Source organism: Dasypus novemcinctus, chromosome 13 (genome assembly GCF_030445035.2).
Source record: "Dasypus novemcinctus isolate mDasNov1 chromosome 13, mDasNov1.1.hap2, whole genome shotgun sequence".
NCBI classification, from domain to species: domain Eukaryota; kingdom Metazoa; phylum Chordata; class Mammalia; order Cingulata; family Dasypodidae; genus Dasypus; species Dasypus novemcinctus.
Genome location: NC_080685.1, coordinates 57,562,355 through 58,010,021, shown reverse-complemented (window position 1 = coordinate 58,010,021; position 447,667 = coordinate 57,562,355). Strand labels below are relative to the sequence as shown.

Below are 447,667 nucleotides of genomic sequence, written 5' to 3'. Positions count from 1 at the left end.
ATTTTCTACCTGAGTGTGCCCTATGCCTCAGTTTCCCCATGTAAGTGGATAATAAAATAGCCACCGCATAGGAATGCTATGAAGATTAAATGGGCCACTCCAGTGATGCACAGTAAACACTTAATACATCTTAACCATTAATATTGTATGCCCAGCCCTGGAGGAGGTTCTGGATGGCATAATCAATTTTGGATGGCTTTATTTATACTTTATAGGTGAATTTATGGTTATAAAATTGCTGGTATTGACAACTAGTTCCTTAAAACAATCCACATTTTGAGACTTTGTGGCAGGAATTCTTTTTCTACTTATAATTCTTATTTAGGACTAACTGCTAATTTCTGGGACATTTTGATTTAAATTTAGCACTTCATGGTACAGTAGGTAAAAGCCAAGTTCTTTACGTAATTGTAACTTGATTTCGAGAAATTTTTTTCCTGTAGAGGTAAACATTTACTTCTCTAAAGAGGATGGCCTACTTCAGTGGATCCAAACACCAGTTTCTGAACAAAGCGTCTTAAGTGTTTTAATGAATTGCTGAAGTTTCATTCTCAGGGCTTAGAGGCTGCAGATTGTGAAACTCCAGGAGCAAGCGATCACAGCCATCTAGAGGCCGTTGTGGAAATTACAAGCAGCAAGGATTCCTGAGCAAGCAAATCCCATTGTGCTAGTGAAGTGTAGTCCAAGGACCAGCAGCCCTGGCACCACTGAGGAACTTGGTAGAAAGCCCTACTGAATCAAAATCTGCATTTTCACAAGGCCTTTCTAAGTGAAAATGGTCTCACACCTTTATTAGGCCTGAATGGGACCCGCCTTTATAAGAGACATGGCCACCCTACTGACGGCGAACCATCTGCCTTGAAAACAATCTCTGGGTAAAAATCAAGTCTATTCCCAAGTTTGTAAAAAACAAATTCTGGTGATATTTCAGAACATAAAATGAATGCTTCGCAGAACATCTATATGCCAGTGACTCCTTTGTTTAACATCCATGCCACAGGACACTTGAGGCATCACATGAACTAAAATTGTCCTCTCAAGAAGCAAGGACCCACCAATATTTCCAGGTGAAAATCATAGGGAACCCCTGAGGGAATATTACCAGTGACAGAGGTACTGAAAACAGAGCAAAGGCCCATCTCCTGAACTTCCAGCTCTGCTCTTCTGGTCAGGAATTCTACTCACAAGTCAAGTCTGGAAAAATGTTCCCTTCTTTAGCAAAGGTCCTGCTACTCCTCACCCTTCTGACCCTCCAGATTCTTTCCTATTCCTTACTTCTGTTGTAATTAATGTGTACCACCCCTGAGGCATTTAGTGCCTCACAAGCAGTTTTCCACTAGGTGGGTCTTCAGGCTCCTTCAGAGAAGGGTTAGTCATTATCTTGGTGGCACCCACAACTGCCTGCACAACACCCAAATGCCTTCTGCAGACAGACCAAGAACTTCACACATTGCTATTTAATACTATCCTTCCCTGGTATGTATACAGCAGTCCACCTTACAACACCCCCCCACGCTAAACCAATGATTATGACCATTCTGGTCTGTTTTACAAAATGAACACTGCTAAAAATCAGTTTTATGGGCGAGCACACTAAGATTTGCTAGTAACAGAAGTCAGCCCTCCCCACTCCCAGATACCCTTTTCAAGCCCTAATACCAGTCTTCCTGATAAGCAAACGAAGCATGTGTATGTGATGAGTCAGTGAGGAACACATACCAGCCCTTATTCTCTCACACATATCCAAGCACAAATGACAGACACTGGCACCAACAAGTGTGCTGCAAATCAGGGGGAAAATATCAAGTATTCTGCTCAGTTATGTGGCTGAGGACGAGAATGCTGGATTTCCATTTTGAACGGTAAAAATCTGGGTGTGCTAAGAATGATAATCAGGTCAACTGGCTCTCTCTTCCATGCCTCTATGGTACTATGTTGGCAATAAGTTCTCTTTAGGATTCATGATTATTTACCACTAAGGAAGCTGCAAGAATGAAGTCAACTAGTAAATATACAAAACGTACCTAACCATGAACCTATGGAATTCTTGGTACAGTCACAAATTGGTGTGGGCCCTTTGAAGACTGGCAAGGAAATTTCGAGTTCTTACCCATCAAGACACTGTGAAGCAATTGCTGTGGACATTTTAAGTGGGTGCAAAAGATGTAATCATCCCTATCCCCTGACAAAACTGATAGGAGACTGAAATAGGAAATAGACTGAAAGGAAAAAAAAGGTTAAGAAAAAAAGATGATACATCAGTATTTATTAAAATCTTTATTCATTTGTTTTGTTTTCTCCAGAATTAAAACCCATGGAACATACTGGAAATTTAGGTTTGCATCTGTCAATATTATTTGGTGTCTTACCAAGTACAACCTCTATTTGTGCAACAGCTCTGAAAAGAAATCCTTGGCAGAACAAAACAGAGAGAAGTGGTTCCTCCACTTCCCTTATAAGCAAATAAATTAGCTTCCCAGTTAAGTTATTCCCAGTTCTCCCCACACTTTGTATTTGGTTCCTGAAAAACCTAGGGTAGTATAGTACCCAGCCCCTACCTTTTCACCACCCAGACTTGAGGAATCAAAGGGAGAAAAACAGGCCTTCCTCTGTACAGTATGTTTCATGAAGTCAGGTCTGTCCGGCTCACTAGTGTGCCCAGCCAGAGCTGGCACCCCAGAATTGCTCAATTGGTGTTGCTAAATGAATGGTCTTTATGTCACCCAGTACTCAGGTTCGGAGACTGAGAAGACAGCCTTTTTCTAGCTTCAAGTCCTTCAGCAACATAAGTCAATGTTTCCCTGTGTCAAAATAAATATGTTTTCTTGCTAGAATAACATATATGACTACATATATATACATATACCTTTACTAATGTTTCCTGAAGCTCAAGATCACAGGATGTCTGTCTCATGTGAGATAGCTCCCTGACAGCTTTTTACTATTATTCAGGTGTGATCATTTACAGATCAAACAAGATAGAGGAGTGACACTGAAGGAGTATGATGGATGAGAAAGGGAGGCCAAAAGACCTTTTTTTCCCCCTTTTTTGAAGAAAAGAAAGATGGATTTCATGGGAAGGACATGTTGCCTTCAGGTGACACTGAAAAAATTTCCATCTATAGGAGTCATCTTTCCCAAAATAATATGCAGTAGATGTACCTGAATTCTTCTATTTCAATCTTAAATTCTATGTGATATTAACCCTGAGTAAAAACAGGGTTAATTAATGAGGAGAAATGCCTCATCAACACTATTACTGAACAATACTCTGAGCAAGCAGATTCTATTAATTTGTTTTTCCCGGAAAGTTATTTATGGCCCTCTCCAAACCCACAAGCTAGTCTCATATTAAGGAAGAGTTTTAGAATGAAACCTCTATACCCACTCAAACTTTTGAATAAAGTGGAGAGAGAGCAGAAAATGGCCATCAGTTCTGATTTTTCTTGTTTTATAATATTAAAATGTATCCACATCCACCTTTAGATATTAGCTAAGTACAATAAACAGGGTTGATCACACACCAAAAACCCCTCTGATGATTTGTTTTGATTGTGATAACGCTAGATTCTAATAAATAAACCATGAAGAGGACAGTGTCATAAAACTTTATAAAGATATATACCTCTATTTTCTAACAGAAGTAGTGTTTGTGAATTTTAGGGCTGCAAACTTATGGTTGGTTTTCTCCAAGACTGCTTCAACAAACTCTTTCAGCTTAATCCAATCCTGACTCAACATAAACGTATATTCTCAGTGTAATGTCATACCACTCTATTAGCATAATTCTAGCTGTAGCTATTATGGATCTGAATAGTAAGATCATGAGTATGAAATCAGTAGGGAGAAAATTAAATGATACATTTTCGGCAATATTTTGTAGAAAGATGAGATGTTTTTCAAAGCAGCTTTCCCTCCTGCTTTTTGCCCTAGCAGGATCTTCTACCATCAGTGTTATAAATGGAGTTCCCAGTTTGGGAACAGTTTTTACTTATTCCAGTGTGGCATACTGTATGGCATCATATGATTGAAAGGACACTAATTCATAATTTAGATCAACTAACATTTATCAAGGAGAACAGCCTTCCTACTGTCTCCCTCCAGCTATCTCCCAGAAGCTTTAGGGTAAGCACTATCCAAGATATTCTCAATCTGAATGATGAATTTTCCTGGATGCACACAAAATAGAAAATGGCCTGAAAATGGAAATCAATGCCACCTTTTGTTAACACTTTCAGTTTTGTGCTAATATTTGCCTTCTTAAATTTAATACCCTCTTTATAACTCAGCCCATGCCCAGTTAAAACATATATAAAAAGTACAGAAGTTCCCTAATTCCATGTGATTTGAACACGGTTACAAGTTACTCATTTATTTTTCAATAAGAGAAAATTGGGGCGTAAATCCTAAAGGTGTATTTTTAAAAGTGTGGTTGCCTACAACTGGTCTCCAAGGGCTAACATGAAATTTGTTCAGCAACATTCTAAATAAATATTAGTCTCTGCTTAACAGAAGTACAAAACTGGAACAGCACCCAGACAAGATGCAGGAGAGAAACACACAGCTCTGAGCACAGGTGATGGGCACAGCAGGCATGTCATCTTCTGGCCCTCTATTTTACTACAACTGCTTACATATCAAACCTCTTTGCCAGAACACAAAAATGAGCCTGTGGCTTAGCAACCCAAAATGTGTGCATGCTCAGAGATGGGCGGATTGTACTACATCATGGGTTCAGAACACCACTAGAGACTAAACAATGAAATTACGGTTTGATATAAATCAAAATCTTAAGGCTGCTCATGGTAACTTCCTTAATTTCAAGGATCAGAAGGCTTAAAATCTTGCCTTCCAGGCTTTTTCATGACCCAGATCATAAGTCCAGCCATCAGCAGGAGTGCACTATCATCTGTAGGAGTGAGCTGGCTTTTCTCACAAGAAAGGCACAGAGAGGGTTGCCAATCTCTTGGGAGCAGCAGCTTCAATGTCCAAACGCCTTAAAGGCAGAGGAGGAAATTCAGTTCCGAGGAGAAATGAAGATAGCAGAGAACACAGGCAAACTGAATCTTATTCAAAGTATTATTTCCGCTTGCTGTGTTAATTAAGAGAGGATTTGCCTGCTTTGGGAAAAAGGGGGAAAAAGTCTTCATAAGAGAATCATGCTTGGGATGTACAATATTTTCTTTAGAAACAATTATTTGGTTAATTTTGACACAACTATGAGAATGCAGGTTTTACTTAGGAACAAAGTGATCTTTGCTTTTTACACACCTGAAGAACCTAAATACAGGGGGATCTGTTTTCACTAACGATCTCAGTATACAATTCAATCATCTTCCCAATTCTGGGTTTACCATGTGATCTCTTTCTCTTCCTTCTTCCCTAAGAATCATCAAAAGTACCACTACCCAACAGCTTGTAGCCCAAACTCCTTTTCTGCTTTTGCCTTTCTCTCCAATGTTATCTTAAAAACATATCCCCTCCAACAGAGAGTGCTATTTTGAATCAAGAGAATGCAAGGTTTTATTTCCCGCCACTCCTTAGGAGGCAGTAAGCTTCCCAATTTGACTAGTCCTGATGAAAAGGACGCAAGAGATTGTAAAGAGTTTTTCAGAAAATCCACACTGGTGGAGAAAGGACTGTAAAGTTAAACTCAAAACACACACTCCAGAACCAATGCCAGCATTAGCCTAGCCCATGTCACTTCTCTGTCCTTTGGCAGAAATTAAGACTATGGTGCCCATTTCTAGAATGGGTATACGATGCCAAGGAAGTCAGAGGTGATTCAGCAGGAACAGCTGTGTGGTCGGAAACTTGTAGTCTTTGCTTTACCTTCTGCTACAGAAAACACCAAAGACATCCAAGGCCACCCTGTTCCCTGTCACCAGAACTTGATGCTGGCCATTTCCAATGCATCTGATAACATTTAGAATTGATTGTGCTGTTTTTCTATCTTTGTAAAAAGAAGTTTCACATATTCTGTGTTGAGAATTACAAGTGGGAGAGAGGCATCCTGTCTTCCACCAGCACAGAGTCTGCCCCAAACTGGTCAGTGCACTGCTTCACAGTGGCCAGGACACTCAGCAGCCGCGGGTCCACGGCGTCCAGGTGAAGCCCGGAGAGCACTGGGGCGATGGGGTCATGGGCCATGGCAGACTTTAAGGCAGACTTCAGCACACCGTTCTTTAAGTAGTTTAATCTGTTCCAGGTGGAAACCCGAATGCTGGAGAAAAAAGTGTTAGGAGAAGTTACATACAAATGGAATTTAAAGCCTGTCTGGCAGACGAAAGTAAATAAAATAACAATGTAAAATATACCTCAACTGAAAAAAAATTCATTTCTATTTTACTACATTGTAAGTCACATTGTCCTATTTTGATTTTTTTTTTTGGGTAATTAATCAGAGTTACAAACAAAGATTTGTACATGTTTATGTTCGCTACAGTGCTATTTTTTTTTTTTAAAGATTTATTTTATTTAATTTCCCCTCCTCCCCCGGTTGTCTGTTCTCTGTGTCTATTTGCTGCGTCTTGTTTCTTTGTCTGCTTCTGTTGTCATCAGCAGCACGGGAAGTGTGGGCGGCACCATTCCTGGGCAGGCTGTACTTTCTTTCGCGCTGGGCGGCTCTCCTTATGGGGCGCACTCCTTGAGCGTGGGGCTCCCCTACGCGGGGGACACCCCTGCGTGGCAGGGCACTCCTTGCGCACATCAGCACTGCGCATGGGCCAGCTCCACAGGGGTCAAGGAGGCCCGGGATTTGAACCGCGGACCTCCCATGTGGTAGACAGACCCCCTAACCACTAGGCCAAGTCCGTTTCCCCTGCAGTGCTATTTATAACAGGAAAAATGGGAAACAATCTGAATGCCCAACCACTGGGAAATAAACAGATTATGGCTCATCCACTCAAGAGAATACCATGCATGGTGGCCTGGGAAAAAGTACAACAATGTACTATTTGGTTGGAAAAAAAATGGGGAGAAAATCTGTTTCATTCTACATCTGTCAGGAAGGAAAATGTGTGTATATATGTTTACATGTATACACACGATTAGAATAAAGTACACTGCAATGTTTACAGGACATACCTGTTGATGTTAATGAGTACTTTTCATTTTCTTATTTATGTTTCTGAACTTTTTAAAAAATTTACTATTAATATTATAATTAGGAAAATTTATTTTGGGGATTTATTTATTTTGCCTGTTTCCCTTATTTATGTTATCAATTAAAGAGGACCTTCCATTTATTGTAGCAAAAGTCTTTTTAAGATAAATTTACCTCTTATGAACAAAGTGGGAATTACTAGATGTGCAGAAAAGTCTGATACTGAAAGATGTGGCCCCTTTGGCAATTATTTAAAATAAAGAAGATGAATCTTTGCATGGAAACATGGAAGGGACAGACAAGCAGATGCAGTAGTTTTGCTATTCTGAAATATACTACACATGCCCATGGCATCAGAGCTTCCCCTCTAGGACTAAGTTATCAATTTATTGCTTCTTAGCCCCCAATTCCCCCTTCAATATATGCTCTGCTCTAACAGACAGAATTCCTTTAAGCATTGCTCTATTAAGTGTTTTCAATTGAGGGCGCTGGAGACACTGCAAAAGGAAGAGCTCTCCTGCTGTTTCTAGCTGCTGCCGGGTGGGTCAGTGGTGTGGGCTTGAGGACCTCTGCCCAGCTACATGCCAGAAGGCCAGAAGGTGTGCAGAACCTCAGTGACCTTGCTGTGTAGGCCAGGCATGGTGATAATCTTCCTGAGGCCCTGTCGACATGGAAACCAGCACCCCAAAGGCTGCTGCCCACATTTGTACCCCTTTTCCCTGCGGAGGTCCACAAGCCTGGATCGCCTGCAGCCCAGAGGGTTCCTACAGTCCGTCCCTCTCTCTGTACCCCAGTTGCTGGCTCCTTGTACACTGCCTGTACTCCAGAGGGTTGCTTCCTGTTTGTCTGGTGCGTGCAGACCAGCTCTGGCCTAGGCAAAGCAGTGAATTCTGCTATCCAGTGGACTGAACCACACTTTCTCCAATGTGTTCCAAATTCCAGTGTTGGGGAAGGGGTTCCCCTTCCAAGTTTGTGCTTCCTTGGGCATTCTCTTTTCTTTTATCAGAGTTTAATAATTATTAAAGAATAATATTAGTTAAGTCTTTACATTACACTTCCCTTGTTTTACCCACTGTGTCTTTTCTGTCTGACAGGACCAGACTGCTACACTATTACTACAAAAACATCTTCCTTCAAAGCCAACCACAATTTTTGGATTGAATGTATCACTGCTTCCCAGTATTAATGAAGACAATTAAGAGTTGCCTGGGTAAACTGTGACTTTCTGCAAATTTCTGTTGTTGTTTTTTTTTTAAAGAAGAAACAAAAAGGAAAAAAAACATTAGACAAAAACAGACCAGCTACTAGGAGGGACAGTCTTATGTGGTATGAGGGTCTCTGAGCATTAACCAGGATTTAGTGGTACCCCTGTACTTGCTTCTCTTTTTAGCTAAGCATGGTGGATCCCAGCAGATTCTTGTTGCTTTAAAATTATATGACTTATATGAAATACTTAGAAATGCAAATTCAGAGACAAAAAGTAGAGTGCAGGTTACCAAGGGTGGGAGTGGGGTAGGGATGGGGTGTCAAAGCATCAAGGGCACAGGATTTCTGATGGAGATGACAGAAAAGTTTTGGTAATGGAGGGTAGAGACGGTAGCACAACATTGTAAAAATGGTTTATAACAATGAATTGTATGCTTGGGAGTTGTGGGGCTAGGAAATTTTTGGTTGTATATATGGTACCACAATTTTTAAAAAATGAAAGAGACTAAAGAGACAATGACAATTAAAAACAATACATGATCCTGGACTGGATCTAATAACAGAGAAGAAAATGCCTAAAAGTACATTATTTGGAAAACTGAAAACAGTGAAATATAGGCATTGAATACTTTAATGTTTAAATTTCTTGAACTTGATAAATGTACATAATGTGATTATATAAGTGAATTTCCTTGTTTTTAGGAAACGTACATGGAAGTATTAAGCGTTAAAGAAGCATAATGTATGTAAATCTATGTTTAGAAAATATATAGGTAAATAGATTGATGGAAGAAAGAACTAGCAAATGTGGTAGAATGTTAAAAGTTGGTAAATCTGGATGGAGGATATAACAGAGTTCTCTGTATTGTTTTTGTACTATGTTTACAACTTTACTGTAAATTTGTAATTATTTCAAAATAAAAAGTAAAAAAAAAGTCAGCAATGATGATCTGATAATAAATGCTTTAAGAACTCAACCTTTGTTTTGTTTTTTTAATTTATTTTTTTATTTTTTTTAACACAGATTTTAAAATATTAAATACCTATGGAAAAAGTTACTTTTGGTTTAGACAATTTCAACCTGAGATCTGCATACCCCAGGTGGTATATGGTCAGTTGAGAAAGAACTTGAAGCCACATTGTAAGCATGGTACCTCTGAGACCCAGATTTTACTAGAAGATATTCTTTTGTGGGGGTGGGGAAGATGACAGTATATTTTGACATTAAACCAAATATGGTCTGATAGACTGAAAACTTCTATTTATATAAACCCAAATGAATCCTGAGGTTTGGGTACCTGCTCACCACCTTTCCCTGAGCCCCCATTCTAGGCTCTCCAAGGGTTCTAGACTGGAAAATAGGAAAAGTACAGCAAGTTTTAAGGCTAAGAAAATTGATGTGCTGTTATCAGAGCCTAAAGAGGATGTCAATGCAGGCACATGTATTTGATGCCTGTAACTCACATGCAACACTGATAGAGAGGGGCGAGAATGCTTCTCTCATCCAGGGAGGGGTTCCCAAAGCTGAAAATTAAATGAAAATTTAGTGAATTAGCTGGAAGCACTTTTTAGCATAAAGCAAAAACAAATTCTATAAGAAACCCAAATGTGATCCTTGATAATTGCAGGTTCCAATGGCTCAAATCACTTAAAAAGAGAGGAAGCAGCAGTGTTTGTTGGCCCCTCACTTTCTGGAGCTATAATCATCTTTCATGGAGCATGTGGTATTCTCTAGACGCTAGTGGTATCATTAGCAAATGCTGCCAAAGATTCTTTGCTGAGGACCCAAGTCTCCGCTTATTCTCAACCAACTGATATTAACAGCAGTGACCTAATGCCTGGGCAATTCCGGGCTCCAGAGAAGTATTTTATTTAGCAAACACTTATAGAGTATATCTGAGAGCGTGGCACTAAAATGGGTACGAGGTAAAACAAATAGTACAAACTGAAAATACGCTGTGGTCTTCAAATAGCTCAGGTCTAAAAAAAAAAGGATATTCATTTATTCAAAATAAATTTATCTTATTCAAGATAGATAACCAAACAGTTGCTCTTTTTCCCATGAAAGCAATAAGTCAGGGCCTAGACTACCATAAAAGCAGCAAAATAGCCTATCAAATGGTTTTTTAAAATTACTGTGTCAACCTTTGGATAGAATAAATTTAATTATAAGATTGTTTCATGTTCTACTAAATTTGTATTTCTCAAGATTGTCAACTCATAGATAGCCAAGACAAGGAGTGATTACATTAAAGACCTTGGTTTCCAGCTGTCTATCAGGAGTCTTTGACTCTTTGGAAAGAACCACCTTTGTGGAGGGAGGGCAAACCCAGATGGGAGGCTGGGGGCCAGTGGTGAAGATCTCAAGCAGAAAAGGGAAGTGTGCCTTCTGTCAACTGTGTTTAGGACACTCTGGAAAATCTCTTTCTTGGATACACAAAAACCCTGCCAGTCCTACCTTTTGGCATTATCAAGAAGGATGAGCATACTAGCGCCTTCATCATCTTGAAAGCTCTCGTAGTGATGGCGGTCAGCATTGCCAATCAGGTAATCAAAGACAGCTGTGTCAATGATGTCCAGGAGGCGTGGGCCAGAGTCATAAGGGGACGTTTTCTTCACAGCATCGCAGTAGCTCTCATCATACTCCCACCTGGAGGCAAGCAACATCACCAGGGTCAGTTACTGAGTCAACATTGTACCTAGCACTGTTTAAAACAAAGAGAAGGCAGAGTTCTTGCCTGGCAGGTTCACCCTTGACCCTACAGTCCTTTGGGCCTTGGGCAGAACCTCTGGCTCCCATGCAGGTCTGCATCTGGCCAGGCACAGTGGAGAATCAAAGAGTGGCTGACAGGAGCATTTACCTGGCCAATTTGCCCTCTCGGTAAGTCCTGCCCCATGGGTGTCGGTGTTTCTGCAGAGGCCACACATCTGGGAGCCAGAGTGTAACAGATCCCTCCATTGTGTCTCCATCGGCACAAGCTGGCTCTGTTTCTCGGCAGTAATAACACTTCCCGTAGAAGCAAGTATTGTTTCCTAAAGGAGAAAAAGGAGCCAAATATACTTAAAGGAAAAAGATGACTCCAAATTCTCCCCAAACAATGCAGAAGCAGCAGCTGAGTAAACAGGGTTTGTGAATGTTAAGATCCTGAACTTATTACAGTTAAAACATTTATTTATTTTCTGAGTAGGCAATAAGAGCACACAGTGTAGACAATTCAAAAGGTACAAAAGGATGTAGATTAAAAAGTAAGTCTCCCTCCCCCTCTGAGTTCCTGCTACCCAGCTTCTCTCTCAGAAGTCAACTAATGTCATCAGTATCTTTCTAAAATCAAAGGAAAGGCAAGTAATGCCCTCTTCCTGTTCACCAAGGCTGACATTTTGGCAAGAGCGCCTAGGGGAGAGAGAGGGCATGTCTGGGACCAAGCTGTGGCCAGGAGGTTTGGTTATATATGGGAGGGTTTGGCAAATAAGGAAATGGACTGAGGATAATGGGAGCCTGGCTCCTCACAGATGGAGGAGGGAGGTAACCATATTGAAAGAGGGAAGGCTAGAACAAGTCTTGAGTATTGGGTTAGAATTACAGATACTGGTGTACATTGATGGTTTTAACACATATATACACACATATACATATATGTGTATGTATATACATACATAAACATTTCCTACCTCTATCAAGAGAACCTAGAGACAATGACACTCTGGTAGAAATTAGCACACCTACCATCCATATATTAATTCCTTAATACCATTTTAATACCATATTAAAAGGATTCAGGGCTCCTTGGAGAAACAGCTGGCTGCAGGGCTGTGGCAGGGAAAGTACAAGATGAGCTTGCTATGTCAGTTAGTAAGGACGTTCTCAGAAAACGATGGGTGCATTCTAAAATGGCACAGGAGCTAGTTTATACAGGTTCCCATGGGCCAAATCAGGACAGTCTGAGCATCAAAACAAATAATGATAGTGACAAACTATAACCAAGCAAATTAATAGTCTGTGGGTTCACAGTAATATAAACAGATTGGGGAGGAGCTCTATCCCTCAAGAGAACGGCAACTAATAAATCTAGAAGGAATGATGGAATAAGAAAATCAGCATTTGGCAACTACCATAGGATACGTGGTTCAGACAACAATGACAATAGCTAGTATGGGTGAAAGTTTTATAAGAAATAGAACATTTATATAGCTCTATAGTATCTCCCTACAAGGTACTTAGTAATTGCTTATTAAAAGAACAACATACTTGTTAGCTATTAAGTTTATATTGGAGAAACTCTGCAGATACCATGCTAATCAAGTTGATAAAAGAGTTAACATCACCAGTAACAGGACATAGCAACACATTAACATCGTGTGCCTCCTGATATGATATACTGAGAAGAGTACAATATTACTTCTCAGGTATTTCCTGAAAAAATTTTTAAATCATTAGGAAACATCAGACAAACCCAAACTGAGAGACATTCTACAAAGCAACTGACCTATACTTTTTGAAAGTGTTGAGGTCATGAAAGCAAGGAAAGACTGAGGATGTCTTAATGGAGGTTAAAAAAACACAGTTGAATAGTGGATTTATTCAGAGCATTACAGAAACAAGTGGAAAATCTGCCTAGGTTCTATGGATTAGATGGTGATACTGAATCAAAGTTTATGTCTTAATTTTGATGGATGAATGTGATTACGTATGAGAGTGTCCTGGTAGTTGGGAAACATTCACTGAAATTTTAAGGAGTCATGAGGCATTCACATCTGCAACCTATTCTCAAATAGTTCGGAAGTGTTACAACAGTTGAGGAAATCTGGGAGGCGGGTATGTGAAAGCTCCATGGAGCTGTAATTTTTAATGTCAATTTAAATTTATTTCAAAATGAACTTTAAAAAAATTTTTTTAAATTTTAAAGGTAAGTTATGGGAAGCTGATTTGGCCCAATGGATAGGGCATCCGCCTACCACATGGGAGGTCCAAGGTTCAAACCCAGGGCCTCCTGACTCGTGTGGTCAGCTGGCCCACGCACAGTGCTGATGTGCACAAGGAGTGCCATGCCACATAGGGGTGTCCCCCATGTAGGAGAGCCCTACACACAAGGAGTGCACCCCATAAGAAAAGCTGCCCCACGTGAAAAAAGTGCAGGCTGCCCAGGAGTGATGCTGCATACACCGAGAGCTGACGCAGCAAGATGACTCAACAAAAAGAGAAACAGACTCCCAGTGCCACTGACAAGAATATAAGTGGACACAGAAGAATACACAGCAAATGGACAGACAGTAGACAACTGGGGGGGGGGGGGGTGAGGAGGCAGGGAAGGGAAGAGAAATAAATAAAAAATAAATCTTTGGGGAAAAAAATAGGTAAGTTATGTTTCCTCTGCCCATCCCCCTCCATGAAACTTAGCCATGAACAGGCAAAATTCCTTACACCTAAAAAGCCTCATATAGGCCTTAAATGACTGTTTATGTATAGTATCCATGGGGAGTGAGTGTTCAAACTTTTCAGTATTTCCAATTTCTGGCAAAATATACCCTAAATAAAAACTAATCACCTAAACATATACCCACACTGCTGATTAGATCACTCTCTTTTATCTTATAAACTTTTCTAGGTAAAGAAGACTTGAATTAATTGAAAAATAAACATTTACAATGTTTATAATTATAAAAATATAAACCTCTAACTTTAACTTGATCCAATTAGAAATACCAGTAGATTTTTTAGAGGATAACTAGATATAATGATTTTTACAGATCATTAAAAAAAAACAAGAATTGCTAGGAAACTCTTGAAAACAGAGCAGAGGGAAACTAGCCCTACAAAATATCAAAACACTAAGTCTCAGTTACTAAAACACTAAAGACAAGCTCATGAACAGTCATAATGTCCAAAGAAGAGAATAAAAGTCCAGATACCCAAGGATACAAATGAAAATTTACTACAATGCAGAAAAGATGGATTCTTCCATAAATGATATTAGGTCAACTGGAAGCCATCTGGAAAAAAAGCTATACCTCATTCCACACAATAGGATAAACTCCAACTATATAAAAAACTTAAACGTACAAAATAAAACTGCAAAAGTGCTAAAAGAAAGTAAGACAGAATTCTTCCAAAACCTTGGCATGAGCAAAGCTAGGACCTAAAACCAGAAAATCTATCAGAAAAGACTGATCCATTACATATTAAAATATACAAACAGGGAACATGGCAATGGATTGGGCATAAAAGGCTCAGCTCTCACACACACAAAGGAAACAGAGAAATAGCCAAAGGCTGCCTGAGGGACCTGCTTTGGGGGCCAGTAGACCAGGACACTGCTTCACAACTCCCAGGAGGGTGAGGGACAGAGAGATGAAGAAGCCAAAATAAAAAACTGAGTTACTAAACCTCCCCACTGCTGGGAAGGGCTCCCCTATCCAACTCCAGAGATATTCAGTGGGGGTAAAAACCCCTGCTCATTTCAGCTGATGGAAAGGGGAGCAGGGTCTTCCTGCCTACCAGCTGTTACAAGGGAAAAAGGGAGGGAGAATCAGGGGCTTTTCTTCAGTGAATTTAGCCAGCGGAGCCCACTCTGAATCTCAGCTCTGGCCAGAGGAAAACAGGAAAACTGAGAGATACACCTCCTTGGAAAGGTGTGTTGGCTACTGCCATCTGCTGGCAGGTCTGGAAATTACAGGGCCATAAACTGCTTTTAGAGCTCTCTTTATCCCATCCCTGGGAGAAAGTCTGAACCCATTAGTGAGTCCCTGGCACAAATTTGGTAACTTAAGCTGAGCAATTTAAAAACTTAGTATAAGCTAAACCAAATATCAAAGAGTTGTGAAAAAATAATAATAGGCAAGAGACAGAAATTGGCTATCAGAGTAAATTCACCAATATATTAGATACTTAGACATCAGCAAAAATTTACAAGCCACACTAGGATACAGGAAGAGAAGCCCAGCCAAAGGTACAAACCAAATGCCCTGAACAGATTCAGGATTTGAGAAAATTAATCAATGTTAATCATACAACTCTCCTAAATCATTTTAAAGAATTGAAAGAAAATATGACTTAAGAGATAAAGAATATTAAGAAGACATTGGGACAGCATAAAGAACAATTTGAAAGTCTGCAAAGAAAAGAAACTGACCTTATGGAAATGAAAGACATGACGGATGAGATTAAAAATACATTAGGGAAGCGGATTTGGTCCAACGGATAGGGCGTCTGCCTACCACATGGGAGGTCCAAGGTTCAAACCCAGGGCCTCCTGACCCATGTGATGAGCTGGCCCACATGCAGTGCTGATGCACGCAAGGAGTGCCGTGCCATGCAGGGGTGTCCCCCGCGTACGGGAGCCCCATGCACAAGGAGTGCACGCCGTAAGGAGAGCCACCTAGCGTGAAAAAAGTGCAGCCTACCCAGGAATGGCACCAGACATATGGAGAGCTGACACAGCAAAATGATGCAACAAAATGAGGCACAGATTCCAGGTGCTGCTGACAAGAATACAAGTGGACACAGAAGAACATACAGCAATTGGACACTGAGCGCAAACAACTGGGGGGGGGGAAGGGCGGGGAAGCAGAGAGAAATAAATAAAAAATAAATCTTAAAAAAAATATATTAGAGGCATGTAAGAGCAGATTTGAAATTCTAGAAGACAAAATTAGTGATTTTGAAGACAGAACATCTCAACTGGAAAAGACAGGAGAACAGAAAGAAAAGAGAATGGAAAAAATGGAACAGGGTCTCAGGGAATTGAATAACAACACGAAACACAAAAACGTATGCATTAGTGGCATCCCAGAAGGAGAAAAGAATGGAAAAGGGGCAGAAAGAATATATGAGGAAATAATGATTGACAACTTTCCTACCATTATGAAAGACATAAATATCAATATCCAAGAAGGACAATGCAACCCAAACAGAGTAAACATGAAAAGACCTAACCCAAGACATTTACTATTCAGCAAACTAATCCCAAACCAAGCTGAAGGAAATAAGATTTGAGCAGATATAAATGAAATTGAGAAGAAAAAAAAAATAGAATCAACAAAACCAAAAGTTGGTTCTTTGAGAAGATCGACAAAATTGATAAACGCTTAGCTAGACTGTAAAGAACAAAAGAGAGAAGACACAAAATAAAAAATGAGGGTGGGGACATTACCACTGACCCACAGAAATAAGAGAGATCATAAGAGGATACTTTGGACAACTGTATGCCAAAAAACTAGAAAATGTAGATGAGATGGACAAATTCCTAGAAACACATGAACCACCTACACTGACTTAGAAGAAAGAGAAGACCTCAACAAACGAATCACAAGTGAAGAGATTGAAACAGTCATCAAAAACCTTCCGAAGATGAAAAGCCTGGGACCAGAGGGCTTCATAGGTGAATTCTACCAGTCATTTGAAGATAAAGTAATAATGATCTTGCTCAAGTTCTTCCGAAGATTGAACAGGAAAGAATGCTACCAAACTCATTCTATAAAGCCAACATAACTCTAATACCAAAACCAGATAAAGATACTATGAAAAAAGAAAATTACAGACCAATATCTCTAATGAATATAGATGTAAAAATCCTCAACAAAATACTTGCAAACTGAATTCAAGAGCACATTAAATGAATTACAGGAAGTGGATGTGGCTCAAGCAATAGGGCCTCTGCCTACCATATGGGAGGACCTGGGTTCAATCTCTGGGACCTCCTGGTGAAAAAGAAGAGAAAGCGTGCCTGCACGGCAGGCCAGTGTCTGTGGGGTGAGCCAAGCACCCATGAGAGTGCCCATGTGGTGAGCTGAATGTCCATGTGAGTGCCTACATGGTGAGCCCAGTGCCTATGCAGTAAGGTGAGTACCCGCATGGTAAGTCAGTGCCTGCACAAGTGAATCAGGCAGCAAGATGATGCAACGAAAGAGAAATAAAGAGGAGAGTCAAGGTGAAGCACAGCAGAAACCAGGAACTGAGGTGGTGTGGCTGACAGGGAACCTCTCTCCACATCAGAGGTCCCCAGGATTGAATCCCGGTGAATCCTAGAGGAGAAAAAATGAGAAGACAAAAAAAAAAGAGAGAGAGAGAGAGAGAGAAATAGATACAGAAGATTATACAGTGAATGGACAAACAAAAACAGCAGGGTGGGGGAGGGGAGGAAATAAATAAATCTTGAAAAAAAAAATTACACACCATGATCAAGTGGGTTTTATCCCAGGTATAAAAGAGTGGTTCAACACAAAAAAACCAATTCATGTAATAAATTACACTGATAAACTGAAGAAGGAAAAATCACATGATCCTCTCAATTGATGCACAAAAGACATTTGATAAGATATAGCACTGTTTCTTGATAAAAAACACTCCAAAAGGTAGGAACAGAAGGAAACTTTCTCAATATGGTCAAGTGCACATATGAAAAACCTACAGCTAGCATTGTGCTCCATGGTGAAAGACTGAAAGCTTTCCCACTGAGATCAGGAAAAAAGACAACGATGCCCTCTGTTACCATTATTGTTCAATATTGTGCTAGAAGTTCTAGCTAGAGCAATTAGGCTAGAAAAAGAAATAAAAGGAACCTAAATAGGAAAGGAAGAAGTAAAACTTTCACTATTCACTGATGACATGGATCCTATAGCTAGAATTGCCTGAAAATTCCACAAGAAAGCTACAAGAATTAATAGATGAGTTCAGCAAAGTTGCAGGATATAAGGTTCTATGCACAAATAATAGCATTTCTATACAATACTGATGTGCAATCTGAGGAGGAAATCAGAAAAAAAATTCCATTTATAATAGTGACTAAAACAATCAAATATTTAGGAGCTAACTTAGCCAAGAACATAAAAGACCTGTATTCAGTAAACTACAAAACATTGCTAAAAGAAACTGAAGAAGACTTAAATAAATGGAAGGACATTCCATGTTCATGGATTGGAAAACTAAGATGTCAATTCTACCCAAACTGATTCACAGATTCAATGCAATACCAATAAAAATCCCAACAGCCTTTTTTGCAGAAATCAAAAAGCCTATTATCATATTTATTTGGAGGGATAAGGGGCCCCAAGCAGCAAAAAATGTCTTAAAAAAGAGTAAGTTAGAGGACTTTCACTTCCTGACTTTAAAACATATTACTTAGTTACAGTGATAAAAACAGCATGGTACTGGCATAAGGACAGACAGATTGATCAATGGAACTAAATAAAAAACTCAGAAATTGACCCTCACATCTACAATTAAGCAATTTTGACAAGGCTCTTAAGCCCACCAGTTGGGCCAGAATAGTCTATTCAACAAGTGCTGGGAGAACTGGATATCCATATACAAAAGAAAGAAAGAAGACCCCTATCTCACACCTTATACAAATAACTCAAAATGGATCAAGGACTTAAATATAAAAACAACAACCATAAAACTCCTAGAAGAAAATATAGCAAAACATCTTCAAGATCTTGTGGTAGGTGGTAGTTCTTAAACGTTATACCCAAAAGCACAAGCAACAAAACAAAAAATAGATAAATGGGGCCTCCACAAACTTCAACACTTTGCACCTCAAAGGACTCTGTCAAAAGGGTGAAAAGGCAGCTAACTCAATGGAAGAATATTTGGCAATCACATATCTGATAAAGGTTTAATATCCGTGATATATAAGATCATACAACTCAACAATAAAGAAAAAATATCTGATTAAAAATTGGGCAAAAGACTTGAAAAGACAACTGTCTATAAAGAAGAAATACAAATGGCAAAGAAACATGAAGAAAATGTTCAACATCACTAGAGATTAGGGAAATGCATATCAAAACTATAATGAGATACCATATCACACTATTAGACTGGTTGCTATTAAAAAGTCAGAAAACTATAAATGTTGGAGAGGATGTGGAGAGACAGGAATGCTTATTCACTGTTGGTGGGAATGTAGAATGGTATAGCTACTGTGAGACTGTTTGGCAGTTCCTAAGGAAGTTGAATATAGACTTGCCATGGGACCCAGCAATACTTCATTGCTAGATATAATATATACCCAGAAGTACTGAGAGCAGTGACACAAATAGACATTTGCACACCAATGTTCACAACAGCATTACTCATGATTGCCAAGAGTTGGAAATAACCCAGGTGTCCATCAACTAATGAATGGATAAACAAATTGTGGAATATACATATGATGGAATATTATGCAGTGGTAAGGAGAAATGAAGTCGTGAAACATATGACAACATGTATGAACCTGGAGGACATTATATTGAGTGAAGCAGACACAAAAGGACAAATACTGTATGCCTGCCCTATTATGAACTAAATATATTATGTGAAATATGAATATGGGTAGAATTGCATATATAAGACAGTTTTCCTTTGAAGCTGAACAAATTAAGTTAATAGCACAAAATGTTAATATCAGACAAAAAGCATTATACTAAGTGAAGGAAACTAGGCACAAAGTACTATAATACTATAGTATACAATAGTACACAATGTATTATTCCATTTATATAAAATGTAAATATAAATCAACTTATAGGGAAGCAGATTTGGCTCAACTGATAGAGCGTCTACCTACCACCACATGGGAGGCCCAGGGTTCAAACCCAGGGCCTCCTGACCTGTGTGGAGCTGGCCCATGCACAGTGCTGATGCGCACAAGGAGTGCCATGCCACGCAGGGGTGTCCCCCACGTAGGAGAGCCCCACACACAAGGAGTGCACCCCATAAAGAGAGCCACCCCGCACAAAAAAAGGGCAGCCTGCCCAGGAGTGGCGTCGAACATGCGGAGAGGTGACACAGCAAGATGATGCAACAAAAAAGAGACACAGATTCCCAGTGCCGCTGACAAGAATATAAGTGGACACAGAACACACAGCAAATGGATAGAGAGCAGACAACTTGGGGGGGGGGGGGGCAGGGAAGGGGAGAGAAATAAATTAAAAATATATCTTTAAAATAAATAAATAAATTTATAAAGATGAAAGTAGATCAGTGGTTACGTAGGTGTGTGGAAGGAAAGCTAAGGGGTGTGGAGTCTTTCTTTTTGGAATAATGAAATTGTTCTAAAATTTTTTAGATGATGAATGTACAATGTTGTGATTATATTAAAAGCCACTGATTATACACTTTGGATAGAATAGCCAGAAACAGCAGCTATTTATAGTGGGGGAAGCATACAGAGATTGAGAGGTATGGAATTTTCTTGTTTGTTTGTCTGATTTTGTTATTATTATTACTGAAATAATGAAAATGCTCTAATAATGATTGAAGTGATGAATGTACAACTCTGTGATTGTAGCAAATACCACTGATTGTATACTTTGGATGAATTGTATGTTTATTAATATTATCAATAAAATTGATTTGTTAAAAAAATACTTCTACAAGGAAAAAACAAAAAAAAATAAGCCAAGTTAAAAAAAAACAAAACTGGAAAAAATATTTGCAACTCACATTACAAAGGGCTAGCTAGCCTCCCTATGTATGAGTTCCTTTAAGATAAACGGCATGCCAGAAGATGACCCAGAAAATACAAATGGCTCTTTGTAAACAAATAAAAAGCTGCTATGTATCAAATAGGTAAAAATCAAAAGTTTAATGCTGTTGGCGAAGCTTGGGGAAATATTACAGTAACTGGGAATGTAAATTGGTTAAACATCTATGTAAGGCAAACTGGCAAAACCTATTGCTAAAAATGCATGTGCCATGAAGAGCTGTGGCTCAATCAGCTGGGCTCCTGTCTACCATATGGGAGGCCCTGGGTTCATGTCCCAGGGCCTCCTCTAGACGGGAAAGCTGGCCCATGCACCACAGAGAGCTGACGGCTTGTGTGCCATGGAGAGCTGATGGCCCGTGCACCGTGGAGCTGGCACAACAAGATGACCTGACAAAAGGGAGACAAGGAAATACAGAAAAAAAGCGTAGCAAATGGACACAGAGAAAAGACAGCAAAAGAAAAGGAACAAACCACAAGAGGGGGATAAATAAATTAATAAATTAATTTTTAAAAATGCATGTGCCCTTTGACGCAATTCTCCTTCTGAATATAGTCTTTTCATGTGTGAAATAATGTACTTATAAGGTAATTCTCAGCAACACTATGCATAAAAACAAAATATTGGAACACCCAAAAATCCAATAAGAGGCGGGTTAAATCAATTATGGTACACCCATATGGAAACAATTTGCAGCTAGTAAAACAACAAAAGAATAAATAAGCTCTCTAAGTTTGATATAGAAAGACTTTCAAGTTATTAAGTAAAAAGAATAAGATGCAGAAGTATGTTCAATGTGTCCTATTTTGTATAAAATGGTGGAGTTTAATAAGAATATATATTGTTAGTTCATAAGAAAAACACCAAGAAATTAATAATAGAGGTAACTTTTGGGGAAAGGGAGAAGATAGTGGAGAGATGAGAGGAAAACTTTTAATTGTAGCCATTTTTATGTATTTTCAACATTTTTGAATTGTGTGGCCATACTACTGATTCAAAAAATTAACAGCAAGCAAGCAAGCAAACAAACAAAAACACTGCCTGGTGTAGAAGACTTTTTGCCTTCAGGCTAAAATCTAATCTCCAGAGTTTAAATAAAACCTCTCAAACTAGATGGGATTATGGCATATTGGCTAAGAGGTTGGTATCTGGATCTTGTTGTAAATTTGGGATTTCTGGGGTTAAAATGTAGACTTTAGTCTTAAGATTATATGACTAGGGGCATTTCTTTCACCTTTCTAAGTAAAACGGAGATAGTAAGCAAGTGCTCCTGCACTGGGCTGTGAAGAATAAAGGAGACCATCCTGAGGAATGCTCAGGGGTGCCTGGAACAATGCCAGCATCAATAGACTGGCTTCAATCTACCTTTCCAGATATCAAGACCCCCACTTGACTGCCATGAACCCAAGCCTCTGAACTTTTACTGTTCCCTGGACATGACAGACTTTTAAAGCTGGTTTTCTGATTCCCAGTCTCTACTCTCCTTAGGTGAACTACCAACTGCAATAATCAAATCTATACCTCCAGCCCAGGTTTCTCTCTGAAGCTGTGGACTTTAGCTCCTGAATGACTAGACAACATTTACTCCTAGATACTTCCACCAAGGAACCAAAATGTCCAAAATTAAATTCATTATCATCCTCTGCTCCATCTCCCTCAGTTTGCTCTTTTCCAAACATTCTCAAGATCGGTGACAGCTTCATCATCCACTTAGTTATCTCCAATCCAGAGACTTGCAAGTCATTCTTAATTTTCTGCTCTTTCTCAATCCCCTTCCAGAAGCTCCAATGTTCACCAAATTCCTTCCATTCTAATTCCTAAATATCTCTTAAATCTTTCTATTTCCTGTTCCTGCCTAAGTTCTGACACTTATTGCATATGCATTTACCATAACAGCCTCCAAGTGCTCCCCTTTATCTCCTGACTTTCTTCTTCCCAATTCATCCTCCACATTGCCACCGCAATTATTTTTTTAAAATATAAATCTGAGTTTTCCAAATTTTAACTCCTTTAATGGCCTCCAGAGCCTAAGGAGAAAGTCTCGACACCTAATCATGGTGGACGAAGTCCGAGTACAATAGCATCATCCTGACCATGTGTCTTCCTCACTCAGGGACCCACACACTCTTTACCGCAGTTGAACTACATGGTCTCCTGAGCTTGCTATTTCTTCTCTCACTTCTTGTAACCCTTGTCCATGCTCTGTCCTCCAATGGGAGGAACAGGGTTTATAATTCAGGAGGCCTGTGGACAAGATAGGAACAAAATTACCTCTTTGTTTTTCCTAACCTCTTTTTGAAATTTAGCATCCCTTCAATTATGAACGTAGAAAGCAAGCTATAGTAGTATTAATTAGCATAACGTGAGTTGTCACCAAAAGAAATCACAGATTTTTTTATATCACATTAGCATTGTTGCAGATATCTCAAAAATCATTTATATTCATCACTAATTTGAAGTTATGATAATCATTAAATCATCACTAGATTCTGTTATATAATATGGAAAAGAAGTACAAGTTATTATATCATCAATTTGCTTTTTGAACTTTTTGCTAAAACTGTACTTCAGGGGAAGCAGCTGTTGCTCAAGCGGTTAAGCTCCTGCCTCCCACATGGGAGGTCCCCGGCTTGGTTCCTGGTGCCTCCTAAAAAAACAAACAAACAACAAATAAAACAAATAGAAAAACCAACTCCAGGAAGCTGATATGGCTAGTGTTGTGCACTGGCTTCCCACATATGAGGTCCCTGGTTTAATTCCCAGCTCCTAGGACCTCAAACACACACACACACACACAAATACTATACTTCACTATTATTGGTTTTCTTCATAAGTCTATGCATCTTATGTATTTAAAAACATTATTCTGAGAAGGGATTCATAAGCGTTTCCACACTACCAAAAGGATGCATGGCCCAGAAAAGCTTGAGTCTGAACCTAGAATGTTCTTTCCCACTTTATCTACCTGGGGAACTGCTATTCTCCCTTTAAGATGTGGTTAAAATATTCATCAGTCCACTATCACCCAGGTCCTAACTTCCATCCCCCCCACATTTCCTTAGGCACTTTGTACATTTCTGGCTCCCCCATTTCACAAAGTTCCTTGAAGGCAGGATATTATCATTTGTTTTTATATACTTAGTACCTAATTAAGAATCTGTCACACAAAAGTGAAATAAAATGTTGCTGAATAAATGAATGACTTTAAAAGAATATAAGCAAACGAAAGATTTCAGAGTCTTAAAGTCTGGGTTTGAATCCTGGCTAACAATTAATATCTCTGTGACTCTGGGAAAATTAATATCTCTAAGCCCACATATGAAATGGAGGCATTATCTCCTTTATTTACTGCACACTTTTGGCAAAAGAATCAAATAAGGTAAGTGAATGAAAGTGCTTTGTTAAGTTATAAAGGCTACACAGAATTTAATCATACCAAATTATCTACTAATATTTTAAAAACAATTGTGCTAACATCAGCACATTATTAAAAAGCACACCTCCAGCCAAATTCTTCCACCTGAGCTATGCTGTAAGATACCCTGCGGTCGGTACGTCCTGTCCGGTGGATGACGGGGCAGGAGAGGCCTAGGCTCCTGCGGGGGCTCGCAGGCGTGGAGGGCGCGCGGCGGAGAAACCACCACGGAGACGAGGTGAGCACGCAGGTCTAATTTATTAAGGGAAGTACATGTGTTTATATAGGGTTATGGGGGAGTGAGCAGGGGACTGATTGGCTGTGGCCAAAGGGGGATTGGATTGGCGGTGGCGAGCAGTTGGTGGGGAGAAGAGGCAGATTCTAGGTTGGTGAAGGGGCGGCACCGGCGGGAAAGGGGAACGGGGCTGGGAGTGATTGGTAGGGACTGGTTCCTTGCCTTTTATGGTGCGGCTTGTGCTGCGGCTTGACAGTGCGGGAGGGGGGATGTGAGCGTAGGCAGCTCCTGCTGGCGAGGGCAGTTCACCCGTTCCAGCCGCCCTACACCCCAGTGGTGGGCTGCGCATATCCCCCACTGGGCGCGGCTATGCTTGCCAGCCAGACTTCAGCCTGCCTCACCTCAATACCCAGAAGCTCATTGTTCTCCAAATGTACCAGCCTTGGGTACTTTGATGTCTCTATGCCCTTGTTCCCATTATTACTTCCAGTTATTCTACCTAATGCCTTTCCCTCTTTGCCTACCTAGATAAATCCTACAAATTCTTGAATACTCAGCCCAATTGTTAATAACCTCTATGAAGCCTTTCTCTGGCCTCTCCTTTCTCCATACTTTTAAAACGTATAAGAGTTCATTTTCTATGAGTATCTGGACTTGTTCTTCTTGACCTCCTCTTGTTCTTCTTGACCTACTCTCATTATCCCAGCACCCAAAAGGAATTCAAGTCATGTTTCCTGAGCATGAAACTGAACCAAAGGCAATTAGAAAATACATGAAACAAATCAGTGACACTGTATGCTTCTGCTACAGTGTCGGCTGTGTAAGTATTTAAATTCTGAACAACGAATCTGTCATGAGTCATTTAAATATTCAGTTTCACCTCACTTTAAACGTAAATATATTCATGCTAGCAAGGTAAGGTGAAGTTCATCCTGCCATATCTGTTCCAGCCATAACACAGAGCACTGCATCATTGAAAATGTGTCACCAAGCAGAAGCTGAAGCAAGAGACCATGGCATCTCTTAATCCTTCCCATTCTCGTTATGTCCACAAGAAGAACGAGAATGAGAATTTTATCTCCGATCCCTTACTCAGAATGAGAGAACAGAGACCCTAGCTAATTCCACATACTAGGCTAACTAACCCCTGCAGAGTATCAGGAGGCAGTGCTGATCTTCCAAGTCCAAGTGCAACACTACAAGGGAATTTCTGGCCCTCTTACAGAGTTCACCTAACGTTTCCTCACTTCTAAGAAGACAGGAGACAGTTCCCAAGAAAGTAAATGTATATGGGGAAAAAGAACAAAATCAAAATCAAACCAGGAAGCGGACTTGGTTAGGGCGTCCGTCTACCACATGGGAGGTCCACGGTTCAAACCCCAGGCCTCCTTGACCCGTGTGGAGCTGGCCCATGCACAGTGCCCATGTGCGCAAGGAGTGCCTGCCACGCAGGGGTGTCCCCCGCGTAGGGGAGCCCCACGCGCAAGGAGCGCGCCCCGAAAGGAGAGCCGCCCAGCGCGAAGGAAAGTGCAGCCGGCCTGAGAATGGCACTGCCCACATGGAGAGCTGACACAAGATGATGCAACAAAAAGAAACATAGATTACCGTGCCACTGACAACAACAGAAGCAGAAAAAGAAGACACAGCAAACAGACACAGAGAACAGACAACCGGGGTGGAGGGGGAGGGGAGAGAAATAAATAAATAATCTTTTTTAAAAATAACAAAAAAACCAAAATAAACCAATGGTATATAAACAATAAGAGAGTCAAGTCAAAATCATTTTGAGGTTTAATTGTAGAACAGGCAGGAAAAAATTAAGTTATTACACTTGCTTTCACCATTAGCAAATGATTTCCCTCCCTACTTCAGACAAAACAGAGGACACTGAGGGAAACCTTCAGTTTCCTGCCCGTCAGGTCCATTTTCCACAGTAACCTAAGAACAAATTGTCTGATGTGCTTTTGTATTTCCCTGAGCTCTTCAATTCCTAAAAGTCATAACCAGCTTGCTCAATGATGTCCCATTTAACTTAGTAACTATTCTCCTATTCTAATGTCCTCTATAATTTTCTTACCTACAGTTAGGAAGGTGCTCAACAGCTGCTCCGTGGCAACAGGCTTGATCTCTGTCCGCAGGTTAACAAATCTGCCAACCACCAAGGGGGCACGGCGGAAACCCAAAATCCTGGTTTGGAAGGTTGAGGAAGAGAAAAGAAAAATCTTTGGGAATGTACTTTAAATATCAGTCTTAGAACATGACAATCATGGTAAGTGTGTAAAAACGTATTTTGAGTAGGTAGAGCAAGCTCCTTAATTTTTGGAGGTACATATATTTAGGAGTTGGATGTTAAGATGTATACAATTTATTTTAATATACTTCAAAAAGGATAAAGCAAATCGGCAAAATATGAACGATTGTTAAATCTATAGTATATGGGTTCCTTATACTAGCCTCTTAATTTATTTTTTAGAAGATTTTCATAATAAAAACTAAAAATAAATTTTAACAAAGCATTAGAAAACTGAGCCTAAACGCATACACAGGTTCAAAGCTTTGGATGAAATAGGACACCGAAAAAAAAACCTATGCAGACTGATCTGAAATGACAGACCCTTAGGACAACTTAGACATAGACACATTTGAAGACAAAGTTCTCTAATGGCCTAAAAGTATTACCTATAGTTGAATTCAAATCATTTTTTAAAAAATGAATATACACTTACTGAATAAAAGTTGGAGGGGCAGAATTTAGAACAGAGAAAAATAAGAAAATAAAAATCATCCACAATTCTACAATTCTACATACATCATTATAACATGAGCCTTTTCCAATGTCATTAGAAATTCTTTAAAAATGACCATGTAATAAATAATCCATGTTCAGGGTTGTGGACTCTACACTAAATCCAATCTTGGAAAAGCCACAGAATCAGGGAACTCAACAAACTTGTCAAAATAACATAAAAATCAAGAGAACCCCAAGGCAACAGAAGGTAATTTAATCCTAATGTAATGAAGAAACAGTAACCCAGGGTAGAACAGTGTCAGGATGGGAAAGAAGGTTTGACAGGCCAAATAGCAGTCAGCTTAGCACAGAGGGGCAATATTAGAGTGGAGAGTGAGCCTGGCTGGGGTAGACATTAACAGGGGTAAGGGGACGGCCCAGAGAAAATCTTTCAGACTTTGAGATGGGGAAGGGCTTTTAAAAATAAGACCCTGAGTATGACAGTGGTTGAAAGGGAAAGTCTAAGGACAAGTATATTACTACAAGGAAAGCTGAAAAAATGAAACATGGGTCTGTATAACATAGTGAAACTTCATGTAAAATATGAATGTGATATTGCATATATTTTGTTTTACAAAATATAAACAAACTAGAGATGGAAACAAAATAATAGCTATGTGTGGCAGGGGAAGAAGTACAGAGAGAATGAGGTGATGAGGTTTTTTTGGTTTGTCTGTTTTTTGTTTTTTTATTATTATTACTGGAATAATGAAAATGCTCTAATAATGACTTAAGTGATGAATGTACAACTATGTGATTATACCAAATACCAATGATTGTACACTTTGGATGGATTTATGCTTTATTAATATGTATCAATAGGGAAGTGGCTGTGGGTCAACTGATAAGAGTGTCCACCCACCACATGGGAGGTCCAGGGTTCAAACCCAGGGCCTCCTTGACCCGTGTGGAGCTGGCCCATATGCAGAGCTGATGCACGCAAGGAGTGCCATTCCATGCAGAGGTGTCCCCCGCATAGGGGAGCCCCGTGCACAAGGAGTGCACCCCGTAAGGAGAGCAACCCCATGTGAAAAAAATGCAGCCTGACCAAGAGTGGTGCCACACACACGGAGAGCTGACGCAGCAAGATGACACAACAAAAAGAGACACAGATTCCTGGTGCTGCTGACAAGAATGCAAACAGACACAGAAGAATACACAGTGAATGGGCAGAGAGAGCAGACAACAGGGCAGGGAGGGGCAAAGGGGAGAGAAATAAATAAAAATTAAATCTTAAAAAAAAATGTATCAATAAAACTGATTTGTTAAAAAAAAAAACACCAGAAAAAAAAAAGACCCTGAAAACACAAGTCATGAAGTGAAACATTACTATATCTAATTAACATCCAAAATAATAATTTTTATCCAAAGAATACCTTACTCTAAGTTAACAAATAGGCACTATGTGAAAAGATTAGGAGATACTAATTAGGGAAATACAAAATAAAATAATGAAATACTACTTTACATATGCCAAATCAATAAGAATTAGTATGTTGAAAAATATGAAGTATTGGTATGGACATGGGGAAACAAGAATCTTCCTACACTGCTGGTGTTCAGCAGGGGAAAAGGAAAGGGATTAGGGATGAAGAAAAAAAATGAAACAAACAAGATCCTGAAAAGACTGATTTAAGGTGCTATTGAGTGAGAAACAGGATTGACCCATCTCTCTGTCTCTATGTCTTAGAAGGGGTGGCAAAGAATTCCTGACACTATAAACAAACATTTAATCTTTTTTATATCATTAAATGTTTAGGCTGCCACCAGTTTTTTACTATGAAAATCCTATAGCTAAGATCCTTTCGTATAAATCTTTAAATTTCTGACTATTTTGCTATGGTACTCTCGAGAACTATCTTGGAATTTTCCTAGGTATTTGCATAGAAAGGTAGTGACCAAGAAGATTTGAACATTAAGGTTTTTGATACGTAAAGCCAGTTCTTAAAAGACTGAACCAATTAGCAATGCCACAAGAAGCATATATATATTCCTGCCAATGTTGTTTCAATGTATCCTCAATGCACTCCTGCCAAAATGTTTTATCGGGATTTATTTTTGTTTTTGCAGAAATGAGTATTTTATTTTAGAACAAGCACAGGTAGAGTTATTTGTTGAATCTTGGCAGAGAAAGATAATGTCCTTTTGAGATATATTTTTCCCAACTGCAGAAGTTGTTTGTTCAGAGATATGCAGCATATCTCACATGATTGATATCTCTGTCCAATGTCTATAAATTGAAAATGCCCGTTAGCTATTTGATAGCAAAGTAACATTTTTCTAAATCAATTCTCCTAAACTGAAATATGAATGGAAACACCAATTTTATGGGAAAGATTTTTTTTTCTTTAATCTGTGAGTGATTTGATATTAAGGCTTAAAGTTACTTTTAGGTCCTTACTTTTTGTAAATTCTGATTTTCTTAGCAATGTCACTTCATCAATATCCTATAAGGTAGCCATAATATAATATTGACCAGTGGTCCCCAAGATTATTAAAACAAAAAGAAATAAACTATGCTAAAGAAAAACTAATGAATATTCATGCAAATTATTTTGCCTCATCTTCAAAATAATTTTGTGAGAAAATCACGGAGTTTCCACAATTCATCAATAGGGATACTGATATTCTGGGTTTGACAGCTAAAAGTGTAAATTTTCTGATGCCAAATACTTAGCCTGTGGTTCTGAATATTATGAATGAAGACTATTAATATCAGAGATACTAACTATATTTAGTATCTCTATTCTCTGATTTTTGTCATAGGTTTCCTGGAAATCTGTAGTTGCTACAATTTTTAAGTGCTGTTTATGGGTATAGGAGTAATATTCAGGTTTTATACCTTCTTACAAGCAGGTAATATCTGAAGGATAAATATAACAAATATTTTTTGTAAGATCACAGCAAATTTAGAAAACGAAGTAAAAGTTGTACAGTAATTGTATTTTAGAAATGTATTTCATATGTAGTCTATTATATTTCCTAAAATGTAAATCTAAACACTAAACCAGGGAAACGGACTTGGCCCAGTGGTTAGGGCGTCCGTCTACCACATGGGAGGTCCGCAGTTCAAACCCCGGGCCTCCTTGACCCCTGTGGAGCTGGCCCATGCACAGTGCTGATGTGCGCAAGGAGTGCCCTGCCACGCAGGGGTGTCCCCCGCGTAGGGGAGCCCCATGCGCAAGGAGTGCACCCGTAAGGAGAGTCGCCCAGCACGAAAGAAAGTGCAGCCTGCCCAGGAATGGTGCCGCCCACACTTCCCGTGCCGCTGACGACAGCAGAAGTGGGCAAAGAAACAAGATGCAGCAAATAGACACAGAGAACAGACAACTGGGGGGAGGGGCGGAGGGGGAAATTAAAGAAATAAATAAATCTTAAAAAAAAACAAACACTAAACCACATTGCTTTCTAATGACAGTTAACACATTCCCTTTGAAATGTCTTGACATATTTACTAATGCCTTCAAGTCTTATACATAGATAAAAACTATGAAAGATTTACTATGGCCTGAGTTCTGTTGCTTCTCTTTTACAGATATAACGTAAAATATGAATATAAAATATAATCAATATAAAAATCTCCTTGATAAGGATAAAAATATGCATATTAACTAAATTACATAAGTCTCACTTAAAGAAGTACTTATATTATTGTCATGACAAATTTTTGTATTATTTCACAAGCTGGTAGATATGTTACAAAAATCAAATCAATGACAATTTTTACCTTTCTTCAAAATTCTCGTTGATCTTAGAAAAGTTGTCATTGTCAAAGAACTGATGCATCTCTCTGCTGAAAATTAACTGGTAGATCAAAAGCAGGGGAGGTCTCTGTAACATCTGCTATCCCTTAACTAGAATATTTGACTTGGGGGTCGACAGGGTAAAGAAAGATTTACCTTTTGTGTGTGTGTATTAGTCAGCCAAACCGATGCAAAATAGCAGAAATTGGTTGGTTTTTATAAAGGGTATTTATTTAGGGTACGAGCTCACAGATACCAGGCCATAAAGCTTAAGGTACTTCCCTCACCAAAGTCTACATCCACATGTTGGAGCAAGATGGCTGCCGACAGCCTCCAGGGTTCAGGCTTCCTGGGCTCCTCTCTTGCCAGGTCTTGCTTCTCTCCAAGTTCAGGGTTCCTCTCTTCCCAGGACTTGCTACTTTCTGGGCTCAGGGTTCCTCTCTTCCCGGGGCTTGCGTCTCTTTCCTCTGTGTGCTTACTTCCCGGGGCTGCAGCTTAAGACTTCAGCATTAAACTCCAACATCAAAACTCCAACATTAAAAACCCTCAACTCTATCTTTTGCCATGTCTTTTATCTGTGAGTCCCCACCCACCAAGGGGCAGGGACTCAATGCCCTACAGGCACAAGAGGTTTACTTGATGAAGTAATCTTGATTAAGTTTACTTCATCAAGTAAACTTCTGAATCCAATATAATTAATATGGCCAGAGGAGAAGACCAGTTTACAAAATAATCCAATATTTCTTTTTGGAATTCATCAATAACATCAAACTGCTACAGTGTGTGTGGGGTACATGCGTTGCACTTGATGAATACATTTTGGAGCACTGCTACAAAGCATGGATTATAGTTTACATTGCAGTTTACATTTTCTCCCAGTCCATTCAGTGGGTTATAGCAGGATATATAACGTCCTGCATCTGTCCCTGCAATATCATTCAGGACAACTCCAAGTCCCAAAAATGCCCCCATAATACACTTCCTTTTCCCTCTCCCTGCCTTCAGCAACACCCATGGCCACTGTCTCCACATCAATGATATAATTTCTTTCATTGCTAGAGTCACAAAAATTCTATAGTAGAGTATCAGTAAGTCCACTTTATTTTTATTTTTTTAATTCATTTTTTAAATATTACATTAAAAAAATATGAAGTCCCCATATAGCCCCCACCTCCCTCACCCCACTACTCCCCCCACAGCAACATTCTCCTCCATCATCATGACACATTCATTGTATTTGGTGAATACATCTCTGAGTATTGCTGCACCTCATGGTCAATGGTCAACATCATAGACCACACCCTCCCCCGTTCCATCCAGTGGGCCATGGGAGGACCTACAATGTCCAGTAATTGTCCCTGCAGCACCATCCAGGACAACTCCAAGTCCCAAAAATGCCTCCACATCTCATCTCTTCCTCCCATTCCCCATATCCAGCAGCCATCATGGCCACTTTCTCCACACCAATGCCACATTTTCTTTAATTACTAATCACAATAGTTCATGAATAGAATATCAGTAAGTCCACTCTAATCCACATTCTATTCCTCCATCCTGTGGACCTTGGATTGGTTGTGTCCATTCCACATCTATGTCAAGAGGGGGCTTAGATTCCACATGGATGCTGGATGCAATCCTCCTGCTTTCAGTTGTAGGCACTCTTGGCTCCATGGTATGGTGACTGACATTCTTCAACTCCATGTTAACTGAGTGGGGTAAATCCAAAACCAGAGTGTAGGAGCTGAAGTCTGTTGAGGCTCAGGGTCTGGCTATCATATGGTCAGTCCAGAGATTCAGATCCCCCAGGAATATCTTAAACCCCAGCACCAACTATAATTCTGGTAAAGTAACAGGAAAGGCTTGTGAAAAGAGATCACATCTGAGTCCAGCTCCATCACACAGAAACACCAACTCCAAAGAAGGGCCAACTGACATGGCAGTGAACTCCATCTGCCATGACCATAAAACCGGTGGGTCTCTGTAGCCCTCAGAAGAACCAATACCTGGGGTTGTATCTACTTTATCTGTCTCTGGGACTCTGCTCAGGTGTGCATAAGGGCAACCCCTCTGATAAAATCCCAGCTCTTTTTAGAGGCTCACAGCCATATAAACTCATTTGTCTTTTCCATTTCCCCCTTGATTTAGGTCAAAAAGCATTTTTAACTCCTGTTATTATATGTAGGCAGAGATATTCTCCTGGTCAGAGTTGAACCTTTTATTCAAGGTCATTTTCTAGTTATGTCATCAGCTGGTACTTGGCATTGATCCCTTGGCACCAGGGAGGCTCATCCCCAGGAGTCATGTCCCACGCTGAGGGGAATGCAACGAATTTACATGCTGAGTTTGGCTTCGAAACTGGCCACATTTGAGCAACACAGAGGCTCTCAGGAGGTAACTCTTAGGCACACTGCTGCTCTAGGCCTTGTTCTTATTTCAGATGCACAGGCTCACAAGCATAGCCATTAGTATCAGGGGCTCATTGTTGGACTTTCATTCTTTTTTGGTCTTTGCCATTGCACTTGGGGGATTGTGTTGCTGTTCCTTTAGCGACTGTGATAGAGCTCCCCTGGCTAGAATCTCAGCACTCCCTCAGTTTTTGTTTTAATTGTTTCCACTATGAAAATATCCAAACATTTTTATGTACCCTGGAAATATGCTGTGTAGAACTCCCTGCCAACCATGTGTCCTCTGTCAATAACATCCCACACTAGTATTCCTTTGCTGTCCTTGTTAAACCTCTCTGTGATCCAAAACTTCCTGAAAAGTGAAGCCCAATATATTGCCAGGTTCCCTTAATAGTAAAAGGGAATATAGCGATGAGCTTACAAGTTAGATATAGAATACATAATAATTTGGAAAAATTCTACATCCTATCTTTTTCTTTCCTTTTTTCTAATTATTAAGCTTATCTTCACAAGAGTCTTAGATCACAGTAATTCATATATACAATATACAGTACTCCCTCATATCCAACATAAAACCTTTTCCCTTCCACAGCAATCTTTTAACATATTCATACCATATTTACTGAAACTGATGTACAGATATTGAGACAATAGCTTTCAAACAAGGTAACATTTGTGTTTACATTGTGGTTTATATTTTAGACTATACAATTTTCTAAATTTTTAATTATCTTATGTTTTACATTATGATTTACATTTTAGCCTATCAGGCCCTATATATTTTGTAAGTCCACTTTAATCCATATTTTATCCTCCACTCAGAGAAACCTGGGATGGCGACGCCCACTCTACTTCTCAACTGAGATGGGGCTTTGATCCCACATGGCTGCTGGATGGGACTCTTGTGCCCACAACTGTAGACTCACTCAGTTCTGTGGTATGGTGGCTGTCCATACTCAACTTCTCCAGGTCAGCTGACTTGGGTAAGTCCAACAAACTGGAGAGTAGGTGCTGCAACACCGCTGAGGCTCAGAGCCCAGCTGTCACATGGACAACCAGAGACTCAAGTTTCCTGGGCATACACCAACCCAGGGCTAACCAGAGGTTCAATAAAAGGGACAGAGAAGGCACGCATAGGGAAGTCCCATCTGAGTCCAACTCCATCACACTCAGGAGCACAAATTCTAAAGTAGGGCCCACTGGCAAGGCACCAAACTCCAGAGCCATCTGCCATGATCTTAGGACCTGGGTGTCTCCATAATCCTAAGGAACACCACTACCTGGGGATGTATCTACTTTGGCTTCTATGAGATCCTGCTGAGACGTGAGTAAGTGTGACTCTTCTGATGACCTCCTGGCTAATTTTGAAGTCTCTTAGCCACATAAACTCATTTTTCTTTATCATTTCCCCCTTTTATTCAAGGTCTTTTTCCAGTTGCATCACCAGCTGGTGCTTGGTAGTAATCCCTCAGCACCAGGGAAACTCATCCCTGGGAGTCATGTCCCACCCTGAGTGGACGGTAATACATTTATATGCTGAGTTTGGCTTAGAGAGTGACCACATTTGAGCAACACAGAGGCTCTCAAGAGGTAACTCTTAGGCACCCTGCAACACTAGGACAAGTTGAAATTTCAAGCACAACAGGTTCATAAACATAGTCATCAGTACCAAGGGCCCATCATTGGGCCATCCATCTTCATTGGTCATTGCCCTTGCACGTGGGGGACTGTTGCTGTTCCACTGGGGAATGTGGCGGAGCTCCCCACAATGGGAACCCAGCACAACCTCAATCGTCATGTGAAACTCCACCCACTGTGTCAATATCCAACAACCATCTGAATATATCTATATACCCTATATGCATGCCCAGGCAGACTCCCTCCCATGCGGAGTCATTGAGACACCCCACACCAATGCTCCTCCCCTGCCACAGCTGAACCCCTCTGTGATCCAAAACTTCTTCAGAAATGAAGCCTAATATATTACCAAATTCAATTAATAGGAAAATGAAATAGCAATGATAGGTTTAAACATTAGACATAAAATACATAATAATTTAGAAAAAGTAAAATAAAGTAAAAAAAATCGGGGTATAAAAAAATGAATAATATTATACAAAAAATTTTTTTTGACAATTTGCCCTTGAGCATTGTAGTAGGTGTTGTCTTGTATGGAGAGTGGCAAGTCAATCTCTTCCATTTCTTCCTCAGTGTCTTATCTCGTTTTTTTTTTTTAATCACTGCCTTTTTCGAGAGGTGAAAACAGTATCTCATTGCTTCCACTGGATATTTTTTACATACTTCTCAATTTTTATTTATTTTAAAGATATTTAAGTTACTTAAATGTTACATAAAAAATATAGGAGGTCCCATATGCCCCGCTCCCTAGACTTCCCACATTTTCCCACACTAACAACATCCTTCATTAGTATGGTACATTTTTTACAACTGATAAACCCATTTTGGAGCATTGTCACTAAGCATGGATAATACATTTTTTTCTTCCCCTCCTCCTTCTGTTCCCCTGCCCTGTTGTTTTTGCTGTCTGTGTCCATTCACTGTGTGATCTTCTATATCTATTTCTGTTTTTTTCTTCTCTTGTCTTTCTCCTCTAGGATTCACCAGGATTCAATCCTGGTGACCTCTGATGTGGAGAGAGGTTCCCTGTCAATTGCGCCACCTCAGTTCCTGGTCTCTGCTGCACTACACATTGACTCTCCCCTTCATCTCTCTTTTTGTTGCATCATCATCTTGCTGCGTGACTCACTTGCACAGGCACTGGGTCGCTGCACGGGCACTTGACTCACCACATAGGCACTTGCTCACTGCACGGGCATTGGCTCACCAGGCAGGCACTCATGTGGGCACTTGGCTCACAGCATGGGCACTGGCTCACCATGTGGGCAATGGCTCACCACGTGGGCACTCGCGTGGGCACTCGGCTCACTGCACAGGCACTGGCTCACCATGTATGCACTGGCTCACCATGTGGGCACTCATGTGGGCACTCGGCTCACCATGAGGGCACCCACATGGGCACTTGGCTCGCCACATGCACTCGGCTCACCGTGTGGGCACTCAGCTCACCATGTGGGCACTGGCTCACCACCCAGGCATGCTTTCTCTTCTTCTTTTACACCAGGAGGTTGCAGGGATGGAACCCAGGTCCTCAAATATGGCAGGCAGATGTCTTATCACTTGAGCCACATTCACTTCCCTGGATTATAATTTACATTGTAGTCTACACTCCTGCACATTTTTGTAAGTTATTATAAGATATATATGGACTATATCTGTCATTGCAATGTCATTCAGGACAATTCCCAAGTCCCAAAAATGCCCCCAAATTACACCTATTTTTCCTTCTCCCTCTCCTGAGAACCTCCAGTGACCACTGCCTCCACATCAATGATAAAAGTCCTCCCATTGCTAGAATCACAATAAGTCTATAGTAGAATAACAGTAAGTCTACTCTAGTCCATTGTTCATTCCCCAATCCTGAGGATTCTAGGGGGTGATGCCCACTCCACCTCCAATTGATAGGGGACTTAGATCCTGTGAGGCAGGCAGATGGGACTATCTTGCTTGCAGTTGCAGACTCTCTCTGTTCCTTGAGATGGTTTTTGTCCATCATCCTCTCCTTGTTAGTTTTCCTGGGTGAGTCCAATGAACTGGAGAGTAGCTGTTCGTAATCTGTTTAGGTTCAGGACCCAACTGGTACATGGACAGCCCAAAGATTTAAGTCTCCTGGATGTATAGAACGGGCAGAAGAGTCATTTGTAGGGAAACCACAACTGAGTCCAACTCTGTGACAGTAAGGAGCATAAATTCCAGAGTAGGGCCCACTGGCAGGGCACCAAACTCCTGAGCAGTCTGCCCTGTCTGTAGTGTCTGGATGTCTCCAGAGTCCTCAGGAGCCCCACTATTTGAGGCAATATTTACTTTGGCAGTCAATGAGATCCTGCTGAGTCATGCATAAGCGTAATCTCTGGAATGACCCCCCAACTCATGTTGAAGTCTCTTAGCCATATAAACTCATCTGTCTTTACCCTTTCCCCCTTTTGGTCAATGTCATTTACCAGTTGCACTACTAGTTGGTGCTTGGTAATAATCCCTTGGTGCCAGGGAGGCTCATCCCCAAGTGTCATGTCCCATGCTGGGGGAAGGTAATACATTTATATGCTGGGTTTGGTTTAGAGAGAGGCCACATTTGGGCAACAAGGAGGTTCTCAGAAGGTAACTCTTAGACACCCTATAATACTAGGATAAGTTTCAAAATCAAAAGTGAAAGTTCGTAAGTACAGTCATCAATATCAGGGGCCCGACAATGGTTCATTCTCCTTCAGTAGTCATTGCCCTTATACTCAGGGAATTCTTGCTGTCCCATTAGAGAATGTGACAGAGCTCCCCAAGAGGGGAATTCGATATTCTTAGGGTTACTGTGTGAATCTCCATCCACCGTGACAATGCCCTTGTATTAGTCAGGCTTCTCTATGGAAACAGAATCAAAGAGATATCTGTCGATGATAAGAGATTTTATCAGAGTCTCTCAGGCAACCACGGGGATGCACAAGTCCAAGTTCTACAGGCAGGCTGCAATCGGGGACTCCAAAGAAAGTCCAATGGGGAAGCGGGTTTGGCTCAACTGATAGGGCATCCGCCTACCACGTGGGAGGTTCAGGGCTCAAACCCAAGGCCTCCTGGCCCGTGTGGTGAGCTGGGCCACGCGCAGTACTGATGCGCATAGAGTGTTGTGCCACTCAGGGGTGTCCCCCATGTAGGGAAGCCCCACACACAAGGAATGCACCCTGCAAGGAAAGCCACCCTGCATGAAAAAAGCACAGACTGCCCAGGAGTGATGTCATATACACGGAGAGATGACACAGCAAGATGACACAACAAAAAGAGACACAAATTCCTGGTGCCGCTGACAAGAATACAAGCAGACACAAGAGAACACACAGTGAATGGTCACAGAGAGCAGAAAACGGGGGGACGGGGGGGAGAGGAGAGAAATAAAAAATAAATCTTTAAAAACAAAAGAAAGTCCAATGAAGGTCCTTGATGAGTTCTGGGAGAAGTTGACTGTCCAAAGACGAGCTGGGAAAACTCTCACTCAATGCTGGAATCGCTGCCCCTTTGAAGGCATTCAACTGATTGGATAAAGTGTCACCCATTGCTGATGGCACTCTCCCTGACTGATGTAATTGTAATCAGCTATCTATGATTTACCACTGCAGTAATGTCAATGGTGACTAAAGTCCATAAATGCCCTTGTATTACAATTACCAGGCCGAGACGACGCATTAACCTAACCATCACGGTCTACCCCTTGTCAACTCGGCAACCATACACATTACCATAAACCGTATTTACTCTGTAAATAAAAACAATAACAGATATGCATATATATATATATTTGTGCCTAACAATGTTCAACTCTCCTGGGTACAACCAGAAACGCATTGATTCCCTACAGAATAGGGTACAAGTTCTTGGGTAATATTCACTCTTAAACTTGCCATTCTCAAATATTATGACATGAAACTGATACAACTTGTTATGATAAGGGAAAAGGTTGGGGAAGAAGACAAAGAAATTTGTTTTGTATACATATACAATCACAATCATAATGAAACAAGGCAGAAAGAATGAAACAAGGCAGAAAGAGTCTTGACCACTCCAGTCCTTGTTTCTGTAACTGGTCACATGGTCAAAGCTCATATTTATCACTACCTTCTTCCATTACCCATTTCACATTTCTATTACCCTCAGCAAGCACTTCAGCTGGCCATGGTTCTTTGCCTGGTAGGGTGACCCAAACTTTCATTCCTGAAGATTCTGGGCCATTGTTAGACCTGCTTGGATTAGGTTGCTGCAATTTTCCATTGACTTTAATCAGAAGGCATGACAATACTAGGAGATGGCCTAGAGGATCACCTGTATTCCAGGCAAACTCTTCTTTACCCCCATTATGTAGATGCAGTCCTATTTCCCCTTGATAGTCAGGATTAATCACCCTAGCCAATACAGTAATTCTCTTCTTTGCCTTTGGATTCAGAGTTAAGAAGGGCCCAAAGTGGCCAGGAGGTAGTCTTAACTTCCAGTTCAATGGAATCATTGTTGTGTTTCCTTGAGCAGCACTTCTCCTTTTGGGACTAACACCTGTAGACCAGCAGAGTTTGAGGTTTCAGGGACAGGAAGCAAAAATTTTCCTAGTTGGTCACTAGGGATAACAGTGAGTGGTGCCACTCCCATTTCCACCCCCTGATTCCTGGACTCATGGATCCTGCTTATGGGAGAAACAGCACCATAGAGTGGATGCTGATTTAGAGCATACCCAGTCTCCTGGAAAACACTGCCCCACCCTGCGAGGTATTGCTACCTAGCTGATACCGTAACTGAGTCTTCAAAAGGCCATTCCACCATTCTATCAATCCAGCTGCTTTGGGGAGATGGGGAACATGGTAAGACCAGTGAATTCCACAGGCATGTGCCCATTCTCGCACATCACTTGCTGTGAAATGGGTTTCTTGATCGGAAGCAATGCTGTGTGGAATGCCACGGTGATAAATAAGACATTCAGTAAGTCCACGGATGATAGTTTTGGAAACATTGCATGCAGGAAATGTAAACCCATATCCAGAGTATGTGTCTATTCCAGTTAAAACAAACTGCTGCCCCTTCCATGGTGGAAGTGGTCCAATGTAGTCAACCTGCCACCAGGCAACAGGCTGGTCACCTCAAGGAATGGTGCCATATTGGGTGCTGAGTGTGGGTCTCTGCTGCTGGCAGATTGGGCACTCAGCAGGGGTGGCTGTAGCCAAGTCAGCCTTGGTGAGGGAAAGTCCATGTTGCTGAGTCCATGCTTAAAATCCATCCCTACCTCCATGGCCACTTTGCTCATGAGTACAATGGGCAATGACAGGAGTGGCTGAGGAAAGAGGCTGAGCATTAGCCAAAGAGGAGGTTATCTTATCCACTTTATTAAAATTTTCCTCTGCTGAAATAACCCTCTGATGAGGAGTCACGTGGAACACAAATATTTTCATGTTTTTTGCCTACTCAAAAAGGTCTATCCAGATTCCTCTTTCCCAGACCTCTTTGTCACCAATTTTCCAATCATGTTTCTTCCAATTCCCTGACCATGCAGCTAAATCACTGGCAACAACCCATGAATCATTGTACAAACACACCTCTGGCCATTTCTTCTTCCAAGCAAAATGAACAGCTAGGTGCACTGCTCAAAGTTCAGACCACTGGGAGGATTTGCTCTCACCACTATCCTTCAGGGATGTCCCAGAAAGGGGCTGCAGTACTACAGCTGCCCACTTTCAGGTGGTAACAGCATATCATGCAGAACCATCTGTAAACCAGGCCTTAGTTTTCTAATCCTCATTCAACTGATTGTAAGGGACTCCCCAAGAGGCGAAAGCTGTGGGCTGGAAAAGAGAAGGTTAACATGGCAGGGCTGGGGACCTGGGCATTTGGGCTATTTCCTCATGTAACTTACTTATGCCTTAAGGACCTGTTTGAGCCCTATCTCGTATATACCACTTCCACTTTATTATGGAGTGCTGCTGTGCACACCCAACTTTATGGTTTGGTGGGTCAGACAATACCCAGCTCCTGATAGGCAACTCGGGTCAAAGTAACTTGATGGCCCATGGTTAAGAGTTAAGTCTCTACTAAGGCCCAGGAGCAGGACAAAAGCTGTTCTTTAGAAGGAGAGAAGTTATCTGCAGAGGATGGCAGGGCTTTGCTCCAAAATCCTAAGGGTCTGCATTGTGATTCTCCTACAGGGGCCTCCCAAAGGCTCCAGACAGCATCTCTATTTGCCACTAAAACTTTCAGGACCATTGGATCTGCTACATCATACGGCCCAAGAGGTAGTGCAGCTTACACAGCAGCCTGGACTTGTTTCAGAGCCTCCTCTTATTCCGGTCCCCAATCAAAACTAGCAGCTTTTCTGGTCACCCAGTAAATGAACTGGAGTAGCATACCCAAATGAGGAATGTGTTGTCTCCAAAATCCAAAGAGACCAACTAAGCACTGTGCCTCTTTTTCAGTCATGGGAGGGGCCAGATGCAACAGTTTATCCTTTACTTTAGAAGGGATATCTCGATATGCTCCACACCACTGGACACCTAGAAATTTCACTGAGATAGAAGGACCCTGTACTTTGGTTGGATTTATCTCCCATCCTCTTTCATGCAAATGCCTTACTAATAAGTCTAGAATCTTTGCTACTTCTTGTTCACTAGGTCCAATAAGAATGATATAATCAATATAATGTACCAGTGTGATAGCTTGTGGGAGGGAGAGATGATCAAGATCCCTGCAGAAATGCCTTCCCCCCAGCGTGGGACATGACACCCGGGGATGAGCCTCCCTGGCACCGAGGGACCACTATCAACTACCAACTGATGATGCAACTGGAAAATGACCTTATACGGAAGGTTCAATGTGGATCAGCAGAATATCCCTGTCTACATAAAATAACATGACTTTAAAATGCTGTTTGACCTAAAGTAAGGGGGAAATGGAAAAGAGAAATGAGTTTATATGGCTACGAGTTTCTAAAAAAGAGTCTGGAGGCTGGCAGAAGGATTGCCCTCATGCACAACTGAGCAGAGTCAGAGAGACAGATAAAGCAGATACAACCCCCAGATATCGGTTCCTTCGAGGGCTAAAGAGACCCATGGGAGTTATGGTCATGGCCGATGGGGTTAAATACCAGGTCAGATGGCCCCTTTTTGGAACTGGTGTTTATGTGTGATGAATCTGGACTCAGATGGAATCTTCCTTCATAAGACTTTCATGCTAAGGTGATGGAGGTGCAGTTAATGTTGGGGTTTAAGATATATTTAGCAGATTTGAATCTCTGGACTGACAATGTGATAGCCAGGTCCTGAGCCTCAACAGACTCCAGCACCTACAATATGATTTATTGGACTTATCACACTCAGCTAAGATGGAGTTGAAGAAGGACAACCACCACACCATGGAGCCTAGAGTGATTACAACTGGAAGTGGGAGGATTGCATCCAACATCCATGTGGAATCTGAGCCTCCTCTTGACATAGAGGTGCAATGGACACAACCAATCCAATGTCCACATAGAAGAGGTGGCATTGGATTGGGAAAAGTGGACATGGTGGCTGATGGGTATGGGGAAAGGCAGGAAGAGATGAGAGGTGGAGGCGTCTTTGGGACATGGAGCTGCCCTGGATGGTGCTTCAGAGGCAATCACCGGACATTGTAAATCCTCACAGGGCCCACTGGATGGAATGGAGGAGAGTATGGGCCATGATGTGGACCATTGACTATGAGGTGCAGAGGTGACCAAAGATGTACTTACCAAATCCAATGGATGTGTCATGATGATGGGAACGAGTGTTGCTGGGGGGGGGGAGAGGTGGGGTGGGGGGGGTGGGGTTGAATGGGACCTCACATATATATTTTTAATGTAATATTATTACAAAATCAATAAAAAAAAATGTAAAAAAAAAAAAAAAAAAAAAGATCCCTGCAGACAATATTATGACGTAGGGCTGGAGGGGTGATATACCCGAGACAGGACAGTGAAGGTATACTGCTGGCTTTGCTAGCTGAAAGCAAACTGTTTATGGTGGTCCTTACTAACAGCAATTGAGAAAAAAGCATTTGCCAAATCAACAGCTACATACCAGGTACCAGGAGATGTACTGATTTGCTCAAGCAATGATATCACATCTGGGACAGCAACTGCAATTGGACTCACTACCTGGTTAAGTTTAGGAGAATCTACTGTCATCCTCCAAGATCCACCTGTTTTGTGTACAGTCCAAATAGGAGGGTTGAATGGGGATATGGTGAGAATCACCACCCCTGCATCCTTCAAATCCTTGACAGTGGCACTAATTTCTGCAATCCCTCCAGGAATCTGATATCACTTTTGGTTTACTATTTTGCTAGGTAGGGGCAGTTCTAGGGGCTTCAATTTGGCCTTTCCAACCATAATAGCCCTCATTCTACAAGTCAGAGATCCAGTGTGGGGATTCTGCCAGTTACTGAGTATGTCTCTTCCAATTATGCATTCTGTAACTCAGAGAATAACTTCAGAATGCGTGTGGGGATCCACTGGACCAACTGTGAGATGGACCTGAGCTAAAACTCCATTAATCACCTTACCTCCATAAGCTCTGACTTTGCCTGGTGGACCACAGTGATGTTTTGGGTCTTCTGGAATTAATGTCACTTCTGAGCCAGTGTCTAATATTCCCCAAAATGTCTGATCATTTCCTTCTCCCCAGGGCACAGTTATTATGGAAAAAGGCCATCAGGTCTCCTTGGGGAAGGGTAAGAGGAAGATTAAGAGCATAAACTTTTGGCAGTTTCACAGGATCTTTCCCTAAGGGACCTGGCCTTCTCCTCATTCAAGGGGCTTGGGGTCTGTAAACTGTCTCGAGTCTGGGAATTGATTAAGGAGCTGTGATTCTCTGTGTCTATAATTTGAGTTAGGATTTTGTTCACTCAACCTAGAACTCTTCTGTTTATATAGATCCAGAAGAAATTTAGTAGACTGTCCATCTATTTCACTTCCGGTACTCCATGATGTATTAGCCAACGCCATAACGCTATGCGTAGACTATTTTGAGTGCTTTTATGAATTTGCCTTTCATTGCAGTAGCCACGTCCACCTTGTCTTTGGTGATTAACTGCCAATATTTGACTTCTACTGGACTGACATCTGATCATCCCCATAATGGATAAGGATTCTAATTCCTTTACAGCCCTGCCTACAGTAATGTCTGCACTACAGAGAAGAGCAACCACAGAGCTCTTCAAGAAAGATGGAGTTAGTCTTACAAATTTATTCCTCACAGTCCTGGTTAAAGGTGTGTCCCCTGGACATTCCTGGGGTAGATGGGCAGGTCTCAAACAGTAAATCCATTCTAGCATTCCAATCTCTCTAAGCCTTTGAATTCCCTCTTTTACTGTATACCAGGGCAAATTGGGCATCTCAACCTCAGACATGGTAGGCCATCTTTTGGTCCATGTTTCTTTCAGCTTCTCGAACAGACTGTTAGAGCCCTTTCTAACCCCTCGAGCTACAGCACTGAATCCAGAATTTCTGCTTAGTGGGCCCATATCAATAAATTCAGCCTGAATCTAACTTTATATTCCTTCCATCATTATCCCATACCCTTAGTATCCATTCCCACACAGACTCCCCTGATTTCTGTCTATATAAGTTGGAAAACTCATGCAGTTCTTTCAGAGTATACCTTACTTCCTCATGGGTCACACTTTGCATTTTACCTTTGGGGGCTTGTTGTGATTTTAGTCTAGTAATAGGTCTCGAAGACAGGAGAGGTGGTAGGGGTGGGTAAGGAGGATTAGAAATACTTTGCAAGCTACTGACGTTGGGGCATTTCTTTGCATTTTCTTCTGATGAGAAAGGATTAATCACTTCAGGCAGGGGTTGGAAGGCAGTTTTCACAGGTCAGGCTGACAGCTGGGCAATGCAAGCTGGAGTTTGACTGGTACCTGCCTCAGAGCTGGAAGGAGGTCCAGGCTCCCTGGGGCAGGCCAGAGGCTGGATGATACAAGGTTGGCAAGGTGTGGTGTCCACAGGGCAGGTCATGGCAGGCTTATCTGGTAAAGTCTCAGCAGAATTCAGGGTTCCAATGTCCCCACCAATATTATCATCACCCCATATGACTCCACCCCAATTCTCTGAGTTCCACTTTTTTCTAATCAATGCCTTTGCTTTAACTGGAGAAATCCTGCAGGGTTGAGATTTTAGTTTCCTTTGTAACTCTGCTACTTGTACAAATGGAGTCTGAGTTTGGTTCTCAGATATTTCAAGCTGTGACTATAGAAGACAAGATTTTCTTTCAGAGGACACATAGAAACTTTCACATCATTCATGTGGTATTTGTGTTTCAAATTTGAAGCTTTTAACTCATCTCTTTTTTTTTTAAGATTTATTTATTTATTTCTCTCCCCCTCCCCCCCCAACCCCGGTTGTCTGTTCTCTGTGTATATTTGCTGCGTCTTCTTTGTCCGCTTCTGTTGTCATCAGCGGCACAGGAATCTGTGTTTCTTTTCCTTGCATCATCTTGTTCTGTCAGCTCTCCGTGTGTGCAGTGCCATTCCTGGGCAGGCTGCACTTTCTTTCACGCTGGGTGGCTCTCCTTATGGGGCACACTCCTTGCGCGTGGGGCTCCCCTACACGTGGCAGGGCACTCCTTGCGCGCATCAGCACTGCACATGGGCCAGCGGCACACGGGTCAAGGAGGCCCGGGGTTTGAACTGCGGACCTCCCATGTGGTAGATGGACGCCCTGACCACTGGGCCAAGTCCGCCGCCTCATCTCTTTCTTTTGTAACAGTATCTAGAGTATCTAGGAGGAGCCAGTCAACATCACAGTAACTTTTGACTCCACAAAACTCTGTTAAGATGTTGAAAACACTCTCACTCCGATCCTTGCTTCTTATAAGCGTGGAAGGAGGGGAATCTGGTGAAGATATTTTGCCCATCTTGACTGCCACCTCAAGCAATGGACTGTTAGCAGCCTCTTCATTATTGGAAAAGAGTCATTAGTACCCTTGACTCCAATTACAGTAGAAAGCCAATTGCAAAACTCCCAGAACCACCTCAGGCATCCCATTTTAAGACTCTGTTTCTCAAGAAACACTCTCGGTACCAAGCTACATTAGTCAGGGTTCTCTATGGAAACAGAATCAACAAGAGATACCTGTCAATAGTAAGAAATTTTATCAGAGTCTCTCAGGTGACCATGGGGATGCACAAATCCAGGTTCCGCAGGCAGGCTGCAACCAGGGGCTCTGATGAAAGTCCAGTGAAAGTTATTGACGAGTTCTGGGAGACACTGGCTGTCCGAAGACAAGCTAGGAAATTCTCACTCAATGCTGGAATCACTTCCCCTTTTAAGGTATTCAACTTATTGGATAAAGCGTCACTCATTGCTTATGGCAATCTCCCTGACTGATGTAACTGTAATCAGCTATCTATGATTTATCACTGCAATAAAGTCAATGGTGACTAAATCCATAAATGCCCTTGTATTACAATTAGCCCAGTGCTTCCTTGAGAAAACAACTGGGCACAATTACCTGGCTGAGTCAACACATTAGCCTAACCATCACAGCCCTCCACTGGATTTTTTATTACTGGGAAGCATGAACTTTCTCCCCATATTTATTAGCAAATGAGTTTCCTATTCAGAGAAATACTTGTGTCATTTGCCCATTTTTCTACTAGAGTTTTGAGATTTGTATAGATTTGTATAAGCATTTATATAAGACTAGTAATACCTAGATTACATTAGATGCAAATATTTTCTCCTAGTTTATTGTGTGCTTTGAAATTTTTGTTTGATCTTTGTGAAATACAAGTTAATTTTTTTAATTATCAAGACTACTGAACTTTCCTTGGAGATTTTTTATTATAGCTTTTATGCTTAGAAAATTCTTCCTAATCCAGAGAAAAGACAAAAATTTACCTTTATTTTATTCTGGTTTCTTTATAAGGTCATTTTTTAAAAAATATTTTTAAAAATTTTCCTTCCCCTCCCCCTCCCTGCCCTGCTGTTTTTGCTCTCTGTGTCCATTAGCTTGTGATCTTCTGTATCTATTTCTCTTTTTGTCTTCTTCTCTTGTCCTTCTCTAGGATTCACCAGGATTCGATCCTGGGGCCTCTGATATGGAGAGAAGTTCCCTGTTGATTGCATCACCTCATTTCCTGGTCTCTGCTGCACTTTACCTTGACTCTCTCCTTCATCTCTCTTTTGTTGCATCATCATCTTGCTGCGTGACTCACTTGCGTGGGCACTGGCTCACCATGCAGGCACTCAGCTTGCCATGCAGGCATTCAGCTTGCCATGTGGGCACTGGTGCACTGTGTGGGTACTGGCTCACCACGCGGGCACTGGCTTACCACACAGGCACTGGCTCACCATGTGGGCACTCGTGTGGACACTAGACTCACCACACAAGCACTCACGTAGGCACTCGGCTCACCGCACGGGCACGCAGCTTGCCACACAGGCATGCTTTCTCTTCTTCTTTTTCACCAGGAGTCCCCAGGGATCGAACCAGGTCCTCCCATATGGTAGGCGGAGGCCTTATCACTTGTGCCACATCCACTTCCCGTGAATTTCTTTTAAAGTCTGACAATATGTCCTGATGACAGAGCTGGTTAGAAGAGTAAACAGGATACCAGATGGATGAGCTACAAAATTCCTGATTAGAAACTTGCTGGAAAAAAAAATTATTTTCCTAATAAACTAATTAACTTAGAATTCATATCTATTTTCCTTTTGGAATTATTCTGGTTTTTGAAGCTGTGCATATTTTATGAGAAGGACAATAAAATTCATTATATATATCATCTGTATATATTTCTAGAATATGGGGAGAAGTCAGTATTACATAAATTAAATTAAGGGATTTGTTCTCAAACTCTGGTTTGCATCCTGCCATATTATTTACCGGGAATGTCTTCACTTATGATAACTGACAGAGGGTATGCCAGGAATTAAATGACTTGGAAAAACCTGGAGTTAAAGTTATTTTGATATTCCTGGTGCCACCCTAATTATAATGAGCTCATAAAAATTTAACAGAACAAGTCAATCAGTTATTAAAAGAGGCAGTAAGTCAGAGTTACTAGCATTGCACCCTTCAGAAGTCCACAAGGCCTTTCCAAGAGAGATTGTTTTTAAATGAAACAAAGCAAATAAAACCCACTGTGATTGCACATACCTGTCCAAATGAAAGGCTGCTACCTCTGCGTTGTGTCGATCATAACCAGCATATGGTTCCCCTTCTACCACGTAATCTCGGCTATACCTGCAGAGTGAATGTGAAGCACAGCTGTAGTCATGAATTACATCAGTACCAGAGGTGACAGCACAAGAGGAAGAATATAAACTTTAGTAAGCCTGAGATTCTGCTCAAGACACATTCTCTGTCAATCTTGAGAACAATTCCTGTATTAGCACAAACCACTGAGGTGAAGAAGAGGTAGAGAAGAAAACTAGAATTCGCGATCTACCTCAACAATCATCCTATGAATAAATAATGGAAGATGTTATTTTTACCCCTCTAATGGGGTTTCAGTGTTGCTGACACTGGTTTAATTAGAACCACAGATTATTTTCTGGAAGGCAAGGACCATCATTGTACCCCCAGCACAATGTTGAGCCTTTAGCAGATGCTTAATAAATGTATACTGAAATGTTCATTACACTGAACTGAAGAAATGAAGGAAAACATGTAATGAAAATTTTAGCTTACCAGAATGGCTTATAAGAAAAGTTTGAATCTCTTGGGAAAAGTGGTCCTGAGAGTCCTCATTTTTGTTAATGAGTAGGAAAGAGTATTTTTCTAAAAAGCTGTTTGAAAGCTATTCTTTTTCTCTCTTTTTAAGTTTATGATGATATAGTGGAAGGAATACTGATTGTTAGTGACAGCTGGGCATAGCTTTGTCATACCTGACTATGTAATCTTCTCTTCTCTGGATCTCAGATTCCTTATTACATCATGAGGGACTGGGCTAGGAAGTTATCTCTAGTCACAAAAAAAGATTATTTTAAATCTGTTAATTGGGAAGGTAAAAAGTTAATTCACCTATGACCTGTACTGCTCACCAGACTTACAATTCCTGAATTAAAAGGAGGCCTATTAGGGTTTACCAGGGAACAGTGGACTGAAGTGTAAAAGAGCAGCTCCACTAAAAACACCCAGATTTCCACTGCTGAAGCAGCTATGAGGCAGTGGAAAGCAGTACTATAAGAGGCAGTGACCTTCAACTCAAATGCCCTGAGAATATAAAATGAAACACTGTTATGTCTAAAGAACATCTTCAGGGCCAAATGATGAAATATTTATGTTAGAAGACAGCCTCACATCATCATCAGAAATTGGTTGGACACCAATTTCTTCTCAAATGTATTTTTGTTTGTTTGTTTCTAGTGTCAAAGGACTATATAGGCTCCCTCCAAACTGAAAGTCTCAATTTTTAAATATGACTGCAGCAAAAGCTGACACTATTCAAGGACAACTCTCTCTACTACAGTTATGGGCCATATGTAAAGCTAGGGGACAGTCCTTGAATACTTTAGTAGGATTCCTGCAGAGCCACAGGAAGATGTGTGTTGACTAGCAGTGCTTTCCTTTCAGTGTTAACATCAGAGAGCTTTCAAAGCCATCTAAAGACTGCTTGGAGTGAAATGTAAAATACTGGAGGAATTCAGGAACTTTGGGGGTTGGGGTTAGAGTGAAGAGGAATGGAGAGAAAGAAAAGGAAAAAGCCTAAGAATCAAAAACAAGGTGAAGATGGCTAACCACCACACCAGGGAACCAAGAGTGCCTACAACTAAAGCAGGAGAATTCCATCCATCAGCCATGTGGGATCTAAGCCCCCTCTCGATTTAGAGATGGAATGGATCTCACCATCCCATGGTCCACAGGATGGAGTAATAAAATATGGATTAGAGTGGACTTACTGGCATTCTACTATAGAACTATTGTGACTCTAGCAATGGAAGAAACTGTATCACTGATGTGGAGATAGTGGCCACAGTAGTTGCTGAGGGCAGGGAAAAGGAGGAAGAGATGTGATGTGTGGGCATTTTCGGGACTTGGAGTTATCTTAAATGATATTTTAGGGTCAGATGCTGGACATTATATACCCTGCCATAATCCACTGAATGGTCTGGGGGAGAGTGTAAACTAGAATGTAAACTATAATCCATGTGGTCCAGCAGTGCTCCAAAATGTATTCACTAAATGCAATGAATGTGCCACAGTGATGAAAGAGGTTGTTGATGTGGGAGGAATGGGGGTGTGGGGTCTGGGGTATATGGGAACCTCTTTTATATATATATATATATATATTTTTTTTTTTAAAGATTTATTTTTATTTATTTAAGTCCCCTCCCCTCCCCCGGTTGTCTCTTCTCTGTCTATTTGCTGTGTCTTGTTTCTTTGTCCGCTTCTGTTGTCGTCAGCGGCACAGGAAGTGTGGGCGGCGCCATTCCTCCGCAGGCTGCTCCCTCCTTCGCGCTGGGCGGCTCTCCTTACGGGTGCACTCCTTGCGCGTGGGGCTCCCCTACGCGGGGGACACCCCTGTGTGGCACGGCACTCCTTGCGCGCATCAGCACTGTGCGTGGGCCAGCTCCACACGGGTCAAGGAGGCCCGGGGTTTGAACCGTGGACCTCCCATGTGGTAGACGGATGCCCTAACCACTGGGCCAAAGTCCGTTTCCCTCTTTTATATTTTAATGTAACATTTTTTTGTGATCTATGTATCTTAAAAAAAAAAACAGACAAAATGAAGAACTCAGTGAAAATTTAATAAAAAAAAAAAAGAAAGAACTGCACCAGAGTCAGAAAGCCTGGATCTTTAGCTCATGTTTTGACTGTGTGAGAAATGGAAAGTCAGATAACTCTCTGGGTCCCCTATTCCTCATCTGTAAAACCAATAGTGGCCTAGCTGATCTCCAAGGTCCCTTTCAGTGCTTCTTAAACTCATGCATTCACTCCTACCCACTTATAGGTCCCTGCCATCTTGTTCCTTTTCTGCCATAACTGCAGTTTTTGCCTGTGACTATCCATTTACTTCCACAATGGACACAGCAACGCTGACCAAAAAAATCACTTTTATAATGTAAGGTAAAATGTGCAAATAAGTGTGTTACTGTACTCCTGTACATGTCACCTACCTCCACATATCTTCTATCTCTGAGGGGAGGGCATGGACAGCCAGGCACCAGAAATGCTAAGACTACAGAGGCTATTAAAGAAAGGTGCATGTCTTGACTTCGTGGCCAGGACTTAGATCCTCCTCTCAGCAGAGAGTGATCCATCTTAAGTCACTGACAGAGCAGGAAAATTCATACAGTAACTGCCAATAAATCACTCCCATCCTTCTGGTGAAGGACATCAAAGTCTGATCAAGGACATTAATTTGCACTTAGACTAGGACTAAATAGCCTCTGAGGCCTTGGGGGTCAGAATGACAATTTGCTGGGTGTTTAAGGACTGGAGTCAATTTCTACAAGCACTTAAATCGACCCTCACCTTCCCCAGCCTGCAATGGTTCCTGGTGTAAAGCAGTACAGGTCACCCATGGCAGGGGCCCACACATCTTGTTGGGTGAGGGAGGCAAGTGCCCCAAAGCTGGAAAAAACATAGCTGTTCAGGAGATGTGGGGGTGGCCAGATGAGGGACAAGATGAGGGGGAGGGAAAGGCTGGGTCTACAGAGAAGGACCAGCTAGTGAGGAGCCTGACCATCAGGCAATGGAGGCTGGGTTTTTGTCTGGTGGACAGTGGGAAGTCCGTGGATGTTTTGAAATTGTACAGCCAGTGATAATATGGGCATTTTGGGGGGAAAATGGAAGTGATTTTCAGGATGATCTAGAAGAAGAAAGTAAAGGGAAGCTTGGAGTGGTAATTAATAAGAGATATAAGATGAAGCAAGTAGTGACTAAGGTTGTGCATTTATTGGCTGCCACTACCACCTCCCCACTCCCTCCATTCACCAGTCTGACCTCTCCTCTGGGCTTAGACCTCATCTGAGTACTCAAAACCTATATGCAGGGCACCTAGGCTGATACCACACACTGTAAGGAATTTGTTTTCTAACATACTCAGTTCTCCAGTGAGGAAGCAGTAGGTGTTGAAGGGATCACCTCTTATTCAAACACAAAATGCCCACAACTCTTCTTTCTATACAACTTTAATTTGCATTTTTAATTTGCTTTCTTTCCATTACTCTGCATATGCTGCTGATCTCTCAGGCTAGGAACCTAGAGGTCAGGAATCATACTTTAAAACTAAACTGGTGATATCTTTTTTTTTAAAGATTTATGTTATTTCTCCCCCGCCACCCCCCAAATCTCCCCATTGTATCTGCTATCTGTCCATTCACTATGTGTTCTTCTGTGTCTGCTTGTATTCTCATTAGGCGGCTCCGGGTACTGATCTGGGATCTTTCGGAGTGGGACAGAGGCAATTACTCTCTTGCACCACCTCAGCTCCCTGTTCTGCTATGTCTTCTTATTTTCTCTCCCTGTGTCTCTTGTTGCGTCCTCTTGCTGCGCCAGCTCTCCACTAGGGCCGGCACTTCTGCGCGGGGCAGGTTTCCCATGTGGGGAGGCATTCCCACACGGCCGCATTCCCACCTGGGCCAGCACTCTGCATGGGCCAGTTTGCTGTGTGGGCCAGCATGCCCTCACCAGGAGGCCCTGGGCAGTGAACCCTGGACCTCCTATATGGTAGACGGAGCCCAGATGGCTGAGCCATATTCGTTTCCCTAAACTGGTGATTTCTGATGATGGGTACTCCATATCATCACACGATAGGACGGCAAACACACTAATTCGGATAATACAGGTGAGTGGTAGAATACAAACTGCTCAAAACTCTGACAAATCTGGGTTCAAACCACAGCTCCACCTGTACTGCTGGGGACTCAGTCAAGTTAGTCACTCCCTCTAAGCGTCAGTTTCATATTCTAGCAATAACAACTATAAACACCTACCATTGTGATGAGGTCGTTAAAAGTATTAACAAACACAGAAATATTTAGGGTAATGCCTGGCACATGGTGTGCATTCAAAGGAAATGAGATCTCAAAGGCGACTTAACCATACTTGTAAAACACTATGTAGGTGGCGGACTTGGCCCAGTGGTTAGGGCGTCCATCTACCACATGGGAGGTCCGTGGTTCAAACCGCGGGCCTCTTTGACCCGTGTGCAGCTGGCCCATGCGCAGTGCTGATGCACGCAAGGAGCCCTGCCACGCAGGGGTGTCCCCCACGTAGGGGAGCCCCATGCGCAAGGAGTGTGCCCCGTAAGAGAGCCGCCCAGCACAAAAGAAAGTGCAGCCTGCCGAGGAATGGTGCCGCACACACAGAAAGCTGACACAACAAGATGACGCAACAAAAAGAAACACAGATTCCCGTGCCACTGACAACAACTGAAGCGGACAAAGAAGATGCAGCAAACAGACACAGAGAACAGACAACTGGAGTGGGAGGAGAAGGGGAGAGAAATAAATAAATAAATCTTAAAAAAAAAACAAAACACTATGTAAACATTATCTGCCAAACATCCATCTTTTCTATTCTCCAAAAGTATACTGCATTTTTTAACTTTCCTAATTTCTGCAACTTCAATACATACTTCCCAATTCCAGGCAAACACAGAAGCCATTTCCTTTCTGGGACCCCAATACAGTTATTCTCTAGCTGCCTTTGATCTAATTATAGCTGGTAATAAAGGGAGCTGGGCCAACTACTTCTGGGCACAGTTGAATTGTGTATATCTTTCCCCTATATCTCTTCTTCCAATACAGCAGAAAACCAAAGTTACATATTATAATTTTCTTGAAAGCTCCACTGAGGAATGAAAAAAATGTCTAGTCCACAATGAATTTTAGCTATTATAAACTCTGAGAATATTCAGATAACTAATATTTGACAAAAGAATGTATATTACATATAATATTAAAATATTACTATAAATTATATCACATACTATATTATTATGTAATATATATCAGCATGCTAACTTACTTAAAATTCATATACCCACAGAAAACTATTTTTGTTATTAACCTTACTACAGAATTGCCACACAAATTATCTCTGAAGATCTCTATAAAAGTCCAAAGGGATCACTGTATAACAACACACAATTCAACCCACTTCTCTAGTTTGGATTCTGGCCTGAGGTAGTAAATCAGGTAACTAAAATGGCCCAGTTATTTGCTTAAAACACATGAAAGAATCATAGTGTCAGTGCTGAAAGAGACGTTAGTCACCCATCCAAATTCTACTCCAACCCTGGGTAACTCCACTTCTACAGCATTCCTGTCATGTGGTCATCCTGTCCTTAACTGCACACTTTTGGTGACAAGTTTCTTATTTATTTCCTAACAAATTCTAACACCGGGCACACTGTAGATGTTTGATAAATCAAAAACTGAGGGTGGCTCAATTTGCAAAAAAAAAAAAAAAAAGTCAGTCTTACATGGAACCAAAACCCGTTCCTATAAGTTTCCCTTACTCCAAGAACCAAAGAACATTAAGAATTGAAAATATTTCAAAGACCGTTTAGTCTATTCCTCTCATTTCCTGAAGAGAATACCAAGATAAGGAGATACGCACCCTTACATAACACTCAAGTTGAATGAACTACCAAGATGAAGACTTACCGCTTAGGTTTGAAGACTACTTTCTGACCTCCTTCAAGTATCAGTAAGGCTTTCAGTTGTGTTCCTTTATAACCCACATCAGCTTTAATGATTTTCTTGGTGGCCATGGCATGCATGATTGCCCCCAACTCTGGTGTCTCTTCAGGGTACACTTCCCGGGGAACCACCCACTGGGCTGCAATCTCCCAGGGGGACTGCAAGGTGTGGTCCAGCTTGGGCTTCAGCTCCACCTGCAAGCTGGCCATCATTCGGTGAAAAGCCCTCTGGTCCTCCCGGTTGGCAGCTGATGTATCTAAATTATCAATCAGGAAAACTTTGGTGAAGATAAAGATGACAAGGAGAATTGCTAATAGCACGACTCGCTGCTTTAGCTTCATGTTGACCTCTTTTCCTTCTCTCCTGAGCCAATCTCTCGCTTAACAAGGAGAGCAGATGGTGATGGTTAGCAAGGAGATTCCATGATTATATACTGGTCCATGTCTTCTCTGTAGCACCTTCTGTAATTCCTGCAAGCCCAAGTATAAAGTAAAATTCAATCAGAAATTCTATCTTTTCACCCCTGAATTTTTCACAAGCTTCTAATACCTTACCCTTTTAGCCTTGTTAATCTTAAACTTGAGAAGACCCAATACTTTTAAATTAACTAATCCAGGGAAGGTCCTAGTAGTTAAGATTCAGGTACACTGAGAATTTGAAAGTAAATATTCCTGTTTTAATAGGGAGACAGAGCCATCTAGGAAGACTCATGCAGGAAACATACAATTCAACATTAATTACATACTCCCAGAAGTGGCAAATGGCCTACTACAAATGCCTAATAACCAAACAATGAGGGGAAAAAAATAAAATAAAACAAAACATTAAGATATGTTTTGTTCCTTAACTTTCATTGATACTTTCAAAATCCATAAAGGACTTCTAAATACCTGAAACCACCTCTAACTGGTAACTCTAAAGTTCTTATTTTCTCCAAATATAAGTTTTATGGCCCATTGTAAGAACTCCCAAAAATGCTAAAGAGGATACAGAGTAGAGTGATAACTTCTTCAAATCCAAATATCTAGCAATTCTGGACATGTCATCTGCTCCTCACATAATTAAATACAACACCCAGGCACGTTATCTCTACTTAATCAGCCTCCACTAATTATTTTTCAAAATTAAAATCCTTGTAAAATATGGATAATCAAATCTGGATAAATTAAGTATAGGAAAAATATATCCCTACACCATCTGCCTATTAGAAGAACATGACCAAAAAAGTAATGAAACCAAGTCCTCTAGCAACACTACTAAATTTGGACTGGTCAGGCAAATAGCAGGGGTACTAATGCCTCAGACATAAAGAAGTGCTACTTCCAGTGTGGGGCTGACCACACTCTGGACGATTCTCAAGCTAACAGATTTCAAATACAAGAGTTTTGCAAGGGTGTCAACAACATGCAATTCAGTTTCATTTTCACGCTGATGGGTTGCTTTCTATTCCACACAGCCATTTAAAAACATGCTCAAGCTTGCTCTGCTATATGCTTATGACAGCACAATACTGGGGTTAGACAAAGATGACAAGAAGATAACAGGGTGTTACTTCACTCTCCAATTCATTTAACAACTCAAACCATTAATCGAAGAAAGAAAACCAGTAAAAAAGAGAAGGCAAACAATTTAGGCTGAGCACTCCCACCCAAACTTTTGAGACTGCTTTCCTATATTCAAAACAGCCTGCTAGAACAAGTGTGTTCTAAGGGCAATACTCTGCAATGAGCCAGCTGATGTTGCAGTTTACTCCCATGATTAATCACTCTTCCTGTTCATTTTCATGAAGGAAACTGAAAGTGAAAGTTAAATGCTAATTCTAATTATCCCCAGCCACCTGTTTTGTTTCATCATCATCTCCCAGGGAATATATAACACTGAGCTGAAACAAAGGCAGTTCAAAAGCATCTAAAATGTAATTGTCACGGTATCAAGTTGGTGTGATTCAGTAAAACAGGTCCCTGAGATAACCCGTTAACAGCAGTGCTTGCAGAGCAGGTTCTTTAGAGTTTTGCTAGTTCCAACATGACCTAACCACACAACATCTTCAATTATTTGTTCAACAGTACACATCCCAGGTTACAGTGATAAAAGGCAAAATGGGAATCTAGCTGCGTCAGCAACTGCTTCCTCGGCACCTCCAGATGCACCAACTACAAATGCAGTAGGATTCCGGCACAAGGGGTCAGCCCAACAGACTTTCACTTTCTACACAATATCCTTCAGGGCCAAAGTCTGGCTGACCCATAAACTTCTATTGGGATTGAAAATCAGCCCTCATATCACATCTCAGCAACTAACACGAAGGTTAGGACTACTGGGTTTTTCTATCACCAATGCAATAGGAAGTTCTAAGCATCTCCAAAATTCAGGTAAAACAAACTGTCCAACTCAGCAATCTGAATTTATATGTTTTTAAGTTTTGAAATCTCATTACTTTTTTTTTTTTCAGGTACCGGGGCTGAGGATTGAACCCTGGACCTTGAATGCAGGAAGCCAGTGTTCAACCACTGAGCTACATCGGCTCCCCTGACTTGGTTTTTTTGTTTGTTTGCTTGTTGTTGGGTTTTTCTGTTTGTTTTTAGGAGGCACAGGGGAACCAACTGGGTACCTCCCATGTGGGAAGTAGGCACTCCACAGCCTGAGCCACATCTGCTCCCCTCATTACCTTTTGAAAAGGCCTCAGAAGAACATATTCATCAATTCAAGGCTGCAAACAATTTACCCACTTATCCAGGATAAAAATTTATATTTAGCAAATTGAAGAGTTCAATTGTTATAGTATTTCACTATTTATCTCTACAGTTTAGTAGTAAGGGCAGGATTTTTTAAAAAATGAGGCTGAACAAGTTTTCATGTTTGTGATTAGTGACCACATCCTGTGGAAGGAGGAAGGTTATGATTTGGAAATATTCTCCATAAGTGCCCAACATTCCCAAAGCTACCAACGTAATCCAATACTCATCCCAATACTCATCACCTCCTTTTGGTCCACCGAAAGAAGTAATTTCTGGGCCACCAGACTCTTCAGTCTAGATAATACAATTAAAATAATTTTTCTAATAAAAAATATTTTGTATAATATTTTCTATAAATTCCTGGGTAGTGTATTCAAGCCCTACCCTAAATGGCTTCAATCTACTTTGCTGTCCATTATGCTTACTGTTCCTCTTCTCAGCTCCAACTAAAAGGGACCAACTGAATATGCTCTGGTCCTACCTCCTCCTTTCCCTGTGTACAGCTACCCTCTTCCCTTGCCATTCCTCATATCTGGGTCTCCTTTCATATCTTTCTCTCAGCCTTTCTTCCCATTGTCTCCTGTTTATAGCATAAAGGCCCATCACCAAGGCCATTTCTGGTCCCTCTCTCTGCAGTAACTTCTACCTCCTTTAGACCAGAATTCTGCTTTGATAAGAACTTGTATGTAGTTCTTAATTTCTCTATCAAAATCATGGCTCCTTAGTGATTTTAACCATCTTTGAATTCTCTGTAATACCTAGTACATTCAGTAAGGAAAGATGCCTTCTTAACCTAATCTGAACAAGCTACTAGAAATGAGGCTTTGCAAGTATTTTAGGACTCTGATGTTAATCTCCTTTGGTATTAAGCATTAAATAAGTACATATCAACTGGCACCTTAATGCTGACAGAGGATGTCAGCTCTCCTTTTATTGGTAAGCTACTTCTCTGCCAACACACTCATGACTCAGTTTGGTGGGTGGTTTCAGAGTATAGTGTCTCTTTTTCTGAAGAAATATTGATGGTTCAGAAAGAGGCTTTCTTTTAGCTGGAAAGCTACTACTCCCTCAGCCCAGAGGGCAAGCTCAAAGCTATTTGAAAGAATTTACAATGTAGTCACCTTAGTGGAATTTCTACAAAAGTCTATGAGCTTACAGAACTCCTGTTGTGGAAAAATGTTTGAGATGCAAGATAACAAATAATTCCATCCTCTAATGACAGTATATTACTTAACTCTTTAGAATCATCCCTTTCACCTCTCTTACTTGAGAGAAGGGAGAATACCCAAGACAGGGTTTCCATGTTATATTACCTTCCTTTCTTTTTGGAGACAAACAGCATACAGTATACATTCTGCAAACTGGGTTTCCAAGAGGATCCTCCATTTCCAATACTAAGTTAAAGAAAGATCACTCGATACATTCTAAACTATTTATGACACCTCTAACAGCATTCCCAGAGGAGTCTGCCTGCTCTACTCTATGCCCTTCCTTCTCCTATAAAAGCCTCAGTGTAAGGCTGTCCAGCTATATTATGGTAATTTATTTTAATATTTGAGTCAAAGAACAAATAGACTCTAGTAATAACATAAATTAATAAATGCTAAACATAAAAAAGGCAATGCAAATGGTACATTTATAAATAGTTTTCACACTAAAAGCCGGCATGTACTCCCAGACTGGAACTCTGGAATACAGACCTGTATAAGGAATTTCCCTACTAAATCCTGGTCTCACACTCAGTCCCAAGAGCTAAATGGGGCTTGCCTTGAAGGCTCAATTTCTTTCCTTCTTCACACACACACACACACACACACACACACACACACACCCTGTATGTCTGATAAATACTTTATAAGGACAAAATTAAAACTACAAAATTGTTTTGAGAGAAGAAATATGGGTACCAGAGAAAAAAGTTAGGACTTAGTAAATCCTCTGTTTAAGAGTCTAGATGATGTTTGGAGGAACAAAGGAAGAAAAACAAGCCAGTGTGAGGCCTGTTAAGACATTGTGTGATAAGACTCAGTGTACGTGGCTGTTGCAGAACACGGAAACACCTGGCCTCCTACCAGTCACTAGTGTGTTTCAAGAGCCAGTAACAGCAGTGTCCCCTTGAATCTTCCTCTGATTGAATGACGACCTCACACTACTATTTTTAAGGTCAAAGAGAAAAAAGCCCAACATTGCTCACAGTAACTAAAAGCTAAAGTTTCAGTGAGGTCTCTTTTCCACATTTCCAATTCAGGGGTCAAATCAGGTTCTTAACCAGATAAATGGAAATGCAAATACCAGCTGAGGTGCCAGACAGGAAGTGAAGCCGTGGAGGGCATTTCAGCACCAATTGGGGTAGCAACTGAATACAGCCACATGTTTAAGTCCAGTTTATACCTTTGCAATATAAACTACTCAGTTGGGCCCACGTGACTTATATAATTATGAGAAATAAATCATTGTCATGAGCTGCTAAATTTTGGGGCAGTTTATAAAACAGCAATAGACAACTGTTACAAAACCTTATTCACTATTTCTCCTTATCAAAATTTCTCACCTTTTACTATCATGCAAAGTGGCAGCTGGGAAAAAAAAAAAAAACATGCCTATATATATTCAGTCCCTATCAACTATTTTGGGGACATTAAAAATATCCAAGGAGAGGACATAGAGAAATAAATTATGTGACTAAAAATAATTATCTCAGGAAGGGGGGAAACACAAAATTAGCCATTAAATGTACATAAAGATTGGACTGCTAAATTATTAGGTCATATTTATAAATGATTATTAATGCCTTCTATGAGGGCAATAAACACATTATGAAAGTTATATGCCATTTCTATTTATTTTTTGCCTTCATTGTTTAAAAAGATAAATAATTAAGAAGGTCTCTTAAGGTAATAGAAGAAGAATTAGATTATCAACTGGATCATTTACTAAAATCCATTTACATACTTTACAGCCCTACTCAGACCTATATAAAGCAAATGAGGCTATCCTCAAACATGCAGTTTATAAAGCCTAATCTTTATACCTCAGCCAAAGCACAAATAATAACAAAATCACAACACTTTAGTACAAAGTAAAATAAACACATTTTTCCACCCTGTGCTAAGTTTGATATACTGCTATTTTGTTTTTTAACTGGCAGTGACAGTAGAGTATTGTTAGCTGTTACGAGTTTATATCCCTGCCCCCTAGAAACAAATGCAGTATTTCTTGATGGTTAGTGGCAGTGATCATAACTAAAATCAAGAACATTCAGAAATCTTTGTACTTAGCATTGTGTACTTCCATACAGAAAGTCAAAACCTTCAATACCAAAAGACATCAAGTGTCATCAAGTGTTTATGACCTGAATAAATCCTGAGTACACACAAAAAACCAGACCACTCTTGCACTGCCACCTATTTCTGCCACAACAGAACATCATTCTCCCTTTTCATCTTTAAGTGGGAGACTGCTACTAAAAATAAAATAATATACTTTAGTTAAGATCTAGGTATATTTTTCCTTTCCCTGCTAATTCTCTACTAAAGAAATAGCTTCTTAATTCACCTTCTTATTGTAAATATAAGTTCTTCTATAGAGTTAAGTGTGTGTGCTCTAGATTCAGAGCATCTGTGACTGCATCTTTACTTTACCACCTACTATGGGGTATGGGAAGCGATTTAACCTCACTGGGCCTCAGTTTCTTCATGTGAAAAATGGAAACGAGTACACTATTACCTAACTTACAGAGCAGAGTTGTTAAGAATGAATGACATTACTACATGTACTGTGTTTAGTACCTGAATGACCTATGGTAATTGCTCAATTAAAGTTTTATTACTACCATATTAAACCCCAAAGATAATCTCCTGAAGGGAGAAAAAATGACAAAGAAAATAACCTTGTTGGAGGCAACACCCTCTTTTTTTTTCTCAACATACTTAGGACACAATACTAAGCTGAGTTGAGTAGTAATTAGTAGTCTTGTATTCCTGAACTCTATCCTTTCCTAAATTTGAGAAGCAGGTAAGACTGTAAACAAATAGACATTTTCAAAATGGGTATACCATGTCAAGCAGAAGACTGGGAGGCTGTGTCACTAATCTGACCAGCCTGTCTCTTTCCTCTACAAAGTTCAATTATGCCACATTCAACAGAAACAAGAGATGGAAAATATGAATTTATTACACATCAGGGAAAAGGCTGAAATAGAATGCCCTTCACAATATACTTCTATTTGGAAAAGTAGGTCTGTATTTTAAATATAACCACTTTGCATGTCTTAAAATACAAAGCTCTTAAGAAAAACCTTAACAGTAACTTAAAGCTACTGGTATAGAAAATAAAACTCCCATACAGTCCAAACTGCTCCCAGTGTGATTTTCCCTCACTGTTTCCACTTCCACTTAAATATTCATATCTGTAAATACAGAATTCCTTATGTGAAATCCTCTAATACTGCCCTGTGAGGGACGCCAAGCAAAATGATTAGTAGGCATTAAAGAAGCATTAAGATAGCCTCCCTTTTGGGTGTGAGAGTAAAAATGACAGAGGCAATAAAGGGTGTTTAATTTTTGAAAACAATTTAATTCTTGCACCCCATCCTGTTTAAACCTTGATTTAGGGCAATTCTCTAACTCTTCTCCTTAAGAGATGGAAGGGAAAAAATTTTTAACTCATACTGCTAGCAAGATTTGTTCTAAAAAGCCAACACCAGCAGTGTTCACTGATCTAGAAACTCTGTGGAAATACCTAAGAATTTGCATTCTGATTTAAATGGGCCAGCTATAATGAAGCTCCCTAAATTCTAGGCATTTCACTGTTCAATTGTCAGTATATAACCACTACTTAAGGCTATATTATAGAATGTCATTCCAGTACAATGTGGAAAAAATGGAATTTTATATAATATAACATTGTCCTTCAAATTTTCATATCCTTTCCACCTTTACTATTCAATTCACTACAGCTTTTGGAAAGGTATATAAGTTTTATGCAATGATAACACCTTACATATGTAGCCTTGAGTTCTAGGGTGTATGAAGCTACACAAAGTCACAGGAGGTCCTGTTTTAAACAGGAGAACCCCAAGCAGGTCTGTGCTGAAATTAAGCTCCAGACATGATCCCCTTGTTGTAACATGAATATGTAAGTATATGTGTGTGTGTGTATGCGTATATATATGCATATATATATATATATACGCATACACACACACACATATATGGCATGCTTGTCTTCTGTACTATACTGTGAGCTCCTTGAGGACAGGGGATGTTTCACTCTCTGTATTTCTAAGTAACCTAGCACAGTGCAGAACATGAGAGGTACTCAATAAATGCTTGTTGAATAAAAGGAGTAAAGAGTAAGGGAGGGCATTGGGGGTATATGGGGACCTCATTTTTTTAAATATAACATTAAAAAAATAAAGAGGAGGGGCGGCGGACTTGGCCCAGTGGTTAGTGCGCCCGTTTACCACATGGGAGGTCCAAGGTTCAAACCCCGGGACTCCTTGACCCGTGTGGAGGTGGCCCATGCGCAGCGCTCATGCGTGCAAGGAGTGCCCTGCCACGCAGGGGTGTCCCCCGCGTAGGGGAGCCCCACACGCAAGGAGTGCGCCCTGTAAGGAGAGCCCAGCACGAAAGAAAGTGCAGCCTGCCCAGGAATGGTGCCACACACGCGGAGAACTGACACAACAAGATGACGCAACAAAAAGAAACACAGATTCCCGTGCCACTGACAACAAAAGAAGTGGACGAAGAAGATGCAGCAAACAGACACAGAGAACAGACAACTGGGGTATGGGGGGAAAGGGGAGAGAAATAAATAAATAAAATTTTTAAAAAAAGACAAAAAAAACCACCACATTCATTTCTTAAAAAAAAAAAAAAAAAGAGTAAGGGAGAGAGACCTTTACAGTTATAAGAATTTCTTCTGACCTGTCAACTCTTTAGTTTAAAGAGGGCTTCTGCTACTGACATGGAAAACTAAGCCCTGTAACTAATTTGGATATACAGTACCAAAAAAATGCAGAAAGATCTAATATACATTACAGCTTTATACATTCAATTTAAAATTGCTGCTTTCTGTATACTCTGCTTCCATCTTTCAAGGCCAGTGCTATTGCCAACTTGGTTCCTGGAGTTGGATGGGACTAGGAAAAGAGAAGAATCTGGTAAAGCTAAGAGGAAGAATGGAAATGGTCCAAAACACTGCCCAAGCATGATATAAGACAGGGCTGGAACCAGATCGTCAAGTATTATTTGCAGTGCTTTCTGAAATGAGAACCAACACTGCACTTTCATATTATTTTATTTTTTCTGCAATAGGAACTATAGGAGCATAAATGCACCCAAATGGAGTACAAATTCACTATGTAAACCAAGAAGGACAAACAAATGAACAATAAAGGTCTTTAGGCAGCCAATATAGTTGGTTATAAAGTTCATATACTGATATTTAGAGAAAAGCTAGGAGACCCTCACTAAGTCTACTTAGCTGTTTTACATTCAATTTCAGGAAGTTGAGTTGGGTCCCTACTCCATAGAAGATTAGAAGCTGCAGTTTTAAAAGAGGGAAGAAGGACACTGACCACAAAAAAGTACAGATTTCCCACCATTGGTAAAAGAGATAGACTGATTATAAAAAGCAGATGCAAGAATTCCAAAGAGCAGAAGCGACAAACACCATACATACTTCAATCACTTCAAAGTATGCTCAATTACTGTCAGTAACTAATGCTAGTAATCCTGAGTCAAAAGGGAAGGATAAACATTAGTTTTTTAGAAAACAAAGTAATATACTAAAAGTTTTTCTGCAAAAGTGTAGCTAAAATAAGAATTTTAGCACATATCTTATTTCCTAACAATATTAGATGAGACATTGCTAAAAGCGTAAATTAGAAAGTTAATGTTTGAAAGCACAGAATGATAGACTTCCCTGCTTCACCCTGTACTTTGCTCTGTCCTCTTTACATATTCATAATGTCATATTCCTTGACCTCCTTTTATAATACACTCAAATTAATACACTTTCCCCTAGGGCTGTTACCTTGCTGGAAAGCAAAGACCCTACACACACACCAAAGCTCAATGCCTCTTTTCTACATCAGCCTCCATATCTCATAGCATACAAGGATGACAAACGTACCCCAAGATTCTCCAGGTCCAAGGAAAGGTACTTCTTCTTTTGTTTTCAATAAGAAAGACAAAACCAGAAGTGAAATCTTTATATTACACTCTTCTAGGCAGTTCTAGTGGTCATGATGACATTGTAAGTTGGTCAGAAGCTGGTTTCAATTGCTAAGTAAGGCCTTCTTTGCTGCATCCTAGGTCCATGCTAATGAATTCATGTAGTGTCCTTGGGGGTCACAGAGGGAGCTCAAGGAAGGGAAAAAGGAAGATATACAGAAGTGTGGAAGGAGAAGTTGCTGAAAAGCACCTCAAGGAAAGATAACTCACTCCCCTCTCCCACCCACAATACGAAGGAAAAGAAAATGGGCTGTCAGGGTCAACTCTACTGGTTTTGCCATTACCGAGAGATCTAGATAATAATGCAAAAATATTGACTGCTCAGCCTAGCAAGAGTGGGCTGCAGGAGCAAATCTGTGACATTGCATCTTACCTGAGCACCACAGGCTGCTCCCAGACCTGCATGTGGCTAGAATACTTGACAATCATGATCCAGCAAGTACCAGCCTTTTCAGATACCCATCTTAACAGAACATTTTCAACAGAAATACAAAATACATTTTCTTGGCTTTGCCTTGACAAAAGCAGAACTAAACAATTTAGTATATACACTAGAATATTTCTCCTTCACTCATACTGTTTTTCATTCATTCATTCCATCAACAATTGTTTCCTGCACACCTACTACACACTAGGCACTGTTAAGTACAGAAAGAAAGATTACAACAAACTCAAGTCCCTAACTGTGCTCAATCCACAAAATCAACTGACACTTCAGCCCACAGAGTAACCTGACATCTAGCTTCAGAACATGGGTTTCTTTTTATTGCTTGTAATTGCCACCACAGAATACAAAGAGCAGTCAGTCTCCTGTTTCTCTTATGAGACTACAGGAATCACCATGAGACAATCAGTTGTTAGCTATTTTAAAGTTATCAATTCAAGAGCTGAAGTATATGGCTTCAGGGTTTACACCATTGAAATGATAGTGATACAAAGTGTAGGAAGCTGAAGTTTGTGCTGAAAATAAAGGTAACAGAATTTCACTAAAGAATTCAAAACTCGGAAAAGCTAAAATAAAGAAGTTTCAACACTGTGTGAAAGCATTGGGAATCTACAAATGGAAATCAAGAGATTGGACTAAAAATCAAGGAATAAAATAACTGTAGGTTATGAAGGATTTTTTTAAAAATTATAAAGAGAGAAACAGTGTTTTTTTAATTTGTTCTCTAATCCAAAGTACTCAAAAGGAAAAGCAGGGCATGTGTTTTTATTCTTTAACCAAAACATACCTATTTTCCTTAGTTCAAGAGAAGCTAATAAAACAAATCAATGGCACATTTTCACCAGTCATGGAGAAAGAAAGCTGTGAACTCCAGGATTTCCTGATTACCTTTACCTCCATCTATTTGTATCACTGCATTTTTTTTAGTAGTGAGACTGTCTGAATTACTTGCTTGTGCCTTTTTATTTTTCTTTGATGAGCACTTTCAAATACAGAAGGGCTTCCTGTTGACTCCTTTGGATGTTTTCAGGGGCCAAAGTTCAACATCTTCACAAATCTCAGAAAAGTTATTACTGGAAAACATGAATTTAATTTTACATCTACCTAAGAATGACTGAGTCTAGGCAAATACTTTAGTTCATTTAACACTTATACCTCAGTTTCTCAAAGACATGTTCTGATGATAGATAATATATGTGGAAGTGTTCTAAGTCCCTTAGCTCAAAGGCCATGCATAAACTCAAGGAATGTTTGTTAATACACAGTACATTGAGGACTCTAACCCAGTTGAAAAAAAAAACAACCCCAATGAAATTTATGCAAGAATCAAGGAGGACAGGCATGGCTAATAAAAGATAATCTTAACTTTAACAATTAGAGATATGTAAAGTCCTATATTTAAAAGCTAAAAGACCCCACAGTCCAATCCCATCTTTTCAAGGTGAGAAATAAAAACTTGAAGGGAAATAGGCTGGGTGAGGATGATACTTATACCTGGCCCTACCTAGATGTCAAGTCGCAGTATTAAGCATCTCTCATTTTCCCAAATTATAAACTCCTCATCCATCCAAACAGTGAAGTGTCCTTTTCAAAAACAAATGAATAATTCCATAACGACCAATCATTCCTTGTCCACTCCACTCTCCCTCCAACATCCTTCTAGTCCTTCCCTCCCTACTCGGAGACTTGGAGGTAACAGAAGCCTAACTAGAATGAAGCTCTTCTCCGACCCCATAAGCGAGGACACAGCTTGACAACTGCTCACATCCGTCATTAATGGTAACGCTTTGGTTCGTTCTTAATCGCAGAGCCATCGCACCCGGAAATGAAATAGCAAGCGCAACCCACTTTGGACTACCCTATCATTTCCTTAAGTTGTGCCCGATGTGGGGGGTGGGGCGCACCACCCGGTGGAGACCGCGGGCCCCTGGGCACGGCTGCCCCGCCTCGGGCCTGCAGGTCACTCGCGCTTCTCGGCCACGAGGCGGCCCCGGCAGGGACCCAGCGGGCGGAAGCTCCTCCCCGAGGCGCCGCACCTGGAGCTCGGCGGGACACGAGGGCGGCACCCGGGCCAGGCGCCTCCGGGGACCGCGCCCGGGGGCGAGGGCTGGTCACTAGATGGACCCGGTGTCCCCAAGTGAGACCGCTTCCCCAGCAGCCCGGGCCGGGAAGGCGGCGGCCGAGGCCGCGCGTCCCTTCAGCCGCGACCCAGGACCGCCGGCAGGAGCCCGCCCCAAGGCCGATGGGGCAGGGCGTGCGGCCCCCGGTCGCTCTCTGAGGCAGCGACCGGCCCCGTCCCCGGACCTGCTCGCGGGCGCCGGGGGACCGCTTGGGGCACGAGTGCTCCGCCCCCAAGAGGCCCCGCCCGGCGCGCGCCCCGCACCGCGCCCCACCCGCGGCCCGCCCGCACTTTCCCGCGCGGCGGGCTCGGGCAGGGGTCGCGTGTCAGCCCGCGTTCCCACGCCGCTCACCTGCCGGGGTCTAGGTTCGCTCCATGGCCGCCCGCGCCGTGCGGTGCGGCGCGGCCTCGGCCGCCCCCGCCGCCTCCGCCGGGGAGGGGCAGCCGCACGCCGCGTTCACTGCCCCCAGCCGCAGCCACTGCGGCTCCCGCCCACCCCTGGCCGGGCCATTCCTTGGCCACCTTTCCTAGCGCAGAGCCAACCGTCCCACGCCCACCCCTCTCCTTCGCAGTCTCTGACTGTTGGTACGGTCCTAGCGTAAAGCCTTCCCAGTGACCAATCCCAGGACTCAGTCGGCTCAGCCCCGCCCCCTCCCCGCCTTATGGGCGGGGACTGTCGATTCCGTTCCATGCGCCCCGCCCCATTAACTCTTTCCATGTCGTCTTGGTCCCATTTAACTCTCTCAGCGCCGGCTCCCTTACCTAGTCCTCCTATCGGCCCCGCCCCGCTTACATAAACTGGTCTCTCACCTCATTCTTGCCTTTGCTTTTTTCCTTCCTGATTTTCTTACTCAGGTAGGTAGCCAGGCAGCGGGACTGGAGAGTTTGGGTCCCCCAGGCCAAGTATTACATAAAAATCTGTTTCTCTCCTTTTGCCCCTTACATTTGCTCCGATTTCTGGCTGTAGGTTCTGCCTATACAAATGTATCTCTCTTGCCTGAAAGAGCTCACTTTCAGCCACTGTGTACAAATTTCTTTTCCCTCAGACCAGACCAGAGCTCCCTACTACATGCTTTCAATAGCACTTAACAAAACTGTGATTATTATTAGTTTTCAACCTCTGTCTCTTGTATTAGACTATAAACCCATGAGAGTAGGGCAGTCATGTCTGGGTCTCCAATGCTCAGCACCCAGTAGGATCGTGAGAAATAGTTTGAATGAAAGATTTTCCTTCCCCTTAAGTTTTTTTTTTTCCCTTTCCACTGACTCCATATAGTACATCCACTATAGAAAGCATTCATTCATTCATTCACCATCTACTAAACTTGTTGATGTGCCTGACCAAAAATATTACTGTTCTATGGGATAAGATGAGTGACTGGGGAAGAAAAAAGACCAAGCTTCCATTTTTCAGACTGCATTGTTACTTTAAGCATCAGAGCAGAGTCGAAAGAACTCTTCCTTACTGGCTGTATGATACTGGATGTGCCATTTATCCTTTCTGAGTTTTGTTTTCCTTATCTGGAAAATGGGAGTTAATCGTAGTACCTACACTTCACTTGGTTTTTTGAGTGTAAAATTGGGACATATGCAGGGAAAGTACTTTGCAAATTATTGTGTAATGTTAGTTATTACTCACATATGTATTTATATAAGTTCTTACTCTCAGGAGAAGCTAAAGCAGGGGTTCTTAACCTTTCTTGTCCCACAGACCTCTTTGCCAGCCAGTTGAAAACCATGGACCCCTTACTAAGTTCACACTATACTGTGTAATATTTAATAAATATATCACACCCACCCATTATTCCACACGAAAAAGTTTTGTTTTTTTGAGTTTCAATTCAAGTACACAGACCCCTTGTTAAGAACCCCTGGTCTAGAGAAATAATGGGTTTGACACCTGCCCCAGCCAATCAAATTATGAAGGCAGCTCCTCTACAGGAAGCATTAATCACTCCTAGGAGTGGGCTTCGCAGCATTCTTCTACTGAATGTAACTGAGGGTCATTTTCTGACCATAGTCTATGCAGTCCTTGGTATTAAACTGTATGGTAAAAAGAGTCTACCTTCTTTATCCACACTTGAACATTGATCTATCTGCAGTCAGTGAATCTTCCTGAGCCTTGCTTCCTGAGTTGGAAGATCGTAAAACAAAAGGGCAAGTCAACAGTTCCTCTAAGGCACTCTTCTCAAAGGGACTTTACTTTCTTGCCTGGAACGCTGATAAGGACTGCAAGGGTAGACTTTCCAACTGTCACTGCTCTGGAGACTTTCCCCCGGCTTCAGCTTCCTGGACAGACGGTTTCTTCCATCTTTAAGGGTTTTCAGAGAGGATAGTTCACGGGCTTTCTAGACAACACAGTTCAACACTTAATTTGTCATCCATCAAATCCTTCCATCCATCCCACACGCTGCAGAACAGACACCCTTCCTCCTTGTCTGTCCTCAGAGGTAGAGCCATGGGTTTGAGACCTCTATGTCAGAGTCTTTCAGGCAGCACTATTGTTCTGTCCCCTAGTTTGCCCTTTATTGGCTCTCTGTGAATGCAATTACTGCACCAGTAAAGTGTCCGATGCTCCATGGCCTTTGTTTCTCCTCCCTCTTCCTGTAAGGAGTCATAGTTCCCAACCTATCAACAGTCAGTATATTCTAGGTATGGTGAAGAATGCAATCATTGAAGAAGGGGACTTTACCTTCAAAGAGTTTGCATGACTAATACACAGGTTAACAGCTGCAAGGAACGTGGTACGCTTAAATTCTGCAGCACAGACTCTGTGATGTCTGAAAGAATCAGAGTCCAGGAAAATGCTATGAGCAGGTGTTGTCAGTGAGAGAGGCTTGAGGTGAAAAAATACAGGTGGGAGAAGAAAGGAATATAAACCAAAGTTAGGCAGTACTATGTGAACTCAGACAGACACACAGCAGATGATGCATGATAGGAGAATTGCTCGTCCCTCCCTCCCTGCCTTCCTTCAGTGAATGTCCACCAAGTGCCAGGCACTGAGCTAGACTCAGGCCGTGCAAAGATGAAGAAGGCTTTGTCTCCAGTCTTAGGAGGCTTGCAGTCTAGTATTGAGAGGGGACGGGAGGTCAGGCAGAGCCCATGAGAACAGTCAGAGCACTTTGCCAGGACTCCCGTGGCACTTGCTCACTCCGTGATGTGCTGTGCTTCCCTTTGCCCCACTCTCTCCAGTTCCCAAACTGCGAAACTTTGAAGGGTACAGACTGTGACTTTAATTTCGTCTTTATTTTTCATGTGTGGAATGCCTCCTGCAGAGTACCTTCTCCATACCGATGTGTTGAAGTTCACTGAGTTGAAACCAGGACGGTATTTTGGCTGGTAGCCCTCCGGCAGAGAACAGTGTAGGTCCTGGGCAGAGCACTCTTGGTTATTACTCCCTGTGCCAAACCCTCCAGGGCCTGTGGAATTGCATAGAAACTCCTCTGCTTGCCATTTCCCATCCTAATCCACCTTTCCAGTTGCTGTTTGCATACATCCCTTTCCCCTCCCTGATCTGAATTCTGGATTCACACCTCACCCCCTTCCCAACCTTCACCTGAAAAATGTTTCCTATCTCTCAAATGCCAATTGCTTAGGAGGCTTTCCTGACCTTTCCAACTGTGCATTCTTCCCTCCACTTCTGGGACCCAGCACTCTATTTGCAACTATCCTGGTGTCGTTTATATTGAAGCCCTTGGGGGAAATGTCTGACTCCTCTTCCACTGCATTGTAAGCCCCTGAGGCCAAGGGCCATGTTTTATTCACATACATATCTTCTGCAGAGCTACCTCTGTAGTTGGCACATGGTAGACACGACACTGGAAAGACAGGCCTTAGGAGAACAGGTCCAGCTGACGTGGGAAATTAGGAGCACTGGAGGTTTCTTTTTCAGCCCCTTAGTCCTTGTAGGCATTTTCCTTAAACTGTTTCTGAATTTCCAAGTTTCTGCCAACTTTTCCAGCCTCTGGACTCAAATAACAGTCTGGCAATGCCGAGGTATAAGGGGAATATTGTCTCGTGGTGCCTGCACGCAGACATAAACACACGTACGATTTCTTTTAACCCAATACACCTATAGTGGTGGATCTCTCTGAAACTAATTAAGTTAATTCTACATCAGGAAAGCTGAGCAGATCTAGAGGGAAGCTTAGGCTGTTCCAAGGTGCTAGGAACCCAGGGAGAGGGCGACGCAGCTAGTTAGTGAGAGAAGGAGCACGGGTGTCCCTTCGTTTCCAGGAGCGAGTGCTCTGCCGCGGCTGTGTCAACGCCTCCCTCTCGCCCCAACCTGGGCAGATACATGCTCTGTATCTGGCTCCATGGACAGCTGCTTCTGTAATTTTTTCCTAATTGGGCAAACTCCTTTCTCTGGTTTTGCGACATGCCCTGCAGAGCTGCTCCCAGCCCACCTTTGCTTACCCTAATGGGAAGCCCACTTAACCCTTCACCTGACTCTTCTGCCAATACTGACTGAGCGAACCTTTCTAGTCCCGCGGACAGCATAATAAACTACACATATATGCACAGACACAGCACCAGCTTCTCTACCAAGAAACTCAGGATGTATGTTCTGAACGTGGCAGAATTCTTTCACTTGTTTTCTTCTCACAGTACAGAGGAGGGAGAGAGAGAGGAATAAGGCAAGAGAGCAGCTTTATTGGGATGTTACAAATCATAAAACTCACTTCTTTAAAGTGTACAATTTTAGTATATTTACAAAGTTGAACAATCATCACCGTTGTCTAATTTTAGAACATTTTCATTACCTCAAAAAGTAATATGGGGGAAGCGGACTTGGCCCAGTGGTTAGGGCATCTGCCTACCACATGGGAGGTCTGCGGTTCAAACCCCGGGCCTCCTTGACCCGTGTGGAGCTGGCCCATGCACAGTGCTGATGTGCACAAGCAGTGCCGTGCCACACAGGGGTGTCCCCTGCGTAGGGGAGCCCCACGCGCAAGGAGTGTGCCCAAAAGGAGAGCCACCCAGCGCAAAAGAAAGTGCAGCCTGCCCAGGAATGGCACCACACACAGAGCTGACACAACAAGATGACACACCAGAAAGAAACACAGATTCCTGGTGCCGCCGATAAGGATAGAAGCGGTCACAGAAGAATACACAGCACATGGACACAGAGAGCAGACAACTGGGGGGGGGGGGGGCGGGCGGAGAGGAGAGAAATAAAGTAAATCTTTAAAAAAAAAAAAAGAATGCAAAGGAGCTGTGGTTCCCATAGCCATGTCTATTAACTGTCATGTGTGACTGCAGTAATTTAATTGCCCACTCGAAAATGTATATTTTGTTGTGGTATGTACTCTTGAATGAATGTCCACATCCACGTCTGTGAACATTTTCCAGTTTGTTGTGCTTTTCTCTGTTTACTGCAGCCTCTTCAGTGGGTTCAGCAAAGACAATATTGCAAAATCCAGGTTACTATTTCCCACAAGGCTGTAATTTTGCAATATACCTAGGATGGTACCATGAGCACGTGAGAAATTAATACAAAATTTTGGGGGTGTTACAAACTTTCATTTGTATTAACTTGATTTAATCCATGAAGTAATTGGAATTCCCAGGTCAGCACTGGCAGCCACATAGAAATTCTGGGTTTCTCAAACCTCTCATAAGTTGAGACCTTCCTTAGAAAGCCACGGAGCCTCTGTCGTCCAGAGTTGATGTGGCAAAGAGTGAAGAGAAGGCGCGCTGCGTCTCTTTCACAGCTGATTCAGGGATGTGCTAAAGCTGCAGTCTCAATCTGGCTGCAAAGGAGCTTTTTAAACAGCCCTATGTCCATCCCAACATCAGCCCCCACCCTCAAATATTCTAATTTAATTGTCTTGGGATGGGGTCCTGACAAGGGTATTTTTTAAAAGCTCCCCAGTTATTCAAATTTGCAGCCTAGGTTGCAAACCCTTGCTCCACAAAAGACTGGGCCACATTAATTGCTTGAACTATGTGAAATTGCCATTTTTATAGGCCAAAAGCAGGTGAATACTGACAATTTTTTATGGTTCAATTTAATATATAGGCAACCGTTTTCATTTTTGGGAGGAAGTAGACTGGTCTTTTGAAACGCTTTCTACCAGGAAACCAGTCATTTCTTTTCAAACTACCATCCCTTCATTGAGCAAGGATAAGAAGGATGTGGCAGGGAAGTCAACGATCTGGCAGCCAAGATGCTGCCCTTGGTGGACCAGACTCTCTACATCTTTCCTTCAGTGAGTCTTAAACATTCAGAAGCCTATGGCTGCCAGGCCCCAAGGGAAATGCTCAAAGCAGGCCAAGGCCGAGACACCCCGGAGCACTGAGGACACATCACGAATCAGAGACAACCTGGCCCCACCTTCAAACTGAGGTATTTACATTTAAGAATGTATGTTTAGGGAAGCGGAAGTGGCTCAACTGATAGAGTGTCCGTCTACCCTATGGAGGGTCGAGGGTTCAAACCCAGGGCACCCTGATCCATGTGGAGCTGGCCCATGCGCAGTGCTGATGAGCGCAAGAGGTGCTGTGCCACTCAGGGGCGCCCTGGCGAAGGGGAGCCCCACGTACAAGGAGTACACTCCACAAGGAGAAGGAGCTTTGAGTGAAAAAAGCGCAGCCTGCCCAGCAGTGGCGCCGCACACATGGAGAGCTGACGCAGCAAGATGATGCAACAAAAAAAGAGACGCAGTTTCCCAGTGCCGCCTCAAAACACAAGCAGATGCAGAAGAACACACAGCGAATGGACACAGACAGCAGACAACAGGGGGAGGGGGAGAGAAATAAATAAAATAAATCTTAAAAAAAAGAATATATGTTTAAAATACAGGGTGGGCCAAATTAAATGCTCCTCTAGGTTGAGATTTGGCTCTCAAGCCTTCAGTGTGTGACCCTGTCCTAGAAGGTGGAGGGAACATGGAGATGTCAGAGCAGGGGAGGGCAAGGTGCTCTGCACAGCTTGAGCCCATGGAGACAGGAGCCAACTCCTCACTGCCATGCCTGGACTGCCCCTCAGAGACCCTGGGGGAGAAATGGGAAGGCATGACACGGGGCAGGGAGATTCCCAGGGCAGGGAGGGCAGGTGACCCTGAAGGGAGGACGCAGGGGCTTTCAGAGAGGTCAGCAGAGCCCTGGTATCAATGGCAGTCACCGAAGGACCTAAGGAAAGGGTCTGAGATGCTGAGGCATCTTGACAGTGCAAGGTGACTTTCTCTCTCTTTTTCTTTTCTTTTCTTTTCTTTTCTTCTCCTTCCTTCCTTCCTTCCTTCCTTCCTTCCTTCCTTCCTTCCTTCCTTCCTTCCTTCCTTCCTTCCTTCCTTCCTTCCTTCCTTCCTTTTCTTTTCTTTTCTTTTCCTTCCTTCCTTCCCCTCCCTCCCTCCTTCCCTTCCTTCCCTCCTTCCTTCCTTCCTTGTTGTAGGTTTATAGAAATATGCAGAAAACAAGAGTTCTTGCATACCTGCCCCCATTTTTAACATTTTGCATTTGTATGGTGCCTTTGTAACAATTGATGAGAGAAATTATAATTATACTATTAACTATAGTCCAAAATTTATATTAGAATTCACTGTTTGTGGTGTACAGGTCTATGTTTTTAAATTTTTTGTTCTGGTAACATATATAGCACCTAAAATTCCCCCTTTTATCCACATTTACATATATAATTCAGTGGTATTAATTACATTCACAATGTTGTGCTACCATCACCATCATCCATTACCAAAATTTTTCCAAAACTCCAAACAGAAACTCCTCACCAATTAGGCATGAACTCCCCATTCCCTGTCCTATAGTTTACCCCTGGTAAATTATAGTTTCTGACTCTGCAAACTTGCTTATTCTAATTATTTCTTATCAGTGAGATCATACAATATTTGTCCTTTTGTGTCTGGCTTATTTCACTCAATGTAATGCTTTCAAGTTCATCCTGTTGTCACATGTAGCAGAACTTTCTTCCTTTTCACAGCTGAATAATATTCCTTTGTGTGTATATACTACATTTGCTTATCCATTCATCTGTTGATGAGTACTTGGGTTGCTTCTCCTTTTTGACTATTTTAATAATGCCACTACGAACATTGGTGTACAAATATCTCTTCAATACCCTGTTTTCCTTTATTTTGGATACCCCTGTGTTATTTTAAGCTGACTCTAGGAGCCTGAGAATGCCTCTCCAGATCTGCCTAGTGACTACCTCTTTCAGCAGTATGTCTGAACGATGGCTCTTATGAATGGGGCAGAAACTATTGGTTATCCTCCTTATAGCCATTCCCCAACCATCTCCCTCTTTTCAGCTTCTGGTAGAGGTTGGAATAACAGACATTTGTTTTTCCAGCCTCCTATGTTGTTAGAACATGAGCAAGTGGCCGATTCTGACCAATGTGACCTGCCTGCCTCTGACTGGTATAAGATAACAAACGTCCTTAAGTGTTTAAGTAATGGCTCATCAGAGTCTCTGTTAACGCAGCCCAAAGTTCCTAAATAAGACATTCTGCAAGGGTAGATCAGGATATTTTCCTTCAAAGTCCAGCTGCTGGGAAGTGGATGTAGCTTAAGTGGTTGAGCGCCTGCTTTCCATGTACGAGGTCCTGGGTTCAATCCCCCATACCTCCTAAAGAAAAAAAAAGTCCAGCTGCTTCTGGTCTGGTGGGTCAGCCACCACCAGGGCTGAGGCCAGTGGGCGCAAGACCTTCCTGTCTCCTTAGGGAGTGACACATCTGCCCCCTCCTTTTCATCACCTCTGTCACCACTCATCGTTTCTTTCCTTCATTGTTTCTTTCCTGAACTGTTGTATTAGTCTGCTAATGGATTTTCTCACCTGAGTCTCCCCATTCATGTGGATCTCTCAAACCAACCCACAGTTGTAACTGTTCTATATACCCCACAGCTAAACACCTGAGCACTTCGGGAGACTCCAAAAGCAACTGAAATTGTTTTCCCTGATAACATTTAGCTGTTTGTGGACAGAATACATTGACAGGCTTCTTGTCTGCCAGCTAATCAACATTATAGCAACTACCATTAATTGTTTGCCAAACCCTGTTCTAAGGACATCACATATTGTGGTGATTAGGCTAATATGTCAACTCGACCAGGTAATGGTGTCCAGTTGTATGGTCTAGCAAGCACTGGTCTAGTTGTAATTCTAGAGCATTTCACAGACTTTAATCAGGGAATTGATTGCATAGATGACTGGTTCCATCAGCAATCAGTCAAAGGCCTTAAAAGGGGAAGTGATTTCAGCATTCAGAGAGAGAATTCCTATCTCTACTTCAGACAGCCAGTTTGTCCTGAAAACTCAAGAACCTTCATCAAAGCCCCTGGTTCGCAGCCTGCCCTACAGAATTGGGCCTTGTGCATCCCCACAGTCATGAGACAATTTATAAAATCTCATAATATTATATTTACAGATACCTCCTGTCGGTTCTGTTTCCCTAGAGAACCCTGACACATGTATTACCTCCTTTTATTCTCACAATAACCCCAAGAAGATCATTGTGCCAATTATCAGTTTATTGTCTCTTGGTTTCAAATCCATCCTTCACTGTTCTGTGAAATAGACACTGAACCGATGAAGTATTTTTCCTTTGCTCGCTGGCACCACATTAAGCTTTGTCAAAAGAGGGCGCTAGAGAGCATTGCATTTGGAAGGGCTTTTCCTCCAGCCTCCTCTGTGCTCTTCTGCTTCCCCCAGAACGCGACTTCACACCTCTGGTGAGACACCTCTCTATAAATGGCTCTCCTGGACACTCCACGTGTTAGATTTCTGGCAAGTTCCCCTGGGCAGAGCTCCAGTCATTCCCCCTGGGCAGCACCCCTGCAGCCTTCCTGCCACTTAGTGAGGCACACTGGGTCCCCTCCAACAGGGTCTGGGCCTCAGCCCTGGAAGGCGAGGGTCTTCACGGAGGGCCCTCTGACAGTTTTAGCGGAAAGTGGCTGCTCCTTTGATCTGCTTTTGCTGTATTTTTTGGAGTCCTCTTTCCTTCTTACTAGCCAATTCCTCCTATTCCAAGCAATGTTATAGTTAATGATTCTTTTTTTTTTTTTTTTGAGGCACTGAGGGTTGGGGGTTGAACCCAGGACCTCGTATGTGGGAAGCCGGAGCTCAACCACTGAGCCACATTGGCTTCCCGATTTGGGTTTTCTGTTTGTTTTGCTTGTTATTCGTTTTGTTTGTTTGTTTTTTTTAAGAGGCACCAGAAACTGAACCCAGGACCTCCTGTGTGGGAGGCAGGAACTCAACTGCTTCAGCCACATACACTCCCAATAATTCTTTTTTTAAAAAAGATTTATTATTTATTTGTTTATTTATTTATTTCTCTCCCCTTCCCCCCCACCTCAGTTGTCTGTTTTCTGTGTCTATTTGCTGCGTCTTCTTTGTCCGCTTCTGTTGTTGTCAGTGGCCCGGGAATCTGCATTTCATTTTTTGTTGTGTCATTTTGTTGTGTTAGCTCTCCGTGTGTGCGGCTCCATTCCTGGGCAGGCTGCACTTTCTTTCGCGCTAGGTGGCTCTCCTTACGGGGCACACTCTTTGCGTGTGGGGCTCCCTTATGTGGGGACACCCCTGCGTGGCATGGCACTCCTTGCGCGCATCAGCACTGCGCATGGGCAGCTCCACACGGGTCAGGGAGGCCCGGGGTTTGAACCGCAGACCTCTCATGTGGTAGACAGACGCCCTAACCACTGGGCCAATAATTCTTTGTATTTTACTGTCCTCATTCAAATTGCTATGTGGTTTTTCTTTCCTGATTGGACTCTGACTAATATAGTCCTTTTATGAAGTCCTTTTTAAAAATGTTAATAATTTTCATTTTTTTAGTTTTCCCTTTTACCACTATTTCAATCCCAAATCTCTGCCATTTGACTATATCTCCTCTCCATAAATTCAAGCATATTATTCTAAAATTTACCCTTCCTTTGGAAATCCCTCCGTAGAACCTTCTACTTCCTCCAGCAAAGACTGCTTACTTGCTCTTTATGCCTGTGTGCACCCTCATCCTGGGATCTGCTGCCAGCATCGTCTTGGGAATTGCCTTGGGCTCGCTCCTGCATGGACCACTCATCCATATGCTTCCAAATTTTATTGCTTTGGTCTCCTTTTCCATCCTCTCTATCTTTGCAGGTTTATGCCCTTGAAAATATCCTTTTGAAAACAGAAAACAATAAATGCTGGAGAGGACATGGAGAAATAGGAACACTCTTTCACTGTTGGTGGGACTGTGAAATGGTTCAGCCTCTGTGGAAGACAGTTTAGTGGTTCCTCAGAAAGCTAAATATAGAACTGCCAGCCAGCAAGTCCTCTACTAGGAATATATCCAGAAGAACTGAAAATTGTGACACAGACATTTGCACACCAATGTTCATAGCGGTGTTAGTCACAATTGCCAAAAGATGGAAAAAACCCGTGTCCATCAACCAACGAATGGATAAACAAAAATGTGACTTATACATACAGTGGAATACTATGCTGCTGTAAGAATAAATGAAATTGGGACAATATGATAACAAGGATGAACCTTGAAGACATTATGTTCAGTGGAATAAGCCAGACACAAATGGACAAATATCGCATGGTCTCACTAATATGAGCTAAATATTAAGAATAAATGCATGGAGTTAAAACTTAGGTTATTAGAAGATAAGAGGAGGACTGATAAGGGGTACTGATGCTTAAAGTATGTGGAAGTTTTAATTAACCTGACTGTAAAAGTGTGAGAATGGATAAAGTTGATGGTAACATTATAGTAAGAAGAACTAATGCAGCTGGTCTATAAATGGGATTGTGGCTGAAAAGAGTAGGGAACAATCTGGGACTGAATAGCATAGTGAGCCCAGAGGTGGATGAGACTTGTGGTTAATAGTGCAAGTACAGGAATATTCTTCTTTGAAGTAGAACAAATGTACATCACTATTGCAAGGTGGTAAAAATGTAAAGAAGTATGGGAAAAATACAATTAATGTAACCTGTGGATTATCATTAACAGCAAAATTATAATATTCTTGCATCAATGCCAAAATGAACTGAGTTAATAATATGGGGATATGGAAAAAATATGCCCAATGTACACTATAGACCATAGTTAGTGGTAGTAGTCTGATGATATTATTTCATAATCTGTAACAAACGTTCCACAACAATATAGTGTGTTGGGGGAGGGGTGTTGTATGGGAATTCCATGCATGTTCATAATTGTTTTCTAAATTCACAACCTCTACAATAAAAATACATTTTAAAAAAATGTATCCTTTCAAGGCCCCAGGTATAGGCCCAGGTGTCTGTTTATTTAGTCTTGATTTAAAGCAGGTTTTCGTTTACTTATTTTTTTTTTTAAGATTTATTTATTTATTTCTCTCCCCTTCCCCCCTCCCCACCCCAGTTGTCTGTTCTCTGTGTCTATTTGCTGCGTCTTCTTTGTCCACTTCTGTTGTTGTCAGAGGCACAGGAATCTGTGTTTCTTTTTGTTGCATCATCTTGCTGTGTCAGCTCTCCGTGCGTGCGGCATCATTCCTGGGCAGGCTGCACTTTTTTTCGCACTGGGCAGCTTTCCTTATGGGGCGCACTCCTTGCATGTGGGGCTCCCCTATGTGGGGGACACCCCTGCATGGTGCAGCACTCCTTGCGTGCATCAGCACTGCACATGAGCCAGCTCCACACGGGTCAAGGAGGCCCGGGGTTTGAACCGCGGACCTCCCATGTGGTAGATGGTCGCCCCAACCAATGAGCCAAGTCCGTCGCCCCTTCATTTACTTTTTATCTCTTGTTGAGAACCTATGTGTATCAATATCATTTTTAAGGTTCTAATAAAGTGCTTAATTTATTTAGGAAAAAAATAACCTTTTACTGTTGTTTCAGTGGCATTTCAGGAGGAACCAAAGTATATGCATGTGTTTATTCTTCCATCTTTACCAGAATTCCCTAAAGATAGTCTTTTGAAGTCTACTTAAAAAAAAACACACACAGTTTAGCAGATTATCACAAGAGAAGTGGATGTGGCTCAAGTGATTGAACTCCCACTTACCACATGGGAGGTCCCTGGTTCTGTTCCTGGTGCCTCCTAAAGAAGACAGCAAGCTGGAGCAACTGGCAGGTGAGGCAAGCTAACAGAACAAGAGACACAAGAAGAAAAACCTAATGAGAGACACAACAAAAGCAGGGAGTGAAAGCTCCTAGTGCCTCCTAAAGAAGATGAGCAAGACAGCTAGCTGATGCAACAGGTAGGTGCAAGCTGATGCAACAAGATGATGCAACAAGAGACACAAGGAGAAAAACATAATGAGAGATACAACAAAGCAGGGAACAGAGGTGGCTCAAGTGATCAGGCACCTCCCTCCCATATCGAAGTTCCTGGGTTCGGTTCATGGTGCCTCCTAAAGAAACAAGGAAGGATGAACAGACACAGCAAGTGCAAACAACAAGGGAGTAGGGAATAAATAAAATAAATCTTTAAAAAACAAAGAGATTATCACAAACAACTTCCCACATCATTACTCATACTTTTACCTCAACATTTTAGAACACTGGTATTCTTGCTGAGGATGTACCATAATTTCTTTACCTGGCCTACTTTTGTTGGATATTTAGGTTGTTAGCATTTGTTTGCTATTGAGAAATTCTAAATGAAGTGGTGCAGAGCTGCAAAAATGAGATGGATGTGTTCCCCCAGAACACTGGCAGACATACTCAGCACAGTTACACACCCAGGGTCTTCTGGAGAATCCACAAACGCCTAGAATTACCTTCTCCGATGACCATCCAGCTGCCTAGAGCAGAACACCCTGACTGGCCTCTTAGCCAGATGCCAGCTAATCAGCCGCTTACCCAAGAAAAAGCAGAGTTCACTATTATCTGCTTGTCTGCAGTTTTCCCTTCTCCTTATTCTCCTCTTGTTTGTATTTTACTCCTAATTTTGCTTTAGACAAATGCAATAAATCAGTTATTGATCTCATTTGTATATGAGTAAATAGTGTGCTGATAATTAATTTTATGTCTTTGAGTTATTTGGCACTATCACAATGTTTTACCACTCACTCTCCCTAGGTAAATTTCTGTTCACACAGGGTCATTTTCCACGTATAAATTAGGTCCTGTCTACTTTCTGGTGGATGTTGTACAGCTGTCTTGGCCCATCTAGCTTCAGCACATAATGTGGGAGAGGGCCAGCTTTCAGATCTCCAATTATAAAAATGCGCCAGTTAATAGCAATTACATAGAAATATAGAATATTCAATGAAAAGTTAAAGTGCTGAAGAAACTTAGACATAAAGTGAAAAGAATTTCGACCCTTCAAGTCTTTTCCCTCCTCCCTACACAAATACAGACAGGCAATTCACAAGGAAATGCAAGGTTTTCAACATCCAACAGTTTGGAGCAATGAAAAAAAAAGACTGAAAACACTTCATACAGTGCCTTGCCTTGTCCTTCCTAAAAGTCAAAAGCAGTTCAAGCAATAACATTCTCCTTCGGAGTTGAGACTAACAGGGTGCAGCCTGCCCTGGGACAGTGCTCCTTTTATAAGCTGAATGTGAAGACTGGGTTTATTCACAAGACGTGCTGGGTAATTTAGACACACCCTTTCTGCTGCAGCGACTTGTGAATCCCTGGCCCCGCCTGGGCCTTGATGGCACCCTGGCCGCCAGAGGGCAATGTGGAGTCGGTGTTCTACCGGCTTTCCTTTGCGGGTAGCACAATGAGATGGAAGCTTTACTGCGAAGTTAAAGTCAGGCCGTCAACCCACATTTCTTGAGCAGCTGCCACGTGCCAGGCCTGGGGATGACAGGGCCCCATGCCGGCTTGCGGAGGCTGCTCAGTCCAGTGGGCGAATAGAGACGTTCATCCAGAATTGCGACAGGCTCTTTCAGGTTCCAGCCACTCATGTAAAGAACACCCATGTGACAGCGATCTGTACCAGCTACACAATTTCAGTGGAGCAGGGGCTTAGGGGTGCCCGTCTGATTGGCAGGGGGATGCCAATCAGACTGAAACTCTTTTTTTCTTGGCTTGTACACTGTAGACTAATAAAAATCACAAAGCTTTCCAAATGTGCTTTTATTCACTTACATAGTGAATACCTGTATAAGTGACATGCCACCTGAAATGCATGTGTACACCTAGATGAGCTTTTATGTGTGTGTTCATTGTATGACCATCCTCCAAGTTAAGATATAGAACATTTTAGCACCTCCTCCTAATAATATTCCCCAATCCTTCAAATGAATGCTCCCTGACTTCTATCACTAGCTGAGTTTGGCCTGTTCTAGAACTTCATATAAATAGAATCATACAGTATGTATGTACTCTTTATTTTTTTAAAGATTTATTCTATGGAAAATGGATGTGGCTCAACCAATCGGGCTCCCGTCTATCATACAGGAGGTCCAGGGTTTGATGCCCAGGGCCTCCTGGTGAGGGTAAGCTGGCCCACACGGAGTGCTGGCTCACATGGGAATGTCACCCTGCACAGGAGTGCCACCCTGTGTGGGAATGCCGCCCTGAGCAGGAGTGCCGGCCAACGTGGAGAGCTGGCACAGCAAGATGACACAACAAGAGACACAGAGGAGAAAAAATAAGGAGACATAGCAGAATAGGGAATTGAGGCGGCTCAAGAGAGTCATTGCCTCTCTCCCACTCCAGAAGATCCCAGGGTTGGTTCCAAGAGCCACCTAATGAGAATACAAGCAGACACAGAAGAACGCACAACGAATGGACAACGGGGGAACTGAGGGAGGGGTGGAGAATAAATAAAATAAATCTTTAAAAACAAAAAGATTTATTCCCCTCCCCACTTACCACTTGCACTCACTGTCTGCTGTGTCCATTTGCTGCTCATTCCTCTGTGTCTGCTTGTCTTCTCTTCTCGTCTTCTCTTTAGGAGGCACCAGGAACTGATTATGGGACCTTCTGACATGGGAGGGGGACAATCTCTGCACCACCTCAGCTCCCTGGTTTATTGTGTCTCTCAATGTTTTTCTGCTGTGTCTCTTTTCTGTTGTGTCATCTTGTTGAGTCAGCTCTCTGTGCAGGCAAGCTCACCACATGAGCCAACTCTCCACATGGGCCAGATTGCCTTCACCAGGAGGCCCCAGCAATCAAACCCAGGACCTTTCATATGGTAGATAGGAGCCCAATCACTTTAACCACATCCACTTCCCTGTATGTCTCTTGGGTCTGACTTATTTTTGCTTGACCTTATGTGAAATTCATCCATGCTGATGTCTGTTGTAGTAACTTTTTTTTTTTTTCAGTAGGTACCAGAGATTGAACCCAGGACCTTATACATGGGAAGCAGGTACTCAACCACTGAGAGTTGGTTTTTTCATTTGTTTGTTTTCAGCAGGTACTAGGGATCAAACCCAGGACATCATACTACTTGAGTTATATCTGCTCCTCCTCATTCTTCTTAGTATTGTTGAGTAGCATTGCATTGTATAAATATGCCTCAATTTGTCCATTCTTCTGTGATGGGCATTTGGGCTGAATACAGATTTTTTTTTCTATTATGGATAAAGCTGCTATGAATATTCTTGTCTATGTGTTTTTGGTGGACACAAGAACTCATTTCTGTTGTGTATATACCCAGGAGGAGAGTTGCTGGGTGATAGGGTATGTTTAGCATTAGTAGATATTGCCAAACAGTTTTCTAAAGTGCTTTTACCATTTCACAGTCCCAGCAACAATGTATAAGAGGTACAGTTGCTCCGTATCCCAACACTTGGTGTTGTCATTTGAGCTCTTCTGGGTATGTGTATTTCATTGTGGGTTTTTTTCCCCCATACAATACATTTTATTTTTAAAGAAGTTTTAGATTATGGAAAAGTTACATCAAAAGCATAAGGGATTCCCATATACCCCACCTCCCCCTCCCACATTTCCCCTATTAATAACATCTTACATTAGTATGGTACATTTATTACAATTGATGAACAAATATTGAAGCATTGCTGCTAACCAAGGTTATGTAAATCATAGTTTACATTATGGTCTACTCTTTGCACTGCATAGCTTCACAGGTTTTGACAAAATGTGTAATGGCCTGTATCCATTATTGCGATACCATGCAGAACAATTCCAATGCCCTGAAAATGCCCTATGTTCCATCTATTCTTCCCTTCTCTTCTCCTTGGAACCTTATGGTAACCACTATCTTTATGTCAGTGTTTCACATTCCTCCATTACTACAATAATAATGTCTGCTTTGGTCCATAGTTGCATTCCCCCTTAATGTTTGCTCATTACTCAATCTTGAGAATTTGGGGATGGTGGTGCCTGCTCTGCTTCAGATTGAGAGGGGAGTTTGACCTTATGGTGCAGATGGAAGGAACTGTTTTGCTTGCAGTTACAGATACTCTTTGTTTTGGAGGGATGAGGATTTTCCAGTATCATCTTTTTGTTAGTTGTCCTGGGAAAGTCCCATGAACTGGAAAGTAGATATTGGCTGTAACTATGCTGAGAGTCAGGGCTCAAACTGGCATATGAACAGACCAAAAATTTAAGTCTCTGGGACATGTATTTAATGGGCATAGTTCAATAAAAGGGGTAGACAAATCATGTGTAGGGAAATGATAATTGAGTCTAAATCTATTATATTGGGGAAATAGGTTATCATATATTCCAATTTAAGACCCACCAACAGGGTGCCAAAATTCCTGGGGTTGTCTGCTCTGCCTATAGTGTCTAGATGTCTCTAGAGCCCTCAGGACAACCCCCCCTCAATTTGAGGCACTGTGTACTGTGGCAGTTAGTGAGATCCACCTGAGATGTGCATAAGCAGAACCTCTGGAATGTCCTTCTGACTCACTTTGAAATCTCTCAACCATAGAAACTCTTCTGTGTTTAATGTTTCCCTCTTTTGGTCAAGGTCTTTTTCCAAATGCATAGTTGGTTGGCACTTGGTATTAAGCTCTTGGTGCCATGGAGGTTCATCCATAGGAGTCATGTCCCAAGCCAGGGGGGAAGGTAGTGAGTTTATTTGCTGAGTTTGGCTTAGAGAGAGTTCACATTTGAGCAACAAGGAGATTTTCAGGAGAATAACTGTTAGGCAGTAGTTAATGTTAGTCTGTTTCAATTTTTCAAGAATAAGGTTTATAAGTACATGCATTAATATTGAGGGCTTGGCATATTGGTCTGTTTTCTTTTTAAAAAAAATTTATTGAAATATATCACTCATAAACATACATAAACAATAAGTGTATAATAGTTGTGAACTTACAAAACAAACATGCAACATCAAACGAACATATATAACATCTCACCCTACCACCAAACTTATATTGTTTTTAAACCTTTTAAACTAATGCTTAAAGAGCATTGTCAAAATATTACTACTAAACAAAGTATTTTCCCCTAACCAATCTGATTATTATTATCTTTATATCATTTATATATGAACATACATAAACAATTACGTATATAGCAAAAGTTGTGAACTTACAAAGCAAACATGCATAACATCATACAGGGGTCTCATACATCAACCCTCCACCAACACCTTGCATTGTCATGAGACGTTTGTTACAAACTATGAAAGAACACTGTCAAAATCTTACTACTAATCATAGTTCTTATCTTACATTTGGTGTGTTTTTCCCCAAACCCACCCTATTATTATTTTTAAAATATATTTTTTATGACAGAAGTTGTAAAGTTATAAAACAATCATGCACCTGTGCAGAATTCCCAAACAACACCCCTCTGCTAACACACCACAATGTGGTGTGTCATTTGCTATAGATAAAATAATGTCATCTGATTATTACCATGTCCATAGTGTACATTTGGCTCACATTTTCCATACTGGCTCAGTATCAACATAGTACATCTTTTGCATAGATGCAAGAATATTATATTATTACTACTAACCACAGTCCATAGGTCACTCCAGCTGTACTTTTCCCATGCTTTTTCATATTCCTAACACCCTGCAGTAGTGATATACATTTGTTCAAGCTAACAAAGGACACTTTTGCATCTGTACCATCAACCACAATTCTCACCCACCTCTTAATTTACTAGCTATTACTCACTGTGTGTTACCATCCACTCCATACATTTCCACAATTTTACAGTAAAGCTAATTAAAACTTGTACATACATTAAACATCAGTAGTCCACTCAGTCCTCCTCTTATCTCCTTTAAGAATCCACCACCTACCAACAGGTCTTGAAGATATTTTCTAATAATTTCTTCCAGACATTTTATGGTTCTTGCTTTTATTTTTAGTTTTTTGATCCATTTGAGTTAATTTTTGGATAAGAAGTGAGGTAGGGGTCCTCTTTCCTTCTTTCAGCTATGGATGTCCAATTCTTTCAGCACAATTTGTTAATGGATTGTTCTGCCCAAGCTGTGCAAGTTTGATAGGCTAGTCAAAACTCACTTGACCATACCTGTGGGGGTCTGTTTCTGAACCATAAATTTGGTTCCATTGGTCTACTGTGTCTGTCTTTAGGCTAGTACCATGCTGTTTTTACCACTATAGGTAGGTATTATGATGTAAAGTCTGGAGATGAGGGTTCACTTTTCCTTTTTATGATGTTTCTGGGTATTCAGGACTCCTTACCCTTCCAAATAAACTTAATGATCATGTTTTCAATTTTTTCTTTAATGCTGGTGGAATTTTTATCAGGATTGCATTAAATCTGTATATCAATTTCAGTAGAATTGACATCCTAATGTTATTTAGTCTTCCAATCCATGAGCATGGAATGTTCTTCCAGTTATTTAGGGCTTTTTTGATTTGTTTTAACACTGAGTTGCAGTTTTCTGAATACAAGTGCATTTTATCATTGGTTAAGTTTATTCCTGACTATTTGAGTTTTATCTGTCATATTTTATTTTCACTACTCTTTTGACACTTTTAGTTACTTTCATTGATATAATCTTCATTTCTAGAATCTCTTCCAGGCCCTTCTCTTCTGTCTTTTCTTCTCAGGCTCTAGCATACCCTTTAGTATTTCCTGAAAGTCTGGACTTTTGCTTAGAAATTCTCTCACTTTCTGTTTATCTGTGAATATTCTAATTTCACCCTCATTTTTCAAAGACAGTCTTGCTGGATATAAGATTCTTGGCTGGAAGTTTTTCTCTTATAGTATCTTAAATATATCAGACCACTGTCTTCTTGCCTCCATGGTTTCTGGTTAGAAATCAGCACTTAATCTTATTGCATTCCCTTATATGTTATGCACTGCTTTTCTCTTGCTGATCTCAGAATTCTCTTTGTCTTTGGTCTTTGATATTCTGATGAGTATGTGTCCTGGAGTTGGTCTATTTGGGTTTTTTCAGATGGGAGTACATTGTGCTTCTTGGACATGGATATCTATGTCCTTCAATAAGGTTGGGAAATTTTCTACCATTATTTGTTTAAATATTCCTTCTGCCCCTTTTCCTTTCTCTTTTTCTTCTGGGACACCCATGACACATATGTTTGCACACCTTTTGATGTCATTTAGTTCCCTGAGGCCTTGTTCAACTTTTTCCATTCTTTTCTTCATCTGTTTTTTGTATGTTCACTTTCAGAGGCCATTTCTTCAAGTTCACCAATCCTTTCTTCTGCCTCCTCAAATCTGCTTTTATGTGATTCCAATGTTTTTAAAATTTCATTTATTGCACCTTTCATTCCCATAAGATTTCTGTGTATACTTTCAAATTCTTTTTGTGCTTATCCAATATCTTCTTAATATCCTTAATCTCTTTAGCCATCTCATTGGATTTATTAAGGAGATTTGTTTGAACATCTATAATTAGTTGTCTCAACTCCTTTATGTCATCTGGAGGCAGATTATCCTGTTCCTTTAACTGGGCCATTGCTTCCCATTTCTTGGTGTGGATTGTAATAATTCATTGGTGTCTTAGCATCTGGCTTACTAGAGTATTTTTTCTGGGTACAATTTATTCCTTTACTTTAGGGCTTCCTTTCATTTCTCCCTTGCTGGTTATGCAGTAAGAACCAAGCATGTAGTTGGTGCTGTAAGCTGTGGAGGCTCAAGCTGCCCTCATTGCACCAGGAACCCATGAAGCTTCTTCCAACTTTCTCCTTTGCCAGTGGTAGGGACAGAGTCACAGCTACGTGAAATAATCCATGTGCAGGCCTAGACTGTAGTTGCCTAGAGAGACTGATGCAGCTTCACACTCTTCTTTCCCCTGCCTGGGGCAGGGATGGAGCTGCAGGGGTGGGCAGCAATCTATGCAGTGCGGGTCCAAGATGACCACAGTCACCCTGCAGACTTCTGATTTTCAGTCTACGCCAGTCAAAGTTACCTGCAGTTACCTATATAGGCTGGTACAGGGCACCTCAGCCTCCCCTCGAGATGTGGGGCTGAAGCCTAGGCAGGCTGCAGGCTGATCTGTGTGAAAGAAACTGATTCCTGCTGACACTGAGAGTTTCAGTCAGCCAGGCTTCCCCTCAGGCTGGGGGTGGAGTTAGAATGGCGGCTCCTGGCCTCTTTCTGACTTGGGCTGGTTCTCACCCCAGCTTTTCCCAGGGTTATCTCTTAGCCAGCCAAGTCTCCCACTCAGTAGCCGAAATCAGCAGCCAACCGTCTCCTCCTCCCCTGTTTCTGGGAAATGGAGCTTCCAACTCCCATCACAGAACAGTTCCTGGGGCAGCTCGTGCTGCCAGAGTAGGATGATCACTGCCTCCAGCACTTAGCTGGTAGTTTCCTGGAGAGGCTGGTGCAGGTCCCTGCAGCTTCCTCCCTGCTGGAGGTGGCACTGGGGCCTAGGCTAGACCTGCAATATGATCTGGATGGGAAGAACCAACACTGGGATTCTCAGTCCTCCCCGTTACCCCTCATGCCAGGTGCGGAGTTAAGATGGCAGCTCCTGGACTCTTTCTGACCTGGACATGCTCAAACTTTAGCTGTTCTCAGGATTATACTGTAGCCTACTGAATCTCCTCATCATAGCTGAAATTGGTGCCCATCTGTCTTCCTCCCCCGTTTTGGGGAAGTGGAGCTTTTAATTCCAGCCGCGAAACAGCTCCTGAGGCAGCTTGTGCTTCCGGTGGAGGATGGGCACTGGCCTCCATGGCATGGAGCACTCTACGTACGAGTCTTCTCTGCAGATGGGCATCTCCTCCTTCCACTCATTCAAGGATGTTGGAGGATGCTCCTCTGGTCTCCTGGAGCCCCCAAACAGGTACTTAAGCTAGTTCCAGAGAACTCTGGGTGTTTGCTAACTTTCTTATAGCAGGAGTTGACTCTAGGAGCTCCTTACTCCGCTGCCACTTACTGGTTCTCCTCTGTTTTCTTTTATTAGACACTGCCTATTTATTGTAGAGATTCTTTCCTCTCTATTTGAGAACATAGTGGGACGCTCTAGGATGGGAGTTTAATATTTTGTTGGTTACCCTGTGGGTCTCCACCCACTGAGATAATACCATATGACCACATGAACACATTCATATTCCATAGAGGCATGCCTCAGGGGTACCCTTCCCCACACATCCCCCCATCACCAACATCCTGCACCAGTGACTCTCCCCTGCCATAGATACCAAAAGAATACTCCTACAATTGTATTTTCTTTTTTTTTTTTAAAGATTTTTTTTTTATTTATTTACTTAATCCCTCCCCCTCCTCCCCCCCCGCCCCTGGTTGTCTGTTCTCTGTGTCTATTTGCTGCGTCTTGTTTCTTTGTCTGCTTCTGTTGTCGTCAGCGGCACGGGAAGTGTGGGTGGCGCCATTCCTCAGCAGGCTGCTCCCTCCTTCGCGCTGGGTGGCTCTCCTTACAGGTGCACTCTTTGCGCGTGGGGCTCCCGTACGCGGGGGACACCCCTGCGTGGGGTGGCACTCCTTACGCGCGTGAGCACTGCACATGGGCCAGCTCCGCACGGGTCAAGGAGGCCCGGGGTTTGAACCACGGACCTCCCATGTCGTAGACGGACGCCCTAACCACTGGGCCAAGTCCGTTTCCCTACAATTGTAGTCTCATCCACAGTTCTCAACTTCCCCAGATTTCACCTACAGCCCTCCCCCCAGCTCCATGGATAGCCCAACCCACCCCCCAACCCTGCTTATAGTCACACCCCAGCACTGTCTACCCCCCTCAAATCAATGCATCACCCATCCACTGCCAAACCTCTCCCATCCACTTTATCACAGACTCTGCCCAGATTGAGTATCAGCTCACCACGCACTATTCCCTTTCTATCTCCTGGTAACTTTTCTTCCAGACTCCTACCTCCAGGAGTCTGCTAAATATCTTTTTTTCATATCTTCAGTATTGGTCCTTTAGTTACTGGCTTACTTCACTCAGCAACTTGTGGTTTTAATTTTCATTTTCCTTCTGACAAATGATGTTGAGCATCTTTTTATGTGCTTATTGGTTATTTGGATATCCACTTGTGCGGGGTACCTGTTTAAGTCTTTTGTCCATTTTTTTATTGGATTGTCTGTGTTGACCTTTCTTTGCTGGAGGATGGAGACCACATGAAGTACCTACACTTAGCCAATGATCACCTCAGAGAAAAAGTTGACAAGAGTTCAGGGGCAAAAGTTGCTATTTGGGTTGTGAGTGAAGTCAGGGGGTAGGGGAGCTGTCTTCTCTGAAACGTTGCTTTTAGAGGCCCAGAGTCCTGAGCTGTGGCCTGGGCAGTTCTGTACAGTTGGCTTACCCACCTCGAAGGTTCCGAAAGCCCCTTTCCCACCCCCAGCCTTTCTCACAAGTCCCCTTGGTAAATGTTGGGAGGCTTGGGCATTGGGGACCAGCCTTTCCTCCTGGGTCACAGTGCTGCTCTTCACCACCAGCCAGTGCCCTTTATTTAGCGAGACCCTGTCTGGTGGGCCGAGGGAGACTGGCCACCAGCTAGGCCTGCCGAAGGGGGACACAGGAAAGACGGGAAGAGGACAGGCTCCCAGTCCTCAGCTCCTGCTGCCTGGAAACTCTGCCAGGACGCCAACATCCCTACTGAGAGAAGGAAGCGTGTAGATCAGGGGTTCTTAACGAGGGTCCACTGGCCCCTTGGGGTCCACCGTGTGGAAGGGGTAGGAGACCACACCAGCCACGGCCGTCATGGTCTGGTGATCGTCCAACTCCCCAAGATGTGAGAAACACACTCTCAGGGTCGGGGAACATACCTTTGTTGATATCATACCTACCAAAACAAGCTGCCCTGTGGATGATGATGCCTTCCACGGAGACGTTGGGTCCCTGGTACAGGCGTGGATGCCGTCAGATTTGGTGATCTCCACCTGAAGGTCTCCCAGACCTTTGAATTCTCTTTGTGAGCCAGATTTCCCAACATCAGCTGCCAAGCGGGTTCTGGTGAAATTGAGTGGGTTGAGAAGCAGAGAGAAGTGGCTCCAGCTGCCCCATCGGTGGCCAGGTTGCCAGCAAAATACCTCCAGGACTGCGCGTGCTTATCTGCACCGCCCAGAAACACCTGCTTAAACTTATCCTTAAGTTGAGGGCTCGTGTGGGGAAGTATCCCTGCTCCTTGAGAATGCAGGCATTCAGTCCGCAGTACCTTTTTTACTGTTGGTTGGTGGTGATCCGTTTCCTGGCGGGTTGTACCTACTGCAGCAGCTTGACCTGCTTGACGGGGGCTATGGCTGTCTTGGAGATGGCAGCGATGCTGCCTGCCAGGAAGTCCTTGGCCAGGGGGATGGCCTGTTCGGTGGTGGCAGCAGAGAGGTGGCGGAGTAGGCACGGGAGCGGTGAAAGCTCCCAGGGCGGGAGGGTCTACCCCAGTGCTTTTATCCACCCTTCTGTCGACGGACATTTGGTGTTTCCAGTGTTGGTTATTACGAAAAGTGCTTCTCTGAGCATTCGTACATGTCTTTTGATGCACAAACACGCACACTTCACTGAGATATATACCTAGGGTGGCCTTGCTGGCTCCTAAGGCATCCTTAGTAGACCCTGCCAAAGAGCTTGGGCAGCAGTGGGTGGGAGTTCCTGTTGCTCCTGGTATCGTCACTTTTCAAACTTTAGCTCTTCTGGTATGGGAATCATTGTTTTCAAACATTTGAGTTGTGAAGCTAGTGAGTGCAGAGGCCAGAACTGCATCCTAGATCCCTGGGCATTCTGCCTCCTGAAGGAAGTGCAGGGGCTCAGAAGAAGGTAGCTGGAGCTGTGCCAGGTGCTCTCCTCCCCCTGTGGTGCTCACCGCCTCTTCTTCCTGCCTTCTGAAAGTTGGGGAAATGTTCAGCCTCACTTAGGTTAAATGCCATCCAGTAATTCCACCTACCAGAGAGCAGTGACCTTGAAATTGCAGCTTAATTTATAAATTAAGCACAAGTAATATAGCTGCGTAGGTTGGATTCAGGACTTGGCAGTTTCTCTTAAACCTTTTAAAGTGAGCTGATGCTTTCTCAAAGATAATACATAATTCTTATTTAAGTGGGCCCAGCACAGCGACTGGAACTCAGCAGCTGCTGAGTATTAATCTCCGTTCTTAAAAATAGCAGCTGAGATTATCCCAGAAGGGATGCCACAGTTGCTTGAAGTAAGTAAGACACTGGCTTTACAAATGTCACTAAGCAGAGCTGTCCCGTGTATACGCCTATCAGTCACCCAAGTACCTCCCTGCCTGGCTCCATCCCAGCGTCAGAAGCAAGGATCCACAAAGGCTGCGGAGGAGATGGTGCTGGCCGTGGGTTCTGGGCGCAAAGCTCAGGGAGCATGTGTGTATTCCTGCGTGGGCACCTGGGTTTCTGTGCACCAATGGTTCCAGTGGTTTAGGGTAGAGGGGAGTCAGGCCATCTCTGCCCCTCATCTCCAAAAAAAAAGCCTCTCCCGCCTCATTCCAGCACTTCAAATTTGCTTTTTTTGTTTGTTTGTTTAAAGGTTTTACTTATTTATTTCTCCCCACCCCTCATTGTTTTTGCATTTGCTGTGTCTGTTCATTGTGTGCTCATCTTTCTTTTTTAGGAGGCACCATGAACCAAACCCTGGGCCTTCCATGTGGGAGGGAGGCACCTAATCACTTGAGCCACCTCTGCTCTCTGCTTGGTTGTGTCTCTCATTATGTTTCCCTCCTTTGTATCTCTTGTTGCGTTATCTTGTTGTGTCACCTTGCTGTGCCATCCCATCATGTCAGCTCGCTGTCTTGTTTGTCTTCTTTAGGAGGCACCAGGAACCAAACCCGGGACCTCCCATGTGGTAGGTGGGAGCTCAATCATTTGAGACGCATCTGCTTCCCTCAAATTGGCTCTTGATTTTCTATCATGGGAAGTGTAGCTGAAAGGTGAGTGCTGCCTCCTAGACTGCCTGGGTTCAAATCCCAGTTCTGCTGAATCACAGCTTCATGAACTTGGCCAGGTTATTAAATCCCACTTAGGCTCTGTTTCCTCGTCTATAAACTGTTTAATACCAGTGAGTTCCACAGGGTTGCCGTGAGGACTGACGGTGAGAAGGCCTGTGGGGAACCGAGCAGCAGGGCTCGATGTGTAGAAGGCCTGTCCTTGGCATCAGCCATCGTGGTGGAGGTCGTGGCTGCCGTCGTTCACACAGGTCAGACCTTGCTTATTTAAAGTTGTTGGGGGAAGAGGACTTGGCCCAGTGGATAAGGCGTCTGTCTACCACATGGGAGATCTGTGGTTCAAACCCCGGGCCTCCTTGACCCGTGTACAGCTGGCCCATGCGCAGTGCTGATGTGCGCAAGGAGTGCATTCCACGCAGGGGTGTCCCCCGTGTATGGGGAGCCCCGCACGCAACGAGTGTGCCTGTAAGGAGAGCCACCCAGAGGGAAAGAAAGTGCAGCCTGCCCAGGAATCCCAGGAATGGTGCCGCACACACGGAGAGCTGACACAGCGAGATGACGCAGCAAAAAGAAACACAGATTCCCAGTGCCGCTGACAACAACAGAAGTGGACAAGAAAGAACACACAGCAAATGGACACAGAGAACAGACAACTGGGGCGGGGGGGTTGGGGGGAGGGCGGGAAGGGGAGAGAAATAAATAAAAAATAAATCTTTTTAAAAATAAATTAATAAAGTTGTTGGACAGTTGAAGGGCTGCCGGGGCAAGCAGTCCTCTCTGGAGGATGACTCTCGTTTTGCATACTGTTTCAGAAAGTTCTGGGCATGTTCATTTGTTTAGCAACAAAATAGCATCCCTCTCCATTGGGAAGTAAGGTGTAGATGAGGTTAGGCATTTTGTCTATCTTGTTTACTGCTGGATTCCCAGTGCCTAGAAGAGCACCTCATACAAGTGTGAGCTCAATGGCTGGTTATTGAATGGATGAACATTGTTTAAAAGGTACCAGTCTGTCACGGCTTATAAATTTGAAGTCAATGTGTCTGGCTGTGGAGTGGAAGGAACATGGCTGGGAGCTAGATGAGCAAACAGCGGGGATGTCCAGAGAAGAAAGGGAACAAAGGACAGAGACCTCTGAAGAGAGCAGGAAAAGAGGACGGAGTAACTGGCGAGGGAGGCCTCGTGCCCATATCTTGAAAGCTACCAGACGGGTGAGGTCTCCACGGTGGAGTCTCCACTAGTGCCAGGGAGAAGCCTGCCCTACCTTCCCGCCCAAGTACTCCCCTCACTGCCAAAACAGGCCAGTGCAAACCACAGGAGCCCTTCTTTGCTCTGTTTATTTTGCTAAAGTCTGCTTTACCCACCAAAAATCAGGTCCCAACCAGCCAGAGTCCAGATGTGACTAAAAGTCCTCTTAAGCGAAAGACAGGGAGAGTCTGTTTCTCTAAGGCCTGGATCTACTGGGCAGGAGGGAAAACACAAAATGCTACTAGCCCTGAGGACCTCACAGGGGCTAGATGTGAGCTGAGGTTGACGCCCACAGAAAACAATCAAGTGAAAATTTCCCTCCTCACTGAAGTTTCACGTTCTTTGAGGTTTGGGAGAACAAGAGAGTTGTGAAATGCTATATAAACACAATAACCAAGATAATAATAATAAAATGAATATGACTGAGCTCAATTATTCATTCTAGCTTGGCTGAAGAGCAAAAATTAACATCATCATTCCAAATGCATTCAATTCATTCACTGATTTTTCAAACTGACTCAGCACCGGCTTTGAGTTAGATTACTATGCTAGGGGCATGTAGTAGACGGACGCCCTATCCACTGGGCCAAGTCCGCTTCTCTCTCTTGATCCTTAACTCACCCGACTCTTGGGAATCTGTCTCCTTGTTGGGTGAACCAGGTGAAACTCTCAGTTTACCAGAGAGTGTCTCTCACCCACATCAAAGGGGCACCTTTGGTGAACAGTTTTCTCGTGTGAACTCATCATCTTCTCCTTCAGACTTGCTCCTCCCGCTGTATTTCTCAAGCCTTTGAATGGCACCACCAGTTACCCCACTCTTTAACCTAAAAAACCAGGGTCATGTTCTTTTCCCCTGCTGTCAAAAGTCACCATGAGGGAAGTGGACTTGGCTCAATGGATAGGATGCCCGCCTACCACATGGGAGGTCCGTGGTTCAAACCCTGGGCCTCCTTGACCTGTGTGGAGCTGGCCCACACACAGTGCTGATGTGCGCAAGGAGTGCCGTGCCACGCAGGGGTGTCCCCCGCACAGGGGAGCCCCACGCGCAAGAAGTGCGCCCCGTAAAGAGAGCCGCCCAGCGCGAAAAATAGTTTAGCCTGCCCAGGAATGGCGCTGCACACACGGAGAGCTGACACAACGAGATGATGCAACAAAAAGAAACACAGATTCCCAGTGCTGCTGATAAGGATGGAAGCGGTCACAGAAGAACACACAATGAATGGACACAGAGAGCAGACAACTGGAGAGGGGGGAAGGAGAGAGAAATAAATAAAAAATAAATCTTTGAGAGAAAAAAAAGCCACCATGAGACCTTGGAGTGTTAATGTAGCATTGTGTCTGAGTGATGGAGTGGAGAATGGTCCACCCTCCAGTTCTGGTTCTTGTGATCACTTGATCAGCTGTGCTGCTGAGAGTCCCACAAAGCTTTTTAGCCTCTGGCCCTAATTTACTCCTTTAGTCCAAATGAGATGGCACCAAGATACCTCACCATCCCATCATGCCCCAATCTCTCCACTCTCTTTTTAGTTGCTCCTTCACAAAACCAAACCAAACAACATCCCCTCCTATTCCAAACTAACAACAAAGAACACCTGCCCCTTCAATTTGGTCAACAAAGCTCTCATTCCTATAAGCTAATTCTAGCAGATACTTTAGAGAAGTGTTGTCTCCAACATGGCAAACAAATCTGAAGTTTAGACACTCAACAAATGTTGGTGATTGAATGAATGAACCTGTACTTTTAGTTTTAGCCCTTTGAATCACGTACCCATTCACCCTTGTCCCTTACACACTGAAGAGTTTCAGGGACTTAATTTATTTTCTTCTTCCTTAGCCATTTAAATTGATTCTCTTAAGTGCCACTAAACCTCTTTCAGGACACAATGACCTTCATAGAGGATTCTAGGAGCAGACGCAACACAGCTCTATATAAGGCAGAACAATCCATTGTTTAGTTTTAACATATATTTTCAATGATTTGTTTCTTTTCTGCCAATTAACATAGGCTGGCAAGATTTTTATTCAATCCTTCAAGAAAGATATGTTGAGGATTTACTCTCTTCTAAGCATAGTGCCTGAGACCTGTGTACAAAAGTGAGTAAAATAAAGCACAGTCTCTGCCCTTAAAAAATCATACAGCCTGGTGGGTAAGGCAGACAAGTTAATAGACACAATACAATGGGAGGAGCCTCAGAGACATGGGAGAGAGGCACTTAAGCCAGTTTTTCACTTTTTATTTTTGAAATCTCAAAACATATACAAATGTAGAGAGAATAATACAAAGAACTCATGGACCCATCACCCACCTTCAACAATTATTAATCCCCTGCCATTCTTCTTTCATTTATCTCTTGCTCTCACTTTTTTTTCCTTAAGTATTTTAAAACAAACCCCAGATATCACACCACTTCACCCATTTCAGTTTGCATCTCTAGAAGATGAGGCACGTCCTAACCAGTCACAAGGTGGTCAGGAGGGCTTCCCAGAGGGAGTGGCATTTAGAAGGAGGCCTGGAGGAGGAGGATTAGCTGGTAAGAGGGCCTGGGGGAGTGAGTGATGAGGAAGAGTGTGTAGAGGCCATGGGAGAGGGGGACAAGGTGCCTTTATTCACAGTACAGTCCTGAAAAACAGAATCAGTGTCACCTGCGTGCTTGTTAGAATGTCAGAACCAAGAGGATTGTGGGAAGAGGGAGAAGTAGGAAGCTCCAGGAATCAGTCCCTCCATCAAAATAACAATCCAGGAACTGTCTGAATCAACTATCTTGAAACTTCAGAGTCTAGAGGAAACATTGTGCAGCATCCAGGGACGGGAAGAGACTGGTAAACTGTGATAAATACTGGTGGGTTTCACCCTCCCTGCAACAGCAACCATCCCCCTTCTCCCAGGCTCATGACAGACAGCAGAGGCCACTGGAGCTCTGGCTCCTGGTACAGCTTTCTGGTGCCAGGCTGGGACATAAAGACCTAAAGACCTAGTTCTCCAAACTCTGGGTGTGCGTGATCTGATGGATGATCATTACTTTTGATCAGCTACTTCAGATCTATGGGGGCCAGCTCAGAGGGTAGCCATTGTTCCAACCCCCCTGGACAAAGGTAGCAGAGGAATCTTAAAGACAGTTAACCAGTTAAAGAGCTGAGATAGTGCTGAACTAAAATACAGCTTCAAATGCCATAGAAGCAGCTCCTGCTGGCCTTCCACAATGAAGAGTGGACCCAGCTTGAGGTCCCATTGTGAGTTTCTGGTTCTGTTCCAGAAGGAATAAATTGGCCCCTAAGCACATACTAGGGTGCACGTAAGTCAGGGTCAATCTATCAGGAGGAAACCTGAAAGACTGAGCTGTGGAATTTGCCTCAGGCTCATCCTCCTAAAGTTAGTCTTGAGGGCAGAGAAGTGACTTGGAGACAGCTGGGACAATGTGAGAAATAATTAAGCTGAAGCAGCCTGGAGCAAAGGACTATCTGTATTAAGTTACTCAAGGGAGCACCTGAGAGGGTATAAAGTCAATTTCAAAGGGAGTAGAGGGGGCATTCACTTGAACTCCTGTAAACTGTAAATGGGGGAAATTCCTAAGGCCTCTAGCAAGCACAAGACCAGGGAAGCAGCAGCACTGAGCAGGCTCAGGTAAGAAAGAGAGGACCCTGCACTTTGTATTTGCCTTTGGCTGATCTTCTTTTTTAAACAGTTTCATTGAGATATATTCACATACCACACAATGCACCCAAAGTGTACAATCAATGGCTTTTAGTATAATCACAGTACTATGCATTCATCCCCACAGAAAATTTTAGAATAATTTCATTACTACAAAAAAGAAAAACTCCATACCCCTTAGCAGTCATTTCTCAATCCCTCTATCCCACTGAAGCTGTCTAGTAAGATAGGGAATCAATAGCTGGATCTGGAACCTGGCAAAGGGTCCACGTGGACATCAGTAACCCCAAGATGGCTGCTGGAAGACCCCCTGACACAAGATTTTGCCATTCAGAACAAGATTTCCTCTGGAAGCCAGAACCTCTGGATTTTCCCCAGGGACTTTATAACTGGGCCCTCCTGGGGGATTGATGGGTGGGGTATTCAATCAGAACAGCAAGCAGCTGGAACTCCTCCCCTGCCATTAGCAAAGGGGTGGAATAATTAATAGTTTAAAAAACAAGCATGAAGACTTCTTGTTCTTTTACTCTCTTGCCTTCGCCCTCTTGCCGTGCCAGTCCCAGTGCAGGCCCTACCCTGTTTCTGCCTTCTGTGCTCTCACCATGTCCCGCCACATGGATCGACACCAAGTAAAACCTGGGCATTTATGATCTATAATGGGAAATCATAAGTCTGTAAATCAACCCCTTTATCACTTTTAAGCCACTTCATCTCTACCTGGAACCAACGATCTGTTATTTTCTCCCATTTCTCTTCCCTCCCTACCTTAATAAATTACTGGCCTAACTCACCCGATGTGCTCTTGAAATTTATTTCTGCAGCACAGTCAAGAACCTAGACAAAATCTGGTTACACTACCACAGCCCTAAGTAACCAGTAACCTAATTCCATCTTTATAAATTGATTTATATTTATATTTTATACAAATGGGTGATCTTCTTGATAAAAGGGCTAAGCTCTGAAGATCATCAGCCAAAGCAGAGTCAATTTTCAAAGACAGTGAAAGGTGATTTTTGCTTTGGTCTGTCTGTGTTGGTAAGCTCCTGGCATTTAAGAAAAGCTCTATAATATCACTAGCTGAATACAAACATAAGAAACAGATGGCTCTGGAACTAAATCCCAGAGTTCACACTTTAAAATATTAAAATGTACATTGTGTAACAAAAGAATTAAAGAAAAATAAACAAAAACTGATGATCCATCCAAAGGAACAAGAGAAAAATCCTGAAAACATCAACAAAAGGACTAGACTTTGTTCTTAGCAAACAGACACTTTAAAAAAATGATTCTCAGTATACTCAAGGAAATAAAGGAAAACCTGGAGAAAGAACTAAAGGGTATGAGGAAAATACTGAATGAACAATATGGGAATCTCTTTGAGATTCTCAGTAGGAACCAAACAGAAACACTGGAGTTGAAGACCACAATAACTGAAGTGAACAATTCCCTAGAGGGTTTCAATAGTAGATTAGAGCTGGCAGAAGAAAGAATCAGTGATCTGAAAGACAAGGCAAAGGAAATGATAAAAATCTAAGGAACAAATAGAAAAAAGAGTAAGAAAGAATGAACAGAGCTTAAGAGATCTGTGGGACACCATCAAGCACACCAATATATGCATTATGGGGGTCCCAGAAAGAGAACAAAGAAAGGGGAAGAAGGAACATTCAAAGAAACAATGACAGAAAAATTTCCCAAATTTAATGAAAGACATGGATATGCACATTCAAAAAGTATTTAAAAAACCCCAAACAAGATAAACTCAAATAGAACCATGCACAGACATATGGTACTAAATTGTCCAATGTCAAGGATAAGAAAAGAGTTCTCAAGCTGCAAGAGAAAAGCAATAAGTTATGTACAAGGGAATCTGATAAGATTAAGTGCTAATTTCTACTCAGAGATAAGACGGCAGAGGTACAAAAAATTTAAAGTGCTGAAAGAAAACACTGACCAACCAAGAGTTCTATATCCAGCAAGTGTTTCTTTCAAAAATGAGGGAGAGGGAAGGAGACTTGGCCCAATGGATAGGGCATCTACCTACCATATGGGAGGTCCACGGTTCAAACCGCAGGCCTCCTTGACCCGTGTAGAGCTGGCCCATGCACAGTGCTGATGCACGCAAGGAGTGCCCTGCCACACAGGGGTATCCCCCATGTAGGGGAGCACCACACACAAGGAGTAAACCCCGTAAGGAGAACCACCCAGTATGAAAGAAAGTGCAGCCTGCCCAAGAATGGCATTGCACACATGGAGAGCTGACACAACAAGATGATGCAACAAAAAGAAACACAGATTCCCGGTGCTACTGATAAGGATAGAAGCAGTCACAGAAGAACACACAGCAAATGGACACAGAGAAGAGACAACTGGAGGGGCAGGGGGCGAAGGAGAGAGAAAAAAAAATGAGGGAGAGATTAAGACATTCTCAGAAAACAAAAGTTGAGGGAGTTCATAACTACTAGGCCTGCCTTAGTGATGTTAAAGAGAATTCTTCAGATTGAAAGTAAAGGACACTAGAAAGTGGGTCAAAGAGGCATAAAGAAATAAAGACCTCTGGTAAAGTTAATCATATGGTAATTATGAATACCACTACTATTGTATTGCATTTTTTATATGTAACTACACTTCTTACATCTTACAGTTCCTAAAATGCAAATACATAAAAAGTAATGATAAATCTACAATTTTGGACATAGAAAGTACAAATACATCATTTGTAACAAGTACAGAAATAAAGGTGGAAGGACAGAGGGGTATTGTATTCTCTTAAAGATAAGTTGGTATCAAATCATGTATGATTGTTACAGATGAGGATGTTAAATTTAAACCCTATCATAACCAAAAAAAAAAAAAAAAAAAGAAAAATGAAAAAATATACTCAGAAATAAATGAGAAGGGATTAAAAATGGTATAATATAAAAAAAAAATCCAATAAATATCTGAGTAGGCATTAATGAAAGAATTGAGGGCCAAAAAAGGTATGAGGCTTATAAAGATCATGTAGTGAAATGGCAGGAAAAAGTTCTGCATTATCAGTAGTTATTTTAAATGTACATGGATTAAACTTTCCAGTCAAAAGGCAGAGATTGGCAGAATGGAAAAAGCACATGACCCAACAATGTGCTGTTTATAAGAGACTCACCTTAAATTCAAAGACAAAAGTGGTTGAAAGTGAAAGAATGGAAAAAATATATCAGGAAATAGAAACCAAGAGAGAGCTGGGGTAGCTATACTTATATTAGATAAAATAGACTGTAAGAAAAAAACTGTTATGAGGGATAAAGCAGGTCAGTATATACTGATAAAGAGGTCAATCCAACAAGATGAGATAATAATTATAAATATATATGCACCTAATGGCAAAGCCCTAAAATATATGAAGCAAATTTTGACAGATTTGAAGGGAGAAACTGATGGTTTTACATTAATAGTAGATTTCAATACACCACTTTCAATAAGGGATAGAATATCTGGACAGAAGATCAAAAAGGAATAGAAGAGTTGAACAATACTCTAAACCAGCTAGACCTAACAGACATATAGAACACTTCACCCAACAGGAGAAGAATGCACATTCTTCTCTAGCGCACATGAATCATTCTCCAGGATAGACCATGTGTAAGGTCACAAAGTGAGTCTTTTTTTTTTTAATTTCTCTTCCCTTCCCACCCCGCCCCCCATTGTCTGCTTTCTGTGTCCATTCACTGTGTGAAAATGAGCCTTAATAAATTAAAAAATATTGAAATCATACAATGCATTTTCTCCAACCACAATGGAATGAAGCTCAAAATCAATAAAAGAAGGAGAATGGAAATTTTTTTTTTAAATTCAAGGAAATTAAATTGCATTCTTAAACAACCAAAGGGTCAAAGAATAATCACAAGGCAACTTAGGAAATATCTTGAAGTGAATAAAAATGAAAACATAACATACCAAAATTTATGAGATGCAGCAAAGGCAGTACTAAGCATGAATTTATATCTCTAAATATTTACATTTAAAAAGAAGAAAGGTCCCAAATCATAGACCTAACCTCAAAACTGGAGGATCTAGAAAAAGAAGAGCAAACTAAACCCAAAGCAATCATAAGTAAGGAAATAATAAAGAGTAGAGCAGACACATATGAAATAGAGAATAAAAAAAAAAAATAGGAAGAATCAACAAAATCAAAAGTTGATTCTTTGAAAATATCATTAAAAACAATAAAACTTTAACTTGATTGACAAAGGGAAAAAGAGGATTTTGCATCTATATTCATAAGGGATATTGATCTATAATTTTCTTTTCTTTTATCTTTATTTGGCTTTGGTATGAGGGTGATGTAACAACTAAATTCAGAAATAAAAAGGGGGACATTACTACTGACCCCACAGAAATAAAAAGGACTACATGAGGATACTATGGACAGCTGTATGCCAACATTTGAAAACCTAGGTGAAAGGGACAGATTCATAGAAACACAGAAACTACCTACACTGACTCAAGAAGAAATAGAAGATCTCAATAGACAAATAACAAGGAATAAGACTGAATCAGTAATCAAAAACTTCCTGGGAAGCAGATGTGGCTCAAGTGATTGGGGTTCTACCTACCATATAGAAGGACCCAGGTCCAAACCCTGGGACCTCCTGGTAAATTAATAAAAAAAAAAAGCATGCCCACGCAGCAAGCCAGTGCCCACATGGCAAGCCAAGTGCCCACACGAGTGCCTGTGCAGCAAAACGAGTGCCTGCACAGTGAGCCAGTTCCCATGCAGCAAGATGATGATGCAACAAAAAGAGAGATGAAGGGGAGAGGCAAGGTGAAGTGCAGCAGAAACCAGAAACTGAGGTGGTACAGCTGACAGGGAACCTCTCTCCACATCAGCAGTACCCAAGATTGAATCCAGTGAATCCTAGAGGAGAAAAGATGAGAAGACGAAAAAGAGAAATAGACACAGAAGATCACACAGTGAATAGACACAGACAGCAAAAACAGCAGGGTGGGGGGAGGAGGAAATAAATAAATAAATCTTAAAAAAAAAAAGATCAGTAGTGTTTCTATACACTAGTAACGAAAAAACTGCAGGGGAAATCAAATTAAAAATTCCATTTACAATAGCAACCAATAGAATTAAATATCTAAGAATAAACCTAATTAGGGATGTAAAGGCGTTGAACAAAGAAAACTAAAAAACATTACTAAAAGAAATCAAAGAAGACCTAAATAAATGGAAAGACGTTCTGTGTTCATGTACTGAGAGACTAAATATTGTTAAGATGTCCTTTCTACCCAAACGATTTACAGATTCAATGCACTCCCAATAAAAATTCCAATGACTCTTTTGAAGAAGTAAAAAAGTCAATCAAGTTTATTGGAAGGATAAGGGGCCTAAAATAGCTGAAACCATCTTGAAAGAGAAAAACATAGGTGGAAGACTCACACTTCTAGATCCTAAAACTTACCATAAAGCCACAGCAATCAAAAGAGCATGGAACTGGCACAAACTTTTGGCTTTGACGGTGGGAACTTATTTAGTGGGAAATTTATACAGTAGGAAAGCTTACAGTTCCAAGGCTACATCAAGGCATCGGCAGAGATGCTTTCTTGGCTACTGTCGATGCACATGGTGAAGCAAGATGGCTGCTGATCTCTGCAAGGCTTCAGCTCCCCCCTGGGGGCTTCCTCTCTCAGGGTCAGCAGCTCTGCTTTCTTTTCAATTTCAGCTGCAAGTTGGCATGGGGCTTTTCTCTTAGGGTTTCCTCTCTCTCCTGGCACAGGGCTTATTTCTTTCTGGGCCTTCTACATCAGTCTTGGCCGGTCTGCTCTTTTTCTGATATCAGCTATAAGCTATCAGGCAAAATGGCTCATTTCTCCCTGGGGCCTCAGCTGCTTGAGCCTTATCCTTTCTGTCACATGGCAGGATAAAAAATGACAAGGGAGTGGATATAACTTAAGTGGTTGAGTGTCTGCTTCCCATGTATGAGGTTCCAAGTTCAATCCCAAGTACCTCCTAAAAACAAAAATAAAAAAACCAACTCTCATTGGGGAGTGGCTATAGCTCAGTGGTTAAGCACCTGTTTCCCATGTACAAGGCCCTGGGTTGAATCCCCGGTACCTCCTAAAAAAATGACAGAGCTTTTTCTTCCTGTGGGTCTTTGTGAGTGTCCGTTTATATTAGACCCAGCAAGGAGACTCAACCTAAGTCATGCCTTACTGACATAGTCAATTCAAAAAGCCCTAAGGAGCAGGTGTAGCTCAGTGGTTGAGTGCCTGCTTTGCATGTACAAGGTCCTGGATTTGATCCCTGGCACCTCCTAAAAGAAAAAAAAAGCCTTAAAATCAATCTTAACAGAAATCTAATAAAAGTCCCCTCAGTTAAATTTAATACGTTTCAAGGCGTATCACACACAGAGGAATAGGTTAGTTTAGAAACGTAATCTTTCTCTTTTTGGGATTCATAAAATAATGTCAAACTGCCACACTCTTACTTCACACACATACAAAAGTCAATTCAAAATGGATCAACAACCTAAATATAAGAACCAGAACTATGATACTCCTAAAGGTAAACACAGGGAAGCATATTCAGGACTTTGTATTAGGCAATGATTTCCTACACTTTGCACCTACAGCATAAGCAACGAAAGAAAAAAATAGATAAATGTGGCCTCATCAAAATTAAAAACTTTTGTACATGAACTTTATTGTGACTTTTGGGCAGATGGTGGATTAGAAAGACAGAACTCTCTCTTCTCACAGAAAAATTAACAGGAGGGCAGACAGAAAAGACATGGAAAAAAAAAAGTTCTAGGGTGTAAGACACCAGGGGAAGGCCGAACTCTACCCAGAAGAGACAGGGGCACAGGGAAGGAGCCTTGACATTAAGACCATGAGTAGAAGGCAGCTGGAGAAAGAGGAGAAAGCATTGACTTTTCTGGCCTCAGGTCTGCAGCTGCAGACAAAGGGGACAGCAGGGATCTACCTCTTTAGGAAATGGGAGAGAGAGGGATACAGCCTAAGGCTGATTCAGCTTTTGACCCACAAGCCCTTTCAGGCAGGATGGGGCTGTACCATTGTTTGCCTCAAGAGCTGGCATGAGAGGAAAGAAATCTGAAACGCCCTCCCTACTGACCAGGACTGGTTGTTGAGGACACAGAGGGCAGTGGAATTATTTCCTACCTGGGAAAAGAGAGGGGGCTGCCAGCAAGAATTGGAGAACTGTCTCTGAGCAAGTCTTGCTTTGCCAGGCTAGTAGTTTCCAAGCAGGGACCTCTGTCACATTCATCCAGTCCATTTTGCAGCAAACACACTTGGACTAGGCTTTGAACTGAGACACCTGCAGAAGTGCCCCATCTGCTGGCAAATGAAGGAAGTGCATGTGAGATAATTAAAAGTAAATAAGACCTAGAGAGATTGAGAGGTGAAAAATTTTGTTTTTTGTTTATGTTTATTATTATTATTGAAATAATGAAAATGCTCTAATAATGATTGAAGTGATGATGAACAACTATGTGATTATACCAAATACCATTAATTATACATTTGGATGAATTATATGCTTTATTAATATCCATCAATAAAATTGATTTGTTAAAAAAAAGTAAATAAGTAAGAGAGGCCTTTTCTGGCCTTTACAGCCTCCATCCCCAAGGCCCTTGGAAGTGGGTCTGCAACCCATTACTGGGCCCAGGGCCTACATATGAGCAACTAACAGGGACAATCCTAAAGACCTAGAATAGATTGAACCAAGAATCCTAGAACAGCACTAATAAAGTCTCCCATCACTAAATCCCTACAAAACAGAAGAGAAATTGCACAACAGAGTAAACCCACCATTATAATCAGATGCCTAGACATCAACAAAAAAATTACATGCCATACTAAGAAAAGGGAAGAAAAGACACAACCAAAGGAATATATCAAAGACCCAGATGAGACACAGGATTTGAAACAACTAATCAAAAAGATTCATACAAATTTCCAAAATCAAATTAATGAGATGAAAGACAATATGGCTAAATGATAAAGGACATCAAGAAGATACTGAGTGGGGAGTGAATGTAGCTCAAGTGGTTGAGCACCTGCTTCCCATGTACGAGGTTCCAGGTTCAATCCCTGGTATTTCCTAAAAAAATCTAATTAAAAAAAAAAGAAGATACTGAGTGAGCACAAGGAAGAAATTGACAACCTGTATAGAAAAGTAATTGAGCTCATGGGAATGAAAGACACTACAGATGAAACCAAAAAACACATTAGAGGCATATGTATTAGTAAACCAAAGGGGTGCTGATGCAAAGTACCAGAACTCTGTTGATTTTTATGAAGGGTATTTATTTGGGGGTAGAAGCTTATAGTCACAAGACTCTAAAGAGTTCAACTCAAGGTACCATAAGAGGTACTTTCTCAGTGTCTGCATGGTGAGCGAAGTGCCCATGTAGCGAGCCAAGTGCCTGTGTGGGGTGCCAGCATGGCTAGTCGAGTGCCCATGTAGTGAGCTGAGTGCCTGTGTGGTGAGCTGAGTGCACCTGCAGTAAGCTGAGTGCCTGCGCAGTGAGCCAGTGCCTGCACAAGTGAGTCACACAGCAAGATGATGATGCAACAAAAGAGAGTTAAAGGGGAGTCAAGGTGAAGCATAGCTAAGACCAGAAAGTGAGGTGGTGCAATTGTCAGGGAACCTCTCTCCACACCAGATTGAACCCGCATGCCCTAGGATTGAATCCCCATGAATCCTAGAGAAGAAAGACTAGAAGAGAAGACAAAAAGAGAAATAGATACAGAAGATCAAACAATGAATGGACATAGCAAAAAACAAAACAAAAACAAACCATAGCAGGTGGGGGGGAAGGGAAGGAAAAAACAAACAAATAAATATCTTTTAAAAAAGAAAGAGGTATTTTCTCACCCAAAGTTATTGGCCACATGTTGAATCAAGATGACAGGTGATGTCTGAGAGGGTTCAACCTTCCTCTTTCCTCTTAAGGTTCCATGGTCTCAGCTTCTTCTGATCTCAGCTGTAGCCTGGCATAAGGCTCATCTCTCTTCCTGGGGCTCATTTCTTTCTGGGCTCAGCTGCTATGTTCTCTTCACAAGGTCAGCTGTAGATATCAGGTTCATCTCTCTTCCCGGGGCCTCTTCCATGTCTAATGAGCTGTCTTTCTTCCTCTGCCATGCCTTTTTCTATGTGAGTATCTGCCCAACCAGGGGGCAGAGACTCAATGCTCTACCAACATGGCCAAATCAAATCCCCAATCTTAATTTAATAAAGTAAAATGAAACCTCTGAATTTAATATATTCAAAGGCCAGAGGAACAAACATGTTTACAAACATAATCAATATCATATGGAATTCATAAATAATATCAAACTGCCACAGCACACAACTGCAGACCTGAAATGACAGAAGAAAGAATAAGTGATACAGAAGATGGAACAGCTGAAATTCAAGAGAGGAAAGAATGGGAAAAAATTGAGCAGTACTCAGAGAGTTGAATGATAACATGAAACACAACAATGTATGTGTAATGGGACATCCAGAGAGAGAAGAGAAGGCAAAAGGGGCAGAAAGAGTATTTGAGGAAATAATTGATGAAAATTCCCCAATACCCATGGAAGAAATGAACTTACCTGTCCAAGAAGCACAGCATATCCCAATCAGAATAAATCTGAAGGGACCACTTCCAAGACACATACTATTCAAAATGTCAAACATCAAAGATAAAGAGAGGGAAGAGGACTTGGCTCAGTGGATAGGGTGTCCGTCTACCACATGGGAGGTCCACAGTTCAAACCCTGGGCCTCCTTGACCCATGTAGAGCTGGCCCATGCACAGTGCTGATGCGCACAAGGAGTGCCCTGTCACACAGGGGTGTCCCCTGCATAGGGGAGCCCCACACGCAAGGAGTGTGCCCCATAAGGAGAGCTGCCCAGCATGAAAGAAAGTGCAGCCTGCCCAGGAATGATGCCGCACACACAGAGAGTTGATGCAGCAAATTGATACAACAAAAAGAAACACAGATTCCCGGTGCCGCTGACAACAACAGAAGCAGACAAAAACAAGAACACGCAGCAAATGGACACAGAGAACAGGCAACTGGGGTTGGGGGGTGGGGGAAGAGAAATAAATAAAATAAATCTTTAAAAAAAAAGATAAAGAGAAAATTCTGAGAGCAGCAAGGGAGAAGCAGGCCATCATATACAAGGGACACCTGATAAGCCTTAGTATGAATTTCCTATCAGAAACCATGGAGGCAAGACGACAGTCGTATTGTACAACTAAGATACTAAAAGAGAAAAATTGCCAGCTGAGAATTCTTTATCCAGAAAAATTGTCCTTCAAATATGAAAGTGAGCTTAAAATATTCACAAACAGAAACTAGGAGAATTCTTAAAAAGAATCCACCTTTGCAGGAAATATTAAAGGGAGTATGATGTTCAGCCAGGTAATTGTGCCCAGTTGTTTAGTCAAGCAAGCACTGGGATAATTGTAATACAAGGACATTTATGGACTTTAGTCACCAGTGACTTTACTGCATAGATAGCTGATTACATTTACATTAATCAGGGAGATTGCCATCAGCAATGAGTGACTATCTAATCAGTCGAATGCCTTAAAAGGGGCAGTGATTCTAGCATTGAGTGAGAATTTCCCAGCTCATCTTTGGACAGTAGTGTCTCCTGGAAACTCATCAAGGGCCGTCATTGGACTTTCCGGAGCCCCTGGTTTGCAGACTGCCTGCAGAACCTGGATTTGTGCATCCCCATGGTCACATGAGAAAGTCTTACAAAATCTCTTACTATTGATAGATATCTCCTGTTGATTCTGTTTCCCTAGAGAACACTGATTAACATAGGGAGACTTACACCTGAAAGAAAAAGACAGGAGGGAGAGGCTTGGAGGAGAGTGCAGAAGGCAAGAAGAGCAGAAAGGATAACCAAAAGAATAAAAATTAAAATTAAAAAACAGGCAAAAATAAGATATGACATATGAAAACCAAAGAACATAATGGTAGAAGTAAATAATGCATTTACAGTAATAATATTGAATATGAATGGATTAAACTTCCCAACAAAAGAGAGAGACTGACAGAATGGATAAAAAAAAAACATGAGCCATTCCTATTCTGCCTACAATAGACTCTCACCTTAGACCCAGGGATGCAAACTGGCTGAAAGTGAAAGATTGGGAAAAAATAATCCATGAATACAGTAACCAAAAAAGAGCAGGAGTAGCTATACTAATATTGGACAAAACAGGCTTTAAATGCAAAAAAAAAGTTATAAGAGATACAGAAGGCCATTATATATTAATTAAAGGGACAATTCACCAGGAAGAAATAACAGTCATAAATGTCTATGTACCTAACCAGGTTGCCTCAAATTACATGAGGCAAATTCTGGCAAAACTAAAGGAAAAGCAGACATCTCTACAATAATCATTGGAGACTTCAACACACCACTCACATCATTAGATAGAACAACTAGACAGAAGATCACAAGGAAATGGAGAACTTGAACTGTATGATAAACAAGCTGGATCTAACAGACATATGCAGAATGTTTCATTCTAAATCAGAGGATTACACATTCTTCTCAAGTGCTTGTGGATCTTTCCTAAGGATAGAGCACATGTTAGATCACAAGGCAGGTCACAGTAAATATAAAAAGATTGAAATTATACAAAGTACCTTCTCAGATCATAAATGGAATAAAACTGGAAATCAATAATAGACAGAAAAGGGGAAAATTAAAAAAACATGTGGAGGCTTAACAACACACTCCTTTACAATCAGGGAGTCAAAGAAATTTTAAGTCAAATTAGTAAATCTATTGAGATGAATGAAAACGAGAACACAACTAAATGAAACTTGTGGGAAAAAGCAAAGGCAGTGCTGAGAGAGAAATTTATAGCCCTAAACATCTATATTAAAAAAGAAGAGGGAAGTGGATTTGGCTCAACTGATAGAGCCTACCACATAGGAGGTCCAGGGTTCAAACCCAGGGCCTCCTGACCCGTGTGGAGCTGGCCCACGTGCAGTGTTGATGCGCACAAGGAGTGCTGTCCCAAGCAGGGGTGTCCCCCACATAGGGGAGCCCCATGTGCAAGGAACACACCCAAGGAGAGCTGCCCTGCACAAAAAAAGCACAGCCTGCCCAGGAGTGGCACTGCACACACGGAGAGCTGATGCAGCAGGATGACGCAACAAAAAAGAGACACAGATTCCTGATGCTACTGAGAAGAATACAAGCGGACAAAGAAGAACACACAGTGAATGGATACAGAGAGCAGATGGGGGGGGGGAAGGAGAGAGAAATAAATAAAAATTAAAAATTAAAAAATCTGAAAAGAAAAAAAGAGCTAAAATCAAAGATTTAACTGAATAACCAGAGAAACTAGAAAAAGATCATCAAACCATTCCCAAAGCAAGCAGAATGAAAGAAATAATAAAGATTAGAGCAGAAATAAATGAAATTGAAAACAAAAAAAGCAATAGAAAAAATCAACAAAACCAAAAGCTGGGTCTTTGAGATGTTCAATGAAATTGACAACCCCCTACCTAGACTAACAAAGAAAAAAGAGAGAGGGTGCAAATAAATACAATCAGAAATGAAAGGGGGAAAGTTACAACCAATTCCACAGAAATAAAAAGGGTAAGAGGATATTATGAGAAACTGTATGCCAACAAACTAGACAACCTAGAGAAGTGAACAAATTCCTAGAAATGCACAAACAGCCTACACTGATGCTACAAGAAATACAAGAACTTAACAAACAAATCACATTTAAAAACACTGAATCCATCAACAAAAATCTCCCAACAAAGAAAAGCCCAAGACCAGATGACTTCACAGGTGAATTCTACAAAGCATTTGAAAAGAATTAATACCAATCCTGTTTAAACTCTTCCAAAAAATTGGAGAGGAGGGAAAATTGCCCAACACATTTTATGAAGCCAACGTCACCAATACCAAAGCCAGATAAAGACACTGCAAGAAAAGAAAATTACAGACCAACTTCTTTAGTGAACATAGGTGCAAAAATTCTCAACAATATACTTGCAAATCAAATCTAAAATACTTATACATCATGACCACGTGATGCAAGTGTTGTTCAACATAAGAAAATCAATCAATGTAATACACTTCATTAACAAATTGAAGGGGAAAACCACATGATCATCTCGATGGATGCAGAAAAGGCATTTGACAAAACCTAGCATCCTTTCTTGAGAAAAACACTTCAACAGATAGAAATAGAAGGAAAATCCCTTAATATGATAAAGATCATATATGAAAAACCCACAGCCAACATCATACTCAATGGGGAAAGGTTGAACTCTTTCCCTCTAAGATCAGGAAGAAGTCAAGGATGTTCACTGTCTCCACTGTTATTCAACATTGTGCTAGAAGTTCAAACTAGAACAATTAGACAAGAAATCAAAATGCATCCAAATAGGAAAAGAGGATGTAAAACTCTCACTATTTGCAGATGACTTGATCTTATATTTAGAAAATTATGCAATGTCTACCACAAAACTATTTGAACTAATAAATTAATCAAAATGGCAGGATACAAAACCAACATATACTAATTAATAATGTTTCTGTACACTTGTATTGAACAATTTGAGGAGGAGATTTGGGAGAGGGGAGAATTACATTTACAATAGCAACAAAAGACTCAAATACCTAGGAATCCATTTAACCATAACAACAATCTCCTCTATCATCATGAGACATTCATTGCATTTGGTGAATACATCTCTGAGCACCGCTGCACCTCATGGTCAATGGTCCACATCATAGCCCACACTCTCCCACATTCCACCCAGTGGGCCATGGGAGGGCATACAATGTCTGGTAACTGGCCCTGCAGCACCACCCAGGACAACTCCAAGTCCCGAAAATGCCCCCACATCTCATCTCTTCCTCCCATTCCCTACTCCCAGCAGCCACCATGGCCACTTTCTCCACACCAATGCCACATTTTCTTCGATTACTAATCACAATAGTTCATGAATAGAATATCAGTAAGTCACTCTAATCCATACTCTATTCCTCCATCCTGTGGAACTTGGAATGGTTGTGTCCATTCCACATCTATTTCAAGAGGGGGCTTAGATTCCACATGGATGCTGGATGCAATTGTCCTGCTTTCAGTTGTAGGCACTCTTGGCTCCCTGGTGTGGTGGTTGACTTTCTTCAACTCCATGTTAGCTGAGTGGGGTAAGTCCAATAAACCAGAGCGTAGGAGCTGAAGTCTGTTGAGGCTCAGGGCCTGGCTATCACATGGTCAGTCCAGAGATTCAGGTCCCCTGGGTATATATTAAACCCCAGCACCAACTACAGTTCTGGTAAAAGTAACAGGGGAGGCTTGTGAACAAAGATCCATCATATAGAAACACAAACTTCAAAGTAGGGCTAACTGATATGGCACTGAACTCCATCTGCCATGACCATAGAACCTATGGGTTTCCGTAGCCCTCAGAAGAACCAATACCTGGGGTTGTACCTACTTTATCTGTCTCTGGGACTCTGCTGAGGTGAGCATAAGGGCAACCCCTCTGATAACCTCCCAGCCCTTTTTGGAGACTCATACCCATATAAACTCATTTGTCCTTTCCATTTCCCCCTTTGATTCAGGTCAAAAAGCATTTTTAACTCCTGGTATTATATGTAGATTGAGATATTCTGCTGGTCCGAGTTGACCCTTTTATTCAAGGTCATTTTCTAGTTTCATCATCAGCTGGTACTTGGCAGTAATCCCTCGGCGCCAGGGAGGCTCATCCCTGGGAGTCATGTCCCATGCTAGGGGGAAGGCAATGCATTTACATGCTGAGTTTGGCTTTGAGACTGGCTACATTTGAGCAACACAGAGGCTCTCAGGAGGTAACTCTTAGGTACCCTGCAGCTCTAGGCCTTGTTCTTATTTCAGGTGCACAGGCTCACAAGCATAGTCGTTAGTATCAAGGGCTCATTGGTGGACCTTCATTCTTTTTTGGTCTTTGCCATTGCACTTGGGGGATTGTTGCTGTTCCTTTAGGAACTGTGATAGAGCTCCCCTGGCTAGGAACTCAGCACTCCCTCAGTTGTTTTTTTTAATTGTATCCACTATGAAAATATCCAAACATTTTTATGTACCCTGGATATATGCCCTGTATAACTCCCTGCCAACCATGCGTCCCCTGTCAATGACATCCCACACCAATATTTCTCCCCTGCCATTGTTGAACCTCTCTGTGATCCAAAACTTCCTGAAAATTGAAGCCCAATGTATTGCCAGGTTCCATTAATAGTAAAATGGAATATAGTGATGAGTTTTAAAGGTTAAATATAGAATACATATTAATTTAGAAAAACTAAGGTAAAAATAAATTGGGGTATCAAAAAATTTAAAAATGCAAAAGCTGTGTTTTTGATGTTTTGCCTTCCATCACTGCAGTAAGTATTGCCCTGTATGCAAATTGGCAAGGCAACTACTTCTGTCTTTGATAGGTTAGAAATTCAAATGAAATCAGAAATGCTACAATTGCCTGATTCTACAGAACACAGATCCCTTTCCTGCCAGTCTGCCACGTGGTCAGGGAAAGAACAAAATATTGGGGCTGGGGACTCAGATCTAAAGAAGTCAAGTCAATGGCCCAGCTAATGTGGAAGCTTCCTGGAAGGCAGTGCCTCCATGCAGCTCATTTCCTGCCTGCCCGCCTCTGCTTAGGCCTTTTACCCTCACCTGGAATGCAGGTGTGCCTGTGCTTATTTATTCCTCATATTAACTATGTCTGGGGCATTGTACTCAGTGCTTTGGGAACTTGAAGATGAAGGAGAAACATCCTCTCCCCCTCTGCCTGTCCAAGTCAAATCCTTCCTGTTCTTTATGCTCCTCTCATGCCCACCCCTCTGGCACCTCTCCCGCCCACCTCACTGCGCTGAGCTCAGGTGTCCCAGGGGAAGCCACTGCCCAGTAATACCACGGAGCTTAGAGGGCCTGATGGGGGCCGTTGTCAGAGGAGAACGAGTCAGCGGACCCTGGTGGGGCCAGGTCCCTTCCCAGGGCTCTGTGCTGTGAGTTGGGACAGAGCTGGGCCGGCTGGGGCGGGCGGAGGGGTCGTCGGCCGCGGGCCCAGCCCCTCCTTCCCTCTCTCCCGGTGCGCCTCCGCATCTGGCCACACGGGGTCAGTGTCCCTTCAGCTTGGGTTGGTGGAGCGGGACCTGGACAGCCCCAGACGCCACTGCTCTGTGCAGGTTCTTTCTCCTGCTAGGGCTAATTGTGGAAAACAAACGAAAAGCCTCCCTGAGGCGGGGAACAGGAGGCCCATTAGGCCCCCGGGGACCAAATGGTGAGGGTGAGGATGGGGGCAGCACGTCATGTCCGTCTTTACCCTGTTTCTCGAAAAGCAGCCACCGGGTCCCGCACACGCAGTGCCCCGCAGCCCAGGCCGCGTGGCCGGCCGGCGCTTTCTGACAAATTAAAAAGCAGTAGGTGAGAAGGTCTGTCAAAGGGAAGAAGTCTGAATTTTCCAAATTTAGAAAGGTGGACTGTCATGCACCTCTGAAACATCTGGGGTTCCATGAGGCTCTACCAATCCTGTTGGTTTGTGGTTTTTTTGGGGGTGTGGTTTTTAAAAACTATTTTATTAGAGAAGGTGTAGGTTTATAGAAAAATCCTGCAGAAAATACAGCTCCCATATACCCCTCCCACACACAATTTTCACTATTAACATTTTGCATTAGTGTGGTATCTATTACAACTGATGAAACAATATTCTTGTTGTACTATTAACTATAGTCCACAGTTTATATCAGGGTTCACTGTGTTTAAACAATTTTTAAAATTTTTATTTTACAATTTTTTATTCTAGTATTTTAAAATTTTTATTCTAGTATCATACACAACCTAAAATTTCCAATTTAAACCACATTCAAATATACAATTCAGTGGTGATCATTACATTTGCAATGTTGTTCTGTCATTACCACCATCCATTACAACGCTTTTCCATGACCTCAAACAGAAACTGTACCAATGAAGCATTAAGTAAACCCCACCCCAGACCCTGGTAACCTGTTTTCTAGTTTCTATGACTTTGCTTATTCTAATTACTTCATGTGGATGACCTCATGTCGCATCTGCGGGTATGTTTTGAAGGAGGAGCGAGAGTCAGCCTCCTGGCCTCAGCCAGGCCAAGAGCTCTGCCAGGGGAAGCGCCCCCAGGGCTCTAACACAGCCAACACAGGTCTCACTTGCTCACCCGGCTCCCTCTCTGAAGGAGGACAAGAGTTTTCTCAGCCTCAAGTTGGCTCCTAGGGTCTGAGAGGAGGGAGGGGATGGGAACTCTGAGGAAACAGTGGGCTCCAGGGAGCAGAGGGCCAGAACCCACTACTAGGGCAGAGGTGGGTTTTACGGGGCCTGACGCTTACACAATTTGTGGATCTCTTTAGGAAAAACAGCATAAAATTACAAATAAAAAGGACATAAAAGTGATTCTTTATTTTGAGTGAGAAAATAAATCACATCAAATAACAAATGTTTAAATGCTGACACATACCACAAACATCACAAAATCCAAAGAAGTGTTTTGATTCATTTCCTGACACATCTCTCTACAAGATTTCCCCTGTGGTTTTTTTTTGCCAGCATACTTTCTGAAGACCAATTAATATGCTAATTATTTTATAGTATCATTTCTATAGAGAAAATAGGAAGATGATTCAGTCTTTCCTCTAGAATGGTTGATCAATTGCTACAGGTTATGCTTACAAACTCAGAAAGTTTGCTACCTTCTAGTTTAGAAATTCCCCCAAAAGAGAGAGAGAAAAAAGAATGGTGTGCTTATAATTATATATGCTGAATTATTCATTATATTCTTTTATTAGCAATTTTATTGAGAGACATTAATATACCATGCAATCCATTCAAAGTGCATATTCAGTGGGTTTTGGTATAATCACAGAGTTGTGCATTCTATTTAGTATATTCTTGACAGGAGAGAACATCCTGGCAGAAGAGAACTTTGGGCATAAATAAGAACAAAATCTTCCATTTACAATTTTACTTTATGATGCCCAGAAGAATTTCCACAGACTAGCTTCTGACTCCATACATTGCCAACCATGTTTCTCTTACATTCCCACCTACGGCTGGTACAAAGTGTTGCAATACGACCTTTGGTTATGAGTCAGTACAGTGGGTAGTAGGAATACTCCTGGAAGCCATTTCTACACAAGGGGGCTAGGAATCACTTAGCCACACGAGGAAGTGACTGCAAACCACAGATATAAATATACCCTCAACTCAATTTCCCCTTAGTCAGATACAAAAATGCCCACAGCCACTCCAGACACCACTAAACTTGAAAAGAAGTATGACAGAGGCATGTAGATTGGGAAAAGACCATAGACCTATTGACTGTGATTAATGTTTCAACTTTTTCAAATTTTACAAAACATAAACCCATTGCTAGGACCCCTCCCAGGAACTTTGCTGGGGTCCTTGCAAGTGAGGAGTCCTGAAGCTTAGGTTTCATCAGATTTGTGCCTGGAACCTACCACTCCCTTCTTCCCTTTCTCCCTCCTCCAAGGACTGCCCTCCTCATGCTGCTTCTGGTGGAGGAATTTCTTCCCCTTCCAGATGGAAGGCGGCGTGGGAGCCCGTCCCAGCCTCTCGGAGCCTGCCCCTCTTCTCAGTAGACATACAGCCCTTCCTAGACCTTCCAGATCTGATAGTGAGAAGCAACAGAGATAGGGAATAAAACAGATTTTTCTAACATGATTTTACCTTCTTCTCTCCACTTGTGTGCCATAGAGAGACAAAGTTACAGCCAGTGTTGCTCATGTGCTTTCAGCTGTGATCAAAGGGCTGAAGAAGTCCTCACAGCTCAGAGAAAAACAGATTTGGGACGTCCTGGGCCTCTCATCTCTGGAGTTGGGATGGAAGCTGATGGCTGAGGCTGTTTCCTGCCACCTCTCCCCTTTGGCCCACCCTGGGTTAAAACTTGCATGAGACAAGGTCTCCTGAAGGCAGAGACTGGCTTATTTGTCCACACCTCCCCCACACACCTAGCATAGGTCTTGGTACATAGTGCTCAGTGAGAGGGCGGCTGGGTGGATCAAGGGCTGAGCTGTATCTGGTGGCTGTGGGAGTGTGAGGGCCAGAGGACAACCAGGCAACCAGGTCTGAACCCTCTGCCTCCCTCCCTCCCTGCCTGTTCTTATTTACCATACCGTTTGTTTAACAAGATCCTTCCATTAGCAGTCAGGCAAAGGTCAATCCAGCCTAGTGTTTCCATGCAATAATTTGTTTGGGGCATCGCTTGGTAAATTGATGTTTTTAAAATTCTGAACCATCAGAAAAAAAATCAATCAGGAAAATAGGAAGAGTATTATAATTCTCCTGTGAGAATTAAAGCTTAACAATCAACAGAGATGTTACCAGTTTTAAGAAATCCACTGATGTAAGGTCAAGTGAAAATCACGATGGAGAAATGCTGACAATTCCAAGATGAAGGTTAAGGTGGATGTTTTGGGGAACAGGGACAGGAGCTCATAGGAAAGATGTGGTCATCATCTAATCTGTCTTGCTATGACTTGTGAAGTTTGTGGCCCTATCTGATGTTAACTGTGACTTATTGTTGCAAATAAAATGCTAATGTGTTTCTATGTTTAATATTCTTTTTAGAAATGTTATGGATGGTGGTCCCAAGAAATAAATTTTGAAGGCAATAATAAGTCCTTGCTGGGGATTCAGTCATGTCCTCCACAAAAGGCATGCTCAGGTCCCAATCCCTGGTCCTGTGGGTGTGAACTCATTTATAAACAGGACCTTTGAAGATATTATTTAAGGTGTGCCCAAACTGAATGAGGGTGGGCCTTAATCCAGTGTGGCAGAAGTTCTTATAAGCAAAGGAAATTGGACTTGGAAAGAGAAGCCAGCCAGAGGCTGGAAGTCAACAGAACAGAATCCAGAAGAGAAAGGAGAAGACACTGCCATGTGCATTTGCCGTATGATGGAAAAGCCAAGGAACCCCAAAGATTGCCAGCCAGTCAGAAGATAACAATGCCGGGAGGAAGCATGCCTTCTAGCATCTGAAAACCATGAGGTAATAAATTCCTGTTATTAAGCCAACCCATTGTCTGGTACTTGTTTTAGAAGCCAGGAAACTAAAACAGTCCCTAAATTGGCAAATTCAGCAAGTGATTCTTCATAGTGTGGTTACCCAAGCTAAGAGATCTGATTGTTATGTTATTCAAAAGCTACCCTATAATATTCATTATAGGCAAAGTTTTTTTGTTTGTTTGGTAAAAACCACTAAACAATAACTTCTTATATGGTAAGCAATTTTTGGAAGATATTCATAATAATGACTAGAGAGGATGAAGAATGTTGGAAGTATTTTAAGAATAGTTTATGATTTGGAGAATTCCCAAGAGTTCCCAGGAATTCTGATTTCTTGTTCTTGAACTTCAAAGATAAATATCTGTCAGAAATTTGGAAACACTACTCCAGCCTCGATTAGGATCCCATTCTGAATTAGAGGACCGATTAGGGACCAATTTGGAGTTAGGTCACGATGGGGAACTGTCAAGTTCACATTAACATCTGGTAGATCTTGTGCCAAGTAGAAACCTCAGCACTGGGCTCATATTTACATTTGGGTCAGTGCGTTAAAAATCCCTAATTAAGGAACTGAGACTCAGAAGGTCTGATGACCTTGCGGATGGCCACCCGGGCACTGTTTCTTTACCCCTGACCCCCAGGTTTCCCACTGCCTCATTCCTGAGGAGGGGAGAGCTCACCTCCTCCCAGAGCAATCACGGTCTTTGGCCCTATTGGCTGTGCCCAAAGGGCTTCAGAAGGTTACAAGGGATTCATGACCTTGGCTTCCCCTGTGGAAAGAGCTCTGGGTCTGAGCTAAAAACCCAGATTTGATTCCTGGATTTGCTGACCAGAAGCCTTAGCTCCCTGGATCTAAGTGGTCTGTTAACATGAGTAAACAGGCTCTGAGGCCAGGGGCAGTGTTTTATTTTGAAGCCCAAGAACTCCACCAAAAGTCTGGCAAATAGGAGCCCTAAAACAAACAAAACAAAACCAAAAACTGGTTGAGTAAATAAATACGTAAGTGAATAAATATGTAGTTGGTAAAGCTCTTGAGAAGGAGGTGGAGACTGAGATAGGTCTCAAGTCTTCACAAAAGAAAAATGAAAACATATGTACATCTCTACTTCCTCCCCAAACTCCACTTAAGGAGTTTTATTAAGAAATTTAAAAGGTGTAAACTCAGAAGGATAAATGATGTCAACAACTAATTAGAAGATGGAGCAGAATAAGTAGAAACCAACTTGTCAGAGTCAAGGAGGTTGAAAGCTAAGCAGAGCCCTGGAAGCACTGGTGTCCTCAAAGGAAGGAAAAGATGGGACCAGAAAAGGGAGGAACAGTTGGAAGTCTAGATAAAGAGCAGTGGCTGCCCACATCTCTTCCCCTTACCTCTTTTTTTTTCAATTTATTTTATTTATTTCTCTCTCCTTCCCACCCTGTTATCTGCTCTCTGTGTCCATTTGCTATGTGTTCTTCTGCATCCACTTGCATTATCTGGCGGCACTGGGAAACTGCGTCTTTTTTTGTTGCATCATCTTGCTGTGTCAGCTCTCCCTGTGTGTGGTGTCACTCCTGGGCAGGCTGCACTTTTTTCACGCGGGGTGCACTCCTTGTGCATGGGGCTCCCCTACATGGGGGTGCCCCTGCATGTCACAGCACTCCTTGCACACGGCAGCACTGAGCATGGGCCAGCTCACCACACGGGTCAGTAGGCCCTAGGGATCGAACCCCGGACCCTCCAAATGGTAGGTGGAAGCTCTATCAATTGAGCCACATCCGCTTCCCATCCCTTTATCTCTTCTAGTTCATTCGCTGGAGAAACAGACCAGATAGACCCAGAGGTGAGGTCACCAGGCAAGGTAGAGGGCAGAGAAAGACAAAAGGCAATTGAGTGCAAGTCAGAAGCCATGTCCTGAGATGCCAGGGCTCCTCCTCCCCTGGGCTCTGGCTGATACCTTCCAGGTGGGAGATTGGTAGATTCTTCCTTAGAAAAGCTGACGAGCCTAAGAGAAACGACTTTGAACTACTACTATGGATTATCCCAACAAAAGAACCAGGTCCCTGGCTCATCACTCTGCAGAGAAGCCCTGCAGCCCTCACATCCTGCTCCCATGCTCAGAGGGTCCAGGTAGCTTCTTAGTCCCTAGTTGCCAACCACACACAGTCCAGTATCACCAGCATGGGAGAAAAACATCAGCAAACAAACAACAGCTCTGACTTGTATTCAAGTTTTAGGAATGATGCTTAGATATCACTTCAAATCAACAACCACTGGGCTGCAGCAGTAAGAGAACAAGTAGAATTATTCTTAGCCTTAGGAGTTTACACTGAGTTTTGAAAACCATCCATTTTATTAAAACAAAACAAAACCAAAAAACCTTACATCAATTTTGGATCATTAATATTTTCACATAGCCACAAATTTGTGGTGAATGTAATTATCTAAAAAATGTCTCACAAATCCGGAAACTAGCCCAAGGATAGGGGTATTTACCTTTTTTGTGTGTGTGGTACTGGGGGCTAGGAATTAAACTCAGGACCCTGTTTGTGGGAGGCTGGTGCTCAACCACTGAGCCACATTGGCTCCCCTGAGTTAGTTTTCTTGTTTTGCTTGTTGTTTGTTTTTTCAGGAGGCACTGGGAACCGAACCCGGGACCTCCCATGGAGAGGTGGGAGCTCAACTGCTTGGGCCACATCTGCTTCCCTATTTTTTAAACATTAAAAAATATAGAACACTTCATGAATTTGCATGTCATCCTGTGCAGGAGCCATGCTAATCTTCTCTGTATCATTCCAATTTTAGTATATGTGCTGCCAAAGCGAGCATCCCATATAATTTTATATTAAAGAAATTTTAATGTAAATGAAATGTCTTACTTTTTATTCCATAGGTAGAAGGATTTTTTGAGAGCAGAAAATAATATGATCTCCTGCCCACCACTTGGGAGGCCCTGGGTTCAGTTCCTGGTGCCTCCTGGAGAAGATGAGCAAGAGAGTGGGCTGGTACAACAGGCGTGTGCAACAAGCAAGACAATGAGCTGGTGTAACAGGCTGGTATGGTGTGCTGATGCAACAAGATGACACAACAAGACACAAAGAGGATAAACAATGAAAGACACAACAAAGCAGGGAGTGGAGGTGGCTCAAGTGGTTGAGCACCTCTCTTCCACATGGGAGGTCCCAGGTTTGGTTCCCAGTGCCTCCTGAAGAGAAGATGAGCAGATATAGAGAGCAGATAGTGAATGAACACAGAGATCAGACAGTGAGCGCAAACAATGAGCACGGGTCAGGGGGAATAAATATAATAAAATATTTGAAAAAAAGTACAGCAGTAAGCAATCTGATTTGAGATTTCTAATTTTACACTAATGAATTTACCTAGCAAAATGTTTTGCTGGCAGGGTGGTGGGGGGAACCCTGATTTTTTTTTTTTTCCTTAAAGAAGGCGCTCATTTTTTAAAAAGTATATTGTGAAGGTCGTCCCGGCCCGTGGGACACTAACGGGGGCTCGAGTACCGGTCAGGGAGGAATGTTATGGGACAAGAGACACGAAGGATGACAGCCAGACAGAGTTCAGATCAAGCTGCAAGCTGCTGCTGCCGCAAAATTTTATTGAAGGGGCTGAGCATATATACTCTAGGGAGGAGGGGGGGTGGTGGGTAAGGGCAGGTGGCGGTCTGGGATTGGCAGCTGCTGTTGCTGGGGGAAGTGGCAGAGGTAAGGTGATTGGTTCTGGCTGCTGCTGAGGGAAATGGCAGAAGTAAGGTTAGGAGGCAATTACTGATTGGTGGTCGCACTGACTGCCTGAGGCGTTGACTGGGCAGTAACTGAGAGAAAGGGCGAGAACCTTCTTCCCTGAAGAAGGCTGAGTTTACTGTAGACCTTACTGTATCAGCTCTGGCAGCCATTATGTGCTCTCTGATATTGCTGAAGGCAAGTGCTGTCTTAAGCGTCCCCAACAGTATATATTATTTCTAAAGAGAGGTTTATGTATGCTTTCCCCCCCTATGTATTTTTTTAATCCATACCAGACATTTGAGGGCAAACACCCCACACTGAAGACTGAAACTAAAACAAAGAAAAATAAACAAAAAAGGAATTCAGGAAACAGAGATAATGCAAAGTGCAGAAGTAAACTTAAAAGTATTATGACTATCTTCAGAAATATCAAGATCCATAAAAAAGAAGATGTTATTTTTAAAAAAGCAATCCCTAGAGAACAAGAAATAGCTGTTGGAAAATAAAAATATGATTGAAATAATTCAGGAAGAGGATAGGAACATAAACGCATGGAAATCTCTTAAGAAGTTTAGCAAAAAGAGAGATAGAAAATAAGAAGTTTAAGTGGGAGAGTTCAGAAAAAATTGAGGAGAGGAAGTTATCAACAAAATAACACAAGAAAAATTTTGGTCACTGAGGTCAAAAATTACCAGATTGAAAGGACCCAGAGTCCCCAGCAAGAAGAATGGGGAAAAAACCCACACCAAGGCAATTCGCCTTAAATTGTCCGAACATCAAGAAGAAAAAGCCGATCCTAATAACTTGCTGAGTAGGGGGAAGAAGTCATATACCAAGACCAGTGATGAGAATGGGACGAGCTTTCTCATCAGCCGCATGGAGAACTAAAAACAACAATACCACCCCTTCAAAATCATGGGGGAAATGTTCCCCAATCTTGAATTCTATCCCCAGCTAGACTTTTTTTTAAAGACTTTATTTCAACTTCAAAATATAAAATAACAGACAAAAGGTAGCATAACAAATTATGGAAGCATTACTTTAAAAAATCCTGCCAGGTGCATTTATCTTATTTAATCCTAGAAACAAACTCCATTGTTTCTCCAGTGTTCAGAATGAGGCCTAAAGAGCACAGATTGGTTAAATGGTATGACCAGCTGGACTCTTAATCTTGTGAGGACAGGCTACTGACATTTTCTGACTTGTAAGACTTTAAGACCAGTTATCGCCCACACATACTTTTTGCAGGAAGCTCCTGGAACAGGAACTCCACAAAATGGAGTGAGCCAAGAAAGAGGAAGGTGAGGGTCTCAGGAAGGAGAGGAGACGCGGGGCAGAGGTGACAGGAATCTTCAGGATGAGGTCAGGCGGGGTCAGCGTGACAGCCCTGAGCTCCAGGCCCAGGTAAGAGCAGGGGCTTGGGGGCTCCTGGAGGGAAAACAAAACCGCGCCTTTACCTGGGCGTTGGATCGTATTGAGAGATGAGGGGTTTTGCAGTTGTGCTAGAATTGCAGAAAAATTAATGACAGGTACATAGACAATCACACCAACCAAGAAAGGCGCTTCTGGGGGTGGGGAGGAGGTAAGGAAATGAAATCTGGCATCACAAGACTCAGCTGTGAACAATATTTACCTGGTAATAAGAAGATAAATACTCAATACTGATTTTTGTTTTAAGAAGGTACTGGAGATTGAACCTGGGACCTGGTACATGGGAAGCAGGTGCTCAACCACTTGAGCTACATCCACTCCCCCAGTATTGATTTTTAAATATGATACAACTTATTGGGAGGTGGGGGAGAGTGGGAGCGTCTGCGCACATGCGCATGTGAAGGGGATGTATAAGAGAGTTAAATCTTTTTATGGTAAAAGTCAATAGAAAATGTCTAAAATGAAAAAGTAAATCAAGAAGCAGCATTTTAAATATGGAGGTAAATTTAAACAAAATAGTTAAAGGAAATAATAGTGGTCACCCCTGAGGTTGGGTCTCAGGAGTGGATGGGTGTGGCAACAGACCGTTGTTTTGGTTATACCCCTTGAAATACCACCAAATTTGGAAACTATGTATCCTGTATTACCATGCTACAATAAAAATTAAAAAATTAATGGCAACTCCCCCAAACTCTGCCCCCTCTCAATTTTATACCGTACCCCATCCAGGCCCTCTGCACTCAGAAACCACTTCATCAGGCAGCTAAGGACAGGCCTCAGTATCTCCAGAGTTAGCCAAAGCAGAAGCACACCCTGGACTTTCTTGTAAGAGAGACCCAGCTAATAGCTCACCAGCGGGTAAAGTCCTGCTCCTCCCACCCCCCCCCCCCGCCCTCCCCCCGTACATACCTTCTAAGACGCTGGGCTCCTGCCAGACTTGGTTCTTTATTAAATCAAAGCAGAAACCCCAAATCCCTGCTTCCAACCCCAACCCAGATCCAGCCAGACTGACTTTGCAGGAGGATTCATTAAAATGGGAGGAAACTACAAAGGGAGGAACGCACACAAACCCCTCAAACCACAAGGCATCTTCAGTCTGCCTTTGTTTTCTGGAGAAAGCAGAATGGATGGACTGCCTTGGGAGACCAGGCATATGGGAAACTCATTACAGATGTGAGCTTCGGAGTAAGAGGCATACTTGGAGACCTGTAAATTTCAGGAGTTTAGGGGTATTCACATGTTGCCTGGAAACCAGAGACCAAATATGAAACAGGAAGCCCCAGGAGAAAGAGGTTTAAATATTTCAGCATCATTTCCAGAGTTGAAGGCTGCTCGCCAAAGCCTGGGGGCGACTTTGGTTCTTAGTTTTCTTCAACCTCAAGTTATCAGAAAGCCTTCCCCCTTTCCACTCCACTTTCTATCTCTTAGAGGTAGGGATAAGCATCTGAAAAGTGTTGGAGTCCACCCTGCACCGCCCCCCACCCCCAGCTGCAAAACCAATTTCTGGCACTGAATTCTGATGAAATGACAGTTTAGCAGAAATGCCGTCTCACACCTCTGGGTTTCCTGCAGCTGCAGTGGCTGCTTGCGCAGGACACTGACTTACCTCTTCCATTTGTGTGACCATGGGTGAGGCTGGGTCTGAGTCCAATCCAGAACCCACCACTGGAGCTGAGTGTAGCCAAGCTCGGAGAGTTCCCTAGGTCCCTAGGCACAAGAGAGCCCACAGCATGAAACTTGGGTGGCTTCCACTCTTGGGCCCTGGCTAAGCATGCTGACTTGTCTCTCCCTGCTGCAGACACAGCAGGGAGACCAAATGGGTCTCCTTGCACGTACCTTGCTCAGCCCCTGCCCTTTACACTGTCTCCTCCCTGAAATCCATGTGGAACCCCCTCCCTTGCTTCCCGTTTGAAGACCTCTTTGGGGTGCCAGCTTCTGTACCCACCTCTCCTCCACATCCTGTGGCACTTTATCTGTAATTCTCATCTGGTACTAACAATCTGCAGACTTGACAGTTTGGGACGTGTATGTGGTATGAATTTTAGGGTCAGGCAGACCTTGCTTTCTGCCACTGATTATATTTAGGGCAACCTCTCCTAGCCCCAGTTTCTTCATCTATAAAAAGAATGTGAATAATCCTTTTTCCTCAGTAGTGCCCTGAAGATTAGTGGATATGAAATATCTGGATTCTCAACTGCAGGTTCATGTTTGATAGTAGATGGAGATCTTAATGGCACTGGTTCTCAAACTTGGCTGCACAAAGGAGTCACCAGACATACTGAGTTTGGGACCCACACCCAGAGATTCTGATTCAATTGGTAGAAATGGTCTGGACTTGGGACTTGTGAAAGCTTCCTAAGTGATTCTAGTGTGCAGCAAAGTTTGAAATCATTGCCTAGATTACTGCTACCATGAAGACGTAAGAGGAACAATGGAAAGAGAACGTAGCTTCTCTTGGTCTTGTAGGAATATGGCACTAGCACTTGTACACTTGGATGTTTGGGGCGTGTGGTATGAAGTTCAGGGTCTACCTTGCAGGCCAGCCCCTCTTGGTATCGATAGGTATGGTTGGAAAGATACTTTAACATTCCTTTCATAATAGTCTTTGAGGACTGTGTGAAGATGGAGGAATAGGAAGTTCTAGGAATCGTTCTCTCTACCAAAACAACTACTGAGCTGAAAGGAACTGTCTGAATCAACTATTCTGAAACTCAGGAGTCTAATGGAACCATGTGCAGCATCCAAGGGAAGTTGGAGGAAGACTGTTAAATTTCAGTAAATACCAGTGAATTTCACCCTCCCTACAGCGGCTACCATCCCCCATTTCCCAGCCTTGTGGCAGGCAGCAGTGGGGTTGCACCTCCAGCCCCTGGCTCAGTATGCTGGTGCTAGCGTGGGATATAAAGACCTACTCCTCCAAAATCTGGTGTGTGTGGTCCAATCACTGCTGCTTTTTAAAAATTAATTAATTAATTAATTTCCTCCCACCCCCTTGTTGTTTTTCACTTGCTTTGCCTGTTCATCTTCCTTATTTCTTTAGGAGGCACGAGACACCAAACCCAGGACTTCTGATGCGGGAGGGAGGTGCCAAAGAGCTTGAGCCATCTCTGTTCCCTGTTTTGTTGTGCCTCTCATTCTGTTTTTCCTCCCCATATCTCTTGTTACATCATCTTGTTGCAGCAGCTCACTGTCTTCTTTAGGAGGCACCAGGAACCTTTGCTTCCTGCTTTGTTTTATCTCTCATGTTTTTTTCTTCTTGTGTCTCTTATTCTGTCAGCTTGCCATGCCTGCCCATCACACCAGATCACTGTCTTCTTTAGGAGGCACTGGGATCCCACCAGCAACCTCCCATGTGGTAGGTGGGAGCCCAGTCACCTGAGCCACATCTGCTTCCCTGATCGTTGCTTGTGATCAGCTACTTCAGATCACTGGGGGCCTGCTCTGAGGGTGGCCATTGTTCCAACCTCCCTCAGGCAAAAGCAGCAGAGGAGTCTTAAAGATGGTATCCTTCTTCAAAACTATGGAAAACAGTTAAAGGGCTGCAGTAGCCAGGAAAGTGCTGAACCAAGAAGACACAGCTGCAAAAGCTGTAGGAGAGGCTTTTGGCTTCTCCCCACTCTACCCAGCACAGTGTGGGGCCTGTGTCCCCATTGTGGGTCCTGCCAGGGGGAGCAGGGTAACCCCCTATGGGCACACTGGGGTGCCCATATCTAGGTGTCAAACGATCTGGAGGAAACCTGAAAGCTTGACCTAGGAAACTCTCTGTCCCTCCCAAAACTTGACGTGTTGGCAGAAGCAGCTTGGGGACAGCTAAAGGAGTTTAAGAAAGAACTAAAGCAAAGCAGCCTAGGGAGGCTTACCTGCTTTAAATCATACAATAGAGAGCTCAGAAGAGAGGAAGAAAATCAATTTCATAGGGGGGAGAAGAATTAGTCAAAGAAATAATAGCAGAAAACGTCCCAAATTTAACAAAAAACAAATATGCACAGTCAAGAAGATCAATGAATCTGAACTAGGATAAAATTGAAGAGAAACATACCCAAACACTTAATAGTCAAACTGTTGAATGCAAAGCACAAGGAGAGGGTTCTGAAAGCTGCAAGAGAAAAGCAACATGTTATGTACAAAGGGGTCCAATAAAGTTAAGTGCTGATTTCTCATCAGACCATGGAAACAAGAAGGAAGTGTGATGAGACATTTAAAGTGCATAAAGGAAACAATTACCAACCAAGAATGTTATATCTGGCAAGACTTTCTTTCAAAAATGAGGGAGAGATTAAGACATTCCCAGATAAACAAAAGCTGAGGGAGTTAATCACCATTAGACCTGCCTTATAGTCAGTGCTAAAGGGAGTTCTTCATACCATAAGGGAAGAACACTAGACAGTGGACAGAAGTGACAAAAGGAAACAAAGACCTCCAACAAAGGTAACCATATGATAACATAAACACCAATACTATTATATTTTTGGGGAATGAAACGCACTTTTCACTTCTTACAGTTTCTAAAATGCAAATGCATAAAAAGTAATGATAAATCTATGGTTTTGGACATACAATGTATAAAGATAAAATCTGTAACAAGGACAACAAAAATGTAGGGAGACAGAAGGGTATAGGAACAGTATATGCATATGTTACTGAAGTTAAGTTGGTATCAAATCAACCATGGTTGTTATGGATTTAGGATGTTAAATGTTAGCCCCATGATATACTCGAAGAATATATATGAAAAATATATACAGAAAGAAATGAGAAGCAACTCAATATGGCACAATACAATAAAATCAAATAAATATGAAAGTAGACATTCATGCGAGAATTGAAGGACAAAAAAGGTATAAGATTTACAAAGACCAAGTAGCAAACTGGCAGAAAAAGTTTAAAAATGTAAATAGATTAAACTTTCCAGCCAGAAGGCAGAGTTTGGCAAATGAATAAAAAAGCATGACCCAGCTATATGCTGCCTGCAAGAGACTCACATTAAATTCAAAGACATAAGTAGGCTGAAAATGAAAGGATGGGAAAATATATATACCATGAAAATAATAAATAAAAGAGAGCTGAGGTGGCTATGCTAACATCATATAAAATAAATTTTAAGTAAAAAACTTTTACAAGGGACAAAGTCCTATATACTTATAAAGGGGTCAATTCAACAAGAAAACATAATAAATACATAAGTACCAAATGGCAGAGCCACAAATTATATGAAACAAATATGGACAGATTTGAAGGGAGAAACAGATGGTTTTACAATAATAGTAGGAAACTTCAATATGCCTTTTTCAATAATGGATAGAACATCTATCAGAAGATCAATAAGGAGATAGAAGACGGGAAGGATACTATAATTCAAATAGTCCTAACAGACATATATAGCATACTTTACCCAATGGCAGCATAAATAACATTCTTCTTAAGAGCGCATGGATCATTCTTCAGGATAGACCATAAGTTAGGTCACAAAACAAGTCTCAATAAATTAAAAGAATATTGAAATCATATATCTTCTCTGACTAAAATGGAATTAAGCTAGAAATCAGTAACAGAGGGAGAGGTGGAAAATTAAAAAATATGTGGAAACTAAAGAGCACACTCTTAAACAACCAATGGTCAAAGGAGAAATCACAAGGGAAATCAGAAAATATCTTTAGGCCAATGAAAATGAAAACTCAACATATCAGAATTTATGGGATGCAGCAAAGGTGGTGCTGAGAGGGAAATTTATAGCTCTGAATGCTTACATTGAAAAAGAAGATCTCAAATCAGAGACCCAACTTCACAGGTGAAAGTTCCAGAAATCAGTCCCTCCACCAAAACAATTATTGAACTGGCAGAACTGTCTGAATCAATTACTTTGAAATTCTGGAAGCTTAGTGGAACACTGCAGCATCCAGGGAGGAGCGGAGGAGGAGCCTGGTAAAGTGTGGTAAATTCCACTGTGTCTCACTTTCCCTGCAGCAGCTACCACCCCTTTCCCCAGCCTCAGGTGGGCAGCAGTGGGGACTGGCGCAGCTTTCTGGTGCCAGGGTGGGTCTGAAAGACCTTGTCCTCCAAACTCCAGGGTTGGACTGAGGGCAAAGATTTGGTAATGGAATGGTGGTCATGGTAACGCAACATTATAAATGTCATTAACATCACTGAATTACATATCTGAATGTGGTTAAAAGGGGAACTTTTAGGTCATATATATGGTACTGGAATAAAAATAAAAAAACAAGTCTGTACACACAGTAAACAATGGACTATAGTTAATAGCACAATTAGAGAAATGTTCTTTCATGAATTGTAACAAATGTGTTACACTAATACAAGGTGTTAATAATAGGGAGGTATATGGGAATTCTGTGTTTTATGCATGATTTTTCAGTAAGCCTACAATTTCTCTAATTTAAAAAAGGGGTAAAAAGGGAAATTTTAGGTTGTATATATATAGTACCACACACACACATAAGCCCATAAAATTTTACAACACATAGTATAAACAGTGGACTGAACTTAATAGTTAATTAGAACAATTTTGTTTCATCAATTGTAATAGAAGTGCCACACTAATACAAAATATTAATGGGGGAAGCGGATGTGGCTCAACTGATAGAGTGTCTGCCTACCATATGGAGGGTCCAAGGTTCAATACCCAGGGCCTCCTGACCCGTGTGGAGCTGGCCCATGTGCAGTGCTGATGCGCGCAAGGAGTGCCGTGCCATATAGGGCCTCCCCTGCATAGGGGAGCCCCCATGCACAAGGAGTGCGCCCTACAAGGAAAGCCGCCTCACATGAAAAAAGCACAGCCTGCCCAGGAGTGGCGCCACACACATGGAGAGCTGACGCAGCAAGATGATGCAACGAAAAAGAGACGCAGTTTCCCAGTGCCGCCTGACAATGCAAGTGGATACAGAGCACACAGCGAATGGACACAGAGAGCAGACAATGGGGATAAGGGGAGAGAAATAAAAATAAATCTTTAAAAAAAAAAAGAAAAATTGCTCGTGATTTAAAATATATATATATATATTTTAATAGGGAAAACTGTGTGAGAGCAGGGCATATGGAAATTCTACTTTGTGCATGGTTTTTCTGTCAACTTACAGATGCTCAAATGTATGCAATAATAAATCTATGGTTTTGACTTATAACATATAAAGAAATAATTAGTAATAAGTACAAAAAAAGTGGGGGATGGATATGTATAGGAAAACTGCATGTGTAGGCTAAATTGGTATCAAGTCAATGTGTTTGTGATACATTTAGGATATTAAATTTAAGCTCTGTGGTTAACACAAAGAAAATATCTCAAAACCATGAACAGAACAAAAAGAGAATTTTTCTTTCTGAGTGACGTCGCATTCAATCATTTGAAGGCCTTAAGGGGAGAATTCATGACTTCAGTCTTTCAAAAGGGCTTTCAACTAGCGATCCCCGCCCCCCATCCCTGGCCTACCCAGCGCAGGCGAGACCCTGACCCCAGCCGGAGCTCACTGGCCCGAGGCTACGAGGGCCTGGGCTGGGGAGCCCAGCAGGGCCACTTCAGGGAGTACCAGAGACCTGCCCCGGAAACAGTGGGCCGTGCGTGTTCTTGAAGAGGGCAGCTGAGCTGTCACAGTGCCTGTTGGGTCTCCCTGTTTTCCTGTGGTCCCTTCTCCATACGGCAGACAGTGTAGGTCTTTCATATCATGAGTCAGAACTCCCCTGTGGTTCCCACTCGGGGTGGAAGCCAAAGTCCTCCCCCCTGAACCCTCCCCCGGGCCTGGCTCCTCACTCCTTGGGACCTCAGCACCTATTGCTCACCCCTCGCTCACGCCACCCCAGCCGCCTGGCCTCCTTTCTCACTCTGAAACATGCCCGCAAGCTCCGGCCTTAGCACTTGGACTGGCTTTCCCACGGTCGGGAACACTCTTCTTCCAGATTCTTGTAGGGCTCCCTCCCTCACCTCCTTCAAATCTGCTCACGCTGCCCACTCTCAAGGCCTAGCCAGGCCTGCCTATTGAGAACTGCAGCCCCCGATTTATGATGCTGTCACTCTCCCTTCCCCTGAAAATAAGCTCAGCGAGGGTGGGGATCTTTGTCTGTCTTGTTCACTGATTTATACAAGCACCTAAAAGAGTTGCTGGCCCATAGCATTCCACAGGTTTCTCTGCTCTTCCTTCCACTTCTCCTTCCGGGTGTATGAGAGACCTACACGGCCTCTGACCCCTGTGATGGCCACATGATCTGTCTTGGTCCCTGAACTGTGAACAGAAGTGATGTGTGACTGCGAGGAGGAATGTTTATGAGCCAGTGTGTGTGACCTGCCACAACTCCCCCTTCGTCCTACCATTGTGACCGGCCGTACCCATAGGGGGAGGTTTTGTAGCCCTTGTCCGTGGGAACAGAGCCTGTCCCGGACTTGTGACAGTGGCAAGAAATCAACGCTTGATGTTTAAGCTGCAGAGATACTGGGAATGTTTGTTATTGCAGAATAACCTGGCCAATCCTGACTGATAACAGTGGACCTGCAATAAATTATTTTTAAAAGATTTATTTATTTATTTCTCTCCCATAACACCCCCCCACCCCAGTTGTCTGTTCTCTGTGTCTATTTCCTGCGTCTTCTTTGTCTGCTTCTGTTGTCACTGGCACGGGAATCTGTTTCTTTTTGCTGCATCATCTTGTTGTGTCAGCTCTCTGTGTGTGTGCAGTGCCACTCCTAGGCAGGCTGCACTTTCTTTCACGCTGGTCGGCTCTCCTTACAGGGTGCACTCCTTGCGCGGGGGACACCCCTGCGTGGCATGGCACTCCTTGCGCGCATCAGCACTGCGCGTGGGCCAGCTCCACACGGGTCAAGGAGGCCCCGGGTTTGAATAAATCAGAGAATGACTTGTTAGTGAAACCTTTCATTGTCTTCAAAAAGCCCGAGTTGAACCCTACTCTAGGCATTGTATGGGCTTGGATTTGTGTGTGTGATAATTATGGTTGGTTTTTGAGTATCAGGCTCTCAAAAGTACACAAGGCACACATCGAAGCATTTTACAGGTACTTACGCACTTAATTCCCTCGACAACCCCAGGAGATAAGTATTAATATTCCCATTTTATAGATGAGGAAACTGTGACACAGAGATGTTAAGTAACGGGAGACCCATGGGACTCGACTTGACTTGAAAAGTCGCGTTCTGGGCTCACATCCTCACAGGCGACAGTCGGGGTGTGCTACCTGGCACACAGGAATACCCGCAACCTTGTTTCCGCAGGCACGTGAGATGCAGTCTCTGGGTGTCAAGCAAGGCAGGAATGTGTGTTCAGAGGGAAGGAGGGGACAGACAACTTGCCGACCCTGCCGAGCTGCGTGGCGGGGCACCTGCATCACCCTGCATCTGGTTAACATCTCAGGATGTTTTAGATGGTTTGGCTGCCAGTAAAATTCCCCAAAATGTACTTTGCAGGGAAAACACCCAATCATTATGTATCTCTATATATATCCATCCGCAGCCCTTGTCCTTTAATTTTTAAATCCTTGTATATTCTTGAGAAAATTCAATCCATATGTTTCTCAGTCTTTTTATACATTGAAATGTTTCCTAGGGAGTATCTGACTTCCAAAATCCTTGGAACCTCCCTCCACTTTCCTTTCCCCATCTTTAGCATTTCTCCCTCTTTCCCAACACTTCAGAAACAGAATTTACATTCTGGCAAAAGCAAGCCTTGGGGAAAACACTAAGGCTACGTACTTGGAGCCACTGAAATGCCCAAAATGACAGCCCCAGCGCCTGTCACCACCAAGCCTCACATAGGGTCAGACAGGCCGGAAGCCCGTATCCGTTCCTTGTTGTGTCGCATTCCCTGAGCCTTGCAGTTAGCAAGTACCTCCTTGTCTCTTTACATACTTGGAATCAGGACAGGCGGCAGTGCAAAGACTAATGGGAAATGAGGCAGGGATTCACATTTTGTTGAGAACCTGGGCCCTGGTCCACGAGCATGCCTGCGATAGGTCTACCCACACCCAGGGGCCCTGGTCCACGAGCATGCCTGCGATAGGTCTACCCACGCCCAGTGAGACCCTTCGTGAAGGGCCAGTGACAGACAGGCTGGCTGGGAAGCCAGTGGGTGTGCAGCAGGTTGTAGCTGTTGGTGCTGGGTTGGAAGCTGGCTCACCAGCAGGAACTCATACATTTTAGCCAAGCAGATCAGTAAAGGCCAACAGGGTAAGCCCAAGCTGAAGCTTAAAGGCTGTGGACTACGTGGACTGTGTCCAAGTCATCTTTTTACCTGGGAGAACGCCTGATAAATGTTGGGGGAAAACACTCATAATGAATGAATTAGGAGGGAGCAGATGTGGTTCAAGCAGTTGAGCGCCCAGCTTCTACATGGGAGGTCCCAGGTTCTGTTCCCAGTGCCTCCTAAAGAAAAAAACAAACAAGCAGACAACAAGCAAAAAACAAAAACAAAAACAAAACCCAAGCAGACAACGGGCAAAAACAAATAAGCAAAAGAACTTACGGGAGTTGATTTAAAAAAAAAAAATGAATTAGGGGAGTGGGTGTAGATCAGTGGTTGAGCACTTGTTTTCCATATTTGAGGTTCTGGGTTCAACCCCCAGCACTTCCTTAAAAAAGAAAAAAGAATAAGCTGAGAGGGCGAGGGACTTGCCCAGGGTCAGCCAGTACTTAAACCAAGACCACAACCCAAGTTTCCGCGGAACGTTTCGGTGCTCCTGCCCTTTACCTGCTCCTGGGTTCCTGGGGTTGCTGCTGGAGGGATGGTGGACCCAGAGCTGTGTCCCCAGGAAGTCGTTTCCAGCTGGCAACTCCCCTTACCTGAGGCGAGCAGAGTAGAAGGCGCCCGATGTGCCCTCGGCAGCCCGGGCTGAAGCCTGCGGAAGCGGCCCTCAGCCCCACGGCCTCACCTGCTTTGATTCCTCCAGGCTCTCCAGGCTCCTCTTTCCAGCCAGGAATGAAGGCCCGACAAAATCGAGAACCGTTAAGCAGCCAGGGCAATGCAAACCTCCTGGGTGATGCCTCCAGGTGGATGCTCTTTGCTCACCTGGGGAGCTTTGAAAACTACCAAAGCTCAGGCTTCACCCCATATGAATTATAGCAGATGCTCAGGGGGTAGGACCAGGGCATCACTAATCTTTAAAACTCTCTAGGTGACTACCACGTGCAGTCAGGTCTGAAAACTGGTGATCAGGGAACTTAAAATAAATAATAATAATAATAATAATAATAATAATAATAATAATAATAGCAGCCAAGGCCTAGCCTTGCTCCAGGCCAATTAAATTTGAATCTCTCTGGGTGCCTGGGTTTGTGCTTTTTGTGTTTTGTGTTTTTCTGATAGCTCTCAAAGTGATTCTAAAGTGTGTCTGGGGTTGACAACTGCTGCTTAAACTTATTGCCCTCGTTTTGCTGACGAGGAATCTGTGGCCCAGAGAGGCCAAGGCCCTTGCCTGAGGACATGTAATACAGTAGTGCTAAGTGGAACCAGGACATGAATCCGCTGCCTGCAGCCCAGGCCACTGCTCTTCCTGTTACGCAAGACGATGAGACACGTGGAGACTCCCTCTAGCAAAATCGCCCTTCACTTAAAAAAAAATCCTGTGGTAATATATATATATGTAACATACATATAACATAAAGTTTGTCCTTTTCACCATTTTTAGGTGTACAGTTCAGTGGTCTTAATTACATTTACAATGTTTTGCTACCATCACCACAGTCCACTTCGTCACCCCAATCAGAAAGCTCACACCCTTTAAGCACTAGCTCCCCATCCCCCCGATCCGATCCCGGGCCCTCGTAATCTCTAGTCTACTTTCTGTTTCTATGAATTTGTTTATTCATATAACTGGAATCATACAATATTTGTCCTTTTGTGTCTGGCTCATTGCACTCAGCCTCAGGTTTTCGACGTTCATATGTTGTAGCATGTATCAGAACTACATTCCTTTTTTATTACAGAAATTGTAGGTTTACAGAAAAATCATGAAATACAGAGTTCCCATATACCACCCTATTATTAACACCTTGCATTAGTGTTACAACTGATGAAAAAAAAATTTTTCATTGTACTGTTTACTATTGTTTACAATAGGGTTCACTCTTTGTGTTGTACAGGCCTATGGTTTTTTTTTTTATTTTAAAAATTTTTTATTCCCCCCCTCCCTTGTGGCTTGCTTGCTGTCTGCTCTCTGTATCCATTTGCTGTGCATTCTTCTGTATGTCTGTATTTTATTTTTATTTATGCCCCCCCCCCCCACACACACAGCTTGCTTGTTGTCTGCTCTCTGTGTCCATTTACTGCATGCTCTTCTGTGTTCTTACTTGTCTCCCTTTTTATTGCGTCACTTTGCTGAGTCGGCTCTCCACAGTGCCTGGTGTCTGGCGGCGGCTCTCTGCGGTGTGAGGGCGAGCCTGCCTTCACAAGGAGGCCCCAGGACGTGAAACCAGGGCCTTCCATTTGGTAGACAGGAGCCACAGCCACTTCCCAGGCCTATGGTTTTTTAAAATTTTTATTCTAGGAACATATACAACCTAAAATTTCTCCTTTTAATCACATTCACAAATATAATTCAGTGCTGTTAATTATATTCACAATGTTGTGCTCCCATCACCACCATAATTTACCAAAATTTTATGCTGTACAATTTAAGCATAAAATTAACTCCTAATTCCCTGCCCCTACCCTGTCCCCTGGTTACCTATATTCCATATTCTGACTCTATGAGTTTACTTATTCTAATTATTTCTTATCAGTGAGGTCAAACAGTGAGTGTCTTACTTCACTCAATATGATGTCTTCAAGGTTCATCCATTTTATTGTACGCATCAGAACTTCATTCCTTTTTACAGTTGATAATATTCCATTGTATCTATAGACCATATTTTGTTTAGCTGTTCTTCTGTTGATGGACACTTGGGTTGCTTCCATCTTTTGACTATTATGGATAATGCTGCTATGAACATTGGTGTACAAGTATCTTTTTTAATCCCTGATTTCAATTCTTTTGGATAGTACTATCTAGTAGTAGAATTGTGAGGTCATATGGTAATTGTATGTTTAACTTTCTGAGCAACTGTTTTCCACAGTGGTTGCACCATTTTACATTCTTACCAGCAAAGCATGAGAGTTCTTATTTCTCCACATCCTTGTCAATACTTGCTATTTTCTGTTTTTGTGTGCATGTGTGTGGTTTCTTTGCTTTGTTTTGTTTTTATAATAACCATATTAGTGGGTATGAACTGATATCTCATTGTGTTTTTGCATTTTCCTAATGGCTAATGATGTTGAGTATCTTTTCATGTCACCCTTGACTTGTGATCAGAGAGTTGCATCAGGTTAACCACTCTTCTTCCTTGACCTTCGTCAAACCCAAAGGGCAAAGTCTTTGGAGAAACATCATCCACCTCTTCAGGAGAAGATTCAGAGCTTCTGTGATCCTGATACTGATACAGATGGTGATAATAAAACACCAAGCAACTTGTACTTGGTAAAAATATGGAAGAAAGAAACATGCCCAGAGGGATTTGCTGGACAGCACATACCCTGCACTCATCCCAAAAGCGTCCTGGCTTCTATCCCTCCAGCCCTGGTTCAGGGAGCTCTTTCTTTCCCTCCCATCATCTGGGTCAGAGGGAGCATCATGGACTCAGAGCAGAGACAAGCCATCATGAGATCCCCTCCAGCTCCACCAACACTGAGTGATGGAAACCAACATTTATTGATCACCTGCCATATGTAAACACTGTGCCTTCATATCCATGGCCATTTTTAATACTCAGATAGGGAATCATTTCACAGATGAGAAAACTTAAGCTTGGGGGAGGTTAATAGCTTGCTCCAGGCCACTTGATAAAGCCGAGATCTAAATTCAGCCTGCAGGGTTCATGCTTTTCTCCTCCTAGAGCACCCTGCCTGCCAGTGTGGGCCTAACCCAAGTCACTTTAGGCAGCTCTGAAACCTCTTCACCTGTCAAAAATCCTACTCATCTTCTGAGACCTCAGAGACTCACTCCTGCCCTTGTAACCCACACCACAGCCTGGATTGAGCCTGGTCTCCATGAGAGGGGCCTCAAGGACTTGGGTACCACCTTTCATTCACCTCTCCATCCCTGGGTCCCCGACCCATGGAAGCAGCCAAGAATTGTGATGGTTTCCAAGGCCACCACCAGGACCCCTAGAACCTAAATCCTCCAGCCCTATGAGGAGACAGACTGGGTGCTGGTGCCCCAGAGACCTTGCTCCAGTCTTCCTGCCCAAGAGCTCACCTCTTACACTCCCTTCTAAAGGTTTTCCCAGAAGGCTTCCTTCAGATCCAAACATGTAACCAGGGGAAGGGAACTACAAGCCATGGCCATCTTGACATGCTCTTGCTTGGAATGGGTCAGCAGACCAGCACTTTTAATTTTATATGCATTTTTATTATTAATATAACTTTACAATAATTTTAAGGAAATTTAAAGAGAAAGCATTCCAACACATAATCCTACCTACTCCTCTTACACCATTGTTTTCATTTATCTGTACCTCTTTCCAATTTTTAGCCAGAGAGATACACAGCTTTTTACTTCGTTCTGATCACAGTGTTTATAAACACTTTTGTGTCCTGTTTATTTTATTTGGAACTAGCTTGTAGACATGTTTCCATACTCTTGTCTTCCTGTTGATCCACTGTAACATCCGTGTGGTCCTCTACCACCTTTCTGTGCCATAGTTAAATTGTTCCCCAATAGTTTGTAAGATTAAGGTTCATTTTAGAAATAATTGTGTGATGAACATCTTTGTACATGCTTTCTTCTTTTCCTCTGAACTATTCCTCCAGATGTGCTTTGGAGGGGTAGAGAGGTCAGGGATGGTGAGGACCAGTGGATCTAGAAGGGGTGAGCAGGGGGTGGGAGGTAGGGAAAAGGAGGGAGAACAATTTTTGCCCCCCAGAATTGTTTGGACGAGTTCCTCACAAACTAGGACCCTAACTACCGTGCCATAGCCAGGTGAGTCACAGGCATTGCTAGCAATTCCTGCTCTGAAAACTCTGGCTCTCTCTACCACCTAAATTTGTAGAACTTTGACTATGAAGAAAAGACCTCACTTTAGAACACTATTTATTTAGAACTATTAGGATGCAGAGTGGTACATGTGTACATGTGTGCTTCAAGAAGGGGGGGGGATACTAAACTCCTTTAATTTTTCTTTGAGGGGTAGGGTGGGGATGGAATGTAATAAATAATGTACCATGTGCCAGACACTAAATGGCTAGTGTAAGCAGTCTTATTGCATTCTCACACACAATGAGGTAGGCATTTTACAGATGAGGGACCAAGGCGCAAGGAGGACACACACCTTCTGTAGGTGGAAGTAGATGGTGACCACAAGGTTCTAATCCATGTAGGTTAGAATCACATCACTTCCAAACCTTTGTGTAAGGAAGAGTTAATATGGCAAAAGCTGGTATTTCCCCCAAACTCTGGAAGCAGCCGGAATGCTGGGTTCACATCTAGACGATTCTTCAATCCAGGCAGGCAGAGGGGCTGGGGTTCCTGGGTCATGGTGAAGCAACAAGGAAGTGACAGGCAGTAGCTCCTGGGAGAACTGAGGAAGGAAAAGGGCTATAAGCCTATTCAGGGTTTTCCTCCAGACACCCCAGAGCAAGAAACTGTTGGAGGGCAGGGCTCTGGCTCCCACCCCACTTTGATTTTGAGAGGTGATGAGGGCCTCACTAGTGCAGGCTGGAATGGTAGGGAAACCCTGCTAGAAGCAATGGATGCCAAGCTCAGCTTCCAAGGATGGGTGAGGTCCAAGTTGGTAGAAAGAAATGGGAAGGTAATCCAGGCAGGAAAGACAGTATACATGAAGGCTGGGGGGTGAGTATGGAAGGTGTGGGTGGGTGGGGGCCAGGGCGGAGACAGACCCCACTTGGTTGGGCTTGTGTCGGGGAAAGGTGAGAAATAAGGTAGAAAGCACAACACTTTGCAGACAGGGTCCCTGGACTAGCATTTAGCCTGGGGAGTGACCCTTTTCTAGGTCTGACTTTCTCTGGCTCAGAGAGGAGACTAATGATGAGAAGGGGAAAACTGATTACATTTGGCCCTTTCTTGCAATCAGGAAAGAGGGGAAAAAAAATAACCCGACACTAGATTAGGTAAACATCTGAGATCCAAGTCACCACATCCAAACCCTGAGTGAAAACAGGCTTGCCTAGTGCCTGTTGCAATTCAAACAACACTCCCAGATGAGCACACTCCTGCTGACGGTCCATGAGCAAGAAGCAGCAGTGTCTCCTCTGAGGGTGGGGCCCAGCCACTGCCTTGGCTGAGTAGGGGATTCCCAGGCCAGACTGGCCCCCAAAGCACTGCAAGGGTGGCTGCCTGGGAGGCAGGAGAGGGTCCTTTCTCTGTAAGCGCCCCTTTATTCCTCGTCTCTTCTGTGCCTCCAGAGGCTGCAGAACTACCAGGGGGATCTGGACAGGCAGGGATAGATAGTCTTCAGGAATGGCCACGGCTTGCTCCAAAAGCCTCTGTGATCTTGCTTTTGGGTCTCTACTGCACTTACCTTGTCCTCGAGGGTTGGCAAAGGGGAGACATGGTCAACTTCTTCTCTGGGTCTCAGCCTCTTGGGCTGTTAGCTAATTTTGGTTGGACTCTGGTGCTAAGTGAAAACATCAGGGATTCCTGGCAAGGACTAAGACAAAATGAGAATTAGAAAAACAGAGGAGTCTCCAAGATTTCCCAAGCAGTGTAAGCAAACAGTCCAGGCTGTTTGAGGCCCCTGGAGAACACCCCTTGGCAAAAGACAGCCCAAACCACCTGCCTTTAGCCTGGGAGGCTTTCCCTGCCTGCAGCTCATGCTAGAAACTCTGACCCATCCATCCAGCTGGCTGTTGGACGTTTCCACCTGAATGTCCCAAGGATTCCTCAAGCTCAACAGGTCAAAGCCAAATTCAGTCAGCCCCTTCACAGATCTGTATTTCTGCTTTGTTCTCGCCCTCAGTGGGCTGGTACCCTCATTCATCTGGAGACAGCAACAGTCCTGTGGGAGGGACCCATGTCTCCTCTATCCAGACATGAAATAATCTCCAACTCTATGTCCTCCTCTCCATTTCCACTGCTCTACTTTGGCTCAAGGCTTCCATTCTGGGCCTCTGCAGCTGACTCTTCAATGATCTTCCTACCTTTATCCTGCCTGTTCTGAAAGGTATCCTTGACCCAGCTACCAGGGGAATTCATCCAAAACACAAAGCTGATTATGTGCCCACCCCTTCACCATTCCTTTAGAATGCACGATGGAGAAAACAATTGAAAACCAAATCTCTGTAGGTTAGCTTCCCTGTATGGGCAAAGTGGTGGCACAATTTCTACTCATGGGGAAATAAAATCTCTGTCCACCTCCCTTCCTCTTGCTAGGGATGAGGAGACTAGGTGAGAGTTGAATTTATAGCTTATTGTTTAGGGGAATGTCTTAGTAATTAGGGACGGATTAGACTGTGAGAAAAGTAGGTGGGAGCTACAAGATGTGCTGTGTTAAGTAGTAGTATGAATGACTTAGTAAGAAATATTTTTCTGTCTGTTACCACCAAGAGTAGCCCAAAGCAGCACTCTTCTCCCCAGCCACCACTTCCCCACTATGTACCCTGAGTACCCAGAGTAATGTCCCTTGTATTACTCTCCATTAAAAGGAATGAGAATTCCTTGGAGGACAGCTGATTCTGTGTCCTGAGGCAGGAAAAAAAAGGAAAAAATTCAGGATGGGTCTGGAACATCGTGTTTGTTGCCAAAAAGCAAGAATGTCAGGAGCAGCACTGCAAGGACAAAGGAACCAAGCCTAGGGGACTCCTGGGCCAAGCCCTGAACATTTGGGCATTAACTGGGACAGGTTGAGCCAGAGAAAGACAGCAAGTTCGTTATGATACATAAAAAATTTAAAATGTATAGAGAAGTGGTTGGAGTTGAAAAGGAGAGTTAATATAGTAGGATATGTTCATTTGTTTTGACTTTAAGTCAAAACATTTACCATAAACAGGTCTTTTATTTCTTCTATTAGTTATGTCTGTTTATGAAATATAAATATGTGCTTACTCTATCTGTGTAAGTAGGAAAGAATAAATGCAGGGAACTTGGAATAAACCAATTGGTTTAGGAAAAAGCCTGGGTAAGATAATGGAAGAAAGGAGGCTCCCCATGTGTCCCCAACAGTCCTAGAGAGTAGTATTAAGTAGGCAGACTCAGCGCCTCCTCCCACAGGGATGAAACTTCACGAGGCCCCGGTAAGTTCTAATACAACACCAAAAGGGTTACAAACGTTTTAAACGTTTTTAATAATGCTAACAGGCCAGGTCCATACATCATGACGACAGGACAATGGGATATACAATACCGGCCAAGTGAGATGTGAGGAGTGATTCATTTCAGGGGGAAAACTCAATGTTGCAAATAATGAAAACCTTCATAAAAGGTGGGACCTAAAAGGTCGTGGTGCAGTAACAAATAAAGTTTAATTATAAAAAGAAAACTCACCCTATTTAAATCTCTCCAGACTTGGCAGCCCAGTCTTACATCCTGACCCAGAACCAACCAGACTTTGCACCCTCAGCAGTTTGAGATGGTTCTTCTTCCTTTCTCAATCTGGTAAGATTGTTAAACACCTAGGAAGGCAAAAACAGTGTTTGGTAAAATCACTGAAGTCCTAGGAAGGTGTAATAATTGGCACCTTTTAGGAAAACAAATGAAGTGAAATCCAGAGTATTAGCATTTTATAACAGGTTTTAGTGTAAGAGTATTAAACAGCTTTGGAATTGAGAAATTTTGTAAGTTTTGCATATTTAATATGTTTACAGTTTTTAAGATGATCTGCTATATTAAACTTGTGAATTTAATTAAATGTTTGGAGGTATTTGATTAAGTTTGTAATCAATGTTAAATGTTTAGAAAAATACAAATTGCTAAATTCATGAATATTTGATTTATTAGCTATGTATGTAGTGTGTGAATATTTAGAGGAATGTTGATAGTTTAAGGAATGACAATTGTTATGAATTCATAAGATTATTAAATGGGCAATAAGCCAGGTATAAACAGTAGTTAGAATTCCTTTCCATTCCCAGAGGTCCTTCAGACTTGCAATAACCATAGTGGCCTTGAATGTGCACCAGGCAATGCAGGACTGGGTGTGTGTGTGGGGTGTGACTAGAGAGATCCAAATTACTCTCTATGACAGGATAGAGTTTTTTTGGGGGGGTGTGAGATGTCAAGGGGAGGGTAGGTCAGTAAAGATTGGGGAAAGCGGAGGCCAAAGCAGAATGGCAGGACACTAGAACCCAGGGAGGCAGAGATGGCTAAGGAAGAAAATGTGTTTAATATTTCATTGGATGTAATTAGCATTGCTGTGATGTGAAGCCCCTCCATTCCCACAAGTTGGCCACACTGTATGTGCCTCACGTGACTGATTTCTGTGGAACTCCAGGAAAAGTGACTAAGCTCCGTCCGTAGGTCCATGAGGAATAGAGAGAAGGGAGAGCCGTGGACAGGAAGAGGTAAGTAAGACCGAAGAACCTGTAGAGGCAGCCCAAGTCACTTCATTAATGTGGCTCCCAGGGACTGTGTAGGAATCCTGGGGGATTTGGGTAGGGCTCTATGTGGTATATGACAAAGTAGTGTGTTGGAGCTGGTAAGCCTATTGCTAATACTTCAGAAATTTTTGTGAACCAGTTATTAGGTCACTGGTAGACTGAAGTCCATCATGGTGGGAAGTATTTACACCACAGAAATTGGCACAAACGCTACAAAACAAACCCAACCCCCACCTTACCCGTGGCTGGCTGTTAAACACTTACCAGGATGCCACCAGGAGACCTTCACTGATCTGGTTGCTGTCCTCATTCTGCTTTCCACATGCCAGGAATGTCAAAAGAGTCACAATTTCTTGAACACAACTTCTCTGATTCTGGGTTTCTGTAAATGCTGCCCCCCTTTCCCTGACTCCTTTCCCTTCAACTCAAAGGCCACCTCCCGAGGAAAGACTCCACTCCAGTGCTGCTGCCAGCGTGCACCGCGCTCTGGACACACTAGGGAAAGGCGTCTTTGACCTGTGGGTCCTCCCTTGGTCGCTCCCTTTCCATCCTCTCCCCTACAGCCCCGGGCCCTTGGGATGGGCCCATGCACTTGCTCAATGCTGAAGCGCCTGGCATGGAGCCTGGTCCTCTCCGCTTCTGCAGCACTGATATCTCAGGGCGGGATTCGTGCTTCAAGGACAGTCAAGGTGAGAGCTGGTGGTGGTGGGCCTCCTTGGAAATTAGAGGGAAAACTCTGCTAAGCCTTTCTGAAAGAGGTGAGGTGAAGGACAGCAAGAGCTGACACAGGGGATGAAAAACAAGCAGCCCTTCTGGGGTTTGTGCTCCCTGGCCACCCCTCTGCCTGCGTCCAGCTGGCCAGGGAAGGAGGAAACAACCCCTCAGCGTGAGCCGGTCCCAGGCCTCTGGGGTGGCTCCCAGCTGTCAGTGCGCCAGGCCCAGGCCTCGGCTGCCTGCTGTCTTTGCCACTGCTCCCGGCCAGAGCTGCTTCCTGACCATGCAGAATTGTCAGAAGGAAATGGTGACTCGAATGAAAAATTTAAACTGCAAGGAAAAGTTTCAGGGTTGTAGAGAGAAGAACTGCTCTGAGGGCTTTTACAAGGTTTTCTCTTCTCCAAAGATGAGACTGACTTGGCATATGTAAAACGGGCTGCTGCCCTCGGTTCCATGAATTCTTGTTGGGAGTGGGGGTGGTAGAGAGGAACAGAAAAACAGGGGAAAATGCCAGCCGACCAGGCCTCAAGAGTCTGCATGAAAACAGGTGGCTGCTGCATGCCTCTGCTCCCTGCTTCGGGGAGACCCCCGTGACCTGGGCTAGCAGCCAAAGATGGGAATGGCAGCCGGGCAGGGCCCGCGGGGTGGCAGAGAATGTTCCCTGACATGCTGTTTCTTACTCCCTCCAAGCAGCACCCCCATCACCAGTCCTCTTTGCTGTAGAATTCTATGTCCCTTAAAAGTTCTTACTGACAATGATTTTAAATTTGATTGTTGACATGGAGATAATATAAATTTTGCGATTTTAATCATCTTTAAGTATACAGTTCCGTGGCGTTAATTACATTCACAACACTGTATGGCCATCACCAGCATCCGTTTCTAAAACTTCTTTGTGACAATTCTTTCTTAAATACCCAGGTCAGGCTTTCTGATTGTGATAGTATATTGCCTGCCTGCCCCACTGTCGGCAGGACAATTTTGGAAAGAGGTGGAAGGATGGGGACCAAGACAGCCAAGCCACTCCACTCCCTGGGCATCCCGAGGGTGACTCAAGAAGTTCCTGCCAGCTGTCTGCCCCAACCCTTGGCCTTCTGAGTGGGATGTGCACTTCAGCTGCCTCACCTCTCTCACTTTAGATTTTCCTCCAAGTGGCCAAGATTTCTTTTCCTGGAAAGCTGAACTCCTGCTTTTCCTTAATCTTCGATGCCCAAACAAGCCTGCCATCACAGATATCACCACAGCTTTCCTGGGAACCACTCCAGGGTGCAGGGTGGTTGACTTGGTAGCTCCCCAACACCGCTCCTGAGCCAGGTGGACCTGCCAAGGGAGACCTAAAACGTGAAATTCCTTTACAGGTTTCCTCTGAGGCTTGAGAACTAGGAAATGGTTTTACAGGATCATGTGCTTTTCGCTATTTTCTTGTCAGTCTGGCCTGAGAAACTCAAGCATCACAGATTTTCTTGTATCTCCTTTCCCTCCACTATTTATGACTAAACTAAGTGCTAAAATAGGCTGTGATTCTGCCACTTCATCTAAAGAAGCTGTGATTAGAAGTAATAAAAAAAAATTCGCCTCATGACTGTGGACATGGTGTCATTTCTGGGAGGTGATTGTGCTTCAAGATCTGCAAGAGCTCCTGTGGACCAAATATTGTGCTAAGCCCTGTGTATTAGGCAGCCTAGGGGTGCTGATGCAAAACACCGGAGGCCTGTTGGCTTTTATAAAGGGTATTTATTTGGGGTAGGAACTTACAGTTACCAGCCATGAAGCCTAAGTTACCTCCCTCACCGAAGTCTACTTTCATGTGTTGGAGCAAGATCGCTGCCGATGTCTGTGAGGGTTCAGGCTTCCTGGGTTCTTCTGGCCTCAGTTTCTCTCTTTTCTCCACAAGGTCAGCTGTAGATTATGAGGCTCTCTAGGCTTTGCCTCCCTCCACATGGTCAGCTGTAGACTATTAGTGAATAGCTCCGTCTTTCTCCCTGGGATTTCTGCCATGTCTAAGGAACTGTCTCTATTCCTCTGTGTTTTTCTCCTGGTTCAGGTCCTCTCTTCCTGGGGTTTGCTTCTCTTTCCTCTGTGAGCTTACTTCCTGGGACTCCAGCTTTAGACTTCAGCATCAAACTCCAACATCAGAAACCCTCAACTCTGTCCTTTGTCATGTCTTTTACCTGTAAGACCCCACCCACCAAGGGGTGGGGACTCAATGCCCTAATAGCATGGCCCAATCAAAGCCCTTATCATAACTTAATCACACCCAGGTACAGATCAGTTTACAAACATAATCCAATATCTATTTTTGGAATTCATAACTATGTCAAGTTGCTACACCTTGTACTAACATCATTCCATTTAAATGTCTTATCAATTCCTGTGAGGACGAGAAGAAATGTTATTATCATCATTTGACAGGTAAGGAAATGGAGGCTCAGAAGATTCCTAGCTGATGGCACATCTCACAAGTGGTGGAGCTAGTATTTGTACTCAAATCTTTCAAACTTGGGGGTGCAATATTGCCTTTGTGTGACTTGTAAATTCAGTCGAAGTTAAAGTCTAACTTGGAATATTCTTTGGATAATTTGGATATCAGAGAAACCTTACAATATCATTCACCTTTTGAGAAAGTAGGGAATTGCCATTCCTGAAAAAGTTTCTATCAACACATTTTTGAAAGGTTAAATTTAGAATAAGGCTTACCAGTTACTGACAGACAGTGAACTTCTTTTGCCTTTATTCTCTCTGTAAGACCTGTATTTTCCTACCTCCACATGATACCCACTAAGTACCATGCTGAACCCTCTGGTATCAATGCTGTTGTAGGTCAAAACCAGGAAAACACCAGCAATTTCATGTGATTCAGCTGAATAACAGACATTGCAACCTGAAAAACCTTCACTATCTTTGCTACTCCATCACCCACCCACCACAAACAATCCTTTTGTCCAAATTTGACCTTTACTTCAAGGATCAGCTTAAATAATGCCAACTCTTCCAAAAAGCCTCTCCTGAATCCCCATCTGGGAATATTCTTTCCTAAACTCCCATAGCACTGTATTTGCACCTCTGTCACCATCTTCCTGGCATCATGGCTCTTTTTGGCGTATATGTGCATGTTATAGTTATAACTTTTTCACCTGATGAAGGAGCCATGTCTAATTTATCCCTATCTGACTAGCTCTTTGCATAATTTCTGGCATATGGTAGGGGCCTGTTAAGGGTTTATTGTGCTTACCTGTTCTTTGTAGCTTCAGAGTCTATTCCAGGGCTTCATGCTACAGTTTCAGGAGAATCTGAGCAGGTGGTGGGGAGGCAATGGCTGGTCCACGAGGAAGCCCCCATCCCTCCTGGAGGGTGGTGGTGAGGGTGCACCACTTACCCCACCCAAGTGCAGCGGGGCCCAGGAGCTCTCTGCTGCATCAGTCTGAAAGCAAGGGTCAGGCAAGGATGTCTCCAGGTGTCCAGAGACAGGGCCTTCTTAAAGCCGTTTTACGGCCCTGAAACAACTCCTCTTTGGGCTTGACTGGCAGAGCCCTGAGCCCGATTGCCATCACTGCCTGTGCACAGTCTTAGGCAAGGGTCTTCTGGCAACCAGCCCAGAAGGCAGGTGGCTTTGCACTTTTCTCCCATAGATTACATTCTGGAAGGAGTCCCTGGAAATGCTTACCTCCCCGGCCTGATTAACGTGGAAGTAGGATTAGTGAGTTTGTGTTTTCTCCAGAGGTGAAATTCACACCTACCAGAGATGCTTTCTCTCTAAAGGAGCAGACTAAAGAAGACTCCTTGGCCTTGGACCAAAGAGCTGTGGTTCCCACATTGCATCTCCTGCTTGGTTTCTCCCCTCTTTTGAGAGTATGACTGGAAAATGGGGGAAAGCAGGTTTTTCAATGGCTGACAGTCTGTTTCCTTGCAGGCAACTGCCCAGTGCAGACTCGGAACCCTTCGCGGTGGAGTGAGCACACTGAAGAAAGGAGGGCCGGAGGAGAGCAGACAGAACCTGGGCTCCGGGGACTTCCACGGGCCAGGGGTGTGACCCTGGGCAGCCGGCCCAGCCTGCTCTTGCCACCTCACTTTCACCACCTGCCAAGGAGGGGTACACACTGCGCTCCCCCACCCCCCACCCCCACAACCTTGTCCTGAGGCTAAAGTGAGAATGCAGTTGGTGCCTGCCATTCTTTTGAAGACACTTTTTTTTTTAATCACCAAACACATATAGAAGTACTTTGAAAAACCATAAAGAGCTGTATAGATGTAAGGGCTCGATCCCTTCACTCCTGAACTCATTTTTTACTGAAGTTAACTCGTAGGCTGTATGAGTCGTGCTGGGGCATAAAGTTCAAGTTCCTAATCCTCAAGGAAATCAAACTGTAGTGGGGAAGACAGACCGAGAGTTACGCCACAGGAGAACAAATGCAGACGGAGACCAGGGCCCGCGGGAACACGAAAGGGGCTGGGTATTGAGGGGACCCTGCTTGGAGACCTCTCGGAGGAGGAGGCACCAACTGGATGGGGAGGGAGGGGCAGCGAGAGCTGAGAGCAGACGGCACGTGTGCGGACCTCCACGTGTCCAAACAGGCGCAGCGCGAGCGGTGGAGAGAACAGAGACTCGACAGGTGAGCGGATGGACCCAGGAGGATCCAGGAGCCCTCGCGAGGAGCCTGGAGCATGGCCCGGAAGTAGCAGGAGGCCACTGACGGTGGTTTCTCAGCTCGCGGGGGGCGGGAGCCGGCCGGAGGCTTGGGAGGGTGCTGCGGCTGCAGTGGGTGCCCCGAGCGGCCTGTCGGCGCTGCAGCCTCCAGGGCGGAGCCGGGCAGGAGCAGCTCCCTGGAGACCGCAAGATAATGGAGCCCCGAATTAAGGCAGCAGTGGGGCAGGGGGTGCTGCTGCGTGCACAGACATTTTAGCGGTGTGAAGGAAGCTGAGTGTGGAGACTTAGTAAATAATTGGATGTTCCCAGCGAAGGAAGGTAGGAGGCAGGGTTGACCTTGGCAGGGCGTGTGCACAGCTGGTGAGGAGCCAGCGCTGTTTTCAGAACAGGGGATGCAGGAGGTTAGGGAAGAAGACGAGTTCTGCCTGGGTATCCCAAATTTCTTTCCTTTTAAGTGGAAAATAGCTTTCTCCCTCTTATACCAATAATGTGTTTCACTGTAATTTGCTTCGTTGCAAAAAAAAAAAAAAAAATCAGGACACACAGAAGAATATATACATGAATAACAATTCCTCTTCTTTCTGTTACTTAGAGATAATCAATTATGATATTGGTGATTTAAAAAAAAGATATTGGTGAGTATTCTTCCAAATCTTTTCTCTATGCATATATAATTTTGGGAAGCACAATTAGGAACAGAGTATGATACTGTTTTTAAAACTTTTGGTGCCTCGGCCACAGCATTGCGGGGGGTGGGGGACCAGGCAGCAATGCCTTCAAAGCTGCCCGGACAGTTCTAATGTGCAGCCAGGGTTGAGAAGCAAGGCCCTAGAGACAGATGGTAGGAGAAAGAAGAGCGCCGACGACCTCCTCATTGGTTCCAGACTGTTCTCGAAGGCTCCAGAAGGAATCCAAAATCTATGACCATAAAGCATTTTAAGACTCCTACCCCATGGAATCAGCCCAAATCATGACTCAAGGAACCGCAAAAAAGACACGATTTTTAAATATTCTGTTCCAAGCCCAGAAACACTTTGCACCGGGTGAGGAAGGGTACGGAACAGCGTGGGGATTGAATCAATCCACCCAAACCTCAGGGCATAGGCTTTCTAGCTGGCCACGGTGCTGAGGATGCTGCTAGGCCCTTAGCAAGGTCACTTTCGCGGACAGCAGAGAAAAGCAATTATAAGGGCTCAGAATCAGCACGCATCTTCTCAGGGAAAGAAAAGAAGGTGAAGAGGGAAGTTAGTGCCTCGCACTCCCCTTAGACCTCCGAGGCCAAGAACGGTAAACATGTATAGGCTGCCAGCTCTCACTCTAAATATATTCCAATGATCTCATGTTTTCATATGCAGTGCAGTAAAAGAGGCATTTTTATTCATCTTGGATGACAGCATCTTGCCACTTTTATGGGAGTGCTGTAGGAGCTTTGATTTAACCCAAAGCTGCAGTCAGTATTTCATCCATTTTAAGTCACCACAACAGGCACATTAAACACCCTGAATGACAATTATCTATCTTTTTGCAAGTTGAACTCTCAAATGTATTCCTTGAGTATCAGCAGCAAACCCTCTCCTCCCACCCCCACCCTGCAGGAAAACAATCTCCAATCAAAAATCCTCTGAGCAGAGCCAAGAGAGGCTCTGGAGGGAGCGGCAAATATTTCGAGGTGATTAACATTTCGGTTTTGGCCTCCTCATCCGCATGGGCTTCATCTGTTACTCGTTTTCTCTTTGGCCAAAGAGACCACATTCAATGTCCGGAAGGAGAAGGCTGGAAAGTTTTCCAGGAGCCCTCTTAGGCAAAGTCCAGTGAGAGGGCAAACGAAGCTTCACTCCTTTTATGGCCACATCTGAGAGAGAGACAGAGAGAGAGAGAGGGAGAGAGAAGAGTTTGGGGGAGAGGGACCTTGGCTCTTGTTTCCCTGATGTCTGTGAAGCCTGCAGTTTCCTCAAGTCAAAGTGTCCGTCCTAAACCAGGGCCCTCTCGCTGACCTCGGCCAGCACTTTGGCCCCTCTTCCTGCCCCTGGAGCTTGCTTTCACTTCCCTCTGGAGCCTATGCCCCAGCCTTGCCTGTGCATAAATCAAGCAGCAGGGTAGCTCGGAAATATGACGAATACCTTGGCTGGCTCCTGCTTGAAAAGACAAGGAGGAGAGGGATTCTAAAGTAACCAGCCTTGGCTGGAAACGCAGCCAGAATTTAGTGTTCCTGGAGCTGGCCCCAGCAGCTTAGACAGGAGCTGCCAGGGGAGTCTTCCCTGGGGGCAGCCCCAGCTCTCCTGCTCTGGAGGAGGAGAAAGCTTTGGTATCTGTCAAGAACATTATTCAAAAATTCTTGGACACTTCTCAGCCCTCACTGTGAGCCTGGAGATGGGGTTTGGGGGAAGCTGCCTCTGCTGGGATGGCCCTTGGTAAAAGCCCTACGTTTGAACCTGCTGTTTTCACAGGGAATGCTCTCAGGCGGTACATGGATGCTCATGACTGCGTGCGCGTGCGTGTGTGCAGTGTGGGAGAGTTTCAGGTAGCACTTCAGCCGTCAGGTTTGGGGGCTGCACAGTGCTGGCGTTGTGTCACCCTTTCTCTTTCCTAGTTCAACCAGCTCCCCATGTCTCTGGTATCCTTGGTTCATTCTTTTCGGTGGGTTGAACTGGACCCTGCTGGAACAATGCTAGGCGGGCCTGCGCTGCCCTCCCCTCCCAGGGAGGGCCCAGGACGTAAGGCTGGGGGCCCTGGGACTCGTCCCCCTGTCCGCCTGCCCCAACGCCTGCCACAGGGCCTTGTGCAGGTGGTTCCTGAGCATCCAGCTCCTTCCATCCGGGGCCTCAGTCATAAAAGCACAGCAGATACAATTCAGGCTTCAATCGAGAGACTCTTTGTTTTGTTTTGTTGTTGAGAGCCATGAAGAGATTATTCCAATTGCCACAGATGAGGGATTCTAAGAGGCACTTGCATACAGCGGAGTCCAGCCAGAGCTTTCTTTTGGGAAGAGTTACGGTAGGGTTTGGGCTTCAGATGTGACAGACACGTTGTAACAAAGGCCCAGAAGGGCTGCCTCCCTAAAAAAGTTAATCACCTTGAAATATTCGCTCTTTTCTCCAAAACCTCTTCAAAATTTAAGAGCATTATTGGATTTTTTTTTTTTTAAGGGAAGAAGCACCGTGGGGGCCATCACTGCAAGTAGACAGATAATTTTGACCCCACTCCTCTCTCTTCCCCCAAGGCCCTCCCGACTGCAGTGCCAGGCCTCCAAGTGGCTGGGAGAACAATCAGATCATCAAGTCAGGCCCTGCCCAGGGGTTTCCTGTCACCAAAGCCACACTCATGCAAATCCATTTTTCATTAAGAGAAAATAAAATGCACAAGTGACATCAACTGAAAAATGTTCTTTGAGAGCAAGTTATTTCCATTTAAAGCTAAGCACATGACAGCTGGTGACTTTTAATGGAAAGTAAGATTTGCTGAACTGAATTACTATCAAACCACTTGAGAATTTGTGTTTTTAATTTTCGTTTTTGGAGAAAGGCAGTGCTTCGGAGTCCAGCAGAACACATGAAGAATGGAAAGGTCTGCTCTTGTCTCTAATTGTGGCCTTAAAAGACCCTGGACAGTCTTCAGCAAAATCATGTCTTAATATCTAGGTACATTAATTTCCTTTAACCTTCACTTTCAGCTCATTTAACAAGTTGGTTAGAAAACAAAGCACTCTGTTCTATGGTTCATTTGGGCTCCAAATGTACACAGTTATATTTGTACTGAAAATTCTCCATCTTTTCCCCACTTAATGGCAAATATCTGATTCCAAAGAGCCCAGTGGGCATTCAAGTAGGATAGAAGATGCTCTCTCACCATGAACTCTAGGGGATGAACTATCCACATACTTGAGCTGCATCTGACAGTGAGACCAACCTCCCTGTGCAGTCTGATTCAGGCCAATATGAATTTAGTTCTCTCACTTCCAGAATCTTATAGCACTTCAGAATCTATCACACATTTGTTTTCTGTCTGGGCTTTAGGAAGTACCTCCAGAATTTGAGGACAAGGTCAAAAGTTGCAAGACTTTGAAGGGAAAAGCCAATAGAATCTTCACAATATAACTGAAATTGACCATCTGCAGATATAACCTATGCTAAGGGAGATTTTGCAAATGCATTCCAGAGGATTTCATAGTTTGCTTCATCAATATTAGACTAACATTTATAGAAAGACTAAACAACATAAAGTAATTACATAAAGCAAGTTGTAATAAGCCATGTTATTTGAAGAGAATTAAAGTGGTAGGCGTGAAAGATCCTGCAGAGAGGCTAGAAAAAGAGAGTTGGAGAGAAAGAACTTTGAGTTAATCCAGTGTTGAGGTTGCAGCAGAGAAGGCATTCTAGACTCTACCACCATCTAAGCCACTCTACCCCTCAATACCTTTTCTCTGATTTCTGCTTACTAACAATTTTCTAAATGCTCATTCAATTTGTCTGGTAGGCAGTAGAAAGGGTGCCCCAGGATAGTAACTGGAAAGGTATGTTTCTCATTGTAAGTTAGGTCACCTGGCATTCTTGTTTTTCACATCAGTCTACTGTGAGTTTGGTTGGCAGGAGGCCATCCCTTGGGACCCAGTCAACCTTGTATAGGTTGATTGCATGGAGTTTCTGAAACTTTAAAGTTAAGGGCCAGATCCTTGATCCATGATTGTACCAAGCACAAATGCCCTTTGAAGTTCAGCTTGATCAGGCAGCCAGTCATCCCTGGAACATCAGGACCAGACAACTCCATACCCAGAGCTGTCCTGGTTCCCACCTGCTGATAAGTTACTTTGGATGCATTTTTTCTTTCCTATACAACTCCTTCCTTTACACCTCTCCCCCCTTCATATTATAAGATTTTCTGCATCAGGGACATTGTCCCACCCCTTCATTTGTTAAATGTATAGTATCTTAACTACAGGGGCATTCAATTGATTGGCTTTGTAAGTAAAGATATATGAAAAGCTAGCAGAGAAGTGCAAATATAATAATTAAAAAGTAGATATCATGTAACATAATTTTATATTCACATATAATTCATAGTATATTAATATAAATAATATATTAATTTATCTAAATATATTTATCCTCTTTGCAATCCAACTGTAAAGAGCATAATTAAAGGAGAAGCTAAAATGTTCTGCTGTTTCATCAGCTTCTGGCTGAATTGTCTCCCATCCTTTCTTTAGTGACAAGTAAGAAATTCCATTTACCATGCCTTTCCATTCTCTGTCCTATGTCTTTTGTTTTCATTTAAATTGTCTTCTACTTGGTCATTAAATAAGACATTTTTGGGGGCTGATTAGAGCTTGTTGTGTTTAATTATTCCCCAATTATATAGTTAAAGGTAATGATTATAGCTAATCATCATTTATGGAACTACAAACCTTTTAAGGATCCTGTAACAACAAAAAAATTCCTCAACTGGAAGTCACAACAGCAGTACGTGTTTTAGTTTTGCTAAAGGCTGCCAAGCAATATAGCAGAAATGGATTAGCTTTTACAAAAGAGATTTATCAATTTAAAAGCAAAGAGTTTCAAGGCCAAGAAAAATGCCCCAATCAAGGCGTTGTCGTGAGATGCCTTCTCCCTCAGCTGCAGTTGTGGGCAGTTAGGCACAAGGCAGCAAACTCTTCTTCCCTTCTTACCTAGGCCTCGTTGCTTTCAACTTCTGGCTCAGGGGCTTCCTCTCAGCTTCTGTGTTCCATTGGTTTCAGCATCCAGCTCTTTGGGCCTTCTCTCTCAGCTTCTGGGTTTCTCTCTGTCCCTGCAGCTCTTTTCTGTATCTGCAGTTTTTATGCCTCCATTTATAAAGAACTCCAGTAAGAGGATTAAGACCTACCCTCAGCCATGCAATCTAATCAGAGGCCCTTGACTGAAGTGATTTAACCAAAAGGCCCCACCTACAATAGGTTCACATGCGCAGGAATGGATTAACCCTGACATGATTTTCTGCTGTCCACAGACGCTTCAGACTTCCACAACCAGGTTCATGGTGAGGCCTGGCACACCAGCTGGGGAGAAGGAGTGTTCAGGAAAGAAGAGGGGGTGTCGGCAAGATGCACAAGGGGCAGAATTTTGGTTGCAATATTGGTTAAACGTGTGAGTTTAGGTAAGTCCCTTCGACCAATACTCTAGTTTCTCATTTACAACAATGTGGATAACAATTCCTACCTCATGGGATCGGTGTAAAGATGTAATAATCTAATATATATCAAATGTACAGTGCAGTCGCAGACACACATGGGGATGGAGACACGTTAGTTTCTCTTCTCCTTCTATGCCCAGGGAAGAAGAGGAGGCAATGAGTAACTCTTGTATAAAAGGCCCATCCTATATTTCCGGGACTTGCTCTCCTTGGATGGGATCCGAAAGCCTTCTGAATTCCCTTCCAGAGGCTGTTATATATATAGCTTGACTACAGGACATTATAGAATAATCACAGAGGGGAAGAAAAGTCCGTATTTACAGCACTGTTATAAAATAAAGAACTATGAAATCATGCTTCACTGTCAGATTTTCTGACTTTTTTATTGGAAAGTTGTCTATGTCCAACTTATCTTACAGGGAGCCCGAGAGAGGGATCGCACTTTAAACTCGCTTGATTTCACCTTCAGCTCTGTTTGCCAGTGTCTGAAGTTTCTCAGAGAAAGAGCAGAACCGCCCCGTTAAATAGCTGACAAGTCCCTGTAAAGAATGCACAAGGCTGGGTAGGATTAGTTCCAGCTGACCAAGTAAGCAGAATATTGATACTAGCAGCTCCCATTTGCAGGGTGTTTACTGGCGCCAGGTGCTGGGCTTTGCATTTTCCATGTATTATCTCATTCAGCCTCAGAACAACCTTAGGAAGTAGGAGTTGCTTTATGCTGATTTTACAGAAGAGGAGCCGGCTTGGGAGACTAAGTACATTTGACAGGAGGAGGTGAGTGAAATGGGAGGTTGGACATGGAGGGGGCTTGAAGAGCCCCTACAAGAAGGGGTGGCGGAAGCGGGTGAACACTCTTTCTCTAGGAAGGCCAGCGTGTCCTCAGCAAAGGCCAACGTCTCCTGCCGAAGGATGAGCTCATCACCAGCCGTATGGCCCAGCAGAGCTCAGTGTTCCAGGCCTGCGCGGAGAGGGGCTTCTTCCCTTAAAATGTCTCCTGCTGTCTTTTCTTCCAGTGCTCCCATTTGGGACAGGCCCTCATGGTCTCTCCCTCGGAGCATAACTGCTTGGGCCTGCCTGGGTTCCCAGCTTCCACCCTCAAATCTCTTCATCCTGGCAGTTGAAGTCCGAAGCAACTTGGCTCCAACCGACGCTTCCAAATTTATGTCCTGCCCCTTCTCACTGTGAACTCTACCCAGCCTCAACGCTGTACTTCCAGTTTTTGCTTCGGATGTTTCTCCTCGGGCCCTAAATTCCAGGTACCCGCAGGCTCACCTCTCTAGGCTACAGTGCTTCTGCGTCTGGATCTGCAGCACTTTCCTGGTCTAGCACGGCCGCATGGCATTTATGCAATTCAGGATTGTTTCTGCTGACAGCTCTGTGTTTCGTGTTCTAGTGAGGTCCTAAAGTGGCAGAGACCAGACCCAGCACACTGCACCAGCTTACGGAGGCCCTGCCCCTCGTGCTGCCGCTGAAAAAAACCAGAGTGCATTTCCATGTGGACAGCATATGGAGTTCTTCAGCTTGAAGCTGTCACTGCGAGAATAATTAAAACTGGAAGCTACTGAGTTGTCCTTTCTTTGAGTCACATAATCACAGTTATTTGCAGAGCTGTTGTGTTGCTAGGTAGGAGCCGCAAAATTGCAAGGCACAGCTCTGAAAGCCAAGTGTCCACGGGGTGGGGGGAAGAGAGGGCCCGAGAACCCGCCCCGTCAGAGTTTGAATCCCGGCTTCACCTTTGCTGGGTAACGGTAGGCAAATGCCTTAACCTCCTGAAGTTTCCTGTTGTAATTTGGGAAGAATCCTTCCAGTTGTATAAGGAATAAATGAGGTGCCGGGAATAAAATGAGGAAGATTATAACTGAGCCATCAGTGACTACAGGATGGATCAAACTGGCTTAGGACTCACGAAATTCGTTGGGAACTTGGATTGGTGCCTGCAGGGACACGGCGGGAAGGTACAAGGCAGGACTAGAGGTGGGCTGGGGCAAGAGATCAGCCTGGGGCAGGAGATCAGCCTCGGGCAGGCTTGGGCTCCAGTGAGGAGACCAGGTGGTGGCAAGGGAGCTGTCACCAGGCAGGGCAGCAGTCCTTCCCGGGGTTCATCTCAGCTGCCCGACCCCCACCTCTGGTCCTGTCTTGTGCCTTCCTACTAGTTATTTGTTGCTGTTACAGGGGACAAAAAGTAATCGTGGATGTTATGTAATATCCCTTGGTGAGTAATTACATTGAAACATTATCTTTCCTATTTTTCAGAAAACAGCATAGAGGGTCAGCAAGGTTTTCAGTGATCTGCCCAAGATCAAACGGGGTAAAGGCTTTCTCCATCCCAGCCTCTCTCTGCTGCGCCACTGTTGCTGGGGAAACTTGCTGCTGCCCCTCTATGAGCTCCATTTTCTCAGCAAGAGCACACATTTCTTAAGAGTTGGGGCGATGCCCCAATCTGACTGTGTTATCTCTGGAGCAGGGACTGCTTTTCATATCCCAGGATCTGGTATGCAGCAGTATTCCAACCAGTCCTGTTTTTCACTGGGCATTCCCAAGTACATACTTTCCAAGGATAAAAGAAGCCGGACTTCTTTCTAGGCTGCCTTTCTAATCAAACAAATGGATAATTAAGATGTTGCAAGGAAGTCACTGGCAAAGGTTCAAGGAGTTGCTTGTCTTAAACGTCTATGAGGTGAGGTGAGTTACATTTTGATAGCAACTACATAGCCCAGGGTAGATGGAGGAACAACAAGTACAAAAGAGAACTTAATTTGAGCAAGACTCTTGGTTTTGTTTGACAATTGTTTACTGGATACCATAGTAGCACGCCTTGCCCTAGCATGGGGTGCAAGAGAGAGCCCTGGCTAGCCAGCAGCGGAGAAGGAAAATATTTGAAAGTAAAGGCCTAATTATTTTAAGACACATCAAAACAAAAGCAAAGAGAGAAACAATCTGGCTTTAACAGTTTATGGGACTATGCAGCATCTTTGAAGAAGTGGGTGCTGTTAAGAAACAGAAAATGTCCCCAAGTCAGCAGAGGGTGGGCCTCCCTGTTGATGCGAAAACAAACAGGGCCCTGTGGCTGGATGACCAAAGTCAAGGAACAAAATGTTCCTTTTTGAGCAGAACTGCTGCTGATGGTGGCTCTGGGGCTCTGGAAGGGAGGGCGGCTCCAGGCCCCCCTGTGATGGGCAGGGACACAGCAGAGCCAGGCCTCCATGGCTTTCCTGATTTGGGAGATTTAATTTTTATGGTCAGTGAAGATCCCATTTCCTCTCCTCTTTAATTAAAAAAAAAAACAAAAAACCTACAAAAACACAAGGAGGAGATGTTTCTCTCCCTTATTTTGAGATTGTTAAACAATACCAACTAGTTACATTTTTAAAAAATTAATAAATCAGGGCACAAATGGAAATCTTGCAAGAGATCACTTCATTAAAGTTATTTTGTGCAGCTACATCATTCCTTCCCAGCATGCAAAAAAATCTTAATGGTGATTTTCCCCCTTTTTCTTTTTCTTTTGTCTTCTCTTTCTCTCTCCTTTTACTTTTTCCTTTCCCTTCTTCTCCTTTCATCTGTCTCTTTCCTTCTCCCCTTTTTCTCTTTCATCCCCTCATTTTTCTCTTTTTATTTTTTTATTTTTCTTCAAATTCTACTCAATTTATTCATTTTTAAAAAAATATTACATTAAAAAAAATGAGGTCCCCATTCACCCCCACCGCCCCCACCCCACCACTCCCCCGACAGTAACACTCTCCCCCATCATCATGACACATCCATTGCATCTGGTGAGTACATCTCTGGGCATTGCTGCACCCCATGGCCTGTGGTCCACACCATAGCCCACACTCTCCCACGTTCCATCCAGTGGGCCATGGGAGGACATACAATGTCTGACAATTGTCCCTGGAGTACCACCCAGGACAACTCCAAGTCCCGAAAATGCCTCCACATCTCATCTCTTCCTCCCATTCCCCACACCCAGCAGCCACCATGGCCACTTTTTCCACATCAATGCCACATTTTCTCGATTATTAACCACAATAGTTCATGAATAGGATATCAAGTCCACTCTAATCCTTACTGTATTCCTCCTTCCTGTGGACCTTGGATTGGTTGGGTCCATTCCACATCTATGTCAAGAGGGGGCTTAGATTCCACATGGATGCTGGATGCAATCCTCCTGCTTTCAGTTGTAGGCACTCTAGGCTCCATGGTGTGGTGGTTGACATTCTTCAACTCCATGTTAGATTCCCACCAAATCGATGTCCAGACACCTCCTGCCCTGCAAAATCCCTAAACAGCCTGGTCCCGAAGAATTTCCAATGCTGCCCAGCCGCTTCTTTGCAGGAGAGAATATCAGGTGTGCTCACTCAGCCACCATCTTGTCCCGCCCCTCTCTCTTTTTAAAGACTATCATTATACTATCATTATACATGGGAAGTATAGAGAGGAGGCTCTTCTAGAATTGGGTTAACTTAGCAGCACAAGGAAATCATTAAAGACCCAAGCTCTTTTAATCTTTCCATTCTGCTTTCCTCAAGGACCAGTTTTGCTCTCAGGCCAGCTTCCCTGTGGGGTCATAAAGGGGGCCTCAGTTCTAGGCATCACCTTACAACACGTAGGCTGGTAAAGAAAACAGGTAAGGAAGCATCAGTCAAAAGACTGTAGGGAGTGGTGAGGACTGTGGTCAATTGGCCTTTGTCTAAAGGCATTCACATACGAAACAATTTTTTTCCCTGTTGCTTCAAAACACTTTGTTTTTAGAGGGGGGAAAAGGTAATAGTGGATGTTGTGAAAGAATTCCTTTCTGAGTAAAAACATTGTGCAAGCAGTTGAAACATTATCGTTCCTATTTTTTGGAAGACAGCATTGAGGTTCAGTGAGGTTAGGTGATCTGCCCACAATCAAATGGGGTAAAGGCTTTCTCAGTCCCAGCCTTTCTCTGGTGCTCCATAGCTGCTGGGGAAATGCACCCCTCTGCAAGCTCTGCTTCCTCAGCAAGAAACCATGTTTCCTAAGAGTTGGGGGGGTGGTGAGGTGGACTTGGCCCAATGGATAGGGCGTCTGCCTACCACATGGGAGGTCTGCGGTTCAAACCCCAGGCCTCCTTGACCCGTGTGGAGCTGGCCCATGCGCAGTGCTGATGCGCGCAAGGAGTGCCCTGCCACGTGTAGGGGACCCCACACGCAAGGAGTGCGCCCCATAAGGAGAGCCGCCCAGCACGAAAGAAAGTGTAGCCTGCCCAGGAATGGTGCCGCCCACATGGAAAGCTGACACAAGATGATGCAACAAAAAGAGACACAGATTCCTGGTGCCGCTGATAAGTATAGAAGCCGTCACAGAAGAATACACAGTGAATGGACACAGAGAGCAGACAACTGGGGGAGGGGGGAAAGGGAGAGAAATAAAAAATAAATCTTTAGGGAAAAAAAAGAGTTGGGGGGATGTCTTCTCCTCATGTGCCTTCCCATCACCCAGCAGACATGATCATGTCTCCAGTGGGGCTCACATTCATAGGGAATGGAACTGCGCCTGGCTAAGATGATGGCTCATCTGTCACTCACCTTTCTAACTTAACTTCTAACTTCCAGTAGTTTTCAGGTGTGGGCCTGGATCAGTATGTCATTATCACGGGGACCTTGCTAGAAATGCATATTCTCAGGATCTACCCCAGATCTACTGAATCAGAAATTCTGGGAATAGGGCCTAGCAATTTGTGTGTGTGTGTGTGTGTTTCCTTATAGCACGGAGTCTTTTAATAGTGCCTATTTCCCCCAATCAAAAAATAAAAAAAAAGAAAAATCAGAAAAGGATAAATTGCCTGATTATTTTTCTTTTATACTAATTAATTCTTAAAAGTTAAAGTGAGAAAATAAGCATTTAAATGGAAAGTATATCAATTTCACTTTATTAGTCTATTTTAGGAATGGGAGAAAATTGGATTGAGGTTAGGTGCGAAGGAAGAAGGTTAAAACTTTTGATGGTAAAGATTCCTTCAAAACTCTGGTGCAGTCCTCAATCACTGCAATCTAATTTTTGATCAATAGAGTTGAAATTCAAAATACTGAAAGCAAACTCATACTTTCCACTTCTGCATCCAGTGACTCTTCAGTTACAGTGTGATGAGGTCCAGTTACAGTGTGATGAGGTTACCTCTAGGAGGGGTCATGCTGTCAGGAAAGAAATGTACTAAGGTGTCAAAGAGCTGAGTACTTTGCGCATAGGTGTGATCCACACCCAAAAGCCTCGAGCTATATAATCTGACCTGAATTGAACAGAGCTGAAGTAGTTGCTGAAACACCTTCTCTTCTGGGTCCGAATGACCCACTGTTAAATAAAGATCATTTTGTAAATATTTCAGAGCACTAAGGGGATCCATTTAGGCCTTTTCTTCATATCTGTGTTTTCTTATGAGGTACTGACAATGCTCCACTAAGTAATCTTTTAAAGGCCTTCACAACTTCAGTGCCAGAAGTCACCTAATCTCATTTTTGAAGAGCAGGATTTTCCTGAAATTCCACCAAATAAATGATGTGTAATGCATCATAAATAAACTGATGGGCAAATCTGGGACATGATTCGTCTTCTTGGAGACTTATACTTGGATTAACCTTTGCAAGTTGATCATTCTTACTGACATAAAACCAACTGTTCCTCACAAGGTCATAAGGTCAGAATGAATTTCTGACATTTTCTCTCCTTTTTTGTCTTTGCTAGTCCAGATATCACAAGTATTTCATTCAGTTCTGGATCAATGGTTGCTCTCTGTATTAATCCAGTCATTGGAACCATCCCAGTCTTGCTTGGTGCCATGTGATGTCTACATGAGCAAAGTCCATATCAAAACTGAAGAAATCATTCAAATAGGTCTTTAATCGTTGGCCACAAATACATATAAACAATGAATGGAAGAGCATGTAGTCTATCCAAGACTTGATATCCTCAGGCCCAGCATTACAGGAGCCTTCTTGAAGAAGTTTCCAGGTTTGACATTGACAGTTGGAAGCAAACAACCCACTGAATTGTGGTTCACTTGCTCTGCTGTCATCTATGCTGCCAGTACATGATTACATGTCAAAACTCTACCACCAAATGTGCAGACCATGTGTTTTTCTAAGTCCGTGCACATCTGATGATCAAAAACCAATTTCGGTCCTCCATCAGCAGCAGTATTCTCAGTCAGTAACATCCACGTGTTTGTATCAATGGTATAATGATAAAAGTCACTTGTCAGAGATTTGCTGTTCCTCATAGAGGAATCCAACTAATGCCCCAAAGTATAGATCTGCCTTCACTGAGTGTCAATGCACATTTATGACATGATCTGGCAGGAGGACCGTTCTCTCTCTGTGTCTCTAGGGATACACACCCATTGGTTTTCCTTCACACTATATGCCCAGAAGTCAGCAAGATCTTGTGTTTCATCCCAGCCACCAAACAATAGATGGTCTCTGTATGAACATCAATAACCACCTGATGGCCCCCTCTCATTCCTGGCCAGTTATCTTCTCCATCACCTTTGGTGCTTTGGGGAATGATTTGATTCCACTGTGGCTTATATTCCTGTTGACTGATGTATGATTGAGAAAGCCAACATTTACAGCTTTTTCAATCAATTCTTCACAAGCATCAAAATCACCCTTCAACACCAGTTTGTCATGAATATCTGTTAACATGGAATGTTCCAGGATGGTCTTGGTTTTTCTTTTGCAGTGATTCAAAGGTTTCTATATAATTATATTGTGAGAAGTGTTTTAGGCACTCAATCACTGAGCTACATCTGCTCTCCAACTCTTTTTCCTTTGTTCGCTTTTAGGAGGTACCAGGGATGGAACTTGGGACCTTGTACCTGGGAAGCAGGCACTCAAACACTTGAGCTATATCTGCCTACCCAGCAATCTGTATTTTAATAAGCCCTTGAGGTAATTATGGTGCCCTCTAAAGATTGTGACCCACAGTCCTAAACTAAGATCTCTGCAAGGCTGAGAGATCAAAATCTAAATCACTGGTTCTGAACCTTGGCTACATATTCAAATTACCTGGTGAGCTTGGAAAATACCTGGATCCTAGCCCCCCAAATTCCAGTATAATTGGTCTGGTGTGCAGCCTGGGCAGTGGGTTTAATATTTTTTTAAAAGATGCCTTTTTTTTTTTAAAGGAGGTACAAGAGATTGAACCCAGGACTTTGTACATGAGAAGCAGGTGCTCAGCCACTGAGCTACATCCACTCCCTGCATTTAGAATCACATGGGGATTTTTAAAAACTCCCCAGGTGATTCTAAATTATTCCCACAGTTGAGAACTATACTGAAGGGAGACTGTGTATGAAGGGTTAAATAAAATCCTAAAGTGAGACATACACTAACAAAAAATGGAATAAGGCTAATAAGAGATTAAACTCTAAACACAAAAATTAACTTTAAGGGAAACGAGATTATTTGGGCTAGACACTATGAGAGATAACCCACTCCCATAATTTAAATGAGGCTGGAGGATAATTACCTCCTTTAGGAACAGGTATGTACAGATGATTTCTAAAGTGTTGTGGGTTAATGTTAATTGATAGATTTTCTTTAGTGCTTCAAAACGCACACCTAATTATGTTATGAAACACTTTCATCATTTGATACGTTTCCTGAATTGTCCCTTTCCTTTTTCTGTGAGTTCAGATAGAGGGAGTAGGTAAAACAGCAGAGAGCCTTAAGTCACCAGTCAGACAGGAGTATGATATGCCCCTATGAAAGTCCCTTACATGCAGAAGACCCTCCTGCCACCTGTCATTTCAAAGGAACAAAGGGCACCCGTGGACTACTTTAGCCAATGTGAAAACCAAACGTCTCTCCTTAAGTAAAAATATTAAACCAGAAATGAGTTTTTCATTAAGAGGAGAATCAGTCTTAAGTCAGGAGTCATATAGAATTTGTTTATGTAAATGCAGTAAATCATCTTGACTTGGAATATGAGACATAGCACTTCATTAGCTATAGCCTAGCAAGTTAGGCTAGGATCAAACGTTTCAATTCAAATTGTCCCAGGTCATTCTCTGGACTTTTTCTTAGGGTCTGTCTATCCCAAAGACCAGGGGGATAATATTACACTCAAAAGTGTACTCATTTATCTTTTTTCAAAACGGAAATGCTACCTCCATGTTTGTGTGGTTCTTAAGGTTTATTAAAATATGATTCCAATTGCATGAAGTCATAAAACCTGGCTACAGAGGACTCAATGGCTAGTAGAGGTTCATTAGTTGCACCTATTGTGAAATGTGTAAAATGTAAGCAGCTCACCGTGAATCCATAGGTTTTCCTACCACACCTAAAGGAAAGGATCCTATTTTCACATCAGAACCTCACAATGTCTGGCAATAAAACCAGAAGTTTCCTTGTTTATCTTCTTCTGCAATAGCTTCACAGTTTCTGAAGCTAAACTAGATGAAAGCTTGGCTTTGACAATTAGACAACTGACAAAGCAAATTAAGGAACTGTTACTTGTAGTTGAGCTTGGCCTGTGGGCAGATAAGCCACATTCAAATTTAATGTGCACTAGGCACCATCCTCAGATTCTGATTCATTGGATCTAGGATGGTGTTCAGAAGTCTGAGTTTTAAACGCCCTGGGTAATTCTAACCCAGGTAGATGCAATACTGGTCTTGAAAATGATAAATGGGGATTTTTCACAGGTGCCTATTCTTCATGTTTTTTTCTACTTGCCAGTTTGTCTATTATGAATACATATGGCATATTTATTTGCTTAGAGATACAGATACTCCTCAGTTCACTATGACTATTATCATAGGTAATTGCAAAGATTCCTGTCTTGCTTAAAAAATTAAAAAAAAAAAGTATTGAAGTATATCACTCATGCACAAACATAAATAACAGTAAGTATCCAGTAATACTTGTGAACTTACAAAACAAACATATATAACATCATACAGGGCTCTCAGACCTCACCCTACCACCAATACCTTGCACTGTTGTGAAACATTTTTAACTAATGATTAAAGAGCATTCTCAAAATATTACCATGAACCAAAGTTGCTTACATTTGGTGTATTTTTCCCCCAACCCAGCCTATTATTATTTTTAAAATATATTTTTATGACAGAAGTTGTAAACTTACAAAACAATCATGCACATGCGAAGAATTCCCAAACAACACCCCTCTATCAATACACCACACTGTGGTAGAATATTTGTTAGAGATTATGAGATAATATCAGACTCTTACCAGGTACATCTTGTACATTTGGCACACTATTTCCATATGCCCCCATTATCAACATAATACATCTTTGGCATAGATGCATGACTATTACATTATCACTGTTAACCACAGTCCATAGGTCACTCCAGCTGTATTTTTCCCATGCTTCTCCACATTCACACCACCCTGCAATAGTGATGTACATCTGCTCTAGCTCACAAAGGACACTCTTGTATTTGTGTCATCAACCACAATTCTCATCCACCCTTGGGTTTACTGTGTTTGTCGGTCCCTAGATTATTCTCTAGTGTTCTTTCAGTTGGCATTTACATTCCTCGACTATACTTTTCGGGTTATATTTCCATTTATAAACCAGCTGTTACTCATTATAATGTGTTACTATCAACTCAATACATTTCCACACTTTACAGGAAAGTTAATTAAAACTTCTGCATACTTTAAACATCAATAGTCCATCTCAGTCCTCCTCTTATCTCCTTTAAGAATCCATCACCTACCAGGTCTTGAAGATATTTTCCTACATTTTCTTCTAGATTTATGGTTCTTGCTTTTATATTTGTTTTTGTTCCCTTTTGAATTTATTTTTGATTAAGGTATGAGATAGGAGGAGTCCTTTTTCCTTCTTTTGCCTATGGATATCCAGTTCTCTCAACACTATTTGTTGAATGGACTGTTCTGCCTCAGCTGGGTGAACTTGACAGGCTTGTCAAAAATCACTGGACCATACGTGTGTCTGTTTCTGAACCATCAATTTGGTTCCATTGGTCTCTGTGTCTGTCTTTATGCCAGTACCATGCTGTTTTTAACCACTATAGCTAGGTAATATGATTTAAAGGCCAGAAGTGAGAGTCCTCCAAATTTGCTTCTCCTTTTTAAGATGATTCTGGCTATTCAGGGCCCCTCTTACTCTTCCAAATAAATTTGATAATCATGTTTTCCATTCATTTGAAAAATGCTGGTGGAATTTTTTATCGGGATTGCATTGAACCTGTACATCAACTTGAGTAAAACTGATCCTAATGATATTTAGTCTTCCAATCCGTGAACATGGAATGTTCTTCCAATTATTTAGAGTTTATAATTTCTCTTAACAATGAGTTGTAGTTTTCTAAATACAAGTGCTTTACATCATTGGTTAAGTTTATTCCTGGATATTTGGGTTTTATCTGTCATATTTTATTTTCACCACTCTTCTGACACTTTGAGTTACTTTTACTGATATAATCTTCATTTCTGGACTCTCTTCCAAGCCTCTCTTGTCTTTTCAAACTGTAGCACATCCTTTAGTATTTCCTGCAAAGCTGATCTCTTGGTTACAAACTCTCTCTGTTTCTATTTATCTGTGAATATTCTAAACTTGGCCTCAGTTTTGAAAGACAATCTTGCCAGATTCTCAGCTGGAAGTTTTCCTCTTGAAGCATCTTAAATATGTCATACTACTGTCTTCTTGCCTCTATGGCTTTAGATGAGAAATCAGCACAATCTATTGGGTATCCCTTGTATGTTATGCATTGCTTTTCTCTTGCTGCTCTCAGAATCCTCTCTTTGTCTTTGGCATTTGAGATTCTGATTAGTATGTGTCTCGAAGTTGGCCTATTCGGATTTATTTGGATGGGAGTATGCTGTGCTTTTTGGATATGGATACCTACATCCTTCAGTAGGGCTGGGAAATTTTCTACCATTATTTCTTCAAATACTCCTTCTGCTCCCTTTCCTTCTTTTCTCTTTCTGGGATACCCATGACACATATGTTTGTATGTCTCTTGCTGTCGTTTAGTTTCCTGAGAACTTGTTCAATTTTTTCCATTCTTTTCTTCATCTGTTTTTTGTATGTTCACTTTCAGAGGCCATTTCTTCAAGCTCACAAATCCCTTCTTCTGCCTACTCAAATCTACTATTATGATTCCAGTGTATATTTATCTCCCCCTCACCCCCCCACCCCCTGCTGCTTGTGCTGTCTGCTCTTTGTGTCTATCCACTGCATATTTTTTTGTGTATGCTTATCTCCTTGTGCTGTGTCATCTTGCTGCGTCAGCTCTCCGCGGGTGTGGGCTGTCAGCTTTCTGCAAACGCAGGCCAGCTTGCCTTCACCAGGAGGCCCCAGGAATTGAAACCATATGGTAGAAGGGAGCCCAATCACTTGAGCCACATCCACTTCCTGATTCCAGTGTACTTTTAATTTCATTTATTTTGCTTTTCATTCTCATAAGATCTATTTTTCTATGTATGCTTTCAAATTCTTCTTTGTACTCATCCAATGTCCTCTTAATATTCTTAATCTCTTTAGCCATCTCATTTAATTTTTTAAGGAGATTTGTTTGAACACTTAAAATTATTTGTCTCAACTCCTTTATGTCATCTGGAGGCTTATCTTGTTCCTTTAACTGTGCCATAGCTTCCTTTTTCTTGGTGTGGATTGTAATTTTTTGTTGGTGTCTTGGCATAGGGTTTACTAGATGTATTTATTCTGGGTGCAGTGTCTCTCTTTAATTTAGGGCTTTCTTACCCTTTCTCCCTTGCTGGTGTGTTGTAGGGGCCAAGGATGTAGTTGGTGCTGCAAGCTGTGGAGGCTCAAGGTACCCTCATTGCCACAGGGACTGATGAATCTTCTCCTAACTTTCTCCTTTGCCAGGGTTAGGGACAGAGCCACAGCCATGTGTAATAATCCAAGTAGTGCAGGCAGGCCTAGATTGTAGTTTCCCAGAGAGACTGATGAAGCTTCATGCCCCTTTCTCCCCTACCTGGGGAAGGGATGGAGCTGCATGTGTGGACAGCAATATATGCCTTGGGGGTCCAAAATGACCACAATTGCCCCAACAGACTTCTGACAAGTCAGTCTGTCAGCCAAATGGACCTGCAGTTACCCAGAGAGGCTGGTGCAGGGCTCACTAGCTTCCTCCCTGCTAGAGATGGGGCTGGAGTCTAGGCTAGGGCTGCAGGCAGATCTGCAGATTTATCCCCCCCCCCCCCCCCATTGCTTTGTGCTGTTTTTCATCTTTTTTTTTTTTTTAGGAGGCACTGGGAATGGAACCTGGGACCTCCCATGTGGGAGGGAGGCACCCAATCACTTGAGCCACCTCCACTCCCTGCTTGTTATCTCTCATTTTGTTTCCTTGGTGTGTCTCTTCATTGCATCAGCTTGCTGCACCAGCCCGTCAGGTCAGCTATCTTGTTCATCTTCTTTAGGAGGCACCGGGAACTGAACCTGGGACCTCCCATGTGGGAGGTGGGTGCCCACCCAGCTGCTTGATCCACATCCACTTCCTGCCTCTTGCTTTTTATTTTTTTTAAGATTTATTTAATTCCCCCCCCTCCCCCGGTTGTGTTCTCTGTGTCCATTTGCTGCGTCTTGTTTCTTTGCCCGCTTCTGTTGTCGTCAGCAGCACGGGAAGTGTGGGCGGCGCCATTCCTGGGCAGGCTGCTCTTTCTTTTCACGCTGGGCGGCTTTCTTCACGGGCGCACTCCTTGCGCGTGGGGCTGCCCCACGCGGGGGACACCCTTGCGTGGCAGGGCACTCCTTGCGTGCATCAGCACTGCGCATGGGCCAGCTCCACATGGGTCAAGGAGGCCCGGGGTTTGAACCCCGGACCTCCCATATGGTAGATGGGCGCCCTAACCACTGGGCCAAAGTCCGTTTCCCGCCTCTTGCTTTTTAAAAAAAGTTTCCCTTCATCCCTGATCCCACTCCCATTACCTGACTCCACAAGCAGAGTTTATAGGCCATTGGTAGGTATACTCCAAGACACTAACTCTTGCTAACGACGGATAGTGTGCTTACTATGTGCTAGCCTTGCTCTAGGGGCTGTAGATGTATGAGTTATAGCCTCACAACAACTCCATGAGGTGGGTTCTGTCACTGTGCATATTTTACAGATTAGGAAACTGAGAAAGCAAGTTAAGTCATCTGCTCAAGGTCATGGTGCTAATGAGTGACAGAGCCAGGAAATGAACCCAGGTAGTTTGGCTCCAGCTTTGAAATTCCTAACCCCTAAGCTCTATTCACATATGTGATTTCTCCAAGACTGCTCAGATGCCCAGTAGTGTGACTTCACCAGTTTATCCCCACCAGCATGCATGAGATTCATTTTCCAGCAGCCTCAGACGCTGATATTTTCTAGCACTCTAACTGGAACGAGTGATAGATGTGACAGCTCTGTTAATTTAGTTTGCATTTCTGTACTAGGGAAGTTAACCATCTTCCTTTGATAAATTCTCTATTCATGTCCTTCAGCCCATTTTTCTATTGAATGTATTTGTAGAAACTCCTAGATTTTTAAATTTTTAAAAAAGATTTATTTATACCCTCTCCCCCCACTACTTGCACTGTCTGTCTGCTGTGTTCACTCACTGTGCATTCTTCTGTGTCTGCTTGTCTTCTCTTTAGGAGGCACCAGGAACTGATCCTCTGACGTGGGAGAGGGGCACTCAATTGTTTGAACCACCTCAACTTCCTGGTTTGCTGTGTCTGTCTCTCCTCCGTGTCTTTTTTTTAATTGCGTCATCTTGTTGCGACAGCTCTCCACACCGTGCAGGCCAGCTTGTTTTCACCAGGAGGCCCAGGTATGCCTCTACTAGATTCAGATTCTGGCAGGACAATATCTGTCATGCATGTTTCTATATCCGTGAGATGTAACATATAACCAACACTTGAAATACATTTGTTGAATGAATGACCCTGCTAATTGTTAATACTTGGCTTTCTATCCATGTGGTTGGTTTAATTTTGGTATTACGTTTTAACTCAGGGAGACACATGGGAGGTAAAGCTGCAGAAGGAGTACACAGATATATGGTTTGTGTGAGGTAAAGAGAGGTTGACCCCATCAGAGAACTATTACTCCTGTTTGGTTCTGGTACAGGGACAGTGAGAATTTTCAAAGGCCTCCTAAGAGTAGAGAAAATTGTTGTAAACTGAGTAATGGTTGGCCAAAACACTGAGGGTGATGGGTTTCCCAAGCCTCTTTAAGAGGTCAAGCTCATCTGAAATTCTTAGACAAAGAATGACCAATAACCTAGCCAATGACTTATGGGAGACTCAATACTTAGGCTGAAAGTATACCCTTGCCACCTATTCCCCAAGACTCCCCTATTCCCAAGTTAGAGAATATTCTTGTTCTGTACTAGGAAGAGCAACTGGATTTACTCAGACAGACGCATTCTCTGTGCCAACAATAACCTTGTTGATTATTTTAGAAAGTAAAAATCTGATTTAGTGAGTTTATTTGCACTTTATGGTAACAAAATATCCCCACACAATCACAATCTATATTTTTAAGTAATTTATTTCAATAGAAATATTTCAGAAATTTGTACTTAAATTCATTATAAGTTAGCATATGCAAACACACTGAAGATCACACACTCACATTTTCATATTAAAAAGAAACAAAAAGTGAGAGAGGAACCAAGCTGCACATCACTCAAGGAGATCATAGTGCAATTGAATGCTTCATCATTAGAGTACCTCAGGTTAACTGGGATGAAAAGGAATAAAAATGGCTTGTGTTTTCCTATATTTTAGCATCACTGGGCGTTTATCCCCACAGATACTTGATCTGTTAGATTACGTTGTGAACCTGTTCCTCCCCCGTTCCCCTACATGTTCACTTCTTAAGTTGTAAAACAATGAATTTATCAATAACAAAGGTTGAGTGTGGTGACTTATTATCAGTTATTTTGTCATACCTAATAAGCCAATAATTATTGGGTTATGTCTGTGAATACTTCTAGTAAGTGATATCCTTCACAGGGAACTTAATGTTACCTGGTAGCTAAAGCACAGCTAACATCCATGAAGTTTTTTGCTTGTCTATTTTAAGTAAAGTTTAATCCCAAAGCAGCCCAATCATGTATTCCTATAATTCTACCACCACTTTGCTAGTATCAAAATTTAAATTCTGCTAATATATCTCTAGGACTACTTAACCCTTCATCTGGTTTTGAAGACTATGTCTACTTGCCTATTCAGCTGAACAGCAGCAGCTTCAGATCTTAAAATAAATCAGAGAAACAAAATATTTTCAAGCCTTGCTTTCACTAAGAAAGCTAATTTAGACTCTTAACGTCCCTTTAATTTATATACTGGAGTTATTTTCATTTCCCTGCCATGGTATTTTCAAGTAAACAATAACTGGTAGGTTAAGTGACTGTTCTGAGTTTCATCTAAAAAATAAAACTCATCTCTGGCTAGAGACTCTCATTGCAAGATTTCAATAGCTTTACTAAAACTCAAAGAAATCTTTCTGGTTTTATTTATCCTTTTAAGGATTTTCTGAAAGGCCTTATGATTTCATTTATGTTCAAACAACAACAACATAAAAATAACTCAGCTGGAAGCTCTTCAAAATTGTTTTTAAGAGTGCTTATCTAAAGGTTAATTTGGATGGGTTAATTCTGAACCTCCTACCCTGGATGGAGAGGACCAGGGAGTAAGCTAGTTAAAAGACTCAAAACCAAGGAGGACTGCAACAACTACCTACACATACAGGCTTTCATAGACTTGCTGTGAGAAAGATGAAGCTGGTAGAGAGAGGGATAGCACACACTCCTGAAATAAGAGGAGCAAAACGGCAAAGAATTATTGTCATACTCGATGCCCTAGAATTGGTCTTCAAATTGTTAAGGCACTGACCAAATTTCCCCACCATTACAACTTGAGATACCGGTGTAATGATATAGCTTTCAATAAGATCAGAGTTTGTATGCACAGGTTTCTTTCATTAGAACCTCCTAAATATAAGGGGGAAAAAAAGTCACTTTAGACCCACACCATTTTTAGAAGAACAAAACCAAAAAATACTTAAATCATTTTGAAAAGGCTGACTTCACAGGGAAAACAATTCATCATCAATGTGATTTATTAACAATTTTTGTATCTCAAAGCTTAGAAAAAACAGAATACTACTCTGGCTGTAAAATCATAAATTTGCAATGTTTGAAAAGTACAAAAGAAGAGGAAGAGAAAATAAAAGAAACCCTAAAATGTTACTAAAGAAGTCAGACAAACCTCAGCAACTGCTCTATATCATCTACACAGCATTACTAGTATGACTATACCACCAGGACACAGCTGAATTCATCTTCATTTTCAATAGGGGACCCAATTATTTCAAATGACTTGATCAGAGGCTCTCTTTTATTAAAGAATATCTTCTGTTAAGCAACATTGGAACCCTTTTTTTGCATGAGAAGATAATATGGTGGTTTAAAAATTGGTAGGAATGAAATGTGCCTCAAAAAATAGGAAGAAATTGAATAATGGATATATTCTTTTAAAAAGCCAACAAAGTAAATCTAGTACTATCGATTTCCAATTAATTATGATGCCCTATAATTTTGTTTTCAGTAGCAAAGGTATATAAGTTGCAGATCTAGCTTTAAAAAAAAGGTACTTTTGGGCAAGTCATTTGGCCAGTTAAATTCTAGTAATCCCTAGAGACAACAGGCTGCTCTTAGACAGTCTCAGGTTCAATTAATATACAGCATGTATATGCTAGAAATTTTTACATATTTTTTTTCCGTTATTCTTCTTCTGTAACAATAGTTGTTATAAATCTTGAAAAAGGGAAATAAACATGTATAAAAATTTTGCAGCTATAAACACCCTGACAAAGACCCAAAACCAACAGAGTTCCCCCAGAAGATACTGTCTAAGAGTCACACTGCTTTTTCCACAAAGGGGTAAAAAATGTCACTGAAGCATATGCTTAGGGAGGAATAAAATACTTGAACTCAAATTGGTTGTGTCAATTGTTTTGTAATATCTGCACAACAATTACATATTGTAGAAAACAATAGGAAAGGTGTGTTTGATCTGTTCTCTTTCAGTTCTTATAGCATGGAGGTTACAGTAAAAACAATATTCTGAAAAGTATAGGCTATATAGCCTAAACACAGAGGGGGGCATGAAACCAAAAAAAAACAGTGCTCAATAAGGTCATAAGCAATTGTTTTTATAGCTTTTGTTTTTTTTTATAGCTGATGTTACTTCCATAAGAAAAATAAGCCTGTGTTTAAATAAACTGTTAAATGAGCTCATATTATATCTACTATGCCAGGCCTTATGATATGCCAGTCATTAGCCATATCATAAACCAGCTTAAATTTAAATTCTAATGAGTTCCTTTTGGTCAAGAGAGAAACAACTGAGTTTAATATTGAAAGAACTTTTGAGCTTCTTGGTCACCAGTTTACGAGTGAGGGCAAGCTTAATAAGAGCAAAAAAAAAAATGTTTCCACTAATAAACTACCTAAATGTTTAATAATGTATTTTGCAGACATATTTTATTTGAATTATCAATAGATATTATTTGTGAATTATGGATAAAAAATTTACCTACACTGTTTTAGTTCACATCTCACTCTGGTTTCAATTTGTTTTAAATGCTAAAATAATCTTAATACATTGGCTAATCTTTTGGATGGGCAAATTTGTAAATAGAAAAATGACGACTCCTCCTGCACCATCATCCTAAGAGCCCTCAGTCAGAGGGCGTAATTCTAGCAACAAAGGACTATTAACTAAACTGTAATGCGATTCTACTTTATACAACCATCCATTAACAGTTAATGAGCAGAAAGTATCAAACACATCTTCCAGCTTAGATCTCTCTCTCTTTGGCAAAACTGTGTGATCTCAGGCTCTGACTTACAGTTGCCTATCTCCACAGATGTGGTTAACCTAGAACAAATCTATTTTAGCTTATTTATGACAAACAAAATAATAAAAAATAATCCACAGGGTCCTCATCCACAATATTTTTAAAAAAACATATACATTTAAAAAACACTTATTTCTGAAGAGAAATAAACAAATTAAGAAATTTGAAAAATGCAAAACAAAAGAAAGATGTGCAAGGTCTACAGAGTAATACTGCTAGCCACACAGGTGGTGTCTGTCTGTGTACCCAACTTGGGTTAAGCTTGGGAGTTCATTAATGAAAAACCATTCAGCACAGGCAACGTTTGCCTTCTCTCAGTCCACTGATACATTCCAGAAACCAGAAACAATGGTAATTTTAACTGTGTTAAAAGTTTCAGGGACTTAAGGTTGAAATACTTATGATAAAAGGTAAAATTCTCTAAGAATACAAAGGTGAGAAATTCTTTTTATGTGAGACCTAAATAGAGATCTATTAGAGGACATCAGTCAAAAAATATCACCTCTTATTCTAGCCACTAATAAAATTTATGATGTTTTTTAGCATTCAGCACACAAAGCCTTTGCTCAAGTGCCATTTTTTGTTAGAATTCTTAGGCATCTCACCTTCATACTTTTATTTGTAATTCAACATTTGTTCTGACAATTAAATGAACAATTGCATAGAAGAGTTCTCATAAAACTGCTTGGTCAACTACTGACAAAATGTGATTTCATGACAGGGACTTGTAGTTAAGTATTCAGAAAAAGGTTTTGTTAGAAAGGGTAAGTTGTTTAAGAAGGAAAGCTTTGATATTTAAAATTCCCAGAATTTCAAGCTTTCAACTTTTTCCCTTTAAAAATTACTGTGCATGTCTTATAATAATAAAATACATACACATGCACAGAATCATTTCTAAACAGATGTGTTCCTGAATCTCACACTGAACAAAAACAATGAGAACAAATAATAAGAAAATAACTCTGGCATTGTGCACATTAAACACTGTAAAAGACAATATTCTAATGGAACAATATATCACACTTTGGTGAAAAAAATCACCTGTGACTAGGAAGAGTAATCGAACTAACCTGAAAAATCTAATTATTGTAAAATCGTCTCAGAAAAGTTTAGGTTGAATTACAGTCCCCCACTAGGCAGATCTGTGGTCCAACAGTGAATTCATATAGAAGGCTAAACTTTAAACCCAGCTAGAAATGACCATGTTTTCTGGAGTCTACTTCTAGGAAGTGTCTGGATTATGAACCCTCAGTCTTTGTACCTCCTGCAGGAAACAATGTTCCCCATACAGTACTATATTTCAGAAGTTTAGTGTTTAAAAAAGTCTCCCTTTGCCCCAAACAAATAATAATAAAAAAAACAAACAAAAAACCCATACCCTAAACAAACCCCAACAACTCACATTATTAACATTTCTAATTCATACACTCCTACTGTGAGAAAATGAGTGAGGCTACAAACGAATGGAGGCTAAACAAACCTTTCAGGTGGATTGCTGGTATAATCCTTACAAAGTTAAAGTATCTTTACATCTCAGTTCAAAACCAGCTCCTGAAGTAACCCATAAGAAGTATGTTTTTCCTTTTTAAAGTGTATCTAGAAAAAGACGATTCCCCCTCAAAATTAGTACAAAGTTAAAAGAAATCCAAACTAGCTACAATCTATTCCACAAGCACAGCACCGCCAGAAGATTCACACACACTATTTGGTGTTTCATGTTGGTTTTCCTTTCATTCTTTTAAGGCAGTGGTTTCCACAGGTCAGTTCAGAGATAAGAAGAAGCATGGTCCATGGCAGTTCGTTTTACAACTCCAATTTGTTCTCTGGGAATATCTCACTTCATTCCCTGAAATTAGTGCTTTTTTTGGTTCAGAACTCCAAAGGCTGAAGCGGAACCTCTGGGCTCATTCCTGGCACAAGATTAGTTTATAGCTGGGGGCTCTTTCATCAGGTCCTTGCTCGTGGGAGCAGTAGTTTATGGTTCTTCTATCTTAGGCTTTTACTCAAAAGTCATCAAGTTTGTAGGAACCTAAAAAATATAAGCATTACAAACTGAGAGTGTTTTTGTTCTTTAAAGTAGTATTACTTATCTTTCCTTGTTATTTAGGCAAGCCCAAATGTTAGGCTCTTTCTGACCTAAAGAGTTTTTTAAAAGGCATTTGACAGAAGGCACTGCAATAATTTATGAACAATGAATATAATATGCTAGGGCATTTTAGAGAAAAAAATCATTGAAATGGGTTAATACTCTAGTAAACAGACACCTGGAAAAGTGACAGGGTAGAGACAACTTTTTTTTGCCTAACAGCAGGGCTCTCAAGATGTTTACTGAATGACTAAATGAATGAGAACAAAATAAGTATGTCTCTAATAGGGTAAAATTCCAGAGAAATATGCTTATTTATTTTTCTCATTATATGTATTATAATTCATTCCTACATGCAAATTGTTTAAATAGTTCTAAAATTTCCTTCGGTAATTTTATAACAAATATTACCAATTTCTTTGTGAAGTCATCATGAATATAAGTACAAAAGAATTAAACTCATTATTAAATTCAGACTTGATACTTTGTGATTCTGAAAATCAAAGAGTTATAAAATAGTTTACTGTTTATAGACTGGTGTTAATTTAATTTGATTTTTTACAAGCCTGAAGATCAATAATGATCACCTGAAATATGAATGTCTTTTTTTTAGTAAGTAGTTTTATTGAGATACATTCCCATGCTAAACAATCTACCCAAAGGACACAATTAATGGTTCTCCATATCAAAACAGAATTATGCATTCATCACCACAATCGATTTTAGAATGTTTTCATTACTTAAAAGAAAAACCTCATATCTCTTATATCATACTATTGTTGACACTTAGCATTGGTGTGGTACCTTTGTATAATTATTTTAATGTGCTATTGGATTCGATTTGTAAGCATTTTGTTGAGGATTTTAAAATCTGTATTCTTTAGAGAAATTGGTCTGTAATTTTCTTTTCTTGTAGTATCTTATCTGGCTTGGTATGAGGGTGATGTTGGCCTCATAGAATAAGAGGTAGTAGTGCCCCTCCTCTTCAATTTTTTGGAGGAGTCTGAGCAGGACTGGTATTAATTTTCCTTGGAATGACTGGTAATTCACCTGTGAAGTCAAATGGTCCTGAGTTTTTTTTCTTGGGAGGTTTTTGATGACTGAATCAATCTCTTTATTTGTAACTGGTCTGCTGAGACCTATTTCTTTGAGAGTCAGTGTAGGTTGTTCGTGGGTTTCTAAAAATTTGTCCTTTTCATCTAAGTTGTCTAATTTGTTGGCATACAGTTGTTCATAGAATCCTCTTATGATCCTTTTTATTTCTGTGGGGTCTGTTTATTCAGTAGTAATGTCTACTTTTCTTCTCATTTCTGGTTTATTTGCATCTTCTCTACATTTTTTGTCAGCCTAGCTAAGGGTTTATCAATTTTATTGATCTTCTAAACCGCATCTTCTCTACATTTTTTGTCAGCCTAGCTAAGAGTTTATCAATTTATTGATCTTCTAAACCGACTTCTGGTTTTGTTAATGCTATTGTTTTAATTTTAATTTTATTTTTAAAAAAAATTCTATTGTTTTTAAATTCTCAATTGCATTTATTTCTGCCCTAATCTTTGTTACTTCTTTCCCTCTGTTTGCTTTGGGATTAGTCTGCTATTCTTTTTCTAGTTCTTCAGGTTTGCAGCTGGGTCTTTATTTTAGCAATTTAAAAAAAAATTAATTTTAATATTTGATTTAATCTACTATATTAAAGATACTATGATTTCATCAACATAGAATCATTAAGTTTATATTCTTTTTTCATACATCTTCAAAATCTGTTGTGTATTTTACATTACGAGCACATCTCAGTTTAAACTAGCCATATTCCAAGGGCTCAAAGCCACATGAATCTAAACCATCTAGAAAGACACTAGCCTACACCTTTCCACTGTCTGATACATCTACTTGAAGACAGCATGTGATTGTCTGCCACTCTCCAAACTCTATGTCCTGTCATTATAGATTTAGATCTAGATATACAAGTAGCAGAGTTTATTATATAAAGCCATATAAGGCCAGCACTATGTCTAGTACCAGATAAATGGCAACAAACATGGCTGACAATGGGAGTTAATTCAACCATTCATCTATCTGCAGATAACACAAATAACTGAATGCACAATCTTTTTTTTTTTTTAAAGGAGGTACTTGGGAGATTTGGGGAATGAACCTGGGACCTCACACATGGGAAGCATGTACTTAATCACTAAGCTATACCTGCTTCCTCAATCTTTTTCAACATAATTTCTAACTATCACCTATATTTTCTTTTTAAATCTACACTGTGTATATGCATCTCTTTCTCCTATGGCACTCCATGAGGGAAGGAACTGTATCTATCTTGTTTCTCATTGTATGCAGAGTAAATGACAATATTTGTTAAATGAATGACTCTTGCTATGCAACGATTATTAGCCTGAACTAGCTTGTCATTTCATAATCAGTATTTTCCAACTAGCCAAGATGCAGTACACATTTTCTCTATGAAAACTGAACTGTTTTCTTCTCAAAACAATTTCTAATAGCCTAGCCCAAACATCAAAAAGTAATCTTGAAATTTCCCATCAGTATGAATCACTTTATTTTGTCTTAATCAGACTGTCTTCCTCCAAAACACAACAAAAGTAGACTGACTGAGGTACGACTGAACAAGTACAAGTGAAGAGCCTTCTCCATCAACCTCTCAGACTTAAAGAAAACACCACCCACACACCTGGAAGGAAAGAATAGTCATTGCTTCCCACCATACTGTCAGTAATGGCATAGTTCTTAAAAGCTCTGATACTTCAGAGGCTTCTTTGGCAGACCATGCTAAGTTGTACAACAAAAATATAATACTTCTGTAGCCATGATAAAGAAAAACCTAGAACTGGTAAATGTCCTGTTCTAAAAAGTGAACTAAAAGGGCATGCAATATCATGACTCAAGTGAAACTTATTACTCCAACAAAGAAAAAACTCCAAACCCTTTCTTTAATGATAGGAATAATACTGTGTTATAATGTCATTTTTCTAATCTTGAGATAATAGAAATAATTTCATTTAGTATAGGACCTGGAAGAATTCAGGAGTCAAGAGCAAGAGCAGCTCTTTTTATTCTTTTACAACAGAAGGGCACTGTAATAAAATTGGTATTACATAAGTAATTTGTACTCAGTTTTGTAATTTTGGCACACAAAAACTCCTAATTAAGTGAATCTTGTTTTATAAACTACTGGAATGCACATACATTTCATATCATTTAAAACATTTATATATCTATTGTGTACAAATCACTTTCAAAAATTGAATCATGTTAAAAATGTACTAAAAAAAATTACTTGTCTCTTCTCTCTTTTGGTAAGTGTTCTAAAATTGGGGTAACTTCAGCATCCTCAATGTGTTTTGTTTTTATGGTAACTTTGGTAACCACTGGAGTCATTGCCTTGGAAAGCAGGGTCTTGGTCTTGATCGTCCTGGTGCTTTTTCTTCTTTGTCTCTTCTTCCCAGAGGCCATGTGCATTATAACACTGGTCTGTAGGTCTGTCTCCACCTTTGTGGTGACATCTGCAAAATCTTCTAGCTCTGCGGTACCATCTTCCACTTCCTAAGTCTCTGGGTCTGTCATCTTTATCTTCTCTGGAGGTTTTTCAACACCTTCACAGTGCTGGTTTCTGTTATTTCTTCAGAAACTTCAGAGCACTTGGATTATAAACTAAGGATATTTAATTCTCCCTGAATACAGAATACTCCAGCAGCATGAGTCTAAACGAAATACTTCAAATTCCAGTTATCATGCATGTTTATCTCTAGAGTCTGCCACTTCTCAACCAGCATCTGCTCAGGTTTAAGGATGGATGCATTGAAACACGCACTAAACAGCCAGAGTGGCTGGAGGACAGTTTATTAACTGTACCATAAGTCTCTGCCCTGATTCAGGGCAGAAAATAACAATCTGCTTCAATGTTAAGATCAATGAGTCCCTGATCATCATAAATATCTCCCAGTTCACCCACTACACTGATGTCCCATGCAATGGGGACACCTAAAAGGCTCCTAGAATAGTACAGAAGTTCTGTACTGAGCTGTGCTCAGATGCCTGTGCACTTTCTGTTGAGGTAGAGCAGTAATAATGAAATGTGCCTCCGGTGAGCCTGGCCAGCAAGCAGGAGCAGTAGCTACTCACTAGCGTGCAAGCAGCACTGTAGATCGGCAACTCTAAGCAAGGCAGGACACTGGCTGCCCCACCTGAGGCCTCTCAGAGGCCACCTTTGGCTGTGACGCCTCTGAGCAAACCACAGCCAAGCTGCTAGCCAGGTTTCCCTTGATGCCTCTTTCTTCTTTTTTAATGTAAGCATTGATGGCTATAGATTATCCTCTCAGCACTGCATCTCATAAGTTTTGATATGTTGTGTCCTTGTTTTCATTCATCTTGAGATATTTACTAATTTCTCTTGCAGTTTTTTCTTTGACACACTGACAAAGAGTGTGTTGCTCAGTCACCATACATTTGAATTTTCTAGTTCTCTATTATTGATTTTCAGCTTCATTCCATTACAGTCATAGAAAGTTTTCTGTATTATTATAATCTTTCTAAATTTATTGAGACCTACTTTGTGACCTAACATGTGGTCTATCTTGAAGAATGATCCATGAGCACTTGAGAAAAATGCATATCCTGCTGTTTCAGGGTGCAAAGTTCTGTATATGACTGTTAGGTCTAGTTCATTTATTGTATTATTCAAGTTCTCTGTTTCCTTACTGATCTAAATGTTCTACCTATTGATGAGAGAGGTGTACTGAAGTTTCCAACCATTATTGCAGAGATGAGTATTTTGCCATTTGGTTTTACAAGTGTCTGCCTCATATATTCTGGGGTACCCTGGTTAGGTGCATAAATATTTATGATTGTTATTTCTTCCTGGGTGAGTGCCCCTTTTAGTAATAAACAGTGTCCTTTTTTTTTTAAAAAAAGATTTATTTATTTATTTAATTCCTCCCCTCCCCCGGTTGTCTGTTCTCTGTGTCTATTTGCTGCATCTTGTTTCTTTGTCCGCTTCTGTTGTCGTCAGCGGCACGGGAAGTGTGGGCGGTGCCATTCCTGGGCAGGCTGCACTCTCTTTCGCACTGGGCGGCTCTCCTTATGGGGCACACTCTTTGCGCGTGGGGCTCCCCTACATGGGGACACCCCTGCGTGGCACGGCACTCCCTGCGCGCATGAGCACTGCGCACGGGCCAGCTCCACACGGGTCAAGGAGGCCCGGGGTTTGAACGGTGGACCTCCCATGTGGTAGACGGACGCCCTAACCACTGGGCCAAGTCCGTTTCCCAACAGTGTCCTTTATCTCATAAAGTTTTACATGTAAAATCCATTTTGTCCAGTATTAGTATAGGTATCCCAGATCTTTTTTGGTTTCTGTTTGCATGGAAAATCTTTTCCCAACCTTTCACTTTCAACCGATTTGCATCCTTGGTCTAAGGTGAGTCTCTTCTAGATAGCATATAGATGGACCACATTTTTTTTTTTTAACATCAGTTCTGCCAATGTATATCCTTTGATTGGTAAGTTTAATTCATTAACATTTAAAGTCATTACTGAGATGATAGTACTTACTTCTACTATTTTATCCTTTAGTTTTTATATATCATATCTTGTTTTTGTCTCTCTTTTTACCCTTTTAGTTACCCTTATTGACAATCTTCATTTCTATATTCTCCTCCAAACTTCTGTCTCCTGTCTTTTCCCTTTAGCATTTTTATTTTTTCATTGTAGGGCAGGTTTCCTGTTAATGAACTCTGTTTCTGTTTATCTGTGAATATTTTAAACTCTCCATCGTTTCTGAAGGACAGTTTTGTCAGATAAAGAATTCTTAGCTGGCAGTTCTTCTCTTTCAGTGCCTTAAATATATCATACCATTGTCTTTTCACCTCCATGGTTTCTGATGAGAAACTGGCACGTAATCTTATTGCTGTTCCCTTGTATACGGCAAACGGCTTTTTCTCTTGCTACTCTCAGGATTCTAACTTTATCACCGCCACCTGACATTCTGATTAGTACGTGTCTCAGAGGAGGTCATCAGAATTTATTCTGTTTGGAGCACACTGCACTTTCTGGACATGTATATTTATGTCTTTCATAAGAGTTGGGAAATTTTTGGACATATTTCCTCAAATATTCTTTCTGCCCTTCTTCTCTTCTCTTCTCCTTCTGGGGCTCCTATGATGATGTATTTATGCATTTTGTGCTTTCACTCTATTCCAAGACCCTGCTCAATTTTTTCCCATTCTTTTCTCTATGTTTTCCCATCTATGTGATTTCAAATGTCCTATCTTCCGGCTGATTCTTCTGCCTGTTCTAATCTCCTGTTGCATGCCTCTTAAAAGTATGATTAATCTTCTATTGTCTCTTTTCCCATAAATTCTGTTACACTTTGCATACTTTCGAATTCTTCTTTATGCTCACCCAGTGTCATCTTAATATCCTTTATGTCTTTAGCCATCTTTTCCTTTATCTCCTTGAGAACTGATTTAGGAGATTTGTTTGAATATCTTTGATGATTTTTTGTAAAATTTAAAAAATCTCTTCTGACTTTTTACTTTGGGCCATATCACCATGCTTCTTAGTATGGCTTATAATTTTTTGCTCATGTCTACACATCTGATTATCTTGATGAGTTTATTCTAAAGGTCTAGGGGGAAGCGGATTTGGCCCAATGGATAGGGAGTCCTACCACATGGGAGGTCTGTGGTTCAAACCCCAGGCCTCCTTGACCCGTGTGGAGCTGGCCCACATGCAATGCTGATGTGCGCAAGGAGTCCCGTGCCGTGCAGGGATGGCCCCTGCGTAGGGGAGCCCCACACACAGGGAGTGCACCCCATAAAGAGAGCTGCCCAGCGTGAAAAAAGTGCAGCCCGCCCAGGAGTGGTGCCACACACACAGAGAGCTTACGCAGCAAGCTGATGCAACAAAGAGTCATGGATTCCGGGTGCCGCTGATAAGAATACAGGCGGATACAGAAGAACACACAGCGAATGGACACAGAGAGCAGACAACTGGGGGGAGGGGGGGAAAGAGAAAAAAAATCTTTAAAGGTCTAGGGATTTATTGTTGTCTTTAAAAAAAATTTTTAAACATTTTTTTTAAAGCTTTATTTATTTCTCTTCCCCTTCTCACCCTCCCTCATTGTCTGCTCTCTTGTGTCCATTCGCTGTGTGTTCTTCTGTGTCCATTCTCGGTGGCACCGGGAATCTGTGTCTCTTTGTTGTGTCATCTTGCTGCATCAGCTCTCCATGTGTGTGGCGCAACTCCTGGGCAGTCTGCACTTCTTCCGCACAGGGTGGCTCTCCTTGTGGGGCGCCCTTCTTGCATGTGGGGCTCCCCCACGCGGGGACACCCCTGGGTGGCACGGCACTCCTGGGGCACATCAGCACTGCGTATGGGCCAGCTCATCACACGGGTCAGGAGGCCTTGGGTTTGAACCGTGGACCTCCTATATAGTAGGTGGACACTCTATCAGTTGAGCCACATCCACTTCCCTGTTAATTTCTTTGACATTTGCTTTGCCAGTTATTTCCCAGCCAAAACAGGGCCAGGGAACCTAACCATTATAAGGGGCCTGGGAAGAGGGTCAGGAAAGACACCAAAAAGACTTTTTTGTTGATAATCCTAGTCTGGCTGGCAGATGGTGCTCTTCAGCAAACTGCTCCCATACCCTTAGGAAGGCAGTGTGATTTTAAACCTCCACTGGCTCCTCCTGTCAGAGGCAGGATCACAATAATGGTATGGAGACCCTTGCTAGAGTGGGCTAAAACAGTGGGACCCAGTGACCTAAATTCACCCACCTAAAGCTGGATCAGTTCTTGACCATGCCCCACCCTATTCTCAGGAAGGAGGGCTTCCATGTACTTCCCAGTCCACGTCAACCCACTAAGGGTCAGCCTGAGGATGCTTGCCTTGAGAGTGGGGGGTGGGTGCCAGCAGCTGTGTTGGAGCAGGTCACTCACAGCTTTTCACCAGTTTCTCCGGCTATTTGACTTGCTCTTCCCCGAATGCTGCACAGTGCTCCCCTGGCCTCCAGCACCCCAGAACAGCTGTTTCCGACAGCCTCTGCCTGTCCATCAGCTGTACTGGAGAAGGCACGATCCCAGCAGGTCTCTACTTAGCCATCTTCCCTGGAAGTCTCTGTGAATATGTCTTTTGTTTCTAAAATTAGCTTAAGTCTTCTAGTCAAAGGACTAAAGAGGATTTCACTATGTTAAAAGAAAACACTCTTAATCTTTAAACCTTAATACTCATTTTCCAAAGTCGTGCTGTAGAGATATGTGAGTGGTCTTTTTCTTGTTAAGACAGACTACCTCTCAGACTTTAGCAATCTTTCTCTGAAACCACAATACTCGGAAAAATCAATCTCTTATATTTGTCAGCTTCTGAATGAAAAATTCTGTTTGACAATATAGGTCATAACTGAGTTATAAATACAATTCAGTACAAAGTTCAAGTGCTTTAAAGTACAAATTCTTGGGTCTGGTGGTAAGAAACCCATTCTTAAATAAAGTAAAAATTTCAGTTTTCTCTCCATTGTGTGAACGTGGTTTAGGGTGCTGCATTTGAGTCAATGAGAGTATTCTAATATTTTTCAAGTTTCACTGGTTCTATTTATAAATCTGCCACTATGCTGATTCACAATTTCTTTTTGGTTAATTTTTAACATTTTCAGAGATTTGGCTTACCTGTTCAGCAGGAAGGTACACTAATAGAGTAAAAGAAAATGAATCTCTATATATCAGTGTGTTTACACTGTCTGGATTAATCTTAAAGTCTGAGATTTTAAAAAAATGAGACAATATTTTAAGCTACATTTAAAGAAAATGTATAGCATGGAGGTGAATCCTGAAATTTAGTCCAGACAAAAGGTCTGCTTCTTTTATTCTGCCCCAGACACTACCTTGACAAGGACAAGAAAATAATTGATATGACTTTCAATTACTTTATGGAAATTGCTAAAAATGATATCAAAGATTGCTTTTGGTCTTTCATACGTATTTGAAATAAAAATTATGACACAACAAAGCTCATGCTAACAATATTTAGAAAGAATGGATTTAAAAGTTGAAGATATCAGAGTTTGTGTGTCAGGTCCACCATTTTTCACTTGTCTGGGCAAGATGCTTAGCTTCTCTGAGCCTTAGTTTCTTCACCTATAGGAAAACTTAGATTCAATTATATCACAGGGTATAAAATACTTTTATGATCTTTAAAGACTTATACAGTATGTATTAGTCAATATTATTTATAACACCTAACATTTACATACTTTTATATTATCAATACTCAATGATTTTCATATATATTCAACTAAAAATTGGTTCTTCAAAAGGCCTATATAAATTTCCATAACTGCAGTTAGCTTATTTTATGCCAGCTCTACCAATTCATAATTCAACTGTAACTCTCAAGCTGGGTTTGAGGAAAACAACACTAAGGATTTTTTCTCCTTTGAGGCTGAACATTTCTGCTTCAGTAAAATGAAAAAAACAACAAAATTCAAAGTTATTAGTTTCAACCATGGGAACCAACATGAAATTGTCAATAGACAAGTAAAGTAGATTTTATGAATTTAAGTAGCTGTCAAAATTCTTACCCCTCTGGTATCCTTGTTTTGAACACCTTAAACTGGGTCGAGCTTCAGGCTCTTTGTATTGTCTGTTCCTTCTAACCACATCTTTCTTCTCCCTATGCTTCACTTTGCTGGCTCTTCCTTGTCATTCATGTCAGTGTCATCTCCTCAGAGAGAACTTTGTTGCTCACTTTTATTTATCTGAAGTTGTCTCTACTTCTATCACTCTTTTATCACATTCTTCTATTTTATTTATATAAGTTTTTACTATTTGAGATTGTTATCTGTTTACTTGTTTACTCCCACTCCTTTCTGAAATATAGACTTCATTTCTTATCGAATGTTCTCGACAAGAAAGAGAATGAAAACAACATGCTTTTCCCAGTTGGTTCAGAAAAGTAGTCCACTTATTTTTCTTTGGAATCCTTCTAAATATACTCCCAAGTTTTTGACTCTTGGGATTAAGAGAGATGCTCACCTGTTGTTTGTTACTTTGGCAGGCTGCACTCAAATGCTTAAACCACAGCATTGCATTCATCCTATTGCCAGCTTGAAATTTGTATGAATTTCCTAAAATTATCAAAAACAAGGGGAAAAATGATAAAGGACTATGACATGATACTCCTGCCAAATATCAAAGAGCAAAATAAGACATGACCAGAGTTCTCAGGCTTATCTACAGTTAAGTTGGCCATAGCTCCCATTTGTCCACTCTCCCTCCATTTTCCATCGAAAGACCATTAATATAGTTTTCATAAAAACCTTGGCTTTTCTGAAATAGTTCTATTAAACATGCTTAGGAAACTTGAAGGAAAACAAAGAATTTATTAACTAAACCTAATGGAAATGATCTCATTATCCAATGTAATTTTCTGAAAAATGTCTTTGGGATTTTGGGGGGCTGGGGCTTTGAACTCAGAATATAAAACAAGGAGTCCTTACTTTATAAATCAATCTAATCTCAAAACAAGACCATTTTGGTACTTTTTTTCCTCTCTATGTTGAACATATTTGCTTACTGAAGTTTTTACTTAAAACACTGTATTGTCCTAAAGGTAGAATAGCTGTTGATACAAAATAACATTTGAATAAACAGAGGTCAAAAAGTAGTTGTAAAGTCAATAAAAGGTAGTATAATTCCATTTCAGTTGCGAGTTGCTGGATAGAGTGGAAGATTCTGTGCAGATATGAAAGAATTTCCTTTCTGGTTTCCTTTCTGGTGTTTGTCCAGGGCTGGCAGTTGTTAGGAAGGGAGAGCAGCAATCGAGTAAAGATCTTTTCTGATGGACCACCTCCACTACCGGCACAGGTAGGAGGTATGATTTGATTATACAAAGCCCACCCTCCAACCTCTCTCATCTATTTCACAAACACCTATGGTCACGAGCCAATAATTTTATGCATAAGCTGCTATGTATTTTGCATGTAAAGTTTTATAATTATTTGGAAAGTAATTTGAGAGTCAAGTAACCAATTAAGTTAATTAAAAGTAACTGAAGAAAAACCGTTTCAGTGAAAACTGCTATACTGAGAACGCTAGTTGTTCTACAGCTCACCTCTCTCGGAGTCAGTCAGCAAGAAGAGGTCTGGATGTTCTGGGTCGTCAGCCATCATCACCATCCATCCTACCACAGATACATTCTTATTTGATGTGGATTTAAACTAAGAGATAAAAAAAGACAGTTAGTGGAAATATAAAATTTGTGGCTCATCCTAAGCAAAAATTAATTATTAAGTAGTTTCTTTTCAGTTTTACCAAATAAGAGATGGAATTTGTGACCTTGTGCTGATCCAGGTCTGCTCAGGCCCTTTTACTACTAAATGTCTCCTAAGCATGCCCTCTTTAGGTAGCTGCCTATTTTCCAGACCTTTCCCCAGCTTCAAATCTTCAGCAAAACCTCCCTGTTCTATTCACCATTCACAAAGAGCATAATCTATTAGTAAATCCAATCAATTCATCTATGTTTTATGTGGTTGCTGTGTTATCCCTCACAGGAAACACTTTTTTTTTAGAAGGTACTAGGGATTGAACATGGGACCTTGTACATGGGAAGCAGGCACTGAAACCACTGAGCTACACCCACTCCCCACCCTTGCATTTTAATAATCATCACGCTTGAAGATTTAATAAATCAGCAATACTATCAGATATTTCTTAATATTATATTCTTATTTGTATTTCTCAAAAAATGAGTATTCTAAGCATGTATTATTTTTCTAGTTAATTATTCTTTTATTCTTTTTATTGTTTAGTCATGCTTCTTTTTTGAGTCAAGAAAGATGTAATAAAAAAATAACAGAAAATTAGGTCAATCTCCTTTATGAACATACACTTAAAAATAAAATATTGGCAAACCAAATCTTGTAGTTTATTTAGATTTATCAAAGGAATGTGAGGTTGCTTAACATTAGAAAATCCATTAGTGCAACTAATTTGGGATTATTTAAAAAAGAAAAAGGTTAATTCAATTTAGGAAAAACTATTAAAATCATATGATCAACTCAATAGCTCATAGCACTTATTAAAATTTAATGCACATTTGTGGTGTGATAAAAACTTAGCCAACCAGGAACAGAAGGTGTGGCAGATTGAATTATATACTACAATTTAGACATGCTCTTAATCTGCATTCTTGTGGGTGTCAACCCACAGTAAACAGGACTTTGTGAAGATAGCTGAGGCTCAACTTGACTGAGGCGGGCCTTAATTTGGATTACTGGAGGCCTTGTAAAGAGGAAGTCACAGGGAGGGAAGAGCTAGAGCAGGAAGTTAGCAGGGCCTGGAAGAGAAAGGAGAGGACCGCCATGTGACATGAAAACAAAGGATTGCCTGTAGCCACTACCAGAATGTGCTACAGTCTTTGGAGAGAAAGCAAAGTCTTGCCTTGCCTTACCTAGATTTTGGACTTTTCTCAGCAAACTGAAATCATGAGTCAATAAACTTCTGTTGCTTAAGCCAACCCACTGTGTGTTATTTGTGATAGAGGCTCAGGCACATTGGGACAGAAGGGAAATTTCTTAATTCAATAAAGAGGATCTTACAAAACAAAACAAATCCACACAAAAAGCAAAACAAAACAGAGTAGGGGGACAAAACCTCCCAGAAAACACACTCAAGGGTAAAATGCCAAATATATTTCAAAATCAACATCAAGATAAGGATGCCCACCATTGCTCTTTCCACTTAACACTAAATTGGAAAACCAAGTCAGATCAATAAGACAACCAAAAAAATGAAAGGTATGAGGATGAGGAAGAAATAAAACCGCTGTTACACACAAATGGTATTATCTGCACAGAAAATCCACCAAAATCTACCAAATACATTAGAAAGATTAGCAAGGTTGCTGGGAAAAGGTCAATATAAAAGTCAAATTAATTCTATACACTAGAAATATAAAAGTCAATTACAAAAAAAGGTATCTTGGAATACAATAAAAGACATAGAAAAGTGTAACAGCTAGACATTAAAGATGATGCTGTAATGATGTCCATGAAAAGGAGAAAATGGCTCAATGTTGTAAAGATCTCACTTCTCCCTAAATTTATAGATTCAGTGTCATTTCAATGAAAAATCTGAGTAAGGTTTTATGTGGAACTGATTCTAAAATTTATATAGAAGAGCAAAGGACCAATAATAACCAAGACACTCCTGAAGAATTATGCAGAACTTGCCCTGCTACACATCTCTATGACGTAGGAAGCTTTAGGAACTAAGAATTACTCTTGGGACAGGAACAGACCCGTAGAGCAAAGAACCCGTGCATAAAAATGCAAACTGATTAGTGGACTATGCAGATCAGTGAAGGAAGGATAACTTCACTAAATGTTACAACACTACCCCCTCCCCCACCGATTCCAGATGAATCAATGACTTTAAAGTAAAATGCAAAACCTTAAAACTCTTAATACAGTTTAGCATCTTAATTAATATAGTAGGTAATATGAGAATATTTTAGTGATCTCAGGTTAGAGAAGGATTTTATAATATGACCCAGAAAGTTAATACCATAAAGGAAAAGAAAGATAAATTTTATTACTTTAAAATATAGAACTCTTCATTAAAATACACCAAAAAGAAAGTGAAAAGACAAGCCAAGAAGATACTGACAACAAATTGGTAATAGATTAATCTCCAGAATACATAGTAAGAAAAGCAGAGATCCCAAAAGAATAGGCGAACATTTATACAGGCATTTCAAAGAAGAATCTCAAATGACCAATAAACGTGAAAAAAAAATTTAACTGGTTAAATAAAAACCATGAAATACCATTTCACACTTAACATTAGCCAATATTAAAAAGCTGGCAGGGAAGCGGATCTGGTTCAACAGATAAGAGTGTCCACCTACCACATGGGAGGTCTAGGGTTCAAACCCAGGGTCTCCTGACCCGGTTGTGAGCTGGCCCATGCACAGTGCTGATGCACGCAAAGAGTACCATGCCACACAGGGGTGTCCCCCGCATAGGGAAGTCCCATGTGCAAGGAGTATGCCCCGTAAGGCGAGCAGCCCCATGTGAAAAAAGTACAGCCTACTCAGTAATGGTGCCACACACACAGACAGCTGATGCAGCAATATGATGCAACAAAAACGAGACACAGATTCCTGGTGCTGCTGACAAGAATACAAGTAGACACAGAAGAGCATGGAAGCATGGACAAAGAGAGCAGACAACGGGGGCGGGGCGGGGGCGGGGGGAGAGAAATAAATAATCTTAAAAAAAAAAAAAAGCCTAACAATAAAAAAATATGGTAAGGATGCAGAAAAATTCTCTGATGATTCTGATAAAATGTTCTATTTCTCCACCCTGGATAGAAAGTATATAGGTGTTAATTATTTTTTAAAATACATGAATATTACTTATCTTCTTTCTAGGTATGATGTTTACCAATTAAAAGAAAAAAGGAAAAAGAATGAACATTAAGGGTACAGCATAAGTACTGCAAAAATGAAAGCTAAAGGAACTGGGAAGTTTTAATACTATAAAAATAAAATTGGTAGTATCATGAACTGCTGATTTGATGGCTCTAATTTAAAGTAGACAGAAAATTTCTAATATTCTAATATTCTCACCAACTTAAAAAAACCTCTGCTTCTTAACTGCTTCCTTTTTAAATAATAAAAAAAGTAACCCAAGCACCAGAAGCCATTTCATATATGGAATTAATCATCATTTGGGATATAACCCTTCAGAAATTTTTCTATGATCTGTATTAGAGGCTTTTTGTTGTTGTTGTTAGTTTTTATGTAGAAATGGCAGCATATTTATTCTTTGGTTTTCACCAGTCAGTAACTATTTCCTTATTGATAAGTACTTTGGTTTTATCCAGGCTTTTGCTATTAAAACATTACAGGAATAAATAATCTACAGGTATCTTTGTGCACTAGTTCAAGGATTTCTGTAGAACAGATACGCAGTTGAGGGCTCGCTGGGTATTATTAAATTAAATATTGGCTAGAACTGCCTACCTCAGAAACAACACCAATTTAAGTTTCTGATAACTATGTAGTTTATGTTTACTCATAATGCAGCCAATGCTATATTATCAATCCTTTAAAGTTTTCCCTAATGGCAAAACAAATCTGTTATTTTCTTTAATCTGCATTTTTTTGAGTGAGGTTCAGCACACCTTTTCATGTTTATCAGCCATTTGAATTTTGTCTTCTACTTATCACGCTTTTCTGATTTTCTATTTTTGTTCTGTTCTGAGTTGTGGGAAGATCTTTATACATATCATAGATTAGTTTTTCAGGTGCAGGCTTGGTTTTGAAATTGTAATGAATCAAAATTTATTCAAATACCTACTAAGCATGCAGAACCATATAGTCACAGGTTCAAATATACCTGTAAAAATTTTATAGTGAATATACTTCCAGTAAAGTTATTTTTATGTTTTTGTTTTAAAATATTAAAAAATAAAGACATAAAATAATATCTCCCCTTCTATCTCCAAGCCACTCTGCTCTTCATACATAGAAAAAAAAGATTTTACTCTAGAGAATGATAAAATACAGGTGTGTAAGCTTTCAGACCCCCCCTACATATATGTATATATATATTTGCACAAATATATTTTCATTAGTGATTTCCCTCCTACCTTTTTAATTTTGAAAAATTAAAACTACTGAGAATTTGAAAGAGTACTTCAATGATTACCTAAATTCTCATCTACATTTTCCTTCATTTGCTCGATCTGTCTGAACATGTAAGTGTAAGATGCAGATATCATGTCACTGAAATGCTAAATACTTCAGTACATATCTCCTAGGAACAAGAACATATTCCCACATAACCACAATATAATTATTGTACCCAAGAAACTTAAGATACTGTTATAAAAAATCGATATTAAAATTTTCAACTGTCCCAATAATGACCTTGTTTTTTGTTTTTTTTTAACCTTAACTCCAGGATTTAATCAAGGTATATACATTGCATTTAGTTATCAAAACTCTTTGGTCTTTTAATCTATAGCAGTCCTCTTGTACCCCCTACCCCCACCTCCACCTCCACCCTCTACTTCTGGTCATTTTTAAAAAATCCAGGGCAGTTTTCCCGTAGGATGCCCTACAATCTAAAGATGCCTTATTTCCTATGATTAGATTTAGGTTAAATAGTTTGGGAAGAATACAACATAGGTAGTACTGTATTTATACAATAGATTTTATAATACTTGAGTGGTTGCTTATGTACGGCAAATATTTTCCCCCAATTTGTCTGCATTTTAACTTTGGTTGAAAATTAAAAAATTTTTCCCTTCACTGCTTTTAGTTCTGTGTCATCTCTTCTATCCCAAGACTGATACTAAGTATAAACAAGGACTTGTCTCTATACTTTTTATCCTATTCCCATAATTCTTTCTCTAATTGTAACCAAAAGATTTAACTAAAAAATGAAGAATATAGTTCATTTCCTTCTCACTCAATTTGATGTACTCACAACCCACTATACTCTAACTTCTGAATATTCCATAACATTATTTATCAGAAACTTTATATAATTAAAAACCCAAACTATCATAATATATTGTAATTCTACAATTATAAACAGCAATTCTAAGCACAAAAAGATATTTAAAACATAAGCATCATCTGACAAATACAATTATCTTATAACTTCTCCAATTTAGCTCTTTCTAATTAAAGTTAGGAAAAATACACTATTTTGAATCACTTTTTATAATAGTTGATGTAAGTGAAATTTAGCTAGCAATTATCTCAAAGTGATTATGTGAAAAATTATTTGTTCCGTATCTAAAGACAAAGGATTTAATTTAACCTGTTATCAATCCTTTTTTTTTTTTTCCCCCTTTGAGTAAAACAGTAATAAACAGAGGCAATTACTCTGCAAAATATTCTAGTGGAACTAATCTGTATAATTTTGTCAGGAATGTCAGCATTATAGTCAATTTGGCCAGAATACTAAATAAATAAATCCATGGAATGGTCATAATCACTCAGTCCTTTATCTCAAAGCAACAGTTATAACAACATAGTAGTAAGCAAAAGAGCCAGTGCTTAAGAACAGGTATGAATCATTTAAGAACAGTTCAAAACCAAAATAATGCATTATATGAGGAAACATATTTGGTAAAACTGAAGAAAAGCAAGGCAATGATTAACACAAAGTTCAGGACAGGGACAAGTTGTGGGTGATAAGGAAGGAAGGAGAGACTATCTTGGAAGACTTTGATGGTTCAGGCACTGTTCAATTTCTTTATTACACCAGGGGCTACCTATGTACTTTTGGTTTAACTGAAGAAATAAAACTGAGGATAAAGAAAACCATCTCTGAATTATGCAGTGCCATATAAATAGAAAAAGGACTTATTTTTCACTTTTTCAATTCCCCCTCCCCGACCCAATACAAAATTTAGAAAGAAAATTCCTCCCAAAGGGATTTTATTAATGTAACATGTAAACAAATTATTCCTCCTTTCAAAGACTTCCATTCACTGGCACATAAAACAGCACACAAGAGATTTATGGGAAGAGTTTAAATTTGGAGAAAAGAGCACTGTAAGGCTTCTTTTAGGTAAGATGAAACACAAGAAAGCTGACTAGAGTAACTATTGTGATTGCTCTTTCTTCTTTATTCTTGGGGGAGAAAAATCACTCAATCAGATAAACTTCAGATATTGGCCCCCAGTTCTCACAAGTGACAGATTAGGAACAGAGGTTCCTAGGCAATAGTTTAAAAATGGATATTTAAACGGGAAACAGTGTTTCCACCAGCAAAAAAATCTGTTGAGTTCATTAAAATGTGAATCTGTTTTGATGACAAATTTGTGAATGTAATAATAATTTAGTACTAATCGACATCAAATTGCATTACCATAGTCAATAAGGTAATTTTGAGGTGATCTGTAGAAGTTATTTCAATGACTAAGATAAATACTGGAATAGGACAATTACTGAGAAATTGAAAGGTCTTTGTTTGGAAATGCTTTCAAATTGGAAAGATTGATAGCCTCTGTCTACCAAAGAGCCCGGGGAACTGACTAGATGCTATTAGAATGTCCTTATTAGGTCTTCTAATTTATACAAAAAACAAGGCACTAGAGGTTTATACCATATTCTGAACCAGAAAGAAGCTCAAGGAAGACTTTGATGCCAACACAGATATTTGGAATGCGCAGCTTTGCCATTTGCAATGGAAAAATAGCATTCAAACACGAAATACCAAAATATGGAAAAACTGGATTTCTTTTGTTGGAATGGCCTTACTGAATAAAAATAATTTCATTACACTATTTATACCAACAGGTGTGTAAAAGCTTGTAGATTAGAAATGAAGCAAACAAAACACTCCAAATCCCATTAGGACTACTGTCTCTACAACCTTCCAGAAGAGGAATACTTACATGTTTTCTTTCTGTAGCCTTTAAAGATTTGGCAGCATAGTAGAAAAGCTGTGTTCCACACAAAGCTGCCCAATATTTTGTCCAAGATGCTACCTGGAGAGGACAAATATAGACATGAATATTGATAAAATGCTAGTTGCACCTCAATGTCTTTACATTCCTAGTGAAGTGATCTTTAGATCCATTCTACTTTAAGTCATTCAAACAGTCAAACCTAAGACTTCATGTCCCCCTCTATCCCCTTTCTTTGATGATACCCATTCCCTTTCAAATACCATAATCCCCTTGTCCTTTTCTCCTAAAAAACCCTCTCTAGTTAAATCTAACCATCTAATTACTTGTTTCACATTATAGCAGCTGAATAATGTTGGAGAAATCACACAATTCTGTTAACTGATAAAATTATGGTTAACAATATCAAATGGAAGTTGACAATACTTTCATCCAATGAAGTCATTAAACTTTGTCTCTCAGAAGACCATTATTTCATACTTTTCCTCTCTCCAAAATTCGAATACCCGTACCTCCCACAATGATCTCATGGTATACTTCTGAGAAAATGAGATGCAAATGTGATGAGAACTACCAAATTTTCACAGCACCAATTCCATCTAACTACCTATTCGTTGACTCATATACTTGGCCCTCCTTCCCGGGACAATAGTTAACCCTTCTCCTAAGGACCGACTCCAACTCATCTTTTATGCCCTAGATTTCAAATCTCATTTTCTCAAGGAATGTGCTTTTACCGCTAACCTTTCTCTCTAATGCTTCTCAATTCCCCCCAAAATATTATTATACAGATGAGCCATAAAAGTACTCCTATCTTAAAAATCCCTCCCTTGACCTATTCCCTTCACCTCCCAGACAACATCCAATTTCTCTACTTCTTTTTATAGCACAATGTTTTACAAGGTTGTCATATTCCTAATTCTACTTTTTTTTTTTTTTAAGATTTTTTATTTCTTTCTTTCCCTCCCCACCCCGCCCCCCAGCTGTCTGCTCTGTGTCCATTCACTGTGTGTTCTTTTGTGACCGCTTCTATCCTTATCAGCAGCGCCAGGAATCTGTGTTTCTTTCTCTTGTGTCATCTTGTTGTGTCAGCCCTCTGTGTGTGCGGCGCCACTCCTGGGCAGGCTGAACTTTCTTTCACGCTGGGTGGCTCTCCTTATGGGGCGCACTCCTTGAGCATGGGGCTCCCCTACGCAGGGGACACCCCTGCATGGCAGGGCACTCCTTGTGTGCATCAGCACTGCACATGGACCAGCTCCACAAAGGTCAAGGAGGCCCGGGGTCTGAACCACAGACCTCCCATGTGGTAGGCAGACACCCTATCCATTGGGCCAAGTCCGCTTCCCTCTACTTTTATTTTGACCATTTTCTCCTCAACTTACTTCAATCAAGCTTTCAGGCTCATGCCATCAAGGTCACCAAAAATTGGCATTGTACCAAAGTAGTCCTGTTTTCTCACAGGCAACCTCTAGAAGATTCTGACACAGGTGACCACTCTCTTTCCTTTCTGATATACTCTTAATTGCTACGCTTCTTTGATAACTTGTAAACTTTTCTTGTTACAGACCTTTAAATGCTACAATGTCCTATCCTCAGCCCTCTTTCCTTCTCCAGCTACACTTTCTTCACTTTCTAGTCCCACACTTTATACTATTTGTATATTAGTGAATCTCAAACCTTTATCTCTGGCCACCATTCTCTCCTGATTTTTTCAAGAGCTAAACTCACATCTAATAAACACAAAACAGTGAACTAGGCCAAGACTTACCAGCCCACCTCCCTCGTCCACAAATTTTTTCCCCCTTATTTCAATAAATGTCTACATCTACTCAGCTCAGTTCTAAACCCAGAAGTTATCTTCATTTCTACCCTTTCCTTTAGATGTCATTACACATTATTCAAACAAGCCTAGCTCTTCTCTCTGACTTCATCTCCTCCACACACCCCACTTTAAATGTTTCAGCTACGCAGGCCTTAAGAACAGGACCACCTCCAGGCCTATGCACTTGCTGCTTCTCGTGCCTGGACGCTCTTCTCTGAGATCTTTGTGTGGCTAACTCAATCTCTTTTCAGATCTCAGCAGAAACTGTCTCACTGTGGTGATACCCTTCTTCACCCCATCATTTTCTATCCATTACCTACTACTAGGGCTTATTCTGTATTTTTTTACTCATTGGAATGTAATCTCTATGAGGTGGGCATGTTGTCTCATCTTCTTCATTGCTCTTCTTAAAGCGTCTGGCAGACAATGGGTGTGGTGATACTGCAACGGACATCTCATCCTTAGTTTACTAGCTGGCCTAGGGTAGTCTCTTGATTAATGTCCCCTGCCTGTGGTTTACTGTAATGTAAACAGGAAAATTCAGACTACTTAGCTGTAAACCATTTTTATATTTTAGAAAACTCTCATTCTTCAAAAGCTTTAAGTGTGGGTATAAGTTAAATATTTACTATTCCAAATTAGATAAAACTATAATCCTACCTGGAGAAAGGAAAACTATCCTCTCCTTTCTTTAGTAGACAAGTTACTGTACTGGTGGTGTTGGGGGAAGAGCAAACTTTTGTGTTACATATCAAAGCTTGTTTCATTAAACTTTATTTTTTCTGAATACAGTTACAGTTTGGAAGATACACAATATCTGGGACTATTTTATATAGAAAAGCAACACTTCATTAGAGAGATTTAAAAAAAAACAATTTAGGACTGACAAAAATTGGCCGAATTCCATTTTTTTTAGGATACTCTTCATTCTCTTCACTAAAATACTTTTATTTATTTATTTATTTTTTAAAAGATTTATTTATTTATTTAATTCCCCCCCCCCTCCCCTGGTTGTCTGTTCTTGTCTATTTGCTGCGTCTTGTTTCTTTGTCCGCTTCTGTTGTCGACAGCGGCATGGGAAGTGTGGGCGGCGCCATTCCTGGGCAGGCTGCACTTTCTTTTCACGCTGGGCAGCTCTCCTCACGTAAGAGAGCCGCCCAGCACAAAAGAAAGTGCAGCCTTCGCACTGGGCGGCTCCTCCTTATGGGTGCACTCCTTGCGCGTGGGGCTCCCCCACGCGGGGGACACCCTTGCGTGGCACGGCACTCCTTGCGCGCATCAGCACTGCGCATGGCCAGCTCCACACGGGTCAAGGAGGCCCGGGGTTTGAACCGCGGACCTCCCATGTGGTAGACGGACGCCCTAACTACTGGGCCAAAGTCCGTTTCCCATTAAAATACTTTTAAACAATATATAATTTTAGGTTCTCAGAGCAGTTTTATTGAAGGACTATATTAGGGAGCAAAGTTTTATTTAAGGACTATATTAGGGAGCAAGGTATAGGAGTACCTTGATATAACTCCTTACTATATGATTTAAATGAAATGTTTATGGCAGGTTTAATACCATTTTAATAAAACATAATGAAATCTTACTGTAGGCTTTTTGCCTTCTTTTAACAAAGTTTTTCTCCTGAGAACACCTTGAATAGTAACGGCTCCTGGATATAAATGTACAGCCAAATCTTCTGATTCTGCAGAACTATAATAATGAAATGAAGAAAAGAACATGAGGTTTTGTCTATAGTAGTCACCAATAAGTACTTAAATAAAATGTAATTATCTTTCATTTAAAAATGTAATTACTTTATTCTAGACTGAGAAGACACTGACAATTAGAAAGGTTTAATGATCTAAAATTTATAAAGCTGTCACAAAAGTTAATTACAAAGTTATTAAAGTCAGCGGTTAGTTAAAAAATATATACTTTATTACGTAGTTGAACAAGCAAAATTAAAATATAGTAATTCACTTTTGTAAATATTAAGGATTTAAGATTTTGTTTTTCTTCTTAACATGCCAGACTGTATCATTGCTGTAATTTTTTTTTGCCATTAGAAACTTTCATCCCTGGTAAGAAAGGTCAGGATTCTATTTGTTAAAAGTATTTAAGTACATAAAACTGAAAATAGAAATAGCAGAAGCTCAAAAAAGGGAAAAGAAAAAAAAACTACACTTAATTCTAAAATAGGTGAAAGAATAAAAGCAGTAACAACAGATTAAAAAACTGGTTTCCTGCAAAAAATTTTCATGACATTTAAATGTTATCAATGCATAAGTGCTTAATTATAGCCAACAGCTAAGAAAAGAATAACTCCCAAACTCAAGATTTCCTTTTCTTAAGAAAATATTACAAAATAACCAAACATTTTAATATTTTCCCCCAACTGAGTTATGGTCCTATATTTAAACCAAGAGCAATTTCTACATGAGCCAATTAAAACATTTACACTGTTAAAAAGCTACCATTCTCTGATGATGCAACATGAGCTGCAGAATTCCTGTAATGATGAAGAAAATGGAAGTTGCCAGTTTATCCTTTTATGATTATTTAGGTGTCTTCAAAGTGACTTAAAAAATTAGAAATCATTAGAAATTTAATGCTAGAGCTATTTATATACAGTGAGATATTAGACACCATCAAACTGACATAAAACTCACTTCAGAAGTTTGCAATTTTGTTGAATTATGAATTAGTTGATTACCCATTGCCACTACCCTCCACACCACACTCCAAATCAGTTTATCATTCTTATTTTCTCCAACAGGTAATAAAGTCCAGAAAGAGAAATGGTTCAATTAAACTGAATGAACAACTGAATGAACATGAGTTTAAATATACATATATTACTTAATGAAATAGACTTGTCAAAATCGTGTTTATCTGAAAAATTCTTAAAAAAAAAAAAAGACAAAATGTAGACTTATCAGCAAAGAAATACTTTGATTAAAGGCTTATAAATAACAAGTAGATTTTTATACTGATCATCTAGTAACTAGCACAATTGGAAAGACCTGTGCAACTAAAAGGCTACCAACTTGGAAGCATTCAAAAATCTGACACAAAGATGTAAATTTTAGCAATTCATTAGCTTTGTGGATCAGAAAGAATAGTTCCAATTTATCTTTATGTTAGATCTTGGAAAGAAAGTTTTCCTGAACATTTGTTTAGTTTTTAAATCATTAAGTTGGGAAAGAACAGAAATTATTTGTCAGACCACACCCATATAATCTAATCACCAACACCAGACGGGAGATCTGTTTCCCCTGAAAGCAGGGGAATTGTACCTGCTGGCCTTCATGTGGCTTCGATAGCCATTTCGTGCCACTCTTGTCACCGGGCCGAGAGAATGGTATAATCTGTTCCTGTTGGATTCCATTATAAATTGTATACATTACATATACTGTTATTCACACAATCATTATCAGTACCTAGAACAGTATAATAATTTCTTCGAGTAATATAGGTTTCTAAATCTTACAAAAGGATAGTATGTGATTGTTTCTTTTTAAGGCATGCAGCACATATCTGAAAAATTTTTTATTGACTCTAGAAATACTTTTTAAAAATTACATAATATATATTTATATATAGATTCACTTTCATAAATCTGCTAAAAGAATCAAAGGGTAATTTATAACCACATAATACCAAAACCTGAGAAATTCTTCAAAAATTCTTTTGTTTTGCTTTAATATTGATTGGAGCAATGAATGCACAATTCTGTGATTATATCAAATACTAGTGATTGTACACTTTGGATGGATTGTACGCTTTATTAATATGGATCAATAAAACGATTTAAAAAAAAATTCTTTGGTTTCATTCCACTTCCGGGATTCCAGTTTAAATATGATGCCTAGATTTATATAAATAACTCACTTTTATTACATGTCTCTATGAAGACACCTAAAATGCAATCTGGCCTGTAAATTTAAAACTAATGTGACCCAAGCACTTTATTTTCCTTCCCATTCTTTATATTAAATCTAAGAAAACTAATAAAAGAGATGAGTGGAATAATAAATAAAGGCACTATTTTATTTCTACATGAAATGACAAAGCCAGTAAGTGATAAAAATGGTTTGAATATTTATCCAAAATGACATGTAATCTTAAAGGAAATAAACACAGAAACACAGAAATACTTTGCCTGGGAAAAGCCAAGAGTAGCACTGTTGAAAAACGGTATTTAAAACAAAAAACACTGTTTTAGCAAGCAAGATATATGATGCCTCTACTTCACAAGAATATAAGAACAGAAAATGGCACAGTAAACAATTGAAGTACTATTTTCAAGTTTGCTATCTATTCACAAGTAGTATTTTTTTATCCTAATTCTTTCTTTACTTTTTATTATTTCATGCTTGAATCTTGCTGGGCAGCATTAATTTAATTGTTCCAAAAAGTTTTCCAAGTCACTGATTTAAAATTGGCACAAGTACAGTAGATTTTTAGCTGCAAATGTCAGCAAAGCAAAACACTTGTCATGAAAGAAAAATATTATTTTGAGATGTGAAGTTAACACCATTAAATACCATCTTCTGAAGTAACCTGCTAGGATGAGAACAACTTATTTAACACAAAACCATTCCTGTTACTCACTTTTAATTCAAGCAATCTGATAAACAAATTTTAAAAATCAAGTATCTTTTATCTAAGGATTATAATATACTCTTACAATCAACATCCATCAGCCTTATGATCTTTCTAGAGGAAAACAGCTAAGACAATTTGTACAAATTCAGACAGCACACCAGAGGTAACTTGTGTTTTTCCCCTTTCAGGCAAACCCAAGCGAAAAGACTGAAAATAAAAGTTTGGAAGAGAAAAAATATGTAAAAACTAATTGTTAAAAAACCCAAGACACAAACAGAACAAAACTCGGGAACACTGATAATTAGAGTAGAAAGGATTAAAAATACTTTGCAATACAAGGCTTATAAGTAAAACCTTAATCACACATAACTGAGAAATTGTTATGAAATTTAATAAAGAACTAGTGTCTAATTTTACAATTATCAATTTCCAATAGCTATTTCACACAAATATCAATTTCTGACACTAGCAGGAAGCTTAAATAGTCCTTTAGGGATATGTAATAAATATTTTCTCTTAAAATCACATCAGCATATACTTTAATATAGACAAAAGATGCTCAAAGATGTTCAAATGAGCAATTTCTCTTACCTTTCAAAAGCAGGCCATGAAGTCTCTTCGCTTAGTTCAGAACCATCACTGCTGCCTAAAATGAAATGTTATTCAAATTTTTAAATATACTTTTCCAGTTTGGATCTTATATTTTAAAAAAGAAATTCTCTGATTGTGCTAAAAAATGGCAATCACACTTTTGTGAACTTCCAGATATTAATTCTTCATTCTAGTGTTACTGCAGTTAGATTTATTTTGCAATACAGTGGAATACAGTTGACAAGAATAGCTAAAATAACAAACTAACAAAGAATTTTGCATGTCTACTTATAGCACAAAATTTTTCCTTATTAGGTCTATCATAATTTAAGACCACTATAATTATGAAATCCTTATAGGTTCAGGGCATACCTTTTCCCCTTTGTATTCCTTTTAAAACCCATTTCTACCCTAATGATAGAAAGCTTTATGAAAGAATGAAATTCAATTCTCTGCCTTTAGAGACAAGGTAGAAGAGGATGGAATCCCTAAATTGGAAAAAAAAAATCAGCACTAAAACAATATAATAAAAATTTTCTCTTTGGCCAAAGTATCAGCTAAAATAGCCTCCAAATATTTTTAAATTAGCTGGAGAAAAAATTGAGGGGAATGAATTTGGAGAGTCCAAAACAGTTTAGATTTATTTAAAACTTATTTTAAAGGTAATTCTGGCTTTCAAATAAACATGAAATGACTCATATATTCCTATATTCCTTGATACATATTCCTATGTATCAAGTTAAATTGTCTATCAAACTTTCACAACTAGGATTCCATGAGAGAATGAAATTCTAATGTCCTAAAGTATCCATTTTATGTGTTGGATTAAACTCTTTCCTATGCATCTAGAATGGTGTTAGTTATGTACCATCCTTGGAAGAAATAGGAATAATTGCTAAAATAATTTTGTGTGGTGTGTGGTTTAGATGAGGGATTTGGAAGTAACTTTTGAGTATGGGATAAGAGAAGGGTTGTGGAGGTCTTATAGATTATCTTTTGATCTGTAGCATTATTTGTGGCTGAAATTTTAAGCATAATTATTTATAGAAAATAAAAGCTTTTCTAGAAGCATTAAGTTCACAGTAGATATGCCTAAACTTGCTAGGCAAGACTACTCTAGGTGGTCTAAGATGTTTTTACCATACTAGAAAATGTTTGAAGTCCCAAGCATAAGTTAATTTTTACATAGTACTTTCTTAAAAAGTCTCCAAAGTAAAGTAGATTAATATTGTATGTAAAAGTTACAGCTAAGGGAAAACTTTTTTGTAATTAAGAATTTTCTGTTTGTGACTACCATCTTATGTGGTTACAGACTTAGTATCTTCTCAGACTGTTAATGCTTTGAAAACAACTGGTAAGTGCCATAAGTGCATATGTTACCTTAATTTTCAAATAAGGATGGAATACACTTTAGTTTACTGATTTAGAGAATGGAGAGTAATTAAAAAATAAATACAAAGGCAAAAATTTAAAAGTCTATTCCTTCTCTAAAGGAGAAAAGTCTCCAAACTGAGGCACTAACTGTAACTGAATGAAATTAACTAGGTAACATTTTATGATAACCAAAAGAACATTTAACTAAAGTAAAAGCCACAAATAAACAAGAAAGTAATAATTATCATTAGATAACAGTTATGTTGGGAAAAAGCCAAATATAATGCACTTAATTGAGAGCCATAATTTTAAAAATTATTTTTGGCTTTATATGGCAGTGATTCTATAAGTGTAACCAATTTTTAATTGGAAAAAAAATTCTTCCTTTCTATTTTGCAAGATTCTTCTCTATTGTTTTTCAGTTTGAGATTGTTATTTGCATATAGGTTACTATAATAATGAAGAGGTGTTACAGGTGACAAACTTTTACTTTGTTTTTACTTTGTCTTCCTCAATCACTGCATTTATAAAAAAGGAGAATATCAGAATAAACACCTGTTGAATAAGTGCTGTAGAGCTCTAAAGTAATTTCATTTTCAGTGTTTATAAGTCAATATGACAGGAAAATGAATTTTCTTTTGTATCTCTTTCTACTGACTGTTCAACAATATTGAGACAATCATATTAACATGAATAGGCTTAGCCCTTAAGCAAACTGGTACTGAAGCACAGAGGAAGACATTTTCCTTCTTTTCTCTTTTAAAAAATAATAATAGCACTGTATGGATATTTTCTGATTATAAAAATAAATAATGCTCATCTAGAAGATTCAGAAAATAAATAAAAGTTTAAAGAGTAAAAAAAACAAACCCCTCTCTGAAGCGTATATCCCTCTCTAGTATTATCCCAATTTTATGCTACCCTTCATAGTACCTATTCTCTATTTCCTCATGTCTCATTCTCAGATCAAGGCTTTGCTCCCACCGTTCTATGAAGCAACTTTTTTTTTTCTTCTTTATTTTCTTTTAAATGTTACATTAAAGAAATATGAGGTCCCCAAATACCCCCCACTCCTCCCACATCAACAACCTCTTCCATTATCGTGGCACATTCACTGCACCTGGTGAATACATTTTGCTTTTTTTTTCTCCTCCCCTTTCCTCTTTATTTATTTTTGGTTCTTTATTTTCTTTTAATGTTACATTAAAAAAAATGAGGTCCCCAAACAGCCCCCACCCCCCTCACCCCACTCCTCCCACATCAACAACCTCTTCCATCATCATGGCACATTCACTGAACCAGGTGAATACATTTTGGAGCACTACTGCACCACATGGACAGTAGTCTACATTGTAGTCTATACTCTCCCCCAGTCCATTCAGTGGGCCATGGCAGGACAAACAATGTCCAGCATCTGTCCCTGCAGCACCACCCAGGACAACTCCAAATCCTGAAAATGTCCCCACATTATATCTCTTCTTCTCTTTCCCTACCATCAGCAGCTACTGTGGCCACTTTCTCCACATCAATACTATAATTTCTTCCCTTACTAATCACAAGAGTTCCCCAGCAGAATACCAGTAAGTCCACTCTAATCCATACTCTATTCCTCCACCTTGTGGAACCTGGGATGGTTATGTCCAGTCCCCCTCTACATCAGGAGGGGGCTTAGATTCCACATGGATGATGGATGCAATTCTCCTGCTTGCAGTTATAGGCACTCTTGGCTCCCTGGTGTGGTGGTTGACCTTCTTCACTTCCCTGTTCATTGGCCAGGGTATAAGTCCAATAAACCAGAGGGTAGGAGTTGCGAGTCTGCTGAGGCTCAGGCCCTGGCTGTCACATGGACAGTCCAGACATTCAGGTCTCCTGCGTATACACCAACCCCAGTGCCAACCACAGGTCCGGTAAAAGTAACAAAAGAGGCGTGTGTAGAAAGGTCATATCTGAGTTCAACTCCATCACACTCAGGAACACAAACTCCAAAGTAGGGCCAACTGACATGGCACTGACCTCCAGAGCCATCTGCCATGGCCATAGAACCTGTGGGTTTCTGCAGCCCTCAGGAGAACCAGTACCTGGGTTTCTATTTACTTTGGCTGTCTCTGGTACCCTGATGAGGCATGCATAAGCATTACCCCTCTGATGACCTCCCGACTCTTTTTTGGAGACTCATAGCCATATGAACTCATTTGTCCTTTCCATTTCCCCCTTTTATCCAAAGTCAAAAAGCAGTTTTTAACACCTGATATTACATGTAGGCTGAGATATTCTGCTGGTTGGAGTTGACCCTTTCATTCAAGGTCTTTTTCTAGTTACATCATCGGCTGGTGCTTGGTAGTAATCCCTTGGCACCAGGGAGGCTCATCCCCAGGAGTCAGGTCCCACGCTGGGGGGAAGGTAATGCATTTACATGCTGAGTTTGGTGAAGCAACTCTTAAGGCCAGCAATAACTGCTCTCCTGCCAAATTCACTGGTCAGTCAATTCCCCATTCTCCTTACTCCTCCTTTCCATTTCATATATTCAACACTTCCCTCCACCTTGATACATACTTCCTCTACTGGGTTTTTGTGATATCCCTCCTACTTCACTGGTTCTTCCTTCTTAGTTTCCTTTGATAGCCCATTCTTCCAACTACATACCTGACATATCCACATGGTCTAAGTATGTTCAAAATGGAACTAACTCCTGATTTCCCAACCCAGCAACACTTCAAAACACCTGACCTCTCCCTAAACAGGACTGCTCTTCCAGTCTTCTTTCTCTTAAATAGCACACCTTCTATCTAACTGCTTAATCTAAAAAATTTGGAGTCATACTTGACTCTGCCCTTTTCTAATTCCCAGATCCAAACTATATGTAGTCAAACTCAAGCAGCCTATATTCTTTTCCTCAAATGCCTCTCCTTCTAGACTCAAGAACAATCACATGAGTTATTAATCACAGTAGCTACTAGTAAGATGATCTTGTATCTAATTGCTGCTTTACTTTTGACTTCTCCCTATTTTTGATTAAATTCGTCCTTTTTTCCAGCTGAGTTTGGTAAAAATATTATTCTATTTAAGTTTGAAAACCCCTCAGAGAAATACTTCTCACCTATTGATATTCCACTAGAAAGAGTAGAACTTTCAGCTTGGCCTCGAGATGGTGCATGGGGCTCCATGACGCTATCATCTAAAAGATGTCTTGGCCCTGCATTTGGGAACGTTGCACTCTTAAACTCTGCTGTGTTCATTTTATGAATGAAACTGGAAACAGAGAAATAGTTTCATATTTTGTAGTACGGTTCCTAATTCAGGATATAAAATATAATCTTTATATAAAGATTCAAGATATAAAAGATTTACCCGTTACCCTAAACTTACTTTCGAACTCTCACATTAATGATCACACAGATTTTTACCATGGAAGTCTCAAATGAGCAGTTTAGGGAAAATGGTGAACAAAATGTGGCCATATCTATTGAGAATATTTTAAATGAATTCCATCTTGAGCCTCAGTTCCATTTAAAAAATTATTTCACATTCACTTTTGCAGAATAGCTATACAATTTAGCAAAAATTATGGCAACCATGGTTCCCTTTTTGAGAAATCAATCTAGGAATCTAGTGAAACATTTTCCCTTTCTTTAACATTTAGGAATGAAGAACACAATTTGTATAGACCTTAATTTATGATGCCTTATCTTGGTTAAGGCAAGCAATGACTATCCTGATATAAAGATTATAATTTAAAAGAAAATGGCAGTTGCTTTCCTGATTTTTTAAATGATAGCTCTGTAATATTCATTTATTTCCCCCAAATGTGAATATACTGTTGAGAAAAAGCTTGTTTCCAAATACAGGCAAAAGAAGAAATAAATGCTTTTAGGCAAACAAGATTCTTTACTGAATCACAATAAGACTGTTATATAAGAAAACTGTGCATAGACACTAAGAAAGTAAACGGAAAATAAATTCACCTACAAACAACTTAAAAATTGGAAAGATAAAATGAAAAATGCTGACTTATAACCCAAGCTATGGCACTTCCTGTGCCCATGTGGAATAAGGTTCCGAGGGGATGGGGGAGTCTGTGGTAGCAAGGCTCCTTCGGCTGTCACACTTTTTCTTCCACTTTGTGGAGAGGCTCCTACTTCAGGACCTTATGGATAAAAAAGAGAAAAATTTTCAAACGGTTTCAAAGGATTGTTTATTTTTAATTCTTTCATATAAAATATGAAATGTATTTTAAATTTTAACATAATATTAATGGCAGTTCTATTTAATTAACTGAGGATGAGAGAAATCTATTTTCAGAGTGTTAAAATACAAAGTCCCAAACCATATAAAATCCACTAATTCTGATCTATCTTACCTGTTCTAAGCCTAAGTTGGCGGTATAAATATTTTCTCATTTACAAAGAAAGAAGCAGAATTAGAGAGTATCTGCTAAGGATATAATATCAGATGAAACAAGGTCTAAACAGCTAGGTCTTATGAATCCCTGTCCATGGCTTTCTTTTTTCCCCTTAAACTTTTAACTTTGAAATAATTTCAAACTTACAGGATAGCTGCAAAAATAATACCAAACTCATACAGTGAACTCCAATATACCCCCTCCATTCCCTTCCTGGACCTAGATTCATCAAGTCTGTATCATAATGATCACTGCTGTATCATTCTATCTATCCACCTATCCATTCATCTACAAATTTTCTAAACATATAAGAGTAGGTTGTATACATCATGTTCCTTGCACAAATAATACTTCCATGCATATTTCCTAAGAATGAAGATAATCAGTTACACAACGACCTTAAATGCAGTTATCAAGTTTATATTGATAAGTTTACAGTCTATATTTCATTCCCCACCCCCCCCAAATTTTTCCAATAATGTGTTTTTGGGTCTTTTCCCGCCATTATTAGATACAGTACAGTATCATGTATTGCATTTAATTGTTACTGTCTCTTTAGTTGCATGTTCTCTTCCTTTTTAAAGAACTATTTAAATACATATACAACATAAACTTTCCCATCTCAACCAGTCCCAAGCAAACCATTCAGTGGACTTAATCACATTCACAATGTTGCATTACCCTCAACACCATCCATTTACTTTCCCATCACCCCAAAAAGAAACTCTACGCCTATTATGCATTAGTGCCCTATTATCCCTCCCCACTTCCCCAGTAACCTAGAAACATTATCTACGTGTTTGCATATTCTAGCTATTTCATATAAATGGAATCATACAATAGCTGTTCCTTTGTGTCTGACTTACATCACTCAGCATGATATAAAGGCTCATTTGTATAGTGGTATCAGAATTTTATTCCTTTTTCGGTTGAGTAATATTCCATTGTGTGCATTTTGTTTATGATTCATCTGCTGACAGATACATGAGTCGCTTCTACCTTTTGGTTATTGTGAATAATGCCACTATGAATACTGGTGTACTGGCATCACTGCTTTAAATTCTTCTGGGTATATACCTAGAAGTGGAATTGCTGGGTCATACAGTAGTTTTATGTTTAACTTTTTGAGGAACAGCCCAACTGTTTTCCATAGACTATACCATTTAACATTCCCACCAACAATGTACAAGGGATTCAATTTCTCCACATCCTCACCAGTACTTAATTTCCACTTTTAAAATAATAGCCATTCTAAAGGATATGACACGGTAGCTCATAGTGGTTTTGATGTGCATTTTCCTAATGGTTAATGATATTGAGCATTTTTTTTATGTGCTTACAGGTCATCTGCATATCTTCTTTGAAGCAATGTATATTCAAGTCCTTTGCCCTTTTTTAAACTGGGTTACTGTTTTATTGCTGAGTTGTAAGGGATTTTTATATATTCTAGATATTAAACCCTTATCAGATATAAAGCTCCCAAATATCTTCTTCCATTTTGTTGGTTGTCTTTTTACTTTTTTGATAATGTCCTTGGGTGCACAAATGTTTTTAGTTTTAATACAATCCAATTTCTATTTTTTCTTTTGTTGCTTGTGTAAAATCTAAGACTCTTCTGCCTAATGCAAAGTGCTATAGATATTTCCCCAAGTGTTTTATAGTTTTAGCTCTTATATTTAGGCTGTTGATCCATTTTGAGTTAATTTTTTTAAATGGTATAAGGTAGGGGTCCATTTTTCCTTTTTTGCCTGTGGATATTTAGTTTTCCCAGCACCACTTGTTGAAGACACTGTTCTTTCTCCATTAAGGGGACTTTATTCCTTTGTCAAAAATCAATTGGCTATAGATGTATGAGTTTCTTTCTGGGTTCTCAAAATTCTATTCCATTGATCTATATGCCTGTCCTTGTGTCAGTACTATGCTGTTTTGCTTGCTGTAGTTTATTTTTAAAAAAGATTTATTTTTATTTATTCTCCCCTACCACCATTCCCCCTGCTGTCTGCTCTCTGTGTCCATTTGCTGTGTGTTCTTCTGTGTCTGCTTGTATTCTCATTAGGTGGCTCCGGGAACCAATCCTGGGACCTTCCAGAGCAGGAGAGAGGCGATTACTCTCTTGCCCCACCTCATTTCTCTGTTCTGCTACGTCTTCTTATTTTCTCTCCTCTGTGGCTCTTGTTGCGTCATCTTGCTGCACAACTTTCCGTGTTGGCTGGCACTCCTGCGTGGGGCGGCTTTCCTGCACAGGGTGGCATTCCAACGCAGGGCGGCACTCCTGTGCGAGGTTGCATTCCTGCATAGGTCGGCACTCCACATGGGCCAGCTTGCCCTTACTGGGCCCTGGGCATCAACCCCTGGACCTCCTATATGGTAGATGGGAGTCCAGTTGGTTGAGCCACATCCGTTTCCCTTACTGTAGTTTTGTAAAGACTTTTTTTTTGGTCTTGTTTTTTTGAGGTATGGGGGGCCAGAAATTGAACCCAGGACCTTATATTTGGGAAGCTGGCGCTCAACCCTTTGAGCCATATTGGCTTCCCTGAGTTGGTTTTTTCATTTATTTTCCTTGTTGTTTGTTTTTGTTTTTTTTGGAGGCACTAGGAAGCGACCCTGGGACCTCCCCCGCCAACCATGTGGAAGACAATAAGACACTCAACCACTTGCATTTCCACCCCTGTAATAAGCTTTTAAATCAGGAAATGTGAATACTTCGACTTTGTTCTTTTCATGATGGTTTTGGCTCTTTAGGGTCCCTGTGCTTCCATGTGAACCTGACAATTAGCTTTTCCATTTCTACAAAGAAGTCTGTGGGATTCTGATTGGCAGTGCATTAATTCTGTAAATTGTCTTGGGCAGTATTGACATTTAAATGATAATAAGTTTTGCAAGCCATGCACTTGAAAAATATTTCATTTATTCAGGCTTTCTTTAATTTCTTTTGGTAATGATTTGCAGTTTTGTCTTTTACATCCTTCATTAAGTTTATTCCTGAATATTTTATTCTTAGTTGCTATGTCAATAGAACTGTTTTCTTGATTTCATTTTTGCATTATTTATTGCTGGTGCATAGAAACACCACGAACTTTTGTGTACTGATTTGGTATTCTACCATTTTACTGAATCCAATTATTAACTCTGGCTGCTTTCTTTTTGAGGAAAAAAGGTTATATATATATATTTTATATAAAGGATCATGTCATATGCTAATCTGGAAAGTTTTACTTCTTTCCAATTCGGATGTCTTTTATTTCTTTTTTGCCTAATTGCTCTGGTTAGCACTTCTAACACAATGCTGAATAGCAAGGATGAGAGCAGACATCCTTATCTTGTTCCCGATTTTAGGAGATAGCTTTCAGTCTATCACACAGAGAACAGAGTTAGCTGTTCAGTGCTCTTTTAATTGTAGTTCCAGTTTCATTTTCCTCTGAGATGAAAAAAGTATTGGGTAAGCTAAGCATTAGAATCAGAGTAGTCTATATTCACATGGCTCAAGCTTATGGAAATAAAAAAAGCAAATTCAAAGTAACAGATTTGCAAAATTTTAAAATTAAAAAAGAAACAAATTTCAAAGATTTAGACTGATATGTTTTTTCTGCTAGATATTGTCATGACTTGTTTCCTCATTTTTTTGTATCTTATTAGATAGGTCTTCAAATAGTTTTAGAATATACAATAATCAGAAGGTTAGTATTCAGAATTTGGGGGGAAAATACTACTTTTCAATAATTTCTTAAACAATGAATATTCATAAACACTTTATTAGTTCCTATTTGTGGTATCTATTTTCTTGATAAGGTAGCACATTTGCTTGCACATTATTAACAAACTATCAGCAACTTTTTAGTTAAAAAACAAAAAATCAAAATAAACCAAACAAAAATGATTGACATTTTAATATCAAAAACGAAAATTTATATGCAATATAAAATGTGCTGAGTATTTAATTACTTTGGAATATATTCTATCTCATTAGGTTACCTGATTTTTAAAAAAATTAGAATAAAGGAAACTAGGCACTAACCTACTAAATCTTCTCTGGAAGCAGCAGAACGTGGTGTGCTTGTCCCTGGTTCTATTTTTAATGAAAGCCTGAATTTTAAAAAGAAACAAAACACATAAAATGATTAACATTTGACAAAATAATATTAAAGTCACAAAAGTACTCAAAAAAGTAAAAACATTTTTATAAAATAATCTAGACTTTCTAAATAATAATCTTTAAATAATACGTAGCTCTCCTGTATCTTTCATTCACAGCTAATCTTGTGATTATTCTAGGAAATATTAGGGAGAGCAAAATGATTAAAAAACTGTATTTAAAAACACAAAAATCTCCTGAAAATACCCCAAAGTTGCCAAACAATTCAATACATTTCAAGATACTTGCTGAATGACTAAAAGGTGATTTAACATGTGGCCATATTAATACCTGACACAAATTCAGCAACTTTCACAGATAATATTAAATATATTATATAAACTCTTTCAAAAAGTCCTTACTGGAAGGGTTATTGGCTTGCCTTTAGCATTGAAAATCTCAAAAACACCTTTCTAAAAACTAACCAACAAACCATTCAATGAATGAACCAAGTCATCAAAGGAAAGATCTATACAAATAAAAAGGTTGCTGGCAAAAGCCTTGGTAAATCCCTGTCCTAAGTGAAAGACTGTGAGTGGGAACTTAGTGTAACATAATCAGTTTTGACTTCCACAGCAAAGGAGATTATAATTTCTATCAATGGAGGTTATTTCAAGCGTTGGATACTGAAGCAGTTGTAGAAAATACCATGTAGTCAGTCCACAAAGCCTAATATTATTACCTAAGTATCTGTCTAAAAATTAATAAAAACTGTTTAGCATTTAATCAATAGGAAATTTTATGAAATTGCACAAGTGACATTCATAATGATAAAAAACTATACTGTAGGTTTTAAACTTATTATTTCTTTGATAATCTAAGAGGGAATTAAATATCATTACATTCCAATTATTTTATAATGTAAAATCTATGTATTAAATAGATGTATGATTAACCAGAACTCCCTAATCTTTTTCTTTTTATAAAGCAGTTTAATTTTCTAGGCCACAGACTATACTGCATTTATTTATTTGATAAATTTTTATTGAACACTGGTTTTGTGTTGGGCGCTGTGCTCAGCTACGGGAATGTAATAGAGACCAAGACAGACATGGTGTGCTTGCCTTTTTGAAGGATACAGTCTAGTAGGCGAAAAGACAAAAAAATGAATAGAAAGGGAACTACTGGATACTCACATTGCTATAAGTAGCAATGTGTAGTTGACAGCAGTATACGAAGTAGAAGCAGCTTCCAAAGCCCAGGAGTGCTAGTGTCAGATGCCACAGTAGCATAAAATCACAACATAATAATTAAAAGTGATGCTAATTATATGGGAATTATATTTAAATGTATCATGTTGTGTGATCCATGTATCTTAAAAAAAAATTCCTCATCCAGAAAAAAAGTAAACAAACAAAAAATGAAAAAAGCCATATCACACAGCTAAAAAAAAAAGTGATGCTAATTTATTGAGCAGATATTTTTAAAAGATTCTTTATTTTTTAAAATTTATTTTCCCCTTCCCCATTCCCTCCCCCTCCCCCTCCCCTGCTGTTTTTGCTGTCTGTGTCCATTGCTGTGTGATCTTCTGTATCTATTTCTCTTTTTTGTCTTCTCTTATCATTTTTTCTCCTCTAGGATTCACTGGTATTTGACCTCTGGTTTGACTTCTGATGTGGAGAGAGGTTCGCTGTCTGCTGTGCCATCTCAGTTCCTGGTTTCTGCTGTGCTTCACCTTGATTCTCCCCTTCGTTTCTCTTTTGTTGCAATATCACCTTGCTGCTTGACTCACTTGCACACGCACTGGGTTACCGTGTGGTCATTCAGCTCACCATGCGGGCACGCTTTCTCTTCTTTTTCACCAGGAGGCCCCAGGAATCAAAGCTGGGTCCTCCCATATTGTAGGTGGAAGCCCTATCACTTGTGCCACATCCACTTCCCATGAGCAGAGGTATGTTCAGCATTAAAATGAAATAATTTGGAAAAACTTTCATCATGATTTAAAGTCATGCATGTAATTTGTAGTATCTATACTGGCTGCCTAGAGATAGAGTTGCCAAAAACAGATGACTTTAGATAAGTGAATTAGCATTTTTATTTAAGAATTTTTCATCATAAAAACCACTTTTTCCCTAAGAATTTAAATGGCTCTTATGTTAACATGCCCTAATTTTCAGAATGTTCAATTATTAGCTATGTAATACAATAGCATCTTTTTTTTTTGACCAAGCACTACTTTTAATTCTTAATTAAGACCATACATTAATATTTAAAATTTGGCATTTAAAATTCCAAATTGTAGCATACAGTAAACTCTTTACCATTCTACTTAGAAAAAAAGGATAGATAACAAAAGCGTTGGCTTCAATTTTCTTTTTCTTTCAATATTGCCAAAATACTCTCAAAGTATTAGCAAAAATAAATTTTTTTCCTATTTTTTAAAATTCATTTTTAAAAAATATCACATTCAGAAAATGAGGTCCCTATGTACCCCCCACCCCCCTCACCCCACTACTCCCCCCATAGCAACATTCTCCTCCATCATCATGACACATTCATTGCATTTGGTGAATACATCTCTGAGCATCGCTGCATCTCATCGTCAATGGTCCACATCATAGCCCACACTCTCCCACGTTCCATCCAGCGGGCCATGGGAGGACCCACAATGTCTGGTAATTGTCCCTGCAGCACCACCCAGGACAACTCCAAGTCCCAAAAACGCCTCCATATCTCATCTCTTCTTCCCATTCCCCACACCTAGAAGCCACCATGGCCACTTTTTCCATACCAATGCCACATTTCCTTCGATTACTAACCACAATAATTCATGAATAGAATATCAGTAAGTCCACTCTAATCCATATTCTATTCCTCCATCCTGTGGACCTTGGATTGGTTGTGTCCATTCCACATCTATGTCAAGAGGGGGCTTAGATTCCACATGGATGCTGGATGCAATCCTCCTGCTTTCAGTTGTAGGTACTCTTGGCTCCATGGTGTGGTGGTTGACATTCTTCAACTCCATATTAGCTGACTGGGGTAAGTTCAATAAACCAGAGTGTAGGAGCTGAAGTCTGTTGAGGCTCAGGACCTGGCTATCATATGGTCAGTCCAGAGATTCAGATCCTCTGGGTATATCTTAAACCCCAGCACCAACTACAATTCTGGTAAAGTAACAGGAAAGGCTTGTGAAAAGAGATCACACCTGAGTCCAGCTCCATCACACAGAAACACCAACTCCAAAGAAGGGCCAACTGACATGGCCATAGAACTTGTGGGTCTCTGTAGCCCTCAGAACAATCAATATCTGGCGTTGTATCTACTTTATCTGTCTCTGGGACTCTGCTCAGGTGTGCATAAGGGCAACCCCTCTGATAACCTCCCGGCTCTTTTTTAGAGACTCATAGCCATATAAACTCATTTGTCCATTGATTTAGGTCATTTCCCCCTTGATTTAGGTCAAAAAGCATTTTTAACTCCTGTTATTATATGTAGACAGAGATATTCTGCTGGTCCGAGTTGACCCTTTTATTCAAGGTCATTTTCTAGTTACGTCATCAGCTGGTACTTGGTAGTAATCCCTTGGCGTCAGGGAGGCTCATCCCCAGGAGTCATGTCCCACACTGGGGGGAAGGCAATGCATTTACATGCTGGTTTGGGTTCGAGACTGGCCACATTTCAGCAACATGGAGGCTCTCAGGAGGTAACTCTTAGGCACATTGCTGCTCTAGGCCTTGTTCTTATTTCAGATGCACAGGCTCACAAGCATAGCCATTAGTATCAGGGGCTCATTGTTGGACCTTCATTCTTTTTTGGTCTTTGCCATTGCACTTGGGGGATTGTGTTGCTATTCCTTTAGGGACTGTGATAGAGCTCCCCTGGCTAGAATCTCAGTACTCCCTCAGTTGTTTTTAATTGTTTCCACTATGAAAATATCCAAACATTTTTATGTACCCTGGATATATGCCCTGTGGAACTCCCTGCCAACCATGTGTCCTCTGTCAATAACATCCCACACTAGTATTCCTCCACTGCCCTTGTTGAACCTCTCTGTGATCCAAAACTTCCTGAGAAGTGAAGTCCAATATATTGCCAGGTTCCCTTAATAGTAAACAAGAGCATCTTTAGGGGGAAAAAAATCTGTCCTCTTCAGTCTCCAATAGAATGACGCAACACCATCAAGGGACACCACTATTTCTTACCCCATTCCATCTCCTTGAATGTCTTCCTTACCCTTCATGTGGCATTACCAACTCAACTGTTAAGATTTAGCTCAGGTGACACTGTCCCCTGAAGCCATTCCTATTTCCCTTCACTTTCCATTTCCCACTGAAAACTCGGTCAGGTCTCCCCCTAATTTATGTTCCCATAAAACCGTGGGCATATCTCTATCATAGGACTGTATAAATTATTTTGTTATTTTCTGTTCTGTGGATGTGACACATATGAGACTGAGCTTCGTGAGGGCAAGAATAATATTTGATTCTTTTTGTAATCCTAGCAACTAGCACAGTGACTAGCTTGCAGTGAAAGTTTAATAAAATATTTGTTAAAAGATTATAATGGGAAGGTTGCTGTGGTTCTGGCTACTACTGAAAACAAAAATCAATTTAATAACATCAGCTTTTCTACAATAATGAAAGTATCTTAAATGTCAGTTTCTAGAGAGTTAGAATGACTTTATGGCCTAAATAGCTAAGTCTATCCTTCAATAAGTTAAAAACTAATTTCAATTACACTATACTAAATTTTAACTACATAGTCAGTAAAAATTTACCATCCTCTATAACCACACAAACTTTTCTTAGACATCATTACAATTTGGTAGTATAAATTTAACTTCTTTAAAATCAAGTAAATTTCTTGACCCAGATATAGAAATTTTCAATAGCTATTTATTCATATTGAGTTTTTTTTTTAAGATTTATTTATTTCTCCCCCTTCCCTCCATTGTCTGCTCTGTGTCCATTTGCTGTGTGTTCTGTGTTTGCTTGTATTCTCATTGGGCGGCTCTGTAAACTGATCCTGGGACCTTCCTGAGTGGGAGATAGGTGATCATTCTCTTGGGCCACCTCAGCAGCCTGTTCTCCTGTGTTTCTTATTGTCTCTCCTCTGTGTCTCTTAGTTGTGCCAGTTCTCTGCATGGGCCAGCACTCCTGTGCAGGCCAGCAGTCCGCGTAGGCCAGCTCGCCAAACAGGCAGCGTGCCTTTACCAGGAGGCTCTGGGTATTGAACCCTGGACCTCCTATATGGTAGACAGAGCCCAAGTGCTTGAGCCACATCCCTTTCCCACATCCCTTTCGAGTTTTTAATCTCTTCTTTACCTCATTAGATAAGACATGAATGGTCATTATATGTAAGTGCTATATCAGTAATTAGAGAGATGAGTGAAATAGTGCTAGAAATAAGACAGAGACCATTAAACTCAAGAAGCTTACAATTTAGGGTATCAAGACTTGAGAAACAATCCCAGCCTTAGAAATGATCCACTGACCTTACACGGTTTCAAATGAGTTGCCATATAAAAATTTTTGGTAAAGTAAAATTTACTATAAAAATGTAAAGTAGTAATATTATGGTATAGGAAGAGAAGATGAAATCAAAGGTGTTTTCAAACATCAATAAAATTTTAGATACATTTTTAAGTATCTATCCAGAGCTTCTATATATATTAATATTTGAAGAACTGTTATTTCAAGTTGTTTTCCAGAATTTCTTGCCTTTTATTGGGACTAATTCTATTCTGCAGAATCCTTTAAAAATTGTTGAGACCTACAAATACAGGAAAGTTGATAACCACTATCATTTGAGACAAGTACGTATTTGCAGAAGACACAAAGCTCAATTTGAAAGCTTGGGAAAAATTGGAAACATAAAGCTAAGCAAAAAATTTTTTTAAATTAACAAGTGAAACTAAAAGAAAAACGAGAAATCTCAAGAGAAAAGAGTCTTTAGCCTCTCAACTTTTGAAAACAACAACAACAACAACAACAAAAAACCCAAAAAAACCCACCAAAACTTCCAGGAGTTATGATGTACAGCATATCACTGAAAGATATTTTGAAAATTAGTAATTCACCCCACCCCACCACATGCACCACTTTGGCAAGTATTGTGGATAGTAAGAAAAAAGAAAGAGATATTGGTTATCTTAAAAGTGATTTTTTAAAATCCTTGATAAAGGATTTGCTGTAATATAGAGAAAAGAGTAACTAAGCATGGTGCTATATGGGGGAGAAGGTCTCTTACCCAGAAGCAAGAAGTTCAGTATTTTCTCAATCCACAACTATAATTGAAAACAAGCTCAAAGATGTGTCAAAAATTACGATTAAAAAAGGAGTAATTTTTGTACTTTTAGAATGTTTCATTAATTTTTCAGTCTGAGATAAAGTTCCATAAAAAATACAGGGAAAGGAAGAAATTTATATCACTGTAGTAATTTATCAAACATCACCTCTCAACAACTTGAGAAGATAAAATACTTTTTGATAAAAGAATAGATAAGGTATTTGTATATTGGTTCAATTATATCAAGTGATTAAAAAAGAAATACATGTAAATATCTTTACCATTGTAAATTTACCACTGTATTAGGCATTTATATAATATGATATAGGATACAAATGTTTAAATAGATGGGGGTGGAAAGGTAGAGGACAGGTCAAAGTTATATAACAAGATAACAAGATAACTTACTTGTAATTATCATCTTCCACAAACTTTTGTAATTCTTCTATATACTGGACAGAGTTCAGGTATTTTTGGACATGAGGCAACATAGGAATATCTAGTAAAAAGGTGAAAAATAATTATCTTATAAAGCACATCTTAACCAGAACTTTAAAAGTTTTATAGGTCATTTTTATAATATTTTTAAAAATGTAATGATTGAAGCAATGAATGCACAACTATGTGATTATAACAAATACCTTTGATTGTATACTTTGGATGAATTGTATGCTTTATTAATATGTATCAATAAAATTAATTTGTTTAAAAAAAAGCTTCATTTACAAAGCCCTACATAGTTGAGATATACTATAGAAAAAAAATCAGGGACTTTATTGTGACTTATAGAGGCTTTTTTTTTTTTTTTTTTTTAAGATTCTGGCTCCCATTTGTAAATATGTTTTTATTTTCTTATAAATTTTAAGATCAATTTAACATTATAATGTGGTCTTACGTATAAAAATGTTGAGGAAAGGACAGATTAAGAGATTCTTTAATTTTCAGTAAAATTCTCTTCTACATTTTTGGAAAATTTTAGAGTTTTCTTTAAGATAAATTTATTTTAAATAAATCAAATAAATATAACTCCACTGTTTTTTTAGTACCATAAAAATGATATATGGGGCCTGCTAAAAACAAATACAACACTGGTATTAAGAAAAGTTTAATAACATCAATACGTTTTTAACAGTCCCTAGTTTAAAGGAAAAATAAAAGCCCCCTGGTAACTAATGATGAAAACAGAAGTATTAATAGTGACATTGTATGCTTAATTTAACATGCAAATAAATATTAAGCATGACAATTCAGCTTAAAAACCTTCAAATGACAAAGAAAAAATTTGAAAAATCCCAACAATCTAACTTTATCTCCTATCAAACTGAAAGCATCCATACATTTCAAAACCTTTTAAGTCCTTACCCTCACCCCCCAATCATTTGGGTTTGATTAGCTCTTTCCAGACATCTTACTGTAAAACACACCTTGGATGAGAACTGGTTATTTACTCAATGTCTGACTCAAGAAAGCTAGTCAATTCTCACTAGGATAAAAGTTCTCAGCTCCTTCCCTAACTGAAAATCATAAGAACTAATTACATAATAGATCAGTGAGATCAAATGACATACATAGAAAAAATTCTGTAAACTATAAAGGTTTATTTTTTTGAAGATTTATTTATTTCTCTCCCCTTCCCCCCACCCCAACCCCAGTTGTCTATTCTCTGTGTCTATTTGCTGCGTCTTCTTTGTAAGCTTCTGTTGTTGTCAGTGGCATGGGAATCTGTGTTTCTTTTTGTTGCGTCATCTTGTGTCAGCTCTCCGTGTGGGCGGCACCATTCCTGGGCAGGCTGCACCTTCTTTCGTGCCAGGCAGCTCTCCTTATGGGGTGCACTCCTTGCGCATGGGGCTCCCCTACGGGGGACACCCCTGCGTGGCACAGCACTCCTTGTGCTTGGCATAAACACTGCGCATGGGCCAACTGCACAAGGGTCAAGGACACCCAGGGCTTGAACCGTGGACCTCCCATGTGGTAGATGGATGCCCTAACCACTGGGCCAAGTCCACTGCCCCCTATAAAGGTTTAAATTCCAGTGATGTAGGTATACTTATTGTACTTGTGTTCTGTATGCAGTTGTGACAAAATAGTATAAAAGCAAAAGAAAATTAAGTATTTTAAATATTAAATATTAACTATTTTAATTCTTTAAAAGCAAGATCTCAAACAGAATGATATTAAATGAGATAAATGATATTTATCTCATATTAAATGATGAGATAAAATAGCTATTATTCTTCTTTATGCTAGAATAGAAATAAGAAATTGATATTCTCTGCTGTGTGAAAAGTGGCCATCAATGTACATGAATTAATCAATAGACTCACAGCGTAACAGCGCAGCTTTTTAACCCCCAGACACTTACCATATTCACAGGACTGCTGTAAATCAGAAATTATTCGAAGGATGTTATTCATTAAATTTGATCTCTGCTCATTTTCTAGAATGCTGCCAGTTGATGGGTATGCTGAATCAATGTATGTTAAATCTGACAAATAGATACCTGAAACAAAGTTAGATAAGTGAGTGCTTTCTTACTTGTAGTTTAGAAGAGTATCACGGGAAGCAGGTACAGCTCAGTAGTTGAGCGCCTGCTTCCCATGTACAATGTTCTGGGTTCAATCCCCAGTACAAACTTAAAAAAAAAAAAAAGATTGTCACAACCTGAAGAGAAAAAAAGAGTTAGTTTATAGGTATATTTCAATATATGCTGAATTTAGAATGTACTCTTATTAGTACACTGTAGCCTTGTTAAAACATGACCAATGAAGCCTAGATTTCCATAGACTTGGAGTCAGGCATGTAAATAATACATGTCTCTTTTGTAAATGACTTCTTATGATACCATTTTAAAGTATGGCTTGAGGCTGGAGTTAGAAACTCCAGCACATGTGAGACCTAATGGAAAGAAGCTGAACTTTGAACTGGTTCTGCCCCTGACTAGTTACATATTGGATTCCTATTTTAATCTCTTGGACCTTCAATTTTTACATCTGTACAAATAATACCTATTTTCCAAGTTGTGGTAAAGACTAAAGAAGTTAGCCAGCCTAGCCAGAGACTACCATGGGGTAGTTATTTAATATTAGTTCTGTACCCCCTCGCCCTGAGTTGATGGTTACTATCATTCAAGTTTTAACTTTTTTGGAAACTGTCTACTTCAGGTAGAAATGTCTTTAAAGATGAACAATTAGATTTCTGAAATAATTTATGCGACTACAAATGAACTCTTTCCTAGTCCTTCTTCTCTGTACCAACAAAAATAACATTCCCCAATATATCTTGGCTGTACTAGTTCTGGACATGCAAGGTCACATTTAAAAATATGTCCTAAGAGTTTACTATACACATATAAAATGTGTAATAGATTAGCTTTACAGTTCACTATAGTTGGAGAGAAAAACTACACTTTCCAAGTTCATCAACTGTCACTGATGAACTCAATGACTTTCCAATGAGCCTGTTTTTCCTCCTGCCAATTTCTCTACTTTTGGATGTTTTCTAGACTCATCTCTGCCCATTCAAATCTTAAAACTTTAGATTCAGTCCAACATCAACTATTTTCTAGTTTTCTTGCAGATTCCAAGAAAGGAATTTATAAACTGTCTAGTCTAACCCCCTCTTTTTCAGAGATGAAGATCCTGAGGTCCACAGATATTAAAGGATGTGTCTAACGCCACACACTACCTGTTAGTGATAGAGCTGAATCGCAGAGGCTTCACTTGTAGCCCAAGTATTCACTCTGTTATAAACCCACATATTACCTATACCATTCACTTGATAAACTTTTATGACTTTATATTCTTAGGTATTTAAATTTTCTTGTATTCAATATCCTATCCCTTCAAGACTATAGACTCATTTAAGACTCATTAAGCTGCTCTATCTTGGACTATATGAAAAAGAAAATCCTGCATAGTGAATTAAAAAAGAACAACTTAAAAAAAAAAGTTTTATTACAGACAGGAAAAAAGAATACAGACTTAAACAAAAAGCAGATAGGGAACACCTCCTTTAGCCAGCTTCCTCCCCATTTCCCAGGACTACTGCAGCAGGTTCAGTCTCTGAAGCGGAGGCAAAGCCCTTTCTCCCAGAGGGGTCCCGTGCTGGCTGCTACTTCCCCAGATCTGTGACCCACTAGCCTGTGGACATAGGAAGGGCAAAGTTGAGAGTTTCCTATGTCACTTTCCAAGGGCTTCACTCACTTGAAGGACCAAGGAGAGGGACACATGGACAATATCTATCAGTTTTGACCAGAAAACCCAACAGCTCCGGCAGATGAGGGACATCTAGCCCTTCTGAGTTTCTGGCCTAGGTTAGGCCAACCACAGAGCCACTGTCTCACCTACTCCACCCCAACTCAGCCAGCCAGGCGGGGTAGGTTCCAACTGGAAGCCTAACCTAGGAGCTCCGAAGCAGGGATGGAGGTGAGAGGTGGGGAGTGGCAGAGTCCCCCAGCCCCTGGTTGTCTGAAATCACCTGCAATGTATTTTGACAATAGGTACTTGTAATTCAAAACTGTATGTACCCCCGGAAAATCACGTTCTTAAATTTAATCTGTTTCTGTTGGTGTAAAACTATTATAAACTTTGCTATGTTTATTTCAGTTAAGGTGTGGTCCAGGGTAGGTCTTAATTCTCTTACTGGAGTCTTTTATAAACAGGATGAATACAGAGAAAAAGAAAGAGAAAGCCAGAGAAGAAAAAGTTTAGAAACTCAAACGCATAAAGTATACATACAGTATTATATACTATTTAGTCCAAATTTTACAATAAGGTACTGTAAATATCCCATGAAAGAAAAAAAAAAAATTCAGACTTCTCTGGTACGAAGGGAAGGCCAAAAAATTTTATATAGATTTACCAGATTGTGGTGGTACTGTACTCCTTTATCCACACAATGTGGAAGGGATAACTGTAATTATAAATATACTATTAACTATAGTCCATAGTTTACATTAGGTTTAGGGTTCACTCTTTATGTTGTATAGTCCTATAGCTTTTAAAATTTTTTATCTGGGAACATATATACAACCTAAAATTTTACATTTTAATGCTTTTAAAATACACAATTCAGTGGTGTTAGTGTAATACTCTCGCTGGTTGGCATGGCAATCCTTTTACTCATCCTAGTAGCATTCCTTTTCCATTAGGAAATCTTTACAACATTCTTTAAGTTACCCATCATAAATACTTTTTAAAATTTGGAATCTTTTTGCTTTCCTCCTCCTCTGATTACAGAGGAAGAGAAATCCCTCACTTCTTTCCAATTCTAAACCTGATTTGAATGTAATAACTACTGTCTCTTTCAAAACACCTACTGCTGTCTCTACTACCACGTACCCCTCACTGGCTCCTTTCCCAGAGTCAATACATACTCTTTAATCTGCTTCCTTCAAATCTGAACCCCTCACCAAGATAGGAACTTTGCTTCCCTCTCTTCAACAAATAACCTTTGAAAAAGAAATACAGAATAGTACACTTACTGCCTTCTTCTAACCTTCATCTCTGTATTTTTAATGTAATATTTGATACATATGAAAGTTTACATGTGTCATGAAAACTTTTTTGAAAAACTCTGAATTATGCCCAATGGAATGTAACTACTTATTGTCCTGTGTATATTGACCAATTGTGCAGCTATCTGTAAATTCGTATCAGCATTCCTGATTGCTATATGTGTTACTCTGAATTCTCTCTAGGCTGTAATAGCTTACTGATTCCCTTATCAATTTAATGATTTAAACAAAATCTTTGACATGTATTTATTTTATATTAGCATAAGCCATGATTTTATCTTTTAAAAATTATCCTTAAGCATGTAATATGTTATCAAATAATAAACATTTATTAGCTACCAGGTATTACCATTACTGTTACACCCACCTATATGCTTTTTTCTATTTATCTCCCTGCCTCTTGTACAGAGGAAACCACTATTCTGAATTAAGAATATCATTTCCTTGTTTTTTTCCTCCCCAAGACACATGTAGCTGTTTCCTTGCACAATGTATTGTTTACTTTTGCTTATTTTCGAGCTTTTAAAAAGATTATACTTTACATATGTATGACTACATTAACTGACAATAATTGTAGAGTTACTAGAACAGTGTCTGGTACATAGTGATTTGTGTTTGTTAAATAAATAAATCCTTCTGTGATTGCTTCTTCTATTTTATTTTTAAATGAGACTCAGCCATACTGTTAAATATTGCTTTATGTCATTCCTTAAATTGAGAATAAACTAGCAAATGACTGTATAATATTCTTATTCATTTTATTTCTGATAGACTTTTAGGTTACTTCGCCCTTTCCCATGTTGCTATAGACAGTCTTGTAAATTCTTCTTTAACATATGTACAAGAATTTCTCTAGGTATATTTATACCAAGGAGTGGAACTGCTAGGCTGTAGGGGATATTAATGTTCGACTTTATAAGACACTGCCATACCACCTCCCGTCCCCCACTGATAGTATGCAAGAGTTTCTACTAATGCACACGTGTGCTTACATCTGGTGTAATGAAAAGAATGATGCCCCCCACAAAGATACCTTCCATTCCTAACTTCCTAGCCCTATGGATGAAAACTCATCTGTAAATAAGATCTTTGAAGGTATTATTATAATAAGATGAGGTCAAACTCAATCAGGGTGGGCTTTAATCCAGTATGGCTGGAATCCTTATAAGCAGGGGAAATTTGGATAGAGCAGGAAGAAACAGGAGACAGGAAGGGAGAGAGACAGCTATGTGATGGGGCAGAGTTTGAGCTGTGGATAGCAGCAAATGACCATGAGAGCACCAGACTTCAGAGAAAGAATGATCCTGCTGACCCCCTGATTTTGGATTTCAAGCCTCCAAAACTGAGACAATAAATTTCTGTTGGTACTTTGTTACAGAAGCCTTGGCAAATTAAGACACCTGGTATTATCACTCTTCTTAAATTCTGCCAATCATGAGTATGAAATGGTATCTCATTGGGTCTTAATTTTCATTTCCTGATTAGTAATGAGGTTAATTCATTTGTATTTCTATGAAGTGCCTTTGTCCATTTTTCCCCCCTCTTGGGTTATCTTTTTCTTATTGATTTTAAATTCTTCATATATTGTTATCCAGTCACTCTTCAACACACTAAGGTAACTCTCTGCATCTATCATGCTAATGAAGCCTATTTTGGCAAAGGTATGAATGACCTCATCGTTATTAAATCCTTAAACATCTTCCTTGGTCTCTCTCTCCTATTTAATCTCTCCATAACATTTTTACCATTCCCTTTTGGTTCCTTGGTTTTTCCTGGCTTTAACTTGTAGCCACTTTTTCTGAATCGTCTTTTTTCCTCATATTCCTTGGAAGTTGGTATTACCTAGAGCTCTCTCATTAATCTTCCTCTTCATGTACTTTCCCTGGAACATCTTATTTCTGTAGTTATTCTATCACTTAACTACTGATGACTTTCCAAATCTGTATAGAACTGAGGTCCTGATTTTCATTTTCAATTTAATGCCAAACTAAACCCACTATGTGCTCCAAACACCTGCCATTCCAATTTCCTTACCTTGTTAGTGGTAGTACTAATTGCTAAAGTAAGAAAGTACAAAATCAGGAACTTACTACCTCATATTTTCCAGATTAAGCTATTAAGGAATACAACAATTATGTATTTGTGATATAAACCAGAGGGTAGAAGCTGGCATTCTATCTGTCCCAATGTTTTAAAAATCAGGAAACATGACAGGAAAAATCTAAATGTCTCCTTTTTCAGAAAAATTGGAAGATCTGGCAACTGTCTCATAATCCTTCCTAGCAAGAGTCAGTGTAGCTAAGGAGGTGAAGATTCCTTTCAATTAACCATAAGTGTGCCAGTTTGTCAGAACTCTCACTTTTCTCACTATCTTACTTCTGGTTTACTTCATTTATTTACATTACCCCCTTCATTGTTTTAGGCAGGCCTTTGCATTTGCAATTCTGGTATAACTACATATGTTATAGGAATTCAACGAAACAATTAAGACTTGAAGATTCTGAGAGAGAAAGAAATTACGTGTGAACTTAAGAGGGTGGATAGACAAATGTTGATAGTAGGGCATATCAGAAAGAAAAACAGCAAAAGCCAAGGTAATGCAATTGGGAAAGGACATGGTAAGTTTGGGAAGTAGACACCCAACTGTTTAATATAGAAATAGCTTTCAGCAATTATATACTCCAATGAGACATAAATGGCATAATATTTTGGAGTTAGATTTAAATACCACTTTCCACTACTTAGTCAAGTCCCACTGCTAATGAGTTAACATAACCTCAGTCATATTAAAATGTCTGAGTTTGTTTCCTCAGCTACTTAATAAGTAATTTAGACATTTAATAAACATTATATCACATATAGTAATATAATAACATAGCCAGTACTCAACAATTATTAATTTCTTCTGCAGCACCCAAATTTCATAGTAGAAGAAACTGGGCCAGAGAAAGGTGAGGTGACTCCTTTAAGTTCACATAGCTAATGTAGAGTCAGAACTCCACCCCCAGTTCTGTTTAGAGTTATGGTATGGTTGATTTTAAACCATACCATATCAAGTAGTATAACAAGAATAATCATATTCGGACAAAGGGGATCATTTTGTAGAAAAGTAAGAGGTAACAGCACCAGAATTTAAGTTTAAAAAGCACTAGTTTCTGAAAGGATCTTATATATATAAGATTTCTACTTATTTTTGGTATTTATATATACAAAAGCAGTTTTATTTTAAGAAGCTTTATACAGTAAGATAACATATTATAAAAAACATTAGGTTTCTTATAAGTTTAAGACCTTCTAAACTTGTAGCTTAAACACCAAGTTTAAGTAAAATGGCAACTTAGTAAAATGTTAAAAAATTCCAGGCTATAAAGATATGTTATTTAGGTGGCTGCCTCCAGACAAAACCTAACTCTTGTTCTCTGTAACAAAAAACAAACATACCAGCCTGCAACTACTTCTAAGTGAAGTCCAGTACGATTTTTCAGTATTCAACTTAAAAGATCTCTGGCCAGCAGACTAAAACGTTTGTTTTATAATTGCCTGCTGTACTATGACAGTTTGTTTCCAGATGGTGCCCTTCCTTCAACCTGCACACAATCTCTCCTTGTTCGTAGCTATTCAACCTCCTGCTGATCCTACCACCCCCACTCCTATTTAAGGATACAGAGAGGAAATCCTAAGGAGGAGATTTTCCCCCCAGTCTCCAGCAATTTTTTGGTGACGTAATATGTGGGCTGAACTTGAGTGTACTGAAAAAGAGGGAATCACTATTCCCGGGGAATTGTATATACAATCTGGGTCAGCTGCAGCTGGTTAACTGCATTTCTCCATGTGGCAGACTGAGCAAAGCCACAATGCTTTCTCTGCTGGATTAAAGACAGCCCTCAGACCAGAACTTCCACTATATTACTTAAAATTACATAGGTGGCTTGTCAAATTCAATTGATTGGTAGGGTAAGAAGAAAAAGAAGTTCATAATTACAGCCTGGATTCAACGGTCCAAAACAAAAATGCAGTTGTCATTAAGCCACAGATGAAAAAACTTCTCCATTGATTTTTAAAATCAAGAATAAAGGCAGCAAGTTTCTGGATTCGCTTTATCAACAGATACAAAAAGGTACTTAAATGTATTTTTATTTTTTTATTTAAAAAATACTGTGTATGTTAACATGAAGAATTCTTTTATATTTGTAGAAATACCAGAATCGCTTAATGTTTAGAGAACTTTGTAATATACTGCAATTTATATCATCTGATGCAGATTTTTTATTTTGGAGTTTTATTAAAACTGGTCATTTAAGTACTTCATGATAGCTAATGCTTCTATTACTTGAGGGTTCTTTAAGTGGTAGTGTACATAATTATAGATTGCTGCATAAATGTGGGGTTTCAGAGTGCTTTAGTGGTACTAAATTTTTTTAAACAGTAACAGATTAAGTGTATTTGATTTATAGCCCTTTAATTAAAAGCAAAGGGATACAAACTAAAGAAAATAGCTGTAAACATGATTAGCTTCTCTTCATGTAGGTACAGTATGTATGCTAAAGACTCAGATGTACTTTTGGATTTCTCAAAGTATACAGCTACAAAACCAACCACAAAGATATAAAAATAACTGAAAGGCTTTACACTACCACCTTAATTAGAGTAAAACCAAATATTATTAGGCAGAAAATTCTTCTAAAGATTTAAGATAAGCAACAATTCAAAATTTAAAATAATTTTCCAGGTTTCACATCTAACAGCAATTTAATTTGGGTAACAAATACAAAAATTGCTATAGCTGGAATTACTTGGAAAAGCAAACTTTAAAAAAGAAAAAAACAACTGAAACCTTCTTATAGATTAGGTTTAAGGAAAAAATATAAATGTGATGGTAGTAAATTAAAATCATTATAAGTAAAACGACTAGCTTCCAGTAGTAGCTTTACTGCCTAAAATCGGTTATGATTTGAGGATCCCTTGGCCTTTTGAAAATTAAAGATATTAATGGTAAGAAAAGCAAATAATGCTTAAGATTTTTCAACTTTGCTTTCACATTCTTTCCTCCAAAGATTCAAAACTTACTAAAGGGACTAAATACTGGGAGGATCTCTGTTAACCATATATTTTACAAAAAATCCTAACAAAATTTCCATGCAATGCCAGACCTGAAATACTGGCATCCTTGTTTTGTTGTTGTTTGCTATGTAAGGGGGAGGGCCTCGTTAAGCCTCAGTTCTTAATGAAGTCAGGCAAGCATTTAATCTGAAGCCCAAATCACAGAGGTAACTATTTATCCCCTCCTTAAATATCTCCAGAAGATGAAATTGTTCTCAAGTCTCTTCCCAGAACATATTTCACAATCTAGAAACTCTATCAGATACAACAGCAATGCTTCGTAAATTTAAGTACATTGCCTCATGCTGTTTTTAGTAAATGACATAGCCAGTTAAATGCCTCTATGAGTTTACCATCTGAAAGGAAGTAAATCCTGACTTTTATTTCTTCTCTACAGACAATGTAGCAACTATAAAGAGAAACAGTACCAATAAAATTGAGCCAATGCAAAGAAGACTTTTTTTTTTCCTCTAAAAACAACCAAGCTAAGACGTATATTTAAACTTAAGCATACTGTAACTAATTTAAAACATTCTCTTGGGACCTAGGAAAATTTTAACATATACAGAAAGGTTTTATGAGGTAACACAGATTTATGGATCTTTCACTTTTAAAACTAAACACATGGGAATATATTAAATAAGAGAATGTTTTTAGAAAATGTAACAGTAAATGCATTTTTAAAACCAGCTCTCTCCTTAAGGCCTGAATTAAAGATTTAAGAGATTCATGGTTTTTCAGTGAAAAGTAAATGATGTAACTCGTCTACTACTTAAGAAATGTGGCTCCTTGCTCTGCCTTAGGTGTCAATGAAGTCATTATTTTTGTAAGGCTAAGGGAATTGTATTTATTAATAAATAAGCAACTTTTAGTTGCCTCCTTTAAATATCATTTTAGACAGATTCTCTTAGGGTAGACAGTGATTTATCTTATTTAGTCTTATAGGAACCACAGGGAACCTTAGTAAGCCAAGGCAGAATATACAAAAGGAAGCTACTGCTATTGCAGTTTAGATTAGTATTTTGATATTTATGTTTGTCCATGACAACACCGACCAATGTCAAAATAACAGTCCTGGATAGACATAATCTTAGTTGCTCTATAAAAATCTGTCTGTTACTAATACAAGCTATTCAATCAATGCTGTTCATAAAATTCTATTTGTTTTGAAGTTTCATGGTATTTTCTGAATTTTCCTTGTTTTGGTAGCATACTTCAAAGTATATTACTTAAACAGAATAATTTCATGACCCAAGAATTTCCTTCCATTCTATTATTAAAGCGAAATGAGTGGAGTTTAGCGCTGGGTAAGTTAATTACGTAGAGAAATGCTGTTCATCTACCCAGGAAGCTGACTGCTTATGTTTTATTTTACTGTCCCTAACTTTTAAAATAAACCATAACAAAATTCCATGAATCCACAAATATAATAAGAAATCTCTTATCAGTTTTCAGTATAGGTAACTCTTGTATAAGTCCTCTCTCCCACCCCATTAAAAAATAGATAGATGACTCTTAAGGTCTAAATTTTCTACTGAAGGAACAGTATGAAAACAAAATACCAGACGATTTTGAAAACACTACTTCTTTGAAAATAAAAAAATGAGACATGGTTTTAGAAAATAGTAATTTTCATGGCTACAGTGGAAAAGTCCATATTTCATAGGAGGGCTCATAGTCACAAATTAAGATATGTAAAAATGAGTTAATTGACAGAAAAGTATGAAGGGAAAGGAATAAGAGCAGAGAAGCATGAGATGTAAAAATAATGGAAATTAATTCTAAAAAAAAATGATCCACAAATACTTTTGCATTATCAAGTAATGGGTCAATGTAAAGTAAAAGAAATCTGCAAAAGGAAGCAAAAAACAAGAAACACAAATTTAAGATTCCTCTGTAGTGACATGACTAAGGTAAAAATCGTAGGTCTAGAAAAGTTGGGAGTAGAGAATCTGAATCTCATTTGAGTGTTTTAGCTTTTTCAGGACTTTATTCATTTGCAAAATGGTACCACATTTACTACACAGTGCTGCTGTGAACACACAGTTAAAGTGTTAAGCACTACATAAATATAAAGGATTGTTGCAGTGTTGGGATAGAAATAGGCTAGAGTATGTTGCCATAAGATGTTGTGGTTAGTTAAGAATATAACTCTGGAATCTTCTACCAGGGTTCAAGTTCTGGCTCCATCTCTTTGAAGCTGTTTGACTCTGGGCAAGGTACTTAACTTCTGCATGCCAGTTTTCATCATCTGAAAATGGGGTTCATAACAGATAATTTACTTCATAGGGTTATAGAGAGAAATAAATAATTTAACACACGTAAAGAGCTTAAAACAGTACCTAGCGCTTAACATGCACCCAGTAAGTATTAACTTTTATTGTTAATAGCAAGCATAAAGAACAAGAGGCCTGGCTTCTCAAATCACAAAGCAAGAACATGGGTGGAAAACTGGATTGAAAAGCTCTTAGGGTAGCCACTATTAGCCTTCAAAAATAGCAAATAAGAATCAAGATTATAAGAGTGAGAAGGTGGGTCATCAGATAATAGCTTGCTAATGAACCTGATGAAGTGAACACAATTTACCTATTCTACTGTCACTACTTTTGGGAGATTAAGAAAAAGGAGGAAGCTGTGACTCCTGGAACTAGTTCAAGCGTTTCCTCAGAAGAAGTTGTATTATTAAAGGACAAGTATTTTCCATCTGCCACAGTAAGGTTGAAATATTTCAAGCACACATTTTAGAGAAACTAATGTGTGTCACTACTATAAACAGTGAACGAGGAGCCAAGGAACCTGTTATAGACCTGGCTCTGTTACTACCCTATTTGTGTGGCCTTGGCTGCTATGCTCATCAGTGCAAACAGGTCACTGAAGAGATGGTCTCCAAGGTACTTTCCAACTCTTAACATTCATCTTCAGTCGCAGATAGTTCTTCCCTTAGTAATTATAACACTTTACTAAAATCCAGTTTTGTAGAACATCTGTTACATACACCTACTGAATCATATATGAGCTTAGCGCGTGCATACACACACACACACAAAATTATGGTTTCAGGAAGCACAATTTTACCCACAATAATGACTGTGAACATTCTATCATTTTAATACCTATCAGCAATCCCAAAAGGAGATGCTATTACAAACAAAACAAAAACATGTGATGATAAATCCATCTGGTTTCAAATTTGTGTCCTTAATTTTATACTGAAAAAACAACCACCCCACAATATTACAGAGGACCAACTAATTGAAACTGCGTAGTATAAATATAAAACACTGACTAGTAAAAAGTTGCTTAGGCAAAATTTTTTATTTAGGCAAAATGTTTATTTAGGCAAAAATGTTTTAATTAATGCCTTTGAAATACTGTGTACCATTTTCACAGTTTCAAGATAATCAGTGAGCTCTTTAAAGATAAGATAAGGTATCTTAATAAAGTGACAAGAGCCCCAGCAGCACCTAGTGGAGTGCCTCTGCATCGTGAGATCTCACCAACATCTCCCAATAAGCTGGGGAACAAAAAGCATTACAATAAGGTGGTATTTGGAAAAGTTATTGTCTGATAACTTGTCCTTAGGCAAATGCCAAAGCATGATAATTTAATCTTGAGTTTAAGAAATTAAGAAAATTAATTCTGGCCCAGTTTATTAATACCAATAAATATTTTTCCCTTAGGTATTTTTTATATTACTGATTTTAAAAGTAGATTAATATTAACTCTTTTTACCTTTTCTCTTCATCGATTTGTTTTTCCAAAGACATATCTGTACAACCTTATTTCAAAATGAAGGCTTTTATCTGGATCCTAGGTGTGCTATTTTTCCTAATAATGACCACTGGACATTGCAGAGGAGCACAGCTCAAAGTAAAAAAAATAACCCAGAGGAGATACCCTCGTGCTGCAGATGGTAAAGAGGAAGCAAAGAAATGTGCATACACATTTCTGGTACCCGAACAAAAAATAACAGGGCCAATCTGTGTCAACACCAAAGGGCAAGATGCAGGCACCATTAAAGACATGATCACCAGGATGGATCTTGAAAACCTGAAGGACGTGCTCTCCAGGCAGAAGAGGGAGATAGATGTCCTGCAACTGGTGGTGGATGTGGATGGAAATATTGTCAATGAGGTAAAGCTACTGAGAAAAGAAAGCCGTAACATGAACTCTCGTGTCACTCAACTCTACATGCAACTATTGCATGAGATTATACGTAAAAGGGATAATTCACTTGAACTTTCCCAGTTGGAAAACAAAATCCTTAATGTCACCACAGAAATGTTGAAGATGGCAACAAGGTACAGGGAACTAGAGGCAAAATATTCTTCCTTGACTCATCTTGTCAATAACCAGTCTGTGATGATCACACTTTTGGAGGAACAATGCTTGAGGATATTTTCCCGACAAGACACCCATGTGGCTCCTCCTCTCGTCCAGGTGGTGCCACAACATATTCCTAACAGTCATCAGTACACTCCTGGCCTACTGGGAGGTAATGAGATACAGAGGGATCCAAGTTATCCCAGAGGTTTAATGCCACTACCTGATCTGGCAACTTCTCCCACCAAAAGCCCTTTCAAGATACCTCCAGTAACTTTCATCAATGAAGGTACGTTACCCCCTCCCCTTACTATTAAAAAATGGAAGTATGAAGTTAATATGTTTTGTGGTTTATGAAGAAAACATAATAAAGTCTGCTTTCATTTTTGTGAAATTATTATACAAGAACATTAAAATTTCTACTTGTTTTTTATTAATACCATCCAGAATTGAATTTAAATACCTCCTCTCCCAGCTCTAAAGTTCTAGTTATAAAAACTTAGCAGATTCTGTGAAAAAAGTAACACTGCCTGTAAAAATTCTTACAACCTTAAGTTACCACCAGTGAAAGAGGAGTGAGCCCATGATCCACTCCTAACCTATGGATTACTGCTCTATAACTGTCTATCTGCCTTCAGTTAGGCCTTCACCGCTGCTCAACAATCCTTTTATTTACTTCTTGCTAATCGCAGTATCCTTCTCCTCAAAAGAAACATCTGAAAATCTGTTTTCACTGTCCTTAAGCCCATCATTACACATTCTCCTTACCTCCACTTTCAGCAGATGAACTCCTCTACTACTGTAACTGAGGATTAAGTCTAATTAGGTCCTGGATTTCCTTCTTTCCTATCTCTAGAACATCTACACTAAACCTATGCCTTCTTGCCATCAGCCTTAAAAGGAAAAGGTATCTGTTTTAGTTTATGATAGGTTGACTTAACAATAAGAATGTATTGGCTCACAGTTTCAGAGGCTACAAGGCTTGTTTCCTACTGGAGTGGGTATCTTCTGGCTCACTGGCCATCTTTGGGGTTTCTTGGCTTCTCTGTCATGTGGCAATGCACACGGAGGTGCCTTCTCCTTTCTCTTTCAGGCTCCATTGAGTTCTGGCTGTTCCCCACGGCTTCTCTTTCCATGTCCAATTTCATTAGCATATAAGGGATTCAGCCATACTAGATTAAAACACTCACCCTCATTCAGTTTAGGCACACCTGAACTAATCATGTCTTCAAAGGTACTATTTACAAACAGGTTCACACCACAGGACCAGGAGTTGGGACCTGAACATGCCTTTTGTGGGGGATATTATTCCATCTTCAATAGTCTGCCCCCAGACCAAACCCATAACTGATTTTGGTGAGGCTTTGTACTTAGCATTGCTCTAAAATGGCTTAATGCTTTTGGGATGTTGTGATGGAATGAGTGTATTCTGTACGTGGGAAGAACATGTCTTTTGGGGTCCAGAGTACAGAATGTGGGGAGACTGAATGTCATCACAAAAGGCATGTTCAGGTCCCAGCCATGGTCCTATGGTGTGAACCCATTTGTAAACAGGCCCTTTGAAGACGTTACTGGTTAAGGTGTGTCCAAACTGAATGAGGGTGGGTGTTTTAGTCTAATATGGCTGAAGTCGTTATATGCAAAGGAAACTGGACAGAGAAACACAAGCCATGTGGAGCAGCTCAAAACTGGAAGTCAATGGAACATGGAAGAGAAAGGAGAAGGCCCCACCACGTGCACTGCCATGTGACAGAAATGCCAAGGAACCCCAAAGACTGCTGGCCATTCAGAAGATACTAACCCTGGAAGAAAGCACACCTTCCAGCCTCTGAAACCATGAGCCAATAAATTCCTGTTGTTAAGCCATTGTACGGTATTTGTTTTAGTAGCCAGAAACGAAATCAGTATCCCTCCATTTTCCAAGGCTAAACAAACTACAACTTGTTCCTTAAACAAAAAAAAAGTATAAATGTTTTCTCTATCATTAAAAGCAAAGAAACAAATAAAAACTCTACCTTGATCCTAATAGACCCTACTTTTATTTCTTAAATTTCATTACTTCCTTCCTTCAGTCATTCAATATCAGTCACTAATCTAGGTACCCAGAATACAAAAATGACTCAACATTTTTTGTTTCAGTTTAGTATGCTCGCTGCTATTTTTCTGAATATTTTATCCTTGATACATCCGTTTTCTCATAAGCCATTCTCCTGAATCCTTTACAAACTGATATGCTTCCTTAGACTGGACGGGAAAAACCCAAACAAAGACTAGAAAGAAATACATCACGACATGACTGTTTTTTCTGCAGCATCAGACACCAATGACCATTCACATCTCTGCTTTCCTGGACTTCTACATTACAATAATCAGACTCTTCCTATTTCTCTAGGTATCTTTTCCTTTCTCCTATGTCTTCAAAAGGCTTTCTTCAACCTATTCTATTTTAGAAGTTTCATATTCCTTAAAGGCTTCAAATATCTCCACAGCTCAGATGACTCCTGAGTAGAACTCTCCCTCCTAATTCTAAACCAAAGCTGGATGTTTGCATCTGAATATTTTACCATTACCTTATATGCTGCTGTTTCCTTCACTGAAATGCCTTCTTTCCACTTACTCTGTCTACCTAGCATTTTAGACTCAAACAATACCTTTAATGTATGCCTTCCGAGATTTGAGCAAACACACCTAGAGGGTTTCCCCAAACTGCTGACTATACCTTGAACGTGTTTCCCATATAATAGTATGCCTAAGTTTTTTGTAGTCCATCTGTCTCCTGTTAGACTGAACACTTCTGGAGGACAGTGAACTGTCTTTTCGTTTTTCTATCCAGGCAGTATTGGGTTGGGTATACTGTGCTCAGCATACTGAGGAATGAGGATGAATGAACTACTATCTAAACCTTAAAACAATAGTTTTCCAAAACAGCATTCTCCTTCTATTTTAAAAAAATACTTATTTTTTTTCTTTCTTGTCTTTATTTTTAAATATTACATTAAAAAAATATGAGGTCCCCATATACTCCCCACCCCCTCACCCCAATTTATTTTTAAAAGATACTTAGATTACATAAAATGTTACTTAAAAAAAAATAAGGGATTCCCATATGCCCCACTCCCCACACCTCCCACTTTTCCCCACATTGACAACTTCTTTCATTAGTGTGGTACATTCACTGCAATTGATGAACACATTTTCAAGCACTGCCACTAAGCATTCTCCTTTTAGAAATAATTATGTTACAAAGTAATATGTATTTATTGAATAAAATCTAGGAAACACCAATAAACTTTTTTAAAAGACTCAGTGAATATCTGAACACTCAGAAATTAACATTTTGGTAAAAGCTTCATGTCATTCATTCTCTCATAAAAATGGTAGTCAACATTCTTACAAATTTTCTTTAAGTTTATCTATGATTATGTACTTAGGATGGATTTCCATAAGTGAAACAGGTGAATCAAAGAGTTAATATTCCCTTTTGATTTCTCTATTTTGATTTATGGTACCTCTCATGCCCTTATTGGCTTGGCTTATCTTTGGCACTTCCTTCTCAATCCATACCTCTAGTAAAACGAGTTTTATTCATTTTCCTTTTTAGGCTCTCATAGATTTTCCCCTCATTTCTATTCAGAGCCAGAACTCTTAGATCTAAATGGTTTGTTGCAGCAGAGGATAGACTTCCTAGGTTATTAGCTGTGTGACCTTAGAAAAATTACTCTGTGCCTTGGTTTTCTCATCTATAAAATGAGGGGAAAAATTAGTACCTACAAGGTTAGCACTCAAATGTTAATTCTTACTAAGACTTACTTAGTAAGGCTTTTAAGTAAAAGCCTGCCAAATGGTCTAACTGTAATTTTTGTCACCATCCAAATATAGTCTACATTGCCAACATTCTCCTTAACTACCACTTTGACCATATCACACTTCTGCTCAGCAGTTCCCCAATATAAACATACATATACAATATTTCTTAAATTCTGTTGAATTATCGGTTATTTTTACATGTACATATAGCATTTTTACACACATCTAAATAAAATTCCTTCCAACTAGATTATAAACCCCTGGTAGACAGCTATCATATCTGATTTGCACATGCTAAATAAATGTTAACTGGTTTAATATTACATTTTTATGATGAAGTTTCTTAAAATTGTCACTCTAAAGACCTTCATGAAAGTACTTTGATAGATTACATGGTCATGGACTCATCTGATATTGTTCACAGTAGGAACAAGTCAGAGTACCATTAAATTAGGTAAATTATTACCATTATTAATATCCTCACATCCTTTGACTTCCAAAGGAAAGATGGTACAAAATCATCTATTGGGTATAGAAAGAAACTATTAAACATTAGATTTATTTTTTACATCCTTAAAAAAAAATCTGTTTTTGTATAAGTTTTTGTTGAAGGAAATGTGTATAATTTATCAGTGTAGTAGTCTATATATAAAATTTATAAGGAAGCATAAGTAGCATAAATGTTGGACTCTAATCCAAGGACATAATTGGTTGCATCATAAGAACGTTCATTCGTACACTAAGAACACAGAAATAAGAAACAGAAAACTTGGCTCTACCATTATCTTTGTATATGATCTTGGAGAAGTCAGTTTGCCTTGTCTCTCTGTTTTCTCATTTTCAAAATGACAGGCCTGGCTGGAATGGATGATTTCAATATCTCTTTCTGGCTCTAATATTCTATGATTCTTACCAAGTAAAAATTACTACAAGAAATAATGAACAGACTTTGTTCTTTTCTTTACAGAATATGTTAAAATCTTTACTCACATTATTTTTCTCTTTGGGAAAAATGTCTAAAGCTGTTTGGGTTACCAGCTCAAAAGGGCAAAGATGGATCGCTACACTGGTACCTGGTAGAGTATGCTTCTGGCACCAAGAAATCCATATTACTGTAGTCTACATGTGGGTATAGGGCCATTAAAAAGTCCCTAAATGCATAATGTGGAAATACACAATTTGTATCATTTGAACAGCTGCTTAAATGACAGGCAATTATATGTTTTCTTTAAAAATAGTTACAAGAAGAATGCGCTTCAACAGAACAAGAATGAACTTACAGCAAATAACAAAATAAGTTTGTTAGTTTAAAGCAAATTATCTCAGGAAACACTCTTAAAACCTTAAAAAAAAATGTTTGAAAATGTGCACACCTGGTAAGAATGTGCTTCAACAGAACAAAAATGAACTTACAGCAAATAACAAAATAAGTCTGTTACTTTAAAACAAATTATCTCAGGAAACATTGCCTTCTTAAAAACACTAAAAACAAAATGTTAGAAAATGTGCACACCTGGCAATCTGCCATCAATAAAATTTTTAACTGTTAATGTTATTCACTGGCTGCATTTTTCAGATATTCTTTCATAAAAGGAAACATTACTCCTTTAAATTTGGTATATTTATAAAAATAAGTTCATTACTTGAGCTGAATGGAATTGAAAGTTTCTTCCAAGTATGTTAGAGCACAGATCTGAATATGAGGAAACCTGGATTCTGGCAACGCTTTTCTGAGGCCCAACTGCCTCTTTTGTAAAAGAGATTGCTATGATTATAAGATAAGGTGACACATGTAAAAGTGTATGATCTGGTATGGTATGGTAATTACAACATTTGTGTCCTTCCTTGTATGTGCCCTGCCTTGCCAAAACAGATGTAGAATATGGGACATAAAAAGTAAGCTTAAAAAGTTAAAAAAACAAAACAACCAAAAAACCCATAGTCATTAGAAACTAAAAATGCTTTTTAGTGTGTAAACTTGTTTTAAAACACCAAATATTTACATTTTTGAAATTATATTTCCTATGAGCAAATTTTTTAGATGCAGTGATTTCAGTGGAATACTTTTAAATTACAGAGAATGAACTCCCTCTATGGAACAAATGATATTTTCAAATAATCCGTCAACATTCAAAACTATGTTTCAGCATATTTGAAAGCAATTCAAATAAGCTAATGAAAGCTCAACTTTTGAATATATAAATACAAAATGTAAACTGCCAAAACTATGTTCAAACAAGTGTACAAAACACATTTATAAAAGTGACATTCATGGCATATGCAAATTTCTGAAATAAAAGAATTACGTGTACTGTAACAAAAATTCTTCTTCATATGTGTCTTAACTACCATACTAATAGGTTTAGATTAATAGCAATGCTCCTCGAATATCCTATCTCTGGCGGTTTGACGTTTTCATGGGCCTCAGAAAATCTTATTAAAGCCAAAGTTAACCTATTTGTGTGCATGTAAACTTACTGCAGATAGGACCTTTTGATTTAGTTAAGGGACATTCCTTTTGACTAGATCACTTCAATAGGGCATGGCCCAGGGTGGGTCTTAAAACTCTTACTGGAATCATTCATAAAAGGAGGGAAAAATGCTGCGGACACAGAAAGAAGGCTGCAGCCACAGACAGAAGCCCCCAGAAGTTACAATCAACAAATTCGGGAGAGAGAAAAGCCACAGATGGGAGCAGCCTGACGACGAAGACAACAAGGCCCAGAGGAGAGGTAGAAACGAGCAGATGCCGCCATGTTTCTGAATGCCCACAGCTGCATCTCTGATGATCCCTTGATTTGGATGCCTTCATGGCCTCAGAACTGTAAGCTTTTAACCTAATAAAATTCCCATTGTATAGAAAGCCAACCCATGTCTGGTATATTGCACCCAACAGCTTTTAGCAAGCTGAAACACGATCCTTCCTTGACTACCTTAGGAAACTATCTGCCTAACCATAATGACTGTACTTTCAAACCAAGGCATTCAGGGCTCCAACTCTACATTTACATATTAAGTATGCTAAACCCATAACTCCTTAAAACATTCTCTTCTGTTTCTATGCCCCTGCATAGGCTACCCATGTAGCCTTGAACAAACTCCCTACTCTCAATAGCCTAACTCCTACTCAACTTTCAAAACTCAGTTCATCAATTGTAGCAAATGTACCACACTATTGAAAGATGTTATTAATGTGGAACAGAGTGGGAGGGACGTGAGTGGGGCATACAGGAACCCCCTATATTTTTTATGTAACATTTATGTAATCTAAAGCTTCTTTAAAAAAAAAAATAACAACAAGAAACTCAGTTCAGATGTTTGTAGAATCTGATTAGCCCTATCTTTCCTGCAAATCTTGGCTATTTCTTCTATGTGTTCCCAAGTGCCCTGTATAACTCCTCCATTAAAGTACTTATAATATTAGGGTGCAGTGATCTCTTTGGATGCCATTCCCTCTACCTCCCATTTGACCGTTAGGTTGACTGTCTAACCCTTGAGCCTAAAATGTTTTCTAGCTTATAGTAAATACAGGAAAGACATTTCTTGAAAGAATTATGTAGAATGGAGGAAATTCTGGAAGCTACTGTGGCTACCATGAATCATTCTGTCCAGCAAATATCTGAGTGTCCATGTAGGCTCAAACTAGGGACATACAACCAAGATACTACCTTTGTATGTAGGGACATACAACCAAGATACTACCCTTGCCATGGCGACTCCTGAAAGTAAACAAATGAATCTAAGTATGGACCTGGGAGTCATACTTCACTTTTCATTTCATCTCACTCCCACATATGAAGTTAAATTTCTACAAAATTCACTCTATCTGAAATACAGCCTCTCTATTCTTTTCTGACTGGGTTATAATGCATGTTTCTGTAATATAAAGTAGTTCATATATAATTGGGAATGATATAAGTAATGCAAAGAGTTCATATTGGCTCATATGAGATTTTTCCAAGCATATTAATGTTTTGTGCCACAAGTAACAGCAGCTAAACACAACATATGATAATAGATAAAAGCAGCTGTTATTTTCAGTGCCTGATTTTGCAAAACATGAGGTTTTTCAGGAACATTTTATTTCACTACAGTAGAAATGGCTATACATTTATCTTTGATAAACCATATTAAATTTATTAACTAAATATGTATACATTCTCAAGCTACTACTATGTGTCAAGAGCAGCAATGACAGAAAAAATAAGGTAACTAACAGTTACTAATGATGACAACCTAATAAATATTGTGCTTAGGCCTCTAAAAACTTTGTCATTTAAATCTGATAACAGAAAGTAGACAATATAAAAATGATAATTTACACTGGATTTAAGTGAAATGTGATTTATTAGTATTTTATGGCCAGTCTGATAAATTAAGAATCTATTTATGGATTTCTACAGACTAACCAATATCCTCTTGAACATGGTATAAAATTTTAGCAAACTGAATCCAGCAGTATGTAAAAAGGATAATATACCATGACCAAGTTGGCTTTTAATACAATCAATTTAAGTCACCATATTAACAAAAGAAAAAAGATAAAGCATGTGGTCCTATCAGCACACACAGCAAAAGCTTTTGACAAAATCCAAAATCCATTCACGCTAAAATTTCCCAGCAAGCTAGAATTACAAAGGAACTTCCTCCATCTTATGATGGGCATTTATGAAAAACCAGAGCTAACATATTGAATGATTAAAGACTGAATGCTTTCCCCTTAAGATCAGGAACAATGCAAGGATGTCTGCTTACACCAGTTCAGTTCAAATGAACTGGATTCCAGACAGCACAGTAAGGCAAGAAAAAGGAATGAAAGGTATTAAGACTAGGAAAAAAAAAAAAGGTAAAACTGTCTTCTTTCCAGATGATATACATGACTATGTCGAAAATCATTAAAACTTTACAAAGTAGTTATTATAACTGCTAAGTGAGTTTAGCAAGACTGCAGGATACAAGGTAAATACACAAATATCTGTAATATCTCTATATACTAGCAAAGACCAATCAGGTACTAAAATTTAAAAAACCCCAATTATAATAGTATCAAAAAAGACGTGATAAAGACCTAAATAGATGGAGAGATATACCATGTTCGTGGATATGATGGTTTGAAGCTGTATGTACCCCTGAAAACATGTACTTAGATCTAATCCATCCCTGTGGGTGCAAACTCATTCTAAGTAGAATCTTTTGATAAAGTTACTTCAGTGAAGAAGGTGTGGCCCACATCAATCAGGAAGGGTCTTAATCCTACTACTGGAGTCCTTTATAAACTGAAGTGAAATTCAGACAGAAGGAAAGAAAGCTACAGAAGCAAGAAGTGGAAATTCAACAGAGCCTGGAAGAGAATGAAGAGGCCAGGAGATGTTGCCATGTGCCTTGCCATGTGCCATGCTAAGGATCAAGGATCACAGTGAGCCAGCCCCACAACACCAGTCTTTGGAAAGAAAGCATCACCTTGATGATGCTTTGATTGGGACTTTCCTTTAGCCTCAAAACTGTGAATGAATAAATTTCCATTGTTTAACCTGACCTATTTAATGGTATTTGCTTGAGCAGCCCAGGAAATGAAAGCAGTGGGTCAGAAGACACACATTAAGGTGTTTATTCTCCCCAAATTGATCTATGGATTCAATGCAATTCCAAACAAAATCGGAGAGGCACACTTTTTTTTTTTTGGTAGAACTTTCCAAGCTGATTATTAAATTTATATGGCAATGCAAAGGACTGAGAGTAACCAAAATAATTTTGAAAATGAACAGTTATATTGGACTGGCACAACCTGATTTCTCAACTTCTAAAGATACAGTAATAAAGATAGTGTGGTACTAGCATAGAGACAGACAGATTAATGGAATAGAACAGTAAGTCCAAAAACGAACTCACACACACATATAATTCATTTTCAACAAAGGTACAAAATCCATTCAAGGGGGAAAGAATAATTTGTTTTCAATAAATGATGCTGAAAATAATGGAGTCACATGCAATAAAATGAACCTTTACCCTTATCTCACACTATACAAAAATTAACTTAGAATGGATCAAGACTTGAATGAAAAAGTTAAAAATATAAAACATTTAGAAGAAAACATTAGCAGAAATCTTAGCGACCTTGGGTTTGGCAACAATCTTAAATAGCATACAAAAAACAGATATTAAAAGAAAAAATAACAACTCCATTATGAAAATGAAAAGACAAGCCACTCTAGCAAGACACTTAAAGTTAAGGTACTTTTATCTAGACTATATCAAGAACTCTTACAACTCAATTATAAGAAAAACAGCCTAATTTCTTTTAAAAAGGGGGATAAAATATTTGAAAAGACACTTCAAAGAAGATATATTGGCATCAAGTAACTACATAAAAGATGTTCAACAGCAGTTAATTGTAGTGGGCTGAATAATGACATCCCAAAAGACATGTCCATGCCCCAGAATCTGTGAACATGATCTTGTTTGGAAAGGATCTTTGCAGATATAATTTAAGTTGAAGATCCTGAGATGAGATCATATTGAATTATTCAGGTGGCCCCTAAATCCAGTGGCAAGTGTCCTTATTAGAGACAAAAGAAGAAAAGACACACAGAAGAGAAACACATGTGAAGGTGGAGGCAGAGATTGGAGTTAGGCAGCTAGAAGCCAAGGAATGCCTGGAGCCACCAGAAACTGGAAGAAGCAAGAAAGAATTCTCCCACAGACCCTTCCGAGGAAGCGCAGTCCTATTAACACCGTCATTTCAGATCTCTGGCTCGCAGAACTGTGAAAGAACAAATTTCTGTTGTTTTAAACCACTGCGTTTGCAGTAATTTGTTAGAGCAGTCCTAGATACTAATGCAGCAGTCTTCAGGGAAATTAAAATCATAATGAGTTACTCCTATATACTCAAACAAGACAGATTAAAAAAAAAAAAAGAGTATATCCTGTGATTTTATTCATATAAAATTCCAGAGAATGCAAACGGATCTACAGCGACATAATGCAGATCAGTGGTTGTCTGGACATGGGGGTGGGTGATTGGGAAGGATTACAAAGAAGAATAAGGAAACTTGCGGTGCTGATCAACATGTTCATTATCTTGACTGTAGTGACACTTTCATAGATGCATCCGACAAAACTCATCAATTGTTCACTTTAAATATATATAGTTTATTAAACATCAATTATACCTCTATAAATCGGGGGAAAATCCACATGTAAAAAGCAGAAAAATAAATACAAAAGAACCTATTTATCTTACCAAATTCATAGGTACTCAAGGCCTGATTATCTGGTCCATCTTTTCAATTCAAATTTACCTTCCTTCTCAACAGCAACTTCTGCCTCAACAATCTGGCTGGCTTCCTCACGCTCTCTGCCTTTGATCTTACTGCACTGCCTTCCTACATCGACACAAATTTCTCACGGTTAAGATACTGGTGACATGGTGTCAGAAAACAAAACAAAAATCGTGTCTGACCTCAAGGCAATCTAGAAGAGCTCAAAGTCTCCAAGAACCCCTTCTAATGATATAGTTCTGTAACGAAATGAATTCTGACTATTGACAGTAAGGACCCCAAAGGGACCCTGTATATTCTTGGCACAGTACAGATAATATATTTCTCAAAATTTCAACAATCCCATTATTATTAGAGATTTTCTCCTAAGAATTTAACTTGAATACACTCTCTATTGTTACATACTTTCTAAAAATTATACATGTCAAGATTTTAGAATTTCTAGTAAAATATAAAATCTGACAACTGGAATTTCCACACTTTAAAAAACAGATCTCTAGGATAATTCCTATTTCTGAATCACTTAATATTTTTTGTACTGATTTTAAAAATGGCTCAAAACACTAGAAATGGGTGATACTGAGAAATGTTCAGTAAAACTAGAAGCTAATCTTTCTTTACACCCAAAAATGTAGAAATCACAAGTTCAAGAGTCACATACTATACAAATTGCTTACCAAAATATTCTGGAAGAACTTATTAGTGGGTTAAAAAAATAGAGAATATATAAAACTATGAAATAACATGGGGGCAAATGTAGCATAGCAGCTCAGGTCATGGGCCCCAGGGATTAGAAAGAACAGGGTTTAAATCTAGAGTTTACTACTTTCTAAGATACATGGCTTTGGACTAGTTAGTGAACCATTCCATCCAACTGGGAAGCATCACAGGGTCATTATGCAGAATAAATAAGGAAATTATTACTGATAACAAATGTTCCATACCAATGCAAAGTGTTGGTGGGAATCCTGTATTTTATGCATAATTGTCCTGCAAACCCACAACCTCTCTAATTAAAGAAAATCTAATTTTCTATGTTTGTTATGATTTTAACAATATAAAAATGCACATACATGGACAAAGAATTAAAAGGACAGTGGAAAGTGAAACAAGTTAATATTCAATTTAATTTCTATAGTGTTGTTTAAACAATAAACAAAAACGGCAAACTGTTAAGAAAGATAAAAAGGTAAGAATCTTGATTAAAAACTGTTTTAATATTGCTCTTCTTATATTGTTTCCTTGTTATCAATGATATTTAAACTACAGGACCATTCAAAGACTGTCAACAAGCCAAAGAAGCTGGGTATTCAGTCAGTGGGATTTATATGATCAAACCTGAAAACAGCAATGGACCAATTCAGCTATGGTGTGAGAACAGTTTGGACCCTGGGGGTTGGACTGTTATTCAGAAAAGAGCAGACGGTTCTGTCAACTTCTTCAGAAATTGGGAAAATTATAAGGTAAATCAGAGATTCAGAGCTGGGGAGGTAGAACAAAGCAGCTCTCACAATAGCGGTCATTCTGTGCAATGAACAAGATACAGAGTTTAAAAAAAAACACACAAAAAACTATCCATATATTTTTCCTTATCTATATTTGCCAAAAAATATGATTTTCACCTCTGGTTTTAAAGTCGAAATTTAAATTTAAAAAGGAAAATGAAGAAGTAATTTAAAATGCTCCCTTTCAATTTGAATCACTAATACATGTATCTTGCAAAGACTACAACTGCTTTTTTATGACCATATTTGTACTCACCATCAAGTATATTTAAGTAATAATATAAAGTATAGGCCTTCAAAAAAATGACTCCTTTCTTTACTAGCTCTGATAATCATGCCACTTTTAAGTTTATGACTAGGCACTGGTGCTGAAATTTTACTGGCAGCTAAAAATGGGACATTAGTATGTCCTTATCAGAATTGTATAACTTTCTAATTAAAAGTCACTAGCACAAATGAAAGTAGGGAAAAACACTCCAACAGAGCCTTTTGACATTTGAGAGAATGTTAAGGTCTGGTTTACCAAATTTTATATTTTGCTATATACCTGCACTGTCATTTACTTATTGAAATATTTATTTTTTCAAATATTAATTTTTCCAAGGAGAAATTTGAAAATTACTATTTTATCTTTTTATATTTACTATTTTTTACTTCTAATAGAGTTAAAGAAGAGAAACTGTCAAAAAATATTGTTTTTGAATGAGTATCATTTTTGTTTGACATAGTAGGGACCATAACCACATACTTTTAGACAAAAAATTTTGGCTCTCTGTATGAAAGACAGGAACTCTTTTTAAGGATTAATGTTTTTAGTAGCTTTGAGTGAATTTCATTCTATTTTGCCTTTATTTTATTTGTAGGTTTTGAAGTTAATTGCAGAAATAATTAATATTAACAATCAAGAGAATTAATAATTCTCTTGACATAACAACAGAAAACAAAATGGTCCATCAACTAAAATGGAATGGAATGAAATGGCCAATATATTTATTTGCTGTCAAATGTTTAAAATTTATCTATAAAATATTTAATACAGCTATATTTATTTACATACCCATGCTCTTTGTTTATTAATAGAAAGGGTTTGGAAACATTGATGGAGAATACTGGCTTGGACTGGAAAATATCTATCTGCTTAGCAATCAAGATAATTATAAGTTGCTAATTGAATTAGAAGATTGGAGTGATAAAAAAGTCTATGCAGAATATAGCAGCTTTCGTCTGGAACCTGAAAGTGAATTCTATAGACTGCGCCTGGGAACTTACCAGGGGAATGCAGGGGATTCTATGATGTGGCATAATGGTAAACAATTCACAACGCTGGACAGAGATAAAGATATGTATACAGGTAAGTGAGAAAAAACTGATGGATGCTCTTTGTAGAATCGTCACTTATTATTAAAGTATGTGCTACTAATAAATCTTTTTACAAAGGCCAGGACCCAGGCAAAGGGAATTTAACCAGTTAAAAAGAATAGCTTTTAGGATCTTTTCCATAATGTAATCCTACAGTAAGAAATCTGTCAAGAACAAGGTTCTGTTGTTCAAACTTGGGAGAAAAAAACAAAACAAAAACAAAGGACACATATATCTAGAAATAGAACACTGAACAGCCTAAAATTCATAACAAATACTAATTGGATACCTTTCATGTACCAGGCACTGTTGAAGATTCTGGGGATAGCTAACAGCAGTGAACAAAGTTCCTGCCTTTTTAGAGCTTACTACTCTAAGTGGAGGGTATAAAATGATTTGTCAGGTGGTAGTAAGTACTCCAAGAGCAATGAAATGAATAAAGGAATAAGAAATGATGAGTGATGGGGTGGATAGGGTGGGTGCTGAGGTGGCAAGGACAGGCTATTATGAGAAGGTAACATTTGAATAAAGAACTGAAGGGAGTGAGAGAGCAAGCCACTTGGATATATATAGGGTAAGAGCATTTCTTGGTAGAAGGAAATGACCGAGTATGGGGTATAGGAACAGCAAAAAAAAAAGCTTGATTTAATTAGGCTTTTTTTCATTAGAAAAGATCAATTAGGCCATCCACATAATACAATTTTTAATGTAATTTTCATTTACTTTTGTTTTTTTTCCTCCCAGGTTTCTGGCCCTTATAAAGAGATACCTCCCCCACAATGATTTATTTTTCTGTTCAGTAGTATCTTGATAAGATGCACATAGGTCTGTATTTTAACTTATTTCATAATGGCAAAAGAGGAAAAGAAGAAGTCATATACAACATATGCATTATTTACAAAAGTCCAGTTGACTACTGGTAGTACTATTTTATTTTCTATTAATTTTTATTATCTTATTTTGAAAATTCAATTTTCCTCAAACTTTACCGTCTTCCTTAGCAACTCCGTATCTTTCCATCAAATCCTTTCCACATAAAATACTACTTGCATTTTATTTACTCTGCAATTAGAAAATTAAATCCATGTTTTAAAAAGTTTGTATTGGGGAAGTATACTGCAACAAGGACCAGATCAATGTGACAGAGGTTCCAGCCAGGACGCTAAGAGCCTCACAAACGAAACTTTCTCAGAGACAGTTCTCCAAACTTTGCTGGCAGCCCCCTTTCTTTTCTCAGACTCTACTGCTCCCCTGAAAACATTTAACTTTCCATCCATTTCAAGAGTGCTTTTGTTTCCCCCATGGAGCATTATTATAATAGCTGCTTAAAATGTCTTTGTCCAATTACTGACATCTGGAACATTTAGGGGTTGTAGTCTATGAAAAGCAAAATTCTGAGATGAACCTTAGCAAGCATAATGTCTAATATACTCTTAGAATGACAACCTGTAGAAGGAAGCAGAAGCATGTGGTAGAGAAAATCACTCTGCACTGCAGACCCAACAACAGCCGTGGCCAACTCTATATGAAACTTTGGCACTAGAATGGTCCTTCAGAGATTCAACCCTTTTACTTCTACTTCAACACGTCACTGGATATCAGCTGATCTGGTGAGAGGTGTGACCTCTGGGAAAGGTGTGCCTTTCTCAGCTCAACTGAAAGGCAGTTCTGTTGCTGAAGCAAGCTCTGGGAGGGTTGACTGTTGAAAGGTCCTGTTTAATGTATTCTAATATGAATTTTGGATTTAATATGAATACTTCAACCTTGATCTTCTTTTACAAAATAATTTTGGCTATCAAGGTTCTTTACATTTCCATAGCGTTGCAAAATCATCTTAATATCTACAGAAAAGTTTTATGAGCTTTTGATACGGAATGTGTTGAAACTTCAGATCATTTGGAGGGAGGAATGGAATCCAAACAATTTAGTATGATATATGAGAATTTTATTTCCGCACTTATGTCTTTAATTTTCTGTGATGTTTAATATTTTTCAGAGTACAGGATTCACATATTTTGATTTATTTATTCCTATGATTTTGTATATTTGTTACTAATGTAAATGGCATTTTTATTCCAACATCTAATTGAACAAATTCTGCTAGTATACAGTAATTGCTTTGTATATTGCCATCGTTTTGTATATTGATGTGGCATCCTGAAGTCTTACTTAACTCACTTATTGTACATTATACTCGCTTTTGTACATTTCATTAAGTATTATGTTAGTTATACGTATATTGTAGATGCCCTTTATCATGTAAATGAAGCCATCTGGGCCTAGAATTTTTATTTTTGTTTTTGTTTTGTGGGAAGGTTTTAAACTACAATTCAATTTCTTTAATAACTATAGGGCTATACAGGTTAAAAAGGACATAAAATAAAAAAATAAAAAGTCCGTATTGGGGAGTGGTCTTGGCTCAAATTGGTTGAGCTCCTGCTTCCCACATGGAAGGTCCTGGGTTCAGTTCCCAGTGCCTGCTTAAAAAAAAAAAAAAACAACAAACAAAAAAAACAACAACAAATGAAAAAACTAACTGAGGGAAGCCAATGTGGCTCAGTTGTTGAGTGCCGGCTTCCCACACACAAGGTCCTGGGTTCAATTCCTGGACCCTGGTACCTCAAAAAAAAAAAAAAAAAAAAAAAAAGTGCACATTAAGCAAGCAAAGGGCAAGATTAAAAAAAAAACAAAACAGCATTTCAAAGTGGTCTTTCAAGTAGTTGAAACTTCAACAGCAACAACAGAATAAACAAAGAAATTACCAAGAGAAGCTCTGATTAGATTATACAGAATAAGTTTTTGATGGTGGCAGAACACCACACTTAAAAGAAACTTACACATTGATATCTTTTTTTTTTATCCTCAAAGGAAACTGCGCCCACTTTCATAAAGGAGGCTGGTGGTACAATGCCTGTGCACATTCGAACCTAAATGGAGTATGGTACAGAGGAGGCCATTACAGAAGCAAGCACCAAGATGGAATTTTTTGGGCTGAATACAGAGGTGGATCATATTCCTTGAGGGCAGTTCAGATGATGATCAAGCCTATTGACTGAAGTCAGAGAATCTCCAAATTAAATGACATAGGACTCTGTATTTTCCTGTTTCTAAAAATGTAAATTTTACATGTACATTATTTTGTACAATTTACTTCTACAGATATAGTTTTAAAAATGAATTTTACTGTAACTATAAAAGGGGGTCTATGAAGTTTCATCTTCCTTCAATATTTAGATTATTTGTATTAACATCCTAGTTATTTTTAAAATTATATAGACTAAATAAAGGCAAAGTTTGTTTTCTAAAATGTAAATATTTGTTACAATGTAAAACAAACCTTAGCCTTATTTTAAATCAAAATTGAATACATGTTCAAGATACTTAACAATTTATTTAAAAACTTTGTAAGATTGCTCTAATTTCCCATGGAAAAATAATTTTAAAATTTCAACCAAGTAATGCATTTTATTTATAAAATCAGACAGGAAATTAGATATCAATCTCTAATTTACCTACAGAAAATGTTGTGCTGAATAAAAATTATTTCAAATAGAATTTGCACCTTTCACATGACGTTGTTAAATGTGAATAGGAAATATATTCTATGTTGATTTTGCCAAGAGTTAATAAGTAACTCAAAGTATTAACCATATCATTTTTAAAAATTACAAAAATACAAAAATAATGCATACATTATTTAAAATGTATACTTATAAAAACAGGAATAGACATGATTATCTTCATTTGGTATGCTGAACACCAAAATTTCCTGCAATGCTTTTCATGTAAGTCATAAAATTGGCAAAATACTGATATTACAAAAAAAAGGAGAATATTTATAGAGTCAATGATTTTACCTATCTGAATTATAATTTGAAGCTTGTATTTATTAATACTTTTCCCCCCTAATTTACTGGTCTTTATTATCTGAAAGAAAAAAAAACACCTCTAGTCTAGTCAAGATAGAAACCTTCAACAACTTTATAAGAATTACCACATACTCAGAGATGGGACTAAAAACAACTTCAGGAATTGTCAGATGTTTCCCCAACCTGGGATTCAGCAGTTTAAGAACATAATCCACGGCAGTTTGACCAGTCTAAACTGCTAATTCCATTTTACAGTGTATGTGATTAATGCTTTGCCTCAAATTGTCTTTGACTCATTTTTGCAATCAACAACTTTCTTGGAACCATCTATAACAATTACCTTCCAGCAACACAGTCATTTCTTAATTCATATATGAATTCACTTATTAAGCTAAAAAAGTTTGGTGACATCTCCTGGGACTTTCGCTCAAGCAAAAAGAAAAGCTAATGAGATGAAGAGTGTGAGGCAAACTGTCTATAAGAGTGGTTTGAGATGAAGATAATCATTGAATACTCAAGCCCTACCTGACAAAATGTTTTTCATGTGCTAGATCTCAAAATAAAACTTGTTGTGAAAAAGTTACGACAACACCAAAAGCTAATTATGGCTTTAATTCTTTGTTTCACCCTATGGTCAGTCATTTTAAAAAGGTTTTGAAGTGTTTCTCTACCCCTGGACAAAAAATTTGCTGCAAGATTCCTGGGAGGAATTAGTTATCTAATTGTTATATCAAATCTTAATCAAGTAAATTAAGTAAATTAAGTAATTAAGTAAATTAAGTACAGCTTTATCAGGGAATTCCATTTATTGAAGAATTACACTTGAAATATTCAAAACCCTATCAAAAACGAGTCTTACAGAATTTTCACAGGACAAGAATATTATTAAAACTAGAATAATGTGGAAGTCAACATACAAATCAGAAAACTGGGTTGAATGCTAAACTGCCTTGGCCACTGAGCCCATTCTACTCTCCTTCACAGGGCTGATATAGTTCTGCCTGGGAGTTTTTGGAGAATTTAAAAACAACTTGGGCAACTGAATTCCTTGAGAATAGGGAATAAGAGGTAATATTATGATGACTGAGTGTAGGCTCCATATGCAGAATTGCCTGCATTTGTGGCTAATTACTAGCTGTGTTATCTTAGCCAACTTGTATACTCCCATCTCAGTTTCCTTGTCTATAAAATGGAAATAGTAATAGTACCTAGCTCAGATGGTTATTGTCAAGATCGAATGAGATAATATATGCAAAGTATTTAGAATATGCCTGACACTAATAAGTATTGACTAGATTTTAGCTACCACTATTATTGTTACTACTCATCCATCATACCTGGGATGATGTCTTGCACAAAGTAGGTGATCAATAAATATTCAGATTTTCAAACACAAAACCATATTGATCCATGCTATTTCAATGCAAACCTAACAGAGCTGTCAGCTGTTATGACAGGTAGTTAAGAGGGGGCCATAAACATTTAAAAAAAATAAAAACTTAAGGCATGAGTAGTTATAGCCTACTGAGAGTCCTGTGAGATTCGAGTAGGTCACTTGTGCAGCAGGTAAGGTCCAATAGCTATTTACTTTGCTGTATGATTCTTTACGTTTACATATTTTTAATGCATGCATTGAAGCTTATCATAAAGAGGATTTAGACCCTATTTTGTACTCAATGGGAGGCCTTTAATGCCTAGGACACTTGGTCTCTCTGAAACAGATTTTTAAAACTTGATAATTTGGATGATGCCTCAAAGAGGCAGTACCTTGAAATTAAGGAATATCTAAGAATAAATTTATCCTCAGGTCCAAGCCTGGTAGAGTAGAAAGATCAAATTTTCAGTCTAATGTTCAACTGACTCTATGAGTCATGACCTAAGAGTGCTAATTCTTTTAACATTATATGTCTCAGAACTCTTACTGGTAATAACAGAACTGTAAAATCTTCAGCAATCATGAAAATGTTTTAAATTTACTTTTAAATCTTTACTCATGCAATACAATGCATATACATTTAAATAAATCTTAATGGTAAGTCAAAGATAATTACATCCTAAAAATATTTTAGTCTTTTATTTCAGTAATTGTGGATAATAACCAAGTAAGAAAAGAATGACTTCATTTACATTGCCATGACCACCCCTCCTCCTCAAAAAGAGTCACCTAGAAATAAACCCAGTTTTCACGTTTATCAGTGTGATAAATACTTATTAAATTGTGGGGAGTGGATCTGGCTCAAGCAGTTGAATGCCCACCTCCCACATGGGAGGTCCTAGGTTTGGTTCCTACTATCTCCTAAAGCAAACAAACAATGAACAGATAAGCCAAAAAAAAACACAACAGCAAGCAGAAAATGAGGGGAAAAAACAACAAATAGACAATGAGCAAAAAAACAATGAACAAAGAGTCGAGGGAACCATGGTGGGAGAGGGAGAAGTGTATAAAACATTTTTAGTTAAATTGTAATTCTATGGGCAAATAGAGGAAAGACTCAAAGAATGCACTTAAAATTTTAATCTAAATACAGGTTCTCTAAATACTAATGTAATTCCATAATGCTTTTTTAAAACTATAAATAGAATTTTATAATGCCTATCTTTATAGCAAGTTCCTTAACCTCCCAGGCCTCAGTTTCTTCACCTGTAAGGTATAAATATTAATAATAATAGTAGTATAGTAATAATGCCCACCTTATAAAATTGTTAAGTATTAGATAAGTTACAAAGTACAGTGTCAGACATATAGAGTTAAGTATTGACTAAATATTTATTAAAGTTATTTTACTAGCTTCTTGTTAAGGTTTGTTCAAGAAAGTTACAAAACAAATTACAGAAATACCACTGTTGGAAATAGCACCAGCAAAGTTGTTGAAACTGGGAAACTGGATTCTTTTTATGATTAACATTCAGATTATGTATAGCAGCTACTCTTAGTTTTAAAAAACATATAGGTTATTAAAGAAATTACTATGAACATGGGAATGAAAATGCAACTCCACCTTCAGTCCTTTTATACAACAAGTCTTTGAGTGGTCTAAAGTAAACTTAGAAAATATACCATTAAAGAATGTCAGAGGAATTTTAAATATATAAAAAAAGAACAAGAGTTTTCTTTTTCTTTTTTTTTAAAAGAATATTAATGAGGAAATGGAAAATGGAGAAAGAATTTTGGCTAAAGAAAAGGCTAGGGCTAGCTGCCATCTGGTCATTTCTCAGGATCTAACAAAAAAATGACTGAATGTGCTTTATTGCTGTTTTAGAATACAATATATAAGCTAAATAGCAGACTAGGGCAAAGTAATTCATGCTGTATATTACCTGAAAAATCAGACCACAAGAAAGTAAAATAGAATAAAACTCTTAAAATATGAAAAGCCAATGAAAGTTTTTGACCATTAAGCATATGTGAGAACAGTGTCAAAGCCTTTTATATACTTAAATACAATTCTACCAGAAAAGGAAAATATCCCATTAATTCCCAAAAACCTATAGAAATCCTTGGGCTTGGTTGAAATTAATGAGTAAAAAATATGAATAAGAACCTATTATTTTAGAAAATATTTGTACACAGTTGAGTAGAAATTTCTAAAACTAAAACTAAAACACTGTATTCTAATTAGAAATCAGTATTCGATATTTCAATATAGGCAAAATTCAATGAAAAACAGAAAAGGATCAAATAAAATTTGGCAAGCTTTTAAAACTGTACTGATATGATAATGACTCAGCTTAGGTATACAAAAATAAAAATTTAAAGAAATAAAATTACTGGAAACAATGGAAGAGCCAGAGAGAGATCATTTAAATTCTTTCAACCAACAAATATTTCTTACTATTTCTATCACTATTCTAGATGAGAAGGATAATGTCTTAAAGGAAGACAAAAAAGGGCTTACAACCTGCAGACAGATTAATGAAAACATCATAATGAAATTGTAGGACAACTTTTCTCGTATTAAAAATAAAATCATACTATGAAAACCTGAGATCCTAAAATGAAAACTAAACGGAGGGCGAAAGGAGTTTTTTTAAGAGAGAGAAGGGGTCACACCTAGATACATGAAAAGAGTATACACTCATTTTCTACAGAAGGGCTGAGAATTTTGCAAAATCTTCTCTATAACGTTCTGCTTCTATTTAATAGGAAGCAATGTATAGAACTATGACAATGTATTTGTTTCCATAGTTTGAAAAATATGCTTTCTTTTCTAAGCTGGTTGAGCCAAATATATCCTCCCACTATATGAATAAAATAGAAATGGCTAGAAAATTCATGTGAAAGAATATTTATGTTCCTACAACTAAATTATTTTTGCACAGTGTTCTATTTTTCTTTCTGTGCAGCAAAGCAAACCTTTTCATGCCAAATTCTTCAACGAGCTCCTTAATATTCTTCTCCAGTGACAAGAACAAATGAGTGCCGTTAATGATTTTCAGACTTAAAGCAATAACTCTCATATATAAAACAATTTTTTCCTTAAGATGTGCCAAACTATTTCTCTCCAGATAAATCTTTATACACTTATTCTAAGAATTTTGTACTATATTGTCCAGGCTGACTAATTTTTACCTTGAATGCAAACCAACTGAAGAGAAAAGTTTTCAAGGGATGATGAGCTGAAAGCCAAGGAAGTATTTTTTATTTCTTGTAATTTAACTCACATTGTGTTACAGATAATCTGGCAGTATTAAAATAAGAGTTCTGTCAGCATATAAACTACCACCCCCTTTTTAAGCTTCAAAAATTATGGTTGAATTTATCATCATTTTTAGGGGGGAAAACGATCTCAGTTTGGACCATGTTTAAGTTAAAAAGCAGATGACTAATCTTTACCTCTTCTCCATGTACCACAGATTCTTTTGGTTGTTTTGCTCTTTCCATAAAAACCTTTGCAGACATAATGAATAAAGGGCAGCATTATGCAAATTCTCTCTACTAGAAAGGGAGAATTAAATAAAAGCCACCAATATGGGTAAGGATTATCTCTCAAATGTCTTAAGGGCAAGTTCTGTCCTATCTTTTAAGTGCTGAAGTTTAAGACAAGTGTACTAGGCCTAGTTTTATATGAATGAGAAAAGATTCTAAAGCTAAGACACGTTAGATTTAAAATCCAGTACCCTAATTCACTTTAAATTAGAACAAAATAAGAAAAAGTAAACAGGATATAAACTATTGTCAAATCTTCATTCTTCAAAACACTTCAGTATTGAAGATCAGGGATTAAAAAATGAACCAGCTATCTATGATATAAATCAGGCAGTTAAAAAGTTGTAGATCCAAAAGCTTTCCAAAAATGAAGTCAACAAAATAACCAAATAAGAAAATGAAATAATTAAAAAAAAATAACCTATACAAAAATTCTTCAAAAATTTGAAATAAAATTTTATTTTAGACATTGTGTCTTTCATCACTGTACGATATATTGTCTTGTATATACAGTGACTTTTTTTACATATATTCCCCCAGTGTCTTATTTTTTTTCATTTTATCTTCAAAGAAGGTTTAGGATACAGAAAAGTCACATAGAGAAGATAAGTGATTCCCATATACCCAATACCCTTCCTTCCCCCTTTTCCCCTTTCTCTTAATAACATTTTACATACAGATGGTACATTTGTTATAACTGATGTACAAATACTGAAGCATTGCTACTAACCTTGGTCAATGGTTTACATTATGGTTTACATTTTGGATATTATACTTTTACAGGTTTTAACAAAATTTGAAGTGGCCTGTATCCATTATTATAAGATCATGCTGAACAAACAATTCTAATGCCCTAAAAATGCCCTATGTTCCATCTATTCTAATTTTCTTCCCCCTCCCCTCAGAACCTATGGTAATCACTAAGCTTCAATTTTTGAAGAATAAGATTTGTAGTTACTTGCAATAATACTGAGGGCTTGAAATGTTGGTGTTCTATTAAGCACTGTGTATGTTCTCGAGGGGTTCTTGTCCCTCTAACTGAGAACACAGCAGGACTCCCGAGAATGGGAGTTTGATATTTTCTTGATTATTGTGTGGTTTCCACCCACTGATGTAACATACTATGACAAAATGAACACTTACATATTCCATAGAGGCCTGCCCCAGGTGCGCCCTATCCCATATAATCCCTTCCCACATCCAACACCCTACACATCAGTAACCCTCCCCTGCCATATTTGCCAAAAGAACATTCCCAAAATTGTAGTTTTAACCACAGATGTGCAAATCCCCAGAGTTCCCCTGTTCCTTCCCCCAACCCTCCCCCCAGTCCAACCCCACCCCCTACCCTACTCGCTGTCACGGACCAGCACCTCCGAACCCAAGTCCGTCACAGCACTACTGTCACACTCATCTGCTGCACAACTATTAACACATCCTCCCACCTTATTGTAGAATCGCTGGTGCGGGGTGTCAGAGATGTCAGGATGCATGGGAATGGGTTCACCTAGGGCATGCCTTGAAAACATATGAATATGATCGTGTTCATGGGGTATTGTCACGGTAGGTGATCCACACAACAACCCAAAGAATATCGAATTCCCATCCTGGCGAGTTCTGCTACATTCTCTAATACAGAAGCAAGAATCCCAAATGAAAGGGCAATGTCTAGTGAAGAAAGACAGACCATTATGCTGGGCCCTTGATGTTGATGATTGTTACTTACAAACCTCTACTTGTGAAACTGAAACTCAGCCTAGTATTATGTACTGCCTAAGAGTTACCTCCTAAAAGACTCCTTGTTGCTCAAATATGGCCTCTCTCTAAGCAATCTCAGCATATAAATGCACTACCTTTCAGGGATAGGCCTCCCTGGCACCACAGGATTATTACCAAGCATATGCATTTGGAAAAAGACCTTGATCAAAAGGGGGAAAGGGTAAAGACAAATGAGTTTTTACGGGTCAGAGATATCAAAGTGAGTCGGGAGATCATTCCAGAGGATATGCATATGCCAAGTTTCAGCAGGATCTCATTGACTACCATGGTAAACAGTACTTCAAATAGCAGGGCTCCTGAGGGCTCTAGAGATATCCAGAAACTATAAGCAAGGCAGACACCTCAGGAATTCAGCACCCTGCCAGTGGGCCTTGCTTTGGAATTTATATTCCCCAGTGTAAGACTTAGACTCATTTATAGGTTCTCTATACATGGCTCTTCTGCCCCTCTTATTTGAACCTATAATTAGCACTATACATGATAAATATATGTCCCAGAGACCTAAATCTTTGGTCCATCCATTTGCCAGTTCAGCCCTGAATTTCAGCAGAGTTGCAACACCTACTCTCCAGTTCATTGGACTCACACAGGATAACTAACAAGGAGACAATGATGGACAATGCCCATCCCAAGGAACAGAAGAGTCTCTGCAATTGCAAACAAGACAGTTTCATCCATCTGTCCCATGGGATCTAAGCCCCCTCTCAATTAGAAGAAGAGTGGGCATCACCATGCCCAAATCCTCAAGATTGGGAAATGAAAAATAGGCTAAAGTAGACTTATTACTATTCTAGCAGTGGAAGAACTCTTGTCACTGCTGTCAAGGCAGTGGCTACCAGAGGTTCTGAGGGATGGGAGAGGGAACAGGTGTAATATGGGGGCATTTTTGGGACACTGGATTTGTCCTGCATGACACAGCAGTGATGGATACATGCCATTGTATATTTTGTCATAACTTACAAAATGGTGTGGGTCAGAGTATAAACTATAATGTAAACTGTAGTCCTTGGTTAGTAGCAATGCTTCAATATGGGTTCATCAATTTTAATAAATGCACAACACTAATGAAGGATGTTTTAACGTGGGAAAGTGTGGGAGGGGAAGTGAGTGGGGCATATGGGAATCCCTTCCATTTTTTATATAACATTTATGTAATCTAAAGCTTCTTTAAAAATAAAAAAATTAATTTAAAAAAGTTGTAGAGGTTTGACAATGCTCTTTCATAATTTGTTACAAATGTTTCCAACAACACAAGGCATTTGTGGTAGGGTGATATTTAGGAGCCTGTATGTTTATTTCCTTTATGTTTACAACTTTTACTATATACTTATTGTTTATGTATGTTTGTTATGAATGATATACTTCAATAAATTATTTTTAAAATGGAAAAAAAAAAGTTGTAGAGGGAGTCAATATGGCTCAGTGGTTGAGCACCAGCTTCCCACATACAAGGTTCTAGGTTCAATGCCCGGCCCTGGTATCTCAAGGAAAAAAAAAAAAAAAAAAGTTGTAAAAGAGGTTTACCTCTCATTTTCTTAGGAAAAGCTGCATGGTTTGAGAGATTAAACATATTTAATCTCGAGGTTTGCTGTAAAACAAAACTGTCACTACCTTAAAAAGGATTTTTATACAGGAAACTAAACTGACTCATAATAACTTACCTGACAAATGTTTCATTTTCTTTTCCCAAGCCAATTAGATCCATAATCATCTCACAACCTAGATACATCTTCACAAAATCGCATAGGGATAAATTACATGAAGAAACCAATAGATAAACCTATGAAGATGCTAAAGTCTATAGTCTCTATGTTAACTTCTAAGATCTACACCAGTTTCCCCTCATTTCTAATTCTCAGTTAACCTGGAAACATGCATCTCATTTCATAGGAAAATATGAGAAGTAGTAGAGGAGGAGAAATCCAGTAGAATCCCCAGGTGTCTAGTTTGGTGGAGCAGGGCAGACTAACCTAGAAGATAAAGCTGGCATTCAGATTTGGAGGAAGGAGAGAAGATGAATTAACTTCTGGACACAATGAACTGGAATTACCGATAGATCCCTCATTCAATCAGCCCTTGAGTTCCTAAAATGTTACTAGACCGCAAGCATTAAGCAGTTTAACAAAGACGTAGTCTCTACCCTTAAGGAACTTACATCTGAGATGTCGAGTAGACAGCTAGATATATAGGCCTAGTCTAGATCTGGGAGTCATCTGGTGCCAGGTAGAAATCACCTGAAGGAGACCATTCTAAATTGGTGTGTAGAAGGAAGAAAACAAAGTAGGGAAGCAGACTTGGCCCAGTGATTAGGGCGTCCGCCTACCACATGGGAGGTTCGCGGTTCAAACCCTGGGCTTCCTTGACCCGTGTGGAGCTGGCCCATGCGTGGAAGGAGTGCCGTGCCATGCAGGGGGTGTCCCCTGCATAGGGGAGCCCCACGCACACGGAGCGCACCCCGTAAGGAGAGCTGCCCAGTGCGAAATAAAGTGCAGCCTGCCCAGGAATGGCGCCGCACACACAGAGAGCTGACACACAAGATGACACAACAAAACACAACAAAAAGAAACACAGATTCCTGTGCAGCTGACAACAATAGAAGCGGACAAAGAAGAACATGCAGCAAATAGATGCAGAGAACAGACAACTGGGGGGGGGAGGAGAGGGGAGAGAAATAAATAAATAAATAAAATCTAAAAAAAAAAAAAACTAAAATAAACTGAGACCTTTAGAAGAATACATTCAAGAGAAATGCAGAGAAAAAGAACCAATCAAACAAAAGCCAAGCATGTAGAAGGTAAACCAAGAAAGACTGGTGGACCCATGGAGAATTTCAAGAAGGAGAAATAACAACTAGTATCAACCTTCACAAAATTAAGATGAGGACTGAGAGATACCTATTAAATGTTTCAAATGGGAAGTCAGCGGTGATTTTATAAGAAAAATTCTACAGAGTGAAGAAGGAGATAGCACCAGGCTGAGCAATAAATGTGAAGCCAGAACAAAGAGAGAGCAAGCACAGGATACTTTTTTATTAGCTTAGGTAGAAGTGATAGTGAGATAGGAAAGTTCTGCATCATGCAAACATAAAACTTTATTTGGAGAGAACTGAAAAAGAAAAGGAGTCGATGAATAAATTGAAGATACAGGAAAGATAATGGTGCTAAAATTTTCTCCAAAATATCTGCACGTTACTAGTTGCTTCATTTGCTTTAATGCAAAGGAATAACTACTGTGCTTGTTACACATTCCAGAGCTGGGGGAGATTTTCAGATTCCCTTAACCTCCGACTATTTTAGTGGTTTCCTCCCCTTATCTCTTTCTTTCTATGTACAGGAGCATGCATACAGTCATGGGCACATATGCACACACACCTGTAAATCCTGTACTAAAGCCTCCTCTCTGGAAATCCCCTGACTACATATTGCAACATAAGGATTCATATTATTTTGTCCTTTCTCATTTTCAGTAGAAAAAGTCTTCATTTTTAAAATAAAAGATAAAAATTATATAGAATTTGGTTTGAGAAAAACGTTATTTTAATGGAAAAAAATGCAATATAGAATAAGTAAATTTTAGCATGAGAATTTAGCATGTATAATGGAGGCATGCTATATCAAGATTTTAAGTTTCAGTTCTGTCAGTAACTAGGTCTCAAGACTGAGCCAGATTTCCTACACTACCTTTCTGGACCTTGATTTTCAACTACAGAATAAGTGTTCCCATCCAGCTTTAAGAACAACATGATTTTGGTCCTATGTGTGCTAGCTCCAGGTAAAGAGAATAAGACTCAAAAAGACAATTAAATGACTTGAAAAATTAGTATGGAATGAGGTTTGCTGATTCTCGGTCTAAAGTTGTTTATGTTATAAAAAGTTTATAATCTTGTGAAACGTGAAGCTAATGACTAATTTTAAAAAAAAATCCTCTGCTCTTTCCCTTTGCCAAATTACATTTTCAAGTATGGGCACAGCCAAAGGTATGGTAAAAAAGTTGAGCACATACATGTCTTTCTTCTAATATTCAGTTCAGAGCTTCTCTAATCAGAGTTTAGGTAAGCTATGGTCATAAGCTGTTTATCATAGAAACAGGATACAATATTCAGCCATAACTATTCTGTGCTCAAGGGTATTCTGCCTCCAACATACACTGCGCAAATGTACCCACCATTCCCGCTAGAATCCTAGGATTTCAATCCTGCAATGCTCTAATGAGCTCAATTCTCTGAGAAACTAAAGCTAATGCTTTTATAGCAAATGAATTGAAATATACCAACAGCTTCCGTCTCTATTGTGTCTCCTACTCACTAGTATTGTAAAGGTAACATTGTGGGATTTCCTAAACAAATAACATGCTTTTCAATTACTCTCAGAAATACCTATTTTGAGATTCCATATGAATAGTTATATAAAAGACAAGAGTAGAGATAGGAGAGAAAAAGGTATATTAGAAACAAATGTTTATCACCTGATTACTTGCCACACAGGGAAAAAACAATTTATTTTAATACAATTTATTTAATACTAGATTTATACCATAGAATAATTGATCTACATACAAATTAAGAAGAACCGTTTATATGGGATTTCTTTTCATTTGAACATCTAACAAGGATTATCCATATTTTGTTGCAAATAATCCCTTAGTGATATAGGTTAGATGCTTCTTAGAGTTTATAAATACCGTAAGATACACAGTACAAATATGAATTCTTAGTCAAATTAAATAAAATACTTCTTTATAAACTGTTTCATTCTTTAAAAGTACTACTAAATCAGCTACAACACAAGGTTTTACCATATGGTTTACCTCTAAGAAAAACAACAGTCTATGAAAAGCCTTAAGGGCAAATTTAATATGAAAACACATCTTTTTTCCCAGGCTGATAAGGTAAGAACTTGTTTTAGTTATTTTTTGGGGATTAAAAATATTTCAGTAACTTATCAGAGGGATATATACACATCTAAAATATCTTGAATATCATATAGATTACTGATTAAAGCAGAGCCACAATTAGGCGTAACAAATGCAATGACATAACTCACCTAAATAGGGAATGCAAGGTGTCATCTTTAAGCTACTTATATAATCTCTCAGTCTTTTGTAGTTATCTTCTTTACTCATTACATATTCTAATTTTTCAAAGGTAGTTTTGTCTTTTCGACTTAATAACTAAAAAAAGAAACAAAAGGATAAGTTATTTACAAATTCCATTTTATAACACCAAATACATTTCTCTTGAATTAAAGTTGTATTTTCTATACATCTGAATTTTAATTTCAGTTATACCTTCTTTAATTATAGCTACTCCTTCTTTTATTCTATTGTGGTAGTATGAAATAAAAGAAAATCAAACATGCCTATTAAAATAATCACCCAGATTCATTATCTGTACAGTATTCCTTTTACGTAAGGAAAATTAACTTACTAAGTAGCAAATCTTAATAAATTATTTTTCACCTTTGCTAAATGGTTAAAGCAATTCATCTTGATCATTTTCCTACTGTGAAATAATTATATAGTCATGTTCAAATCAAATACCCAAATATTTTGACTGCCCCCTATCCTCAAAGATAAAGATCATTCTTGCAAAAAAATTAAGAAATAATTATCGAATTTCATGATTTAAGTAACAATTTTTCTTGCTAATCTCATCACTGAAATTTGACAATGACCGGAAAACCCAGGGACTCTCTCTATTTTGGGGATTCTGATATGATATTTTCTCTTTATTCTCTTGAATCACTGCTATATCACTACAGTTGATCAATCAACTGAGATACACTAAAAGGTTATTGTTTTAAGAGGCTTCAAGGGAATATTTGCAGTCAGTGCCTTTTGAGATCACTTTGAAAATCAAAAGAAGTAAAAGAAAGGCAGGGTCAGGAGTATCCACGATAGTATTAACTAAAAGTTTCAGGAAATATTTTTTGGAATTATTCCAAAGACTCTGGAAAAAATATTTTTTCTTTAAACATACGAAGTTACTATTTCATTACTATGCAATAAAATTCCACTTTATGTCATAAAGTACTGGTGTTATTTTCCAGCAGGCAAAACACTTTCACCTATATTCTCATCTTATTTTCCTTAGAGGTTAACAGAAAAGTTTGAAGATTAATTTAGGAATAAGGAGACAGAGATCCAAATATGATCATAAGGTTAGCAAATAGCAGAGCATACTAACACTCTTAGTCATTCACTTGCTCACAAGGATTATACCCCTGTTTTTCAGAGTCTCATAGGTCTGGTTCTGGAGTTAAAAGAGTATTCTGACACATGATCCACTACTCTTTCCAGTATTTAAAGTAGTACAGTTGGGATTGATGTTGGAATCTATTTTCATAGGCTATCAGAGGCAGATTATCTTTAGATAATCTCTACCAACAAAGCAAGCACCAAAGATTATAGTCAGAAGAGTGAATGAGAAGTCTCCCTTCCTCTTTGAAACATGATGTCATGGAGTTATTTCCCGTTAATGTTTTATATAGATAGTCTATGATTTAAAACAGTGGTTTCATGAACTTCCGCCTAGTCCCCCCTACAACACACGTGATTAGCATTGTCAAGATTAGGTGCAAATCATTGCTTGCTACCACTTGTAAATCTAACTGTTTTCTCTTTTCCTCCCACATAAGAAAGCATTTGGATATGCAAAATATAGTGATGTGACATTGTAGGGATAACAATAAGTCTATTTTTTCCCCTAAGTTAATCATTCAAAAACACTGGTACTTCACAAAAAAAGAAAAAAATGAAAATAAAGAAAACACTTTGCTACTTCAAACATTAAGAGAAACAAATTACTTCCAACTCATAACTGATCTCACCACATCTGAATTATTAAACTATGGTAAAGAACTATATGGCCAAATACATATAAAAATTTATATTTTGTAATTTTTATAATAATTCAATAACCAGATTAATAGCATTCAGCCTGAGGGAGACAGAAGGGAAGACGTATTTCCAGAAGACTATTTAGAGGAAGACTACAGATACAAAGAAATGATTAGATGTTAAAATAGGTATTTCCTAGAGACAGCTCAAAAATTCATCCAAAGCCCACGTGGAAAGGTATAACAAGTCTTGACTTTTTCTCCTTTTCAGATCTTTTCTGATATTTCTAATGTCATCTCACTACATCCCCCCCCCCCCCCAAGAAAAGAAGACAACAAACTACTTCACAATGTTTCCACATGTTCTCTACCATTTTCCCGTGGCCAAAAATCTTGGGTATAAAGCTCTTCCCACTTTGAGCAGTATTCATGAAAAAGAGAGCCCACAGAAATGCAAATATTCCCAGCAAGATCTCTAAATCTCTTTATCACCTAACCACCACAATCTGCTTTGGAGAAAATTAGAATGAATCTCAGTTCAAGTCAGTCACCATAAGAAAAGCAAGATTCTCAGATCACTCCTCATCACCTCGAATAGTAATCCCCACACAAATATGTAGAAATGCCTGCATTTGCATAAACAAAGCCTTTATTTATTTAACTTGGACCTCACATGCAGATTATGACTGATTGTTCATGGCACTCGAAATTACCATTAGTTCCTGTTGTGATGTTCTTGTTAAATTAGTTCATTTATTTTACACAACGAATACACATGAACCCACCTTCCTTCCTAAGAAATAAATTACCAATGACACACATTTACCCATGTGCTCCTTCCATAGCAGTTCTGTCTTTAAGAGATAAGTATACAGAAGGCCTCAAGCAACTGAGGGAAGGCTCAAACTGACAGCAAGCAAGAAACAAGCATGTTTATTCCTACAACCATGAGGAAATAAATTCTACCAACAGTCTTCCCCACTCAAGCCTCAGATGAGCCTGTAGCCCTGGCCCAAACCTTGACTGCGTCTTTGTGAGACTCCAAAACAGAGGACTCAGCTAAGCCAGGTCCAGACTCCTGACCTAAAGAACCTGTGTGATAATAAATGTGTATTGTTTTAAGTCACTTAAAAAAAAAAAAAGAGGTAAGCAGTAACCACTATTCTGAAGTTTGCAGTTATCATTCCCGTAAGTTTATCTTTGACTATAGAATATTATACTATTTATATTCTTTGACACTTTGTTCAGTCAATATATTTATATTAATATTTTATCCATGATGTTATGTGCAGCACAATGGCTAGTGGCTACCATACTGGACCACAAAGTAAATCTGCAGATCTTTCTCACAAATATATTGAAGATTTTAGTAGTTAGAAAGAAAGAACCCACAAGTCAACATATTCTTATCATAAATCTTCACATGCGTGATACCCCTAATATCCTGGTTTCTCAGTTTCTTCACTTTTCTTCCTCTTGGCTTTCTTGGTCTCCGCTCCCACGTCATCCTGAATCCAAAAATTATTTGACTTCACTGGAACTTCCTATCTTTTCACTGTTAATCACCTCCCTCAAACTGTCAGTTCCCTCATTTTATTTGGCTTAGATTCCTCATCTATCACTATAATAACTCCTTTACATTTACACTCTTTTATCTTTGCTTACTCCTTAGCTAATCCTATCTAATCTCATGTTTTAAATACTATCGTTACACTGATCACCCTTACTTTTCTTTGAACAAATCTGGGTGTCTCTACTGGCTATTCCCTCTACACAGAATTTTCTTCTCCCAGTTAGAAAACTGATTGATTCCCTCAAATTGCCATGTCTTGAACCAGCTGCAACTTATCAGAAATTCTCTTAGCACATTATATAAAATAGTACTGCCCTGCATTCTTTTCTATACCATTTATTATGTAGTTATTTTTCTTCAGAGCATTTACCACTATCTATGATAAATTATTTATTTGTTTACAGGTTATCTTTCCCCACTAGAATGTTAGCTGTATGGGAATGGGGCTTTGTCCATATCATTTACTACTCTACGGCAAGTAATTAAGACAGTACTCGGCAGAGTAGGGAATATTTTAAAATTTAATACAAAAAATCTTGTTTTATTCAGATTAATAATGGAGCTGTTACCAAATTAAAAAATATATATTTTTCCATGCAAACAGATGAGGGAGACAATGTAAATATTTCAAGGAAAATAAAAATTTAAGTAAAGGGAAATGTATCTCATAAATCAGAATATAATTCCTTTCCCTAAAACTTTATAATCATTTCCATTCCCCCCATGAAATTCAAATTTTAAGGAAAGAGGATAAGGCCACCACTATTTTTATAAAAATTTTAAGTAGGAAAGCCTTTCACCCAGGTGTTTCTATAATACAAATGAAATATAAACTGGATCATAAGCTCTTCCACATTAAGGTTGTCCCAACATAGAAGCTGACTCTGGTTTTCATGAAAAACATCTGTCTTTAGATATTGTGAAAAGTGAAAGCAGGACTAGGGTAATTAAAAACAGATTTTAATAACTTAAAAAAGTTATTTAAAGCTAGTCATGTTTTTAGCATAGAACCATAAGAACTCACAAACCATTTTTACAAAATGTAAAAGACTTTAAACAAAATCATTTCTCTTGAGCAATGAGGAATAATACTAAATATGAATAAATTCAGTTGACTCTAAAATTTTACTTATATAAATTCTAGAAAATACCTGGAAAAAGGGTCCTCAGGATGGAAGAATTAAATATGGATTAGAGCGGACTTACTGGTATTCTACTATAGAATTATTGTGACTCTAGCAATGGAAGAAATTATATAACTGATGTGGAGACAGTGGCCACGGGAGTTGCCGAGGGCATGGAGAGGGAAAAGGAGGTGTGATGTGGGGGCATATTCAGGACTTGGAGTTGTCCTGAATGATACTGCAAGGACAGATGTAGGACATTATACACCCTGCCATAACCCAATGAATGGACTGGGAGAGAGTGTAAACTACAATGTAAATGATAATTCATGCTGTGTAGCAGTGCTCCAAAATGTATTCATCAATTGTAATGAATGTACCACATTAATGAAAGAAGCTGTTGTGGGAAAAGTGAGGGGTGTGGGGAGTGGGGCATATGGGAATCTCCTGCTTTTTTTAATGTAACATTTTGTGTGATCTATGTATCTTTTAAAAATATATAAAAAATATATTAAAAAAAGGAAAAAAACCCTGGAAAGCCTGAGGCCAGTATCACATGACTTAAATACGAAATATACAAATTTGCAGAAATGAGATTTTACAACCCTGACCTTGGTAAAGTAATAGAACCAAATATGATTAATATAACATCAGAATGCACAGCAACATCACATAATGCCAAGTTAAGTATCAGATTTTCCATTATTCCAAAGGAAAAAAAACCCAGTGGTTTACTGACTTAAAAATAATGAAAACCTAAATCAGTAAGTTTTTGAAACTTACAGTTTAAATATTCCTCATACTTTCCAAAGACAATCTTGACATGATTAAATGCAGTTTTTCGTATTCATAATTTCCCATCAGTGAATATGAAACAATATCTTGTCAATAAGAATATTTAGACAGATTCTACAAAACAAGATTTCCCGAAGAGCAGAAACCAAGCCCCAAACTGCAATCTACCCAAAAATGACCTGACAAATCTGGTGAAACACTTAAGGAGAGAAAGTGTGGGTTTCAAAGAGCAGAGTACAAAATAATTTTAAATCCTTACCTAATATCGTAATATTATCCTTACTAAGAACCACAAAAGAAACATATATACATCTTTACTTCCAAAAGAAAGCCTAACCTTTCATTAATTAAGGAAATTTACTCACCGCCCATGTTTTAGTCAACCTGAAAATTGGGGCGCTTTGTAAGCCAGAAACCACTGCCATAAGTGCATGAAGATTATTCAGCTCATACAGTTTCTGAAGATATGAAAAAAAAAGAAGAGGGGGGGGATGAAAAATAAATACCAAGAGAAAGAAAACTTTAGATTCACAACATGTATAATTTAGGCAAAATTGGTAATAGTCCAGTATTTATTACCCTTGTTGCTAAAATTTGTCTTTCTATTATATCTCTTCAATTTAAACCTCCTTTCTCTTAGTCATGATTGTTGGGCAGAAAAAAAGCCTATGACTGTACAACCTTGGGGAAGGATGCCATGAACAAACAATATAATTCAGAGTACCCACTATGTTTACTGTAGATTGTTCTGGGCACAGAAGAGAACTTTCATGTTCTAACTTATCACTGTCCCCAAGCTCAGGGGGGAATATCTACTTCTAGGTGGGTAGTATATATTTTTTTAAAAATCAAAATATGGCTCAGTATCAAGTTTCCTGCTATGATCAAGACCCCTGGTTTCCAATAACCAGTCTCCTTTTTATACTGAAAGATATATTAAGCCTTGCCTTACGCTCTAAGTTTCAGGAAAGAGTCTATCGCCAGGACTGTACTCTAGTTTCTTATCAAGTATCCCCATATTCCAGGGTTACAGTTCAAACCTGTTTTCCACAGTCCTCCTCAATTTCCTGCTTCCTCCTGCCAAAATTCCCAGACCCATTCTTCCTCATTCATACTGGGAAATCTACTTGCTCCCCAATGGAAGACCCTGTTTTTACAGTATGCTTCCAGGAAACTCCTACCTAACACTGGGTTCCATAATTTGCCAAGAAAGCTAGGTGATATTTCTTGCTAATTTCCCAGATTTTTTCATATTATCTGATGCCTATAGCCAATTGGTCCATCTAAAAGTCAGTCATTTAGAATTTTCCTAACCTTCCTTCCCCAGGTCTAGAAAATGCTTTGGGTGGGGTATTTGACTGAAAACTCAAAGAAAACAAACAAAAACATAATAAATTAATAAATATAAAAAGGATATAAATCTTCAAACAGGAAAGTTGTGTAACTTAGTTGGGAAACCATTCATTCAATAAATACATTGTGAACATTTACTATAGGTCAGAAAGCATGCTGCATTAACACTAAAACACAACTATTAAGAAGCTTCAGTCTAGTGAGACAGACATGAAAATAAATACAAATCCAAACTGCGTATTTCTAGAATAAAAATATGGAGTTCTATAAAAGTAGAGAGGAAAGAACCAGTCCCTAACCCTGTATGAGAAGTTCAGTTTCCCAGAAGTGACAACTGACAGTGAGGGACTGTGAGGAAGAGGGAGGACGTTATACAAATAGCGCCAGGGGACCAAAACAGTATACTTTTATACTTGTCACTTTGTTTTATCTTCGTGATTGACAATTTCATCCAAATTCAACACTCTTCTTATTCATCAGAAGACAAGCAGTAAGAAAGTAAAAAGGCAATCCACAGACTGAGAGAAAATGGTTGCAATATATATTTCTGGTTTGTATCTAGAATATATAAAAATTCCTACAAACAATAAGAAAAAAAGCTAGTCAATCCAATTTTAAAATGTGGGCATAAGATTTGAAAAGATATTTCATGAAAGAAAATTTCCAAGTGGTCAACATGCATCTGGAAAGATGGGTGACATCATTTTTCATCCAGGAAATACAAAATTAAAACCACAATAAGATACAACTACACACCCAAAATAATGGTTAAAATTAAAAAGACTAAAGACTGAAAACACTAATACTGGCAAGAAATATGGAGTAACTGGAACACTCTACTGCTGGCTGGAATTAAAAATGGTATAACCATGTCATAAAACTATTTGGCAGTTTCTAATAAAGTTACACATATGCCTAACATATGACCCAGCAATTTCATTCCTAGGTATAGTTCATGAAAAATGAATGCATATTTTATAAGAATGTTCATAGCAGCTTTATTCATAACAGCCAAAAAAGGGGAAACAACCCAAATACCCACCAATAAGAAAATAATAATCAAACTGTGGTGTACCCACAGAATGGAAACCTCCTCAGCAATAGAAGAATGGACTACTAATAAAATGAAACAACATGGATGAGTAAAAGAAACCTGCCACAAGAGAGTGCATACCATGTGATCCCATTTACATAAATTTCAAAAACCAGTTTCCTCAACAGGACTGTGGTGGCGTAGTAAGACGCACTGTTAGGGAAGGGGCTTGAAGGAACTTTCGAGGTGATGAAAGTATTCTGTATCTTGACCTGGGTGATGGTTACAAGGGTGTACACCTAAGTAAAAATTAAGATTTATACATTTTAATGAATTAAACATTAATAGAAAAATAAAAGAAGAAGTAAGAAATCCAAACACATAGCTAAAAGTATTGTGATGCTGGTACTATCCTCAAGTACCAGACAGAAAGAAATGTAAATCTACTATGAAGCGATCTACCATAACCCAAGTCTCAAAGAATTCTTGCAAGTTTCAAGAAATCGGAACTCACATTTTTAAAAGAAAAAGAAAAACACAAAGAAATGAGAATTCATAAGTGGAGAGCAATGACTTTAGATACTGGCCTTAAACACAGAATATAAAATTACATATTTATTTTGTTTAGATCAAAAATAAGAGGAATGAGAAAGATTAAAAAAGTGACTTGGAGGGAAGCGGATTTGGCTCAACTGATAGAGCGTCCGCCTACTACATGGGAGGTCCATGGTTCAAACCCAGGGCCTCCTTGATCTGTGTGGAGCTGGCCCACGGCGCAGTGCTGATGCGTACAAGGAGAGCCGTGCTACACAGGGGTGTCCCCCGCGTAGGGGAACCTCACGCGCAAGGAGTGCACCCTGCAAGGACAGCTGCCCTGTGGGGAAAAAAGTGCACACATGGAGAGCTGATGCAGCAAGATGATACAACAAAAAGAGACACAGATTCCTGGTTCTGCTGACAAGAATGCAAGGGGACACAGAAGAACACACACAGTGAATGGACACAGAGAGCAAACAATGGGGGGGTGGGAAGAGAAATAAATAAAGAATAAACCTTGAAAAAAAAAAAGTGACTCAGATGCTTCAAAAAGAACTAAATAGATGTACATAAGTGAAAAATACAGTGCTGGTTATATTTTGCACTGGTCAAAAGCACTTTTAGATAAAGGTGAGGAGAAAATAAAAAGAATGAAAGATACACATGAGGTATTATACAGAATGCAAGAGAGATGTCAAAGGGTTAAAAAGATGTGAAATTGAGGTTAAAAGATAGGGAACATAGAGCATGAAAGGCCAAATGATTCCAGCTGTAGAAGGAGATGATAAAATACAATGGGGATAGAAACAACATTTGAAGAGATAATGTCAGAAAATTTTCCTAAATTGCTGAAAAACGCTAATTCCCAGACCAGGAACCTGGGGAAAGTAAATAAAAAGAAATCCAAAACTAGACATGTCACACTGAATGTATTTAGAATGCTAAAGAAAAGAAGATTTTAAAAGCAACCAGAGAAAAAAGATTACTTTCAAAGAAATGACAATCAGACTAATAGCTGAGTTTTTAATAGCACCAATGGAAGCTTGAAAAGTATGAAACAATATCTACGGCTTAGAAATAAGAGGAAGCGGACTTGGCTCAACAGATAAGAGTGTCCGCCTACCACATGGGAGGTCCATGGTTCAAACCCAGGGACTCCTTGATCCATGTGATGAGCTGGCTCATGGCGCAGTGCTGATGTGCACAAGGAGTGCTGTGCTTTGCAGGAGTGGCCCCCACGTAGGGGAGCCCCATGCACAAGGAGAGCGCCTCATAAGGAGAGCCGCCCAGCACGAAAGAAAGTTCAGCCTGCCCAGGAGCGGCAGCTGCACACACGGAGAGCTGATGCAACAAAAAGAGACACAGATTCCCGGTGTCGCTGACAAGAATATAAGCGGATACAGAGAACAGACAACTGGGGGAGGGGGGAGTGGGTGGCGAGGAAGGGGAGAGAAATAAATAAAAATAAATCTTTTAAAAAAAAGAAAAAGAATAACTGTCAGTCTGGAATGACATTTTTAAGAACTAGGGTGAAATAAAGGTACTTCCAGACATAATAAAACAGAGAAATAAAAAAGATTTCTTAAAATGGTGTTGGGATAATGAATTATTCATTTAGAAAAATATGCAAAAAGAATCTATGGATTAATTTAATATACATGCAAATTTATTCCAGGTGGATTAACTACTCAAGAATCAAAATCGATGCTATAAACTTTTAAAGGATAACATAAGAGAATACCTTTGATATTCTCAGAGGTTAGTGCAAATTTCTTCAAGAGACACTCTTAAAGAAGATAATAAAAAGTACTAAGATGAATAAATTTGACTCAAAACGAATGTCTTTATTAACATATAACATCAATGAACAATGGTAAAAAAAAAGCCACAAATAGGAAGACATAGGAAGTAGATAACAGAACACTAGTATCTAGAATTAAATAGAGAACTAAAAAAAAAAAAAAATCAATATAAGACCAATACTGCAATAGAAAATTGTTCAAAGATCTTGAACAGGTATTTCAGGAGTGAAAATCTAAATGGTTCACTTAAAAAAGATGTTTATTATCATCAGATTCAATGAAAGGCACAAAAAATGTTTTTAAAAACAAGACACATTTCATCCTGATCAGGATTGGCAATAATGAAAAATTCTGACAATATGAAGTGGTGGCAGGAAGTGGAGCACTGGGTACCTTCATATATTGCTGGCAGGAGTGTATATTTGTATAACTACTTTGGAAAAGAGAGATAAACATATATTATGACTAAGCAATCATGGTCCCAGTATAACCTCTGTATTTCTAGGGCTTCAACCCTCACATGAGCAGCAAGAGACTCATATGAAAATCCTTACAGCAGCAGTGTTTATAATAACAAAATAACAAAAATATATAAACTACTCAAACTACAATTTATTGAATTGTAGTATATGCAAACAACAGAATATTCTAAAACTGAGCAACATCCAAACACATGCCCAAATCTCAGTAACAATGCTGAGTACAAAAATCAACTTTTTTAAGTATAAAAGCGAATATGGAATAATTCTGTTTTTATAAGTTCAAACACATACACATAAAATAATATATTCAGGGATTTTATATAAATATGAGAAAGCTAGGGAATGAGAAACAAAATGCAGAACAATGGTTTCTACTGTAGTGAGAAGGTAGAAGAGTATACATGGAGAAGTATAAGGGAATTCAAAGTGGGCAGTCGTTACACAGGTATCTATTTTATTATTCTTTGATACCTCAAAGTTATTTCATAAATATTCTTATTGCATCTATTACAAGAAGAAAAAAGCCTGCCAGTTTTACAGCCAACTGAAATATGGGAGGCAGAAAGTCAGAATTGAGGAATTTAAGACCCATGACCAGAAAAAAAAAATTTAGTTTTTAACATGAAGGTAAAGCTGTTAAAAATAGCACGAAAGGTAGGAGACTGAAAAGGAATTAAATGATTATTTGATGAGAAGGATAATGGTAGTTTGATGGGCAAAATTTAGGGGTCTTGAGGAAAACAAACAAGTACATTTAAAAAAACTAACAAGAGAGAACCAGTGGAATTTCAGAATCTATGACAAAAAGTCATGAATTTCTTTGTTGAAACCCAGGATTTATCTAACATATCCTAAAAAGTGTTTTTTTTTTTAAACATAATCACACTTAAGCAAAATACAAAAATTTTTAAAAGGCTAACTCTGCCATCTAGTGCCACTGAATTTATCAGAATACAATTGCCCCCCCATGTGCTCAAGGAAAATATGAAAGAATGACATAATTAGAATATCTTACTTCATTCACAATGTGATTATCTATGTATATATTTTAAGAATAATGACTGATACTACAAAATTAGCACACTTCTTAGTGAATTTAAAATATAAATTTGGAGTTGTTATAGGTTTTATTTTTTAGATTTATTTTTATTTATTTTAATTCCCCTTCCCTCCCCCGGTTGTCTGTTTTCTGTGTCTTTTTGCTGCGTCTTGTTTCTTTGTCCGCTTCTGTTGTCGTCAGCGGCACGGGAAGTGTGGGCGGCGCCATTCCTCGGCAGGCTGCTCCCTCCTTCGCACTGGGCGGCTCTCCTTATGGGTGCACTCCTTGCGCGTGGGGCTCCCTTACGCGGGGGGGACATCCCTGTGTGGCACGGCACTCCTTGCGCGCATCAGCACTGCACATGGGCCAGCTCCACACGGGTCAAGGAGGCCTGGGGCTTGAACCGCGGGCCTCCCATGTGGTAGACGGACGCCCTAACCACTGGGCCAAAGTCCGTTTCCCTGTTATAGGTTTTAATAGCATCTTGGTATTGTCTTGTGGAATGTCCTGTTCTACTCCCACTTCTAAATTCTGACATTGCTGAAATCCATGATTCATTTCTCTTACTGCACTTATTAATTATGCCACAGTAACTATTCAATTAACATATTTGGGAACATCTGCATTTACATTTTTCTTTTAAAAATAATTTTTCAAAATGTTTGGCAGGGCGCATCATTTTAAAAGCAAATAACTAACCATGTGTCCTATATGGCTTTCTGCATCACCTGTAGAAAGAATTCCAGTACCTTAAATATCATATTTCACCATAATTTGACCTCTGTCTACTTATCCATCTATTCAGAGAGAGGGACTAGGATATAAAAGGAAACATCAGAAGACAGGAGGAATAAAGGAAAGGGGCAAGAAAAAAAAGGCAACTGATTTAAGAAGTTGACTTACATTATTAGCCAAGGAGCTTTACTTCTCAGTGTCATAAAACTTTGGTAAATAAAGTATCACAGGAAAATACTCTTAAGTATTTGTGAATAGTTGAACTCAAAAATAAAAACACAAGTTTTCTTTACCTTAGCAGTTTTAATATAGTGGCTCAAAACTTCTGCTCTAATTTTCAATGTTTGAGCATGAAGAATCTCTCGAACAACCCAAAAGCTTACCTGCAAATAAAAATTAAAAATAGTTAAAAGAGATTCTTTACTCACTAGGGGTCAAAATAATGATGAGAACTACCTAATGACATACTTATAGTTAGTAAAAAAAAAAAAAAAAATCATATTCTCTCTTTCCTTTGGCTCTATCAAAACATAACCAATATTCAAATGTTGCATACTCTTCATAAAGAGATAGAAATATAAATATAGATATGTGCTTATACACATGATTTTTAACTAATAAAAAGTTGATATAAATTTTTAAATTATAGTATGTTTTCCTGTATCTGTGTAATCCCATGTTGCCATTTATTTACATTGAGCAGAATCATAAGTGTGAAGAATCCCATGTATGGTTTCCTTGGTTGATTAAAATGAAATAAAATACCATAAGCATTATAAAATTTAACAGTATATTTTAGAAATCATGCAATGCTTTCAAATTCAATGAAACCTCATTTTTTATTTCTTTAAAAAACATTAAAAACCATTCATCACAAGGCAGACCAGATAATAACATGAAAATGCTCTACTCTGCTGAAAACAGTTTGCTTATAATTTGATAATAGATATATAACTCATTTAAATCCATGTAATATGAAAATAAAGTCAAAGCACTACAACAAAAAAGCTCAACCATTTACAAATCTAATAAAACAGGATATACTTAGAAATCCTTGTGCAAAAGGTATCTTTAAATGCCACTGCATCATATTTCACTTTTAAAAAAATTTATTTTGTATATTTAATAATTGAAAATATAAACAATTAAAAACTTAACAGAAAAAACTATTAAATAAAAACATCCATTTCTAAGTTAAATGCACTGGATATATATAATTTTTTAGAATCATACATATGTCACATTATATTTGGTTCACAGTAATGCAATCGAACAGTATTTGTTCTTTTGTGTCTGGCTTGCTTCACTCAACATGGTATCCTCCAGGTTCATCCAGGTTGTCATATGCTTTACAATTTCATTTCCTCCTACAGCTGCATAATATTCTAATACACCACAGTTTGTTTATTCATTCATCAGCTGATGAACACCTAGGTTGTTTCCAACTTTTGGCAGTTATGAATAAAGCTGCTATGAACATTGCTGTGCAGATATCTGTTCATGTCACTGCTCTCTGTTCTTCTGGGTATATACCCATTATGGTATTGCAGGGTCGCATGGCAAGTCTATATTTAACTTCTTTAGGAACTGCCGAAAAATCCTCCACAGGGGCTATACCATTCTGCATTCCCAGCAACAATGAATAAGTGTTCCTATCTCTCCACATCCTTTCCAATACTTGTAGTTCTCTGTCTGATACTGGCCGTTCTGACAGGTGTGAAATGATATTTCATTGTGGATTTGATTTGCATTTCCCTATGCAAAGAAATGTTGAGCATTTCCTCATGTGTGTGTGTTTTTTTTTTTTAAGATTTTATTTATTTCTCTCCCCTTCTCCCCCCCGCCCCAGTTGTCTGTTCTCTGTGTCCATTTGCTGCGTGTTCTTCTTTGTCTGCTTCTGTTGTTGTCAGCGGCACAGGAATCTGTTTCTTCTTGTTGAGACATCTTGCTGCGTCAGCTCTCTGTGTGTGCGGCGCCATTCCTGGGCAGGCTGGACTTCCTTTCGCGCTGGGCAGCTCTCCTTAGGGGGCGCACTCCTTGTGCGTGGGGCTCCCCTACGTGGCCCCCCTGGGTGGCAGGGCACTCCTTGCACAAATCAGCACTGCGCATGGGCCAGCTCCACATGGGTCAAGGAGGCCCAGGGTTTGAACCGTGGACCTCCCATGTGGTAGACGGACGCCCTAGCCACTGGTCCAAGTCCGCTTCCCTCATGTGTTTTTTTGCTGTTTGTATTTCTTCTTTGGACAAATGCCTATTCAAATCTTTTGCCCATTTTTAAATTAGGTTGTCTTTTTATTGTTGGGTTGTAATATCTCTTTATATATCTTGGATATTAATCCCTATTGAACATGTAATTTCCAAATATTTTCCCCTTGAGTTTTGACAAAGTCCTGTGAGGTGCAAAAGTATTTAATTTTGAGGAGGTGCCATTTATCTATTTTTTCCTTTGTTGTGCATGCTCTGGGTGTAAGGTCCTAGAAATCACTACCTACCACAAGGTCTTTAAGATGCTTCCTGGGGAAGCAGTTGTGGCTCAACTGATAGAGCATATGCCTACCATATGGAGGGTCCAGGGTTCAAACCCAGGGCCTCCTGACCTGTGTGGTGAGCTGGCCCACACACAGTTTTGATGCATGCAAAGAATGCTGTACCATGCAGGGGTGTCCCCCACATAGGGATGCCCCATGCACAAGAAGTGCGCCCCTCAAGGAGAGCTGCCCTGTGTGAAAAAAGCACAGCCCACCCTGCAGTGGTGCCGCACATATGGAGAGCTGATGCAGCAAGATGACACAACAAAAAAGTGACAGTTTCCTGGTGCCCTATGACAAGAATGCAAGCAGACACAGAACACACAGGGAATGAACACAGAGAGCAGACAACAGGGGGAAAAGGGAGAGAAATAAAATAAAATCTAAAAAAAAAACCCAAGCAATGTATTTAAAAAAAAAAAAAGATGCTTCCCTACATTTTCTTCCAGTATTTTTATGGTTCTGGCTTTTATACTTAGATCTTTGACCCATTCTGAGTTGATTCTTGTATAGGGAATGAGACAGGGGTCTCTTTCATTCTTTTGGTTATAGATATCCAGTTGTCCCAGCACCATTTGTTGAAGAGACTGTTTTGTCTCATTAACTATGCAAGTCTGTCAAAAACCAGTTGACTGTACAGGTCAGGGTTTGTTGCTGGATTCTCAAATCTATTTCACCGCTCGAAGTATCTATCTTTTATGCCAGTACCATGCTGTTTTGACCAGGGTAGCTCTGTAGTACGTTTCAAGGTCAGGCGGTGAAATCCCCCCCCCCCCCCCCCCCCCCCCCCCCGCACACTTCCCTTTTTAGTATGCCTCGGGCTATTCGGGTACACTTTCCCTTCCAAATGAATTTGGTAACTGCCTTTTCTAATTCCGTAAAGGAGGCTGTTGGAATTTTGATTGGTATTGCATTGGACCTATAAATCATTTTGGGTAAGACTGATGTCTTCATGATATTTATTCTTCCCATCCATGAACACAGAATGTCTTTCCATTTGTTTAGGTCTTTTAAAATTTCTTTTAGCACTGTTTTGTAGTTTTCTGCATACAGGGCCTGTACTTCTTTGGTTAAATTAATTCCTAGATATCTGAGTTTTTGTTGCTATTGTAAATGGAATTCTCCCCCTTATTTCCTCCTCAGATTGTTCAAAAACATTACTGATTTTTGCATGCTACTTTGCTGAACTTAATTATTAGTTCAAATAGCTTTGTCATGGATACTTCAGAATTTTCTAAGTACAGGATCGTGTCATCTGCAAACAGTGAAAGTTTTACTTCCTCTTTTCCTATTTGGATGCCTTTAATTTTTTTTCTTGTCTAATTTCCCTAGCTAGAACTTTTTAGTACAATGTTGAATAACAAATGGTGACAGTGGGCATCCTTGTCTTGTTATCTATCTTAAAGGGAAAGCTTTCAACCTTTCCCTATTGAGTACGATGTTGACTGTGGGTTTTTCATATATGCCTTTTATCAGATTGAGGAATTTTCCTTCCATTTCTATCTTCTGAAGTGTTTTTAACAGGAAAGGATGCTGGATTTTGCTGACTGCTTCTTCGTGTTGACTGAGATGACAATGTGTTTTTTTTCCTTCAATTCGTTAATGTATATTATGCAGATTGGTTTTATGTTGAACCAGTCTTGCATACCAGGAACAAATACCACTTGGTCATGATGTGTAAGTTTTCTGATGTGCTGTTGGATTCTATTTGCAAGTATTTTGTTGAGAATTTTTGCACCTATGTTCATTAGAGAAACTGGTTTGTAATTTTCCTTTCTTGTAGTGTCTTTATCTGGCTTTGGTATTAGAGTGATGTTGGCTTCATAAAATGTGTTGGGTAATTTTCCCACCTGCTCAATTTTTCGGAAGAGTTTAAACAAGATTGGTGTAAATTCTTTTTGAAATGCTTGGTAGAATTCACCTGTGAAGCCATCTAGTCCTGAACTTTTCTTTGTTGGGAAATTTTTGATGATGGATTCAATCTCTTTAAAAGTGATTGGTTTCTTAAGTTCTTGTATTTCTTGTAGTGTCACTTTAGGTGTTTCATGCATTTCTAGGAATGTGTCCATTTTCATCTAGGTTTTCTTGTTTGTTGGCATACAGTTTCTTATAATATCCTCTCTCACTTTTTAAAATGAGAAACACGTCAGAATTTACTTGTAGTTGTATATATTTTGTATATAGTTTACAAATGTATTTGCAAATGTAAAATAGATATACAAAGACATCTAAATATTTACTAACTTTATACCAATAGTCATAATTCTCCCTGCTTCTATCAAGGTTTACTTCTTTAAAACTGTCAAGTTATACTATATATATTTTAACAATAATCTTAGCAAATATTACTCATGAATTCAGTCTAAACTGCATGATCACTGACTAATTAAATTTTATGTCAGACATGACAAATTATGCTAATTTTTTTGAGGTACCCAGACCAGGGATTGAACTCAGGACCTCATATTGGGAGACTAGTGCTCAATCACTGAGCGGCACTGGCTCCCTTGAGTTGGCTTTTTTATTTGCTTGCTTGTTTGTTTTTCTCTAAGAGGCACAGAAACGAGCCTAGGACCTCCCATGTAGGAGGCTGTTCTCCCTGTGGTAATCTTAAAACATGGCCACAAGATCTGTGTCACTCCTCTCATTGTTAGTTGGGTGTCTGTCACCAATCACTGAATCTGGGCAGGCTTGTGACTACTTCCAAGAATAGAGTATGGTTAAATTGATGCTAAGTGACTACCATGGCAAAGTCTTAAAAGACCATGTAGTCCTAGGCTGAACTGCTGGAACTCTCTCTGGGAGCTCTAAGCTACCAGGTAAGAAGTCCAAAAACTCTGACAACGCCATGCTGGAAAGTGTAACTGTAGGTTCTCTAGTCAATAGCATTAGCAAGGGCCAACTACACCTGAGAAAACTGACCAGAATGACTAAAACCAAGACATATTTTAATACAATTATGGACTTAAAAAATCTTTTGGGTATAAAGACAGATTAAAGTGATTTTTAAGGAAAGAAAATTCAATTATCAAGTTTTAACAACAATATTCAAAGCCAAAAAAAAAAGTAAAATAACATAAAAAAGATAATCAAGGAAAAAAAATGTGAGCCGAGGATTTTTTATCCAGTAAAATTGCCTTTCACCTATAAAGAGCATATGCAAACTTGTCAATGTTAAGAACTCAGATTATTGTTCCAATGAGCTCTCCCTGTCCCGGGTAATACACTGGAGAACAAGCTTCAGACAACCAAAATGACAAGAGTGACATCAACATAAGGATGTTAGTAAGTATCAAATATGTAATGACTCACAGAACTAAGAGTGAGAGTTAGGAGGAGAGCACAGTATATAATGGCTATATGCCTGGATAATATGTATTAAATTATAAAAAACAGGAGGATAATAAAACAAATGCAAAAAAGTTATTTATTTTCAATAATAATATTGGTGGTGGTATTACTAGTATTGTTTTTCCAAGACTGCTGTTCTTTATGTACAATAAAGCAAATGAGTAATTATAGAACATTCCTTGTTCCTTGAAAACCTAGAGTCTGGGTGTGGAAGAAAGGACACATAGATGCAATAGAGAGAAGATGAAGTAAAAATTCTGGTCCTGAGTTGGAATAGGGAGTATCATAGGAACTCAATAGATATTTTATTTTTAAAATGTTAATTGTATACATGTGTGTATGATACATTATAGATAAATAGGTATGGATATAAATAGAGCTATAAATATCCTAGCTTTATTTGTTCAAAAGGCCTAGCAATTATGATCACCCCAGTAGCAATGAGTATCCCTAGAATCCAGATTGTTGTTGTTGATATACCATTTACCACTGTATGAAACCAGGACTTCTTAAAGAAATGTTCCTCCGGGAAATAAACAAATGAATCAGTAATACGAGATGGCAAGCAAACAAAGTCTGCTAGGGTGATGACAAAAGGACATGGGAGTCACCCTTCAGAGGCTCACACTGTTCAAAGATGACACAATATGATTGTGTCAATACAGATACAAATTGCAATGGATTGAAACCCATCATATATGTTTAAATACATGTGTTCACAATGATATTAAAAAATAAGAAAACTACTTGGTGATCACCAACAGGTAAAAGAACATCATTTCATTATCTTCAAAACTGTAAAGCAAAAGGAAATAATTAGACATTTATTCTTTCATTCCTATAGTAAATTGACTTCTGGGTAAGAAATTACAAGATGAAGGGAAATTTCTCTTTATAAAAGAACTCCAACTAATAACTGAAAAAGAAATAATGAAATGAAAAGTCACCTCTTCTTATTTTTAAATTTTTTTCAAAATTGGTAAATTTTATTTCAACTTCAAAAACAAAAGACAAAAGGCATCTTAACAAATTATGGAATCATTACTTTTAAAAATCCTGTCCAGGCACATTTCTCTTAATTAATTCTAAAAATAAAATCCAATGTTTCTCCAGTGTTCATAAAGATGAATAAATGGGCACAGATTAAACAACATGACTAAGGTTTCCTTGTTAATGAAGAAAATGAAAAGAAAATGCTTGATCATATTCACATCTCATAAAACTAAATCCCATGTTCTTTTTTTTACCTTTAGCATTGATATAGTATCTTCTTTTCCTTTGCTGCAAAAATATTACACTATTACTGTTAACTATAGTCTATAGGTTATATTAGTTGTATTTTTCCCATGTATCACCATATTCTTAACACCTTGTAATAGAGGAACATTTCTGTATTCGTACTATTCACCTTTTAACAACCCCAAATTAATTAATGAATATAGACACTGAATTGTTAACATCACAAAAAAGAAACAACCAGATATCAATTGCCTTGTGATGAAAAAATACAAGCTTTGGAACCAGCTGCTAATTTGCAGAAACTTGTATAAATGCAATTAGACTGTGGGAAATCTACAGATCAAAATGCCTGGATTCCTCCACAGAAAAATGATAAGGAAAATAAAGGATGAAGGGAGAATTTTAAGATAAAAAACTCAACACTTGTTAAATTTTAAAAATTGACAAGGCTATTCTATACTGTTTATAGATCCACAAGGAAGTAAATACTATGAAAGTTAAGTTAGTGGCTACTTTTGGGGAAAGAAAGAAGGGTATGATTGGGATGCGGTACACAGAGGGAGATTTCTAGGGTGGGTGCTAACGTTTTATTTCTTAACCTGGGTGGTGGGTCCAAGGATACTTGCCTGACAATAATTCATTAAACCTTACATTTGTTTTGTGGCTTTCTGTATCATGTTTTATTTTCAATATGTAGTTTAAAAACAAATAAGAGAATAATGAAAATGACCAGGAAGATTTAGAAATGGCAACTTCCAGAAAAGAAAAAAATGTGAAATTAAAACTAGGAAGCATTAGAATGGTAAGGTCCATGAAGGTAGTGGGTAATCTTTATCTTGTTTGCTGATACATGCCAAACATCTAAACGAATGCCCCAGATATAGGAGCTTAATAAATATTCATAGAATAAAATGAAAGTTAGTTATTTTATACCAATCAGATTGCAAAGACAGATAATACCAAGTGTTGATAGGTATGCAGTAACAAAAACTCTTATAGTCTGCTGGTGGGAATGTAAATTGGTACAACCATTTTGGGGGAAAAAAATAAGACACTGTCTTGTATAGTTAAAAAAGATAATAATAAAAAAATATGTGTGACAATTTGAATTTGATGAATCCCCAAAAAAGATTTTGTTCTTAAACTAATCTATTCCTCTGGGTGTGGCATCCTTTGATTGTATTAGATTCACTTTAGACCACTTTATTAGATTGCATTTGATTGGACTACGTCATTGAAGGATGATTTAGGTTGTCTCTGCCCTCTTGCTGGGTCTGATATAAACAGAGACAGAGAGAGAGACAGACAGACAGACGGATAGACATACATAGGAGAAAGAAGGAACCTTCCATTTTTTACCCTGCCATGTAGAAGAAAGAAGAAAGTAGAGAGACAAAGAACACCCTATAGTTGCAGAAAGGCAGAGAAGCCCCGAGAGGCTGAGAGAGGTTCTGGAGTCTGCAGAGGCACAGAAAGAGGCTGGACCCATGAAGCAGCTCAAGGCTGAGGAGCCCAGCCCAGCCACATGCCTGATTGCCACATGGCAGACATCAGGATCACCATCAGCTGACTTTGGTGAGAAAGCATCTCTGATCGTACCTTGACTCAGACATTTCACAGCCTCAGAACTATAAGCTTTTACTCCAAATAAATTCCCTTTATAAAAGCCAACATAATTCTGGTCCTTTGAATCGGCAGCCCTTTGGCAAATAGACAAAATGCATATACTCTCTAACTAAAATTTTATACCTAGGCATATATCCTAGGAAAAGCATTTTTCAAACAGATCACAATTACATTTTATGAAATCAATTTACTGGATCTAAGCAGCAGTTTCTTTAAACTGAAACAAAACAGAAAAGATCCAAGCACCCATCATCTAATTCAGTAAAAAATTGTTTCAGCTGTGTGTCCACACTGAATTGCAATGTAAAATATTTTACCAAGTGTGGGACACAGTCAAAAAGAGTTTAGAAGCCACTCATCTCATGTGACCAAAAGATTCTTATTCACAGCAACACTGCTCATAATAGCAAAAAAATTGGAAATATACTCATGCTCAATCACAGAAGAACAAATAAATTCATTGTAAGACATTCATGCAATGAAATCCTAGGGACCAGTGAAAATCAATGAACTTGAGTTACATGGATACAGCAGAGAAACACACTGGAGTAGGAAATGCCAATCAGAAGAACATACACATATGTATAGTGGGGTGATATAGTTTATGAAGATGAAAAACAATTAAGATTATACAACATATTGTTTAGGGTTATGATTATTTCTAGTAAATCTATAAAGAGACTATGGAAAGAGTTAAAAGATGGAAAGGAAAGAAGGAATGCTTGATTTACCAAGTGTTGATAAACCTTGAATACATTAGGAAAGGCACTGCCCACAAGCAGCCCTCCTATGTACAGGAGAAAAAGCAAAATCAGGTTCCCCAAGAGCCCGGTTGCTCCAAAGAAGCCATCCTGAGCAAATGCCTCTTTCCTTGCTAAATGCATACATAATGCACTTTGCTGGTGCATTCTCTATCTCACTCATATTTTTCCCAAAAGATCGAATAGTTCTCAGCTATCTAAGGGGCTTGTGCCAGGGAATCCTGCGAAACTTGATCAGTTTCCTTAGATATCAGCCATAAATGACAGCAAGGATGGACACTGGAGGCACAACACTCAAAACAGAAGCAGCCAGATTAAATGAGACAAAAAACACCACGTCAATGCCAACAGAAGCCTGAGCCTTGGCCGTGAGCCCATCAGAGAGGTTTTCAATGAGCGAGCACCTCAGGAGTACAGTGTCTGAGGAGAAGCAGATAACAGATTCTCTTGTGAGAGTCTTGTCAAAGAAAGCAATCTCCTGCCTCAGAATAGAGGAGAATAACAAAGCTCTCAACCTAATTCGTAAAGTGCTGACTTGAGGTTTACATGAGACAGACAAGAACAGTGTTGGCAGCTGTGCCACCCAGAAACATACTGCTGATCACAAGGCAGAGGCTGGTCAGGTTCACCAGTAACCCTCCCCAGGAAGAAAGTAGTGGATGTGGTGATGACGTGGTCAGAAATCCAAGAGTGGCTGCCAACCTCCAGCACTCAGGATACCCAACCCTAGGGGCTGGCTACCATCTCAAGTCGTCCTATCCCGGAGCTGCCACAGTTTTGGGAGCTACAGACTTGTACTGCCAGGACTTGCCCCCAGCTCTGGTGTGACAGCTTGGGCAGGGAGTTGGGCCTTATCGGGTTTAATCTAATTTTCAAAATCTTTAACTCACTTACAGTTTTGAGATATGTTGAATCAAATAACCTCTAAAATTATTTGCTAAAGTCCCTAGAAATGCTGGATGAAAGATAACAAACTCTTAAAATACGTATGACTGAGATAGAAGGAAAAATAAGGGATTTCCTGACAGGTCGAAAACAAGGAAATAAAAGCAAAGCAGAGGAGTGGATGTGGCTCAAGCGAATGAACACCTGCTTCCCACATAGGAGGTCCCGGTGCCTCCTAAACAACAACAAAAACGAACAACAAGGGTGCCTCCTAAACAACAACAAAAACGAACAACAAGGGTGCCTCCTAAACAACAACAAAAATGAACAAGGGAAGTGGACTTGGCCTAATGAATAGGGCGTCCGTCTACCACATGGGAGGTCCCCGGTTCAAATTCCGGGCCTCCTTGATCCGTGTGGAGCTGGCCCATGTGCAGTGCTGATGTGTGCAAGGACTGCCCTGTCATGCAGGGGTGTCTCCCACGTAGGGGAGTCCCACGTGCAAGGAGTGCTCCCCGTAAGGAGAGCCACCCAGTGCGAAAGAAAGTGCAGCCTGCCTAAGAATGGCGCTGCACACATGGCGAGCTGACACAAGATGATGCAACAAAAAGAAACACAGATTCCTTGTGCCAATGATAAGGATAGAAGCGGTCACAGAAGAACACACAGCGAACGGACAAAGAGAGCAGACAACTGGGGGGGAGGGGAGAGAAATAAATAAGTCTTTAAAAAACAAAACAAAACAAAACAAAAATGAACAACAAGCTAAACAAACGAAAAAACCAACTCAGGGGAGCTGATAGGGCTTAGTGGTTGAGTGCCAGCTTCCCATATACGAGTCCTGGGTTCAAACTCAAACCCCAGTATCTCAAATAAAAAAGCAAAGTAATTGTTGTAAGAATGGATACTGTGGCTCTTATAGGACAAGGCCTCATATCTACTCCACCACTTCAATCTAGTGGAGCCTAAGAGGACTACAATCTTGGTGGAAAGGCAGACTTAAAAAAAAAAATCCCCTACTGGAAGAGAAAGACAACAGAGAAGTCTATCTGTTTTGATGGGTGGTCCAGGAGGAAAAATTAAGTCTTCCATAAGAATTTCTAACCAGAGACCTGCCCTCAAATGGATCTGGAGTTTAAATTTTCACTACAGAGAAGTAAGGATATTCGCTCAACCAAAACATTTAACATTAAAAATAAAAAACAAAATGCTGACAATGAATTAAGAAATTAAAAAATGAGAAAAGAACATGAAACTGGTGTTTTTAAAAGCACATGTATTTGAAGCAGGTAAGACACATTTGTGAAGAATGAGTGCTTATTCACTTAACTGAAAAAAAGTCACTCAGAATGGAGCACAAAGAGATAGATGGAAAATATGAAAGATTAAGAGAAAAATAGAAAAGAATGTCAAGTTCCAACAAATTTCCAACAGGAATTCCAGAGGAATACACAAAAGATCATATTATTTGAAAAGATATTAGCTGAAGATGTTCCAAAACTGACACTAAAAATATTTCTTAATGCAAAATGATGCCTTGAAGAATGCAATTTCAGAAACTAAAATATTGAAATTTATAAACAACTCACATGATTAAATCTTCTTGTGAAGGCAACTGCATTTGGTGCAGAACTATATTTTTCTTTTTTATTCCATCCACAACTTGAAAGCTCCTGAAAAATTAAAGGGAAAATTATTGTAAGAAATATCCCATTTTTCTTGCTATATTAAGAATTTATGGGGAAGCGGACTTGGCCCAGTCTGTCTACCACATAGGAGGTCCGCAGTTCAAACCCCGGGCCTCCTTGACCCGTGCGGAGCTGGCCCATGCGCAGTGCTGCTGCCCGCAAGGAGTGCGCCCCATAAGGAGAGCCGCCCAGCGCGAAAAAGTTCAGCCTGCCCAGGAATGGCGCCGCACACACGGAGAGCTGACACAACAAGATGACGCAACAAAAAGAAACACAGATTCCCGTGCCGCTTACAACAACAGAAGCGGATAAAGAAGAACACACAGCAAAGAGACACAGAGAACAGACAACTGGGGTGGGGAAGGGGAGATAAATAAATAAAATAAATAAATCTAAAAAAAAAAAAGAATTTACACATATATTGCTATAAAACTGAGTTTTAAAAAATATTTTCAAAAGTGTACTTTAATAGAATTGATTTCCTTTGATTATAAAGAAGAGTTCCATGGGCTTCAGTCTGCCAAAAGGGTCCAAGGTCCAACATAGGTTGAGAACCCTGGTGTACTACAAGAAAAAGAATGTATGCACATGCAAGACAGAGAGGGAAGGAATCCACAGGGAAAAAAGAAAGAACTCTAAAGAGACTGAGTTAGAGCAAGGAACAGAAGAAAACTGAAAGAAAAAGGAAAAGCAAATAATTATTACTCTCAGGTAGATGAGAAAAGATACTGTACCCATTAATCAAAAACAGGAGAGGCACAAAAATATTCAGAGAACAAGAGAAATTTTGGAAACGAAAGATATAACAACAGAAATTAACATGTCAACAGAAGGGTTGTGAGATGGTGATAAAATATTTTAGAACCGAAACCTTAAAATAGGAGCCAAAATGTTTTTGTTAATTAAGAGATATGAAAGTTCACATCTGAATAACAGAAATTTGAAGACAGAATAGAAAAAGTGGAGAAATATAACTCATAAAAAAATAACTTAGGAAAATATTTCAGAACAAAAGGAAAAGAAAGGGCCAGGCTACCACCCATCACCACAGATTTGAAAAAAGAAAAAGAAAAAAGACTCAAATCAAGCATGGCATCAAGAAATTGTGGACACTGGAGACAGATCATAAATCTTTCAGAGATTCAAAAACAACACAAAACAAAAAAATAGATTATAAACAGGAAAAAAACAGGATTGGAAGTTATCAGACATCTCCATACTGGAAGTTATAAGGCAAACTGAAACAAAGCCTTCAAAATCCTAGAACTGTATATCCAACAAAAATATCAATTAAGTGTAAAAGTAGACTATAGATCAGACATGAACGTCTTAGAGAATTTGTCTTCTATGCACCTATTCTCAGAGAGCTAGAGAATATGTGCTCCACTAAAACAAACTAGCAAACCAAGAAAAAGGAAAACACAGGAGCCAGGAAACTCGAGCAACCAATATAGAAAGAAAATATTGGGAATCCCCAGATTGATAGTAAAGGGAGATTCTGGGACAAAGCTATGAGCAGAACTTAAGAAAAACACTTCAGAGAGGAGCAAGAAGACAGAGATTTCAAGAGACCTATCTGTAAAAGATGAAACTGAATACCTGAAATGTTTAAACACACCAAGAAGAGACAACCACTTCTGGCAGAAAATTAGTGAGAGATACCGGGAAAGTTAAAGTAAATTATTAGCTTGAGGGAAACAAAATTTGAGTAAGTACAGTCTCATGGCTCAACTGTAAAGAACGGTTACATAGTCAAATACATGACGTAACCATATGGGAAAAAGTGGGTAAGTGAACTTCATGAATGTGGGGGGAAGAGAATATAAGAAAGCAAAGCCACAATTTGAGAATGTATCACTAAAATAAATGTTTTTTACAAAAAAAAAATCACTGCAAGTAAAGTGTCGATAGTATCTATATTGAAAAATTTAGATCTATTACTTGAAAGATGGACATAAATTCCTCCAAGGAGAAACAGTGAAAAGACATAAATGGTACCTCTAGGAAGCAAGGCTCAAGGGTGGAGGTTAGCAGTAATTGGGCTAGAGTATTGCTTAATTTTGTCTTATGGAAATATCTGACTTCTTAAACATACAGCCATCTATATTTTTATTACAATTTTAAGTTGAAATTAGAAACAAAAAAACAGGAATAAAATAAGTAGGGAAGAGTTTCAGTGATACTATAATACTCCAAGGTAAAGGTAATGTTTTCAGCAGATGAGGGGTAATGTCAGTGCATACTGAAAAAAAAAAAGTGACAGATTCAAAATATTTTAGAGGTAGGCAGGACTTGGTAAAAAACTGTAATCATATAATGTGAGCTATAGATAAGGTATTCAGAAGTAGTAAGATTTCCTGGTTTCTTTCTGGCTTGAGCAATTAAATTGGGAAATATTGGGAGAAAGAAGCTACCATTATCACTTCAATACAGTAGCTAAGCAGTTAATATTCCGAAAACATGGATTACTATTTTTTTTTTTTTTTTACCTTCACATCACTAGATTACAAGTTTTAAATTCAAAATTATTGAAGGGAAAAATAAAATGACAAAAGCAACCACACAGTTAAAAAAAATAGCTTGGTACTCAACCTAGATACATGCTCATTTCACATACCTTCTTATAAAGACAGAAAATATTTAGTGGTAGATACTATATTAACATAATAATGACATTACATGAAAAATATATTAAAACAGGAAAAGTGAAGTTGGAGGACTCTCACTTCCAGACTTTAAATCATATTACCTAGCTACAGTGGTAAAAACAGCATGGTATTGGCATAAAGAAAGACACATAGACCAATGGAAACAAATTGATGGTTCAGAAACAGACCCTCACATCTATGGCCAAGTGATTTTTGATAAGTCCGTCAAGCCCTCCCAGTTGAGGCAGACCGGTTTATTCAACAAATGGTGTTGGGAGAACTGGATATCCATAGCCAAAAGAAAGGACGACCCCTACCTCACACCTTATATAAAAATTAACTCAAAACAGATCAGAGACCTAAATACAAAAGGAAGTACAATAAAACTCCTAGAAGAATATGTAGGGAAACATCTTTAAGACCTGATGGTAGGCGGTGGATTCTTAAACCTTACACCAAAAGCACGAGCAAAAAAAGAAAACATGGATAAATGGGACCTCCTCAAACTTAAACATTTCTGTGATTCAAAGGACTTCATCAAGGTGAAAAGGCAGCCCAGTCAATGGGAGAAAATATTTGGAAACCACTTATCTGGTAAGGGTTTGATTTCCATTCTATATAAAGAGATCATACAACTCAACAATAAAAAAGCAAGCAATCCAATTTAAAAATGGGCAAAAACTTCAAATTTTTCCAAAGAGGAAATACAAATGGCCAAAAAGCACATGAAAAAAATGTTCCATATCACTAGCCACTAGGGAAATGGAAATTAAAACAATGAGATATCATCTAACACCACACAGAATGGCCATTATTGAAAAAACAGACAACAATAAGTGCTGGAGAAGATGTGGAGAAAGAGAAACACTCCTTCACTGGTGGTGGGAGTTTAAAATGGTGTAGCCTGTGTGGAAGACAGTTTGGTGGTTCCTTAGGAAGCTAAATATAGAACTGCCATATGATCCAGCAATTTCTCTACTAGGAATATATCCGGAAGAACTAAAAACTATGACACAAACAGACACCTGCAGACTAATGTTCATAGCGGCATTGTTCACAATTGCCAAAAGATGGAAACAACCCAAGTGTCCATCCACCAATGAACGAATAAACAAAATGTGTTATATACGTACAATGGAATACTATGCTGCAGTTAAGAAGTGAAATTGGGACATATGAATCTTGAAGACATTATACTAAGTGAAGTAATCCAGACACAAAAGAACAAATATTTCATGGTCACATTCATATGAATTAAATACAAATAATAAACACATGGAATTAAAACCTAGAGTATAGGTTATAAGGAGATAACAGGAGGGTTGAGAAGAACTATGGATGCTTAATGTACACAGAAGTTTTAATTAACTTAACTATAAAAGTGTGGAGATGGATAGAGTTGATAGCAACACATTATAGTGAGTAGCAACTGGTTTATAAATAGGATTGTGACTGAAAAAGGTAGTCTGGGGAAGTAAATGTCAATAGAAAGAAAGCTAAAGAATAATCTAGGGACTGAATAACACAGTGAACCCAGAAGCAGTTGAGAATTGTGGTTAAGGGTATAAATGCAAGAGAGTCCTGCTGCGAGCTAGAGTAGATGTACATCACTATTGCAGGGTGAAGGGAATATGGAGAAACATGGGAGAACTACAACTGGTGTGACCTATAGACTGTGGTTAACAACAATGCTATAATATTCTTGCATCAATGCCAAGCTGTACTGTGTTGATAATGGAGGTGTATGGAAGAAGTGTGCCAAACGTATGCTATGGACCATGATTGATGGTAATAGTCTGATAATACTGTCTCATAATCTGTAACAAATGTTCTACCAGGGTATGGAGTTGTATGGGAAATCTAAACATCTGGTTTGATTGTTTTGCAAGTTCACAATATCAATAACAAAAATACACTTAAAAAAAAATAGCATGGGTTGGGGGAAAAATACACCAAATGTAAGATAAGGACTATAGTTGGTAGTAGTATTTTGATGATGCTCTTGCATAGTTTGTAACAAATGTTTCATACCAATGCAAAGAGTTGGGGGAGGGGTGATGTATGAGACTCCTGTGTGATGTTATGTATGTTTATTTTGTAAGTTTGCAATCTTTACTATACACTTATTGTTTATGTGTGTTCATGTATGAATGATATACTTCAATAAAATAAAAAATATATATAACATATATACTAAAACATTCAACTGCTATAATATACAACTCTATAAATGACTCCATATTTTAGGACAAAATTCTTAGAATTAAATGCATGAATACTGAATTTGCTCTTAATCAATTAATATAACTTCCGAATCTATATTAATGCTATGATCAAAGTATCTCCCTTAAATTACATCAAACCACTCAAAGCAGTCATTTGATAAAGAATTCAAACCCAATTTCAGATCTTTAAATTTCATTTTTCTGTTTTAAGTAATGTTATACTATAAATAATAAATACACTTGTGCTTTTGACATTTCTGATTATATCCTAAAAATATATTCCTAGAAGTGAAATCACAAAGTCAAAGAGTATGACCCTTTTCAAGGCTTTTGTATCTGTCAAACTGCCTTCCTGAAATGCTAAATCATTTCTGCTACCATCAGCAATGAGTGTCAGTTTTACAACAGTCTTATGAAAACTGGGTATATTTAATTCTCTTTGTGTATTTTATTCTCTAATTTCCACAACTTTGAGAGTAATTATGCTTGCTGTTAATTACCTATAAATTCACCATCCAAAGGAAACCTGTGTAAACATTTTCCCAATCTTCTTTAGGTGCGTATGTGAGTGTGGTTTTTATTTACCTGTCCTGAGAACAGATATCTTAATAAAAGCAGCAATAGTAATAAACATTAATACAGAGATTATTATGGGTCAGGCAATAGTTTGTTTTTCACATACCAACTAATTTGATTCCATCTACATCAATATCATGATAAATAAAGCATTCACAAATGTATTTAAATGTTTTATGGCTTCATTTTTTTATGTTTAAAAAAAATAATGTGTTCCTCACTCCTTAAGTAAGACATGTTAAGCAGTTTTGGAAAAACCCATCCAATTCCTGGAACATTTCAATATCATTAATTCAATGGAAAAATACTTTGGTCCTTTAATGAAACTGTTGGATACAAAAGGAAAAAAAGAGAGATCTGTAGCTACATTATTTGGAAGAAGATGGGTTAAAATTCCACTGGAGCCCTCCATTATGAAGATGCTTACAAAGAGAAAACATGAAGAGAAAAAGCAGGGTTTTTGGTTGTTGTTGTTTTTTAAAAAAAACAAAACCCAACCCCCCCCCACACACACACAAAATGGTGATTTCCGCTTCAGAAAGCATTTCCCCTTAGAATCAAGTTACCTTACTCACCCTCAAATACAACAGGACTGTAAAGATGGAGGAGAACAGGTCTGTGGCTGCCTGGGGTTCAGGACGGTCAGAGAAGAGAGGGATGGGTGTGAGTGTAAGGGTTAGCAGAGGGAGAGAGCTTCATGGTGACAGACGAATTCTTTGTCTTGACTGAGGTGGGGGTTACACGAATTTACATATATGAAAGACTGGCATAAAACTAGACACAAACTTACTTTACCAGTGCCAAGGTTCTGGTTTTGACATTGTACTATAGTTATGCAAGATGTAACTGTTGGGGGAAACTTGGGTGAAGGCTAAGCGGGACCTCTCTGTCCTATTTTTGCAACTTCCTGTAAATCTCTATCTCAAAATAAAAAGTTAAACGATGACAAAATCCATGTAACAGATGATGAATCTGAAATTTGCACTGGGATTCCAGGAACTCACCCACTACTTTCTTCTAAAAAAAGTTCTAAGCCACTAAATTTCTTCCTGAGAAAAAAAATTGCTTTTCCCTGTGGCTCTATCTCTTTTAGTCTCAGATTCTAGGATCCACCTCTGAGTCACATTAACAATAATATAAGAAATAAATCCTGCCATTTAGAATCATCTCGTATATTGACAGCTTATCAACCTGCTCAAGAGTTATTTTATATTAAAACATTTCACATGAACATTGAAAATTGAAGCAAACTTAGTTTTACTCAAAGGATATTTGTTCAGTGTCTAACTTAAGACTATTTTGAGTTGAGCACATTAAGTAAACAAATCTCCATTTGAGCAAAGGTTAAGTGAAATAAAGCAGCCTTGCTACCTCTTAAAATTTGTTCACATGGATTTGATATATAATTTTTAAATCAGACAGTGAAATCTTCAAACAGTAACTGAGATACATAAAGGCAATTTCTTAATGGTCTTTAACTATGTATTTGAAAGAATATTCATGAGTTCATTCAAGCCTAATTTTCAGTTACGTTTATTTTGGAAGCATATGGGAGGGCAAAACACAACTGATGACCACCTACCCTATGTAAGAATTACTGAATATCACAGGAGTCACAGGATGTCTTAAGTCTTCTAGGTTTGTTCTGTAAAGTGAAATTCTTGATCTAAATTTCATCTTGTAGGTTCCAACACTCTTAAAAGTACTGTTCTAAGGGTGATGTTGTAGGGATACCTAAAGATAGAAGAAGAGAAAAGGCCAATATAGACCAGTCTATAGACAAAGATTGAGAGAAGAAAAGAAAAAGTGATGCAAGTTAAGATTGGAGAATCGAGGGATAGGGAGGGGAGAAAGGGGGATTCCTCACAATTTTAAGAATATTATCCTGAGATACCTTTATGCTCAAAAGTGGAACACTTTTAAAGGGATACAGTATTATCTATTAGCATTCGGTCTATATGCTACCTAGAAAGAAGTCTCAGTCACAGATGAAGAACTCACTACTAGTCCCACATTTTTAATCAACAGAAAAAAATTTGAAACTATACACAAAAAATGTAATATGTTAAATAAAAAAATTCCTCTTCCCTTTTCTGATGTACTCATATCCTCCCCTCCCCATTCCTCCCAATGTCAAGCTACCTCTTTAATGAGATCAGAGATAAAAGCAGGAGCTATCTTCTACTACCACTGGTGCTGGGATATATTTACTCTCCCAACACCAATTTTCTTCTTTACCTCCTCTAGTCCAAATCTAAGTCTTACTTTACTTTATTAAGGAAGTTCATGGTGATGAGTAACAATATTAAAATATTTACCTATGTGTTTGTCTATGTGTGTGCATATAGAAATAGTGAGTTTAAAAAGATCAGGAGGGGACACAGATGTGGCTCAAGCAGCTGGGCACCAGCCTACCACATGGGAGGTCCCGGCCCTGGTTTCCGGTGACTCCTGAAAAAAAAGATGAGCAGACACAGAGAGCACACAGAGAACAGACACAGAGAGCAGACAAAGAGAGTAAACAACAGGGGTGGGATGGGGAATAAATTTAAAAAAGAAATCTTTAAAAAAAAAAATCAGGGGACAGACAACTGCTGAGTTCTCCATAATCTATATGTAAGTTTTAAAATAAATTACAACAGAAAGCCTATATTTTAATTTGGTCTCATAAAAAATGTAATGGCTAAACACAGTTTACTAAAAGGTGGTTAATCCTATAATCTATTTATATATTTTAACATACCACATTCAATTTTGATAAGCAAGGAAGCAACCTTGTCTTGAGAGGAGATCTAATGATACATACCTAATAGAAATAGGTTTAAACTTGCAACTCTAACACAATGAAATCTTTATTAAGGATTCTTAAGAAAACAAAATTCCTTAAAAGAAATGGCAACAGTGTCAAACTGTGCTTACAGAAGCTGAGGAGAAAAATGATGAGACAGTGAAAATCCAGGCAGATAAGTACCTACTCTAGGGAGGTACCAATCTACAGCATTTTGGCCCCTGCATTACTGAGGAATGACGATCTCTCAACAAAGCAGAAGTAGCCATAAATTTGGACAGCCATAACTTGGGCCAAAGACAAAGGAAAGAAAGTCAATGTCTCTCTCTTTCCTCCTCTTCTTCCCAGAGGAATATATAACACAGAACCCTAGAGACAACGAAAGCAACCCTTATGCTACTTTTCCCTTTGACAACGTTTTGAACAAAGTATGCCCTAAAAGGGCTGGTTTTATGAATACAGGTTATTATTGTGTTCATAGTGGAAAAACCATTTTCCTGGGTAATGGGAGAGACATCCACAATGCCCCATAACTATAAGAAATGCAAAAAGCACTATGGGGCTTCAGGGGTAGAAGAGATTTTTTCTTTGTTTTCTTAGAGATAGGATAGATGAGGAACCAAGGACCTGCAGACTATAGAAATGAGGCAACGAACTAGAGATTCCAGATAATTCATGTGATCAATACATATTCCTGTCTCAGAAATGTAAAATGAGACTCAAAACATAGGTCTGGGGAAGCAGTTGTGGCTCAACGGATAGAGCGTCTGCCTACCATATGGAGGGTCCAGGGTTCAAACCCAGGGTCTCCTGATCCATGTGGTGAGCTGGCCCATGCCAGCATGCAAGGAGTTCTGTGCCACACAGGGGTGTCCCCCCCGTATGAGTACACCCCGCAAGGAGAGCTGCCCCACATGGAAAGGCACAGCCTGCGCAGGAATGGTGCCACATAGGCAGAGATCTGACGCAGCAAGATCTGCGCAACAAAAAAGCGACAGTTTCCCAGTGCTGCATGACAAGAATGCAAGCGGACAAAGAGAACAGACCAAGGGGGGAAAAGGGAGAGAAATAAATAAAATAAATCTTTAAAAAACAAAATAACAGGTAGGTCCTCATAAGGTCACAAGGAAAGTTATTCACTCTGTGAAGAGGAAATAGCTTATACAAAGATCCAATGGTCAGACAGAACATGACAAACTAAAACAAAAATAGGAGGACGGCTGGAATATAGATAGCTAAAGGGACAACACAGAGATTTATCAAGTAAGGCAGGGGTCAGACTATGCTACCTTAAAGGATTTTTGAACTTGAACCCAAGGGTAATGAGAAACCTTTGAAGGTTTTTAAATGGAAAGGGTATGGTGAAGAGAGGTGGTACCAATCTACAGTGTGAGAAATAAAATAGAAGGGGCCAGGCTTAGTCCTGTAATCCAAGCAAACGATAATGGTAGTTTAGGTTACAATGGTGGAAATGGAATTGGAGAGAAGAGGACTGGATTTAAAATTTACTTAGGCTGGCACAGCCACTGTCCATCCTTGCAAGGCTCCTCTCTCCAAATGAGATTCCCCAGAAGACGTGACTCCAAATGTATAAATCGGAGATAACCCACCAACCAGGACTTTGTAGGCACTGTACATATCTAAGGGGCAGGGAACAGGACATTTGTTGGGGAGCAGCTCAGGTGGGTACATCCATATCCTCACCCAAGTTTCCTCAAACCATGGGAGTTGTAGGGCCTCTGCATCTGAGAGAGAAACTTGGCAGCCATAGCCTTCAAAACTGGCGGCTGCTGCCCTCTGCCCTGTAGGTTCTCAAGGGGCCCACAACAATTGAGCCCCAGTAACTAGTAACATTCAAAGCAGTTCAGGGAAGCGAACTTGGCCCAATGTATAGGGCGTCTGCCTACCACATGGAAGATCCACGGTTCAAACTCTGGACCTCCCTGACCCGTGTGGAGCTGGCCCATGCACAGTGCTGATGTGCGCAAGGGATGCCCTGCCTTGCAGGGGTGTCCCACACATAGGGGAGCCCGACGCACAAGGAGTGCGCCCCGTAAGGAGAGCCGCCCAGCGTGAAAGAAAGTGCAGCCTGCCCAAGAATGGCACCATACACACGGAGAGCTGACACAACAAAAAGAAACACAGATTCCCAGTGCCGCTGACAAGAATGGAAGTGGTCACAGAAGAACACACAGCGAATGGACACAAAGAGCAGACAACTTGGGGGCGGGGGGAGCGGGAAGGGGAGAGAAATAAATAAAAACTAAATCTTTAAGAAAAAAAACAAAGGCAGTTCAGTGTACTTCACTCTGGAGGAATAGCAATACCTGGACCCCAAGGAGAGTAGTTTATAAATGGATGTAAATGCCAGAGCACAATAGTAAATTTATACCTTTGGAGTATTAGGTTTTCTAACTAGAAGACATCATCAAGTCATAACAAGAAAAAGAGTTACAGATTTTAGAGACTGAAATCTGAAGACCCATCCATTTAGGAGAAGCCTGGAACGTTTATGACCAGTTAGAGTATACTGGGAAAATGCAGAAGAAACATTCAAAGCTTGATGCCTTCAGCCACAAGAAAATACTTATTCAAGAGGAAAGTCATAAGCTTTATAATTTTGGTAAGAACTTTAAGACCAGAATTAGTTACATAATTGAGCATTCTCTCAAGAAAACAAACCTAGGGAAAATGATAGACTGGAAACAATTTGCAATAAAATGAGGAAAAAATCCTTGCAAAAAATAGACTTCATGAATATACTACACATACAAATGCCATCATTCATAGATTATCCCATCATTCATAGATTATCCCTTAATTAAGTAAGTTGGGTACCTTCAACAATGAGAGAAGTCTCATCCATTCAGTTGAAGGCCTTAAAGGGAGAACTGATAATTTCAGCAGTCAGAAAGAATTTCCATCTCTACTTCTGCCACCTAGCTTCTCCTGGGAAATTCATTAAAAACGTTCACTGGAGTTCGCAGCTTCTTGCAACCTGTCCTTTGGAAATCAGACTTGCCGATCCCTATAGTCATGTGAGCCAATTCTTATAATAAAACTCATAATATTTACATAATAAATAAATATAGATAGATAGATAGATAGATCAATTGATCGACTGATCTTCCGTTGGTTCTGTTTCCCTGGAGAACCCTTTCTAATGCACATGAGATAGGGGAGCTATGTAATAAATATGGGAAAACAACTTCTGGAAGACATAATTTCTGAACATCAGAGAATTCACATGGGGAGATACTTTTTAACGGTAATGCATGTGGAAAGGCTTTATGTACAGTTCACTCCTCAAAACAATCATGTGAGAAACCCTATGAGTATAATAATATGGGAAAGCCTTCCAAAGCAGCTCTCTCCCCTTGTTCCACAACTAGGAAATCCACAATGATGAGAAACCCTACTAAAGTAATGTGGGAGATCCTTCAGGAATGACATGTCCCTTACTTATTTGAAATCACTCATAGTAGAGAGAAACCTTACCAGTGCGAGGAATAGGAGAAAGCCTTCAGTCAATGCACACTGCTTAGCCAGCATGAAAAGAATCATACTAAAGGGAAACCATTTGAATGTAATCTGTGTCAGAGGATTTTTGCACAGAGCCTGATATCTACAAGCCAGGGGTCCATGGACCCCCAAGGGGTCTGTCAGCTTGAATGGAAAATTTTTAAAAAAACCTTATTCTTGTGGGTACTCGGTACAGGTGTGATATATTTATTAAGTAACACATAGTATAGTGTGACTCAGTAAGGGGTCTGTGGAACAAAAAAGGTTAAGAACCCCTACTATAAACTGTATCAGTCATGGTTCTCCAGGGAAACAGAACCAACAGGAGATACATATATATACATCATTATGAGATTTACTAAAAGAATTTGGCTCACGTGACTTTAGTGATGGGCAAGCCAGAATTCCGTAGAGGAGGATATAAGCTGGGAACTCGAATGAAAGTTTTCAATGAATTTCCCAGAAGCAGCTAGGTGGCTGAAGTAGAGATGGATATTCTTCCTTCAAATGCCTCACTGAAGTACTTTTAGTATCCATATTTCCACCAACAATCTCTTTAAAGCAATCAATCATTTTTTCTATCAAGCACCTCATGATTCTTCCAGCCTCTACCCGTTACCCAATCCCAAAGCTGCTTCTACATTTCAGGTATTTGCAATAGTAGGAGCTCACTCCTGGTACCAATCCTGCATTAGTTTCCTGGTTGCCAAAGCAAATACCATGCAAAGGGTTGGCTTAAACAAAGGGGATTTACTAGCTTACGGTTTTGAGGCCAAAAGAAGGCTAAAATCAAGGCATGAGCAAGGTGATGCCTTCTCCCAGAAGACTGGTGTTCTGGGGCTGGCAAGTGGCAATCCTTGGTCTAACGCACACAGCAGCCTCTCCTGGCTTCTCCTTTCTCTTTTGGAGAAAGCAGCTTCTGGCTGCTCCCTCTGGCTTTCTCTCTTTCGCTCAAAGGGCTCTAGTAAGCCAGATTAAAGTCCAATCTCATTCATTTGGGCCACAGTTTAGCTGAAGTAACATTGTGAAGAGACCTTATTTACAAGGGGTCATTCCCACAGAAATGGATTAAGTTTAAGAACATGTTTTTATGGGGTACATAGCTCCAAGACATCATACAAACTCACAGGCCTTATAAGAGAAGCAAACGTTACCAATATAATGGCTACAGTACAGATTTCACGCTTAATACATCCCTTACTTAAAACTTCATTGAAAAGACCAGAAAATGTCTGGAGCGAAAACCTGACTACAGGCGAGCTTTCTGTCCGAACTCAATCTGTGCTGAATAACATAATACTCATTCTGAAAAGAAACCCCATTGATGTGACAAAAGTGGCAATGCCTTTAGAATAAATGCAAGCATTCTGAAGCATCAGAGAATATATTACAGAAAAGAAATTTTAAAAATAAATAAAAACCTACGCACTTAATAATATGGAAAAGCCTTCAATATAGTCATTCCTTTCTCAATATGAAAGAACTCACACTGGAGAAGCTCTGTAATTGTGTAAAAGTCTTCCAGAAGAAAACAAAGCTTCATGATGAAAAGAGAAAATCTACTTGGGGCATCTATATACATAAAAAATGTGGGGAAAACTTTAATAAAAGCTGAGCTAAACTGAATACCAGAAAATTCATATTAGAAATTAATGAATGTGTAGAACCCTTCAGCTAAACTTTTGCCCTAAGACTGCACTGGAGAATTTATATGTGTAAAAGTGTTCTGAATTGTGGGAGGAACAAAACACAGAGGAAGGAGGTTATTTTATAAAAGTCACATTTCCAGACTGGGTAACAGTTTTGTGTAAGTGACTCCAAACATGGTAAAAAATGGGAAATGATATGCCTTTAGGTCATACAGTATAAAGTTGTGAAACGGTCATTCATCAAAACACAAACATCAGGAAGGAGATGTGGCTCAAGCGACTGAGTTACTACCGACCACGTGGGAGATCCCAGGCTCGGTTCCTGGTGCCTCCTGGAGAAGACGAGCAAGACAGCACGCTGGCACGATGGACTAGTGGGGCGAGCTGACAACATGATGATGCAACAAGGAGACACAAGAGGAAACACAATGAGAGAGACATTTAAGCAGGGAGTGGAAGTGGCTCAAGGGATTGAGCACCTTTCTCCCACATGGGAGGTCTCAGGTTCAGTTCCCAGTGCCTCCTAAAGAGAAGATGAGCAGACTCAGAGAATACAGCAAATGGACTCAGAGAGAATACAGCAAATGGACACAGAGAGCAGATAGCAAGCACAAACAATGAGGGGGGGGGGATAAATAAATAAAATAAATCTTGAAAAAAATATTAAATACTGAACAGTTATTATTCTAGGCACGAGATACACATCAATGAAAGAATGGACAAAACTTCCTACCTTCATGGAATTTACATTCTAGTGAGAGAATGTCAGATCCCCAATCTATAAAAGCTTGATTCGTGATTCCCCACCCAACCATTCCCACCTCAATGTTCCTGCAGTTATGATCAAATTTCCCATTTATTACTTAAGTACAGCTCTTAACTGAGGTCACTACTTACAGGAATTTCTCAAAGACCTAGATGGCATTTTGTTGGGGGCGCGCCCGCCATTTTGTGGACCGCCCCACACCAGTAGAAAAAATGGCGGGTGGCATGATTCAGCACTGTTTCCCCCTGCTTCCTGCCCTCTCCCCGCCCCTTTTTCCCCTGGAGCCCTTTAAGGAACAAGCCATATAAGGTCTTGTTCCAGCCCTGACCAATCCCCTTGCAACACAAATGCTTAAGACGCTATATAAGCTTGCTCTGTACAAAAAGAATAAACGGAAGAAGACGACACACCACGGTGCGGCTCTGAGTGGTTCTTCCCCGCCATCTGCCACTCTCTCTCTCGTGGTCTCCGTACACCCGCTGGCGGGGCAGGAGAGCACAGTATTTTAAAGATCAACTAGTCCAAAAACTCTTATTCCACAGACTTAAAAAAAAAAAAAAAAAAAAAAAAAGGCCAAAGATATGGTATAGATTGTATTTGTAACAAACTTTATAAATGGCTACCTGAAACTAAAATACACATCCTCTGGCTCTTTGCTCTTATGATTTTATCACTTAAATATCCTGCCCCCCACACAGAGCACTTTAAAATAAATTAGGGATGCAGATGTGACTCAAGCAGTTGGGCACCTGCCTACCAAACAGCAGGTCCCAGGTTTGGTTCCTAGTGCCTCCTAAAAAAGACACGCAAGACAGTAAGCAGATGTGACAGGCCAGCACAGTGAGTTGACTCAACAAGATGACACAATAATGAGAAAACACAATGAGAGACACAACAAGTGGGAAGCAGAGGTGGCCGAAGGCAATGGGCACCTCCCTCCCACTTGAGAGGTACCCAGTTCAGTTCCTGGTGCCGCCTTAAAAAAAGGCGAGGTATCTGGTTATCTGTGTAAAAAACATACCGGAGTTCTCTGAATTATCCATGTTATAGTTGCAAATTTCCTCTGAGTGTAAAGTTATTTAAAGATGAAATCAATGGAAACAAAACAAAATAAATGAAAAAAAAAAAAAAGTAAGAATTTCCCCTCTCAATTAAAAGGTGGAGTGGGCATTAACCATTCGAGTCCTCAGGATTGGGGAATAAAGTATGAATTTGAGTGGACTTACTGGTATTCCACGATAGACTTCTTGTGATTCTAGCAATGGAAGAAATTTTATCATTAATGTGGAGACAGTGGCCACTGGAGTTGCCGGAGACAAAGAGAGGGAAAAAGAGGTATAATATGGGGGCATTTTCGGGACTTGGAATTGTCCTGAATGACACTGCAGGGACAGATGCAGGGCATTATATATCCTGCTATAACCTACTGAATGGACTGGGAGAGAGAGTAAACTACAATGTAAACTAGAATCCATGCAGTATAGCAGTGCTCCAAAATGTGTTCATCAACTGCAATGAACGTACCACACTAATGAAATAAGTTGTTGATGTGGGAAAAGTGAGGAGGGTGGGGAGTGCAGCATATGGGAATCCCTTATATTTTTTTAATGTAATATTTTATATGATCTATGTATCTTTTTTTAAAGTAACTAAAATATATATATATGTATATATATGAAAGAATTTAGTGAACACCCATTTAGAGGGCTATGTGTTAAACAATGATTTAAAAACAAAGGGGGAGGTGGCAGCCAAAACATATGGCAATTTGCCCCAAAACTGATTTGAATGGTGAATTCTACCACACATTCAAAAAAGAATTAACATCAATTCTTCTCATACTTTTCGAAAAAACTGAAAAGGAAGGAACTCTTTCAAACTCGTTCTATGAGAATAACGTTACCCTAACACCAAAGACAAATAAAGACACAAGAAAACTATGGGCCAGTTTCCCTAATGAATAGAGGTATAAAAATTCTCAATAAAACACTGTCTAACTGAATGCAGCAGCACATTAAAAGAATTATACACCATGACCATGTGGGATTTAGCCCAGAAATGCAAAAGTGATTCAACAAAAGAAAATCAATATAATATACCACATTAACAGAATTAAGGGGGAAAAATCACATGCTCTCAAATGAGACAGAAGGCCATTGGACAAATTCCAACACCCTTTCAAGTTAAAAAAAAAAAAACTCAGAAAAACAGCACTAGAAAGTGATTTCATTACATGCTAAAGGGCATTTATGAAAATCCACAGCTAGCATACTGAATGGTAAAAGACTGAAAGCCTCACTGAGATCATGAGCAAGATAGGGAAGCCGGTTCTCACCACTGCCATTGAACATTATACCGGAAGTCCTTGCCAGCAACTAGGCAAGAAAAAGAAACAAAAGCCATCCAAACTAGAAAAAAGAAAGTAGAAAAATTTCTATTCATAAGCAACATGATCCTTTATGTAGAAAATTCCACAGAAATCATAAGAAAACTACCAGAACTAAAAAACAAATTCAGCAAAGTGGCAGGCTACAAGATTAACACGCAAAAATCAATTGTGTTTCTATATACCAGCACAGAATATTCTGAAATAGAAATTAAAATAACAATCTCATACATAGTAGCTCCTAAAAAAAAATATTTAGAAGTAAATTTAACCAAGGAAGTAAAGGACTTGTATACTGACAAGTACTAAACATTGCTGAAAGAAATAAAAAAAACCTAAATAAATGGCAAGACAGGATGTCAACACTACCCAAAACTCAATACCTATAGGTAACCCAGGAGCCTTATCTGCAGAAATGGAAAAGCTGTTCTTCAAATTCATATGGAATCACAAAGGGTCCCAGACAGCTGTATTAGTCTGCTAAAGGGGTGCTGATACAAAGTACCACAAATCTGTTGGCTTTATAAAGGGTATTCATTTGGGGTAAAAGCTCACAGTCCCAAGGTAATAGAGAGTCCAACTCAAAGTATCATCATAGGTACTTTCTCACCAAAGTCAGCTGCCACTTTTTGAAGCAAGATGGTGGATGACTCTGCCTGGTCTCTTAGGGCTTCCTGTATCAGTCTCTGGCATAATGCTTGTTTCTTTCTGGGCCTTCTCAGCTGCTCAGCCCTTCTGTTCTCTTCAGTTGAAACTATCAGATGAATGGCTCATCTCTCCCTGGGGTCCCAGGATCAAAAGTGACAAAGCGCTCTCTCTCCTTGTGTCTTCTTGAGTGAGTACCCATTTTTATCAGCCTGCCAAGGGGGCGGGGATTCAACCTGTGTCAAGTCCTACTCATGTGGTCAAAACAGAAGTTCTAAATTGATTTTATCAGGTAAAGTTAAAACCTTTGAATAACACAAACAAAGGGTATCACACCCAGAGGAATAGATTAGTTTACAAATATAATCTTTCTCTTTTTTGGATTCATAAATAATCTCACACTGCCACAGGAGCCAAATCAATATTGCAAAGGAAGAACAAAATTTGAGTTCTCTCGTTCTTCAATTTCAAAACTTACTACAGGGGAGCGGATGTGGCTCAAGTGGTTGAGGTCCTGGATTCGGTTCCTGGTGCCTTCTAAAAACAAAAAAGCAAACAAAAACAAAAAACAACTCGGAAGTTGATGTGGCTCAATGGTTGAGCACCAGCTTCCCACATATAAGGTCCCAGGTTCCCACAGTAATCAAAACAGTGTGGGACTGCCTTGAAGACAGATATACAGACCAACATAAGAGAACTGAAAGTTCAGAAAATAAACCCACACATTTATGATTTTTGACAAGGGTGCCAAGTACATTATTTGGGGAAAGTATAGTTGCTTCACCAAGCAATGTAGGAAAAACTGGATATCTACTTGCAACATACTGAAGGTGGACCCCTAACTCAAACCATATAATAAAATAACTCTAAATGATCTAGGGCCTAAACACAAGAGCTAATACCATAAAACTCCTAACATAGGGGTGAAACTTCATACCCTGGGATGTGGTTGTAATTTCTTAGATATGACACCAAAAGCATAAGGAACAAAAGAATAGATAAAATGGATTTGCTAAAATTAAAAATATTTGTATGTTAAATCAAGCCACAAGAAAGTGAAAAGACAACCTACAGAATAGGAGAAAATACTTGTGAACCATATATCTGATAAAGGTTTAATATCCAGAATATATAAAGAACGGCTACAACTCCAGCAAAGGACAACCCAATTAAAAAAATGGGAAAGGGACTTGAACAGACATTTCTTTAAAGATACATAAATGGCCAGGAAGCACATGAAAAGATGCTCAACATCGTGGGTCATCAAGTGTAGTAGTTTGATATTATTGATGAATTCCAAAAAGAAATATTGGATTATGTTTGTAAACTGGTTTTTCCCTCTGGGCATATGAGATTATATTGGATTCAGAAGTTTACTTGATTACTTAATTAGTAAATCTCTTGTGTCAGTAGGGTGTTGAGTATCTGCCCCTTGGTAGGTGGACTCTCAGATAAAAGGCATGGCAAAGGACAGAGTTGAGCGTTTTGTTTTTGGAGTTTTGATGCTGGAGTTTGATGCTGAAGCCTTAAGCTGGAGCTCACAGATTAAAGAAAAGCAAGCCCCAAGAAGGGAGGAACCTGGGAAGCCTGAACCCTCGCAGACATTGGCAGCCATCTTGTTCCAACATGTGGCAACAGACTTTGGTGAGGAAAGTAATTTATGTTTTACGACCTGGTATCTGTAAGCTCCTACCCCAAACAAATACCCTTTATAAAAACCAACCAATTTCTGGCAATTTGCATCAGCACCCCTTTGGCTGATGAATACATCAGGTTAAATGCAAATTAAAATCACAATGAGATTATTATCTTACACTCATGAGAATGGTAGCTATTTTTAAGAAAAAGAAGAAAAGAATTGCTGGCAAGAATGCAGAGAAAGTAGAAACCTTTATCACTGTCGGTGGCAACTGTAGAATGGTGGTGCAGCCACTGTGGAAATCAGCCTGGCGATTTCTTAGAAAATTGAAAACAGAATTACCATATAATCCAGCAATCTTACTTGGTATATACCCCAAACAAATGTTGGGATGAATTAGATTATTCACACAACAATGTTCATTGCAGCATTATTCATAACAGCCAGAAGGTGAAAGCAACCTAAGGGTTCACCAACAGCTGAAGGGATAAACAAAATGTGATACATACATTCAATGGAACATTAGTCAGCTGTAAAAAGGATAAGGAAATGGTGGGGATAGGGGATGGGGAGCTAATGCTTAAATGGTATAGGCCTGCTGTTTGGCATGGGGGAGAACTTTTGGTAATGGATAGTGGTGATGACAGCACAACACTGTGAATGTAATTAATCCCACTGAATAAAGACAAAAAAATTCTAATACATGCTATAATATGGACGGATGAACCCTGACCACATCATGATGAGTAAAAATAAGCCAGACATAAAATGACAAATATTATGTGATTTCACTTACACGAAGGACCTAGAAGACGTAAACTTAATAGAGACAGGAGTTTATAAGTTACCAGGGGCAGGAAGAGAGGGTGATAGCTTAATGGGTAATCTTGTGAATGTAACTAAAACTACTAAATGTGAATGTGGTTAAAATGGGAAATTATGAGTTGCATATCTGTTATTATAAGTTAAAAAAAAGTTAAAAATAATTTGCCCCAAAACTGGTTTCAAGGAAAAAAAAAAAAAAAAAGCAACTGTGGGGCAGTAAGCGCTGTAATAACAAATTAACAGTGGTTGGCTATAGATGAAGGAACTACAAATAATTTTTTCTGTCTTTATAATCATTGTAATTACAGTTTCAGTAACCATGTTATTATGTTTCCTCCCATCACCAGGAAACGGCAGAAAGACTGCTTATTGGGAAAAGGGAAGGACAGTTAAAAGCCTTGTCTTGTGTGAGAGAAGTCACAATTCATAGAAACGTCCAAATTTGTCCATGCTGCTTCAGCCAATGGGCAAGTGAAGATTCTTAGGGGTTCTTCAGCACCAGCCACGGAAACCATTAGGGCAAAATGTTGAAGCCAGAGATGGAGAGGGAGCTGTCATTGTATATAACAACTGACTGAGAGCTGTTTTCAACCACCTACAGCCACTAAGTAGAACTCATTTCTAGAGCCAACGAGCTAGAGCCTTTTAACATCGTAGTATTCTTTTAAAAAATATCTTTCAGAGTTGAATGGGCCATGAGAGGACTTTAAGCAGTAAAATCAATTAGCACTATGGGAGAACAAGGGAATGAAATGAAGGAGAAAAAAGGGAAAAGGAGCATGTATAGGTTTCTGACTTGTATTATAGATGGACAGACGATACGAATCACTTAGACAGGGAATCTTAAAAAACAGAACAAATCCAAGCAAACTTTTTTTTCCTACATAATTATGTTCCAAAGCAGTTTTCTAAATTATTGGTGAACTTTCCTTTAATATTAAATTCTTTTCATTAATAAATATGCTTTCCCTTTCTTCCCTATCATACAAAAAAACTAAGCAAAGAAATAGCAAAATACATCTGTTGCTGCGATTGATGCCTAACATACTGCTATTGTTTTTTTTTTCTTTTTATTTATTTATTTATTTATTTAATTTCCCCCCCTCCCCTGGTTGTCTGTTCTTGGTGTCTATTTGCTGCATCTTGTTTCTTTGTCCGCTTCTGTTGTCGTCAGCGGCACGGGAAGTGTGGGCGGCACCATTCCTGGGCAGGCTGCTCTTTCTTTTCACGCTGGGCGGCTTTCCTCACGGGCGCACTCCTTGCCCCACGTGGGGGACACCCTTGCGCACATCAGCACTGCACGTGGGCCAGCTCCACACGGGTCAAGGAGGCCCGGGGTTTGAACCGCGGACCTCCCATATGGTAGACGGACGCCCCAACCACTGGGCCAAAGTCCGTTTCCCTGTTTTTTTTTAATGTAAATCTAAATACATACACACATATAATTTGAATTTTTGGAAACTTTAGCTGTGTTGTCAACTTTGGAGAAAGCATCCCAGTTATACTGTCTTGAGTTGGCACTGTAACAGAAATTAACGTCCATATTTCTCTAGAAATGTTAAACTTAATTTTTCCCATTTGTATGGTGGTTACACAATGTATTAAATAGGTATGGTCTTATCTATATGGGTTTAATTACAGAAACTAATAAAGTATTCTCTAAATAATGGGGAAAAAAAAAGTTAAGGCAGAAGAGGATTGTGGTTAAAATGATACAACAGGAAGCTCCAGGAATCAGTCCCTCTACCAGAACTATTCAACAGGCAGAAACTGTCTGAATCAACTATTTCTAAACTCCAGAAACCAGGAGAACACTCTGCAGCATCCAGGGGAGAAAAGGAGAGACTGGTAAACTGTGGTAACTACAAGCGATGTGCATTACCTGCAGGGCAGGCACCACAGCCCATCCCTATCTCATGGCTGGGAGTGGTGTGGTACTCAATCCCGGCCCCTGGTGCACGTATTGGTGCCAGGGTGGGACATAAACACCTATTTCCCCCAGACCCAGGGGTTTACAGTGTGATCACTGCTCACTGCTTTTGATTAGCTACTTCAGAATCTAGAATACAGGCTACCAGGAGCTGGGGTGGGGGGTGGGGGGGAATAGGGAACTAATACTTATATTGTACAGTTTCTATTTAGGATGATGGAAACTTTTGATAATGGATGGAGTGATGCTAACACAATACTGTGAATGTAATTAACAGCACTGAATTATAAATTTGAATGTGGTTAAAAGGGGAAATTTTAGGCTGTATATATGTTACTACAATAAAATTTAAAAAACATAAGGCAAATAGTTTCCATAGTAAAATAAAAAGCTTCAAGAATTTTTCTTTTTCCCCAAGTACATCTGACATGTACTGTATATAGCAAATACTATAGACAAGCAGACATATTTCTGAGACAATAACAGGATTTCTTATAGTTGCCCTTTCTTTCCAAGAAGCCAAGAGCAACTTTAGGTAGAACAAGTGTAGCTTGTTAAGCGTGAAAGACTTTAGAATATAGAATTTCATAACCTGGTAAGAATTAGTGGGTCCCACTTGGGGAATTAATCAACAATAGAAGATAGTTTATTTTAATGAGTTCCAGGTAACTCAGAAATTGCTTCCATTATAGAAAACAGACTTGCATGGCTCAACACCAACCTGGATTTAAAGTTACCATACCACATGGCTAGATTCAGCATCTTATTCTTCAGAGTTCAAATTTAGTACTTCTTTCAGAAAATGTGAATAAATCATCACCTGAATTAAAGTTACATATGGATATATACACATAAAAATGAACTTTGATTTAAATAGTTCTGGTGCAACTTAACTAAAGATCTTATGAACAATTTTATATAATTCAAGTAGAGACTTAACATTGGTAAAATGGACAGAAACATGAAAATAAATTTACTGCTTATATATTCCATCATAACCACTACCATTTGATTCTTTAACAAAGATATTATTCCAAGTACATAATTAGGTAGACAACATTTTATGCTAATAAATGAGAACAATAAATCAGACTAATATCATGGCTTAAATAATCTTTTATTAAATTTATCAACTGCAAGAATTTGGGCACAATAAATAACCTATAAAACTATTTTGGAAAACATGACTTATTTAATAAATTTTAAAATGTTTGTGATCTACAGCCCAGTAATTCTATGCATAGAAAATTTCTTACAGTGAAGGAAACATAAATAAGAATTTTCATATACTTGAAAGTGGCAAAAATGGGAAATTTTATGTTGTATATATGTTATTACAATAAAATCTTTTTGTTTAAACTACTCATTCACTGTAATGTCCAGCAACAGGAGAGCAAGTAAATAAATCATAAACTAAAATACCAAATAGCTAGAGAAATTAATGCACAAGAATGCATACATTATAATATATATGCATATATGTTAGTCATCAAAGTTGAACATAAAAAGCAAGCTTAAGTAAAAAACAATAGAATACCATTTATATAAAAATGTAAAACCTGCAATGCACATATTGTTTATGGAGTCATATACTTAGAGAAAAAATTAAGCAAATGCACAGTAATGATATAAATTAATATTAGACAGTGTTTACCTTGGTGGGAGGAGCGAAGAGAGGAAAGTGTGGGAACTTCAGCAGTACTGGTTAAGTACAGGGATTTTACCTTATTATTCTTTGTCTTTTTTCTTTTTTAGGTAAAATGTATGCAATATAAAATTTGCCATTATAACCACTTTTAAAGGTACAAGTCAGTGGCTCCCTATGCCTTTTTGCATATCTTATATATTTCATAATAAATTAGAAAACATTTTTCTGTCAGATGACAAAGTCTTGTTTATGCTGCCAGATTTAAAGAGTCTTGATGATTTCTTGTGACTGAAACATAAGAACATGTCGGTGCTCTATCATTTCGTTTTTTTTTTAAGAGTTGCTGCTGTCAACTTTTTAAAACATTCTCATTGAACAAATATTTAATATTTACCTAACACTATGTTCATTCTTTCACCCTAAATCTTGAGCTCCCATTACATGCCAGATAAAATAATAAGCAAAAAATTCTCAGTCTCTGCCCTCATGTAGCTTAACCAACTGGAAGAGCATCCATCAAACCATAAGCACATGACTAACGTTTTACACCCTTTACCCCCTCCTTAAAAATACTTCCTCCTGTGTGGTGAGCTGGCCCATATGCTGTGCTGCCATTCGCAAGGAGTGCTGTGCCACGCAGGGGCGCCCCTGCGTAGGGGTGTTCCACGCACAAGAAGTGCGCCCCATAAGGAGAGCCGCCCCACATGAAAAAGGCTCAGCCTGCCCAGGAGTGGCACCACACACACGGTGAGCTGACGCAGCAAGATGATGCAACAAAAAAGAAATGCAGATTCCCAGTGCCGCCTGATAATGCAAGCGGACGCACAAGTATACAAAGCGAATGGACACAGAGAGCAGACAATGGGGCGGGGTGGGAGGGGAGGCTAGAGAAATAAATCTTTAAAAAAATAAAAATACTTCACTTGACATCCTACCCCGGTTTTCCTCCTAAATAACTGACTGCTACTTCTCAGTCTCCTTTGCTCAGTTCTCCATCTCTCTAATCAGGACGCTTTTTTCTCTATCTATATTGGTTCTCTTGGTAATCTCATCCACACTTTAAATACCATTTCTACACTGATATCTTCCAAACTGTTACTTCTTGTCCAGGTCAAGAAAGGCCACTCTGCTCAAATCTCTCCTATGGCCCCCCACCTTTTTCAAAGTCATGGTCTTCCAGACCTCACACCATTTAGTCCTCACCCTACCACTCATTTTCTAATATACTCCGTCCCCTGCCCACTCCTTTGTATAGCTCACTGGCCTTTTCCCCTGCTAATTCCTCATCTGAACACTCTTACCCCAAACACCCATGTGGCAATCGCTTTCTCACCTTCTTCAGGGTTTTGCTCAGATGTCACCTTCTCAGTAAATCGTTCCCAGAACATGCTATCTAAAATCACAACTCATACTGCCCTCACTCCCTATCGCTCTTTTTTTTCCATGATATTTGTCTAGCTCACCTCACTCAAAGGTAAGCTCCATGAGGGCAGGAATTTTTAGTCTGTTAGTTCACTGGTGTATCTCCGCCAACTGTAACTACTTTGTATTTGGTAGACACTCAGTAAATATGTGCTGAATCACAACAAAGGTAAACTTGCAAATGACAAGACCAGTGTATTAGTACAGAATGCTAGGACAGCTTGCAGGGAGACAGGAAAGGCTTACTTGAGAAATCACACTTGAACTGAAGGATAAGTAGGAGTTAACTAGGATGTGCACAAACTTACTGGTGAGGGGTACTATAAAAAGGCCAGTGCAGCCAGACTAGGAAGAGGTGAAAAAGGGGTATGATTGGATTGGAGAAGGCAGGAACAGGCAAAACTATCAAAAGATTTGTAGACCACATTAGGATGTTTTGGCTTTATCCTCAAAGCAACAGCAAGCCTGCAGTGTTTAAAGCAGGAAGTTTTTCTGTTTGTTTGTTTTATCAGATTTGAATGTTGTATAGATTACCAGGGCTGTACTGCAGAGAATGGTTTGGAGGGGACAACGTGGATGCAGGTAGATAAGAGGCTACTGCAGTACTTCAGTTGAGAGAAGATGAATATCTTGGATTAGGGTGTTGGGAGTAGAAATATAAAGGATAAATAGGATAGGTAGAAAGCTTTTTTAAAAAAATCAATGGAAGTGTGTTGAATTAGACGTATAAAGTGTATGCAGTCAAAGGAATTTTAAGGTAGATTTCTACATTTCAAAAAGTAGTGTTAGGGAACGGATGTGGCTCAAGCAGTTGAGTGCCTGCCTCCCACATGGAAGGCCTGGATTCCATTCCCTGTGACTCCTGAAAAAACAAACAACAAGTAAAACAAACAAAAGAAACAACTCAGGAAACCAATGTAGCTCAGAGCCTGAGTACTGACTTCCCACACAGGTCACAGGTTCAATCCCCAGCACCCATTACTTTAAAAAAAAAAAAAAAAGGAGTGTTAGATGCCCTACGGGGATAAAAAAAATTAGACCCAGTCTATGTCCTCAGGTAGTTACCTAGATCTTCAATGTCCAAGTCACTAACTACAAATGGCTACTGATCACCTGAAATGTGCCTACTCCAAATGAAGATGGGTTGTGAATGTTAAACTAGATTCCAAAGTCTTACTACAGGTAAAAGGAATATAACATCTCAATAATTTTTAGTGATTACAAGTAATAGTTTGGATGTAGTGGATTAAACAAAAATATTAAAATTAACTTTTACTTTTTTGTTTCTTTTTACTTTCTAGTGTGACTACTAGAAAATTTAAAGTTACATAAGTAGCTCACATGGTATTTCTATTGCACAGTGCTGATATAATATAGTGATACAATCATTGCAGTTTATTCAAAAGGAAAAAATGTCTAAGGAGAAAATCACTAAATTTCAAGACAAAAAAATTTAATTTTTGTAAGAATTTAGTTTGTTTTGTTTTGATCAGGGAGGTAAGGAAATTAGTATTTCAGTTTTTTGCCATATAAACACAAAAACCATTTGTTGTTTTATTGTTAGAACAGACTATTTCTCTTCTAATTGCTAATGGTTCTCTTCAGAGAGTGTGGTATAGGTGAAAAGTCAGGAAAAAACAGAATTGTGAGAATGACAGGGACTCAGATCATTTAGGCTCACACCTTCATTTTATAGGTTAACAAACCTGAGATACTAAGACATTAAGTACCTTACTCAAAAATTACAGAATGCTGTTTTGTATCATGTAAGTCACAGAGGCTTTCTCTAACTGGTTTAGTAGTTATAAACAGCAATCAGGGCCACTCTAGAATTGTACATATCACAACAAATACAGTGTATTTTGTTCCCCAAAGAACTAAAATAGTATTTTTCCTATGGTATTAAATATTGAAATTATCACTGAGTTTGTTTGTATTTATATTCTTACATGATAGAGTGAAGGAGGAATCCTTTTTTAGAGTCTAAAACCCAGTTCTAACACATAGCTGTGTATCAAGGACAACTGTCACTCTGACTCCCTATCAGTAAAATGGAGATACCACTATACCTGGGTTGTAAAGACCACAGGAACCCTACACACTCGCATAGCATAGTACACATCTTATAGAGGAGATGTGCATAATAAACACTAGTCCCCTTATTCTCAGCAAAAGCATAAAAAATGCCTTCATGATCCCTCTTCTTCCAACCTGTCAGCACATACTCTAATATTAAAGTCACAAGTTAAAGGTATGGGGGGAATGAATACTGGAGTAAAACCCAGTTTCTAATTTCTATACTACCTTTAAATTTTTCCAAGCCACAGGCAAATCATTCCACCTCTCTAAGTCTCCCTTCAGTGAAGTCATAAATGCTGAGTCAACCAAGATGATTCAAATAGTCCCATTTATAATTTAATGATCTGAAGCTACGAATGCCACACTGTTTTCTGAGATCTGAATACTACACAGACAAGTTACATCAAAAGTTTTAAACACTTAAAAATTAGCAAGAAGTATAAATTGATACTTCTAAAACTTCTTAATTTGGGATATTATATATAAAAGGCAAGTTCTTAAAACTACTCACATCTGGTTGAATAGCTTTAAATACTGGAACATCCATTAGTGTTATCTGACCCTGAAATAAAAATAGAAAATTCCTTCTTTGGCATTCCATGATGTACCATATATTCCAAATTAAAATTATATTCTGTACCAAATTATGGATGAATACACAAGTCATCAATAGAACACACTAAATTTTATAAGATGCTTACAAAAAATGAAAATTTAGCCTTTGTTCCATTGCTTCTAATTATCCCATGCCCATTCATATTTTCTTATGAGATGAATAAAGTTGGAAAATTTTAAAAATTAAAATTTGGATAGCCACACATTAAATCAAAATCAAAAACAAAAATCAGATCTATTGGTTTATGGAACACTGTTCTTATTAATGACTATTGAATCATATTTCTTCAAACAGTAACATAAAAGCTGATATTGATAAAAAGGTATTCTTCCTAATTTATGAAAAGTAATGAGACTACACTAGTAGTAGTACATTATATCTAAAGACCTAAGTGGCTATGGACCTATCTCATCTATGGCTATAGATGTAAAACAAAACCCAGCAATATATTAAAGAATAATACACCGATGGCCAAGGATAATTTATTCCTGTAAAGCACAACTGGCTCCATATCAGGAAATCATTATATTCCATTAAAAAATTCAAAGAGAAAGAGAACATAAACAAATAAATGTTTATTTCACAGTCAAGATATAAAAGTTTTCTAGGTATCTTTCCTGATATCGTTATAACATCTTCATGTTTAATTTTTCAATTTACTAAAGAGTAAAAATAACCTCTCAAATATGTTGATGAAAGTACAGTTGGCTTGGGAGGTGGTATAAGTAGGATGAAAGTAATTACAATTAGGATAAATACTTACTTATTGTTACTTACCAATTTAAGGTAAGTAAAGCTGTCCTAAAAATATCTACAGCTCCTCACTTTCCCCACTTCATTCTTCTGTGCTCACTCCATCGTTGTGCTTCTCCCCATAAATTCCCATATCCAACTCTTTTTTTTTTTTAACCAACTCCTCCATGGGGCCTAAAATTCTAAATCTACAGCATCAACATGTAAATTATGAGCAAAAACTGGAAGAGAGAGGTAGTAAGCTTACCGCATATTCTTCTGGTGTAACCTTAAGAACATCAAATACCACAGCATCAAAGCTCTTCTTCAATTCAGAACCTTTGTCACTTAATGATTCAGAGCTGCTACTTTTCTGTCAAATTGAAGAAAAAGCAGCCATTTTAATATCTCATAGTTAATGTCATAGAAACCAGATCAGTACTAAAAACTGAGGAAATTAAGAACAGTGGGTTATAATATTACACAAACACCACAAAAAACCGAGCAGGATATATTGCTTAGTTGGAAGAGTATTAGACAAAGGGTAGGAAATCTGAAATTTTGCATCTACTTTAGATTAAGTAAGTCATTTTTTGTGTGTATAAGTTTCCTCTTCCTGGCATCCTATCATTTCCTATAGAGATAAAATATTTCAACAAGTTTAGTGATTCTCAAATGTAAAGGGAAGCAAAAGAGAAGTATATACAACTATCTAAAAAAATTTAAACCCATTTTTATTAGGAAAAGACAAAATTATTTTGAAAACCTAAACCAATCACATGAAAACATTCAGAGCAACTCCATTAATTCTAGAGTTGTATAATCCATTCTTATTTGTTGAGTGATATCTGTCAGTGATATTATAATTGATACTGCTCTTCCTACTACATTACAAATTGTTTTCTGCTTAAGATTACTGGTTTAAGTTGTTGTTTTGTTTTTTTGGTTTTGTTTTTTGTGTTTTTTTTCTTTGGTTACTGGGGCTGGGAATTGAACCCTGGACCTTGTATGTGGAAAGTTGGCACTCAACCACTGATCCACATCGGCTCCCCTGAGCTAGTTTTTTGGCTTGCTTGCTTGTTGTTTGTGGTTTTTTTTTTTTTGTTATTAAGGAGGAACTGGGAACTGAACCTGGGAACTTCCATGTGGGAAGCAGGCGCTCAACTGCTCGAGCCACATCTCCTCCCTACTGGTTTAAATTTGAATTTGTTATTGCTACATGTTGAACAAAAAGGGGCTTTTGGCCCTGAAACTCTTATACCTGTAAAATATTCTATTTCTTTTGTTACACAAGAAAAAAAATGTATTCTTTATCAGTTGGCTAATTTCAGAAGATCATCATTGATTGCCTCATATAAAGTCACAGTTATAAGCACAAAAATTAACCAACATTCCAATTATCAGGGTATAGGTCAAACCACCAGTTGCCATATATCAGTTCTGAGTACCTGTCATTATGCTTTAATTTTTCTCCTTGTAACAGTAGCAACAAAATATCTAGTATGGGTTCATAATCATGACAAAGTTAAGGGATCCAATTCACTAAATATCCTTAACCCACTGTCCCAATGACTCTTTCAATTTGAATGTTTTAATCAAAATTAAGTATACAGGCAACAGAAAAGATCATGACTTTTTAAATGAAGTGTCATTTTCTACCACATCTGGCATTGTTTAATACTAGAATATCATGAGGAATCTGCAAAGACAGGTTAAGATTCATCTGAAATGGTCCTTGTAATTGTAAGAATAAACTAAAATGAATATATCCTGTGAAACAGCTTAGAGAGGAAACAATAGATACTTACGAATATTTCTTTAAAGATTTATTTTTTACTTATTCCCCTCCCCCAAGTTGTCTGCTCTGTTTCCATTCACTGTGTGTTCTTCTGTGTCCACTTGTATTCTTGTCAGTGGCACAGGGAATCTGTGTCTTTTTGTTGCGTTATCTTGCTGCATCAGCTCTCCATGTGTGCAGCGCCACTCCTGGGCAGGCTGAACTTTTTTCGCACTTGGCGGCTCTCCTTGAGGGGCATACTCCTTGCGCGTAGGGCTCCCCTACATGGGGGACACCCCTGCATGGCATGGCACTCCTTGCACACATCAGCACTGCACATGGGCTAGCTCATCTCACGGGTCAGGAGGCCCCAGGTTTGAACCCTGGGCTTCCCATGTGGTAGGCGGATGCTTTATCCGTTGAGCCAAATCCGCTTCCCATGAATATTTCTTTGTGAGTCTACAACAAAGCACATATGCTTAAAAGCCCAAAATCTAGGGCCAGACTGCTTGGGTTCAAATTCAGACTCTATCATTTATTAGCTTTGTAACCTCGGATAAGTTAACTTTTCTGTGGCTTAGTTTGCTGGTCTATAAAAGGGGTAATAATTGTACCTGTCTCAAAAGGTCATTGAGAGGATTAAATAAGTTAATAAATAAATGTCAACAAATTTAAGATATCACTGTGGGAAGCGGATATAGCTCAACTGATAGAGTGTCCGCCTACCACATGGGAGGTCCAGAGTTCAAACCCAGGGCCTCCTGACCCATGTGGTGAGCTGGCCCATGTGCAGTGCTACTGCACACAAGGAGTGTCGTGCCACGCAGGGGTGTCCCCCGCGTAGGGGAGTCCCACATACAAGGAGTGTGCCCCGCAGGGAGGGCCGCCCTGTGCGAAAAAAGCACAGCACGCCCAGGAGTGGCGCCGCACAGATGGAGAGCTGATGTAGCAAGATAATGCAACAAAAAGAGACACAGATTCCCAGTACCACCGAGCATGCAAGCGGACATAAAGAACACACAGCAAATGGACACGAGAGGAGACAACGGGAGGGGGAGAGAAATAAAAATGAACCTTTAAAAAAAAAAAGATGTCATTGTGTGCAAGGTGCCTAATATCAATATGTTATGTGTCTCTAAGATAAGATAAAGCAGCAACAGCAAGACATATCCTGATTGCAGAGATGTAAAAATGTGAAAAATAAAAATGTTGGGTCAATTAAATATAGTAGTTGTAAAGTGCTTAGAATGGTGCCTGGCATTTAAGTTATATAAGCTTTCATGAAATAAAAATGAAACGCATTTTAGTGCCCAACTGTTGATTTAGCTAACTATATCAACCTCAAACTATGCAAAAATTCATTTAAACTTCTTTTGAAATTAAACAAAATATTTTTTTACACAATGTTATCAAGATGTTTTTTCAAGCCCTGGTAACCATCAACTAAAGCTAGTATAACGTAATGAAAATACTATGATGCATGTAGACTGGGGAAAGAAAGAAACTGGTGTAGAAATTAATGCTGAGATCGAGGGAAAAAATATTTTTGAGGGATGCAGTAAGACAAATTTGGAAACTCATATTATGCTCAAATTCCTAATATTTCTATTGAATTGGAAGAAATTGGTGTTTTCAAAACATACATTACAGAAGGATTGGCTGCATTGGTTTTTTTAATTCTACCCTGATATTCTTGTTATCAAGGAAATCTGACGCTTTAAAATAGAGCTCTAATGGCAGCTAACATCATACTTAATCTTGAAAACAAAAAGCTTTCTGCCTAAGATCAATTACAAAGATGTCTGCTTTTGCCCATGCAATACTGTCCTAAAGGTTCAGGCCAGGGCAATTAGGCAAAATTAAGTAAGAATAAGGGAAAAAAGTCACCCATATTAGGAAAGAACTAAAACTACCTCTATTAGCAGAACACATGATTTCATACACAGAAAATGCCAAGGAATCCACAAACACAAAGAAATTATTACAACTAATAAGTGAGATTCATCAAGGCTGTAGGATATAAGATCAATACACAAAAATCAACTGCATACAATATATATACACACACATGCTTTTCATCAGCAATCAGAAAATAAAACTAAGGTCAGCTGATTTTCAAAAAATTCAAGACAATTCAATGGGGAAAGAATTATTCAACAAGCAGTACTGGGACAACTAAATATTGACATGCAAAAGAATAAAGTTGGACCCCTTCACCCCATACCATATGCAAACATTAACTCAACATGGATCACAGATCTAAACTAGGACCAAAAACTTTAAAATACTTAGAAGAAAACATAGGAGTAAATGCCCATTGACTGATGAATGGATAAACCAAACACGGCATATTCATGCAAAGGAATATTATTCAGTTATAAAAAAAAGTAGGAAGTACTGACAGATGCCACAACACAGATGAATCTTAAAAACACTCTGAGGAAAGTCAGTTACAAAAGGTCACATAGTGAATGTTTCCATTTATATGAAATATCCAGGATAAGCAAATCCATAGAGACGGGAAGGAGATCAGCGGTTGCCACACCTTGAGGGGAAAGTGAATGGTGAGTGACTGCTATAAGGCTTAAGATTTCTTTTGGGGATCATGAGATAATTCTAAAATTGGACTGTGGTGATGGCTCCATACCCTGTGAGTTTACTAAAAAACACTGAATTGTATACTTAAATGAATTTAGTAGTATGTGGATGCTTTAAAAAAGCTGTTAAAAAATAAAAATACTTCAAGCACTTATAAACTTTTGCTATGGAGTTAAAAATTCTCTTTTTTTGTCAAATTCATAACACTCTCGGGAAAATAGTTCTTTAACATTATTATTTCAAGGAAAAATGTGTGTTATCCGGTGTGTCTACATACAATAAATTCAGGCAATGTTTCCCTAACACTGTGCTAAAAAAAAATCTCTTTGGAACCTCACATCTCTTTTCTCACTATATTCCTTTCTAGAAAATCTTCAAAAGGTGCTTTTACAACTCAAATTTGGCTCAATTTCTAAACATAACTTGCAAATAACCACTTAATGAATTTCTGGGTAAAATTCATTTCATTTATATTGTCTCCCAAAATAAGTTATGAGGCTCTCTACATATCAGTTTTCTCTATTTTCATTGATATTTTCAAAGATAATGTCTGGGGATTTGTAGCAATGACAACAAAGCAGCACAAAGGTACAGGCTTTAAAAGCAATCTACAGGGAAGCAGGTGTAGCTCAGTAGTTGAGCACCTACTTCCCATGTATGAGGTACCAGGTTCAATCCCCAGTACCTCCTAAAAAAAAAGTGATCTACAATTGTGCTCCATTTTCCCCTGCTACCAAGGACCAAAGGCTTGTGATAAACAAGCAAGACAAACATTCATACTAAAACCATATAATTAACGTATTTTAAATTAAAAGGTCATCAAATATAGCCTTTGTTTTTATTCGCCATACTTGAGATTTTAAATAGCATTATAAGAAGGCACAGATATTTTTACTTATCAGAAAGGGGCAGAGATTGTCAAAAGGTTGAAGACCACTGGGCTACGTGATCTCATAAAGCCCAGGTATTCTAAAATGGTATTATTCTGTGTTTCATTAACTAAGTTTACCATTTTTTCAAAGTTGAAGCTCATTTTGCCTCTAATATAAATGAATGGCATTAAGTTTCATCAACTTTTCCTAAAATATCAGCAAAGTGCAGAACTAAATTTCAACCGTATCTATACTCTGGGCACCAAAATAAAACTGTTATCAAAAAGTCCCATGGTCATTTTAATGACCATATTTTTTCATAGAAATACCAGTTTCCTAAGTAATTATGACAGATTATAACGTCTACACTACATGGTTAAATCATAAAAATAATGCCAGAGATATTTACTAACAATATATTTTTTTAAGGTTTATATCTCTCCCTCCCCCCGCCCTTGTCTGCTCTCTGTGTCCATTCGCTGTGTGTTCTTCTGTGACCACTTGTATTTCTTGTCAGCGGCACCAGGAATCTGTCTCTCTTCTCGTTGAGTCATTTTGCTGCATCAGCTCTCCGAGTGTGCAGCACCACTCTTGGACAGACTGCACTTTTTTCGCATGCGGCGGCTCTCCTTGCGGGGCGCACTCCTTGCACATGGGGCTCCCCTACACAGGGGACAGCCCCGCATGGCATGGCACTCCTTGCATGCAGCAGCACTGCGCATGGGCCAGCTCACCACATGGGTCAGGAGGCCCTGGCTTTGAATCCTGCACCTCCCATATGGTAGGCAGATGCTTTGTCAGTTGAACCAAATTCGCTTCCCTTAACAATATTCTTATGTTTTCCTTTTAGGGATTACAAATTATTAAAAATTCTTGAAGTAAAGTATGGTAGATTGTTGAGGTTAGCCAGCCAAAATTCCAGGCTTGTAAATGGATTTTTTTTTGTTTTGCATTTTTTTTTTAGCTAAAATATTAATAAACTTTTTAGAGTAGTTTTTGGTTTACAAAAAATTGACCAGATAGTACATAGAGTTCTTCCCCTGGTCCTTCACTCCCACCCCCCAATTTCCTGTTTTTAACATCTTGCATTAGAGTCATACATTTGTAAAATTGATTACCCAATATTAATACATTATTAACTATCTATGTCCATAGTTTATATTACACTTCACCCTTGGTGTTGTACAGTTCTATGAGTTTTGACAAATGTATAATATCACATATCCACTCTTACAGCATCATACAGATTAGTTTCACTGCCCTAAAAATGTGCTTTGTTCTATTTATTCATCCTTCATCCCCACCCCCACCTGAAGCCTTGGCAACTGCTGATCTTTTTACTGTCTTGATAGTTTTGCCTTTTCTAAAATGTTACATAGTTAGAATCATGAAGCATGAAGCCTTTTCAGACTGGCTTCTTTCACTAAGCAGTATGCATTTGAGGTTCCTCCATGTCTTTCATGCCTTGATAGCTAATTTATTTTGTTCCTGAATAATGTTCCATTGTATGGATATACCACAGCTTGTTTATCCATTCACCTTTTGAAGAACATCTTGGTTACTTATATTTGGGGCAATTACCAATAAAGCTACTAAAATATTTGCATGTTTTTGTGAAAATGCAAATTTTCAACTTATTTGGATAAATACTTAGGAGTGAAATTGCTAAGTCATATAGGAAGATTGTATTAAACTTCTAAGAAACTACCTAACTGCTCCAATTCTATAACATTTTGCATTCCCATTAGCAATGAATAAGAGTTCCTGTTGCCCCACATCGTTTGCTGCTGCGAGGGTTTCTAAAAAACAATTTTACCAAAAAACTTTTACCCATTCTAATGGGTATTGCTATTGCCAGTTTTGGTTCTATTTAAATTAAAAAAAATTATTTGACCATTCTAATGGGTGTATTGTACCATCTCGTTTTAAACTGAAATTCCATAATGATATATGATGCTGGACATCTTTTCATATACTAATTTGACTTTCGTACATGCTCTTTTCAGAAGTACCTGTTCAGATTTTCTGTGCATTTCTTAAAACAAATCAATTTTATTGGTACATATTAATAAAGCATACAATTCATTCAAAGCGTCTGCCCATTTTTAATGGGTGGTTTATTTTCTTTTCCTGAAGTTTTTCTTACTGTTGAGTTTTAAGAATGGTTTGTATATTTTGGGTATAAGCCCTTTATCATATATGTATTTTGCAAATATGTTCTCCCAGTCTGTGACCCTTCTTGTCATTCTTTTAAGTGCCTTTTGTGTAACAATTTTTAATTTTAACTCTAATTCATTTCATAAGAGTTTCATAGTTTTCTCCATATAGATCCATACATATTTAAAAATTTATACGTTAAGTACTTCATTTTGGGGGATACTACTAGAAATGATAATGTGTTTTTAATTCCAAATCCCAATTGTTCACTGCTAGCAATTGATTTATGTGTATTGATCCTCCCAAAACTGTGCAACTTTTATTTCCTTTTCTTGTCATCTTGCCCTACTAGGACTTCCAGTACAACGCAGAATAAGAGAGATGAGAGGGGACATTCCTGATCTTAGGGGGCAAGCATCTTGTTTCTTACCATTAAGTATGATTTGGAGCTTTCAATTCCAGCCATGGAACAGCTCCCGAGGTGGCTTGTGCCTCCAGTGGAGGATGGGCACCAGCCTCCGCGGTGTGGAGCACTCTACTTACAAGTCTTCTCTGCAGATGGGCAGCCTCCTTCTTCCCTTCCTTCAAGGATGTTGCAGGATGTCCTTCTGGCCCCCCGAAGCCCCCAAACTGGTGCTTCAGCTAGCTCCAGAGAGCCTGGGTGTTTACTAACTGACCTGTAGCAGGAGCTGACTCTAGGAGCTACTTACTCCGCTGCCATCTTGCTATAATCTCCCCTCCCTTTACTTTTAATCAATCTGTATCTTTGTAATTAAAGTGTTTCTTATAAATAGTTGGGTCTTGTTTTTCCATTGACTCTATCAGTCTCTTAATTGGTATATTTAAACCATTCACATTTAATATCTACCATATTTTTAACTGTTTCCTATGTATTGTACTTGTTCTTATTTTTTTTTAATCTTCCCCTTTTACTGTCTCTCCACTTTGAGAATTCTATTCTATTCCATTTTCTCTCCTCTCTTAGTTTATCAAATATACCCTTTAAAAAAAATTTGGTGGTTTCCCTAAAGTTTGCAGTATACATTTACAACTAATCTAAGTTCACTGTCAAATAATATTATACTACATCAAGGGTAGAGAAGGAACCTTGTAAGAGTATTCTCAATTCCTCTACCTCTCATTCCTCTTAAAACTGCTGACATTCATTTTTTTATCAATAAGCTATAATCACTGAATAAGTTACTGCTCTTACTCTAACAATTATATATTAGATAAATTAAGGATAAGAAAAATAAAAGGTTTGATTTTACCTTCATTTATTCCTTTAAAAATGCTTGGCCTTTCTTTACGTCAAGTTTCTGATCTATACAATTTTATCTCTAAGGAACAACTTTCAGCATTTCTTTTTATTTATTTCTCCCCTCCCCTTCGTTTTGCGCTCAGTCTGCTCTCTGTGTCCATGCGGATGTGTGTTCCTCTCTGTCTGCTTGTCTTCTCTTTAGGTAGCACCGGCAAATGATCTTAGGACCTTCTGGAGTGGGAGAGAGGTGCTCAATCACTTGTACCACCTCACCTCACTAGTATGCTGCGTCTCTCATTGTCTCTCCTGTCTCTTTTTGTTGCACCTTGCTGCGCCAGCTCTCCATGCAGGCCAGCACTCCGAATGGGCCAGCTCACACATGGGTCAGTACTCCTGTGCAGGCCAGCCTGCCTTCCTCAGGAGGCCCCAGGAATCGAACCCTGGATCTCCCAGGCCCAACCACTTGAGCCACATCCCCTTCCCTTCAACATTTCTTGCAAGGGAGGTCTACCAGTGACCATTTCTCTGAATTTTTGTTTGGTTGAGGAACCTTTTACTTCTCCTTCATTTCTGAAAGATAATTTAGCTTAATACAAAATTCTAGATTAGTGGGGTTTTTTGTCAACACTTTACACATTTCACTCTTCTGCTTGCTTGCATTGTTTGTGAAGACAACGCCAATGTAATTCTTACCCCTGCTCCTCCATAAGTAAAGAGTTTTCTTTTCCTCTGGCTTCTCTGAAGATTTTCTGATTGTATTGGCTTTCTCCAAATTGATTATGATATCACTAGGTGTATATTTTTGGTGTATAATTATCCTGTTTTGGGTTCTCTGAGCTTCTTTGAGCTGTGGTTTGATGTCTGTCATTAATTTTAGAAAATTATCAGACATTACTACTATTTTTTTCTATTCCATTTTTTCTTCTCTTTCTGGCATTCCCATTACACATGCTACATCTTTTGTAACTTTCCAATAGTTCTTATATACATTGTTCCATTTGTGTGTGTGTGTGCTATCATTCTGGCTTTTATATGAAGGTGATGCTGGCCTCATAGAATGAGATAGAATGAGTTAGAGAGGGTTCTCTCCTCTTCAATTTTTGGAAGAGGTTGAACAGGATGGAGTTAAGTTTTCTTGGAATGTCTGGTGGTATTCACCTGTGAAGCCATCTGGTCCTGGGCGTTTTTCTTTGTTGGGAGGTTTTTCACTCATTTATGATTTTCTTTGTATCCTCTCTTTTTTGGTTAACCTAGCTAACTGTTCGTCAATTTTATTGGTCTTTTCAAAGAACCAACTTTTGGTTTTCATTCTCTCTAGAAATTTTTTGTTTTCTACTTCATTTACCTCTGCTGTAATCTTTGCTATTTCCTCCATTCTGTTTGTTTTGGGTTTAGTTTGTGTCTTCTTTTTCTAGGTGTTCAATTTTCAGGTTAGGTCTCTGATTTGAAGTCTTTCATCTTTTTAAATGTAAGCATTTAGAGCCATAAATTTCCCTCTCAGCACTGCCTTCGTTGCATCCTGTAAGTTTTTGTATGTTCCATTTTCATTTTCATTCACCTCAAGGTATTTCCACATTTCACATCTGATTTTCTCTTTAATCCCTTGGTTAAGAGTATATGAATGTACTTTTACTCGAACTGGGTGCTGGGGTTTAATGTATACCCAGGGGACCTGAATCTCTGGACTGACCATGTGATAGCCAGGCCCTAAGCCTCAACAGACTTGCAACTCCTACACTCTGGTTTATTGGACTTACCCCACTCAGCTAACATGGAGCTGAAGAATGTCAACCACCACACCATGGAGCCAAGAGTGCCTACAACTGAAAGCAGAAGGATTGCATCCAGCATCCATGTGGAATCTAAGCCCCCTCTTGATATAGATGTGGGGTGGACATGGCCATTCCAAGGTCCACAGGATGGAGGAATAGAGTATGGATTAGAGCGGACTTACTGATATTAATGAACTATTGTGATTAGTAATTGAAGAAAATGTGGCATTGGTGTGGAGAAAGTGGCCATGGTGGCTGCTGGGGGTAGGGAATGGGAAGAAGAGATGAGATGTGGGGGCATTTTCGGGACTTGGAGTTGTCCTGGGTGGTGCTGCAGGGACAGTTACTGGACATTGTATGTCCTCCCATGACCCACCTGGGTGGACTGTGGGAGAGTGTGGGCTATGGTGTGGACCACTGACCATGAGGTGCAGTGGTGCTCAGAGATGTAGTCACCAAATGCAATGAATGTCTCATGATGATGGAGGAGGTTGTTGTTATGGGGGGAGGAGTGGGGTGAGGGGGATGGGGGGTATATGGGGACCTCGTATTTTTTGAATGTAACATTAAAAGAATAAATTTTTAAAAATTAAAAAAAAAAGAGTATATGTATGAGGGAATGGAGGTGGCACAGGCAATTAGGCACCTCCCTCCCACACCGGAGGTCCTGGGATCAGTTTCTGGTGCCTCCTGAAAAGAATATCAGAGGACAGAGAAAATGCAAATGACAGGGTGGGGAGAAATAAATCTTTAAAAAAAAAAAGTTCAATTAAAAAAAAGTTTGTATCCAGTACATTTGAGAAATGGATGTTTTTATTCAACTGTATTTTAATTTTTAATTGTTTATATTTTCAATTATTAAATGTATAAAATAAAGTTAAAAATAGAAAAAAGAGTATATGTTTAATTTCTACATATTTGCGAATTTTCCATTTTTCCCTCTATTATCGATCTTCATTGTGTTGTTTGTAGTTGAAGAATGTGTATTTTATGATTTCAATATTTTTTTAAATTTATTGAGACATTTTTTGTGATCCAACGTAAGAGAATGATTCATGTGCACTTGAATGTCCATTCTGGTTTTGCTGAGTGAAGTGTTCTGTATGTGTCTGTTAGCTGTAACTGGTTTAGACTATCGTTCAAGACTTGAACTTTCTTACTGATCTTCTGACTAGATGTTCCATCCAATATTGAGAGTGGTATATTAAAGTCTCCTACTAATAATGCAGACCAATCAATTTCTCCGTTCAAATCTGTCAGTATGTGCTTCATTTATTTTGGAGCTCTGCTGTTAGGTGCATATATACTTATAATTGCTACATCTTTTTGTTGAATTGTCCCCTTTATCAGTATATCTATTGTATCTGTTTTTGACTTAATGTCTACTTTATCTGATATTAGTATAGCCACTGCACCTCTCTTTTGGTTACTACTTGCGTGGTATATTTTTTCCATCCTTTCACTCTCAACCTACGTACATCTTTGAATTTAAGGTGAGTCTCTTGCAGACAGCAAATAGTTGGAGCATGCTTTTTTATCTTTTCTGCCAATCTTTGCCTTTTGACTGGAGAGTTTTATTGATTTACACTTAATCACTGCTGATAACGCAGGACTTTCTCCCATTTAATATTAAGTCTTTGTAAGTCCTATATCTTTTTAAAGATTTTTTTTAACAATTCTCCCTCCTCCTTTCATTGTCTGCTCTCTGTGTCCATTCACTGTGTGTTCTTCTGTGTCTGCATGTATTATCATTAGGTGGCTCTAGGAACTGATCCTGGGACCTTCCAGAGTGGAAGAAAGATGATCATTCTCTTGCACCACTGCAGCTCCCTGGTCTGCTGCATCTCTTAATTATCTCTCCTCTGTGTATCTTTTTGTTGCATCACCTTGCTGTGCCAGCTCTCTGCGTGGGCAAGTACTCCTGCACAGGGCAGCACTCCTTGCACGGGGCAGCACTCCACATGGGCCAGGCTGCCACACAGGCACTGGGGTATTGAACCCTGGGCCTCTTATATGACAGACAGGAGCCCAATTGCTAGAGCCACATCTGCTTCCCCGTATACTTTTTTTTTTGGTTCCTCAATTTTTCCATAAATCCCTACTTTTATGTTTGATATTTCTGTGTTGGTACAATATTGAGTGCCTTCTCATTTCTATCTGGATATATTTTTCATGTTTTCATTGGGGTTACAATGGGGCTAAAATTTAACATGCTAGGAGAAGTGGATTTGGCCCAACGGATAGGGCATCCGCCTACCACACGGAGGTACAAGGTTCAAACCCTGGGCCTCCTGACCCACGTGATGAGCTGGCCCATGCACAGTGCTGATGCGCGCAAGGAGTACCGTGCCATTCAGGGGTGTCCCCTGCATAGAGACCCCATGCGCAAGGAGTGTACCCCGTAAGGAGAGCTACCCAGCGTGAAAAAAGTGCAGCCTGCCTAGGAGGGGTGCCGCACACACGGAGAGCTGACGCAGCAAGATGACACAACAAAAAGAAACAGATTCCGGGGGCCGCTGACAAGAATACAAGCGGACACAGAAGAACACACAGCGAATGGACACAGAAAGCAGACAACTTGGGGGGTGGGGGAGAAGGGGAGAGAAATAAATCTAGGGAAGCAGACTTGGCCCAACTGATAGGGCATCCGCCTACCACATGGGAGTTCCGCAGTTCAAACCCCGGGTCTCCTTGGCCCATGTGGAGCTGGCCCATGTGCAGTGCTGATGCGCACAAGGAGTGCCCTGCCACACAGGGGTGTCCCCCACGTAGGAGAGCCCCACGCGCAAGGAGTGCGCCCCGTAAGGAGAGCCACCCAGCTCAAAAGAAAAGTGCAGCCTGCCCAGGAATGGTGCTGCACATACGGAGAGCTGACACAGCACGATGACGCAAAAAAAAGAAACACAGATTCCTGGTGCCGCTGATAAGGACAGAAACGGTCACAGAAGAACACACAGCAAATGGACACAGAGAGCAGACAACTGGGGGGGGAGGGGAGAGAGATAAATAAAAATAAATAAATCTAAATAAAAGAAAATTTAACATGCTAAATATAACAATCATATTTGGTCTGATACCAATTTAACTTCAGTTGTATACACATATACTTTTCCTATACCCCTCTGTCCCTCCCTTTTTGCAGTTGTTACCACTTATCTTTGCACTCCGAATGTCCATAGAGTTACCGTTATTTTTTATGCATTTGCATTTTAGCACCTATAAGAAGTAGAGTTACATACCAAACAATATAATACAATAACACTAGCATTTATCATCTTACAAATGGTTACCTCTACTGTGGTCTAGTGTTCTTTCCTTTCAATCTGAAGAACTGCCTTTAGCAATGCTGGTAGAGCTTGTCTAGTTGTGATGAACTTCCTAAGCTTTTATTTATCTGGGAATGTCTTAATCTCTCCCTCATTTTTGAGTACTCAATCTAATTGGGGTTCCCTTGTACATAATACATTGCTTTTCTCTTGCAGTTTTCAGAATTCTCTCTTTGTCCCTCATATTCAATAGTGTAATCAATATATGATGGAGTGTATTTTTCTTCATCTTTATGCTGTTTAGTATTCTCTGGACTTCTTGGATGAGCATATTCACTTCGATAAGTTTGGAAGTTCTCATTATTTCTTTGAATATTCCATTTGTCCCTTTCTCTCTTCCCCTTTTGGGTCTTCTCTAATGCATATATTGGTACACTTGATTGTATTCCAGAGGTGTCTTAAGCTATTTCAATTTTAATACTTCTTTTTTCTTCTGGCTACAAAGTTTGACTCATTTCAAGTGTTCTGTCTTCAAGTTCACTGATTCTTCCTTCTGCCAGCTCCAATTTGCCCTTAAAACTCTCCTGGGAATTTTTCATTTCAAGGACTGTGGTCTTTAACTCTTGAAGTTCTGCTTGGTTCATTTTTAAAAAATTTTATCTCTTTGCTAAGATTCTCATACTGCCCATTCACTGTTTTCCCGATATCCTTTAGTTCTTTCTATTTTCCCTCAACTTCTTGAGCATTTTTAAGATTATTTTTTAAAGGCTTTGTTCAATATGTCCATATTCTATTCTTATTTATTGGTGTTTTCTGGATTTTTATCCTCTTCCTTTGGATGGGTCACCATTTCCTGTTTGTGTTTTACTTGTTTCACACTGTACATTTTAATATTTATTCCCTGAGATGTGTGTTTTTTGGTTTTGCAAACCGCTGGTGGTAAGACAGAGATTTTCTTGTGCTTCAGCCCTTCTATAGGAAGGTCCGTCAATGGCAAATGCTGTGTGCAGGGTCCTCCCTTTCATTTCTGGGCCTATGACTTGCCTTGGGCTTGTGCTTACCAGTTCTGGAGTTCTCCTGTTTACAGGAGTTTGAATGATGCCTCTATATCCCAGAAGACAGACCTCCCTCTCCAGGGTATTTAAAAAGCAGGCAAGCCTTTGCCCCAAACTGATCACCTCTGTAGTTTTTTACATTCCTTTTGTTGTGTCAAGTTGCTTTCACCTGGAGGGCAAATTCAGGGTGCAGGATGGGGGGGGGGGGGGAACAACATTGTAGGAATTTCCCAAGATAGTCTTTTGTTTTTCCCAGCTAACCAAGGCCAGGGACCCAAGGGGGAATGGGGGTTGGGCAAACTGACTCCAAAGTACCTGGGAGGGGATGAGGAAAAATGCCAGGATCTTCCTCCACGGCTTCCCAAAGCTGAACTTTGTTGATCTGTCCAGTAATAAAACTTTTCAACTAAGTGTCCCCTAACCCCCTTAGGAAGTATGGCATCCTTAAATCTCCTCTGTGCCACCTCTGCCCAGGTTGAGTTGGTACAACGGCTGTCCTAGAGCTGGGTCTCCAGTGATCAGAACTTGATAATCAAAAGCCATGATCAGTGATGAGCCATGGTCCACCCCAAGTCTTGGGGAAGAGGGTTTTGATGTCTTTTTATCACCAGTGAGCTAGCAGAGGCTGTGATCTACAGTGGCCTGCCAAGAAAGTGGGGGATGAGCACAGTATCTGCCATATGAAAAGAGCAATTTATTGGTCTTTACCATAATTTATCAGTCTCCTCCTATCAGTCTTTCCTGGATGCTGGAAAGTGTTCTTCCAGTCTCTGAAGTTTCAAAATAGTTGTTTCAGACAGTTCCTGCCTGTTTAGTAGTTGCTCTGGTAAAAGACAGAATCTTGGAGCTTTCTACTCACCACCTTCCTACAATTCCTTCTCTCGCATTTCCTTTTGCTTTTTTCTCGAGTTTCAATCTATTACAAATCTGTTCAAGCATGTTGTCCACTTCTTTCATTTGAGCCCCTAGCAAATTAACTGGTTATTTTAGATTCTCAGTCTGATAGTTCCAAAATTTCTGCCATATCTGAACCTTGTTCTGTTATTTGCTTTCTCTCTCCAGATTGCATTTTTTTCTTCTGTGCTTTTAGCATGGCTTGTACATTTTTTAAAAAAGATTTATTTTTTTATTTCTCTTCCCCCCCACCCCCACCCCACTGTCTGCTTTCTGTGTCCATCCGCTGTGTGTTTTTCCGTGTATGCTTGTATTCTTGTCAGCAGCATTGGGAAACACGTCTCTTTTTTGTTGCATCATCCTGCTGTGCCAGTTCTCCGTGTGTGCGGCACCACTCCTGGGCAGGCTGCACTTTTTTCACACTGGGCAGCTCTCCTTACAGAGTGCACTCCTTGTGTGTGGGGCTCCCCTATGCAGGGGACACCCTGCATGGCATGGCACTCCTTGCATGCATCAGCACTGTGCATGGGCCAGCTCCCCACGTGTCAGGAGGCCCTGGGTTTGAACCCTGGACCTACCATGTGGTAGGCAGATGCTCTATTAGTTGAGCCATATCTGCTTCCCTCGTAATTTTTTTTGAAAACCACACGATTTACTGGGTAATAGAAATTGAGGTAATAGGCCTTTAGTAGGAAGGTTTATATTTATCTATGCAGTGTTTACTGTTTTCTCTAGCTGTAGGTATCTGAGCCTCCAGTTTTCTCCACCGTGTTTGTTTTTTTCTCTTGTTGTCTTTTGGTGTCTTTTGAAACTCATCCTTAATTAGATCTAAGCCTTGCAGTTCTTTTAGCTCTAATCACTTAAAAGGAGGCCTGTTGATGTGGTGTGTAGGAAGAGGGAAAGCATTCTATAATACTATGATTAGTTCCCAGTCTTCTAGTAGGCATAACCCCGTGAGCTGTGACCAATAAGCGTTCCTCAGCTTTTTATACCATTGGTGTGTGAGGCAGGAAGGTTAAGTGGGCTGGAGTTGGAATATGCTGATAGTTCTTTCTTTTATGAGAAAGTGAAAAACATTAATTTTTCATTTTTTGTTTAAAAGCAGAGCTTCCCTCCATTACTTCTCACATACTAAATTATATTACTATGAGGCCTGAGGCAATTCATTTATTTTTAGGAACATCTATAGGATAATTTATATACCTGAAATGATCTATTTTACTTAACAAATATTTGTGCACTATTTACTGTGATACTAGACCATGTGTTTCAGAGTGGTTTTAAATATACTATTCACATACATTATATACATACATCATATTAAAGAAATATAAATATACCAAATCTACATATAGTAATACAAATGTATAATGCAAAGATATATATAAATATATAATACAACCACTCTGTCAAGGAGGAAGAGCTATGCATAAATTTATTGGGGAAAATTATATAAAAGAGGTTTAAATAATTATTTCAAAAATAAGGTAATTTTAATATGTTTTGGTAACCAGGAAAGGCTTTATTAAAGTATAGCATCTGAAACAGGCTTTGTGAGGTGGCAAGGAAGGGCACACTAGAATAGGGAAGAGTAATTCCAGGTAGAAAAACTGAGATAGCTAGTTATAACAGAAATAGAAAAATTAAGGGGGCATATAAACATTAACAAAATACAGTATTATTTCTCTCAAGTAGAAAATTAAGAGGAGTTCATCCATCAGAAAGAAAATTTAGGGCCATTTGAGGAAGGTCTTGACGAAAGGTGGAGGGGAAATTTTTTTGATTTTGTTATTTTTAGAGATTTTATTTATTTATCCCCCCCACCCCCACCCCTTATTGTTTGTGGTCGCTGTCTGCTCTCTGTGTCTGCTTGTCTTCTCTTCAGGAAGCACCAGTAACTGAACCCAGAACCTCCCATGTGGAAGAGAGGCACTCAATCACCTGAGCCACCTTAGCTCCCTGATGTTTTCTGTCTCTCATTGTCTTTCCTCTTTGTGTCTTCTTTTTATTGTCTTTTTTTTTAAAAAAAAAGATAAATAGATCACACAAAACATTATGTTAAAACACATAAAAGCTTCCCATGTGCCCCACTCCCCCCACACACTACCCCTCCTCCCACATCAACATCCCCTCTCATCAGTGAGGCACATTCACTGCATTTGGTGAATACACCCTGGAGCACTACCACACTGCATGGACCATAGTCTACAATGTGATTCACTCTTCCCCAGTCCCTCCAGTGGGTTATGGCAGGATATACAATGTCCTGCAGCTGTCCCAGCAATATCATTTAGGACAACTCCAAGTCCTCGAAATGTCCCATACCACACCTCTTCCTCCCTCTCCCTGACCTCAGCAACTCCTGTGGTCACTGTCTCCACATCAATGATAGAATTTCTTCCATTGCTAGTCACAAGAGTTCTATAGTAGAATACCAGCAAGTCCACTCCGATCCATATTATATTCCTCCATCTTGTGGACCCTTGGATGGCAATGTCCATTCCACCTCTTAAATCGAGAGAGGACTTAGATCACACAGGGCTGATAGATGCAATTCTGCTTGCAGTTGTAGACACTCTTGGTTCCCTGGTGTGTCTTTGTGCCTCTTTTGTTGCATCATCTTGTTGCGTCAGCTTGCTGCCCAGCTCACCTTCTCCAGGAGGCACAGGAAACCAAACCCAGGACCTCCCATGTGGTAGGTGGAAGCCCAATTGCTTGAGCCACATCTGCTTCCCAACATTTGTTTTTAATTAGCATGAAATGAGGAACCACTGACAGTTTGAAGACAAGAAGCACATTAATCTTAAATTTCAGTCAAATGGACCAGAAACAGCAGAGGGAAGAAGTGTAAAACCAACTAAAGGCCAATGCAATAATCTAGACAATAAATGACAAAATTAAGGATGGTAGTAGTTGAAATAAGGAAAAATGAATGAATTCTAGAGATCAGTGTGGAGGTAGGCCCTAAGATGGCCTCTGATGATCCCCGTCTCCTGGTGGTCATATGCTTATATAATACTCTCCCTCTGAGAATGGGCAGGATCTATGGCTTGTTTCTAACCAACAGAATATGGTAGATCACTTCCGTGATCACATTACATAAGACTGCAATTTCAGCCTTGCTAGCAGGCCCTGTCTGCTGACTTTAATGAAGGAAGCCATCACACAGAGAACCACATGGCGAGATGAGGGAGCCTCTAGAGGACAGCCAGCAACAGGCTGAGCTCCTGTCTGACAGCCCTTGAGGGTCTAAATGCCAACAAGAGGATCCTTCTCCTGTCCAGTCTCAGATGAAACCCTTGCCCTGGCCAACATCTAGACTGCAGCCTTGTGAGAGACCCTGATGTAGAGCCATGTCCACGTTGTTGACCCACAGAAACTGTGAGATAATAAATAAATGTTTTTATGACCCAAAATTTATGGTAATTTATTGTACATCACTAGATAACTAATACTTGATGTGATGAGAAAATGACAGTGATAGGCAAAAGGGAAATGAATTAGTGACAAATCTGAATATTTAAATGTGCATAGCTAGGAAAAGGGTGGTTCAATTAACAGAGGTCAGAGAAAGGGGCTGGACTAATTTCTTTAGAAGCTGTGGAACAGAAAAATAATAAGGAATTTGATTTTGTTCATATGATAAGTAAAAAGGTTCTGGTCTATTAGAAATACTAAAATTTAAGAGGGAAGATGACTAGAGATAAAAATATGGAAATCATCTGCAAAAGAAAAATAATTGAAACCATGGATTTAGAACATATTCAGCAGCTGCAAGGCCCAAGTAATCGGCTGGGGGGAAAATGGAGCTAAAGTGGAGCATATGAAGGAACATTCATGCCAAGGTGTTAAAAGAGTAATAAACTATTCTCATCCCATAGTTACAGAAAATAAAAAAAGAAACATGGGAACCAGATGCCGAAGTTGCTAAGTAAGGCAGGCAAAAAAGACAAAACAGAAAACAAAGACAAATTAAAAAAAAAAAGGTAGAAAAGAAAAAGGATGCAGCAAAAATAAAATCACAATACATTAACTAGAAAGGTGAACACGTAGCTCAGTCTTCACCTCCATCTCAACAATCTAAGCTACATCTCTAGAATCACCCTTCCAACATTCCAGGTCCTCCATCCAACTATGACCTGTTCAGCGTTTCAAAAATCCTATCACAAGGCCTTGCGATCACCTACTGTTCCATCACTAATACTAGCATCATCACTATGATGCTAGCCTCGCTCTGTAATATTCAAGAGATTCATTTCCTCATTTCTCTCCTTTCTCCCTATCTTCCACCCTCATGAACATCAGTACCTGTAGAGAGCAAGAGACAAGTGCAATAATCCTGGAAGGGTTAGAACTATGATGAGCAAAGAGAAGAAGGTAGAAGAGAGTAAGTCTTACCAGGATCAGCTTAGCAGTACAGTTTGTAATTGACTATGAGACAAAAACACTGACTCTGCAAACCTGCTGCCTAAATGTACTAGTTAAGATCATAAAATTAAAATGAATTTTTGCTCCTAAGTGTGGCAGAGCCAGTCTCAGATGTGACTTTTCTACACATGCCTCTTCTGTCACTTTTACTGAACCTGTGGTTGGCGCCAGGGATGGTCCATATTCAGGAGACTTGAATCTCTAGACTGCCCATATGCCAGCTGGGCCCTGAGCCTCAGCAGAGTGGCGACTCCTACTCTTTGGTTTGTTGGTCTTACCCAGGTCAGCTATCAGGGAGGTGAAGATGGTCAACCACCATACCAGGGAATGAAGAGTGCCTACAACTGTAAGAGGAGGAATTGCATCCATCACCCATGTGGAATCTAAGCCCCGTCTTGATTCAGAGGTGGAGAGGACATCACCATCCCAGGGTCCACAGAATGGAGGAATAAAATATGGACTAGGGTGGACTTACTGATATTCTACTATAAAACTACTGTGACGAGTAATAGAAGAAATTTTAGCATTGAGAGGAGGAAGTGGCCACCGTAGTTGCTGAGGGCAGGGAGAGGGTAGAAGAGATGTGATGTGGGGGCATTTTTGGGATTTTGAGTTGCCTTAATGATATTGCAGGGTCAGATGCTGGACCTTATATATCCTGCAATAACCCACTGAATGTACTAAGGGAGAGTGTGAACTTCAGGGTAAACTATTATCTGTGTAGTGCAGCAGTGCCCCAAAATGTGTTCACCGAGTGCGATGAGAGTGCCGCAATGATGAGGGAGGTTGTTGGTGTGGGAGGGTGGGAGGTATACAAGAACCTCTTATATTTTTTAGTATAACATTTTTTTTGGTGATGTATATATCCTCAAAAAAATACAATTTACCAAAATGATGTGGTGAGGGGTGGGGAGTGGGTTACATGGGAACCTCTTATGTTTCTTGTTTTTTGTGTGTTTTTTAATGTAACATTCCTTGTGATCTATTAACTTTAATAAAAAAAATAAAAAATAAAACGAATGGCTTTTGGAACATCAGAAAAAAGAAAAGTTACAGACATTGAAGCAACTACTCAAATAAGTCAATATTTACAAAAATCACATGAAAATTAAACTATATTGTAACAGTATGTATGATAAAATACTATTTCATAACTGCTATGATTAATTCTCCAGTAAGTAAGTATTGGTTAGAATATCTTTAACCTCAAAAGTTTAGAAATAGTTATGCACTAAATCTAGAAGTCATCATTCCCTTTTCAGGTTTTTTCCCAAGCCCATAAAAAAACCTTTCACCTAAATAAATTCATACTGATGAAACAAGATCTGAATTGAGAACAGGCAACATAAAATATAAATGAGCTTGCCCTTCTGTTAGCACAACATGTAGAGCAAGAAATATCTCAGAGCTGCAAAATGGATATAGGCTAAAACCTATCAGCCTAAGAAGCAGGTAATTTATTATCACCAAGATGACAACAAATCAAATGCAGATCCCTGACCTTCATAAAATTAGGAATTCTTAAATAAATTAGTTTAAATGAATAATTATCTCTAAAAGAAAAAAGCCATACTGTAATCAGAATAAAAATTTGACCACTTTGGTGACATGCTATGCTAATGACCAAATGAATTACAGCTAAAATCATAATATTTCTAATCTATAAATGGAAAATTAAGTTGTGCATGGAAAAATAAAATTCAAGAAACATAATTTCTAAGATTAATAATTTCAAACAAGGGAAAATACTTCTGTGTATTTTCTATAGAGTGTAAGGTTTGGATGTGTAGCTAAAAACCTTTAAATATCTTTTAAATACAATTATACAACTGCTTTGAAATGTAGTCCTTTCTCTAAAATCTACTCACCATCTTCTTGAAAAGTAGACTATACTCTAAATCAATCAGTTGAAAAAGTTCAATTTCAGGCTTCCTACTGAAGTTGACTAAAATATACAAATAATATATAATTTAATGATCCATTCAATTATTTTGTTTGCTAAGAATAAGGATTGTTTCTAAGATCTTAGCACAGTGAACGTGAATGGTAAAATTAAAACTTTTTTAAAATTAAGTTGTTTTTTCAAGTTTTGATTTTTTAAAGATTTTTATTTTTAAAGAAGCTTTAGATTACATAAATATTATATAAAAAATATAGGGGTTTCCCATATACCCTACCCTTCCCACTCCCCCACTTTTCCACATTAACAACATCTTTCATTAGTGGGATTTATTATTTACAATTGATGAACACATACTGAAGCATTGCTACTAACCATGGACTATAGTTTACATTATAGTTGACACCTTACGCAGCACAATTTTATAGGTTTTGACAAAATGTATAATGGTCTGTATCTGTCATTGCAACGTCATGCAGGACAATTCCAATGCCCCCAAAATGCTGCCATGTTACATCTATTCTTCCTTCTCTCTCCTCTCAGAACCTCTGGTGGCCACTGCCTTTGTATCAGTGATTTATGTTCTTCCATTAGTAGAATAATAATAAGTCTACTTTGGTTCATAGTTGCATTTCCCCTCTTAAGGTTGTTCATTCCTGAATCTTGAGGATTGGGGATGATGATGCTCACTGTTTCTGGCTGAGACGGGGCTTAGATTTCATGGGGCAGATGGATGGTACGCTCTTATAGATATTCTCAGTTTTCTGGGATGGGCATTGTCATCTTTGACCAACCATAATGCTTAAAGAATTAGAAAGTCTGTGACTTTTTAACTTAACTTCTTAAATGTCTTACCTCAGAAGCAGTAGCTGCAATATTAATGTTGCTTGCCTGCCCGTTCATTAGGTCCATACTTCCCACATCAGTCCCTGACCCTAAGTTAACAGGGGACTGATCACTTCATGTCCAAGACCACAGATACATTATTCCTGTAAAAAGTAAAGAAAAAGGTTAAAATGTGTGTTTTACTGGAATTTAAGAAAACAAATCCATGCCTACCACCATGGTAAGGTACAAAATATTTCCATTTTTTTAAAAGTCTTTAACTTTAGTTAGACCATTAAATCCAGATTGAAGGCAATTCAGACTGTTATTTCCAAATGATCAGCAACATCAAATGAGCAGTATTCAATAGATGTTATTCTGTCATTTTCTTCACCAGCAAACAAAAGCTAAATTTTCACTTATTAAATGAATACTGTGAGAAAAATTCAAATTGTACAACTTTGTAGTTTTAAGCAAATAAAAAGTAAAATGTAAAAGAGGTGTAGCTGAGTAACACATGCCATAACATGGTACATTTTGAGACCTGAATGATACTCTTAAATCAGCTTGAACAAGCTTTTCATGACTAATAATCTATTACTTCATACTTAAAAACAAATAACAAATACTTATAAACAAAAATAAAAATTATTGAATGTATGTCATAAAAACACAATAGTATATGTTACATTTATTTGTATAGGGTTTTCAAGCTTGTTGAATATCTTAAATTCATTATCTCCTTGTCTTCACAACTACCAGTAACATTCATTGTAAGACATTATTATACCCATGTAATACAAAGTAATAGAGCCTCTAAGGTTTTGAACTGTTAAGTGGGGAAATCAAGAATAAAATCCAGGCCATCCAAAATTTTAGTCAGGGAAGCAGATGTGGCTCAAGTGATTGAGCTCCCCTCTACCACATGGGTGTTCCAGGTTCAGTTCCCAGTGCCTCCTAAAGAAGATGAGCAAGACAGAGAGCTGACGTGACAAGATAACGCACAAGAGACACAAAGAGGAAAACATAATGAGAGACACAACAAAGAAGAGAGAACAGGGGTGGCTCAAGTGATTAGTGCTCCCCTCTCACATGGGAGGTCCCAGGTTCAGTTCCTGGTGCCTCCTAAAAAAAGAAGACCAGCACACAACAAACAGACACTGCAAATGCAAAACAACGAGGGTGGGGAAAAATAAATACATAAAATCTTAAAAAAAAAAAAAAATTCTAGTCAAACATTCCACAACACCATATTTCTTTCCGCTTTACTGTAAGTTAGAATATTCAATTGAGGTTCTAATCCCTTTCCACCAACAGCTGACTTCTCCTCTCTAGATCTGAACTTCCTCTCTGTAAAATGACTGGGGTGAACTAAACAGAACTTAAGGACCCTTCCGCCCAACTTTAAATTTCTGATATTTTTCATAAGAGAAAAAACAGTAATATAAATAAGGTATTTTAAATAACTAGACTCATGTTATAAACTGAGTTAAAAGTATCAATAATTCTCTCAATGCTAAGTTTCCTCTCTCTGGAGAAGCAGTATAGGAATAGTGACTAAAAGTCAAAGACTCTAAAACTAGGTTTAAACCCAGAAAAATGTTTAATTTTACTGTTTAGTTTCCTCATCTAAATACTTATAAAAATAAGTATCTGCTTCATAGAGTTATTGTGGAGAAAATCAGTTAATACATTCAAAGCACCAAAAACAGCACCAGCACCTACTAAAGTGTGGTATTATGATGGTGGTGATGATGCAGATTTTGTCTACTCTCTACTTAACCCACACAAAGCCTTAATTCAGTGGAGTCTCCTAAATAAAGACAAAAACCTTAGAATACACCTCTGGCCAACACATGTTGGTAGGCTACTCCTAAACTACTAATATCTGAATTGTCAACATAGTGGATAAGAATGCCTAAAATCTGTTTCCTAAATGCAGCATAACATGTTCCTGGTTTTCAAATGCTTAAAAATTCACCTCTTAAAATTTACCTTCATTGCTTCATATATACCCTAAGGACCTACTAAGAGCAAAGTGTTGTGCTAGAATTAAAAAAAGAATAAATTATTTTAGAAGAGATGGGTTTTTAGTACCATTTAGAATCCATTTAGAAAGTCAATGTGGGGAAACGGACTTTGGCCCAGTGGTTAGGGCGTCCATCTACCACATGGGAGGCCCGCGGTTCAAGCCCCGGGCCTCCTTGACCCGTGTGGAGCTGGCCCATGCGCAGTGCTGATGCGCGCAAGGAGTGCCCTGCCATGCAGGGTGTCCCCCGCGTAGGGGAGCCCCACGCGCAAGGAGTGCACCCATAAGGAGAGCCGCCCAGCGCGAAGGAGGGAGCAGCCTGCCCAGGAATGGCGCCGCCCACACTTCCCGTGCCGCTGCCGACAACAGAAGCGGACAAAGAAACAAGAAACAAGACGCAGCAAAAAGACACAGAAAACAGACAACCGGGGGAGGGGAGGGGAAATAAATAAAAAAAAAAAAAAAAAAGAAAGTCAATGTGAAAAAATAAAGCACAGAACTTCAATTTTTTTCCAATTTACAGTACTTCATTCTATAAGCTTCTTTATCCTTATGTCACTATTAAAGATCAACTTATTAAGGATCAACATTGCTATTAAAAACAGCTTGATAATCCATACTTTTTTCTATAGGCAACACTCAGTTTGCAACAAATGTTTTCAAACCATTTCATCTCACTCTACATTCTATGTATAAAGATTGACACAAATTCATAAATCAAGAGTGCCCCCTAGTGCTAAGAAAAGTATTTTAATTTATTATTAAAAGGTAACTTGAATCCTTAACATATTTTACATATTATATATTTTATTATTATTTGCTGAAAAAGAAATACAGACCAGAGATCAACATCAATTCATTTCTAAATTATCAAGTTTTCTCTGCCTGCTTTTAAATTTTCATTGAAATATTCCATTGAAATTAAAGTTATATTAAAATCCACTGTATGTAAAAAATAATAATAAAACCAGCAAAGGAGACTTTAAAGAAAATCATACAACTATTTATAAATGTACTACACATCAATAATATTTAAGGATAACAACACCTCATGTTACTATGGAAACACTACAAGTCTGAAAAGACCAAGACATGGGTTTATTCTTTTTGTGTGTGCCTCAGAACCTACACCTGTGCTTTGCATAAAGAAAGGCTGAAATTAAACAAGACAAATATGCTTTAATATTAATATTATATATGATCTATGTATCTTTAAAAAATTTAAAAATCTATAAAAAAATAAATGAATCTATATATTCAAGTTTAAAAAAATAGCATAGCACCTACAAAAATAAAAATTGGAAATGTGCAAAAGTAAAGGATGAGTAAACCTTCCATGTCAAGAGCACAGACCTATCATTTGCGGTCAGAAATGGAAATCGCAATTAAACATAGTTTTAAATAGGCAAAATCATTAAAAATATTATTGTACATATTAATTATATATTAAAATTTTACATTTTATTTACTTTTCCCTGTACTATAAATTACACAATCATTCATAATGCTGTGAACATCAACCCAGCTCTTTTCTTAATTAAATTCACTATTTTCTATTTACTTGCCTCTCAATTTCTAAAGACAGTTACTCTGTCTTTTGGCTCTAAATCCCCAAACAGGGCATATTTTAACATAAACATCAGTACTAAAGGAAGGAGCATCAGACAGATAGCTACAGTGGTACCAGGGAGGAAGCTGAGCAGAAAAGAAGGAAACTGTAAGTCAGCTTAGTATGGCTTGTCATTAAAAAGATTTTAAAATGGAACGGAGGCAAAGACAGAGGGAGGAAAAGAGAGAGTATCAGAAGGAGAGAAAAACAGGTAGGGAGGTATGCAGATAGGTAGATGGATAATTACATGCATTTAAACTATCAATTCAGAGTGCTAACCATTAACAGAGTTTCAACACCTATTCTCCAGTTCATTGTCCCACCCAGGACAACAGGTAAGTGATGATGAACAACTTCTATACCAAGGAATCAAAAGTCTACAACTGCAGGAGAGTCCCATCCATTGGCCCTATGGGATCACAGCCCCTCTTCAATTAGAGGTGGAGTGGGTATCACCATCCCAGAATCCTCAGGATTGGGGAATGAACTATGGACTAAAGTAGACTTACTGGCTTTCTAGTATAGACTTACTGTGATTCTAATAATGGAAGAAATTATATCATTGATGTGGAGGCAGTGGCCACTGTAGGCAGAGAGCAGAGGGAGGAAAAACAGGTGTAATATAGGGACTTGGGAATTGTCCTGAATGACACTGCAACGACACATACAAGTCATTATAAATCTTGCCATAACCTACAGAATTGGGTGGGAGGGTGTGTAAACTATAATGTAAACTTTAATCCACGCTTAGTGGCAATGCTCCAAGATGTATCTATCTAAGTGCAGTGAATGAAAGATGCTGCTAATGTGGGAAAATGTGGGAGGTGTGGAGGAAGACATATGGGAATCCTCTATATTTTTTTGATATTTGTATAATCTAAGTATCTTTAAAAAATTAAATTAAATTAAAAATCTTTAATTAAAAATCAATTCAACAAGTATTTACTGAGTACCAAGCTTGAGATTAACTAAGAACAGGAGAGTTTCTCTCCTTGACTTAAAGAAAATGGGGGTGAATCTGGTGGGGTGGAGTAAGGCATCTACCACTGATTAGGGCAAGGAAATCTGAAATGTTAGATTTAGTTCTTGCTTAAGGTCACAGAACTAGATTATGGAATTGTAGCCACAATCACTGAGCCTCCTAACTCTCCACTGTCTCAATGGTACTCCTACCATGAAACCTCTTTAAGGAATGAACAAGGATTAAAATGAAAGCGACAAATTCCTCACTAATTAATCTAATCTCATTTCACAGAGCCAGTTATATATTTTCTAAAATACTTTTTAAAAAACAATGTTTTACCTTTTTTTCCCTCTCCCCTCCCCTCTTCCCTGCCCTGCTGTTTTTGCTGTGTCCATTCGCCATGTGATCTTCTATATCTACTTCTCTTTTTGTCTTCTCTTCTCATCTTTCTCCTCTAGGATTCACCGGGATTCAATCCTGGGGACCCCTGTTGTGGAGAGAGTCCCCTGTCAATTGAGCTACCTCAGTTGCTGGTCTCTGCTGCGCTTCACCTTGACTCTCCCCTTCATCTCTCTTTTGTTGCATCATCATCTTCCTGCATTACTTGCTTGCGCACACACTGGCTCACCACATGGGCCCTCGGCTTGCTGCGCGGGCACTCAGCTCACCACACAGGCACTCGCGCAGGCACAGATGTGGGCATTTGGCTCACCACATGGGCACTCAGCTCGCTGCACAGACACGCTTTCTCTTCTTCTTTTTCAGCAGTAGGCCCCAGGGATCGAACCTGGGTCCTTCCATATGATAGGCAAAGGCCTTATCACTTGAGCCACGTCTGCTTCCCATTTGTGCTATCATCATTAGGAAGATCATACTAAAGTCATACAACGGTTTTATGAAACATAAGAAGAGTTAAGTAAAGAACTATAAGAACACTGTTAGTAGAATGCAGTTAATTACTGCCAATTTCTTGGAAAACATTTGAACAATACAGAATTTATATGCTCATACATTTTGACCTAAAACCTCAGTCCTGGAAATTCATCTGAAAACTAAAAAAAAAAAAAAAAAAACTATAAAGATCAATCAAGCTGAAAAGTGGAAACAACTTTAATGCTTTGTATACAACCACATTAAAAAATTTCAAATGGACAAGAATAAGAAACATGAAGACAAAAGTGAAAAGTACAGTTAGCTAAATTTTCTCATTAAAACATTCTTAAAAGCTTCATGCAAAAAGATTAGTTGAGTAAAATTAAAGGACCATAATTGCAATGCAATATTTAAAAGGTGATAGTTTCTGTTCTGTTAAAAATATTTTAAATAAAAATTAAAGATATGGTCTATATGACACCCCCATAAGGCCTAAAATTTAAACTGCTTGTGTCTTAGCATTAAGGCAAGTCTACTTTCAGCATGTGTGACAGCTAAAACTGCATTGCCTTCTTGATTTTTTTTAATCTTAGAAAATTATCCTAAAACCTCCAGTAATTTTATGTTTCAATATAAAAGCCATCAAAATGTTGAAGAATAAAGAAGAAAATATTTTGTTTACACAAAACTGATATTGAGCTATTCTGAAAAATGCAGTTGCCTTTTAAGACTATTTCTGGAATAAGAAAGATTATCTCTGTTACTTGTCATCCTGAAGAAGTTCAAGTTATTAAGACATAAAGTAAAGAGAATGGGGTACTGATGGACACCCCAGGTTATAAAGATTTATAGAATTCCCAAAAATGCCTACCACAGAGAATTCATTAGTTTCCCACCTTTATGATTCCACTGCTCTTTGTCAAAATGCTACTGCTATATATTGACACTGTTTTAATTACTTATGTATATGTCTTCCCTTCTAAATGTACTTCGAGTTTCTTGATGTTAAAGAACTACATTTAAAAACAAAATTTTTTTAAAAAGCATTTTTCATCTTTGATCCAGGCACATAGGACAGGACTTGACCTCACTTGCCTACTTAGTAAGAATTTGTTGAAAGAATGTGTGAATGATCAAACTTGTCACTCACAGGATGAGATTATATATGATAATGTAAATGCTTGCTTAACATTAACATTAAAAATATAGGGAAGGGGAGCTGCTGTAGCTCAGTGGTTGAGCACCAGCTTCCCACATATGAGGGTTCCAGTAGCAAAAAAAAAAAAACATTATTTATCTATATATAAAATTTTGGGAAAATGGTTATCAAATAGCCAATACACAATATACATTTAAAAGAAATAATGTGAGGAATTAATGCTTATATTATACAGAGTTTCTATTTGGGATGATGATAAAGTCTCGGTAATGGATGGTGGTGATGGTAGCACAACATTGTGAATGTAACAGCAATGAAATACATATTTGAATATAATTAAAAGAAGAAATTCTAGGTTGTATGTATGTTACAAGAATAAAAATCAAAAAACAAAACCCCATAGGTCTGTACAACACAGCAGCCACTAAAATAAACCATGCACCAGAGTGAAGAGTACAATTATAAAATGCTTTCATCAACTGCAACAAATGCACCACACCAACGTAAGGTGTTAGTAACAGGGTAGTACATGGGAACTCTCTATTTTATGCATGATTTTTCTGTAATTTATCTAATAAAATATTTCCAGCAATGGCTTAAAAAAACAATCTAAAGATCCCTGTGTTACAAAGAAATTTAGAAATAAGGGCTTGAATATTCACATAAGTTAAAAAGACAAAGCCATCCAGAAATAAGAATGGAAATAAGACACATACTTTCCACATGTACCCATCACTATCATCCCACTATGCAGAGTAAAGCCAGAGAGATGGAAGATCTGTCTACTTCATCAATAATAAGATGCTCTAGAAAAAAATTTACCCTTACTAGAAAATAAGGAAACTTGTCTATGGCTTAACACTGAGGCTGGAATAGAGCATCTTCCCTGAAAATTCATACTCCTTGGCATCTCCCCACACAAACACAGAATTTGAATTTATACTACCAGCATGATCCAAAACCCTAAAGAGAAGAAATTCACATAAAATATATTCATAGGCCAGTAAGATACCTGGAACACAACACAGACAGAAATAACAAAAATTGGGCAGGGGAAGAGAAACATACCTTCAATTCAGGAAATGTAGGATTCCCACAAATAAAGCCCCACTGACAGGTTCAGAATAAAAAAGTCAACAACAAATACAAGCAAACAATTCACTATGAGTAAAAGGTAATAAGCACAATAATAACTAGGATAAGATCTCAAGAATATTAGATAAAAAATTATCAGATACAAGCTACAAAATAGGAAGTATTAAAATCAGTAGACTGGGAAGTGGATTTGGCTCTACTGATAGAGCATCCATCTACCATATAGGAGGTCCAAGGTTCAAACCCAGGGCCTCCTGGCCCATGTGATAAGCTGGCCCACGCACAGTGGTGATGTACACAAGGAGAGCCATGCCACGCAGGGCTGTCTCCCGCATAGGGGAGCCCCATGTACAAGGAGTGCACCCTGCAATGAGAGCTGCCCCATGCAAAAAAAAGCACAACCTGTCCATGAGTGGGACCACACGCACAGAGAAGTGGAGATAATGCAACAAAAAGACAGATTCCCAGTGCCACTGACAAGAATGCAAGCCGACACAGAAGAACACACAGCGAAAGGATACAGAGAACAAACAATGGGGGGAAGGAGAAAAATTTTTTAAAAATCTTTTTAAAAAAAATCAGTAGATGTACAGAGACTGGCAGAATGGATAAAAAAGCATGACCGAACTACTATATATGCTGCTTACAAAGATTCATATTAAATGCAAAGACACAATAGACTGAAAGGGAACAGATGGAAAACATATATGCCATGCAAGCAGTAAAGAAGAGAGAGCTGGGATGGTGATATTAATATCAGATAAAATAGATTTTAAGGCAAAAACTTATGACAAACAAGGTCACTATATACTGATAAAGGGATTGATTCAATGTGAAGACATTAACAATTACAAATAAATTAGTAGTAATGGCAGAGACACAGATATATGAAGCTAATATTGATAGGAAGAAAGTTCTATATTAATAGAAGACTCCAATATACCACTTTCTATATGGATAGAGTATCTAGAAAGAAGCTCAGTAAGAACAGAGAAGACTTGAACAACACTATAAACCAACTAGATGTACTAGACATACATAACACTAGACCCAAGAGCAGCAAAACACATATTCTTAACACCTTGCTTTTCTCTTACAGTTTTCAGAACCCTCTTCTTGTGTTTTGCATTCAATAGTGTGATCAATATACAATAGGGTATATTTTTCTCCATGTTTATACTGTTTGGTGTTCTCTGGGCTTCTCTGATGCACACATTCACATATTTTGCTAAGTTTGGGATGTTCTCTGTCATTATTTCTTTGAACATTTCTTCTGTGCCTTTTTCTCTTTCTTCTCCTTCTGTGTCTCCTATAATGTGTATATTCATACACTTGATGGTGTTCCAGAAGCGTCTTACGCTATTTTCACTTTTAGTGATTCGTTTTTTTCTTTCTGACTCATTTCAAATGTTTTGTCTTCAGGTTTACTGATTATCTCTTCTGCCAACTCCAATCTGTTCTTGATACTCTCCTGGGGATTTTTCATTTTACTTATAGTGGTCTTCAACTCTAGGAGTTCTATTTGGTTTCTTTTAAAAACTGCTACCTCTTTACTACAATTCTCATACCTCTCATTCACTGTTTTCCTGATTTCCTTTAGTTCTTTCTCTTAATTTTCCTTCATATCCTTGAGCATTTTTAGGATTATTTTTTAAAAAGGCTTTATTCAGGGGAAGGACCTGTGTGTGGCTCAATAAGTTGGGCTTCCATCTACAATATGGGAGGCCCTGGGTTCACATCCCAGGGCCTCCTTGTGGAGGCAGGCTCACAGGCACGCTGCAGAGAGCAGTCCAGCCCACAAGCACCGCAGAGAGCCGAGTCAGCAAGGTGACGCAACAAAAAGGGAGACAGGCAAAAAAAACAAAACACAACAAAACGCAGAAGAGCACCCAGCAAACAGAGAGCAGACAGCAAAACAAGCCACAGGGGGGTGGAAATACATAAAAAATAAAGACACAGAAGAATGCACAGCAAATGGACACAGAGAGCAAACAACATGCAAAAAAAAAAAAGCTGCAAGGGGGGGATTAAAAAAAGGTTTTATTCACTCTGACTATATTCTGGTCATCTTCATTCCTGTTTTCTGGATTTTCATCCTCTTCCTTTGAATGGGTCATAATTTCCTGTTTCTTTGTGTTGCACATTGTTGTTGTTTTTTTTTTTGGTAAGGAGATACCAGTGATTGAACCTGGGACCTCATTCATGCAAAGCAGGCGCTCAACTACTGAGCTACGCCCACTTTCACACTGTACATTTTAGTATTTTAAAATATTTTAAAATGTTTACTGGGGAGCGGATGTAGCCCAAATGGTTGAGCACTTGCTTCCCATGTATGAGGTCCAGTTTCAATCCCCAGTGCCTCCTAAAAAGAAAAAAAAAACAAACGAAAAAACAACTCTCATTAGGGAGCAGACGCTGCTCAGTGGTTGAGGGCCTGCTTCCCATGCATGAGGTCCTGGATTCATTTCCCGGTACCTTCTTAAAAAAAAAAAAAAAAAAGAGAGAAGGTTTACTGTGTAATTTAGGCTCTGAGATGTCTGTTTCTCAATTTTGTAACCAGATGATGAGACAGAGATTTTCCTGAACTTCATCTTTCCTATTGGAAGATCTGCCAAGTTGAACGTAGTGTGCAGGGGGTTCCCTGTCTTTCTGGGTCTCTGTCTTGTCTTGGGCTTTGCTTGTTGGTTGTTTTGGGGTTCCCCTTTCACAGGAGTCAGGTTGTCTCTGTTTCCCTGTCCCCAGTGTCTGAAGCCTGCAGGCCTTTGCCTCAGACAATCCACCTCAATAGTTTCTTACGCTCCTTTTGCTCTCTCAAGCTGCCTCTGTTTGGAGGGCAAATTCTGGGAGGAGGTGGGCACCGGAGAAGACTTTCACAAGTTAGCCTTTCCCAGCCAAAACAAGGTTAGGAACCCACAAAGAGGGTGCAGACTGGCTCCAAAGTGCCCTGTGAAGAGGACCTGGAAAGGTGCCAAGAGCTTCTCCAATGCATCCCCAAAGCTGAGCTCTCCTAGCCTGACCAGCAGCAGCAGCTCTTCAACTAACTGTCCTGCACAGTCCTGGGGAAGCACAGTCTCCTTAAGTCTCCACCTCCGTAGCCCTGCTCAGGACAGGTTGAAACAATGGCTGCCCTCAGAGCCAGGCCCCCAGAGAGCCACGTTTGCTAATCAAAAGCCACGATTACACATCAGCCATGACCACCCTTGGTCTTAGGGCGACGATTTTTATATTCCTTTCTGACCCATGGCAGCCTGCCACGAAAGTGGGGGATGGGCACGTGAAAAGAGCAATTTACTGGTATTTATCATAATTTATCTGCTTCTACCTCCTGGTCTTCCCTGGATGCTATACCATGCACTTCCAGCCTCCAGAGTTTCAAAATAGTTGTTTCAGGCATTTTCTGACTGTTTAATATTTGTTCTGGTGGAAGGACTGAGTCCTAGAGCTCCTTTTCTCTTTTTATCTAACTATTTTTAAAAATGGTAATTTGCTTTTATGTAAAAAGATAAACTACTACTTTTAAAGAAACTTGTATTATCTGTTTATGCATCTGAATGCACAAACAATATGACAATAATAAAAGCTAACATTTATGTAGTGCTGATTATCTAGCAGGTCCAGTTCCAAGTATTTTTTTCATGTAAAAATTCAGAACCATCAAAACAACACTGAGGTATTAACATTTCCCCATTTTTAGAGAAAAGAGGATAAGTAACTTACCCAAACTTACACAGTAGGGACAGGAAGTTAAAGGGAGTGAGGAAGGAAGACAGATGGACAAACAGAAGACAGAAAAGATGGATAGATTAATGAAAAGATAAGAAGAGGGAAAACACGGGTCAGAAAATGTAAAGATCAAAAGAGAAATAAGGCAGGAGAAAAGGAAGGAAGAAGGGGAAGGAGGGAGGAAAACAGGACAGAGAAAAAGAGAGGAGAGGAACAGAAGGAAATAGAAAAGAGAACCTAAAACGTGATTCCTGCTCTAAGCAAGTTTATAATATGGCTAGAGGGGAAAAGAGTAGTTAATGAAAATCAGAATACAACTAGTTATACTATGATTCAGTTTCAAGAGTCACAGGTTGGAACAGGGGACAAAATGCTGTTTACATTTATAAAAGAAAACAAATTGAAGGATAGGAAGAAAGGAGAAGTAAAAGCAATCCACACACACACAGGCACAAATTTAAAAGGAAGGATAGAGAGAAAAGGCACAAGGTAGAGCACTGGCCTGCTTGATATGGAGAACTTCTCTGATGAGCTCTGGTAAGGTTCAAAGTGAAGAACTAGATTATGGAGGCTCTCAAAATTGTCAAGTGGAGAAATTTATATCGGAAGAAACAGGCATTAGGAATCATTAAAGGCCATTAAATGGAAATGACCCTGAGAAACTAAAAGCAGTATCTGAAGAAGGTTTAACATAGCAAGAGCATGCAACTGGAGCTTTAGGGTAGGTGAGTAATGGTGAGTAGTAAACATGTCCCCAAACCTCTTGCCAAAAACAGTAAAGTATCTGAAGTGATACTTCATCTAAGCATCTCCAAACTGATCTCTTCACTACGTTCTCTAGGTCTTCTAGTTGTACAAACTTCACATGGTTACTTTCTATCCCTTTAGCTTCAATCACCTTCATCCTACCATCACCTAGTTTCTGATTCAGAATTCCTGATCCATTGGAAATGGCAATCTCAGTTACATGATATTTAAAAGAAAAAGGGGGGAAAATCAGATTTTGGAGTCAGAAAGTCCTGGTTCAAATCCCAGTTTTGGAAACCACCAGCTAGCTACATGGGCATGGGCAAGGGACTTTACTGGTAGTTAAGCAGTTTACAAGTTCATCTATCAGTAATGTGGTTTAAAAAAATAAAAAAGAAAAACAACTGGGGATGGAAGGGTTGGACTCTTTAAGAGTTTGTCTTCTACTTCTAAATTCCAGAAGCACTGTGAAAATCACAATATAAATTAATGGAATAGAAAAAGTGAGTAAACCATTCCTCTGAAGCATTTTGGAAACAAATTTTAAAACAAAAGTACACTGGAAAAGAAATTTACCAAATGATTTTTTTTTAAGTAAATTTTTACTTAAAAGAACTTAGGGTTTTTGGTTTTTTGGTTTTTTTTTTTTTTTTTTTTTTTTTAAAGATTTATTTTTATTTTATTTAATTCCCCTCCCCTCCCCCGGTTGTCGGTTTTCTGTGTCTTTTTGCTGCGTCTTGTTTCCTTGTCCACTTCTGTTGTCGTCAGCGGCACGGGAAGTGTGGGCGGCACCATTCCTCGGCAGGCTGCTCCCTCCTTCGCGCTGGGCGGCTCTCCTTATGGGTGCACTCCTTGCGCGTGGGGCTCCCCTACGCGGGGGACACCCCTGTGTAGCAGGCACACCTTGCGCGCATCAGCACTGCGCTTGGGCCAGCTCCACACGGGTCAAGGAGGCCCGGGGCTTGAACCGCGGACCTCCCATGTGGTAGACGGACGCCCTAACCACTGGGCCAAAGTCCGTTTCCCTTGTTTTTTTTTTTTAAGAAAAAAGTTCTAAATTTGTAAACATGTTAGCCAGTAGTAACTATATCTCTTAGGAAAAAGAGATGAATCTACAAATAGTCTGCAAGACTAAGTCACTGGATGTAATGATAAGAAGCCATATTAAGAGGGAATACCACTTTGTATCTCTTGACCAACTGATTTCTAAGTGTAGAATAAACATAAATGTTCTCAGTAAATTATTTTATCAATTTATGCAAAAGAACATAACTTGAAATTATTCCATTTATCCTTAGCAGTATAGAGTAGAACTAAGTGACAGAAATATTCTAAGCTACACTTAATTCTTAATCAAAGGATAGCAGTTTTCAATGCTATCACGCTGAAACTAAGAAAAAAAATTCTAGAGAAACGTCAATCACTATAGGCTACTGATAATAACAGGTTTAGCATTTCCTACACCACCCAGGTTGCAAAAGAAAAAAAATCAATACTGTATGAATGAATCCATGTATTTAGAAGTCGAAAGTCAAAAGAACTAAAGAAATTATAATTTGCTAGATCACTTAACAAATTATTGTTTAAGCTTAAACGTGTATATATATTTTTCAGACATGTATTTTATTTTTAAATATTTTAGGCACATAGTCAAGATGTGTGAGAGAGCTTTCAAAAAAGATAACATCTTAAATTTGAAGAAAGAAGATAAGAATAACAGGAAACTGTCACTTAATGCTCACACCTATGAACCTTATTCTTTTAATAATAAAATTAGGCCTAATTATAATTAACACCTACGAGTTACCTCCTGAACACCTCCTTGATACTCAAGTGTGGCCTCTCTCTAAGACATTTTCTGCAAGTAAACTCACTATCTTCCCCACCCCTGATGTGGGACATGTCTCCTCATCACCAAGGGATGATTACCGAGCATTAAGCAGTGATGCATTTAGAGAAAGATCTTGACCAGAAGGGAGAAATATCAAATTGAATAGAGTTTTTATGGCTAAGAGATTTCAAAGTGAGTTGGGAGGTCATGCCAGAGGTTACACTTACACAGGTCTCAGCCAGACTTCACAAACTGCCACAGTAAACAAAGCCCCAAGCAAAAGTGCCCCTGAGGGCTCCAGCAATGTCCAGACGCCACAGGTAAGCCACGCAGCCCCATGAAACCAACACCCCCATGGTGGGCTCTATCTGGGAATATACAAAAAATTGACTTCCTCAACACAACAAAGTTAGTCATTTATAAAACCCTAATCATGAGTCTTCTACTCCTTTTATTTGAACCTCTACTTTTCAATTAACCTGTTGAGTCTATTTCTCAGAGACTTAAGCCTTGGGATTGTTCTTTGCTGGCTGAGGCCTGAAACCCAGCAGATACACAGCCAACCCTCACTCTCTAGTTCTTCGGGCTTGCCATGGACAACTAACAAAATGATGCTGAAGATCAGTCCCGTTCCAAAAGCAAGGAGTATCTTCAACAGCAAGCAAAACAATTCCTTTCCTCTGCCCCACAGTATCTACATCCCTTCTCAGCCTTAAGCAGAGTGGACACTGTCCCAAGTACCTCAAGATGGAGGAAATGTTCTCCAAAGTAACCAAGTTAGACCCATTTATTTTCTCTACACGTGATTCTTCTACCCCTTTTATTTGAGCCTGTAACTAGCACTATACCCATTAAATACATGTCTCAGAGACTTAAATCTTCTGTTCATACACCCATTGAGCCTGAATCCCATAACAGTTGTGGCCAATATCTTACTCTCCAGATCATCATACTCACCCAGGACAACTAACATAATAATGATGATGGACAAACCCCATCCCACAAAAACAGAGTGTCTACAGCTGCAGCAAAACAGTCCCTTTCATCTACCCTGTAAGATCTACGACCCCTGTCAATCTGCAGCAGAACAGGCATCACCATACCAAAATCCTCAAGGCTGAGGAATGAACAAACATAAGGGATGAATGAAACCATGGACAAAGTAAACTTATTAACACCGTAGTAATGGAAGAACATGTAACATTGTTGTAAAGATAGTGGATACCAGGAAGGAGTTCTGAGTTGAGGGGGAGGGAATAATAGTGCAACATAGGGCATATTTAGGACACTGGAATTAAGTGTAAACCACAATGTAAACTACAGACCTTGATTAGTAGCAATGCTTCAATATTTATTCATCAATTGTAACAAATGTACCACATAATTGTAAGATGTTAATAACTATGGAAGATGTGGGGGGAGAGAAAGGGGATGGGGAGTCACTTATACTTCCAATGTAATTCTCCTGTAATCTAAAACATTTTAAAATAAAGCTTATATATATTTTTAAAAGATTGAACAATGAACAAAAATAAGGGGGAAGTGTAACAGCTGACTAAAGCAGATTTATTGTTACTGTAGTTATTATCTTGTGTTAACTGAGTAACTTGTAACATTGATATAAAATAAATTTTTATACAAAAAAAATATTGAACAATGAATCACTGTTAGTTTTTGCAAAGTAAGCAAAGCTGGTTAAGCATGAAGTGCAATCAATACATATTTTTCCATTAAAAATATTTAAAAAGAGGGAAAAAATTGTTTTACTAGCCTTAAGATAATAAAAGCACTCTACATATTTTTCCAGATATAATTTTGTTGTATTTGTTTTTTTTAATTATTTATTTATTTATTTTTTTAAATTACATAATGAAAAATATGAGGTCCCATTCAACCCCACCGCCCCCGCCCCCCACTCCCCCCACAGCAACACTCTCTCCCATCATCATGACACATCCATTGCACCTGGTAAGTTCATCTCTGAGCATCACTGCACCCCATAGTCAATGGTCCACATCATAGCCCAGACTCTCTCACGTTCGTTCCATCCAGTGGGCCCTGGGGGGATCTATAATGTCCCGTAATTGTCCGTGAAGCACTATGTTGTATTTGTAATAAATTATAAATTACATAAGTAAGAGACTGATCGATCTCTATACTGGTTCAAACTGACAGAAAGCTCAGATTTCCTTCCAAGCATCTAATGGCATAAAACTAAACAATGTGTGTTAGAAAAGGAAAAAAAAATCAATAAAATAATGCCTTTCGGAAGTGGACTTGGCCCAATGGATAGGGCGTCCGCCTACCACATGAGAGATCCACGGTTCAAACCCCGGGCCTCCTTGACCCATGTGGAGCTGGCCCATGCACAGTGCTGATGTGCCCAAGGAGTGCCGTGCCATGCAGGGGTGTCCCCGCATAGGGGAGCCCCACGCGCAAGGAGTGCGCCCCATAAGGAGAGCCGCCCAGAGCAAAAGAAAAGTGCAGCCTGCCCAAGAATGGCACCGCACACACAGAGAGTTGACACAACAACATGACGCAACGAACAAGAAACACAGATTCCCCGTTGCCGCTGATAAGGATAGGAGCGGTCACAGAAGAACACACAGCGAATGGACACAGAGAGCAGACAACTGGGGGGAGGGGGGAGGTGAAGGAGAGAGAAATAAATAAAAAATAAATCTTAAAAAAAAAAAAAGGCCTTTAAAAGTTACGCTCTAGGGAAGTGGATGTGGCTCAAGCAATTGGGCTCCCATCTACCACATAGGAGGTCCAGGGTTTGATGCCCAGGGCCTCCTGGTGAAGGTAAGCTGGCCCGTGTGACAAGCTGGCCCATGCTGAGTACTGGCCCACACGGAAAGCTGATGCAGCAAGATGACTCAATAAAAAGAGACACAGTGGAGAGACAATAAGAGATGCAGCAGACCAGGGAGCTGAGGTGGCACAAGAGAATGATTGCCTCTCCACTCCAGAGGGTCCCAGGATTGGTTCCCAGAGCTGCCTAACGAGAATACAAGCAGACACAGAAGAGCACACAGCGAATGGACAGAGAGAGCAGACAATGGAGGGAGGGAGGAGAAAGAAATAAATCTTTAAAAAAATAAAATAAAAGTTATGCTCTAACTCAAGCACAGAAGGTTCACTCAAGACAATTTGCCAAGTGATTCTAATACAAAGAACTCTGAGAACTCCTATGCTGCCCGGCCCAAAACATGAACATATATTTGCAATAAAACTAACAAAAACCCAACATACTGATACAAAATTAGCAATTAAACAAAATGTGGAAAGTATCCAGCTGAATCAAAAATAGATTTAAATATGATAAACATGTGCCCCTGTGGGCCTAGAAATGAAAAAAGGAGCTGCTGAATAGAAAACAGTATAGTCACTGCTGAAAGGATGAGAGACATCAAGATTCCATGTCTCGGGAAGCGGACTTGGCCCAGTGGTTAGGGCGTCCGTCTACCACATGGGAGGTCCGCAGTTCAAACCCCTGGCCTCCTTGACCCGTGTGGAGCTGGCCCATGTGCAGTGCTGATGTGCGCAAGGAGTGCCCTGCCACGCAGGAGTGTCCCCCGCGTAGGGGAGCCCCACATGCAAGGAGTGTGCCCCATAAGGAGAGCCACCCAGCGTGAAAGAAAGTGCAGCCTGCCTAAGAATGGCACCACCCACACGGAGAGCTGACACAACAAGATGATGCAACAAAAAGAAACACAGATTCCCGTGCCACTGACAACAACAGAAGCGGACAAAGAAGCAGCAGCAAACCAGACACAGGGAAGAGACAACCAGGGCGAGGGTATAAATAAATAAATAAACAAACAAACAAACAAACAAACAAACAAATAAATAAATAAATAAATCTTAAAAAATATATATAGAAAATCATTTAAAAAAAAAAAAGATTCCATGTCTCAAACAGACATCTGCACACCGATGTTCTTAGTGGCATTATTCACAATTGCCAAATGCTGAAACAGCCCAGGTGTCCATCATCCGATGAACGGATAAACAAACTGTTCACATGATAGAATATTATGCAGCTGTAAGAAGAAATGAAGTCATTAAGCACATGACAACACGGATGACCCTGGAGGACATTATGTTGACTGAAGCAAGCCAGACACAAAAGGATACTGTATGAATACATTACTATGAACCAAATATACTGTGTAACATATTGTATGGTTCAAAAAAATTTAAGAAATACATGTTTTTATTCAACTGTATTTTCTTTTTATTTTTAAATTGTTTATATTTTCAATTATTAAATGTACAAAATAAAGTTTAAAAATAGTAAAAAATTAAAAAATAATAAAAAATAAAAAGACTCAATGTCTCACAGTCAAGGTTTCAGGTGAAGCCAGAGTACAACAGGATCTCCTTCAAGCTAGATGGGAAAAGACAAAGCTTAGAAGGAAGGACAGTTAAACAGCTGAACACCCAAAGGGTTTAGAATTAACAGATTCCCTAAACCCTAGGGGCTTCTAAGGAATCTCTTTTATCTGAAATGTGAAGCTAACTGAACTTCACATAATGCTGTTGCCAAGGGATTACTACACAGTGGAACTCTATGCAGCCACTAAAATATTATAGAAGAATATTCAGTGACACATGGGAAAATGTTTAAAACATACAGTTAAATGAATAAAGTAATTTACCAAATAATATATATTTTTTTATGTTTGTCAGTCTATTTGAAGAAGTCTATGGTTTAGAGAATCTTAACTCATTTTTTTAAATGATTTCTTTATTTTTTATTTATTTCTCTCCCCTTCCCCCCCCCCCAACGCCCCATTGTCTACTCTCTGTGTCCATCTGCTGCTCTTTGTCCGCTTCTGTTGTTGTCAGTGGCACGGGAATCTGTATTTCTTTTTGTTGTGTCATCTTGTTGTGTCAGCTCTCCGAGTGGGTGGCACCATTCTTAGGCAGGCTGTACTTTCTTTCACGGTGGGTGGCTCTCCTTATGGGGCACACTCCTTGTGCGTGGGGCTCCCCTACGCGGGGGACACTCCTGCGTGGCAGGGCACTCCTTGCGCGCATCAGCACTGCGCATGGGCCAGCTCCACATGGGTCAAGGAGGCCAGGGGTTTGAACTGCGGACCTTCCATGTAGTAGACAGACGCCCTAACCACTGGGCCAAGTCCGCTTCCCATACCAAATAATATTTAACATATAGTCCCTTTGGTTGTCATTATTACTATTAGAGCATAGAAAAGAGACTACTCCAATATATACTAAAATAGCTCCAGGCTTATGAGTTAATGTTTTCCTAATTTTGGCTTACCTGTATATTTTTTATTTCTACAAAGATACTATTATTATTATTTTGTATCTGACTGTGCCATCGTCTTTTTGGTGTGGTGCTTCCCAGTGCAGGGACCCGTGCCTTTCCATGCCACACAGGTCTGGAACACCTTTTTTCTTTTTTACCAGGAGGCCCCAGGGATCAAACCCGGGTCCTCCATATGGTAAACGGGGGCTCAATTGCTTGAACCACAGTCACTTACCAAAAATATTATTTTAGTTAGAAAAAAGTTCAAAACAAAACCAGTGTTTTCCCAGATTCCTTATTAGTTGCTAGAGGGAAAATAAATAATGATACCATGAAACTGGATAAAACCTTGACCGGGTAGATCAAAATTACCACCAAAAGTTTTGTGCCTCTGGGTGTGATACCTTGAGAAAGAAGTAACATCACTTACAAATTGTCAGGCCAGGAGCTCATATCCTGAATCTAATCTCAAGGAAAAAGACAAACCTAAAAATGAGAAACACTCTATAAATGTATTCTTCAAAAATATCCATGTTGTGATACACAAAGAAAGTCTTATTAAAAGAAACTCAAGAGACAAGATAATTAAAGATTCTGCTTTGGATAGCAGGAAATTCTATAAAAGATATTATTGGGACAAACCACAAAATTGGAATACAGATTGTAGATTAAAGTGACTGAATCAATTTCCTGAATTTGGTAACTGTACTAAGACTACATAAAAGAAAACCTTTGCTCTTAACAAATATATTAAGAAGTAAAGGAGTATGGGGTATGCAAACTAATATCAAATATATCAGATATTTGTGGTAGCTCAGAGCTATATACCCCAGAAAAACATGTTCTTAATCAATCTATTCCTGTGGGTGTGAACCCTTGTGTCCAGAACCTTTTGTTTTATTTTTTTCTTTCTTAAACAGGACCTTTTGAGGAAGCTACTTCAGTTAAGGTGTGGCCCAAATGAATCAGGATCCGTCTTAATCCTATTACCAAAGGCTTTATAGGGAAGGTCACAGAGGGAAAAAGCCACAGGAAGGAGGAAGTCACGGGAACCAGAAAAGCCGGGGGAGGCATCCATGCGCCCCATGATCAAAAAGCCAGGGACCAAGGATCGCTAGCAGCCAGCCCCAGAGCACCACAGTCATAGAGGAGAAAGCATTGCCTTGATGACGCCTTGAGTATGAACTTCCTAGTTCAAAACTGTAAGCCAATAGTTCCCATTGTTTAAATCAACCCATCGCATGATTTTAGCAGCCAGGAAACTAAAATAGTGTATGAGAGAGAAATAAGGAGAACAATAAAGCAGATGTAGCAAAATTTAAGAAAACTGATAAGAATCTGTGTAAAGGATTATAGAAGTTCTCTATATTTTTAACTTTTGCTTGAAATTATTTTTGAAAAAGGAGGGCAGACACCTGTAAATTTCTTTGAATTTTAAGTTGAATTTTCAACTTAAAAACCTTCAATTTGGAAAATGTCACAGAAACTAAGAAGCTACACATCCACGAAAAAGTACTTTTTCCACCAACAGATGGCGTTTGTGATCACTTGTTTAGTGTCAGTGGATTTAAGAGCCAAAACGGACTCAAGAACGGCCTTCTGGAACTAAGCTACATGTATCCACATATACTTCTGCCTCATGCTAACAGAAAGGATAATAGAAATGAACATCAGTTAAGAAGTAAGAGGTACTTTGGAGATCTTAACTTGGGGTATATTTCAAATCCCCAGGTCGACCCCCATTTTAATTCAAGCCCAGAGCACACCCTGCCTGTCAAACAACTTAGAGAATCATAACCTTACTAATTCACTGTAAATTGATGAAAAAGCATCGTATCTTTCAAATATGCAATAGTGAAATAAGGGGAGAGAAGACAAAGAGAAGAAAAAGAAAAGGCTTTTTAAAAAGCAAATATATTAACACTTTGATTTATTCCAATTCTTTACAGAAGACACCACCAATCCAATGTTTTGAGGTCTTGCAATGCGGCCATGCTCACATAACAAGTTAATGTTTTGTTTTTTAATCCTGGGGCAGGGGTGAGGGAACAGGGGGTGAAAGATCTAATTTCTGCCTCTTCACTTCTAATAGTTCATCAGGTGAACAAGATGACAAAGGAAACAACAATTACAAAGGCCAATAGTCATATGCAGGAAACTGCCAATAGTTGAGTAAAGTAGAAAGGGCAAAATGTAAAAAAAGAGATGGGAATCATGAGGAAATTTGTCTGGAAAGTAGGTATAAATACAATATAAATGACAATGTTTACCACAATAAAAAGAAAATCCAGACTTTATCCTGTAGAAGAGAGGCAGAGTCCTTATAAAAGGATTCCTAAACTACATGATCTTACAAGTTCTTTCAGAAGCACATACATATTCTTGTGTGTGGGTTTACTGTATATTTATGTATGTAAGCATATCTACTTAAAGCTGTATATGGAAAGTGTGTAAAAGATCATTGTCTTAGATTGTGAAAGGGCTGTCAACGCAAAGTACCAGAAATGAGCTGGCTTTTATAATGGGAATTTTATTAGGGGAAAATCTTAGTTCTGAGGCCCTGAGGTGTCCAAATCAAAGCACCATCAGAGGCACTTTCTCACCAAAGTCAGGCACTGGTGATCCTGGCATCCTGCCATGTGGCTATTTGGCATACGATCTCCTCAGCCTTGAGCTACGTGGGCCCAGCCCCTCAGGGGCCTCTTTCTGTACCTCTGTGCTCTGTGGCTTCTAGACTCCTGAATCTCTCAGGCTCTTGGGCTTCTCTGCTCTTCTGCAGCTATAGGTGAACCTGGAGTCCTCTTGCTCCCATGGCAGGATCAATATGGCCGCTTCCTTTTTCTGTCACTCTCTGTCTTCATTTATAAAAACCTCCAGAGAGAGGGCAGGGACCCAACCTGAGTCACCCCTCACCGACATAGTCCAATAAAAAGGACCCCACACCCACAGGAATGGATTGGTTCAAGAACATAATCTCTTTTTGGGACTCACTAAATTCCAACTGTCACAATCATGTTAGTCATTCTTATTGAATTCAGAATTCTCAACAAATGAATACCTATGCCATGACCTAAGTACAAAAGATCTTGGATGTTTATGAAGGATTTTTCCCAAAATATCTTGAAAGATCCCCAAATTTGAGACTACTACTACGGTATATAATGAAGAGTAAGTTTTTTCACTCCTACAGACCTTTACTGATTCTAAAAATACTGAAAAAAATTAACCCACATATCATATAAATTGCAAAGAAGACTTATTTACATCACGAATTTAATCCATCAGAGAATCTTACAGTTTACTTTTTAATTTATCCAGAATTCCTCTTTGTAGACATATTGCTTATTATTTCTCTTTGGTCAACAGTGACGGCAATCTAAGTTACTACACAAAAAAGTATAGAATATCAAATCATACTGAACTATGGCTAGGTAGTCCAAGTCCAATACTGTGCTCGGAAAAATTATAAACTATATGCCTGAGTCATCCACAGAACAGTGAAAACTATAAGTGTTAATTGTGCAAAAGGCATAGATGAGCAAACGACTAGCTGAAAAAGCATCATGTAAAGACCTCATTAGCCTTTTTTTTAGGTACCAGGTCTGGGGACTGAAATCAGGACCTCAGATATGGGAAGCCAGCACTCAACGACTGAGCTACAAGAGCTCCCCTGAGTGGGTTTTTCCTTTGTTTGCTTATTTTTTGTTGTTGTTTTTAGTAAACACCCGGAACCAAACCTGGGACTCCCATATGGGAAGCAGGCACTCAACCGCTTGAGCGATACCTTCTCCCTCTCACTGGCCTTTTAAAAGTAGCAGTGGGGGAAGTGGATGTGGCTCAAGCAATTGGGCTCCTGTCTACCACATGGGAGGTCCAGGGTTTGATTCTTGGGGTCTCCTGGTGAAGGAAATCTGGCCCAAATGGAATACTCACCAGCACAGTGAGCTGGCCGAGCAGGGTGCTGGTCAGCACAGGAGAGCTGGCCCAAGCAGAGAGCTGGCACAAGATGACACAACAAAAAGAGACACAGAGGAGAGACAGTAAGAAATGCAGCAGAACAGGGAGCTGAGGTGGCGCAAGAGACTGAGCACCTCTCCCACTCCAGAAGGTCCCAGGATCAGTTCCCAATGCTGCCTAAAGAGAAGACAAGCAGACAGAGAAGAACACACAGCGAATGAACAGAGAGCAAACAATGAGGGGAGTGGAGGGAGAAATAAATAAAATAAACCTTTTTTAAAAAGTAGCAGTAGGGGACTTATGTAAGGATGGCAGAATAGAAAGAAACAGGACTCTCTTCTCCTCCAGAAAAATTGCTAGAGGACAAGCTGAAAGAGCCCAGAGAAAGATCTTCTAGGGTTTAAGACACCAGGCAAAGGCTGGACACTGTCCAGAGGAGAGAGGGACCAAGGGAGGGAATCGGGACAAAAGAACTGTGAGTTGAAACCAGCGGCTGCTGCTGCCGGCAGCCTCCCCACACTGAAAACACTTGGGAACACTCGGGCCTCTGGGCCAGCTACAGACAAAGGGGGCTCGGGGATCCACCACCCCAGGAAAGGGGAGAGAGAAGGGCACAGCCTCAGGCTAACTCAGCTTCTGACCCACACACTTGGTGTGCTACGTCCCACCAGCACTTTTAGGTGGAACCATGCCCCTGTTTGACTTGGGAGCCAGCAAGGGGCAGAGATATGACCCTCCCAATCTCCTTCTCTACTAACCAGAAATAATTGTTGAGGACTCAGTAGGGAGTGGAAATATATTTCCTACCCAGGAAAAGGAAGGGGGGTTTGCCAGAGAAGGACTGACAACTGTCTCTGAGGAAGTTCGAATTACAAGGCACTTAGCCTCCAGACAGGAAACCCTTGCTATCACACGGATCTCATCTGTGTTGCAACACACACACGCCAAACAGACATTGAACTGAGAAGTCTGCCAAAGAGCACCATCTACTGGCAGACCAAGGAAGTGCACATGAGAAAATTAATAAGAGGTTTCTTACGGCCTCTATAGCCTCCCTCCCCAAGGCCATAGGAAGCTGGTCTGTAACCAATTAGTGGTTCCAGAGTCCAGTTTTGAGCAACTAGCTGGGACAGTCCTAACGATCCAGGTCAGGTCAAGAAACAAGCGCACTGGTAATACACAGCCTCCCACCACTAAATCCCTACAAAAAAGAAAGAATTGAGCATCTGAGTAAACTACATCCTAATCTGATGCCTAGACATCAACAAAATATTACAAGTCATACTTCTATAAGAAAATAGAAGACATGGCCCAAGAAAAAGAATGTATCAAAGCCCCAGAAGAGACACAGACACAGGATTTGAGAGAATTAGTGAGATGCGCACAAATTTCCAAAATCAAATTAATGAGTTTAAAGACAATTATAACTAAAGAGATAAATGACATCAAGACGACATTGAGAGAGTGCAAAGAGGAATGTGAAAACTTGAAAAGAAAACAGACTTCACAGGGATGAAAGATACAATAGATGAGATAAAAAACACATGAGAGGCACACAACAGCAGACTCAAAATTATGGAATAAAGAATAAGTGATACCAAAGACAGAATAGCCCAAACTGAAGAGAGAAAAGAATGGAAAAATTGAGCAGGGGCTCAGAGAGTTGAACGACAGTAGGAAATGCAACACATACATGTCATAGGAGTTACAGAAGGAGAAGAGAAGGGAGAAGGGGCAGAAAGAATATCTGAGGAACTGATAACTGAAAAATTCCCAACTCTCACGAAAGAAATGAACTTACACATCCAAGAAGCACACCATACCCCAATCGGAATAAATTCAAATAGACCAATTCCAAGACACACACTTCTCAGAATATCAAATGAAAAGATAAAGAGAAAATTTTCAGAACAGCAAGCGAGAAGCAAACCACAGAAAGGCCATCCACTAAGACTTAGTGCAGATTTCTCTTCAGAAACCACAGAAGCAAGATGACAGTGGTATGACACAATTATGATACTGACAGAGAAAAACCACCAGCTGAGAAATTTATCTAGCAAAAGTATCCTTCAACATGAAGGTGGGTATGAAATATTCAAAAACAAACAGAAACTAAGAGAGTTTGCAAAAAAGAATCCACCTTTGCAGGAAATACTAAAGGAAGCCTTAGAACCTGAAATAAAAAGACAGGGGAGAAAAGCCTGGAAGAGAGTATAAAGAAAGAATAGAGAAAGGATAACCAAAAGAGTAAAAACACAGACAAAAATATGATATGACATATGAAAACCAAAGAATAAAATGGTGCATGTAAATAATGCATTTACAGTAATATCACTGAATGTGAATGGATTAAAGTCCCCAATCAAAAGATACAGGTTGATAGAGTGGATAAAAAAACATGAGCCCTCCATATGCTGCTTACAAGAAACTCACCTTAGACCCAGGGATACAAAACGGCTCCAAGTAAAAAGTTGGAAAAAGATACTCCATGCAAATAGTAACCAAAAAAGAGCAGGGGTAGCTATACTAATATCAAAGAAAACAAACTTTAAATGCAAAAAAGTTATGAGAGATACAAAAGGCCTTTTATTATATTAAAAATACAAAAGGCCTATATTAATATAAGGGACAAACCACCAGGAAGATATAAGAGTCATAAATATCTACACACATAACCAGGTTGTCCCAAAATACATGAGACCAACTCTGGCAAAACTGAAGGGAGAAACAGACGTCTCTACAATAATCCTTGGAGACTTCAACACACCACCCACATCGTTAGATGTAACAATTAGACAGAAGACCAACAAGGAAACAAGAGAACTTGAACAATATGATAAACAAATTAGACCTAACAGACATATGCAGAACGCTGCATCCAAACTCAGCAGGTTGTACATTCTTCTAGAGTGCCCATAGATCTTTCTCCAGGATAGAAGTTATTGCACAATGAAGCGCTCAATAAATATAAAAAGACTGAAATATACAAAGCACCTTCTCAGATCATAATGGAATGAAACTGGGAATCAATAACAGGAAAAAAGTTTGCAAATGTGTAGAGGCTGAACAACACACTCCTAAACAGTCAGGGGGTCAAAGAAGAAATTGCAAGTGAAATCAGTAAATATATTGAGACAAATGAAAATGAGAACACAACTTATCAAAACTTTTGGGATATAGCAAAGGCAGTATTCATAGGGAAACTTATAGCCCTATATGCCTATATTTTAAAAGAACAGTGAGCTAATCTCAAAGATTTAACTGAACTAAAGAAGATTTAACTAGAAAAAGAAGAACCAATCCCAAAACAAGCATAAGGAAAGAAATAATAAAGATTAAAGCAGAAGAAAATGAAATTGAGAACAAAAATTCTTCCAAGAGAGAAAAATCAGCAAAACCAAAACCTGGTTCTTTGAGAAGATCAATAAAATTGACAAACCCTTATCTAGACTAACAAAGAAAAAAGAGAGAAGAGGCAAATAAATACATCAGAAATGAAATGAAAGGGGGGAAGTTACAATTGATCCCACAGAAATAAAAAGGATCATTAAGAGGATATTATGTATGATTCCATTACAATGAACTAAATATATTGTGAACATATTATATGATTCAAAAAGAAAAATGTATATGTATCCAGTACATTTGAGAAATGTACGCTTTTATTCAACTGTATTTTTTTATTTTTAAATTATTGTTTATATTTTCAATTATTAAATGTACAAAATAAAGTTTAAAAATATATCCATTAAAAAAATAAACTTCTGGGCAGTTGAAAAAAAAAGCAGCAGTGTCTGTAACATATATTTGGACTTGCAGCTTCCACACACAAAGTAATTTCTGCAGAAGTATTTCAAGAAGTGTGTTAGTAAACTAATTTAGTTCTCCAGTGGAAGTTTATTAAGAACTGAGGATAGCGCATCTCTGAAGATATGTTTACTCCTGCTTAAGTTCTTAGGACCACTCGATGATTAGATGAAGGAAATTTTGTGCATGAAAATCGAAGTGTTGCAGAGATTGGAAAAGAAAAATATTATTATATTCAACTTCTCATTCAAGTGAGGATCAGAAAAGTTAAGAAGAGGGATAGATATCTCTTAAGAAAAAATAAATCTTTCCTAGAAGCTTGTTCCCTCTATTGTCCCCATTCCCAGGTTAAAAGTCTTCACTAGGCAGCAGACTGGACTTGGCCCAGTGGTTAGGGCATCCACCTACCACATGGGAGGTCCGCGGTTCAAACCCCGGGCCTCCTTGACCCGTGTGCAGCTGGCCCACGCACAGTGCTGATGTCCTCAAGGAGTGCCCTACCACGCAGGGGTGTCCCCCACGTAGGGGAGCCCCACACACAAGGAGTGCGCCCCGTAAGGGGAGCCGCCCTGCGCGAAAGAAAGTGGAGCCTGCCCAGGAATGGTGCCGCATACACGGAGAGCTGCCACAACAAGATGACCCAACAAAAAGAAACACAGATTCCCGTGCCCCTGACAACAACAGAAGTGGACAAAGAAGAAGACGCAGCAAATAGACACAGAGAACAGACAACCGGGGTGAGGGGAGGGGAGAGAAATAAATAAATAAAAATAATAAATAAATAATAAATAATAATAAAATAAATAACAATAATAAATTTTTTTTTTTTAAGTCTTCCCTACATGCCTAATTTGCTAAAATTCCTTCATATTTAATTATGTCTAAATAGGATGAAATGCCAGGAAAGACTTCATAGAGATTTTGGTATTTGCTATGAGTCTTAAAGAGCAGGAATTAGGCAGATGGAGAAAAAATGGTAAGGGCAATTCGTGGCAAGATGAAATAATACTTTCAAGGTAGAACATGGAAGTAATTGGCATGACAGGAGAATGTTAATTATTTCTTTGCAGATAAAGCTCAATGATGTATGTGTGTGTGCATGTGTGTCTGCTTGAGAAAATGGAAGATAAACTGCTAAGACAGTCTGAAGCCAAACCATGAAGCACCTGAAACAGCACGTGAAGAAACATGTACTTTACTCTCTAAATCAAGATTTCTTAACTAAGAAGTTGTGAAGGGTTGTGAACTGCCCAGCTGCACACAATTATATGAAAACTTTGTTCATGAGCACACAAATTCATTTTCCTGGATCCATAGCTATCAAATGATTTTCAAAGGTACTCAGGAATAAAAAGAGGCTAAGAACTGTTTTGGGCCCCTGGGTAGGGTTGGGTGCCATAATATTTTTATTTTAGAAAGGCAACTTGAGCAACATTTGTGGAGGATGCAGAATTAGAGAAGTTTAAAAGCAGAGGGAGCAATAAGGAGGTTATTGTACTATTCCAGTCAAGAGATTACAAGTACATGACAAAACTAACTCCAGAGACTTGTTGAAGGTACTCTTGTTATAATTTGTCAATCATTTGTAGATGCCTTATCGGTCTACTTCTTATTTAAAGTTCATGCCACTCACTTATTCCATATCATTAATGCCATTAAATACATCAAAGCGGCACGTGACCGGGCACCACCTTCCTCCATTTACATCCAGTCACCACTGGGAAACCAGCCAAACAAAGCCAAATGTACTAAAGAGAAAATGCTAATGGTCTAGAACACAGGTTGGCAATCCCACAAACTACATATGGCTCTGTTTTTTTGTAAATAAAGTTTTACTGGAACACAGCCACATTCACTAGTTTACGTATTGTCCATGATTATTTTGCGCTAAAAGGCAAAGCTGAATAGTTGCTGAGAGAGACCATATGGCCTACAAAGCCTAAAATATTTACTGTCTCAGCCTTCACGAAAGTTTGCCCACCCCTAGAGTCTAGGGGAAAAAAAGTGAGATTCCATGTCAGAAAGCACCACATATTAGTTCAACAGATGAAATTAATATGCAAAGGAAGACTGTACTCCCTACATCTGTGCATGGATCAGATCCTACCATGTAACTGTGAGCCTTCTGAGGCAGGTGGAGATATATGTGCAGTAGCAAGCTACTTCCAGGACGCTAATCAAATCGAACTGACACAACTCCAAGTATTACACTATTTGGAAAAATACTGCTCCTCACAATCAACCTATGAGGGCCAATATTCTCAACCCAATACAAATCCTTGTCCTTCCCCCCATTCTTCCACTCAAATCTACCTTCTCTCCCCCCAAGGTTCTCTTTCAGAATGGAGAAAAGGGAAGTGGTTGCTCAACTGATAGAGTGTCCGCCTACCATATGAAGGGTCCAGGATTCCATACCTATGGCCTCCTTACCTGCGTGGTGAGCTGGCCCACGCACAGTACTGCCATGCACGAGGAATGCCATGCCACACAGAGGTGTCCCCCATGTAGGGGTGCCCACACACAAGGAGTGCACCCTGCCAGGAGAGCGACCCTGCGCAATAAAAGCGCAGCCCGCCCAGGAGTGGCGCCGCACACACAGAGAGCTGACGCAGCAAGATGACGCAACAAAAAAGGCGACACGGTTTCCCGGTGCCACATGGTAAGAATGCAAGTGGCCACAGAAGAACACACAGCAAATGGACACAGAGAGCAGAGAATGGGAGGAAGGGGAGAGAAATAAATAAATCTTTAAAAAAAACCAGAATGGAAAAAAGATGAAACATCTGATCTGATAACCAGGGACTTGATCTATTTTTGGAACACTGGCAAAAAGTTGGTGTGGTAGGCATCTTAAATTAATCCCATATACCAAGCCATCACCAACTCCTTACTTTGGTGTAGAACATTTGTTACAATTAATGACAGCACATTTTTATGGCTGTAATATTTTATAACTGTAATATTAAGTTAAATCATGGTTTATAATTGTAATATTAACTAAGTAAAGCATGGTTTATAACTGTAATATTAACTAAGGTAAATCATGGTTTAACTTAGGGTTCACTATGTAGTGTAGTTCCATGTATTTTGAAGAGCACACATTTTTAACTTCAATGAAGTTCATTTTATCAAAATATGGTTTTACTTTTGTGCTTTTGGTGTCATCCTAAAAAATCTTTTCCCTTAAGTACAGCTTTAGTGGATAACCCACAAATTCTGATTTATTGTGTTTTCATTTTCATTCAGTTCAAGATACTTTCCTGTTTCCATTTTGATCTCTTCTCTGGACCACGTGTTTTTCAGCATTGTGTTAGATTCCAAATATTAGATTTTCCAGAAAGCTTTCGCTTAGTGATTCCTAATTTAATTCCACTACACTCAAACAAAACACTTTGTATGATTGTATGATCTCAGTACTTCCAAATTGATTGAGACTTGTTTTATGGCCAAAAATAGTCTATCATCAAAAATTCTCTGCAGGCACTTGAGAACAATATGCATGCTGCTGCTATTGGATAGAGTATTATATATATATATTGGGTAGAGTATTAGATAGGTCAAGTTGGTAGACAATGTTAAAATCTATATCCTTGCAATTTTCTGTCTACTTTTTCTATCATTTATTGAGCAAAAGGTACTGAAAATTCCAACTAAAATTGTAGATTTGACACTTTCTCCTAGGAGCTCTATCATTCTATGTCTCACGTTATTTTGAAGTGTTATCATTAGGGGCACAAATGTTAAAACTGTTGTTTTCTGGATCAACTGATTTCTTTATCATTATGTACTGACCTCCTTTATCCCTGCAAATACTTTGCTCTGAAATCTACTCTAACACTAAAATAGCCACTCCAGCTTTCCTTCAACTATTGTTTAAGCATGGTATCTTTGTACATCCTTTATTTTTAACACATCTATGTCTATATTTAAAGTGCACTTCTTAAATAATCATGCTGTGTTATCCAATCTGACAATCTGTGCCTCTTAATTGGTGTATTAAACTATTTACATTTAAAGTGATAACTGAAATGGTTAGGTTTGGTCAATCATCTTGCTATTTGTTTTCTATTTGTCCCATGTTTTTCATTTCCTCTTTTAATGCCTTCTTCTGGATTACAGATAGTCTGTGCATATTTTTATAGCTTTATGGAGTTAACTCATTTTTTTCAATTACAATTATTTGTTTTCAATTGGAAAATTTATAAGGTATATAGAAAAATCATGCTTAAAATATAGAATTCTCTTAAGTTTCCCTCTCACACACACTTTTCATTAAACTCAGCACTTTGCATTTCTGTGTTACCTTGGTTATGATAGACAAAACAACAGTATTATAATTATACTATTAACTATAATCCATACTTTATATTAGGGATCACTGTGTTGTATAGTACTATGCTTTTTAAGATTATTATTCTGGTAACATGTTAAAACCTAAAATTTCTCCTTTTAACTACATTCAAATATTCAATTCACTGTTCATTACATTCACACTATTGTGCTACCAACACCACAAAGAGAAAATCTGTACCCAGTGAGCATTAACTCCCCATTCACCACCTCCAACCCCTCCCCTTATACCATGCAATTTATTGTCTATTTGCATATTCTAATTATTTCATATAATTGAAATAAAATATTTGTCCTTTTCTGTCTCTTATTTCATTCAACATAATGTTGTGAGGTTCACTCATGTTGTACCATGCATCAAAACTTCAAAATTTGATGTATATACTGGTTTTTTTTTTTACCTATTCATATATTTTAAATTAAGTATTTTTTATTAGAGAACTTGTAGGTTTACAGAAAAATCATACAGAGAGTATGGGGTTTCCATATACCCACATTCCATTACTAACACCTTGCCTTAGTGTGATACCTTTGTACTATTAACTACACTCCACAGTTCACAGTAGGCCCACTTTTTCTGTTGTACAGTCCTATGGGGTTTTTTTCCTTTAATTTTTAAATGCAGAAATTTATAAACAACCTAAAATTTTCTCTTTTCAGTCAAACTCAAATGTATAATTCAGGTTGCTAATTACATTCATAATATTGCACTAACATTACCACTATCCATTAGCACACTTTTTCCATCAACTCCCCCAAAATTTCTGTACCAACTAAATAAAATGCTCCAGCCCCTGTTAACCTGTATTCTAGTTTCTGACTCTATAAACTTGTTTATTCTAATTATTTCATATCAGTGAGATCATACAATATTTATCCTTTTGTGCCTGCTTATTTCACACAACACGATGTCTTCAAGATTCATCCACTTCATATCTTTTTACAGCTGAATGACATCCTATTGTATGAATATACATAATTTATCCATTCACCAGCTCATGGAAACTTGGGTTGCTTCCAATATTTTGGCAAATTAAAATAATGCTGCTATGAACATCAGTGTAACATATTCTGTCTGAGCTCTGGCTTTCAGTTCTTTTGGGTATATACCCAACAGTGGAACTAGCCAAGACATATGGTAATTCTATACTTAACTTTCTGAGGAGCCACCAAATTGTTTTCCAGTGACTACACGGTTTTACATTCCCATCAAAAGTGAACAAGTCATCCTACCTTTCCCACATCCGCTCCAACACTTGCTATTTTCCATTTTTAAATTAAAAGCCTTTCCAGTGGTTATTAAATGATTATCTTGTGGTTTTGATTTGAATTTCCCTAGTGGCTAATGATGTTGAGCCTCTTTTCTTGCCTAACTGGTCTGGACAGAACTTCAGGACACTGAAAGAGGGCATCCTTGTCTTGTTCCCGATCTTAGAAGAAAAATTTTCAGTCTTTCACCACTGAATATGAAGTGAGCTGTGGGTTCTCTATATATGTCCAATATCATTTTGATGATGTTTCATTCTATTCCTAATTTTCAGAGTATTTTTATCAAGAAGGGGTGCTGGATTATGTCAAATGCTTTATCTGTATCAACTGGGATGACCATGTGTTTGCCCTTTATTCTGTTAAGGTGGTGTATTACATTACTTGATTTTCTTCTGCTTAACTGGAATAAATCACAATTGATCATGGTGTCTAATTCTTTTAATGTGCTGTTGGATTTGGTTTGCTAGTACTTTATGAGGATTTTTGCATCCATATTCATAAGGGATATTGGTCTGCAATTTCTTTTCTTGAGGTATAGTTATCTGGCTTTGGTTTTCAGGAGATCATGGCCTCATAAAAGGAGTACAGAGTGCCCACTCCTCTTCAATCTGTGGAACAATTTCACCAGAACTGGTGTTACTTCTTGGAATATTGGTAAAATTCACCAGTGAAGCTATCAGACCTAGAGCTTTTCTTTTCAAGGAGGTTTTTGATTACCTATTCAATCTCTTTACTTGTTACTGATCTCCTCTGATCTTCCTTTTCTTCTTAAATTACAATAGAAAGCTTGTGTGCATCTAAGATTTGTCCATTTCATTTAGATTATTGAATTTGTTGGCATACATTATCCTCTTATAATCCTTCTTATTTCTGGGCGTGAGCAGTAGTAATGTCCCTCCTTTCATTTCTGATTTTAGTTGTTTGCATCCTATCTCTTTTATGCTTTATCAGTATAGCTAAAGGTTTGTTGTAGCATATATCAAAACTTCATTCCTTCAAAAAAAAGTTTATTGAAATATAATTCACATACTATACAAGTAATCCATTTAAAATGTATGATTCAATTTTTTAGTATATTCACAGATTGTGTAACCATCACCACAATCCATTTTAGGACATTTTCATCACTCCAAAAAGAAATGCTGCAAGGAATTAATAGATGAAGAACAGGGGAATTTTAGGGCAGTGAAAGTATTCTGGATGATGCTGTGATGGATATAAGACATGCATTTGTCAAAACCCATAGAACTATACAACACAAAGAATGAACTTTAATGTGTACCAAAAAAAAAAAAAAAGTCATTTAGGAGTTTGAGGCATTCCAAGAAGGAATGCAGACTGTTACAAGAGAATCTAGCTATATTACAAATGTGTGAAACAAGCTCACTGAAGGGGATGGAGGGAAAATATGTTGTATGACTAAAGGCAAAAGGGACTGCACATAAGCCTATACTTGAGATGATGAAGTTGCTTCTCACAGCAGGTCGGTAAGACAATTGATAATGCTGAATATGAATACTGGTATGGAACAATTAAGTACAAGGATGGTAGATGATGGGAGCTAGGTTTTTTTCTGTTGGAGTAGGAATTTGCAAATAAGCAAGGAGAAGGAGCTGGAATGATCTATGTGGTTAATGAATTAGAGTTGAAGACAGTAGTATGAACTCATGTTTAGCTTAATACAGACAGACTGTTACAGACAAAAATATTTATAGACATATATATATACATGGTGTTTTAGTTTGCTACAGGCTGCCAATGTAATATACCACAAACATGTTGGCTTTCATAATGGGAATTTATTAGGTTAAAAGCTTCCAGTTTTGAGGTCTTGAAAATGCCCAAATCATGTTATCATCAAGTGATGCTGACTCACCAAACTGCAGCTGTGGGCAATCAGACATACGGTGGCACCTAATCTAAAGATGCCTTCACTCCAAGCTCAGCTGTGGATAATCAAGCACACGGCAGGGCAAAATGCCGGTCTGCTTGTCTCTTCCCTCCCCTCTGGGCCGCCTTTCTTCAGCTTCGAGTTCATCTATGGGGCTCTTGGTGGCCGCCTTCCATGCCTACTGATTCCAGCCTCTAGTCTCTGGGATGTCTCCTGTCTCCTGAGGCTTTCTTCCTGTGTGCACAACTTTTTAGTCCTCTGTTTATAAAGGACTCCAGAACGGGGATTAAGACCCTTCCTTAATGAAGTAGGTCACATCTTAAGTTAAGATCCTACTTGATGGGATGCCAATGTGGCTCAGAGGCTGAGCACCAGCTTCCCACATATAAGGTCTCAGGTTCAATCCCTGGCCTCCGTACCTTAAAAAAAAAAAAAAAAAAAAAGAAAGAAAAAGAAAAAGAAAAGCTCCTATTTACAATGAGTCCATGGGGCCCACAGGAATGAGTTAACTTTTTTTTTTAAGATTTATTTATTTCTCCCTGTCCCCCTCATTGTTTGCACTCGCTGTCTGCTCTCTTTGTCTGTTCACTGTGTTCCTGTCTTCTTTTCAAGAAACACTGGGAAATGAACCCAGGACCTATCATGTGGGAAGAAGGTCCCCAGTGGCTTGAGCCACCTCCACTCTCTAGACTAATTTTATGAACATATTATTCTAGGGCCCATACAGCTTTAAACAATCACACTCCATTCTCTGCATCCAAAAAAAAGACATATTCTTTCCATATGCAAAATACATTCATTCCAGCTCAGTGGTTGAGCACCTGCTTCTCATGAACAAGTTTCTGGATTCAATCCCCAGCATCTTCTTATAAAGAAAAACAAAAGTCATTCCATCACAATATTTCAAAAACCTTTAAATCATTTCAGTAACAATGGTAAGTACAAAATCTCATCAAAATCAGTTTTCATTCTTTCATGGCCAAATAATATTCTATTTGTATGGATAGGCCACATTTTATTTCTCCATTCAACTGGTGGACATTCGGGTTGTCTCAAACAACAAGAATGTATTGGCTCACAGATTTGAGGCAAGTTATCTGCAAGGCAATGCTTTCCTGTCAAAGAATGGGGTACTTTGGGGCTAGCTGCCAGTTATCCTTGGTCCTTAGCTTTTCTGTCACATGGTAACATACATGATGGCATCATCCGCTTTCTCTTCCAGGTTCCAATGACTTCCAACTTCTGCCTGCTCTTATTGCTTCTCCTTCCGTGTTCCATTTCCTTGGCTAATAAGGACATCAGCCATATTTGATTAAGGCCCACTTCATTCAATTTGGGCACTCCTTAATAAATAATATCTTCGAAGGCTTTATTTACAAATGGATTCGCACCCAGAGGACCAGGGGTTGAGACCTGAACATGCCTTTTGTTGAGAGCATGATTCAATCATCAACAGATTGTTCCCACCTTTTTACCTTGCTCATCCAGCCATCCCTTTTTGTGAGTGCCTACTCCAAACTTTTGCCCATTTGTTTTTAAACTGGATTGCCTGTATTTTATTAATTGTGGTGATTTGAAGCTGTAGGTACCACCAGAAAGACATGTTCCTAAATTTAATCCATTCCTGTAGGTGTGGACACATTTGTGAGTAGGACCTTTTGAGGGGCTACTTCAAGTTAAGGTGACCCATCTCATGTGGGATGAGTCCAAATCCTTTTAGTGCAGTCCTTTACGAATGGAAGGATTCAGAGAAAATCACAGAACCAAGAAGCTGAAATCAATGAAACCAGGGAGAGACCAGCAGATGCAACCATGTGCCTTGCCATGTGGCAGAGTATACTGGGATTGCCAGCAGGCAGTCTTCAGGAAGAAAGCATTGACTGATGGCAACTTGTTTTAGGCATTTTCTCTTCCTCAAACTGTAAGCTAATAAATTCCCATTGTTTAAGCCAACACATTTCAAGGTATCTGCTTTAAGTAGCCTAGGAAACTAAAACATTGATTTGTAGATTTTTAAAATATAGAATCTAGATAAAAATCCTCTGGCAAATATAAATTCTGCAAACACCTTTAGTGTGTCACTCTCCTTTTCACTCTCTTAATAGTATGCTTTGATGAAGAGAAGTTCTGTTTAATTAAGCAGACCTTATCAGTCTTTTCTCATATTCTTTTGTGTACTGTTTTTAAAAATCTTTGCTTACCATAGGATTACGTATTTTTGTGTTTTTGTTTTTAAAAACTTTATTGTTTTAAACTTCACACTGCATCTAAGAATCCTTCAAGGAGCAGATAATCCCTTATTACAAAACTACTTCAGGATATAGGAAAAAGACAAAGCCTCAAAACTCATTTTATGAGGCCAACATAGTTTTGAAACCAAAGCAAATCCTGATAACAATATATTTTAAAACTCTAAATAAACCAAAATAAACAGTATATTTTAAAACTCTAAATAAGCTCTAAATAAAACTCTAAATAAACCAATTTGTAAAACATTTTCAGCAGTGTGGGGGAGGAAAATACATCACATCTACTAAGTAAGGAATGCAAAGATGGTGTAACAGGAGAAAAATCTATCAAAGTACTAAATGCTATTAGCAGATAAAAGGAGAAAATACATAGGATCATCTCCATGGCTACAGAAAAGGCACTTGATAGAATTCAATACATGTTTGTTTTAAAAATAAAAAAACTTAGGAAACTAAGACTAGAAGGTATTTCTTTTTTTTAACAAATCAATTTCATTGATACATATTAAGCAAATATCCAACCAAAGTGTATAATCAATGGTACTTAGTATAATCTCACAGAAGGTATTTCTTAATCTTTAAGAGTTATCTATTAAAAATCTACAGTAAGACATACTTAACGCTATTTTAGAAGTATTCCCATTAAAGTCAGGAAGAAAATTCAGAACCATTCATCTCAAGTGAGCCCTTGACACTGCCTGTCAACCACACTGTATTTCCCTATCCTACTCATTTTTCCATTCTTTGATAGAGGACTTTGTCATCTTTCTTCTCTTCTCAAACTTCTCATACTTCCATTCTTCCTTACTCTCAGCTGATGACCTTGCTTTCCATACACTGAGATAAAAAAGACACAATCAGGAACTTCCGGGAAGATGGTGGACTAGAAAGAAAAGGGACTGACTCTTTTACCCTCCAGAAAATTAGCTAGAAGATAGGCTGAAACAGCCTGGAAAAAGATCTTCTAGGGTTTGGGACACCAGGCTGGAAACTGCCCAGAGGAGAAAGGGACAAAGGAGGCAAATCACTACGACAGAACTGTGAGTTGAAAGCAGCCCCTACTCCTGCCGGCACCGCCCCCACCCTAAAGACTCTTTAGAATGCTCAGGACGGGCCTGCCTCTACAGACAAAGTGGGCACCACAAGGATATACAACCCTCCCAATCTCCTCCTCTACTAACAGGGACTGACTGTCCAGGACTCTGGAGTAGAAGAAAGAAAAGGAAGGACACTGCCAGAGAAGGATAGGGAACTGTCACGGAGAAAGTTTGAATTACAAAGCTCTTAGCCTCCAGGCAGGAACTGCTATCTCAAAGATCCAGAGTGTGCTGCAAAAAATACACTAAGACCAGGCACTGAACTGAGAGCTGCCAAAGATTGCCATCTGCTGGCAGACCAAAGAAGTGCATGTGAGAAAATTACAAGTAAGTGAGGATTTTCCCCACCTTTATAGCTTCCCTCCCCAAGGCCCTAGGAAGCTGGTCTGCAACCAATTACTGGGTCCAAAGTCCAATTTTGAGCAACTAGCAGGGACAATCCTGACAATCCAGGTCAAGCCAAGAATCAAAAAGCAGTGGTGACACACAGCCTCCCACCACTAAATCCCTACAAAACAGAAACTGAGCATCTACATCAGCAAACTACATCCTAATTAGATGCCTAAATATCAGCAAAAAGTTATGAGCCATTCTAAGAAAACAGAAGATATGGCCCAAGAAAAGGAATATATCAAAACCTCAGAAGAGACACAGGATTTGAGAGAACTAATTAGCACAATGTGCACAAATTTCCAAAATCAAATTAATGAGCTGAAAGGTAATACGACTAAAGAGATAAATGACATCAAGAAGACATTAAGTGAGGGGAAAGAAGAGTTTGAAATCCTGAAAAGAAAAGGAATAGAGCTCATGGGAATGAAAGACATTATAGCTGAGAGTAGAAACACATTAGAGGAATACAAATGCCTCAGCATTTGAGACAGACTTGAAATGATACAAAAAAGAGTAAGCAATACTTAAGACAGAAAAGCTCAAACTGAAGAAAGAAAAGAACAAAGGGGAAAAGGAATGGAAAAAAGTGAGCAGGGACCCAGATAGTTGAATGACAACAGGAAACACAACAACAAACGTGTCATAGGAGTTCCAGAAGAAGAAGAAAAGGGAGAAGAAGCAGAAAGAGTATTTGAGAAAATAACAGTTGAAAATTTCCCAACAGTCAAGAAAGAAAAGAACTTAAATGTCCAAGAAGCACTCTGAATAAATCCAAATAGGCCTACTCCAAGAAAACATACTATTCAGAACGTCAAATATCAAAGATAATGGGAAAACTCTCAGAACAGCAAGGGAGAAGCAAACCATCATGTGTAAGGGATGTCCAGAAAGACAACACAGATTTCTCTTCAGAATCCATGGAGGCGAAAAGACAGTGGTACGATACAATCAGGATAAAGAAAGAAAAACTGCCAGTCAAGAATTCTTTATCCAGCAAAACTGTCCTTCGCATATCAAGGTAAGTATAAAATATTCACAAATAGAAGCTAAGAGACTTTGCAAAAAAGAGTTCACCTTTGCAGGAAATATTAAAGGAAGCCTTAGAAACTGAAATAAAAAGACAGGAGAGAGAGGCCCAAAGAGAATTTAGAAAAAAAGAATAGACAAAAGATAATCAAAAGAGTAAAAAGACACAAAAATATTATATGACAGATGAAAACCAAAGAATAAAATGGTGGATGTAAATAATGCATTTACAGTAGTATCACTGAAAGTGAACGGATTAAAGTCCCCAATCAAAAGATACAGGCTGACAGAATGGGTAAAAAAACATGAGTCATCCCTATGCTGCTTACAAGAAACTCACCTTTGACCCAAGGATCAAAACAGCTGAAAGTGAATTGTTGCAAAAAATTACTCCATGCAAACAGTAAGCAAAAAAAGAGCAAGGGTAGCTATACTGGTATCAGACAAAACAGACTTTAAATACAAAAAAGTCATGAGAGATACAGAAGGCCATTATATATTAATAAAAGGGACAACCCACCAGGAAGAGAGAACAATCATAAATATCTATGCACCAACCAGGGTGCCACAAAATACATGAGACAAACTCCGGGAAAACTGAAGGGAGAAACAGATATCTCTACAAGAATCACTGGAGACTTCAACAACCCACTCGTATCATTAGATAGAAGAACTGATGAACAAGGAAACAAATATGAACAATATGATCAATAAGTTAGAACTAACAGACATATACAGAATGCTGCATCCAACTCAGTGGGATCTACATTCTTCTCAAGCGCCCATGAATCTTTCTCCAGGATAGACCATATGTTAGGGCACAATGCAGCTCTCAATAAATATAAAAGAAATGACTTATAAAAAGCACCTTCTCAGATGATAATGGAATGAAACTGGAAATCAATAATAAACAGGAAAAAAGTAAACTTGCAAACGTGTGAAGGCTGAACAACACACTCCTATATAACCAGTGGGTCAAAGAAGAAACTGCAAGTGAAATCAGTAAATATATTGAGACAAAAGAAAACAAGAACACAACTTATCAAAACTTATGGAAAAAAAATCTTATGGGATGCAGCAAAAGCAGTCTTGAGAGGGAAATTCATAGCCCTAAACACCCATATGAAAAAAGACCACCATGCAAATGAAAGAAGTTGATGTGTGAGAAGTGGGAGGTGTGAGGAGTGGGGCATATAGAAATCTCCTATATTTTGTAATGTAGCATTTTAAGTGATCTACGTATCATTTAAAAATAATTTTTTAAAGAGACAAACTCAAAGATTTAACTGAACAACTAAAGAAACTAGAAAAGTAACAGCAAACCAATCCCAAAACAAGCATAAGGTAAGAAATAATAAAGATTTGAGCAGAAGTAACTGAAATTGAGAACAAAAAAACAAGAGAGAAAATAACAAAACCAAAAGTTGGTTCTTTGAGAAGATCAAGAAAATTGGCAAACCCCTAGCTAGACTAACAAAGAAAAAAGAAAAAGATAATAATCAATACAATCAGAAATGAAAAGGGGGAAGTTATGACTGACCCCACAGAAATAAGAAAGATCATTAAGAGGGTATTATGAGAAACTGTATGATTAACACTAGACAACAAAGAAGGATGAAAGGGACAAATTCCTAGAAATACACAAACAATCTACACCAACACTATAAGAAATACAAAAATTTAACAAACCAATCACATTTAAAAAGACTGAATCCATCATCAAAAATCTCCCAGCAAAGAAAAGTCCAGGACCAGAAGAAGGCTAAACAGTTGAATTCTACCAAGCATTTCGAAAACAATTAACACCAAACCTGTTTAAACTCTTCCAAAAAATTGAAGAGGAAGAAAATTACCCAACACATTATATGAGGCCGACACCACCACCATCCCCAACATCACTTAATACCTAAGCCAGATAAAGATTCAAGAAAAGAAAATCACACATCAATCTCTCTAATGAACATAAATGCAAAAATTCTCCACAACAATAACAAAAAATTCTCAACACAATACTCACAAATAGAACCTAACAGTATATCAAAAACTTATACATCACAACCAAGTGGAATTTACTTCTGGTGTGCAAGGATGGTTCAATATAAGAAATTCAATCAATGTAGTAACAAATTGAAAGGCAAAAAAACACATCATCTCAATCGATGCAGAAAAGGCATCTGTCAAAATCCAGCATCCTTTTTTGAGAAAAAAACACTTCAAAAGATAGGAATAGAAGGAAAATTCCTCAATCTGATAAAAGACATATAAGAAAAACCCACAATCAACATTGTATTCAATGGGGAAAGGTTGAAAGCTTTCCCTCTAAGATCAGGCACAAGATAAGGATACCCATTGTCACCGCTGTTATTCCGCATTGTACTAGTTCTACACCACACCAGGGAATCAAGAGTGCCTACAACTGTAAGCAAAGGAATTGCACCCATCATCCATGTTGAATCTAAGCCCCCTCTTGATCTAAAGGTGGAGGGGACATGGCCATCCCAGGGTCCACAGAACGAAGGAATAAAATATTGACCAGAGTGGACTTACTGGTTTTCTACTATGAAACTATTGTGACGAGTAATAGAAGAAATTGTAGCATTGAGGTGGAGAAAGTGGCCACAGTAGTTGCTGGGAGCAGGGAGAGGGTAGAAGAGATGTGATGTGGGGGCATTTTTGGGATTTTGAGTTGCCTTAATGATATTACAGGGTCAGATGCTGGACTTTATATATCCTGCCATAACCCACTGAATGTACTGGGGGAGAGTGCGAACTACAGGGTAAACTATTATTCACATGGTGCAGCAGTGCTCCAAAATGTGTTCACTGAGTGCGATGAGTGTGTCACAATGATGGGGGAGGTTATTAGTGTAGGAGGAGTGGGGTGGGGGGATGGGGAGTATACGGGAATCTCTTATGTTTTTTATAATGTAACATTTTTTGTGATGTATGTATCTTCAAAAAAATAAAATTTACAAAAATGATGGGGGTAGGGGTTGTGCTTTATATGGGAACCTCATGTTTTTTTTAATGTAACATTCTAAGTGATGTGATCTATTAACTTTAATAAAAATTGAAAAAAAAAAAGAAGAGCAATGTGGGAAGAATCTCACTGCCTGATCTTGAAACATATGACAAAGCTACAGTGGTTAAAATAGCATGGTACTGGCATAAAGACAGACATATCATTCAGTGGAACAGAACTGAGAATTCAGAAACAAACCTTCACCTATACAGTCAACTGGTTTTTGATAAGCCTATCAAGTCCATGTTTATGGGAGAAAAGAGTCTCTTCAACAAATGGTTATTGGGACAACTGGATATATAAAAAACAAAAGAATGAAGGAGGACTCCTATCTCACTCCCTTTATTAGAATCAACTCAAAATGGATCAGAGACCTAAATATAAAAGCCAGAACCATAAAACTACCAGAAGAAAGTGTAGAGAAGCATTTTAAAGACCTTGTTGTAGGTGGTTGTTTCTAGACCTTACACCCAAAGCACGCGCACGCAAAAAAATAAATTGTACCTCCTCAAAAAAAACACTTTTGCACCTCACAGGACTTTGTCAAAAGGGTCAAAAGGCAGCTGATTCAATGGGAAAAAAAATTTGGAAATCACATCCGATAAGGGACTGATATCCAGGGTATATAAAGAGATGTTACAACTCAACAATAAAAAGACAAATGACACAACTAAATATTGGGCAAAAGACTTGAGTAGACATGTATGCAAAGAAGAAATATAAATGGCAAAAAAAAAAAAACACATGAAGAAATGCTCAGCATCACTAACGATTAGGGAAATGCAAATCAAAACTACAGATATCATTTCACATCTATCAGAATGGCCACTATTAAAAAAAGACAAGGAACTACAAGTGTTAGAGAGGATGTGGAGAGACAGGAACACTTACTCACTGTTGGTGGTAATGTAGAATGGTACAGCCACTGTGGAGGACTGTTTGGCAGTTTCTAAAGACGTTGAATATAGACTTGCCACGTGACCCTGCTCTACCACTACTGGGTATATACATATACCCAGAAAAGAGCAGTGACCGAACAGACATCTGCACACCAATGTTCACAGCAGCATTATTCACAATTGCCAAAAGATGCAAACAACTCAGGTATCCATCAACCTATGACTGGATAAACAAACTGTGGTATAGTCACACAATGGACTATTATGCAGCTATAAGAAGAAATGAAGTCATAAAGCATATGACAACATGGATGAACCTGGAGGACATTATGTTGAGTGAAGGAAGCCAGACACAAAAGCACAAATACTGTATAACTCTGTTAATATGAACTAAATATACTGTGTAACATATTTTAAGATTAAAAGAAAAAACGTGGATGTATCCAGTAAAAAAAAAAAAAGACAATCAGATGAGAACCTCCTCAAGTTACCACCATATTTCTGTCCATATACTGTCTTCTTTCTTGTTTCTATATACTCTCCTTACTCCTAGTAGAGCAAAGGCCAATTCCTCTACCCATGCATACATCAGAGGTCAGCAAACTACAGACTGTACTGTCTATGGTTGCTTTCATGCTACAAAGGAAAAAGTGGAGTAGTAGTAACAGAGGCCATATTGCCTGCAGAGCCTAAAATATTGTAAAAAACTTTACAGAAAGTTTGCCAATCCCTGGAGTGTTTGTCTCTACTCTCATCTAATCATGGACATTGCTCTAGTAATTCTTCCCTCTCTGTTCTCTATCAATATTTTGAAGTAAAATTTACTATAGCATAAAGCACAGATCTTAAGCGAACAATTTGATGACACCAACATAGGCAACTACGGACCTTAATTCTGTCACCATACACAGGCTATAATTATTCTAGAATTTCATATAAATGGAATCATATAATAGGTATTCATTTTTTGTATCTGGTTTCTTTCACACAACATATGATGTTTTTGATATCCATTTGCGTTGTCACAGGTATCAGCATTCATTTAACAAGTATACCATTGTATGGCTATACCACAATTTGTTTATCATCCCCCTACTGATAGACATTCCAGATCCAGATATGACTGTAGGTGGTAAGAACAGTATTGTACAAGTCCTTTGTGGACATGTGTTTTTATTTCTGGTAAACACTAGGAGAGGAATAGCTAGTTCACAGGGTGATATGATTAAGGTAGCTAATTAATGGATGTTTATAAGAAACTGCCAAACCATTTTCCAAAGTGGTATATCATTTTATACTCCTTTCAGAGAGTTCCAGTTTCTCTACATCTTCATCCATGTTTGATATTCTGTCTTTTTACTTTCACCCATTCTAGTATAAGTGAATTAGTATCTTATTGATTGTGTTTTTTATCTGGAATTCCCCGATGATCAATAATGAGATAACAAGCAAAGAGAAAGGCAAGGGGAAGATGCTACACTGAAAGCAAAGAGATTAAAAGGCTGGCAGCTGCATATAAATAACTTCCTGGTAAGAAATTAAAGAGGATAATTCACTGGAGAAACTAATGTGTTCCAGTGAAAAGATGGTATCAGACAGTGCCTCCTAATGAGTCATCTAATCACCTTATATTCCTAAGCTACCGATATCTAAGGATTCCCAGCAGCTTCTCAATACCTCATTCTTAAATACCAAAGAACAAAGGATCACTATACAGTTAAAGAAAAAAGAAAAAAAAACAAATGAATAAGAAATTCAAAAGAAACAAACCAGAAAATCTCAAGCGAACGTGCTAAAAAACTAGTATTTTCAGAGCAGTAAATTACTAAACCTCTGAAACGAGAACAAAATGCTTTAAAGAATAACATTCAAAGAACAAAAAAAAAGTTTCTCTATTAAAAGTATAATAGCAAAATGTTTAAAAATTAGTAGGTTGGGAAGCAGACTTGGCCCAGTGGTTAGGGCGTCCGTACACCACATCGGAGGTCCACGGTTCAAACCCCGGGCCTCCTTGACCCGTGTGGAGCTGGCCCATGTGCAGTGCTAATGCCAAGGAGGGCCCTGCCACGCAGGGGTGTCCCCCGCTAGGGGAGCCCCACACGCAAGGAGTGCACCCTGTAAGGAGAGACGCCCAGCACAAAACTAAGAGCAGCCTGCCGAAGAATGGCGCTGCCCACACGGAGAGCTGACACAACAAGATGATGCAACAAAAAAGAAACATAGATTCCCGTGCCGCTGACAACAGAAGGGGACAAAGACGAGGATGCAGCAAAATGGACACAGAGAACAGACAACGGGGGGGGATAAATAAATAAATCTCTAAAAAACTATCAGTAGGTTGGTACACATAGAAAAAACTTTCTCTAGATTAAAACAATAAGAAAATAGAAAAAACAAAAAACAAAGAAACAGAGGATCAATATCTAACAGGAGTTCTAGGAAGAAAGAACAGAGCAAATGGAGGAGAGAAAATCATCAAAAAATATAATACTAGAAAATTTCCCAGAACTGAAGAACTTGAGTCTTCAGGTTGAAAAAGCCCACTAAGTTCCATGTACACTAATGAAGAGCCACACAAGACACATACAACATGAGGAACATTATCAGAACATTGATGACAAAGATACGGTCTTAACAGAGCTTAAAAGGGACAGGTCACATATAAAGGATGAAAATTTTGAATAGCCTAAGACTTTTCAACAACCACTTTAAAGTCAGAAAGTTATGGAGCAATCTCTTAAATTCTGAGGGAAAATGGTTTTCACCTTAGAATTCTATATTCAGCCCAGGCAAATCATCAAGCAGTATCGGGGTAGAAGAAAGATACCTCAAGCAATGCAAACATCTCAAAGCTTTCACTTTCTTTAATACTTTTTCTCTAAAATTACTGAAGAATGCATTTCACCAAAGCAAAGGGGTATATCAAGAAAGAAGAAAACATGGAACCCAGAGACCACAGCCTCCAACACAGGGAAAAGGCAAAGGGGATTCTCTGAATTACAAATAAGGGAAATTGCCAGTTTCAGCTGCACAGAAGTGGAGAGCAACAGTGATTAAATAACAGGGTTTTTCCCAATAAAAAAAAAATGAAACAGATCAATTATTGGATGTTTCAACATATTCAGACAGTTTGTGGAAAAAAATTATAGACACACAGGAAACAGAGGAGGAAAAGGAGGGGAGGAGGAGAAAGAAATAAGAGGAGGAAGAGAAGAAAATCTTTAGGTCAAAAAAATATAATCAGTACAATGCAAGATTCAACTGTGAACATATATTTACACAGTCCTAATAAAAATAAACAACACTGGTTTAACCAAAACATGATAATAATGAGAGGATGAAGAGAGAGGAATTTCAAGGTGATATAAAAATCCTAAAGCATAACCTTGTCTTCCAAAGTGGGAAGCGAAAAGTGAAAAACAAATAATTTAAAATATGGAAGTAAATCCAGAAGAGACAACTAAACTATTGGAAATTGATGCAATGAGAGCAGGATCTGGAAGAGAAGGCTATAAAGAGATGGGATAGGGGATTGAGTGTTTTTGAATTGTTAAGTCTTACAGAAGTATTTGTTTTTTAAAATATAGTTATATTACTTGGAAAGTTAATTAATTTTTTTAAAAAAACAAAACCAGTGGTCTTTGTATCACTTAATACCAAATTCATTCACTCACCCTACAAATATTATCTGAGCATCAACTACATGCCAAGTACTTTCCCAGGTGCTAGGAATACAATAGCAAAGGACAAGTCCTTGTCCTCATAGAGCTTACATTCAGAGATGGAGGCATTAATTAATAAATCAGTTGTTAATGTTGTACTATAATAAATGATTTAATGAATGCTACAATGTCATAAATTAATTCTGTTAAGAAAAACAAAGCAAGATAAGGGCACAGACCATGATGGGAATGATATTTAGGTAGAGTTTTCAGAAAAGGCCTCTCCAAGAACCAACTTTTCATTTAAAAAAAAAGAAAACCTGGGAAGCAGATGTGGCTCAAGCAACTGAGCTCCCATCTACCATATGGGAGGTCCAGGGTTTGATACCCACGGCCTCCTAGTGAAGGCAAGCTGGCCTATGTCACAAGCTGGTCCATGGGGAGTGCTGCCCCACACAGGAGTGCTGGTCCACGCAGACAGCTGACACAGTAAGATGACACAACGAAAAAAGACACAGAGGAAAGACAATAAGAGATGCAGCAGAGCTGAGGTGGCACAAGAGAATGATCGCCTCTCTCCCACTCTGGAAGGTCCCAGGAACCATTCCCAGAGCCACCTGGTGGGAATACAAGCAGACACAGAAGAACACACAGCAAATGGACACAGAGAGCAGACAATGGAGGGAAGGGGGAGAAATAAATAAATAAATAAATATTTTTTAAAAAAGAAAATCTTAAAGAAATAGGTAAATATCAGGAAATCTTTCAAAGAAAGATTCTTAGCATTATCTTGAGCGAATACCACAAAGATATATCTTTATCTACAAAACAGAAATTAACTCAAGAAAAAGTTCATGCAAGAAAAATAACAGGAAGGTATCAATGAGTTCAAGTTGAGAACTTCGTTTTAATGAACACTCATTCCATAGCAATGTACCATGCAAGAGCCAGTGCAAACATTCTGTTTCATACATAAATTGCAAAGCATCCTCAACCTAAGTCATATGAACACTGCTATTTATACTCTTCTTAAATCCCTAACTAGCCATTACTTACTAAAGAGACTGGGGAACAGAAACAGAGGCAGCTCAAGCAATTGAGTACCTCCCTTCCACATGGGAGGTCCCGGGTTCAGTTCTTTTCTTCTTTTTTTTTTTAAAGATTTATTTATTTATTTATTTAATTTCCCCCCCTCCCCCGGTTGTCTGTTCTCTGTGTCTATTTGCTGCGTCTTGTTTCTTCGTCCGCTTCTGTTGTTGTCAGCGGCACAGGAAGTGTGGGCAGTGCCATTCCTGGGCAGGCTGCACTTTCTTTCGCGCTGGGCGGCTCTCCTTACGGGCGCACTCCTTGAGCGTGGGGCTCCCCTACGCGGGGGACACCCCTGCGTGGCAGGGCACTCCTTGCGCGCATCAGCACTGCGCATGGGCCAGCTCCACACGGGTCAAGAAGGCCCGGGGTTTGAACCGCGGACCTCCCATGTGGTATGTATGCTGAACTGTATCACAAGATGTTGAAGTTCTCTCCACCAAACTCTAAGCTCCTACAGTAGAGTTCACTGTTTACTTACTGGCAGTGTACTTCACATCTCCAAACTTCAGTTTCTTATTTAAAATGGAGATGATAATGCCTATATAGGGTCAATGCTAATCACTGGCAATCCCATCAACGAGAACAAAATATTTAAGTAACACATAAAAACAGTTTTGTAATCTGCAAAGGACTACTGGAATAATTTGGTATAATGTTTGTCATAGTTTAAAAAAGAGGGAAATCCATTACTTTCTGTTGAACTTTTCTGATTTTAGCAATAGTTATTATTGGATTCTATGGAAGAATAGGGCATTGGTCCACTAACACATACACAAAGAAAAAATATATATATATTTTTTAATTTAGATTTTCTGTCAACAAGAATATGCCAAGAAAGAATATGCTGTGTTTAGCAAATGTTTCACTCAACTATATAAACTGAAAAAATAAAGTTGTTTAACCACATGTAAATTGTGCATCATATGACTTCAGGTAGAATGTTTATTTTTATATATAGTTGGAAACCAGGTAAGCAATATATATAAACTTAAACATATTTTAAAAACAACGCCAATGCTTTTGTTCTCTCAATAATTCCCACTATTCTTAGAAAGTAAACATAATTATCCTTAAGCAAAAAAGTCATCAGAGGAATTTTTACTGCTAAACTTTTAAACTAACATTAAACAAACACTTATCTGAGAGTGAAGTAGATGACTATTTCCCACTTACCCTTTAAGCTTCATCAGACCTACTGTCTTTTCCCTGGTTGTGTTCCCAACGCCTAGGCAGCTAACTGGCACCAAGAAGGTACTCAATAAATATGTGTGGAATGAATCAAAGAATGAATGAATGAACTCTATCTCTGAACAAAAGCTATAGTGTTTTTTTTAAACTTTTTTTAAACTTTTAAAAAAAAAATTTTATTTCTCTCCCCTGCCCCCCTCCCGCCCCAGTTGTCTGTTCTCTGTGTTGCTGTGTGTTCCTCTTTGTCCGCTTCTGTTGTTGTCAGCGGCATGGGAATCTGTATTTTTTTTTGTTGCGTCATCTTGTTGTGTCAGCTCTCCATGTGTGCAGCGCCATTCCTGGGCAGGCTGCACTTTCTTTCATGCTGGGCGGTTCCCTTTACGGGACACGCATGTGGGCTTCCCTGCGTGGGGACACCCCTGCATGGGGTGGCACTCCTTGCGTGCATCAGCACTGCCTGTGGGCCAGCTCCGCACAGGTCAAGGAAGCCCAGGGTTTGAACGGCGGGCCTCCCATGTGGTAGACAGACAGCTTAACTACTGGGCCAAGGCTGCTTCCCAAAAGCTATAGTGTTTTAAGCTGCAACATAACCAGATCACCTACATTTAGCCACTGTTCACAACACACAACCACTATCTCAATCACGATGCCATAACAACTGAAAAAGACATTTACTAGGCATCAGCACTGTGTGTGGGCCAGATCACACCAGTCAGGAGGCCCTGGGTTTGAACCTTGGACCTCCCACGTGGAAGGTGGATGCTCTATCCTTTGGGCCAAATCCACTTCCCTAACTAGGCATTTAAACACACACACAAATATATTACTCAGATGTGTGATAAAAGCATCTGATTTGGGGAAAGGATGTAACTCAAGAACTTGACTGCCTGCTTCCCATGTATGAGTTCCCAAGTTTGATCACCCATACCTCCTAAAAAAATTTTTTTTAAATAAAAAAACAAGAAAAAATTTAAAAACTACTCTCTCATTGGGGTGCAAATGTAGTTCAGTGGTTGAGTGCCTGTTTCCCATGTACCAGATCCTGGGTTCAATTCCCAATACCTCCTTTAAAAAAAATTGTTTTAAATCATCTGATTCAGAAAGCCAGTTTTTCGGTTATGTTTGCCCTCTTTCAGGAAACTTTGCTGTTCTGACAGTAAAAAATGTCAGAAAACATGTTGTAATCTTGATAACACAAGCACTATCTTTAAAATTATGTTGCAATCTGCAGTAATTTAGGTAAAGTGAACAATATTTCCAGAGTCCCACCCAAAGTCTTTTGAGAAGTCAAATTCCTCAATTCAGTGAAAGGTGGAAGGTAATGAAAAATAGGTAAATCTTACCATGTCAAAATTATGCTGAATTTTAAAAAGACAAAATAAACTAAGTTTAAAATAAATTATCCTGCAATTATCTGTTCAAAATGGCATCAAATGCCCTTACATTTGATCTTTAGAATTGGAGGATAAAACAAAGTTACCTTCCAAATCTTTGAAACTAGGTGATAAACTTTATTCTTACAAAAGCTTGAGAAGTTATTTTCATTAAAATAATACTGCTTGGATATAAGTTCTTTAACAATTCTAAAGTCTACAGTATTATATTCAGCAGTAGCAGTAATAGACTTATTATTGTACAGAACTTGTATAAGCAAGTGGAACCGGCTTTATGGCTAGTAAACTATGATCTGTGTGACTGCAATACTCGGCATGCACGGACTGAAAGTTTCCCAAAATTCTGGTCATCTTCAAAGAGACTTGAACAAAAGGAGATATGACCGTGAATATGAGAAAAAAACACCAGACGACTGGCAACACTGATAAAAAAAACCACCACCAACAACAAAAAAGCACAAGGCTTTCTATAGTAACTAGAGCGTTGAGGAAAAAAACATCCAGGGCACATAAAAGATAAAGGTCACTTAATCCCTGCTTGGTGTTCCCACTTTACAGTCCAACACATTGCATTAGATATTTTTTAGCGCTTTCTTAGAAATTTAGCGTTTCAATGGCCCCTCCTCCACAACTAACCTCAGTGCCCTTTCTTCCTCCTCCCTCACCCTCCTAGCTCAAACAAATTAACATTTGTACTAAGGTACCTCCTATCAGCTCGCAGCTTCTTCCCAAACACGCCCACGTACACTGAAACTGGCCTGCGTCTACACAACACACAGCTACAGGAGAAGAGCCTGGGGGGAGGGGGAGGTCGGTGGAGGGGATAATTTAGCTCCGCAAAGGGTTACGGCTATTTTCCAGATAATCAGCTCCTCACCCGGGGCTCGCGTTTCTCTCAAATCATCTCCAAAGCATGATGTTTATAAGCCTACCTAATCCGATACTGCAATACAATTCCGGATTTTTGCAGACAGATATCCCGGCTTTGCAAGTGTTTGATCAGATACGTCAGGAATCTCTCTTTTTTCCCAATACGCCCGGCTCCTAGCTGTAAGGAGACCCGACCTCGGGCATCGCCCGGTGTCCAGCACCCGGGGCCGAAGCGAGCGCAAAACACAAACCCTCCACAGGCGGGGCCGGCGGGCGACTCGGGCTGCGGGCCGCTGGGCAACAGGTCACCCTGACCGCGAGCCCGCGGAGTCGCAGGCGGCCGGCTCGGCGGTCAGGCTTCGGGGGAGCAGCCGCGAGGGCTAGGGGAGGGGGTGTGGCCCGGCTCCGGGTCCCGGCGCTCGCTCACCTGAAGGGAGGTTGAGGCGCCCCCGGGCGTCAGGCGCCGGCAAAAGCCGGGGGCTTCCGCCACCCAGGAGCGAGAGACCGGCGAGGCGGGCTTGGGAAATCGCCGCGCCCCCAGCCTCGGGTCGGAGCCCCCTGCACGAACCCCACGGCCGCCCCCTGGCTCCGAGGTGAAGCCTTGGAGGGAGGCGCGGCTCCCGGGGCCGCCGGGGCCGTCCTCCTCCCTCAGCCGGAGCTCGGCAGCCCCCTCCCCGCTCGGAGAGCGAGCAGCCCCGAGCCTCGCGGCCGGGAGAACACACCGCACACAGGCGCTGCCGCCATTCCCCGCGCCGCCGCTGCGTCTCCGCGCCGCCCGGGGGGCGCAGCGCACACACCCTCCCTCCCCCGCACCGCCCACCCAAGCTCTGCACCAGGCCGGCGGCGGGAACGCTGACCTGTGCAGCCGCGGCCGCCGCCTCGGAGGATGAAAAGGCGACGCCTGCCCCACGCTCGGCCGCCTCCCCACGGCCGCTGCCGAGGGTTGTGCTCACCGACCGGAGGAGTCGGCGTCTCTCATTCAGCGCCCGCCGCCGCCGCCGCCGCTCGGGGGAGGGGAGTGAGCTGGATCCACCCCGTCCGCGCTGGGGGTGGGGGAGGAGAGCGGACCTGGCGGGGGCGCGCGCCGAGCGGACGGGGCGGAGCCGCGCTCGAGCACCAACCGAGCGCGCTCGCGCGGGGCTCGAGCGCGGCGGGCGGCGGGGTCTTGCCCGCGGGCTCCCCGTGCGCACCCCTTCTCCTCCGCGGAGTTCAACTGACGCCTGTGGGCGGTACCGCGGCGCGCGCCGCCAGCCGCAGCCTCTCTGCCTGGCGCCCGCGGGAGGCGGGGGTCCCCACCCGCCCAACGAGGGGACGGGGCGGAGGACAGGTGGAGCATCCCCACCAGCCGGGCCACTCCCTCCCCTCACGGGCACCCCCACGATGAAATCCACAACTGGGTAGCCTGCAGCTCCCGGCGCGTCACCCTTAAGGCCAGACAACAAAGTCTGAAAACGTTTGGCCCCGAGATCAAATACCCATACCGCCAGTGGCGATTTTAGAAGTCGCTGAGGGCAAGTAAGGGGGCTGCAAATGTGAAAACCACCCCACTGCCACAGGGTCATAAATTATGATGATCAATACTCTCACACTTAAAGATATGGAAAATGTTAGAAATAAGCCTGGGTAGGAGTCATGCAGGGTACTGCCCTTGACTTAATGATCAAATGACAGAAATTTGACACCCTCTGGATCTCAGATTGAAGAGTTCCAGGTGAACCATATTTGCCCGTCATTGATGAACATGATTCTGAAGCATTTATTAAATAACTCCTATGGATGAAAAAGAAATGCACTTGGTCAATAACGTGAAAGGGTGTTATTTTGGAGTGTGCACTCTACAGGGTGGCCTACTTAAAATTAGCACCGTTTGATGCAGTGCAACTATAAATGGAAGTTTTTAAACAAGTCACCTTTGTATATGCTGTCATTAGACCATTTGGAAATGGATGATTATTTGACGATGTGAAATTCTTTCTCTAGGTAATGTGTGGTAGAATGTGGAAGGAATACTCTGTATTAGCATTGAGTATAAAACATGAAAAGACCAAAATTGACTGTTCCATTTGGTTTCTTTCCTCTCTTTAATAACCACTAAACAGTTTGCACTGAAGGATACATATTATTTCCCCCCTTACCTTCTGCCATAGGCTTTATTCTAGTTAGGGAAGCTAGAGTGTCCTTCAGCTCCCTTCTCTCATAATAGAGTTACTTCTTTAAAATTGCCCCCCTTTAAAAGTTTTTTTTTAAAGAGTCAAAATTTATGGTTTTTCATTTTTAGACCATTTTACTTTGAAAGTCTTGAAAAAATCACGAGGGACTCACTGGGAGAAGTAGAGAAATCAGAAGAAGAAACTTTCAAATGAGAATAGACACAAAAAATTATTGATAAAAGGGCAAGAAATATCTTACATACACAAGGTAGTTTTCCCATAAATGTTAATTGCTTCAAGCTCCAAAGAAACAACAGGCAAATTGATTTGCCACCTGAAGGAAAATCCCCTTCTAGTTACAGAGTTGGATAAATGTTTAGTCTTTCTGAAATGTGTCAGTATGAGATTAAGGAAAAAGCAGTTGGCTATATGCCAACAATACTTCATACAACAAAAAAATACATTCAACATGGATACTGTTGTTATATGTGTGAATGTTTGTATGTATATCATTATCATAAATAATTGCTCTTAAGAAATAGGAATACTGAGAAACAATAGGGAAATTCTCTTTTGTATGTTTATGTTGCAATTCTTTAAATTTAGACTAGGATTTCCTACATCTGCCAATAATTTTCACTGTTTACTGTAAAACCAGTAAAGTTTTCATTTGGACTTTGAGGAGACTTATGAAGCTAGGCCATGGATATACTAAATTTTTATGCCTACTGAATTTCTGAGTTTAGAATAATTATCCAAAAACTGTTTCTTGCATTGATAACCTGTAAAATAATACTTCTGGAAAACTTTTAGAGTCAGGTTAAGTTCAAATCTCTGAACTTGGTAATTAAGAATTTGTGTCTAGGGAAGCAGACTTGGTGCAATGGATAGGGCGTCCACCTACCACATGGGAGGTCCACGGTTCAAACCCCAGGCCTCCTTGACCCGTGTGGAGCTGGCCCACGTGCAGTGCTGATGCGCACAAGGAGTGCCGTGCCACGCAGGAGTGTCCCCGCGTAGGGGAGCCCAAGTGCAAGGAGTGCGCCACATAAGGAGAGCCGCCCACCGCAGAAGAAAGTGCAGCCTGCCCAAGAATGGCACCGCACACACAGAGAGCTGACATAACAAGATGACGCAACAAAAAGAAACACAGAGTGCCAATGCCGCTGATAAGGATGGAAGCTGTCACAGAAGAACACACAGTGAATGGACACAGAGAACAGACAACTTGAGGGGTGAAGGGGAGAGAAATAAATAAATAAATACATCTTAAAAAAAAAAGAATTTGTGTATAAAGTATAGAAAAAAAGTTCATTCTCAATGTCTTCTTTTTTATTTTGATCAGAGCTAGGGAATTATCTTAGAATGTCAGAAGTGGGCATCCCTTTCCCATCCACTGATATGCAAATGAATTCATGGCTTTTTGTAAAAAGGACCAGCTGCAAGTTAGCTTTTATCACAGTTAAATTCTGTAAGCTGCTTTATGTATTCCATTTGCTTTTACCAAAAGGCAAGAAATATGCAAAGTCTTAGTATAACAAAAAAGTTCTAATGTATAAAATAGAAAATATATAAAATAAAAATAAGAATTTAATATACTAAAAGTCATTTCTTAGAAATCATCATTATGTAACAATTTTGTTACTATCTATCAAAGTTATTTCCAAGGGATAAGCCAAGGAACTAATTTAGATATAGAACAAGCAGTTTCAGAGACAAGAGACCACCACTGCAAAAAACAAATCAATTTATGGAAAAAAAATCTCATTACAGTCGTCAGAACAAAATCTAGTTGGTATTGAAAGAAAGTTTATTATTTCAGTAACACCTAATTCTATTAAACCAATAGGATTTAAATAACAAACATATGGCTCTGTTATCTCTCTAACCTTTAATCTGGATATTTTAAAGAAATTTTTTGACTCTGTTTACATTGTTCTGATTTAAAATATAGGCCAAGTAGCACACTCAAAATTTTCTTAGGGGTGGGGATGCATAAGGGAACTTCAAAGAGATAGGCAACCATCCTCCAGAAAGCCGACGCTGAGGAAAACATCCCATTATTGACAACCAAGAGATACATGCCACAGGTATTGCAATACCAAGGACAGAGATAATCAACACTCTGTTCATATATAAGTCCAACCTTCAACAGGCATACCTTAATTTGTGATTGATCTCCTATCACAGGGACAACTCTATGAAGGTTATGTATCAGTAGGGACTTATTTTCTTATTGGTGATTAATGCTCCCCTGGAACAACCCTTGGGGAGGAAAACTGATATATAAACAAATGTTTGCATGAACTAATAATTTTCAATATTAATCTTTAAAGACAGTTTCAATTATGCCTCATTTATATGACTGCTTCAGAAAAGGAGGCAGGGCAGAAAGGTTGGACATAACTAGTCTAGAGAGCTCAGGATTTCAATTTGAAGCACTAAAAACATATTTATATCACTTTTACTGATTTTCTCTGAAATATCACCAATTTCTCTGCCTTAAACTAAAATAACAACAACCAAAAAATGCAAATAACTTAACCTATTCCTGATGACCCAGAAGTAACACAATAAAAACCAAATTCTTTCTTTGTGATCTATTAACTTTAATAAAAAATATATATATATATTAAAAAGTCAAAAGTTGTAGTACCAAGATGTTCTCAAGAGTTTTGGAGATACTTACACTCTTCACCCTCCAATAAATAATCATGACTTACCATGTTTCTGCATTCCTTTAGTTAATAGATCTAGGTGTATCTTACTGATCGGTTCTGCTGTCCTTCTTGTTGCTACACCTGCCGCTACAGTATTGCTCTGCATGTAAGTAGTCACAGAAGCCTCCCTTTGAATTGTTGTATCATGTTAGAGAAGCCTGGGAAACCAAATAAACAGTATTTAAATAAATAAATAAATATATATATATAACAAGAATAAAGAACCTCTGAAAATGCTAAAAACAACTTTGATATTTTTGATCATTTATCTACTTCATATAAAGACCCTTTTGTCTGCGTTTATATTCTCCTCTATTTTCTGGTTAATTGCGTTTATCAGATAAATCCTCCCCAGGTAAGTGAATCATTACTATAATCCATTTCCTTTATAAAAATTTTATTTTTTTAAAAGATTTATTTATTTATTTATTTCTCTATTTCTCTCCCCTTCCCCCCCCCCCCCCCCAGTTGTCTGTTCTGTGTCTATTTCCTGCACGTTCTTCTTTGTCCACTTCTGTTGTCAGCAGCACGGGAATCTGTGTTTCTTTTTGTTGCATCATCTTGTTGTGTCAGCTCTCCATGTGTGCAGTGCCATTCCTGGACAGGCTGCACTTTCTTTCGCACTGGGTGGCTCTCCTTACAGGGTGCACTCCTTGGGCATGAGGCTTCCCTACATGGGGACACTCCTGCGTGGCATGGCACTCTTTGCACGCATCAGCACTGCACGTGGGCCAGCTCCGCACAGGTCAAGGAGGCCCGGGGTTTGAACCATGGACCTACCATGTGGTAGACGGTCGCCCTAACCACTGGGCCAAGTCCGCTTCCCTATAAAAATTTTAGGCATTAATACTTAATGGTGACTGAGGATCTCTGTCAATAATGTTCATTACAGTTGTTTCCTTTTTATATCCTGCATGTCAAATTGAGGTTAGAATTTTTAAAAAAAGCAATTCATAAACCCATGATGATAATAAATAGATAAAATAAATGGAGGAAAAGGGAGTACTCTTGCTTATGGCAGAATGTTATTAAAGATAGAAAGGAATAGCTGGAGTTGGAAATTTATCATTTGCAACCATTAAGGTAAAGATTAGAGAGCTCAAAATCATCAATGGATGCTAAATGTAGGGGGACATTTTGATGAGGAGCAGGTTTTTGCATTCATGATCTTAAAGTGTCTTCCCACAGACTGTATTTTAATTGCATGGAGGGAAAAGTAGTAATCATACATGGAGAAACTGGACAATACCTTGACCAGGTAAATAAAAATTAGCATCATGAATGAGGGGCAGATGGATGTAGTTTGTCTCCAGAAGTTGAGGACACAGCATCACCTTAGCAGTATTCCAGACCAGAATGTATAACCTGAATGTAATCATGAATAAATATCAGATAAACTCCAAATGAGGAATATTCTATTTTCTAAAAAGAGAGCTGAATGCTTTTCAAAGATGTTAATGTCATAAAAGACAGAGACTTTGAAGATATTCCAGCTAAAGAGCCATGACAATGAAATGCAATATGGGATCCTACACTGGATTGTTGACTGGAGGGGGAAAAAAATGCTAAAAAGGACATTATTGGGATTAATTGGAAAACAGATGGTAGATGGATTAGGTAAAAGTATGGTATCAATGTTAAAGTCACTGAAATTGGGACCTGTATTGTGGTTATGTTCCTGTCCTTAGAAAGTATAGACTAAAGTATTTAAGAATAAAGGGCCAGGATGTATATATGGTTCAGAAAAATATTATGTAGATATAATAATATAATACATAATAATTTAATATATAAATGTATATCTTAAATAGAGTAAAATGTTAACAATGAATAACTCTGGGTAAAGGGTGTTTGGGTGTTCCTTCTAACTTTTCTGTACACTTGAAATTATTTTCAAACAAAAAGTTAAAAAAGAAGGTTGGAAAAAAAATAAGGTTAGAATTTCGAAGAAGGAGTAGCATCAGAAGTAAGCAGTCCATAGTCTGAAACCTCATAATTACTTTAAATGACCACCTTATTGCTAAATTCCATATTCTTTTCTGAAATAGTTGACTGCTCCCATGAAATTGTCTCCCTCTGGTGTTAAAATTATAGAAACAAGGGATTTATAGTTGAAGAGTCATCTTATCAAACTTTTCATTTTTTAAATGAAGAATCTAAGGTCCAAAAACTTTAAAAATGTGCCCAAATGTCCTTAACTTGCTATGATGACAGGACACAATCTTTATTCTACTTCTCTCTCTGCAACTGCAGAGCTGTTGCTGCTCAGTTTGTATCATGTCTTCCATAACTGAGTCTCTTCAAAGCCTTGCATTCTTTTCTTTCATTGATTCCACTGGGAACATATGACTGTTTTCACTGCTCCACTGTTAATTCTCACCCAAGCTTCTATTGCCTAATATATTCCATGACATCTACATTTGGACATTCCACCATAATTTCAAATTCCACAAGCTTAAAACTTAAATAACTACAGAAAAAAAGAATTAAAGTGGCCAGTAAGACCTATGAAAATATATCTATCCATCCTTACTGATAATCAAAGAAAATGCACATTAAAAAATAAAATTTTTTGCCTACTGAACTGCCCAATTAATAGAATATAAATTAGCCAGGATGTAGGCAACAGACTGTCATAAATGGATGACAGGAGCATAATGAGCATATCTCTCTGGTAGATGATTTGCCAAAATCAAGCATAAATTTAAATGCACATACCCTGCAATTTTACACATTAAAATATTTTTCCTACAAAAATAATATGACAATGTTCAAAGAGATATACAAGAACATTCATTAGGCATTGTTTTAATAGCAAAAAAAAAAATGTAATACTAAGTGTCCACTAAGAAATGGATAAATAAAATATTTCCAATAAAAGAAACAACATGGGAAAAAAAAGTCGAAGAAAACTATGTGTACAAGTGTTCCATTTCCATTTCTTTTCAATATATGTATATGGTATATACATAGAAATCAGTCTGGAAAACGACAACAAATTATCACAGTAGTTACTCCCAAGAGGGGGTAGAATTGAGGGGTGGAGAAGGGGGTTTTCACTCTTCTACTGTTTATATTTCCACCGTTTGAATTGTTTTTTTATTTTCTAGAAGCATGTATATTTTTAATAAAAGCAACCCAAAAAGTGTTGTTTACTTTTTAACCTGAAAACTTTTAATCCCTTAATCAGCATGCCTTCCACTATTTTCTTCTCCTCCTCCTTACTTTAGAATCACCTTTAACTCCTTTCTTTTCTCCATTCATCTTTGTTTATCCATTTAGTCTTAGTCCTACTGAATTTTTTTCTCACAATAATCAGCTCAAACTGCACAGAACATACTCCTTACTGGTCTGTCAGCCTTTGGCTACTCTCCACATCTTCTTTTTTAACATACCTTCTCCTATACCACGATTGTCACTATATTGCACAACTCTCCCAAAGGCAATCTGCTCCTACCCTCCTATGGTTCAAAATCCCCAAATATTCCTTGTGGTTTACCAAACTCCTGGAAGAGGCATCCAGGGATTTCCGTAGCCTGTATCTACCCTACTAATTCCCCTCGTCACCCCTGTCCACCCCTCACAGCAACCAGGCCACTCTTTGATTTATTCATTCAATAAAAGAAAGACATTTCTCTTCATACTCACCAAATATGCACCTACTCCTACCTTTTCATTCCTTCTCACCAAGTGCCTTTCCTGTGTCCCTCTTCCCTGTCTGTTCTAAGGCTTTCTTTATGGTCTGGCTTAAGACCCACCTCTGCTCCTCGTCCATTTTATAGATATCTCCTTTCTCCTAACTCCTGTTTTGGTTATTGTTGGTATCGTTCTGTCACTTTGACAATTTTTTATATAATGATTTACAGTTTCACCTCACCAATGTGTGTATTTCTTATGTCCTCCAATAGAAATAAGAAATTAGAGCTCAGTTCCCTCTCTTTGCATTTGCATCCATTGAACACAATGGTAGACAATACATCACATGCTTCAACTATGTCACCTCATCTAGTTCTCATAACAACATTGAAAGGTAGATATTTTTGCCCCATTTTGCAGATGAAGCTTAGAGAGTCTGAATGACTTGTCCAAGGTTACACTGCTAGGAAACAGCAAAGCTGGGAATCAGATCCGAGCAGTTGGACTCAACCTAGTGCTACATTGCCTCCATATAAAACTGTGCTTCTTTAGATATTCTTGTCAATTAACAGTACAATGGCATGCATATTAATGAGGCTTGGAAAATACTTATTGATATGATGCACTTTATACTAACAATGAATATTCCAATGTGTAAAAGCCAATTTTCATGTTTAATTTGAAAATTGTATTTTCTGAAATCTAGTTTGATTATAGAAGCTGATTCACCCATTCCTAAGAGTAAAGCTGCTTTCTAAAATCTAAAAACGTTTTAGAGTAATGGGAAAAGCTAAATAGACAAAATGACATCAGGTCCAATTCCTCCTCTTGTCCACTCAAGTGTATTAAAATATATATTGCAGGAGATAATTTTCTACCATAGTAGTACAGTAATAAAGCTGGTTATCGCATTACAGATGGGAAAGGCTTACTGCATAACCATTCAGTTCATTCCCTGGAGAGATGCAATTTTATCTGTGGTTTCACATTGCAGAAAAAAATATTCTTACTCTTTCTGGAAATTAGTAACATAAGCATTTTAAAGTACTTCTGTTAGATGGACCAGGAAATTTTATGTAATTTTTACTGTATTTAATTGAGATTTCACTTTGCAGGAGACTTTCTTAATTATGGCTTAATTCAGTCTATACAGACTTTATACTCATATAAACCATATTTGGTATTCAAAACCACTATATCTATAACATGGTAGTTATTATTTAAAAGTATAAGACTTGGAAAGTATAAATGGCAGTAAAATTAGTTACAAATTGACTTTCAAACTGTGACCTCATTAGAAAACATAGGAAACATAGCTTCAAACATAAAAACAGACTGATATGTTAGTTACTTTCCAAAATTTTTTTTTATCAGTTTACTAATATGTGCTATAATATAAACATTACCAGCATTTACAGTGAACCTAAAATAAAAAGCATTTTAAAACTAATGGGCTTTGGAACTGAGCTATACCTAAACATAAATATTAGTAATGTTCACAAAGACCTACTTACATTTTATACTTTTCTTTCCTATCAGTGCTATTAATTTTGAAATAAACCCAGAAAAGAGGCAGGGCTTCTGATAGATGAAAAAAAAATTCATTGACCATTTTCTAAACATAAACTGAATATATATGTTTATCTCTGCTGCTCCCAAAATTCCCCTAAAATCACAATAAGGACAAAAAGAATGGTAAAGAGGAGACGAAAACAAATGAGAAATTTTGGAAGATGGGGGAGAAAAAGGAAAAAAAAGATGAGTACTTCTCTTATTTAGCCAAGCAGGGGAAAAAGAAAGTAATTGCCTGTAGAGATGAACGTTTTTAAAAAAAAGCTATCAGGAGAACTGTGGAAAGTTTTAGTAATTGAAGACGGGGAAATTTTTTTAACTTCAAATCTATAGGAAGATACAAGTTTGTATTCATTAAATAAAACTAGGATGCTGTGAAAAAAGGTGCAATCATACAAAAGAAAAAAAGCTCTTATAAATTAAAAATGTAATAGCCAAAAAAAAAAAAAAAAAAAATCAGCAGGAGGTTGAATGATAAAATTGAGGAAATTTCCCAGGAAGTAAAAGACTTCATAGACCTAATCATATTGTAACTCTACACTGACCTAAAAGTGTGGGTAAACCAGGGATATTTTAAATTATTAATTGGAGAGAAATTGGCAAAATCTCTATAGGGGGCAGTTTGGCAATTTCTTTCAAAATTAAAAAAATGTAAATTACTTTTAACCCAAAAATGGAGTTTCTAGGAATTTATCCTACGAATTCATTTGTGTGTAAAAATAGGTATATACAAGGATAGTATAATAATAGCTGAAGACTAGAAACATACTCTAAATGCCAGTGATAAGAAACCGGTCAAAAAAATCATGCTGCATTCATATAGTATGTATATCCATCCATGCATCCATCCATCCATGCTATGCAGTCATTTTTTTAAGACTTATTTTTATTTATTTCTGCCCTCCTCCTCATTGTTTTGTGCTCACTGTCTACTCTGTTCATTGTGTGCTTGTCATCTTTTTTGGGAGGAACTGTGAACTGAACCTGGGACCTCCTATGTGGAAGGGAGGCCCCCAATGGCTTGAGCCACCTCCACTCCTGCTTGTTGTGTCTCTCATTGTGTTTCCTGATTGCATCATCTTTGTTACATCATCTTGTGGCATTAGCTCGCCACAACAGCCCATCATGTCAGCTCACTGTCTTGCTGTTCTTCTTTAGGGGGCACTGGGAACCAAACCCAGGGCCTCCCATGTGATAGGTGGGCACCCAAATACTTGAGCCACATCTGCTTCCCTATGTAGCCATTTAAAAATAATGAGATCCCTCTAGATATACTCATATGAAAAGATTTCTAAAATGTATTGAAAAAAGCAAACTGTGGAACAGTAAATTTGTATACTTAAAGCATATTTCTGGAAGGATACATGAGAATTGACAATGGTTATTACATTCAGTCCAGGGAACTGGTGGCTGGGGAAAAGGTTGAAGGGAGACTTGCTTTTCACTATATATCCTTTCATATCTTTTAAATGTTACATCTATATTTTTTTGCTTGTTTTGTAAAATATTTATTTACTTATTCCCCCCCCCACCCGCCCCATGGCTTATTTTTTTGCTGTCTGTTCTCTGTGTCCAATCGCTGCATGTTTTTTCTGTATCTGCTTGTCTCCCTTTGTTGCATCATCTTGCTGCATCGGCTCTCCGTGGTGCATGGGCCAGCTTACCTCCACAAGGAGGCCCTGGGACGCGAACCCAGGGCTTCCCATATGGTAGATGGAAGCCCAACTGACTGAGCCACAGCCGCTTCCCTATATCTATTTTTTAAAACTATTTTAAATCTTCTGAGTTAATGCTTCCATTTATCTTCATTTAAAAGTCATAATTTTGACTCAAAATAAGCTTTTTAACTCTCCTCTGAATCACTGCTAAATCCATTAGTATTTTTGGGGGGTTGAAATGCCCAAAGTAAGACCCTGCAGTATAATAAACAATGCTCTTGAATGTAATATTTTGTTACAAATACTGAATAGGTATATTGTCCTCTTTTGGGATTTAATTACAACCTACCGGTATGTTGCTATCCTCTTCACCCACACTTCTGCCACCATCGATAGCCCCTGCTAAAATGGTGGCCCCAAGTGACTGTGTTTGAAGGAATGAACATTCCTTCTACCACCAGCGGAGGTGCTCGCCTAAGCCAAGCTAAAGCATTTTCCTTCTCTCTCCCAGGAATTTGGAAGAGGATCACTGATACATTGAGACAATTTGCCTTGGGGACCAAACTGCAAGTTTATGTAGTACTCAGCAGATGACACAAAAGCTACAAGTTAGCAGAGAAAGGACCCAGGCTCCAGAGAGGCGTCTGAAATGGTGAGGACAGGCAGAAAAGATTCCTGACTTTCCAGTTCCAGGACAATTGGCTTTGCTTCCTTTTATGTTCTGGTTTTTCTTCACTTTGTCTGTTTCTTAAGCTACTATGAATAGTTTCGTATTTCTTGCATTCAACCATTTCCTAGCTAGGACATCAACTATGGTGCATAGGCTATTTTTCAGCCTCCTCATTAACAACTCATCTTTTATTTATTAATACTTGTTAATATTTATCCTAGTATAAATAATAGTAGGGTGGGAGCATGGTGAGTTGAGGGTTAGTCATCATTCTTTTCATAAACTATGACAAACAACTCAAACTTCCTTTCTATAACCAGTTTCTTTTACTTTAAAATTCAGATGATAATATTTGCCCTCTCTTCTTTATAGTAATTTTCTGAGGATTAAATACTGCAAGAGTAAAAATAACTTTGAAAAGTATTATAAGTAGTAGTATTTGCTACATGTCATATTTACTATGAGCACTTCCCTAAATCACTGAAGTTAATTTGAATGTTTGGTTCTAGTTTGAAGTTGTAGGACCTGCACAGTCTTGGTGTCTCCATTTTCTTACCCTGGTGCCCCGGCCCATCATATCAGCGCTTAGGTTGCATTGTATTTGCCTTGTCCCAGATTTGTCCCATGAAACGGTCTTTCAGATGCTTTCTCATTCTTTCTCTGCTTTGCCAGCCCCTTGCTAGGCCTGCTGCACCTCATGTCCAAATCAGGGTCCTAGAAATTAAGGATCCACTTTGCCAGGAAAGAGAATTCAGACAAACCTACTCAGGCAGCATTTAGTCAACTCACGCCATTCTTTCCCAAGCTGTTCTTATGGTAAACCCAAGTTGTGGTTGAAACTCACATCGTAAAAGCTCATTCTCCTGCCATATCTCTGCAATATCTTAGGGACGCAGTCACCTGAGGGTATAAAAAAATTAATCATCTTTCAGCCCCTTCCTCATTCAGGAAGTTGTTCCCCGACAACTTCACCCCTTCTTTCTCAAAAACATGAGCTTTTTCCTGACTTCTGTTCCTTTGATATTTACTTCAACTTCATGTTACCTGAATTAGTCAGGGCACCTATGTGATTTCCTCAGATTTCACCAACCCCTTAGCCACAGCCAAATGAATGCTTAACTGTAATTTGAGTTAGGTTACAAATGAGACATGAATCTTATTCAATTAACCATATAAAATTTGTTATATTATCAGCAAACAGAAATCTAAGTCTGAAAATAATATTCAAGATCTAGGACAAGAGATGGAGACAAAAAGCCAGGAAGAAGATGGAATCCTCAGGGAAAATCATCTTCTAGAATAGTATTTGTTTTCTACAGAGTCTTCCATCATAATCTGTCCTATAGTGGGGTTTTGTTTGTTTTTATTTCTCTCCCCTTCCCCCCCACCCAGCTGTCTGCTCTCTGGTCCATTTGCTGTGTGTTCTTCTGTGTCTACTTGTATTCTTGTCAGCAGCACCAGGAATCTGTGTCTCTTTTTGTTGCGTCATCTTGCTGCGTCTGCTCTCCATGTGTGTGGCGCCACTCCTGGGCTGGCTGCACTTTTTCCGCGCAGGGCAGCTCTTCTTATGGGGCGCACTCCTTGCACATGGGACTCCCCTACACAGGAGACACCCCTGTGTGGCAGGGCACTCCTTGCACGCATCAGTTGCACGCATCAGCGCTGTGCATGGGCCAGCTCACCACACAAGTCAGGAGGCCCTGGGTTTGAACCCTGGGTTCAACTCTATCAACTGATAGGGTTTGACACTCTATCAGGTGAGCCAAATCTGCTTCCTATAGTGGGTTTTAAAACATACTGATAAAGCAATTGTTTCCTCCTTTATTGTAAAATGTAGCCAATGTAAAAGAAGCTATAAACTTAGAAATTGTAACAAACTAAAAAATCTCTGTTCAAATGAAGAAGAAATGTGTTATAATAGAAAGAAAAGTAAAAACAAGAGTCTAGAAAAGTGATTGTCCAGACATAAAAGTGCTTATATAATTAAGACAGAAATATTCCTAGAGTGGAAAGTACCAATTTAACTGATTCATACCAAGCAATCTCTTGATCTATAATTTATTCCCAAATGAATCTACCAGGGATGGTTGGATAGGGGTGGGGTGAGGAGAGGGAAGGGAGAGGGGCTGTATAGATGAGCAGTCCTCTTGTTGAGCTAGGTAATTTAATATATTTTTATTCTGATTTGTCTCTTGCCTATTTGATAGGTTCTCAGCACCCTCTGAATAACCTGATTAAATTCTCATCCTCCAAAACCCAGGGAAGACTAATCCTAATACCTATTGTATCCCAGAAATTCCTTCCAAACAAAACTACATTCCCCTCACGCTCATTATTACATTTGGCATCTGGGCTCCTTTGTGAGCCAAGACTAACCCATTTTTGTATGTGCTTAATAGAATTTCTGGAAACCATTGTGTTGCCAGCTGGCAATGACTTTTTTGCTGTGCCTTCTACCTTGTATTTTGTTATTAACCAAGTTGTTATACCAGGCCATAAGCTCCTTGAAGATAAAGGCGATTTCAAATTTGTAGTCCTTCTTTACAACCATTCAGTACCTTGCCCAGAGAAGATTTTCATTAAGTATATAAGGAATTAAAGAATGAGCAACATTGGTAATGGATAAGTCACTTTTCCAAAGTCCTCAGATTAAAATTTCTACAGTGGTAAACAAGCATCTCCTTCAAAATCCAGGTCATTGCTCACTTTCTCCAAAAAGATTGATATTTTATTTCCTTACATCTTATTTCCTCACTTTTTATTCCATACACAACAGTGTCTACTGTGGTTTAAAGGAGCTGTTTTAAAGTTGTGCCCGTTCCTAAGATGTGGTATATGAGCAGGTGCCTTCTCTTCCCAGCTAGTCTGTAAGCTCCTTGAAGGTGGGGACCATACCTTCAATTTCATCACAACATTCATACACATACATTTACTGAGTGCCTTCCATGTGCCAGGTGCTTTCTAAGCACTTCCTACATACCTCGTCATTTAACTGTCATGGCAACCCTGTGAGGTAGCCACTAAACTTAAGTGGCTCAATCAAGGACACACAGTTAGGAAATGGCTGCACCAGGTTTTGATCCCAGGGAGCCTTGCTCCAGAGTCCGCGGTCTGAACCACTCTTCACTGCTTCATAGACGAAAGCACTGAAAAGCGTGGCTTCCTGAACAAGGTTTGGTTTAAAATGCTTATTAAAGACACAACTTTTAGTTTATAATATAGTCCAATAGAGGAGATTTTGCTTCTCCATTTGTTGTATTATTTATATTCCTAAAATATCCCTCTCACTATGATAATGAAATTCTGTTCTTCATGGAAACCTCACAGTTATCACCAAGTTACCATAACGTTACAACTTCTTCACCCTTTGGTCGTTTCTGACACTAGTCTTCCTGAAGTCCCTAGACGCTGCCGTCACAGGGGACCACAGCATCTGACTTTCCTGAGGGTGAGTCTCAGCTTTGCTCCTTACCAGCTACAGGACCTTCAGCAGTCACCGACATTCCTCCAGCCTTAGCACTTCATCAGAGAAACAGGGAAAATAATATCTCTTATTATAGTTACTGAGAGGTTCAGCGATGATATACATTAGGTGACTAGCACAGCATGGGCTTTGGAGTGCATGCTCAATTAACTGAAGTTGTTATTATTCTCTTAGCAAGTCACGTAATCACTGCTGCATGAGAATGGCCCACCTGGAAGCATTCTTAAAAGACTGGCCCTTTCACTGAGTCTACCCGTGCTGTTGTTAAAACCCATCAGAAGGAGCGGTTGTGGCTCAAGTGGCTGAGTGCCTGCTTTCCACATGGGAGGTCCCAGGTTCAATTCCTGTGTGCCTCCTTAAAAAGACAAAACAGCAGCAACAACAAAGACAACTTGAGCCAAAGTGGCTCAGTGGTTGAGCACCGGCTTCTCATATCTGAGGTCCCAGGTCCAACCCCCAGCCCTGGTACCTCAAAAACAAAAACAAAAAAGACTAGACTTCACACCTTATTGATGCTTGTGCCCCATTAATCAATGAAAGGAAACAGTTCCCTGATGGAGCCACATGTCATTGCCTTTGCTCCCAGTCCCACCACAGTCTGCTGTGTAGAAGGTGGCTGGTCATTTCACCTCTCTTAGTTAGCCGCCACAGCTGTCAGGTAGAGGGAACAATGAAAGACATCATCGATCTTGGGGCTACTTCTTGCAAGAACATATAAAAATTTCCCTATCATTGGTTCTAAATATCCCTAACAATCCAGGGCAGATTGTATAAAGTGATCTTTGTCGATTAGAAATTACGATTCAGGTTGTTGCAATACCTAAAAGGAAAAAGAAAACAAGTGACTGATGCTTCTTATGGTCTACTCTAAAAACAGCAGTGTGGAATAAGAGAATCTTGGGTTTGAAGGCTACCTAAAGATCACCCCACTTCCCGCTGCCCTTGCTCCTCTTCCTACCAGTGTTTCAATTCCTCCACCTGTGAGAATGGCAAGTGGCCATCCAGCCTCTGCTGACTCCTATCATGCAGCTTAAGAAAGAAAGGTAATACAGCTCTTAATTACCAATCTCCTCTTGACCAGTGCTGTATGTAAATTCAGATTCTATTACTTTTAGGAACGTGGAGCATTTTATTGGCATGTTGTGCCACCTGGTCCATTCAGGGCATCTCATTGTTCTTATTTTCTTGAACAGCATTGACAATGGAGGCAAGACTAAACTGAACCGTGGAGACTGGGTTCTAGTTCTAACCACGACAATGCAACCATTGCACGCTCCAGTTCCTTCTAATGTGAAACATGGGCTCTCTATCTGATCTGCCCAGCTGCAAATCCTGCCCCGCCCCTACAGCAAACAAGCAGGCCCCAACTTGCAAATGGATCCTATTCCAAAAGACCTCTGAAGGCTGTTTTTTGTAACTCAGAGAACATTTCCTGCTGAGACCACATTACAAATGGTGGCTAGGATCTCAGGTCTGCCCACAGCACTCTATTTCATTTATAACATAGTTACATTATGATACTAGTCCAAGAGTAAGAGAGGAAAAATAATTTCTCCTTTTTCTGGATGTAAGTCAACACTAGACAAAGCTTTGAAATATGCACTATTTACTTTGGCACCCTCCCATTTTCTTCATTTTATTTTGCATCCATCTTTTAAAGTCCCTTACTCTAGAAGCCAAAGGGTTCCAACTGTAGCATACCAGCCAGGCCTGCCTCACTTTAAAAAGTGCTTAATTTACCCTATCTCCTATCCCCTACCCAGGCCCTTCCCCACTCCTTCCTCACCTCCGGCCTCTGTCACCTATCAAACTTCCACTCCCCTCAGTGAAGATGTCCTCAGCTGGATTAGGGAGAAGACAATGTGATTTAAATGGCTTCTGTGTACCTGGCACTATACTAAGCATGTGTCAACTCTTTAGATCCTCAGCAACCCTGTGAGAGAACGCTATTATTATCCCCATTCCATGGATGTGAAAACTGAAGCACAGAGAGATTACACGACTTGCCCAAGGTCATTATGCTATAGTCAATGATGGAGCGGGACATCAATCTCAGTAATCTGGCACTTAAGCCTATACAATTAACGCTAATCTTCCCAAGGAGATTGGTATTTTTAAAATGGAATGCTTCTTAAACCCAAATGCATTTCCCCATTTTAGGCAGTAAAAGTATAATGTGTTCAGGTAGTGTCAGGGAAAGATACTCTGGGGTGGGAGTCACTCTCTAAACCAGGAAGGCTTGGTAAATTGGATTTATTGCCTTACTTGCTAAATAAAATCCATTTATTGAAGTCATACAATGAACCAGGTCCTGGGCTAAGCGCTTTAGCCACATTACTCATTTAATCCTCACAACAACTCTGTGAGAAAGAGCTATTTTACAGGAGAGGAAACTGGGAATTCATTTACTCCTCAAAATAATTGTCTGAGGAAGATGATATTTTAGTCCTCTACTACTGGTGGGGAAACTCAGGCTCCAAGAGGTTATAAAAATTACCCAAGTTCACAGAGCTAATAAGGGATAATATGGGATAAAACTAATATGAGGTAAAACTGGGATTTGAATCCAACTCCGGTGCTTATACTCGTAATAACTATTCTCTACCTCCCCTAATTTCTCAATGGATATTATATGTCAAGTGAACAACCTATAAATGATGATAGTTAACACTTAACCAGAAAATATGTATTAAGTCTTGTTCTAGGTGACCCTTGGTCAAATTCTTTCCTACAGATCTAAAGTTCCCATGATGCTCCCAATATCTACTCGAGGGGGGGAGGGGGGAGTGGAAATAACTAATAGTAATTCTTAATTATAGTTCTCCAGCAAAGTATACTATCATTTGTGTGTACATTTCTCAAAAAGAGAATTTCACGGTATTGCAATAAAAGGAGCATGTGATGCTTACATGTTCTTATGAAAAATATCTGTTCCAACTTGTGTCAACTTCCTGTTCAGTGGTAAAGAACAGAGAAGGCTCCGACCGTTAAACTCACTCTAAGTGAGGTAGTGGAGCTGGGATTGAGCTTCTTCACAGCCAGTCTTAACACCTGCCCGCTTCAATGCAGACACCTGTCTGCGGGCAAAACTTTCTGTGCCTGCGTACATCCCTTTCTAAAAAAGTAAATGTACAACATCCCAGGTCTGTTTGCAAATATAAAAAAAAAGAAAAGAGAAAGAAGGAAATTTCTTACCTGTAGAAGCTAAACCCATTGGGAAAGTGTAGAATTAGTCTAGACCTGGAATGAACGTTGGTTTCTGGGAAGTCTCCTTGATGATTATTCAAAGAAACTTCTATCCTTGGGGCTTCCTGCCTTTGTGTGTCTTTCCGACCTATTTGTGTTAAGCTTGAAGCTAGAAACAGTGCTAGCCCTATGTTGGGCTTCTCTAAATTCAGACATTTGAAGCAGCATAGATTAGTAATTTTTTATTTTTATTGTCTTTTTAAAAAAGATAAATAGATCACAAGAAATGTCACATTAAAACATTTAAAGATTAGTATTTTTTCGTCTTCTAAATGAAACCGTAATATTTTAGAGTAAAAATATTTAAAGATACATTGTGTAAAACTGATGCTAAAAATTGTTTGTCATTTATTTTAAGTTGCCCTGTTTTATTCAATAGGCTCACAAAAATATTTCTTATATGACATAATCCAAATATATATTAAATATGATATATTCAAAGTATACCCTAAAATTATTTCTATTTCAGTCAATCGTCACCTTTTATTAGTTTCTATATTTTCTCTCTCCTGTAAACAATAAACAAATTTATTTATCCTTATGATGAAAATTGTATATGTCAAATAAGTGCGAGGGAACACATATTTTTCAAAATTCTTACATATTGTGCACCAGCTACAATGGTTTATGATCACAGGTCTGCAGAATAATGTACAGACTCCTTAGTAGATGACTTTTAAAACTCTTTGTAATCCAACCCCCAAATACCTCTCTAACTTCAGCCCCTTGTCATGTTCTTCTGTGAGTTTTTTTTCTTTTCTTTTCTTTTTTTTAATATGGAACGCTTCACGAATTTGCGTGTCATCCTTGTGCAGGGGCCATGCTAATCTTCTCTGTGTCGTTCCAATTTTAGTATATGTGCTGCCAAAGCGAGCACTGTGTGAGTTTCTTAAGAATCCTAAACAAGATAAATAAATTTTTAGAAAGTCATACTTAATCACTTAGTGTGCCTGCAGAACACCAAGGTGAAAGAGATCTTAAAAGCAGATGAAGGGGAAGAGACATTACCTTCAAAGGATTGAAAATTATATGTATCGACAGCAACAGGAGGAGTTAGAAGGTAGTGAAATATCTTCAATGGGTTGAGAGAAAACAGCCGTCAACCTAGAAAATATAGCCAGCAAAAATATCTTTCAAGAACTGAATTTGGGAGCAGATGTGGCTCAAGTGGTTAAGCGACTGCCTCCCACATGGAGGGTCCGGGTTTGGTGTCTCCTAAGAACAAAAAAACAAACAAAACAACAACAACACAACTCTGGGGAGTCACGTGGCCCAGTGGTTGAGTACCCACTTCCCACATACGAGGCCCTTGGTCCAATCCCTGGCACCGGTACCTTAAAAAAAAAAAAAGAATTGAATTTGCTGATTTACTGAGGGAAATTCTAAAGAATATACTCAAAGCAGAAATAATGCAATACCAAATGGAAGGTCTGAAATTCAAGAAGAGATGGAAAGCAAAGGAAAAAAAAAAGGGTAAAAACGTGAGTAAACATAAACAAATCTAAATTATACAAACAAATAGTAATACCTTGTGGAGCTAAAAAAATCAATGTAGAATAAAAGTACATCTACACTAGTATGAGTCAAGGGAGTGGTTAGAAATAGAATGTTCAAAGGTCCTTGTGTTATTTTGGAGGGAGGTAAAGATACTGATAAACATAAGACTTTGATAAGTAAATTATACAGGCTAAAATTTCCTGGCAACCAGTAAAAGAACGGGAATTGTATATAACTTCCAAACTATTATAGGGGAAAACAAATGGAATCAGAAAAATATATTCAGTCAATCCAAAAGAAGCCATAAATGATAGACAAAACACACATACACACACAAACACACACAAACACACACACAAACACACAGAAAAAAACAAGACAAATAGAAAAGACAAAATAAGACAGCAGAAAGAAAGCTAAATATACCATAATTAATACATATATAATATTAAATTTCTGGTATTATAGACTTCATTCTTTTTGTAGCCCAACTAAATTACTAATGAATAATAACAAGATTACAGAAAACTCTTACACAGTTAGGTCAAGGAACACACCAAAATAACTCAGGGATCAAAGAAGGATAATAATGAAAATTAGAAAAAAATTAAAATTGAATAACAAAAATACTGTAGCTGAAAGCAGTACTCAGAGGGAAGGAAAGCTTAAGAAGTTAGAAAACTAATAGTAGCATAAATCTGAAGTAAGTAGAAGGAAGAAAATAATTATGTTAAGAGCAAAAATTATTGGGGGAAAACCATACATTAGATAAAATCAAGAAACCCAAAGCCCAAGTTTGGTGCTTTGAAAACAAGAATAGAATTGACAGAATTCTGGGGCAGTCTGATCAAGAAAAGAGAGCAAGAGCATCAATGAGCAATATTAGGAATGAAAAAAGGGCCATGTTATAGATATTGCTGTCATTAAAAAGTTAGATAATGTGCTACTGTTCCCACCATCCATTATCACAATTTTTGTACATTTGTTACTAAAGTAAAAATTTTTTAAAAACCCACATGACTGTACAACACAAAGAGTGAACCCTAATGTAAGCCATGAACTATAGTTAATAGTACAATTATAATAATATTCTTTCATCAACTGTAACAAATGTACTATACTAATGCAATGTGTTAATAATAGGATGGTATATGGGAACTCTATATTTTCTACATGGTTTTTCTGCAAACCTATAACTTCTCTAAACAAAAAAGAAGAAAGAAGGAGCAGATGTGGCTCTAGTGGTTGAGCACCTGCTTTCCACATGGGAGGTCTAGATTAGGTTCCCGATGTCCCCTCAACAATAACAAAAACAACAAGCAAAACTAATGAAAACACCAACTAAGGGGGGAAGCAGCTGTGGCTCAATCAGTGGGGCTCCTGTCTGCCATATGGGAGGCCCTGATTCACGTCCCAGGGCCTCCCTGTGAAGGCAGGCTCACCCACACGCTGAGGTGAGGAGAGCCGCCTGGCGCACAAGCGCTGAGGAGTGCCGACTCAGCAAGGTGACATAACAGAAAGGGAGACAGGTTAAAAAAAACACAGAAGAGTGCGCAGCGAATGGACACTGAGAGCAAACAGCAAGCAAAAAAAGTCACGGGGTGGGGGGGGAGGGAGGTAAACAACAACAACAAAAATAACCAACTCAGGGGAGCCTGCCTGACTCAGTGGTTGAGCATCAGCTTTCCATATACAAGATCCCAGGTTCAATCCCCAGCCCGGTACCTTAAAAAAAAAAGAGTTTGACAGATTTGACAAAATGAAAGTAAAAATGACTGCCTGTTAATAAAAACACAAACCCACTTAAAAGAAACACAAGAAACATCAACTAGTCACAATGTGTGAGCCTTATTTGGATTGGGATTTGAACAATTAAATTGTAAAAAATAATCTGTGACATTTATACACAACTAGAAACTTAAACAGTGAATATTTGATGATATTAAAGAATTATTGTTAATTTTTTTTAAAAAAAGGTGAGGTAATATTATGAATGCTTACATGCCAATTAATTTGAAAACTTAGGTGAGATAGAAAAATTCCTGGAAAAGTATTACTTAAAACTGCCTCAAGAAGATATAAAAATCTAAGCTGGGAAGTGGATTTGGCTCAACTGATAGAGCATCTGCCTACCAACTGATAGAGCATCCTGACCTGTTGGTGAGCTGGCCCATGTGCAATGCTGATGCATGCAAGGAGTGCCATGCCACACAGGGGTGTCCCCTGCGTAGGGGAGCCCCATGAACAAGGAGAGCTGCCCCACATAAATAAAAGCACAGCCTGCCCAGGAGTGGCACTACACATGCGGAGAGCTGATGCAGCAAGATGATGCAACAAAAAGGGACACGGATTCCTGGTGCCACCTACAAGAATGCAAGCAGACACAGAAGAACACGCAGCGAATGGACACAGAGAGTGGACAACGGGGGGTTGGGGGTGGAAGAGGAGATAAATAAATAAATAAATAAATAAATAAATAAATAAATAAATCTTAAAAAAGAAAATCTAAGCATATTTATTCAAAAAAAAATTGTAAGTACTTACATAACCTGTAACAATCATCACACTAGTGAAACACTGAAAGTTTTCTTTTTAAGATCAGAACAAGACCTGACGTGCCTTTATTATCATGTCTGTTTAACATCATATAGGAGATCCTGATGAGATCAGTAAGACAAGAAAAATGGAAGCTAAAATATAGGACTGGAAAAAAAATAGATTAACCAATAAATATTGTGAAAGAATCAACAGATAAGTTATTAGAGTTAATAAGAGTGATTAACGAGACTAATGGATAAAAAAATGAATTGCATTACTATATGCCAGCAACAGTTAGAAAAGGTAGAATTTTAAAAGATACTTTTTTATAATAGCATTAAAAATTAATCTTATAAGAATAAATGTAAGAAAAGATGTGCATGGCACATATGAAAATTTTTTCTTAAACTTACTGAGCTCATTAAAGAGGAGCCGTTGAATGAAAAGATATACCATTTTATGTTTTGGAAGTCTCAATTTCATAACCATGTACTTTCTATAAGTTGAAGGCAATTTCAATAAAAATTATATTTTTTAAAATCAGAATTTGATAAACTAATTTTAAAAAGCATATGAAGAAGCAAGAGCGGTCTAAAGTTATAACAAGGTTGGAGGGAGGTGGGGGGTAATTTTCTTAGAGGTATCAAGAATTACTACAAAGATGTAGTAAATAAGACTGTAGTTTGGTTCAGGAATAGACAAATTGACTGATTGAATAAAATAAACATTATAAAGTACCAAAATAAAGAACCTATAAACAGACACAGATGTGAAAAGTAGAATTATGTTAGCCCTAGGGAAAGGATCAATAAGTAGTTCTGGGACAATTGTTTAATCATAAGGAAATAATTAATTTGGATCTCTGCCACACAACATACCCCCAAAATCAATCTCAAGTGTATTAAATACTTCAAAGTAAAGGCAAAACTATAAAACTTTTAGAAAATAATATTGGAGAGTGTCTTTATTATCTCAGGGTAGGGAGAAAAACAAACCCAAAAGAGAAAGATGAATATAATTCACTACATTAAAAAACAAACAATTGATCATTAAAAAACAAGCCACAAACTTAGAGAAGATATTTGTAACATACAACTGGCAAATAATTTATATCCAATATATTAAATAACTACTTAGAAAGCAAATAAGAAACTCCCATAAAGCAATAGAAAAGTGAGAAAACTTTAGAACAGGCACTGCACAGAAAATACCTGAATGCTCAATAAACATATGAAAAGATGTTCAACTTTATTAGTAATCAGGAAAATACAAATTAAGGTTCGAGTAGACACCACTAGCAACCAGTTTGGCTAAAATTTAAAATAATATGACAATATCCAGCATTGACAAGTTTATTGAGCAATGAGTAGGAACCCCATGCACAACCTACAAGAATGGAGATTGGTATAATCATTTTGGAAAACCATTGGCATTATCTAATAAAATTGAAGAAGCACAGATAAATATTGAACATGTTTACCAGGAAACACATACACGAACCATCAGAGTGGCATGATTTTCAAAACCCAAAAACTGGACACAGTCAATTTACTATTGTCAATAGTCAAAGGATAAATAAATAGTGGCATGTTTCATACAATGAAATACCATACCATGGGTAAAGTGAATGAATTACAAATATATGGATGAATTTTAGGAACATAATGTTTGGCAAAAGAGCAAGTCACGAAGGAATACATACTATATGATTCCATTTTTATAAAGTTCAGAATCTTACAAAACTTAGCAATATCATGTTTAACAATCATATGCGATAAAACTATAAAGGAAACCAGAGGAATTGTAGCAGTTTGGTATGGTTTATGGATTCCAAAAATAGATATTGGATTATATTTGTAAACTGGTTTGTCCCTTTGGGCATATTAGAGTACATTGCATTTAGTGGTTTTGCTTTTTACTTGATTAAATAATATTAAGGATTTGATTAAAAAACGTCAATAGGATGTTGAGTCCCCACCCCCTTGGTGGGTAGGAACTCACAGAGAAACTGCACCATAAAGAAGGGATTTGGAGTTTTGAGCTGGAGCCCCAGAAATAAGCACACAGAGGAACAGAGCAGCTGAGCCTGGGAGAGAGACAAAGCTGGTCGCATGGTAGTCTCCAGCTGGCCCTGTGGAGAGAGGCAAAGCTTAGAAAGCCTCATTGTCTACAGCTGACTTTGTGGAGAAAACAGAGGCGCTGAGCCTGGAAAGAAATGAACTTTGGGAAGAGAGGAACCCAGGAAGAGTGAACCATGGCAGACATCAGCAGCCATCTTGCTCCAACACATGGCAAAAGACTTTGGTGAGGGAAGTAACTTATGCTTTATGACCTGGTAACTGTAAGCTTCTACCCCCAAATAAATACCCTTTATAAAACCAACTGATTTCTGGTATTTTGCTTCTGAACTCCTTTAGCTGACTAAGACATAATTGTTACAAAATTTAGGGCAGAGTTTACCTCTGACAGGGAAGGGAAGCAGATTGTTTAGGGAGGAGGCCCCAGGACTGACAGGCTAATTTGTTTTCTTAAGCTGGAAGGGTAGACACTTGAGTGTTCCTTGCATCATTTTCTATATATATACTTTTTAACATTTATTATTCTTTTGAATCTATTCAATATTTAACAAAGATTTTTTTCAGGTGTTCAAAAAACCATCAAATTTAACCAGGAAGACTTCAGAGGGGTATGATTGGAATGCCACTGTTACCAGCAAAGACTAATCTGTGTACTTTGCAGAAAGGCTTTAGAAAGGGAACGATCTGCTTAGCCTCTATGGCAGTTTGATCTTATTTATGAATCCAAAAAGAAATATAGATATGTTTATAAACAGGTCTGTTCCTCTGGCATAATAACCCTTTGATTGTATTAGACTCAGCAGAGTCACTTGATTAAATTATGTTAAGATTAGGGCTTTGATCCAACCATGTCATTAAGAGTGTGACTCAGCATTGAGTTCCAGCCCCCTTGGTGGGATGATAAAACAAACTCACATGGCAGTAAACACACAGAGAAGATACACAGAGGATCCTGTGTCCCCTGGAAGAGAGATGAGCCTGTTAGTTTACAGCTGATCTTGTGAAGAGAACAGAGCATCCGAGTCTGGAAACAAATGAGCCCCAGAGGAAGAAATGAGCCCTATGCAGCCTACAGCTGAGATTGGAAGAAGCTGGGACTACTGAGCCTTAAGAGAAAAGAGGAAGGCTGAACCCTTGCAGGTATCACCGCCATCTTGCTTCAACATGTGGCAACAGACTTTGGGTGAGGGAGTACCTCTTATGATACCTTGAGTTGGACTCTTTGGGACCTTGTAATTGTAAGCTTCTACCCTAAATAAATACCCTTTATAAAAGCCAACAGAGTTCTGGTACTTTGCATCAGCACCCCTTTGGCTGACTAATACATGCTCCCTAAAAGGAAGGCAGAGAGCGAGAATTTGGCAGGGTTTATCTGTCAATCCATCTCCCCACAACTACCACACACACCCTTTTTCTATCCTACCACCACAATCTGCTCCTGTAATACCTTCACCCCTTCTTCTCCACCGTGTTTGGTTCATATTACTTTATATTCTCAATATTTTCCCTCTTCCCCATTTTGAGCAGATCACCAAGCCCTTTGATTCTTCTTTGTCCTGAGATATGTACCAGACAAAATTTACCCGGCAATCTGAAGTCAAAAGCTCCTCCAGGATTTTGTGAAATTCTCAAGGCCCTTGAAGAGACTATAACATGTGTCCTGGAATAAAGGGGACAGGGCAAAAACTTCTTTTATTTTTGGAGTGGAGTGGTACAGAAATTCCTCGGGACTGAGAAAGAGGGATCCAAGGGGATCTTTGCATTGCTCCACAACACTCTCCCTGCCCCCCAAGTATCAGTAGAGGATGGCTGCATGCTGTACCTAAGGAGTCACAACCTTGGCACCAGGTTCCTAGCCTTAGGGAAGATGCCCAGGTCTGAGCACTGGGGGTGTGGGCGTGGAAGTTTGCTGGTCTTTAAGGCTGGGTCCCTGAGAATGGCAGTGACAACTCTAACAGGCAAGAAATGAAAATCCCTTTGCTATTTTCCAGGCACCTGGTAAAGCATCTTTACATCTGGGGCAACTCTGGCAGGAAAAGATCCTCCAAAATGACTGAGTTGAAATCTCCTACCACTCTAAAGGTTCAGGGGTGGAGTTAAAGTTGATATAAAGAAAATAAACGGATACTTGTTGCATATCTGAGTTTGTGGATGTAGATTCACACCTTCTGTATATTGAAACTGCAACAATGTATTGCCTTTCTTGGTATATGTGTCTGCTTCCTTGACTAGACCATAAACTTGTTGATGACAAAGATTGTCATACTCAACTCCATACCCCTAGAATGTAGCTGGGCAAATGGCATTTGCTCAATCGGGTTGATCCCAGGTTCGTGGGACTTGAAGCTTTTTCAAGAAAAAAAACTACAATGCTATATATACAAAATTAGATACAGAAGTAAATTTTGATTTAGGACAAGAAAATAAATCACAATGAATTGTTTTTTAACAAATCAATTTTATTGCTATATTAATAAAGTGTAAATCCATCCAAAGTGTACAATCAATGGTATTCAGTATAATCACGTAGTTGTGCATTCATCACTTAAATCATTTTTAGATCATTTTCACTATCCCAATAATAATAATAAACAACAAACAAAACTCATCACCTCCCAGTCTCTCTCTGCTTCTCCTGCCGTACATCACAAATAATTTTTTAATGTTGATGAAATGTATACACACACAAAAACAACAAATCAGCATATCTTAATTAACTCCTTGAGACACTTCTATAATATTATCTTTCCTGTATGTTTTGGTTAAATACTCTTGGATAATCTCCACATGACCATAATTTGGTATTATCATTATATAGGAAGAATAGAAAGAAAATTCAGTCTTTCATCTTGGTTGATCAAAAATTATTTTTTGTTTGTTTTTTAATATTGATGATTGGTATGCATAAAACACTCAACTTCCCACATAGATGTACCATAGTTTATAATACTACCATATAAATACATGGATTCTGATCAATCCTATTTTGCCATATTCCCATCAAGAAAGAAAAACATGTATGACATATTTATAATTTTTTGCACTGCATAATTCCTGACAGAAGAAAATTTTCATTTTGAAAAATGAATTCCCCTTGGTGGGGGGCGGGGAGGTGGAGAAGTACATTTCCCATTGCAAACAGATACATTGTCAATCTGGTTTGAATGTCAGTTTCTTGGGAGTTTGATTTACATAGTTGGGTCCTGACACCTGATACTTTGGAGTTTCCTGACAAAATTGAGTTTGCAGAACTCACCAAGCTGAAGCACATACACAGAAACGTGGCACCCCAGAGTACTGCTACCTGCAAAACCTTGTCATAGAGCCAACTTAGCCTTTCCCAAGGAGATGCAGCTAATTTGTCAAGCTCACCTCAAAACTGCAACTCTGATGTCTCAAAATAACCCTCGTAGTGGCTGAGAGTTACAGGTTAAGTGATCTTAATTTGGTGAGGCTAAACAGGGGGACACTGCCCTTTCTCCACTGCCTTTCTATACTTCAAAAAAATTAATTCTGTCTCCGTAATAACTTAAAATGACTCCCAAAAAATTACTTGCCAGTTTATGAGGTTAGGAAAGAATTGTTTGCTGCCATGGTACCCTCTAGGACAAAAGGTAGCAAAGAGCAGAAAATCCTTAGAGGTTGCTTTCAAACTGCCCAGGGACAAGTTAGCTATTGCTTTGTCACAGGATCATCAGATTCTTCACAACTTCAAGCTTCAGGTGCTTTGGGGGGGAAGAGAAAAGAAATGCAATACTTTCACCATTTACCAGCTGACTGTGTTAGGAGATGTCCCATTCTTTTTTGTGTGTGTGGTACCCTGGACCTCATATGTGGGAAGCCAGGACTCAATTGCTTGATCCACATCTGCTTCCCCTCCACATTCTTCTTTTGGAAGCTGAGTGATCACTGAACACAGTTCCCTCATTTTTTACACGTGGCAAACCCGTTGTATCTAGATAGACATGTGGACTCTGGAATGAGTTTAGGGTATTATTTTTTACACTTATGAAATTCAGAATCTTGCACAGAGGCTGTAAATCTAGACATATAGTAAACCAGCCCCCTGTCCCAGACTGTTTGCAGTAGGGGAGTCAGAGTGCCACCAGCACAGCTGAATTAACAGCTGGTAACAGTTGGTGGCAACTGTTAGTTCTTAGAATTTTGAGCTCTCAAAAATCCTTCAATTAATAATTTTGGGGTTGTTCCTCCTGGTCCCATCCATCATTCATCGGAAGGTGACTGGAACGACCAGCTGTCATATACAGACTTATCTCAGTTAGAGTAGAAATTGGATTTGGAAAGGGGATAAAACCAATATCAACCCGTGGCAAGTTGGCACTCAGAAGAAAAACTCCAGGGGAGGTTGACCTTGTCTTTTTTTGAAGAGGGATGGGGAAGAAAGAGATGAAAACATGGTAAAACAAGAAAAAAATCCCCAAATACATTTCTTCAGGGGAAAATGTGACAGTTAAAGGAAATGATAATAGAGCATGTCTGGAAGGATAAATAAGGAACTGATAATTGCCTACTGAGAGGGGAACAGGGTTTAGGCGTGGCGTGGAGTTTTCACTGTATAACCTTTCGTATATTTAGGTTTTTTAATCATGGGAATTATTTTGTCTATTTTTTTTTAAAACATGAAAGCTAAAAGAAAAAGTAACACGGAAATCTTCCTTAAGATTACCGTGATCTTACAACAATCTTTGTGAAACAAGGATGGGATCATCTCACTAAAATCCTGACCTGACCTGGGCCTCTTGCAGAGTCCCAGAGAAGCATGGCAAAGGATTTGCCTCTTCACAGACCTTCAGAAGCAGCTGGCTCTGACAGCAGCAATGCTTTCTGACATATGGCCAGTCATGTTTCTCATTCTATTCTATTATTTCTTGCCGTAATTACTGAATACCTTTCTGAAACTAAATATCTCCTTTTTTGGAGAAGGGTTAAATATAGACAGAATCATATTTTAACAGCTATTATCATGCTGTCCAGTTCAATATAACAAGTTCCCATCTTGGCTAACAGCCCATGCTAATGGTTTTGCTCATATTCGTAGGAGGTATATATGGAGGCAATGGATTGTTTACACACACACACACACACACACACACAGTGTGTGTTTATAATAATTTCCTTTACAAAATTTATATACATAAACCTATAATTTTTTGAAAAAGATTTCAGAAACACAACATTATAAGGAATCAGTTCTATACAGGGTGTTGTCAAATAGGATATGAAATAGTTGATGCAACATGTAGGATATAGCAACAGAGAGGGGTGTGCAGCAGAGAATTAAAAAAACCAACACAGCATTCAAAAAACAGCACAGCATAGAAATTCAAAACAAGGACTCTGGAGCCAGGCTACCTATGTTCAAATCCCAGCTTTATCACTTTGCATTAAGCAATGCAACCTTGAGCTAATAATAGCATACATTTTGTTGTTTCATTGTAAAGATGAAATGAGTTAATATACAAGATGCTTAGAATAGCGATTGGCTATACAAACACCACCGTATATAAGTATTAGCTATTGTCATTCTGCAAACTTTGGCAATGTGGACCCATGCCAAAGTTCCTTTGATCCTTAGATATTATCACCCATGTGCAAGGATGTCTTTGATCGGGAGGTCTTATCATGGCCAGGGTAAAGTAGTTTTCAAGACAATCCACTCCCTCTCTCTTAATTCCATGCCCATCCAACAATTGTTTTGGTTACTAATCTGAGTGTCCAGGTATCATGCCCTTAGGAAAGAGGGTGTGGTGTCCTGAATAGAAACAAGTCCTCTGTCTCCTGCCAGAAGGATACATCTCCATTTAAAAATTAAAGCACTGGGGAAAGCGGATATGGCTCAAGCAGCTGAGTGCCCACCTCCCAAATGGGAGGACCCGTGTTTGGTTCCTGGTGCCTCCTAAAGAAAACAGAGAAACAACAAGCAAAACAATGAGCAAATAGATGAGGAAATCAACTCAGGAGAGCCAATGTGGCTCATTAGTTGAGCTCCAGCCTCTCACATATAAGGTCCCAGGTTCAATCCCCAGTCCTGGTACCTAATAAAAAACATTAATGCTTTGGCATTCTGGTTTACATATCCATCTCATGGGGATATTTTTCACTCATCTGCACATCTCAAGATATATTTGGGGACCTGCCTGACTGAGAGGTCTAGAACCTGGATGTTGGTTAAGTTACCAAGGAAATGCTACCCAGTGGCATCTTGGGTGAAGGGGGTCAGTCAGCTGGACCCCCAAGACAAGACCTCTGACACTTCTACCTCATTATGCATTCTTTCAGAATTTAACATGGTTACAAAACACCAAAGTCACTTTGCTTAGCAAAATGTTATTTTTAAATTTAACTATGTGTCTTAGTTTCCCATCTGCTAAAACCAGTACCATGACAATAGGTTGGCTTAAACAATGGGAATTATTCATTCAGTTTTGAGGCTAGGAAAAGTCCAAAGCTGAGATGGAAGCACAGTGATACTTTCTCCTTGAAGACTGTGGTGTTCTTGGGCTGGCTGCCCCCAGTCCTTGGTCCTTGGTTATCTGTCACTTGCTAATGCACACGGTGGAGTCCTCTCTTTACTCCTTCAGGTTCTGTTGACTTCTAGCTTCTTCCCGTAGCTTTCTCTCTCTCTCTGAATTTCATTCCATTTATAAAGGACTCCCATATTCTAGATTAAAGCCCAACCTGATTCAGTTGCGCCGCACTTTAAAGTAACATCTTCAAGAGAGTCTATTTACAATGGGTCCACACCCACCAGAATGCTGACCAAGACCAAGAACATGTCCACAGTGAGCTACACAATTCAGTCCACAATGCTACGGATGGTGGTTGTATTTGAAAATCTGTGGTTTGTTAAATATTTGTGACAAAATTGACTTAATAATGGAGTTGATAATTCTGGTTTTGAAAACCACAGCAGAAATAGAAGGGACATTGAGTCTTTCTGTAAGGAAGGAACAAGTAGAACGTACAACCGTAGGGAAAGGATGGAATTTGGATGAGTGGAGGTGAAGGTCAATGAAGTCAAAGAGTACCTTCAACTTATTAACGTAATTCTTCCTTAATTTGTTCAGCTGCCTTTTGTCTGTTATTTTATAAATTTGAAATAAAATTTATTTAAAAAAAAAAAAGATCCCCTTGAGCCAGACAAAGTGCAAGAGTGAGCAGAATACAATAGGGGAGTCAACAGCATTTGGATGGCCAAGTTCCCTTTGACCTGTAAAATGGCTAGTTGACAATGTCATATGGGGTCTTCCATTGACACATGAATAATTCAAATTATCCCCTATCTTTTCTGGCCTACAGCAGAAACAGTGGAAGTACACTGCTAACCTTCTTAAATTATTTCATAGCTGCACCTATTCCAGTTTATTCCTGACATATTAATGAAATAGTAGTTATAATTTCACTAATGGTTCTAGCATGGTCAGGATTGTTAGCAAAGGAATAAAGTATCCAAATTTACTCTTTCATGGGATATAAGCATAGTCAAAATGAAACTGTGTTTTGTTCAGGCCAAGTAATATACTGAATATTTTCAAAATAATGATGAACACCATAAATTGAGTGGCCACTCTGTATTTGGGATACTACTTAGCAATTAACACAGATCTCATGTAATGAAAGTTTCAGAACAACCCTATGAAGTATTACTATTATTATTATTATCTCCATTTTATAGATGAAAAATTAAGTTTGGAAAGGTTACATAAGTTGCTTGAAGTCACACAGCTAATAAAGTGTAGAACCGGAATTGAGATCCAGTTCTTTTTGACTAAACCCACAGCCTTTCCATCGGCCCTGCCTTTATGTATGTGTGTTTAGGTATATGTATATGTAGAAAATATGTTGGTGATACTACCTGGTTAAATATCATGCATGTGTGCAGAGCACTCTTGAAATATAAATTTTTATTTATAAATATTTGCATATTTGTTGTTTGTAAAAACAAACATCATATTAATGCTTATTGGATACAGGGTTTCTGTTTGGGGTGATGGAAAAGTTTTGGTAAAGGATGGTGGTGATGGTAATACAACGTTGTGAATGTAATTAACACCACTGAATCTGTATGTTTGAAAGTGATTAAAATGAGAATTTTTATATTGTATATATGTTACTACAATATTTAAAATTTAAAAGACCCGCCCTTACCCCTGAAAAAAAGAAAGAAAAAAAATTTATCTAGGGGAGAAAATCATCACCATAAATAAACATGTGTATTAGATTTTCAGGGGAAACTAAAGTACTTTGGTGTTTAAGTATGTGGACTACAAAATAGCCTTATAGTTTTTTTCCTTTTTTTGCGGATATGTTTTTGAATGAGTTGTACAGCAATGACACATTTGATTGTTATTTCTTAGGCTTGTTTTGAAATGTTTATTGAAGGCTTGTGAACTTACTGTTCCTATGGTCCCACATTTTTTCTTAATGACTGCTAAATGTGTTTTTTCCAAAACTCATAAGGGAGCATGACCTCCTTTAAACGGCAGGGCTTAATTTTCAAAAAATGTCCTTTATTTTTACACTAAGCCAGATATTTCTTTTTCCTTTTCCTACTTCCCTTTCGATTTAGCAAAGCCATATGTGCAAAGTTGCTATGCGAAGGCCTGGGAGAGAGTCATAAAGATGGACATAGCAGATTGGGTATATTTGCCACCATCTCTACGCAGATGTCCTTCCCCATCTCTACTCCCCTTATTCTTTACGATGGCACCCTCTTCTTTTCTTCCCACAATCTGATTGTGTCATTTGTTTACTTTGTGGACTGGCATGTCCATAGGATATGAATTCTGAGAAAGAATTCTGTCTTTCTCACTGTTGTGCCCCCAGCAACTCAGCAAGGTGCCTGGCATAGGAGGCTCTGAATAAACTTTTGTTGACTGACTGAAAAAATGGGTATCTCCAGACCCTGGCAATGCTCCATGAATTTTTGTTCATAGTGAATGAATGTGGCCTGACATGGTCAAGGAAGGAGGCAGGGTTTGGGCTGAGGGATATTCAATGTTTTCTATATCCAGAACAGTAACTTTTTTCTTAGAGACGCTCCTTATGACCACATGCGGCTACTAATCATGAAATGCTTCAGAGGTAAGACATGGCACCTGAGCTCAGTCCTTCACCATTCTCTCTTCTCCTAAGCACAATGCACAGTCTCAGCCAGCACAATCAGTGTTCTACCTTTCCCCTACCCCCACAAAAGTTTTTAAACCTGAACTGGAGAAAGACATTCCTTTTTCCTCTGGTCAGAGAGCGGCAAGGATGTGAGCCCAAAGCAGCCGAGTCTTCTACTCAAAGGCGGGAAACAAAGAGGCCTATGGCCAGGATCCAAGGCTAACTTGTTCAGTTACAGACCTGTGAGTCGGTCCTCCCCCACCCACACCTGAAAACAAAGCTTGAGCAGGTAGGCTGAGTCCAAGAATCCTGACTAGTACAAATATGGGTAGGGAGACAGGAGTAGGGGCAACTGGGCTAAAACACAGAGGTAAGATCAAACATGCTTTTAGGAAAGCTCATAGCTAAACCCTTAAAAGATATTTAAACCTTCAGCCAACACATAAGATTATTCTCTCTCCTATGATCCTCATTTATATAATTAAGTTTTACCATTAAAATAGGAAATGAAATGTGATAACAGAAGGAAACGGGATATAAAGCTAAGTATAGAAACCAGGATATGAATAAATATACAGCAAGAGTACAACTACTGAAGACAGTGAAGTGATGAAATTGAACAGATTTTAGAGTCATGTACTTTGATTTGAGTCTAGTCTCAGTTTACTAGGAGTGTGACCCTGGGAATATTGCTTAAAATCTTTGAAATTTTGATTTTCTTACCTGGGTATCAGGGATAATATCTTTCAGGGTTGTTGAGAGACCAAATAAAATGACGTTATGTAAAAAAATAATAATAAAGTAAAATCTATTGCACATTGCCTAGAATTCAAGAAATGTTAATTTTTTCTCTATTAAAAAATTACAAAACCCACTGCATTAAAATTTTTAAAACACTAGAAGAAACACATTTAAATGTTAAAAGTACTTGTGTTTGGATTCATTGAGTCACTCAACAGCTATTTCTTGAATGCCGAAAATTTACAGGCACTAGGGATATAAGAGTGGACAAAATGGAAAAGAGTCCTTGACCTCATGGAGCTCAAATTCCTGTCAAGCAATGCAGACAATAAAACAATTAATTAATTAATTAGTGCACCACATGTCCTGAAGTGCTGTAGATGGGGAGTACCTGGGTTTATGTGTGTGATGATGGATGCCATTTTAAACAAGATATCTAGAATAGACTCACTGAAAAAGTAACATTTGAGCTAAAATATGAAAAGCAAGGAAGGATGGTATGACTTTTCTCTTTTTTCCTTATATATACTTTTCTGATTTTTAAAAGTGAGCATTTACAGATTAATTTTTAAATAAAAAATATAATGGAAACTAAATCAGAATCTTGCAAAAAGTGTTTATTACTAACTTATCTATGGTCTCCTCCTTATAAATGTTTTTTCTGTACTACTTATCATCCTCAAATTGCCATAACACTCTTAGAAGGTAAGTATATTTCTATCCCTGTTTTACAAATTTAAAATGAATTTCCTCAAGTTCATGCAATTAATAAGTATTAGAAGAACTTCTTTGAATTCAGGTTTTCATGCTCCAGATTCCACATTCTCTGATAAATTCATCTGGCCAACATACACAAAATTCTCTATCTTCTCTTGAAACTCATCTATTCAACTATACCTTCAGAGACACTGATCAATTTCTTCTAATAATTTAATGGTTATTTACTGAGGTCACTGGTATGGGAACTACAACAGTATAATAATAGTCCTTACATTTATGGAGTATATGTAAAGTTTTTGACTGGATTGTATTATTGAATAAGCCTCAGTGTGCCCTATCTGTGTTCTTTGTATGATGTTCTTTAAATATTTCTCTAATTCTCATGTTTTCTGCTAAAATGTTGTGCCTAGAATGAAAATTGTCAATGATACACCACTGACATCAATCAAAGTTGTATTCTGGAATGATTTGTGACTATCCATTAAGCTCATTGCCTTTTTTTTTTTTTTTTTTAACCAAAAAAGAGTGCCATGAGCTTGTTAGGAATAAAGAGGGGAGTCCAATATTCCATTCTTCTAAAAGCCTGCTCCCCAGACCCCAGTCAGTATTCTCATCCTGACTTCCTTTGCAGCTTTTCTGCCCACTTCCCTGACAGTTGAACTCAAATCCAGTATTTGTATTGCAACTTAGAATCAAAACATACAATTAAACTAAATACATTAGTGACATTCTAACTAAAATGTATAGTTATAAGAAAACTATACTGGCTTAGAGTTTGATAGAATTGAACTTGCATCAATCTTTCAACAAAAGTACACATTTTTCTATTTGTTAAGATCCTAAAAAATGTGTCTGAGTCTTAGACATAGTAGTATTAAGAAAAGTAAGAATAGTCTCCTGTTCCTATAATTCAACAACAACAACAACAACAACAAAAAAAAAAAACAGAAAGAGGAAGAGACAATTACTTAGCTGAGAACCAAATCATTTGCTTCAAGTCTATGTTGATTTTCTTATCTATGTTGAAAAATGTAGATATAGTTAGGTTAAACGATATTAAATGTGGGAAAGCACTTAAAATAGCACAAAGAAGGTGTCCAATATCTGTTAGCTGCTTCTTCATCTGTATTTAAATTGGAAAGGATGGCAGAAAATTTATAAACTCATCAATTCTGCCTTTTACAAAATTTCCTGTTTCTCTTTTCTCAACTTATACTAGTTCACTGACTTAAGTGCTAAATTGAAAAGAACACTTTTTAACAATTGCTCACAAAATATATGCCTAGCCTTACATGTACATTTAAAGCCTTGTATTAATTAGTATCCCTTTAAATCTCTCTTTTGTTTCAAACCTGGAGGCTCTTCCAGTTCAGGATCTATCTATACAGGGCATGGTGTGTTTAAATGTCTCATTGTCACATCTTATGTGAAAATGTTCAAATATTTTAAAAGCTAACTAGGTACTTTGAAGGGCAGAGACAAATAGGTTTGATCCACAATGATTTTACCAGGAGCATTTGTATGTTCTGCTTTGCAGAGCCTGCACATTTATCTGTAGATGGTAAAGTGTTTGTGAACGCTAAAGTGGAAATCTCCCCAGCGTGGACCATTAATGTAGCTCTGTCTTCCCCTATTAATTTTATCTCTTAGAACTTCCCTGGGCTGTAATTCTTGCCTCTTTTTAGACTTCATCACTGGCAAGAAATGGACTATTTACTGCTGGGGGAGGAGTACTGATTGAGAACAGTTGGGGAAGTGAATGGGATATTATCCAAGGGGTCAGTTTGTAAGCTCTCCATAAATTTCTTCCCAAGTCCTTGCTGAAGATGGTTATCCAAGGATACTGGCAGAAAATGCAAATTAGTGTATTTTCTCCTGCCTTTTCCTGGCAGAAATGTGGAAAACAAAACTATCATATCATTAATTTTAGAGTTTGAAGATTGTTCTCATTAAATCTCCAGTGGGAATGAGATTGAGAGTGCAAGCGGTGAAGAAATATGGTGGCAAAGGTCACAACCAAAAGGGGTTGCTAGTCTTCATCCATGCACCCATCCTAAAAACTTAGATAAAGCTAAAAACTTAGAAAAAGCTAAAAAAGAAAGCTAAAAGATTAGATAAAGCTCCAGCCAAGAGGCCCTGAAACTGACTAATCCTCCAGTGGTTCTTCGGATTTGGTCTAGATTCACGCCAGGTAATTGGTCTTTAATGGTCCCCAAAACAAGGTAGTTCCTTCATTCAACAGATCTTAATTGTGTGCATACCAGGGGACAGGCACCATTGTCTGTGAACTAAACAAAGGAAGATCCCTGACTTCATGGAGCTATCTTTATTCTAGGAAGAGAGAGAGCAAAGGAACAGTAAACATAATAGATGGACTATATGGTCTGGAAACAGGCAATTAGGGCTACAGTTGAATTCTAGGACATAGCACCCCCAGTACAAGAAAACTCAGTCTTCTTCAAATAGCTCGGCAAATTTTGCCCACCATTCTAGCTTTTCCACTCAAAGCCCCACCTCAGATGACTCCTAGAAAATTTGGAGAGTTCATTGGTTATCTAATTGCATAATAATAATAGAAGGCATGTCATTTGAACTGATAAATTACTAAATGTACAACAAACTTTGATGATAGTTGGGAATGGCAATAAAAAAGGATGAAGATTTCTGCCACACAAAAATAGTGTGCTTTCCCCCAAAATACTCTTCACTTTTAGAATAACTTTCAAGGCACAGAATTCAAACAGAAAAATGTGTGTTCTTCACAGGTAACGTGATTTTTTTTTTAAGAGGAAGATGTTTTGCATTTTGAAAATTTGTTCTCCTCAAAAATATAAAGTGGCCAAGGAGGGAAAGATTGAGGGATAAAGTAGTTTATTTTACTCTGCAATGACAGTGGAAAAGGGATTCTACAATGTTTTTTTTTGACAAGAGCGAGGATGATATCTGATGCTTCCCATAAAACATTAAGTTTCTAATTAGTCTCTATAACTGTATCAGGTGGCAAGATACAGTTATTTACTATAATAGAAATTTTTTTTAAAGATTTATTTTATTTATTTTTCTCCCCTTCCCTCCCATTGTCTGCTCTCTGTGTCTATTTGCTCTGTGTTCTTCTGCGTCTACTTGCATTCTTGCCATGTGGCACCGGGAAAATGTGTTGCTTTTTTCGTTGCATCATCTTGCTGCGTCAGCTCTCTGTGTGTGTGGTGCCACTCATGGGCTGGCTGAGCTTTTCTCACACAGGGCGGCTCTCCTTGCAGGGCGCACTCCTTCCGTGTGAGGCATCCCTACATGGGGGACACCCCTACGTGGCACGGCACTCCTTGCACGCAATGGCACTGTGTGTGGGCCAGCTCACCACACATATCAGGAGGCCTGGGTATCATACCCTGGACCCTCCAAATGGTAGGTGGAAGCTCTATCAGTTGAGCCACAACCACTTCCCTGTAATAGAAATTTATTTTAGGAATATATAGGATAGGGGAGCTGATGTAGCTCAAGTACTTGAGTGCCTGGCTTCCCATGTATGAAGTCCTGGGTTCAATCTCTGGTATCTCCTAAGAACAAACAAACAAAAAGTGAAAAAACGAACTCTCTTTGGGGTGTGGATATAACTCAATGGTTGAGCACCTGCTTCCCACATACAAGGTTCTGGGTTCAATACCCAGTACCTCCTGAAAAAAACCAACCAAACAAACAAACAAACAAAAAAACATGGGGAGGGGAAATAGTAAGTGCATGGGGGTAAATTGGATCACACCTTGACTGGGTGATCAAAATTTACATTGCCATTGTAATGCAGATAGATATCAGTGCCTTGGTTGGGATACTCTGAGAAGGGCACACACATCACTAACATGGTATTACAGCCAAGAACGTATAACCTGAGAAAACCTCAGGCAAAATCAAATGAGGGACATTCTATAAAAGAACTGACTTGATTTTTTAAAAAATGTTAATATCATGAAAGATAAACAAAGGCTAAGGCAGCATTCCAGACTAAAAGAGATTAAAGAGTAGGGTGACTAACTGCCTGTTTGTTTGTCTAGGACTGAGTGGTTTTCCAGGATGGAGGACTTTCAGTGCTAAAGCCAGAAAAGTCCAGGCAACCAGGATGAGTTGGTCACCCAACTAAGAAGATATAAAAATAACTAAGTGCAATGTGTGAAATGCATGATCCTGAACTGGATCCTATACTGGAGGGGAGAAATGCTATTAAAAAAAATTATTGGAAGAAAAACTAAGAAATAATAAAACAAAAAGAAGAAAAAATTTTAAAAAACATTAATTGAGAAAATTCACAAAATTGGACTTTTAGATTGCCTATATATTTCATCAATGTTACATTTTCCTGAGTTTGATATCTGCACTGTGTTTGTATAAGAAAATACCTTAGTCTAAGGAAACATGCACTGAAGTATTAAGACTTAAAGGGGCATGATACATGCATCCTATTTTCAAATACTTCAGAAAAAAATGAGGGCGACACAAAGGAAATATAGCAAAATGTGTTAAAAATTGGTCAATCTGACTAAAGGGTATATGAGAATTCTCTGTATTATTGTTGCAACAAAAGTTAAGTTAAAAATAAGTTAAGGGAAAAGGATGTGGCTCAACTATTAAAGCGTCCACCTATCATATGGAAGGTCCAGGTTTCGATACCCAGGGCCTCCTGACCCATGTGGTGAGCTGGCCCATGCACAGTGCTGCCACACGCAAGGAGTACCATGCCTCACAGGGGTGCCCCACGTGCAAGGAGTGCACCCTGCGAGGAGAGCCGCCCTGTGTGAAAAAAGCACAGCCTGCCCAAGAGTGGCACCGCACTCACGGAGAGCTGATGCAGCAAGATGACACAACAAAAAAGAGACACAGTTTCCTGATGCTGCCTGACAATGCAAGTGGACACAGAAGAATACACAGAGAATGAGCACAGAGAGCAGACAATGAGGGGGAATTTAAAACAATAATAATAAATAGTATAAAAAAGTTAAAATTGAACTTAAAAATGGTACGACAGTTGTGGAAAACAGTTTGACAAGCCCTCAGAAAATTAAGTATAGAATTATTGTATGACCCAGCAATCCCACTTCTAGGTAAATACCCAAAAGAATTGAAAGCAGGGACTTGACAAATATCTGTACACCAGTTTTCATAGCAAATTATTCATGAGAGTCAAAAAATGGAAGCACCCTAGGTGCTCACCAATGGATGAATGGATAAATAATCTGTGCTGTATACATGCAAAGAATATTACTCAGCCATAAACAGGAATAAAGTTCTGGTACATGCTCCAGCACGGATGAACCTCAAATACATCATATTGAGTGAAATAAGTCAGACACAAAAGGACAAAGATTGTGTGTTCTCATTTATGTAAAATAATTAGAACATGCATATTTGTAGAGGCAGGATGTAGGTTACAGGGTCCTGGGGTCAGGGTGGGGTGTGGAGTTTTAATGTTTACCAGGTACAGAGTTTCTGTTTGGGGTGACAGAAAAGTTTTGGTAATGGAAGGGGTTGATGGTAGCACAACATTTTGAATGTAATTAACACCACTGAGCTGTGTACTGGAAAGATGTTAAAATAGGAAATGTTATATTATATATATGTTACCACAAAATTTTTTTCAAAAGATTAACTTGAAGTTCAAAATAATTAAGTTAAAAAATTAAAAAAGAGAGCAGATGTGGCTCAAGAAGTTGGGGGCCCACCTCCTACATGGAAGGTCCTGGGTTCAGTTTCCCGTGCCTTCTAAAGAAGACAAGCCACAAGACACTGCAATGAGCCGCAACGAGCCACAATGAGCCATGATGAACTGAAGTGGCCCAAGTGCTTGGGCACTCACCTCCCACATGGGAGGCCTCAGGTTTGATTCCAGGTGCCTCCTGAGGAAGACAAGCAGATGGATGAGGGAATTGTGGCAGGGGGTGGCCTGGGGGATAGAAAATTTAAAAAAAAATTTTTTTAATTAAAAAAAACTTGGGAAAATAAGGAAAATAAGGTCATCATGTGTGATGACCAGGCCTCCTGGAGAAAAAGAATATGAGAAGCCAGTCCTCACATCACCTGGAATGTCATAATGGAAATGGAAAGTAACTCAGTGTTCAACATAGCTTAATTGCTATCTTGTTCCTATGAGCTGAAGTTGGTTACTGTGTTTTTTCTAATGCTCCATTGTTATGGTTACTCAGCTACTCTCTGTTTCTTCTTCAATTGCCCCTGCTCCTGTCAACTAATTTCTCCATCCTGTCCCCTCTTCCTTTTGTCCTCAGCTTGCACAGAGCATCTGCTTCCTCATGGTTTCTACTTCCTCTTCTCTGCGTGTTCTGCTTGCTGATGCCATCTTCCCCTGTCCAAGCAGCTGTGGTGGGGTCATGTGGTACAAAGCCTGACCACCTTTGCATAGAAAGGGCTGCAGCGGTGACATATATGTGCCTTGCTTTGTCAGTCCAGTCCAGTATTAAAGACTCTGCCTGCAGTACTAGGTCTGGTTTAGTGAATTGGTGTTGGGGGTAGAGTAGGGAGAAAAAGCAAACTACCAAATCTCAACCCAGGCATTATAATCCATGCTTGATTTGCCTTCAAAATGTGTGGGAAAAAAATAGAAACTATTTTTAAAGTTCAAGAGAATTGGAGGAGATAAGATGTCACTGTAGTCCATTGCAGAAAATTAGGGTTGAGTATTAGAAAACTCCCATGCTCCCTTCCTCCCTCCTTCTCTCCCTTCAACAAAAATTCATTTTTTTTTAAAAGATTTATTTATTTATTTATTTAATTCCCCTCCCCTCCCCTGGTTGTCTGTTCTCTGTGTCTCTTTGCTGCGTCTTGTTTCTTTGTCCGCTTCTGTCGTCGTCAGCGGCACGGGAAGTGTGGGTGGCACCATTCCTCGGCAGGCTGCTCCCTCCCCCATGCTGGGCCGCTCTCCCCATGGGTGCACTCCTTGCGCGTGGGGCTCCCCTACGCGGGGGACACCCCTGCGTGGCGCGGCACTCCTTGCGCGCATCAGCGCTGCGCATGGGCCAGCTCCACACGGGTCGAGGAGGCCCGGGGCCTGAATCGCGGGCCCCCCGTGTGGTAGACGGATGCCCCAACCACTGGGCCAAAGTCCGTTTCCCCCAAAATTCATTATGTACAAGGTATTATGGATGCTACGTGGAATCTAAATTGTGTAAGATATTGTCCCTGCCACAAGAAGCTTACAGTCTAGGACAATATGTTTTAAACTACAGGTTCTAATCCATTAGTGATTAGTGGGTTGTGAAATCAAAGTAATATATCCAACTAGAAATTTTTAGAAAATGGAATAAAATAGAAAACTCTTAAAGTCCATCACACTTTGTAAGGATAAATATTGTTTAGTGAGCAGTTTTTAAAAAAAATACGTGTGTGTTTGTGTGTGTGTGTACACAGGATACACAGGATGATAATATAAAATGTATTTCTATTGTGGGATGTAGAAAAATACTTGAAAGCCATCGATTTAGTAGAATTTATACCGATAGCTTCAGTGATCATCCATATGCTGATTCCTGTCTCCAACTTATATTTTGCTCCTGAGCTTCAGGCATGGGTATGTATATCTGCCAGCTGGACATCTCAAATTCAACATATCCAGAATTGCCCACAACATCTTCCTTTCTAAATTATCCCTCCCCTACACTGTATGTTAGTTAATTACATTAACATCCTCCTGGTATGTCAAACCAGAAGAAAGGGAGTTAACTAAGTGCCTCCTTTCCCCCTCATTCATCACATCCAATTGCTCACTAAGTCCCATTATCTCTTCTCTATGCTTCCTCCTCTCTTTTCTCATTGTACTCCTTGGTTTACCGCCTGTGTAATTTCTCACTTGGTTTCTTGTCATACTGTCCTTACTAGTCTTTTTGCCTCCAGTCTTATTTCTTGATTCCTCCTTCACAAGTCTGTGCATCCTTTTGCTTCCCAAATGATTTTCCACAAATGCTATCCTGATATTTTCATTTCTGTTAGAAAAATCCTTCTATGGTTTCCTACTGCCTTCAGAATAGTATCCAGTCATAAGTGCTAAAGCCTTTCTTGATCTGCCCCTCCTGCTTTCTTCAGTCTCAGGAGCTGATCCTCTCTCAGTCAACTAGCTGTGGTTCCCAAAGAGCTCAGTTGCACTCATACTTCCATGACATGTACTCCTGCCTCAAATGTGCTTCCTTTTTTTTCTTCCTGTGACTGAACCCTACTCTCTTTCTAGACACAGCTTCTAATGCCACCTGGTCATGGGAGGCTTTCTGATTGCCCTCTCCAAGGCTTCCCTAGCATCCCCAGCATGCCGCTATCCCAGCACTGACCAAATCATGTGGCCACAGTTGTTTGAATTATCTTGACTATGAACTAGTAGAGAGTAAGAGTTCACTCATCTCTGTAAAGCCAGCATCTAGCTCAAATGCCTGACGTGTGAGGCACTGAACGAACGTTTGCTGAAAGAATGAATGAAAGAAGATAAATATCTTGTGGTCTACTCTTTGAATGGAATGATCGTATAATGTAATGTTAAATAATTCTTGCAAATACCATAGTTTTCAAAAAGTTATTAGAATTAGATTTTTGATTGGCTAGAGGTTCTTTGTCTAATTCTGTTTCTATCATCTCCTTTGGGCCATCACTCCTGTATTAGTCAGCCAAAGGGGTGCTGATGCAAAATACCAGAAATCAGTTGGTTTTTATAAAGGGTATTTATTTGGGGTAGGAGCTTACAGATAACAGGCCATAAAGCGTAAGTTACTTCCTTCACCAAAGTATTTTCATGTGTTGGAGCAAGATGGCTGCTGATGTCTGTGAGGGTTCAGACTTCCTGGGTTCCTCTGGGCCCAGCACCTCTGTTTTCTCCACAAGGTCAGCTGTAGACTTTGAGGCTCTCTAGACTCTGCCTCTCTCACAAGGTCAGCTATAGACGATCAGAAGAACGGCTCTGTCTCACTCCCTGGGGCTCCAGCTTCAGCATCAAAATCCAACATCAAAACTCTAACATTAGAAACCCTCAACTCTGTCCTTTGCCATGCCTTTTTTCCATGAGTCCCCACCTACCAAGGGGTGGGGACTCAATGCCCTACTGGCATAAGAGGTTCACCTGATTAATTAATCAATCAAGTAAACCTCTGAATCCAATATAATCTAATAGGCCCAGAGGAAAAGATTAGTTTACGAACACAATCCAGTATTTCTTTTTGGAATTCATCAATAATATCAAACAGCTACACCTCCCTCCTCTGTCTGGCTCCCATAACATGAGAATGAGAGAACATTGCCATCTGCCTATGGGAAACATCCAGGAATTCCCTGTTTTTGTTTTTTTTTAAAACACAGAAAACAGAAAAGACTAGAAAAGAGGGCAAGAAGGCCCTGTGGATCATGTTTATTTTAGGCCCTTGTTGTCTTACTGTCCATCTGTTTTCAGGCCTTGGGAGGGAGGCCAGATCCTGTGGTTGCCTATTTTGGATGTGAACCTACACAGACGCAGGGGCCTGGCCCAGAGGGACTTTTGAGGAGACTTCCAGCCCACACTCCACATCGTAAGGTTCCAAATCCACCACAGGAATGCATTTGCCCCTTGCAGAACGACCTTGACTTTCTCTCTGTTCTAGGCACAGGAGGGAGATAAAGTGATGGAGAAGACGTAGCTGCTGTCTAGAGGAGAAAGGGAAAACTTTCCTTTAGTCCTCTGTACTTCCTTTTGTTGTCCTGAACTTTAATTTCCCCCTGGTTTTGCTTGGAATAAGTGAGGTCTAGCCATTTTTAAGTTTTATTACAATTTTGTTTCAAAGGCTTCCACCTGTACATGACTGGGCAGAGGTATTCATAATGCAGAGCTTAGGAGCCCAGAAATAGGTGCTCTAAGAGTTCTATGTTCTAAAGGTGCAATGGACACAACCAATCCAGTGTCCACATAGAAGAGGTGGCATTGGATTGGGAAAAGTGGACATAATGGACAAAGGGTATGGGGAAAGGCAGGAAGAGATGAGAGGTGGAGGCATCTTCGGGACATGGAGCTGCCCTGGATGGTGCTTCAGAGGTAATCACCGGACATTGTAAATCCTCACAGGGCCTACATGATGGAATAGAGGAGAGTATGGGCCATGATGTGAACCAATGTATATGAGGTGCAGAGGTGCCCAAAGATGTACTTACCAAATCCAATGGATGTGTCATGATGATGGGAACGAGTGTTGTTGGGGGGGGGGAGAGGGGGGGTGGGGGGGTGGGGTTGAATGGGACCTCACATATATATTTTTAATGTAATATTATTACAAAGTCAATAAAAAATAAAAAAATTAAAAAAAAAAAAAAGAATACTGAATAAAATATGTGGACATATCAATTAAAAAAAAAAAAAAAAAAGAGTTCTATGTTCTTCACCTGAAATAAACAGCCTGTGGTGGAAAACCATCTCTGAGGCTGACTTCCTTTATGTAAATAACACGGGCATGAGGGTACCTCCTTCACATGTGAGGATTCCCTGAGCTAAAATTCTTAATGTACACAGCAGACAGATGTAATTCTCCATTACACGTAATCCCCCTTCCTGAGTGTCAGAGAACAGGCTCAGCAAGGACATGCTGAGGCCAGACCGGGAAGACTAGCTCGAGCTCAGGGAGCCCACCTCCCGTGGTGATGCTGCAGTGTCTGCCACCGTGGGGGGCTCACTGGAGAGATTTTTTTTTCCACCAAGTGCAAGAAATGGGCCAGTTACAGGCTTGGGAATAAAATAAATGCTTCACCATTCTTAAACTGATGCTTTGGTGCTGGATGATATGCCTTTTTCATCTTTGAGGGGAGGTGGAAGTCTGGATCTACACCAGATTTTACCATTTAATTAGTTACCTGATCTGAATATAAAAATGAGTAGTTTCTTTGGGTTTTGCTATACCTATTAAGGTCATATCTTTTCTTTTTTTCTTATAGTAAATCAATTCTCTATCACTGATACAAGTAGGCACATCTGGAATAAATACGATTTCTCGAAAGGTCAGTATGTGCATCTTTAGAGCAAGGCTGCAAAATATTATTTTGAATCAAAACAAACATTCCTCTTCCAAAAGCAGTATGTTTTTGTTTCCTAGTAAGGCAGCTGCAACAAAATCAGGGAGAAGGATTCACTGGAAATTTTATTGTGATTTCTTTTGGTGATTAAAAATCTTACATTTTCCCAACAATATCGGCAGTGTGTTTTCAAAAAGCCACTCATTCCCTTGCTTTCACATACTGGCCAATACTTCCTAGATTTTGTAGCAACACATAATTAATCCCTGGTCACTGAATAATGTGAGGTCTTCCTGGTTGGGCATAGTCTCAGAATTTGTCATGACCTCTAAGTTTCTGAGACATATCCCAAGAACAAAGGGGCTTCTTCCGGGATTTCTATTCGGGCTATGGGGAAATCTAATCGTAGTACCCTTTATCATTTCCCAAGGCTTTGTCTGTGCATTCTCGAACTCATCCCAGCATCGGTCATTACATGATACCATTCTCATCATTGACACCTTGTTCCCCCCGATTGGAAGAGGCCACCATCCCCATCAAGTACCTCCTCTAGGCAACACAGTCAACACTTGCTCTGATCTGACCTGTTTGACAGTTTCTTTCTGCATCTGTCATTTGCTCTCTTCCTCTGTTAGGTCAGTTTCCTTTCATTATTCCATGAATATTGTAGCCATGTGTAGCTTTGTTTGCACTATTTCCCCAAATGATAAGCACTTTCTTTTTTCTTTCACCTTCCCAAATCCTCCCAGCCCTTCAAGACCTAAATGGAACCATTTTTGTTCCTTTTCTAAATCTCAGTATTCTTCTGTTTCTCCAAACCCCTTTATTATTAATAACTGATATTACAAATCTCTCACCGTTCATTCATTTATCCATTCATTCATTTATGCTAGCAACAAATATTTACTAAGAATTTATTATGAGTTAGGCACCTTTCTAGAACTCATGCTAATACGGTGAATAAGACAAAATCTTTGCACTCTTGGAGAACTTATCTTAGTGTGAAAGACAGAAAATAAGCCAATAAATAAATAAGTAACTAGTTTAACTTCAGATTGAGACAGTGCTATGAGGGAAAAAAAATGAAATACAAGATAAAGATAGAGTGTGGCTGTGGAGTGCGGGTCATTTTCCACAGGTGGTCAGGGAAGGCTTCTCTGAGGAGATATTTGGCATTTGTGCAGAAACTTGAATTGGGAGAAGAAATCAGCTATGAGCCTCTTCCTGAAGACTGCTCCAGGATAAGGGAACAGGAAGTGAAGTCCTGAGGCAGGAATGGGTTTGGGGTATTCTAGAACAGCAAGAAGTCTAAGTGGGCAGTTTGTAGTAGGAGATGAGGACTGAGGGAAGGCAGAGGTGAGAACATGTGGGTTTGAGGAGAGAAGAATCAAGGGTGACTTCTTAATCTTAAATCTGAACACCTGGATATATGATGGCACCATGTATAGTAGGGAATGCTTGGTGAAGTCAGTGAAGGAGATTTGTGTGGCAGAGAGGCTGTTGGACTGGGAAATAAGGGTTTGTTTTGGGACATGTTAAGTTTGAGAGCTTTTTAGGCACCTACGTGTAAATATCAAGTAGACAGTTGGATATATACCAGTCTGAAGCCCAAAGATAGGTCAGGCTGGAGATATGAACTGGGGGTTCATTTAAGCCAAGGGCCTGGATGAATTCACCTAGGAAGGGAGTATAGACCGAGACGTGAGCCCTGGCCTCCTGGCATTTAAAGGTCAGGACGGAGGGGCCAGCAAGGGAGACCCAGAAGATGTGGCCATTGAAGTATCACACTCAAACACACCCACGGTGGTGCGTGTGTCAGCCAGCGCTGGTTGTTTCCTTTGTGCCAGACTTGTCATGACATCCAAGACCGTGAGCTTCTTGTGAGTTACTTGTGTCTCGCACAGAGCTGGGGTAGATGTCCAAAGTGCTTTATTGATGTTTACTATAAACCCTCGTTTACCATGTATTTTTTACCATTCCTAACTTTCTCAGTTAAGAACTTGGCACAGTCCTCATTTACCGTGTATTTCTTACTGTTCCTAACTTTCTCACAGAGCGATGAATGGGCACCATCAGGCTATTGGGGAAAATGTGTCTTTTCTCAAGGACTGGATCTCTGAGTTAGTTAAGAAATCTGAAGACATTTTACTGACAGTAAACTGATGCACAGAAAGATGAACTGATTTACATACAGCCCAAATTGAGTCAACAGCTAGCCTGAAGTTACACTGCCGTGTTCATTCAAGTGCAGGCCAAGGACTGCCAGCATTTCAGTCAGCACATAGAGTGCTGGTTTTAAAAATATAGCTAACACATATAGGTCCTCTTCTAAGTGGATTACAAATAGTAGCTCCTAATCCTCACAACAACCTCACACCCTAATAGGGACTGTTATCCTCATTTTACAGATCTGGGGAACTGAAATGAGAAGGTTCATAGGTCGTAAAGTGGCAGACTAGTCTGGTTCTTAACCACTATTTTATGCAACCAGCTGAAGCAGAATCTGTATTTAAAAAAATCTCTGGGACCTTCTTATGCATATGAAAGTATGAGACCCAAAGGCTCACTGGATCTTCTTTGTTCTCTAAAAAAACAGGGACATCTTAATATTTGCCCTACCAAATTATCTCTTTTTAACATCTCCAAGTATCCATATTTCAGTTCATTTCTTACACTCATAGACCATTCTTCACAGTTTTGTTAAACATCGGTAACAGTTTCCTGCATTGTTTATCATTTCCAGAGAGATAAGGCACATACATTGAACCACCTTGCATTATATATTATGCTGACAATAATTGCCTAGTAATTTTAAAGCATCCAACCATGGACATTGGCAGAGCCTACTCTCAACAAGAATAATGTCTTTCACCCCTGTATTTATGATTTGACATGTTTGCCCATTCAGACACATAAACAAAAGTGAAACAAATCATTCACATGGCCGGCACAACAGCACTAATGCTTTGCTGGCTAGGAGGGGATGGTACAAGAAGTCAATCCACACGTTATTCTCTGCCAGACATCGTGGATGGCCTCAAGAGCTTATGGTGAAAGGGAGATGAAGTCATAGACATATATATAAAAGTATCCATTTCTCAGGTGAAAAAAAGAAACCTGTTGAATCTAAAAGAACTTTAGATTACAGGAGATAACATTCAGTAAACTCATTTCTGTTGACAAGGAATTGTGTTTTACTGTCACAGATCTCCACCCAAACTGACCCTGGAGTTTGCCTTATTTGTATAGTGAGACTGGTTTCACCTGTTTGCAACTGTTAAACTATTAGTCATCAGTTCAGAGGTTCTTTCATATCCCCAGAAGTTTATCCTACACATTTTTTTTTTGTCCCACAATAGAAACAATCAAGGTTATACACCTGTTGTATATTATCAGACGGGAAAAAATATCTAAAAACAATTTGGAATAGAAGTGAAGCTGTTACACTAGGAAGAACTGAAATCTGAGTCTTTTATCTAAAAAAAAAGTAAAAGGGGAAAAAAGAAAAAAGCGTAAATGAGGTGGAGGATGGGGAAAAGGGGGGTAGTGTGGAAGGATGGAATTGGAATGAATTTCTAATGCATAAGCCTTGGGTGTAAGGTTGTGAGATAAAAAATTTGAGACATACACTATACTAAAAAGCTATTTATCATTTATGTAAAATTCAAATTTAACTGGGCATCCTGTATTTTATCTGGCAACCCTACTTGAATAGTGCCTTTTATGTCAGTTTGTTAAAAAAAAAATCATTTTAGAAAGCAGATGTCTTCAGGAAACTGGGTCATAGATTCAACAGCACAAATACTTGTTAATTATGCTGCACAGTGTGTTGAGATTATATATTTATTTAATATAAATAAACTAGCTATATTAATGACTGAAATTTCGCTATTTTGATTTGAAAACTCCATCCATTTTAATTATCTATTTGGTATGAATAGGAATAAACTAAAAATGGACAACATTATTCTAACTATGGGCAAGAAAACACACATCCATTTATTCATGTACTCATTCTCTACTTACCATTTGTCTGTGTGAGGGCTTGCCAATAGATATATATTATAAGGTTTTATTTTAGTGAACAAAGTAATTGCCATATGTGGACTTCCTGACCTTGTGTCTTAAATAATTCTATGTGACAATAATTTAAAGAGATAATAGACACAGCCAAAGACAAAACAACCCCCCAAAGAGAAAGCAGACTTGCTACCACCTTGCTACTACCACCTACTGCAATCTGTCCAATTCCAATGTTGTCGAGTAGGGCAATAAAGTAGCACAATAAACAAACACAGAGATTGAAGCAATATAGGCTTAGAGTTGGGTCCCAGGATTGCAGTGGGAGGAGAGAAGCAAGAAATAGCATGAAGTAGAAATAAAGTAGGCAAAAGAAGTTCAAATGTGCCTTGACTATGAGGCTGAGAAATTAAGGCAAAGGTTTGGGAAAGAAGGTCTACTTGTGTTTTGAGGAAAAGGGAAGGAGGGCAGAGAGATGAGAAGTGTTTGGCAAGAATGAAGATGAGGGGGGTGGGGGATATATGAGGACCACGTGTTTTTTTTAATGTAACATTAAAAAAATAAAGACAAAAAAAAAAAAGAATGAAGATGATGAGTTTATAGATTGCCCAATATTTGAAGGACTGTCACACAAGAGGAAACTTAACTTATTCTACCTAGTTTCAAAGGACAAAACAGAGGCCAGTGAAGGAATTTTGTAGGAGAGCTGATTTTGACACCATTTAGGACCAAGTTTCCGAAACATTGGAGCTGAGTAATGACGGAATAGACTATCCCTGGAAATGGATGCAGAGGCTGACTGACTGGTGGTCAGGTCTGGGGTGAGGGGTGGACTAGAAGGTCTTGACGTGATATATGTTTCAATTCAAAAGTGACAGCAGGGACATTCTCTTTTATTAACTGCTATATGCTCAGTGCCTAGGAAAGGGTTTGACACACACTATGGTCTCAAAAAATCTTCAGGGCCATAGGAGGTGCTTTGTAGAGAAAGTGGTACTTATGTGGGATCTTGGATTTGATGTGAGAAATGAGCTGAAATCAAATCAACACTTAATGAGCATCTACATTTGGAGGGGAGGAGGCTATAGTACTATAGTTTGTGAGAGCAACAGATACGTAATCCACATTTCTCCAGTCCATGCTAGCCCGGAAAAAAAAATGAGAACAAGAACTATATTTCTCTGGTACCCCCATCCCTCCAATTCCTGCTCCCACCCAGTATTTTTGGTCCCTTCAAATTTCTCCCAAGCTTGTGCTAGGAACCCTTAAGGGGTATGTGGCAGTTTGAGATTATTTATGAATCCCCCAAAGAGAGATTATGTTTGTAAACTGGTCTGTTCCTCAGGGTGTGATCCCCGTTGGTTGTGTTAGATTCGGCTGATACATCTTTGATTAGATTATGTTAATATTAGGGTTTTGATTGGACCATGTCAGTAGGGGTGTGACTCAGGGTTGAGTTCCTGCTCCCTTGGTGGGCTAATATAAATGGACACAAGGAAGAAGAAGAGAGAGCTCCACAGATGTCAGAGGAGAGAAAGCTCAAACAGCTAAAGCCCAGGGAGTGATGAGTGTTTTGCCTGGTAGTTTGCAACTGAGCAGTTGAGGAAGCCTGGAAAGAAACGAGCCCTATGCCAGCCGATATAGGAAACCCTGAGAGACGAGCCCTATGCCAGCCTACAGCTGAGATCAGAAGAAGCTGGGCCCACGGAGCCTTAAGAGGAAGGACGGGGAGACCAGGCAGAGATCACCCACCATCTTGCTTCAACACATGGCAAGTGACTTGGTGAGAGGGCAGCCTTGAGTTGGACTTTCTAGGACCTTATAATTGTAAGCTTTTACCTCAAATAAATGCCCTTTATAAAAGCCAGCAGATTTCTGGTGCTTTGCATCAACACCCCTGGCTGACTAATACATGGTGTCCTACACCGTTCTCAATTCTTAGCGATGAGGGGGGTGTTTGCCTTCACTACTTTTTGGTCCTCTGGCTTACTGTTTTCTCGCCTGCCTTATCAAACTGTGGTGATGTCCCTATGCTTCTGTCAGCCCCAATGATGCCACAGCTTCCATACTCCCACCAAAGGCAGCAGTGCTGCCGCTGGTGACTGCCAAATATGCCCTGCTCATCACAGGTGACATTGCACTCAGAACATGTGTGCTGAAAGAAAGGAATGAAAACCTTCAGGGAGATGATACAGGGTCATTTGGCAGCAGCAAGAGAAGAAGAAGCACCTACGAGGGGTGGGGACACCACCATAGCAGAACCTTGGGTGGTCTGCCTCTGGGGGCAACCAGTAGGACAGCTGCATTGCGTAGTGGGAAAGAGCATGGGCTCTGGGGCTGGACTAGCTGGGATACATTCCTTTACTGCTCTATGCCTCCGTTTCCCCACTTGCAAAGTAGGGATGATGATAGCACCTCTCTTCTAAGGTGGTGTTGTGAGGCACAAGTGCATGAGCACAGGCAATGCTCAGAGCTATGTCTGGCCTGCATAAATCGTCAGTAAGTGATAGCCGTTAGTACTAGGGCTACTGCTGTGCTCTGAAGATGGCTGCTGCCCATTTTCCTCACTTCCCACTTGTAGCCTTACAACAAACCCCAACATCTGAGATAAACTGCAACAAAATAGCTGGACTACAGCTTTGAATCATCAGGTGAAGAAAATAACTCCGATTCTTAAATTGGAATTTTCACTAACCTGATTTGAGCAGCCATAGAGAATCAAATGATCAGATTTTAAGTTCTTGTCAAGTATGGCCCACAAAGCTCACTAACCGATGAGGTAATATTTAATTATCTATCAAGTTTTCGACAAAAGAGATGAAACTAGACCCAAGTTTACAGATTGGAAGCAAATTACTTCTTGGTCTTCGTGTTAGGGATTATTCAGTTATTAGTAAATTTTAAAAAAAACTTTACAAGAGATTTAAACAATTCAATTTTTCTTTAACCCTGAGTAGGCTCCAAATTTGGGCTGACATTGGCTTTTCAATTGGAAAGGAGGATTGTATAAAATGAGAAGAGAAGAAGACAAAGGCTAATATCCAGGGCCTTTTCCCCAAGATCCACAAGCCTTGAATTCACCGGGGGAGTTTGTTGTTCCCTGGCCTCACCTTGGATCTTTTGAACCTACATAGTTCCAGGCAAGGAAGACCTCAGGGACCTGCATTTTAAAAAAACCATCCCCAGTGGTCCTTACACAGTTCTTTGAAGGCTGAAGATGGCTGCGGATTCAAAAGGGGTGTGAGGTAAAAGAATGTGGCTCACTTAAGCAGAGGGTCAGTAAATCTGTTGCCAAGGTGCCCTGTGCCCAGCCTGGCCTTCAAACTGCCAGGCCCAGGACCCCCCTGGGCCCTCTGCTATGAGAATTTGGGGGTATCACAAAACCACAGGCTTCTGATCCCAAAGCTGCCTTTCCAGAGACTGGTGAAGGGGATTGTACTGGATTTGAGAGTGGACTTGAATTTCCAGAGTATGACCACAGGTGTGCTCCTGGAGATCGGTGAGGCATACTTGGAGAGTTTAATTCAGAGATTCTTAACCAGGGGTTAAGATTCAGGGGGTCCATGAGTTGAACTGAAAATTCAAAAAAACATTGTTCTTGTGGGGACATGTTGGTGTGGGTGTGATGTATTTATTAAACAATGCACAGTATAGTGTGGACTTGGTATGATTTTTATTTTGATGTAGCACATTCTGAGTGTAATGGATAACTGCCTGCAACAAGGCTGGTAAGGATGGCAGAGATGGTTTTATGACACTGTGAGAAAACTCGAATTTCTAAGTGCCAAAAATGGCGATTTGAACAGGTGTTGAACTGTGTTAGGTTATCAGGCATTGAAATTATGGGTAAGTTGCAAAACATAATTTTCAATAATCCTAAAATTTAATTTAAAGAAATGCCAATGTTGAGTGTCATAAAACTATTTGCCACTACATTCTGAGAAGGGGTCGGTGGTTTTTACCTGACTTGCAAAGGGGTCTGTGGAACAAAAAAGGTTAAGAGCCTCTGATTGAATTGAAGAAGGCATCCCGTGTGCCATCCAAAAGAGTCACTCCCTAAGGTCTCCAGATGGCCCTGCACACGGGGAGCAAGGTGCCAATCAAACCAGTTCTAATGGGTCAAACCACTTCTGGTGGTGCTGTGCAGTCAGTCCTGTAGAATATTTTGATTTCTAACTTGTGCCTACTTTGCAAGGGACTGTTTTTATAATATATAGCATTTTGACTTAAGTAATTTCACCTTTCACTTGGGATGAATTTGAAGGAGTGACTAGTAGAACTTGTTGCTTGGGCGTGACAAGTTGCAGACATGCAGGAATGGGGAACTGTGGCGCATGCTTCTGTAGGGACGTGACTTGTGGAGTGGCTCCGAAGGTCCTAGAATTGCTATAAATGTATGCGGGGTCATTTTGCAATAAAACTGTTTATAGCTTGATTCCAGCATTTAACAGTTGGAGCAAAGTCCAACCATACATCACTGGGATAGAATGTGTGTGTTCTTCCCGCTTCTCTAAGGGGGCAAAAGTAAATCCTAACTCAAGTGCTTTCCTTTGGGGGAGTGGGGAAGAAAGCCTGTGCTGCTTTACTGTCAGCATTCATAATAGCTATTTTCTGTAACGCAGGGTCAAATCTTAAAATTTTTCCCCTTTGCACCGAAGGGACATGGTCAAGCATGAGGGGGCAGGGTAAGGGGGTGTTTATGAATGTGTTGAGCATAAATGTTTACCTTTTAGCTTTATTTTTCCTTGTTATACTTGCTCAGCTTAAAGATCAAAGAAATATAATTCCATCCTCTATAGACAAGCAGGCTTAACAGCTTAAATATCCTTGAAAATTTTAGATACACAATCGCACGGATGATCAAGAAACTACATTCCATAAAAGGACAGGGAACATACAAATCCTTGGGAAACACATTCCCCGTGGGAGGGATGAGATAAACACTTGTAATGGGATGTATTAACTATCCGCAGAGACAAGACCCAAACAGTCAAAAGCAACAGCGTTAGCCCTCACCCGCAAACCAGAAGCCAAGAGATTTGCCGGGCTGGCCGATGCAGGCGCATCTGTCCCTTCCTTAAATCCGATTTTCTACCATCTGTTCCCTTACTCCAGCCTTGGCTGTAAACACGGTTTGTGCAGAGCGATTCATTGTGTTACCAAGGCAGCCCTCCTTGATCCTCTAAAAGCAACGTCAGTTCTGGAGTGAAAGATGGGGGAGGGCCTCGCTATTTTCCATTTCCCCTAAAAATATCAATTGCGAGAGTTGAAAGTGCTTTTAGAAATTGGATTTTACCTTCATTTGGTGCTCCTGGTTCAATCTAAATATCTCGGATGCTGTCAGGAAACCATAAAGGTATTGGGATTACTTCGCTCCTAGAAGAGGCGTGGCCCTGCTCTCTGGAATAGAAGGCCATTGTGAGCCCGGCCTTCCCTACCACGGTCATAAACTGGTCCAGGAGAGACAGCCACAGCAGCAACTGCCAAAGCTGTGGTCCTGCCTCTGAGGTTACAGTTTGACACTGGAGTGGGAGTGAAGAGGGGGAGTCAAAGATGACCTAAAGATGTGTATCTAGGAAGTGTGATTGCGGCTCGGAGAATGTGTTAGAAGAGCCAGCCATCTGCCAGCAGTGGGCGGATGGGCCCACCTCTGGCCTCCCGCCTGGTGTTTACAGCTATGTAATACTTATAATGCCTCTTCCCCAGAGAAGCTTGCAGCACTACATATCTTTGAGTAGATTCAGTTAATCCTTTTACTGTCCCAAGAGTAATCAGAGAAGCAGAGCAGAGCAAACAGAAAAAAAAAATTCCACATTTAAAGGGGCCACTGCTGTAGCGAAGAAGAAAATAACTTCACTCTGCTAAGCAGCAACAGGAAATGTAAAACTTGTGATTCTTCACCGATTCTGAGAGTCCAGGCAGTGGCAGAAGCGGGGGGAGAAAGAACTCAAAGACTGTTAATTCTGATCACTGAAAGGTCATTAAAAGTCTTGGGGGAAGGGAGAAAGGGAAGTTGGGGGGCACTGTTAGATGATTGAGCAAATAAGTAAATACACTGAGGATGCTGGGAGTCACGTTCCTCACTGTCAGAAGGGAATTACAAATACGGAAAGGGAAACTGCAAGAATAAACCCCTGTGGTGTTAAATTGGAAGAGGAGGGACAGCATGAACTCAGTTTTATACAGACACAGACAAATATAGAAATAGGTAGAGATATGTGTAGATGATTATGTGTGTGTGGTAAAGGCATACACACATCCATATATGTGCTTAAACACATGCACATACATATATACAAATATTTCCTAGTTCTATCTGTTGAGAGGGCCTAGAAGCAAAGATGAGTCGCATTGAGCACACCTAGCTTGCAGGGCTTGGCTTCTAAATAGTATTCTCCTCTTAGAAGAATCAGGGTTCTTCAGAGAAATGGCTAACTCTAGAGCTGGGGTTGTGAAAATAAAAGACCATCATCTTGTACTAGAAAGTAAGGAAATGTTCAAAGATTGATGGAGCCCTATCAAGGGACCCAGGAGCTGCTTTAAAGGAGCCCCTACCAGCCAAGTCTTGGGCAATTTGAACATTACAATAAATGATAATTACTGATTTTAACCCTTTGAGTGAACTTGGAATCCCATATACTGGTATAAATTAAATGAATAAATGGAGGAGATAGGAATGCTCTATCATACATGAAAGTCTTAAAGGTATCTTCCCACAAAATACTTAGGAACCTGTAAGACACCACCATTACCAGATGTAGCAACAAACAAAACCAGTAATGGGACAAGTTGACACCATGAACCGCCTGATATAATGCGATGAGAAGAGCACAGCATTACTTTTGAGGTATTCTTGCTACAAATGCATAAATAGTGAAGAAACAGCAAACAAACCCAAATTGCAGAACATCCTCAAAGTAACTACACTTATCAAAAAAGGTCAAGAAAGGGAAATGGACTTGGCCCAGTGGATAGGGCGTCCGCCTACCACATGGGAGGTCAGCGGTTCAAACTCTGGGCCTCCTTGACCCATGTGGAGCTGGCCCATGTGCAGTGCTGATGAGTGCAAGGAGTGCCCTGCCACGCAGGGGTGTGCCCCGTGTAGGGGAGCCCCACATGTAGGAAGTGCACCCCATGGGGAGAGCTGCCCAGCACGAAAGAAAGTGCAGCCTGCCCAGGAATGGTGCTGCACACACAGAGAGCTGACACAACAAGATGACACAACAAAAAGAGACACAGATTCCCGTGCCGCTGACAACAGAAGTGGACAAAAAGAAGAACACGCAGTAAATAGACACAGAGAACAGACAACTGCAGGGGGTGGGAAAGGGGAGAGAAATAAATAAATCTTAAAGAAAAAAAAAGGTCAAGAAAGAGAAGGAACAACTGAAGAATTTTTCCAGAATGAAAGAAGTTAAAGAGAAATTATAACTATAAAGGACCTGGACCTGTGCAAGATATTATTGGGAAAATAGGTGAAATCTGAAGGGAGTCTGTGAGTTATATGGTAATCTTGGATCATTGTTTATTTATTTATTTTTAAGATTTATTTATTTCTCTCCCCCCTCCCCCGCCCCCATTGTTTGTTTTCTGCATCTATTTGCTGCGTCTTCCTCTTTGTCTGCTTCTGTAGTTGTCAATGGCACGGGATTCTGTTTCTTTTTGTTGTGTTATCTTGTGTCAGCTCTCCACACGTCAGCTCCCCATGTGGGTGGCACCATTCTTAGACAGGCTGCACTTTCTTTCACGCTGGGCGGCTCTCCTTACAGGGCGCACTCCTTGTGAGTGGGGCTCCCCTACACAGGGGACACCCCTGTGTGGCACGGCACTCCTTGCGCACATCAGCACTGCGCATGGGCCAGCTCCACACGGGTCAAGGAGGCCCGGGGTTTGAACCGCAGATCTCCCTTGTGGTAGACGGACGCCCTGACCACTGGGCCAAGTCTACCGCCTGGATCATTGTTAATTTCTGATCTTGATGGTTGCATTGTGTTGAGTGAGACAATGTGCCTGTTCATAGGAAATACACAATAAAGGAGTAAGAAGGAAGGGAACACCATTGTGCAACTTATCAAATAGTTCAGAGAAAACATCAGCTTTAATGTGTATGTATGTATATAAAGAAAGAGAATGAGGCAGATGTGTTAAAATGGTAGCAATTGAGAAATCTGAGTGAAGGGTGTACGGGAGCTCCAAAGTACTATTTTTTATAAGTTTTCTATAAATTTTAAGTTTTGAAATAAAAACATTGAAGAAATATATAAAAACAAAAAGATGTTCCCACTCCACTTCATGTGCAAAAACCGTGGTGAATCAAATTGGGCAGATCGATTCAAATCAAGTTCAGTGTTCGTGGACCAACAATTAAGTTTAAGGCACCAATGTCCTCTGCAGATACCCAGTCCCTGCCCTCAAGCTGCTCTCCAGGGTGGGTAGTGGGGGTTTGGTGAAATGGGGTAGGGTTGGAAAGAGG

At 39.4% G+C, this 447,667-nt stretch overlaps 3 protein-coding genes, 1 long non-coding RNA gene, 2 other non-coding genes and 3 pseudogenes across 12 annotated transcripts; 1 reads left to right on the top strand and 8 right to left on the bottom strand.

The window, feature by feature from the left end:
* Positions 1-2,262: 2,262 nt before the first annotated feature.
* On the bottom strand, positions 2,263-67,739 carry FAM20B (FAM20B glycosaminoglycan xylosylkinase). Of its 3 annotated transcripts, none has more exons than XM_004478224.5 (8): positions 67,526-67,739; positions 54,598-55,103; positions 48,137-48,223; positions 26,504-26,613; positions 11,173-11,344; positions 10,770-10,961; positions 9,776-9,835; positions 2,263-6,223 (listed from the first exon to the last, which is right to left on the bottom strand). In XM_004478224.5, exons 2-8 carry the CDS (start codon positions 54,972-54,974, stop codon positions 5,992-5,994), a joined length of 1,230 nt encoding a protein of 409 aa, XP_004478281.1. In that variant the 5' UTR covers positions 54,975-55,103; positions 67,526-67,739; the 3' UTR covers positions 2,263-5,991. The 3 variants fall into 3 exon arrangements, with proteins under 3 accessions (XP_004478281.1, XP_004478282.1, XP_004478283.1); XM_004478225.5 differs by lacking the exon at positions 67,526-67,739 and adding an exon at positions 67,091-67,428; XM_004478226.4 differs by lacking the exon at positions 67,526-67,739 and adding an exon at positions 64,509-67,370.
* Positions 67,740-91,078: 23,339 nt separating this feature from the next.
* LOC101443969 (ADP/ATP translocase 3-like) lies at positions 91,079-93,558 on the bottom strand (annotated as a pseudogene).
* Positions 93,559-121,031: 27,473 nt separating this feature from the next.
* LOC111760484 (U6 spliceosomal RNA) lies at positions 121,032-121,137 on the bottom strand. The gene has a single exon (XR_002794157.2). It is a non-coding gene; the product is annotated as a U6 spliceosomal RNA (small nuclear RNA).
* A 16,927-nt stretch (positions 121,138-138,064) lies between these two features.
* On the bottom strand, positions 138,065-153,303 carry LOC131273046 (uncharacterized). The gene is made up of 2 exons (XR_009180149.2): positions 140,005-153,303; positions 138,065-139,044 (listed from the first exon to the last, which is right to left on the bottom strand). It is a non-coding gene; the product is annotated as an uncharacterized lncRNA (long non-coding RNA).
* A 7,335-nt stretch (positions 153,304-160,638) lies between these two features.
* On the bottom strand, positions 160,639-162,319 carry LOC101434888 (muskelin pseudogene; annotated as a pseudogene).
* A 7,698-nt stretch (positions 162,320-170,017) lies between these two features.
* RALGPS2 (Ral GEF with PH domain and SH3 binding motif 2) lies at positions 170,018-389,561 on the bottom strand. 4 transcript variants are annotated; one of them, XM_058274793.2, is made up of 20 exons: positions 389,183-389,524; positions 336,885-337,018; positions 314,318-314,422; positions 313,213-313,263; positions 285,855-285,938; positions 274,169-274,258; positions 267,260-267,352; positions 261,609-261,735; positions 219,465-219,602; positions 217,511-217,601; positions 210,755-210,822; positions 206,349-206,484; positions 205,438-205,589; positions 200,967-201,021; positions 199,064-199,141; positions 197,372-197,477; positions 193,943-194,035; positions 186,633-186,738; positions 185,555-185,646; positions 170,018-175,442 (listed from the first exon to the last, which is right to left on the bottom strand). In XM_058274793.2, exons 2-20 carry the CDS (start codon positions 336,939-336,941, stop codon positions 175,413-175,415), a joined length of 1,752 nt encoding a protein of 583 aa, XP_058130776.1. In that variant the 5' UTR covers positions 336,942-337,018; positions 389,183-389,524; the 3' UTR covers positions 170,018-175,412. The 4 variants fall into 4 exon arrangements, with proteins under 4 accessions (XP_058130776.1, XP_058130780.1, XP_058130781.1 ...); XM_058274797.1 differs by lacking the exon at positions 199,064-199,141 and having other exon boundaries at positions 389,183-389,561; XM_058274798.2 differs by lacking the exon at positions 267,260-267,352 and having other exon boundaries at positions 389,183-389,325.
* Positions 178,304-181,959, bottom strand: LOC139436346 (DNA-directed RNA polymerase I subunit RPA43 pseudogene; annotated as a pseudogene).
* On the top strand, positions 226,264-250,438 carry ANGPTL1 (angiopoietin like 1). 2 transcript variants are annotated; one of them, XM_004478223.5, is made up of 5 exons: positions 226,264-226,734; positions 231,481-232,329; positions 244,397-244,590; positions 245,713-245,983; positions 248,860-250,438. In XM_004478223.5, exons 2-5 carry the CDS (start codon positions 231,507-231,509, stop codon positions 249,045-249,047), a joined length of 1,476 nt encoding a protein of 491 aa, XP_004478280.1. In that variant the 5' UTR covers positions 226,264-226,734; positions 231,481-231,506; the 3' UTR covers positions 249,048-250,438. The 2 variants fall into 2 exon arrangements, with proteins under 2 accessions (XP_004478280.1, XP_058130784.1); XM_058274801.2 differs by lacking the exon at positions 248,860-250,438 and adding an exon at positions 246,736-246,830 and having other exon boundaries at positions 226,384-226,734.
* An 18,670-nt stretch (positions 389,562-408,231) lies between the features above and the next one.
* On the bottom strand, positions 408,232-408,338 carry LOC111760482 (U6 spliceosomal RNA). The gene has a single exon (XR_002794154.1). It is a non-coding gene; the product is annotated as a U6 spliceosomal RNA (small nuclear RNA).
* Positions 408,339-447,667: the final 39,329 nt, after the last annotated feature.

Excerpts from the sequence above, each read along its gene's own strand:
- FAM20B (XM_004478224.5), bottom strand. The coding sequence starts at position 54,974 with ATGAAGCTAAAGCAGCGAGTCGTGCTATTAGCAATTCTCCTTGTCATC. Across the intron at positions 9,836-10,769 it reads CTTCTTGATAATGCCAAAAG|CTTTGGGAACCCCTCCCTGG; the intron begins GTAGGACTGGCA and ends TTTAATTTTCAG. Across the intron at positions 6,224-9,775 it reads CCTCTCTATCAGTGTTGCAT|CATTCGGGTTTCCACCTGGA; the intron begins GTGAGTTACAGG and ends TTTTTTCTCCAG.
- ANGPTL1 (XM_004478223.5), top strand. The coding sequence starts at position 231,507 with ATGAAGGCTTTTATCTGGATCCTAGGTGTGCTATTTTTCCTAATAATG. Across the intron at positions 232,330-244,396 it reads AGTAACTTTCATCAATGAAG|GACCATTCAAAGACTGTCAA; the intron begins GTACGTTACCCC and ends TTTAAACTACAG. Across the intron at positions 245,984-248,859 it reads AGATAAAGATATGTATACAG|GAAACTGCGCCCACTTTCAT; the intron begins GTAAGTGAGAAA and ends TTATCCTCAAAG.
- RALGPS2 (XM_058274793.2), bottom strand. The coding sequence starts at position 336,941 with ATGGACCTAATGAACGGGCAGGCAAGCAACATTAATATTGCAGCTACT. Across the intron at positions 219,603-261,608 it reads ACCTTGCATTCCCTATTTAG|GTATCTATTTGTCAGATTTA; the intron begins GTGAGTTATGTC and ends ACTTTGTTTCAG. Across the intron at positions 175,443-185,554 it reads GCCAAAGTAACAAACAACAG|GTTCCTACAAACTTGATGAC; the intron begins GTGAGCATCTCT and ends TATATTTTTTAG.